The sequence below is a fragment of the Pleurodeles waltl genome, chromosome 3_1, assembly GCF_031143425.1.
Source record: "Pleurodeles waltl isolate 20211129_DDA chromosome 3_1, aPleWal1.hap1.20221129, whole genome shotgun sequence".
Lineage (NCBI taxonomy): Eukaryota > Metazoa > Chordata > Amphibia > Caudata > Salamandridae > Pleurodeles > Pleurodeles waltl.
In genome coordinates this window covers 1,774,312,118-1,774,732,431 of record NC_090440.1, presented here as the reverse complement: position 1 = coordinate 1,774,732,431, position 420,314 = coordinate 1,774,312,118, and the positions used below count along the sequence as shown (strand labels likewise).

General features: G+C 45.7%; 1 protein-coding gene and 2 long non-coding RNA genes across 3 annotated transcripts; 1 reads left to right on the top strand and 2 right to left on the bottom strand.

The window, feature by feature from the left end:
• Nucleotides 1-141,018: 141,018 nt before the first annotated feature.
• DUSP19 (dual specificity phosphatase 19) lies at nt 141,019-231,729 on the bottom strand. Its single transcript, XM_069225778.1, has 4 exons — nt 231,504-231,729; nt 189,838-189,884; nt 175,204-175,356; nt 141,019-141,822 (listed from the first exon to the last, which is right to left on the bottom strand). Exons 1-4 carry the CDS (start codon nt 231,727-231,729, stop codon nt 141,616-141,618), a joined length of 633 nt encoding a protein of 210 aa, XP_069081879.1. The 3' UTR covers nt 141,019-141,615.
• LOC138285611 (uncharacterized) lies at nt 231,675-262,954 on the top strand. Its single transcript, XR_011201620.1, has 3 exons — nt 231,675-231,805; nt 235,677-235,952; nt 260,691-262,954. It is a non-coding gene; the product is annotated as an uncharacterized lncRNA (long non-coding RNA).
• Nucleotides 260,980-420,084, bottom strand: LOC138285612 (uncharacterized). Its single transcript, XR_011201621.1, has 3 exons — nt 419,761-420,084; nt 329,405-329,543; nt 260,980-261,043 (listed from the first exon to the last, which is right to left on the bottom strand). It is a non-coding gene; the product is annotated as an uncharacterized lncRNA (long non-coding RNA).
• Between the last annotated feature and the right edge of the window lie 230 nt (nt 420,085-420,314).

Genomic DNA, 420,314 nt, shown 5'->3' with positions numbered 1-420,314 from the left:
CCTCTAGGTGTTGCTTTATGCCAAATAGAGAATAGCCACCTTTTTGTCCTACTCGACCCTCCGTGTATATCCATTCTCATGGTGAGACATTTCACTGGCTGTGGGTGTTCTGATGGTCCTGGCAGCACACTTGACTGTCAGGACCTGCCCCAATCCCTGAGCGTTCACATTGAGTTTATTGTAATTGACATGCAGCATATCCTATGCATGGCAATGTTATGATGTGATATGGATGTTGACATTGTTAATGTGTCCTGCTGATGTTGGGTAATGTGTGTTACATTGGATTGCCCTGATAGTCGTATCAGTGTCCTATTTCCCCCTCTGACTGTGCAGGTGTATTTCAGTGACCAGTTGCATGTATCCCCTCCTCAATGCTGTTGTCTGAGCAGTATGACATTTGTGATGTTGCCTTGTTTGCCAGGTACGGGAAGGACCCTGACATATGCAGCATGGGTGTGTCCTTAGTGCTGTGTCACTCCTATTGTTGTTTACATTGGCTGATGTTTGTGACACCTATGGGCATTGACATTTGTGTGTACTGGGGCCTTTGTCTTGTTTCAGGAGATTGTTGCAGATGTCATCCTCACCCCCAAATTTAGGTATGCATGTTCCATGGGGAGGTCACTGCCATTGGCTACTATAGCTGCACACAGATCAGAGGTGGTAGTGGCAACTGTTGTCGCAGTTACATTGCAGTTGTCGTTTTGGCTAGAGGATTGCTAATAGGGCCCTAGTTACTGTAGGAGATATGTTGGCTGACGAGTGCCAGGATGTAAGTTTGACGTAGTGGCCTTCCCTCCTTTCGAGGCTTTCCCTTTGCTCCATTGTTGGCATGACAGCATGCCCCCATGGGACTGTTGTTGGTGTAGTGTGATGTTGTGCCCCAGCTTATGTTTGTGCAGGCCATGCCCCCCTGCAGTACCCCTTTACCCATGCCACTCCATGTATATGATGACTTACATGCAATGTGTAGTAGGTATTTCCCCCCCCCCTGGTTGCAGTTGACATTAGTGCATTATAATTCCTCATGCGACTTACCCTGCATGTGCGTTGTCTCGTGGTAGTCTGCGCTGTCCTGTCCTTGAAACCCTGTGACGATCTCCTCCGGGATGACGGCTGCGACCATCTCCTCCATGTGGTCCAGGGCCTCCTGGTGTGCTGGACTCCCCCCTCCAGTCTGCAGTGCTGCCTTCCTGTTCCTGGCCATCTTTTCCTTGGTCCGGCGTTTGCAGTCATGCCAGCGTTTCTTACACTCGGTGACTGTCCTGCGTACTTCAGCCACACTGTTGATCTTGTCAACAATTTGTTGCCATATGGCCTCTCTCCTACTGATTGGCAACTTTGAGGTGATAAACAGTTGGTGCTGGTGTTCTGTCACCTCTTTAACCAGGATTTCCTGCTCCCCTGCACTGAAGCAACACTTTCTTTTCTTTCTATAAATGTCCTGGTTCTTGTATGGATCGTCCTGGCTGGTTCCTGGTCTGCTGTCATCTTCCTGGGGTCTGTAGTGGCATCTGGGATCCATTTTGGCTCTCCTCTGGTGCACTTGCAGTGTTCGCGGGTATTTTTGACGCTATTGCATCAAAAAACGGCGCATATCCGGGTTGCGGTGTCGTAAATCGACCCACAGTCATTTCCGCCGCGTTAACGTCGTTTTCCTTTACGACTTGACGCCGCGGTGTGCGTCAAAAATATTGACTCCCACCTGTTGATTGCGCCGCCGTGCGTCAAAGTATAAATTTGACGCCCGCACGGCGCTACGAAATGGCGTTAGCCGTCGGTAAGTTTTTTGACGCAAAACTGTGGCGGCGCAGTTTTGCGTTAAAAAGTATAAATATGGCCCTTAGTTTTTTAGTTTGTTTATAGCACAAACCTGGCGCAAAGATGTTTGAGCCTTTTATGACAGAACCAGACTATGGGGGTCATTTTGACCCTGGCGGTCCGAGACCGCCAGGGCTAAAAGGACGGAAGCACCGCCAACAGGCTGGTGGTGCTTCCAGCCCTATTACGACCGCGGCGGAAGCGCCGCGGTTGCACCGCCGGGGCCGGCGGTTTCCCGCCGTTTTAGCCCCGGCGGTGATAATCCGCCAGGGCAGCGCTGCAAGCAGCGCTGCCCTGGGGATTATGACACCCCTACCGCCAGCCTGTTTCTGGCGGTTTGCACCGCCAGGAAGAGGCTGGCGGTAAGGGGTGTCCTGGTGCCCCTGGGGGCCCCTGCACTGCCCATGCCACTGGCATGGGCAGTGCAGGGGCCCCCTAACAGGGCCCGGCAAGCTTTTCAGAAAAGCACGACGGGTGCAACTGCACCCGTCGCACGGCCGCAACACCGCCGGCTCCATTAGGAGCCGGCTCCTATGTTGCGGCCTCATCCCCGCTGGGCCGGCGGGCGCAAACTTGGTTTGCGCCCGCCGGCCCAGCGGGAATGTCATAATGGGGGACGCATGAGTGCGGCCGCATTGGCGGCCGCACAGCGGTTACTGCCTGGCGGGCGGCAGTAGCCGCCCGCCAAGGTCGTAATGACCCCCTATGTTTGTTACACATGATTTTCACTCCTTCCAGTTGAGGTGGGCGAGCCACTAAAGGTTCGATCCTGAGACCTGGGTCTGGTTCAGCTCTTGGTCCTGTTGGAACCTCGAGCCCATAACTAGCCAAGCTTTCATGTTTTCCTGCTCTCTACCAAGGATGTGGCCCTACAGCCAGAACTGTTGACTTTAAAACTGGAGAACCAGGTTCAAGTCTCAGCATAGGCTCAACATTCTGTCATTCCAGGCAAAGCACTCAATCTCCCCAGGCCTATAAACAAAGAATGTGTCCTAATGTAAGTGTTGCTGATGTAAACCTCTCCAAGTTTGCGCTAAATAAAAGCTGCAGAAAAATCCACAGAGGTAAGAACTAAGCCTCAACATAAGTAAAGAGAAATAGGTAACTATTTAGAGGCTGATTTGTACAAAGTGAAACCAGAAAACCTGGATAAATTGCTGCTTCCCCACTTAAAATGTGTCATCTTAGCCATATAATTTATTTCATCAAAACACTTTTTTCTTCATGATCCCAACGGAAAGTCCTTCCAGTATGTGTGTTCAGAATACCAGCTGTGCAAAAACCTATTGTGTTTTATTTAACTATCATGTTGCTCTAGAAAAGCTGGTCAGGGTACAGGGTTTACATGATAATTATCTTTTTTTTGTTGTTAATTACTGGTTCATGTTTAAATTCTATCACTTTTAATAATAGACTTCTCAGTGAATGTGGTGTATTAATGGTAAAGCTTCCACGTGATAAAGAAATACACGTGTTTTAAACATGAAGAGACTTTATCCTATTTTACGTGATGATTGTTGTATGATTTACAAAGCAAACATTTTCAAGGGTCGACTCCTGCACAGGTTTAAAGATCCCAGCCAGACCCTTGGCTCGGCTCTCCCTGTTAGTTGGCTCGCCCATCTCTACATGTTGTTCCCTTTTTCTTGTAGTAAATAGGAGGCTGCTGATAAATTAACGGCGGAATAACTGGCTAAGGCTCTGATGTCATCCGGGATCAAAGGGAGCATGACTGCCCTCTGCTACCAGCCGTTTTGGCGAATGGACGACCAGGAGTAGATCTGCAGTGTTTGCAGCAGCAGCGGTTGCCTAGGGCGCTCTTTGTATAACGAAGCTCAAAGTCCGTTGAGCTCTGAGAAACAGGACGACGGTATTTTATTTCGTGGCCACACCACGGGCTTCCGGTGACTCACTGTCTCCGACTCCGCTCCCCCGTGCCGCCATCTTCCTGCCTGTCTCATTTACTATGTTTTTTCGGAGGGTCATCGTCAGTTTGTAAACTTTGACCTGCACATTTCTCGTGTGGTTTGCTTTTCTCTCAAAAAGACATTCAGTCTAATATATTTTAAATGAAAGTCTAAGTTACTTTACCATCAAAGACCTCTGTATTTATTGTTTTGTCTATCGATGAGAACGTAATTGTGCAGTTTAATCGATGGAAATCTAATGTAGTCGTTGAGTTTTCAAGATAAAGTTAGTGACATTGAACATAAGAGGAGTAAATGACTGCGGAAAAGCTGGAGTCCTGTTGTCATATCTCTCTAGACACGGTGCCAACATTGCATTAATTCAAGAACCTCATATCACACTCCAAAGCACTGGTAGGGTGGAGCTCATGTCGCTATTTTTTCATTTGCTTCCTATTCCTGGGTATTGCAATCCTTGTTTATTCGGCGTGTTCAGTTTAGACCCAATAAGTATGTCTCAGATGATTAAGGGCACATCCTATTGATTCTAGGTATGCTGGACACTGAGCATATCACCTTATAAAAGTATGTGGTCCAATTATAGATGACCCCGAATTTTTACGGCACAAGGAAGACAAATAGCAAACGTGTACCAGCACACTATATAATGGGGTGACAATTTTAATACCATTCTCCAAATGGAACTAGCCAGTGCAGGCCTCAGAACTAATAGACACAATAAAGCCCGAGCTGCAGTACACAAAGTAATTGATCGCTTTAGGTTAGTTGACTTATACAGCACCGCATCCCCAAATGCTACTGACCACTCATTTCACTCTGCAGTACACAATGTGGTGGCCGTGCTGGGGTACTGGTGCTCGCTTAGGCTGCATGCTCTTAGCTGGTAATAAAGCACACATGCACACAACATATGGATATCGCTGAGAGACCATGAGTGATCTACAGCCCTTTATTTATACCTGGCCCTCTGACTGCATGCTGGTTACATTGTATTGAGGAGGCCAGGTGGCACTCTACACCTGAGTCCCAATCCTGCATAGACCACTGGCTGGGAGCAACAGACGTATTGGTATAGACTGAATCTATATCCTGTTTACCCAGGCCCTTCTCAAACCTTGCACCAGTTGCGCTAGTGCTGACCATCCCCACAGATGCTTGTGCCTGTAGACTGAGGCGATTGCAACCAACTGAATTACTTGAGATGCAAGGCTGAAATTAGGCAGCCATTAACTCTTATTTTGAATTGAACAAAAACTCTGTGGCCTCTGTTGCCACTCTATGGTAGACATTCAGACAGTGATTCGTGGGAAATGTATACCAGGAAGTGAAGGTATTCCTTAGTCATTGCAGGGCCGGTTTGCAGCATTTAAGGTTTAAATTGGTACCTTGGAACAAAAGCTAAAAAAGGGAGCAAAGTCAGACATACTGACTAATCCAAATCTAAAACAGATTTTCTTGCAAATATATAGCTGCTCGAAGATCCGGTTAGGGGAATCATCCTGGCCATACGCTTGTGTGGCTAATCAGACCACTGTGGGTAGCTGAGGATAATGTCTAGGTAGCGGACTGAAAAGACACTTCTCACTATGCTCAATCCAACTCAACCCAAGAATTCACTCTTTTCTGTAAAGATTTATAGTATGCGAGCTCTGACACTGCATCACCATCTGAAACTAGTGGCTATATAGATAGCATAACCTTAGCTTGGCTGGAGAAGCACCAGCAGGAACTCATCAGCGCGCATATTACTGTACTTAAAATAAAAGAATAATTAGATCTAGTAATAATGGTAAAGCCCCCAGAGAATAAGGCTTCTCAGTAGAATTCTATAAAGAGTATGCGAAGAATTGGCTCAGTTCTTGCTTATATATAAGTTCAAGGCTTATAATGAGATGTTTGAGGTGAGGCAAACGCCCACCTACTTAAAGAGAAGCAGTCATAATTACTCTATTAAGACCTTTAATCAAAATGTGTTTGAGTCATACAGCTCTTTATCATTGACAAAGCAAGACAATAAAGCCCCAATTAAAATTAAAGCAAACACACAGCTACCTCTGCTTCCGATCTTGAGCCTGCTGGATCAATCTGGCTTTATACCAGCCTGCACCACAGCAGACAGCCCCGCACACTGTTCACACTCACAAATCAAATAGATCCGACACACGAAGTGGCGGCTGCATTTCGGATGCTGCCAAATAATTTAACTCAATAGACTGGCACTTCCTGTTTTTTGATTACAAAAGATTTTCTCAAAGATTGTAATACAAAACAAGTGGTTGGCATACACACGTGAGCTAAGTTCAGTCTAAACAATGTGGATGTATAGTATTTGACAAACGGTTTGTACGTTGTTGGGAGACGTGAGTCAGAAAGCTCAGTGGGGTAACAATATCAACATATCACAACTATATGGTGGGAAAGTAAAATAGAGGATCGAAAAGAGGGAGCGGCAGACAGAAGGCAAAAGAAAAGGAAGACAGAAGGAATTGCTCAGAGTGAACATGTGGGTGATGTAGATGGTCTGTCAAATCTATGTCGGTTGTGTAGGAGGCTGGCCCAGTTTACGGTGTACACCTATGGCGTGGCACCCTATGCTGCGTCCAGGCAACCCTTAGTGATATGAATAGGTGTTCACATAGCAAACGCTCTCTGGGGGTAGCTGAGGTGAGCAGCTGAAGCTTATCCAGAAGGAATGTAAAGCACCACGGTAGTCAGACAGTAACCTACAAGGAAGAACCACAAAAGTGTTGCAAAATAAATTATACTTTATTACAGCACTACTACTAGACCAGCATTTGTATATTTCCCTTTGGTGATATCTATACACATTATGTACACAGAATAACCATTAGAAATAGCATTAAAATACACAGGTCCATATTGGAGGGCCAAACCATATACTAAAAAAGTGGAATGTGAAATAGTGACCTCAACCATGGAAAGTGTGGTAGTTAGCTAGGGGCTAGGGCAGTTAAAAACAGCAGCGCTAAGTACAGTAAGTGTCTTCAGCATCCAGGTGCAAGGCAGTTACCCACCCAGTTGTCCCATAGGCTAAGACAGAGAGTAGTGCTTGGAGTTTGTGGAATTCAGGGTCCTTCCCAGTAGACTTTGAGGAAACCAGCAGACAAGAGGACAGGTGGAGAGTGCCCCTACCCTAGGGTACCCAGTAGACAGCCTACACCCGGGACCCGGATGCAGAGGGGGGAAGGGGCTCTCTCTGAAGTCAGGGGATGCCTCGGATTGTACATCTGCTGTCACAACCCATGGACCATGCAGGTGGAACCCAGGGATGGATTCTGGACATGGAGGACCTGCAAAGGAAGGGGACAGAGTCCAGCACCCTTGGAGGTGCCAAGGTGGTGCAGGTGGCAATGCCCACCCTCCTGAAGGTGAGGTTTCTGCAAGTCAGTGGAAGAAGTCCAGCTGCAGGGTCCAGGAGCTGCAGAAGATCCTAGGGGTTGCCTATGAGCTGTCCCTCAATGGTCGCACTATTGCAGAAGGGTAAGTGACAAGCCAGGTCACCAACAAGCACTGGCAAATGCAAACAGGATTTGCAGAAGAGTTTGCAAAGTCTTGGTGATCAGCAAGGTCCTGGAGAGTCTACCCAGGAAAGGGAGTCAGGGCTGGCCCTCAGCACACAGGAAGGCCAGGAGAAGTCGATGGAGCCCCCACGAGCGACCTACAGGTGATGGACACTAGGAGTCACAAGGAGGCCTCACCAGCACAACAAAACAGAAGCTGCACGTGTCGCAGGATTTGCAGGACAGGGGCTGATCGTCGCATTGCAGAGTACTGATGACAGGGGCATCTTGGTGCCTGAAGGTCTCCTGGAGGAAGAGCCAACAAGTCTTGGCAAGTGCAAGAGACATGGTGCACATGGGTTCCAGTCCAGTGGCAGTAGCAGGGGCCCACGCCCAGATTTGGTTAGAAGACAAGCAGGACCCAGAGGAGGCCACAGGCACACCACCTGTGAAGCAGGATTTTCAGATGTCCGTGGACAGCAGACCCCACCAGCCGGTCGACATTGTCTTGAGGTGCCTGCAGATGAAGGGGAGTGACCCCTTCACTCCAAGGGAGATTCCTTCATGCTTCCAGGTGCAAAGAGAGTCCTTGTGACCCTGGAGGATGTACAGCCTTGGATGTTGCAGAATTCTTGCAGGATCCAGAGAAACAGTGTTGCAATGGGAGCCTTCCTACTAGAAGCACACTTGTTCCGTTCCAAAGCAGACCAGCAGTGGTTCCAGAGGCCGGGAGCAGAAGATGTCTTGCAGAGAGTTCCTTAGAGAGTCTTGCTTGATGAATCTGAGGACCCACCCGCAAGGGAGCTGTTAATTAACCCTAAAAGGGTGTTGGTCACTCCTTGAAGTGACTAACCTATCAGAGGGGGTCAGGGATGTCATCTACCTGAACTAATCAGTAAGATGCTCCTAGAGGCCTCTGCACATCTTATTTCCAGCGGCCACCTGGCAGAGCTCCCTGCACCTCCCTAGGAGAGGCGCTGGACCGAGGGGGTGGTCACTCCCCTGTCCTTTGTGCAGTTTGGTGGCAGAGTGGGAACAGATCATGCAAGGAGTGCACCTAATGTGCCCTTCAAAGCAGTCTGGTGGTGCTCAGAGGCCACCCCACTCCAACCCTCAGACACCTAATACACAGGGGGAGGTGGTCACACCTCTCCCTTGCAAGAAAACCTTTGTTCTGCTTCTCCAGCCTGAGCTAGGCTCACCAGCAGGAGGGCAGAACAGTGTCCAGGGTCAGCAGCAGCATGGGCTGGTGGCTAGACCTCCTAAGGCTGCACAGGCAGAACTGGGAGCTCTGCTAAGAAACCCCCAGAGTACATGGTATCATGCAACTAACACTGGACTAAGCAAAGTTGCAAGATTCCAACAAGTTTGATACCAAACATGCCTAGGTTTCAGAGAAGCCATTTTGTAGTTGGACTGCTTTTGTTGACTAGTGACTACTACATACTTTAAGATAGCTTCCCTGCACAGAGTCCAGGAAATGGCCTGGGTCTGTAGGGACATCCTACCCATGTAGGGATACCCTCACACTTATGGACATGCATCCTGCCTTTGGGCTGAAGGGCCTACTAGAGGGATGACTTATAGTGTCTAAGTGCAGTGACCAGAGTTGGTGGTCAAAGGATGCATGCACCATTTCACGCAGTCTGCAATTTCAGGCCTGCAGACACAGGTTACATGGGCTCCCATGAGTGGTGCAATGCATGCTGCAGCCCATGGGGAATCCCTGGTGTACCAATGCCCTGAGTACCTAAGTACCATATACTAGGGACTTACATTGGTGCACCAGTATGCCAATTGTGGAGGTAAAAAGGTTACCAGCAACCAAATTTAGGGGGAAGAGCATTGGCAACTGGGTCCTGGTTAGCAGGATCCCAGTGAACTGCAGTCCAAAACATGCTTACACCAGGAAAAAAAAGTGTAGGGGATACTACAACCAAAACCCAGCTTACTACATAGGCCCTCAAAGCCAACAGGCCAGGAGGCTAAGCCACATCTGAGGTAGTCTTCCTGGTCTGTCAGGCAAGGACAAATAGGGAAGGGCGAACTGTGCCTTACATCCTACTGTCCAGGTCACTTCCTTTGGAGCGGTGACCCCCCTGCAACAGTTCCAGGATGCCAGTCAGTAGTCTCTATTCTAGTTTTCTCTCCTTCCTGAGGATGAGAGGTGTTCATCTTTGCTACTCCTATTTTAGCTAGGTTCACCCCCAGCTTACCCCAAGAAGTTATCCACAAGTGAAGTAACACCACCATGACCAATAGGGTCAGGGGGCCTATTTTGCTATTTGGCATGGGGCTGGACCACCATGCCAAGGGCAGTGCAGCCATAAAGGCTAAAGTCCAGCAGAGGCCACTGACAGCTGCCAGTGTCCAGAACCATACTTTTATCTCTTCACTGACAAGTGAAGGGGCTAAGTGATAAGTTTCCTTGGAATCAAGATGCCTGTCTGCTGTTTTAGATTGGGGGATCACTACATCTTGTAGCAAACACCCTTCTTCCACTCTCTACTCTGGCAGCTGAGAAGCCACCAACTTTGACCAGTTGCCTGATTAGTCAGAACGTCTTGTGGGTCAGGTTGGGCTGCAGTAGGGCCAGACGTGGAGTCCCTCCCTACTGGAGTAGAATCTCCTTGGCCCACTGTAACTTTGGCTAAAAGTTGCCCTGCCTTTCTACACTTTTTCCTTCTCCCTCTCTTCTGAGGCCTACCTACATTTACTGCAGGAGCAGCACCTCCAGAGCCCTTGGAAGACGGGTGGCACAGGGTCAGCACCCCTTTTGAGCTCTGACCAACCTCTGAGTTGCCATTTCCAAGGAGACAAGGGGGGTGTTCAGTACTGACCACCACCACCTTTCTCCAGCTTAGGGACCCAGCTATTTTTAGGGACACTAAAGCCACAGGACTAACAGTGACCTCCCCTGGTATGGCCCTTACCTTGGCAGTCTCTCCTGGAATATACTGGTCTGAGAATACCAGCCTATCATGCACAACAGTGTGACTGGCACAGGTGTCTCTCAGGGCAGTGGCTTCAGGGCAGTGGCTGGGATTCCATTCACCAGTAAGTGGTGGAAGTGATTACTTCCCTCTGGAATCTCTAACTCATCTTTAGACCCTACCTCCCAGGTGAAGGTTAAGCGGACCTCCTCATCTGAGGAAGCATCCTCTATGGTTACACTGGTAACCCCTCAGGGTTGGCATGGGCCGTGTAGGGGCCCCTGTGCAGTGCCCCATCGCGCAGGTCACTGCCTGCGACGGGTGCAGCTGCACCCGCCGCACAGAGGCATTGGCAGCGGCTCCATGTGGAGCTGCGGTCAATGTCCCAGCCAGGCATTCCTCTAGTCTGGTGGGCGGAAACAGAATGTTCCTAATACAGCCGGCGGGGATCCGGGGGCGCTGGCGGTGAGTAGTTTGACCGCCAGCATGAACATGGCGGTTTCGTCCACCGTGTTCATAATGAGGGACTAAGGGGGTCATTGCAACCCTGGCGGAAGGCGGAGAACCGGCGGTAAGACTGCCAACAGGCTGGCGGTCTTACTTGGTGGAATTATGACCATGGCGGTTACCGCCATGGTCATCCGCCGGTTCTCCGTTCCGCCCGCCAGGGCGGAGACGACCGCTGGGCTGGAGGCCTGGGTCTCCAGCCCGGCGGCCGTCACTATACCGCCGGCGGTATTTTGACCCGGCTTACTGCCGTGGATTTCCAGCGGTTTGAACCGCCATGAAATCCATGGCGGTAAGTACTATCAGTGCCAGGGAATTCCTTCTCCCGCACCCCCCAACCCCACCCTGAATCCCTCCCCTACCCCCCCACCACCTCTGCCACCCCCCAAAGGTGGCAGGGCCCCCCTCCCCACCCTGACCCCCAACAGCACATCACCCATACCCACACGACACGCACGCAGGCACCACCTACACACTTACACTTACACGCACACATGCCGACATACATGCCTACATCCACACACACCCACATTTAAACATACACGCACACATCCATACAGACATACCCACAGACATACATGCACTCATTCCCATACACACAACACCCCCGCAAGCATACACGCACTCACACACCCCCTCTACATACACACACGCACACCCCCATACACAACACACAACACCCCCCCACCCCCTCCCCTCACGGACAATCGACTTACCTGGTCTGACGATCCTCCGGGAGGGGACAGGAGCCATGGGGGCAGCTCCGCCGACACCACACCGCCAACAGAACACCGCCACGGCGACTCACATGGCGTGATTCGCTGGGCGGTGTTCTGTTGGCGTGGAGGTGGAGCAACTTCCACTTCCCCGCCTCCCGCCAGTATTGTTGTTGGCGGCTCTCCGTCCGTAAAAGGACGGTGAGCTGCCAACGATCATAATAGGCCGAGCGGCAAACCGCCAACACTGGCGGTCTTCCGCACGGCGGTCCCTAGGCGGTCTTTAAAAAAGACCGCCGAGGTCAAAATGACCCCCTAAGTGTCTGGATTGTCTAGCTGCGATGCACAATCGCTTTGTTGTGTAGGGATGCGGTGTGCTCTCTCAAGTTCAAACCGATTATCAAAGGAGATGTTCGTATTGAAAGAGATTAAGGGGTCATTATGACCCCAGCGGACGGTGTTAATGTGGAGAAAAGTACTGCCAACAGGCTGGCGGTACTTTTCTCCTTATTAAGACATTGGTGGTTTGGCTAAAGCCAAACCACCAATGTACCACACCGACTGCCACGGCGATAACTACCGCCGGGCTGGAGACTTCACTCTCCAGCCCGGCGGCCATCACTTGCCCGCCTGCGGGATTATGACCCCGCCTACCGCAATGGTTTTCGTGGCAACCATACGGCCACGAAAACCATGGTGGTAGGCACTATCAGTGACAGGGAATCCCTTCTCTGTCACTCATAGGGCTCTTCCCCGCCCCCTCCCCTTCCACAGATTCCCCCCACCCAACCCCTTTCTCTCCACACCCCCTTCATACACGCATCTTCATTCACACACACACACACTCATTCCCACATTCATCCACGCATGCATACATCCATTCACACACAGATCCACACACTTATATACACACAAGCACACACGCATAAACACAACACAACATACACGCACTCACACATCCATACATGCACACACACAACACGCAACACACACCCGCATACATGCACGCACAGACATACACACACACAACACCCCCCACTCCTGTCGGAGCACACGACTTACCTGTTGTCAGGGGGTCCTCCAGCAGGAGACAGGACGGGGCGCTGCTGCCAGCAGCAGTGTCCGCCAGCAGAACACCGCCAGGCCGTATCATGACACGAGGCGGTCTACTGGCGTGGTGCTGCTGCTGGCAGCAGCGCCACATTACCAGCATCCGCCAGCATGGCCACGGCCGGATTTCTGCCATCCTTCTGGCAGAAATCCGGCTGTGGTCATAATCCGTCAAGGCAACAAAGAGTGGGGAGGGACCGGGAGGTTAGTGGTCCAGTGTACAGTCTCCCAAATAATTACAGTCAAGGCAAGGGTACACTGTTCCAAATTGAAAAAAGATCCAGGGGACCTAGTGCTACAGGAGCAGGAGCCCTCACGCATCACAATGGATGACTGGCATCATCATCGGGAAATGCTCCTCGCCAGGCCGGTGCTCCAACGCCTGACGGGCTCCCTGAAAATCTTGCACACTGATTAAATTTATGATGTTATTTGGAGATGAATAATCAATTTTATGTTGTCTTTTTGCTCTCCTAGTGCCTAGTACTAGTACTAGTGCCTGGATTTAGGTATTTTTCCTTTTATAGTTCGAACCCACCAGTCACTATAAAAGTAGTATGGCTTAGAGCCCCCATTCGGGGAGCCCGTCAGGCATTGCAGCGCCGGCCTGGTGAGGAGCATTTCCCGATGATGATGCCAGTCATCCATTGTGAGGCGTGAGGGCTCCTGCTCCAGTAGCACTAGGTCCCCTGGATCTTTTTTCAATTTGGAACAGTGTACTCTTGCCTTGACTGTCATAATCCGGCAGACAGCTGGTAGCCACGGCGACGGTCTTTTGGCGGCCGTCGCCACGGCATTTTGCGGTTTTTACCGCCAGGGTTAAAATGACACCCTACATCTTCCAGAAAGGCAATACACAAGCCATACTGTTTTTCACTATTTTCAGGAAAAACAAAAGGTCTTATGTTGCCTCTCATATTTCTTTCTTTAAGTTTGGCGATAGCTTGTTGCATTGATATTGAGGTTTTATGTAGTGAGTTTATCTTTGCTTCGCTAATGCATTGTTGAGCTGCAGACAACTGGTCAGTTATTTGCTTGATATCAGATCTCATATTGGCTGCATCCTGTTGCATACTGTCCATCCTGACTTTTGTTGTTTGGGCAAGTTGTAAGATGTCTGGGAGTTTTTTGAGGAAGGTGTCCATTGTGTCTTTCAGCTCAGTTTTATTTTTGATGGGAGATTTAGGTGTAGGTGGCTCTGACTTTGTCACTTTCATAGCAGTTTTAGAATTGTTCTCAACCATCTTAATGTTTTTAATCAATTTGGTCATTTTAGTTGCTATGGAGCAAGATTGGGGGTGTCCTTATTCTGCTCGGGTAGGTATGATCAATCCTTCGTTATAGGTCTGGCAGTTTGCATGTGTCCTCGGTATTCAGCTGAGGACAAGGCTGGTGGATGTAGTGCTGTTTCTGTGTATGGGACTGCAGCTTTCAGGGTGGTACAGAGGAAATGCGGGTTCCTGGGTTTATGTTGTGGTCCTGCCTATAATATTGTTAGAGTGAGGAGGTGTGGAGGGGAAGGGGCCTTGATGTAAAATGCAAATCTTTGTGATAAACTGGTATTAAGCAGATATTGAGCAGTCTCTCAATAAATAGGCTCCCTACTGGTTGTATGGCGTTTGGTGAAGGCAGTAGACTCTGGGTGATAGAGAGCGATTCAAAGTCTACCTAAATGCCGTATACCAGTTGAGGCCGAGGCTCAGCAGCGGGAGCCTAATTTGCCTAATCCAACACAGAGGGTTTATGGAATATGATTAGCACTGTAAATAATGCTCTCCGAATTGTTAAAAAGACAAAATGACACTACATTTCCCTAGAGGGGGTAGGTGGGCGCAGGCTCCAGGTGTTTGGAGCAATGAGGTCGGATCCTTAGTATCGGCCGCACCATGTTACGGAAGCATGAGCGGTCATGTTGTAAATTGGCGGCAGCTTGATCCTAGTCGAGTTGTTCCATCGGGATAAAGGTGTTCAGGAACGTTTCGGAGCTTAACTTATTGCCGTATCGCGTTCTAGGGCCCTTTCCCTGTGCTTTAGAGCGTGATTGGTGAGGTCAGCTCATTTTATAGGTGATCAGGTAGCACCAAGGTAACGGAGTTCGAGCCCAGGCGGCCATCTTCCTCCAGTTCAGTCCACGCCCCCCTAGACTGTCACTTCTTACTGGCATATATTGAATGACTGGGAGTGGGTAAAACATTATTACATTGGATCACCCAGTAATATGTCAAACCCATGGCTAAAATCAAAGTGATCAATACGTTCTCCACTCATACCCATAAATAGAGGTACTGGTCAGGCTACCTCCTTTCACCTACTATATTCGCATTGGCAGTGCAGCCACTGGCTAACATCCTGCTGGAATTTCATAAACTTTGGCTCTTGCAGAGTAATTCTATGTGTAGAGATGACAAGCTCCTCCTCATAGTCAAAAACCTATCATGTAGTTTAAGTCCACTGCTCCTCAAAATCACAGAGTTCTGCACATACTCTGGGCTAAGGTTTAACTGACTATAATGGATAATTATGCCACTGACCACAGATACTCGCTTGCCCGCGTTACATTATCCTTTGCAGTGGTAGTTTGATCCAGTTTGCTATTTGCATATATGCTACCATTGGGAAATCGAGGTAGTAAGGAGAAAAAACTATGACAAACATATGGATGAAATTGAGAAACAAGCACAGGGTTGGATCAGCTTCCCCTATCAATGACAGATAGGAAACCCATCATGAAAATGGTGGTATTGCCCAAGTTACCATACCTATTTCAAAATATTCCCATCCCACTGACTAAACTTTCTTTTGACAGCTAAAATTGCTAATGATTAAACTGGTCTGGGCCTGTAGGCAGTCCAGAATCATGTGGCCAAAATTCCAATTTTCATACGATTTGGGCGGTATTGCAGTGACTAATTTTGAGTTGTATTATCTTGCGTATAAGGCCCAAAATGCACATTATTGGATACACTCTACTAGACAAGTGCCACGTCATGACTTGGAAGCTGGGCTGGCTGTCCTGTTCCACTTCGTACAGTTATCCTCCTTTAACCATGTCATTACGGAACATATGAAAGACATATGTGAGAACCTAACACATACACTCGTTAACCAGCGACTCTGTAGCCCCCTGAATGCACTATACCCGTCTTTCTCAAATGAACCACCAGACTGGGAGCTACTATCTATATTACACTCCAACCCCAGCCTTCATAACCTATCACATGCATTTATATTTCTGTTCTAGGACAGCACACAATGTGACACTAACTGTGAAAGTGAAGTGGGAGCCGGGATTAGAACCCGACATTAATGAGACCCGTGGCTGTACTGCTGTTGACAAATTAGAGAGGTCTTTACCAATGGCAGATTTCATCTAGTTCAAATGAAGTTCATTCACTGTTCCTAATATACGTCTGTCCTTATGATGCACTACAGACTGGCTGAGGACATGAACTGTTGGAGGTGCACAGCTGCATATGCTGACTTCCTCCGAATGTCCAGATCCTGTCCCCGGATATACACTTATTGACAACAGCTCATAGGACAATTACAGCAATCATTGGCATAGAGCTAGAAACAAAATCCCCCCAGTAGCCATATTGGGCTATGTAAAGACAAATCCTAAATCCTGTGGAACACCCACTGTTATTGCCCCATCATTTGAACATATTGAAGGGGGTCATACTACACAGAGATGTGACTGCTGGTTGCCGGACCTCACAACTTATTCTATACATTCTACCACGTACAAATCACTATTACTGGCTAGATCTCAGCCTAGGGACATTTGGTCCCCTATACGCACGTATCTTGAGGGGAAGGATGAGCACCACGGCTGTTCTATTGTGACTACTGTATATGATCCACCCTACCTCTCTCACATGCTGTCCTTGAAATATACTGATGTACTATGTACACTTTCTATTATGTTGTGAGTCATCTCTTTATACATATAAACAACTGTATGCTGCCCAGCTGTAACCATTTATTAATATAGCTCGATAAGTGATCCTATACTGTTGGCATTGTCTGTACATGTTACAAAATTAAAATATTAAGTTAAGAAAGTTAATTATGGCAAAGGGCAAACCAGTGGTAGCAAGTGTTCTTTCTGATTGGTGTCCTCGGTACCATTGGGTAAAGAAATACTGGTGAAGTTAGTGCGATAGATATTCTCTGGAACACACCTATGTGCAGAGTTTTAGTAAATCTGTGGTAATTAAAAATGGAAGCCCCACACTCAAATGCAAGTAGATAGTTGTGGTGTAATAAAAGCCTCTCAATCGTTTTTTTAGGTTGTATTAAGATTTGTTGTATCCAAAATCAAAGCCACCGACAACACATGTTTTGGTCAGGCTCATAATATACACAGGAACTTTTTTAAAGGCAACCAAAATAATGGCTGCATGTAAGATCCAAAAGTCATTGATTCACAAATTTCCGAACGCCTCGTGTTAGTCCCTGCCGTGGAAGGTCCACCTGTAGCCATGTGATGTGAGTCTCCATTGTCCATGACCTTACCTGCAATGTGACAGATGTTAGCACAAGTGACAAATGGTGTCACAAATGGCATGACTTATGATGCTACCATTACTGTCAGCAATTTAGCAATTACACCACAACTATGGACGCAGTATAATTTCCCTGAGTATGTGTTATTTAATAGAATAGTGATGTGCTGTCAGGTGTTCTTACTTATATATATATATATATATATATATATATATATAAAACCTAGTGGCGGTCACCAGTAGGTAGTTATAGTTAGGACCTAGTTTCTACAGAAAAGGTGTTTTTTACGTGCCTGTATCTTTGGTGCCGCTTGACAAATCATCATGAAGTGTTCCAAAAAATTGACAGTCACGTCAGCTGCTCTCTGCAAAGTTTTGTGATGATCCATCAAGTGGGGGCCGAAATAAAGGGGGGATGAAAAAAGGAGCATTTCCAATGTTGATTCCCATAGGAAATTTTGAACAGTGATAGCACTTGAACCACTGGATGGAATTACACCAAATTTGGCAGAAAGGTAGTTCTTGGTCCAGAAAGTGCCCCTATTGCTGTTTGGTGCAAATTTGTTTAGTAGTTTTTGAGAAAGTAATGGAAATCCAAATTTGTATACTTAGGGACTCAAATGATTCCCAATCCCTACGCGAATCCTGCCACCAAGAGGAATACTGTAATTGAGTGGCCGCAAATTGTTCTGAAGTTGCGGCCATCATTTTATGAATCGGGTCACAATCCCAGGAGATGTAAATAAAATCTGAGAATAATAGAAGGGGTCAGAGTAGAGGTATTCTGACCTCATTAGGGCTATTAAAGGGTGTGTGAGGCCACAGTTGTTAGGTTTCAAAAGATTAAGACAATTTTTTGGCCATGATCACAAAGTGGCAAATCCATTGCAGCCTTCAGCGCTGCCCCTGTGTAAAGCCGCAACAGAGTTGCGACTCTGGCTGAGAGAGGAAAAAAATATACATTTACACACACTGCCTCTTCACTAATGCACACTACTTAGACACATTGAGACTGTGACTTACTCTCTCACAGATCTGTAAGTACACTCATACAGACACTGACACACCCACTCATAGACTCACTCAGACACTCACACACCCACTCAGGCACTCATGCACTCATTCATAGACCCACACAGACACTGGCACAACACCTTACAGACCCACTGATACACTTATGCACCCACTCACAGACCCATACAGACAGCAAGAAACGGGCCGAGAGGCACAAACAAAGGGCAAGAAACTAGCAGAAAATGGGCAGAGAGGCGCAAACAGAGGGCAATAAACAGGCAGAGAGGCAGAAACAGACGGCGAGAAACTATCAGAAAATGCGAAGAGAGGCAGAAACAGAGGGCAAGAAAAGAGTGGAAAGGCAGAAACAGAGGGCAAGAAAGGGGCAGAGAATCATAAACAGAAGGCAAGAAATGGGCAGAGAGCCACAAACACACGGCAAGAAACGAGTAGAAAGGAAGAAACAGGGGGTAACAAACAACACAGTGTCAGATGAGCATTGGGGTTGAGACCAGGGCCGCCAACCCCTGTTGTGCGCAGCACAGAGTTAAGTGGTTATAGGGGGTTGGGAGCAGGGCCTGGCCAAAGCTCAGGCCCTGTGGTCAACCACCACCGCACATGGCCAAAGGCCTTGCACGGCAGTGCTTGCATTAGCGTTTAGTGATTACAAAAACTTTATGTTAAAAAAAGTGTAGAAAGTTACTGAAAAAACAAAGGTTACAGGGACGTTGTAGTTAGAAAATGGAATTTTAAAAACCATAGAAATTCACAGAAAAAGCCAAAGATTACAGGGACGTTATAGTTAGGCTCACATTTTAATTATAGTTTAAGTACTTTATAAAAAAACAGTAAGGCTCGGATTATGCCATCTCTTTTCTTACTGTTCATTTATAAAGTACTTAAACTATAATTCCCATAACCCTGTTTGCCAAGACAGTAACGGTAAACACAAAAGAAATAGAACATCACACAATAAATAGGGTGGTCCCGCAAGTCCCTTTCTCCTTTCTTGCTGCAGAGATGTTTTTTTCTGAGTGGATTGCTCTGTTATATGTGTTAAACCTTACTGTTTGAAGAGAGCATGTTGTTTTGAGAGTGCTACTTTGTAGCTGTTTGTCTGTTGATGGTTGTAGACTTGGAACCGTGTATTTATTCTGAGACCAGACCTGGTTATTATTGCTGTTCTACTCAGCTTTCAGAACATTATTAGTTCCAGGTTGACTTTAGGCCATTGTCAGTCTCAGTTCGACTTGGAGAAGTGTTACTTGATATCAGAAGGAGACCTGCTTCAAGGGCATCGTACGTTTCAGTCTGACTTGGGAGAGTGTTACTTTGTATCAGCGCCTGTTTGCAGAGGCCCATCACCTACGGTTTGTGTCAGTTACTTTTGTATTTCTGTTGCAATAGCCTCTCTTCTTTAGACAGGCTAGACCTGGGGAGAGGTTCTGGGTTAGCACTCGCACTTTAAGGGTTTGAGCATGGTTGTAAGATTTCAGTGAAATTAGAGTTTCATTTTCTTTGTTCCATTTTAGTTTTTCAATTTATTAGTGCATTTAATGTAAAAGAAAGTTGTGGCTAAAATTGTATTGGTTTAAAAGGGTTCTTATTGCTTACCATATGGTTGTTATAGACCGATAACTTTATCAGATTTGCATCTTACCCTTTGTGGAGTTTCAGTTCCCTAACATGAGTGAAAAGCAGTATCTTCCTCTTTTAAAACTGTAGCAAGGGTACAGGAAACTCAGCTGCTACAACAATAACAAGGCCTTTGGCACTTTTATGGGGTAAAACATTAATGCAAAATAAGCATGTCGTTGTGTAGAATGATGGCCGGGAACATGATAAACTTAGTGGTATTTCAATTCCGCATACTGGTATGGTTTTCAATACTGCTTGGAGTGATTGTGATTTGAATATGAATTGTGGTCATAGGAGACTATTTGGTGGCATTTCTGATATATATTTGAATACATTCCTGATGGTATGATCAGGATGATAATCCTAATACAGTGCAAAGGTTGAAAGAGAAACTGCAAATTATTAATTTCAATGCCGAGGGTAGTCCTATGCTCCACTCGGCTTGCTGCAGCACCCCAATTCAGCGAAGTGGTTTCTGCCTTCATTCCTGTATGTCTATGTTAAAACAAGGATTAGGACTCCCATGGAAAGTGCAATTGGGGCAAGGATAAAGGATGAGTGCCCTAGATCCTCTAGTTTAGATATGGCAGCTGTTACTCCTTCTATTGACCCTAAAATTGGAACCTTTTAGGCCAGGGGAGGCAAAGATTCCCGGGGAGATTTGACAATGCCTGGACATCCTGTCAGGACATGCTTTTGAACACTTTAGGTCCTTTGACTGAAATATTATGATTGGTTGAACAGGCTAAGATTTATGGTGACCCTTGGGATCTGGGGTCTCATTTGCAAACCAAAGTTCTGTAAAATGCCTGGCAATGTGTGCAGCACTCCTTAGAATCAACAACGTAACCACTGTTAAATACATAAATCAGTTGGGAGGAACCAGGTCAAAATATTAACATAGTTGGCCAAAGCCTTGTAGGAGTTTTGGTATCACAGTATCTCTCCGGTTCAGACAACAGGGTGGTGAACTGGTGCTCAAGAAACCTTAACAACAGCAGTGAGTGGAGCTTTGATGGACCAGTGTTCAAGGTTCTGAGCGAGATATGGAGGCCATTATATATAGATTTTTTTGCTTCCAGACTACACACTCAGTTAGTCAGGTATTTTAGCTGGAAAGCTCAGCCCGATACATTGGAAGCAGATTCCTTTCCTCAGGATTGGTCTGGGGGAATCATTGTGCTTTTCCTCCATTTGCTATGATTTCCACTTGTTTGGCCTTGAGCCACATGCAGTTGGCATCAATAGTGGCAGTAACTCCTTTGTAGGAGAGTCAGCCTTTGTACTCGAGTTTGTTGGAACTGTCCAAAGACTGTACAATTTGGCTTCCAGTATTATCTTGCTTGTTGAGAAGCCCTTTTAGTCTGAGTCACAGCTTTCTAGCTCTGAGTAAATTGGTGTTGGTGGCATGGCATCTTTTAGTGTGTACACAGACATGCAAGGAGTTTCAGAATCCCCTTCTGTGTATATTCTAGCTCCCTGGGCTATGAGCATGGTCAAAGCTTATAAATCAGCCTGGGCGGTGTTGAATAGCTGGTGTGGGGTTTGGATCCCATTTTGGCAAGAATTGTAGAGGCTACGTAGGGAATTGTGGACCACTCACATTTGGAGACTGGAACTACAGGAAGGGAGGAAGACATACAACCACCATGACACAAGCACAGGCATGGATGCTGTTAATTGAAACGTTAATGCTCTATTAAACAAAGTAAAAAGGAGTCTGGTCACTAAGGCCCTCAATAGGCACAAAACAGACATAGTGCTCCTAAAGGAAACACACCTCACTGGAGGCCAACACAGTAGCATGGGGAAGGGTAAATACAAATTGGCCTGCTATGACAGTACACTTCAGGATCAACTGGAGTGATGAGCCTTTTTAAGAGGACCTGACCACTCTATGTGTCCTGCACATAGGCAGATACCAGTGGGTGTTGCATGACATTATTGGGGGAACACAAAGGCAAGACTATTCTGTTGAACAATGTATATGCTCCACCCGGCATTCAATCTGAAACTCTCCATAAGGTAGGCAGTGTTTTAATGGAGGACCCTGGCACTTACAATTATTGGAAGGGACTTTAATTTCACACTAGATGCTCAGCTAGATAGAATGAGTAAGAGGTCAGAGGGATAGGTGACTCGAGGGAAACTGGAGGAATTTACCCAAGCAATGGAGGTGTGTGATGTTTGGAGAGCACTTCACAGACACAAGAGGGTTATTCCTATTATTTGAATGCCAACAATATGTACTCTAGACTCGATTATTTTCTCACCCCTGGTTGCTCCCTGAATAGGTTCATGGAGGCAGAATATCTGGCCATGGGGATAACCGATCACTTGCCTTTGGAAGTGACTCTGACCACTGGAGGGATAAAGGAAAGAGGGGCCTGGAAGATGGAGATCTGGCGTCTCTTGAACAGACAAGAAGTCCAACAACTAGACAAGGCCACTTTGGAAAACAAGAGAACGGTACAGAGCCCAGACACATTGTGGGACGCGTATAAAGCTATTATATGGGGAGTGATTATTACAGGACAGACAAGCGACAGAAGGGAAAGACTTAGCAGGATGACCACCTTGGAAAGGGAACTGACATAGTTAGAGAGCGAACTACGCAACTTCTCCCATGCCCCTCTTGAATACTGACATGGACTTGAAGAGGACTGAGTATATGATGGTGGCTAGACGTGAGGTACAACTTAACTAGCAAAACATAAATGTATTTATGAAGCTGGAAATGGAGCAGGCAAACTAATGTCATTGATGGGCAGCAAGGAAAGGAAAGGAATGTTTGCATCATGAACCTCTGGCCAAGTCTGGGGAATGGTGCAAGATAGCCAGTGCAGACTTTTGTGGGCTATGTGGAATCGTTCTACAGCACACAGCTGCAGGTCACTGAGGAGGACATCTCAGTAGAGGAGGTGTCAATGGCCATGGGACTGATGCAGAAGGGAAAGGCTCCCAGCCAGAATGGATTACCGGTCGAACTGTTCCATAAGCTGACCAGGAGGACAGCAGAGCCTCTTCATGCCCCGTACATGGCAGTATTCAAGGCGGCGGAACTGCCAGAGGCTATGCAGATAACGACAGTCGTTCTGATTCTGAAGGCAAGGAATCCCCCTGATTGGTGCGAGTCTGAACAGCCAATTTCTTTGTTTAATGCTGATATCAAAATCCTGGCAAAGGTCCTGGCAATGTGGCTACTGGTGGTGGTAACTGATTTAGTAAACCCAGACCAAGCTGGGTTTGTGCCGAGTCATTTGACAAGACTGAACCTACGAAGGCTGCATAACAATTTGGCTGTGGCGAAAGCTTCAAATGAGGGTCAAATTATTGCCTCGCTAAATGCTAAGAAGGCCTTTGATTATGGGGAGTGGCCATAACTTTGTGAGGTTTTGGCCAAGATGGGTTTCTGTCCGAAATACTAAGCCAGAGTGAAGGTAAAAGGATACACCTCCTGGGATTCTCGGGAACAGAGAAACATGAGACAGGGCTGCCTACTCTTGCTGATGCTGTTCACACAGGCGATTGAGGTACTGGCGACATGGATGTATATGGATGCATAGATTTGGAGTTGGCCAGAAGACATGGGATGGGAAGAGCGTATATCACTATACACAGATTATATTCTGCTCTATTTAACAAAACCAGAACAGATACTGTCCTGACTGTGGGGTATCTTTCGCATATTTGGTAAATACACAATACATTTGCCAGAAATTGGGAGACATCCCTGCTGTTCCTGACAGGTGACTGGAAAGCAGAAGGAAAGCTACCCCTGTTGCTCAGAGTAGAAACGAAGAGGTTTAAATACCTTTGGATTTGGATAACTCAGTATCCTGATTCCCATTATGCTATGCTACAGGGGCTAGAATGGAACGTCAAACACTGGTATATGTTCCCCTCTCGTTCCTGGGGAAAGGCAGCAATGTTCAAGATGGTGACACTTCCTGGACTGTTGTATATGCTCCAGAACAGTCCATATCAGGTCCCGGAGGCACTGTTCAACAAGGTAAACACACTACTGAGAACAGTCCTCCAGGCAGGGGGACAAAATCGCATAGCTTTGAAGGTTCTCCAAATATATAAATATGTGGGCTGTACTGCCCTACCATGCATCTGTAAATACTATGCTGCAGCACAGGTAGGCTTGGTTAATGACTGGGCCTATGTGGACAGGGAGGGTCCGGCCTTCTGTCAGGACACGCTAGGCATTGGCGAGCAGAGATATCTGCAAGCATTATATGGGGAAAGACTGGCTCCTGGGGTGGGCCCTGCCAATAGGACAGTAGTGGCCATCTGGAAAAGCCTGACAAGGGAGATGGCTGGAGCACTAGATTAACCCCAAAAACATCACTGTGGAAGGGATCTAGATTGAGACCAGTAGTGACAATGATGGGCTTATGTGGCTGGGATAACATTGGCCTCTCCACATTGGTGGATGTTTGGGAAGCAAATGGGTTAGTACCATTCGATTTCCTGAGGAGGGAGTACCAGATGCCAGAGTCTCAATGGCTAAGATAAGAGGCCAGTTGTATCATATCCTTAGGGAATGTGTGTCACTGGAGGAGGAGTCCCAGGAAGACTCCCCACTGGAAGGGAGACTGTTGGATGGACGAGTGTACTGTAAACTTATTTAATTGACTTATGGCACTATAATGTGAAATACACAAGCCCCCCTACTAAAACTGCAGGGTATATGGGAACAGGAGTTGGTGGAGATAGTTGATGAAGACTGGAAGATGGCACTGGGATTCCCTGCAGAGGTGGCAATAAAGGTAAGTTACCAAATGATCCACCACCGAACATATTACACAAGATCCTTACTGCACAGATTTGGCTGGGCGAAGAGTGTGGATGGTCTCAGGGCATGTGGGTTGGAAGGCACACTGTTTCATACATTATGGAGCTGTCCCTGTCTGCGGTGCTTTCGTAAGGAGGTGCAGTGCCTTCGCTACAGGAAGCCACTGGGGTTTCCCTGGAACTACACCCCAGATCGGCAATACTGGGAGTATGGGGCTGATAGATGTGTCACGGTACCAGAAGCTCCTAGTGAATCTGGGCTGAAGGATGGCAAAAAAGGGATATTACTCAGGAGCGGGGAAGTGGGACTCCCCCTGGACTGCAATTGGGAAACAGGCATGGACACTGTAAAGTTGTGGAAAGGGAGGTGTACATGGGGCGGGGCTGCCAGCAGAAATTTGAAAAGATCTGAGATAGTGGGGGCCGGGGCATACATGAGTGCTACAATAGAGTCACCTGGTTGGGTTGAACTTGTTTAGAGACTGTTAATTGTGGTGTTAGCAAATAACACTAATAGGGGCATGAGTACGTTTCTGTAGTGCAAGTGCTTTGGCAATAGCAAAAAAGTCACACAGGACAATAAATGGATATAGAACAGGGGTATCGCTAGTTATGAAAATACTTACGGGAAGCCAGTGGGAGAACACCCACTGGCTTGCAGATTATTAAAGACTATGAGGTGCATGGCACTTCCTAAAACTAAGTATTCCACATTGTGGGTTGTTAATGTAGTTTTGCACTTTTGCAATACTTTTAGTCAAAGGATGATAATGCCAGGTTGTCTTTGAAATTATTGTCAGTCAAATTGGTAACTCTATTACATCTAGTTCCCCTTAAAAGGGTTTCAGATGTTAATGCAATGTGTTCTTCCCTCAGTGGGGGAGGGAGTCAGTTTGATATCACATGACACATTAAGAACACTTCAAATGTAATTGGGTTTCCTGCTTTCCCTGCAAACTCTGGGCTGTGTGCAGTTTTAGGTCTTAAACAACATGCAGCGGTAACTAACTGTTGATGACCCACAGTTATTAATAGCCTTGCTGAAACCATTCATTATAGTATCTTAAACGACTTTGAGTAGGTGGTTTAAGGGTGTGATGGCTTTGACAGGAGTGGATACAGTTCACTTTGGGACACACTCAGGTAGGGGTGGTATGAGATATAAATCATTTTGGGCTGATGCTAGTTTGGAGAACATTTTAAAAGCAGCAGACTGGTCAAAGGTTTCAATGTTTAAAACGTTTTACTGCAAATCAGTTTCAGGGAGAGTTGGGAATATGCTTTAAACAAGCATAATATGAGCCTCCCATCTTGTAATACAATTACTGCAGATTCTCCTAGCCAGTTGTGAAGGAGATTCCTGACTTTATTAAAGACATGAGAGGAGAGTATTATCCCACCACTGATATTTACTTGCCCATGGGAATGTTGGTAATGAGTGTTTTCATTGATTTTATTTTAAGCCACAACCAACCAAATGACAAGGCGAGATGGCATGATCTCTTTGGGAAAAAGATTATTCTTTCTTGATGGGAAAGACTGAAGTAAATTTGGAGAAAACCTGGAAGCAAGAGGAACTAAAGGGGCTGCTTCTGGGCTTTTTGATGTTACTTGTATTATTGAGGTTTGCACACGGACTATAAAAAACCTTTGTGGGGCATCAAGAAAAGAGGAAGTGACTTGTGGGACTATCCTATTTTTAGTGTGATGCTATATTTTCTTTTTGTTTACACCACCTCTCTTGGTGAACAGGGTTATGGGAATTGTAGTTGCATTTAAGGACTGTGTGAATTGTGAGAATACATTAAGAAAAGAAACTGCATAATAGTTGCCTCCCTTGTCTTTACTAATATCAGGACTCTCCTTCACAACTGAGTAGGATAATCTGCAATTGTGCAATATATGGTTTACATGGATGTTGTGCACATTATTGATTGTTAAGCTAACTATGGGGGTCATTACGACCCCGGCAGTCGGCGATAATGTGGCGGTAGGCACCGCCAACAGGCTGGTGGTACTTATCGCCACATTCCTCCACGGCGGTAACAGCCACCGGGCTGGAGATATCCATCTCCAGCCCAGAGGCCACCATTGTGCCACCTGCGGGATTATGACCCTGCCTACCGCCATGATTTTCATGGTGTTCGTAACACCACGAAAACCATGGTGGTAGGCCATATCAGTGACAGGGGATTCCTTCCCTGTCACTGATAGGGGTCTCCCCCCACCTCTCCAGTTACCCCCACCCCTCTCCATACCCCCCAACATCCATGCCCCCCTTCACACACACACACACATTCACAGATACATACACACATGCATACATCCAATCACAGACACATCTGCATACACCTCCAAACATACATTCACATTTCACAACATACACGCACTCACACGTCTGTACATGCACACACTCATTCAACATCAACACACACCCACATTCACACACACACATACATTCACAAACCCCAACACACACACACAACACCCCCCACCCACCTCCCCTATCGGAGACCTGACTTACCTGGATCCAGGGGGTCCTCTGGCAGGAGACGGGACAGGGCGCTGCTACCGCCAGCAGCGCCTGCCAGAAGAACACCGCCAGGCCGTACAGCTGGCGGCGGTCTACTGGCGTGGCGCTGCTGGTGGTAGCAGCGCCACCTCACCGCCATCCGCCGGTATGGCCACAGCTGGATTTCTGCCATTCTTGTGACCGAAATCTGGCTGTGGTCATAATATGGTGGACAGCTGGTAGATGCGGCCACGATCTTTTGGTGGCTGCCACCGCGGCAATAGTTTTTTTTTACCACCAATGTGGGAATGAGGGCCTATAACTTGGGAAATTCAGGGAGGTTCAGTTTTAATTAGTAACAATAGTTGTAACCAAAAGGTGGTTTATAAGTGCATTTGAAAGTTCTATAAACAAACTTAAATATTTTAACAGTAATAGTCACTTAAACTGTATTGCTTCCTTTTAGTGATGTTGTAGTCTTTTGATGATATATTGCAAACCTCTTTTTTGTGTTCAACCTTTGGCCACACCCTACAGCCAACCCCTTATTATGCTTCACAACCTTTGTGCCTTCAGCCATGTGTAGTGCAGGTTGGCCGAAAGGCCTGCTCCCAGTACTGCTCCCAGTACCAAGCAGAACCAACCACAGCACATGCCCAACCCATTCCCAGCACTTCACCCAGGCCCTGCACCAAACTCCTGTACATGCCCAAATGTCACACACACCCAACTTTTTCTGCACCTGCCTAATGACATGAAGAGCAAGGGTTGGCCTCTGGGCTTTACCTCTGGCTAGGGTCCATACCCTCAGCACATATAAACCCTTGCACACCCAGCCCCCATTGCACATGGCCACTGATCTTGCACTGCTAGGGTACACATATTGATTGTTTTGCATTTTTTTGAGGATTTACATATCCCAGGATGATCTGTGAGGTTCAGTATGTGTCCAGGATCAATGAATCTAGTGCATGATTGACAAATATGTGATGAAATCCACATATTAAAAATTAATTTGAATATCTGCAAAGGACAATGGGAACAAAAACATAGACCTGAGTTCTTCAGAGCTAGACAATGGCTAAACTTATGTTGGAAGATGGGAATGTCTCCTTCATGGTATACAGGTGTGTCCCCCTACCAAAGTGACCCAACTGCACTCAGTATCGGTATCCAGACTTTTTGATGGCCAACTACCAAGCTAGTTTATTGTGTGTGCTGAGGCTTATCCATGGCATAGGGAATGACCAGAAGTGTTTTTTGACCTAAGCATGCTCTCTTTTATGACGTGGGGCTACCATCCATATCAAGGGTTACTGAAAAGAAGTCATGGTTGCAGCACAGTTTGTAGATTAGTGGACCTGAGCAGGCCCTTTTTCTGCTCCAGGAGGGATTGCGGCTATTGTCCCACCGAGACCCGTAGAATTGGCCTTCTGATTGCTAGTTGAGTACATGTATGCATTATGGATGTGTGACACATACATGGTAGCAAGACAGCGTGTGGTGAGAGACTGAATGCGTGGACCACTGAAATATGTTTTGCATTGCCTCTGGTTTAGCAACAGACTGTTGGGACAGGATTGTCCACTGAATGATATAAGGGTGTATGGATATGTTTCAACCACCTTGAGTGGCTGACTTCATGCATCTGATACTGAGTTTGATTTATGGCTCTGGCATCACACTAGAGTGTGGGTAGAAGCCTAGGCCTGACCTTGACAGTGCAAGATCCAGGACCTTTCCTGTGACCTGGAGGGATGCACCAAGTGTGCCCCAGATATGGACAGAGGGCTACTGCCCGTCCTGGTTGTAGCACATAAAGCAGTGATGGCAGCATACTGTGTTTTGTGATTTATAGTGTTATCAGACCCCTGTGGCCTATTAGCCCAATCACATGTATCAATCAATCAATCAATCAATCAATCAACAGACTTGTAGAGCGCAACTAGTCACCTGCTAGGGTATCAAGGCACAGGGGGTAGCAAGTGAACAGTTGTCGATGATCAGTGGGGATCATTCAAGGAGCCAGGTTTTGGGGTCTTTTCTGAATTGCGATAGAGTGGGAGATCTTCTGAGGTGGATGGGAAGGGAGTTCCGGCGTGGTGTGAGAAGGATCTTCCTCCGGCTCCGAACATGTAAAGTTCCGCTGTTCTGTAAATGACCAGAACCTTGCACTAACATCCTGTGTATATTTTGAATGTGTGTGTGTGTGTGTGTAGTACATGTGTAGTAGTAGTAGGGATCTATGTGTGTATGACTCCGAAACCAGTGGGATCCATTTAGCAAGGCACAAGATGGAGGGAGAGGACAGCTTTCCCAGACAGTGAAACTGCACTGCCTGAATTACTGTGCCTGGAGGGTGGCGAGCTAGACAGTGAAGAGAAAAGGATGGAGACATGGCTACCGTTAAACATTCAATTAAGACTTAAGGCCTGATTTAGAGTTTGGCGGATCAGGCTACTCTGTCACAAACGTAACAAATATCCTGTGCACCATATTACGATTTCATTCTATTCTATGGAAATCGAAATATGGACAACGGGCTAGCCGTCACATTGGTGACGGAGTAACCCATCTCCCAAACTCTAAATCAGGCCCTCTGCTAGCAATGGGCTGCTTATTGGTTCTTCTTAAGCACTGCCATTTGACATAAGGCAGGAGTAAAGGGTGGGATTGCAGTTTCTGTTGTTCAAGGTGGGGGTGTTTCTAGGTCTGGTGGATCCTTTGCCTATCCTGGATTATTGCTTCACAAAGGCTGATCACAGGCAGGTGCTCATGCTGTGGGTGCTCCAGTTTTAAGACAGACCTTGCATATCTGCTTTGAGAACAATAACTTTACACAAAGACTACATCTGGAGAGCAGCCTGAGAAGGACACTTGAAAGAGATCTACCCCAAACCAGTTCTGAAGTTTGAGACAGTGGCTCCACATCCCTTGTAGAGAAAGTGTAGCACTGGGATAGCCATTGAAGTTATTGTAACTGATGTTTGTTGAGTTCTGTGCTTGGCCCTCTCTGCATTACCTCCTTGAGAAGCCTGTGACTGCCCGCCCTCACTACAGTCAAGTGAGGAAAGTGTTGCATAGTAGGGCAGACCCCAGGATACTAGTAATAAACAGCCTCCCTCATCATGGTCGGCATCCACAGCCACTGTCAGCATGGTGGCAACCTGAATGGGGTGTGATATAGTGGAAGAGAATTGCCAGCATATCTGAAGCTCGAGGGTGCAGACCCAGACATTGAATTTAGGGTAGGATGGCAACAGTGCTACCCTTAGACATTCTATGAGGTCCTTTTAGCAACAGCTTGCTGATCACCCTTCACTGAGCACTGACATTTGGTGGATGGAAGGGGAGAGAGAGTCTGCTATTAAAGATGAGGATGTTTCTAGGGGGGGTCCACCCTTTTGACTTTCTCTGATTGCTACTTCATGAATGCTGATGACAACCAGATGCAGATAATTACACTTCATTGTGACTATGATTTGGATACTTCTGCTTGGAGGCACCATAATCACTACCTGCTGTGAGAGATATCACCTTGAACATAGGCAGTGTCTGCACTTCAGCAAGAAAATGCTATTTGAAAGCGAACCACGCCAACTGGTTCTATGGCCTTACAAAGTGGATTTATTTCCCCTGTCTGGAAAATTAGTTTTAAGGTGGGACCCAAACCATCCCATGTGGTTCCAGTTCCAAGCTGCTTCATTGACGAAGGAAGTGAGTTTTCTGTTCAGTACTCGAAGAGCTGGTATGAGACCAGTGCTGGAGTCTGCAAGACAGACAGTTTCCTAAAGGTGAAGGAACATCAGCTGCAATCTCCACACATTGTTGAAGAAGCTGTGGGCCTGCCTAGCACTTAGAGGCCTGCTTGGTTGTTCAGAAAGCAACTGTACAGGAGAAGAATCCTAGTCATGATTCTGGTCTGTGGAGCACCTAGAAGAGGTCAACTGACATTGGGAGTGCATTCCTTGCCAATCTAGATGTGAGCGGTCACCTGAACTCTCTGCATGATTCATCCGGGTGAAAACATTCACAAACCAAAACAGCAGCATGCTGTTTGGCATCATTGCAGTGGATCCAGAGAGACTTGTGCTCCTGCTGCTCGAGTGCAGCATATCTTGTGAAGGTTATTGTTGCCACCGTAGCGGAGACCCTGGCCCCATGTCCCAGAGACCATAACTGCTGAAGACAAGCACCCACTACCTGACTTGCTGCACTGACATCCAAGTAGCCTGAGTGAGAAGTGAGGCTGGACTTTATGAAGAGTACCGATGTCTTGTAGATAATGCTGCCACAGTATGGTTTATTAACTTTTAAAGGCGACTGTATGAAACCAGGAACAAGAATGGTAAATTGCTGGGAAAGTTTGTTTTGTGGGAACTTAAAAAAAGATGAATAAATGAAGTATTTTTTATGGAAGGAGGATGCGGATAGGGAGAGGACAGATTAGCACAGGTCTTTGCAGATTAGTGTATGGCATTTTATGATTCACAAGAGTGAGAAAGCGAGACAAGGATGTAATGTTATGGGGGGTCTTCCACCTCAATGACTTGATAGGTAAAGGGGAGAGGTTACAGGGGAACATACCTGAGGATGTGTTAAAGAAAGAGCTCTCTTTGCTCTAGTGTGAAATATCCGAGACCCAATGATCTACCGGCTGAATTGTTTAAAAGGCTTTAGAGGGGTACTGTCCCTCACATGTTGAACATGTATCATAGAGATTATAGCCCTCATATGTAAAGATAAGAAATCCAAAGATAGCTTCAAATCATACCTTCCACTTGATAGAGCGTAAACAATGTCACTGCTCACCATTAGGACAGAATGCAGATGTGGACAAGGATCTTGTTTATTTAGCTGTAGCGCTGCAGAGAGCCTGGTACACCTCCGACAAGCAACTCTGTGAATGAAACATGCATACGATGTATATATGTTCAAGACACTTCTGGTTATAATTGAAAAAGATGAGTCAGGAAAACACAAAAATATCACAGTGGGTGCTCACATCCTTGAAAGGCTGTGGCTATACATATTCCTGACAGATATATATAACTTTTGGACTTCTTAATTATAGACTTCTTAATTTTAGACTTCTGGTCTTTCCCTCATTAGTTTCAAAAATAAATTAGAAAAGACCTAGTCAGGGACTTTCCAGGGTAAAAACACATAACTGAGCAGAAGTCCCTGCAGACTTCAGCTAACATCAGCTGTTCCCTCCTATAATGGAAACAAGCCCTGAGCTATTACAAGACAGAAGAACTAATACATCTCAGCAGTTCCAGAGTGGCAAGAGCAGTTGGTGGTTAGTTGTATACAAACAGATAAGCATTTCTCAGAAACAGAACAACACGCGGATAGGTCAACAGGAATAAATTACACTTGACTGGCACAGAGTAAATGCAAACTGCATGAAACATAGAAATTAAACTTTCTCAATCCTTCCTTTTTAACTAATATCATAAAAGTGCAGAATTCAGGTACCCACAATCTTGTAGACACTGCCCTATTTTGCTAACATAATATCTAAAACCATCATGTTTTGTAAAGTTACTAAACGTACTGCAGCTACTTCTACTGTTAGATTAGGGCCCCAGCCTTCCAGGAGGCCACCTGATAGATGAGCTCTGTCCTCCACACAGTCCGGCCCTGATGTCCTTGAATGATTCTTAAACATAAATTGTTTAAAATACCATTTTCCTTTAATTGAATTTTAATATGAGTGATGTGTGGAAGTCTATTACAGACATTTTGCAGACAAAGGTTGTTTGTTTTTCAACACCATGCAACATCAATAAAAAAGTTCCTTTTAGATCTAAACAGAACCTGACATATGAGAAATGGCAGTCAGTCACAGAGGTTATTTGCAATAATAGTAGCAAGCTGCTGCTGTGTTACAATATTGAAATAAAACATATCACTACTTCCTGAATATTAGATAGAAACACATTTAGAATTTGGACGAGTGTATCTATGTAGTGTCAGTGACCTAGTCAAAGAGGGCATGAAAAAGCTGAAAGTGGATTACACATTCAAAACTTTTCCGGAGAGAGGCCTCTAAAATAGGTTTGGCCCAGGGCCCCCAACATCCTTAAGATGTCCCTGGGTAAAAGAGACCCTTTGCACGGTCAGAAACTCTTTCTCCCACTGAATCTTCTTGTTTTTCCCTGTTTCCTCTTACTTATTTAAAAGCCTCCATCCAATACCTCATACTGTCTCTACTGTGGTGTCTGACATGGGGAAATACAATTCCAAGGTAGCAAGTAATTGCCCAATTTAAAGGTAGCCAGGGATAGGCTTTCACTCCACATATCCAATAGATCCACCCCTGCATATAAAGGTACTCTAGGCCATGAACTATTGCTAAATGAACATGCAGTATTACATACACTGTCCCCCACTGTGATGGGCTTTGTAATGTTTGTGACCTGTTGGCATGTGTACACATTTTTCCTGGAGTGAGCAGATAACTTGAGATATGGAATATTATGTGGTCATTATGAACATGGTGGGAAACACCGTACCGACAGCGGTGGCGGTAACTACCAGACCGCCAAATAATGAAGCACATGAGAACAGCCAGCGTGAAAACCGCTCACTGCCAGCATAGGAGTGCCAACATCGACGGAAGAGGCCGCCCACAGGCCAACGGAAAGGCCTCACCCACCCAACAAATAATGAAGCACAAGACCGCCGTCAGTTCGGCGGCGGGAACAAACCAAATAAAAGGAAACACTCACCGTAGGCACACATAACACGCCAAAGCAGACGTGGAGAGAGAATTGGAAATAATGCAAGTGCTGCTCCTTGCCATATACCTCTACGACCGTGACCGCCGAAGAAGACGACAACGGTAAGTATCGCAACCTACTAAACAAGGGAAGAAAGGGCACAGTTACACACCCCACCCACCCTGCAACGCAGCCCAACCCCTCACACCATCACAAGCTATATACCCCAGAACAAGAGGTACTTACCCGACACAAGGCCAATACAACCTGTCCAAAGCACACACATGTGCACACCACACCCCCATAATGAAACGATGGACCACGTCTCCAGAGTGTGCCACTCACACTCGACACACAAACTTTAATGACGAAAAGAAAAATGCAATGTCCAAATAAGGCCATTGGCCAGTCTAACTGTAACAGGCTGAAGGGCCCAAATGGCCCAAACTTGACTCCTGCATGTGCACATGGTACTCCACCATAAAGGGACATCAAGGGGCAGCCAGGCACCTCAGGGAACAGGGGAAGTAGGTGGGGTGACGGGGTGGACTTACGTCTGGGAGGGGGGGGTTTAGGCTTACGTTTGGGAGGTGGAGTGGGCTTGGGTTTGCTCTTGGAAGGTGGGGGAGCGGGCTTGGACCGGGGGGGGGGTGGCAGATGGACCTGGGCCAGCAGGGGGCTTCTTGCTCACTGGGGAAGGGGCACGGGAATGGGAAAGGCAGACTGGGGCAGACGTTGACGTGGAAGGAGTGGACGGGGCAAGGAGGTGGGCATGTTTAGGGACGATATGGGGTGAGCCAGTGGATTCAAAAAGGTCAACACGGGAAAGGGAATGTTTTTTAGGGGCAGTTGGGATGGACATGGAGGAAGGTGTGGGAGTGGAGGTAGAGGGAGTGCTAGTAACTGGTGTAGGTGTGCTGGACGTGGATGCAGGTGCCTGTGCAGTATGCTGAGGTGTGGTGGATGTGTATTGGGTGGGTGTCTGGGAATGTTTGAGTGTTTTGGGAGGAGGGGGTGGACACAGTGGGAGAAGACAGGCTGCCAGTGTAAATTGATGTTTTCTGGGTATCTGCAGGTCTGGTGAGTGTGCTGCATGTGTCAGTCAATGTCATTGTGGTGAGTGCAGGTACCACACCTGCACTCACCACAATGACATTGACATCCAGTCATCCATCCCAGACACCACGTCTGGGATGGATGACTGGATGTCTGATGTTGTGGTGACTGCAAGAATGGGGCCAGCAACAGTGACTGAGGGTGCAGTGCTTGTGGGTGTGCATGTTGAGGTGACAGACAGGGAGGCGGGAGAGGTGGACACACTGGGGGAAGTGGATGTTGTTGTGTGTGCTTTTATATGCTGGCTGTGTGTATGCCTGTGGTGGGAAGTGTGGTGCGTGTGTTTCTGTGTGTGCTTCTTGTGTGTTGAGGTGTGTGCCTGGTTGTCTGAACGTGTGCTTGGGATGGGTGAAGGGAGTGGCGTGCTGGAAGGGGCAGAGGGAGTTGGAGGGGGGACAGAAAGACCAGGGACTCTGGTTGCCGTCAAAGTGGAGGCCAGAGCCTGAAAAGATCAGACATGGCACTGTGAATGCCTTCCAGGTATGCATTGCATTGCTGCATCTGGGATGCTAGCCCCTGGATGGCATTCACAATGGTTGTCTGCCCTACAGAGATGGCCCTCAGGAGGTCATAGCCTCCTCTGTGAAGGCAGCAGGGCTGACTGTGGCAGAGGATGAGGTGCCTGGGGCAAAGAAGATACCCACCCTACTGGGTGAGCGGGCATGGGCAATTGGGTGGGGAGCAACTGGGAGGGCGGTAAAAGTATGGGGTGTGGCGGAAGATGACACAGAATGGGTGGGCCCACAAGAGTCCGCCACCACCAGGGAGCTCCCATCGGAGGAGGTATCAGAGTCACTACCTCCAGTGGTAGTAGCCTCTCCCATGGTACTCCCCTCGCCCTCCAACCCACTGGTCCCCTTGGAGTCGGTAGACTCTGCCTCCCTGGAACCGCGGGCCGCTGTATCCCTACTTGCCGGTGCCACTGCTCCCTCGCCAGATGATGCTGATGTACACAGACAACACAAGAGTACAGGGGTGGGTAGACAAAACATGAGAGATATCTGTAAATACCTGAATGGATGTACAAACTTGGTGCACACACACTCCCACCCAGCTTACACATTTACACGCAGCACCTACAACTATAGTCATGCTATGCCCCTGACTAGTGGCCACAACCCTAGCATACAACTCTTCTCCCACATGACACAAGGACCTGATGAACTGCAGACCTGCCCCTAATCTTCTCAGTGTCCATGGGGGCAGGACTGCTGGTAGATACCTGTCAGAGTTCCTGGTACTAGACAGCATACATACTACAGCACCTTCAGACATCCATCAAAGAGGCATGAAATGGTGTTGGTGCTCACCCCCTTGTGACTGCTGTGCAGCCTTCAAGCCCCCATCCAATTCTGGATATGCCACCGCCAGAATGCGGCACATTAGGGGGGTCAGGGCCCTACGGGCACCCCTTCCTCGTTGGGAGGACTTCCCTAGCTAGGCCTCGCAGGTCTTCCTGGCCCAGCGCCGCAGGTCCTCCCAATACTTCCTGCAGTGGGTCCTCCGCCGTTTGTAGACCCCCAGGATCCACACCTCCCTGGCGATGGCCTGACAGAGTGCCCTCTTCTGATGGGCGCTGACCTGTATCGGACACACAGAAAAGAAAAACAGAGTTCAGGATATGGCCATGTGATACCGCTGACTATAAGTCCCCTATGGGACGGACACTTCACAAGATCATTTCACCACCTCACTCATGATACTTGCCACACAATCTACGCCTGTGCAGGTACATACCGACCACACATGCATACAGTCATCTGCCATCATCACACACATCAATGCACGTCATCCGCCTACTCACCTGCACCTCTGGTCGCCCATATAACTTGGCATACAGGGGTAGGACCACGTCCACCAGCTTCTCCAGCTTCTCCGTGGTGAAGGCCGGGGCCCTTTCCCCTGTGATTCGTGCCATTTGAGTAACCAGAGTCAGGATACAGCAGCACAGTCAGTGGAGTACTTCCATGCATGGGATCCAGGAGTCAAGTGAACTTGGGGTGACGACATGGCGTATGCTCCGCGGTGGTGTGCACCGTCACCGCCGGCAGCGATCATGATAGGCCCAGGTTCCCCATTGACAACCATGTTAACCAATGAATGGGTAAACGACGGTGGACACCGTCTTACGCCATAACAACAACTGCCAGCGGAATGAGGTCAGTTCCACTCCTACATATCTGGATGGCAGGAGGCTGCCATTTTGCTAGCCCAACGCAGATATTTCCTGGTCATGGGCCCCATTCAGGCCCTATGGACCCCAGCCCTTAGTCGCATGCCCACATGAGTGTTTCCCACAACAGTCCAGACGTATCACTTCATACATGTCCCTACAGTTGTACATCATACATCGCTTGTGTATGTAACCTACATATTGTACAGCAGTTATTCATACACAACATGTTTTGCATTTGTGTGTGTGTCCCTCACATGTGTTCTCTCCTCCCCCTAGGTTCAGACCCACGTGGCAAGGGAGGGCCACATCTGTGTACAGACCTCTTGTTGATTTGGATACCATGGTGAAACTTCACATCATTGTCACCTACAGACTCAATCATACAACAATCCATGAGCTATGTGCATTACTGGATCCTATACTGAGACCGGCTAATCGTAATCAGCATGCCATCCCTACTGAAGTGCAAGTGCTCTCTCTTCTGCATTTCTTGGCCACGGGCTCATTTCAGGTGACAGTGGGCATGGGTGCAGGGTTCTCACAGCCAATGTTTAGCCTCATCCTGTCCAAATTCCTGGATGCATTTGTAGTACACCTGCAGACATATGTAAAGATTCCCCAAAGGGCTGAACTCCCTGCCATCAAGTCTGACTTTTATGCCTTTGCTAACATTCCCCATATGTTAGGTGCCATCTATGGCACCCACATAGCTCTCATCCCCCTAAGAATAAATGAACACGTGTACAAAAACAGGAAGAACTTCCACTCAATGAACATACAATTGGTGTGTACTGCAGACCGGAACATATCACATGTGAATGCCATGTTTCCAGGATCAGTCCATGATTAATTTCTCCTGAGAAACAGCAGTGTTCCACACATGATGGATCAACTACAAGGAGACAGATGATGGCTCATAGGTGAATGTGTATGACACTGGATCAGTACATAGCTGACAGCCAGACTGTCTGCAAGTAATGGCAGGTTGTTACAGTCCTGCTCCAAACACTTTTGCAAATGATTCTGGCTACCCCAACATGCAATGGCTCCTGACACCTGTGAGAAATCCCAGGACGGATGGAGAGAGGAATTACAATGAAGTCCATGGACACACTAGGAGGGTGATAGAGTGCAATATAGGTCTCCTGAATGCTAGATTCCATTGCCTCCATCACTCTGGGGGTTCCTTGTGCTATGGCCCTGAGAAGGTGTGTGGAATAGTGGTGGCCTGCTGCATGCTGTGCAACGTGGCTGTGAGGAAAGCTATCCCCCTACTAGGGGAGGAGGGTGCTGTATATCCAGACCTGCTTCCTCTGAGAGGGGATGAAAGTGATGGTGAGGATGATGAGGGTGAAGATGTCCACTCCAGGAACCAGCTGATCCAACTATACTTCCAGTGACTATGAGGTACTGTTCATTGATGATGTTGTCTGCACTGCATAATGTCTGTCTGACTTATTCACGATGAGGATGTGGGGTCAGTAGTCATTGACACTGTTACCTCAAGAATAAGGTGGCATGTGCCATGGAAACAAACATGGTGTACATTTATGTTTACTCCACACAATGTTGTGCGTGGGGTGCCATTCCTGCATAAAGGTCTGATTATGGAATTGACTGGCAAATGCATTCACATCTACAATTGATTCATCATTATGACAGGGGACATACGAATTGGTGTACATGTGTTTTACTTGGTGTCATATATGCATTGGTGCGCTTTACAGAGAAAGGGAGTAGGCTAATGGTGGATGTCCATTCTAGGTACATGGGCTCAACGATTGGTGTCAGTGGGTATAGGTCCATCTGTCCCTTGCAAGTTGGTATGTTGCTATTGGCAGGTGAGGATGGTGGCACAGTGGCACACTTGGGAGACAGGACATGTCAAAGTCACTTAGTGGGGGGCCTTGGTCTTGGCAAGTGTTCCTGTGCCATATCTGGGTCTGAGGGACCATTTGAGTGTTTGGTGCTGGGCTGCATGGGTAGGGGTGCTAGTCTCCTGTGTGTCCTTTGCCAGTGCAACCAGTCCAGTTGCTGCTGCTGATGTTGATAGCAGGTCGGTGTCCTGGGCAGTGGTCGGGGCTTCAAGGTTTGTGGGGGTCTCAGGCTGGGTTAGGTAGTGGTGAAAACTAGTAATGGGAAAGTCCCTCAAAAAAGCCTTTACCAAGGACTCCAAATACTTGAAAATTAGATGAAAGTAAGACGAACTAAGATGAACATCAAGAATTGATCCATTGGTTGCTTATTTATTATTTTATTAATTTTTTGTAGGTAGAACAAGGTTATTTCCAAAGTAAATAGCATCAGTTATGAGTCCAGAGCAACGGCACAAAAAAGGATCAGCCAACACGTGTTTCGTCCCAAGTGGCGCGTAAGCCGGGGCTTTCTCAAGGCATTTAAATAGAACACGTCAATGCAAAAGCAAACCAATTTGTTGTATAAAATAGTCTGATAAGTTCTTAGTCTGAACAAAACAATCCAATAGCGAACCCAGTAACGCGTCCGTTTTCATTTGAGAAAGCCGGGTCCAGCACCCCTGCAATAGTGGCTATGGCGGCATTCAGTTATTTCCACTGCTCCATGGTCTCTTGATGTTGGGCTATCTACAGCCTTTGACTCTGTCGCAGGCTGGGCAGGATTTGGCCCATCCTGCCTTGTGTATGGTGGTATGCTCCCAGGACCTCAGAGATCACCTCATGGGTTAGAGAATCCATCCTTTGGCCTCCCCCCCCCTGGGCCCCTGATACCCTCCCACTGGGCCTAGCCCCCTGTGCCTGTGTCCCCTGCACAGGTCTGACAGTACCACTTGTACTGGGGCCATCGTCATCCTGCCTGTTACTAGGTGGAGACTCTGACCTTTCTACTCTTCACCAGTCTGTGGCCTGGAGACACTGGTGTGGGGTTGTTTGGCCAGAGCTGCTGTTGGTGGCTAAGTGGTAGGGGTGTCAGTGGTGTCCTGTGTGGGGCTGCTGGAGGGTGACAGTCCAGGACTGTGTAACGGGCCAGGGTAGTCCTCACTCTCCACACTTCCCTTTCCAGTGTCCTGAGTGGGGCCTCTGTCTCCATGTGGGACGTGGCACTCCTTGGCCTTTCCGTCAGGGTGGCACAGTGGTGGTGCCTGTGGGAGGGAATGGACATGTATGTTACATGTACTGATTCGAATAAGGATGCACAGCTCTGCCCTATTTTGTGCTGTTTATTCCCCTGTTGGGCCATGCAGGGACCTATTGTGGGGTTGCAATTGCATTTTGCATGGGATGTGGAGGTGCACTGTGGGTGGTGTAGTGCCATTGTTATTCCTTGCAGGGGTAGAGGGCTGTGCACAGGGGGAGATATGTGGGCCTGTTGGTGGGTTTGTGGGCATGCAGGATGACTGGATGTAGTGATTGTTGCCTGGGTGGGGTAGTGGTCCTGGTGGTAGTTGGAGGGGTGGGGTTGTGCATGCATTGCAGGTGTGGTGGATATGGGGTGATTGTAGATGACTTACCTGAGTCTATTCCTCCAGTGAGTCCAGTTAGGCCCTGAGGATGCAGGATGGCCAGCACCTTTTCCTCCCAATCAGTGTATTCGAGGGGGTATGTGGGGGTCCTCCCCCAGTCTTCTGGACTGCAATGTTGTGCCAGGATGCCATCGACTTCACCTTCCCCCGCAGGTCATCCCATCTCTTGCAGATGTCGTCCCTCGTGCGTAGATGGTTTCCCACTGGGTTGACAATCGTCTGCCATAACGCCATCTTCCTGGCGATGGGTGTGTGCTGGACCTGTGCCCTGAAGATTTGTGGCTCGACCATGAGTATTTCGTCCACCATTGTTCTTAGCTCCCTATCTGTGAAGCGTGGGTGCTAAGGGGGTGCCATGGTGTGTGTTGTTGGTGGTGCATTGTGTGTATTTTGGTGAGGGTGCTGTTGTGTGGTTGTGTGTGTGACTTGTGTGATGTTGCGTTCTCTGTATGCGTGTTGTGTTGTCAGTCTCAGTTGTCCTATTGGCGATGAAAAGGATTGTGGGGTGTGTATGTGAATGTTTTATAGTGTTGTGGATGTGTGTCAGGTGTGTGGGTTTAAAACGTGCCAATGTGTGCATTTCTTGCTGTTGGGTCCACTTGCTGGCCGTGGCGGTCCGTACCACCAATGGTCGTTCGACATCCACAATCCGCCGCAGTGATTTGTGCATCATTATTTGGAGGGCGGGGGATTTGTCTGCTCGGCGGTGACAGGGTGGGGTTTGCAGCCTTTCTGCCATCAAGGGCCCTGGCAGTAGCAGAATTTTTTGAGGTTTCTGTTTTTGGCATCATTATATGAAGGGTTTCTGTTCACTGCCAATGGCGGTCTTCTGTTCACCGTTGCCACGGCGGGTGACGGTGTTTACCGCCATGTTCATAATGAGGGCCTTAGTGTTTTAAATTACTGAATTTTTCAGCCACATAAGGAAATCCCTAGATCTCCTAGGCATGGTAGCAAACTTTAGCAAACCTCTGTATGCCAAATCCTCCACTATATTAGCAACTGGCCTCTGTAAATAATTACTACAACCAGGTGTAATTACAGTTTCTCAATATAGGTTAAGTGAGTTTGTTTGCTTCTCGGAACCCAGGTGATAACCAATTTATATATAATAAAACATGAATCACTGTATAACAAAGTAAGATGTAGAAAAGATATTCCTTTTTTTCACTGTTGCTGGGAATGTGAAACACATCCTACAGTCGGAATCATTCATTTCCTTTTGATAAGCGTTCATAGTCTGTATAGCAACATTGTCTTTATATTCCTCATAGTGATAATCATGGACATGGACATCTTCTAATACAGAAGATGATGTAGGCAATATAACGGGCATTAATAGCTCATAGATGAATATGGCCCGAACTATTAACCAACACATCAAAATTGCTAATATCATAATACAAGCAGGTTTAGTAGAAATGTTTATTTTTAGTTCTTTTAACTTCTCTATTCTTTCTCCTTCCATTATTTCCCCAAAATGTGTAGGTATAAGGGTCACTGAGGTTTCTAGAACTTATGAGTTCTTTATCAATTATTTTCTTTAACTCTTTGTAGTTCCTTTACACTTTTGGTCGCAAATTATATTGAGTTTGACAGTATTCACTGCTTGTGGTAAATCTTGTCCACATTCAGTGTGTTCTTAAAACTTCGATATAGGTGCTCTCGTCACATGAAAAGCATGTATCCAGTTGTTTAAATTAGTACATTTTACTCCACTATTGGTGTTAGACCTGACATCCTTAGGGTGGTATATCCCCAGACTTTGTGCCTTTACCTTACCTACAAATGGCATATTTAATTTATCTGTAAGTCCCTTGTAGAGTGGTATACCCTATATACAGGGCCTGTAAATTAAATGCTACTGACAGATACACCACTTTGGGCCTGCAGCACTAAGTGTGCCACCCACTTAAGAAGCTCTGTAAACATGTCTCAGGCCTGCCACCATAAAGCCTGTGTGCATAATCTAACTGCCGCCCTGATGTGTCATTTAAAACCTCTGCCAGGCCTTATTTTCCTCTTTTCTCACATTTAAGTCACCCCTATTGTAGGCCCTGGGTAGTCCATAGGGCATTTAAGCAAAAGGCAGGACATATGCTTGTGAGTTCTCATTTCCTGGTAATGAAAAACTACCCAAGTAAGTTTTCATTACAGGGAGGCTTGCTCCTCTCAGAGGCCAGCACTGGGAATTCCTTATATTGCCTTTAAGTTGTAATTCCTGATCTAGGAGAAGTGGCTGCATCATGTTTACTGCCATCGGAATGGTAATAATAAATCCTCTCTCCTGGTAAGGTCGGATTTATTATTACTATTTTAGAAATGACACTTTTAGCAGGAAGGCATTTGTCTGCACTCACTGCCCTGTGTGCCTCACAGCCTATCTCCAATACACGTTTGGCTTGGGTTAGGTGAAAGCTACACTTGTGCATTCCCTTCAGATGCCCATAAACAGGATACTCTTTTGCATCTGCATGCATCTGCATATTGATGGGTCTTCCTGAGGAGGAGGTTGGGAAGAGCTCACACTTACACTTCATAGGGGTTGTGTACGGACTTCACACAAAGGGGTTAATTACCTCCCACTAAAAATCTGGAGCCATGGCTGACCTGAAAGGGGGTCTGTGCACTTCACAAGAAAATCAAGGGCACTTTTTGATACGAATATTGGCCCCATGACCAATGTTCCCTCTAATTTTTTTCCACTGTGTGCGGCAGTGTAAGGTCTCTGTGCGCTGCAGCCAAGGATACGTGCGCCATGAAATTGACCATTCACGCGAGCGCAGCGCATAACTACCAAGATCTTTGGCATTTGCCTCTCAATAACTTTGTTTTACCACTAAAGAAAAAAAGGGATATTTGTATAAACATTGCTCCATGTAATAGGGCATTAAGGCAATTTTGTGACCTGGTGGCACACCCCAAGGGCATGGCCTGTTGAGTGCCACCCACACCCCCCAAACAGAAATCAGGTGGTTGAACCATTATGAAACTTTAATGAATACTCTCAGTGTGCTACAGAGGGCCATGCACATCAAACCGAGGACGTTGTAAATTAGTTAACATTTACAATTTGATGAACACACTACTGAAACAAAGCCTGTCCTGGGTGGAGGTGCTTCACCCCCCACCGCAGGAAGAGTAACACCTAGCGGTGAGCCTGAAAGGCTCTGGCCTCGAGTTACACTGCCCACACTACCACAAATAGAGCATTACTATTATCTATTATTGCCTCTGTCAAGCCTCTGGGGAACCCCTAGACTCTGTGCACACTATATCTCACTTTGATATAGTATATAGAGCCAGCTTCCTACAGCAACCAAAGCAATGAAAAGCCCATCTTTTTTAACCTGTTATTTAATAAAACAGAATTTTCAAGGTGATTCTGTAATTCTCAGCGTTAGTAGTTTGATGCTATAATTGAACACCCTGTTTCCACCTACAGCAAAGAATGTTATCTAGCTTCCCACTCTGGACTCATCCCAAAAACAGTGTCATTAAACCCAGCATTTATAGACATATGGCGCAAAATTGTGATCTTTAAGGTGCAGCTCATTTGTGCCTGCATTAGCGTGAAAGACAATAGTTATTAAAGGCTAGATTTTAAAACACTAAGCGCTCTTGGCATGGGAAATCTAATCTTATTTTGCATGTATATGTAAATAAATCGTTTGATGATGTTGCATATAATGTCAGTCCCTGTTTTCAGACCGTTACACTGTGCTTCATTTACATTTTTGTCTGAAATAATAATCCAGAGACATTTCTCTGAGTGGCAAATAGCTGTTCTCTTTCCCTGTTGGATTCTTTTTTATTTTTCCCTCCCCACAGAGCTTAATTTGTGCTTGTTGTCCCTGTCCCTCCTCCTTCCCTCCCCACATCGCTTAATTTGTGTTGGTTGTTTCTGGTGCTGAGTACGTCACTTATTTTTTTAGGGCACTGAAGTGGTGGGGGCAATGCCGAAGAGCCTGCCCAACAAACTCACGTACACTGTGTAAGCCCTGATCTGAGCACCTCGTGCACCCAACCACAGTGACTTTCACGGGCATGATTGCGTGATTGTGACCCGTTTGAAATATGTAGAAGCAAAGCTGCTGCTCTGAGCCCCATATGGAGAAAGCCACTGAAACGTCACCTACCGAGGGACTGCAGGCAGAGGCCACCACTGATCACTGACTCCCTGTGAAGAAGGAGTGCACAGCAGACCACCAGAACTTGAGAGTCACTCTGCGCCTTGGGAAAACCGCCCTGTATATCGACTAACCACTGCTGCATTCAGTTTGGATGCCTTGATGCTGAGTGCCATAGTTTTAACAAAAACTGCTGGGAGGCCAATAGCGGTGATGCGCATTGTCACTGGCACCCTGAGAGTGAAGAAGGAGCATCAGCACAGACTACTGCCTGACCCCTGTGGGTCAAAGGCTGATGACCAGACTGCTGCCCAATACTTAATTTGTGCTTGTTGCACCAGCACTTACTTTTGAGGGCCGGTGCTTATTCTTATGCCTCAAGCATTTGCTGTGAGCAAAAGACACACATGGAAAAGATGGAAGAAGGAAAAACGAAAACGCGTCATAAAGGGTGAAAGTAGAAAGCTGCAGAGTGAGCTGAAGGGGCAGAGGTGGCCGTACACGGATTGAAGAGGCCCGAGATGGCTTCAGGTTTATGCTGCCTCGATGTTCACTTCTGGAAGATTTAATTACAGCAGCCTCGTATTTAAGAGGAGGTCTTTGAGCACCAGCACGTTTTTATTTACTTAGGTGCGTATGTGGAAGAGACATGGGGACTTCTGACAAGAGACCGACTGCTTTTACCAATCGGCTCAGCGCGCCTAAAAAGACAATTGCAGCAGCCGCATGTTTAAGTGGAGGGCTTTGGGCACCAGCACCTTTTACTTTTAAAGGTTGACAAGTGCAGACAACACAGTCACTGCAGAGGAGATGCCTGCACTGCCACCGTGGCCCGTACCTGATTTCTTTTGGGACTCTCGTTGTGCAGTGATTTCTCCTACTAATTGTTTATAATACAGTAATAGGTAGAAATGTATTCTTGGATCTTGTGTCCTAATAATCGTTTGCTCATTCAAAGTTAGATTTTTTATTTTGAGCCATGGAGGAGTTAATTATTTTTTTAAAGCTCCAGCCATGAAGATGGAATTCTTCAAGTGTTAAAGCGGGATATTCTGTTATAGGGACAGCTTCCAATCTGGATGAGATCTGATGTGGCATTGCGTGTTTCCTTAGGCTGAATCTGTATCTCACAGTACACCTAATGTTTCAGTTGCCTATTGATTATTTCATTACTCTGAGTCTTTTCTTCCCCGTTTCAGTCATCACATTTGAAGACATTGTTTCGTCCCAAAAACCCCAGCACTGTTTTTATTTTTATTAAAAGAATGCTGCTGGAGTCCCTCCAATAAAGACTCCACAAGGCATCATCACCTCCCGGAGTTACCAAGCCAAACAATTAATGGCCCTCAAGTTACTCTGCAACTCACCTCTCCCCCAAGAAAGAATTGCAGAATATAATAATGGAATTAGCAGTGAGTACCTGAGACATTACCTCCTCATCTACTTCCCCGTCCAAGTCATCCCTCTAGAGGAAAACAAAAGTTTAAGGCAATTCGGGCAACTTGAATAAAAGAAATGACATACATTGAGTGGTGCTCACAAATAGTACATTTAATCGGAAAGCCACAACATAAATTATCTAGCAACAGACAGGACTTCTGTTCCAAAATCCAAGTAGCTTAGGTGATAACACTGAAGACGATAGTGCTTCACATATATTGAAGGAGAAGCACAAGTGGCTTCCCTGCAAATTGCCCTTAATACGTATGTCAGCGCTGCATTTAAAAAAAAGAAACAGCACGAAAACACGGTGAAATGATGAAGGGTGACACCATTTATAATGAAATCTGTAGCCATTTATTCCAGTTAAGGATCAAATAAAACACCCCATCCAACACAAGCCTTCTCTCTCTCTGCTTCCTCACCAACTGCCAGATCCCTTGGTTACCATCACTAGGGTCTCCTAGTGACAGTTGCCAGGTTCCGTAAGCAAGTTCTATACACAGAATGCCACACACGGTCACTCTGTTCGCGGCAGAGCAGGACAACGAACGGAGGTGCAGGAGAAATCACTGCACAACGAGAGTGAAACCCACTCTCTCGCTTGATGCAAGCAGTGACGTGTGCGCTTCGCAAAGAGGCCTGCGCGGTGGGGGAAGGGATGGTGCGCGCGCACTCGCGTGCGCACCTTACAGGGAACATTGCCCATGACCCACTCAAGACAGTACACTTCTGGACTCAAGACACGCTGCTAAGGTAAAGACTGCTGTGTGTCAGGATTGCCACTCTGCCAGGACTGATTGCTCTCATGAACTGCTGCCCTGGTTGGTGGTGCCACCCTACTGCCTGCTGATCTCTGCCCGGTAACCCAAGACTCGACCTCCGAGCCCAGAGTGACTAAGCGCAGTCCTGCTTTCCCCCTTACCACTCGCCTCGTAACTCTTTGACTTCACCCAAACGCCTTCTGGGCTGCTTTGCCACTTGCATCGCAACAACTTCAGCCGAGTGGCTTCTGCCTGCTTTGCTGTTTGCATTGCTTTAACCTCACCCAAGTGGTTCCTGCATTGCTTTGCTGCTCCCATTGCATCATCTTTCACCCTAGCAGCTTCCGCCCTGCTTTGCGCTCTCATTGCATCAAACTCACCAGAGTGGCTCCTGTCCTACTGTGCTGCTCTCATCAAATCGACTGTTCACCCGAGCAGCTCATGCCCTGTTTTGCCACTCTCACCGCATTAACTTCACCCAAGCGGCTTCTGTCTAGCTTCGCCATTCTCATCGCAGCCACCTCACCTGAGTGGCTTCTGCTCTGCTTAGCTGCTCTTGTCTTTTCAGCTTCACCCGAGCGGCCTCTTCTCCGTGCTTGCCACTCCACCTTGTTCAACTTCACTTGAGAGGCCCCTGCACAGCTCTGCCGCTTACACCTTGTCAACTTTAACCCGAGTGGCTCTGGTCCTGTATGGCCACATTCCGCTCCTGGTAGGAGCATGACGATGGACATTGGACACTCCTGCATCATCGCTTTGATCTATTACGCTTTTCTTGCACATTGAGCTTACTACCCTCAGCCTTCGAAGCCAAATATTTCTGTATCGTACTGAAATTAAAAGTGTCTAGATAAACAAGCTTTATTTTTCTTTGTACCTGTGTGAAGTATTTTTCTGTGGTGCACTTTGTTTGATTATTGTGTGTTTGCAGCACAAGTACTTTTCACATTGCCTCCTAAGTTAGGTCTGCCTGTTCTCCACCAAGCTACCAGAGGATGAGCACAAGCTGATTTATGATGTGTCACCTATCTATCCCCGACTAGAGCTGTTCACCAGCAGAATTTGTACCTGACCTTTCCATCTCAGCTGAAGCCAGTTTGTTTTATAATTTTTTTTTACGAGGACCCACTCTCCAGCCTTGAGATCATGTCCCGGAGTCTGCAGAGGCTCTGGCAATGCTTCCTTCACCTGCTGCTGCAAAAGTTGTACTTGCTTAGTCAGAGCAATACAATAGTCTCTTAGCAATTCATTAGACAAATGCAATGTTTCAGCATGTTAGGGGGCCCACCAGGCAGACATCAGGTGCCCTGTGATAATTTCAAGGGGACTTAGTTTGTTTGTTGTACCAGGTGTACTGCACATACTCATAAGTGCCAACGGCAGAGCCTCCACCCATGTCAGGGTTGTTTCAGCACATATTTTCACAATGTTGTCTTTCAGTATGCCATTTTGTTTCTTCACTGCCCCCGCTTCTTGTGGATGATATACACACTTAAACTTCTGCTTGATGACTAAGGCTTTGGTCACCCAGTTCATTATTTTGTTAAAAAAATGTGGGCCATTGTCAGGCGATAATATTTTTGGCAGCCCTAACCTTGCAAATAGTTCCTTCAACACGGTTTGTGCAACACTCACACTCATGGCATCATTCGACTTAGTGGGGTAGGCTTCTATCCACCCTGAAAACATGCAGACTACCACCAGTACATACCAATATTTGTTGGAGGCATTTCAATATAGTCAATTTGCAAATGTTCAAAAGGGGCCTTAGATGGTTTAAAGTGTCCTCTTTCTTTCGATGTTCTTTTTCCAGCATCATGTAGTCCGCATATCATGCATTTTTGACATATAGTTTCAGCATGTTTGCAAACATTCTTGTTGTACCAAAATTGTGAGAAATGCATGCACAGTGCATCCCACCCTAAATGGGCAGGTCCATGTTTAGTTAGTGCCATATTTCGAACAACTGCATCAGGCAATCTTATTCTTCCCCCAGGTCCCATCCAAATATCATTTAATAATGTTCTTTCCCTTTACCATTCCTGTATCTCTTTGGGGTTTGCTAAATTCTGCAATTCTTGCGGGTTAGTGTACATGGTCAATAATCTACGCATTAACACAATGAGATATATACATTAAGGCATTCTCAGTTTGAGCAATATGTTTTGCCGTGTAGTCTGCAAAAACATTACCTTTACCAACATCAGTGATTTTCTTATGAGCACTATACTTTATAATGGACAATTTTCTTGGTAGGGATAAAGCATTCAACAGTTTTACAATGAGCGAGCAATGTTTTATTCTCTCTTCTGTGAACATGAGAAACCCTCTTTCTTGCCACAGCTTTCCAAAGCTATGGGCTACTCCAAATGCATACTGACTATCCGTATGCACATTTACTATCACACCTTTGCTTAGTTCACATGCTCTAGTCAATGTAATGATCTCTGCTGCTTTTGCAGATAATTGTGTAATTTTACAAGTTTCACTAACAGTGTTTACTGTGGTAACAGCATATGGCGGCAGTAGTACCCCCATCTTTTTCCTGAAAGGAAACGTCTGCTACATCAATTCGGCCTTTCGTCTGCTCCTCCGTTATGAGGACACAATCATGTGGTATTGCTTCGGTCTCCTCAGGCAGGGACTGGGTAGCTCGGTTCAAGGTAATGCATCAATGCAGAATAACAGTGGGGGCATACAACTGTAACTCATAATGTGACAATCGAACATTAATTAAATGCTGTGTCTTTGTTATGTTTAGAATCATATCAAAAGCATGTGAAACATATACATATGGCATGCATGTCCTAATATGAAAGTTTCAGCTTGTTGTAATGATACTGCAGCTGTTGTATCCCTCAAACAATTTGGAAGGCCTCTAGCTACAGGGTCTAATATCACTGAAAAATATGCACGTTGTCTTTTGTGATACCCATGTTACTGAGTAAGAACAGCAAGGGCACATCCTTCTCGCTCACGTACATACAAATGGAATTCTTAGTCATATTCGGGAATGCCCAAGGCCGGTGCATCACATAATGCTTTTCTAATCCGATCAAATGCAACCTGATGTTCTTGTGACTATGGTGCAGGATCAATAACATCTTTCCGTGTCAACTCTTGAAGGGATTTAGAAATGAGAGAAAAATTTGGAATCCATTGTCTGCAATAACCAGCCATGCCCAAGAAGGAGCTGACCTGCTATTGTGTGTTTGGAATTTGGTGTTCTAATATAGCCTGAATTCTATCTTGTTCTATCTTCCTCTCCCCTCTCGACAAGAGGTGACCCAAATAGGAATCCTCTTTTCGAGCAAATTGTAATTTGGTAGGAGACACTTTGGCCCTCATTACAACCCTGACGGTCGGTGTTAAAGCGGCAGTAACACCACCATAGGCCAGCAGTAAAAAAAATTGAATCACGACCACGGTGGAAACCGCCAACACATACAGCTACTTTAACACTCCAACCGCCATGGCGATAGCAACAAACACGTGGCGGTAAACGCCAACAGCCAGGCGGAAGACAATGTACCACCCACAGCATTACAACCCGCCCATCCGCCAACTTTGCCGGGGCGGTACCAACGCCATCAAAAGCACGGCGGAAACAGGACTCTGAAGGGAAACAACTCATTTCTCAACACTCAAGGAAGAACCAGGATGCCATGGAGCCCAAGCTGCAGGTTTTCCCCATGCTGGTGTATCTTCTCATACACCAGGAGCATGAACGCCGGCAACGATGACCACGGTGAGTACTGCACCTAGCACACATGGGAGGAGGGGAGGAAAAAGAGAGTGACACACACGCGCAATACGCAACACCCCAACCCCCACCCTCACTCACAACACCATACACACAAACACATACAACAACATTACATATACTCCCAGTAACGCTCAGGAATAACGCAAGGACAAAAGGAATGGAGTCAAATGAGTGTAATATTAGTAATACTTAGAAATATGTTCAGAAAGCGAAAACAGTATGTACAATATATACAATATATACAAAAGGTGGGACAATGCCCACTCAAAAATTGTCCGTGGCCCACTGGGCCAACCCCACACTTGACTCCAGCCTCAATACGGAGAGAACGCTGCAGGGGCATCAGGTCGAAAACACACAGGCACCTCAGAGGGACGGGGAATGGGTGGCACCTCAGCCGGAAGATGGTACAACGCCACTGCTGCTGGAGGGGGCTCCATGCCCATTGCTTGGTCCTGGGAGTACAAGGCCACAGTCTCTCAAGTGGGTGGTTTGCCCACTGCATAGTCCTGGAGAGTGCAAGGCAACAGTCTCTCTAGTGGGTAGTTTGCCCACTGCTTGGTCCTGGGCAGTGCAAAGCCACAGTCTCTCAAGTGGGTGGTTTGCCCACTGCTTGGTCCTGGGGAGTGCAAGGCCACAGTCTCTCAAGTGGATGGCTTCTTCTACTGGTTCTGGAGGGGGCTTTGTGCTCAGTGTGCTTCATCCTGGCAAGGAGGGGCTGAGTGGATGGCTTCTTCCACTGGTTCTGGAGGGGGCTTTGTGCCCAGTCTGCTTCATCCTGGCAAGGAGGGGCTGAGTGGATGCCTTCTTCCACTGGTTCTGGAGGGGGCTATGTGCCCAGTGTGCTTCATCCTGGCAAGGAGGGGCTGAGTGGATGCCTTCTTCTACTCGTTCTGGGGGTGGGAGGGTTTGTTCCCAGTGTGCTTCATCCTGCCAAGGAGGGGCTGAGTGGATGCCTTCTTCCACTGGTCCTGGAGGAGGCTTTGTGCCCAGTGTGCTTCATCCTGGCCAGGATGGGGCTGAGTGGATGCCTTCTTCCACTGGTTCTGGAGGGGGCCTTGTGCCCAGTGTGCTTCATCCTAGCAAGGATGGGGTGAGTGGATGGCTTCTTCCACTGGTTCTGAACGGGGGCTTGTGCCCTGTGATGCAGCACTTGGGGAGTGCAAGGTCACAGTTTCTCACCTGGGTGTCAGACCTACAGGATTTGCAGGGTCCAGGACGCACTACAGCCCATGGAGGCAGGACTACACACTGCCCGCGGGCAGTGACAGTGGCTCAGTGGTGGCAGTGGCGGGGCTGGTGTCGGGGTTGGCAGTGGTGGGGGGAGACTCCAGCCCATCCCCTGCAGCCTCGGCCATCTGCCCACTGGGGCTGCTGCTGCCAGTGGCATATTGCGGCGGTGAAGGTGGCGGAGCTGGCCGTGGTGCAGGTGGTGGTGCTGGCAGCGGTGCAGGTGGCGGTGCAGGCAGTGGTGGTGGTAGCCTCCAGGCCTTCACCTGCAGCCTCGGACGGCTGCCCACTGGGGCTGCTGCTGCCAGTGGTGCTGCTCATGGCGGTGAAGGTAGCGGTGCTGGCCGTGGTGCAGGTGGCAGTGCTGGCCGCGGTGCAGGCAGTGGTAGCCTCCAGGCCTTCACCTGCAGCCTCGGATGGCTTAACTGCCATGGCTGGTGTTCTGTGCCCCTTCCTGCCCTTGGTAGATGGTGGTGCCTCCTTGCTTCTGACAGCTGGCGTCTTCCCCTTGCTGGATGCTGTCCCCTTCTTGCCCTTGCCAGGTGGCGGAACCTTCTTGGCCTTGGCAGGTGTTGGTGGCACACTGGCTGGGCTGATGGGTGCCTCCTTGGAGCCTCTCACAGCTGCAGAAGCCACAGCGGACGTGGACTGGGTGGCTGAGGTGCTGGGCTGGGTTCTGGCCACCCTGGCCCAAGTCGAAGGACGGGGGGATTGGGTAGGGAAGAGGTCAATGTTGGCGAGGAAAAGCTTCTTAGGGACACTGGGGTGGGAGGAGGGTGAAGGTTTGGGAGTGGAGGAAGAGGGAGTAGTTGTAGGAGGTGTCAGTCTGCTGTGTTTGGGTGCATGAGCTGGATGCTGTTGTGAGGCGGATGGTTGTTGGATGGGTGTGTGCTTGCGTTTGTGTACTTTGGGAGGAGGGGTCACAGACACAGTGGGAGAGGACACAGAGGACGTGTGCATGGATGTGGGGTGGAGACTGCAAGTGAGGGGCATGTAGTGATAGGTGTGCTGGTGATGGAGGTAGTGGATGAGGATGTAGAGAATGCAGGTGTGAGTGGAGACACTAGTGGGAGGGAGGTGGACGAGGAGGAGGAGGGGGACACACTGGAGACAGTGGATGTTGGTGTGTCTGCATGTGGATGGTGCTTGTGTGAGTGCCTGTGAGATGAAGTGTGGTGCTTGTGTTTGCCTGAGCCACTTCTGTGTGTTGATTTGGGTGATTGCTGGCCTGAAGGTGTGCTTGGGATAGGTTGGAGTTGAGGGGATTGGGACTGGGTAGAGGAATTTGGAGGGGGGAGGCTGGAGACAGGGACAATGGCTGCCATCAGTGCGCAGGCCAGAGCCTGGAATGCTCTCTGTTTGGCCGCCACGCCAGAGTGAATGCCCTCCAGGTATGCATTCGTTTTTTGCAAATGCCTTTCGACACCCTGGATGGCATTCAGTATGGTTGACTGCCCAACAGTGAGGGATCTCAGGAGGTCAATAGCCTCCTCACTGAGGGCAGCAGGGCTGACTGGGGCAGGGCCTGAGGTGCTGGGGCGAAGGAGATGCCCACCCTTCTGAGTGAGTGGGCACGGGAAACACGCTGAGGGGCTGCTGGGGGGGCGGTGCTGGTATGGGGGTTGTGGGTGTACCTGTTGTTGGGGTGGGCACAGAGGTGTCCGCCACCGTCAGGGAGCTTCCATCGGAGGAGGAGTCGCTGTCGGCAGTGTCCCCTCCTGTCTCCGTCGTGATGCTCCTCTCGCCCTCCATCCCACTGGTGCCCTCACCGTCGGTGGATTCGGCCTCCAGGCCCATGTGGGATGCAGCTCCCTCGCCGGTGCCTCTGCTCCTCCGCCAGATGATGCTAATGCACACATGGACAGGGTGACAAAACAAAAAGGGGGGAAGAGACAGAGAATACACTTGGTCAATGCCGACAACAACACTACCGTTGGCGTACACAACATACAGGGAACAGCCCTATGCACTAGGCCATGCACTACCAGTTACAATACTAGTCACCAGCCCATGGAGTACAATGCCAAACGCCATTAGCTGCACACCTGAAACCAACAGGACCCTGCCCAGTAGTAGATGCCCACTAACACTTTTGGGGCTGGAGTGCTTCAGGGCCTGCCCCACAAGGGACCTACCCTGCCAGTTCGCCCTGGCCTAGGGGCACCTACATCCCACATCCCCCACCCAGGTAAAACCGTAACATGCACAAATTCATGATTCTGAATCTGTACTCACCCCTATGTGGCTGCTGTGATTCCTTCAAGCGCCCATCCAACTCCGGATAGGCCACCGCCAGGATGCGGAACATCAGGGGGGTCAGGGTACGACGGGCACCCCTTCCTCGTTGGGAGGCCAGCCCCATCTGGGCCTCCGCCATCTTCCTTGCCCAGTGGCGCAGTTCCTCCCACCGTTTGCGGCAGTGGGTGCTCCGCCTGTCAAAGACCCCCAGGGTCCGCACCTCCTTGGCGATGGCACGCCAAATACCCTTTTTATGATGGGTGCTGACCTGCAGAAAAATATGCATAGAAAAAGGGATTAGTCATACCGTCCAGACTGTTACACTCATGGCCCACCATCTCCCTCCCATGCCCTTACGCAGAGACATTGACCACTAAAAATGCAGCACCTGCCCAGGACCCTTCAGCCCCCGCTACACGAGGCTTAGACACACAGCACTCCATACATTCATGCCCCACGCATCGTGCTCACAGTAAACTCACCTGTTTGTCTGGAGGACCATAGAGTAAAGTGTACTGGGATAGGACCCCAACCACCAGTCTCTCCAACTCCTCCGAAGTGAAGGCGGGTGCCCTTTCCCCAGACACTCTAACCATTGTCGGTTCCAGACACAGGTCACAGCAGCACTTGCAGTGTAGGTCCTCTCCTGTTGAAGGTCAGGTAGCAAGTGAGTGAACAGATAGAAAATGGTGGTCACGTCCGCGGCGGTGCGTACCGTCACCGCCGACGTACATCGCCATTGGCTTGTGGAACCCATAGGGCCCAATGATAACCAATGCAATGTTGCGCGGCGGTCATCGACCGCCAACCGCAACGGCACACAACGCCAGCGGAATTACCTCATTTCCACTTGTCTCTCCTCACAGGTCAGGCAGCTGCAATTTCAGGGTGACACAGGCCATGGCACCTAACTGCATCACAGCAGACATGGGCACATCAACTGACTCTCGAATTCACATACTGTTTGTGTAAAGGAAGAAATGCATTTTGATTTTCACCTGTGTGTGATTATGACCCTCTGCTCACCCTTTTCCACCCTAGAGTTCAACCGCTGAGGATGATTAGGAGATGGAGACATCCCCATGTACAGCCCTCCGGTGGACCTGGCGACAATGAAGGACTGGCACGTTATCCTGAACTACAGACTTGATAGGGCCACAATCCATGAACTGTGTGCCCAATTGGAGCCAGACCTGATTTCAGCTATCCGCCGCCCCACAGGTATCCCCCCTCTAGTGCAAGTCCTGTCAGTGCTCCATTTCCTGGCAAGTGGTTCCTTCCAAGCTACAGTGGCCATGGCATCAGGGATGTCTCAGCCAATGTTCTCCAACGTGCTGACCAGAGTGTTGTCTGCCCTGATGAAACACATGTGCAGCTACATCGTATTCCCCCAGGTGGAGGATTTGGCCACAGTGAAGGCTGACTTTTATGCCCTGAGACATATCCCCAACATCATTGGTGCCATTGATGGTACACATATAGCATTTGTCCCCCCCCCCGGAGAAATGAACAAGTGTTCAGGAATAGAAAAAGCTATCACTCTCTGAATGTGCAGATGGTGTGTTTGCGGACCAGTACATCTCCCATGTGAATGCCAAGTATCCTGGCTCTGTGCATGATGCTTTTATCTTGAGGAATAGCAGCATTCCATATCTGATGGCTCAACTCCAGAGGCACCGGGTGTGGCTAATAGGTGAGCCCATGGTCCCCACCCAGTTGATGTAGGCATATGGGTGTGGGTTTGGCCCTAAGGGTGAGTGTGTGGCTAACAAGTATCCCTCGATATTTACAAGTGACTTTGGTTACCCCAACCTCTCATGGCTACTGACCCCAGTGCGGAATGCCAGGCAAGGGAAGAGGAACGTTACAATGAGGCACATCGGCAAACAAGGAGGATAATTGAGAGAACCTTTGGCCTCCTGAAGGCCTGATTCTGGTGCCTCCATCTGACAGGTAGATCCCTGTACTACTCACCCAAGAAGGTGTGCCAGATCCTCGTTGCATGTTGCACCACCTGGCCTTGAGACGCCAGGTGCCTTTTCTGCAGGAGGATGAGCCTGGAGATGGTCTTGTGGCAGCGGTGGAGCCTGTGGACAGTGACGAAGAGGAGGCAGAGGAAGAATATGTGGACAACAGAAGTACACTCATTCAACAGTACTTCCAGTGACACACAGGTAAGACACTGTAACTTCACCTTCCATTGCAGTTTTGTGTTTGACATTGAACATGGCAGCCTGATTTCTGTACCCTTTGGCATCTCTATTTTCAGATCTCTGTGCCCCACTCTGGCTCCTGGTGTGTTTACTGCTGCCCACTACAGGTCATACCTATGTAAATATTACAGTACATTTCAACTGCAATGTTTACAATTTGTTAAACTAATACATATGTCAAACAATTGACAGACTCCATGCTTGAATTTGTTCCAAGGGTGTTTATTTATGTGCTAATAAGTGGAGGGGGTATTGCAATGGGCTGGGTTGCTGATGGAGGAAAGCCCAGTTTAGAGTCCAGTCTATTTGTATCACAGGTGCAATGTCCAAGGGAGCATAGGAAGGGGAGCAATGGCAGTTCAAGGTGGACAGAGTGACAGAGTGGGACAGAAGGGTGACAATCAGGAGAGTCTTATTCCCTGGTGGGGGTCTTGGCAATGTTCTCTGGCTTCTACCTGGATCGCAGAGACCTTTTGTGGGGTGGTTCTCCTTCTGCAGGGGGTAGGGTGCTAGTGGCCTGTTGGTCCTGTGGCTGGGCCTCCTGTCCACTAGCGCTGGCGGCAGTGGAGGGCTGTTCTTCGGTGTGGCTAGTGTCAGGGGCCCGTTGGTGTGCCACTGCCTCCCTCATGGTGTTGCCCATGTCTGCCAGCACCCCTGCAATGGTGACCAGGGTGGTGTGGATGTCTTTGAGGTCCTCCCTGATCCCCAGATATCTCAGGAAGTTATGTGACTGTCTTTGTTGCCATTCCAGCTTTATTTAGGCAAAAAGCAAGAAACGGTAGTACTGTTCAGGAATATGATCAACCGTTTTGTCATTGCAAATAATGTGCCCTGTCCCTCCTTCAGCCGCTGGGTCTCCTGCAACTTGTACAGTATCTGGCCCATGGTCTCCTGGGAATGGTGGTATGCTCCCACGATCCCTGCAAGTGCCTCGTGGAGAGTGGGTTCCCTGGGCCTGTCCTCTCCCTGTCGCACAGCAGTCCTCCCAGCTTCCCTGTTGTCCTGCTCCTCTGTCCCCTGAACCGTGTGCCCACTGCCACTGACCCCAGGTCTCTGATTGTCTTGGGTTTGTGGGGTTGCCTGGGGTCCCTGTAGTGGTGGACACACTGCTGATTGACGTGTCCTGGGAACAGAGGTATGTGCCCCCTGGGTGGGTGCTGTGCTGGTGTTTCCTGAGAGGGGAGGCTCTGTGGTGGGCTGGGACTGTGGCAGGGTAACCGACTGTCCAGAGGTCCCTGATGGGCCAGTTTGGTCATCATGATCCAAGCGTGCAGAGCTGCTGTCATCACTGTGGGCCTCTTCTGTGGGGGGACTGGATGTGTCTGGCACCTCCTCTCCAGTGACATTGAGTGGGGTACCTGTGGGGATGTAACTGCAGTGTTATTGTATCTGCGTGTTCCATCTTGTGCATGGATATGTTTCCCTCTATGGTTGTTATTAGCAAGGCAGCTTTGGCTTGTGTGAGTTGTGCTTGGTTTGGCTAAGTGATTGTCACTAGTGTGCATGCTGTGGTGATGGGTGTCCATGCAGGTCTGTGATTGGGGTCCATGCAATGGTGTTGCATGCAGGGCTTGGTATTGGGATGGGTGGGTTGTGATGGTGGGGTATATGTGAGGTGGTGGAGTTATGGGGTGAGGGGAAGGGTAGGAGATTGTGATGGCATGCAGGTAGGGTGGGGGATATAGTAGTAAAGATTTGACTTACCAGAGTCCAGTCCTCCTGCTACACCTGCGAGGCCTTCAGGATGCATGATCGCCAAGACTTGCTCCTCCCATGTTGTTAGTTGTGAGGGAGGAGGTGGGGGTCCACCGCCAGTCCTCTGTACATCTACCTGGTGTCTTGCAACCACAGAACGCACCTTCCCCCGTAGGTCGTTCCACCTCTTCCTGATGTCATCCCTGGTTCTTGGGTGCTGTCCCACGGCATTGACCCTGTCCACTACTCTCTGCCATAGCTCCATTTTCCTTGCAATAGATGTCTGCTGCACCTGTGATCCGAATAGCTGTGGCTCTACCTGGATGATTTCCTCCACCATGACCCTTAGCTTCTCCTCTGAGAACCTGGGGTGTCTTTGTGGTGCCATGGGTGTGGTTTGAGTGGTATGTGTGAGGGTGTATGGGGTGTTGTGTTGGGGTGTGTGCTGTGAGGTGCGTGGATGGTGTATGGGTGGTGGTGTTATGTGGCTCAGATTCAGTGGGTGTTCCTGGCTTGTCTCTCTCTCAGTTGGCAATATTTGTTTTCGTTTTAAGGAGTTGTGGGTATTGTGGGAGTGTGTTTTATATTAGATTGAGTGTGTGGGTGTGGTGTGTGTATGTGTGTCAGGTGTGTTTTGTGTTTTGTTAGTGTGTGTGTATTTTGAGCGTGGCGGTGTGTACCGCCAATGGTTTACTGCAGTTGAATATCCGCTGCAGTGATTCGTGGGTCATGATGCTGTGGGCGTATTTTTGTTGGCGTAACAGTGTGGGTTTTGGTACCGCCAGTTTATCAATGACCTTTGGGCTGGCGGACTTGTGTGGGTGTCTGTACAGTGGCGTATTTCTCTGTGTGGGTCATAATACCCATAGAGGTATACCGCCGCGGTCACGGTATGTTGGTGACCGTCAGCACAGCGGTAGGCGGTATTTACCGCCAATGTTGTAATGAGGGCCTTTATGTCTATTGGCATGTAAAAACTGCAATAATTCAATAGTACCCTCAATACAATCATTTTCAGTGTTGCAGCATAGTAAAATATCATCATGTATTTTATTCAAACAATTGTGGTCGTAATTCCTTAAGTGCTTGAGAATAAATTGAGGGAGATTCTGTAAATCCTTGCAGGATACGTACCCAAGAGTATGAGCGACCTTGACAACTGAACGAAAATAAGTATTGCGAATCAGGATGTAAAGCAATAGAAGAGAAAGCATTATTTAATTCAATAACAGAAAAAATGTCACAGTGGGAGGTATAGTGGCAAGAATTGTTGTTGGATTTGGTACCACCGGGAATCTGGGTTGTACTATCCTATGAATTTCTTGCAGGTCAACCACTAGACGCCATTCATCACATTTAGTTGGATCATCATTTTTTTTACGATGGGTAAAATGGGGCTGTTGCAAGGACTTCATCATCCAATAAATCAGAAATAACTTTTTGTAATCCCAGTTCACCTTGTGATATTTTGTATTGTGGTACTTTGAGTAGTCGGACATTAGATTGTAGTACAATGTGAACTGTGTCAATAAATATAGTACCTTGTTCATATTGCCCATACTCCAGTTTGAGCCCTTTCCAGCAACATTTTAGGTATTCTTTTAAATACCTCCTCTGGTACTGTATGTGACACATATACAATTGAGGACACATGAGGGTATTCTTCATGACATTCAAAATATACCCCTTAAGGTGTACTTCTTATTACAGTATTTAATCTCTTCAGAAGATCCATTCCCAACAAATTCAATGCACATTTATCAGTAATTACAAACCAATGCTTATCTGTGACTGGCCCAATAGTACATGACAAATATGCACTAATAGGATTAGAAATCTCAGAATTAGAATAACCCTCAGATGTATTCATGTGACCTGAGAGGGATATAGGCAGGAAGGTCTGTTTTGAAATGGAGCTAGTAGCCCTGGAATCTAAAAAAAAATTGGCATCCTTCCCTCGTACTTTGGCATCTATAAAAGGACTTCACTGATCTACAGGAAGCAAGATCAGCTTACCTCTATACGCCCTAGGGCCCCCTATTGTCCATGTGAAAAATCATAATATTAATCTTCAGAAAAGGACACCTTCTGATACTGGAGTGCCCTGATATCAAAATAATTATTTATTTGAATGGGGTTTAGTATGATTGTTTGGAGGTGAAGAGGTGGCTTGTGGGGGTACATATGCACCTCACTCCAACCCCTGAAAGTGGACATCCATCCTCTTTGGTTCTTGGGGCGCTCTCTTACCCAGTGGTAGGCTGCCCCACAGTTGTGACATACCCCAGCACTGGGCTGTATTTGTGGTGGTGCGGAGTACCTTCATCCTCTGTCATGTCATTCCTTTTATCCTACTCATTGCATTCCTCACCCCTATTTTTACTCTGAGGCAATTGTTGCAATAAAACTCTTCTCTTCAAATCCTTCCTCGATTTGTCCTCATAAATTTAATCATTATCATGCTTGACAAAGTGATACTGTGCTGTGGCCAGCATTTCATTCAATGATTTTGCAGTCCAACAAGGTTTTGAAACTTTAATAGATTTCCTTTTATGATCTTGTAAACCTTAAACAAAACAACTAACCAATGCACTTGCTGCTCTTTTGTCCTCGGGATCCATGGCACTATGGCCAGCCGCCAATGCAGCAGCACTTCCGCGGCGGCCATTTCAACATCCCCGCTGGGCCAGCGGATGGAGTTTCCACCGCCGGCCCAGCGGGGATGTCGGCCGCAACACGGGAGCCGGCTCCAAATGGAGCCGGCGGTGTTGCAGCGGTGCGACGGGTGCAGTTGCACCCGTCACGCTTTTCACTGTCTGCTATGCAGACACTGAAAAGCTCCATGGGGCCGTGGCAGGGGGCCCCAGGGGCCCAGCGACTCCCCTTTCCCGCCAGCCTTTTCATGGCGGTTCCTACCGCCATGAAAAGGCTGACGGGAGGGGGGCTCGTAATCCCCTGGGCAGCGCTGCCCTGGCGGATTACAACCACTGGGACCAAAGTGGCGGTAAACCGCCGGTCCCGGCAGTGTGACCGTCCTGTTTGCGGTGCATCTGTCGAAACAGCGCTGGCGGTCTTTGACCGCCAGGGTTGTAATGAGGGCCTATGTGCCGAAAACAACTTATGTACTCAGATATAATAGGCATGAACTGTTTCATACTTAATCTGCTTAGTTTGTGTTAATTTATTCCAGTCTACTTTCTTTCTTGGCATAATTATCTGTAAAAATGTTAAAATTAACATTTGTAGTTCTTGTATTTCATCATGTATGGTCCCGTCATCCTCTCTCTCTTTTTTAACGTTGCATTATGCCACTTTACTACCTGTTGTTCCTCTTTACACTTTGTCCATATCTGCATTGGCAAGAGAATGGAAAACATCTGATCTAAGTCTCTTATTGTCAAATGTCCTTTCTTTAGCACCTGTAGGAGGCTGGCCTGGTGTGTGATGGTTACTCAATATACTTACACCTTATACCAGGTCCAGGTATCCCCTATTAGTGAAGTGTAGGCAGTGTCTAGAAGCCAGGCTCTCTAGAGGTAGCTGTGGATGAGCAGCCAAGGCTTGTCTAGGAGACATGCAAAGCTCATGCAATACCACCGAAGTCACACAGCAATTACACACATGAAAGAAAACACTCAGTTGTACAAAATAAAGGTTCTTTATTTTTGGAGCACAATACCACAAAATACTAGAAGGGCAGCCATTCAATAGGAGTAATACACTAAATATATACACTAGTAATCAGAAATAGGCATATAAAAGTTTAACAAACAGTGCAAATAGCAATAACCAATAGTGACCCTAGGGGAAGCACAAACCATATACTAAAAAAATGGAATGCGAACACAGGACCCACACCTACGTAAGTGGAATGTGTAGAGTGGAGCTGGGAGTACTACAGAACCACAGAAGTAAGTAATGCAGTACACCCCAGCGACCAGGAAAGCAGGAATAAATCACTGGATTTTTCCCAAACCACCCAAAAGGAGGAAAAGAAGAAATAGAAGACACCCAGAGAAGACTGCAAGAAACCAGCGGTGGATTCCTGAAGACAGAAGACCTGTGGAGAGAGGGGACCAAGTCCAAGAGTCACAGTGGAGTCCAGGAGGAGTAGGAGCTACTACCCACCTAGCTGTACTTGCAGGAGTTGGTCAGAAGTGAAGAATAACAGGTCAGCACTGCAGCCCTGGAGCCGGAGAAGAGTTCCTGATGGATGCAGAAGATGTCCCACGCTAGAGTGAAGATTGCAGATGGGTGTCAGTGCAGGAATACCACCAACAAGCCTTGGGAAAGGCAAACTCACAGGTAGTGGAAAAGTGGTGCTGCCGGGGACCAGCAAGGCCCAGGAGGACTCAACTCAGGAGGAGGAGTCACAGGGAACCCTCAGCATCGCAGAGAGCCCACAGGATCAGAGGCAGCACCCACAGGAGTCTCACAGGACGAGGACACAGGAGACGCAGAAGGAGTCCACACAGCACTACAAAAGAGGATCCCACGCCGCCGGCAAAACATGCAGGAGGCTGTGCTTTGCAGGAAGGAGTGCTGGGGGCTGGAGCTGCTTGTCTTCTGAAGATCCCTTGGGGGAGAAGCCAACAATCCTTGGCAGCTGCAAAAGATGCAGTGTACCAGGGTACTGTCCTGCGTGGGAAGGCAAAGGCTTACCTCCACCAAAGTTGGACAGCTGGCAGAGAGGGCCAAGAGGACTACTGCAGACCACCACCCATGATGCAGGATCCATGCAGCTCAAGAGGAGGGGAGATCTACGCAGCCAGTCGTTGCTTGTTGTAGGTGACTGTGGTTGCAGGGGAGTGACTCCTTCACTCCAAGGGAGATTCCTTCTTCTTCTTGCGCAGGCTGAAGAGTTGCTGTCCTCTGAGGAAGCACAGCTGGGGAAATGTTCCAAAGCTGGCAGGAGTCATGGAAACAAAGTTGCAGAAGAATCTTCTTCATTGATTGCAGCGTTGTCGGTTCCTGGAGGGTCCAGTTGCAATTCTAGTGTTCTAGAATCTAGAAGTTGAAGTGGAGGTTGCAGAGCAATCCTGCTGGAGTGTTGCACGCTGAATCTGAGGACCGACCCAAGAGAGAGACCCTAAATAGCCCTAAAAGGGGGATTGGTCACCTAATGAGGTAAGCACCTTTCAGGAGGGGGTCTGACATCACCTGCCTGGCCTGGCCACTCAGATGCTCCCAGAGTTCCCTGCCAACCTTGGAAACAAGAAGGCAGAACCCAGGGACTCTCTGGAGGAGCTCTGAGCACCACCCCTGGGGTGGTGATGGACAGGGGAGTGATAACTCCCCTATCCGTTGTCTGTTTCTGTGCCAGAGCAGGGACTGGGGGTCCCTGAACTGGTGTGGACTGGTTTATGCATGGAGGGCACCAAATGTACCCTTCAAAGCATACCAGTAGCATGGGAGGCTACCGCTCCCAAACCAGTCACACCTATTTCCAAAGGGAGAGGGTGTTACTTCCCTCTCCCAAGTGAAATCCTTAGTTTTGCCTTCCTGTGCTTGATCAGATCAAGCAGCAGGAGGGCAGAATCCTTTCTGAGGGGTGGCAGCAGCTGGGCTGCCCGAAAAACCCTGTAAGACTGGCAGTAGCAAAGCTGGGGTTCCTCTAAAGAGCCCCCAGAGTGCATGAAATCATACTTCCAATACTTGCATCAGTATTGGGGTATAATTCCAACATGTTTGATACCAAACATGCCCAGGTTCGGAGTTACCATTCTGTAGCTGGACATATGTAGTGACCTATGTCCAGTACACACGTAAAATGGCGTCCCGCACTCACAAAGTCCAGGAAAATGGATCTGGCATTTGTGGGGGCACCTCTGCTAGTGCAGCGGTGCCCTCACACACAAATACCTGCATCCTGCCATCTGGGCTGAGAGGGCCTACCATAGGGGTGACTTACAGTAACCTGGTGCAGTGACCTGTACCCGTTTCACGCAGTCTACAATGGCAGGCCTGAAAAACCTTTTGTATGGCCTTCCTATGGATGGCAGAATAACTGCTACAGCCTATAGGAATCTCCTGGAACTCCAATGCCCTGGGTATCTAGGGATTAGGGACTCAATGGGGGGAACAGTATGCCAATTGTGGGAAGAAAAAGGTACATTTTACAGGAGAGAGCAAAACTACTGGGGTCCTGGTTAGCAGTATCTCAGTAGACACAGTCAAACACACTGAAAACAGGCAGAAAATGGGGGTAACCATGCCACTTTCCTACAGTACCCTTTCTGTGTGGGTATACCACTCATCTGCATTTTCCCTAATGTTTGGATAATCTTTAGCGAGAGCTAATGGCTCTGCCTGAATCCAAGGTGCATGTACATAAAACACAGGCTGTGTAACAGTAAACCCAGGAACTTCTCACATTGGAAACTGCCCATCAATGAGTAATTATTTATCTTCTCAATTGCGGATACTAAGTGCCTCTTCTTCCCTAACTTGAAGGTTGCGATACCCGTGATCAATATTCTTCAGCTCTGTATCCCATTCACATTTTAATTCCACTTTCTTATCCTGTCTGGTCCCATGTTTTTTCAAATCTTTAAATATACGTTTGCACATGTGTTCTAAAACATGAGTATTCATGATAAAGGTAAATTCTCCAGGGAATTCTACTTTTTCACCCCCACAATCATCAATGCCAATGTGTATCACATTGTCCATGAAAGCAACAGCGGTGGACAATGCAATACTACTAATTGTTTAGACCTCTCAGGTTATTAAGAGATGTAACTGGTATAAATAATGTTGACGTTTTAGACTTTACAGGTGAATCCTTGAAAGGATGTTGCTATACATGTTCCTGACAGATATATCACTTTTGGACTTCTTAATTTTAGACTTCTGGTCTTTCCCTCATTATTTTCAAACATAAATTAGAAAAGGCCTAGTCAGAGAGCAAAAACACATAACTCATCAGAACCTCCTGCAGACTTCTGCTAACATCAGCTGTACCCTCCTATAAAGGAAACAAGCATACAAGACAAAATAAATAATACATCTCAGCTGTTCCAGAGTGGTAGGAGCAGTTGGTGGTTAGTGAGATGTGAACATATAAGCATTTATTAGAAATAGAACAACATGTGGACAGGTCAACAGGAATAAATGAAGCCTGGCTGGCACAGAGTAAATGTGAACTGCATGAAACATAGAAATTAAACTTTCTTATACTACCTTAAATACATGTTGAAATAAAGTTTTGAATATTGCTAATCATATTTTGGGAGAGATAACGGCACTAAGATATCTAGATCGGTCAGGCTTTAGTGCAAATCAGGGCTACTCAGATGAATCTAAGGAGACTTTTTTAGCTGCCTTAATGTAGCATGATGGGCAGTCAAGCCTACAGAAAATTTAACTTTAGTTGCTGGAAAGGTGTTTGACTTGGTGGAGTGGTGATTCATGTTTGGCTTGGAATAAATTATTGTATGCCTCACCATGGGTAAGAGTTAAGGTTAATGGGGGTGATGTTCTACCCCTTAGTTGAAGAGGGTACCAGAGGCTACTAGACAAATGTGTTGGTTATCCTCTTTGTTGTTTGCTGGAGGCTATGGCCTGAAGAATTTGGTGGGATGCATTAGTGGGACATTTGTTGAAGGTGTATTTGGGAGACTTAAATCTCCCTGTATGCTGATAACATTCTGTTATTTGTATCACAGCTAGATGACTCAATTCAAAGCCTCCTAGTTACATTTCAAACCCATGATAGTTTTTCTGGCTCAACTGGAAAAAATCAGTTAGTTACCTGATCCCATTATTGTTGGAGGCCAGAACCACACCTTAGCTCCCTGTGTTGGAGGTAACAGTGGCGTTTAAATACTTAGGTACCTAAATTACTGTAGAAGTTATAACTCTGAGTGTCTGTTGATTTGCATTCACACAGAGACATAGGGACAGCAACTGACCTCACAGCAGGACTGTTCTATACCATTTAAAATGATTGAACTCCCTAAACGTTTGAACATGTAGAATGAGGTGTTATGGGTCCCGGAAGGCTTTTTTCACTCAGTGGTTAAGATTTAATGATCCATCCTTTGGGAAAGTGGTGCCCAATGGATCTCACTAGTCAGATTGTGCAGAGGAGTGTATAAAACAGGGAGAGACATTCAGAATATATGGAAATATTATTTAACCTCACAGCTAGTGGGAGTCAATGAATGAATCATCCTGTCCCATGATGAATCATTGTTAAGGATGACAGGCCGACAAAAGAGTATAAAGTGTTCCTCGATTTTAAGGGTGGTACTTGAATAACCTCTTCTCCCTGGTATGGGTGACTGTACAAGCCTGAAGGGCTGCTGGTAATGAAATGGGGTACAGGGGCAGGATGATGAGAGACTCTGCTTTATGGGAAGGTGGAGGTATAAAAGAGGTGAGTGAACTCAAGTGTGTTAAGGAGTGCAACCTAATAGGTATTTCACAGGTGTGAGATGTATGGAAATCTGATGTAAGGCTGCCATTTGCAAAAATATGCTTAGAATATGAGAGGCCCAGATGCCAGGTGAGACACGTTAGGATGATATGTTTAGCAAGGTAAGACGCAGCTTGATTGCCTCTTGATCAAGAGAATGGAATATTACACAGTTACAATCACATGTAAGACTTTGATAAACAATGCATACAAATAATTAATTAAACTAAAGAACAAAAGCAAGCATGATCTAAGAGAATTCATGGAAGATAAATGGTTGTAAGCATTTGTGCACCAAGGGAAAAGGCTGTTATGGCTGTGTTTCTTTTTGCCCAATTTGAAATACTGCATGGAGTGCGTTACTCTAGAACCAAATTGTGGACATTTGCACACTCTTTCATGACCACATCTGAGGAGGTGCAGTCAGGAGGGAACATTTAACATGTTATTGCTGTGGATGAAGATGCAGTTATTTCGGAAGGTTGTTATGAACAGATTACATGATGTCATGTGTACATCTAAACTGCCCTCCCCAAAGATGGACCCTCCTGTGAATATGGGGAAATCTGAACATTTTGAGAGATCAGAAAATATTTGCAGTTCTTTTTCTGGTAGTGGCACACAGAGAATCTGGGCAACAATATGGCTCATTGGCAGCACCTTTAGTGGCTTCATGGTTCCATAATTTTAAAGAGTTACATTTTTATGTCTTTCAGAAGGAGAACTCCAAACCGTAAACCTTGGATGGCAGGAGGATCTTGGAGTCAAGTTCTTGATGGTCTTGGTCTGCCAAAGACAGGGACGACCCCTTCCAGTAGCCATAGTGCAGCTGACACTTAAGAGCACCTAATCAGATAGTGCCTCCGAGAAGGAAACCCAAAGGGAAAAAAGCCAGGAGGCAAAACCCTCCAAAATTGTAGTGTGGCTCCACAATAACTAGGCAGGAAGAAAAAAATAAAAAAAACAGGAGGAAGTGCTTGTGGAAGACTGCAAGGATGCAACTGGAACCACAGGACAAGCAGATAGAATCTTGGAGAAAGTTGGAGCAAGGAAAATCCCAACAGGAACCAGGCAGCACACTAACAGGATCGAAGAAGAGTTGCAATGAAGGAAGGACAAGGAATTAGCTCCTTTAATACCTCAAAACAGGAAATTATCTCACAAAAATGGTGCAGTGATGATGGTTTGAGAATTCCATCTTGGATTGGGCTACCTTAAATCCTAGAATCCTCCCAGGAGGATACTGGGAGTGTTAAGAAAAAAAAACAGAAGACTCCAATGGTGTTCTCCAGTCAGACCTCGGGGAGAGGATTGCAGGTGATTACATCGGAGGGCCGGTAGCCTAAAGGTAAGGTTCTTAATAAGGTGTGGCAGCACACCAGTGCCCCTGCAGCCCTGCTGACTGCTATGTTATGTGCCCTGCTCTCCCAAGCGGTACACAGAAGAGACTGTCGGGAGGGGCCTTAATGCGGCACACAGTACAACATAAATAAATTGAATGCTATTTCGTTTTCTTCCAATTTTGCAATTCAACTTCTATATATTAATCTTCCATAACCCATAATAAAGCCTGTTTTTTTCTATATTGTATGGCTCCAAAGTATTTTGCAATAAACTTGAGGAGTGGTTAGATAAGGCTTGACAAATCCTAATTGGATTAGAAAAAATATCTTCAATTTCTGGCATAGCCTTTTTTTGGGTCCGGTGTGAGCCAACGCCTTTTGATTTTACTAAAATTATGTATATGACATACTTATTTATAGTGGCTTTCAGACAGTCATTTTCATCAACTGGTCTATTTTGTGCCATTCACATGTTTTATCTGCCCACTCTAGCCATTCGCTAAATTCAACGTGAGTCATGCATTCGATTTTTTTTACAAGTAGCACATCTACACAAGTCAGAGAATACTATGGTTGAGCCTTTTAAGAGCAAAACACATTTAGCTGTTGGCTAATGCCTTCTTCCCTAGCAAGTCCTTGAACACTGCTACCATTCTCTCACTTGCATGAGCCACCATCATGAACGACACAAGGTTAACACTATTTTACAATAAAGATTGGCTTGGATTGTGTACAGCGGGCTCCTGTGTTTGCATCCCATGTGTTTTTTAAAGGTTTGTTAGTAGTTTTGTAAAATTCACATTTGTGCAAAATATAGAATAATACAAAACAATATACAATATCGAACTTCTTTAGTTGTGCAAGACTTATCAACACAATCAATTGAATCAAATGCAGCCCCTTCAGCCCTCGGACTCCTCACCTCAGCACTTCAGCTTCCAGCAGCAATACACATAACATTACAGACCGGTTTTCCAAGTCATCATGCAATTTATCATCTGTTCGGACCAACTTCATTCTTATTTCCTCAGCAACTGCCCCTGAAAAAGATCCTTTTTCCAACAAGCCATCGTTGGAGTACAAGGCTTAAGCCAGTGTATGGTGATACAGAGTTTTGCTAACACCAATCCCAGTAGTGCGGAATTATGTACAATTTGTGACCCCCTAGGTTTAGGTATAACATTAAGGAGGCAGTGTTGGATCGACAACTCAAGAGACTTTAAGAATGTCTTGCATTCTTCCAAATACATCTTACCAGTACCCCTGCAATTGGCCATAAATCCATGTCATATGCAGAAAATCTGCCCATCCCTCTCCACATCTGGGATTCTCAGACCATCTACCTGGATAAATGTTAGAGAACTTCAGATTAGTCAAATAAATATGGTGCAGAAAATTAAAATGGGCCAGCTTAAACTGAGCATTATTAGAAATTGACTTTACATGACTGGAGTCAATACTCTGACTGTCAATAGTATCTCCAGCTCCTTATCCCATATTTGCTGATCCGGTTAAACTTTTTTTTTTATCACTCTTCAGTACCTTATAAAGCTGGGACAACGCATGGGCAGATTGACCAACCTCACAAAGCTCAATCAGCACTACTGATGTGGTAGGAGCCTCCAGAAAACCCAACTAGTGTCTCTCTTGCATCCTAGATATCCTTGCACATAGAAGGAACTGTCCTGGTTCCACCCCAAAATGGTGTATTGTCTCATCAAATGTCAGAAACGTATCCCCAAGTTAAAGGTCACCAATGTGGTGCACCCACCCTCCCACCATGTATCACAGACCTAGCTCGAGCAAATTTTCTTAAACGACTGCAGCCACCAAATCTCCAGTGTGTGAGAGAATGCAGAATGCCTGATCACCCTACACGCTGCAACATCCCATACAGCGGTATTCTGAACCAAATAAGGGAAATTACTAGGCACTTCCTTCCCCTGCATTATCAACACCGGGAGCAACACTCCCTCACAACATCCATGCGATGGCCTCTTCTCCCAGTTGTCTTCCTCTTTACATCACCACACTGCATATTGGAGTTCTGCTGCCATATGATATAGCTCCAAATAGGGGAGCCCCAAATCCCCTTCTTCCCGAGGGGAAGGCTACATTCTTTGTCCAGTTGACAATAGAACCAAAGACAGCTGCAAACTTATTCAGTTCGGTCAACGGAATAGGTAGCAATCTGTGTAGGTCTTTTAGATAGACTAACAGGTCATACTCATACATTGAAACAACATGTGTTACCTTTTCTGTCTTTATCACCCACTCATGTATCACCTCTTGCAGCCTACTTGCCAGTGGCTCCAACGCAAGCACAAACAGCAAAGGCCAAAAGGGTAATGCACTCCTAAGTGTCCCATTTCAACACAACAACATTACACTAACACACCTGAGTTTTGGACTACGTTCTGACCCATTTTTGAAAGACAGGAGCCAAGCTCATCCTCAGCAATACTGTAAACATATAGGCGGTCATTACAACATTGGCGGTAAAAGCTGCATACCGCCGTGCAGAAGACCGCCAACACACCGCGGCGGCCGCGGAAAACCGCCACAGCTATTATGACCCACAGCACGGAATCCGCCAATATTCAGACACCCACACAAGTCCGCCACACCAAAGGTCAGTGATAAACTGGCGAAAACAAATCCTCCACCGTCACGCCAACAGAAATACGCCCACGCTATCACGACACACGAATCCACGTGGCGGTCTTACAACCGCGGTATTCCATTGGCGGTACACACCGCTGCGCTCAAAATACACACACATCTCCAAAACACCACCACATTGGACAATTCGAAATACACACATCTGATACACATACACACACCACTCCCGCACACACAATACAATATAAAACACCCACCCACATCACCCACAAACCCCTACGACCAAAAATCACGAACGAAGGCCAGAGAGAGACACCACCATCAACAATACTAGCATCCACAGGCACACAACACCATCACCCACATAACTTCCACGCACCTCAAACTACACACCACTACATATCAGCACACTTATCACCCCACACACCACCCCACACATCACCTACACCACCCCATGGCACGGCAAAGACACCCCAGGTTCTCGGAGGAGGAGCTCAGGGTCATGGTGGAGGAAATCGTCCGGGTAGGGCCACAGCTATTCGGATCACAGGTGCAGCACAACTCCATTGCAAGGAAGATGGAGCTATGGCGAAGAATAGTGGACAGGGTCAACGCAGTGGGACAGCACCCAAGAAATCGGGAGGACATCAGGAAGAGGTGGAACGACCTACCGGGGAAGGTGCGTTCCGTGGTCTCAAGACACCACCAGGCGGTTCAGCTGACTAGCGGTGGACCCCCACCTCTTCCCCCACAACTAACAACATGGGAGGAGCAGGTCTTGGCGATTCTGCATCCTGAGGGACTCGCAGGAGTAGGTGGAGGAATGGATTCTGGTGAGTCAAATCTTAACTATTACATCCCCCACGCTACCTGTATGCCAGCACATACCCCCACCCTCACCCCCATCACTAACTCCTCACAAATGTCCCAACATCACAAACCACACATCCTAACCCCAAGCCCTGCATGCAACAACAAAGCATGGCCACCCATAACTAAAGCATGGCCACTGCACATACCAATACACCCCCCTAAACCATCATCACACAAGGTCCCACACAGGAATGCAAGCACTGGTGTACACGGTCACCCACCCATTGCACACCATGGCACACACAGATGTAATAAACATCCGTTTATACCCCTGCAGGACCCCTACCCAACGTCACCGGACAGAAGGGTCCACACATGTCCACACCACCAACAGAAGAGGCCCACAGTGATGACAGCACCTCTGTCCAACTGGATCTAGATGACCAGCCTGGCCCATCGGGGACCTCGGGACAGTTGGTTCCCCTCACCCAGTCACAGGCCACCACAGAGCTTCCCCCCTCTGGAAACACCAGCACAGCACCCACCCAGCGGGCCCATACCTCCGTCCCCAGGACACGTCAATCAGCAGTGTGTCCACCCACTACAGGGAACCCAGGCTAACCCACCACCCCAACAACAACAGGGACCTGGGGGCAGTGGTAGTGGGCACACGGTCCAGGGGACGGAGGCCTAGGAACACAGGGGAACTGGGAGGGCTGCTGTGCGACAGGGGGCGGGCAGGGCCAGGGAACCCACTCTCCACGAGGCCCTCTCCAACATCATGGAAGCATACCACCACTCCCAGGAGACGATGGCAATGGTACTGGCCAAGTTTCAGGAGACCCAGCGGCTGCGGGAGGAACAGTATTTGGGCTTCAGGGAGGAACTCAGAACCATCAATTCCACCCTGGACACCATCGTAGGGGTGCTGAAGGAAGTACTCAACACCAGGAGGGACACTGTGGCACTACAAGGGGCCAAAGACACTAGCCTGGACGATGAACTGCCCACCACCTCCGCTGGCGCTAGTGGCCAGGAGGCACCGCCACAGGACCACCACACCAGCACCCCACCCCCTGCAGAGGGAGAACCACCTAGCAAACGGTCCCTGAGATCCAGGACAAAGACAGAGAGCGATGCCAAGACCCCCGCCAAGAAATGAGACCACCCTGATTGTCATCCTACTGTCCCACTTTGTCACCCTGTCCATCTTTAAACTGCCCCAGCTCCACTTCCTATGCCCATTTGGGCAATGCACCTGTGAGACTAATAGGCTGGACATTCCTCCGCCATCACCCCTCACCATTTTGCTACCCCCTCCAATTTTGAGCACTAAAATAAACACCCTTAAAATACAAAACAATCTGGAGTCAGTCTGTGATTTCGGAATACTGTATTAGCAATTACTGTGGCAAAAAGCTCATTCATTTGTAATGTCAACATACCTATGTCACACAGCTGTAGTCCATGAGGAATCAAAGCAGATGTCACACTGTGGAACCCACATCTGTGAAATCGTAAGGGAAAGTGACAACTCAGTGACCATACACTGGGTGAAAACGACAGACAGTAGAGAGGTAGTAGTGTTTAAGTACATGTAGTAGGCCGGTTAGTATTCTTACCTGTGTTTCACTGGAAATATTGCTGGATCACTGAGTCCCTGTTGTCCATGTCTTCTTCTTCTGCTTCCTCGTCTTCATTGTCCACAGGCTCCACAGCTGCAACAACATCGCCATCTGGACCATCCTCCTGCAGAAAAGGCACCTGTCATCGCAAAGCCAAGTTGTGAAGCATACAGCAGGCCACAATGATCTGGCACACCTTCTTTGGTGAGTAGAATAGGGATCCACCTGTCATATGGAGGCACCTGAACCTGGCCTTCAGGAGGCCGAAGGTCCGCTCGATCACCCTCCTAGTTCGCCCATGGGCCTCATTGTAGTGTTCCTCTCCCCTTGTCCTGGGATTCTTCACTGGGGTCAGTAGCCATGACAGGTTGGGGTAACCAGAGTCACCTGCAAATGGCGAGGGACAACTGTTAGACACACACTAACCTGTAGGGCTATCCCCAGACCCAGACAACCATTCCCACTGACTAGCTTCAAGGGGCTCACCTAATAGCCACACACGCTGCCTCTGGAGTTGACCCATCACATAAGGGATGCTGCTATTCCGCAGGATGTAGGCGTCATGCACTGAGCCAGGGAACTTGGCATTCACATGGGAGATGTACTGGTAGGCCAAACATACCATCTCTACACTCATCGAATGATAACTCTTCCGGTTTCCGTACACCTGTTCACTCCTGTGGGGGGGTACCAAAGCCACATGTGTCTCATCAATGGCACCTATGATGTTGGGGATATGTCCCAGGGCATAGAAATCACCTTTCACTGTAGGCAAATCCTCCACCTGAGGGAAAATGATGTAGCTCCGCATGTGTTTCAGCAGGGCAGACAACACTCTGGACAACACGTTAGAAAACATAGGCTGGGACATCCCTGATGCTATGGCCACTGTTGTTTGAAATGACCCCCTTGCAAGGAAATGGGTCCTTGCACCTGCACTTGAGGGGGGAATTCCTGTGGGATGGCGGATAGCTCCAACTGGGTACACAGTTCCTGGATTGTGGCACGGTCAAGCCTGTATGTGATGATCACATGTCTTTCCTCCATTGTCGACAGGTCCACCAACGGTCGGTACACCGGAGGATGCCGCCATCTCCTCACATGTCCCAGCGGACGGTGCCTATGAAGGACAACAGCGAGCACAGATTCAAACAACTCAGAGGTACGTACCCCCAGCTTACACATAACACCAATCATAATCTAAAAAGTGGCCAGTATGTGTGTTGAGTCTAGGCCTAGGTATGTGTGATGCAGTTAAAAATGAAGCCATGTGGGCCCCTGAAATGGCGGCTGCCTGACCTGTAAAGTGGGACAATGGGATGTGAGGTAACTGCGCTGGCGTTGTACACCGTTGCGGTAGGCGGTCGAAGACCGCGGCGCAATGCTGCATTGGTTAACACTGGACCCTATGGGTCCCAGGAGCCAATGACGATGTACGCCGGCGGTGACAGTACGCACCGCCGCGGACGTGACCGCCATTTTCTATCTGTTCAATCACTCGATACCTGATCTTCGACAGGAGAGGACCTACACTGCAAGTGCTGCTGTGACCTTGGTCTGGAAGAGACAATGGCTCGAGTGTCTGGGGAAAGGGCCCCTGCCTTCACATCGGAGGAGTTGGAGAAACTCGTGGATGGGGTCCTCCCCCAGTACACGCTACTCTACGGTCCTCCAGACAAACAGGTAAGTACACTGGGAGCATGCTGTATGGGCTATGCCTGTGTGGAGAGGGGTGGATGTAAGAAGGAAGGGGGGAGAGTGCGGCGTGCATGAAACGACGGTGAGTGCATGTGCCACATGCCAAGGTTAGGGATGGGGGCCAATGACTGTGACGGTGCAGTTGGTAATAAGTTTCTCTTCCCCCTGTACAAATCATGTAGGTCAGCGCCCACCAGAAAAAATATATTTGGCGTGCCATCGCCAAGGATGTCCGGACCCTGGGGGTCTACCACAGACGGAGCACCTACTGCCAGAAAAGATGGGAGGACATTCGCCGCTGGAGCAAGAAGACGGCGGAGGCTCAGCTGGGGATGGCCTCCCAACGTGGGAGGGGTGTCCGTCGCACCATGACCACCCTAATGTTCAGGATCCTGGCGGTGGCTTACCTGGAGTTGGATGTGTGCTTGAGGGCATCACATAAGCCACAAGGGGGTGAGTACACTCTCATTCTGCAGATTCTGCGCGCAGTGGAGGGGTCTGGGTCGGGGAGGTGGGCTGTGGGTTTCCCTAGGCCAGGGCGACTTTTGTAGGCAAGGTCCCTCCGTAAGACAGGCCATGTGGCACCCCACTGCACCTCTGCAGAGTGCCAAGTACACCTAGTCATGCCCCTGTGTCATCCATGTGTGCAGATGTCATCCATAGCCTAGTAGGCAATTTCCCAGGGATTGAACAGTGGAGCCCAAGAGCGCGCGTAGTGCAGGGGGCTTCTGTGTCTGTCGTGTCTGCCAACGGTAGCGGTAATGCATGCACTCAACATGTCTTTCTTCTGTCGTCCCCCCCCTTTTTATGGTCTGCCTGTTCTTGTGTGCATTAGCATCATCAGGCGGAGGAGCAGTGGCACCGGAGCACAAGGGGGCTGCATCCCACATGGCCATGGAGGGCCACACTACGGAATCGGACTTCACCAGTGGGACAGAGGGCGAGGGGAGCTCCACAGCAGGGACAGGAGCTGAGAGCAGTGACACGGACTCGTCCTCTGATGGGAACTCCCTTGTGGTGGCGGCAACATCTGTGCCCCCCCATCTACAGGTACAGCCGCCACCCCCCCTTCCAGCACCGCCCTCCCAGCACCCCCTCAGCCTTTGCCCTGTGCCCGCTTACCCAGGAGGGTGGGCATCACCTTCGCTCCAGGCACCTCAGGCCCTGCCCCAGTCACCCCTGCTGCCCTCAGTGAGGAGGCCATTGACCTCCTCAGGTCCCTCACTGCTGGACAGTCTACCATTTTAAATGCCATCTAGGGTGTAGAAAGGCAGTTGCAACAAACCAATGCATTCCTGGAGGGCATTCATTCTGGTCAGGCGGCCCTTCAGCGAGCTTTTCAGACTCTGGCCTCAGCACTGATGGCAGCCATTGTCCCTGTCTCTAGCCTCCCCCCTCCAACTTCCTCCACCCAGATCCAATCCCCTGTACCCCAGCCTATCCCAAGCACACCTCTAGACCAGCATGCACACAGGTCAACACACAAGGGAAGCTCAGGCAAACATAAGCACCACACATCCCACAGGCACTCACGCAAGCAACCCACACATGCAGACACACCAACATCCACTGCCTCCACTGTGTCCCCCTCCTCCTCATCTCCCTCCTCCCTCCCAGTCTCGTCTACACTCACACCTGCATGCACTACCTCTACAGCCACTACTACCATCACCAGCACACCCACCACCACACCCCGCTCACGTGCAGTCACCACCCCCACTACCATTCACACGTCCCCTGTGTCCTCTCCCAGTGTGTCTGTGACGCCCGCTCCCAAGATACACAAACGCAGGCACACACCCACCCAACAGCCATCCACCTCACGACAGCCTCCAGCGCATGCACCTCCACCCAAAGTCAGCAAACGAACACCTCCTACAACCACAACCTCTTCCTCCACTCCCAAACCCCCTCCAGCTACCCGTCCCAGTGTCTCCAAGAAACTCTTCCTGTCCAACCTTGTCCTCTTTCCCACACCTCCCCCACCCCGTCCATCTCCTAGGTCCCGAACTAGCACCTCAGCCACAACATCTCCGGGACCAGTGGTGCCTGTAGTCACCGGAATCTGGAGTGCACCGGCCACCAGGGCAGCCAGTGTGGCACGTAGCCACAGCACAGACAGTCCCCCACCTGTCAAGCATCAGAAGTTGGCCAGTGCCCAGCGGGAGAGGGGGAAAACTCCAGCCACCAAAGCTGCTCCCAGGGGTCCCGGTGGGAGTGTGGAGTCAGCTGCGACACCTTCCAAGGTGGGGAAGGGGCACAAGAAACTCAGCAAGTCTGGGAAGAGCAGCATGGCGGAGAAGACCGCCATCATCCCCGCTGCCCAGGAGGCCAGCACCAGCCCTGCTGCCCAGGAGGCCCCCACCACCAGCCGTGCTGCCCAGGAGGCCACCACCAGCACCGGCCTTGCTGCCCAGGAGGCCACCGCCAGCACCGGCCCTGCTGTCCAGGAGGGCACCGCCACCAGCCCTGCTGTCCAGGAGGCCACCGCCTGCACCAGCCCAGCTGCCCAGGAATCGACCGCCATCATCCCTGCTGCCCAGGAGGCCCCCGCCACCAGCCCTGCTGCCCAGGAGGCCACCGCCAGCACCGTCCCTGCTGCCCAGGAGGCCACCAGCCCTGCTGCCCAGGAGGCGACCGCCAGCACAAGCCCAGCTGCCCAGGAGGTGACCGCCATCATCCCCGCTGCCCAGGAGGCCACAGCCGTCATCCCCGCTGCCCAGGAGGTCACAGCCGTCAGCCCCGCTGCCCAGGAGGCCACAGCCGTCAGCCCCGCTGGGACAGAGAGGACCGCCAGCACAAGCCCTGCTGGGCTACAGAGGACCGCCAGCACAAGCCCCGCTGGGACGGAGAGGACCGCCAGCGCAAGCCCCGCTGGGCTTCAGAGGACCACCAGCACAAGCCCCGCTGGGACAGAGAGGACCACCAGCACAAGCCCCGCTGGGCCAGAGAGGACAGCCAGCACAAGCCCCGCTGGGACAGAGAGGACCGCCATCATAAGCCCCGCTGGGCTAGAGAGGACCGCCAGCACAAGCCCCGCTGGGCTACAGAGGACTGCCAGCACAAGCCCCGCTGGAACAGAGAGGACCGCCAGCACAAGCCCCGCTGGGACAGAGAGGACTGCCAGCACAAGCCCCGCTGGGCTAGAGAGGACCGCCAGCACAAGCCCCGCTGGGCTAGAGAGGACCGCCAGCACAAGCCCCGCTGGGACAGAGATGACCGCCAGCACAAGCCCCGCTGGGCCATGAAGGACCGCCAGCAACTGAGTCACTGCAAAGGAGCCTGCCGCTCCAGGCACCACTGAACAGGGCACCGCCGTCTCAAGCACCGCTGAACAGGGCACCGCCGTCTCAAGTACCGCTGAGCTGGTGGGCACCGCCGTCTCAAGCACCGCTGAACAGGGCACTGCCGTCTCAAGCACCGCTGTACAGGGCACCGCCATCTCAAGCAACGCTGGCCCATAAGTGCCAAGGGCACTGACGCTACTGAGTCCGTCACGGGTAGAATGAAGCACTCTGGGCACAAAGCCCCCTCCAGAACCAGTGGAGAGATACATCCACTACCTCTTTCCTTAGCAGGATGAAGCACTCTGGGCACAATGCCCCCTCCAGAACCAGTGGAGAGATACATCCACTACCTCTGTCCTTAGAAGGATGAAGCACTCTGGGCACAATGCCCCCTCCAGAACCAGTGGAGACTGTTATCCACTTGAGAGACTGTGGCTTTGCACTCCCCAGGATTGAACAGTGGCCAACCCACCCACTGTATAGACTTGAGAGACTGTGGCTTTGCACTCCCCAGGATTGAACAGTGGGCAACCCACCCACTGTAGAGACTTGAGAGACTGTGGCTTTGCACTCCCCAGGATTGAACAGTGGGCAGCCCACCCACTGTATAGACTTGAGAGACTGTGGCTTTGCACTCCCCAGGATGGAACAGTGGGCAAACCACCCACTGTATAGACTTGAGAGACTGTGGCTTTGCACTCCCCAGGACGGAACAGTGGGCAACCCACCCACTGCATAGACTTGAGAGACTGTGGCTTTGCACTCCCCAGGATTGAACAGTGGGCATGTGGCCCCCTCGTGGATTTGGCGTCGTGCACTCAACCGGCTGAGGTGCCCCCCCTGTCCCTCCCCCTGAGGTGCCTGTTTTATTGCTATCTGATGCCCCTGCAGTGTTCTCTCCGTCATGGTTGGGGATCTTGTGTGGGCCTCGCCCATACCGTGTGGGCCCAGTGTTCCACGGATTTAATTGGAGCACTACCTGGACTACTATGCTTGGTGTATATTTTGTTAATGGTGTATATATATTGTTTTTTTGCCTACTTGCTTTTAATATATTACAATGGTTACACTCAATTTCTTTTGCCTTTGCATTCTTCCGGAGGGGTTAGGGGGTGTAACTGTGATGTATCAATATGAATTAGTGTGTGTGTTGTGGTGGGTGAGGGTGGGGGTGTTGCGTGTGTGTGTCCCTGTTTTTTGCCTCCCCTGTGTCGTAGGTGCAGTACTCACCGTGGTCTTCGCAGCTGGAATTCGTGCTCCTGGTAGAGGAGCAGGAAGAATATTGCAGGGAGAATTTGGAGTTCCGGCTCCATGGTGTCCTAGTTCCTCGTGGGGTGTGTAGAGGTGAGTGTTTTCCCTCCGGAATCCTGTTGCCGCTGTGTTTTTATCCGCGGTGAATCCGCCCCGGAAAAGGTGGCGGATTGGTAGGTTGTGATACTGTGGGCGGTACTTTGTCCTCCGCCTGTCTGTTGGCGGTGACCACCGCGCTGTTTGTTTGTACCGCCGTGGCGGTCGGAGTGTTAAAGTGGCTGTCTTTGTTGGCAGTTTCCGCCACGGTCGTAATTGGAAAAATTTTACCGCCGGCCTGTTGGCGGTCTTACCACCGCTTTAACACCGACCGCCAGGGTTGTAATGACCACCATAATCTTACCCAATCATATTCATTGTGTCAAACTCTTTTTCAATATCCAGCATCACCAGGGCATCGTTCATGTCCATATGTCCATATATTGGATAAAGTGAAGCACATGGGTAAACCTTTGGATATTATGTAAAGTGCTTTGCCCCAGTATAAAGTAACACTGGTCTTTATGCATCAATGTTCACATCACCTAGCAGAGCCTATTCGGTAGAATCTTAGCTAGGTGCTTAACATCAGTTTTAATCATGGAAAGGGACACATAGGACCCCATATTTGTGGGATCCCTGTCTGGCTTGGTCACCATTACAATTATTGCTTTCCAGATTGTATCAGGGAGCAATCCCAAAGTTATAGCTTCTGCATACAATTCTATTAGTGTATCAGGTAGCAAATGTACAAATCAGTGATAAAACTTCAGCAGTAGAACATCTAACCCCAGCGTTTTGTTATGAGGCATATCTTTTATTGGTGTTAGCTGCAATTCTTTTGTGATGTCCTCCTCCACGTCCTCCGATAATGTGTTTGTGAATTTCATGACTGAGATCAAAGCCAGATAATTTGCTGGAATAGGGTCATGTAGCCTCAGAGGACTTTTGTATACCTGCTTGAGGTAATGTTGCAAAGCAGCATTGATGCTCTTCTGTGAGGACAGTCTCATGCCGTCTGGCTTTGTAAGAGATAAGGGACCTCATTATGACTTTGGCGGTCAAAATAGTTGACCGCCGAAGTCACTAGCCAGGAGACCACCAGTGATGGCTGTCTTGAGACCGCCATATTATGACTCCTGGCAGCTCACCGCCATAAATTGGGCAGAGAGCCACCAGCAGCCATACTGGCGGTCGGCGGTCCAGTGGAGGTTACTCCGCTGGCACCGCCACATCATCACAACACTGCCCACCGTATTGCAACTTTGTAATCACCGTGGCATTGTTGTGGTGATGGGGCGGTGCTGGTGGAGCAGGCCCCATGGACCCCGTTCCCTCCCGGACGACCACCGCGAGAAGTTACGTCGATTGTCCGACAGGGCTGGGGGGGAGGAGTTGGTGTTGAGTGTTATGTGCATGAATGGGGGTGTGAGTGTGTGTGAATGGGGGGAGGGTGTTTGTGTGCATGTATGTGCATGTATCTGTGTGAATGTGTGAATGCGTGTCAGCGGGGTGGGGTGTCGTAGACGCGTGTATGTGTGTGCATGGATGTGTGAGTGTGTGTGGTGTGTGCATGTGTGGATGGGGTCAGGTGTATGTACGGGGGCAGAAGAGGGTGGTGTCTATGGGGTTTAGGGATGGGAGGGGGGGTTGTGGCTGTTTCAGAGGGGGTGTGGGAGTCGCCAGTATCCTTTCCGCCAGGGATTTCCGGGTGGAGTTGCCGCCAGGAAATACCTTGCAGAAAGGAGACTCATAATACCTTTGACGGTATAAGGTGAACCACTGATTGTGCCACCCTGTGTGTGACAAAGTCAAAACATGACTTTCGGCTCGCCACTGCAGACTGGAAAGGCAGTGTCCCACTGCCAGTTTGACTTTGCCATTGCCATTGACCATGTCCCCAGGTCCCTTAATAATATGTTCAAGTCACCTCTAAGGCTGGCCTATAAAGTCCAATGGTGTCAACACCAGGACAGTGCGCGCTCTACGGGCATCTAGAATGCAAAAAAACAACACTCGCAAGATAATGTAATTTATGCATTGTGATGATATGTTATTGTTTAACCTTTTGGATTGCAGAATTCCATCCAAAAGATTCATTTTTAAGGTGCTTATAAATACTGTGCATTTGCAATGTATTGCTGCAGACATTCAGAGTGTGTTAGGGTGTGGTCCCTTTCCAGGGCCTTATAGAGACTTTCCCTGCAACATGCCTGAGCGTGGTTCTAGGCTGGGCCAAGACTCTATAAAAGAGAGTCAGCCCAACTTCCAGTGCTCACTATTCAGAGGTCCCGGTGCAGAGCAGCAGCTTCTTCCTGAGCTCCTGTCCCGGCGGCCTATTTGGATTTTCCAGTCTTCTGCACTCATCTCTCATTGGTGATCACTGTTTCCAGGTGGTAAGATGGTGTTTGGACATTTTCCAACACCGTAATTGAGAATTTTCATATTCTTGATTTTAATTCTTAAATGAATAACAGATTACTTGTGCGCTGCCATTTTTTGACATTTGTATGGTGGTTTGCAAATAGGGAGGACGCGCAATTTATTCCATAAAGATTTGACTTTGTTATTACATTGTTGTTCATTGCGCGCTGATATTTCTTGGCATTTACATGATGTTTTACGAATTGGCAAGACGTGCAACTCGTTTCATGAGCATTTAATTTTGTTGTTCATTGCGCGCTACCTTTTCTTGACATTTACATGGTGGCTCACTTCTCGTGTGTAATTCATGCTGTTCATTGTGTGCTACCATTTTCTGGCATTTACATGGTGGCATTCGAATCGTCAACATGCGCGATTCTTTCCTTGAGTGTTTTTTCATGTTATTCATTCTGCGCTACCATTTCTTGGCATTTGCATGGTGGCATTTGAATCGACAAGACGCGCAATTTTTTTCCTGAGTGCTTTTCATGTTGTTCATTGTGCGCTACCATTTCTTGGCATTTGTATGGTGGCATTTGAATCGGCAAGACACGCAATTCTTTCCTCGTGTATAAATAATGTAAATTACTGTGCGCTACCATTCTAAGACATTTTCTTGGTAGCATTTCAAGTTGACACGTCGCATGATTTATTCCTTGAATCTACGTTGTGTGATTTCATGGTGCACAATCCTTTACGGTGTTTAATACTCATATAAAAATCTGCAATGTGCGCAATTCACTTTCCAATGTTTTTTCTGAGATGAACACAACAATACCTGAGTTCTAGATGTAATGCTGTGTGTTCCTGATATGTATTCTTAAAAGGAGATTCATATGGTTGTTTAGAAATTGCTCAGAGTGTTTCCTGATTCTCATGCTAAAGAAAGTACTTGAATCTGAAAGACCTATTTAACTTTTCCTGTTTCCTCCTCAGGTATTCGGTCATCTAAAGCCTAGTCAGTTTTAGGACTATTCTAGGGTTGTTCATGTTTTTTTCGGAAAAGACGAAGCTTAGAGTTGTAGCATGGTACTGATTTCATGAGATGTAATTTTGATGTTGTGTTTTAACCTTTTGCTTCCTACAGGTCTCCTTCCCAGCTGTTTCCGTCCTAATCCCCTTTTCCCCACTTGGACTCTCTTAGACTCTGTGATAAATCTAATCAGAGTATTGGAGCTGTCTTGTGGTGGAAGTGTTGGGAACGTGCACAGACCCCGAGGATCTGGTGACTCTGACAGAATAGTGAGCCCACAAATTATTATCCTCCTGCTTTGTGTATGTTCTCAGCATGGCCACACTGGACGAGCTAGTCAAGGCTATCACCCAGCTCCAGTCAGAAGTGGTATCATCAAAGGATTTGACAAATAGTCTAGCTGAGAGGGTGAGTCAGTTACAGAATAAGGTTGAGAAGAAAGAACAAAGTCCCACAGGTGTGTCTTGGCCAGGTACTTCAGACTTCTGGAGGTAATCCGACTAACATTTCCCTCAATGTTCCTTCAGCCATTCCTTTAGCTCCCCCAGAACGCTTCCCAGGTGATCCCTTGAAAGCGCAATCTTTTCTGGTTCAAGTGGAACTTCACTTCACTTGCAGACCACATACTTTCCCCGATGCCCAGTCTAAAGTAGCTTTCTTGTTGTCATATCTGTCTGGAGATGCAGCTACATGGGCTATTCCTCTTGTGCGTAAAAATAGTCCCCTGTTGTACAACTGGAAAAATGTTGTTCGTGAATTTGAGAGAGTTTTTGATCGTAGAACTGTAACACAGTCAGTAGATCATGAATTATTAGACTTACGCCAAGGGAATCAGGACTTAGTGTCATATTTAGCCAATTTTAATCGGCTGGTCGCTGAGACATCCTGGCCTGAAGAAAAACAAGCGGCCTTGTTTTACAGGGGACTCAAAGAGGAGCTAAAAGACATCTTAGCGCAAATCGACCCACAACTTGCAAACTGTCAAGATTTAATAAACCTTGTCTTGAGGCTTGATCATCGTTTAAATGAACGAAAAGGAACGCGTAAAAAGACTGAAAAACATTCTTGGCATGCTCATGATAACAAAGACTCAAGAACTCCGAGAGAAAGAACGCCGGAACTGATGGAAATTGGAACCATCAGGAGACCTTTGACCAAAGATGAAAAGGACCTACGCAGAAAAAATGGGCAATGTCTCTATTGTGGGCGGAAAGGTCATTTCGCCAAAGATTGTCCAATCAAAACAAAGAGCAAGAGAGGCCCAGTTCAGAAAGTTGCAACCAATGCATCAGTCGAGTCGGAAAATCTAAAGCACCCAAGTTGCAGAGAAGGGTTGCTCTTGGGTGTCCCAGTGGATCCTTCACAATCCAAACATTTAAAATTGGGAATAAGAGTTCAGGTCAAGAAAAAGACCTATTTCAAGAAGGCTCTAGTCGACTCTGGGGCTACCGGGAACTTTGTTGACGCCCAATTGGTTCGTGCATGGGGGATCCCATGTATTAAAAAGAAGACCCCAGAAACCATCCAGGCAGTTGATGGAAAACTCTTGACTGGAGGTCCGATAACTCTTCAGACTGCCCCCTCGACAATAATTTGTGAAGGTAAAAATCAAAGAAAGAAACATAAAGAGGAACTCATCCTTGACGTGATCCATGCTCCCCAGTATGGGATCATCTTTGGCTTGCCATGGTTAACTCATCACAATCCAGAGATTAATTGGGCAGAACGAAAGATCGTGTTCTCATCAGTGCTATGTAAAGAACATTGTCTCCAAAGGACTCAAGAATCGGAAGTTCGCCATTCTTACATAGCTACCGCAGCAGAGAAAGAAGTTCAGTTGCCCAAACAGTATTCGTCTTATGAAGATGTATTTGATGAGAAGGAAGCAGAGAACTTACCTCCTCATAGATCTTATGACTGTCAAATTGATCTAGTCCCAGGGGGGATACTTCCCAACTGTCGTGTGAATGCCCTGTCAGAACATGAAAATCAACATTTACGAAAATACTTGGATCAATTCTTAGAGAATGGTTTCATCCGCCCCTCTAAGTCTCCCACAGCTTCTCCTTTGTTTTTTGTTCCAAAAGCGAACGGAGAGCTTCGAACTTGTATCGACTATAGGGGCTTGAATAAAATCACCATCAAGAACAAATATCCTTTGCCTCTAATTCCGGTCTTACTGGAACAAGTAAAGAAAGCAAAAATCTACACGAAGCTTGATCTTCGAGATGCTTACCATTTGGTCAGAATGAGAGAGGGTGACGAATGGAAAACGGCATTCAAAACAAGATATGGCCTTTTTGAATACACCGTCATGCCTTTTGGTCTATGCAATGCTCCAGCAGCATTTCAGTTTTTCTTAAATGACGTTCTTAGAGAGTACCTCGATATTTTTGCCATAATTTACATTGATGACATTTTGATCTACTCAGACAATGAGAATGAACATGTTAAACATGTCAAGAAAATTTTGGCAGCCCTTCGTAAACACCATTTATATTGCAAGCTAACCAAGTGTGAGTTTCATGTTACCACAGTTGAGTTTTTAGGGGTTATCCTTACCCCTCAAGGTATGGTGATGGCAGAAAGGAAAGTAAAAGCCGTATCTGAATGGCCCATCCCAAAGACTGTTCGTGATGTACAATGTTTCCTGGGCTTTGCAAATTTTTATCGGAGGTTCATCGATCATTTCTCCCAGACAGTGGCTCCACTTACTAAGTTATTAAGAAAGAAAGAAAAATTTGTATGGTCCCCAGAAGCAGACCAAGCCTTTTCAACTTTGAAAGAAGCTTTTTCCACTGCCCCAGTCTTGACTCATCCAGATGCGGATCGACCTTTCATAGTGGAAGCTGATGCTTCAGATGTGGCGATAGGAGCAGTCTTGTCACAACGAAACAAAGACACTGGTCAGCTTCATCCTGTAGCTTACATGTCTCGGAAGTTGAATGAAGCCGAACAGAACTATGTCATTGCTGAAAAAGAGCTTCTGGCGATTCGTGACGCCTTTAAAGAATGGAGACATCATTTGTTGGGAGCTAAATATACTGTCACAGTATATACTGATCATCGCAATCTTCAATTCATGAGTTCTGCCAGACTTTTGACTCCTCGGCAATTACGCTGGATGCTGTTTTTTGCCGAGTTTGATTTTGTGGTAACCTTCCGGCCTGGTAAAGATAATTGCAAAGCTGACGCCTTGTCCCGCCAAGAGTCTACCACATTGCCTGCAGTTCAAACCTCCAGAGCTATCATTGCTCCTGACAAGGTCCTATGTATCATAAAAACAGAAGATTTCTTTGAAGACATCCGCAATTCATTCACTGTTGAAAAATGGCAGGCGTGGGCCCAAGCAGATCCGAAAAGACCAATCAAGCAAGGATTACCCTTTTACGATGCTCGTTTGTTCATGCCCACTACCAAACTTCGCAAGATAGTGTTTCATTGGTTGCATGTTATACCTACAGCAGGTCACCCTGGTACTCCTAAAACTCTTGAATTAATCCAACGCTATTTTTGGTGGCCTACCTTAACAAAGGATGTAAAAACAATGGTAAACAACTGCGAAGTCTGTGCTCGCACTAAAACAAGTCATTCAAAACCGAAAGGGTTGTTACACCCACTCCCAACCCCAAGTCGTCCGTGGGAACACATCTCTTTAGACTTTATTACAGGTCTGCCAGTGGTTCAACAGCATTCAGTAATTCTGGTGGTAGTAGATAGTCTCACGAAATATGGACATTTCATTGCCTGTAAGAAATTACCCACCTCTAGTGAACTGGCAACTATCTTACTGAATAGAGTGGTTCGTTATCATGGACTGCCAAAAGTGATCCTGTCCGATCGGGGATCGCAATTTGCCTCCAACTTCTGGAAGACGTGGTGTAAAACACTCCAAGTGACATCTACCCTATCTACTAGCCACCATCCTCAAACAGATGGTCAAACGGAGAGACTAAATCAGACTTTGAAGCAATACCTACGTGCTTACGCTGAAAAAGCACTTAATTCATGGACATCAATGCTCTGGTTAGCTGAATTAGCCTACAACAACTCCTTCCACACTTCTACTGGCGTTACACCCTTCTTTGGTTTGTTTGGCTATCATCCTGACAACTTGCCCATCACAATTCCTCAAGAAAGTTCTCTCACTCCAGCTGTGTCAGAAATCATTCAACATTTGCATCAAACTCAGAAATCGATTCAACAACATTTAGAAAAAGCCAAACAAAAATACTAAAAGCATTATGACAAGAAACATTGTGAGGGACCGCAGTATCAACCTGGTGACAAAGTGTGGCTTTCCACAAAACATATAGACTTTAAGAAGAAGCACATGTTCAACCCCAAATTTATAGGTCCTTACACTGTTCTTCAGCAAATCAATCCTGTGACCTATAAACTACAATTGCCAAAATCATTACGGATTCATCCAGTGTTCCATGGAAGTAATCTGTTATTCATTTAAGAATTAAAATCAGGAATATGAAAATTCTCAATTACGGTGTTGGAAAATGTCCAAACACCGTCTTACCGCCTGGAAAGAGTGATCACCAATGAGAGATGAGTGCAGAAGACTGGAAAATCCAAATAGGCCGCCGGGACAGGAGCTCAGGAAGAAGCTGCTGCTCTGCACCGGGACCTCTGAATAGTGAGCACTGGAAGTTGGGCTGACTCTCTTTTATAGAGTCTTGGCCCAGCCTAGAACCACGCCCAGGCATGTTGCAGGGAAAGTCTCTAGAAGGCCCTGGAAAGGGACCATACCCTAACACACTCTGAATGTCTGCAGCAATACATTGCAAATGTACAGTATTTATAAGCACCTTAAAAATGAATCTTTTGGATGGAATTCTGCAATGCAAAAGGTTAAACAATAACATATCATCACAATGCATAAATTACATTATCTTGCGAGTGTTGGTTTTTTGCATTCTAGATGCCCGTAGAGCGCGCACTGTCCTGGTGTTGACAGTACTCCCCTCTCCCAGGCGCGCTCTAGGGCCTGGTTTATCTGGATTCAGACGATGAAAGCGTCTCACAAGTACTGGCGCATGAACATCAGATGCGGAAACCCATGAATTACTTTCAGTAAACTTTTTTAGCGCCGAATTTGCGCCGCTTTTTGACGCAAAGGTGGCGCAAACTTGCAAAATACAATTGTATTTTGTAAGTTTGCGCCGTTTTTGCGTCAAAAAGCGTGCAAATGCAGCGCTAAAAAAGTATGAATATGGGCCATAGTTTCATATATATCTTGGCAGCAAAACCTAAAAGTTGTGGTTTTTCTGAGGAAAGTTAGTAGTTCAATTGGCTAACATAGAGTTACTGGCTGGCATTCCAGCCTGGCTAACTTCCAATTGGGACTACCTAACTGGATAATGTAAGGTATCAAATTAATCATGTCTTTAAATGCGAGTTGATGGTCAAGTCGACATTTAAGTCACTTTTAAAGTTAAGTAACTTTTAGAAAGGGTCCACTCTGTGCCCCAGCAAGGGCAATGGCCTCACAAAGACCTAGCCTGGCAGTTCGGGCTGGACTGTTCCCATGGGGAACAGGGTCAAGACTGATCTGCATATGGCTGGGTCCAAACTGGAATGGCATGGCAAGCAAAAAAACTGACGGATTAAACCCATATCTGTGACTGGGGGTGAATGTTTGATTTGCTCTGCATTCCATCCATCATCTGTTGTTTTTGCATTTGTCGCCCCAAGTGGGAAGGGTATGCCCAGACATGGGTCCCGTGCTTGATATGCCACCAGATTCAAGCTAGCCTGGCTGATGAAGGGTGATACCCTGAAACCGGTCCCAGGATGCTTGTTTCTGGTCCAGGGAAGACCTGGCCTGGCAGTTTGGGCTGGACTGTTCCCATGGGGAACAGGGTCAAGACTGATTTGCATATGGCTGGGTCCAAACTGGAAGGGCATGGCAAGCAAAAAAACTGATGGATTAAACCCAGATCTGTGACTGCGGGTGAATGTTTGATTTGCTCTGCATTCCGTCCATCATCTGTTGTTTTTGCATTTCTCACAAAGGCCCTGGCACAAAGACAGCTTTCTGACCACCTGTGGAAACGTGTGGACGGCTCCGAGGCTCAGGATCAAAGGCAGGTGCCGTAGAGTGAGGTGTGATCTCCTCCCCTAGGATGGCTACTTGGGGTGATAACACTCCCAAGCAGGCTGCCTTTTGTTCCTGTAGACAAGTTGGAGACAGGGACAGAGAGCGAAAACTAGTGCCAGAGCCAGTTCCCATGGGCATTTGGCCCTTATGTATCAACACATTTGGGGTGGGCTACTATGCTCCTGATGACCAAGTAATGGCCATGCCATCTTGGAAGGGTCAAGAACGTTGCACTCTAGGCTAGCCAGATGCCATACCAGACAGGAACTTTGTCACCCAAGAGGAGGGGGCCCAATAGCCCGTTGGCTAGTGATCACGTTGTCCTTTTGGGGCAGTTTTCTGGGCTAAATATGGCACCCCTGGCACCCTAGACTTCAGTACATCATGGATCTGGCAAGAGGACGGCAGGAATACTATATTACAACAGCACACAAAGAGAGGCTGCAACATCAGCATGACTGCTCCTACTGAACTTTGGGCTAGTGGAGGTTGGACCCTGCCTGGAGTTCCTGGCTCAGGGAAAGGTTGATTCCTAGCCCCAGATCGAAGCAGTGACTCCGAGGGCCAGTTGGCTGGCCTCCTAGAACAGCACCAGGGACATTAAGGCTGGAAGAGCCCAAATCGCCAAGTTGGTAGCCACTGCAAATGTTTGGATGCTACTCGATGCCGGGCACTTCAAAATACTTATTTGAGTTTGCCAAATGTTGCACACATGTCTGTTGGGCCCATGGGTGATGTCTGTTCTCCTATTCATCGCCTAAGATGGCCAGCATCCCCCACCAAAGGTCTGCAGCCTGACTACTGTGTCGCAAGAACCAAAGGCCTGTCACAGCAGTCCTTCTACCATTGTAAAGGGGACTTTGTGGGACCCCAGGACCCATGGCCACAGTCACCTTAGCTCACCTGTAGACCGAGGACCTACCCCGAACTTAACCCCGTTGACCGCACAGCGTCAGGAACATCCTTGAGCATCTTTTGCCTGCATCCATTCAGCATCATGACCACTCCATTATCATCCATAGTGATTGTCCTATAATGTTTGGATTTCGCTTCAATGACACTCCAGTGACCAAGAAACTGACAAAGTATTCTTTCTGGCCTCCTAGACACCTGCCCTGTGAGAAATAGTCACCCAACTTGGGTCGAAGTTGCCAAACTAACTCTTTTAAACTTTTCAAGAGTTTACAAACTTTTTGCTGGTCAATGCTTGTTCGGGCTGATACAAAAGTTATTTAATGCTTTAAAAATTCATAACTCTGGAACCCTCCAGAGAATTGTGATGATTGAATGAAAAATATGCTTATAAATTGGTGTTGTGTTTCTTTCCTGCTATGTGACTTTCTTTTTCCGTTGTTTGGTGCTGTTACACGCTTTACACATGGGGCCACATGTACAAAGCATTTTTCTAGTCGCAAACGGGCCGATTCACCGAATCGGCCCGTTTGTGACTAGAAAAATGCTTTTTGGGATGTACAAAGCCCAAACTGCAATTCTGTAACTTGTTCCCGAAACGTAATATGGGTTTTCCGATTCGGTATTAGGAAGGGGCGTGTCCAGGGCGTCCCTTCCTAATGCTGAATCTAAATGGTATGTATGATTGTTTTGTGACCATAAATGTGGTGGCAAAACAATCGCAGTTAGCACCAATTTCAAATTGGTGCTAACCCATTCGCAAAGGAACTATGGGCAAAGGAACTATTGTGAATGCATGCAAAAACATTTTTTAAGAGCAGGCAGTGGTCCCACGGACCACTTCCTACTCTTAAAAAATGGAACTGAAATATTACATTTTCGTCTTTTTAAACGCAGCCTGTTTTCCTTTAAGGAAAACGGGCTGTGTTTAAAACAAAAGATTGCTTTATTTAAAAGTAATCACAGACATGGTGGTCTGTTGACACCAGCAGGCCACCATCCCTGTGATTTTTGCAATTCCCGGTGGGTCGCAAATTGCGACCTACCTCATTAATATGAATGAGGTAGGTCTATTTGCAACCCAACCGGAATCGAAAAAGAAACTCAATGGAGTTTCTTACATTTGGAATTGTGATTTGCATGGAATTGCAATTAGGGAATCGCAATTTCAAATATTCGTACATGTGGCCCATTGTTCCTTTGCTAAGGCTTACTGGTCGCTGCCACAGCTACCCAAGGTTAAGCTTGAGGTTAAGTAAACAAGCCTGACTGGACCCAAGAAAGCATTTGAGAATGAACTGCATGACAAGACCCACAGCTGTATCTTATAGTACACTCAAATCCTCACACAGCTATGTTTTGCAGTTAATAACTCAGTCAGCACTGGTTGCAGTATGCAGTATGCAGATACTCTCTACTCTGCAATTGGGAAACAGTTTCATTTTAAATTGTTGCTGTATTCAGACCACTTTGCTGGTGCATCAACCCATCACAGCTATTTTGAATTCCTCCCAGTTATTAGCTGGAGCGGGTTTCAATACCTAATTTGTCTCAAGTTATCCACCCATCACTTCCCCTATCTCTTCTTGGAACACCACGTTCTGTAAGACCTCTTTTAACCTCCACAGCAACAACAGAGGTCTAGCTGGTGCACTGCAATAATCTAATATCAATGGGAAGTGGCCCAATAGAAATTTATATTGTTATTTTCCCACATCTATTCTCACTGCTATATCTTAAATTAATAGGAAACGGTGTAATCTTCTATAAGTACTGAGTGAAGGAATGGCAAGATTACTCTCACATAGTAGGGTGTTCTTCACATCATAGGTCCACGAACTCAGCCTTCATCACCTTCTTTAGGCACTTTGTCATACAGCTAGAGTACAGTGAAAATCCTCAGCCCATATTATTGGAACAGTAACATAAGGCTTAACCGCATCTATAACTTCCTAGAAAAAAGTATGATCATACATATTTGTGGCATATACATTGATAGAGCAGAGCTCAATCACACCTAAAAAGCTGTGTATCGGTATAAATCTGCCTAGTACATCTGCTGTAGTGTAAGGAGGAATATGACATCTGGCGTCAGCCATACTGAGACCCCTCTGGCATAGGAGGAATAGGTTGAAGAATACAAACTTCCTCTCCACTTCTTGCAAACCCTGTTTTTGATTGCATTTGATCAGGAATAATGTGGATCATATGATAATCGAATTCTGGATCTCCCTGTTTGCACACATGGTACAGAACAATGGCTGTGTCCTTGTAATTTAAAATCTGTGCAATGGTACCAAAAGATGGGCACCCGAGGGAGGCATTGGCACTGAAGGTCAGTGAGCACAATCTATTACAAAGAAACCCAACAACCTTTAAGGAAGCAGAGTTAATTTTTGGTCTACCACTCAATAAAGCATTCCAGGGCACTGGCCACCACCCTCTCTGTGAATTCAATACATCGAAGACTATTTGTAAGAGATCTCCCCTCCTCGGCATCCTCCAGTTGATTATCCAGTTGCAGTCAGTGCTGACACCTAGCATACCATCGTCTTCAGTTCAGCCATCTGCCTGAAAGACAGTCACAGATTTTTCAGTAGCCAAAAATCTATCACTGACCTTGTGTAAATCGACACAATGTAGATTAACTTCAACAGGTACTGTATTTATTTTGATCTCAAGCATAAGTCTGGACTTTTCAAAGGCTGAGAGAATCTGTGCACCTGTGGTTTCAGAAATCATCGGGAGGCATTCCTTTTTTATGATCCTCTGAACAGTGCTTCATTTGGGAAAGAAATAGTGCTGGAAGCTCTGTTCAGAATCTGGTGGCCAGTGCAATTAAATGGCAGTGCCCCAAACAGCATGACTGGTAGACTATAATCCTCTAACAGACACTATCTGTCCCTTTTTCTTGCAGGTTCCTGCTTTGTGCCTTGTGATGGTTTTACTGTCTTTCCCTTCCTTCACCTTTCCGATCTGTATTTTTTCTACTCTCTTGCACTTATAAAAATTCTGAAGAGTGAAATAGGTGGCGGCCCAGAAAAATAAGTCCTGGTCGCCTCCTCTGGCAACCACCAACTCACATTAAGCACTGCCTCCGAGGCATGTTTGTTTCAGGTACCACCAGCATACTGGTCCATCCTGGTCTGCAAAGAGGGCCTCACAGCTCTCTCCATTCCAACCCTCAACCTAGATCAAACAGAGTCCCTGTCTCTTGGTGTCACTCAACAGGGGAGATCACAACATTTATGTACAGTACTGGGCGCTGGCTTGCCCAGCAACCAGCAGATTCTGTTCCAGTTGTAGTTCCCTATGTTCAGGTAGGTCAAGGTCCCCCTCTCAGAAGTTGTGGAGATGGGCAGACAGGGAAAAGCACACTGCAATCCTTCTGCAGTACAGAGAGCATGGGGATGGAAAAACAGAAGTACGGAAAGTCTAGGATACAAGTCAGCAAAGTTTTTGCACCACAGCTGAAGTACCGTACACAGGCAGTACCATGACTTCTCCAAGCTGATCACCACCAGCACTCAAAGAGTACAAGTAGACAGGGTCCGACCATCACTACTCCTAAAACCGCCCTCCAGAGAAATGTCTACTTCCTAAAAATGGCATTTCTAAAAGAGTAATGTTAAATCCAACTTCACCAGTAGGCAGGTTTTCTCACTACCATTCCAACCACACCAAACATGACAATGGTACTCCTTTCAGATCAGAAATGAGCACTTAAAAGTATATAACGGCATTTCCAATGCTGGCCTGTGGGCGGAGCAGGCTTCACAGTAGTGAAAAACGACTTTTAGAGTTTTCCACTACCAGGACATGTAAAACTTACAAGTACATGCCCTGCCTTGTACTTACATAGCACCCTGGCCTATAGTCTACCTGGGGCCTACCTTAGGGTGACCTAAATATAATAAAAGGGGAGGTTAAGGCTTGACAAGTAGTTTTAAATGCCAAGTCGAAGTGGCAGTGAAACTGCACACACATGCCATGCAATGGCAAGCCTGGGATATAGTTAAAGGGCTACTTATGCGGGTGACACAGTCAGTGCTGCAGGCTCACTAGTAGCATTTAATTTACAGCCCCTGGGCACATATACTGCACTTTACTAGGGACTTAAAGGTAAATTAAATATGCCAATTGGGTATGAGCCAATGTTGCCATGTTTTAGGGAGAGAGCACATGCACTTTAGCACTGGTTAGCAGTGGTAAAGTGCCCAGAGTCCTAAAGCCAACAAAAATGAGGTCAGAAAAAGAGGTGGAGGTAGGCAAAAAGTTTGGGGGGACCCTTCAGAGAGGGCCATTTTCCAACAGCCTGCATTTTTGTAAACTGCTTTCATCTGTTGGTTTTACTCATCAGGTGTGAGACCCTGCTCTGTAATGCTGCACAGGGACATTGTTTCTGCAGGGTAGAAATACAGGTGGTACATTGACTCAGCCCTGACAATCACTTCTGAACATCCTAGTTCATAGACCAAGAAGAGCAACATTAGCAAAACATTGTTGCAACATAATCTGCAAGGAGCTATGTGCTGCAGAAAGTAAAGAGGTCTCGATAATTCCAAAAAAGGAAGGCTGTTATTTAACATGACCAGTTAATACATTTTAGAAATTTTAATAAATGTTAGGATTTACCTCATCTTTTATGAATGTGAGAATGCTGTCCATGTACTAGAATTTTCTACTGGGTTTCTGAGGTGGCAGAAATCCGCTCATGAGGGCTGAACCTTCCTGTACAGGGCCAGGCTGTGCTCCCTTACACAAAACAATCTTTAGAGTACTTAATACTCTTTCATCTGCCAGCTAAAGAGATTTCTGCCATGGCAGGCCTGAGAGACGCACTATGGCTGTCATGGATACAAGCACATGTATAACCATGCGTATTTAGTTGCCAGTGTTATCTCCAATTGTGCAAATGTTTGAAAACATAAAGCTAAACATATAAAATATTTATAAAGAGCAATTAAAAAAAGAGAGAATTTTGTCATGCCACAAGGCTTTACCTTGCTAACATGGATACAAGCACATGTAAAACCATGGTTATTTAGTTGCCTTTGCCAATAGAGCAAATGTTCGAAAACATAAATGTTAACTATAAAATATTAATAAAGAGCAATTACAAAAAAGAAAGATTTCTGCCATGCTACAACGCTTTAGAAGATTGCATGGCTGCTTTTTTCAGGTATTTTCCTAGCCCAGTTGCCAGAAAATGGCATCCCCAAGAGGCACAGGCAGTCAGAGCCCCATATTATTTTCATCGTACCTTTTTTTTTTAATTACCTTTTGGTTTCTTAGCACTCCACTTAACCGTGCACATTAGATGACCTCCTAGGTCATATATGTGGACAGCGGCCTCTGCCTATTCTCAGATGGATTACTGGAACCAGTGTGGTTCTTCTCTCCTACAGTTGAGGATGGTGGAGTGTTCTAGTGTGTGAAGCTAACAGCTAAGAAGTCCAGAGTAGCTGTGGTTGGCAGATGCAATGTCCTAGTTCCACTCTTCATAAGGGAAAGACTTACATTCCGAGCCTGGAAAGGATGGCAATGAGAACTGTCCCCAAGAAGCCCCTGCGTTATTGCCTCTAGGTAAAGAGTCAAGTCGGCACAAGTAGATTTAGCATTGGGATAAATACATAGTAGGGCTTTGTCATTTGACCGGAGGGGGCAATGAAAAAACAGGTCTCAAATGGATAATTAAAGATTGTTGGTTGTAGTGTCTTCCCCAGCCTCTTAACCGCTGAATAACTAGGCTACACACCGCGCTATAAATCACACATCTATATTCCTCTGCGTGTACCTACAACATTCTAAACCAAAAGTTAATAGATTCTATTTTAACAATTACGTCAGGAGTCCTCGGGGAGTCAGAAAGGTTGTGTTCTAAATCATACAAGACACTACATCTCCCCCATGTTAAATGAAAAATAGCAAATTTCTAAAAATCATGAGACAGACACAAATACCTACATATGTAGAGAAGCATGTACAGGTATATCTCTTCAATTACCCTTCTTGGCACTTTGATTTGTCGACCCGATCTGGTTAATGGAAGCTGTAAGCGATCATCTTCAATGTCGGAGACTGCAAATGATAGCAACAAATCAGGAACAGCCATTGAGTTTTCAGAATCAGTCTCAATCAATTCAAGCTTTATTTTGGCAAAAAATACCATAAAAGCACATCATACACAGAATCTTCAATTAAGAAAAAGACAATTTAAGAGAAAAGGGCAATAACAAAATCCTCAAAGTTGTAAAAAGCACCTCATCTAAATTCATGTTATACAGCATTAACAAAATCTAAAATAAGTTAAAAGTTTAAATATGTGCAAAACAAAGTGATTTGATTTAAAAAACTTATACCAAATACAGACCCTCACAAGGAAAGCAACAAGAGCCTTGCCATCAATGTTATAGCTCACTTTTTCAAAATCGATGTGCAATAAAACATTGGGGGCCCAGATGTAGCAAATTCCGATTTTGCGAATCGGAAATTGCGAGTCGCTGCGACTAGCAATTTCCGTATCACAAAATCGGATGCAGAACGGTGTCTCAGACACCGTCTGCGAATCTCAATGGGGTCGCAAAGACCCACCTCATTAATATTAATGAGGTGGGTCGCATTTTGCGACCCCATTGAGATTCCCTGCACTCAGAGGAAAACGAGTTGCAATACAAAAAAATAACGAAACCATTTCCATTGGACCACTGCCTGCTCTGAAAAAACATTAATGGCAACATTCACAAAGGGGAAGGGATCCCATCGCGAACCCTTCCCTTTTGCGAATGGGTTACCACCAGTGTGACACTGGTGGTAACTGCAAATTGCTTTGCGACCGCATTCGCGGGCACAAAGCAATTCTGCATCGCGGTGCGAGTCGCAAATAGGAAGGGAACACCTCTTCCTATTTGCGAGTCGCATTCCCATTTTGCGAGTCGGTACCGACTCGCAAAATGGGAATGTGCATCGTGATGCGTGTTTTGCATGGCACAAACTGCGATTTTCACAGTTTGCGCCATGCAAAATGCTTACTACATCTGGCCCTGGGTTCTTTTCGCAGGGAATGAAGTTTTCAACATTATCACCTCACTTCAAAACACAAGGCATAGTAATAAATTTAAAACAGGAATACCCAAAATCTAATGGCATACATTGTCCCACTCTATACAGTAATTTCAAACTTAGTAAAATATATTCATATATATACACGCATAGAGAGAATGTTAATGAAAACACAGTTATAGACTTATAATAGAGATTATACATTAATTCCCAAGGATTTATCTCTGATGTGCCAAATTGCCTCTAAGAGCTTTGCCACCGCACATACCACAGTCCAGTGCGGGCTAGTTCTGTAAATCCTCAGGGCCGAGTGCCGATCTCTAATACCCAGGGTTTTGCAAAGTGGTCTAATCCAACAATCCCTCTGCTTTTTATACGCAGGACAATGGAATGAAACGTGGAAAATATTCTACTTGGTCTTACATCCCATCGGGCAGGCGTCTGTTTGGCTTTCATTTTGCTTCCATCTGGAAGTAAGATGACATAGCTGTAAGGATCCAAATCTAAATCTGATATAAAGTGCATGTGCTGAGGGTAATATAATCATGTCCAAATAATGCTCACATTCATAATGACACTTAAATGATAAAATGCTATCCGTCATGCTACCGGACAGGGCTGATGCTAAATCTGCTACTTGCAAACTCGACCAATATGCATCCTTCAAAATCTGCATAACGTTCTTTGGAAGGTGCAAAGGGTCTAGCCAATACGAACCCAGCCCGTTTAAAAAGTGTTTTTTTCATAGCTACACTCCGCAATTTCTTCAACTTGTGGGGCACCTTCCAACGCACTTAACCATGTGCTGTATGGGTTTAAAATATCTATAGACCAGATCCTAATCCAATACTGTAATGGCCTCCTGGCAGCTATATCTGCAATAGAGTGCAAATTTAAGTCCATTCGAATAGGCAACGTAGATGAGCTCCAGGGAATTTTTAACAAGGCCTTTAAGAAAAAATTCTCCACTCTTTCTAAATCTTGCAATTTACCATGGCCCCATAGCTCTGCATCATACAGAACTCCCCCTCTAGCTTGATGTTTATTTATTTCCATCGCTGGTGTGATAGGAAAGCTGGGGAATCTGCCGTAAAATTTCAAAATACCCCCTGCCTTTTGTTTCAAAGACATAGTACACCTTAGCAATTGGGCTGGCCATTTATGGGAATCCTCTCTAGTCTGACTCCCAAATAATCAAAATCAGAGACTCTTTCTAGAGTTTCACCATCTAGCAATATCATTTTCTTCACTTTGTTTTGTATCACCAAAAACCATGTATTTGGTTTTGGTGCCATTTATTTGTAAACCATACTCCCTGCAAGACCCCAAAAATGTCTCAGGAGCCTAACTAGTCCAGAGGCAGTTTGCGATAACAATAAAGTGTCATCATCACACAATGTGCACGGAGTCCTTACGCCCAATTTAGGGGCATCGTTTTTGCAATCATATAAATAGGGGATGCAAGCATTTCTAAAGAGTAAAAGAGTGTGGGGGCCAACACACAGCACTGTCTCACCCTTTTCTGTATTGGAAGTTCTCCCGTTAGTTCACTGTTTGTTCCCCACCTTATTCTGGCATAGCTATCGGAGTACAATTCCTGAATCAACCTTAACATAGGGCCCAGAACTCCAGCTTTACCCAAAGTCTCCTATAATTTATAACGTGGGACCAAGTCGAAGGCGGACTTAAGGTCTACAAAGGCAACAAAAAGTCTCCTGGTGTCCAGGTTCACCGTTTTCCACTTAATTGTGTGAAAATGAAATACCTGATCCACTGTACGTGTCCTGCAAATGGCTTAGGGCATCATTTTCCTCTATCCAGTCCCTGAGCCTGCCCAAGACTTGGTAAGAAAATATTTTCTGCAAATTGTCTAGCAGACTTATTGGTCTATAATTGCCTGGAACCGACCAAACACCTTTTTTTATAAATTGGAACAATTATTGCACCTTTCCAGGAACGGGGGGGGGGGATTGCTGCCCACCAAGACATCGTTTGACACGCTGTTTATGTAAGGACCTGAAAATGTCAGGTCAGATTTAAACAGGTCAACGGTATTCCATCTAGCCCAGGCGCCTTTCCCGATTTTTGGACCCTACTAGCTATCCCTTAAGTTAAACAGTGTAATCCTACCCGCACAAGCAGTACCAATCACATTTACACTCTCTATGCCAATTGGAGAGGCGGGCTCCTGTCTATAGAGTTCAGTGAAATAGAGTCCAGGTGTCAGCTGAGATGTGACAATCAGGTCTAGGATTCTCATTTCGCCCATTCTGAGCAACCAAAGACCAAAACAGCTTTACGTTAATTTCTTTCACTGCTAATAACAGTTCCTGCCAAGTTGCCTCCTCTCACTGAGTCTTACTGGTCTTTATTACAGCGGCATACTCACACCTCACCAAGGTTATCGGTAATCTGTCTTTTTGGTCTTATTGCTTCCGAGAGTCTGCACATGGCCTTTTTACATGTATTATTTAACCATCTATTGTATTTGCCTACTTTCCCCTTGGTAACTCTAAAAAAGAACTCTTTCAAGGAAGAAAAGAGTTCTACATGAGTGTCCATAATCTGATTTGGTGTGTGTGTGTGCTAAATGTGGCGGCTGATAGTTGAGTAGAGACTAAGGGGGTCATTCCTACCCTGGCGGTCCGAGACCGCCAGGGTAGGGGACGGAGGAAGCACCGCCAACAGGCTGGCGGTGCTTCTGGGGCTATTCTGACCGCGGCGGTAAAGCCGCGGTCAGAAAAGGGAAGCCAGCGGTTTCCCGCCGGCTTCCCGCTGCCCCTGTGAATCCTCCACGGCGGCGCTGCAAGCAGCACCGCCATGGGGATTCCGACCCCCTTCCCGCCAGCCTGGTTCTGGCGGTTTTCACTACCAGAACCAGGCTGGCGGGAACAGGTGTCGTGGGGCCCCTGGGGGCCCCTGCAGTGCCCATGCCACTGGCATGGGCACTGCAGGGGCCCCCTAACAGGGCCCCACATTGATTTTCAGTGTCTGCTTGGCAGACACTGAAAATCGCGACGGGTGCAACTGCATCCGTCGCACACCAGCAACTCCGCCAGCTCCATTAGGAGCCGGCTTCCTCGTTGCTGGTGCTTTCCCGCTGGGTGGGCGGGCGGCCTTTTGGCGGTCGCCCGCCAGCCCAGCGGGAAAGTCAGAATGACCGCCGCGGTCTTTTGACCGCGGTACGGTCTTCTGGCGGTTCCCGCCAAAGTAGGAATGACCGCCTAAGTCATGCATTTTAGCCACTAAATCGCTTGAACTTGTTAAAATATCCCATTTTATGGCACGCTTATAATTTGTCACCACTAAACGGAGTGTACTCTCATTGAATGTCTCCTTTGTCAGAAAACCACCTCTCACAGGCTACCAAAATAGGGGAATGGACAGTTATGTTGCTCTGCCACCCTAAGGTCTTTGATTTCCTGCCAGATCCTTATGTCAATAAGCACATAATCAATAAAGCTACTATAAGACCCTCTAAAAAATGTTGGATTTTCTGTAGTATCTGAGGGTAATCACCCATTTCCTGGCCGTAGACCATGTGTTATCATAAAGTCAGTGACCTGCAGGGCCCTAGTGCTGAATTTAGACTGTTTTCTCAACATTGGAGCTGGAATTCCCCATAGAGTCCTCTACCTGCGTTAACTCAGAGAAAAGGGAGTTAGACTGGTTAAAATCTCCGGCTACAGTGACAAAGTTTGAGGGAAGACATTCTGTCACAAGAGCACTCAACAGACTAATAGTGTTAGTAGTTTGACTAGGAGACCTGGTCTGTTAAAGATGTTAACAGACAGAAGCAAGGGTCCCTGGTTTAACTTAATTGAAACTGCCAATATATCAACTGAATGAACAGAAATTTATTTCGTTTCACCAACCTGGGAGATATTTATCCACATAATAGGGGCTCCACCTGCTCTCCCAGCTGCCTTCGTGCAAAATGAGATATACCCCTACCTATGAACATTTGAGATGGCCACGTTTCCTGAAATAGACAGATGTTAAAACTATCAATAAACAACCCTCACTCAACATCGTTGATCTTGTTTCATATACCAGCTACATTCCATGTAATTAGTGCAGAATCAGTCTCTCTTTCACCATCTTGGGTTGCAGGTCGATTAAACCTAGGCCTGAAGTGAGAAGAGAATAGACTCTAGTAAGGAACTTCTCGGGTCATTGGGCAGCTACCATGTGTCCTTTAGTAGACACTACTTGAAAAGGTTCAGCATCATAAGGAACATCAGATTTTCTTTTCCCTAACTGACAAGCTATTACCAAATCTCCTTTCTGGAATGATTTTTTTTTCCCATGTCACCTCTTGCCTGTATACATCTTCATTTTCCGATTATGAACCAGGTCCCTTGTACGAATCAGGTTATCATTTCCATTTCTTTATTTGGTCCATTGGGGTATCTTGGTTGCCATTGTTCTCCTGTACATCAAAGTCACAGGACATCCACCTGTGGTCGCGTAGAGTGTTGAATGAAAAGATTGTAAAGGTGAGTTCATTACTGTTTTCAGTCTGAGCTTTTAAAGAATTGGCAGCTGCACTGCTTTCTTTAGCGTATGCACAAACTGCACAAACAAGTCCATTGGCCTGTGGCCACAAGCATGTGATCTTTTGATGCTTTATGTTTAGATGCTCCAGAAATTTGTTAAATTCTTTGCTATTAAAGGGTGGACCATTGTCAGACTTCACAATGGCTGGCAAACCCCAGGCTGAAAACATTGCATCAAGTTTTTCAATTCCTCACTCATGTGTCATGGATGAGAGAACTACAAACCAAAGGAATATGTGAATATTAATCTACAATCACCATTAAATGATGTCCATTGCCAAGGTGACCAAAGAAATTAAATGCAATTCTCTCCCATGCATGCTTAGAGAGTCTGACATGTTTAGAGTATTATGAGTAACTTTGCTTGACAGGCAGCTGCATATGTTACAGGCTTTGAGTTCCTTTTCAACTCTTTCATCTAGGTATGGTATCTAAACTCGGTCTCTGAGAGCTCTCTTTGTAGCAACAATGCCATTATGTCCTTTGTGAGCTACTTCTATCACATCCTGCCATAGACTTTCAGGAATTTGTATCCTTGATCTTCGTAGTACAGCTCCTTCCTGAGTTATGGACAATTTGTGTTTGATATTGTTGTACGTTTTATATTCATCATCATTAATGAGAGGTCGAACATGTTTGATTCACAACTGATGTGTGATTATGTCTTTTAACTTTAGCAGGTCACTATCATACTCATAGCAGCGATAATCTGGGCTAATGAAATACTAGCAGGTGTACTTGACTTGACAATAAAATTGATGCAGGCTTCAGACATTTTGGATGGAGTACTATGACCTTAAGTAGGCACTCTCAAAAAGTAGTCAGCTGGATTTTGATCCTTTACAGGTTGATGGACAATTGTATAATTGTATTCTTGCAATCTTAGTCCCCATCGTTCAATTCAAGGAGACATCTTGGCTTTTGAAATGCTGAAGATGGTCAGCAAAGCTTGATGATCAGTCACCAGCATAAAAAGCTTTCCGTACAGGAATACATGGAAATGTTCACAAGCCCATGCCAGAGTTAAACTTTCCTTTTCAGGCTGTGAGTAGGCACATTCTGTTTGAGAGAATGTTCTGTTTGCATGGGCCACAATATGTTGTTGTGCATTTGGGTGTCCACTATGCTGTGCAAGTATAGCGCCTAACTCAACCGGGCTAGCATCAACCACAACGCAGTTTGTAGCTTTGGACTGAAGAACGCCATTTCCGTAGCATTTTCTATTGCATTTTTGATACTCAAAATCTTTTCACATTCTCTTGACCATTTAATAGAAACACTTTTCTTTGTTAATTCTCGTAATGGAGCACTGGCAGTGGTAAAGTCCTTTGTGTATCATGAGCAGTAGCTGGCTATGCCAAGAAAAGAACGTACCATTGAAACATTTGTGGGGGTTTAGCATTAGTCAAGGTTTGGACTTTTGCAGGATCAAACATCATGATCTCATCAGAAAAGATATGGCAGGAGAATTTAAGTTTAATCTTATTGAACTCACGATTGTCTGTGATTAAAGTCAAACTTGCATCACTGAGAAAGTGGCACACTTGTGTCAGGGCTCTATCGTTCTCCTGTGTAGGGTCAAAGACTAGTATGCCATTGCTATAGTTAAATGCAGGATGTATGATGAGTCATTTGATGTCTTGGAAAATTTTGGCGGCTCAAGACACACCAAAACTCAGTCTCTTGTATCTAAACAAACCAACATGTGTAGCAAAGGTTGTAATATATCTGCAGCTCTCTTCTAGTTCTAAATGATGATAACCTTTATTCAAATCAAACTGAGAAAAGACAGCACCATTCAATTACTTGATCATCTCAGCAATGTGCTGCCCTGGATGTTGCTCTTGTTCAATCTCTTTGTTCACCTGGCGCATGTCAACGCATATGCGCAAGCTCCTTCTTAATCCTTTTTAGGCACTACAACTGTGGAAGAAGCCCATGGCATTGGACATTGAAACATTCAGTAATGTCCCGCTTGAGCAATGATTAGAGTTCTTTTTCAACAGATTCTTGTAAATGTAAAGCAACTTGTCTATGTCTTTGAGCAACAGGACAGACATCCTCACTGATAGGAGGCTTTACTTTCATAGTCTTTAACTTTCCTAAACCGTGAAACAATGAAGGAAATTGATTTGCTATCTCATGATAAGCATTCATGTTGTAATTTACTGAAATCAGTCCCTTGTCAGAAGCCGGGTTGAAACTGAGCAAGCAGGCACTTGTCGATGTACCTTGAAGCACATGGATCGGTGCTTGTACCTTTGTTCTCTTGTTTCGCTGTCGCCATAAACGAACCTTTACTTTTCATGGGTGTTGATGCAGCCCAAGTGTGCACTTTGGTTTTTGATGGCATAAGTGGCAGTAACAGAGACAGTTCATTGTACTTTTCTATAGACCTTATATTTATCGGAGCACCACTGTCAATAATAAAAGGTATTGAACATCCATTTATTTTCAATGTAGACAGTGTTTGTATCATTTTGTTGTTTTGGCATGTTGGCTATTCTTTGAATTAACTTTTCTCCTCACAAGCAACCAGTCTAAAACTTGCACATTTGTCTGAAGTAAGTATTGACATGGCACAATCACTTTCTTCACTTTCACTTATATTTGAGGCAGAACTACTGTTTGACAATGTTTTAGATGACAATCAACTTAATTTATTTGCCTCAACTGATGTCGTTGCTTATCCTTGTGGGTATGCATTGAATGCTGCTTCTGGAACATTCAGGCGGCCATTTTGTCTTCACACCATGACACACTTACCTTTTCCTTCGCTCTACATATCATCACAAAATGGTTCTTTTTACCACAGCCTTTGCATATCTGACCAGTGGCAGTACACTTTCCTTCATGCAGAAATGTAAAACCACATCTGAAGCACACCTTTTTTTACATGTAGACTTCACTTTGTGCCCTTTAGTCTTTTGTATTACATTGCTTTTCACACTCATGACTGACTTGCTCTGGGCAACACCGGCCTCCATGTCAGCAGCTTCTCTCTCAGCACTCTCCTCAGCTTGGCAGCCATTAACACTCGCTCCAAACTAAGAGTTTCTCTCAACCTTCGTAGTCTAAATGAATCGGACAAACATCCATGGTTCACTATGTGACTCATGGCTTCTTCCTCATTAAATTCATTAAACTTAAGGTGTTTGACGAGTGTGTAGAGCTTTTCCACAAATTCATCAATTGTTTCACCACCTCTTTAACGTTCTTGACTGAAAACATATCACTCATAATCGGCGCTTGGTACTGGATTAAACTTGAGATTCAACACATTCTTAATCTGACGGTATGGGACTTCTCCCCCAGTTCTTTGCATTTTCTTTATGACTTCTTTCACACCATCACCAGCAAGATGTTTGAGATATTTATCAGTTTCTTCAAGTGCATCAATTAAATCTTCAAATGTTTATCCATGCAATCCATGTATAACCAATATTTTGCTTTTTTGGCAGTGTCGAATGGTAGTGGGGGTTTGAAGAAAGTGGCATCATTGTAACTGTTCATGGAAGTAGCTGACATCAAGGGTGGAGCTCTATCAATCGCTGTTGACTGTCCCTGGGAATCTGCATCATCACTGAAGCCAGACGATGTATCAGCCTCTGGGTCATCCAGTGCAGTCTTTGAAGTTTTTACCATCTTCTTGCCTCTATCAGAGCCCTGCCACTCATGGAGACCTTTGGAGTTGTTCTGAGCTGCGACCCGGCAGCTTTGATGGTATGCATCTTCAGGTATGGGATAGCTCAATAAGCACAACCCCAGTGCTTCTTCTTGGGTCTCCCCGCCCGGTGCTGAGGTGGTAATGCTCCACTTATCAAAACCCAGGTAACAGTAATAACAGTAATAACTTCTTTTTTTACATGTTCTATCAGCCAGCACTGTTTATTATCTAATCATTCTCTTTAACTGCACTTAGTAAACTTGGTTGAATCTGCCCTAAGCCTTAATACTCTGTATTTTGTATAACTTTATTTGACGCGGCAGCATGGTACCTTTTTTTTTATCTTGGTCGTAATTTCTTGACCAACAATGCATAGACTTCTCCATGCAGCCCTCTTTCTGTTAACACGCTTCAAACCAGGTGAAGTTGCTTGTTGACTCCACATATGCCCACCGTCGATGCAGCACTTCAACGAAGGCACATGTGGCATGCATGAGCAGTTTACTTAGGCTAAGGCAAACTCTCCAGGAGAACACTATCTTCTTTGGGTTACTTATCCCCTATCTCGTTGCCAGTTGTAGCACCTTCTCCAGCCTGGTACCCGGTGAATAACTAAGACACACAGAGCTGTAAATCACACTTCTTTACTCCTCTGCGTGTACTTCTGGATTCCAACATTCTAAACCAAATACTCATAAATCAATTCTAACGATTATATCACACAGTGATACAGAGTCCTTGGGAGTAAGAAAGGTTCTGTTCTAAATCATGCAAAACACTATATTGTTGACAGAAATTTGTTGAGCTCAGGCAATGAAAACTGTCTGCACTTGTCAACCTCAAAGACTCTAGGCACCCACAAAATAACTGACCTCATGACAACGCTTTACGAACCTGCCAACTTCACATCTCAGTGCAGCATCTACCAGCACTTGATCATGTTCAGTGCACTTCCTTTATGCCCACAGTGCTTCTCCTTGTGTACCTAATGAGCCAGTCAAAGGTTAATATCTTAAAAAGAGATGCAACATTTTTGGTATTCTTCTAAAGTTTCTGTCAGTGTTGTAAAAATGAATTTGTGTTAATAATGAAACAAAAAAATATGACTATGAAGTAATCATTCTATCTATCCTGTTGAAATTACATCTAAATTCTTACAGCCCTCCCCCTGCCTAGTACACACTGTGTACCAGTCATCTTTTTAAACGATTAATTACAGCAATCAATGGCTATGTCCAGTTAGCCTTCATAAAAGCATGTCCTTGCCTGTGCAAAGCATTTAATAACTTAGGATTCACATGAACTAGAATTCTTTTTGGGTAAAATCTGCAACTTAAGCAGCAGGTGGGGTCTTATGTAGTGAGGGCTGCAAAATTCTATTTTCACTAAAAATGCAGCAGCCAAGCAATCAGGTTTTTCTAGGGGCCCTCGGTATGCACCAGGAATCGATTCATGAGAAAATTGACCCCTCACTCTTTCAACTGCGACAACCTTGTCACTTGTTCAATAGAGGGATATTCTGTCAGTGTCTTTGGTGGTAGCCCAGGAGTGGTGGAAGTCATTGGGCTTGGGTGGAGTAGTGATCCCAATCAGTTATAAATAGACCACACAGTTCTGCAAAGTGGTTGCGACACAACAAGCTACCACAATACAAAACAACTTAAAAACATGGCTCTCAGTCAGGAGTCGCCAGGTGTCGCAACTGGAACCCCTGGATTATCCCTTGCCACCACTGGCACTGTCTTTGTAACCCTTGGAGGTGGCAAAATCAGTAACAAGAACACTTATGGGTGTTGGGGCTTCACTATCCTTGTTTCCTACCCAGTTTTTTATTAAACCAACAGTCAATAGTAATTCATAATTCACTATTGAAGTACAACAAAACAACAGAGTACCAGGAACTGGAACAGGACAGTTATTAGCAGCTATGTAAAATGAAATGCTTTTAAATCTGGGTTGTATGTGTGCATGCAGGACAGAGTGTGTTTGAGAGGAAGTGTGGGCATGTTTAAGATGGTTTCTGTGTCATGAGTGAGTGAACGAGAGTGAGTGACAGGTAGTGAGTAAGAATTAGGTAGGAGGAGTGTCAGTGAGTATGCATGTGTAAGAGTAAGTGAGATTGAGTGGGTGAAAGAGTGAATGCAAGTGAGTGAGAATGAATAAGTAAGAATAAATGAGGGAGTGTTGAGTCTGATGGACTGTGAGTGAGAATGTGGGATAGTGACTGTGTGTGAGCATGAGTGAGTGAGAACAGCAAGTACAAGTAAGTATAAGTAAGTGGGAGTGAATGTGTGAATTAGTACAAATGAGTGAGAATGAATAAGCCAGAGTTAGGGCCATATTTATACTTTTTGACGCAGTTTTGAGTCAAAAACTTTAACGCCGGCTAATGCAATTTTTTGCACCACCCGGGTGTCAAATTTATACTTTGACGCACTGTGGCGCAAAGCATGGGTTAGAGTAATTTTTTTACTCTAACTATTGCACCACATCATAAAGCAAAACAACGTTAACGTGGAGAAAATTACTCTAATCCGGTTTACGACGTCGAAAACCGGATACGTGCCATTTTTCCCCGCAATAGCGTCAAAGAGCAGCGCAAATGCAGCAAACAATGCTGAGTAGCCCCAAAATGGATCCTAGAATGCAGGAGAGACCCCAGGGAGACCCCAATCGACCAGGAACCAGTCAGTAGGACACAGACAAGACCCAGGAGAGGGAGAAGAAGAAAAGGAAGTGTTGTTTCAGTGCAGAGGAAATACTGGTCAGAGAGGTGACGGAACACCAGAATCAACTTTTTGTCACCTCAAAATTACCAATTGGGAGGAGAGAGGCAATTTGACAAAAAATTGTCGACAAGATCAACAGTGTGGCAGAGGTCCACAGAACAGTCACAGAGTGCAAGAAACGCTGGCATGATTGCAAGCGCAGGACCAAGGAAAAAATGGCAAGGAACAGGAAGGCAGCACTGCAGACTGGAGGTGGGAGTCCAGCACTGCAGGAGGCCCTGGACCAGATGGAGGAGATGGTGGATCATCACAGGAATTCAAGGACAGGACAGAGCAGACTACCAGGAAACAACACAGATGCAGGGTAAGTTGCATGGGGGTCAAAAATGCCTAAATGGTAACTGCAAGCAGGGGGAGGTACATACCTACTACACAATGCATGTCAGCCATGGATATCAGGCAGTGGAATGGTCAAAGGGGCACAGGACGTTTGCATGGGCTGTGCAGTGGAAACCAGGAGCACAGCACAACACTACACCAACAACATTCGCATGGGGGTACTCTGCCATGCCAAGGCTGTTGGAAAGGCAAAGCCAGTCCAGGAGGGAAGGGTAGAACGTAAAACTGGGCTGCTGTCACAGGACAGCTGGTATTGCCACAACATGAACTAGGGCTCAATTTCCAGTCTCAGGCCATATCCGCAAGTGGCATTTACCATTGACAACAGTTGCCACTACCACCTGTGCTGTGTGTGCTGGTCAAGTAGCAAATGGTAGTTAGGTGCCCATGGATCAAACACACCCAAAATAGAGGGTTCAGGATGACGATGTTATCAATCCCCTGTAATTCCTAACAAAGTGTAAATCCTGTCAAATGCTCATGTCTATAGGCGCAATAAAACGTCATGTATTGTTACTTACATTATGAAGTACACAGCAGTAATGTCATTCCCATACTGCCCATTCCAGGGTCCACCCCGTGCCTGTGTTACAATAGCTGCAATGCCACCTTGCAACATCGCAACTGTCATACAACAGCATTGATGGGTAGGACATATGTGTCTAGCTAGTGAAACACACCTGCACAGTCATAAGAGGAAATGGAACACTGCCAGGCCCATCAGTGCAATGCAATGTAGCACACATTGGCAAACATCAACATGCCACACTACCAATGCTGACACCTGTATCGTGCCATGCCAATGCTATACATAGTGTGTGCTTGGTCTCAGCAACGTATAGGTGTATGTGAAATATCAGAGACTGGGTCAGTCCCATATTGTTAAGTGTGGTGCAAGTGGCATCAGAACACCCACAGCCCATGCTAGTGGAAGTAGAGGGAGGGTTGAGTAGGACAAGAAGGTGGCAACACACAATTTGGACAGAACCTACACCTAGAGGATGTGACGCAGACAATTCCCCATACTGCCCACACTACATGTGACATGCAGGTGGGGCATAAGCCTGTGAGAATACTAATATTAATGACATGAACAATGAACAGGAACCAAGATTACAATGTCCCACTAATAGGAAGTCACTGACATTACATTACAACTGCCACAACACAGACACACTAATTGTACAATATCTCATTGCAGAGGAGGATGGCTCTCCTGTGGATATGCCTGTCCTTGACTTCCCTGATGACATGGATGACGAGCTGACAACCATTAGCCAAGATGTCCTTGGAACCCTCGAAACCCCTCCTTCAGTCGCAAGGAGGCGCACAGATGTAGCAGCCATCACAGAGGAGCCACCCACCACCCCAGTAGTACGACCTGCCAGCTCCAACCCAGCTGAGGACTCTGATGACACTGATACCACCTTTGAGAGGACAGTAGTGGGAGTACAGCGGGAGCTGGACAAGGAGGTGCAGATGGGGATGCAAAATATGGCAGCCAGCCTTGAGGGGATGCGCCTGTGCATGATGTCATCTACGGAACAGTCAGCAGCCATGCAAGTGCAACAATCCCTACTGCAAGGACTACAAGTGTGTGAGGGATTTCACCACAGCAGTTAGGGAGTTGCCACAACACCTGGCATCCCAAACATTTCACTGCATGCACAACTGCAATCATGATCCCCTCAGGACTGACCTGGCTGCCTACCACAGCGATGTAGCTGCTATACTCAAGAACCAGCTGCTCCTCCTTGTGCAGTAATGCCCTTAATAGCCCCACAGTTGGCAGCTACCGGGAATTCTGAGTCCACTTCTTCAAACACTGAAGTGTGTGTTGCCCCTTCAAACCCACCACCACCAAGGGCAGAGGAGATGATACACACATCAGAAGATGAAGACGTGGAACAGATCACCTTCACCTGTAGGAGTACTTGGTAACACCAGTCCATGCCACATGGGCACTGATTTCCTATGTCTTGTGCTTGTTAACATGCCAGTCTTGCTACAGTTGGTAACATGCACTGTTCTCCTGCACACTGTTTACCTTACCACTATGCACTGCAATTGTCTGTCACTACCTCATTGGCAATTCATGTTCCTCTGCACTGAATGACACTTCACCACAGCATGTCCAATGACATGTCCCTCATAATTGCACTTGTATTGCGTCACAATAGAAGGTGTCACACTAATGGACTTACAATCCTGGACTATGTAAATATTGCACTACAGCACTTTAAAATAAATAGCACTTACACAACCACTTTGTCTCTGTGTAATGTGACACATCAACTGTGTAGGAGATTTGTGATACATGTAACATGTCAGTGGCCACAGAATGTCAATACAACAGTGTAGAAAGAATGTGGTCTGATAACTACGCAAAAGGATCTGGATTTCTATCATCATCTGTGCTTCCTTAGGCTTATTTCTGAAGTTAAAAGATCACAAACAGTATAATGCTGTGTAGAACTGAATATGTCAGGTCCAAAGTATGTACAAGATGAAACTCAATGTGGCCCACATTCCCTTCAAGACAATCATTATATATGTGACATCTGACTCTAAACTTTATTCACACACACACCATACAGCAGGAATGGATGTGGACGAGTATATGGACAATTGCATAACGTGGGAGTACAACGTAAGAAATCATAGGTGTGGATTATGTATACTGAACTTCATAAGATTATGACATCACTCAGCTTATCAAGGTTCACATGAACATCAGGCTGCAGGCAGACGTCCCACAGTGCCCAAGATTCCAACACAGGACTCAAACGATGACAGATTTATAATCACACCAACCTTTACAACACAGTAGGAACCATAGTTACCTTGAGTGGTGGGTGCAAAGGATGGCAGATACATAGAGAAGTAGCTTTGTTATAGCTGCCAATGTGACAGCTCATTTGGAAGTGGGAGTAACCATGTCAAGAATGGGATTTCGATGCAGGATGGAACACAAATGCAAATACAAAATTGACATTGTACACTCATGCAAAGGCCCTGATCCCCAAGCATATGACACATACTATAAAGGAGTACATAAAACATTATTATATCAGTATGAGAGGAAACTTAAACTATGGGAAACACCTAAACTAACCTAACCTAACCTATCCTAACTATACATTAACCACAACTGGCCCTAACAACCGTAAGCTAAACTTACTTACCACATGTAACTAAATACTCTAAACATCAACCCTCCACCCTCCTTATATGACGGGACACGTGTAGGACAACATATACTAACCTAAACACATACTGACTTTTCCTAAACAAATATATATATATAAAATAAAAAAATACCAAAAAATATCTATTTTTCTGTACACATAAACCCCAACATCATCCCCCACCCACCACAAACAAACATGTAATAATATTACACCCCCAACCCACTTATCCTAACTAAACTAACAGCCTACTCTAACCTAACACTAAGCCCCCTAAACCCACTAAAGAAAAGAATGATAAAAGAGGAGGGATGGGACGGAATTATGGGTGAGGATCAAAAGGTCACAAATTGACCCTCCTCAGGATACTCTTAATCTCCTGCAGTCTCCTGCTATTGCGGGCCACCTCCTGCTGCAGCCTGTCCATCCGGTGCAACATATGTTGCATGTCACGTTGTAGTGCCCTGAATTCGGTCATGTCCGATACTGCAGCCGGGGCGTCTGGGTAGCACTTGTTGAAGCTGGTGCTGGCGCTGGTGCCGTGGTTGGAGGAGGTGCAGAGGGTGCTGCTTGTGGGCCTTGGGCTGACGAGGTTCAGGGACCTGCTGGAGTGGCTATCATCCCTAGGGCCACTGTGGTGGTGGCAATTGTGGGCAATGCTGGCAACCCTTGGCTAAATGCCCTCCATACCCCTGTGGCTCTCTCATGACGATATCTCCTTGCCATATTACGGAACCCAGCCTCCACATTGAGTATGTGGCGGTACCGCACTGCCCGCCTCTGAAATTCCCGTATCTCCTGGGCATTCAAGTTGGCAGCTGTAAAAATAGAGACAGGCAAACATTAGTGACATCATTGAGTGATACATGTACAGATGATATTCTAACACTTCATCAAAAATAGCACATGCAGTCCAAATCACAGTACAGATGATAGAATGTCCCTGAGGAATGACATGCCACCACAGCCTACCCATCAACTATCTAACAGCACAGCAATGCACAACAAGGTGTGTACTTAATTAAATGATCTGTGCATATTTGTACTGCTATTAGTCAAATAACAAATGCTGCAAGTACTCAACATGTGACAGGTCGACTAATCAGTATCTTCTGGATTAAATTCAAGGCACACAAGACCTGTGATTTGTATATGGAACTGCCAGGACTGTATGCAGTTAGTAATCATGAGGGGGCATTGTAGTTTGGAACACATGAATGCTTGAATTACATGTCTCTCATCTGTACTGTGACCATCACACCTAGCTACACATATTTTCTACCCCTAACCCTGTGCCGCAGGAGGGGATGGACATGCAACACATACTTTGAAAACATCAAGGACAACCACAAAGCTTTGGACAGCTGTACATGGGTTTAGTCAGTCCATCATAGGTAAGGAGGCCTGCCAACTAGGATTGAGTCAACCATTGGACAATCACATCTACATTCATTTTTCTATTTGCGGACAATTGTCAACATCATTAGATGTCACTGACACATTTCCAAAATCAAGCACATTGATGCAAGCACCAATCTGGTCTTGACCTGCATGCTCACCTATGACATTTCACTCAAGTGCTACGTAAATGGAGTACAACATGTGGAGCTAGATGCTGCGAGACAGTCACCCATACAGTCCTACATGTTCATTAATTAACAGGGATGCGCAAGTCTGTGTGTAAAACTGATGCATCACTGTTCTGTGTGAATTAGGGTATGACTTGCAGACTAAATTATGACACTGACCACCTCCAAATCAATTTTTGGCATACATGAAGCAACAAATCACCTTGTTCACCTACCCATGCCTATTGCACAGCACTCGACTCCCAATATATGACTCTCCGCTGCTGAATGTCTAACTCTTCCATGGAATAATATGTCAACCTCCAGTCAAGTCACATATCAGATCACGTGCCAGCACATCATATCTTGCAATGAGTCCAACACACAGGAGTCAATCACACAACAGCTGCAAACACAACACAGGACAAACATATTAACACTTACTGGATACGTCTGGGTCCGCAAATCGAGCCACTTCACCTATTGTGTAGGGGGCTGGTCCACCTGTAAATCATGGAAGGGTGAGATGTTCTCAATGTCTGCTCACTGTACAAAAGTTGGAACAACAAATCACTGTGTGTGACATTTTATATGATAGAGCTGCACATCAGGCATGTAAACACCCCAACAGACATACCACTGCAAACACGCATTGACACTGTCACTCTAGTGAGTGATAGACACACATATGCACACATTCACTGGCTCTAACAATCATGTGGTGCCAAACATGAATACTCAATTTTGTGCTTAATTCATTCCAGAACGTACTCCATTTTATCGTTTGTAATTGGGAGACACATGCAATGCCACATTCCTGGTGCGCTGCAATACCAGTGACTCAGGTATTGTGGCTTGTGCATCAAGGGACAATGAGTAACAGTGTGATGCTCATGTGGGTTGATTTGCTTTCATGAATTATTGTGCTTTCAGTGGTCCATAATAGGTGTGCCAGTGGTGTATGTAGGTTACATATGCCACATTGGCTGTGTACCCTGAGCCGTATATGCAACCTATGACAACATGATGTCAGGGATCCTGTGTGCTATTTGATGACAATATTAAGCTAAACATGGATTGGCCAGTTCTGATTCAAAACAACAAAAAGATGTATGCTGACAGTGCCTTAGTTGATCATTCTTGACAGAATGCATGGGCACAGGTGTAGTCATTGCACCTGAAATGTGTAACTCTGGGCCTTGTGTACCTATATCAGGTATTGTAAATCACACATTGGTAGAATCAGCCAAGTTGGGTGATCAGTGGTAGTACAACCGAACTGACACTGTCCGCTAATAAAAACATGGGTTAGCAAATGTCCTACTTCTGCAATCATGATGAGGTAGGTCTCTATTTGAAAGCACCTTGGGAATGGCGGCACTCACAGGAATGCTGGCCTGCTGATCTTAGCATACCACCATGTCTGTGACAGCCTTCATACTGAGAAGTTAACATTTGTACAAATGCTGCACTATATCAGCAGGGGTGTAACAAAAGTAAAATAACAACCTATTTCATCACTAAAATAGTATAATGGAAGCACTCAGTGGTCCCTTGCACAACATCATGCTCAAAAATAGTTTGTGACCATTCATTCACAAAGAGCTGGGATCGCATGATGACACATTCACTTTACAAAATAGTTTGGCACTAAAGAGACACAGATGGTAACTGAACTAGCTCAGTACCAGCAATTGCGCCCAAGCCAAAGATGTTGTTGGGCCCTGCTACTCAATGATAGGATTTAAACGCCTACTCCGAAAAGCCACGAGATGAACCTGTTTTGTGCTACTGCAATCTGGTAGCATCCTGGCCCATTTGGGTTTGGCCATGTGAAAGATTATCTGTCCAGATGTAAACACACAGAAACAGTGAACTTAGGGCCAGATGTGTCATTCTTTTTGTGTTGCATTTGCTTCATTTGTTTACTCTACAGCTATGGAAATTAGCAAAATAAATTTGATTGTAGCAAGTGTGCTATACTTTTGCGTCCAGAAATAACACAAATGCAGCACAAACAAAGTAGAAATATGGGCCTAAGATAATAGCGGAGGTTATGAAGAGCTTGGTACGTATGGCCATGAATACTGTTCGGACATGGTTAAAAAAAACTGGGGACTACATTGGTTCCTTGTATTACCATGTGAAATACATCCCATTCCTGGTACACTCACAGGCCCTGATTCATAATTTTCTTTGTGCCGCATTACCATCATCTATTGATCTAAAACCGGCACTAAATTACAAAATAAATTTGTCTTTTGTAAGTTTGTGCAGCTTTTGCGTCAACAAATGATGGTAATGCGTTGCAAATGTTTTATAAATCAGGGCCACAGTTTGTTCAGCTTGCATTCCACATGTCCACAAACATTGCATGCAGCATGTCACAAAATCTGCTACTGTCACTCCAGAGCATTGTACTGTACACATAAGTCAATTTTGTACTCACTAACAGGGCCACCAATCACCACACCCAGGTGGTCCAGCAGGTCCTGCTCTTGGGCCACCAGGTCAGCCAAGCGATGCTTCAGCTGTTGGTCGTTGCGCTGGCTGTTGAATATGCGCCGCAGGTGGAACAGCACGTTTGCCCACCTGAGCCTTCTTGCCTCCGTGTGATACCTCTGTATCACCCGGCCCCCAGCCTCCAACATCGCAGGAGGAAGTATCACATCAGCCACACAAACGCCCCTTGCTCCTCCTCACCCATTCGCCCCAGACCCGGCCTTCCCACCATCTCAACAAAATTAGTAAAGAAAAGGGTAAAGAGGGAAAAACAGGGAAAGGGGGTAGGAAAAGGAAACTTAACTAACCCACAGACAGCCCAACAATACCACAACTAACAATACCCACAAACAGACTCCCAACAGTACAAAGACAAATCTAATTACAATAAATGACAAACAAACACTTACACAGGATACCACAGACACTTACAAAACACCAAAATACAATATCAATAGCACACAGGAGAAAAATTCACAATATTCACAGAGACAGGTTAAGACTCAGCCACACAGTCTAGAATAATCACAGACTGCAAAGTGAAAGTGAAAGTACACCCACTGTACCATTTCTGTAAATAGGATATCCTATTACATCACTTCCTGTCTCAATTGCGGGCCGTTTTTTTGTATTGCGTTAATTTTATGACACTTACGGGGTTTGAGTCAATATTTGTTTACGCATATGCTTGAAAATCCCCCTGCATTCAAGGATCAATACATTTTAAATGGATAACCGCATTCCTGGGGTGCGTTGGTGGAATTAACGCTAGGGACCAATTGATGTATAATGTGTGTGAGTGTCATTTTTTAATGCATATGTGTAATATTTTGACGCGTATGCGTCTTTTTTGACACGTTTGCGTCAAAAAAATCTGTCTTAAACTGTGTTTGTGTGATTTTTCAATTTTTAACATGCATGCAGCCTTAACTATACAAAGATAGGATGGTATGACCTGCAGTGTGTGTTCTAGCGTTTGGGCACATGTGGCAGACTATACTACTGTGGCCCATAATACTCATGTTGTTGTGCAGGATTAGTTCTCTTAACTGACACAACAGCAACACAAACTTTGGAAATAAAATAGGAATTTTCTAGTTTGAGCAGGTGTTGCATCAATAGAGGACAGCAAGGCTACGCTACTAAACAAATAGACTCATGGCCAGTGTGTTTGTGTGTGTGAATTGTCTGTTCAAATTATTGTTGTGCCTCTGTGGGAATGGCATGCAAGCAATTTGGCGTAATGTGCATGTATGAATGTGTTATAAATGGGTATAACCATCAGATGCCATTCATTGAGGTACATCAGTCATGATATGTGTTTGTAATATCTGTTGCGTCTTATGCTGTGTGTACTTCTTTGACATTGGGGACAAAACATTTCCCATGACAAACTATACACAGGAAAGATCAAGGACGGTTGATAATGGCTATGTCACATATGTTACCCCTCACACGTAATGAAATGTTGGATACCGCTTCATGGTCACTTGTGTGTATACTACCCATGAGTCAGGCATTTGAACATGCTAGGTAGGTACCGTGTTTGTGACACAGAGTCTCAAATCCAATCCTAGAATTGTTATGTACACCACAGTTTGACTCATGTACATGACCTATGTTTCTCTTGTGGCTGTGGAGGACCAGCAGACCATGCTACATGTGTTCACATATTTTCCAGTGGTTCATTGCACAAAGGTGTCCAGTTCAGGTGTGTGGCCACGTGTACCCGGTGTCAGTATTTGCATCCATGTTGCCACAGTTACTTGCAGGTCTAGTCATGAGTCTGTGGAGCCAACCCTTGAATTAACAGAATATCCTTCAAAGTAGATTTGACCAAAAGCCAAAGATCAACTAATGGCACACATGGGGATAGTGAAGCTATGGCACAGCAGAACTTTTAGAAGGCTGACGACAGAGCAACCTTGGTGTGTTCAAATACATTATGGATCAGTAATAGGAAAAAGGCAGGTTTCATCACAACATTTGTACACAGGGTGGGCTTTAAAATTCCCACTGCAACAGGGAACATCAGTGCCTCTGTGCTGATTAATCCTACAGCTAGTCACCACGCAACACCCATCAAAAGGTGGCAGCAGAAGTGAATCTGTGTCTGGACCGTCAGGGCACAAACATGTTTTGTCCTTACATACACATTAGCAGCCCTTGTTTGTTGTGCTGGAGGCACAGTACCAAATCCATGCATACAGCCATAGCACACTGTCACTGTTCGTCACTAATGAAAACATGCAAAACCAGACAAGGGACTGGGGCTGGATTAGGCCATTTGAATACATGTCCCAGAACAAAATACGATAAGTAAACTGATTAAAATATACTATACATTTGAGGATTCATCGTAGATCTACCAGACACAATACCCCAGGAGGAAACAGAGGGCATGGAAAGAAACTATGAGACAAATGTAGCAACAGGGAACCTCTATGGTTGACGCAAAGACTGGAACCAGTCTGGCTAACAGGATGCGGGCTCTGTCAGGAACAAACATGAACAAGGCAAATACACAGTGAGCAGACTCTGACTGGGACAAGCAGGAACAACACTGTGGGAACAAAGAACAGTTTTTGCTGTGCTCTGCACTGTTACACAATCCCCCAAGGGCTCTGGTAGACAAGTGATTTGTACGCCAGTGCACAAGGAGATTGAGAAAATGGCAGCTTCAAAGCAGTTCCAGGCAGCAGCAAGGGCAGGGCAGGTTCAAATGGCTGGTCTGCATGGAAGTGCTCACAGGTGTGTGCAGCTTCAGTCTCTCACAAGTCCTGGATTTGAGAATCAAGTTTAAAGGGCCAACTGGACCTTTGAAATGGGAAACAATGGACAGCTGATTACAGGTCTTACCGACTACCAGGCAGTGCATTATCGGACCTGAAGTACATGCAGAATGATGAACTATGACAATGGCATGCCATACTGAAGAGGGAAGCACGCAGGAGTCAGAATGGGAGTCTGGGTGAGTGTAGATGAAGATTCACAGGGCACAAATAGTACATTTACAGCACCCCCTAGAGAAGGGTGGGGAGAGACTTAAAATATGGCAGTGGCAGGACTTATTACCTGGGATGGACTGCGGAGGGTATGTCTTGTGAGCAATGTTTGTCATACCTGGGGCCCTTGTGCTATCCATTTTCAGGTTTGATGCACTTCTTGTCACACATGCTCCTTGCAGAGATAGCTGATGTCACACTTACTGCTGTCAAGGGTCTGGTCATACATTCCTATGACCAATGCAATTGCACATCCACTGCTCATGTATGATGCATGTTTTTACCTTATGATTGATGGTGTCTTAGTTGGGTGTCATCTGCTGCAATGGACCATGTTGGCAACATGGATGTGTCTCATAGCTGTGGTCCTTTGATATTGCCCTTCAAATGTGAAATAGACAGGATATATGTCATTAACACTGTGTGTGATGTTTGCTGTACATTCATACCCATCAAATGTGATGTGGCTTTTGCAGTTTGTATTTCTGCAATGCTCCATTAGGCAAAACTCTGATTATGATTCCTAGAGATCATGTGATGCTTAAATAATTACCCAGAGCATGATTGAGTGATGAAGTGAGGTGTTTAATTACATATGATAACAAAGTGGTGATGGTGACTTTAGTTAGAAGAAGTTTTGTATGATCTGTCGTCTGCAATGCAATCCTGCAGCTGTGTTTGGATGTTCCCCCACATTTTCCCCGACAGCATCCTCCTCCTCCTCCTCCTCCTCTTCAGGCATTTGTTGATCCGGTTCATAGAGGGGAATGTTCCTCTTCACACAAATGTTGTGCAGGATGACACAGGTCAAAATGATCTTGCAGACCATTTCATGGGAATATAGGAGGCTGCCTCCGGTGATGTCCAGGCACCTGAATCAGGACTTCAGGTTGTCAAAAGTCCGCTCAACTATGGTGCGTGTCCTATGATGTGCCTCATTATAGGCATGCTCTGCTGCTGTGCTTGGGTTGGCAATTTGGGTCTTGATCCATGGCTGGATCCCATAACCCATATCAGCTGAAAGAGAAAATGAGGGTAAGTATTTTGTTGTTGGTTGCACCGTGATTGTCACTTTGCATGGCAGTTGTTATCTTGGGTCGTCTGTGACTCATCTGTGCTTGTGGTATTGTGTGGTATCCTGGGCTTCTGTGATGTTCTTTCTGCATTGGGTTCTTTGACTAGCAAAACTGGTGTTTGGCTGATTGACATGATATCTGTGGTATATTTAGAAACTTGCTGTTCAGTGTGTATCTCCCATGCGTTATGTAATGAGAAAGAAGTGTCTGTGTGCCTTCACTGGAGGTGACATGATACTTCCACACACACAATAGATTCCACTGTGGTGGTAACATGGTTGCACTATATGGCCTGAACATCCCATCGAATTCGACATATGTAATTGCAGGTGAAATGCAACAGTGAGGCCCTTTGATTTGGCTAGGTGACAACGCACAACACATCTCTATAATTTGGCTACGCTGAAGTCTTCACAATTGACAATGCACAATCATCCCATGTGTGACAAGTTCTATGCAAACCTATTTTTGTTCCCTCACCGAGTTGGCTCATGGGCAAACGTGCACCTACACTACGGAACTTGCTCCAGGTAAGCTGGCTAACTTGGTTGTAGGGGGGAAGGTTTTACTGTAGGAAGGTCCATCTCCGTGTACATCTGTTATGTATATGGGGAATTGTCTCAATCCGTATGTGTAGCAGTGCGCACTTTGCATTAGTGTCACAGCCACATGTTTTCATAGCACAGTCCACTTCCTTATTGCTAGCTGGCAATGTCACCACAGGAGTGATGTGAGATGTTGCTACTGCCTCAATAATTCCATGTCACCTTCATTAGAGTCAGCGTCATTATGCTATGTGTCTCATGGTGTTTGACCTGCAGCAACACACATTACACACCCCTTACACCGGACGTATTGCTTGGAAGGGTGTGGGATTGACTGTAGCTTTATGTGATATTGAAAGGTTCATCTTCGAAGTTGTACTGCCAGTTAAGGCCATGTCATTGTCACTGTGTGGTTTTAAATTGGTCCAGTGTGGCTCTAGAGTGGCATCTATTGTTATTTGCATCTGTCATTTGTCCATAGGTGTGTATCCCATTGGTTAAGGATATCAAACATGACTACCAGTGTCACACCTCAGTGTCTTCCTTGCCACGTGTCAATGTAGTGGTGTATGTGCTGGGTGTAAATTACTAGGTTTCTGTACTTACCAACAAGTAGGCCATTGCCATATCGTCCATCCTGGAAGTGCGGATTGATGGTACTGTGGCGGAAGATGAATGAATCATGTACACTCCCAGGATACTTTGCCATGATGTTGGTGAACAATCCACGGTGATCCACAATGGCCTGCACATTGATGGTGTGTGTGCTTCCTGTTGCGGTTTAGGTGCTCGGTTGCAGCAGGTGGCACAACCCGGACATGTGTGCAGTCAACGGCACCAATCAGTGCAGGAAGCCATTAATTTGATAAAACCCCTGTTTTGGTCTCCCGCTGCTTCTGCTGTGTGTTGGGGAAGCTGAGGTGGTGGGGTGTGAGGGAGATGATGGCATCAAGTACCTTGGGAAGGAAGGCAGAGAATGAGGGCTGTGAGATCCCAGCAACCAGGGCACCAGTGGTTTGAAAAGAGCCAATTGCCAACATGTGCAGGACAGCTAGCAGCTTGGTCTCCGGTGGGATGATGTGGGGTGACTGCAAGCTGGCTGCCAACTGTGGCTCAATGTGGCGCAGCCGCTTCTGTATGGCTTGCCAGTTTAGTCTGTACCTCTGGACGATGTCATGTTCCCTCAGGCCCTGGAGGGTTGTCCTGGTCCTGAATATCCTCTCCTGCCTTCTGCGTTGCCTTTGGAGTCCATGTTGGTGTGGTGGTAGCTGCTGCTGTTGGTCCTGTGCTCTGCGTCTTCGAGCATGCAGCATGACTATCACCTCCATGTCTTCCTTTTTGAGCAATGATGTTGATTCTGTGAGTTTTCCTTAAGTAGTGGTGTGTTTGCCCCATTTTAACGCCTGCCCTGAACCAGGCGTTAAAATTTGGCGCCTATCAGACGTGCCATTTTTGCACGGTTGGATAAATATGGCGCACGGGTGTTTAAGTCATTTTTTGGATGGGAACGCCTACCTTGCATCTCATTGACGCAAGGCGGTTTCAGGCATCCAGAAAATAGCGCACACTAGGATTTTTTGCCGTTAGACGTGTCTAGCGTCAAAGTATAAATATGGTGTTAAATTTGCGCCGGATTAGTGTCCAAAACAATTACGCTAATCTGGCACAAAGGGAGTATAAATATGGGCCTTAGTGAGAATCAGTGATCAAGAATAAGAATATGTTGTTATGCTTGCAAGTCTACCACTGGCCCAACATTCTCAAGGTAATTCTTGGGTTATAGTGGCACTGTTTTGATGGCTATGGCATAATGGAGGAAAGTATTAGCATTACAAACACCTGTGATTAAAATACTGTCATACAAGAAGTAATATTTGGTATATGGGACACCCATGGCAAAATGATGGTGCTGGTATCCTGGAGGTAAATGTTGGCATGGAACACCCGTAGAGATATGCTGGCATACTTGAAGTATTTCTCTGCATGGGACACCCATGACAAAAACACTGTCACAGGCACATTGGAGGTAATTCTTGGCATAAGGTACGACATCTGTAGCATGTGGGACAGGGAAACCATGACAAAATGCCACATTTAAGAGACAATTTTTTATACCTGGGTCACTCATGGTATATGAACGGCACTAATGTCGAAATGCTATCACTGGTGTATTTTATGTCATTTTTAGCTTCTAAGAGCACCCACGGAATACTGTATGGTGAGCACTGATGACAAAATGGTAGCACTGGTAAAATGGAGGCACATATGCACCCAAAGCACATTTTGAACTGTCACGCTATGAAAGGACTTGAATATTTAATGAGTGCCCTTTCAGAGCCCGTGACTTTTTAGAACATGTATGTGAAAATTGTGATTTAAAACAGATTATATGTCACTATTTTTTCAACAATGTTTTGAGGAAGAGAAATCCTTGCCATCCCAATCTCTCCCTAGAAGAGATGGGGATACGTTGATGTGCTTGCTACAATTTAGATGAAGTATTATACCCACCCACTTCCCAAGATCACAGGCTGGCACTTTAAGAATAAAAGGTATGCAGTGTCTTGATGATCACTGTCTACGTCCTGTAGCTTCCACTGGGACCAGGACATTATGCTATAGGTTTTAAGAACATTAAGCAGTGCAATGAGTGCTCTTCTGACTAAATAATAACAATTAACTAAGTATACACATTTGTTAAAAAGCTCTTGCCATATTTTATTTTGAATACATGAAAAATGAGTGTTTGAATAAAATCAGCATCTCTGTGCTTTCACAAGTGACAATGCCTAGCAAATGACTGTAAATCTAAATGTATGGACAAAAAGGATAATTAAAACCAAACATATAGTTAACATTCAATATATAGGGCCTCATTACGACCCTGGCATTCCTATGACCGCCAGGGTTGTGGTGGCAGTCCGACTGCAACCAATGCAGAACTTCGACCGCCATATTACGACCGCAGTGGTAGCGCCACGGTCAGACCGTTTGCGGCTCCACAACGGTCTGGCTGTGCTGGCGGTCCTAATCCGCCAGGGCAGCAATGAAAGCAGCACCGCCCTGGGCATTACGACCCCCTTCTCCGCCAGTGGTTTCATGGTGGTAAACCCAGCCATGTAAAAAGGCTGGTGGAGACGGGGTGCAGGGTGCCCTAGGGGGGCCCTTGAACTGCCCATGCACGTGGCATGGGCAGTGCATGGGCCCATTTGTCCAGCCCCGTCGCAATGTTCACTGCTTAGCAGACAGTGAACATTGCAACGGTTGCTGGTGCACCCTACGCACTCCAGCATTCTCGCCGGCTCTATTAGGAGCTGGAGACAATGCAGTAGGCTGTTTCCCGCTGGGCTAGCAGGCGGAAACTGAGTTTCTGCCCGCTGACCCAGCGGGAAACTTGTAATGGCCCCGGCAGAGAGGCAGCCATATTGGTGGCAACCTCCCCTTCGGAACTTTGGTGGAAGGACTTTTCCGTCCACCAAAGTCATAATGACGGCCATAGTCTATTTTAGCAAATATACATGGCCATTTATATAAATCTCTTTTTTTTCTCTCCCTATGATGTATCCATACATTTCTTACTACAGTGTACATAGGTGAAACCATTCAATTCTGGCAGTTTGTGGTCTAAATAATTTAGATTGCAAGTGCTGTTCTGTGTTATGTGGTACTATAGCCTCTTCAGATAAACATAACATTTTTCATGTAACACAACGAGAAATGATTAATGCGCTCCTGGCATATTATGTTAGCACCATGATATAGGAGGTATCTAAAATAGACATTTGTCGCTGATGTGTTATAAGATTAATCTTGCACTTATTATTGAACTTCAGTGATGACAATTACTTACTATGAAGATTTAGGGTCAAAGGCCATATGATGTCCCTTACTGTAATGTAATTAAGATCAAAAGGTATGTGTTGTCATTTCTGCAACCCCTGGTATTTTGGTGAATCAAAGCTTAAAAATAAAGTTTTGGTATGTCATGGGACTACCTGAAACGATCATGAAATATCATGAAAACATTCAAATGCATACTACTATGTTCTATGACCTATGCTTAATCCACCCATACAACAAAAAGGCACATTCAACATGCTCAAGTTGAGAGCAGGACCTAGTTTTAAGTAGGGCTCTATTGCACAAAGAATTTAACTAAGCAGGTAGTAGTTTTTAACTGGTGTTCCATGGCACAAAGAATTTAACAGGCCTCTCACCACACTCCCAGTGCTATGTTTCGGGAATATAATGACTGTGAATGCCTATAAATAAGAACTTTGGGGCTGACTTAGGGTTTGCAGAGAGGGGAACGCCATTGCAACAGTAATGGAGTGCCCTCTCTGCCAGATTATTGGTTCATCAGTCTAATTTAGGGGTGGGAGGACTGCCAGGTTTAGACAGACGGAGTAAAATGTACTTTGTAGGGGTAAACCTTCCTCCGATGGACTGACGTAATAGAGTTAAGCCATCCAGCCATGTGCCCTATTTAGAGTGGGCAGCTGGGTATTTTTTTGTTTTTTTTCTATCACCACCAGCTATAACCTAGACAGTAAAAAACAAAATAAAAATGACCCCCAAACTTTGAAGTTGTTCTTGGCACGTCTTTGCCATGACGAGGTAATATTTCCCAACGTTAGCTGAGACACTGGGCTGTCTGTCAATCATCAATGGGACTCCATTGAGAGAGACAGCTATCTCATGGAGAGTAGATTCCACTGCATGAATATTCGCCTGCAAATTGGACTGTTGGAAAAAATGATCTTCCCAGGGAGCGGTAATAGGCTATCTAACAGGCATGCAGGTGGTCCAGCACCGACATGGTTGTCATCTGGGTGGTAGTGAGGGACGGGAATGATGAGCAGACACCTGTTCCTTACCAGAGTGTCCTCTCCCTCAGATGAATGAAAGACCAGAAACCCACCTTTATGGGAAGTGTATGCAGGAGACTGTGCAACGGCACCTGTGAGTTGAGGGCTCTGTGGGGGTTAATATTGCTTACAGAGTGTGATTCCTGAGACTGATAAGATCTATTTTTCAAAGAAGACTGCACATGAAGGTGTTTCTTTTTCAACTTCTTTAGGGAGGTCTTGTAGTTTTGTAATTTTTCTTACCAGAACACTGACTTTCTTAATGAGCTGGCACAATTGGTTATATAGTGTAACTTTATTATAGCCTTCTATTATAGATTCTACTTCAACATTTCTTGTTGTTAGGTTCTTTCTGTAGGCCCTACATTTTAACCTGCAGTAGATTGCAGTATGGCATCCATATTTGTAGTTAGGTCTGTTGGACTGGAGACTCTGACATCAGTATTTCTAATTTGGTGATTTTTTTGCCCATCTTGATTTCTTTAGGTCCTTTAAGCTCATTATTTCTAGAGCCTGCCATATTGGGCTTGTTCAATCTAGCACAATAAGAGAAGTCACAAAAGGAACTCAGAAAAAGATTCTGAATTGAGAAACAGAACTCAGGCTGTTAGATCACCAAGGTGCTTAGCTAATGGCTGCTGGCTGGCAATCCTTAGAAGTGATTTTGGAGGAACACTGCTGCCCAGCTATGTGGGGGCAACAATGTCCTCCTCCTTTTCCAGTTCCTACTCTTCCTCGACCAGCTGCTGCTCCTCCTCTTCTTCTGAAGCAGTGCTGGCTGCTGAGATTGTAGCCTGGAGAAGGATTGGATTATTTCCTCAGATTGCCTACCATCCTCTGCTTGTAGATGGTCTGGCATCATTGTTCACAGAAGTAGCCCCAGTAACAGACAGAGGACGATACAAACAGCGTAAGTACATCAAACATAGTTTTGTGTCTAAACAGTGCTTTAAATGGCATGGTTCTGCCTAAAAAATATAAAGTATCTATTAGTACCATGTCCACATAACGAAAAGTGAAATTACGGGTTAATCTAGGCTCTATGCTTGGAACTATAATATCTCAACAATGGCAACTCAAGCCACTGATTTATTTGCATTATAGGTAACCTCAGTGAGGTCAGCCTGTGTCGTTGTAGTTGGTGTTGCCAATGAATTACCTGATCCCACAGTTATAGAGATAAGAATTATGTTCAATGTATATTGTCAATCTGCAAAGAAAGTCAGCTGACACATCAAAGATACATAAAAGAAAAGAAAACAATAATCACAAATAAAGATACTTTTGACATTTTATTTATTATTATAAATAGATAAATGAGTTGTTGAAAGGACTAATGATGCCATATAAAGAAAACAACTGCTGTCAGGATGTCCCCTGATGCCATCTGTGTTGATGTTCGCATGGGCGAACGCCAGGGGTCGTCCTATGACAGAAGCTGACAGGAGAGAGAGGAACATACACAGGGAGTAAGCCATCCTGAATCATACAACATGATCTTTAGATTGTTTGAATACTTATTTGGAGAATCACAAAGATTCCTCTCCTGCAAATTATGACAAGGTATAACAGATACTTTATAATGCTTCCTTTACATTGCCAATTCTAGAGGAAATTTTATATAATTTTTTCAACAGTTGCATTACATACTGGTCGGGTGCACATAGGGATGTGTGACAAAAACATACGGCTACCCTTTCAGTAACAAATAAAAAGGTTAGACCAAAGCCAAAAGAGTAGACATTTCACTTACTAGTCTCTACCATCGGTGTGCTGTGTGGTGCTAGTCCAGGTTTGATGCAGTGCTAGGAGCAGAGATGGATGTTGTGCTAGGTGATAGATTGGACAACAACACAGGGCCTTAAAAGGAAAAAGACAACGTAGGTGCCTATAATGGTACAACAATATAAATGTTAAGGTCAGATTTGACTACATTTATAAGCCATTACGAAACACGTTTTGAAAAATAATGTAAGAGTTTAACAACCAAGTCATAGAAATCCCATATAGCGTGCTAGTGGCATTGAGGCTATTACAAAACACACTGTAAAGAATAATGTTAGAGTTTAACAAACCAAATCATACAACATGATCTTTAAATTGTTTTAATACTCATTTTGAGACTCATAAAGATTCCTCTCCTGCAATTTAGGACAAGGTCTAACAGATACTTTATAATGTTTCCTTTACATTGCCTGGTCCAGAGGCAATTTTATATAATTTAGTCAAGAGTTGCAGTACTTACTGATCATGTGCAAATAGGTATGTGTGACAAAAACATACAGCTACCCTTTTAGTAACAAATAAAAAAGTTAGATCCAAAGCCGAAACAGTAGACGTTAGACTTACTAGTCACTACCATCTGTGTGCTGTGTGGTGCTAGTCCAGGTTTGTTTGGTGCAGTGCTAGAAGCAGAGATGGATGTTGTGACAGGTGATAGATAGGACAACAACATAGGTCCTTAAAAAGAAAAAGACAATGTAAGAGTCGATAATGGTATAACAATATAAAAGCTGAGGTCGGATTTGACTACAATTGTAAGCCATTACAAAACACACTGTAAAAAAGTAAAAAAATTTAAACAAGCCAAGTGATAAATATCCCACAAAGTTTCTAGTGGAATTGAAGCTATTACAAAATACATTGTAAAGAATAATGTTAGAGTTTAACAAACCAAGTCATAGAAATCTCATACAGTGTGCTAGTGACATTGTTAGTATAGGAACATAACTGTATGTATAGATGGGTTGCATTGAAAGACCTGGTGTGTGTGTTGTCATGCTGCACTTGCAGTGATCTTGTCCCAGCCCAAAAAACGAATTAATCTCAAAAGAGTGGCTGTATGAAAAAGGTAGGAATGAAAGCAATATAATTGAAACATTTAAGTGTGCCTAACAATGTAGGCACTGATGAAGGACAGATATGGGTGATTAATTATAGGTTTGCCTTTAGTGAGAGAAAGCTGGCACCACAGGAGTGTTGTGGGAAAGAGGCAGCCCATATAGCAAGTGGGGGTACACTGCGGAGAGGACAACCTCCTCGAGGGGATTAGATGGAGACAGGATCCAGGTGCCCCAACAGAAAGAGCTTATGAGAGCTGAATCCTGGAGAACTTCTCCTTCACCCACTTCCTCTCATCTGGCCAGTTTTTCTATATCCCCCCCCCCCAAACTGGGTGCCTCTTACCCAATGCACTGACAGAATCTGGTTACCTCCTGCCATAAGGCTGCCTTTTATGTACCACTGAGGGTGAATAGAGGCAGCACAAATAGTTTTTGTAATGTTTTACCAAAGGGTTGTCTCCTCCTCAGTAAGATTTATTTTCCTATTGAGAAGTGGGGTCTGCATCTTTCAGGCAAAATGTGAGGGATGCAAGAGTTGAAAGAACACAGCAGACTAGCTAGAAGAAGACAGCTATATTTATTATTGAATCCTATAACAAAGCATGAACATCTGAGGAAGGCACTGATGCTTGCAGAACTAACTATGGCGTTGGCTCACAGCTACTTTATCACTATTAGCAACACAAGTACAATTAAAGGAACACCACATATTTTTGTACTCCTTACCTGAGGATGATGTATTGAAGTAAAAAAAACTGTAGGTTTTCTTTGTCATGTTGAGTTTGCAATCCTTTGTAGTTGTCTCACTTGCATGACAAGGGGATGCTTGTTACTAAGGCAGGCCTCAGCGATAGCTGAAAAGGACTTCATTATAATATCTGTAAGGCTGCATTAACCAGGACTTTCCAAGACGGGACATCAATCTGAGCACTAAAAAAATGTTTGGGGGGGTGGCCATGTAGGCCAACATGGCAGACGTGTTTTAGAGAGGCTCCTCATCCCGCCTGCATCCTGCAGCCATTCTGCCTGACAGCATGGTCCCTGGGGACACTGAGACAATTGCAGTGGTCGATGGGGAGACGGGAGCAGAATATTTCGGGCTAGGGGGACGCCAAACCGGTGCAATGTGCCTGCGGAGCCCGTCTGACTTTAAGATGGTGGGCGCTGCGTGAAACGAGCCAGAGGCGATCCTTGCAGTTGGGGGCTCTGTTGTGTGTGTGTGGCAGCCGGCCCATCCCTTAGTGCCCCAGACCTAGTGATCCTGGAACTTGCTCCTGTGTCCTTTGGAGCCCAGGTGGCAGAAGTGAGGACAGACTTGTTGGAGGGGGGGCATCCTGACGGGGCCTGCTGCTCGGCAGGGCTTTGCCCGTGTGGGCGGTGTCTACATCAGAGCACTCCCCCCTGCGTGGGTCATTGCAGGCCCCCTCCTCCTGGGCTACCTGGTGACCAGTGGGGCTCTGTGGTCTCTGGAACCAACGAGGAGGACTGCCTGAGGCGCACGCAGATGTGCAGCCCCCCGATGGAGAGGCTGTGTAGAGGAGCACATCTTGAGAAGGGGAACAGGGCCCACCTGGCTGGGGAAAGTGATGTGTGATCTGGCCTGAACTGCATGCAGGAGGCCTTTGGCATCGGCCTGGGCTTTTGATGCAGATCTGTGGGAGGAGATTGGGGCATGAGTGGACGGGACCCCCAGGGGTTGTGTCTCCCCCTACTGCATGCCTGGATTATCTGTGACCGGACTTTGATCTGCTGATCTCCCACCTCCCAGGAGCTGTTCTCAGGATGGGGCCTTGTGTTTGGCTTCGGGGGAATGGCGTGTGCTGGAGGCCCGGGCCTGGGGGGAATTGAGTTACGTCCCCATGGCCGACCCCCTAGAGTGTTGGGGTGGGCTGCCAGGCCTGCACCTGATTCAGGTGACAGACGGCGGGCGGTGATCCCCTGGGCTGGCCCTGGACTGGTACTGCCTCCTACTGGAATCTAACTGTTGTCGGTTGGGCTTGCTGGTGTCCGCCCTGTGGCCTTTGGAGGGCAGAGTCACCTTGACATAGGCTGCCCAGGCCGACGCCTCCCACGCCGGCCCAGAGGAAGATGGACCAATATAGGATCCCCGCTCCCACTACAGATGACACCGCAGGAGTGGCTGGTTCTCCCCCAGGGCCCTCCTCGCAGCAGCCACACCTCACCACCATCCTTAAGGCAATCCAGGACCCCAGGGATGCTGCGGAACAAAAAGTTGACTATCCCTGAATAGACTTCTCACTGATCCGTCAGGACTTGTGGAGGGTGACGGGAAAGGACAGCGAGGCAGGGATGCGCATTTCTACAATGGAAGACGACCTGACCACCCTCAAAAGTCAGGTCTAAAAAAAAATGTCCGCAGTGGCTGTATTGCACAAGCGAGCAGAGGATGGGGAGAACTGGGTGCAACGCAACAACCTGCGCCTGGTCGGCCTGTCAAAAAAATTTGGAGGACCCTGATCTAGCCACAGTCCTTGAGACATGGTTTTGCCTCTGGGTGCCCTCCCCCAAATTTATTATAGAATGGGCACGTCGCTCCCTGGCATTCCTGGCGCCTGTGGGCGCTCCACCTCGCCCGGTGATCCTGAAGATCCTACATTTTAGAGATCGTGATGCAATCCTACACGAGGCCAGGGACCAACCTGATCTCCGCCACCAGAACTCTAGAATTATGATATTTCTGGACTACTATAGGGCGGTGCAGCAAAAACGCAGGTCCTTTGAGCCCATTAAGCAGAAACTTAAGTCGCTGAATCTTCAATAGATGCTTCTCATCCCAGCCCACCTTACGGTAATTTTTCAATCTCCCTCATACTTTTTTGAGACTTCGGCCAGGGGTGGGAGTGGGCAGCAGAAAAGTGCACCTTGCGGACCCTGAAGCGGAAAGATGGACTAGGGGGGGTCTTGGAGATCCTGGGAGGACCTCCCTGCCGGCCCGCTCATGGCAGAAGCACTCCTGCTCATGGAAATCAGGACCTGTTCGTAGGGAGGAGAGGGGATGCCCTGAGGCCTCGCCGTGGCCACCCTGCCCTCTTTGTCTCAACAGAGGAGATGCCGACTCCCTCAGACTGACCACAGACATTGAGTGCTGGGCCGACAGGGAGCGGTCCGCTTGCTGGGACCTGGGCTGGTCTGCGCAGCAGCTACTAGCGACCGCTGGACCTGGAGCGGCACTCATGGGCTGGGTGCCCTGAACTGCTTTTGCTTAACAATCAGCTGCTGTCAGGTGACATATCCGTATCTAAGGCATGACTTGGCTGTGAGGTCCCCCAACTGAGTTGTTTTAGCTTGCTGGTTATTGCACGATGTATTGGGTAGGGACAAAAGATGCTTCAAGGGTAGAAGTATGGGGTGAGAGGTGTTGGGGGGGGGTTCATGAAGAGTTGCTTTATGTTGGTATGTTTGCTTTAACTTTTTGTTTTCCTAGTGAGCTGCGTCCACAGTGAGTGCCTTATCTGACAAATGAACAATCCTGTTTTCCCAGGGTGGCCTACACCCACAGAGGCCCGGTCATCTGAAGGGGCTCGGCTGAGCCCACCACTCATTTGCAACCTAACACCATGCTTAAAATACTCTCTTGGTTAGACCCCATAAAGAGATCAGTCATCCAGAGATATATTAAAAAGTATCACCCCAATGTTGTTCTCCTGCAGGAGACCCCTCTGGCAGGTACCCAGTGTGCTTTTCTGGGCCGTTTTGGCTATGATCGGTTTACCATGCTGTTTTTTCCAGAGGCTTGAGGGGGGTATCCCTCATGCTCCATAAATCCTTTCCCATGTCGGTAGCCAAGATCCATGCCAACCCTCAGGGGAGGTATATTGCCACAGAAGGCCGAATGGCTGGTAAGAAATTCAACCTGGTCTCTTGTTATGTTCCTCCACAGATGCTATGTACCACACTGGCGAGGTTGCAGATCCTGCTGTTGACCCTTCCGCAGGGTACTACAGTAAGAGGGTGCAACTTCAATGCGGTCCATGACTCTATCTGAGACACCTCCACTGACCCTCGCCCTCGCCAGTGTTCCAGATCGACATGCTTGTCAGCAGGCGTGGACTCCGTGGGCCTCTTTGACGCGAGGCATTCATGGCACCCACAGTTGGAAGCGTTCACCCACCAATCTGTGGCTCATCACACAGAAGCTCCGATAGACTTGCCTGAGCTCCCAGCGGTGGACCTCCTGGCCTTGACCTCGGTCCAGATTCTCACCCGCAGTATCTCTGAGCACGCCCCCAACCTTATGACATGGGGCACCACCTCACAAACTCTGCACCCAATGTGGCGTTTTAGCGCATGGTCCTTAGAAGATCCAGATTGTGTGGAATTCATAGACCAAGAACTATAGAATTATTTCTGGGAGAATTCTGGGTCAGTGCTGTTGGCAATGGCCCTATGAGCGGCCGGTAAACCTCCCCTGAAGGGAATCATTAAAGGATTTGTCAGACGGCGAGAAGCTCTGCAATCTCAACATATAACTGGGCTGGAGGACAGAATAGCGGACCTGGAGCGCCTGGTTTGAAGGTCGGACGGGGGCAGCTGGGGAAACAATTGACGCTCTTGCGCATGGAACTTTGACAGGTGTTCCTTGCAGAAGCTAGACAATGCTGGCATGCCTAGACGCAGAAAGTGTATGAGCTAGGTGAAAAGATCGGGAAGCTGCTGTACTGGTTGACGACTCACAATGTGTCAGCCTGGGTGATACCGCTTATCAGGGATCAGGCGGGTTCTGTGCAGGAGGAGTTGCCTGTGATCGCCCACACTTTTGCCTCCTGCTACAGGGATCTTTACGCACAGGTCCTGTAGCCACCGGATGAAGAAGAGAACCCCATTCTTGGGGATATTCCACTGCCCTCTATTCCATCCTCTTCGGCTAAAGAGCTGGACCCTTCCTTAACAGAGGAGAAGGTGGATGATGCCATCCCAGATCTTCAATTGGGGAAAACCTCTAGCCCCGATGGGTATCCCATTGAATATTATGAGAAGTTCCACTCACACCTGGTGCCCCATATGCTGAATGCTTATAAGGAGGCCTTACACTGCGGTTCCTTCACCGCGGGCCTTTATTGTGCCACAATCATGGTCATACACAAGGGTGACCTGGCCGGGGACCAATGTTCATCTTACCGCCCCATTTCATTGATCAACGCAGAATAAAAAATATATAAGATTCTGGTGACCCGACTGGCCTGCTCCTGCTCTATCTAATCCACCCTGATCAATGTGGGTTAATGCCGGGCAGGAGCATGCGTCACTGCATCAAACGGTTTGGCACTCCTGCTGGTGGACTTCCACAAGGCTTTTGCCACTCTTGTCTGGAACTTCCTAGAGGATGTCCTGATGCAAATGGGCTTTGGCTTGACATTTCAGAAAATGGTCCATCTTCTTTGCTATAACCTGACAGCTCTGGTGCGGGTCAATGGCATCATGTAAGACCCCTTTTCAATCCAACAAGGGACGCGTCAGGTGTGCCCCTTTTGCTGTTTGCTCTAGACATCGAACAGCCGGCCTGCCTTCTACGCTGTGACATGCTGACCAATGGCTTGAGATGGGGGATCGGCCAGGAGGATCGTGTGTCCTTATATGCTGATGACATCCTGTTTTTCCTAGGAGGGCCCCAGAGCTCCTGACCCTCAAGAGTGAGGCCTCGGGTCTGCAGCTTAATCCCAAGAAGTTGCTACTAATGGAAGTGTGGGGAGATGCAGAGGCAGTATCTGGTGCCCAGACATCCCAGTGAGACAAAATGTGTTTATATATTTGGGAATATACCTTTTCCCACTTCTAAATCTGGTTTGGCAGCTTAACTTTCAGCCCCTCTCTCAGACCTCTGTTCTGGATCTGGCCTGCTGACGTGGCCTGTTGCTTAATCCTTTGGGTCGAAATGCCCTCTTTGAAATTATCTGTCTTCCTCACTATCTTTATGTGCTGGCAGACTTCCCACATGCGGTACCTGATTCTTGGTTCCAGACCTTTACTTCCAATCTCACCTCCTTTACGTGGGCGAGAGGGCACCACAGAGTGGCTTTCTGCCCCAAAAGGAAATCTCCCTACGAAGGTGGATTGGGTGTATCAGACATCTACATATACTACCTAGCCTCCCAATTAGTACCGGTCAATGAATGGTTCACTAGTGGGTAGGGTGACCCAGCTTATCGACTAGAAGTTACTATCTGGCATTCAATGGCCTATTAGGTCTATTGTACAGCGGTCCACTTCCGCCGGCCACCCTTGACTGTACGCGGGCGGCAGTGCGGTGCTGGAGGGCGGCCCTACGTCTGACAGGTTGGGATCGGCGGCTTACCAAACTGATGCCTTTATGGAAGGACAAGTGGCTGCGACAGGTGTCTCGGTTGGAAGGCTTCAGGCAGTGGGACTATATTGGGATTACCTACCTGGGGGACATGTATGATAGTGACTATCTAATGCAGTGACTCCCAAACTGTGGTCCGGGGACACCTGGGGGTCCGCGAAGCCTCCTCAGGGGGTCCGCAACTTCTTAGAAAATAAAATAATATTAACAGATTAGGTCCCCAGCTTTTAATAATGACTCAGTGGGGGGTCCCCGGAATCCAATAAAAATTCAGTGGGGGTCCCCAGGCTCCACGACTGATAAAGTGGGGGTCCACAGAAGTCAAAGGGTTGGGAACTACTGATCTAATGTCTTTCCAGCAGCTGAAGGACCAATACGCCCTGGCCAACACCCAGTTCTCCTGCTTTCTCCAGGTGCGCCACGCCCTCCGGACCCACCTGCCGCCCGATTTATCCCTTCCGGATCATAGCCCACTTGAAGCTAAACTGCTTATGGGCCTCCTGGGGAAGGGAGCCATTACCCAGATTTACCACTCATTGCTTACTAATGCCCCTGACAGCCTTGCCACAGAGCAAGACAAATGGACAGCCTGGGCAGGAGAACTGGATGAGGACAACTGGAGGGAAGCATACCTTGCACCTAGGGAACTGGCCATATCCGCGTGCTTACGGATGGCACAAATTACTTCTACATGACGTACCTATTCCCATGGTGCCTGCAGGTTGTCCGAGATGTGGTCACTTGGAGGCACACCTTCTGCAAATAGCCTGGGAATGCCCGGGGATGCACCTCTTCTGGGAGGCGGTGGGGTGGGAGATCTCTGGGGTCCTGACGTGTCTGATTGAGCTGATTGTTAAGGTGGTGCTGCTGTGGCTTCTAGAGGAGTTGGGTGGGCCGAGGGCAGACCAAACCTTTGAGGGGGTTGCATGCCTAGTAGCTAAAAGAGATATTCCTCAACTGTGGAGAAACCCTGTGGCACCATCGATGTCTAAATGGCGAGCTGGGGTTGACTGGTGCTCCCAACTAGAAAAGCTGATACATGAATCAAGGGGATGCCCTCGGAAATATGAGAAAATCTGGGGGAAATTGGCAGGCTTCTCATGGTTTTCCCTAATGAGTGGAATAACTTTGTTACTGTGGAGAAAATGGTAATTTTCCTCAGGTGTATTTACATGCTTTTACTGACTGGACAGATATGTGCTCACTGCCTTTGTTCTACTATTAAAAGAAATAAAGTTGGCTATAAAAAAATGTTTAGGTGGCCCACAGAAAAATGCCAATTAAAGAATTAGTTTTACTAGAGATAGAAATTAGACTTTTGCCCATTTCTGCTTAGAATAACTACACAAGAAACAGCTGAAATGCCATTATGAGACACAAAGGATTCGGAATAATAAACTACTACATAGATCTGTTTTGTGGGTAGAATGTTTGATTCAGAAATCACCACTTCATGGGCGGCCTGATTCACAAAGGAAAAAGTACACTTTTGTGTTAAGTTTACTACTTTTCTCTATCCACAAACTACGTGAAGAGTTTTACGACGTCGCACTCCCTATACTTGGTCCCTATGGTTAGTTAGTTACACAAAGTTCTCCATACATGAAGACGTCACACCAGGAATTCAGAACTCTGCACACTTAAGTATAGGGAGGGCACAGGCGTAGAACTCTATGTGCAGTTTGTGAATACAGAAAAGTAAACGAACAAAAAAGTGTACGTTTACCTTTGTCAATGAGGCCCTATGTCCACAGGCAGAAAACAAGAGCTTTAGTAAAATTCCAACTTACAAAATCACAAGGAGCTACTGTTGTCATTCCAACAGAAAATTTATGACAGAAATAGCAGACAGAGTTTAGAACAAAATAGAGAAAAATAGAGGAGAATTTCAATGAAATAGCCAGTATGAAAACTAGGGATCTTGGGATCGTCTGAAAATAAACCGAGTTTAAGGGAATTGTGCTGTTTCTTTGAGGTGTACATAACAGTGTTGTCCCTCACTATGATGGCAGAGGAAATATCGTTTCTAGCATCCAATGTGAGTTTTCAGCCAATTAAATTTAAACTTGAAAGGTAATTCCCAGTTGAAATCACAAAAAATGTGTGTTTTCTATGGTTTAAAGTAAAATCTTGTGGGTGGCCTCTTACTTTTTGCCTGGTAGAGACATTAGTTTTGATCTCTGTATGGATACAAATTGGCACAATTACATTTGACAAAATGGGCTATTTGTTGTGATTTGATACCATGTCGAAACTCTAACCCACACATGGGAAAAGAGAAATTAACTTAAAAGCATTTTCCCACTGCAATATCAGTTCTAAATAGCAGCATTGCTATAGTCGGGATAAAACAAACACAAGAGGTGCTTGATAATTCAAACACAAAAGGTGCTTGGCAGGTGGACGTACTATCACATTAACAGCTGAACATTATGCAAGCTCTAAGCTACAAGCTATAAAAAAAAAGAAAGAAAAAAGCAGTTTTCGCAGGTTACTGACGTTGAAATAGGTTTCTTGTAAGGTCCTATGTCCCTTCACCTCCCATCTGCAAGAAATCTTGACCTAGGATGCAATACTGCTTTCTGGGTGACCTTCAGTTCCTATTTAGCCATAGGAAGTGCACAAGCTGTGGCTGTTTTCACTTCATTGTCAGCAGAATATGAATGGAAGAATTGGGTACCAATACCTGCTTCAGACTGCACCCATCGAAGAATTCATGACAGCATTTGAAAGAAACAATAGAGCGCAGATCAGGCACTCTGGGAAATTACTGATCTACATACAGTTCCCAGAATGCTTAGTACAGATGCTGCCACTAGGACTCACTCATGGACTTACCACAGTGGTGTGAAGATGAGAAACTGGTGCCATGCATGGCAAAAAGCTAAGCTGTGTTGCTAACATACAAAGACCCACGTCTGAAGGGATTTTTTACTGAAGATTCCAGTCAGGCAAGTAAAAGGTGTGGTTTTATTTCAAACAGGAAGTGCTGGCATTAGAATCAAAGGAAATGAGCATCTTTGAATTGTAGTTCCCTAGCTTTGGAGTGGGAGTGGAGATGCTACTGCTTATCTTATGCGAGTTCTGGTCACTTTAATGCACATGCCTATCTGGGTTCTGCATGAAATTGTCCTGGGCTGACAGCTGCCGCTCAGTGGAATACAATTTTACCTGGGCATTTAAATGGAATATTTGTCTGACTTTACAGTGCCCTTGTCGATTCTGCACTGTGAAACAACAGGTAAGTTGGGCGACCAAACTGGCTTTAGCAGTGCCATGAACATGTTTAATCACAAGGTTCATGTCATCATCTTCTCAAAGGTCTCTCACCCCTTTCTCCACAAGTCAAAGCACAGACTAAACAGTGTTTCTAAATCTATGTCCTGCTCCACAACCGAGCTGGATAGGAGAATGTGCGGCTTCCAGGAGGTCTTACTCTGATTAAGTATATATCCTCACTTATACAAGTGCATATATGCTCATAGATGCCATTGGCCACACGTCATAAAGACTTGGATTTTATGCCTGGATTTTTAAGGGATCTTAGATGGTTAGTAACGTACTGTAACCCTGCAATTAAGAGATACGTATAGCTGAACAAAGCACCCATCCATGTTGTATCTACTAGGCAATATATTTCTATATATTTAACTTGCAAAATCATCTTATCCCCAAATGCTTAGCCAGCAATGATTTATTATTCTTTCAAATGGAAAACAAAATCACGTATAATAAAAAAATATTCTGGTTTGTTTCCATTAAAAATCACAGCAAAGGATATACAAACTTGTTTTTGAAATTTAATAAATGAAATAGTCTTGTCTTCTTACATCTGACTTATTAGCCAGATATGGTTTATCAAGGGCAAGACACAACCACTGAAATGCATTTATATGAAGAAATGCCATACCAACCTAATTGAAGAGAATTAACATGCATTAATCATGAAGTCCCTAAAGAATAGTTGGACAATTGCCCCCTAGGTCTTTGTCAGTTTATGAAGTAAATTAACAACTTTTAAGGAATTCTCAGAGAATTTCAGGAGTTGTATTGGGATTCTGAAATTGTCCCAGACTTCTATGCCACACAAAAGTGCATTTGCAACCACTGTTTACACTAAAACATTTTTCCTACAGAAAGAAAACTCTTGACTATAAAACTTGGGGCTGTTCATTTCCTAAACCTACCCCGAAAATGCATTTATTACAGCTCTTCACGTAAGAGCATATTCAGGATAGGGGACTACCTGCAACTGGCTGCAAACGGTTGGTGAACACACACAAACATCCAGTTACGAGTTCACCGATATTAGCTGTTGAACCTACCCAGGAACGAGAAACATCCCGAACCACGACTCCAGAAGAACAAAGTTGTGAACAACGAAAGCGGAACAACGCGTTCGTTAACCACGACTTCGTTCTTCTGTGCCTTAACCACGCATGTGCTCAACAACGCACATGCGTGGTTAAGGCACAGAAGAAGGGAGTCGGTTTCAGAGGAGGACGCGGTCAGGAAAGTGGGGCTGGGGCTGTTTTAGGGGTGGGATGGGGGTCGGAGTTTTTTTTTGTTTTTAGGGGCAGAGGTGGGGGGGTCGGGTAGCTTAGGTTTTAGAAGGGGATCGCAGTAGTTTTAGGGGCTGGGGGCGGGGTATTTTTAGTTTTTAGGGGTGGGGTGGGGTGGGGGTCGGACAGTTTAAGTTTTAGAGGAGGGTGGGGGTAGGGGTAGTCAGGTAAGTGGGGCTGGAGCAGGGCTGGGGGTAGTTTTAGGGGCGGGGGTACTTTTATTTTTTTAGGGGTGGGGGTTAGGGTAGTTTTAGGGGTGGGCGTAAGGGGTCAGGGTAGTTTAGGTTTTAGGGGGGTCGCAGTAGTTTTAGGGGTGGGGTGTCAGGGTATTTTTAGGTTTTGGGGGTGTGGGGTCGGGGTAGTTTTAGTGGGGTGGGGTTGAGGTATTTTTAGTTTTTAGGGGCAGAGGTCGGGGTAGTTTAGGTTTTAAGGTGGGTTGCGGTAGTAGTAGGGGAGGGTTGGGGGTCGGGGTATTTTTAGTTTTTAGGGGTAGTTTTAGGGGCAGGGTCGCTGAAGTTTTAGGATGGTGTTGTCAGGGTATTTTTAGTTTTTAGGGGTGGGTGGGGTTAGTTTAGGTTTTATGGGGTGGGGGTTGGGTATTTTTAGTTTTTAGGGGGGTGGAGGGTCGCAGTAGTTTTAGGGGCGGGGTAGCTTAAGTTTTAGGGGTGGGAATCGGAGTAAGGGGGTAGGGGTAGAATTGTTTTTAGGGTCAGGGGTGGGGTACAATTGTTTTAGGGATTGGGGATCAGGGTGGGGGGGTCGCATCCTGGAACCACGCATGCCGTTCCACGCACGCCTTTACCAGGAATGCCTTTACAATGAAAAATCATTTTCAAGGCATTCTTGGTAACAATGCAGTCGTTGTTTCGACCGCGTTGTTTAAGAATGCGTGGTTCCAGCATTCATTGTTCTGACTTATTTTCCCCAGGAACACCCACAAACCTGCTCCTAGTCGTAGGTATGTTCTACAAGTAATGTACTAAATTGGTATAATTCCAATGAGAGCAGAGATTTTTTATGGTAAAATCAAATATCCCTGATATGATGAATGAGGAATGAGACTGCACCCCATTAGTACAATAACTTCAATAATTGTAAAGAATAAGATATTGTGTTCTGTAATTAGGTACATACATGCAAAGAGTGTTCTCAAAATGCATTTTGACCCCAAAGACTGTTCACACAGCAAATAAACCAGTAAAAATAACGATACACAGTTTGATTTTTTTTAAATGTTTCAAAGTCCTTCTAAATCAGGTTTTGGTGTGTACATTGTTAGTCAGAGGGCCTGGCTCAAACCCAAGTGGGTTATCTCTTTAATTTCCTCTAGTTACTAAAGTCTACGTGCCTAGTTCAGCAGCATTGCTTAAGTGCAGATGGAGACATTCCAGGAGATTAACCTTGCCTTCTTGTTTCTTACTTTGATTTAATAGATAAATGTAATAAAATGTGTTCCAATGGTTGTTCTTGGGATAGGAATGCCACGTTCTTATCGACAGAGGGATGGGGATACACATCTGTTTGAGTGCCGAATTGTAAGACACGGTTTCTCATGTAATGGCTTGCTCAAACTTGTTAAAGATCAGATGTACAAAGGTTCAGCTCACAATGTTAATGATTGGAGTAATGATGGTAAGACTTTTTCCAGTCTGAATCTATTTTTTGTGAGTTCTCAAAAAATTGGTCATCCATAGGCTTCTGACTGGCTAGTAGTTGTGGGGCAGCCTGTTTAGGTATCATTCGACTTTGCCTCAATTTGCTTTGTGCGCAATTCAGGCCCCGTTAATTGATGCCTTCATTAGAAGAGATGTAGTGTCTTTTGAGGAGATTTTAGCCTACTCTTCAAATTCATGAGTCGGTCAACCTCTGCGCTGTAACTGCTGTTTGGGGAATGGTCCATTCAAAAGGCACAGTCACAGCATCATCAGTACTGGCATCACTACCCTTTTTTTGGAACTAGCAACACAAAGGTGGTTGTCCATCTTACAGAAACACATATAGGTGGTCATTCCAACCCTGGCGGTCCATGACCGCCGGGTTGGAGGACCGCGGGAGCACCGCCGACAGGCCGGCGGTGCTCCAATAGGCATTCCGACCGCGGCGGTAAAGCCGCGGTCGGACCGGCAACACTGGCGGTTTCCCGCCAGTGTACCGCCGCCCTTTGGAATCCTCCAAGGCGGCGCAGCTAGCTGCGCCGCCGAAGGTATTCCGACCCCCCCTTCCGCCATCCAGTTCCCGGCGGTCCGCCCGCCGGGAACCGGATGGCGGTAGGGGGGGTCGCGGGGCCCCTGCAGTGCCCATGCCACTGGCATGGGCACTGCAGGGGCCCCCGTAAGAGGGCCCCTAAATGTATTTCACTGTCTGCTGCGCAGACAGTGAAATACGCGACGGGTGCAACTGCACCCGTCGCACAGCTTCCACTCCGCCGGCTCGATTCCGAGCCGGCTTCATCGTGGAAGCCTCTTTCCCGCTGGGCTGGCGGGCGGCCTGAAGGCGGCCGCCCGCCAGCCCAGCGGGAATGTCAGAATTACCGCCGCGGTCTTTCGACCGCGGAACGGTAACCTGACGGCGGGACTTTGGCGGGCGGCGGGCCATAGTCTAAACAGATCTTGATGTTAGTCAATCTCCCTTGATTGCCTTCCAGTGAAAGATGGATCTGGCCGTCATCAGTGAGCATTCGCTGCTGCAAATGCAGCTTTTTCATTACCTTTGCCCGAGGACGCATATTGATAATAAATAATAAGGTCAGAGTGACAAGCACTGTGGTATTCAATGTGCAACCTTGAGCATGGGGGGTTTAACTGGCCAATTTCTTCTTCGTTGCTGGGGTTTTGAAGAAATGACGGGATCCAATCAAATCTTTTGAGCAGATTGTAACATGTAACCGGCTGCAGAGAGAGCAAGAAAAATTAATTGTGTGTGCTTGTCCTCGCCTAAGATGATGAGGTTTGAGATTTGCCAGTATGGTCTTTCTTTTGCCACACTAAAATCTGAACATTGGTCACATGGTAACGTGTTCCAAGTACTCCTTTAGTTGCCTGGTAAGTGGTAATGTCTCTTTCTAGAATTTTGCCTGGCGACAGCAGGTTTTGCAGCTACTTTTTTTTATCATCACCTGCACATTTTCAAATGAAATGGGATAGAAAAACGTAAACTGAATGATGCATATTGTCAGTCCGTGTGGGAGGTATTTCATTTATTCTGTCTGTCTGACTTTTTTTGTAACTTTGTATTTGTGAAGCTGCTCCATGAAGCCTGGATTCGGGCAGATCGCAGGTCTTGCATTTTTCACAGTGGAAAATGCTCTTGCAAAATTAAGTCCTTCTGCATGCATCAGGAAACCGATGACAATTGCTGCTGACCGAGAGACTCCTGCGTTGCAATGAACAAGGACCACACCATCCTTCAAAGAAAAAAAACAATGTGTAACAAATGGCATGACAATTGTGCCACATATTTACTGAAATTATTCTAGTAACTTTCTGACACTACAATTTAGTGCATGCAAACATGTTAGCTACAGAATGGAGAGGACGGTTCAAAGCAGTTTCAGATGCCATCAAGAAAGTTGACCAACTAGCGTCCTATGGATCTTAAATGTAGACTGTCTAAGTAACAGGGCTTCCTTCAAAAAAGCATAACGTCTTTAAAAATACTAGAGGACACCACCTAGATCAGGCTCAGGATAGCTAAAACCACTAAGAACTATCAATACAATACACAGATAATGCACATTATTTTAAATATAACTGAACTCTCAACAACTGGAGAAAGTGAGTGCCTCTTAATTGATCCACTCCGCCTCGCTTTAGGCAGCTGCCCACAAGGGGCCCTTCAAGGCCCATCAGCACATGCCTCAGTACCAATCACTGCAGTGTCCTGAGTATCCTTGTGCCCTTACGACACCTGACATCACACATAAACATGTATATATTTTTATGCTCTGATGCAGTTACTGCAGAAAGGGGGGTTAATTTCAAAACGCATGCTTTACACAGATTATGCCAAACATTATCTTTCATAATTTGGAGAGCTGACTGCATTATGGAGAATTCTAGATTTTATCCAATGAGAGCCCTATTTTCATTCGGATTCACTTCTTTAAATAGTGATAAACACATGCCACACTTCTGTGATGTGACCGTGTCTGAAACTTTCAATGCATCGTTGAGTTTTTTGGAGTCTAGTTGGAATTTTACTACCTTTTACTCTTTGTACATGGAGAAGTGGTATGAAGAGGTGCAGCCGCTTCATCGCCCACTCACTTTCCCTCCGCCCTCAGAGTGCACATTCACACCCTTCTCTGAGGCACTCATCTGACATGCGAATGACCTTACCACAAATGCTTGTGCCAAGACAGACACTGATATGGCATCTTTCAAGCTCATTAACCTTCATTGACCAAAAAAGCAAGACAAATGACTGACTATGCTTAGCTCTGCTGACCTCTTTAAGTCATGGAAGTGTCCAAAGGCACAGATGGAGATCGCACCAGCAAGTTGGTATCCCAATGCCACCAAAGGAGATAAGATTCACCCTCCTGTGAGACAAGGACCTTAACTGATGTAGTATTTCCTGGCACTGCAGGGAACTCTTTCTGTGTGGATGTGCCCTTGTGAAAGAGCAGAATGTTGTTACTCATAGTGTAATTAATCAGTGGCTGTAGTGGGCTGACCAATTGCCCCATGCACTAAGCTGTAATAGGCTGAAGTAAAAGTTAAATGATACAACAGACTGAGGTATGAGGAGGACTGAGTGAAAGCCCCTATAAGTAAATATAACATACATAGAATTTAAGTAAAATCAAAATGTTTTGAATAGTGCCAGATCTTCAAAGTCCTCTGTCCCAAAGACATTTATTTATTCGGGTTGTAAAGAAAGGGTTTCAGAAACGTTTAATGAAAGAAGCCTTACTTGTCCAGATCGGTGGATTCAGGGGAAAAAGAAGAATAACAATATCCTGGGATAAGGAACGAAGTTTCAGTAAGACACCCCTGAAGATTCAGAGAGCCATCCTACATGGAAAGAAATGTAATATCGTGTCTGGGAATGCAGTGACCCTCCCCACTTCTCCATCCCAAGCTGATAGCCACCAAAAACAATTGTTTTGATAAAGAAACCACTAGTGGAGGTTGACAGGGGGATGCTTGCGGGGTGCGGAGAACCAACAGACAATACAGGTGAAGCATCTAGTATCTGTGGCGAAAGCTGCAAAGGGGTTGAGATCCAAACGGGTACAGCTAGAATCCCTTGCTCTGCGCTTCTCTGAATGGCCACTGACAGTGTAGAGAAGAGGAAAAACAACAGAAAACCTCCCCGAAGGAAGATCAGAATTCTGAAGAATGATGGAAGAGAGTGTTATCTCTAAGATTCGCATCAAGATGAGATGTTGATCTAACGATGAGTGGTGCACCAAGGAGAGTGGGGATCCAAGATTTCAGCATATGGCTACCAATTTCTCAGGAATACAAGTGGAGAGAGAGGAAGGGGTTCTTGCAAGGGAGAGGGCAATGCTGGGACAAAAAAAAAGTAAGATTTGATGATCATATTAAAAAACAATGTTCACAATGTCAAAATAGGCTGGATGCAAGCATGCCTTTCACAGGGTGATCTCTTAACTCAGCTAGATAAGGACTGTGACGAGGAAGATGTACAGGCCAATTGTGAGCTTTTCTGTTTTAATCCAAAGCTAATATGCTACCCTACACCCATTTTCTGAACACAAAATAGTGAAAAACATCAGTTATCTGACTGTTACATTTACTGAAACGCACAAGATAAAACATGGAATATATGAGTCTGTTACAACATAGTGAACACGTCCAAGGGCAATAACGTGCAATGAGAGGGTGAATTTGGTATAATTAATGAATCTAGTGAGAGTTAATTTAGTTAAACAAACATTACGAAGTTTCTCTGTTAGTTTTAGTATTTGCAAAGACTGTGCTTAGAGGACCATGGGTGGAGAAGAACAGAGAGGGATGCCATAAAGGAGCGTAGGGACACCCCTTTCCAACAGGTGAAGATAGAGCAGGCAGATCCTGGGCCAGAGAAAGGCAGAAGACCGGACAATGAAAACCAATATGAATCAAGCAAAGGGAAAAAGAGGGAGGGTCTGTGGAAGAGTCTCTGCATTTGTGGCAGAATCTCCACACTGCAGTTCTCATTATGGAGATTCCGCAACGAGTGCAGAGGCTCCACCACGACTGCGGAGGCTTTTTGTGAATCAGGCCCAGAGTGTGGAGGCAAAGAAGAGTGGGGGAGCGAAACAAAAGGGAAGGTGTTCCTAAATGCATTCTCTTTTTCCAATAGAACCCAACATAAGAACCAAAGGAATCTGGGCTGGTGTACTGGAACTGCTAGGTCTATAGAGATCAGGTCAGTTTAGCTGCTCTGTGCCTCAAAGATATAGAGGGGTTGAGAACACTGGGCCTGATTACGACCTTGGCAGGTGGGATGTTCCGTCACAAACATGACTGATATCCCACCCGCTGTTTTACAAGTTCGATAGGATATAATGGAACTTTTAATACGGCGGGGGATATCCGTCACATTTGTGACAGAGTATCCCACCTGCCAAGTTCATAATCAGGCCCATTGGGTGCAAAGTAAGAAATCTGCACAACAACCTGGATACAGAGGAAACAGTGAAGGACATGGATAGAGTAATCATATTTCAAAGGACATTGAACTGGGTACTAAGGGGCCTAGTCACAATTTTGCATTTATACATGTAAATGTAATCACATATAAAATTACTGCTGCATCTAGAAGTAAAGCTGCACTTTTTTGGCATTCACCACTTCCTGGTGTAAATGTAACCTAAGTGTAGGCTTATATGTCACCACCCTTGGTGGAGCCTCCTACAGCACAATTTATGAGTTTAAAGCTACTACTAGTAACTTTTCCCATGTAGACAGAGATCCCTACCGCCATGGCGGTTATCTCCGGTTTGGAACATTATTTACTTTTATTCTTCTTTAAAAAATATCAAAAAAATATTTTAACATAAAATAGAAATATGAAATAACTTGAAATATTTATTATAAACCTATAGCTATTAAAAAAATGTTACAGCACATTATTCATTAAGTTAAATGTGTTGTAAATAATTTAAATATATTTATTTAATTTACAAAAAAAATTAAAAAATCACACCGTTACATTTTTGTTTAACATATATTCCATTTTGCTTAAAGTCCTCCCTGAGCCACAACTCAACATGCTCTTGATGGTATAATAAACTATTTGTAGAAACTTAAAATGAATAATGCAGTGTCTACTACTCGGAGAAAACATGTAAATCTGATCACAACAGCACATCCAGACTAGTTCTGTGATTACTTTACTAAGAAATTATTTTTATTTTTCTAACAAAAGTTTAAAAGATTAATTTGCATTTATTTTAAATTACGTTTATTATTGATTTTTAAAATTGTAAAATTGTCAAATTTTGTTGACGTTTAATTTGACAATACAGCCTCCATGTTGCGGGCTACAAAGCCTTGTTCTCAATGTATTATTTGGTTTGGGATATCAAATGAAGAAAACCTACCTATAAGATAATACTATAATTATGTAGTACTTTTATATAAGCATTTGCAAAAGGAGTACCTGAACTATGCACACCGACTGAAGCAAAGCTTCTTTCTCAGCATACTTATGTTTCATTCTTTCTCACCTAGCACCATATGACAATCATTCCCTTCAAAATAAGTTTCACAAAATATTGTATATGGTTTGCAATTACGAAACATCACAAAGTGGAGACCAAGGGGCATATTTACAAGCCCATAGCACCACCGGAGCTTTACTTTTTGTGATACTCCTGTGGCGCTGTGCACTGACCCATATTTACAAGGCAGCACTAAGCTACTTTTTGTGGCTTAATGCCACTTTTCAAATATGGACCCCTCCAACGCAGTTTTCTGTGGCAGAGGGGAGTGCTGTGAGTGTTGCTGTGGGTGTTCCACTGCAACACCCATTGCTTTTGACGCTGCCCCAGATTTACAAGGAATCATAAATCTGAGGCAACACCAAAAACTAACATCACCCCAGGGGTGGCGTTAGCATGGCCAAACGATGAGAAATACTTTTATTTCTCCTTGTTTTTTCTTTGTGTGCTGCATTCTGCAGCACACACAGAAAAGAGCAAAACGCCATGAATGACTGTATATGTGAAGGAAGGTATCCCTTTCTGCACATAAACAATCATTAAATAATGACTATTTGCTACTACTATGTGTGCTGCATTGTGCAGCACATAGAGAACTGCAAAATCACCACTGTAGATTGTTTATGTGCAGGAAGGGACCCCTTCCTGCACATAAACAATGAATCCCTTCAGCGCAGACACCCTTGCACTTTGGTGCAAGTATGCATTCGTTGGCAGCTGAATTTAGCGCCAGCTCTAGGGGAAACATAGGTGTGCGCCATATTTTTGTAAATATGGTGCATCCCTGTGTGTTAGAACTGGCACAGCGCTGCAAATTTTGGCTCAGCTCTTTGTAAATCTAGCCCCCAAATGTCTTCCCATGAAAGCAATGGAGATGTCTACTTTTCAAATGATGCAGAGGCAGACAACCAGTCATCTATTCGCTCAGTAAAAATGTATGCCATTCACACATATACCATCGCTTATCTTAAAAGGAGACACATTCAACAAACCCTGAACCCCACTATCCGCCACCTGGCCAGTCCACAGACACTAATGTTGATGATTACTTATATAAATGTAATTCACTATGGTTGCTTTGCATACGTTTTCACTAGTACATTCCCTAATGTGCATTATTAGATTCTACAATATACTTCAATATTCAATATACCAGAGATCAATGTCTCAGTCATCCTTAAGTATCAATTTATTGAAAGGACAAAACTTGCTATGATTGTATTCCCCTTTAATTGTTAATGAATACAATTAATTTTAATTATAATGCACTTGAGTTGTTCAGAATTTATTCAGCTGTTTGCTAATTCTCAGCAAAAGTGTTCCCGGCAATGCAGCTGGTTAAAACAAAGCAATGGGGCTGCTTAGCCCAAGAAAACCACAAGGCGTTTATCTTTATTATTTCTTGTGTATACACTGCTGACCTTTGTTTGTCTTGGACAAAATCTTAATCAAAACTGTGGGCCTTATTTAATATTTCGCGGACAGGGAGCTCTGTCAAAACAGTGGCGGATGGCCGAATAGCTTCTCTAAAAATGAATTTTAGGGGGGGTGGGAGCAGACTGGGCCACAGATAAAACATGGCTATTTTATCAGATAACCAATTAAATAGTTATTTTGGGCTATTGGGAACATTTCAGACTTCTCCCTAAAAAGTTTAGTACCGGAGACAAAACTACAAGTGGCCACAGGTATTCTCAGTATCTAAGATTCAAAAAAATATATCATCAGCATATAAAAAAAACTCCTTTAACATCTTGGGTCTTTTATAACTCAGACACTGCCAAATGAATGCTGAAAGTTGCAATGGGAACTCTTGTCCCTGACCATTTTCTAAAGGATAAGGCCTAAAAACCCTCAAGAGAAATAATATGAAACTATGCCTGGGAACAAGCAAAGCCATTTTTCCAAACTAATCCTCAAAACAAAACTTACTCCAAGTGAAGTGGAAGTCCTCGCTGCCCACCCACCTCAATGTAGAGTGCTGCACTAGATATACTACCATCGATGTAATGATTACGTCAATCGATATCTTGATCTTATTACACCTAGCTTTTTTGAATCCAGTTCGAGAGAGGAGAATTAAAACATCACTCAACCATCCTAACCTAAAGGCTATTATCTTTGCAAAAGGACAGTGGACTATAATTTCTACACAATGACGAATCCTTATACGGTTTTGTGATTAGAGCAGGCAGTGCCTCTTTCATTCAACTGGTTACATAAAACATGTATATAGTTTACCAAGGTAGTACTGAGAAAATGAAAATACCCCTGACCCCCACTTTGAACCAAAGCTCTTATGGCACCAAGCAAATAAAGCAAGTCATCACAACTTTCCCAGAAGAGCTCGCTTGTGTTGTTCATCCAAGCATTCATCTATCCAACCCTTCATCCTTCCGTCCACCTGCTGATACTACCATTTCACCTTAACATTCTGTCATCCATTCATTCTTTCATCCATCATTCAGACTTTCATCTTCATATCCGTCCACCCATCCATATCCAAACCTATCCATCTATCTCCAAACTTATCAATTAAACCTATCCAGCTATCCATGCACACTTTCACTTATCCATCTCTCCATCCAACTTTTCACTCATCCCACCTCAGTCATTCATCCATTCTTTCGCTCATCCATCCATCTTTTCACTTAATCAATCCTCCCTTTCAGTCATCATTCCAACCACCCTTTGCCTTAGCCATCCATTTTTTACTAAACCATCCACCCTTTCACTCTTCTATCGATCCATTTACCCATTCACTCAAGCAACCATCTATCCCTTTCTCTCACTCATCCATCTACACTTTCACGCATCTGTCCACCAGTTCACCCTTCCTTTCACTCATCTTACCCATTTCTTTCACTCAGCCCTCCATCCTCCTTTCATAAATCCACCCTCTCTTTCACTCATCCATCCATGCATCCTTTTATCCATCTTTCCATCCAGCCATTTTCACTCATCTATCATTCTTTCATTTATCCATCCATTCTTCACTCATCCATCTTCTCATTCATCCACCATTTCACTCTATCCATCCCTACATCCTGTTTCATTCATCCTATCCATTCATCCGTTTACTCACTTCTCCATCCATCATTCCTTTCTGTTAGTCATTCTTTTCTCTCATCATCCATCCATCCACCATTTCACTCATCCATCCACCCTTTCTTCCTTCCATCCATCCATCCTTTCACTCATCCATCCAATCTTTCTCCCATTGATCCATCCACCCTCTGACTCATCCATCCGTTCTTTTACTCATTCATCCTTAGATTCATCCTTCCACTCACCCATCCACCCTATCACTCACTCACATTTGTCTTCTAAGTTGAAGACAGAAAAATCCCATCAAGAACTTCACATCCGCTGTGGCTGCTAAAGTGAGGGGTTCATGATGCCCCAGCATCCATGCTTTTACTCATCCATCCACCCTTTAACTTAGTCCATCCATCCACCATGTTACTCCATTCACTCATCCATCCACCTTTCACTCAGTCATCCATACTTTCACCCATTCACGCATCCATACTTTCTCTTATCATCCATTCACCCTTTCATGCATCCATCTATCCACTTTTTCAGCCATCCATACTTTCATTCATCCATCCAGGCTTTCACTTATCCATCCATCCTCTCTTTCACTAATCCATTCATTCTTTCACTCGTCCATCCTTACATCCATCGTTACACTCATTCATCCATTAATCTACACATCCACTCTTTTACTCACCTATCCATCTTTTCACTCACATACCCATCCATACTTTCACTCACTCACTCACCAACCCTTTCACATATTATTTATGAGTCTTTGTATGTCGAGCTGCAGACAGAAGAGTCCCATCAAGCTCCACCCGCTGTAGCTGCTGTAATTTACACTACTACTAATGCAAAGTGATTTATTATCTTTTCATAAAAACAGAATATGAAACTAGCTTAATGGAGAGCTTCACCACTTTACAGCTAGCAGCTAGTTAATTACTGCTGCTGGATGGCATATATCCTGCCCTGAGAGTCTGGCTGCATGTGAAGCTGGTATCCTGGCTATCACTTTGGTCATAGCATAACGCTAATCTACACGTCTGCAAAAGCCCAGGCCTGTCCCTGGTAATGTGAGGTCCAGAACGTATTCTGCTACCCAGAGAGGCACACCAGGCATGCCGTCATAGTGGGTATTGGACTACTGACTATGCATTGTGTAAGCCTTACAAAGAAGTTGTGGCAGTGTACTGGACCTTTTCCTCGGTGTGAAAGAGAATGGCGTCTATTGGCTCATCACGAGTTAACTTAAAGTTACTCTTTTATGTGAGCACTAGACCACTGCACTGACATGTGTGTGTGTGTTGAGTTTGTGTGTGAACCCAGTATGTGGTACGTGTACAGTAGTAGGATGAAACTCTGGAGGACCAGCAGAATTCAATCTGGATGGCCCCTGGGTTTGCATCGCACAAGATGATGGGTGGCTACAGCTTCCCAGACGGTGGAAGTTTACTGACTGCATTCCTGTAGCTGGAGGGTGAGCACTGATACACTGAAGTGAAGGAAAATGGAGACAAGGCTATCCTTACAAGCTGAATCAGGTGCTTGTTAGCAAAAGGCTGCTCATTAGTTCTTTCTCAGCACTGCCACTAGGTCACGTCTGCAGTTTCTGTTGTTCAAGGCGAGGAACTTTCTACATAGGGCCTTTTTGCTGCGCCTGATTACTGCTTCAGGAAGGCTAATGGCAGCCAGGTACAGACAGCTAACATCATTGAGCTCCTATTTTGTAAAAAAGCAGCCAAAACAGGACATCTGAAGTAGAGGTGGGTGGGGCACTGAAGGCTCGAGCCTGGCTAGAGCATGATGCCTGGCTCTGGTTCAGCTTGAGAACCTCAAGCACAAAACCAGCTGACTCTTTATGAAGCCTCATTGCCCAAGGTTCTCCTCACCCATCACCTGCAGCAGACGTGCTGCACTGTGACCTTATTCCACACGGGAAGATGGTGAAAGCCAGTGGAGTCCTATTAAAAGAGCTTTTTATACTAATAGGTAATACTGCTGATGGAGTGTGATTAAAATCTAATAATTAACATGAGAAACTTGCAATATAATACTTAGTGAAATTGCATAGAAAATGTAAACGTTAACGCATGTGTATGAAATGTGCCCACGGGGAGTGGCCACCATTGTATTAGATGATTAGTGAAATTGACTAATCATGAAATATTAATGTACTAATGTATGATTTTGTATTAGTATTAAGAGTTATATGTTAAGGTTTTGCTAATTAATCATTAGGCCTTAGTTAGCATGAGTCGGGGCCTAGCTGTCCGGTTTCATATTAAATGCGTTTTTCTAATGAGCAATGTGCTGACTTGCTGAAGGACATGAAGCTGTACTTTTCCAGGAGTTAGAGATGTATGTGTAACCATAGTAAATCTTCTCATGAGAACCCGACTTTCTCAAGGAGACATTCTTGTGGAGCGCAACAGGTACCAGGTCATTTAGACTAGGGAACACAATGGGACTACTGACTTGAGTAACAAATGTCACTTATTCCTCACCTGACATTCTACCCGTTGGAGGCGTCAAACCCAGGAACCAATAAACTACGTGAGAACTGTTATGGGGTGACAATCGTAATGAGGTGACCGATGGACTATTGGATGGAGATAATGATGCACCAAAACTTGACCAATTGGAAATTAGACTTGTTCGACAATTTTAATATAACTGCATCACCCGAGGAGAAATCAGCCATTACATGCAATTCCGAGCTATTATATGCCATTCCTATGCCTTAGCCATTACGTGCCTTTGCTATTGCCTAGACACTTTGTTACTCTGCTTAAAGATTTTGCTGTTTGATTCTTCAAACCATCCTTACTTTGCCTTGCCCGATGCTTACTTGTCCTCCTTATGAGGGAAGTGTCCCTTATTACCTGTCTTGCTGAACTTTGTGGTGTTTCCTGGCTGATGGCGAATCAACTGATGTCCTGAGGACGAAGACTGACTCTGTATGCTGACTCATTACGGAGGGTAACTATATGATTATGAAATTGTAATTGTCTGTTTGCCTTTTCTTTCTAGGTACCATCTGCTTCTTTTGCTAATTGGAGGTTAGTTAAGGAGTTCACTAAACGGGCGCAAATAGACAAATGACTAATCTATGCTTTGTTGAATAATGCGCTAATGATATGCTGCTGAAATTAATCCATGTCAACGTCGTGCTATGTTCTAATGTTCATGATCTTTGCTTTGATGAAATCTTATTCGAGTTGCCCTATTATGACATTGTTGATGTGTTTTCTGGTTTTGAGACTAATAAACTTGCTAGTAGAGTGTAATCAATAGGAAATAAATATCATAAATCTTACTAAATCCTGGTGTGGTTATTCACGACTGAAAGGTCATGGTGTGTTTCAAGTTTATTGATGTTATTGATTCATTCGAATGATTTGCTATTGTGAATATTGATGAGGTTATTGATTTATTGATTGACATGTTGATTAGTTATCTCGTCTTAAGGAGACTTCAATCAGGGTCAAAAGATTCATCAGCCTAAAACGAGTCCCAGAGTGAATAAATTGTCTAGATTGAGACGCGTTAACAGTTCTGGTAGCAGAGGACGGTTGCGACCCTTTTGGGCCCTAGGACGAGGGACCATTGTTTTGGAATTGTTTTTGAAATAATGCAAATTGGAGGTATGATGTGCCCCTAAGTCCTAAATAACTTTCCCGGAATCTCGGAGCTTGCCGAAGTGAGTTGGGTATGTTCTCAGTGTTCTAGTGATGGTGTGAGTGAAGTAGAATTTGTGCTTACTCAGCTTATGCATATCGCAGGTGAATTGTGAGGTCTGCGAGAATTTAGGCCAGGTAATGTTTTAGTAGGAGTGGGCATACTCCCTGGTATGAGAGTAGGGAAGTCAGCGAAATTCATGTGAGTGTGGCGCTTTGTGCGCAAAAACAAACAAAATGTAAACAAAATAAAAGACGCAAAAATTAAGTTTTTCAAGGCTTTAAAAAGTGCTTTGAGGGGAGTTACGTACATTACAGCAAGTGTGGAGGAGCCTACACCGCCAGAGGATACTCCGGCTTATGCCGTAATGGAGAAAAAGGGAGACGCGCCATGTCTTTGGCTAAAGCATTGGTGCAGATTAACAGAGAAAGATGGGTGTTTGGCGTTTCCAGAGAATGGAACCTTTAATATAGGAGTCCTAGAAAATTTGCAGAAAGCACTAAATGAGCAGAAGCCGCCTCCGAGACCAGCTCAGTTTGAGGCATTACCGATTTGGAATTTAATGGGCATACGACAGAGGCAACAGAAATTCGAACGGAGAATGAGGGGAGCAGCAAAGACCTTTGCAGAAGCTAGATGGGATAGTGAGACTCGGATGTGGAGGAGGGAAATAATGGACGCAAGAAGCCAAAACACAGGGAAGAAAGGCCACTTGTAAAACAGACAAAGGCTCTAGCAAGCAGAAGGAGATTCAGAAGTCTTGGGTAGATGCAGACGATTCTGATGATGATGAATTTCTAAATCAGTTGTTACATGATCGACTGCCACCATATGCCATAAATGACAATAGACAGGAAATTCCCAAGGGACGACACCGAGAGGACAGTCGAGGGATCGAGATATTTGTTGGACTTCAGTTCGATTGGGGTTCCTTTGGAGACCATGAGACAAGCAGGTTTGGGTCTATTGACTCCACAGGTATTGAGTGCAAAGATGTCACAGACACCGATGGTGCAGGCTGGAAATATCTTGTTGCAGGGCTTGACAGCGCAACAACTGAATGAGTGGTTAGACAAGCTTAACACTCCGCAGACTACTCCTGCGATAGCAGAGAGGTCAAAGAGAAAAGAATACCTGAATTTTGTGAGGTTGGGTGTGAAAGCAGCGGAGCTAGTTGACGGAACTATGGGAGTGAACAGGTTGGAATCATTCACTGAGGCAGAACTGAGGTACCTGTGCCCGAAAATAACCAAAGAAGTGAGTAAGGTGCATCAGAGGTTAGCGAATGCAGCAGACAAATATGATATAGATTTAGACAATACTAAGCACTTGAAGAGGAGTTACAGGTTAGACTTCGAACCTAAAGATTTTGATCACATGAGATCCACTGGAATGAAGGCACACCTCAAAGAGATACTGCAGAGTGCTCAAGTTTGGGGAGCATTAGAGAAGTGGGAAGGCAGATGGGCAAAGAAGAGAGATAAGAGTAAAGGTGATTGCCTGGAACCGCAGCAGGCGAAAGCTGCACCAGACACGGGAACAATAAAGATGTTGCCAATGAGAGAGACAGCTGGAGGGGTTCTAGTTCATGTACCATGGTCTAGAGGTGACATTTTGTCATTTACTAACGATTATCCCAGGTTGAGGGAAAGCCGATAGAGTGGTACCAGCAGACGGACAAGTTTGTGAAGCTCGCGAAGGGCCTTTGGGAAGAATTGAATACCCTGTTTGAGATTATAGTTCCCGCTGATTTGTGGCTTGAATGCAAGAGGGGTGTGGATTGGCCGACAGAGGAACCGCCAAGGGACAAGATTACTGGAGCACTGTCTCCTGACGTGATGAGGTATTACCATAAGGTGATTGAGTTTTTAAAACAAAAGGTGTCGCCGAAAGTCACTGATTGGCAGAAAATTGATCGAAAGGCACAAGAAGGCAAAGAGTCGATACATGCTTACTATGAGAGGTTGTTAAAAGCATCTAAACATTACAGTGGCACAGAGGTCATAGAACCGAAAGACATGAATCATCTTGTGTTCAGGTTCGTTGAGGGATTGAGACCAGAGATTAGCCAGATGATTAAGAATCATTTGATCTGTTCGCAAGCGAAACCGATTGATGAGGTGTTGCAGTATGCGAAATACTGTAGCGATGAGATTGAATTGAAACAGAAAAAGCTGAAGAAGGTGATGGTGATGCAAATTAAGTCAGCTCAGGCAGGGATGCAGGGAAATGGAGTACAGCAGATGGTACAGCAACAGCCTCAAGGGAACGGAATGTTCCAGCCGCAAACAAGAGGCAGAGGTCGGGGAGGTTTTGTGAACCGTGGTCCAGATTTGAATACTGTTGTGGTTCAAAAAGACATGCAAGGGAGGAAAAAGATGTTGCCATGCCATGCGTGCGGGGAGCGTGGGACATTGGAAGCGGGAGTGCCCAATGATGGTGCAGGATGGTGTAATTCAACAAAGCAATGATGTCGGTACATTTCAAAATGTGACGGGTCCAAGAATGAGGGGTCAAAATCCAAACTTCCAGAATAATATGGTTCAGATGCAGGGTCTCCAGCCTATGCAACAAATACAAATGCCACGCATTCAACAAGCACAGCTGCAGCAGATACAACAGCAGGTTCCCATGGTACTTAGACAGCAAATGCAGTTGCCCTTAGCTCGGATGGGACAGCAACAGGTGATGCTTCCTCAACAGGTCACAGGCCAAACAATGAGTCAAAATAATACAGTACAACAGTTCCCATTGCGTGGTGAGAATAGAATAAACAATGAATGGTCGGATGATTGTTCAGATAGTGAGGAGTGCAGGCTTGCAGCGTCCCTAGAAGTAGACCAGAGGGGACCTTATGTGCAGGGGAAGGTGATGGGTCACAAGGTTTCGTTCCTGGTTGACACCAGAGCTACACACTCTACAGTCAGAAGTTCAGAGGTTCAAAAATTGCCGCTTTCGGGGCATACTATAAAGGTGGTAGGAGTAGCAAATCAGCTCTTGACAAATCCAATTACAGAGCCGGTCGAAGTTGAGATTGGTACCTTCCAGGAATTACACAGGTTTGTAGTCTGTGATTCAAGTCCCGTATCCCTACTGGGAAGAGACTTACTGTGTAAGACGAGGTGTTCGATCACCTGTTCCAATGAAGGGATTGAGGTGCAGACAAACAGTAATGATGAAGGGGACGATGGTCAGATCTCAGAGCCAGAGACTGAGACAACAGATGAGGAATACCCTTTGATAAGCTTCTTCCTGATGTTCACAGTGATCGATTTGCCAACAGAATTACAGGGAACAGTGACAGAGAAGGTATGGGATTTGACAGGAAAGGAAGTGGGACTGATCAAAGGCGTAGAACCAGTCAAAGTAGAGGTGAAGCCAAATGCTGTGTTTCCCCAGGTACCGCAGTACCACATGGCACAAGATGTTCTCATTCAAGTGACGCAGAGAATTGCAGACTTTGTGAAGCAAGGGCTCTTAAAAGAAGTGATGAGCAGCCCATGTAATTTGCCAATAATGGGACTGAGAAAGCCTTGTCGGAAAGTTCGAATTGTTCAAGATCTGAGAAAAATTAACGAGATAGTGGTAAAATGTTGCCCCGTAGTGCCAAATCCAGCCGTGATCATGTTTCAGGTTCCATGTGATGCAGAGTGGTTCACGTTGTGGACTTGTCTCAAGCGTTCTTTTCGGTGCCTCTTCAGTTTCAAATTCTTGGACAAGGTTTTCAGTTGGTGTCGAATTCCTCAAGGGTTTTCAGAATCACCTTCCATCTTCAATTAGAATACTGAAGAAGGATTTGGAATCATTGGAACTGCCTTTTAATTCGACTCTAGTACAGTACATTGATGACTTGTTGATTGCGCCCAAAACGAAAGATGACTTCAGGTATGATACTATTGCCTTACTGAATCATTTGGGAAAGAACGGACATAAAGTGTCCCCAAAGAAGCTACAGTACTGTCAGAAAGAGGTTAAGTACTTAGGCCACCTGATTGAGAGGGGTCAAGGAGAATATCCAAAGAAAGAGTGACAGCCATATTACAGATGAGTCCCCCAACATCTAAGAGAGATGTGAGGATGTTTTTGGGAATGGTGGGCTTCTGTCGCCAGTGGATTCTCAACTTCTCGATTATCTCTAAACCTTTGGTGAGCTTGACTGTCAAGGAGATTAAGGATGGCCCGGGTGCCCTAACTATGTCCGAGCAAGAAATGAAGGCATTCATTGAACTGAGAGAGTGCATGTGCAGGGCTCCAGCTTTAGGTATGCCTGACTACACAAAGCCTTTTGTCTTGTTTTGTCATGAACGTGATACTTGTTCTTTGTCTGTCCTGACGCAGGTCCATGGAGGTGCAAACCGCCCAGTAGAATATTTTTCAGCTACTTTGGACCCAGTTGCAGCAGCCTTACCAGGTTGTTTGCGAGCAGTTGCAGCAGTTGGTCAAAGCCTTACTCAGTGTGAAGGTATAGGGATGGGACATCCCTTAACAGTAATGGTCCCACACTTAGTTGAAATACTACTCACCCGAACTAAGACGCAGCATATGACAAATGCAAGACTCACCAAATATGAAACGGTTATATTGGGGTCACCTAATGTATCACTGAAAAGATGTACTGTGTTAAACCCGGCAACTTTGCTTCCCAATGAGAATACAGATATTGATGATGCTGAGGAGGTGGAACATGATTGTCTTGAGGTAACCGAACTGTGCCCCAAACCGAGACCTGATATTAAAGATACCCAATTGGAGGAAAATTATTAAATTATCTTTGTTGATGGTTCATGCCTGTGAGACTCAGTGGGAGTACTAAGAGCCGGATATGCTGTGTGTACAATCACCGGTATCCTGGAAGCATCTTGGCTCGAGAGGGTGAACTCTGCTCAAGTGGCTGAATTGGTTGCTCTTACTAGGGCATGCCATGCCGCTGACAAACTAAAAGTGACTATCTATACTGACAGCAGATACGGATTTGGAATTGTCCATGATTTTGGCCAATTATGGTCCCAGGGGGGTTTCCTGACTTCTTCTGGTTCTCCAGTGAAAAATGGGGAGAAAATTAAGGAGTTGTTGAACGCGATTCAGTTACCTCTTGAAATTGCTGTGGTGAAATGCAATGCTCATGTTAAATCGCAAGACTTTGTGTCAATGGGAAAGGGATATGCAGATCAAGTCGCAAGGTTTTGTGCATTAAACTGTATATCGTTCAAAGATTAGTGGGAATTGTTATCGGAAACTGAAAATGAAACATGCACAGGTTATGCATTGAGGGTGGATGACGCAATGGAAGAGTTAAAACTGTTGCAGGGACGTGCCAGCAAAGATGAGAAACGCGCTTGGTTTAAAATGCAATGTGTACAAAGACCAGATGATTTGTGGGTTTCAGATGAGGGGAAAATGGTTTTGCCAAACAGTCTTTTGTCACAGTTTGCAAGGTTTTACCATGGACAAGCACATATTGGGAGAGATGCCAAGATTAGGTTGTTCAAAATCGATTGGTTTAACCCGAAGTTCAGACAAGCCGCAGAAGTAAACTGTGGTGAATTTGAGCCACATTGGGAGAGCAGGAGGTCCATTTAGCAGGATGCAGATGGATTTTATTGAGATGCCTGTGTGTGGAGAACTGAGGTATGTGTTGGTGATTGTGTGTATCTTTAGTCACTGGATTGAAGCTTACCCTACACGTAGGAATGACAGTCTCACAGTAGCGAAGTTGCTGCTTAGGGAGTTGATACCACGTTTCGGGTTTCCGATCTCTTTAGAATCAGATAGGGGAAGCCACTTCAACAAAGAGGTGGTTAAGCTCTTGTGTGCTGCACTGAACATTGAACAGAAGTTGCATTGTAGCTACCGTCCCGAAGCCTCAGGATTAGTGGAACAGATGAATGGTACCTTGAATCAAGAATGGCAAAGATGTGTGCAGCTACAAACTTGAAATGGCCTGATGCATTGCCCTTAGTGCTGATGTCAATGAGAAATACATCTAACAAGAAAACAGGACTGTCTCTGCATGAAATTCTCATGGGCCGAGCTATGAAATTGCCCGCAGTGCCTGCAAATGCTCTTGTGAATATCACGGATGATATGGTGTTGGACTACTGCAAGGGTCTGGCTGACGTGGTCCGCTCTTTCTCTCACCAGCTGGAAGCCACCATACTGCCACCGATAAATGATCCAGGTCACAATCTGAAAGCCGGTGACTGGGTTGTTGTCAAGAAACACGTGAGGAAGTCGTGTTTGGAGTCAAGGTGGAAAGGGCTGTATCAAGTGATACTGACAACTACAACTGCTGTGAAATGTGCGGGAATTCCAAACTGGATCCATGCCAGTCACACAAAGAAGGTAACGTGTCCAACTGATGAGGAACTTGAGTTGTTGAAAATAACAACTACAGAAAAGGAAGTCTCAGGCCCGGAGAGTAATCAAAGGGGAACTGAGACAGAAGGAGAGCCCGTTGAGGACGGCTTGGTCACTCCAGAAAAAGAGCTGAGACCCGGAGGGGTGACAGTGAGCCTATCTCAACTGAGGCACCAGGGGAACCGACGCAAAGAGAGGTTCTCCCAGAAGCAGACAGATACAAGATTGAAGTAGAGCCCGTGACAGACCCAGAAGGCGAAGGGGAAGAGTCAGGAGAGAAGCAAAGCAGCCAGACTCCTCCTGAGCAAGTCCATCAAGAGAAGACACCACAGCATCAGAGGAGGGCGGAGAACAGCCACAAGATAGACGAAAAGTCGGAAAGGTACTGAAAGGAGATAAGTGGCCAGAACCACAAAATGGAAAAGAGAAAGTAGTCGTCAGCAAAACAATAGAGGAGGAGCTAGATACCACAAGGAAGGAAGATTTGAGTGAACAAGAAGTGCAGGGTGACCGCAAATTGAAAAGAAAGAGAATAGCAAACAGAAAGTACGCAGGTCCTGAGTGGGCTTATGCAACCTCATCTGAGTGGCAACAAGAATTCTTGGCATTCTGTTTTGATTGAGTGATTCCAGGTCAATACTACGGCACCTGAACTTGACCACTGAAAAGAGAGATTGTGCTAAATTTGAGGTAAAACTGAAAAAGCTGAGAGAAAAAGAGACTGATAAATTACCGGATGTGACACTGTTAACCTGAATTGACTTGAGAAACCGGTTCTGACAAGCTGCTAACCTGATTTGACAAGGGTCCTGGGAGTGAGTGAAACACTGTAAATACTTGCTAAAGAGAGACTTTGCTTAAGAAAAAAAAAAGAGAGCTTTAGACCTTCCTCAGTTGATTGTTTGCCTTCATATTGTTCTGCTTTCTGATTCTTTACAGATCATGATTAACACTAGAGATAATAGTAAGGGGAGTAGGATTTGTAGATGGTTGAGTATTATTTTGGGTGTTGTGAGTACGATAGTAATCATAGCTGTGATTGTGGGAGTGCTGTTGGTGAATAAGAGCGAGACTAACAATGCCTTAATTTCTGAGACTGCTACACTAACACCCTGGGAGAGATTTGAGCAGGATACGAAATATTTGCATGAGGGAACTAACACGAAAGGGGAACTATCTAGTAATGTTTTCTATCGCTTGTTGAATGAGTATGTTGAAACAATGGATGCAAAGAATCGTTATGTGTGTACGAAAGTTCCTTCGTCAGTACAAGAAGGGGTTACCTATCATAGTTTGCCATTAACCTACGGGATAAGTTGTAGTTTGTTACTAACAAGGCTTTATGGTCAAGAATATATTCAGTACTTCTATTCTAATCTAGATGTAGTGTTTGTGCCCATAAACGAATATTTGAGTAAGATAGCTAAAGATCATAGTATAAAAATAGTTAGGGGTTTCTTTGAGCCTACACTGACATTTGGTAGAGCTTATGCGCATCGCAATAATCTAGCCCGCTTACTAACGCCGGTAGAAAAGAGCTTTTTAGATCACACTGATGATAGAAGGAAAGCGTTAAAAGAAAAGCTAGAAAAGGGATTAGAGAAACTAACGTTTGCAAATGATTATGCTTATAGTGCAATAAAGACACAAGGCAAATTAGCTGTAGATGCATTACACGTAGGAAAGCTTTGTGTATATATAGGCCAAAATCTGACCATGACACTTTATTTGTGAGAACGAGTGAGTGCAGACATGTGTTTTTGTTTCAGAGTAAGTGGACGTTCATGTTAAATGGACAGGATCCAGCAATCCCGGGGATCTATTACATATGTGGACTTAATGCTTATTACCGTCTTCCAAAGGGATGGTATGGGACACGTTATTTAGGAATAGTTTTTCCAAAGATTTACCAATTTGATGACTTAAGGAAGTTTCCTAAAATGTCTGAATTACATCATACTAGACAGAAAAGAAAGACAGTGGCTGCTGTCATGGGTGATATATTTGGAGCAATAATTCCTTCAGTGGGAGTTATTTTAAACTCCATAAAGATTCGAAAGTTGTCTACTATTGTGGATAACATGCTGACAAATTTCACAGGAGCTATACTCTTGGTGGATACTGAACTTGCTGCGGAGAGGGCTATGACTCTTCAAAATAGGCTTGCTTTAGACATTCTTTTAGCGAAAAGTGGCGGAGTCTGTAGGATGCTTAATGAGAGGCATTGTTGTGCCTATATACCCAATAATAGTGATAATATTAGAAGTATGCTTACTAACCTAACAAGAGATAGTACAGATTTGAAGGAGCTGAAAGAACCTGGAGTTTGGGAAAAGGTTGGAAAGGGACTATGGTTATCATGTAAAATTAGTAAAAGAATTAGAGAAAAATTAGCAAAACGCAATATGAGGAGGGAAGAAAAGAAAAGGGAGAAAATATTCAAAGCAAAATACGAGAAGTCAAAAATGGGGAAGGAAATTGAAATAAAGGAACTAAGAAACTGAAATGTTGTGAAGGGAAAAGGATTTGTGTGATGACAAGAGTCATCAGAGGAGGGATTGATGGAGTGTGATCAAAATCTAATAATTAACATGAGAAGCTTGCACTATAATACTAAGTGAAATTGCACAGAAAATGTAAACGTTAACGCATGTGTATGAAAGTGCCCACGGGGAGTGGCCACCATTGTATTCGATGACTAGTGAAATTGACTAATAATGAAATATTAATGTACTAATGTATGATTTTGTATTAGTATTAAGAGTTATATGTTAAGGTTTTCTAATTAATCATTAGGCCTTAGTTAGCATGAGTCGGGGCCTAGCTGCCCGGTTTCATATTAAATGCGTTTTTCTAATGTGCAATGTGCTGTCTTGCTGAAGGACATGAAACTGTACTTTTCCAGGAGTTAGAGATGTATGTTTAACCATAGTAAATTTTCTCATGAGAACCCGACTTGCTCAAGGAGACATTCTTGTGGAAACCAACAGGGTAATTCGCAACAGGTACAAGGTCATTTAGACTAGGGAAGACAATGGGACTACTGACTTGAGTAACAAATGTCACTTATTCCTCACCTGACATTCTACCCGTTGGAGGCGCCAAACCCAGGAACCAATAAACTACGTGAGAACTGTTATGGGGTGACAATCGTAATGAGGTGACCGATGGAGTATTGGATGGAGATAATGATGCACCAAAACTCGACCAATTGGAAATTAGAAACGTGTTCGACAATTTTAATATAACCTCATCACTCGAGGAGAAATCAGCCATTATATGCCATTAGGGAGCCATTTTCTGCCATTCCGAGCTATTATATGCCATTCCTATGCCTTAGCCATTACGTGCCTTTGCTATTGCCTAGACACTTTGTTACTCTGCTTAAAGACTTTGCTGTTTGATTCTTCAAACCATCCTTGCTTTGCCCTGCCCGATGCTTACTTGTCCTCCTTATGAGGGAAGTGTCCCTTATTACCTGTCTTGCTGAACTTTGTGGTGTTTCCTGGCTGATGGCGAATCAACTGATGTCCTGAGGACGAAGACTGACTCTGTATGCTGACTCATTACGGAGGCTAACTGTATGATGATGAAATTGTAATTGTCAGTTTGCCTTTTCTTTCTAGGTACCAACTGCTTTTTTTGATAGTGACCATAGATGTTTTCTAAATTTGTGTTGCTAAAATTATTTTGCATGAAGCCCAAAATGCTAATGCTAATTCGAGGTTAGTTAAGGAGTTCACTAAACGGACGCAAATAGACAAAATTACTGAATCTATGCTTTGTTGAATAATGCGCTAATGATACGCTGCTGAAATTAATCCATGTCGACGTTGTGCTATGTTCTAATGTTCATGATCTTTGCTTTGATTAAATCTTATTCGAATTGCCCTATTATGACATTGTTGATGTGTTTTCTGGTTTTGAGACTAATAAACTTGCTAGTAGAGTGTAATCAATAGGGAATAAATATCATAAATCTTAAATCCTGGTGTGGTTATTCATGACTGAAAGGTCATGGTGTGTTTCAAGTTTATTGATGTTATTGATTAATACGATTGATTTGCTATTGTGAATATTGATGAGGTTATTGATTTATTGATTGACAGGAGACTTCAATCAGGGTCAAAAGATTAATTGGCCTAAAACGAGCCCCAGGGTGAATAAATGATCTAGATTGGGACGCGTTAACACTGCTTTCACTGAGGTTCGCAGGTGCTCAGCTTGTGTAGTTAGGGAAAGCCAGTAAATTCAACTTAAAAATAGAATATCCATAGTTCCCTTAACTTTGTATTTGTGTTATTTTTTAGCAAGGCTTCCAGTGTCATTCTGTGTAACAATTATATTTATTTACCACAATGAGCGGACTTAGCACCTCAACATTTTAACATAAATCACTACACTTTGAAGTAAAAATGAAAGGTATAACCATGTAGTGGCTGAATTGCACAATGTGTAACCAGGAAACCTTGCATCAATCCTAGCTTGTGTTTGACCACAATGAGAAATTCTAGACAATTACTTTTCTCTCATAGTCGCATGAGAGCAAATACATCAGTTCAGGGTGTGAGCAGTACAAACATTTATTTTGCACGTTTTAATAGACTAGAATGTTACTCCATCCATAACAACACCCTACGTTACTTATAGGGGACACAGACAAATGACATGCCTCTTCGTTCACTAATGGAATTTTTATCAGAGCAGTGATGGTGGGAGCAGGAATGTTTCTAAGTTTGACTATCACTACTTATAATTGCCACTTGTTGCAATGATGTAGTCTAAAATACTTAAATGAAATATGTTGCATCATAAACAATACACTATTTCGGTTAGAGCCCTTAACATAGATACATTGGAGATGTGCTGTACCATTTAAATCCAAATATGTTGGTGTCTCAGCTCATGCTCGCACTATCACACTAATCTCAAATGACTTCTGCATGACCAGGGCAGGTATCTGTATGCCTGACTAATGAGAGAAGGAAGGAGCGTGTCTGGCCTTGGAGGAGGAGAGAATCTCCAGGAGAACAAGCCCAGCAAATTCTCAGCACGAGGCACAACCAGAGAAAGCGTGGGACTACAAGGGCGTGAAGGCCAGAGCGGCCCATGTGTAAAGGGGCACCTGGTCTTCCTCAGCCGTTCTTGCCGTTAACTAGGCCAAGACTTTGAAATTGCCAAGTAATGTGTGTGATCAGCATCCTGCTGTGTGCCAGAGAAATTTGTGGTGATGAGCTGATATCAGAATTAAGGATCCCTCGGTGTGGCCTAGCCAGGACCTCTGATTGGCCTGGAGGCCTCAACTGCCAAAGACAGACACCTACTGATCACCGACCCAGAGACCGCACTTACCATCCAAGCGCCCTGCCAATACTCGGCCTAGGGAAACAAAAGATGCAGTGTGAGCCCCATGCTTATCTCACCCAGCCACTAAGTTCCAAGTGAGGACGTAGCCATAGTCACTGCAGCCAAGGAGCCGCTGCTGCAGGAGAGGGACCGCCACACAACCTGTCTCACACTGCTACATCTGCACCTACAGAAGGGGGTACTGGGAGTAGGACGAGAGGCTGAGGAAACAGAAACAAGTCTGCAATATGAAGTTATGACGTTTACTGAGTGAACCTGAACTAGTGCATTTAAAACTATCATGTGTGCGCAATTCTGCTTTGGTGTGTGTTGAGTGCGCTGCACCTGTGCCTAATCAGTGCTTTTCCTCAATGCTACACACCAGGAAGACTGTAGACACTAGCGAGTGGTGGTAACGGGGCCTGAAAGAGTGTACTCATGCACTACAGAGAAAGAGGATGATTTAGAAGTTTTAATACTTGAACTGGAGTAAAGGTGTGTTCCCCTAGGTACTCTTGTCCTACTCCGGCATCTTGAGATGGATAACGAAACCCGAAATAATGTGTGTTCCAGTGATGAATATAGCACACCTAAGACAAAATGGGCGTTTCGCTATATTGGCAGGCTAGTGAACGCCATAAAACAAGAGCTTCGGGTCCAGTCTGTGAAGCAGATATTTGGTACCTCAGATATTGCCACTGCATTTGTAGTATACTACCCGACCCTACACAAAGCCCACCTCTTGCTGGATAGGGAAAACACAACACGTCTGGTAGGCGAACTGATTTGACTAAGAAAGGCCGTGAGGTACTGGAGCCCTCCTGATGATTGATGAACATAAGGAGGCCTTAAAAGGAATGCAGTCAGGAAAACGCCGCAGGCTAAACGAATTGTAAGTCTTTGTGTGATGTGCCTCGTTATTAACACTCCATTTCAGAAATATATTTCATTAGGCAAACCAGTCAGTCGCTCTATCAGAGGACAAATGGGCACAATATCGGTCACTTGAAGTCCTGATGGCCACATGTGCACCATACCACCCCAACACTCTCATTAATATGGTGACCAAGATTCTCACCCAGCGCTGGTAACAAGGCAAGCTAAAGCATAACATCCTTGGTTCATCCAGACCAAAATAATTTCGTAACACAGTGGAGTACAAGCACTTGCACGTGTGCACAAATTCCCAGGATCTATAGAGCTGATACTGGTAAATTCTGAAAACGCCTTTGATTTGCTTAATTAGACATTTCTCTACCTCGTACTACATAAAATGAATATTGATCTGCATTTCTGGTCATACATCAACATACTATATAACTGTACCCAAGCCTGGGCAGGACTTAACGGGGTCATTTCCAGTTCTTTTCCCATAGCAATCAGAACCAAAGAGCAATACCTCCTCCCTCCGATGCTGTAAGTGCTACCTATAGATCCACTAGCAAACTGGTTTTGGTGTGATGTGTTGCCACTTGGTTTACATTAGATGGAGGACTGCATTTCACTGTGTGCATACAACATACTTTGGATACTTGTAATGGACAGGCCAGAGGTTAATGGAAATCATTGGAATCTATGGAGAGGCTTCCAGACTGGAATTAAACTAGGGAAAATCATTAATATTTCTGCCATACAGGAGACCTACGGAAACTAAGCGGGAAAAATAAGTTTGCACATTGTAGGAAAGTGCACTTGTTGGCATGGTTAGCCCCCACTTTTTGCCTGATATTGATGCCAACTTTGACTGAGAGTGTGCTGGGATCCTGCTAACCAGGCCCCAGCACCAGTGTTCTTTCCCAAAATCTGTACCTTTTTTTACACAATTGGCACAACTCTGGCACCCATATAAGTGCCTTGTAAAAGGTACCCATGGTACCAAGGGCCCTGTGGCCAGGGAAGGTCCCCAAGGCCTGCAGCATGTATTATCCCACCCTGTGGGACCCCTCACCAAGCACATGCACACTGCCTTTGCAGCTTGTGTGTGCTGATGGGGAGAAAAAGGCAAAGTCGACATGGCATCCCTCTCAGGGTGCCATGACCAATAACCACTGCCTGTGGCATACGTACGTCTCCCTTCTAACAGGCCTTACAGCCCTTTGGCAGCCCTAAGGCAGGAGGCACTATACCACAGATGAGAGCATAGCTGCATGAGCAATATGTCTCTACAGCATCTAAATCCATTCCAGTACATGGTCTGGCAGTTTGTCATTAACAACACCAGAGCTCCATAATGGCTTCACAGCACAATAAAACCACACTGATGCCAGTGTTGGATTTATTGAACAATGCACCCAGAGCGTATCTTAGAGATGCCCCCTGTATATTACCCAATCCTTCAGTGCAGGACTGACTAATCTGTGCCAGCCTACCACTAAGAGACAAGTTTCTGACCACATGGGGTGAGAGCCTTTGTGCTCTTGGTGGCCACAAACAAAACCTGCACTGGATGGAGGTGCTTCACACCTCCCCCCTGCAGGAACTGTAACACCAGGCGGTGAGCCTCAAAGGCTCAAGCCTCTTGTTAAAGTGCCACAGGGCACTCCAGCTAGTGGTGATGCTCGCCCCCCAGACAAAGCCCCACTTTTGGTGGCAAGTCCGGCGGGAAAATTAGGGAAAGCAATGAGGAGTGACCACATCAGCTGGGACCACCCCTAAGGTGTCCACAGCTGAGGTGATCCGTCCTTGCAAAATCCTCCATCTTAGTTTGGAGGACAGGGACCAATAGGGTTAGGTATGTGTCCCCCTCCCCAAAGGGAGTGGACACAGGAAGGGTGTAGCCACCTTCAGGGACAGTAGCCATTGGTTACTGCCCTCTGACCCTTGTAACACCCCTAAATCTAGGATTTAAGGGCTCCCCTGAACCCAAGTCGTCAGATTACTGGTGACCACACAAGAAAAAAAAGGACTGCTAAGCTGAAACCCCAGCAGAGAAGAAGGAAGGTGAAAACTGGCTTGGCCCCAGCCTTACCGTCCTGTCTCCTGCTTCAAATAGCCCTGCAAAAGAAATTGATGCATCCTGTGGGTCCAGTGACCTCTGCCAAGCCTCCAGAGGTCTGCCTGCATCACAGAAGACCAATAACTCTGGTGAACAGAGGCCCTGTCCAAGAAGAAACTCCATCTAAGGACTCCAGAGCCTCCCAGGATCTGCAATTCCTGACCACTCTGCACCCAACGCCCACAGCACATGTTCAGGTGGCCCAACCCACAAGACAGGATCCTCAGGTGAATCAATGAAAGTGCCCACCCTGGGTTGACCTTTCCTGTCCTCCACAGTGATGCCTGCAGTGTGAATCCGGAGGACCCCCCTGACCGCGACAGCTCTGGACATAGATACCCAACGCAAAAAAGGTACACTGAACCCGCAGCCCCATGGCCTTGGGGAACACGACCTCCAGTGCAGCAACATTCAGAAGGCAGCCCTCCTACTTGTTCAGCCTGTGGTTTTCTGGAACTGACCCCCTGGACCCAACCTGCAGCATCTAAGTGACCCCTGAGGTCCCCTCATAGGAAAGCATTGGGATTCTGACACTGCGTTTGCACCCTGCACCCGGCCGCCGCTGCACCACTGAGGGTCTTTGTTTGGTGCTGACCTGTGCCCCCCCCCCCCCCAGTGCTCCTCTAAACTCACCAGGTCTGCCCTTCGAAGACACGGGCACTTACCTGCAAGCATGCCTGATTCCGAGTGCCGCCAGCCTCCTTAGGAGCCCATGCTAAATTTGCCTCATCTTTGACCTCTGCACCCGGCCAACCCTGTGTTGCTGGTGGTGGCTGTCTGGAGTTAACTTGAACCCCAACCTGTGGACTTCCTAGGCCCCGGAGACTGGAACTGTAAGTTTTGTACTTACCTGTAAAAAGTACTAACTTTTCTTCCGCTCAGGAGCTGTAAAGAGCACTGTCAACTTTTAAAACAGATCTTTGCCATTTATTCAAAAACTGTACAACTTACCAATTCAAATCAAAGTAGTACTGATACATATGTGAAATATTTATTTATGTACTTACCTGCAACTTGAATCTTGTGGTTCTAGAAATAAATTAACAAAATATATATTTGCTATATAAAAACAATTGTTCTGGAGGAGGTCTTTGAGTGTGTGCCTCACTTATTGCCTGTGTGTGTACAACAAATGCTTTGCACTACCCTCTGAAAAGCCTAACTGCTCGACCACACTACCACAAAAGAGAGCATTAGTATTATCTACTTCAGCCTCTGTTAAGCCACTGGGGAACTCCTGGACTCTGTGCACACTATATCTCATTTTGATATAGTATATAGAGTGCCAGCTTCCTACACACATTTGAACACAATCGCTTTAAATACCTCAGTATTTATATTGCTCTGAAGCCAGAGCCAAGGTGGGAGTTCAATATGTCATCCTGCTGGAATCTCTGCATTGAGAGCTTCAGAGCAGCAACAAACTAATATAATGATTGCCATCCTTAGGAGAACTGTTATATAAAATTATCTTGCTCCCCAAAATTATCCTAATGATATAGTCCAACAGTTCTTTGATCGGATAAAGTAGAGCACATGCAGCTACCTGAGGGCACATAAAGGATCACAAATCACTTTTGAATAAAGCACCGAATCCATGTAAAAAGGAGGGCTCAGAATGGCAGACATATGCCTTTGTTATTCAGCATCCCAACTAGTCACCATAAGAAAAGGCTTTCTGGGGGCAGGGAGGAGGCAGGGTTTGACATCTAGCAGGATCTGCTTGAAGGTCTCACTCTCCTGGGACTTCTTTATGGTGCTCTGGTTCCCAAGACTCTTCATGTAATGAGTGAAGTAGTGCTATATCTCTGCCAAAAAGTCCTCAACTTGATCTAGTGGGATAATAAACTCATGCACGAAACAATGCTACGTCATGGGACATGGCTGATCCGTTAAGTCACTTTGGCTGCAGTTGAGGTATTTGATAATGTAGAAATCTCCATGCTTGGAAATGTGTGTGAGGGAGAACACATGCTGTCATTCTTTACATTTCAACAGTAATTTAAACTTCACAACTCCCAAGTTTCAAATATCTGCAACTAAGATATGCTCTCAAGATGCAGTGGCCCTTCCCAAGTTTAATACCTTAGAAGCCAGAATAGTGAGAAGCCAAATGGGTAAAGAAGCAATTTTAAGAGTGCATCAAAATCTTGAGTAAAGCACCCCAGATCTATAAAAGGTGCTGAGATCAACACAGGAAGGAGCCCTGGATCATTAAAGGAGGGCCAGTGGAGGGATTTACCGATGGTCTCCCTGGGACCTGCCCATTTCATTTAGGCTACACCTAATTTAAGCTAATTACTTAAAAAGAATCAATAATTGTTGTGAGCAACTTTGGAAAATGGGCAGGACCCCTTCTGCTGAGTGTATTACGTACCATATGGCAATAGGTGACTCCTTTAGTGTGGTGTGGGAATGCCTTGTGAATCAGGAGTACTAGTGTGAAACCACAAACACACTGATCAAAATACAGAGCCGACTCTTTGATGGCTCGCCTAATCTGATGCTTTTGTGAATACTGGAGGATCTGGAGGACTCATAGAGAAAAGGGCCCCCCGAGGGAGTTGGGCCTAATTGCTACAATGATGATTGAGAAATAATGTTGGTCCGAAGCAGCCCCACAAAAACAGGGATGGTTAACAGAAGTTCTCAAATGGCAGAACCTATTTACAGAGTTTGGTGGTGAACCCACTAACATAAGAAGATCTGTTGGCCATCATGGTTCTAGGTTCATACATCTCTTTCCTAATCTGTGTAGATCCAGGGCATAAAGGACTGGTGACGTCCAGGAGAAATAGCTTGCACTTCGCTGGAATATGGTAATGAAATGAATGTCATCTATATTCTTCCACAAACCAATCAAAGAGTTGTCAAACAAAACTAAAAAGAAGAGTGCCTGAAAATATCCAATGTTCTGCCATCTTCTCTGTATTATTGAAGGTTAGACCAAAACATGCATTTGCATGATCTGAAATCACAATTTCACTACATTTTGACCAAAGATAGCATATATCTTCTAGAGAAAAAATACAACCCAAATGTGTGAAAATAGAAAGCATAAACGTGCCATGAATTGGTAGTTCCTACTGCTAGTATGGCACTTTTTGTACATCTTTAGGAAGGGGCCCCTTTATTAAGTTTGAAAGCTCTTTGCTACAATCATTTGTTGCACTGAAAACATGAATAGCACTCTTTTGAGCCTTCAGCCCCTTGCATTCGTTCTTGGGAAACTACCATGTAATGTAGCTTTACCATTCTGCTAAGATGTAAGGAAGGAGTTTGCTGAGGTAAAGATTTTTTCTGAACTAAAGTAAGCTAAACAGCGTGTGTGAAATATTTTTGCACAAAACGATTAATGGAGTCATTCCCACCGGCAGTGGGATCGACCTCTTTCAGCAGGATTGGATTCAGTGCACAAATTAAGCGCATCAAGAGTCCTTGCGTGCGTCAGTCAACTCCTGCCATCGCGGTGCCCGCTGAAGAAGGCGTATGTCTAAACTCGAGGCATACAACTTGATACCTCCGAGGCACAGATCTTCAGGTCTGCATACGTTAGCACTACACTTAGGACCTAGAGTCACCGACACTGCGGTCGGATATATTTTTTCCTTTTCCTAAGGGTGCTGCACGATGTTTCCTTTTGCTTTTGAGGGCAGGTTTTTACCGGTGCCGGTGATCTCATCTCCCACTAATCAGGGTCCCAGGTAACATTCCTTTCCGCCCACGGCTGATGACGAATCCATTATGGTTTATCAAGAGGATGATGCAAAGTTTTACCTATTCAGAGCGGGGTCATATCTAAGACTGATTCATCGTTTTATGCTTGCCAGTCCACTAGGCGCTGCTTCCCGTTCCATAGTGAGTCAGAAGTATCCCACCAGACGATGCATAATTAAAATGCTTAATGCACTCACCGATGCGCTGAGAATATCTGAATAAAAAAGTATGTATTTTATAACTAATGGAAGATTTGTTGCATATGGGCCTGTCTCATACATAAATCGGCGTGTATCTAGGCACGGTACGGTATGAAATATGTCTCTGCCAGCTGGTGAAGCATCTCTTCTGCGATATTCGCAGAAACCACTGCACAAACTGAAAGGCTGCGGTGACCGCTTTCTTTGCAAGTATATTCACTTGCTGCCTCATACAAAGACATTGGTTCACGCCTCAATGCACTGACACCACTTGTCCTCATTTTCCATTTAGCTTCGTCTGTCTCTACCCCTCCTAGGCTATTCCGGCCCGACTACCCTGCTCTGCCACCTACCCTAATCTCAAATTATAGATTCCTTAAATCTCAGATACCACTCTTCAGAGTTTAGTGGCCTGATTACCCATCGTAGAGCTCGTTGCCCTTCGTATGTCCCACGTCTGTCTACTCCTCGCCCAGGAGTTCGTTTCACTTTGTCCAATGTGGGGCATGTATGTATGTCTGGAAGGAGGCCACCAGACCTCCTACCTGCGGGTAAAAGTCCAGTATAATCCAAGATAGGCACTGTGTAGGTGAATCCGATCTGGTAACAAGCATTACTACTCAACCTTCTATCAATACTGTCAATGTTTTTCAATCATAAGGTCAACACCAGGGAAATGCTATTACAACAACTTCACTTGACACTAGTCCTATATTTAAAGAGGAGCCCAACTCCCATTGTTCGGATCAACCTGCTGCATCCGAGTTGAAGACGATGCCTCATCCGAACGGAAGTTACTGTGTGAGATCTCCTGAGACGCACCCGAGGCCAAAGAGAGAATGTACCAGTAGGACTGTCGCTTGGCGAAACATTTTGACCGATCTGTTCTGTCACCCAGGATTGGTTCTTTCTTATTCAAGCACCCAGTAGCGTTCTAGACCCGATGCAGTAAAATGCACTAAAACACCAGGGCCATGTAGTAAAAGGTGCACGTGGCACCAACGCAGTGCAAGCACCTTTTTGTGGAAACCGGTGCAGGTTGATAGTACAGAGAGGACTTCAAGGTTCATTCCATGACATGGGATGAATTATCTCATCTTCATGTGGCATTCCTCATGCAATGGTATCTCTAGTCCACTGGTTGTCCCATTCCAGAAGATGAAGTGGGGGGAATCATTACTTGCCCAAGAGCAGGAAATACTTTGTATCTCCACCACACTGTAAATGGTAGGGAACAAGGCGGGTCTCACAGGCGTCAGGAGCCTCTCCAAGGTGAGAGGTAGCATCACCTGGAAGGGAGGGCCACAAGCCGAGGCATGCCCTCTGTCTGCTGTATGGGCCAGTGCTGTTGAACTGGATGCTCCTTCTTTAAAGTAGTGCCCAGCAAGTGTATGCTCTTTGTCCAGCAGCACATGGCACCCACATTTTAATTCCTCTTCATGTGCTTCTAAAGGAGACAGTTTATGCTGGAGAACCGGTATTACAGTTTTAATGCAGTATAATTAACTGTTCAGTAAAATTAAGAAAGAAGATCTACAGAGCGTTGAGGCATCCCCCCAATTCCCACCTCTGTTGATAATGTGGTGTGGAACAATCATTTGGAATGGCGTTTCCTGTTTCTATCTCACCTACGAGGACTGATGTAAAAACATAGTCACCTCCCTTGATTGTCACTTAGTAACCCGCACATGAGCGATAATAGGCAACAGCTTCTCTCCACTGCCACTGTGTTCTTCCACAGGTACTCCAGTTTCATCTGAAAACCTACCCTGTCACTTCAGATGAGTACACAGATTGCAATAGAAAGAGTAAAAGATGATCTCCTAGTTGTAGAGATGAGGGGAGTCCAGCATCTTTTATCAACCCAGATCTCTTCTTTTTTTTCGATGCTACAGGCCAAGTTACATTTTCGCTGCTAAAAGTTAAAAGTTGTCTTTTAATGCTTTGAGATGATTCTGGCAATACCCTACTGACTACCACCAATAGGTTTGAATGTGCATTTAGGTCTGCTCTTCCATTCATTGAATTTAACTTGTTCCCCTTAGAAACCTGACTTAATTTTAAATTACATGCACACATATTCTAATGCAGAGGTCTCTTTCATCGCCTGTTGTGGACCAGAGGGCTGGTCTTGGTTTTCAGCTTGCTTTTGGAAAATCATGCATTTCATTCAAGAAAATTATTTTCTTTTCACCCATTTGCTTGTAATTTTGTTTGAAAAAACAAAACTAATGTTTATAGTAAACCTGATCATTTCACAACATTTCTCATGAGAGAATCATTGTCCCTCGCAATATATAACTAAATCTCTGTAAAAATATCCATCATATTAGTCCACCTATATTAATATCCACCAAATTACTACAGTTATCATTTCCCTACCTTGATCACTGCACTGCTTTCAAAACTAGAATTGCAAATAGATTTAAAAGACAAATACAAGTTCCAGACTTTCTCATATGCCTTTGTCTTTAGTCTTAAGGAATGGATCATGGTCCTTTGTCTTCCAATGCAGCAGAGGGTAGATGTTTAGGTCTGATTTGACAGTGCAGCAATCTGCTAGACCTATTGTTATTCGTCCTTTAAAAATATACACAGACTGGGCACTAGCTCCAACAAGAACAGTATTTCTTCCTCTCTCCCAGCTCATACTGGTGGCTTTTTGATGTATCAATCCACCTTCAATTTTGCTTTTATTGCAATGCATGTGGGAATAATTTAGATCTCAAAAGTACATTACATTTTCATACATACATTTTTATCTTGTCAGTGCACTGTATACAGAAAACGACCCGTTTTTGTTTTGTTTTCCAATGCTGTTGTTCTTAAAATGTTTTTGTCATGGCTAAAAACTCAAGTCAGGTCTATTGGCGTATTCAAGGCTTTTCAAACGTTATGTTTGGTCTATTAAATCATGTAATAACCAGTCCTTTGAAACAGAAGCATTGATTGGAAAGTTACACTTGCATGCTCTTCCGCATTTCAATTAAAGACAGTGTGGGTGGGTCAAAGTCATGCAGGCCAAGCCTCGCGCACATTCCTACGGGGGTTCTAAAAAATATCTATGCACCTTTTACAGATTGAAAACAAAAAACCTGTTCACTAACTTTTCCATTACAAACTTTTCCCTTTCATATTTTCGTCCTTTTTAGGGTCGAGCCTGCGTTGCATGCGCTCGCGCATGCGTATCGCAGCGAGACGCTTTAGTATTTAGAAAAGGGCTCGGAGCCCTGTCAACTTCACGTCAGTGATTTTTATTGGTTCATGGGCTTGCCTAATAAAATCTGCTTGCTTTCATTAGTCGAAGGCATGCATACCTCATGCCTTTTCCGGTGGGTGGCTATCCCTCCTCGAGCGCAGCGACCAAGTACAGAAAACATGCGAGGCTCGCTGTTTTCCATCGGGCACGTGGACTTCTTTTTCTGTAATTTACGAGTGCGATTTCGCTTGGCAGAAGTCGAGCGCTTTACATAGTTAATTTCACTTTTTCGGGTTATGTACATAAATGCACTTTTGCCCGATAGGTGAAAAGTCGGGTTAGGAGTTTACAACGCGATCAGCTCTAACATGAGCAAATGCGAGACCCGTTGCATTGTAAATGCTTGTTTCTTTTCTGATCAGAAAATTATGTTGTATGTCTTCCCTTCTGGATCACAAATAGGTGAAGATTTTAAGAGGCAAACAGGATCTTGATAAACATTATAGTACATTAAAAAAATGCTGAAAACATTTTTTCCACTTTAAGGTGGCATACACAATATAAATTACATTTACCTCCTTTTTTACTTGTTCAAGAAAATCAAAGCATTCTAAGAAATACGATGTAATATCGGTCTCTGGAAGATCCAATATTGAAATGCTCTTGCACTTGAAGTCATCTGGAAAAGCATTTGCAACTCCATAAGCCACATTCAGTACATGGGTAACCTTAAAAAAGAAGAAAAAAAAGTTACAATTACAATGTAAATCGCTATGCTATTATAAGATTTATTTGAAGTTAAATAGGTGCATTTCTTTAGTTCACTAGAAAATTCACATCTAATTGCTTGGCATTACATTATTACATAAGTATTGTAAATCAAAAGAGGAGGAAAGAAACGCACTAAAAATGTTAAGGATCATCATTTAACAACTATTAGGTGTAACAACCTTAAGCAGACTGGTACAGGATGTACAAGTCCATTAAAAAAGAATTATCTTTAAGTGGACTTAATTGGCATTCATTCCGCAAGTCAGAGAATGCAATTTCTGACATTAATTGGACTTCCTCTGACATCAAGTGGATTACCGAGAATATGGACACTTTCTCAGAATTTTTCTTCATTTGGATTCCTGGTGGGCTTTCAAAAGAAAATAAATGTACTTTAAATGTGCTTGTGCGAAATAGCATATAGGAAGATCACATAACTTACTATGTAATGCAGGCAATAACACCTGCCAGTTTCTTTCCTCAAACAAGCATTGGGAAAGCCACGTCTCCCCTTAGAAAGTCGTTAGTCGACCTTTACACGCTTTGCCTATTCTTGTTGTGGATGCTCAACAGGATTGACAAAAAAAAAAAAAAAAAAAACAGCCACAGCGTGAATACTTAGATATTTATATGGGTGCATGCATCCAGACATTAAGACACAGCAGCCATTTTGGTTTTTGGTCCCAAGGTGATGACATACGCGCAAGCTGCCTCACCACACATATATGCCAATATGTCATGATGCAGTGGTTTTTATTTACTGTTTATCTTTCTAACGTGGCAGACACTTTTCTTGCAGTGGTAAATAAATAAAAAAATACTGTGTTAAAGTGCATTTAGGGAAAGGATTGGCTCAATAGTAAAATGCAGCCGCTAGGTATTTTTAAAAAGTAGAAAATACATAAATACAAAATAAATGGAACCCCATGGGTTGGGGGCAATAAACAATGGGCAATAAAAAAAAAAGCCGAACAAGACAGGGAGGAAATGAGGGAAGCAACAGACAAGCTATGGACTGGAGACCTAACCCAAGTGCGCGCTGGAGGTGTGTTGGTAAGGGACGTGAACAGAGAAGCAGCATAAAAAGCCGAGGTGGAAGAGACCAACTGATTGGAGATACACCTCATAAAACAGGGCCATGATTAGTGGTGCCTCTCACCATTTGGACACTCAACCAAACCACTGTTTGCAAGAGTGTCATAATTGTAAATCTGTCTGTACAATCTGAATATTATGCCTCATTGTCAGGGAAAAACTCGGAACTGCGGTTATTTATTACATCCGATAGATAACGACCCCTAGGGAATCGTTATTTATCAGGTGTGACCAATAACAATGCAATTATGCAGCACTTGTAATCAAGGCCTATGTAATCAAAACACACAATGAAAAGTTCCTACTTGAGGAGAAAGACCTCACACAATTATGTGATGGTACTTGGTATTTTTATAGTGCTCATCTACCATTCATATGGACTCGTAGCGCTGTAGGCTAGTTGGACTGTCCTTTATCATAAGGCTTAGGATTTTCATGCAAGCCCAAGTCTGATTTGAAGGGTGGTGCTGTCAGAAAATGTTATTCAGTGCGCCTACTTGGCCATATAGTCCAATCTAAATAACTGGGCATTTTTGTTGAGTTTATGCTCCTGGGGTGAAATGGTTGCCTGCTCTCTGTATATCATATATCACATGGGGAGTGCACATTAACTAAGTGACTTTTGCTCTACTGTGGGGTTTTCTGATTTCATATTGGATGTCATTCAAAGTTGTGTTACACCATAAGAGTGGCATTGGTAGAAGCAACTAGTTGTCTTACAGTGTGGTAAAAAGTACAAATAGCTTGTTTAATGCGGTTGGGGAGCAACGTACTGCATCAGTATGGCCGTCCTGCTGCTTTGGATATATGAAAGTATGATGTCAGTGTATCTAATATCTTATTTTGTGTTAGTGACACTGGGTGAAGAAGGACAGATGAAGTGGCACATTTTGTGTGTTCTATTGTGTAGGTATTGACAACCATCGTCCCGTTTCTGTTATCTTCAGTGATGCTGCATAGAGAAACACAACATATGTGTGTACTGTTGTTTGGTGCACATTTAGTGTGTTTTGACTGTATTAAGGAGCTCTTGCATGAGTTCATTTTTGCATGCCATTGGGTTGTTTACTTTGACTCCCTTCTCATTTCTTTCTAAAGTAATGGCATCAGTCCTACTACAGAAACCCAAACGGGTCAGTTACTCTGCTTTTATACAATCATGCTTCCTTAGCTGATAACACAGCCTCATCAGTAGATTGTATCCAATCACAATAGGAGGTCAAAAGGTATGCGCACCAATGGCCTAAAATTGTGACAGGAATAATAGACACAGCACCCCCTGAATAAAATAAACAAAATATAATCTAAAAATGAATATCACCAGTAGGGCATTAGAGAGGACAGTTATCTCAGAGGGGCCGGGGTTTCATTGCTTTCATAATAAAATGCACCCAAAAAATACTTGCAACTTGAAAAAAGCAGATGGATACAGACAGTTTTACTAAGCTATCTTACAATTTTAAAATTTTAAATTAGATGCATGACAATATTTTAAAACGTAATCACGAGGAATCAGTATAAATCGAATGTGAACAACATTTAATAAAATAAATTAGTGACCCCATTCTTAAACAACATTACAAAATTGCACCGTCAGGTCTGTGACTTTGCATGGGCGCGGATGTACGACTTTTGCAAATGTCCGAGTTTCTTTACAGTAACATATTATGAAATTGAGTGAATGCTTCAAAGTTAATTTGACAGCGATGTTCACAAGATGCTTGCTCAGAAGCTAAGGTAAGAAAGACAGCAACGGTACGATTAGAACAATGATGTATCCTGAGCTGTGCTATAAGAACTCAATAAAAAAAATAACACTGAAAGTGCTGACGTACTCCCATCAGAAAAATAGCCGACACAGAGCCTCTGCATACAAAGAGCTTGTGAATATTTAAATATTTTACACGAATAAAGGGCTGGTGTGGTCAGTCTCCATATATAGTCGGAATGATCACATCAGATCTCTGCTAGAATTCAAACCCTGACCTAATTTGAGCCGTGGCATAAGCAGTCTATTAGCAGAGCTCAAATATAATGGGAAATGCCGGTGCCATCATTTTAAAAGCTGTTTTTTTACAACACAGGTACATTTCTGAAGCAGCTCATCCCTTGGACAAGATGATATTTTACAACACTCTACACCCTTTACTCACATCATTCATTAAAAATGATGTTACTTCCCTAAATACATAGTTCACATTTACCTCCAGTAATTCAGTTCCTTAGGAAAATCATCTATTCAGCCTTTCGCAACCAGTTCTGCATGAATGCTCCTCATATCAATGATCCCGTTCATAAAATTTCTAGACTGTCACGACACGGACTATCCACAGTCATTCTTAAAGAGCTTACTTATCTGCATATTTAATATCCTTGACCTTTCATTAGAAGCTGCACTGCCGCATACACTGTTAGGTGGGCACAATGAAGTAAACACGATGCCTACATCCTCGATGCCTACATCCTCCTGACAGAGCTTACTGCTTGGAATTTTAGCTGCTAATTTCTTGTTGGCATTGTACGGTCTGCACCAGACCGTCCTGTTTCTAGTGCCTGCGCCCATTCTTCATTTCCTTCACACTGTAACAGGCTCAGTTCTCACTGGCAACTGGATTCTGACCTATATATCAAGCCCTTTCTTTTTAAAAGTAACATACTCAGATTTCCAAAATGCTCCGATTCATCCATCCCACTCCTGCAATCATAATAGGCACTGGGTGTGAAGAGACTAGCTTCCACGTTGTGACACTGGAAGTACAACTGGCCATCCAGCATGTTCATATTGCACAATCAGAAGGAGGAACCAATTTAAACTGAAGCGCCTATTCAAAAAGGCACATCTCACATGTGGAGTAGACCCTGCCTCTGGGTCCTACTCAGAAGTTAGTTGTAATGAAAAATACACTATAAAAAAGGGCAGAGACAGTAATCCATATGGGAATAACCAGCTATTCAAAGCTGTGCCAAAAAGCCAACCACCGTTTCCACATATATGTGGGAGTGAAACCACTATTAAAAGGAAAATAGGAACCCCTTTACAATGTTCCCACCATAAATCTCTGCTAGAAAGCATAACAGAAACAGATTATCTCTTTCTTCAATTAGGTAAGTCCCTAGAGTAGTCCCAGTGGAATGTGTGTACTAACAGTATGCCTCTTCAAAATTATATCTGCAGCCCCTACACATACTGCCACATATTTTGTGACGACATCCCACATTGGAAGAAATTATCCCAGCAGACCTGCCCATTAGCTATAAATGTGGTAATTAAATACTTGTATCAATATATCAGATTTTTGTATCCACAGATATGACGGGGCGAATTTCAGCAGTAGCAGGAACAGCTTTCCAATACTCACACAATAAAATGAGCCCTCAAGTGAGCCGATTAAGAATTCAAGTCAATGTTCAAATGCTGCAAATGTTTTCCACATTGTCTATTTTTATTAACAGTTTCCAATAGTATGACAAGATAGTTCTCTCTTTTCAAAAAGCCAGACATTTCTGCATCAGGGGTTTCCTTTGCACTGCTGTTTTGCTACTGTGCCTTGTGGGAAAAACGCCTTGGGAGGGGAGAACGATGTCATGCCCTTCATTAGCAGCATTCTCCTTGATGTCAGGTAGGTGTCCATTTCCTGTCGCACTATCAGAACTATCTCCCCTTCACTTAAGGCAGAAACAACTCTTTGGCAGTATCCAATGCTTATGCTTCTTACAGCTCACAAAAGTACATCAGTTCTTCTAAGTGAGCACCAGCATCTGTCACGTCTCTGGCTCAAGTGCCACAACAGTTTACACTTTTGTGCCACATATAAAATTGAGTGACAGGGCCATGTACTGTTCTAATAGAATGTTAGTGCTTAAACCTGTCATTGGTCCTGGAGAGCAGTTGAGATTCCAGGGTGCTGCGAATTTCTGTGGATAAAGGAACATCTTATTCCTTTACCGTTTCCTGTGCAATTACTACAGATTTGGTGACGACCTTCACTGCAACTCCATCCACATGTGCAGAGGAGCCGCATAGTGCCTAAATTGCTGCCTACCGGTCGCTACACTGAAGTCACAAGGGTTTGTGAACTAAAGCTGGGGCCTGGCTTGTTCCTGCTGGTCCTGTTGGGAGTCTCCAGTGCTGCTCTAGTTAATCATAGCCACCCCATTGTCGAAAGCACCCTAAACTGCGCTGCAGAAGGGGGTGACACCATACTTTGAAGGAAGAGCGGTCGTGATGATATTTTCCCTTGGCAACAGGCACTCTACAGATGCCATGTCCTTTTCAGTGGTGCACTGCAACATAGAAACAACTCACCCAGTGACATCTTCAAGTCATCTTCTTCTATCGGCTGATAGTCTTTTGGTGAAGTTTATCCTAGTGCCACTTTGGTTCCATTTATTATTGATCTGCAGCGTAGTTTCTGGCACCATTTTCGATTGGGAACTCAACAAACTACCAGCAGACAGATATATCGGGCGCACTCTGTGATATAGGGATGTATGATGGAATAATGCTTTTTGTTGCAACGCATGCTATTACCACGCATGCATTACCACCATAACCTTTATCACACCCTTTTTGTAATTACAATGAATTTACAATGAAGTTCGCTGTAAAAGCATGAATGTTAAAGGCGTATGCGTGCTAAAGGTTTTCCCTGATCCATGCCCTGAGTCCCAAAAGCGGTCCCTGGCGCAACCCCCCGCACCCTGACCAGCAGCCCTTGTAAAAAAAATACCCACACCCTGCCCTTAGCCCTAAAACATGACCCCTGTACACCCCGCCCTTCTAAAAAATACCTGACTCCTGCCCTGAGCCCTAAACTCAGACCCCAGCGCAACCCCTCACCCCAACCATACAAAAAAATATCCGACCCCTGCCCTGAGCCCTAAAACCTGAGCCCTAAAACCCGACCCCAGCACGACCTCCTCCTCCCCAGCCCTTGTACAAAAAAAAATACCAGTCCCCTGACCTGAGCCTAAAACAGTACTATGCCGCCCTAAAACTGCCCCCCTGCCCACACCCAAGCCTCCCCTTACCTCGCTCACCACAACTAACCAGCTCTTCTGTGGAAATGCGCAGGTCGTAAAGAGGAAACGGAAGGGTGTCTCCATTTCCTCTAACAATGCCAACAGCCTTTGCCACGCCGATGCCTTTACCTTGCATATTCCCTCATCACCACTACCACACATTTGCCCTTACCTTTCATACCTTTACAAGTAAATTTGTTGTAAAGTAATGCGTGGTAAAGGCATATGCGTTGTAAAAAATGTATGGTAAATGCTATGTATAGTAATGGTGCATGTGCTGTAACACATGCGTGGTAAAGGCTACGCGTGGTAACAGCCACATTGTAATGTCTGGTTCCCATGATATAATCATCGCACTGGCATTTATCACAGTTTATGAAGAAGATAAAAGAAGAACAACGTCAGAAGTGCACCGAGGGGATTTATTGTTGAAAATGTTATATGTAACGTGTAACTCTATAAGAAGAGCGGGGCTGTTTCTATAGTTACTGTTTCTCTAGTTAATTTCTGAAATGGGGAAGGATTGCATAGCAATATGTAATTTTACCTATGTTGTGTGTGCAGATACTGTTTATTTTGGGCACAGAGCTTTCACTGAATAATAATATAAAGCAGTATTCGTAATGGACAATATGCAGAGTGTTAATCCACCACCACCATTTTTACAAGTCCAAGGAGATCCACCAGTTGGGTAAAAAACATGGTACAGAGCCTTCACGAAGTATTTAGGTGCTATTGGTGGAAACAGATTCAGTGCTGAACTCAAAAGATTTGTATTGGAACATAATCTGCGCTTTGAGGGGCAAGCAGTAGTTGAACATCTGCCATCTTTAGAACTTGCTGAAGGCAAAGATGCTTCAGATAAATTCAAAAGGTGCTGTAGCTGGGTTAGAAAAACAATTTGACATATAACTTTGTCTTTTGTTGAGACATTTATTTTATCAGAGAACAGCAAACTGATGAAGGTACTGATGTGTAGCTTTGAGCATATTAGCAGCAGGTAATTTCTCGAAAGTTTGTTGATCTAGAGACAAAATTATTAGTGTAAATCTGGAAGAGATGGATATTGAGATTAATGAGGGTGTGGTAAGTGCTATAAATGACTTAGTTCTAGTTATTGAAGTTGAGTCTGACAAGTGTGTGGACCCATATGCAAGCACATATGTAGATGGTAAAGAATTGACTTTGCTTGTGGTTTCAGGTGTGAGAATTACTATGATCACGGAATAACTTTTGGCTGAAAAGTGGGAAAACAAACAACTGGAACCGCCAGTCAGAAATCCTTTTTCCTACAAAGGAAGGAAAATAGAGTTAAAAGTATACTTTGAAACCATTTGAAATTTAAAAATCGCAATAGGCAGGTCAAAGTGTATGTTCCTAAGAATGGACAGAATATCATGGGGTGGTATCACCAATGGCTATTCGGAAGGACATTAAAATCAGGGGCCAGGGAGCAAGTGTCGATTGTGGGTAATATACATCAAGGTGGAGCAAAGATTTGGGTCAAAATGTATAAAAAAACTGTTTGCGGAAAAACTAGGGGTTGACATGCAATCAAAGTCAAGAAAATGCTACTCCTGTGAAACACAGATTGTGTATGGTGCCAATCAGTGTGAGAGATAACTTGTCTGATGAACTGAAGAGACTATGTGAGACAGAGATTACTGAACACATCGAATCATCGATATGGTTGTCTCCGCTGTTAGAGGCACAAAAAAACTGAGCTCTAAGGGTGCATGTGGACCTACATAGTCTCAAAGAAATATGAATAGATTCCCATCCTCAACCACGAATAGCTGACATTATAACAAAATTATCAGGTGTCAAGTTATTTTCAAAAATAGATTTGGATACAGCATATCATCAAGTGGAGTTGGATGTCAATTCTTTGCATTTGACTGCCTTTGTTTCTCCAACAGGCACTTTTCAATTTAAAAGGATGCCATTTGGATTAACTCCAGCAACTGCTGTCTTTCAGCATGTTATGGAGAAGATTATGGAAAGGGAGGGAGGCACTGTAGTTTTTCAGGACGATATTTTAGTATCAGGTAAAACGAAAGAGGAACATGATAAAAATCTTAAGGATGTGTTAACAAAGTTGCAGAATGGAGGCAAACAAAAGTGTATGCTTGAAGCTAGCTCCTTTGAGTATTTGGTAGAGTCACGCACCGGTTTCACTGAATTTATTGTCAAAGCGCCCAGCCCCATTAGCAAAGATCAGGTTTCATCATTTTAAGGTGTATGTAAATTCTGTTAGAAATTTGTACAGAACTTCGTGGTTGAGACCGAACGTTTCAGATTGTTATTAAGAAGGGGGACACCTTTTTTGTGGGATTAAGGATGTCAAAGAGAATTTGAGCAGGTTAAGGAAGAACTAGCTTCCCAGAAGATGTTAACGCCATTGGTTCCTAAAACAGAAAGCACTTTTTCTGTAGATTTGAGTCTGTATGAACTGGGTGGCATGATTACCCAAAGGAGTCATGGCAAAGAATGAACCATAGCTTTTGCTTCTCATTCTTTACGCCCAAGTGAGAAAAATTATTCTGTGATCGAATGAGAACTTCTAGCCTGCTGTTGGGCAGCTGATCAATATTTTACTGTAGGGCAGGTCGTTTAAATTGTTAACAGACCACAAACCCCTTATTTATATTCCTAGTGGTAAAAGATCATACTTCTAGCATTACTAGATTAAGTTCAAAATTAGTTCAGTACAGTATTAAGACTGAATATCAGGGCAGACTTTTGTCAAGGTCACCCTTGCCCGTAGTAAAAGATGAGATGGTCAGATCAGAAGATGGCAAGATTGTTTGATTGTGGCTGTAGATGTATGTTCGGCAGAAGGATTCTCTAAAAAGGAATGGTTTGATGAGCGAAAAAAAAGATAAAGGGGGTCATTCTAACTTCAGCGGGCGGCGGAGGCCGCCCGCCAAAGTTCCCCCGCCAGAACACCACAGCGCGGTCAAATGACCGCCGCGGTGATTCTGACTTTCCCGCTGGGCGGGCGACTGCCAAAAGGCCGCCCGCCCGCCCAGCGGGAAAGCACCAGCAACGAGGAAGCCGGCTCCGAATGGAGCCGGCGGAGTTGCTGGTGTGCGACGGGTGCAGTTGCACCCATCGCGATTTTCAGTGTCTGCCACGCAGACACTGAAAATCAATGTGGGGCCCTGGCATGGGCACAGCAGGGGCCCCCAGGGGCCCCACAACACCCGTTCCCGCCAGCCAGGTTCTGGCGGTGAAAACCGCCAGAACCAGGCTGGCGGGAAGGGGGTCGGAATCCCCATGGCAGCACTGCTTGCAGCGCCGCCATGGAGGATTCCCTGGGGCAGCGGGAAGCCGGTTCTGACCGCGGCTTTACCGCCGCGGTCAGAATGCCCCCAGAAGCACCGCCAGCCTGTTGGCGGTGCTTCCTCCGTCATAGACCGCCAGGGGTAGGAATGACCCCCAAAGTATTGAATACATTGTTTGAATACATAGTGCATTGGTGGCCAAAGGAGAAAAGACTATGGGCCTCATTACAACCTAAGGTTTAACCGCCTTGTGGCCGCCAATGCGGCCACACTCCCGCCGGCCCCATTTTGACATCCCCGCTGGGCCGGCGGCCGGAAACAGAGTTTCCGCCCGCTGGCCCAGCTGGGATGTTGGCCGCAACATGGGAGCCGGCTCCTAATGGAGCCGGCGGTGTTGCGGCCGTGCGATGGGAGCAGCTGCACCCGTGGCCCTTTTCACTGTCTGCAGTGCAGACAGTGATAAGCAGTGTGGGGTTGTGCCTGGGGGGCCCTGCACTTCCCATGCCAAGTGCATGGGCTGTGCAGGGGCCCTCAGGAACCCGCGACTCCCCTTCCTACCAGCATTTCCATGGCGGTCTCTACCACCATGGACAGGCTGGCGGGAAGGGGACTCGTAATCCCCTGGGCAGCGCGGATTAAAACCGCCGGGACAACCATGGCGGTAAACCGCCGGTCCCGGCGGTGCGACCGCGGCGCTTCCGCTGCGGTTGTAATCCGCAAGATTGTACCGCCAGCCTGTTGGCGGTACAATCTCCAAAACAGTGAAATGAACCATATGTTAAGATATCAGATGAATTATCTGTAGAAGAAAGGAACATTATAATGCAGGGTGACAAGTTTGTTCCTCCGGAGAGTTTGAGAACGCGCATAATCGAACTAGATCATGAGGGCCATCTCAATCAAACCAATACTACAAGAAGAATCCATAAGGGTTTTATGGTGGCCATCAATGGATATACAAATATCTGTAGTAGTTAAGAGATGTGTAATTTGTTGCACCAGTGACATTAGTGATCAGAACATATACATCAACCTGTGTAGTTACCCGAGGGACCAAGGATGAAACTAGCAGTCAATTATATTGGGCCATTCTATGGGGGTCATTATGAACACACCGGTTAAAACCTCCGTGTTCATGCTGGTGGTCTTTCTATAGACCGCCAGCCCCCTTGAGACCCCGCTGGCCACATAAAGAACATTCTGCCGGCCCAGCAGAATGCAGGGTCGGGACATTGCCGACGGCTCCACATGGAGCCGTTGGCAATGCCTCAGTGCGGCGGGTGCAGCAGCACTTGTTGCGCAGATCACTGCCTGTAAATCGGGCAATGACTTGCGCAATGGGGCACTGCACAGGGGCCCGTGCACTGCCCATGCCATAGAGGCCCCGGCGCACCCCTTCCGCCGGCCTTATCCAACGGCTGGGGGAAACAGGGTACATTATCCAGAGGGCAGTGCTGCTTGCAGCGCTTCCCTGTCGGATAATGTTATCCGCCATCGTCAGGCTGCCTGTCGGCGGTAGCCTGGCAGTGGCGGAGTTAATGTTTTAATTTTATGTTAATTTTATGGCGGTTCAGACCACCATGCCAGTGGCGGTCTTTTCCACTGCCGCCGGCATGGCGGTCTGAACAGCCGGGTTCGTAATGAGCCCCTATGTCTTGCTTAACAAATACACATTTGCTGTGGAGGTAGCAGCCTATTATAGTAAATGGTGGGAGGTACAGTTTATGACAGATCCAAACACAGAAGGTTTTGTGAAGGTTTTTCAAAAAAAAAATTGTCAGGGAAGGTTTTCAGAGAGAAACAGTGTCAGACAATGGAGTACAATTTGTTTAAAGGAAGATGAGTGAGTTTTTTTTAAGACAATCTAATACAGTTCATCGTAGAGTAGCAGTTTATCATCCTCAAGCTAATGGCTTTGTCGAACAGATGAACCACATGTTGGTGGAGGGTGTACAGTGGGCTGTCAGCAGCAAGGTGGATGTTATGAAGGCGATACAGAGTATGTTGTGGGCACATTGTATGAAGGCAATACAGAGTATGTTGTGGGCACATCGCACTATACCTAACCCTATTTCAGGAAAGAGACAGTTTGAGATGTTGAGAGGGAGAGTATCTGCATTTGAAATGTGTCCCACTTGGATAAAGAAGTGGGATTTACAGATTACTCTTTAAGAAAACAGTGAGTTCAAGGCTAACCCCAAAGAAGTGTTGGACAGAAAGAAAGAGAAGCAAGGAAAGCAGGATTGTACAAATAATGAAGGTACCAAACTGCAAGGACCCAAAGTGAAAGTAGATGATTGGATTGAAATTAAGCACCCATACAAAGTGTTGAAAGGTTTAGCAACATTTGGACCACTTGTGAGGGTCAATGCAACATCTCACACTGCAGTCACAGTCAAAGGGAAAGAGTGATGGAATTTATGAAGAGTAAACAGGTTGCCGAATCAGGTAGCACTCAGGATGGATGGTCAAGAAGGGGTCATGGTTAATAATGGCAGTCAACGGAATGGGTCATGCAGAAGTGGTAGAAGAGTGAATGCTCCACAAATTTCACATCAGATATGTTGTCTGACAGGTAAATGTATTCTTCGTCAACTTTTTAAAAGTGTAAACTATCATACTTTTGTGTTGGGTTTGTTTCTTTTGCTTATTCATTATGTAATTGTGTTTCATGCAATTTATATATTATTTTATTTTTCTTGTATAATTTGTTTCAATTTGTAGAAGTTTTTACAAGTTAAGTTGTTAAATAGGATATTCCTATAGTTATAAATATGGTAGAATATATTAGGTTAGGAAGGAGATGTTGTAGTATGCTGTGCACTGCTTTCAGGGTACTGCATTATGACATCTACTGTTCTAATGGAATGTTAGTGTTCAAACCTGTTGTTGGTCCTGGACAGCAGTCGAGACTCCAGGGAGCTGCGAGTTGCAGTGAATAAAGGAATGTCTTAGCCTCCACTGTTTACCGTGCAATTACTACACTACTCCGTTTATCTAACCATGGGCCAAATCTAAGTGGGCGATGTGCTTGCCCTGATGCCCCAACAAACCACATAGCTGCTGTCCATGTGCAGTATGTAGGCTCTCTGGAGTGGACATTCTCAAGATCGAGGGAATGTTCTGTGTACACCAGAATTTGCATGGTCCCAGGATGTTAGGACACATGAGGAATGCTTCTTAAGCTTCAGATTCTCCTTGGGTTTGGGGTAATGATGTAGGTGATTACTGTATCAGCTATGGAGAAAACAGCCATTTTCCAGGTACCATCATACTTTTTAATCCATAAAATACTTAGGTCCTGATTTAGATTTTGACGGATGGGTTACTCTGTCACAACGGTGACCGATATCCTGTCTGCCGAAATTTAAATCCTATTATTTCCTATGGGATTTATATTTCGGCAGACAAGATATCTGTCATCGTTGTGATGGAGTAACCCATCTGCCGAAATCTAAATCAGGCCCTTAGACATAAATGGAATTCTACAACTGTGCAGCACAATACCCCTGCTATTTGACAGAAAGTGTGTGTTCTGCAGCCCATACCCGTGAAGTGTGCACATTTTGGGGGAATGTTAATTAATGGTTTTGTACCACCACGGTTTGCATTTGGTACAAGGCCAAGAAAATACAGAAACACTCCAGTTACAATATTGCCACACTATAATACCAGTAACTCTTCACTTACCTTCAAGATTGGCACCTTCAAGACCACTGACCAATGTTACCACTATAAACAACAACTTTTAATAGCTCCGACCTTCATACTGGGACCACCAAAATATATGTACAAAAAATAAAAGTAATGGGGGGGGGGACAATGATAAAATGGGCACAGTCAGTGTTATGATAAACATGCATTGCACCTCATAGTAAATGTGCAGCATGGGTGATCTATCAGAGGCCAATAAACCATGTATACAACATTTTACTGTCCCCAAGTAATCGAGTTAAGAGAACATTTTCACACCACGAGTCTCAACGAAAAAGGCAGCTTGTGCGTGCAGTTGAGGCATTCATCAACTAAAGGAACACATTAAACGTATTTATAAATAAATGGGGTTTATGGTTTTGATGATAATCCTCTAGGTGGTGTATCATTCTATTGGAAATGGCAGTCTGGGGTGGATGCCACAGCACCATTTTAGTAATGGAAAAAGATTGGTAGTCAAGAAATATACAAATTGGTGACTTTTGTTGCTTTCCTGTGAGGGCGTACTAATGTAATGTTAGGTTTGGTGGCTTACAGAGCTTATGTCTTGAAAATTCATGTAAAAACTGGGTATGAACACAACAGTCAGAATTACAGAATCTGTTTTGCTTGCATATGCATTTCCCCTTTACTCTTAACAGTTAACTACATTAAGGATAAGTTTAGTGACTGGCTAGTGGTCCTCCGGATCAATTACCACAGGATCACTTCAGAAGGCTGAATGTGTGTCCCCTGAGATCCACAAATGTGCATGCTGCCGTTAACAACTGCCATCTCTGCCTAGTGTGTGCTTACTTACTACAATCATAGAGTATTAGTCAGTCAAACATGCCAGCTTTCAAATATGACCTTAGAGAAACTGTTTGCGCAGTAAGTAACAAAGAAAACAGACTGTGTTTCTTCTATGTATAAACTCATCTATGCAGTTATAAGTTATAAGAAATGGGGAGGTAGATCGTTTTTCCATTGCTGGTCCCAAACTAGCAATGGAACTCTCTACTCGGCTCCCTAAGAGGAGAAGAAAACCTGCCGAGGTTCAAGACGAACCTGAAGACCTGGCTGTTCTCTCAAAACAATCATATCAGTCATCACAAGATGTGTGGGATCTTCCAATGTGCCTGGAAACTTTAGTATACCGTGATGGTGCACATTAGAAATTAAATTAAATAATTACATATTAAATACTTAAGACATACTTAATAATTGCATTACTTCTAAAGAGCTGTGAGTGTTTTCACTTCAGATAATCATGCTTCAGTATCTTACTCGTTTTTTAAGTGGGCCAATGTATTTTTTACTCTTTGTCACATAATTTGTTACCTTGTATTTTCTCAGAGTGTCCAAATCCTGAGCTGCATCTTGAGAACCTGCAATTCATAGAGAAATAATTATGGAATATACCTGGTAGAACTTCACCTCAATATGTTGATTTATTTCTCATAATAATACAAAATGTATAGTAAATGCAGAGGGTATTGCCAGCACCACCAAAGAAAGTTTAGCATCAATATGTACAGACAACACATTTTGTTTATCCTTATAACGACTTGAAATGTAAACAGTGGCATGGAACCACTAATCCATCTGACACTTCACTATTCTAATTCAAGCACAAACAAAAAAATCACCTTAAACATTAAAAAGTTTAATACACCAGCACATTAGGAAATTTGCCAACTCTAATCATCACTTTCTTCACAACCCATCTAAAGACTGCAAGTTTTTATCTCTGCAACAAATAAAATACCATTTCTTCCACTTGCTTTTCTCGCTCATAATTTTTTTAGGTTAAGCATAGCAGCGCACAAGCTCTGCTTATCTGACATGTTGTAATGTGTTTGTGGAGTTTAACCACATCCATCACTTTTCTTCGTTCCTGGGCTTGCCTTGCAAAAATCCCTTGATGTCATTGGTTAATGCTTTACATTTGTCCCGTCTTGATGCTGTTTTGTTACGCCTTGCAGACTGACCCTATTACATAGATAATTGCACAGTTGCTGATATACTTCAGCGTGGGCGAACTCTTTCTTTCTTTTGTCCCTCCCTTCGCGCTCAATGGTGCTTTGAAGTTTCATACATCGCTAACTCGATCAGTGGTATTGAAGCGCTTTGATGGCCCCTCCTCCTGTCTGGTTTCGGTTTTGCTTTTAATCACAGCTGCGATCCTTTCTCCACACAGCTCGTTCTGCTTTGTGTCATGCATGTGCCTGCCTAGGGGCTTGAGATATTACTACAGCTGTCTTTGCTATCTTGCTGGTCCCCAGGCTAGTTATTAACACCCATACGCGGCCCACTCCAATTAGGGCAATTTCCTATATATATATAAATGAACTCACAACAGCCGTTTATTTGCATTTTGCTGTGGTAACACTTGGCCACAGTCATATTACATGCATTGACTCCTGTGATACCTCAGTGACCTCGCAACTCACAATGGTGAGTCATAAATCAAGATGACAAGGCCATAAAAGACTATTACAATGTCATAAATCATTTTGAGTGCCACACATCAATATCGACATAATCATAAATTAGAATTACAAGACAGGTCATAAATCATAGTTGATAGGTCATACATCCTCTCTGCCGTACATAAATTATTTTGCCAGGATCATAACTTTTACATTTGCTTATGATAATTCTGACACCTTTTGTTGTCGAGGCCATCCTCCATGCCGCTTTTTTGGGGTCATCCAGTTTTGTTGGTCTTTTGTTGGTTCTTTCTCGGATTGTGAAGGGGGTAACCTCTTACAGCTGTTAGGTTTAACTCGCTACCTTGTCTGACGATTTTATGCCCTGCCAATTGGCAGGTCTGGGCTGCAAGTGCAGTGTTCTGCTTCCTCCCCTATCGGGCTATGTACCTTGCCGTAAGGCATCCCAAGGTAAGTGGCGTTCCTCAGGGACACTGCTCTCTGGTGTGCCTCCTTTACTAATCAACATGCCCCTTTTACCACTGCTCGCATTCCCTCTCACCCCTGCAGCAATGCTGCTGTTCTGGTGTGGGTGGGTCTTGCGCGCTGCCCCTACCCCACAATGTACCTTCTGCAGGGGCAGCGCAGTCCTTTTAACCTCCTGTTCCCCAGCTGATGGTGCGGTGGTGTCACCTCATCATGGAGTATGAAAAATACTTGTCCCTGCTGGCTCCTCATTGGCCCAATGTCTCTGTGCCAGCCTTGGCGTGTTTCCCTCCCTCTGAGGGCAGGGGGGAGCGGTATGCCCATCGCCTGTTGTTCTGCCGCTGTGGAGGCTTGAACTGGTAATTTCCGGGTCGCCGGTGGCTATTAATGCACTGGCCCTCAATGCCCCCTTCAGGGGCGGCCTCTGCCATAACACCCTTTATGACAAGGTGGACAGTGGCGACAGTGTAGCTTTCTGAAAGTTCATTCTGAGTTTGTGTGCTTCAGCACCTTTTCTCTCCTGAGGGGACAGCAGAGCATCAAGCCTGCAAAAGATAGGGGTGACATCTGTATCTGCATCTGTATCTGCCAGTACTCGCTTTGGTTCACTCTTAAGCATCAGAGCGCAGACTCCTACTCCTCATCAGCTTGTTAGTGAAGTGGCTCTTGCAGGTCATTTTTGCCCCAGGTTTAATACTGCTGCTTTGCTTCTTTCGCCTTTGGGTGAAGCTGTGCGTGGAGCGGCGGGGTCTTTGTGCTCTAACAGTGTCTGTGTGCTCACCCAGACCCCTCTACATGTCCAGCGTGAGGGTGAACTCTGAGTAATTGGGGTTTGGCAGAGCCCGCTGTGTACACAAACACGCAGAGTACGTTTACAAACATCATTTCCCACAGTGGGGTAAATCTGAGTTTTTCTCTGTGAATTTGCTGCACAACATTGAACTTAATTTAATATCTAAAAACAAATTTGATGTAGGAGGTCATGTTGCTTTTTCTCCTCACTAGACTTAAGTAAAGAATATTGGTGACCCATGTTCGGTTTTGTCACTCATAGAGTTGTGGTGACTGCTGTTCCTTGCACCATCAGTGAGGCTGACTGGGTTTTGGAACTGGCATGTTCATGTCCCACTGACGTGGAAGTGTTGCTCGCCATCTGCTCACCTTACAGAGCCTTCTGTTGCCTGCAAAGCCACTGCTCTGATCTGTGCCACAAGCCCACTTATGAGCCTGCCGGCAAGTGAACACAATACTTCTAATGTTGCGGTCCGGGTGCAGAGCATGTACGTTTTGGCACGAGGACCACATTGTGATACTTTCAGGTGGGGGTTGGGGGACCGCGGGGTGTCTTGTTTTACGGTCTACGCTCACCACTGAAAAAAAGTCTACCATGTCAGAGGTGGAAACGCAGAAGTGAATTGAAGTGGGGAAGCCTTGAGTAAAACGCATCAGGGCTCACTCAAGCATTGACCTTCACGAGGCCGATAAAATACATAGCTGTTTGGTACAAACAATAAGAGCTGTGAGGCATTTTTGTGGTAGATGTGCATAAATCGTGAGTTTCAAAATGATTTTTAGAGTGCTAGCAGCGATGCTGTGTTGGGTGACGGTTCTTTGATGTTATTGAATGGGTGGCGCTATAGCCATTTTAAACTATTTGCGCCATAGGCAGTAGTGTTGTTTATGTTCCCAAAAATAAAATGTGCCTAACTGATAAGTCGCCCTCACGCAGCGTAAAGTTTCATGGATGTTTATATGTGGATGGTGTCCTGAGTTGGCGAGTTACACTGAGTGTTGGGAGGGGGTTACTTGCCTCTCACTCCTCCACATTACTGTTGCCATGACGACGGATCTCCGAAGGTAGCAGGTGACCTGCAACCAGAGGAGATGCAGGGGCTGCGCTAGCATTTAATTATTTGGTGTGAAAGCTGCTTTCCAGCTGGTTCTCCTCAACCCTGGGACCGTTGGCATTCCTGTCACCAGACTCTGGCCTTCCCAAGCACAATTAATTTATTTCCTGAACTGGGTCATTTGCCCCAGCAATCTTCAGACTTGGCCCCATCCCAAAAAAACAATGGTACTTATTAGGCAAAAATTGTTTTTGTATGTAGTTAACTTGTGTGCTTTCTTGAGTCCTGTTTGTATTTTGACTGCGGATGAAGTCCAGTCTGCCTTTACTGGTCGTACTTGTAGTTTCTCGGTTGCGCCTCTTATATAGTTCAGGTAATGAGCAAAGGCACCCCGGTTCCGCAGAGAATTACTGCAAAGTCAACCGAAATTTGTCTTTTCCTACGAGGGCAACTATACAATCTTTAGGGAAAACCTAGAAATCTGCAGAAACTATAAAAATGCACGTAACTCTACAAAATACAAGGCACACATTGACTTACTTTCCGCTTTGCTGATTGTGTAGAAAGCAAACAATTAGAAATAATTGGCTCTGTTTGTGTGTTTAGGACCCTCTGCGTAGACAACCATGTCCACTTTCAGACAAATGTTGATGGGCATTAAAGAAAGTCCCCGCTAGTTGTTAATGAGTGATCCCCCTGAACTGGAACACTGCAAGAAAGCTCTTCTTCTGAACCAAGTCTGCAACTCAGTGAGTGGTGCTTCAGAGCAGACCGCGCTGGTAGTTGCCATACTATCCTGCCTACCTCAGACCATCCCTTGCCCCTTTCTTGGCCTTACCAGACTTTTTCTCTCCCTAACGCCACACTGAAACAAGGGGTACGCTCCAACATCCTGTTAAAAAATTGATTTATAATGTGAACTAAATACAACATTTCATCGTTTGTGTATTTGTTTGATGAATGCTTGTTTCTGTATTGTTTTGCAGTTCAAAGCATCAAAAATGCTTAGGCATGGGTTCCCGGCTTCCAGTAATGACTCATTTGGAGGTCCCTCGATTCCAATAATGATTCTGTGGGAATTTCAGTAAAGATTAAGTGGGGTTCTCAGAAGTCAAACGGTCTACACTATCTAATTCAGTCCATCTCTAGCCACTTTTAAGATGTGTTGCACTACAGCTCACATGGCTCTGTGGCTGCCATGTATCTTTTTTTGGGAACTGTGTAAGCCAGCCAGCCAGCCAGCAACTCTGATAGTGGGGTGGTGAAAGTGGAATTCTATTGGAATTAGCATGGCAGAATTAAATTAGGATGCTAAATGGTGATATTTTCTTTTTTTCTACAGATGAAGGAAGTAAGTAAATGGAAGTGCTTTAGTTATGTGTAGGGCCACTGGAATCATGTGGCAGGAAAAGACCAAATTATAAGTCAGGGTTGACCGACTTATGTGGCAAGAAAAGTCCAGTTATCAATTTACAACGTCAATAACTCTAACTCAAGCAAATGGGAGATCTATTGCATTGCAAATTCTTGTTTGTTTTACAATTGCTAGTGCACAACTCAAAAAGGAAATCATCTTTCTACTACTTATGTTTTGTTCCTTTATTTATCATGCTATTTAACACTGAGAACCATTGCATCTTTAGCTTTTCCTCCACTATGCGCCTTGGAGGTCTCAAACCCACAGGAATTCCACATTTCCCTCACTGTTAAAAAAAAAATTCACAAAGGAAGCAAAACACTATATTACTTTTTTTTTACGAATGCCTAACGTATTCACACAGATTCCTACCCTGCGCTGTTATTTGTGTCGATTTTGCTAACCCTATGCATGTGTTTTAAATACATTCAATCCAGTGCACTTCCTAAACTTTCTGGACCATTCAGTGTAAATTAGATAAGGAAAACATTTAATAATAGTCACAGCCAACAGAGCCTCACCAGCTCTGCATTGGAATTCTCAAATCAATCATTTGACAAATACCTGTTAAAGCTGTTAAAGCATATTATTCTGAGGGCTATGCTTTACAATGAGGTCAATGAATCTTTTCACCCAGGATTAACCTATCACGAGTGTAGAAATAGCCTTGGCAATCTCCACCCTTGCCTCTGGAAAGACCCTGGCAAAGACGGCTTCCCAGCCAAATACTATAAGGTGTTTCAGGACGTTCTGGCACCCAGACTCCTTGCCCTGTACAATGTGTAGCCCACCTGGGCTTCTTCCCACACAGACTAGACATGGCCACTATTGTGTTTATCCCGAAGACCCACCCATCAACTCAATCTTGCGCAAACTATCGGCCAATATCGCTTATTAATGGCAACGTCAAAATATATGCCACGATCCTGGTGACTCGCCTTAAAAGAATGCTGCCACTCCTAATCCAGGGCTCGAAAAATCTACTTGACCACTTGCTAAGGCACATTTTATTTTATGAGGCCAAGCTATTTTTAGATTCCACTCTGGACAAAGACAGGTGTTCCGTTCAGTCAGAAACTGAATTAGCAATTAAGATGCTTTTAAATGTTATTCTTGTCACATTTGCTCTGTGTTCAGAGACCAAGGTCAAAAGTCAGTTTGTCTTCTTGCAATGCAAATACTTTTCATTGTGACTACAGAGTTCCAGGATTTTGTAAGGTGAACTGTCTGACCTAAGTCAACTTTACAAACATTTCAAAATATATTTAAGCAGCTGTGAAAGACCATTTTTTGTACTTCTGTGTGATGAAAAAAATATTTTAATACAGTGCAAAAAGTCAGAACATTTTACTTGGAGATGTGCAAATGATAAATGTTTTCTGAAACCCAATTTTCACAGATTATTGGTAATACACTATATAGTTTTATCAATAAAACTGCAAGTTAGTGGGAAGGTTTTTGGACATTTCTTGGAACTTTACTGTCTGTAAATGCGCTACCACATCATGCTTTGGTAATATATTTATTAAAAGTGAGCGTTTCAACAAACTGAGAAACACTCCTGCCCTGATGACAAAGCTATTAGTAAACTAAGAGGCAAGTCATGCATGGATCATATGCACCCTATATGTGGGCTAGATTCATTATACATGAAGCAAACGTTTAGTGTTTTTAATCAAACAAAAGAGGATTTTTTTTACAGCAGAAATGCTGAACTCACATATTTGAAGGTTTGAGAATGAAGAAAATGGCGACTGTAAAATACAATATTTTCCTACGATCACACAATTTGAGACCCATTTCTGGGTCAAGTACATTACACTTAAGTAGAGTAAATTATTGAAGCTATTCAACCTGCAGGTCTTGTACAAGTTTTATGATTTTTTTCAAGGCCTGTACTCCACCCTGACCAATGTGGATTCATGGCAAACCGCGGTACAAGACATTGTATCCGTCACCTTCATGTGTCTTTGGCCCGCCATCACTGTTTGCCATCTGACTCTGCACTACTCTTTGTTTACGTTGAGAAGACGTTCGACAAAGTGGACTGTAGACATCTGCAACTGGTCTTGTGTCGTGCTGGGATGGGACCCCGTTTCCGCAGACTGGTGAAGGCCCTATAAGTAAACCCCACAGCACGTGTCCAGATTAATGGAGTTCTCTCCCACGCCTTCCCCATTTGTCGAGGGACCCATCGGGCTGCCCCTGTCCCCTCTCCTCTTCGTCCTGGCAATTGAGCCATTAGCACAATTGATCAGAGATGATCCTCTCTAATGTAGATGGAATTGGGGCCAAGCTCAAGAGGACTGTATAACATTATGGCCCTCATTACAACCCTGGCGGTCTTGGACCGCCAGGGTTGTTGTGGCGGATTTCACCACCAGCAGGCTGGCCGTGAAATACCTAGTATTACGACCGTGGCAAAAGCGCCGCGGTTGCTCCGCTGGGACCGGCGGTTTACCGCCACTTCAGTCCCGGCGGTTTACCGCTACATCAGTCCCGGTGGTTTTAATCCACCAGGGCAGCACTGCTTGCAGTGCTGCCCAGAGGATTACGAGTCCCCCTACCGCCAGCCTTTTCCTGGCGGTTGGAACTGCCAGGAAAAGGCTGGCGGTACGGGGAGTCGCAGGGCCACTGGCATGGGCAGTGCAGGGGCCCCCTGACACGGCCCGTGCAGCTTTTCACTGTCTGCCATGCAGACAGTGAAAAGCGCGAAGGGTGCAACTGCACCCATCGCACAGCCGCAACACCTGTGTTGTGGCCGTGATCCCCACTGGGCCGGCGGGCGGAAACCAGGTTTCCGCCAGCCGGCCCAGCGGGGATCCCAAAATTACCGCAGCGGGAGTGTGGCTGCATTGGCGGCCGCCCGACAGGCAGATCTTGGCGGGCGGCTTCAGCCGCCCGCCAAGGTCGTAATGAGGACCTATATGCAGATGACATCCTCCTTTATATGGCAGACCCTGTCTCCACTAACCCACATAGTCTCCACATGCTGCGTTGTTTCGAGGAGGCATCCGGGCTCCGCATGAACCCATCTAAGTTGGTGGTGGTACCCCTGACGCCATCCTGCGATTGCTTTGCCTGGCAACAGAAAATACCCAGACGCTGGATGAGCTTTAAATATTTAGGCCTTTGGGTGGCTCTCCTCCTAGAACAGACCTGGTCATTGAATCTCACACTGCTGACGCAGCAAGCCAACACAGATCTGGCAAGATAGCAGTCCCTCCCACTAAATGTCCTAGGCCGCATATCGCTCTACCAAATTATGAACCTCCCACGGTTGCTCTACATCTTTCAAAACTTCCCACTCTCCATCCCGCACTCCTGGTTCTGGGCCTTGGACAGGACTGCAACCTTGTCCCTCTGGCAACTTGCCAGACATCAACTTGCACTACAAAACTGTCAGAGGGGCCCATACAATGGTGGGCTGGGTATGTCCAACCTCTACCTTTACTACTTGGCCAACCAGCTCCTTGTTATCCATGACTGGTTTAACAGAGTATAGGCAGACCCAGTGTAATGACTCGAGCTTACCCTCCTTAGCTTCCCACGAATACTGCATCTGCTTTACGGCTCCCCGATCCCCAACAGTATGGACCCAGTGACCAAAGTAGTTTCCCTGGCATGGCGAGCAGCGCTGTGACACACTAGATGGGCAAATACCCTGACCCAGTAGACACCTCTTTGGCGGGGGACCTGGTTCCGTGAATTGGCAGCGCTGGAGGGGTTCGACAAATGGGATTTGCTATGCATCTCCCAGCTTGGGGACATCTGGGCCGGATTACGTATCACCTTTCCCACACTCAATTTTATAAATACCTCCAACTCCACCATGCCTTCCATACACCTACCTCACACTAACTCTCTCCCAGAGTATAGCCCGCTTGAGGACAAACTTCTTAAGAATGATACAGACATACTCCCTGTACAGGGCATACCTTTCACCAGCTAGATTACAACGGGCAGGGCTCCACCCCAGACCCTACCTGAGCCCCAGCAATACTCAACTGCAATACTAAAAAACTTTTTGACATACTAGGCTGGGGAATTCCGTTAACTCCCTTGGTGGTTCTGCTGGGGATTATGGAGGGGGTGGGAGGTACTAGAGCAGACCGCACCTTTTTAGGAATGGCCTTGATGGTGGCTAAAAGAGATGTTGCAACAGACTGGAATCTAACTACACCACCGACCCTCTTGAGATGGCAGCGAGGAGTTGATTGTTGTGAGCATCAAGGGAGCCTAGTCTACGAGGCTCGAGGCTGCCCCCGCAAGCAGGCTAAGGTGTGAGGATGTGGTTGGGACAGATACCTTGAGTTTCCTCTGGGGTCACGAACCGACTGTTGTGGATGTTTTGTACCTTGATTGTACTTGGTTGATATATACTGAGAAAAGGCTGGTTACATATGATATTATGCTGCCCCCGAAGTTTGGTGTGCCTTTCCTTTCGTTTTTTCCCTTTGAAAACTCAATTAAAGTTGCTTATTAAAATATTTTGACCCAGCATATAGGGGAGGGGAAATAGTTCAATCAAATCTTCACACAACACAATTTAAATGACAGTATGACCCATTTGACCACACAAAGCAAACTCCAGTCTGAAGTAAGGTTAAGGGGTTGTAATACATGTTCAGACTCAAAGTCACGTACACAATTCTCAAAACAAAGTTATAAAGATACAGAATCACCATTGGCTGACCAAGATACAAACAAACTAACATCATTAGGACGAAACATTCAACAAAAGCAATACGAAACATCAGGATTATCTGATAAACAGAAAACAAGCGCTGTTCAGTTCTTTTAATCAAAAGTTAACATGTGCTGGGCTAAAGCCATGTGAACAAAAAGTAAAAAGAAAATGGACAAAAAGAATTTGGAAAAAAGGCATCTGGGGTAAAAGGTGATTAACCAAGTTAGCAAAAAGTACGTAAAAAGCGAAGGTGTCAGCATGTCAGAATCTAGATCAAGAGTCTTCATCTCTGGGTCAAGAGAACGATTCTCAGTCTCAGCAAAGTATTGGAATAAAGATTAAGGGTAGAAAGGTCTGTACCTCCCAGAGTCCAAGGGGCCTAGCATGAACAGTAGACAGCAGAAGGATGAGGAACAGAATGATGCTGATCCAGTTGGGGAACTATAGATTAAACTCCATAGTGCAAGATGATTCCCTCACTCATCACTCCACATGACACAGAAGGTGTAATTAATTGTCCAATCATAGTCAATCATATGTCATGGAACTGCAACATCAGTGAAGATTCCCATTACCAACATGTAGAAGGCATCCATATTAGCTCATCCTTGTGGGTTGAAAAAATTGTATACATAGTCCATTTCCACAGATTGTGAACCTACTGTGCTTAAGGTTACTTTCTCCAGCTCACTATGTGTGATACAGTAGGGCGTCTCTTACCAAGCTAGCATTTCATAGGAACAAAGTCTGAAAGAATGACACCTTAGCAAGAATGTCTAAACATTTTTCTACACAGTCAAGAAACAGGGCCTTGCAGGCCTCACTTAGGCTAAGCAAAGTGAATTAAAATGGCACATTTGTGTATAACGCAAGTATCACAACATTTACAATTATGAATTCATTATTAATTAACTTGTCAGTGTTCAAATTATAGTAAATTTAAAACAAAATAACTGTGTTAATAGATTACAGTGCAGAACTGCAATCTTCAACTTTTACATGTAACATTTAAATGTTACTTTTCTGAAATCTACTGTTGATTAAGTTCAAACGATTAATTAACACCATATAGATTCACATAGAATTTAATCAATTGGTTATACATTAAATTTTAGGGCTATACGCCACACTTTAGTCTAGTAACCTACAGTGAATGCATATTAATACAGTCTTTCAGTGCACCACTTTACAGCAAATCTAATAGTATTTCAATTAACAAAATGCAAAGATTGTCACGTACAGATGATCACTGTGACATAAGGGGTAGCTGTCATGGTCTCGGCTGTCAGCAGGGCTAGTCATTCCTTAGGCATGCCTTATCACCCCCCTTATGAGTGATATGAGAGATGTTGCTATTTTCTCCTCATCACAGTACCAGTTTGAATCATCTTATGCCTTTGAAACCTTGTGTAACTTGGCAACTCAGTTATTGGCATAATTGCAATGTTTAAAACACATCCAGACCAATGCTTGTTGTCAAGATAACTTCTGAACAACTGGACCTCACCCAGGTAATCCAGGAACCACCTGTCAACTGTTGACAACTGCCAGTTCTTTAGTTGATCCTCCTAATGGAAAAAAGACAGTTGAGAAACGTGCAATTACAATAATGACTAACACATTCCTCTGCTTTCCCCATGTGTTTCCTTGCACTGCTTAGCCTCCTTTAACTTGGAAGCAATGCTTATCTGTCTCCAGCCTTCGGCAGCCTTCCCTTGACAGCGGCAGTTCTCTCTTTGCAGTGCCATCCATAACTTCACAGTGACGGGCTTCTGGAGTTCTGACCTAGTATTTACGATCTTCTCCGCAGTTACCTGTAAAAGGCGGGCAGCTTGCAATTCATCTCTTGCATCATGCTTTCTTGCACTGGTGAAAAGATGAGTCATCCCAAATACGGTAACACAAGTTTTTCTGTTAATTTGTGATCTTGATCAGCGCTGATTAATGAAACTTATCTAAGGGCAGCAGTAATATTCAGATCAATCTTGTGGCTGAAAATACATTAGAGAAAAGTCATATTTCTGTAATAGCTGCGCCTGGATCCGGTGCTCATACTTAGTTTTCAATCCATGTTTTCTCGATCAGAATCTGATGCTGGTGTTTTAAAGACTTTTGGGACAAATGAGAGCTATAATCTGAATGCCTGTGCATATTTGCATATGAACCTTGAACTCTTGAACTACTGAAGAATTTGAAATAGTTTTGTTGTGATTAACCCTGTTATTTTCTCTCAGAAAAATCCTTGTACATGATAATTCCAGTCCATGATAATTCTTGAATCACACTGGGGAATGTTTCTAGAGTGAATTATTGGAATGTTGATTAGTCAATGCCAAAGATCTGTTTAGTTTTTCCTGTTTTAAAGTGTGGTTTCATTACAGGGAAATCCAAGTCCAGACCCCTGCATCTGAATAATCCTAATTGCAAGTATCCTGAATCCAGAACCAGAATCCAGATATCCTTGAGCCCAGCAGTGCCCAGAGTAGAGGCATCTGAATACACACAGAGGAGTCCTGGTATTTCTCTCTTTGTCTCTCATCTCAACCTCCTGTCCTCTTGGAAACTCCTAGGGTTGCAGTGTGTACTTCATTGCTGCCCTGTCAGTGCTCAATGGGATTCGGGGATTATCGTCGCCCCATCGGAACCACCTGGGGAGTTCAGGTGAGTGGCTCACAATAGTAGCAATAACATTTCTGCTACATTGACCCCCCTCTGATGGCAAATCAAGCCACTGCATCAAATTCCAATTTCTCATTTTTATTCAGACAGGTCAAAATCTGTAAGGTCATTCCAGTAAAGAGCTTCTGGACTCCTCTAACTGCTTTATGTCACTATAAGAGATACATTTCCTAGTCTCCTTCTCAATCTCTTCCATTTTATTTCCTCTCTTTGCTTTCACTTCTTTCAGCATCTTGTATAACTTGCAAAGACCAACTGCAACTAAGACACACAAAGGTATTATCAATGTAGGTCTCAGGATAGTACCAAGAATTCCTCTCCTTAAACTTCCAAACCACCTTCCAACCGCTGAAAAAACACTATGGGGGTCATTACGACCTTGGCGGGTGGCTACCGCCGCCCTACAAGCAGGAAACCGCCGTGCGGCCGCACTCACGCAGCCCCCATTATGACATTCCCGCTGGGATGCAGACAGTGAAAAGCTGGGCGGGGCCATGTTAGGGGGCCCCTGCACTGCCCATGCCAGTGGCATGGGCAGTGCAGGGGCCCCAGGACACCCCTTACCGCCAGCCTCTTCCTGGCGGTGCAAACCGCCAGAAACAGGCTGGCGGTAGGGAGGGTCATAATCCCCAGGGCAGCGCTGCCCTGGCGGATTATCACCGCCGGGGCTAAAACGGCGGGAAACCGCCGGCCCCGGCGGTGCGACCGCGGCGCTACCGCCGCGGTCGTAATAAGGGCCTCCGTACCGCCAGCCTGTTGGCGGTACGGACGCCACATTACCCCTGGCGGTCTCTGACCGCCAGGGTCGTAATGACCACCTATCTATTGCTTCCCAGGCACCTGTTTTCTAACTCCCTCAAGTCCTTTTTAAGGTTTTTCATATTCGCAATATGCTTTATTTTTTTACTACTGCCAGGAATGTAAGTGCAGAACTGAACTTGCAACAATTTGCAAACTCCACCTTCTTTCAAGAGAAGGATGTCTAATGCAAGTCAATTTTGTAAACCCACTGATCTTACGGCAACCATTTCTGTGCCTACAAACAAGAAGGCCCCTGCTATATCTGTAGATAGCTTGTCTTTCCTTATCTTGTGATCATTCAGGAGCACTCCCACAGATAAAATTATGGCACCGAAAATATCTTCTGCAATCTCTGAAGTACAGGCACCTCTTGACTCTGGTGTTTTCAGTAGCTTATAATATGCGTATTTCCCACAGGTGAAATAAACACCTGGTATGGTGGTTTCTTGATTTAGGTCTATATACACACAGTTTCCCTATCTGTTGCCAATTAAAGGCAAAGGATCCTTGACTCCCTGCTAACGAATGAGTTTCTTCTTCTTTACCCCAAATGTGTAGCACTACTACTTTTTCTACCTTAGCTTTCATTGCTCTTCTTTTGTCTTCAACTTGTCCTTTAAAGGCCTTTACCTGTACCCCTTTTGGGGGGGGAATACAGGTCAGATTGTTTCGACGGGCAGAGATGGGACAACTGAGAAAACAAGGCTATAATTGGAATAATAATACTGGAAATACTCTTGCTAATATAAAAAAGTCAGCAACTAAATGCAGGAGATTCCATATGTCAAGGGGATACAATGATAAGTGATTCCTTCACTAACTCATGAAGGCATCTGGGTGCAAACGTAATCTTAAACTGCCATGGTATTTACATATTCGTATAACAATTTGCAGTATACATTTGTAGAGAGGTCACTTCTGGATCCATCTGCATGTAAATCTTTCTCATTGAATAAGGACATTTTCTTTGCTGTAGGGCTTGTAGAACGTGGGGCACTGGTGGATTTAACCTTCTCTGAATTAGTAGGAGTTGGTAAACTTAATCCAGTGAGCAATAAAGAACGCATTATCACTGTTACAACTAATACTCCTACGTATACAGGGAGTGCAGAATTATTAGGCAAATGAGTATTTTGACCACATCATCCTCTTTATGCGTGTTGTCTTACTCCAAGCTGTATAGGCTCGAAAGCCTACTACCAATTAAGCATATTAGGTGATGTGCATCTCTGTAATGAGAAGGGGTGTGGTCTAATGACATCAACACCCTATATCAGGTGTGCATAATTATTAGGCAACTTCCTTTCCTTTGGCAAAATGGGTCAAAAGAAGGACTTGACAGGCTCAGAAAAGTCAAAAATAGTGAGATATCTTGCAGAGGGATGCAGCACTCTTAAAATTGCAATGCTTCTGAAGCGTGATCATCGAACAATCAAGCGTTTCATTCAAAATAGTCAACAGGGTCGCAAGAAGCGTGTGGAAAAACCAAGGCGCAAAATAACTGCCCATGAACTGAGAAAAGTCAAGCGTGCAGCTGCCACGATGCCACTTGCCACCAGTTTGGCCATATTTCAGAGCTGCAACATCACTGGAGTGCCCAAAAGCACAAGGTGTGCAATACTCAGAGACATGGCCAAGGTAATAAAGGCTGAAAGACGACCACCACTGAACAAGACACACAAGCTGAAACGTCAAGACTGGGCCAAGAAATATCTCAAGACTGATTTTTCTAAGGTTTTATGGACTGATGAAATGAGAGTGAGTCTTGATGGGCCAGATGGATGGGCCCGTGGCTGGATTGGTAAAGGGCAGAGAGCTCCAGTCCGACTCAGACGCCAGCAAGGTGGAGGTGGAGTACTGGTTTGGGCTGGTATCATCAAAGATGAGCTTGTGGGGCCTTTTCGGGTTGAGGATGGAGTCAAGCTCAACTCCCAGTCCTACTGCCAGTTCCTGGAAGACACCTTCTTCAAGCAGTGGTACAGGAAGAAGCCTGCATCCTTCAAGAAAAACATGATTTTCATGCAGGGCAATGCTCCATCACACGCGTCCAAGTACTCCACAGCGTGGCTGGCAAGAAAGGGTATAAAAGAAGGAAATCTAATGACATGGCCTCCTTGTTCACCTGATCTGAACCCCATTGAGAACCTGTGGTCCATCATCAAATGTGAGATTTACAAGGAGGGAAAACAGTACACCTCTCTGAACAGTGTCTGGGAGGCTGTGGTTGCTGCTGCACGCAATGTTGATGGTGAACAGATCAAAACACTGACAGAATCCATGGATGGCAGGCTTTTGAGGGTCCTTGCAAAGAAAGGTGGCTATATTGGTCACTGATTTGTTTTTGTTTTGTTTTTGAATGTCAGAAATGTATATTTGTGAATGTTGAGATGTTATATTGGTTTCACTGGTAATAATAAATAATTGAAATGGGTATATATTTGTTTTTTGTTAAGTTGCCTAATAATTATGCACAGTAATAGTCACCTGCACACACAGATATCCCCCTAACATAGCTAAAACTAAAAACAAACTAAAAACTACTTCCAAAAATATTCAGCTTTGATATTAATGAGTTTTTTGGGTTTATTGAGAACATGGTTGTTGTTCAATAATAAAATTAATCCTCAAAAATACAACTTGCCTAATAATTCTGCACTCCCTGTATGTACTTACACTTACTACTTCTGTTCCAATTCGACTCCATGAGCTCTCTAATTTCAGGCCAAATTTTAAAAATCAAAAAGTAAAAAAGTAAAAACGCTAATTGTGGCAGCAAAATATCAACTGTCTCTTTCAGTCTTTTTTATTTGTGAGCAAAGCAAATAAAAATAAAAATAAAAATAAGACTAAAAAGCATTTTTCCGCAAAGTTCAAACACTAGTTGCAAAACTCTTCTTGATCTTTTAGAAAGTATATCAAGTTTTCTCTAGCAAATGTTTAAAAAGCCCCTAATAAAAGTTCAAAAGTCCCTAATAAATGCGCAGATCAAAATTCACTAATAAACACATCCAGCGTATAATGTTCACAAGTGGCAATGAAATTTCAAAGTTCAGCTCTGCCACAAGAAACAAAAATTCAAGAATGCTCAACTGGATACGTATTGTTAAAACAAAATGTTGTAAATTCTTTCTCCCAGTCATTTGCTGCACAGTATGTCCATTCAGGTGCTGCATACTTTTGATTAGGAACTCTCTTTCTCTGAGCTACTGGCTTATCTGTATCACTGTCGCTCTGACTAGATTCTTTAGTTTATTATGGTATATGGCGGCACCTGACTACTGGCACAGCTTTCTCATTTCACCATTTATCTCCAAGTACAACTCTTTTTTCTACAGCACTAGGTTCTTTGTTCATCTGCATTGGGGGCCAACCGTTTCTGTCTTGATTCGTCTGTACCAACCACTGCTGTTGACTCGCTCAGACCTCAATTTTGCAATATCAGCCACTTGCACATCTCCGACAGCTTGACAAACTTGTTCCCTCAGACTCACTGTAACCAACTCTTCAGGGACAGGTTCTGTATCCTCAAACGGACCTGGAACTTTGTGAGTGTGGCTAGGATGCACTGAATTAGGAAGACCAGTGCACTTCACAGCCGTTGTACTCACTAACAAAACCTGGTGTGGCCCCTTCCAACACCGTTCGAAGCAGAACTTCCTCACATGCTTTTTGCCATTACTCAGTTGCTTGTGCACAGGTCATGGCAGAGCTCCTGCTGCAGCTGGACTATGGCTTCTCCAACCTTAGGCCTGAAGCTGCAATGTAGTCTTTGCTCAACTTGTAATGCCCCACATAATAATTCCAGGACCTCACTGTTGAAATGTGTCCCTTCTTCTGACTGTAGAGAAGTCAGAAAGCCGAATCTTAGAATGAACTTCCTGAGCAACAGCTTTGCTACTGTAAGACGGTTCCTGGTCAGGTAAGCCTCAACCAAATGAGAGAAAACACACACAACGACCAAGACATATCTCAGTCTATTGCACACAGGAAGCTCAATAAAATCAAGCTGCATCCTTTTGAAAGGTCCTCTTGATCTGCCTATGTGACTCAGTGTAACTGGTGTACGTTGACCTACCTTCATCTGCTGACATGTAACAAATGGGTGACATAGGGCCTCTGCCATCAATCTGAATCCGGGGCTGAACCAAGTCTGTCTGAATGTTCTAAACATTGCATCACAAACAACATGAGCCAGACCATAGTAATGCCTAGCCATATGTGGTAACAAAGTATTGTGCATCACAACTCTTCCATCACTTGATACCCAAACATCATCCTCATCTCTCTTAACACAATGTGCTCCAACCCAACCTTGCTGTTCTTCCTCTGACACTTCTTCAGCAGTCTTTTCATTTCCTCTCAGGTAGAAGTTAACAGAAGATTGTGACATGTCTCATTATTTGACTCACATGAGTGCTCTCCATTAAAGGCAGTACAATACAAGGCACAATCTCTAGCCACCTCATCGGCATAACTGTTACAGAGATTAACATAATCAGTGGCTTTGAGTGTGCAGAGCACCTTACAACCTCAATTTGGGCAGGCAACTTTAATGCATTCAAAAGATTGTATACCTTATCTCCATTGTGAATTGGTGAGCCAAAAGAGGTTAGAAAGCCCCTCAGAGACCACAACTGTCCAAAGTCATGAACAACACCAAGCCACGCAGACTATCAGTGAAAATTGTCACCTTCAGCTGTTCAGAAACAAATCATGCTTTTGTAAGAACAACTAATTCAGCTGCTTAGGCAGAAAAAAACTCCTTGAAGCCAAAAGGCTTTGACTACACCTGAGACTATACAGACTGCATAACCAGCCCTCAGTGTACCATCACTTTCTCTTAAACAGCAGCCATCCACAAACATTACATAAACATTTTCAGGTAGTAGAATGTCTTGAATGTTAGATCTTGGTTTGGTGCATAGTTCAGTGCCACCTAGACAATCATGCTCAAATTCATCAGTACAATCATCATTTGCATTTTTAACATTCACAGGTATAGGCATCAAAGTTGCTGGATTCAAAGTGTTGCAACGTTTAAGATTGACATTCTGAGCGGTGAGTATCACTTGCTCATAGTGGGTGAAACGCGCACTTGTAAAATGTTGAGTTTTACTGAGGGTTAACAAAATTCCCACTGAGCGGGATACAAAAACATTTAAAGGACCATCCATAACAAAGCTTTTGAATTGTTCTACGCTGATGCAGGTCACAGCAATGGCTTTAAGGCAACTAGGTAAAGCTGAAGCTACAGGATCAAGAGTGGAAGAAAAATAAGTCACAGGTCTGTTTGCATTTCGATGCATTTGAGTCAAACTGAAAGAGTGAAACCATCCTTGTCACAGCAGTACAAAGTAAAACATTTATTGTAATCAGGCATTCCCAGAGCAGGGGCAAGACAGAGATCTCTCAGCTCTGTGAAGGCACGGTTGCAGTTGTCATCCAATGGCACCAGATCAGACACATCTTTGTGTGTCAGCATCTGCAAAGGCTTGGCCAAAAGGGAAAAGTTTGGAATCCATTGGCGACAGTAGCTAACCATTCCCAAAAACATCCTGACTCAGATCTGTGTCTTTGGAGGATTCATTTCCAGAATTGCTGAGATTCTTTCTTGTGACACCTTCGTAGCACTTTTCTCAATCTGGTGTCCTAAGTACAAGACTTCTTTCTTACAGTACTGCAAGTTAGTTGCAGAAACTTTATGTCCATTCTCAACTAGGGCAAATGTATCTCTTTTACAGGCTTCCTGGGTATTAGATGCCACTAGTAGGTCATCAATGTACTGGGCCACAACTGATTGCTAGGGCATTTTAAGACATTTCAGATTTGTTTTCAAGATCTGGTTAAAAAATGGAATGGCTCTCAGTATACCCTTGTGGGACTCTGCACCATGCCAAGACATGACTGTCAAACCGAAATACGGAGAAATTGGCTCTCCTCATGCAAAGGTATGGAAAAAATGCTTGGCACAAGTCAATTACGTTGAACCACTCTGCTTCACATGGAATTTGGAATAATATCACTGCTGGATTCGGTACCACCAGACAACATGGAACAATAATTTTAGTCACCTTCTGGATGATGCAATATTCTCCACAGTACCATAATGGGAGAGTTACATGGACTTCTCATTATCTCTTTTAGAATTCCCTGTTTTATCATTGAATCTATGACTGGGGTGATTCTTGCCATTGTTTAGGTGTCATGTTTTATGGGGAAGTTCTTGGATACACAGCATTTGGTTTCACTGTAATCTTGATAGGTATAATTCTGTTAATGAGTCCTATCTCTTTTCCTGAAAAGTCCAAACTTCAGGGGATACAGTATCTCTTAAATCCTCGGGTAAGTCATTACATGTCAACATTGGGTACAATGTGACACTCAGGGTTTGATTCACAACCTTAAATGCTGTATCTTCATCATCTGTGTGCATCTCAATACCACATGGGTTACAAATGATGGATCAATTCAACTTGCACAGCAAGTCGTGTCCAAATGACTTAAGGAACTTGAGTCACATACCACGACTTGAGTCAAATACCATGAATTGATGCTCATCTTCAAAGAAACCTATTCTTACAGGGATAGAGTTTGTCACTGGTTTGAACAATAGTTTATTGGCAGCTCCTACAACTTGAATTCTCTTTCCTGAAAGGGAAAAGTTTGCTACTTCTGCTGTTCTGATTAGAAACCATTTATAAGAAAGCACCCTAGCATACATTCCTCTTCTTCATTGAGGCATCTCAACTGAAAAATATCTGAAAAATCATCATCACTTTGATAAATTAAAGGAAACTGTGATGCCAACTGATTCACAACCACATTTGTAACCCGATTTGAATTCTGTTGGGAAACATTTGCATGCTGCTGTAATATCGGTGCTTTGGAACTTGCATCTGCTTTCTCTGGGACACATTGAAATTTTGCATTTGAGGTCTCAGTACTCTCTGAATTTGAATTTGACTATTGCCTTGCACTTGGTACAACTCCATTAATCTGTAACTGATTATTCATACCATTAAGGGGATACACCCTCCAATAGTCCAGCTGGCCACAACCGTGACACAGATTGGTTCTTTTCAAGGCCTGTGCATCAACAATTACTTTCTGATCTGCAGGAACACCACGTCCTCTACTTTGTTGCTGGAAATTATTAACTCCCTGTTGCTGCACTCCTTGCATACCACCAGTGTTCCCTGCAAACTGCTGAGTATGACAAGCTTTCTATGCAGCTTTCAATTGCATTACCATCACCTTTGCCTTCAACTTTTTCTGCTTCAATTCCTATTCATCCTTGCACTATTTTACATACCGCATGTTGTACAGCTCAACAGCAGGCAAGCGTTAAATATTAGCTCCGGAAACCAATCAACAGAGGCAGGAGCTTGTATACCAGACAGGTGGAGTTGCATGGTGTGCACAGGCCTGTTCCAGTATTTGCCAGCAATGCACCATGTTAAATGAGGTAAAGGTACTGACAGTGTGTTTACCTTTGCTTGAGCAGAAAAGCCATTGTTTTTCAGCCTATGCACAATACCAAACCTCATTAGCCACAGCAAACCCATATATATCTCACTTGCCCCCCATTCACAACACATCAGCATAACAGATGTCACATCACATGCTCATCTACACACACCTTGCAGCATGTCAGATTTCACATCCTTACTGATATATGTATTATGCACAGGGATGTGGAATTCCTATTGCTGGGACATATTGTTTGGGGTCAAGGGCAACAAGCTTTCATGTTTAATTTGTGCTTGGGACAAGTAGGCCCAACCCACTGCAGCACAAACCCTTTGGCTGCCAGTTTACAGAGAAGAGAACTGTCTGCAGTTGTGGTAATGTGTATATCCATATGACAATGCTGTTCAAACTCGTATTTATGGTTTAATAATGAAAAGCCGTCATTATTAGAGTGGGCTCTGTAAATAAACGATTTAAGGTCACGCTGCACCACTGACAGTGGTTCCAGTTAAAAAACAAAACAATGTGGACACATGTTTGAAAAGTTTAACAATTGGAGGCTAAGTATAATGCTCCCATAATGCTCTGATTAGATGCAAATGTTTGCAGAAGCTTGTAAGCAAGAGTGGTGATTCTTTGCTTTCAAAATAAGATGTTCAGAAAAAAATGCAAGTAGGAAAAAAAACGTTACTATGAAGTTTTAGGTGCTATTACTTTGAAGCGTCATTTAGTAACATGTGTTGATACACGCTAGTATTTCCAAAACACATTCCTAATGGAAAATCAGTGTAACCATTTTCAACAAGACTATGGGAAGCATGAAAATAAACAAACACTGGCAAAGCCAACAGATCAAAATTTTTTTTTTTTTAGAGTCTTTTGGTGTTTTTTCAATGCGTGTCTTGTTTTGACATGGCTTTGGTAACACTTTATTGTTGTGGGTGCTGCCAGGCCCTCACCATTTTAACAAACGCTGCCAAAAAGACAAAAAAGTTTTTGGTTTCAAAAAGCACATATTGCCACCAGTGGCGTATCAAAGGCCTGCAGCCCCTCTCCAGGGAGCCCCCTCAGCACAGCACCTGCCCAGAGTGAGTCTGCCCTTCTCCAGGTGGCCCCCTCCAGTTTTGTTACGCCACTGATTGCCACAAGAGTTCCTTGCACTGAACAAAACTACCAGGGCAGACGCAACCTCATTCAGAGGGGCATCTTGATAAAAGCTAGAAGGACCAGATGGGATCCAGACAAACTAAAATGCCTTAAGGTAAACCCAGGGTAATACCTTTAACATTTAGAACCTTAGGAACGCCTAAAACCAACAAAGGAAATGGTAAGTAGATGCAGTGACCCACTCATCTGTGTTAAGCCAACATGTTTCTGCCCACATACATGCCAATACTGGTCAGGGGCATTCATCAAGGCAAAAGGGGGATGTCCATTCCTTACACTAATTAAGTAAGTGTGAAGTGCAGAGTTGTTGAAACATGAATCTTACCTTCACAACCCAGGTAATCATGGTTCCCTAACTCTAGGGAACTAGAGCTTCAAGGTCGGGATGGAGGTGGTACCCTCTAGTCATACATTGGTCAAGGGGTATGCCGGCGAAAAACCTAAATTGCCTATGTTACCCAGTCGTTCCTTTGGATACAGGCACTCAAAACTTCAATGGAGCAGTAGAGCAGCTCTCAATGTTGTCACAAAAAGCAAATAGAGTTTGAAGCAGGTAGAACCTTGATGAAAAAACATGACACCAAAATGTCAAAAGAGTGAGAGGATAATAAGAAAGGTACAGGACACTGGGGATGGTTTGTGAGCACAGGCAACCCACAACGTTTTTGTGGACCATGAAGTCTGTATATCAGGTGAAAATAGCTGTCTGACACCCCAAAAATGAAATCTCAATAACCCGCCCAACACGTTTGTGTTAAACGTCAATTTCATGAGGCAATGTGTTCTTGAGATAAGGCACCATACAGCATATTATAAATACAGTTTTTTAAGTAAGGACAGGCTCAATCATTGATTTCTAGGGCAGAAATAGAACATTTAAAAAGGTATATTACGCAAAATGTAAATACAAATGCATAAATTAATTGCCATAAAAGCTCTTGAAAATAGGGCAATACAAAAAAAGAGCACAATCAGAAAATTCTCAAATGAGTAGCAAAATCAATAAGAAATCAGTCAGCATCCTGAGTAGCATCGGAAAAGTTTCAGGAAAGTTCTGGTTCATCCCCGAATTTGGGGGCTTTTATAGGAACTCTTCCCACAGAACACATTGAAAACTGCAGATCCATAATGGTGTGAGCAAAAGAATTACAATTTGGGCAAATCACACCATTATTCTATTAAATGTCATATTGCCTTACCATCTAAACACTATTCTACCCTCACATGAATATTGATCCTGCCCACTCTATGCTAATGTCATCCGGAGATTACAGGAGAAATTAGTTATAAAAACAACAATGGCTTATTGTGAATTAATACAGTACAGGGAGCTAGCAATATCTGTTTTCCTCCATTTCACTCTTGTCCCACTTCCTCTTAGTCAATCCTCTTTCCACTTTACTCCCACAATTTAGAAATATTTCCCCAGAAACTCTTAACAGGAGAAACAAAAAAACTGCACAAATCAACACAACAATTACAGTGATTAGTATAGTCCTAAACAAACCCCCTCTCAATATTTTCAATCGATTCACCAACCTCGTTAAAACTTTTTTCTATCTCATTAATCCAGGAACCTCCTGCTTCCCGCAAGGTAAACTCTTCTAAAGCTTGGACTTCACGAGAAATATTAGTTATATTATAAACATTAATAGTCCTGTTGTATTCTGGGATGAAGACACAGCACTCTGTGCCTTCAAAACCTTTCAAACACTGCCTTGCTTTGGAAGAAAACAAATCTAGCAGTTGGCGATTCAGCATGATCACTGCACGTGTAGCTATTAGTTCCTTATTAACATGTGTTATAGTTACGGCTGTATTAGAAGCGAACCATTCCATAAACGTAAATAGTTTTCTAATTTTCTCATCATTCATAGCCACTCAAATAGAATCATAGCTCCTAATACTATCTGTTCAAAACCATGCTTCACTTTGTGCAATACAACAGCATTATTCATCTCATTCATATGATAGACTCTAGGACACACTAAAGACAAATAGCAAGACCCCACTCAATTACAGGGCAGGTTGAAAGAAGCAGTGTACCCCACATAATAAATTCCTGTAAGATTTGGTTCTTCAGCAAACAAATCACCACTAACATATTACTCCTGCCACACTCCAACAAATTATATTCTTTTTGATTCATAAAACACCACGCACAATTCAACCTTTTTCTCATGCTCCATTCTCAGCCTTGGATGCAAATATTAAAGCCTAAATTCTTCCTCAGTCTTAATTTGCTCTCTGAATTCTCCTTGACAAATTCATGCTCCCCTTTCCTCACACTACTCACATGCTCTCTTTAGGTCTGTTTAGTATCATGGTTAGTTTGTGCAACAGCATTCAAATATTTACTATAGGTTACCCTATTCCCAGCATCTTCGGAAACAGGACGATTCTCCATCAACATGAAATCCAATTGGTATGGCAATGGAAACTTCTGCCTACAAAATATGCTTACACAAACATTACATGAAAGACTATAAGCCACTGTCAGCTGTAAGTATGTGGCTAATTCTCCTGCAGAAGAAGGGAGGAAAGAACATATCAGACAGTTCTTAACTCCCATCATACCAATATACATACTTAACATGTTTGTATAAATATGGTCATTAAATGCATTAACTAATCTCTCCATATAAGTCAGCATATTAACTTCAATCTTATTATGCACTGTTGTTAGATCTACCTTTGTGGGGACATATCCCACCAGAGAATTGAAACACAACAGTAGACCAACTAAGACTATGAATTTCATAATTAATGTAGCCATGCTAACAGTTTTACAGCCCTTGCTGTATGTCATTGCTAATGAGATTAAAAACAAAAATTAAAAGAATGTGGTACTCCAAAAACAGGTCTTCAAGAAATGCTTCTTTTTTAATATTTGTTTTATTAATGCAATAACATAATTTGTTCTCTAAATAATAATCAAAAACCAAAATCCAACTTGAAAGGCAAACTTTTTTTTCCTTTCAGTTCATAAATCTCAAAACGTTATTCCTTCATCTGAAATCTTTGCAAAGTTTAGAGCTATTTAATCTCTTTCAGGTTTTGCAGAAGTTCAAAGTGGCTCCTCTTCTTCTACATCATTTTAAGGGATGAACTGGCAACAGGTTACTGGACTTTAGGTCTCCATGGCTGGCTTTTCTTTTTCAGGCACAGATGCCAGATTTGCCTATTCAGGTGAAACATATTTTCTGTTTGGAATTCTCTTTTTTGCTGGTCTTTTAGCAACAGGCAATTCATCCTCACTATACTCCAAGACGATTTAAACTATATCTGGTTCTTTTATAAATTCTAACATTTCCTTCTCCCATTGTTTTCACTTGCAAGTTGTCCTCATGGCCCTAGGTGATATGATTCTTGAATTTTAACTTGTTACTATTGCTGAGACTTCTTCACTCACTGACAAACTTGATTCAATCAGTATCAGCAAGTTCACTCACTAGGAACTGCTTTCTTTCACTGGAGGTTCTTGAGATTTGGATTTTCAGCTTGAGGTTTAATTAGTTGGATCAGAGACAATTTCTTCCTGCTGGTGCTCATGACTTTGCAATAGTTCTTCACTCTGAACTTCGATTTGAAACTGGTCACTGATACTTTCACCAGGATCTTCAATTTAATCAGCAGAAACCTCAACATTTTCAAATTTTTCTTCACATCCCTCTGGATTCACACTGCAAACTTGAGCTTAACTCTGTGATTTAGTGTTTTTTGTCACTACTCTTTCATCTGCCAACGTCACTCTTCTTGAGTGAGTGGCGTGGATCGACTGTGGGACATCAGCGTTACTTCAAAGCAGTGTTAGTCACAAGCATAACTTAATAGGGTCCTTTCCAACACAACTTCAATCAGCTTTTGCAGACCTGCTTCATTAAAAGGACCCAGTCACCTGGCTGCAGAGGATGGCCCTGAATTTCTTTTGACTGTGCGTTCAACACTTACAATAATCCATTACAATGGCATCAGTTACTGACACAAGTGTTTTTTGAAGGTATATAGGAAAACCTCATAGCTCTGCTCACCAACACTTAATTTGGCAAGTGACTGTTTTTCTCTAGGGTGCTTCTAATGCTTATGGGAACAAGGGGAAGAGCATTGGGCCATTTGAAACTGGTGGATGCACACACTTAAGCCAACTGATTTTCTATAATTCTGTTCATCTTCTCAACAATGCTACATAGTGGAGGACGATGACTGCAATGAAATGTTTGATCAGTCTGGAGAGCTCTACAAAGTAATTTAAGAATTTAATTTTTAAAATGAGTTATACGGTTTGTCTCAATAGAGGTTGGCAGGCCAAACTGAATCAATTTACTCAAAAAACAATTGGCAACTGCCAGATCGCTGGATAGCATAGACCTAGATCCATTTAGGAAACAAGCAATCGCAAGAACATATGTAAGGCCATTGTAAACTGGCATCTCAATGAAGCCTTCTTGAAGCCTTGTAAATAGGTCTTCTAATTTGCCAATATGACTCATAGTCACAATAGTTCTCTGATTAATTCTTTGACAAATAAGAAACCTTTTACACAGATCTTCTGCAACATTGCTGAATCTACTATTAGACTAGTACTTATTAAAAGATCTGGCCACAGCATTCCCTCCTAGGTGGGTTTGACTCTGTAGATAACGCGCCATGGAATAGACAATTAAATCAGGAAGAATGTATTTGTATTCAGGAGTAATCCATATATCACTGTCACTCTTTTTGAAATCCAACATGTTCCACCTTCATCTCTCATCCTCTGGTACCTCTGTGATTTAATGTTTCTCTACTCACATAATGAAGTCAGTATTGGAATTTTAAAAACTGTTTATATTTTATGTACTCAGCAAAACTTTCATTTGGTTCATTTTGTTCTGTCTCTTGCATTACAACCTGCTCATTTAATCTCACAGTTGCATTTTGAAAGTGTGCAATAGCTCGCTACTTGATCAACATATTTATTCCTCAACGTGACCATATAATCAGCAGCCTTATGGGCAGCACACCTGACCTCTGCAATTCCTTTTGGTCGTTGTATTGCTTCCAAAAAAATCAAGAACATGAGATCTATTCCTGATGGGCATACCAAAGGATGTAATAAAACCCTTTTGGGGCCACAACTGCCCAAAATCATGTACCACTTCAAATCCATACTGACTTCTGTATGAACTGACACATTCAAATTATCTGCCTGGCAACAAGCTCTTGTCAGTGCAATCAATGGTTCTGCTGAAGAAATGGAACAAACTATATAAGTTGCTTTCAGTATTCCATGATGGTCTCTCAACCAAGAGACATCTACAAACAAAATCACATCAGTACTTTCAAGAGGAACATCTTTGATGTCTGGTCTTGCTTTGATACATAATTCTATGACATTCACACAGTCATGTTCTGTTTCATCATTATAATCTCTGTCTTCATTGCTGTCTGAAACAGATAGCAGCGCTGCACGATTCAGAGAACTGCACCTTCTGACTGAGATATTTTCAGCTGCCAGTATGATGTGCTCATACCCTGTAAGGTGGTACGAGCAGTGCTTAATTTGTGCTTGTTGTTTCCGGTGTGGAACACCAGCACTTATATTTGAGGGCCGGCACTTATTTTTCTGCCTGAGGCATTTACTGTGAGGAAAAGTCACATATGAGAAAGACGGAGAAAAATAAAAACGAAAAAAGTGCCACAATGGGAGAAAGCAGAAAGCTGCAAGAGTGAGCTGAAGGTGCAGGGAGTGGCTTTAAATGGATTGAAGAGGTCCAAGATGGGTTCAGGATTACGCTGCCTCAGTATTCCGTGCTCGCACATTTAATTGCAGCAGCTGCATGTTTAAGAGGAGGGTGTTGGGCACCAGCACGTTTTTATTTACAAATGAAGCACTGGGTACGAGTAAATAAAAATGTAAACTGAATGATGAACAAACACAATCAGCATATGCCCCATTACAATCACTTTACTTTGTTCAATTGCAATGCAAACAAAAACAACAGCTTTGAGGAAAGCATGAAGAGCTACAGCTCCAGGATCTAGCAGTGAAGTATGTGACAGGTTTCATAAATTCCCCAAGGTTTTGGAAAAGGACTTATAATGAGAACCCACGCTTCTCATGACAGAATGCAAATAATTCCCAATCATAATCAAGCATTCAGAGTGCAGGTGCACAAAACAAATTTTCTCTCAATTCCTGGAAAGCCTTCATACTGCATTATTATCAAATGGTATGAGAGCCTTGATATCACTGACTTTGCCTCATTAAAGACTTCATAGTTTGGAAACGCTTAGAATCCACTAACAAGAGCAGCCAACTATTCCCAGGAACATCCTCACCTCCCTCTCTCTGGGTGGTCGTAGGATTCATCTTCAGAATTGCAGAAACTCATGCTTTTGAGACTTTCATTTCTCCTTTTTCAATGTGTTGACCATGATAGTTCACTTCTTGTTTACATTACTGCATCCTCGTAGGTGTCAGCAAGAGGATTCAGAAGTGCAATTGTATTGAATTTACAAACTTCCTTTGTCTTTAATGCCACAAGCAGGGCATCGATGTGCTGGACCAGAACGGAGTTACAAGGCAACTGCGAATTCTCCAAATCTTTCTTTAAGCTCTGACTAAAAATAAGGGACTTTCAGTATACCCCTGAGGGATTCAACACTAAATGAAAACTTTATTTTGGAACCGAAATGTGAAAAGATGTTAACTATTCTCATCCAGAGGAATGGCAAAGAAAGGCATACCATAATGATTGCACACCATTCGGCATCTGCAGGAATCTGTAACAGTATTATGTTAAACGGTTCCTACAAATTAAGTAAGACAGTGCATCAGGTCAACATAAACTTCAGTTTATAGGGACTCAGTCTGTCTATACGATTAGGAAATGTTGACACAATTCCTACCCAGCTCACCGTGCCTCAGCCGAACCCTTAAACTTAACAGAGTACCAGATGGTATTTGCAACCTCAAACATGACTACTCAGATTCCCAAGTAAATTGTAGAAACAGATCGACCCTTTCATTCTCGTTTTGCATGCCCAAAGTAAGACACAAGAAAGATATGAAAATGTATTTTCAAACATGTATTGGAACAATCATATTCTTGCATAAAAAGCATGGGATGTGATTATTAGGCAGATGAAACAAAACATGGTGACTGGCATTACGAAAATGGTAAAAAAGATAAAACAGTTCAACCATGATAATGTTAAAGGGTTGGTGCACTCCTGTCTGTTGCTAACTACGCTATTGAGTGTAAAGTGAGAGTACCCCCTGCCAGATCATTTGGGATAGCATAACCCTCAATACCAGGGTAAAATGTAACTGGAAGCCAGGAAGCTGGTCGGGTGTAGTGCAGGCTATTGTTCTTTGCAGGATGGAGGTCAGAGTCAGCAGGACTGAATCGGCCACAGTGCACCACATTCCAGGATAATCCCAGCAGAAGTGATCCTCTGCAGAATGTAAGACAGAGGCAGTTTTTTATAATGAAATCACTGCTCATATTGCACTGTGTCAAAGGTTCCGAGCTGATACAATGATATGTCTGCAAGTACAGAGTTGTCTCCAATGGACAACCATGATATAAGGGCATCCCATTCTGTGTGCCTTGTCTTGGATGGAGTGTAGAGACCGCATGGCAGAAACGCTTACAAGAAATAGGTTGCATGTAATATGTTTTCTCAATACATAGTACAGTGAAAGATCATATTTGTCACCATCATAAAGAAAGGTTAAGTTAAAATGTTCAATCCAAAATGGAGGTTCCACACGGGTCCCGTCATGCTTTACCACAATTACAGCAGAATTTGGTACAACCAGACAACATGGGGGAGGGGGAGTCCCAATTTAATTTACTTTTCTCAGGTACTGCACTAATTTCCATTTACCCATCAGTTTTTCAATGTCCATTACCAAAGGCTTGCAAGGACAACCAAGCACCTCTCAAAGAATACCTTGTTCTATTATTTTTGTTTTATGACAGGCTTTATTCCTTCTTCTCCTTCTTTTGAAAGTCTGTATTGCCTAGTTCTAAGAAAAACTGCATTGGGTGTGACCTGAATTCTGACTAGTTTTGCACTTTTTTATTAATCATGTCTCTTTATCTGTAAAATCCAATACCTTTTCGTTAACAGTACATCTTAAATCTAGAGGCAGGTCCTCTTTTGTAAGAACCAGGAACAATTGAACTTTTGAGTCCTGTGACTCTCAGTCCTTGAAAACACAGATACACAAAAGCAGAACCATCACATTGTACTACACCCAAAACCCCACAGACGAAGAGTCATCTGTGAAATGACATAGAAGCCCATCATAAGATGTTTTTATTCCACTAATAATGCTCAGTTCTATGCACTGGAAAGTAAATCGTCACAGTACAACCAAATAAAAAGCCTTCAACAAAAGCAAGACACTCTGCAGAGCTGTCAGAACTGCTTTCAAATCACATATACTCCATTTGACCAGTCACATTATCTTAGACAAGATTGTGGTATACACAAAACCCCACAGACAAAGAGACCTCAGTGAAATGACATAGCAGCCCATCATAAAATGTTTTCACTCAACTGATAATGCTCGGTTCTACCCACTGGAAAGTAATCACCACAGTACAACCATCTAAAAAACCATTAACAAAAGCAAGACACTGCAAAGCTGCTAAGAAATGTTTTAACCCCCTTTCAGATTACATATACTCCATTTAACCATACACTTCATCATATGTAAATCCCACTTGGTACATTGAATTAACTCCCAGATGTTGGTAATAAGCAACTTGCCACTGTAGTCCTGACATTTCTATGGTAGAGGATACATTACGTATCCTTCATTCATTCCCCTCATGAACATCCTTGTGCATACAACGGCTCACATTACTGTATGGTCAGTTTGTTCCACTGAAGTTGAGCATTGTTGTATTTCAACATTGTTAACAGCCTCAAGCCCCCTTACTAGTCTAGTCAGATCAGGATCTCAAAATATATATTTTAGCAAATCTAATTTTGGATTAAGGACAAATTAGACAGTTTAAGTGCAAATAACAAAGCACATTCAAAGAGTTAACACAGTCATCACCCAAAGGAAAGTGACATGACCCCAGGAGTCAAGTTTAATTACGGAATGACAACATTCAAATAGGTGGAGGCATCATTGATTCTTAATATAAGAATCTACTTCAGAGAACATGTCTAACAGTGTTTGAAAAGGCTATAGTCGTCGCAAGAGACATGGTAATTTCTAATAAGTATTACTGTACTTTCCAGGTACCTACAAGACAAACATGGAATAACATGCAGGGATAGTTGTAACTCCTGCTTCCACAATGATGCATAATCCTGAAGACCTGAAAAAGGCATACATACGACCGTTATTAAAGAAAACAAACCTAGACCCACAGGACCCCAACAACTACAGACCAATCACAAATGGACCTTCCTGGGCAAACTGATAGAAAGAGCAGCATTCACCCAGATGTCACAGTTCATTGAAGACAATTCCATACTTTCAGACTACCAAAGTGGATTCCGCCAGGAAGAGGCACTGAATCGGCACTCATAGCAATCTGGGATGATCTTAAAAACACAGTCGACTGCAATGGAGTTGCTGCACTACTTCTCTTGGATCTCTTGGCTGCCTTTGATACAGTTGACCACGACACCCTAATTCAAAGACTCCATAAAGCCAGCATAGAAGGAATTGCTCTCGACTGGATTACATCCTACCTTCAAAACAGAACTAATATTATCTATTCTCCCCCTTCTCATCCAAACCATACCTCACAAAAGCAGGGGTCCCCCAAGGATCAATCATCTCACCTTTGCTTTTCAACATCTACATGATATCATTACCAAAACTGATCAATGATTTCCAACTCACATGCTACAACTATACAGATGACACACAAATACTACTTAAATTGCAAAGCCCCAAAACATTGAAAACTTACAAATCTTCAGTTACCTCAGAGCCGTTGATCAGTGGATGACTTGGAGCCATCCCAAACTAAATGCCTCCAAAACGGAAATACTCATATGTGGTGAATGGAAAAATTATCACCCACAGTGCACCTGGCCAGACTATCTCGGACCACCTCCTCAATTATCCAAGGAAGTTAAAAACCTTAGCATTACGATGGACTCCAAGTTAACAATGAATGTGCAAGTGGTCAAATTAGCATGAACAAGCTTCATCACCTTGAAGACTTTGCAACGCATCTTCTCTTACATTGGATTTCCACACAAGGTGCAGGGTACTATCTCTCTTGTACTATCCAAACTGGATTATGCCAATGGCATCTATCATGGATCATCTCTATCTATTATGAAAAAACTTCAACGTATTCAGAACTCCGCTGCCAGGCTGCTATTACATGTAAAGCCACAAGCCCACATCTCCCCTGCCTTGAGAGCACTACTCTGGTTACCCGTTGCCAGAAGATCCAAATCAAGCTGCTTTGTATTGTCAAATGCACATATTTGCAGATACTTACAAATGCATTTACAAAGGAGTTTTTTGACACGGAGAGCCGGAGTGAAAAATCAATGACCAAAGGTCTGTTTATTTTTTTGCTGCAGCAAAAGAGGACAAGTTTACCACTGGCATCCCAGGCCCGAAGTAAAGTGTGTTGGCATGAAGCGTTTAACAGTGATATTTATACTCATACATCAAAGGATACATAAAGTGTGTAAATAATGATATATGTCATACAGATATTTTAAGGAGTTAATCAGTTTTCCACACACCGGTTCCATTCCCAGCTTTGTCCTTGCCTCCCCTCTGCAGCTGCCTGACTCCCCACATTCTTGAGACCCTTCAAAGGATTGCGTGGTTCAAAGGTATAGATATCAGCCTTTCCCTCCCCAAAATACAACAGCCGAGGTCAGTTAGTTATTTTGAACACATAATTATAATGAGTACCGTGCCCCAGTTAGGGAAAGAAACCAGCTGCAAGCCTATGGTGTGGAACCAGGCTTATTTTACTTAAACAAATATACATAAGATAACATATGTGATAGACAGTGCATTCAGAGAGGAAAAAGCTCAAACTTACACGTGTAAAAGAAACAAATCAATTCAAAATGGATTCTAACAATATCACCCACAAAGCTATACAAACACAGGACCACTTTTTTTCAGAAACAAAATAACCAAATACATTCAACAAAGAAACCTCCACTCAAGATTGGCACCCGCCTTAGAACACCACTAATCAAGAAAAAAACTACAGGTGGTACATCCTTCTCCTTTCAAGCAGCCAAACTATGAAATTCATTACCCCCAAATATAAGATCCGCAGATAACTATCTTGTCTTCAGAAGACTACTCAAGAGTTGGCTCTTTTCTTCATAACCACCATATTCAAACAGCAATGGACTGCATATGCCTGTGTTTTTTTTCTTCGTTTTTTTTTATTTTTTTTATTTTGTCCTCATACACCTCACCAATAAATCGCACCTTATTTCCAGCAAGGTCTACTTGTATTTGAAACCAACGGTGGACATATCGCCCAAGGAGGACCCTGTATGACCTGCTCAGCCCACCTAGGAAGCCCCAGTGGCTGGCCCAGATGTAAGAGAGGGGGAGGATTTAAATCATCAGACAAAGTGTCCCTACAGAAGGGAGGGGGAGGGACCCCTTCCAGAAGCAAAGCCCATAATTTACTTTTTTTCCTCCTCTGCTCAGGACTGTCCACCCTAAGATCTAATTTAGCTGTTTTCACACACATATCTAACCAGCTCCTATATAGTGGTGGGGCTGCCATCATCCATTTTAAACATATCTCTCTTCTAGCTAACAAAATAGCGAAGAACACAAAGTTCCTATTATATCTAGACCACCCTACCAAATCGCCGGTTTTTCCAAACATAATTAGGGGGAGACTTACAGTTAGTTCTTTTCCTACCATCTGTGACAGCGCACCCACCACTTCCATCCAAAAGGAAATCACTCCCGGGCACTCCATAAACATATGAACGTCTGCGGCCTTCGAAGCTCCACATTTGAGACAGTTCACCATTTCGCCTTTCTTTATCTTCGTGAGTTTCGCTGGGGTGATGTAAGCTCTATGTATCACGTATAGATGATTCCTACTCAACGAGGCGGCCTTAACTACCTCAAAACACATTCTCATTGATTCTTGCCATCCCCACTGCGCCATTTCTTTTGTCATGTTGCCTTGCCACAACTGCTATGGCAACTTAAAATCTCCGTCCACCTGCTCCAGAATCTCCCAATACCACCTTGTAATCTTACAGCCATTGGTGGAGCCGTTAAAAAGATCTTTTGATAAAGGGTTCTCCCCCTGACGGCTTCGTCGAGTGGACTGTGCCCAGGAAGCCAGTTGGAAATATTTGAACCTAGACAGAGTGCCACTTGTCATAGTACTCAGTTCTTCCCAGGAAAGTAACGTCGTATCCTGTATAAGATCACCCCAGTATTCTAAACCGGCATCTCTTAACGGTTTGGCCAAAGCGTCTTTCAAACATTCTGGAGTGCCCGGGAAATCCCAAATAGGGGCTAGCTGATTATAATAATCAATCTTCATGGTGGATTTCACCTGATACCAACACATTGCTGCCTCCCTCGGAACTTTTAGTAGTATTTTCTTAAAAACCTTTGGGTCTCAAAACTTAAAAAGAAACTGGTTTTCTGCCCCCTGAATGTTACATGTCATTCCTTTAAACATTACGCCTACAGCTGAATCATCCAAGGAAGTAAATAACGTTCTCGAATTTCTCAGCAGGAAGGCCCAGGCATATACCTGTAGATCCGGCAATGATAAACCTCCCTTCTCTCTCCTCCTCCACAGCTTTTTCCACACAATCCTGGGACCCTTACAAGCCCAAATAAAAGAAGTGATAGCCTGTTGAAGTTTCTTAAGATATCTGCCATCCAGTAATAGCGGAATGGCATTCTGAATAAAATTAATTTTTTGAATAAGAAACATTTTAACCAGGTTTACCCTTCCCAGTATTGTCAGCGGCAGGTAGGCCCAGCCCTTCATTAAATTAATGCACTCTACAACCAATGCTTCTTGGTTTTTCACCACTAACTTCTCAATATCATGTGTAATTAGTAACCCTAAAGAACGTATTTCAGCTTTCCCTTGCCAATCTTGATTCCATACCATAATTTCCGACTTCTCTGAGTTAACCCGATAGCCAGAGACAAAACCAAAATCCTCAGCTAATCTTCGTAATGCTGGGAAGGCAGTTGATAGATCAGCGGTGAATACCATTAAATCATCTGCATAAAGTGCAACTTTCCTCTCCCACTGTTCCCATTCAAAAGCAACTATTTCAGAACACTGTCTTATTTTCCTGGTGAAGGGTTCAATATACAGATCAAACAAGAGTGGAGACAATGGACACCCATACCTAGTCCCCCTCGATATCCTAAAGCAATTTGTTAGTTCCCCATTAATTAAGATTCTAGCAGAGGGGTCAGAAAAAAATCTGTTTAATGGTTTTACAGAAATTATTCCAACATTATTCTGCAAGTCTCTGCCATTAATATGGACCACTCCTCTAACATTTTAGGATGCGGATTTGCATGAGTGAGGGTAATCAGAATTCTCAGGCCTCGTGGCACTCTGCCCACCTCGATGTAGTTATCTAGGGAAATAACTTCCCAGCTCCTGTTGATTTATTTTTTGTACAGTTTCTCCAGTTGCCAAAGTTGTTGTTTCAATGATAACAAACCCTGCCCCCCAACATCACCTCGTGTCTGAGTAGAAAGACCCGAGGATGTGGCATTCTCGTCAAAGAGATTGCGCGCCGCTTCCTTCCTTGCACGGAGTACTTCCTGCATCATTGCTGAATCAGGCAGGCAGTTTTTTAACCGGATAATGATTAAATTACAGACACAGATTTAAAGCTTGTGAATACAGAATACGTGCTGATGTGATGTTGATTTGAGTAAAGTCACTATCTTGCACTTGTTTATAATCTTTCACTCCCGTCACCTCTTCAATTTAACCTCAGATCCGTGACATGTTCACAGCCATTACTCTGTGTCTCAGCTCCTGCAAAGTTATCTGGGGCCCTCCTATTACGTATTTAATTACAGCCTTTAGTTTCGATGCCAGTGTTTCTCAGAAGACAGAAAAGTTAAACAATCCTTCCCACGTTTAGTTGAAATGAATAACAAGTCTTCCACCGATACACTGTGCCATGCCTCTTACTGGATTGTTTTTCACACCGTTGCTTGCAGTATAACTTCCAATTAGGAAGAAAAACACATCAAGGACAAACTGAATCCAGCTGGATACTTGAACTCGCACTCTTGCTCGTAAATATTGAAAATAACAACATCCATCATGTAAGTGAAAGAAAATCCTTTTCACACCGTCTTGTGGCACAAAATTAAACGAAGAGAAACATCCGATAAACAGTGTAAACTCGATTCCGTCGGGAAAGCTCATAGTATTTCTTTTATGTTGATGCACTAGGTTATAAAGGTTGAGGGGATGGGAGATCATTATAATGACTTTGGCTGTTGACAAAGACCGTTATGGTCGAAACGCGTCCAGGCTTGATAAGCCTTGTAGAATGGCTTTGTAAATAAATCTCGTCATTATCCAGCAATTGTTGGGAGTGCCATTTTTCTACAATTCAAATTGAGATATTTAAATATGGGTCCTGCGCCCATAATGGTGCACCAGCGCCGTAAGGCCAGCGTTGGAAGAACAGCAGGAGCAGTTGATATATATATATATATATATATATATATATATACACACACACACATATATGTATGTGTGTGTGTATGCATATATGTGTGTGTGTTTATATATACACATACATATGCGTATGTTATTCTATGCTTAACATGTTCATAGGTCATTGCATAGCTCCTAGATAAGTTGTTATAGTAGATACTTATGAATCCCTGGTCTCATTTTATATCACACTGATCAAATGTTTTATTATCATAAGCATTTCACTATTCAAAAATTGAGGAAAGATAAATTAATGTTAGAAAAGTACACTTATTAATTAACTTCAAATATTACAAATCTTGAGTCCGTGCTTATACAATACTACTTTTCTTCTCATATTATACCCATTATTATATCCCTTGAGCATATATTCCCTTACTATGTATTTGCATATCTATCTATTTATTACTCTAGTCCTACTGTAATAGAGAAAAAATAAATAAAAATAAAAATAAATAAAATAAAATCTATAAATAAAATCCAAATTATAAATAAGTAAATTCAATTGAAAAAATATAATAATGAATACATGTTTATATAAATATATATTTATATTTATATATATATTCCATCAAACTACTCCACACAGAGAGGTGCATTTTACGCCTTAGTTACCAGCAATGTGAGGCACTTTATTTTCAAATCACAAACACAGATGTTCTTTCCTGACGCGTTTCGGCTGTCGATATCAGCCTTAATCATAGGTATATGGTCTTTCTGTTTGAAAATACCCCCGTGATGAAACCGACCACCGATTTATCCTGTGACCTTAAAGTCACAGAGTCACTTTGCTTTTCAAAAACATCTCAAAATTACATTGCTGTATTTCCTTTGCAATGTCATACACATGAATTCAAAGTGTTCTGCAATAAACATCTTCCTGCTTTATTTTTTAGTGTGTCTTTGTATTCCGTATTTAAAATACACTACGGTTGATCCTTATTTTAATGCCTCATGAACGCGTTCATGTTACAGGTGGCCTTGATTAAGGCTAATATCGATAAAATTAAAAAACAACAGGCCTTTTCCATCTACACACCTAAAATCTGTAAAAACATCCCGTTATCCATTAAGGTTGCCCCAGTGCTGCTCCAAATTAGAAAAGAGTTGAAGACTCACCACATTAAAGAACACTATATCACTGTCCTTCAACCATCAGCCCAGCCTCTTCTTCTATTATTTGCCGACATTAAGCTTGCCTTTGACCATATCTAACGCTCCGCTGCTTTATATGTATGATGAACTCACTCTATCTCTTGGGTATCTTCTCAAGGAAGTAATCTTGATTTGGGGATTAAAGCGGGAAGATATAATGATTTTGTTAAGTCTTTGAATAAGTACAATATCATGTGTGGCGTTTCCAGAAAAAAGAACAAGATTTCGATCCTGAAAATGGCAAAAAAGGACTAATGTAGTAGTATGACCATCTTCATCCAGTAAAGCAAGACTTACATGAGCAAGGTTCTTAATGCTATGGGAAGGGAGAAAATACCCTTAATGAGAACTGGCATTTTACTCATAAATGCTGATTACAACTCAAAGACTATACTGTTGCTGAGACAGGCATTTGATATGCTATCTGCCAAATTATCAGTGTAATAGCCTGAACATTACACAGAACTTTACTTCCTGTATGCTATTCTCAAAACATGAATAATGACGAAGTCCAAAACATGTTGATATTTTACTATACTTTACACTTCAGAACATTCGAGTGTGCAACATTTTAACTGCTTCGGTGTGGAGGACGGCTCTGTGCTTTGTGTGCTGAGGACGGTTCCAGGCCATCTTCGCACCAGAGCAACTACCAAGGCTATTTGTTTTTCTCTGAAATGACGATCGGCGCTCATGGCATGCTGATGTAAATTCAGAGAAATTGAAAGTTAAATGAGCGGATCGTCTCATTTCTCCTTCACTGCTTTGGGGCTTGGGGACAGTCTCAGAACCCTGACCACTGAAGCACACGGGAAAGGCATCGTTGAAAAGGGAAATATTCCCTAATGGATCCCCACAAATCATACAAGTGTGTAAGCATTTTATCGGGACAAGTGGGGGTATGTGGGGTTGTAGGAATCTTTCTAGATTCCTGCTGGCTCCAGAAGTTTACGGCACAGAAATGCAAGGTTACATGTACAATTTTAGGCAACATTTGAGGTCTGCATGGCATTGTGTGTAAGAAAACTTTATGGGATCCACAAAGGCATACCACAATGGACTCCCCCGAATGTCCAGTTTTCAGAAATGTCTGGGTTTGGTAGGTTTCACCATGTGGCAGCTGACCCAAGCCCGAAAAGTGGTCCCTGCATATTCCGGAACTTTCCATCACAGAAATGTGAGGAAAATGTGGTTTTAGTCAAAGTTTGCAAAGCATTTTGGGTAAAACAAACAGTTTGGAGCCACGCAAGTAACCCATCAAGGATTTCCCAAGGTGTCTAGTTTCCAAAAATGTATAAGTTTCCAAGGTTTACATAAGTGCTGGCTGATCTAAGACCTGAAATTCACACCTTCCCACTTTGAAAACAATGGGTCAGTTTGAGTGAAAGAAAGTGATGTGTCCATGCTGCATTTTGTGCGGTTTCCTGTCGCGAGCACTAGGCGTACCCACACACACGAGGTATTTTTATCAGTGGACATGTGACAGCATATATTAGTTGAATACTTATTATTGACTTTTGAAAAATACCCTCTAAATCATATGCTCTTACGGGTACCCACAAATTCTGAGATGTACAAAATAACCACTGCTCCTAAACTCCATACCATGTGCCCATTTCAGAAATATGTATGTTACCTTAATACCTATTTTTCACTCGACATATTTCACTGTATGAATTGGTCTGTACTCAGTACACTATAAAAAACCACGGTACGGCGCAGCTCAGTTGTACACTCTGGGTACCTCCGGTTCTTGGAGAACCTACAAATCCCATATATCCCACAATCAAAATGGTCTAAAGAACATAATAGTACACTGCTTTTGTAAATTGGCCATTGTGACAAAAGGTTACAGATGGAAACATAATCACAAATTACATTTTTTCCTACTTGTTTTCAATGTTTCTTTATTTCAACAGTTAGTTTCTTTAGGAAAACCTTGGGGGATCTACGCATGACTCCTTTCTAAACTCATCATTTTGTCTACTTTTCAGAAATGTATAGCTTTCCCTGATCATGCATGAATTTCACCCTGGTTACCACCACAAACTGGAAGTAGGTTAAAAGCACAGAAATAGGAAAAATGGGCTAACTCTTTGAAAAATGCCAAAAACTGTAGTAAACATTTTTTTTTGTATTCAGCTCTGTATGTTGCTGAACGCTAGGAAGATGGCGACTTTAGCACTTCAGACCATTCGTTGGTGTCATTTTTATGAAAAAACCCAGACATTTTTATCCATGGCACTTGTTTCCTATTTTTTCCCAAAAAACTGAAACTTTAGCTATATTTTAGCTATTTTCTCAGTTCCTCCAGGGGAACCACAAATCATGGGTAACTTTAGAATCCGCAGGATGTTAGGAAAAAAGGGTGCAAATTTGGCATGGTTAATTTATGTGGACAAAAAAGTTATGGAGGCCTAAGCGCAAACTACCACAAATAGCAAAAAAAAGGCTTACACTAAGGGGAAAAGGCCTAGCAGTGAAAGGGTTAAATAACCAAAAACTGATAGGACAAACACACATAACCTGTTCAGTTCTGTTCCTGTGTATGTATGGGCAGCCTTCAAACAGGAGGTATACAAACACCTCCTCTTTGACTTGTTTCTGCCAGTTAATACCCCAGCAGTGTTGCTAGTTTTAAGCGGATATTTAAGTGATGTAAGCCTATTTGTTAAATACACAAGCCTTCAGAGAAAGATCTTATCCTCTAACAGAATATGGATCCACAATTTAAAGTGGCACAAGACACCTTGCTAAAATACATTTTAGTATGACAATTTACACTGAAAATGACTGTGGTAAGAATGCAAAATTAAATATCCAATTTTAGGAGTGTTTATTTTGAGATGGCAGAAGGTGGTCATGTCCACTCCACCCCCTTACCTTCTTGGCAACAAAGACTACATTGAATTTAAGCCAGCAGTTCTTATCCTGTAGTCTGTGGACCTTTGGAACTCTGCAATGCTTTCTCAGCGGGTCCGCAACTATTTATACATGTAAATAATATTAGCAGATTAATAAAGTATATTTATAAACAAAAAAACTAAACTGACAATTTTTAAAAGCTATGTAAATGTGAAGGCATTTGAAATTTGTGGCTTAAAGTAACTAGTATCATTATCTTGATTTGTGGGAGCAGCACAAGTACACCAAAAGGAAAGTCGACTAGGGGGCGATTGGTGGTCACAACTAAAGTACAGGTATGCACTGAAAAAAGGGAGCATGTATTAAAAAAAAATTAAAAACACAGTTATTTGCACATCACTTCATCTTTTAGAAATAAGTACATTTTTAAAAGCTTCAACCTTCCCATTAAAGTAAAAATTTCGATTTTTGCACTTTTGTGATCTAAATAAAATAATTAATAATTCGTGTACTGGTTTAACGCATGCTTGTTTCTATATTTTTGTGTGCTGTTCGAGCTTCAAGTCGTAGAAATGAGGATCACCAGAAGTCAATCAGCTAAGGAGCGAATAGTTCTCAATCTTTTGACTTCTGTGGACCCCCATGTTATCATTACTGGAACTCGGGGACCCCCACTGAATTATAATTCTAATCCTGAGCCCTCTGCCCCCTCCCCCAGTGATTACTAAAATATGGAGACCAAATCTGTTAATATTATGTAATTTTCTAAGCAGTCATGGAGGCTTCGCTGACAGGTTGGGAACCACTATGAAGGTAAATTTTTAAAAACGAAGGTGCGCTTTGCAGAGAAATCAGCAGGTGGCGCGCGTTACCTATGCAGTAAATTAAACGTCCATTTTAACATCACCAAAAAGAGGGGTGCCGGTTTAAAAGCTTGAATTGTGCAGTGATATGTTGCATGCGTTTTATGTACACGCAGCATAACGTTACAGAAAATGTGTGTCCGTGCAAGTTTCCAAAATACGTCAGGTTAAAGACAAATCACATTTTTTAAAACATGTGGAATTCCCTCAATTTTTCCCTATTCGTCACAAATGTAAACATATCACCACTGTAATCTGGTAATGGTATGCGGAACAATGAGTATTGTGTATGATCACATAAAACTTTCAACTTAAATTAGACTGGATACTAGTTCAGCCGCTGCACAACACTGTTGGTCAATAATCACTACACGTTATGAAGGAAGTGGGTGGTGCCCTACAAATTAGGTCACATGCAGCAATGACTCACCCAGTAGCAGCCAGGGTTTAATCACTCCTATCTGCAGGTCCAGACTGTGGTCCTCCACATAGCCGCACACGGTCTCGGGATCCTGGTCTGTATCCTCCTCTACTTGCAAGAGGGAATCTCTCCATGTCTCCACCGTCCTCCTGCCGGTTACGGTGGTAACCCTCGTGCGCTGCTTCCGTAGGTTTGTTTTGGAGAAGCCCTCGATTTCTTGAGAGAGGGAATGCATTGCAAGAGTAGGCGTCTTGCACTTACAAGAAATGGATCACCTACGTACCACACACAAACGCCAATTCTGAGCCACGGTAAACTCTCGCTGACAACTGCTATGGTTAATGCATGGGCATGATACGCTGGCATTCAGCCCACTCCGGGGAGGTCTTACATTTAGAATTCCACCTCGTTTGTTAAATCGATTTTCATTGGACCTGCCTGCGAACCCTCCAATTTGATGCGCCTCTAACAGAGCAGTATAGTCTTAAAAGAGTAAATCAGAAAACCATAGTTTGAAAGCACAGGTAAACTTTTATATGCCCAACAAACCTCAGCACTTTGTTTTCCCACTTCTGTGTTCTTGAATTCAGCAATTAGGTACTTCTTGGGCATCATATTCACATTCTCATGAATGAATTTCACCTAATATTTAGCTTTACATTCAAGACCTGAATATGAAACTTTTGCAAGCCTAAGTGCAATACAATGCTACCTTCGATTGAATATAGTGAGATAAAGAGAATACGGGTGAGTGTGTAATATGCTTCTGTATTGAAAAAGAGAGATGGATTCTAGAAACCTTACTACTTCATTGGTCCCGTCCTAGTCTTTTAGGGTGACTTACAATCAATCAATCAATTAGAGTTTATAGAGCGCAGCTACTCACGCGTTAGGGTCTCAAGGTGCTGGGGAGGGGGGATAGCGTGTACCTATGTGTGCCTAGGTGAGAATTTTGAAAGTGATTCTTTTTCCGATACGGAGCCAGTGCAGTGTGCGTAGGTGTTGTGAGATGTGTCAGTGTCGAGGTAGGTCAAGGATCAGTCTGGCGGCGGCAAACTGGATGTTCTGCAATTTACAAGTGAGTTTTTTGTTGATTCCAGCCTGGGGGGTGTTGCCGTAGTCTGCTAGTGATGAGGGTGTGTGTGACTGTCTTTCTATGCTCGAGTGGGATCCATTTGAAGCTCTTGCATAGGAGGCAGAGGGTGCGGAAGCAGGTGGAGGTGACTGCATTGATTGCTGCGGTAAGGGTCCAGGATGATTCCGAAGTTGCGGGCGTGGGTGGGTTTTCGAGGGTGGGTGGCCACCAGAAGTTGCTCCATGCGTTGGGTTGGGGGCCCAGGATGAGTACCTCAGTCTTGTTTGTGTTGAGTTGAAGGCAGCTATCTCTCATCCAGTTGGCGACTGCTTTCAGGCCCTCGTGAAAGTTGTGTCTGGTTTTGTCTGGTTCGTTGGTGAGGGAGAGGATGAGTTGGGTGTCGTCGGTGTAGGAGATGATGTTTATTATGTAGCGTCTGACGATGTTGGCTAGCGGGGCCATGTAGACGTTGAACAACGTGGGGCCGAGAGAGGATTTTTAAGACACTCCGCAGGTGGTGGGTGTGGGTTCTGCGAGGTATGGGGCGAGTCTCACTCATTGTGTTCCGCTGGAGAGGAAGGATTGGATCCAGTCGAGGTCCTTGTCTCTAATGCCGGCTTCGTTGAGTCTTCCTATCAGGGTGTGATGGGATACTGTGTCGAACGCTGCCAAGAGGTCAAGTAGGAGGAGTGCTGCCATCTCTCCCTTGTCCAGTAGGGAGCGGATGTCGTCTGTTGCAGACAGGAGGGCTGTTTCGGTGCTGTGGTTTGACCGGAATCCGGATTGGGAGAGGATGTTGTGGCTTTCTAGAAACGTGGTGAGTTGGCTGTTGACTGCTTTTTTTATGACCTTCGCATGAAATGGAAGTAGGGAGATGGTTCTGAAGTTTTTGAGGTCGGTGGGGTCAGCTGATGGTTTCTTGAGGAGGGGGTTCATCTCTGTGTGTTTCCAGTCGTTGGGGAAGATGGCGGCAGCTAGTGAGCAGTTGATGGCGAGGCAGAGCTTGGGGGTGATGGTGTCTGCAGCTCTGTTGAAGACATGATGGGTGCATGGGTCCGTGGGGACCCTGGAGGGGATGGATTTCATGATTTTCAATGTATCTTCGGTGGAGAGGGGTGTCCAGGTCGAGATAGTGGGTTTGTTGGTGTTGGTTGTTGGACGGGGGTTCGGCGCGTGGGTTGTCCTTGCTGAAACTGTTGTAGATTGTCTTGGTTTTGTGGTGGAAGTAGGTGTTGAGTCTGTCCCATGGGTCTAGTGAGGGTGGGATATCCGTTGTCTTGCTGTTGGGTTGGGTGAACTCCTTGATGATGTTGAAGTGTTACTTGCTATTGTGTGGTTGTGAGGGCATCCTGTCTTGGATGGCCTTCTTTCGGGTGTTTCTGATGAGTTGGTGGTGTGCAGTGGTGGCGGTTTTGAAGTTGCAGTAGGCTTCTGGGGATTTAGTGTTTTTCCAGATTTTCTCAAGGCGGCGACAGGTGCATCTTGATTCCCAGAGTTCGGGGGTGAACCTCAGAGACAAACTCCTGAAAGCCCTAACCTAATAATAATTATCATTTTTAAAAAACTGTCTCTTTGTCCTGGGAGCAATAAGAGTGTCACCCTCCAGAGGAACTTCCAGTTTTGTTCCGGTCACCCAGTACAGCAGGCTTCTGGGTGCTTCCTCACCTGCCTAGGGTTTTTCTTGGCTGCTGCTCAGTCTGGGAGAGGAGGACTACACATCTCAGCCTACCCTATACTTTACCTGTTGCATACATGTCAACATTTTAAAATTAGGTAAAGGGAGATTTCGAAAAACAAACTGGGGGACTGTATTTTCCCCATAGACTTTATTGAATCAGAGGCAATTGCAGGAGAGAGACTGCTAAAATAGAGCAGTTTTTTGCTTATAAAATTATGGAGTCTCCCACCTGAATCGGATCTGTTGACATGTACGTATTGTTGCCTTGGGGAGCAGGAGGAGGCAGAAGATGGGCTATATAGCGCATTTGGTGGCTCTGCAGCACAGGATTCTCTTGACTGCTGCTCTGCCTCGAAGGGAGATGACTATACCTCCTGTACTACTCAGCACCTAACCTTGCTACCAAGAGGAGGAGGAGGTGGAAAAAGCGTTAAATATTATGTTTGGTGGCCTTAGAATGCGAGATGTGCCAGGGCTGTGTCTGGGCAAAGGCCGGGCCAAGAACGGGCCCATCTGCTCCCATCAGAGCCCAGAAGAGACTGTGCTGCAGCTCCCCTCTTGGCCCTTCTATTTCATGGTTGAAATTGCTACAATGGATACGAGAAAAGCCCCCAGTGCAAATAATGATATCACTTGCAATAAGAAACACCCCCACTTCTCAAATGACTCCTTTCTAGTACAGGAAGTTGGAGCACTGGATGTACAAGTTGCCAAAACTGAGAAATGTCTAATTAGCCCTATGTCATGTATCTGCTCTACGGAGCTCTTAAGAAATGAAAATACTTCACCTGGCAAAAGGTCAAATGCATAAGCAGCTCCAACCCAATTGGGGAAAGGGGAATGAGAGTAGAGATACTGCTCCAGTTACCTGCACCGTCTGCGGTTTTGTCTAGTAGCCTGTCTAGGGATTCGCTCTTCCAGTTTCCTGCAGATAGGAGAACACGCTAATTAGTCAAATATAATGATGATGTGTGTGTGTATGTGTAAACCTTCCTACTACCCACTAAAGGTTATTAAATTGCAGTACCTGATCATTCTTTCTTGCCCACCTGCACAACATGGCGTGTCCCACATGAGTTATGGGGGAATAACAAAACTTAGTTAATCATTGGAACTAATACTACCTATGGAATATATATAACAGTGGTTTTGATGAATTGTCTCACCTCTCAAGACGAAAACTTGTGTCATCTTACAGTGATCAAGAAACAATGTACATAACACAATTATACAAGATGTCACTGGTAACCTATAAACAAATGTCTACAATACATGAAACAAAATATCAGCAAATCTACGTTTAACTCAGTATACATGTGCAACTTGAGGGATGAAACAATCATTGAGTCTACATCATACTCAAGGTGACAAAAAATGTAATCATCTTCCTTGATATATAACTCAATTGTCTCTGTCTTTTCTTTTGTAGGTAGTGGGATTTTCAGAAGCAGAGCAAAGTTCAACAAGAGAGAAGTTCTACGCCGGAAGCAGGAAGTGAGGAAAGTGAAATTCAGAGGTATCAGTAAGCCAGTTAGAGGCAACAGCAACAGGCACTCCTCTATGAACTAGGTGTAGCTTAAGAGGCCGGCTACACCCAGCCACACCCAACGTGGTGGTCAAGTTTTGCGAGTCCTCTGTGCTCGCAAAATAGCGGCTCCTGTTTACGAAAGTGCACAAACTACAGAATTGCATTACCTTGATCATGGTAAGTTTTGCTCTGTCAATGCGCTCCGCACTGCGCACAGCATGCGTTGACATTCCATCACTGAAGGCGCTCACAACACACTCAGTGACCAATCCATCAGCAACAGCCAGGCAGGCCCGACAGTAAATCCCTCCTAAGACCCCCCCTCCACTGGCTTTGGTTTGTCAGGATACTTGCAATGAAATAATGCTTGCAAACATGAAGCATTCACATGGCCTGCTGGTTCCCATGTGGGAACCTCGGGTCCATAACTTTTCCAATCTATTAAATAGAATTATTTGTTTTGCACCCTCTTGGAATCCAATATAGACTTGAAATCACATTAAGGTGTGTCACTTACTTGTATTGATTGTAGTTTCACTGGAAGTTTTGTGGCTTGGATGACTGGTTTCGACGGTGATACGTGGAACACTAGGTATATTTGTAGGGTCTTGGGCAGGTCCAACTTCATGGCTGCATCATTTACTTTTTTTATAATCATGTAGGGCCCTATGCACCGAGGTTGAAATTTTCAAGCTTCTTTCAAGCAAATGGTCTTTGTGGATAGCTACACTTCCTGTCTTCTTGGAGAGCTAGACTTAATCGATAAAGTTTATCTGCCTGAGCTTTGTAGTGGGCTTTGGCTAATTTAACTTTTGTCCTTGATGGGCTTGAGATATGGCAGTGGCCTCATTGTTTTTTTGCTCTGTTGCCATCTGAGTAAAAGAAAATCCTCAATAGAAAATACAGCTTTATAAAACCTTCCATTGGAATGATTTATAGAGACTCACCAGCCTGTTCTATGTAATTTCAGCCAACGTGTGAAAGTGCATCTTTTTTCCATGGCGATGTGCAGGATAAAATTGGATCATGAAATCATAATCATTAAAAGATTGTGTCCAGAGTAAATGACGTGCGGATAGAGCTCAAGTGGATTTCGGAAAATTTTGATTTCTATGCCCTGTAAGTATTGTGGTAGTGTGTAAACTTCCTAGCAGATTCCTATACAGAATTGTTAATCTCTTCTGGAATTAGTTTATGTGAGTAATAGGCTACTGGGTGTAACTAACCTGTGGTGTAATCCCTTTGAGAAAGCACCCCACCCACTGCTACTTGTGAGGCATCAGCTTCAGCAATGTAGGGTTGTATGCAGTGCTTAATTTGTACTTGTCGTTTCCGGTGCTGAGCACCAGCACTTATTTTTGAGGGCCGGGACTTATTCTTCTGCCTCAAGCATTTGCTGCGAGCAAATGACACATATGGGAAAGACTGAGGAAGGGAAAAACGAAAAAGCGTCCGCACAGGCCAAAAGGCGTAAGAAAGTACTCATAAAGCCCAGATTTGTTGCAAAAGGCTGGCTTTCACTCTTCCCCCTCTCGGACGTACACTAGATGGTAGGCCCTTCTGAGATTGAGTTACGTAAAAATCTGGGCATTTATAACCTGATCTAAAAAGGTAGATATCAAGTGTAATGCATATCAATTTTTTTTATTGTTATGGCTTTTGGACTCTGTAGCCTATGCAGGGTCTCAACTTTCCCTCCTTCTTTAGGATGAAGAAGAAGGTGGAGGAGCCTGGTGACCAGGATGGTCTAATAAAGCCAGTTTCTGTCTTCTCATCTAGATATGTGCGCAGGTGTAAATTTTCCTTCTCTGTCTGAGCATATATTTGACTGCATGGAATTTGCGCTCCAGGTTGTAGATCAATTCGGCATTCTTACGGACGATGTGGAGGTAGGGTGGTAGCCCTTCTTTTATAGAACACATCTGCAAATTCTCTGTAACAACAACGTATTTCTTTACTCTCCTCCATTACAACAACCACCAGAAAAGCAGACTGTGGGATCCTATTCCTCCAACAGTTACTGTCACAGAAGGGGGAGTGTAAAGTGAGTTCTGCTCAACCCAATCAATTGCAGGATTGTGAGTTTGTAGCCAAGGGATACCCAAAATGGCTAGAAACTGTAGAGCCTTTATCAGATCGAAGTATATTGTTTCCATATGGTTCCCTTGCTTAATTAAGGTTAAGTCTATAGTAGAGTGCACAATGGGTCCTGATGTTAATTTGCATCCATCAATGGTTCTCGCCACTTCAGGATTCTTTTGGGGAATTAATGGAATATCATGTTTAGTAGTGAAATCTAAGTACCAAATGTTGCATGTGGCTCTTGAATCTAACAGGATGCACGTTTGTCATGGATTTAGTTCCACACTCTAATATCACTGGAACATAATGATGTTGAAAATCTTTTTCAGAATTAGTCTGCGCTAAAGCTCTGGAGACTATTTCATTGTTTGAACCCAGGAAACCAGTCTCCGCCTTTCCTGGACATACTAATTTCCTGCCTCTAACTTAGAGACTTATTACTGTTTATCCATTCACTTGGGCTTTTACTAAACAGTCACGTAAGAAGTTACCCTCCTTACTGCAGTACAGGCAGAGATTCATATATGTGCGGGGTTGTCTCTCTTCCTTACTCAAGGAGCATTTGATACCACCAATTTGCATTGGCTCCAGGTCATCTGGAGACTTTCCGGCCTCAAATGTTTTCTCTCTTTGACCGCCACCTTAGTGTCTGATCGATCCCTGTCACTTCATCGATCAAATAAACGGTGGTCCAACTTGACCTCTAGACCAATCAATTAATCACCGGAATCCAAGAGGGTTAACTACTTGAGTCAGTAAGTCCGTCAGTTCATCTTTTTAACCCCTGTTGAACAATGAGCTTCTCTTTCAGGCCATTCGGCATCTGCCACTAACTTATTGAAGGTTGTGGGAAGGTCATTGTTCCCCTGCCTTAAATTTAACAAATCAGTATATACAGACTGTATAGAATCATACCTGTCAAACAGTTTCTTAATTTCTGATTTAAAAGTGGCATACTTGTATAGAAGGGGATCATCACATTTGACCAAAGTAAATGACCGGGAAGCTGCTGTTCCACCAAGATAGGACAACACAAATGCCATCTTTGATTGTTCGTCATGGAAATACGTGGGTTTAAACATAAAGGGTAACTGACACTGAGTAATAAATGTGGCAAACTTTGAAGCTTCACCAGTAAACCTTTTGGCAGGAGCTAAGGATATAACTGGAGGTACAGTGACATGAATCACAGGATTCATGTTACCTAGAGATGTAGTACTGTCAAATGTGGACTGTCACAGGAAGGTAAATGCAGCTTGTCTGATCACTGAACTGGCGCCCTGACCATGCCATCAAGAAATATGCTTGGTTTCGCCTTACTTCTGCAGGGCATCTACCCACTGCGATACCTGTTTTTCCCTTTGAAGATTTCCTATCCTACTAGCAAGATCCACCATTGTAATGTTTTGCGACTCCAACTCACTCGGCAGGAGGGAACACATGGGCTTATCGTTATGTCAATCTCTCACATGAGGCTCCTGCAGGAGTGAGCTGCAGTACGCAATGCTGAGACCCAACTCCACCACTAAGCTCAAGTCGCCTGTCAAAAGGTTAAATGGCAAAGTGGCTCTAACCCAATCGGGGACAGGGGTCCACGGTCTCATCTAATAGCCCGTCTACAGATTAACTCTTTTTGCAGTTTCCTGCATACAGTAGATAACGCTAATGAGTCAAATGTAATAATGAGGTGTTCACACCCAACATGGCCATCAAGTTTTGCAAGTCAACACGCTTCACACTGAGTGCAGCCAGCGTCTAATCCATGTGCAACAGGTAGGCAAGCCCGCCACCTGCTATGCAACTAGTTACATCCACAGCAGTGAACAATATATTGCCTGATAATCTGATACCTTATATATTAGCGGCCCTTGAACTAGCCTTTGATTGCCTCCATCAACACCTTGAAATAATTGAAGCCAAGATTGATAGTCTGAATAGACTTCACTCTGGAATTAGATCCACTGGGGACAGGTCCGAGTCCCCAGAGGGGGTGGCTTAAGCTCCCTTGTTTAAGAAACATGACAACGAAAACCGCATAAACAATGGGAATGTTTCTACTGACCCTACTAGTGACTGCTCTTTATCATCTGTTGCACCCATTGTGCATACACGGCTCAGTGCAATAAACCCCCTATTCCCTCTACGGCCAAAAAGTATAGGAATTGCTTGCTTGCTAGTGTGAATTTACCTACCCCAGCAACCCCTATTGCATTTCATTAGCATTCCTAACTAATGTCCCTTGTCTCGATGCTGAAAAAAAACAGTCCTTTGAAAAACTGAAAAATAAAACATTACATTGCTTACAGAAACAAGAGAGGGTGTTTTATCATTTTGGTAGATTATATCATATTTTTAGAAGGTTTTGTTAGAAGGGTTCGCTGGATAGGTGTCTCATGTTTTGTACGGGTGATTGTGTGATCATTTATTTTTGTAATCCTGCTCTAGTTTATGAGCTTTTTAATACATTAAACAAGGTTGTACAACCCAACAGAGTTATAAAAGCTGTTCCCTTAGCTTTCTTTTATAAACCCATATGCCCTCCAAGGCTGCCAGTTTTTAGGTCACCCCCCTTAATGGCAAACCAATCCTAAGTAACGCTAATTTTAAATCACTTTTCACTTCTGGAAGGCATGGGTTCAACTGACTGACTTGGCTGCATATGCGGGATGAGCCAACAGTTGCCTTTAATTTCTTGTGTCCTAATCATCCACTTTGCACTTATACTGCTTAAGGGAAGGGCGCTTCAACTTTGATCACAACTTATGTTTAGATTAGCAATTGTGTAATCGATTCTGATGTGTCCTGTTTTGTTTTTAATCATTTTAATCTTTTGCATGGAATATGGATGGTTTACATTTGAAACTCACAGATTGTGGTTTTGGATTTTATAAAATTGTTCTAAATCATTTTATCTCAAGGTACCAAGTCCATTACCCCACACTATATAGATAGATATATTACCTGCTTTTCCCCTGTAGTTTCTTCGATATCTGGCAGGGCGAAAGGATGCCTAATTTTCTGATTAGCAACATCATTGACCTGTAAAGTTACCTGTCTGCTAACTAATTCTTGTAATATTTAAGAAGGGGTAAATGTTTTAGAAATACCATTTTAACTTCTATAATTCTAGTTTTACTAAGAGTAATATGGATAATCTGTACTAACCATGAAGTTATCATTAAGAGCACCATCAGATACCAGAGTCTAACAGGGCTCTAGAAATAATTCAGCAAGGAGGGAAAGAATTGGATACCTGACAAAAACTTCTTAGATACAGGCCAATCAGCCGGTGAAGGGCAGGAAAAATAAATATTGGAACTGAAGATGATGAAGGTTCACGGAGTACAGGGAGCAAGCAATAGAGCAGAAGTAATGCCACACAAGTGGATCAATTATGGACATTTCTTTTATAGCAAAGCACAAAGTGACATCAATTAAAAAGGTTCACCCATCTTGGTTTAGGAACCTAAACTAAAAAACAAGATATATATATATACATGATACTGGCGGTCACCAGTAGGTAGTTATAGTTTTTGACTTGCCTACATCTTTGGCATCGTTTGACAAATCTTCATGAAACTTTTCGAAAAAAGTGCTTTTTAGAATTTTGTTGTGTATAAAAAGTTTCGAGTTGATATGTGAAGCAGGGGCAGAAAAAGGGGGGATTAAAAAAGTGCATTTCCCATGTTAATTCCCACAGACTCTTTAGACACTCCAGCAGCCCCAACCACTGCACAGAATTACACCAAATATGTCAGAAATAGCTTTTGGTCCGCAGATGATTCTTTTTTGTTTGGTGGAAATCTGTTCATTAGTTTAGGAGAAATTAAAAGTAATCCAAACTTGTATATCTAGAGTCACAACACATTTGCGAATACTGCTGATCTTGTGCAGAGATTGTTTGGCTGGCAGCACTTCAAAGTGTTGCCAGCTATTTTGAGACTTGGCTTCAGCCGAGTCTCAAAAACAAATGAAAAAAAAAGAAACAAGGGCAGGGTACTGTTCTTCTACTCCCCTAGCCTTCATTCATGGGTCCCCCAGGGACCCCGCAAGGCTAAAAAGTTTTTTTTTTTTTTTTTTTTTTAAATCACAACGAGAATCACAAATATTTGTGATTTTCACCTGATTAAAAAAAAAAAGCAAGCACAGTGTCTCGCTCTTGCAGTTTCCGGGGGCATATTATTTTAAGAAGGGGAGTACACAGGGTCCCCTCCTAGGGCTTACAGAAGCCCCAGGGAACACCATCTCCCTGGGGCAAACTTGTAAATAAATAGAAGGGGGGACCTGTGGAAGCCCTGGGCCCAGGAGACCACCACCTCCCCAGGGCCATAAACATAAAATGTGCAGGGGGTCCGCATGGCCTGCATACCTCGAGGACTACCACTTCCCCAGGGCAAGGAATTTATCATCAATGAGGGGGTCTATGGCACCCACACAGTCCTCAGGGAACACCACCTCTCCGGGGCAACAATTATTTAGAGAGTGAGGGGGTGCACGGACCCACCCCCTTTGGCCCCAGGGACCACCAACTCCCCAGGACCAAATTGAATGAAGGGGGGCATTGCGGCCCCCCTTGTGTAGCCATGCTTGGCCCTGGGGACCATCACTCCCCAGAGCCGGCCCCTACTGCCTCCTGAGGTGCCCACCCACAGGAGGTAGCTGTTTGCTTTTCCTTGGTGAGAGCTGACAGCTCCTACCAAGCAAAAGCAAACATAGCTCCACTTTCAGCAAGCAGGAGCTGTCAATCTGCTCCCACTGCTGAAAACAGGTTTTAATCTCTTTCCCTGCAGGCAAATATGTGTGCACGGAAAGAGATGACAACACTGCAAAAGTGTCCTGTAGGGTCTTGTTGTGCATGTAAAGTTTAGGGCGAACCGTCAAGTGGTGGCTAAGAAAAAGGGGGTCATAAAAGGTGTTTTTCCCATGTTAATTCCCATAGGGTCTTTAGACACAACTACAGCCCGAACCAGTGAACAGAGTTACACAAACTTTGGCAGGAAGCTGGATCTCGGTGTGCAGATTTAGTGTAAATCCATTCAGTAGTTTTTGAGATATTAAAAGTTAAAAATATAGATGTCTGCGGATGCGGCTCCAACAGTCCCTATGCTGATATCTGACACTTCAACCACAAACACTTCAAAAACAAAGGTTACAGGGACGTTATAGTTAGGAAATAGAATTTAAAAAACCTTACAAATTCACTGAAAAAAAAAAGGTTACAGGGACGGTATATTTAGGCTGAGATTTCACACACACAAAACCATGGAAATTCCGCCTTTATAGTTTAAGCAGGAAGTGTTGGTAGCCATTTAGGGACTCGGCTTTAACAGACATGCGGGCCGAGAAAGAGATGAAACTATTGCTCCCGCATGAAAGGAGCTGCATTCACAGCAACTCCCTGTGTGCAGGAGCAATGCCAGCTACCGCAGGATGCAAAGAGCGGGCAGGGACCTCAGAAGCTTTCAGGCTCCCCCTGGGGTCCTAAACAAGGAAGGCAGGCAACAGGCACGCATACAACGGGGGTGGGAGTACACAAAAACAGTGAGAAGTAGGTACTGGCAGTCAGCAGATTTGCACACAATGGGGTTGAGAGCCCTAAGAAGGAGAGACAGGCAGGTACACACATAATGGGCTGAGGGCCCAAGAATATCAGTGAGAAGTTAGTGCAGGCAGGCAGCAGGCACACACATGATGAGAGCCCAGGGAAAGTAGTAAGAAGGAGGGACATGCAGGCATCTGTCATGCACACAATGGGGCTGAGAGTGTGGGGAAAGCAGTGAGAAGGAGAAATAGGCCAGACGCATGCACACACACAACAGGGATGAGAGCCCTGAGAAAGCAGTGAGGAGGAAAAGGCAGGCAGCAGGCATGCACAAAATGGGTCTGAGAGCAAGGAGGATACAGTGAGGAGGGAAAGGCAAGCAGCAAGTACACACAAAACGGGGCTGAGAGAGGGAGAAAACAGTGAGAAGGAGGGAAAAGCAAGTTGCACGGATGCACCAAATGGGGCTGAAAGCAAGGAAAAAGCAGTGAGAAGGAAAGAAAGACATGCAGCAGGCACACACAAAACAGAGCTGAGGTCAAAGAGAAATGAGTGAGAAGGCGGGAAAGGCAAGCAGGAGGTATGCACAAACCGAAGCTGAGAGCAACGAGAAAGCAGTGGGAAAGAGGAAAAGGCAAGCATGAGGCAGCACAAAATGGGACTGAGATTAAGGAGAAAGCAGTGAGAAGGAGGAAAAGTCAAGGAGTAGGCACACAAAAAATGAGGGGGGGAGCAAGGAGAAATCAGTGAGAACAAGAGAAAAGCAAGCAGCAGGAATGCACAAAACGGGGCTGAGAGCAAGAGAAAGCAATGAGAATGAGGGAAAGGCAAGCAGCAGGCACACACAGAATGGGTCTGAGAGCAAGGAGAAAGTAGTGAGAAGGAGGGAAAGGCAAGCAGCAGGCACGCACAAAAGGGACTGAGAGCAAAAACAAAGATTACAGAGATGGGATAGTTAGTTAATTACATTAAAAAATCATAGAAATTCACTGAAAAAACAAAGGTTAGAGGGACGTTATAGTTAGGAAGTAGAATAAAAGATTCTTACAAAGTCACTGAAAAAAACAAAGGTTACAGGGATGTTATATTTAGCTGAGATTTCACACACACAACAATTGAAATTCAGCAGTTATAGCTGAGCTAATTATAACTTAAGCCCCTGCAATGCACTGCTTAGGACCTCATATATCACTCATGATATGGTCAGTGACATCACTGGTGACATCTCAAATGACATCACTGATGATATCCACAGAATCACTCATACATCCACTCACTCACTCACACACCCACTGACACACCCACTGACACACCAACACAATCACTCACACACCCACTCACAGATCCTCACACATCCACTTATAGACCTATATAACCACTCACACACCCACACAACCACTCACACACCCACATAACCACTCATACCCCTACTCACAGACCCATAAACCAGTCTCACACCCGCACAGCCACTCACACAACCACTTACACACCCACATAGCAACTCACACCTCTACTCACAGACACATAAACCACTCTCACACCCGCACAGCCACTCACACACCCACTCATACACCCATAGAACCACTCACACACCACTACAATCACTAAATACCTACTCACACACCCACACAGCTACTCAGACACCTGCTCACACATCCATACAACCTCTCACACACCCATACAGCCACTCACACATCCAGAAAACCACTCACAGACCCATTCACAGACCCATGCAGTGACCCCTTGCCCACTAACAGACCTATACAGCCACTCTCACATCCACTGACAGATACATACAGCCACTCACACACCCATGCAGCCACTCAGAGACCCACTCACACACTGATTATATAGACAGTCACACAGGCACTCAGATGACATATGTTATAAGTAGTATCACTCAGAAGCACACAAAGAAAAGTAATTCAACGTATGCAGTAGCTTAGTATCTATATTTAAGTGTCAGAAATGTTTACAAAATATTTACAAAACACTTAAACTCACTGGGTGAAGAACATGTCTTTTTTGCCTTAACTTTATAAGAAATTGCACATTGATTTTATTTAGTTTTCCATTTTGTCAAGGCTTGGGTTGCGATTTCATTGGGCCACTTGGCAATTAATCCTGGAATTTCTTAGAGGTATGATGCTTAATTTAAATGACATCTTGAATTTATCCCATAAATGCACTCCTATTTGACCTTGAGATTGAAATGTATGTGTGTCAAGGCAACTAGGCCGTTGTATCATTTATATTTGCTTATATAGTGGGAAATAGATTTAGATGCATAATTCAGAGTTTTGAATCTTTTTAAGATTTTGAATTGTTCACTTTGTTCATTGTGATGATGAAAATCATTTTGAAATTTATTTTCCTAAAAAAGTTTGTGCACAACGGATTTCCTTGTTTTGATGCTCACAAGTATTTTTTGTGTGTTTATTGTTTCTCATGTATTTCTTTGGATGATGGTGCATGTAATTGTATTGGGCGTGAAGGAGACCGTTATGTCGAAACGTGTTGCCTGCTTAAATAAACTCTTTGGAGAACAAGCCCTGGAGTGCGAGCGATTTGTGGAGTCTGAGTGATTTCGCTGCTTTGTGGTGATATTGACGGGGCCTTCACCCGCTGCTCACACCGGCTCTGTTTGGTGGATGTAACTGGGCATTGCAGGAGTAAAGTATATAAATATATATATATATATATATATATATGGATGAGAATTCTAAATGGTTTCATCATATCATTTTCTGGACAAGGTATATCGATGATATATTCATGATTTGGAATGGACCTGAACCTTTGTTAAATTATTTTCTGAATTGGTTACCTAAAAACAGTTTGAATCTAAATTTCACACATAAAATACATAAACAGGTTATGGAATTCTTAGATGTGGCGGTCAGGGTTGAAGCAGGTACTTTACATACTAGATTGTTCAGAAAAACCACGGCTGGAAACAGCATTCTACATGCCCAGAGTCACCATCCGCCCAGTGTAAAATGGAGTATTCCCTACGGGGAATTACTTAGAGCGAAGAGAAACTGCTGCACATTGCAGAGTTTTGAAAGGGAACAAGAAACAATGATTCAAAGATTTAGATCCAGGGGATACCCAAATAAAATTATTAATGTTGCTTGCCGTAAGGTAGAGGAAGTTCAGAGAGCCACCTTGCTAGTTCCAAAACACAAGGGGACTGACATAAATACTTTGAGATTTGTGACGACTTTTAATGCGTATTCGTTGGAAGTTAAAAAGATCCTGACCAAATATTGGCATTTGATTAAGACAGATAAGGTGATTGGTCAGCTAGTTAGTCCTCTTCCAATGATAACTTACAAGAAAAGTAGTTCCCTGAGGGATATCCTGGTACACATTTATGCACTTAAAAGGAGGGGAACCTTCTTGGATAAACAACAAGGTTTTTATAAATGTGCCAAGTGCAAAGCATGTAGACATAGTGCAAATCGTAAAGATTATATGCTACCCACTGGGAAAAAAGAGAGTATTAAGAAATTTTTGAGTTGCACCTCAGATTTTGCTATTTACGTTATTGTGTGCCCTTGTGGACTACAATATGTGGGTAGCACAAATTTTACCCTAAAGAAACGGATTCTTGAACATTGGAGAGCAATTATAAACAAGGATGCAATGTACCCGGTAGCTCGCCACTGCAATATGGCAAATGGAGGGATGGTGGAAACATTTCATTTTTGGGAATTGATAGAGTGTTGGGTACCCCGAGGGGGGGCGACAGAGAGAAACAACTAAGAAAGCTGGAATCTGAATACATTATTCAACTTAATAGTCGACATCCTGGGGGATTGAACAAGGATGAGGAACTTTATGTTCATATTGGCTAGTTGTGGCAGCAGGCACATGGGAGTATTTGGATGTTCAGGGCTTATTTTAATTTATTTTATTTTAATTTTAATTTCAATTTGATAGTATTGTCCATGTGGACATCCAATCAGTTAAATTAGTAATAAGGAGAAAGAAAAAAGAAAAGGAGGAAAGGAAAAATGAAGAAGGGGAAAGATAAAAAAACCAAAATCTTCTATGCCCATGACTTGCAAGAGTTGAAATATTGGGAATAGGAGGGGCCACATGGTTTGTGCATTTTTTCCTTTGTGGCCCTATGAAGAAGACCGTGATGGTTGAAACGTGTAGCCCTATTTTGGTTTCGAGAAAATTATGAATATTTTGTTATGATATGGGTTTTTTGGAGCTGAATAAATAATCTCAGTTGCAAGGAGTGCCAACGTTTGAATCATGTGTGGTGGAACATATATACCTACATATGTAGAACATTTTTCAATTTAGTGATATCTTGTAGCACAATACTACAAAAAGTAACAAGGAAGCCCAAAGAATAAACTAGACTGCATATGTGAAGTTTCAGATTGGCTAAATAAACAACTGAAAGACTCATTTATGGTCACCTGATAATGCAAACAAATAAATAAATACATAACAAGTAGAATAAATCTTAATGGGGGAGTGGCTTGAGGCCGATGGAGCAGCACGCGTAACGTGGAGCTCCCGGCGGCCTCCAACCATCAAACAATTATTCTGTCTCCCCGTCCCCTGGTTTTAACCATGCTGGACCGGAGAGAGTGGTGGAACCCCTGGCAGCCATTATGAACCAAGCAGTGGGGATCCTGGGCGGCCCTGGGATGAAGAACGGCCCGACTCACGAGGAGAGGTGAACGGGCAAGATGGCGGCGCCCCGGAGACGCAGTGGCTGAGCCTGAGATACTGCGCCGGGGCCCCGGGAAGCAAGAGATTGATCTGCTAATGAGTGGCGGAAGACCGCTGGCCGAATGGGACAGCCAAGCGGAGCCTGAGCCCGGGCTGGAGAGGCCCGATAGAGAGGACGAGGTCGGTGGCACGAGGGAACATCCAGCGCCGGAGGAATAGGCTGGAAGAAGACACAGAGGTGAGGTGTGCCGCCCGCTGCGTCGCACCTACCCTGCGGCGTGTCCAAGGAGGCTCTGAAGATCCCTCCCTGTAAGGAAATGCCTCCTTGGCATGGTTACCCCGTGACTTTTTGCCTTTGCTGATTCTAAGCTATGACTTGAAAGTGTGTTGGGACTCTGCTAACCAGGCCCCAGCACCAGTGTTTTTTCCCTAAACTGTACCTTTGTCTCCACAATTGGCACAACCCTGGCACTCAGGTAAGTCCCTTGTAACTGGTACCCCTGGTACCAAGGGCCCTGATGCCAGGGAAGGTCTCTAAGGGCTGCAGCATGGTTTATGCCACCCTGGGGACCCCTCACTCAGCACATGCACACTGCTTCACATTTTGTGTGTGCTGGTGCGGAGAAAATGACTACGTCGACATGGCACTCCCCACAGAGTGCCATGCCAACCTCACACTGCCTGTGGCATAGGTAAGTCACCCCTCTAGCAGGCCTTACAGCCCTAAGGCAGGGGGCACTATACCACAGGTGAGGGCATAGGTGCATGAGCACTATGCCCCTACACTGTCTAAGCAAAACCTTAGACATTGTAAGTGCAGGGTAGCCATAAGAGTTTATGGTCTGGGAGTTTGTCAAACACAAACTCCACAGCACATTAATGGCAACACTGAAAACTGGGAAGTTTGGTATCCAACTTCTCAGCACAATAAATGCACACTGATGCCAGTGTGCACTTTATTGTAAAAATACACCCAGAGGGCATCTTAGAGATGCCCCCTGAAAACATACCTGAGTTCCAGTGTGGGCTGACTAGTTTTTGCCAGCCTGCCACACACCAGACACGTTGCTGGCCACATGGGGAGAGTGTCTTTGTTACTCTGTGGCCATGAACAAAGCCTGTACTGGGTGGAGGTGCTTCTCACCTCCCCCTGCAGGAACTGTAATACCTGGCGGCTCACCCCCTTTGTTACAGCGCCACAGGGCATCCCAGCTAGTGGAGATGCCCGCCCCTCCGGCCACTGCCTCCACTTTTGGCGTCAAGGCTGGAGGAGATAATTAGGAAAACAAGGAGGAGTCACCCACCAGTCAGAACCTCCCCTAAGGTGTCCTGAGCTGAGGTGACCCTTACTTTTGGAAATCCTCCATCTTGTGGATGGAGGAGTCCGCCAATAGGATTAGGGATGTGCCCCCCTCCCCACAGGGAGGAGGCACAAAGAGGGTGTAGCCCCCTCAAGGACAGTAGCCATTGGCTACTGCCCTCCCAGACCTAAACACACCCCTAAAGTCAGTATTTAGGGGCCCCCCAGAACCTATGAAACTAGAATCCTGGAACCTTAACAAGAAGAAGGACTGCTAACCTGAAGCCCTGCAGTGAAGACGGAGACGACAACTGCTTTGGCCCCATCTCTACCGGCCTATCTCCCAACTTCGAAGAAAACTGCAACAGCGACGCATCCAACAGTGACCAGCGACCTCTGAAGCCTCAGAGGACGGCCCTGCAACCAAGGACCAAGAAACTCCTGTGAACAGCGGCCCTGTTCAACAATCTGCAACTTTCTTGCCACAAAGAAACAACTTTAAAGACTTCATGCTTCCCGCCACAAGTGTGAGAATTTCCACTCTGCACCCGACGCCCCCGGCTCGACCTGTGGAAAACTAACACTACAGGGAGGAGTCCCCGGTGACTGCGAGCCCATGAGTAGACACAGACGATCCCCTGAGCCCCCACAGCGACACCTGCTGAGGAAATCCAGAGGCTCCCCCTGAACGCGACTGCCTGTAACAAGGGACCCGACGTCTGGAACCAACACTGCACCTGCAGCCCCCAGGAACAGAAGGGACCGAACTTCAGTGCAGGAGCGACCCCCAGACGACCCTCTGCCTAGCCCAGTTGGTGGCTACCCCGAGGAGCCCCCCCTGTGCCTGCCTGCATCGTTGAAGAGACCCCTGTGTCTCCCCATTACTTCCTATCTGAAACCCGACGCCTGTTTGCACTCTGCACCCGGCCGCCCCTGTGCCACTGAGGGTGTACTTTCTGTGCCTGCTTGTGTCCTCCCCGGTGCCCTACAAAACCCCCTTGGTCTGCCCCCGAGGATGCGGGTACTTACCTGCTGGCAGACTGGAACCGGGGCACCCGTGTTCTCCATTGAAGCCTATGTATTTTGGGCACCTCTTTGACCTCTGCACCTGACCAGCCCTTAGCTGCTGGTGTGGTAACTTTGGGGTTGCCTTGAACACCCAACGGTGGGCTACCTTGTACCCAACTTTGAGACTTGTAAGTGTTTTACTTACCTGTGAACCTAACCTTTACTAACCTCCCCCAGGAACTGTTGATTTTTGCACTGTGTCCATTTTTAAAATAGCTTATTGCCATTTTTACAAAGACTGTACATGCTATTGTGATTATTCAAAGTTCCTAGAGTACCTAAGTGAAATACCTTTCATTTAAAGTATTACTTGTAAATCTTGAACCTGTGGTTCTTAAAATGAACTAAGAAAATATATTTTTCAATACAAAAACCTATTGGCCTGGAGTAAGTCTTTGAGTGTGTGTTCCTCATTTATTGCCTGTGTGTGTACAACAAATTCTTAACACTACCCTCTGATAAGCCTACTGCTCGACCACACTACCACAAAATAGAGCATTAGAATTACCTATTTTTTCCACTATCTTACCTCTAAGGGGAACCCTTGGACTCTGTGCACACTATTTCTTACTTTGAAATAGTATATACAGAGCCAACTTCCTACACTCCTTAAGAGCTGCCCTGCAGGTGTTGGCCGGGCCCGGTCCGGTGGACCTGCGGCCGGCGGGGGCCTTGGGGCCTGAGCTGAGGCCTGTGCGCAGCGGCCGGGGGAGGGCTGGAGACCTGAGGCCACCCTGGAGAAATGGAGAAGAGGGGATCCTGAACTGCGGCTGGAAGGAGGGCCGCTTCCGGTCCCCGGAGAGTAATCGTTGATCTCGTGCCCCTGAGGGGACAAGGAAGAAGAGGCTGGGCCCGCGCCCATGTCTCCTGGACCTGGAGGAACAGATGCTGGGCCTCAGTGGAGTGGCTTGCAGCGGGGCACGGTTAAGGAGCCCGTAGCGGAGACCTAACGCAGCGTCCACAGGAATGCTGGAGCTCTGGTGCTCCCCCCGGAGGTAGAGACATGACAGCTCCCACACAACGAGCCGAGCAGAGATGAGCGCCACGGCGGCCACATATTGCGCAAAACAGGATAAAGAAACAGTGCAGAGGAAGCCTTGAACGGAGCAGTAAAGGAGGTGGGCAACCACTGGGATACCTGTGCAGACACAGAGGGGGCCCCAGCCCTGCGAAAGAGTAAAGGCAGCAGCAGGCATGGGTAAACCTAAAAAGCGAGACGGCCCTGGGGACGAAACGACAAGTGGATCACAAAAGGACGTAGGAACCGGCGAACCTGACAAGACCCTGTACCAGGAGACTACGCTTGACACTATTCTACAGGCAATGCAGGCATCTCGTGATGCCCTGGAACTTAAAATAGACACACTATCTGTCGATCTGACACTCCTCAGAGATGATCATCGACGATTAACTGATAGGGTGGTCACCAATGAAAAATCCTTGGAGCAACTTGCCCCGGAATGCCAGAAGATTACCAAAATGATGTCCGAACTGATGTCGCGGATTAAATCACTACAAGCACGAGCGGAAGATGTAGAAAACAGGGTGCGAAGAAGTACCCTACGGCTGGGTGGTTTCCCCGAGAAGGCAGAGCAGGAGGCACCTAGCATGGAAACCTACGTGGAGCAATGGATACGCAAAGAGGTGCCTCCCTAGGGCCTGTTGCAATATTTTGCAATAGAGCGAGCTCACAGGATACCGGCGAGGGCCCCGCCTCCGGGTGCCAGACTGCGCCCAATCATAGCGAAACTGCTCCATTTTAAGGACAGGGATTTTATACTGTCACAGGCAAGAAGGAAAGGGGAAACTACACTTGCCGATCAGCGGATAATGATATTCCTGGACTTCACAAGGAACACCCAGAAGCAAAGAGCCACCTTCATTGAGATTAAACGACTACTTAGAGACCGAGGCATACGATATGCCATGCTGTTCCCGGCTAAATTGAAGATCATTACAAACACGCTCTTCTTCACCTCGCCACAGCAGACGCGGGAGTGGCTGGACACTGCTGGAATGGCGTTCGAAAAAAAGGTGAGGTCCCACTAAGATAATACAGTTTGTTTCTCAAAGTCAATTTGCAATAAGACGTGTAACATTCATCAAGAAGGCAAGAGTAAATGTCAATGTTGCTCCAAATCCAGTTTTTTTATTTAGAAAAACAAACAACTCGTAGTAGAAGTGTAGAAATTCATAGGTCCAGAGGAATAAGTGAAAGTTTGGCCAGCCAACATGTGTTTCGCCCCACAGGCGCGTAGGCCAGGGCTTTCTCAAGGCCGTTTAGTATCGATAACAGAATTCAGTAGTGATTCGACATAATGTCCGTCGCCTGGAATATTTCAAAGAGCAAAGACTTCTGGAATGGCCCCGGAGGAGAACCGGGGGGGCACTGCAAGGGCGCAAACGAAGCCTTGAAGGAAAAAGTGGAAAAGGCTGACGGGCGCAGCCCCACCTCGCATCTAAGCATTGCAGGAAAGGCGAGAAGCGGTGAAGGCTGCGGCATCTTTAGGGGAGGGGGCCCGGATCGCCACACCCCTCTGAGACCCATTCAGACCAGGAATCAATATCCTGCAGTGCCTTCTGTTCGTCCCACAACACCTTTGACAATTCACCAAGAGTTACCCCGGGGACATCTGATGAGATCATCTGAGGGGTGTCAACGGCCACTCTCAGAGGGGACAAACCCTGGAGGGATGATCCGAGAGAGACGATTCGCCAGAGCTTAATGACACTGTTAGCCTGCAGGGAGCACCGGAGCCCAGGAGAAACTTGTACACAGGATCAGCAACCCAGTTGGCCAGATCGTCTCCGCTCTCAGCAACAGCATGGCATCTGAACTTACCACATGGAGGCCGGGAAGGAACACTCAACGTCAGATGACTTAGGGATGGGCGGGGGACCGCGGATGTTACACTCGGTCCTTGCCTCTGCATCCACACACAATGTTTATGAAGTTAGTGAAGGTTTGGACGGGGATAGTTTTAATACCGGTCCTGGGGAGAGGGAGTTTGGATAAAAGGGGAATTGTTATGTTTGATGTTACTGGGTTAATAGTAGGGATATCAACTCCATGCCACACATTCCCCTTTGCTAGGACTACTGTCACTGTCACACACGACATGGCCGCCTGGGGGAGACAGAACAGGCAACTTACATACCCAAACAGATTACGGATAGACCCCTAGATTATAAACTCCTCACTTGGAACGTCAGGGGTTTAAATAGTATGAACAAGCATTATAAAGTTTACAGTCAGCTTAAAAGGCGAGGAGTACATATAGCAATTCTACAAGAAACACACCTCACAGAAAAGGAGGTTAAAGCTATAGCTAAGCGATGGAGAGGGCAGGTATATGCCACAGCATATTCAGCATACGCACGAGGGGTCCTGATATGGACATGGCCGGGGGTACCGTTCCAAAAAACAGAACTAGTAATAGACAAAGAGGGCCGCTCATCACATTGGGCGGTATTTATGCCCCTAATCAAGACCAAGGCACCTTCTTGAACACAATTTCACACAAGATGGGACCACATCTTACCCCGGCAACAATAGTGGGTGGCGATTTTAACTGTACTGAAAACACTGAGCTGGACAGGTCCCGCCCTCCTCTGTGACACTCCCCCGCATTCAAGATAGTCAAGAGTTTCACTGACTGGCAACAGCATTGGGGCCTCAGAGACTCCTGGAGACACCTTCACCCGCAGGAGAGAGATTACTCCTACTCACCCTTACACGACTTACATGTTCGACTGGACGTTTTCCTGACATCCCCCGATGTAAACTGTAGAGTACGTAACGCCGAATATCTCAGCCACACAATGTCTAATCACAATCCTTTACTGCTCACACTGGATTTGTGGGGAACGCCCCCGAATACCAGACTGGTGACTCAGTGTGGAAACGCTGGAAGATAGTGCCTTTTGGCAATCCATTAGAGGTACTATCAGAGAATATTTTACACACAATCAGGGCACAGCCTCCTCCCGGGCTCAGGAATGGGAAGCGTGTGAGGTGACTGTTAGAGGTCAATGCATGGCTGGGATAGTGGGGGTCAGGAGATCCCTGGAGGGGGAGCTAGATAGATATGAGAAAGACCTGAGGAATCTGGAACACAGACGACCAGATGACACAGGACTGGCCCCTAATATTTCTGAAACTAAAAATAAAGTTACGTCGGCACTGGTAAAACTGAGATGCTTTGACTATAAAAAATATATCACCAGACAGCATGCAGAGGGAGATAGAGCAGGAGCATTGCTGGCTTGGCTCTCGGCCCTGCTGAGACAGAACTCCCTAGTGATGGAGATTATAAAGCCGGCTGGGAAGAGACTCTACGGGCAAAGCGACATTAACAATAGCTTCACTGAGTACCACGTGTCGCTTTACGCCCCCCAAACGGAGACCCAGGACCCGATTCAGCTGTGGTGCCTGAGAGATCTCCAGCTTCCTGCCCTGGGAGAGGACGATCGGCAGGAACTGGGGGAGGTAATAACCCCTCAGGATGTGACTGGGGCGGTGGGGGTGATGGCCAGAGGAAAGGTGCCCGGGGCGGACAGGCAGCCCCCAGAATTTTACAGTGCTTACATAGACCTCATGGCGCTGCAGCTAAGTGCACTCTATTCAGTGGCGCTGCAGACTGGAAAGCTTCCTTCATCTACAAATTAAGCCATTGGGATCCCGTTGCCGAAACAAGGTCGCCCGCCTACGGACGTGCACTCATACCGCCCTTCACCCATGCTTAACATGGACTATAAAATACTTAGCCGCATCCTGAAATTGATCCACCCAGACCAGACGGGATTTATCCCACACCGCAGTACCGCCCTCGACATAAGGAGACTGATTAAGATACTACAATCAGTATCTCCGAATCTACGCACTGCTGCAATTATAGCAGTAGACATTGAAAAAGCGTTCAATAGTCTCAGATGGGACTACCTGGAGACAATACTGAAACAGATGGGCCTGGGTCAGGGATTTCTTAAGTGGATGAAGTTGCTATAGTCAACCCCCACGGCCCGTGTTCGTGTGTTCTCCAGACAAACAGGTAAGTACACTGTGAGCATGCTGTATGGGCAATGCCTGTGTGGAGTGGGGTGGATGAAAGATAAGGGGGGTGAGAATGAGGCGTGCATGAAACGACGGTGAGTGCATGTGCGTCATGGCAAGGGTAGGGATGCGGGCCAATGACTGTGACGGTACAGTTGGTAATTACTTCTCTTTTTCCCCTGTACAATTCCTGTAGGTCAGCGCCCACCAGAAGAAGGACCTCTGGCGTGCCATCGCCAAGGAAGTCCGGACCCTGGGGGTCTACCACAGACGGAGCACCCACTGCCAGAAAAGATGGGAGGACATTCGCCGCTGGAGCAAGAAGACGGCGGAGGCCCAGCTGGGGATGGCCTCCCAACGTGGGAGAGGTGCCCGTCGCACCATGACCCCCCTGATGTTCAGGATCCTGGCAGTGGCGTACCCGGAGTTGAATGGGCGCTTGAGGGCATCACAGCAGCAACAAGGGGGTGAGTACACTCTCATTCTGCTGATTCAGCACGCATTGTAGGTGTCTGGGTGGGGGAGGTGGGCTGTGGGTTCCTCTAGGCCAGGGCGAGTTTGCTAGTTAAGTTCCCTTCTTCAGGCAGGCCCTGTGGCACCCCACCTGTGTACAGTGCCAACTACACCTAGTCAGGCTCCTGTGACATCCATGTGTGCAGAAATCGGCCATAGCCTTGTAAGCCATGTCCCAGGGATTGAATAGTGAACCCCAACTGCGCGGCGTAGTGCAGGGGGCTTCTGTGTCTGTCTTGTTGGTAGCGGTATTGCATGCACTGAACATGTCTTTCTTCTGTCTTACCCCCCCTTTTTGTGGTCTCCCTGTTCTTGTGTGCATTAGCATCATCAGGCGGAGGAGCAGTGGCACCGGAGCAGGAGGGAGCTGCATCCCACATGGCCCTGGAGGGCGAGACTACGGACTCTGAATTCACCAGTGGGACAGAGGGCGAGGGGAGCTCCACAGCGGGGACGGGAGCTGACACCAGCGAGACGGACTCCTCCGCTGATGGGAATTCCCTTGCGGTGGCGGCCCCATCTGTGCCCCCGCATCTACAGGTACAGCCACCACCCCCCTACCAGCACTGCCCTCCCAGCAGCCTCTCAGCCTTTGCCCCGTGCCCGCTCACCCAGGAGGGTGGGCATCACCTTCGCCCCAGGCACCTCAGCCCCTGCCCCTGTCACACCTGCTGCCCTCAGTGAGGAGGCCATTGACCTCCTCAGGTCCCTCCCTGTTGGGCAGTCTACCATTTTGAATGCCATCCAGGGTGTAGAGAGGCAGTTGCAACAAACCAATGCATACCTGGAGGGCATTCACTCTGGTCAGGCAGCCCTTCAGCGAGCTTTTCAGACTCTGGCCTCAGCACTGATGGCAGCCTTTGTCCCTGTCTCTAGCCTCCCCCCTCCAACTTCCTCCACCCAGACCCACACCCCTGTACCTCAGCCTATCCCAAGCACACCATCAGACCAGCATGCACACACCTCAACACACAAGGGAAGCTCTGGCAAACATAAGCACCACACATCCCACAGGCACTCACTCAAGCATCACACACATGCAGACACAACAACATCCACTGGCTCCACTGTGTCCCCCTCCTCCTCGTCTCCCTCCTCCTTCCCTGTCTCGTCTCCACTCACACCTGCATGCACTACATCCTCAGCCACTACGTCCATCACCAGCACACACACCACCACAACCCGCTCACGTGCAGTCACCACCCCCACTACCATTCACACATCCCCTGTGTCCTCTCCCAGTGTGTCTGTGAGGCCACCTTCCAAGGTACACAAACGCAGCCACACACCCACCCAACAGCCATCCACCTCACGACAGCCTCCAGCCCATGCACCTTCACCCAAAGTCAGCAAATGTACACCTCCTACAACCACAACCTCTTCCTCCACTCCCAAACCCCCTCCAGCTACCCGTCCCAGTGTTCCTAAGAAACTTTTCCTGGCCAGCCTTGACCTCTTTCCCTCACCTCCCCAACCCCTTCAGTCTCCTAGGGTCCGACTCTCCAGGTCCCAACCTAGCACCTCAGCCACAACATTGGCGGGACCAGTGGTGCCAGTAGTCACCGGATTATGGAGTGCACCAGGCAGCAGGGCAGGCAGTGTGGCAAGGAGCCACAGCACGGACAGTCCCCCACCTGTCAAGCATAAAAAGTTGGCCAGTGCCCAGCGGGAGAGGGGAAAGAAACCAGCCACAAAAGCCGCTCCCAGGGGTACAGTTGGGAGTGTGGAGACAGCTGCAACACCATCTAAGGTGGGGAAGCGGCACAGGAAAACCAGCAAGTCTGGGAAGATCAGCACGGCGGACAAGACCGCCAGCAGCCCCACTGCCCAAGAGAAGACCGCCAGCAGCATCCCACCTGCTCAGGAGAAGACCGCCAGCAGAAGCCCTGCTGCCCAGGAGACGACCGTCAGCAGCCCCGCTGCCAAAGACAGGACCGCCAGCAGCAGCCCCGCTGCCCAGGAGGCGACCGCCAGCAGCCCGCTGCCAAAGACAGGACAGCCAGCAGCAGCCCCGCTGCCCAGGAGGCGGGCACCAGCTGAAATGCTACTCAGGAGATGACCGCCAGCTGAACCGCTGCCCAGGACACAGCAGCACCGCAGGCCAGGACAAGACCAAAAAAGCACTTTTTTCTAATATATATTATGAGGTCCGTTTATCTACCTCTGGCCATTTGGGGTCAAGGAGTTTCACCCAAATTAGCACCAAGATAACATTTTGCCACCCAGAAGTAAGAGATACAATCATTAGTAGTCTTGCCATGAAAGCACCTTGTCTGCACAGCGTCACATTAGACCTACCTAAAGTTAATGTTGATCTCTGAACCCCAATTGTCTCCAGGCTTCATAATGTGGCTAGTGAGTTAGAGATTGTGGGTTCCTGGTCTCAATAAGTCATAATCCATGTGTAAAAAAAAAGGCACTAGAGGGGACCCTCGTTGTTATCATCCCATCTCGTTGATTGTCTGTGTGACTAAGATAGCAGGGAGGGTTATCATGAAGTGGATTTTGAAAAGGGCAGAAGATAAAGAAGATTTTTTTGAAGCTCAATATGGTTTTAGGCCTGGCTTGAGCACCGTACAGCAGTGTCACAATATACAGCTTTTGATCAAGAAATACAGTATTATAAGTAAAGGCACTTTGCATTTGGGTTTTGTGGACCTCAACTCAACCTTTGATCGTGTCAATAGGCCGGCTCTGGTGGTCCATCCTTGCCACTATGGGTGTTGACTGGGGAATTTTGCACAGTGATTTAAATCCCAAGATACACTACAATACCAGCATTACAAAATAATTATCATTTTTTGTCTCAGAACATGTTGTTTCCGGTACTCTGTAATGTATGCTACCCAATATTATCTTGACATGTAACAGGGTGATCAATCTTACTTTTTTGTTTCCTGTGATTCCTGTTGTATACTATGGGTGTCCACATGTTATGTGACAATTTGTGGTCTTTTCTCTGTATAACGTTCTGATACCACTTGGTCATGTTCACCATATATAGGACTTGCAATATAAAACTTGCAAAATAAAATAAAACAAATAAATAAGGGTGATGGTACTGAAGCTTTTAAATTGCCCAGGGGGGACAGACAAGGTTGTGTGTTTGCTCCAATTGTAATTATTTTATATATTAATGATTTAGATGTTTTTTAACTACAGGGTACAAAGACGTTCTGCACACTGGTAATTGTTTAGTCCCATTTTTATTATACATGGATAATGCTTTTTTTACTGGCCAGGACAGCCAATACACTGGAAAAAAATCACTCAATGGTTTTGTTTCTTATACGGACAACACTGATCTTGGTACCAACTAAGAAGTTTGTTATGGTTACTGCCTCAAAATCTGTTAAATACAGAAACTTTACAAAAAAGTGCCATCATTTAGATAACGTTAATGCCTTCTTCTACCTAGGTGTGCTTTTTGATAATTCTTCGACTAGGGCAGAATTGATAAGATGAATGCAACGGATTTTTGCACATTCTTTTTCATGTGTATTTAATTTTGTACATAAATTAAGTAAGAAGCTTAAACAGCATATGTTGATCTTATACAATATAAATGTATTTCTGTTGCCTGTTATGTGGCAGGTGTATGAGGATTTGTTAATCTAGGGCCCCTCCAAATCGAATAGAATACATTTTGTTGACAACTTTTATCTGCCCAGCAAAGGGGCCCACACCACTCCTGTCATGAAGAGCTTGGAGTCCCTTATCTCTCAAAGAGAATCAAACTCTCACCTCTTCTGTTATAGATTTCTGTCTGGTCCAATACTTGTACCTCCTTAAATAGATGGATCATCAAATATTTGTTATCTATGGAGGATTATGGTACATGAAGATGGCATACCTATGTTAAGTCACTTCAGGCTTGATTTCGATCTTGGTGGAGCGGACTACTCCACCACACACATAACGGATATCCCGTCCACCGTATTACAATCCCATGAAATCCTATGGAGATGGTAATAGGGCGGACGGGATATCGGTCACATTTGTGACAGAGTATTCCCTTGACCAAGATCTAAATCAGACCCTTTGTCTCCAGCTAGTCAAACTGGATATATTTGATTTCCCAGAGGCCATCACAAAGAAGGTTAAACTGTGGGCTAGCCCTATTTTTTTAACAACAGAGAGTTCATAAAAGAGAAGCTCTCAAATGATCTACACCATTTGTTAAGTCCTACATTACGGTTAAAATCACATTTAAGCTGGAACCTTATCGCTCCAACATTTATGATTCTTGGGCCCAACAACTGTTAACTTGGTTTAAGATGTGATTTCTGTTGGGTTGCAGGCTATCTCATAGTGTTTGCATCTATTCCTGTGAAAATTTATCCCTACAATGCACCATGCACTTTATGTTTGTTTTGCAAATTGTATGTGTCTCAGCACCACAGGTTTCTTGACTTATTCTTTAAAAAGCTACCTTTGCACAAAGCAGGCCTCCATTTTTTATCTACATATGCTTATCAAATTTAGTATTTTTTTCTGTCCGTCACTATCTGATTGAGAAAAAATAGTTATGTAAGATTGTGATGAAATGTGCATTCTATCTGTTATTTATTTGTCTGCTTTTATGGTATGGGTTAACTGAATAAAGACAAATTGAATTGAAAGTCTCTAATGTTGTTCCTCTCTCTTTCTCTCTGTCAGGAGCCCTACTGTTTGCTGCCTGCGTTGGTCTGTGGTGCTAGTCTCCCCCTGGGATGCGTCTTACTGACGGGGCTTTAGTGCCCTTTGTTATGCAGAAGCATCCTGTCTGTTTGACTTTCCTCCACACTTGATACAAGAGGTTGCGGTCCCTCTCTTGAGAAACAGTCCTTGAAACATCACTAGCTGGATACCATGACTAAAAGTTTTTTCCAGTCCAATAAAAAGCAAAAATACCACAAACGAGATCAAACATCCCCTCTTCATGGGTTATCAGTCCCATTAGCTGCTTACCCTCTCCATCTTGCATCTTTGAGTTCTGCTCCCCGGGCAGGTTTTTGCAGTCCCAGTGACGTCTGTAATTGAAAAGCAATATCACACCTGTGCTTGGAGTGCATTTACTTCCTTTTCACTCAGACAGAGTTTTGAAGTATTATATAGCACAAACTTGGCCCGAGGTCATTAGAACATGTTACCTCATTACAGAATAAATTCATTAGTTAGGTTTGCACATTTTTCAGTCATCTGTAATCCCAATTTGGGACCAACAGTTTACAATAATCACAGTTTTGAGGCTGAGGTTTGCTGAACAGGTGCATCATGATTATGGTAGTTTTTACAATGTCTACAATGTTTTGTGTCAATTGTTAGACTTATAATCTAAATTACTCCCTCTAGCGGACATTCACATAGTAGTCATTCTGAGGCAATACAGAAATAGTACCACAGGGTAAAAATGTATGACATGTAGTAGACTGATTATACTCTCTAGTTGATATTTTCTGAAACAATTGTTGCTAATTGAGTTATTACAAATGGATGAACAGTGTTTCTTCTGTATTAAGACCTCTCAAATGCTTGAAGATTGTTTTTTTCAGCTGGATGGTGATACTGCCCACATATTGGAGTCAACAGGGTCATTCAATGTATATTGTATACATGTTTGCAAGTCAATCTTTTTCAGATTTTACATTCAGGTTTATACATTAGACTAAATGTCAGTGTTTGTCATTAGTGCAGGCCTTACTTCTACTGAATATCTGAATCCTACACTTTCTTTACTGAGCAGTGTCTCTTTGTTTGAAGTGGATGTGTACTACAACACCCTTGAGTGAGTTTGCTTTTCTGACTAGGCTCAATTTTTCTTGTGTGTCTGGATCATCCCTGATGATGCCCTAGTGTCATATTACAATTCTTGTGAACTACTGGATTCTTTTGAATAGTTCATTATCATTCAAACCTTGTCATTATGCTCTTGCTCCTTTCTCTTTTTATTGGTGTAAGGTTTCTGATCTTTGCTCTCTCAAGACTTAAATGTTACCTTATGTCTGTACTATACTTTGAAAATTCTTCATTCGTAGAGTAGTTTTTCTTTAGTCTAATGAATTCCCCATAAGGAATGCTCCAATTCAGTTCATCTGGATGAAAACCACTATCATGTCTAACACTGTTTGCTACATTTTGTCTGTGTGAAATTGTCTCAGGTTAGCCCAGTCCTGCTGATTTCATATATGAAATAGGGAATATAGCAATTATTGTTTAGGGTGTCAAAATCTTTCATTCCATCCCAAACAATGAGGAGATCATCAATATATCACAGCCATAAAATAGTTATTTCCAAAATTGTTTTCACCCAAGGTTATATTCTTTTTCTACCAGCCCATTGTAAGATTTGCATAAAAAATGAGATACCCATAGCAGTTCTGCACATTTGACATTTTATGATTTAATATAAAGATGTTGTTTGACTGATATTTGGAAATCTTGTAAATCATCTCTATATTTTTGTAGGTGTCAAATGGTCTTTTCTCCTATGTTGTGGTGTATTGATGTATAGAGGAAGATCACATTAACAATGATTAACCAATAACTTTCAGATCAAGAAACATCTTGTGGATATTTCATAAGATCTCCAGTGTCCCTAATGTAGGGTATGAACTTAAAAAAGAAATAATTTGAGCCAGATATGTCTCTTTGTAGACCAGGGTGGTTTCAAATGAGGAGGCACATTGTGAGACCATCTGCCTCCTGATAGAATGTTTCACAACTTTGTATTTGCCAGAGAAAACATTTCTTTGGCAAAGTTGGATGTTTACTTGTCAGAAATGATAGCTCCTCATCATCTGATAGATCTTGTTCTTTCCAGTTTTGTAGCCTTCATTGGTATCAATTTTAGTCCAAACATACAGATATTTGTTTAGTAATTCATAAAATAAATTCTGAAAAAATATGTATTTATTTTAACAATAAACTCTAGCATAAACACATATCATTGTACATCTTAATTATTTGTAGTGCATTTCTAGTACACAAAATGATGACTCCTCAATTTGCTACATATTACTGTAATCACGAAATGTCAATTCAAGTATTTCATGTCTGACATCACGCTACACAACAGTTCAGGTGTCTTTGTGTTTTGTCCATGGCAAGGATGATTCATAATACTCAAAGTAAATTCAGCATAAATCTTTGCTTATGCCAAGAGATGCCAAGCAATAAGTAATGCAAGTACCTTTTTTTATTTCTCTAGGAGAGACCCAACCTCCCATCATCACAATCCTTCATCAGTTTCATTGATCACTGGATCTAGCCTTTTCCCTATTGATCCACTGAGCTTCTGGTTATGTGGCATTTTCAAATGACAACGCCACTTCATTCCATGCCTGAGTAAACTCCATCTTAGCTTGACACTTGAAGTTACTTATTCACAGCACTTCACCTTCTATCACACCCCAGAACTGCACAATACAGATTTATTGAACCATTTTCAAGCTTTATTCTTATTTCTGTACAATGCAATTCTTGACAGGAGCAATGCCAGATCTAGGAATCTGTTCCCAACTTTTCTCTTCCTAGGGGCATGAACACAAACTCAGCAAACACCCCTGAGAATGCAACAGACCCTGCCTATCAAGCATCTTTTATGCTATTAATGTCACTTTTCCCAGGTAGCCAGCTATTAGGCAAGCCATATATCATATGATAAGGACCTGCACTTTCCTCGCTGCATCTCATGTACCTGAATATGTATATACCTGAATGCAGGATGTGTGAGATACACCCTATCTAGGTAATTAAACTGCTGCAGTTTAAAACCTGTGTTCCTGGAAACTTCAGATGGATGTTACAGTGCCCAGTCCTAGTCCTGCAACACAAAAGGATGTTGGACGGAGTGCTGAACAATGCACACACTCACTCCAGTCACAGATCTGGGTTTAATCCACCCCAGTTTGGACCCAGCCATATGCAAATCAGTCTTGACCCTGTTCCTCATGGGAACAGTCCAGCCCGAACTGCCAAGCCAGGTCCTCCCTGGACCGGAAACAAGCATCCTGGGACCGGTTTCAGGGTATCACCCTTCATCAGCCAGGCTAGCTTGAATCCAGTGGCACAGTGAGTAAGGGACCCACGTCTAGGCATACCCTTCCCACTTAGGGCAACTTTAAGAATACAAAAGGATGATGGACGGAGTGCTGAACAATGCAAACACTCACCCCCAGTCACGGATTCAAGCTAGCCTGGCTGAAGAGGGGTGATACCCTGAAACTGGTCCCAGGATGCTTGTTTCTGGTCCAGGGAGGACCTGGCCTGGCAGTTCGGGGTGGACTGTTCCCATGGGGAACAGGGTCAAGACTGATTTGCATATGGCTGGGTCCAAACTGGAATGGCATGGTGAGCAAAAAAACTGATGGCTTGATCTGTGACTGGGGGTGAATGTTTGATTTGGTCTATATTCCATCCATCAACTGTTCTTTTAGCAGTCCTAGTCATGGTCTGCTATTTTCTGGCCCAAATCCAAAAAGCATTTCCTCTGGGAGTTGAGAAGAGCCATGTAGATCTGGGTAACTGATTGATTTTGTTTCCTATTGGCTTGTTTAAGTATGTTATGTAATGTTTGGTTCTGTGGCAGTTCACTAGCAACTGTTGGTCCCCATCTGGCACTTAGTGCACCTATTGTTCTGCCTACTTTAGAAACTGCCTTGCCGATTTTTACTTTTCATCAAGTAAGCAAAGAATTTTAGCATACCACCATAATATGTCACTTGCTGCTATTATGCAAATACTGTTCCCACTTCACCCCTTTCTCATACAATTAATTTCCAATTTGGTTATGGAAATACTGGTTGCGCGGGCATTCCCATATGTGGACTTCCACTAAAACCTCACCCACGTTTGCTGAACAGTTAGCACAAGCTTGGGTGGTATGTCTAGGCCCCACTGTCATAGCTGGACTCTCGCTCCCAAGCGAGACTACTGGTTTAGGGAAGACAGCACTTTTGTTTGTAGTCAACTGAGTCACTCCTACAACAAGTCGAAACTGTCAACCCAACCCTCCTGGCTCACAAGCAGTACCTCACCAAAAACCAAAACAGTAACAGGTGACTTCTGGCAGCCTTACGCATGGACTCGAGATAAGACCTCACAGGGAAGTTGTGGTGGAACGGAAGTTACCCTTTTCTCTTGTTAGCAACAAGTCTCAGTCATACAAAGGCAATGAAGGAGATGCAGGAGAGTTTTCAATAGGTTTATTGAAAAGACTGCAATCTACGATAAAATGCATGAGGTGCAATGATTAGGATAATGAACAATAAAAGAAGCATAATTGTAAAGATAAGAGTTGTGAATACAAACCCCCCCATCATCTTACAATAAACATGTGATGTAAAATTCCTAGCAAGGAGAACCTAATCTGTAACCTATAAAGAGCTACGTATGATAAACCTAATCTGCCAGTACCATGTCCATGAGAAGCGCCCCCCAACACTTGTTACCTTGGAATGAGGTCTCTAGGTCAGACTCTTTGGTGACACAGAATGAGTTCTGCGGCAAGGTTACCTGCAGTGTAGATGGCATCTCGAAGAAATCCCTCTAATAACCTTGTCTGTGTGAGATGAAATTCTACAGATCATAGAGGACCCCTGACGCAAGTATGTTCCTAAACAACTGATAAGGAGGCAAACTTGTGGCTGCAACAAGTGTAAATTGTGTTCCTATCACGCATAAGTTAGAAAGGGACAAGATAAAAATACCTACATACATCACTGATCAAGACGCTGATAATGACGCCTACTCAGAGTGCCACTGATAATGCAAACCAAACATCTTTATAAACTATAAACAAAGGCAGCCATCTTAAAATAAATAATAAAATAAATGGAATAAAAAAGAGCAGGCTAAGTAGGTTAAAAGTCACTAGGTGATGGGGGCACAGGCCTGCAAGTCAAAGGCTACGCTAAACTCCTGAGTCCCAACAAGAACTAAAATGTATTCACCACACCCTCCCCATTGCCGGAACAAGGATGCTAAACTTGCTAGCGAGGGTGGATGAGTCCAAACTAAAATGCTCTGAGCTAAAATGTCTAATCCTAATTATAAACTAAGCTAAAAACATACAAAGAGATAAAATCCCAACCATGACAAGCACATCACGCCAAATGTGAGCCAAATTAATAAGACAATTTGGTGTCAAATTTAAAATTGTGAATGAGGGCAATGGTTGATCATTCAACAATAATCATGGTCTTGAAGAATCCCAAGATGCTTGTTTCTGGTTCAGGGAGGACCTGGCCTGGCAGTTCGGGCTGGACTGTTCCCATGGGGAACAGGGTCAAGACTGATTTGCGTATGGCTGGGTCCAAACTGGAATGGCATGGTGGGCAAAAAAACTGATGGCTTAAACCCAGATCTGTGACTGGGGTGAATGTTTGATTTAGTCTACATTCCGTCCATCAACTGTTCTTTTAGCAGTCCTAGTCATGGTCTGCTAATTTCTGGCCCAAATCCAAAAAGCGTTTCCTCTGGGAGTTGAGAAGAGCCATGTAGATCTGGGCAATTGATTGATTTTTTCCTATTGGCTTGTTTAAGGATGTTATGTAATGTTTGGTTCTGTGGCAGTTCACTAGCAACTGTTAGTCCCCATCTGGCATTTAGTGCACCTATTGTTCTGCCTACTTTAGAAACTGCCTTGACGATTTTTACTTTCCATCAAGTAAGCAAAGAATTTTAGCATACCACCATCATATGTCACTTGCTGCTATTATGCCATACTGTTCCCACTTCACCCCTTTCTCATACAATTAATTTCCAATTTGGTTATGGAAATACTGGTTGCGCAGACATTCCCATATTTGGACTTCCACTAAAACCTCATCCATGTTTGCTGAACAGTTAGAACAAGCTTGGGTGGTAGGTCTAGGCCCCACTGTCATAGTTGGACTCTCGCTCCTAAGCGAGACTACTGGTTTAGGGAAGACAGCACTTTTGTTTGGAGGCAACTGAGTCACTGTAGGAAAGTGCCATCTTGCCTGGCATGTTACCCCCATATTTCACTGTATATATGTTGTTTTAGTTGTATGTGTCACTGGGACCCTGCCAGCCAGGGCCCCAGTGCTCATAAGTGTGCCCTGTATGTGTTACCTGTGTTATGACTAACTGTCTCACTGAGGCTCTGCTATCCAGAACCTCAGTGGTTATGCTCTCTCATTTCTTTCCAAATTGTCACTAACAGGCTAGTAACCAATTTCACCAATTTACATTGGCATACTGGAACACCCTTATAATTCCCTAGTATATGGTACTGAGGTACCCAGGGTATTGGGGTTCCAGGAGATCCCTATGGGCTGCAGCATTTCTTGTGCCACCCATAGGGAGCTCTGACAATTCTTACACAGGCTTGCCACTGCAGCCTGAGTGAAATAACGTCCACGTTATTTCACAGCCATTTACCACTGCACTTAAGTAACTTATAAGTCACCTATATGTCTAACCTTTACCTGGTAAAGGTTGGGTGCTAAGTTACTTAGTGTGTGGGCACCCTGCCACTAGCCAAGGTGCCCCCACATTGTCCAGGGCAAATTCCCCAGACTTTGTGAGTGCGGGGACACCATTACACATGTGCACTATACATAGGTCACTACCTATATATAGCTTCACAATGGTAACTCCGAATATGGCCATGTAACATGTCTAAGATCATGGAATTGCCCCCCCAATGCCATCCTGGCATTGATGAGACAATCCCATGATCCCACGGGTCTCTAGCACAGATCTGGGTACTGCTAAACTACCTTTCCCGGGGTTTCACTGCAGCTGCTGCTGCTGCCGCCAACCCCTCAGACAGGTTTCTGCCCTCCTGGGGTCCAGCCAGGCTTGGCCCAGGAAGGCAGAACAAAGGACTTCCTCAGAGAGAGGGTGTTACACCCTCTCCCTTTGGAATAAGGTGTCAGGGCTGGGGAGGAGTAGCCTCCCCCAGCCTCTGGAAATGCTTTGATGGGCACAGCTGATGCCCATCTCTGCATAAGCCAGTCTACACCGGTTCAGGGATCCCTCAGCCCTGCTCTGGCGTGCAACTGGACAAAGGAAAGGGGAGTGACCATTCCCCTGACCTGCACCTCCCCTGGGAGGTGCCCAGAACTCCTCCAGTGTGCTCCAGACCTCTGCCATCTTGGAAACAGAGGTGCTGCTGGCAGACTGGACTGCTCTGAGTGGCCAGGGCCAGCAGGTGACGTCAGAGACTCTTTCTGATAGGCTCCTTCAGGTGTTGCTAGCCTATCCTCTCTCCTAGGTAGCCAAACCTCCTTTTCTGGCTATTTAGGGTCTCTGCTTTGGGGAATTCCTGAGATAACGAATGCAAGAGCTCATCAGAGTTCCTCTGCATCTCTCTCTTCACCTTCTGCCAAGGAATCGACTGCTGACCGCGCTGGAAGCCTGCAAAACTGCAACAAAGTAGCAAAGACGACTACTGCGACCTTGTAACACTGATCCTGCCCCCTTCTCGACTGTTTTCCTGGTGGTGCATGCTGTGGGGGTAGTCTGCCTCCTCACTGCACTAGAAGCTCCGAAGAAATCTCCCGTGGGTCGACGGAATCTTCGCCCTACAACCGCAGGCACCAAAGAACTGCATCACCGGTCCTCTGGGTCTCCTCTCAGCACGACGAGTGAGGTCCCTTGAACTCAGAAACTCTGTCCAAGTGACTCCCACAGTCCAGTGACTCTTCAGTCCAAGTTTGGTGGAGGTAAGTCCTTGCCTCCCCACGCTAGACTGCATTGCTGGGAACCGCGTGTTTTGCAGCTACTCCGGCTCCTGTGCACTCTTCCAGGATTTCCTTTGTGCACAGCCAAGCCTGGGTCCCTGGCACTCTAACCTGCAGTGCACGACCTCCTGAGTTGTCCTCCGGCGTCGTGGGACCCTCTTTCGTGACTTCGGGTGAGCTCCGGTTCACTCCACTTCGTAGTGCCTGTTCCGGCACTTCTGCAGGTGCTGCCTGCTTCTGAGTGGGCTCCTTCTCTTGCTGGGCGCCCCCTCTGTCTCCTCACGCAATTGGCGACATCCTGGTCCCTCCTGGGCCACAGCAGCATCCAAAAACCCTAGCCGTGACCCTTGCAGCTAGCAAGGCTTGTTTGCGGTCTTTCTGCACGGAAACACCTCTGCACGACTCTTCACGATGTGGGACATCCATCCTCCAAAGGGGAAGTTTCTAGCCCTTGTCGTTCTTGCAGAATCCACAGCTTCTACCATCCGGTGGCAGCTTCTTTGCACCCACAGCTGGCATTTCCTGGGCATCTGCCCACTCCCGACTTGCTCGTGACTTTTGGACTTGGTCCCCTTGTTCCACAGGTACTCTCGTCAGGAAATCCATCATTGTTGCATTGCTGGTGTTGGTCTTCCTTACAGAATTCCCCTATCACGACTTCTGTGCTCTCTGGGGAACTTAGGTGCACTTTGCACCCACTTTTCAGGGTCTTGGGGTGGGCTATTTTTCTAACCCTCACTGTTTTCTTACAGTCCCAGCGGCCCTCTACCAGGTCACATAGGTTTGGGGTCCATTCGTGGTTCGCAATCCACTTCTAGAGTATATGGTTTGTGTTGCCCCTATCCCTATGTGCCCCCATTGCATTCTATTGTGACTATACATTGTTTGCACTGTTTTCTATTGCTATTAATGCATATTTTGGTATTGTGTACATATATCTTGTGTATATTTGCTATCCTCATACTGAGGGTACTCACTGAGATACTTTGGCATATTGTCATAAAAATAAAGTACCTTTATTTTTAGTATATCTGTGTATTGTGTTTTCTAATGATATTGTGCATATGACACTAGTGGTTCTGTAGGAGCTTCACTCGTCTCCTAGTTCAGCCTAAGCTGCTCTGCTAAGCTACCTTTTCTATCAGCCTAAGCTGCTAGACACCCCTCTACACTAATAAGGGATACCTGGACCTGGTGCAAGGTGTAAGTACCCCTTGGTACCCACTACAAGCCAGGCCAGCCTCCTACAGTCACTCCTACAACAAGTCGCAACTGTCGACCCAACCCTCCTGGCTCACCAGCAGTACCTCACCAAAACAGTAACAGGTGACTTTTGGCAGCCTTACGCATGGACTCGAGATAAGACCTCACAGGGAAGTTGTGGTGGAACGGAAGTTACCCTTTTCTCTTGTTAGCAACACATCTTATTCATACAAAGGCAATGAAGGAGATGCAGGAGAGTTTTCAATAGGTTTATTGAAAAGACTGCAATCTACGATAAAATGCATGAGGTGCAATGATTAGGATAATGAACAGTAAAAGAAGCATAATTGTAAAGATGAAAGTTGTGAATACAAACACCCCCACCATCTTACAATAAACATGAGATGTAAAATTCCTAGCAAAGAGAACTTAGGTGGTCATTACAACCCTGACGGACGGTGGTAAAGCGGCGGTAAGACCGCCAACAGGCCGGTGGTAAAAAAATTGCAATTACGACCATGGTGGAAACCGCCAACATAGACAGCCACTTTAACACTTCGACCGCCACGGCGGTACAGACAAACAGCTTGGCGGTCACCGCCAACAGACAGGCAGAAGACAAAGTAACGCCCACAGTATCACAATCTACCAATCCGCCACCTTTTCTGGGGCGGATTCACCGCGGATCAAAACACAGCGGAAACAGGATTCCGAAGGGAAAACGCTCACCTCTACACACCCCAAGAGGAACCAGGACACCATGGAGCCGGAACTCCAAATGCTCCCTGCGATAGTCTTCCTGCTCCTCTACCTGGAGCACGAACGCTGGCGGCGAAGACCACGGTGAGTACTGCACCTACGACACAGGGGATGGAGAGGGAAAAAACAGGGACACACACACGCAACACGCAACACTCCCACCCCCACCCTCACCCACTACAACACACACACTAATACATATTTATACATGGCAGTTACACCGCCCCCAACCCCCCCCCGGAAGAATGCACAGAGAAAAGAAAATGAGTGTAACCATTGTAATATATTAAAATCAAGTAGGCAAAAATATATATATACACCATAAACAAAATATACACCAAGCTCATGAGTCCAGGTAGTGCTCCAGTGAAGTCCGTGGAACACTGGGCCCACACGGTATGGGCGAGGCCCACACAAGATCCCCGACCATGACGGAGAGAACACTGCAGGGGCATCAGAGAGCAAGAAAACAGGCACCTCAGGGGGAGGGAAAGGAGGGGCACCTTAGCCGGTTGAGTGCACAATGCCAAATCCACGAGAGGGCCACATGCCCACTGTGACATCCTGGGGAGTGCAAAGCCACAGTCTCACAAGTCTCTATAGTGGGTGGGTTGCCCACTGTTCAATCTTGGGGAGTGCAAAGCCACAGTCTCTCAAGTCTCTACCGTGGATGGGTTGCCCACTGTTCAATCCTGGGAGTGCAAAGCCACAGTTTCTCAAGTCTCTACAGTGGGTGGGTTGCCCACTGTTCAATCCTGGGGAGTGCAAAGCCACAGTCTCTCAAGTGGATGTCAGTCTCCACTGGTTCTGGACGGGGCATGGTGCCCAGTGTGCTTCATCCTGCTAAGGACAGAGGTAGTGGATGACAGTCTCCACTGGTTCTGGAGGGGGCATGGTGCCCAGAGTGCTTCATCCTGCTAAGGACAGAGGTAGTGGATGTATCTCTCCACTGGTTCTGGAGGGGGCATGGTGCCCAGAGTGCTTTATCCTGCTAAGGACAGAGGTAGTGGATGACAGTCTCCACTGGTTCTGGAGGGGTCATGGTGCCCAGAGTGCTTCATCCTGCTAAGGACAGAGGTAGTGGATGTATCTCTCCAGTGGTTCTGGAGGGGGCATGGTGCCCAGATTGCTTCATCCTGCTAAGGACAGAGGTAGTGGATGTATCTCTCCAGTGGTTCTAGAGGGGGCATGGTGCCCAGAGTGCTTCATCCTGCTAAGGACAGAGGTAGTGGATGACAGTCTCCACTGGTTCTGGAGGGGGCATGATGCCCAGAGTGCTTCATCCTGCTAAGGATAGAGGTAGTGGATGTATCTCTCCACTGGTTCTGGAGGGGGCATGGTGCCCAGAGTGCTTCATCCTGCTAAGGACAGAGGTAGTGGATGACAGTCTCCACTGGTTCTGGAGGGGGCATGGTGCCCAGAGTGCTTCATCCTGCTAAGGACAGAGGTAGTGGATGTATCTCTCCACTGGTTCTGGAGGGGGCAGGGTGCCCAGAGTGCTTCATCCTGCTAAGGACAGAGGTAGTGGATGTATCTCTCCACTGGTTCTGGAGGGGGCATGGTGCCCAGAGTGCTTCATCCTGCTCGTGACGGACTCAGTAGCGTCAGTGCCCTTGGCGCTCATGGGCCAGCGGTGCTTGAGGCGGCGGTGCCCTGTTCAGCGGTGCTTGGAGCGGCGGTGCCCTGTTCAGCGGTGCTTGAGGCGGCGGTGCCCTGTTCAGCGGTGCTTGGAGCGGTGGTGCCCTGTTCAGCGGTGCTTGGAGCGGTGGTGCCCTGTTCAGCGGTGCTTGAGGCGGTGGTGCCCTGTTCAGCGGTGCCTGGAACGGCGGTGCCCTGTTCAGTGGTGCTTGAGGCGGTGACACGCCCTGTTCAGCAGTGCTTGGAGTGGCGGTGCCCTGTTCAGCGGTGCTTGAGGCGGCGGGCTCCTTTGCAGTGAGTCAGCTGCTGGCTGTCCTCTCTGTCCCAGCGGGGCTTGTGCTGGCGGTCCTCTCTAGCCCAGCGGGGCTTGTGCTGGTGGTCCTCTCTGTCCCAGCGGGGCTTGTGCTGGCGATCCTCTCTAGCCCAGCGGGGTTTGTGCTGGCGGTCCTCGCTAGCCCAGCGGGGCTTGTGCTGGTGGTCCTCTCTAGCCCAGCGGGGCTTGTGCTGGCGGTCCTCTCTGTCCCAGCGGGGCTTGTGCTGGCGGTCCTCTCTGTCCCAGCGGGGCTTGTGCTGGCGGTCCTCTCTAGCCCAGCAAGGCTTGTGCTAGCGGTCCTCTCTGTCCCAGCGGGGCTTGTGCTGGTGGTCCTCTCTAGCCCAGCGGGGCTTGTGCTGGCGGTCCTCTCTAGCCCAGCGGGGATGTTGGCGGTGGCCTCCTGGCCAGCGGGGATGTTGACGGTGGCCTCCTGGGCAGCGGGGATGATGGCGGTGGCCCCCTAGGCAGCAGGGATGATGGCGGTCTCCTCCTCCGTGCTGCTCTTCCCAGACTTTCCTGGTTTCTTGTGGCCCTTCCCCACCTTGGAAGGTGTCGCAGCTGACTTCACACTCCCACCGGGACCCCTGGAAGCAGCTTTGGTGGCTGGAGTCTTCCCCCTCTCCCGCCGGCACTGGCCAACTTTTGATGCTTCACAGGTGGGGGATTGTCCGTGCTGTGGCTCTGTGCTACACTGGCTGCCCTGGTGGCCGGTGCACTCCAGATTCTGGTGACTACAGGCACTACTGGTCCCGGAGATGTTGTGGCTGAGGTGCTAGATCTGGACCTAGGAGACGGATGGGGTGGGGGAGATGGGGGAAAGAGGTCAAGGTTGGACAGGAAAAGTTTTTGGGAGACACTAGGACGGGTAGCTGGAGGGGGTTTGGGAGTGGAGGAAGAGGTTGTGGTTGTAGGAGATGTTCGTTTGCTGACTTTGGGTGAAGGTGCATGGGCTGGAGGCTGTCGTGAGGTGGATGGCTGTTGGGTGGGTGTGTGCCTGCGTTTGTGTATCTTGGGAGGTGGCGTCACAGACACACTGGGAGAGGACACAGGGGACGTGTGAATGGTAGTGGGGGTTGTGACTGCACGTGAGCGGGGTGTGGTGGCATGTGTGCTGGTGATGGCAGTAGTGGCTGTAGGTGTAGTGCATGCAGGTGTGAGTGTAGACGAGACTGGGAGGGAGGAGGGAGGAGGAAGACGAGGAGGAGGGGGACACAGTGGAGGCAGTGGATGTTGGAGTGTCTGCATGTGTGTGATGTTTGCGTGAGTGCCTGTGGGATGTGTGGTGCTTATGTTTGCCAAAGCTTCCCTTGTGTGTTGACATGTGCGCATGCTGGTCTGTAGGTGTGCTTGTGATAGGCTGGGGTACAGGGGATTGGGTCTGGGTGGAGGTAGATGGAGGGGGGAGGCTAGAGACGGGGACAATGGCTGCCATCAGTGCTGAGGCCAGAGTCTGAAAAGCTCGCTGAAGGGCCGCCTGACCAGAATGAATGCCCTCCAGGAATGCATTTGTTTGTTGCAACTGCCTTTCTACACCCTGGATGGCATTCAAAATGGTAGACTACCCAACAGTGAGGGACCTGGGGCGAAGGTGATGCCCACCCTCCCGGGTGAGCGGGCACGGGGCAAAGGCTGAGGGGCTGCTGGGAGGGCGGTGCTGGTAGGGGGGGTGGTGGCTGTACCTGTAGATGGGAGGGGCACAGATGTTGCCGCCACCACAAGGGAGCTCCCATCAGAGGACGAGTCCGTGTTGCTGGTCTCAGCTCCTCTCCCCGCCGTGGAGCTCCCTTCGCCCTCCGTCCCACTGGTGAAGTCCGAGTCCGTAGTGTGGCCCTCCATTGCCATGGGGATGCAGCCCCCTCGTGCTCTGGTGCCACCGCTCCTCCGCCTGATGATGCTAATGCACACAAGAACAGGGAGACCACAAAAAGGGGGGGACGACAGAAGAAAGACATGTTGAGTGCATGCATTACCGCTGCGGACACGACAGACACAGAAGCCCCCTGCACTACGCCGCACTATTGGGCTCCACTGTTCAATCCCTGGGAAATGGCCTACTAGTCTATGGACGACATCTGCACACATGGATGACACAGGGGCATGACTAGGTGTACTTGGCACTCTACAGAGGTGGGGTGGGGTGCCACATGGCCTGCCTTACGGAGGGACCTTGCCTACGAAACTCACCCTGGCCTAGGGAAACCCACAGCCCACCTTCCCCACCCAGACACCTCCACGGCGCGCTAAATCAGCAGGATGAGAGTGTACTCACCCCCTTGTGGCTGCTGTGATGCCCTCAAGCGCCCATCCAACTCCGGGTACGCCACCGCCAGGATCCTGAACATCAGGGGGGTCATGGTGCGACGGGCACCCCTCCCACATTGGGAGGCCATCCCCAGCTGAGCCTCCGCCGTCTTCTTGCTCCAGTGGCGAATGTCCTCCCATCTTTTCCGGCAGTGGGTGCTCCGTCTGTGGTAGACCCCCAGGGTCCGGACGTCCTTGGCGATGGCACGCAAATATCTTTTTTCTGGTGGGCACTGACCTACATGAATTGTACAGGGGGAAAGGAACAGTTATTACCAACTGCACCTTCACAGACATTGGCCCCCATCCCTACCCTTGCCACGTGGCACATGCACTCACCATCGTTTCATGCACGCCGCAATCTCCCCCCCTTCTTACATCCACCCCACTCCACACAGGCATAGCCCATACAGCATGCTCCCAGTGTACTTACCTGTTTGTCTGGAGGACCGTAGAGTAGCGTGTACTGGGGGAGGACCCCATCCACGTGTTTCTCCAACTCCTCCGATGTGAAGGCAGGGGCCCTTTCCCCAGACACTCGAGCCATTGTCTCTTCCAGACTGAGGTCACAGCAGCACTTGCAGTGTAGGTCCTCTCCTGTCGAAGATCAGGTATCGAGTGATTGAACAGATAGAAAATGGCGGTCAGGTCCCCGGCGGTGCGTACCGTCACCGCCGGCGTACATCGTCATTGGCTCCTGGGACCCATAGGGTCCAATGTTAACCAATGCAGCATTGCGCTGCGGTCTTCGACCGCCTACCGCAACGGTGTGCAACGCCAGCGCAGTTACCTCACATCCCATTGTCCCACTTTAGAGGTCAGGCAGCCGCCATTTCACGGGCCCACATGGCTTCATTTTTAACTGCGTCACACATACCTAGGCCTAGACTCAACACACATACAGGCCACATTTTGGATTATGATTTGTGTTCTGTGTAAGCTGTGAGTACGTACCTCTGAGTTGGTTGACTCTGTGCTCGCTGTTGTCCTTCATAGGCACCGTCCGCTGGGACATGTGAGGAGATGGCGGCATCCTCCGGTGTACTGACCGTTGGTGGACCTGTCAACAATGGAGGAAAGACATGTGATCATCACCTACAGGCTTGACCGTGCCACAATCCAGGAACTGTGTACCCAGCTGGAGCCAGACCTGATGTCGGCTATCCGCCATCCCACAGGAATCCCCCCCTCAAGTGCAGGTGCTGTCAGTGCTCCATTTCCTGGCAAGTGGGTCATTTCAAACAACAGTAGCCATAGCATCAGTGATGACCCAGCCTATGTTTTCCAAAGTGTTGTCCAGAGTGTTGTCTGCCCTGCTGAAACACATGCGGAGCTACATCGTTTTCCCTCAGGTGGAGGATTTGCCTACAGTGAAAGGTGATTTCTATGCCCTGGGACATATCCCGAACATCATAGGTGCCATTGATGGGACACATGTGGCTTTGGTCCCCCCCCCGCAGGAGTGAACAGGTGTACAGAAACCGGAGGAGTTACCATTCCATGAATGTACAGATGGTATGTTTGGCAGACCAGTACATCTCCCATGTGAATGCCAAATTCCCTGGCTCAGTGCATGACGCCTACATCCTGCGGAATAGCAGCATCCCTTATGTGATGGGTCAACTCCAGAGGCACCGTGTGTGAGTATTAGGTGAGCACCTGGAAGCAAGACAGTGGGAAAGGTTGTTTGGGGATATCCCTACAGGTTAGTGTGTGTCTAGCAGTTGTCCCTTGCCATTTGCAGGTGACTCTGGTTACCCCAACCTGTCATGGTTACTGACCCCAGTGAGGAATCCCAGGACAAGGGCAGAGGAACGCTACAATGAGGCCCATGGGCGTACACAGCGGATAATCGAGCGGACCTTCGGCCTCCTGAAGGCGAGGTTCAGGTGCCTCCACATGACAGGTGGATCCCTATTCTACTCACCAAAGAAGGTGTGCCAGATCATTGTGGCCTGCTGTATGCTTCACAACTTAGCTTTGCGACGACAGGTGCATTTTCTGCAGGAGGATGGTCCAGATGGCGGTGTTGTTGCAGCTGTGGAGCCTGTGGACAGTGAAGACGAGGAAGCAGAAGAAGAAGACATGGACAACAGGGACTCAGTGATCGAGCAATATTTCCTTTGAAACACAGGTAACAATACAAACCTGCCTACTGCATGTACTTTAACACTACTACCTCCATACTGTCTGTCGTTTTCACCCAGTGTATGGTCACTGAGTTGTCACTTTCCCTTACGATTTCACAGATGTGGGTCCCACAGTGTGACATCTGCTTTGATTCCTCATGGACTACAGCTGTGTGACATAGGTATGTTGACATTACTAATGAAAGAGCTTTTTGACACTGTAATTGCTAATACACTATTCCGAAATCACAGACTGACTCCAGATTATTTTGTGCTTTAAGGGTGTTTATTTAAGTGCTCAATATTGGAGGGGGTAGCAAAATGGTGAGGGGTGATGGCGGAGGAATGTCCTTGGCAGAGTCCAGTCTATTAGTCTCACAGGTGCATTGCCCAAATGGGCATAGGAAGTGGAGCTGGGGCAGTTTAAGGATGGACAGGGTGACAAAGTGGGACAGAAGGATGACATTCAGGGTGGTCTCATTTCTTGGCGGGGTCTTGGCATCGTTCTCTGTCTTTGTCCTGGATCTCAGGGACCGTTTGCGAGGTGGTTCTCCCTCTGCAGGGGGTGGGGTGCTGGTGTGGTGGTCCTGTGGCGGTGCCTCCTGTCCACTAGCGCCGGCGGAGGTGGTGGGCAGTTCATCGTCCAGGCTAGTGTCAGGTGCCACAGTGTCCCTCCTGGTGTTGAGTACTTCCTTCTGCACCCCTACGATGGTGCCCAGGGTGGAATTGATGGCTCTGAGTTCCTCCCTGAAGCCCAAATACTGTTCCTCCTGCAGGCGCTGGGTCTCCTGAAACTTGGCCAGTACCGTTGCCATCGTCTCCTGGGAGTGGTGGTAGGCTCCCATGATGTTAGAGAGAGCCTCGTGGAGAGTGGGTTCCCTTGGCCTGTCCTCCCCCTGTCGCACAGCAGCACTCCCAGTTCCTCTGTGTTCCTGCCCACTGTGCCCACTGCCACTGCCCCCAGGTCCCTGTTGTTGTTGGGGTGGTGGGTTAGCCTGGGTTCCCTGTAGTGGTGGACACACTGCTGATTGATGTGTCCTGGGGACAGAGGTATGGGCCCGCTGGGTGGGTGCTGTGCTTGTGTTTCCAGAGGGGGGAAGCTCTGCAGTGGCCTGTGACTGTGTGATGGGAACCGACTATCCTGAGGTCCCCGATGGGCCGGGCTGGTCATCTAGATCCAGTTGGACAGAGGTGCTATCATCACTGTGGGCCTCTTCTGTTGGTGGTGTGGACATGTGTGGACCCTCCTGTCTGGTGACGTTGGGTAGGGGTCCTGCAGGGGTATAAAAGGATGTTTATTACATCTGTGTGTGGCATGGTGTGCAATGGGTGGGTGACCCTGTACCCCAGTTCTTGCATTCCTGTGTGGGACCTTGTGTGATGATGGTTTAGGGGGGTGTATGGGTATGTGCAGTGGACATGCTTTAGTGATGGGTGTCCATGCTTTGTTGTTGCATGCAGGGCTAGGTCTCTAGGTCAGACTCCGTGGTGACACAAAGACTGAGTTCTGCAGCAAGGTGACTTGCAGTGTAGATGACATCTGGAAGGAATTCCTTTAGCGACATTGTCCGTGTGAGATGTATTTATATAGATCATGTAGAACCCCTGGCGCAGGTATGTTCCCAACCAACTGATAAGGCGGCAGATTTGTGGCGGAAACAATCCCCAACAAGTGTAAATTGTGTTCCTATCATACGTAAGTGAGAAAGGGACAAGATAACAATACCTACGTTCATCACTGATCATGATGCTGATAATGACGCCTTCTCCGTGTGCCACTGGTAATGCAAATTAAAACATCTTTATACACTATGAATAAAGGCAGCCATCTTAAAAGAAATAATAAAATAAATGGAATAAAACATAGTAGGCTAATTGGTTAAAAGTCACTAGGTGATGGGGCACATGACTAAGCCAAAGGCTAAGCTAAACTTCCGAGTCCCAATAAGAACTAAAATAGATTAATCCACCATTTATTAAAAATGTACATGGAAGCAGAAATGTCGTGGGCTTATCATTCCTGCTATGTCCTTTCAGATTCTGCCAGGGGAGAATCTGCAAACCATCTGGCTGCTCATTGTAATGAGCCATCAGTTGTAGAGCTCTAAATTCTGCACTCCCAAACCCCCCTTCAACCGTGTCCTTATTAATATCCTTTGGTATTTACATTTTGTTTATTGTGACTATTACCACCGTATCAGTCTGTTTCAATAGTTTTGTCATATGCCAGTTAATGTGGTGCTGTTCTTTCCATAAATGTTTAATTTTCCTTCTTCCTAGCTTGATTTGACTGATGCTCTTTATTTTATTTATATGTCTTGTTTCCCCAAGATAAGAGGTTTTTACTGGTTCATTATTCTATCAAGTACTTGGAGCATTCAAGACATACAATGTCAAATTATAATTTCTGTGATGGGAAGGGTGAGTGTAAATTAAACACTGATGGTCCACAGGGGCAAATAGTACTGTGCCTAAGACATTTAGAGTCTGAGCAAAATTAGCACTGGCACCCTATTCAAATGTGTATGTGGAAAACAGATCAGTATGGGAAAGTCATGCAACTGCACTTGCTCGTTATTCCTCTCTCTAACTTGCAAAACTCAGAATGGGAAGGTAAAGCCATATGAGTGAAAACAAGCACAGTAATGATTTCCCCCTGGCAAAAACTACTGGACTCAGAATGCGAGGCTTAGAGTCCTGAAGTGGCAAACGAAGATAATGTAGTTGTGTGTGTACAAAAGAGTTTATAAATACTTCTGTGGCACAAAATGATCAGATACAATTCTTTGTGACTATGTTCTTCATATGTGACATAAAGAAACTTAAAAATGTGTGCTTATCAGTTGTAAAGAAGTCAATGACGTAATGTTTACCCTACAAAGACTGTGCAGAACAATTGAGAGACTGCCTAATTCTACCGACCTGCTTGCATCCACTCTAGAGGCATAATAGAGAGGTAGGCTAATCATGGTTTGTTTCCTAATTAACAAACAAATATTCTTTGTACCAAAGTGAAGATTCAGTAAGGTGTTTCCTATTGTCCATCAAGGGATATGGTCCCCAGGTTTCAGCATGATATCATGTACACAAAATGGTTGCAGTTTGGTCAAGTGCATCAGGTACCACAAATGCACTATGAAAAGGGAAAATACAGCATCATTATTCACATGTAAATTGACTGTTGCATTTAGGTGCAAGTCTTCACTTTTAGGTTATTCCCCATTTCCGAGTGCAGATTTCCATCTAAGTACAGACTTACATGTCTTCACCGACTTAGCTCAGATGATGGCAACATCTAAGACAGAATTTACACGTGAAAGTTACTATTAATTATAATTTCATGTGCAGGAGGTGGTTGGGATGGAGAGGAGGCGGGGGCAGGGAAGCACGGCACAAAACCATGGTGCCTGATAGGGGAACATTGAGACTCAGGGATTACAACGGGGCGGAGGGGGGTTGCACAGGTGGTGTTAGGGTGCAGCGGGTTTTTGGGGGCAGAAGCTTACGAACTGGAAAGTGTTTGCATGATGAGAAAACTAAGGGACCCAGCCCCCTGATATACCTCTATATAAAAAAAAAAAAGTGTCCAGAGATTTTCATTTTTGAATTGTGTTTTTGGATCATTAGAGAAGTCATTTAGCTTGGGTGGAGATTGCTGATCGAGGCCAATATTTTCTGGATGACATTTTTAAAAATGGCGGATGTGTTGCAATGATGATGTAGCATTTGAGGAACCACAAGACCTATATACTTTATTTTGGTGTCAAAACATAGGTGTTGGGGGTCAAGTAGTCTTATAGCGACAGAAAATAACTCCTCAGAGCAACCATTCCGCCATTTTCCAAAATGGTGGCTATAATAGAGGAAGAAGAGACATATTTGGAAATGAAACAAATAATACTGGTTTTTAATCCTTTTATTTATGAACCAAACATGATCTGAATATGAAAAAAATAATGTTCATCTCTCCTGTTTTAGGCACATTTTCAAAGTTCACTTTATTTGTTTCAGCAATCACTTGTGTTACAATTGCAGAATGTGAACATTTGAGAAGAGCATAGAGTTAGGGACATCTTTTTGTAGCACAGGTTTTGCAAGTACATTTTCGTGAAAGTTCTGAGTAGAGGCTTTCGAAATTTCGTAGGTTTTGGCACCCCATCCATATCTTCCCAACCAAATCCACACAGATCTTTCTCTACATATGCATGATCCAAAACATTTACACATCTTCTGATCAAATAGAACGTTCTTTTAATGTGTCCATGCACAGAATATGAAGTCAGTGCAAGGTTAATTAGGGGGACTGATCTCTTGAACTCACTGTACCAAAGATCGTCAAATAAGTGACAGTCAGAATTCGTTTTCCACACATGCACAAGGTATTTTTCTGCATCTTTAAAGTCACATTCTTCTTCTGTCTCAGCAAATCCTTTCAAAAACTTCACAGGTTCAGCAGTTAAGGTTCTAAGGTTTGTTCCAATTTTGCTCATAGTGTCTTCACCCTTAAGAATATGTGCCTTGTTAAGAACACTGGGCATCTCCGGGTCAAGTTTCCTTGACCCGGCTCTCATTACAACCCTGGCGGTCGGTAATAAAGTGGCGGTAATACCGCCAACAGGCTGGCAGTAAAAAAAAATGGAATTATGACCACGGTGGAAACCGCTCAGACAGACACCACTCTAACACTACGACCGCCACCGCGGTAGCAACAAGCACCAAGACAGTAACTGCCAACAGCCAGGCAGAAGACAATGTACCACCCACTGTATTAAGACAGGCCTATCTGCTACCTTTTCTGGGAAGGTACCAATGACATCAAAAGCACGGCGGAAACAGAATACAGAAGTCAAAGGACTCACATCTGGACACTCAGGCAACAACCACGACGCCATGGAGCCCGAGTTGCACATTTTCCCCATGCTCGTCTACCTCTTCCTGCATTACGAGCAGCAACACCGACGAAGACGTCTACGGTGAGTACTGCCGCCTAGCACACAAGGGAGGGGGGAGGAAAAAGAGAGTAACACGCAACACGCAACACCCCCACCCCCAACACCATCCACACAACAAGATGCAGTAACATTACATATTCACCCCCACCCCTCAGGAACAATGCAAGGGCAAAAAGATCGGAAGAAAGTGAGTGTAATACGATAAAATAACATGAATAAGTGCATCAAAATACAAACGTATATACATATTTACAAATGGAGGGATACTGCCCAATCCTCAATGTCTGTGGGCCATAGGACCACAACACATAGGCCAAGGCACCACCTCACTCCTGCAACAACACGGAGAGAACACTGCAGGGGCATCAGGTCGAAAACACACAGGCACCTCAGGGGGACGGGGAATGGAGGGGCACCTCAGCCGGAAGATGGTACACCGCCACTGGTCCTGGAGGGGGATACATGCCCTGTGCAATGTCCTGGGGAGTGCAAGGCCACAGTATCTCAAGTGGGTGGTTTGCACACTGCTTGGTCCTGGGGAGTGCAAAGCCACAGTCTCTCAAGTGGATGGTTTGCCCACTGCTTGGTCCTGGGGAGTGCAAGGCCACAGTCTCACAAGTGGGTGGTTTGCCCATTGCTTGGTGATGGGGAGTGCAAGGCCACATTCTCTCAAGTGGGTAGTTTGCCCACATTCTCTGGAGGGGGCAACATGCCCTGTGCTTGGTTCTGGGGCGTGCAAGACCACAGTCCCACAAGTGGGTGGATTGCCCACTGCTTGGTCCTGGGAGTGCAAAGCCACAGTCTCTCTAGTGGATGGCTTCTCCACTGGTGCTGGAGGGGGCCTTGTGCCCAGTGTGCTTCATCTTGGGAAGGCTGGGGTGAGTGGATGGCTTCTTCCAATGGTTCCGGAGGGGGCATTGTGCCCTGTGATGCAGATCTTGGGGAGTGCAAGGTCACAGTCTTTCACCTGGGTGTCACACCAACAGGATTTGCAGGATCCAGGATGCACTACAGCCTATGGAGGCAGGACTACACACTGCCCGCCAGCAGTGAGGGCTGCTCAATGGTGGCAGTGGCGGGTCTGGTGTCAGGGCTGGCAGTGGTGGGGGGAGGCTCCAGCCCTTCCCCTGCAGCCTGGGACGGCTGCCCACTGGGGCTGCTGCTGCTGGCAGTGGTGCTGGTGCTGGCAGTTTGGGGGGAGGCTCCAGCCCTTCCCCTGCAGCCTCAGACAGCTGTCCACTGGGGCTGCTGCTGCTGGTGGCGGTGCAGGTGTCAGTGCTGGCGGCGGTGCTGGTGGAGGTGCTAGCAGTGGTGGGGGGAGGCTCCTGCCCTTCCCCTGCAGCCCCAGAAGGCCGCCCACTAGGGCTACTGCTGCTGGCATGGGTTCTGGTGGCGGAGCTGGGGCTGCTGCTGCTGGCAGTGGTGCTGGTGGCGGGCTGGCAGTGGGGGGAGGCTCCAGCCCTTCCCCTGCAGCCTGGGATGGCTGAACTGCAATGGTTGGTGGTGGGGGCTCCGAATGAGTCCAAGCACCAGGCCTCCTGTCCTTCCTGCCTGCTGGTGCAAGCCCCTTGCCCTCCACTTTTGCAGCTGGTGGTGCCTCCTTGCCCTTCCCTTTGGCAGCTAGTGGTGCCTCCTTGCCCTTCGCTTTTGCAGCTGGTGGTGCCTTATTGCCCTTCATTGATGCACGTGGTGTATGCACACTTCCAATACTGCTTGCTGGTTCCTGGGATCCTCTCCCAGCTGCAGTAGCTGTCGACACTACTGTGGCTGTGGACTGGGTGGCTGAGGTGCTTGCCTGGGTTCTGACCAGCCTGGCCCGACGTGAAGGACGGGGTGGGGGAGGAGTAGGGAAGAAGTCAACGGTGGAGAGGAAAAGCTTCTTAGGGACATTGGGGTGGGAAGAGGGTGAAGGTTTGGGAGTGGAGGAAGAGGAAGTGGTTGTAGGAGGTGTCTGCTGTGTTTGGGTGCAAGTGCATGGGCTGGATGCTGTTGTGGGTTGGATGGCTGTTCAGTATCTGAGTGCTTGCGTTTGTGTACTTTGGGAGGAAGGGGCACAGACACAGAGGGAGAGGACACAGGGGATGTGTGCATGGATGTGCGGGTGGTGGCTGGCAGTGAGGGGTTGTGTAGTGATAGGCGTGATGGTGATAGAGGTAGTGGATGAGGATGAAGTGCATGCTGGTGTGTGTGTAGACGCTACTGGGAAGGAAGTGGACGACAAGGAGGGGGACACAGTGGAGGCAGTGGATGCTGGTATGTCTGCATCTGGATGGTATTTGTGTGAGTGCCTGTAGTAAGATGTGTTGTGCTTGTGTTTGCCTGAACCACTCATGTGTGGTGCTTGTGTTTGCCTGAACCACTCCTGTGTGTTGTCTTGGGTGCATGCTGGTCTGCCTGTGTGCTTGGGATAGGTTGGGGTTGAGGGGAATGGGACTGGGTAGAGAAAGTTGGAGGGGGAGGCTAGAAACAGGGACAATAGCTGCCATCAGAGAGGAGGGCAGAGCCTGGATTGATCTATGTCGGGCCACCATGCCAGAGTGAATGCCCTCCAGGAATGCATTTGTTTGTTGCAAATGGGCTGCCAGCCCCTGAATGGCATTTACAATGGTTGACTGCCCAACAGAGATGGATCGCAGTAGGTCAATAGCCTCCTCACTCAGGGCAGCAGGGCTAACTGGGGCAGGGCCTGAGGTGACTGGGTGAAGGAGATGCCCACCCTCCTGGGTGAGCGGGCACGGGAAACTCACTGAGGGGCTGCTGGGAGGGAGGTGCTGGTACAGGGGGTGGCGGTTGTACCTGTAGTTGGGGTGGCCACAGAGGTGTCTGCCACCACCAGGGAGCTTCCATCGGAGGAGGTATCACTGTCCGGATTGTCCCCTCCTGTCTCTGCCATGGTGCTAACCTCGCCCGCCGTCCCACTGGTACACTCACTGTCGGCGGATTCGGCCTCCTGGGCCCTGTGGGATGCAGCTCCCTCTGTCACCGGTGCCTCAGCTCCTCCGCCAGATGATGCTAATGCACAGAAGGACAGGGTGACAAAACAAAAATTGGGGGGGAGACAAAGGATACACTGGGTGAATGGCTGCTCCAACACCACCTTTGGCGTACATCACACGCACACACACACACACACACACAGAGGGAACAGCCCTATGCATTAGGCAATGCACTACCAGTCACAATGCCAGTCACCAGCCCATAGACAGTAATACCTAATGCCACTAACAGCATACCAGAGACCCACAGACCCCTGCCCAGTAGTGGATGCCTACTAGCTTGGTTGGAGGTGGTTCACATCATACCCTGCCCAACATGGGACCTATTCTGCAATGTCCGGCCTGGCCTAGGGGCACCCACAGGCCCACATCCCCGACCCGGAGACCACACCACCACGCACAAGTAGTATATTTGGAAACTGTACTCACCCCCTTGTGGCTACTGTGATGTCCTCAAGCACCCATTCAGCTCCAGATAGGCCACCGCCAGCATGCAGGTCATCAGGGAGGTCAGGGTTCTATGGGCACCCCTTCCTTGTTGGGAGGCCATCCCCAGCTGGGCCTCCGCCGTCTTCCTTGCCCAGCGTCTCAGGTCCTCCCACTGTTTCCAACAGTTGGTGCTCCGCCTGCCATAGACCCCCAGGGTCCACATGCCCTGGGCGATGGCATGCCATTTACCCTTTTTCTGATGGGCGCTGACCTTCAGAAAAATACACATAGAAAAAAGGTATCAGTTAGAGTGTCCGGCCTGTTACACTCATGTCCCACCATAGCCCTCCCATCCCCTTATGCACAGACATTGCCCACCATACATGCAGCACGCTGTCCAGGACTCTTCCACCAACCCCACCCCCTTACACAAGGCCCTCACCCACAGCACTCCATGCATTCATGCCCCATGCATTGTGCTCACAGTGTACTCACCTGTTGGTCTGGAAGCCCATACAGCATTCAGTACTGGGGTAGGACCCCATCCACCAGTCTCTCCAACTCCGCAGTGGTGAAGGCAGGGGCCCTTTCCCCAGTCACACAAGCCGTGGTCGGTTCCAGACACAGGTCACAGCAGCGCTTGCAGTGTAGGTCCTCTCCTGTTAAAGGTCAGGTAGCAAGTGGGTGAACAGATAGAAAATGGCGGTCACGCCCACAGCTGTGCGTACCGTCACCGCTGGCGTACATAACCATTACTGGCCACTGTAACCCATAGGGCCCAATGGGATCCAATGAGGAGTTGCACAGCGGTTTTTGACCGCCTCCTGCAACTGCGCACAATGTCAGTGGAATTACCTCATTTCCACATGTCACTCCATACAGGACAGGCGGACTCCATTTCAGTGGGGAGGGCAGGCCATGACACCTAACTGCGTCACAGTACACATATGCACCATTTGGGCCTATACAACAACCTTGTGATACAGTCACAACATGCAATGCAGTGTAGTGTTTTGAAATATGGGATACTGACCAGCTACTCACCGTTTGCCCCCTAAATTGCAACTGCTGCAGATGAATCAGAGATGGAGACATCCCCCATGTACAGGCCCCTGGTGGACTTGGCAACAATGGTGGACAGGCAACTTATTCCTCACCTATAGACTGGACAGGGCCACAATCACAGAGCTGTGTGCTCAATTGGAACCTGACCTGATATCCGCTATCCGTCAGCCCACCAGGATCTCCTCTCTTGTGAAAGTCCTATCTGTGCTCCATTTCCTGGCAAGTGGCTCCTTCCAAGTAACAGTGGGCTTGGCAGCAGGAATGTCTCAGCCAATGTTCTTAATAGTGCTGACCAGAGTGTTGTCGGCCCTGATTAAACACATGTGCAGCTACATTGTTTCTCCCAGGTGGAGGATTTGGCCACAGTCAAAGCTGGCTTCTATGCAATGGGACATATCCCCAACATTATTGGGGCTATTGATGGTACACATATTGCATTTGTCCCCCCCCCCCCACCCCCCGGAGAAATGAACAGGTGTTCAGAAATCGAAAGAGATTTCACTCCATGAATGTGCAGATAGTGTGCCTGGCGGACCAGTACATCTCCCATGTCAATGCAAAGTATCCTGGGTCTGTACATGATGCCTTTATCCTGAGGAATAGCAGCATCCCATATGTGATGGCTCAACTCCAGAGGCACCGGGTGTGGCTAATAGGTGAGCCCTGGTTCCCACCCAGTGGATGTTGGTGTATGGGTATGGTGTGGGTCCTAAGGGTTAGAGTGTGTCTAACAGTTGACCCTCGATATGTGCAGGTGACTGTGGTTACCCCAACCTCTCATGGCTACTGACCCCTGTGAGGAATACCAGGACAAGGACAGAGGAACCTTACAATGAGGCACATGGGCGAACAAGAAGAATAATAGAAAGGGCATTCAGCCTCCTGAAGGCCAGGTTTCATTGCCTCCATCTAACAGGTGGATCCCTGTACTACTCACCCAGGAAGGTGTGCCAGATCATCATGGCATGCTGTATGTTGCACAACCTTGCCTTGTATCGCCGGGTACCTTTTCTGCAGGAGGATGAGGCTGGAGATGGGCGTGTGGCAGCAGTGGACCCTGTGGACAATGAAGATGAGGAGGCAGAGGATGAGGATAACAGAAGTGCTGTTATAAGACAGTACTTCCAATGACACACAGGTAAGACACTGTAATTACACTTTACATTGACAGTTTTGTAGTTGACATTGTCACTGGCAGGCTGTTTTCCAAATTCTATGCCCACTTACTGTACCCTTTGGCATCTCTATTTTCAGATATTTTTGTCCCACTATCGCTCCTGGTGTGTTGACTACAGCTAACTACAGGTCATTCCTATGTATACAATACTGTACAATTATATTGCAGTGTTTAAAGCTTGTTAAACAAATACATGGTTAAATGATTAGACAGACTCCATATATGTAGTTTTTCAAATGGTGTTTATTTAAGTGCTAATGATTAAAGGGGGATGTGCAGTGGGCTGGGTTGAGGATGGAAGAAAGTCCAGGTTGTAGTCCAGTCTATTTGTATCACAGGTGCATTGTCCAAGGGGGCATAGGAAGGGGAGCAATGGCAGTTCAAGGTGGACAGGGTAACAGAGTGGGACACAAGGGGGACATTCAGGAGAGTCTTATTTCCTGGCGGGGTCTTGGCAATGTTCTCTGGCTTCTACCTGGAATGCAGGGACCGTTTGCGGGGTGGTGCTCCTTCTGCGGGGGGGGGTGCTGGTGGCCTGTTGGTCGTGTGGCAGGGCCTCCTGTCCAGTAGCGGCAGCGGATGTGGAAGGCTGTTCATTGGTTTGGCTAATGTCAGGGGCACGGTGGTGTGCCACTGCCTCCCTCGTGGTGTTGCCCATGTCAGCCAGCACCCCTGCAATGGTGACCAGGGTGGTGTTTATGTCCTTCAAGTCCTCCCTAATCCCCAGGTACTGTACCTCCTGCAGCCGCTGGGTCTCCTGCAAATTGTCCAGTATCTGGCCCATCGTCTCCTGGGAATGGTGGTATGCTCCGAGGATGTTGGTAAGTGCCTCCTGGAGAGTTGGTTCCCTGAGCCTGTCCTCCCCCTGTCGCACAGCCGCCCTCCCAGCTTCCCTGTTGTTCTGTGCCTCTGTCCCCTGAATCGTGTGCCCACTGCCACTGACCCCCAGGTCCCTGATTGTCCTGTGTTTGTGGGGTGGCCTGGGGTCCCTGTAGTGGTGGACACACTGCTGATTGACGTGTCCTGGGGAAAGAGGTATGGGCCCACCAGGTGGGTACTATGGTGGTGTTTCCTGAGGGGGGAGCCTCTGTGGTGGTATGGGACTGTGCCTGGTAACCAACTGTCCGGAGATCCCTGATGGGCCAGGTTGGTCATCCAGATCTAGGTGTCCAGAGCTGCTGTCATCACTGTGGGCCTCTTCTGGGGGTAGACTGGAGGTTGCTGGCACCTCCTTTCTGGTGACGTTGGGTGGGGGACCTGTGGAAATGTAGTGTTATTGTTTATGTGTGTGTCATCTTGTGCATGGGTGTGTTGCCATGTATGGTTGTTATTGCCCTGGCAGATTTGCATTTGAGTGAGTAGCTATTTGGTGGGCTAGGTGATTCTCTCCAGTGTGCATGCAGTGGTGATAGGTATCCAAGCAGGTCTGTGAGTGGTGTCCATGCATTGGTGTTACATGTAGGGCTTGGTATTGGGATGAGTGGGTTGTGGTGGTGGGGTATGTGGGAGGTGGTGAAGTGATGGGAGTGAGGGTAGGGGTTTGTGATGGCATGCAGATGGGGCGGTGATAGTAATGGAGATGTGACTTACCAGAGTCCAGGCCTCCTCTCGCTCCTGCCAGGCCCTCAAGATGCATGATCGCCAAGACTTGCTCCTCCCATGTTGTTAGTTGTGTGGGAGTAGGTGGGGGTCCACCGCCAGTCCCCTGTACAGCTATTTGGTGTCTTGCTGCTGTGGAATGTACCTTCCCCCGTAGGTCGTTCCACCTCTTCCTGATGTCATCCCTTGTTCTCCTGTGGTGTCCCACGGCGTTGACCCTGTCCACGATTCTCCGCCATAGCTCCATCTTCCTTGCAATGGACGTCTGCTGCACCTGTGATCCGAATAGCTGTGGCTCTACCCGGATGATTTCCTCAACCATGACCCTTAGCACCTCCTCAGAGAACCTGGGGTGTTGTTGTGGTGCAATGGGTGTATTGTGAGTGGTGTGGGTGAGGGTGTGTGGGGTGCTGTGTTGGGGTATGTGATGTGGGGTGCGTGGATGGTGTATAGGTGATAGTGGTGTGTGTCTGTGGTCTTGTCTGTGGTCTTGCTATCTCTCTTGTGGCACTTGTTTGTAATGGTAAAGGGTTGTGGGTAATGTGGGTGTGTGTTTTATAGTGGTGTGGGTGTTGTGTGTCTATGTGTGTCAGGTGTGTGTTATTCACATTTTCCAATGTGGTGTTGTTTTGTATGTGTCTGTGTATTTGAGCGCGGCGGTATGTACCGCCAGTGGTTTAGCGCCATTGAATGTCCGCCGCAGTGATTCGTGGGTCATAATGCTGCGGGCGTAGTTCTGTTGGCATGACGGTGTGGGTTTTGGTACCTCCAGTTTATCACTGACCTTTGGACTGGCGGACTTGTCTGTGTGGCTGTATAGTGAAGGATTGCTATGTGAGGGTCATAATATGGGTGGCGGTAATTCGGTGTGGCGGTGGTATGTTGGCGGCAGTCAGCATGGCGGCAAGTGGGAAGTGGAAATGCAGTGTTCACTGAAACATCAGCAATGTATTGGCGAGTTAACATCTCTTAATTCATCTTGTTCGATGTTGATGAGCAAAATTGATCAAGTTGCACAAGTATAGGTGTTGATATTTTGATGCAGGGAAGGTCAACTGTTCCACATGTAGACATTCGTCTGATTCTCTCACATTCTTTGACAGGTAATTCAAGATAACTGTCAAAGACAATGTGCAATTCTTGCAGGATGCACACTCACTTTGATATCTGTAGAACAGTCTGAACGACCTCTCTTAAGTTTTGCATGGGTGAAATCTTGAGCATTCGCCCTGGTGACATATATCCCACAACAACAGCAGTTTTCAATTAGGACACCTTTTCAAATTGGAATTATTCAGGTGAAAGTTTTTTTTTTTTTGCATGAGTGTGTGCTTCACAGGTTTGGTTGCAGCATCCCCATCAATTAATGTGTTTGCTGGAAGAAGATCATGCAAAAGAATGTCCTTGATAAATTCACCCCTTTCTTTTGCTATATATTCATCTTTCTGTGTGCTTGGGAAAGTTGTTTTTTGTATCCTGTTTTGTAGTTGCTGGTTGGACAAAACTCTTACTATGACAATTAAAGCGTGGATGTTTAGTTTTAGTCATTATCTCAAACAACTTTTTCTCTTTCTATACAAATCTCTCCTGCTTTAGTTCTGCATAAAGGTTTGATCCATTTTCTAGTAGACGTGACTTTATATCATTATACACATATTGTTTAGTCATCCAGTTGAGTAGTCGCACAGGCTCAGTCATTTCAAAGGGGTTTCCTTGCTGCTGCATCAAATTAAGAAGGCTGTCAACATGTTTATTGAAATGTTCCCTTCTGTTTCCCGAAAGTTCGTAGTGAGAAACAGTTTCACAATGGTCCATTAATTCTGAATTTGTCATCTCTCTGAAAACATTGCAAGTAGAAAGGACTTCATGGTAAACTAGCTGCCATTGAGCAACATATTCACTTTTATGTGTCTGACAGACAATTCCCATGGATCCTTTCTGTCATCTCTTGATTATCTGTTCTAGTTTCATATCTGGAGCCACAGCATTGAACCTTCCCTCTCTGTCTTTCACCACAAAGGGGGTCATTCCAACCCTGGCGGTCGGTGTTAAAGCGGCGGCCAACCCGCCAACAGGCAGGCGGTAAAAAAAATGGAATTCTGACCCTGGCGGGAACCGCCAACACAGCCCGTCACTTTAACACTCCGACCGCCACGGCGGGACAAACAAACAGCGCGGCGGTCACCACCAAAAGGCAGACGGTAGACAATGTAGCGCCCACACTATCACGACCCACCAATCCGCCACCTTTTCCGGTGCGGGAGCCCCGCCGATAAAAACACGGCAGAAACAGACTACGAACGGGAAAACGCTCACCTCTATACACTCCACGAGGAATCTGGACAGCATGGAACCCAAATTAAACATCCTACCAGCTATTGTCTACCTGCTCCTCTACCAGGAGCACGAACGCCGGTGCAGACGACAACGGTGAGTACTGCACCTACGACACAGGGGAGGGGGGAGGAGAAAAGGTTACGGGCACACACATACGCGACCCCCCCCCCCCCCCAATCCCTACACACCAATGCAGAGCAACAAGTCAGAGTGACACCCCCCAAACCCCCCGGAATAATGCAAAGACAAAATAAATTGATCATTAAAATTGAAGTATATTATAGCATATTTGAAGTTAAGTGAAATATGAAATATCTAAATAAAATATATTACAACATGAACAATATATACATAGCCCAAAAGTCCGGCACATATTGGCTACCTTCCATTGTTCGTGGGCCAATGTGCATAAACACATGGGTAAAGCCCACACACGAGACCCGATTCCATTGGAGAGAACACTGCTGGGGCATCAGATAATAAAACTACAGGCACCTCAGGGGGAAGGGAAGGGGGGGCACCTCAGCCACATGAGTCCACGACGCCAGATCCACGAGGGGCCTCCATGCCCACTGTACCATCCTGGGGAATGCAAAGCCACAGTCTCTCAAGTCTCTACAGTGGGTGGATTGCCCACTGTACCATCCTGGGGAGTGCAAAGCCACAGTCTCTCAAGTCTCTACAGTGGGTGGGTTGACCACTGTCACATCCTGGGAAGTGCAAAGCCACAGTCCATCAGGTGGATTACAGACTCCTCTGGTTATGGAGGAGGCATGTTGGCCAGAGTGCTTCGTGAAGCCCTGCCCGACACAGATCCAGCCCTGCCAATGGACCAGCGGTGCTTGACAGGAAGGGCCCAGCGGAGCGGTGCTTGACAGGAAGGGCCCAGCGGAGCGGTGCTTGACAGGAAGGGCCCAGCGGAGCAGTTCAGAGACGGCGGTGCCCAGCGGAGCGGTGCTTGAGATGAAGGGCCCAGCGGAGCGGTGCTTGAGATGAAGGGGCCTGTTCAGCGGTGCTTGTCTTGGCGGGGCCCTGTTCAGCGGTGCTTGTCACGGCGGGGCCCTGTTCAGCGGTGCTTGTCACGGCGGGGCCCTGTTCAGCGGTGCTTGTCTTGGCGGGGGCCTGTTCAGCGGTGCTTGTCTTGGCGGGGCCCTGTTCAGCGGTGCTTGTCACGGCGGGGCCCTGTTCAGCGGTCCTTGTCACGGCGGGGCCCTGTTCAGCGGTGCTTGTCTTGGCGGGGCCCTGTTCAGCGGTGCTTGTCACAGCGGGGCCCTGTTCAGCAGTGCTTGTCTTGTGTTCCTAGGGAACCAGATCTGGCCAATAATTCCCGCTCAGTCGCCATCCGACCTTTCGCTAGCGGGCCCTCCTGTGCTGGAGTCCTGGGCCCGTGGGTGTCCTCCGTCACACCCGAAATGGGGCTGGTTGGGCCCTCCTGGGCAGCTCGCCTGCTGCCGGACTTGGCCGCCCTGCTGCCCTTGCCCTCCTTCGCCGAATCTCTGGGGCCCTTGCCTCCCTTTGTGGATGTGCCAGGTGACGGTGCAAGGGTAGTGTCCTTGGGGGCAGCCGTCTCAGGCCAGTCGTGCCGGCCCTTCCCTTTTTTGGTTCTTTTCCCAGGGGGTGGGCTGGCTGTCTCCTTGCTGCTGACCGATGTTCCGGCCCTAGGAGCTGGTGGACTCCAATAGCCCTGAACTATGGTCCTAGTAGGTGCAGGGCTTGTGGTGGCTGAGGTGCTGTTTGGACTCTTACGAGATGGAGGGGGTGGGTCAGGTGATGCAAAGAGGTTAATTTTGGAGAGGAAAAACTTTTTAGGAGCAATGGGAAGGGTAGGTGCAGTGGGTATGGGAGTGGAGGAAGAGGATGTGGTTGTAGGAGAGTCAAGTGTGCTGTCTTTGGGTGCAGGTGCTTGTGACGGAGGCTGTCGTGAGGTGGATGGCTGTTGGGTGGGTGGCTGCCTGCGTTTGGAAGAGGGGGTGACAGACACACTGGGAGAGTACACAGGGGATGTGTAAATGGCAGTGGGGGTGGTGACTGCACGTGTGCGGAGTGCTCTGGTGGGTGTGCTGGTGATGGACGTACTGGCTGATGGTGGTGTGCATGCAGGTGTGAGTGGAGACGTCACAGGGAGGGAGGAGGGAGACGAGGAGGAGGGGGACACAGAGGAGGCAGTGGCTGTTGGCATGTCTGCATGTGGATGTTGCTTGTGTGAATGCTTGTGTGATCTGTGGTGCTTATGTCTGGATGAGCTGCCCTTGGGTGTTGATGTGTGTGCAGGCTGGTCTGTAGGTGTGTCTGGGATAGGCAGAGGAACAGGGGAGTGGGACTGGGTGGAGGGAGTTGGAGGAGGGAGGCTGGAGACAGGGACAATGGCTGCCGTCAGTGCTGAGGCCAGAGCGTTGAACGATCGCTGATGGGCAGCCTGACCCGAATGAATGCCCTCCAGGTATGCATTGCTCCGATGCACCTCCCTTTCCACCCCCTGGATGGCATTCAAAAGGGTAGACTGCCCAACAATGAGCGTCTGGAGGAGGTCAATGATCTCCGCACTGAGGGCAGCAGGGGTAACTGGGGCAGGGCCTGAGGTGCCTGGGGCGAAGGAGATGCCCGGCTTCCTGGCCGAGCGGGCACGGGGCGAACGCTGAGGGGCTGCTGGGAGGGCGGAGCTGGTGCGCTGGGTGGCGGCTGAACCTGTTGTTGCGGTGGGCACGGATGTTGCCGCCACCACAAGGGAGCTTCCGAGGACGTGTCGGTGTCGCTGACATCTCCACGGGTCCCCGTTGTGGAGCTCCCCTCGCCCTCCGTCTCAGTGGTGAACTCGGAGTCGGTTGCAGGGCCCTCCGGGGCCATGTGAGATGCAGCTCCCTCGTGCGCCGATGCCACTTCTCCTCCGCCTGATGATGCTAATGCACACATGAACAGGAAAACCAAAACAAAGGGGGGGGAGAAGAAAGAAAGACATGTTGAGTGCATGCATTGGCAGCACCGTTGGCGGAGAGGACAGACACAGAAGCCCCCTGCACTACTCCGCACACTCGGGGTACACTACTCAATTATTGTGACTTGGCCTACAAGTCTATGGAGGACAACTGCACACATAGGTGAGCCCGGGCCATGGATAGCTGTACTTAGCACCCTACAGAGGTGGGGGGCGGGGGCACAGGGCCATGCCTAACGGAGGGGCCTAGCCTACAGAAACCGCCCTTGCCTAGAGATAGCCACAGCCCTCCTCCCCCACCCAGACACCTCCACTGTGCGCTAATATAGCAGAATGTGCTGAGACTCACCCCCTTGTGTCTGCTGTGATGTCCTCACGTGCCCATCCAAATCGGGGTAGGCCACCGCCAGGATCCCGGACATCAGGGGGGTCAATTGCCGTGTGGCACCCCTCCTAGGTTGGGAGGCCATCCCCAGCAGAGCCTCGGCAGTCTTTCTGCTCCCGCGGCAGATGTCCTCCCACCTCTTGCGGCAGTGGGTACCCCGTCTGTTGTGGACCCCCAGGGTCCGGACGTCCTTGGCGATGGCACGCCAAATGTCGATCTTCTGATGGGCGCTGACCTATGTGACATGTACAGGGTGGGAAAAGAAATATCATCACTTTTCTGCATGGTCGATGTGAGTGACCCCCCCTCCCCAACCTTGCCATGTGGCACATGCTCTCATCTGTTGTGCGTTGCATTCCTCATTCGCTCCCCTCCCCACCATCTTACATCCACCCCACTCAACACAGGCATAGCCCATACAACCTGCTCCCTGTGTACTTACCTGTTGGTCTGGAGGACCGTAGAGTAGCGCATACTGGGGGAGGACCCCATCAACAAGTTTCTCCAATTCCTCAGATGTGAAGGCAGGGGCCCTTTCCCCAGTCGCAGCAGCCATTGTCTCTTCCAGACCGAGGTCACAGCAGCACTTGCAGTATAGGTCCTCTCCTGTGGATGATCAGGTCTCGAGTGATTAAGCAGATAGAAAATGGCGGTCACGCCCGCGGCGGTGCGTACCGCGGCGGTGCGTACCGCGACCGCCGGCGCACTTCGTCATTGGCTCATGAGACCCATAGGGTTCAATGTTAACCAATGCTGCTTTGCGCCACGGTCTTCAACCGCCTACCGCCACGGTGTGCCACGCCAGCGCATTGTCCTCACATCCCATTGTCACACTTCACAGGTCAGGCAGCCGCCATTTCAAGGGCCCACATGGCTTAATTTCTACAGCGTCACACAGGCCTAGGCCTTGCATTGCCAATCATACAAGCCATTCAATGCATAGCGAATCGTGTACTGTGCAAGCTGTGGTTACGTACCTGTGGGTTGCTTGACTCTGTGCTCCATGTTGTCCTTCCTAGGCACCGTCCGCTGGGACTTGTGAGGAGATGGAGGAATCCTCCCGTGTGCAGACCGCTGGTGGACCTGTCGACAATGGAAGAAAGACATGTCATACTGACATACAGACTTGACCGAGCCACTATGCAGGAACTGTGTGCCCAGCTGGAGCCAGACCTGATGTCCCCCATTCGCCAACCCACAGGGATTCCCCCTCTGGTGCAGGTTCTGTCAGTACTCTATTTTTTGGCAAGTGGATCATTCCAAACAACAGTGGCCATATCATCAGGGATGTCTCAGCCTATGTTTTCTAAGGTTTTGGCCAGAGTGTTGTCTGCCCTGATGAAATAAATGCGGAGCTACATTGTTTTCCCTGAGGTGGGCGATTTGGCTACAGTGAAGGGTGATTTCTATGCCCTTGGACATATCCCCAACATCACTGGTGCCATTGATGGGACTCATGTGGCTTTGGTTCCCCCCAGTGAAAGTGAGCAGGTGTACAGGAACAGAAAAAGTTATCATTCGATGAATGTCCAGGTGGTCTGTTTGGCTGACCAGTACATCTCCCATGTAAATGCCAAGTTCCCTGGGTCAGTGCATGACGCGTACATCATGCGAAATAGCAGCATCCCTTATGTGATGGAACAGCTACAGAGACACCGTGTGTGGCTAATAGGTGACTCTGGTTACCCCAACCTGTCGTGGCTACTTACCCCAGTGAGGAATCCCAGGACAAGGGCAGAGGAACGCTACAATGAGGCCCATGGGCGAACTAGGAGGATTATAGAAAGAACCTTCGGCCTCCTGAAGGCCAGGTTTAGGAGCCTGCATATGACAGGTGGATCCCTAATGTACTGACCAAAGAAGGTGTGCCATATCATCGTGGCCTGCTGTATGCTTCACAACCTGGCTTTGCGACGCCAGGTGCCTTTCCTGCAGGAGGATGGTCCAGATGGTGGTGTTGTAGCAGCTGTGGAGCCTGTGGAGAGTGAAGAGGAGGAAGACGACGGGGACGACACAGACAACAGGGACACAGTGATACAACAGTATTTTCAGTAGCACACAGGTACGAATCAACCACGCCATTTTCCATTTACTTAAAGTCTCCTGCCTCTCTACTGTCTGAGTTTCCCCCCAGTTCCTGTTAACTGAGTTGTGACTTTCCCTTCCGTTTTCAGAGCTGTGGGCCCCACTGCGTGACCTCTGCTTTGTTTGCCCATGGACTACAGCTGTGTGACAGTGGTATGTTGTCATCACAATGTAACTGAACATTTTTGCACCGTTATGTCTAATACATTTGTTCAAAATACAAGCAGACTCCGGATTTTTTAAGTGCAATAAGTGATTTTATTAAAGTGCTACATTTAGGAACATGATTGTAAAACGGTGATGGGTGATGGTGGAGTAATGTCCATGGCAGAGTCCAGTTTTCAGTCTCACAGGTGCATTGTCCATATGCCTGTGGAAGGATGGAGCAGGGGCAGTTCAAGGTTGGACAGGGTGACAATGTGGGACAGTGGGATGACATCAGGGGGTATCGTTTGCTGGCGGGGGTCTTGGCTTCCTACTCTGTCTTCTTGTGAGATCTCAGGGACCGCTTGCGGGGTGGTTCTTCTTCTGCAGGAGGTGGGGTTCTGGTGGCCTGTCGTTGTGTGGGGGCCTCCTGTCCACTAGCGCAGGCGGAGGTGGTAGGCTGTTCCTGGTCCAGGCTAGTGACAGGGGCCCTTTGTGGTGCCACATGGTCCCGCAATGTGGTGACTATCTGCTTAAGGGCCACGACAATGGTCCCCATTGCGGAACTAATGTTCCTCAGTTCCTCTCTGAACCCCATGTACTGTTCCTCCTGCAGTACCTGGATCTCCTGGAACCTGGCCAGTACCGTAGCCATCGTCTCCTGGGAGTGGTGGTATGCTCCCATGATGGAGGAGAGGGCCTCTTGGAGAGTCGGTTCCCTGGGCCTGTCCCCCCCCTGTCGCACAGCAGCCCTCCCAGTTCCCCTGTTTCCCTGGGCCTCTGTCCCCTGGATGGTGTGCCCACTACCACTGCCCCCAGGTCCCTGTTGTTGTTGGGGTGGTGGGTCAACCTGGGTGCCCTGTAGTGGTGGACACACCGCTGATTGACGTGACCTGGAGACAGAGGCATGGGCCCGCTGGGTGGGAGCTGCACTGGTGTTCCCAGAGGGGGTTAGGTCTGGTGTAGCCTGTGGCTGTCTGTGGGGAACCAACTGTCCCGAGGTCCCCGATGGGCCGAGCTGGTCATCTGGGTCCAGGGAGACAGAGCTGCTGTCATCACTGGGGGCCTCTTCTGGGGGTGGGATGGACATCTCTGGACCCTCCGTGGCGGTGTGGTGGCGTTCGGGTCCTGCAGGGGTATAAGAGTATGGTTATTGCTTCTGTGTGTGGCATTTCGTGTAATGGGTGGGTGGCCGTGTACCCCAGTGCTGGCATTCCCTTGTGGGGGCTTTTGTGACAGTGGCTTGTGGGGGTGATGGGTGTGTGCAGTGGGCATGCTTTGTTGATGGGTGTCCATGCTTTGGGGACGCATGCAGGGCTAGGTTTTGGGATGGGTGGGTTGTGATGGTGAGCCATTTACAAGGAGTTGGTGTGATGGGGGTGGGGGTGAGGGTGGGGGTATGATTTGGCATGCAGGTGGGGGGAATGAAGTAGTGGAGATTTGACTTACCAGAGTCCATTCCTCCGCCTACTCCTGCGAGGCCCTCAGGATGCAGGATGTGCAAGACTTCCTCCTCCCATGCTGTGAATTCTGGGGGAGTAGGTGGGGGTCTGCCGCCAGTCCGCTGTACCGCGATGTTGTGCCTTGATACCATGGAACGCACCTTCCCCCGTAGGTCGTTCCACCGCTTCCTGATGTCGTCCCGATTGCGTGGATGCTGTCCCACAGCGTTGACCCTGTCCACTATTCTGCTCCATAGCTCCATCTTCCTGGCAATGGTGGTGTGCTGCACCTGTGCCCCGAAGAGCTGGGGCTCTACACGAACTATTTCCTTCACCTTGACCCTGAGTTCTGCGTCAGAGAACCTGGGGTGTCTTTGGGGTGCCATGGGGTGGTGTGGATGAGGTGAGGAGTGGTGTATGTGTTGTAGAGTGTGGTGAGTGTGGTGGTGTATGGTGTTTTGTGCGTGGAAATTGTGTGGGTGATGTTGTGATTTGCCTCTGTGTGATGGTCTACTCTATGCTGTGCTGTCTCTCTCTGTCCTTCAGTCGCAATTGTGGTCGTAAGGGTTTGTGGGTGATGTGGGTGTGTGTTTTATATTTAATAGGGTGTGTGGGAGTGGTGTGTATGTGTCTCAGGTGTGTGTATTTTGGATTGTCCAATGTGGTAGTGTTTTGTAAAGGTGTGTGGAATACCGTGGTTGAAAGACCGCTGCGGGGATTTGTGGGTCGGAATGGCATGGGCGTATTTCTGTTGGCGTGACGGTGGAGGTTTGGTCATCGCCAGTTTTGCTCTGGCCGTTGATGTGGCGGACTTTTGTTGATGTCGGGTTTTTGGCAGTTTGCCAGTTGCGGGTCAGAATGACCGTGGCGGTTTACCGCGACCGCGGCGGTGTTATGGCGGTCTTCTGACCGGCGGTAAGCGCCTTTTACCGCCGAGGTCAGAATGACCCCCAAAATGTCTTTGGATGATTATTCTGTAGAGGTATTTTTTTTCTACCTCTAGCTTCTTCACTCTTTACAAATACCAAGACCCAAATCTGAGGTAGTTTATGCAACTGAATTTGTGAAACAAGCAATCAGTGACTCCACAATCTTCATTTGCAGCTCCCAATCGCCTTCCCGATCAGCATGTACCAAGTTCTTCACTAGAGTTATCATGTTTAAAACAATTTCCCCGTACTTGCAAAGCTTTGATTTTTCTTCAAATTCTTTGACAAACTCTAGGAACTTGGTTTTCAGGTTTTCTGAACTGTGTATTGAACATTGGCTGGCCTTGCATTATGTCTTTTGAATAAAGTGCATCCTGTGCCTTGGTCAGTTCTCAGATAAGATATGCTAAACCTAGTTTGTCATTCTTGTTTTAGAAAGCATTCCAATGCAATGTTTCTATAGTCTCAGATATAATGACCTTGTAACAAACATAATGAATTCCGCTCAATAATGACTGGACAGTTTTGCTTCCAAAGATTCCAACCTCAATAAGTGCATCTTCTATGCCACATCTACTAAGATAACTTCCTGCACACCTCAATACAACTTTTGTCATGTGTAAAACGCCCACCATTGAATAAAGATCATCAAATTCTACTGGATTGCTCATACAAATGTCAGCTACAATACAGAAAACACCTTCATCACAGAAAATTGGCAGGATAGGCTGGTCTTCAAGCTGAGCACAAACATTTTGGATTTTTTTAGAACTGTGTATACTGTTGATAGTTTAAGACTGGAGATGGTATTACTGATAAACACCCAACCTTCTTCAGTGAGACAGTATTTTGAGAGATTAGAGAATTAACGGCAGCCCATGTATAACTGGCTTTTCTTCATCCTTCAGTCCACCTTGAATAAGCGACCTGATAAATTCAGTTAAATCAGCTGTGCGGACTGCACCGTCGGGTAGAAGAAGATCCATGTCCTCAGACACTTTGAAACTTTCTGGTAGACTGAGACATGTTAATGGCTTGTAGTGATTTCGCACACAATAGCAAGGCAGTTGGGTTATAAGTTTGCAGCTTTGTTTGTTTATGCCCACCGCTGACACAGCTTGTTTTCTAGCAACTACTTCATTGGTACAGTCTTGAAAAAGCACCATGGCAGTATCATGTATGCTGGACGTTCCAGACATAGAAGAGCTGTCTTCAAAATCAAAATGATCAAGAGCAGCAATTGTAAATCCTTTCCTGGTAAACTGAGTTGGAGGTGGTGTGCTATCGGATCCACAAGCTTTTACACCATTTCTATTCACTGAAGTAATTAGCTCTCTACTTTTGCACTGGTCATAGATTGCATGGGCAGTCCTCATGTGTAGCAGAGTTTTGTTTTTGCCGTGATGTAATTCATAAAACATGATTTGGAAAAGACAGTACATATGAATACCATTAGATTGTTGGTTCATGGGATTGTGTTCTATTTCTTCGCTTATATCTTCAAAGCCATCATCGATGTTGTTAGTTTCTGTTCCGAACTCAAGACCTTTAGTTTGTAACAGTTTTGCTTTGCTGATATTAAACAATGACATAAAAAACGTTAAGACAACATCAGGCATTTTTGTTGACTCCCATGATTTGCGGCGCTCTAGGGCATCATAAGACTTGTCATTAGGTCCAAAATCTAAATCTATTAGGATGTTTCTTAAAATGGTTCCTGCTGATTTTACTGCATCCTGTGATCTTATTTTGGCAGCAAGAACTTCAGGCATCAAATCAGCTGAGAACACCATAAGTGGCTCATTGTTTTTGTTGAACTGACAAAAATGAATTCTGTCATTAAACATTCTCACCAGAAAAATCTTAATTTCATTATTATGGATCAATACAGTTTAATCAATGTTGACCATTAGTTCTCTGATTTCATTGAGCGTGAACCTGTAGTCAGCAATCAACAGTGGCTTTAAGACTTAGGTCCTCATTACAACCTTGGCGGTCGGTGTTAAAGCGGCAGTAATACCGCCAACAGGCTGGCGGTAAAAAAAGGGAATCACGACCATGGCAGAAACCGCCAACACAGACAGCCACTTTAACACTCCGACTGCCATGGTGGTAGAAACAAACACCGCGGCGGCAACCGCCAGAAGACAGGTGGAAGACAATATCCCGCCCACTGTATTACAAGGCACCAATCCGCCAGATTTTCCGGGGTGGTACCAATGCCATCAAAAGCACAGCGGAAACAGTACACAGAAGGGAAACCACTCACCTCTAGACACCCAACGGGGAACCAGGACGCCATGGAGCCCGAGTTACAGGTGCGACCAATGTTGGTTTACCTACTCTTCTATCAGGATCATCAAAGACGGCGGCGACGACCACAGTGAGTACTGCACCCAGTACACAGGGGAGGGGGGAGGAAAAAGAGAGTGACACAAACACGCAACATGCAACACGCAACACCCCCACCTTCACCCCCAACCCCATACACACAAATACATGCAGCAACATTACATATACACCCCATAACCCACTGGAAGAAAGCAAGGACAAAATGAACTGAGTTGAACAAGTGTAATAATTGAAAATACAGATACGGAAACAGGTCTGTAACAGATCATTATATACAAATCTGTGCAGCAACTACACAAGTCTGGATAGTGTTCCATTCATTGTCCGTGGACCAGTGGTCCCAAAATGCATGGGCGAAGCCCACATATGATACCTGCCTCAAAACGGAGAAAACACTGCAGGGGCATCAGGTCGAAAAAAACATAGGCACCTCAGGGGGAAGGGGAGGGGGGCACCTCAGCCGGATGATGGGACGATGCCACTGCTCCACAAGGGTCTACATGCCCACTGTTTGCTCCTGGGTAGTGCAAGCCACAGTCTCACAAGTCTCTCAAGTGTGTGGTTTGCCCACTGATTGGCCCTGGGAAGTGCAGAGCCACAGTCTCACAAGTCTCTCAAGTGTGGTTTGCCCACTGATTGGTCCTGGGGAGTGCAAAGCCACAGTCTCACAAGTCTCTCAAGTGGGTGGTTTGCCTACTGCTTGGACCTGGGGAGTGCAAAGCCACAGTCTCACAAGTCTTTCAAGTGGGTTCACTGCCCACTGCTTGGTCCTGGGGAGTGCAAGGCCACAGTCTCTCCAGTGGATGTATATCTCCACTGGTTCTGGAGGGGGCATTGTGCCCAGAGTGCTTCATCCTGCCAAGGACTAGAGTATTGGATGTATCCCTCCACTGGTTCTGAAGGGTGCTTGGTGTCCATAGTGCTTCATCCTGCCAAGTACTGGGGTAGTGGATGCTGTTCTCCACTGGTTCTGGAGGGGGCTTTGTGTCCAGAGTGATTCATCCTGCCAAGGACTGGAGTAGTGGATGTATCTCTCCACTGGTTCTGGAGGGGGCTTGGTGCCCAGAGTGCTTCATCCTGCCAAGGACTGGGGTAGTGGATGCTGTTCTCCACTGGTTCTGGAGGGGGCTTTGTGCCCAGAGTGCTTCATCCTGCCAAGGACTGGGGTAGTGGATGTATCTGTCCACTGGTTCTGGAGGGGGCTTGGTGCCCAGAGTGCTTCATCCTGCCAAGGACTGGGATAGTGGATGTATCTCTCCACTGGTTCTGGAGGGGGCTTGGTGCCCAGAGTGCTTCTTCCTGCCAAGGACTGGGGTAGTGGATGCTGTTCTCCACTGGTTCTGGAAGGGGGCTTGGTGCCCAGAGTGCTGCACATGGTGTGTGGCAGTTCCCATTCCAGCCCCTGGGTGTCAGAGCCACGAGATGTCCTGGGAACTGGTAGCATGATACTCCATGGAGGCAGAGACACACTCCACCCTGCGGCGACATAGCCTGCCAACTGCTGGTACTGCCAGTGCTGGTTGTGGTGCCTCATGTACTCTGTGCAGGGTCCAGGTCGTCTCCTGCAGCCTCGGATGACTGCCCACTGGGGATGATGGTCATGTCGGCTGTGGTGGCACTGTCTGAGCACGTCGCAGGGCAGGTGGCGGTTGTTGCGGCAGTGTCAGCGGCGGAGATGCTGGCGGTGCTGCATGTGTCAGCACCTGTGGAGGGGGACAGCAGGACGTCTCCTGCAGCCTTGGATGGCTGCCCACTGGGGATGAGCTGCAACCCACATGGCCCTGGAGGGTGGATGTACGGAGTCTGAAGGCACCAGTGGGATGGAGGGCGAGGGGAACTCCAGGACGGGGACAGGAGGAGACACCAGCAACAGCGACTCCTCCTCTGACGGGAGCTCCCTTGCGGTGGCGCCCACCGCAACAACAGGTACAGCCGCCACCCCCCCACCAGCACTGCCGTCCCTGCAGCCCCTCATCGAGTTTCCCGTGCCGCTCACCCAGGAGGGTGGGCAGCTCCTTCGTCCCAGGCACCTCAGGCCCTGCCCCAGTCAGCTCTGCTGCCCTCAGTGAGGAGGCTATTGACCTCCTGAGATCCCTCACTGTGGGGCAAGCAACCATTTTGAATGCCATCCAGGGTGTTGGAAGGCATTTGCAGCAAACAAATGAATACCTGGAGGGCATTCATTCTGGCATGGCAGCCCAACAGAGAGCATTTCTGGCTCTGGCCTCAGCACTGATGGCAGCCATTGTCCCTGTGTCCAGCCTCCCCCCTCCAACTTCCACTACAAAGACCCAATCCCCTGTACCTCAGCCTATCCCAAGCTCACCATCAGACCAACATGCACACTCATCAACACACAAGAGTGGACATGGCAAACATAAGCACCTCACATCCCACAGGCACTCACACAAGCACCATCCCCATGCAGACACAACAACATCCACTGCCTCCACTTTGGCACCCTCCTCCACGTCCTCCTCCTTCCTCCCAGTCTTGTCTCCATTCACACCTGCATGCACTACATCCTCAGCCACTACCTCCATCACCAGCACGCCCATCACCACACACCGCTCACGTCCAATCACCACCCCCACTACCATGCATACGTCCCCTATGTCCTCTCCCAGTGTGTCTGTGAGCCCTCCTCCCAAAGTACACAAACGCCAGCACACACCCACTCAATAGCCATCCACCTCACAACAGCCTCCAGCCCATGCACCCTCACCCAAACTCAGCAGACGTACACCTCCTACAACCACTACCTCTTCCTCCACTCCCAAACCCCCTCCATCTTCCCATCCCAGTGTGTCTAAAAAACTTTTCCTGGCTAACATTGACCTCTTCCCTACACCTCCCCCCCCCGTCCTTCCCCTAGGGCCAGGATGTCCAGATCCCAGCACCTCAGCCACAAATTCATCGTCCAGTGTGGTCCCTGCAAGTTCGGGAACATCGAAGGCTGCACACATCAGGGCAGCCAGTGTGCCACCTAGTGAGGCCAAGGATCACCCTATTCCGCCACCTGCCAAGGTGAAGAGGGGGACAACATGCCGTAGGGAAAAGCCGCACCAACCACCCAGTAAGGCCGCCTCAAAGACAAAAGAGGACAGTGCCAAGGTCCCAGCAGCGACTTCCAATGTGGGGAAGGGACACAAGGCTAAAGGGAAGGCAGCTCAGAGCACAGAGCCTCCAGGTGAGGGACTGGTGACACCCCTTCTGCAAGACAGAACAGCAACCTGTACGTTGGTGGCCACCACCGCAACCACCGCCACCGCCACCTGCATGCCCACCTGCACTGCCACCTGCACGCCCACCTGCACATCAGCTGCCTCTGCTACAGTCCCCAGCATCATCCCCAGTGGGCAGCCATCCGAGGCTGCAGGAGACACTCCGGTGCCACTGCTCCTCCGCCAGATGATGCTAATGCACACAAGGACAGGGTGACAAAACAAAAAGGGGGGGAAAGACAGTGGAGACACATGGTCAATGCCTGCAACAACACCACAGTTGGTGGGCACAACACACAGGGAGCAGCCCTATGCACTAGGCCATGCACTGACCGTTCAGGGGAAAATCACATGCCCATGGGGGACTGTGCCTAGACCCATTTGATGCACACCTGGAACCCACAGGAGCCTGACTAGGTGTAGAGGGCCACTACCACTTTTGGGGTTGGACTGGCACTGAGCCTGCCTAACAATGGATCTACCCTGGCATGTTTGCCTTGGCCTAGGGGAACCCACAGCCCACTTCCCCCACCCAGAAACCTCATAAAGTGCGCAGAGTCAGCTGCATGAGACTGTACTCACCCCCATGTGGATGCTGTGATGCCCTCAAGTGCCCAACCAACTCCGGATATGCCACTGCCAGGATCCGGTACATCAGGGGGGTCATGGTATGACGGGCACCCCTTCCACGTTGGGAGGCCATCCCCAGCTGGGCCTCCGCCGTCTTCTTGCTCCATCGGTGCAGGTTCTACCATCTTTTGCGGCAGTGGGTGCTCCGTCTATGGTAGACCTCCTGGGTATGCACATCCTTGGCGATGGCACACCAAATACCCTTCTTCTGGTGGGTGCTGACCTAAAGGAAAGGTGAAGTAAGAATGGATTTAACTCCCCCGTCCGGTTCTTCTTACTCATTGGCCACAACCTCCCACCCTGGCCCACAAACACATACACTGATCATCCTCACATGCTGACCTCTGCCCACCCCCCACCTCTATCTTCCATCGACGCCACTCCATATATTCATGTCCCATCCATCATGCTCACAGCGTATTCACCTGTTTGTCTGGGGGACCGTAGAGTTGCGTGTACTGGGGGAGGACCCCATCCACCAGTTTCTCCAACTCCTCCGCAGTGAAGGCAGGAGCCCTTTCCCCAGACACTGTAGCCATTGTCGGTTCCAGACTCAGGTCACAGCAGCACTTGCAGTGTAGGTCCTCTCCTGTTGAAGGTCAGGTAGTAAGTGAGTGAACAGATAGAAAATGGCGGTCACGTCTGCGGCAGTACGTACCGTCACCGCAGGCGTACATCATCATTGGCTCCTGGGACCCATAGGGCCCAATGATAACCAATGCTGAATTGCGCCGCGGTCTTCGTCCACCTACCGGAACGCTGCACAACGCCAGCGCAGTTACCTCATTTCCCCTTGTCCTTCCTTACAGGTCAGGCAGCTGCCATTTCAGGGGGCCACATGGCAGGGCAACTAACTGCGTCACAGCACTTTTGAGCAGGACTACGGACATACAGCTCAAAACACCGATTACATCACATTTGTTCAAAACACCCTTGTGCAAGCTATGTGGTGTATGACCCTCTGCTCACCCTTCTCCTCCATAGGGCACGTCCGCTGGGGCAGATGATGAGATGGCGTCATCCTCCGGTGTACAGACCCCTGGTGGACCTGTCGACAATGGAAGACAGACACATCAAGTCATTATCACCTACAGACTTGATTGTGCCGCAATCCATGAACTGTGTGCCCAATTGGAGCCAGACCTGATGTCAGCTATCCGCCATCCCACAGGAATCCCCCCTCTAGTGCAGGTCCTGTCAGTACTCCATTTCCTGGTCAGTGGTTCCCTTCAAACAACAGTGGCCATGGCATCAGGGATGTCACAGCCAATGTTCTCTAATGTGTTGTCCAGAGTGTTGTCTGCCCTGCTGAAATGCATGCGCAGCTACATCGTTTTCCCCCAGGTGGAGGATCTGCCCACAGTGAAAGATGACTTCTATGTCCTGGGACATATCCCCAACATCATTGGGGCAATTGATGGTACACATGTGGCATTTGTCCTCTGCCCCCTCCCCCCCGCAGGAAGGAACAGGTGTACAGAAACCGCAAAAGCTACCATTCTATGAATGTGCAGATGGTGTGTTTGGCAGACCAGTACATCTCCCATGTGAATGCCAAGTATCCTGGCTCTGTGCATGACGCTTACATTTTGAGGAATAGTAGCATCCCTTATGTAATGGGGCAACTCCAGAGGCACCGTGTGTGGCTAATAGGTGAGCCAAAGGTCCCAACACAGTTTACATAGGTGTCTGGTTATGGTAGAGCCCCTAAGGGTTGGTGTATGTCTCACAGCTGTCCTTCGATATTTGCAGGTGACTCTGGTTACCCCAACCTGTCATGGCTACTGACCCCAGTGAGGAATCCCAGGACAAGGGCAGAGGAATGCTACAATGAGGCACATGGGTGAACTAAGAGGATAATTGAGTGTACTTTCAGCCAGGTTCCGGTGCCTCCATCTGACAGGTGGCTCCCTCTACTACTCACCTAAGAAGGTGTGCCAGATAATTGTGGCATGCTGTATGTGGCACAACCTGGCTTTGCGACGCCAGGTGCCTTTTCTGCAGGAGGATGGGCCTGATGTTGGTCTTGTGGCAGCTGTGGAGCCTGTGGACAGTGAAGAAGAGGAGGCAGAAGAAGAAGATATAGACAACTGAAACAACATCATCATGCAATACTTTCAGTGAGACACAGGTAAGAGACTGGCACTGCTCCTCTCATATCATACTACTGTAGGACATTGCATGATTCTGGCTTTTTACCTCTGTGTATGGACCCTGACAGTTCAATTTGACTTTCCATTTTACAGATCTGTGTACCACTTTCTGCCTTCTGCTATGTCTACTGCTGTCCAACATCTGTCTAACATTGGTATGTGAAAATGAATATTGACATTGCTATTTTTCAGATAGGTTGCAATTACACATATGTGAAAGTACAGATGACTCCAGCTTGCTTTGTGATTCAAGGGTGTTTATTTCTGTGTTAATAAGTGGAGGGGGCTGTGCAATGGGCTGGGGTGATGGTGGAGGAATGTCCATGGTGGAGTCCAGTCTATTGGTATCACAGGTGCATTGTCCAAGGGGCCATAGGAAGTGGAGTAATGGCAGTTCAAGGTGGACAGGGTAACAGAGTGGGACAGAAGAGTGACAATCAGGAGAGCCTTATTTCCTGGCGGGGTCTTGGCAATGTTCTCTGCCTTGTTCCTGGATCTCAGGGACCGTTTGTGTGGTGGTTCTCTTTCTGCAGGGGGTGGGGTGCTGGTGGCCTGTTGGTCCTGTGGCGGGGCCTCCTATCCATAAGCACTGGCGGAGGTGGAGGGCTGTTCATCGTTCAGGCTAATGTCAGGGGCCCGTTGGTGTTCCACTGGGTCCCTCTTGGTGTTGACCAGGTCTGCCAGCACCCCTGCAATGGTGACCAGGGTGTTGTTAATAGACTTTAAGTCCTCTCTGATCCCCAGGTAGTGTTCCTCCTGCAGCCGCTGTTTCTCCTGAAACTTGGCCAGTACCGTGCCCATAGTCTCATAAGAATGATGGTATGCTCCCATGATGTTGGAGAGTGCCTCGTGGAGAGTGGGTTCCCTGGGCCTGTCCTCCCCCTGTCGCACAGCAGTCCTCCCTGCTTCCCTGTTGTGCCTCTCTCCCCTGAACTGTGTGCCCACTGCCACTGACCCCAGGTCCCCGATTGTCTTGGGTTGGTGAGTTTGCCTGGGGTCCCTGTAGTGGTGGACACACTGCTGATTGACGTGTCCTGGGGACAGAGGGATGGGCTCGCTGGGTGGGTGCTGTGGTGGTGTTTCCTGAGGGGGGAGGTTCAGTGGTTGTTTGTGACAGTGGCAGGGGAACCGACTGTCCTGAGGTCCCTGATGGGCCAGGCTGGTCATCTTGATCCAGGCGTGCAGAGCTGCTGTCATCACTGTGGGCCTCTTCTGTGGGGGGGCTGGATATGTCTGGTACCTCCTGTCCGGTGACGTTGGGTAGGGGTCCTGTGGGGGTGGTAAATGCATAGTTATTGTATCTGTGTGTGCCATCTTGTCCAATGTGTGAGTTACCCTCTACTCCTGTGCTTGGCTTATTGTCTTTGGCCTTGTGTGATTGTTAATTTTGGGGCCTGGGTGAGTATTTGTACTGGACATGCTTTGGTGATGGGGGTCCATGCATTGGTGTAACATGCAGGGCTTGGTATTGGGATGTGTGGATTGTAAGAGTGGGGTATCTGTGAGGTGTTGGGGTGATGGGTGTGAGGGTTGGGCTTGGAGTTTGTGATGGCATGCAGGTAGGGTGGGGGGGTAGAGTAGTAAATATTTGCCTTACCAGAGTCCATTCCTCCTGCTACTCCTGTGAGGCCCTCAGGATGCATGATCGCCAAGATTAATATCTGATCCTCTTCAGTTTCACTCTTTTGTGAACTTCATCTTACCATATTTCTGCAGCATCTCAACCCCTCCTATGTCCAGCCAGCCAAAGTTGATGTTAGCATTTCTTTCAGATTAGTTTGGCATATAACACATTTTTCTTTCTTGAAGAAGTCCTCAGATTTTGTAGTTAGCAACACTTTGTCAGGAGGTGAAGATCCTCTGCTACCACCTGCTTTGCTCAAGTTTATAATTTTGAATCAACTGAAAAACTGAAACAAAAACAATATTAAAATAAATTACCAATGTGATGGCTAAAACACAGTATTAGAGAGCCATCATTTTGGAAAATGGTGGAAGAGTAGCTCTGAGGTGTTATTTTATGTCCCTACAAGGCTACCTGACCCCCAAAACCTATGTTTTTATACCGAAATTAAGTATAAAGGTCTCAGGGTTCCAGAAAAATTACATCATCAATGCAACACATCTGCCATTTTTAAAAATTTCATCCAGAAAACTTTGGCCTGGATTAGCAATGTCTACTCAAGCTAAATGACTTCTCTAATGATACAAAACCACAAATAAAAAATGAAAGTCTCTGGACAACATGTTAAGGGACCAGGACTAGAAAAGTGTGTGTGCACAGCTGTGTGTGCCCAGGAATCATTTGATGGGCCAGTTCTGACAAATGGCCTCTTAAGCACTTCAAACACTTTAGCACTTTGGCGCATTGCACTTTGTTTAATGGTATTTTACCTCCAGTTGAAAGAGGATGTGAATGATCAGACCTCTAACAGATTGAGCAAGAATGGGCATATAAGGCAGCTGGAGAGTTTCTTAGAGAATATGTGTTGTGGTGTATGCCCGATTTCCTTTTGCAGGTTGAGCTTGGATGCATGGGTTTCTAAGCACTTCAAACACTCAAGAACATTTGGATATTGCACTTTATCAAATGGCACTTTATTGTTGAAAGAGCAATTATATAGGCTGTTGAAATTTGTTAAGATGCTATAAAGATGTCGAAATAGCAGTTAGCAGTTTGTGCCTTCCTGAGTGAGGTACATTTCAGGTTTTTCGGGCTCAGCAATGTCATAGCGACACATCTTAGTTGAACCTTTGCACTCTAACACTGACGGAAGTTTACTTAGTTGCAGCTGTGGGAAAGATGGCACACTGGTCTGTAATATATCAATAGTTTATCCTTCTCTGTCCCCAACAATGTGTGGAAGGTAAATACACATTTATGAGGATACAGCACAATGTTTTGAAAATAGTTTCCTACAATGCTAATTACCTAAATTACAAGGGAAAGGGCATGGCAGTTGAGGACTGGATGAAAAGGGTCATTCCCCCAACCCAGTCTTGCTTTAGGAGACCCATTTTAGAGAAGGGGGGGAAGCCATGCTTTGTGATGTTTAGGAATCGAGCCGGATTTGTATGTCTATCAAATGCCACGGCAGCCCACAAAGGGGTAGCTATATATGTTAAGAAATGTATTATATATTTGCATAAGCACTTTACAGGCTGACAAACAGGGGAGGTGGGCAGTGGTGAGTGGAATAATAAACAACAATCGAATCTGTGTCGCCACAATCCATGCTCCTATTGTAGATGACCCAGCCCTGCTGTCATAACTTTTTCAGGTCTTGTAACCTATCCCTGGTAAATTATTCCTGGGAGGGGATTTTAATTTACTTCTAAACCTGATATTAGAGTCATCCACAATTACTCGAAAATAGAACAAACGACAGTCTGCCAAACTTTTACTTGATTATATGAAAGTTCTGAATTTGGTGGACGGTTGGCAAAATATATATATACTTCCAGGCGCAAATTCACTTGTTTCTCAGAACAGTATAAGTCTGCAGCAAGGTTGGATTATTTTTTTACTCTCGGGAAGTGGCATTAATGGGTTTATGCACATGTGCCAGATGGGTTTTCAGACCACCTCTTAGCAGCCATCTCAGTAATGAGGCCGCAGCTTGATAAGTCAGGGCTTTCAGAAGGGTCAAGTTAGAAGATGAGGCTTGCTCTAAAGATATCGAGGTTGAGATTGACCACTGCTTTAACTTTTAGGCTAATCAGCATGCAGCTAGTTTAGGAATTGTATGCAACGTGTTTAAAGCAACCATATGTTCTTGTATTGCCAAAAAAAGCTGTTTTTTAAAATAAATCTTCAAATACATAATTAGACATTCATTTGATGTACTTAAATTAATTGTTTTAATACAATTTAAGGATAATATTGCTACAATTGTATTTGTTGTAGTTTTAAAAATATGCATATATTAATATTGAACATTAACATATTTTTACCAAATAAATTTAAAGTGTGAAAACATTTTTATTTTTCTTTATACTTTACCATATAGAGATCTCCACCTACGTGTGAAAAGTTATTAGGTGTAATTTTACTCTTGTAAATTTGGCTCCATCCCCTGGTTTCAGGTCGTGTAGAAATGTAAGTAAATTTACACCCAGAAATTGTGAATAGCCAAAGTAATAAATTTACTACAAAGTGTAAGAGTAAACATACAAGTGAGTAAATCAACATGTGTAAATTTATCTTTGTGAATTGGGCCCTTAGAGTGGAATAATACTGCTTAATTCAGACTGGAAAAAGGGCAATATTCAGAGTTATCAATCAATCATTGGATTTGTAAAGCGCGGCTTATCACCCCGGGGGGTATACAGGAACCTCGGGATGTTGCTGTGCAGCAGTGGCTACTTCCCAAAAACCCATGTCTTAAGGTTTTTCCTGAAGTCAAGGAGGGTGTGCGAGCTACAAAGGTCATGGGGGAGAGGTTGTTCCAGGTCTTGGTGGGGAGGTAGGAGAAGGAGCGTCTTCCACTACAGCAGATTCTTGGGACATGCACGAGGGCGAGAGTTGTTGAACAAAGCCTTCTGGTTGGCTGGTGGAAGGAGGGTCTGTGGTTGACTAGCTTGGACCCGATGGGTCCGATTATGTGGAGGACTTTGTATGCAATGGGGAGAGCCTTGAATTTGCTCCTATTGTGCACCGGCAACTAGTGTAGACCTCTGAGGTGGGAGTGATGTGGGTCCTTCAGGGGAGGTCTAGGATGCATCTCGCTTCAGTAGAGGAGCTGGGTGGGGAGTCTGACGTAGAGGGCATTTCCGTAGTCTAGTCTGCGTTGATGATGGCTTAGATGACTGTCTTTCTGGTTTCGATGGGGATCCATTCAAAAATCTTCTGTAGCACGCAGAGGTTATAAAAGCTGGATGAGGCCACTACATTTATCTGTTGTTTGAAGGTGAGTTTGAAGTTGATAATGATGCCAAGGTTGTGGGCGTGGTTCGTAGGAGTCAGGAGTTGTCTGAGCTTGGATTCCCATCAGGAGTCATCCCAAAGGAAGGGTTTGCTTCAGAAGTTGATCACCTCCATCTTGTCCATGTTCAGTTTCAAGCAGCTGGATCACACCCATTCTGTGACGTGTGTCATGGTGTTGTTGAAGTTGTCTCTGGGGGTGGCGTGGTCTTCAGAAAGGGAGAGTTATAACTAAGTGTCATTGGCGTAGGAGATGATGTTGAGTCCATAGTAACAAACAATCTCAGCCAGTGGCGTCACTTAGACGTTGAAGAGGGTGGGGCTGACAGAGGATCCCTGAGGGACGCTGCATATGATGGTCTTAGGTTCTGAAGTGAAGGGTGGGAGGCGGAGCCTCTGGGTGCGGCCTGTAATAAATGTATGGATCCATTTGAGGGCACTGCTACAGATCCCGATGTGGTGGAGTCTGGAAGTGAGCGTGAAGTGGGAGATGATGTCAAATGCAGCGGAGAGGTCTAGGAGAATCAGAGCCTCTTTCTCTCCATGGCCGAGGAGGGACCTGATGTCATCTGTTGCGGCAATACAGGTGGTGTTGGTGCTGTGGTTGGAGCAGAAGCCACATTGATTGTATCAGGTGTTTGATTGCAGATTTAGCTAAACTGTGAATATAGGGGGTCATTCTAACCCTGGCGGTCGACGACCGCCAGGGCTAAAATGACGGGAGCACCGCCAACAGGCTGGCGGCGCTCCAATGAGCATTCTGACCGCGGTGGTACAGCCGCGGTCAGAAACGGGAAACCGGCGGTGTTCCGCCGGTTTCCCGCTGCCCTGGGGAATCCTCCATGGCGGCGCTGCAGGCAGCGGCGCCATGGGATTCCGACCCCCTTACCGCCAGCCTGGTTCTGGCGGTTTTGACCGCCAGAACCTGGCTGGCGGTGATGGGTGTCGTGGGGCCCCTGGGGGCCCCACTGAGATTTTCAGTGTCTGCATAGCAGACACTGAAAATCGCGACAGGTGCAACTGCACCCGTCGCACCCTTTCCACTCCACCGGCTCCATTCGGAGCCGGCATCCTCGTGGGAAGGGGTTTCCCGCTGGGTGGGCGGGCGGCCTTCTGGTGGTCGCCCGCCAGCCCAGCGGGAAACTCAGAATGACCGCCGCGGTCTTGTGACCGCGGGACGGTCTTCTGACCGCGGGACGGAAGTTTGGAACCAGGGCCATAGTGTTTTAAATTGAGAGCAAAATTGTACCCATTTTGAGGAGTTGGTTTGTACTCAAAAAAGGTCTAAAACTTATCCAAGGCTGATGGCGCCAACTAAGGCAGTAGTTTGTGAATTCAAAGGCATCTTTGTTGAGATACACATGTGATAGGTGTAATAGGCCAACATATAGCGAAGATTCCCATAAACGCTGACATCAAACCAGTATCTCTCCTACAATATCAACTGTTTCTGGATTATGATGGAGGTGAAGAGTAGGGCCAATCCATGCAACCCTCCTTACAGTGATGATTTCCCTTAACAGGTCCGTCGTCCAGCTTGAGTGCTTCTTCAGCCAGTATGAAACTTTGTTTAATAGGGAAATGTGAGATTCAAAGCGTTGTGTTTCCAGCTTTGGAACATTTTCCTAAATAATTATATACGGTGCACATTCTGAAAGGCAATGTGGATGAGAGACCTAAGATACTCGTCATTCAAAACCGTCCCATTGTTCTATGTCCTTGGCAACTTTCGGCCTTTCCTTACTGTCCCCAGTTCCCCCTTTGTGCATGAGCTTAGTATTGGCATAGTGGAATTTGAGTCAACTAGCAAGTTAACAGGTGGCCCCTTGACCTCTCTATGGTGGCTAATGTAGGGGGGAGGATGACAAGCAGGAGAGACCAGGACTGAGGGCCTCTGCCAGGCTGGGTCTTTACATCAAACAGCTTTCTTGGAGCTAAGACGAAGGTTATCAAGCTTTCTTTCCAGAAGGTCCACTTTTGTTAAGAATGAGGAACAAAGCTGAACCAAATCCTTAAGGTGGCTCTCTATTCTGCCAACTCTCTCTGCAAAAACATCAGTTCCTCCTTTGGACACTCTAGTTCCTATCTTTTTCTTTGCTGGTTTTAGCTGGCGCGACAGTGACCCTGCTCGGTGAGGGACTGAAGCTAGCGGTCTCTGTGCCCCTGGGCATATCCTGCATACTTTTTTTTAAAGGTGGGCTAACCTTAAGTATTAGGGACTCATAACCTCTCAACCTCACAAACTGGATCTCCAACTGCGCTGACAACCTTGCTCCCCTCAAACGCACGCATCGACAGACCAACACCAAAAAACCTCTCTGGTTCTCTGACACCCTCAAAGAATCAAAGAAAACTTGTCGTGCCCTTGAGAAGGCCTGGCGCAAGGACCACACCGCTGACAACATGACCGCCCTCAAGAACGCTACACGCGAACACCACCACCTGATCCGCACTGCCAAAAGGAACTTTTTCACCGACAGACTAGACAAAAACAGCCACAACAGCAGAGAACTCTTCAGCATCGTCAAAGAGTTCTCCAACCCCAGCGCCAGCGCCAACGCCGTCACGCCCTCACAGGATTTGTGCGAATCCCTCGCCACTTTCTTCCATCGCAAGATCAGCGACCTCCACGACAGCTTCGGACACCAGACCCAACCATACACCACTGAACCCGCTTCCCCGGACATCACCCTCAACAACTGGACCCACATCAACACGGAAGAAACCAAATCCATCATGAACTCTATCCACTCCGGCGCCCCTTCGGACCCCTGCCCGCACTTCATCTTTAACAAAGCCGACGACATCATCGCCCCGCACCTCCAGACCGTCATCAACTCTTCTTTTTCTTCTGCTACCTTCCCCGAATGCTGGAAGCACGCTGAAGTCAACGCCCTACTAAAGAAACCTACGGCTGACCCAAGCGACCTGAAAAACTTCCGCCCCATCTCTCTTCTACCTTTCCCAGCCAAGGTAATAGAAAAGACCGTCAACAAACAGCTGACCACCTTCCTGGAAGACAACAACCTGCTCGACCCTTCACAAACCGGATTCCGAACCAACCACAGCACGGAAACCGCCCTCATCTCAGTCACAGACGACATCAGAACCCTGATGGACAACGGTGAAACAGTCGCCCTCATTCTCCTCGACCTCTCGGCTGCCTTTGACACCGTCTGTCACCGCACCCTAATCACCCGCCTACGCTCCACCGGGATCCAAGGCCAGGCCCTGGACTGGATCGCCTCCTTCCTCGCTAACCGCTCCCAAAGAGTTTACCTCCCTCCGTTTCGCTCAGAACCCACCAAGATCATCTGCGGCGTACCTCAAGGCTCATCGCTCAGCCCAACACTCTTCAATGTCTACATGAGCCCCCTCGCCAACATCGTACGCAAGCACGACATCATCATCACCTCCTACGCCGACGACACCCAACTTGTACTCTCCCTCACCAAGGACCCCGCCAGCGCCAAGACCAACCTACAAGAGGGTATGAAGGACGTCGCAGATTGGATGAGGCTCAGCCGCCTAAAGCTGAACTCTGAAAAAACGGAAGTCCTCATCCTCGGCAACACCCCGTCCGCCTGGGACGACTCCTGGTGGCCCACGGCCCTCGGCACCGCACCGACCCCCGCAGACCACGCCCGCAACCTCGGCTTCATCTTGGACCCTCTTCTCACCATGACCAAGCAAGTCAACGCCGTGTCCTCCGCCTGCTTCCTCACTCTCCGCATGCTCCGCAAGATCTTCCGCTGGATCCCCGCCGACACCAGAAAAACCGTGACCCACGCCCTTGTCACGAGTCGCCTGGACTACGGCAATACCCTCTACGCCGGGACCACCGCCAAACTCCAAAACCGCCTGCAACGCATCCAAAACGCCTCGGCCCGCCTCATCCTCGACGTACCCCGCAACAGCCACATCTCCGCACACCTGAGACACCTGCATTGGCTCCCAGTCAGCAAAAGGATCACCTTCCGTCTTCTCACCCACGCACACAAAGCCCTCCACAACAAGGGACCGGAATACCTCAACAGACGCCTCAGCTTCTACGTCCCCACCCGCCCCCTCCGCTCCGCTGGCCTCGCACTTGCTGCCGTCCCTCACACCCGCCGCTCCACGGCGGGTGGGAGATCTTTCTCCTTCCTGGCGGCCAAGACCTGGAACTCCCTCCCCACCAGCCTCAGGACCACCCAGGACCACTCCGCTTTCCGGAGACTCCTAAAGACTTGGCTGTTCGAGCAGCGATAACCCCCCCTTTCCCCCCTAGCGCCTTGAGACCCGCACGGGTGAGTAGCGCGCTTTATAAATGTTGATGATTTGATTTGATTTGATTTGAAGTACAGTTAGTATTTGAGAGTCTTGAGCAACGCAAGGGTTGCTGGGCTTGCGCAGGGAAGGCGTAGCGGGTCTTGTTTTACCGAGGGGTACTATAACTTGTAGGTCTAGGTTGTCTTCAGTGAGCTCCATCATCAGTGCTTCTTGCACAGAAACCGTAGTATCTGTTGTAAGCTCTCGAGCATTACCCTCCATTAGGCCAAACTTCCTCAAAGTAGAGCCCATGCTCGCTTCCACCCGACCTCGCCCTATAGCCCCCATAACAGAGCACAGGTAATTGGTTATCAGTTTGGAGCCAGCAACACCTCTGATTGGGTTTGTAACTAGGTGACTGCCTTTTCACTTACCCATTGATATGACGCTCAATAAACTGTGCAAAATAAAATAAAGCATCAGACCTACTTATTTCAAGCAGAAATCAGGAACTAGGTCCAGGGGAACAAGGGGCAAGAGAAGGGGCCCTGTCCAGTCTCTTTTGGGCTCTGATGGGCACAGACGGGCCTGCTCGGGAGCACCGAAGTTCTTTTAAAGAGCGCCCCCAGATGTGTTACCAGGTGCACAAAATTAGTCCTCGCAGCAGGCGGAGACCTGGAGTACCCTTCTGTCTCTTGTTGCAGTGCGTCACCAACCCGCGATGCGGGAGTGCCGACGTTTTTTTAAAGAGCGCCTTCAGGCGCGTCACCAGGTGCCCAAAATTAGCCCCACAGCAGGCTGTGACCTGTCTCTCGTTGCAGCGCCTCACAAACCCACGATGTGGGAGCACTGACGTTCTTTTAAAGAGCGCTTCCAGGCACGTTACTAGGTGCACAAAATTAGGCCCCAAGCAGGCTGGGAGCTGGAGCCCCCTTTCGGTCTCTTGTTGCAGCCCGTCACCAACCCACGATGCAGGAGCGTTGAGTCCTTTTAAAGAGCGCCTCCAGGTGTTTTACCAGGTGCACAAAATTATCCCCCCACAGTAGGCTGGGACCTGGAGGCCCCTTCTGTTTCTTGTTGCAGCGTGTCACCAACTTCGCAGTAGACAATTAACCAAGGTGTACTATTATTAAATATAATATCATGTGCAAGCTCACTATTACTTTAAATTAATACATTTCAGCTACTATAGAAAGAGGACTGCGTTCCCCTATTTAAGGACATACAAGATTGGGCCCATTTAAAACGCTCATCCTCCGACTCGACCTGTTAGCCTAAAACACTTTAAATACATGCTTCAGGTCCAAGCAATTTTTCTACATATTGCAGCACGAATACTTGCCAAGGCCCATTTCATGTTTAGGCCGCGCCAATCTGTTTGCTTGGTTTTCTCCTTACGAAAATACAAGAGACTCTTATTACCCCATTTAATTTAAAATGTCACATCTAATTAATTATCCCGATGAGTATTCTTATTTTTTTAAATAAAATGTTCTTATAATGTGTTTGATTATTAGAAGTATGTAACTCCACAGTACAACCAACAATAAAGGTGTGTTCATCCATATCATCACATACCCCATAGTCAAAATAATTAGCTTTTGCAAGTGTCTTTTCTCAGCTGGTCAAATCCATTGTTAATGGGAGTATGCTTGATAAGACTAACAACATGAATCAGACGCCTTATACCTTAAATGCTATTCCGAAATTTTATCCAACTCCCACAGACCCTGTTGTGCTTCTGTGGGTATCCCCGACCTTCATAAACCAATTTTTCTAGCACATGTCCATACATGCCCTTCACGTCACCCCCCCTCTGGGCGGTCAGGTTGCCTCCACTAGTAAATAGGAGTTGGATTTCTCCAACAGCTATTTATAAAAATAGATTATATTTTTATGAATGTATAGACACCAAAACGATAAACATCCAAATCAGTACTTTTCACTTAATAGTGAACAAGCATTGGCAAATTGACTGAATTTGACACCAAATCTTTTTCGAGAAAGACTTTGGCAAGTTGGTATGCAGTTACTTAGAATTACTTTGGACAACCAACTCTGACAGGGAGCCAGTCAAGGGAACCAGCAAGGTCCAAAGACATAGTTGCCTCCTCAAGGAAAGCAGTCGTCATTCCAGTTCCAATGTCAGTGGCCACTTGCCACTGACTTCTGTGGAGTGGTCCTGATGCAAGGGATACCTAATGCTGAAGATGCTCAAAGATACTGAAGATGCTGTGCAGTCAACGGAGGTCTTTCTGGGGCTACTTCTTGGTCCAGGGTCCTGGTGAGGTGATTCTGATCACATAGGTCGACCTCGCTTGAAGTCCTCTTAGCGTCAGCAGAAATCCAATCTCCACTAGGCTGCCAGTCGCCCAATAGAGCAAAATCAGCGTTTTCCTTCTTTTGATGATAACTCTTCTTCTGGGCAATAAGACCACTCTCCCGGGTCCAGCAAACTTGGGTGCAATATTTGAACATTAGGTCCTGGTCTCTTCGGCTGCATGGTGGTGAGGAACAGTGATCTCATGATCTGGGCTAACAACTTGGCCCAGCATGCTTCTTCAGGTTTGTGGCCTGTTGCTGCAAACAGGAAGTCAGCCAACTGACTGTTAGAGTCTTTGCTTTTAGCTTCTCCATGAGCAGGACACAGCAGGCATAGTCCTTTTCTTCGGCAGCCCAAGCAGCAGCAGGTCTAGTCCAACTTCGATGCAGCCTCTTCTTTTCCAATTCCAGGGTCAGCAGGGCAGTCCTTTATTACCCTCCTCTCCAATTAAGTGAAATCTAAGTTCTGGGTGCCTCTTCTATGCCCAGAAAGTGCACTCAGGGGAATCCACTGTCACTAGCCAATGGGCCTCAGTGTTTCCTCCCGCCTGATCACAGCTTTTTGTGAAGTGTGGCATCTAGCTATCCCAGAGTACTCTGTTCTACCCTGGTGTGCGGATCTAGATAGCCTGCCCAAGAGGTGATGCTACTTGTGTGCGACACGCCCATGAAGAAAATGGTTTGGTCAGTGTTTTCCCACATCTGTCCCTGATGCCAACTTTTCTACCTGGACAAAAAAGCAGCCCCTCTCAAATGAGTTTACCATTTTCCCTTCAAAGGTGGCTTCCCCTTTGAAGTTTGCCTTGTGGGCCAACACCCACTGTGGCTTCCTGCCAGGAGGAGATAACATCTACATTCACAGGCCTCTATTGTTATGTTTCCCCAGTCAGACAGAAGGCTGTCTAATGGCCAGACCCAGCAAATGGCCCCTGGAAAACTTGGCAACAGAGTGTCAACTTTCTAAAAGTTGCATGTAGTAACAAGCTACATGAATTTCGACTTGGTCATGAGTCTGGCATAATGTAACGTGTTGTTTGATACCTTGCAGTATAAACTTTGGTAGCCCATTCAGTAGTTAGCACAAGTGAGGTGTTCAGCATGTAGCTCGCTAAAGGTGCTACCAGTCTCACTCCCAATAAAAAAAAGTTTTGATGCCAGAACACGTTAAACACATGTTCTACTTTTCTAATATGCTACACCCAGCCTTAAAGCTTGATAGGCCAGCTGTAGTGGTGACATACACACAATAAAAAAGGGAGGTTGGGCTTTGTCATGAATTAAAACGGCAAAATCGATTTAGCAATTTTAAAGTGCCTTTCAAGTCTGCCGTGGCTGACTGGGAGTCACGTTTTACCTTGTCCCACTCAGGGTGGCAAAATAAATGCTGCAGTTCCTGAGGGAACACTCTAACTTACAGGCCCTGAATCCTCCTGGTACCATATACTACAGACTCAGATGTAAGTTAGCTTGTGCCAATTGGGATTCAGCCAATCAAACATACACATTTAAGGGCCAGGGCACTGGCAGTAATGTCTAGTTAGCAGGCCTCAGTGCACGCTTGGAGGCAACAAACAGCAGAATCTGTCCAAAACTTTGGGTGGCCATACAAAAATAGGCAAATTAGAAAGTTTGATGTCTCTGTTTTTTCAAATTTTGGGTTTTTCACATTAAACTTTTAATTTAGATTAATGTTTTTCTCATATGACATTCTTGATACTTGTAAACAAAGTGGAATATTCCACAAACCTCTCAACCTCTAAACAATCCAGCTTGTTAAATAGCCTCAGAGCTTGATTAGTATTTGTTCTATCACCTTATCCTCAATATCCTCATTACACATGAATGGTTTGTTGATCAACCCAAAAAGAAATAATCTAAAAGGCGTCATCATATTAATATATGTTACTCTTAATGATAGCATAAAACAGAGTATCATCTATCTGTAATCATCAAATTCCAGTCAGTCATTTACCTGTGGTAAAATTACAATTAGTTGACTCCAGGCACACAACTGGCTGAAATTAATTCACAGTCATATTTATACTGGTATACGCAAAATATATTTATTGTAGCAATATTCAATCCTCACTGATATTTCTTCTAAGCAAAGTATAAGCCATAAAGGGAAATTTTCGTGTTTTAATTGGTTTTTTAAGCTTCTCCAAATCAACACATAAGCTTCAATGGCATCCACATCGAATCCTAACGTTTGCCAGAGTCCAAACAGACTATTGCAGCATCCATACCAAGCCAGAGTCCCATATAAGCCTTTAAGACATCCACACTGAGCCAACACGTATTTCATCAGGGATATGTCCCACCCGACTTCCTCAGGGCTGTAATAATATATGACATAACACAGCTCAATAACTCATGTCCATACAATTGCTAATCATCAACCACCCAGTGATATTCAATGAAGAACAAGATGTCTCTTATATCACTAGACTGTAGATGGTGTGACTAGTAGCTGTTAAACACTTGGTCCACGTGAAATCTGTAGTGTTTAAAGTGAAATGTATAATATATTATAAGTAAGTATATTAAGTCTTGATTTTATATAGATATGATATTATCTCTCATTGTATTAATTGCCTCATCCCAATTTATACATCACCCTGTTCTTGCACACACGTGAATATTTCCATGTTTATTATGTAAGCTGAACTGCGCGTATTGACACAACACTCGTTTCTAATCTGCTGTGGTTATTTCATTGATGAAATTCCTTCAAATTATGGTTGCCACCTTGCCTTATCTTTAATAATTTAATTTGGTGATTATATCGTATCTGAAATATAAATATGCAGTAAAACTATTGTTGTAGTTTACTATTCTGTATTGATGAAAGAAATCTTCAAAAATGTTGCTGTTATTTTAATCCATAAGAAAAGTTTTTTGCTGACTCAGTTCAAGATGTTACGTAACTACGAACATCTGAATCACACCCATTGGCTACATTCTCCCAATATTGCTTACCTGTAAGTATAATTTACAATTGTGCAGCCGCTTCACTGGATGTGAGTACGCTCATCTAAACCATCCTAGTGAGCGCTCGACTCTTAAATGGCAGTCAATACGTGCCGTGCGTGGAGGCCGGCGTCTTCGCTCCAATAAGTCCTACTTAACTCTCAATTGTATTTATTAGTTTGCAGTGCATAGAGATAGAAAGCAAACTGGATCAGTCCCCTTTAAACGTCCTACTGGTTAATTTGAATGATCTTCGTAAAGCCTAAGGTCTGTTTATGCTAAAAAAATATAACTATCAAATATCAATTGGCTCCATCAACTGAACTGAAAAAAAAAAACTTCATAACTGAAAAACATATATATTAATTAGATGTAATCCTATTTCCCCCTCATTCTCATACAAGAGGTATATTCATACTAGTTAACCTAATACTCCAAACCGGGTTATCAATCCTAATAAATTCTCACAAACTATTAACTGCATAAGTCTAAAACAATAAGTTATATAAAAATTGCTATTCTTGTTTACTTCTCCTTATCTGTAATTGTGATGGTACCTATTAAAGAGAGTACACTCCTATAAATATTATATGTTGCTATATAAGTCTATTTCATGAACAACCTTAACTATTCAGGTTGTAGTACCCCTATGTATACTTATAATCGCTCAATGAAGCTATTGCAACTAAATATCTATTTGTTAATGATAAATAAAGGCATGATTATACTTGAGTATGTGTGTGCATGTGCCAACTGGGTAGTTCTTTTCTCCAATTAGGTTACTTGATATGCTCAGTAAAATTAACTTCATTTGTTTAAAATTGTTAAACTTGTTATGTCTTCATCATTAAACTCCCAAGAAATATTCTAATTCATGGTCTGTGTTTAGACCTTCCTCTACCACTTGTAGTCTCATAATCCATAATGATTCCCTATGTCTCAGATATAGTTCCCTGTTACCTCCCCTGGGGTCAGCAGGTATGTATTCTAAGCCAAAAAAAGTTATATTTGAATGTGTATTTTGCTTAGTACATTTAACAGTGGGTCTAAGTAATTCATCAATAGAGGCATACATCAGTGAGTTCAGCACTGGATCCCATGTGTCGGGCTCATGCCCCTCACCTAAAATTTGTCTCCGATTGGAGTAAGTTTTCACATTTGATGTTTGCAGGGTCAATGTAGGGCATTTTTGTGTAGCTTCAAACACATAATTTTATGACAAGACCGGAGGCTCTATTATGCGTTCTTTTCTTACTTTAATTCAAACAGCAGCAGTCAAGAAACTACAACTCCCAGAAGGGTTAGCTAATGTCTAACCAATGGGAGCAAAACAATAACCAGAACTGGACCAATAGGAAGGGGCCATAAACCATAGAGAGCACCCTTGACTGCAAGCAGCCCTCTTTTCTTGCTGCTCGCAGTCAAGATAAGTACTCTCCTTTTCGTCTCCTAAGTATTTATTGATTTTTTCAGGTGTTATATTTCATGCATTTAGAGTCTTACTGTATTTTACTGTTCCTACATTCGGGGTATAATTTCCCTATTGCTTTTACCGCTTCGCAGCGATTTTTTATCCCGTTTCTTCCCCTCGCTTCCCCCCCCTTCCAGCCATCGGTCCTACATGCGCGCACTCCGCTGAGCGTTCGATTGCGCAGTTCGTTTTCCTCTGTCAGCGCGCGTCTCATTTTAACGAGCGTCTGACAAGGAATCCCTTACCGGTCCGGCGTGGCTTTGCCTCCCGGCTTCTCTTCCTCTTGTCTGCCGCAGCCTTTCTCCTAAAAGCGGCTCCACGTGTTGTCGGCTCCAGAGGACAGCGTTCATATCGCTGCGCTCCTTGGTGCCGCTTCACGTTTCAATTGAATTTTTTCCCCTTCAGGTCTCCGCCTTGGGGAGGAGTCAAATTTCAGTTCTCTGAGCGTGTTGCTCCTATTAACCCTTCCTCAACCTTGCTTTGGTGTTTTTTCCTACAATACATTTCTGGGACCAGTTTTTTCTGGTATTGCTGCCCACAATAATTTTATTTTACCATGGAATCGGGGAGTTCTCCCTCAAGGTCTGCCTCTGAGGAGGATGAGGAATCCTTTAAACAGGATCTGAATAAATGTATCCAGTCCTCTGTAAAACACGCTATGAAAGCGTCTATGGACAAAATGTCAAAAAATATCGAAAATTCTGTCATGTCCATGGTGTCCAAATCTATGGCCCATTCTGCGGGGAAAAGCAGAAAACGAAAATTATCCTCTTCCAAATCACGTAAAGGCGCACAGACAGGAAGTGAGCTTGCCTCACACCAGACTGAGGACTTGATTCCTCCCAGGCCTCCTTCAAAGGAGGGGATTTCCGCCAAAAATACGGCATCTCAATCAAAATGTAAATCTAAACTAAAACATATTACTGCGCCTAAAAAGATTGTGATTTCAAAAATTTTGGACACGGACGATGAGGACATGGATGAGTTATCTCAGTCCGACAATCCGGATGATACGTTTTCCCCATCCTCTCCTTCCCCCAAACGTATCAAAATCACGACAGGTGGTCCCTCTACCAGAGTAGTCGACTCAGAGGGTGTTCCCATGTTTGACCCGTCCCTCATACACCATCCTAATTCAACAGAATGGTTTCCGTTAGACCATGTAGGTGATTACATCACTTCCCGCTTACGCCTTCCTTTAGATAAGCAAACCAGATCCAAATTAAAATCAGAATGCCTCAGACCATCATTGGTCTCCAATATTACAGCAACCCCAACTATTGATGACTCTCTCATCACTTTCTTTACCAAATTCGGTAAGGATCCCCGTAAGGGAGTGGACAAGGCCTGGACCACTTGTCAGGACAAGCTCCTGGACGTGGTAGGCCCTCTGGCAAGGATCTTTGACATAGCTGAATCAGCCAGGTTAGAGGAATCGTCTATTGATCCCTTAGATCTTTCCCTTTGAACTCAGCGAGCTTTTTGTCTTTTGGGCAATGCGAACTCGGCTATTATTCACGAAAGGCGTAAGGGCCTTCTACTCAAAATGGACCCCAAGTTAGCCAACTTGGCCACTCGAGACCCCGGCATTCAGGCCGACGGGAAACTCTTTGGTGATAACTTCATAAAAGACGTTAGCCGTTTTGTTTCGACTTTTTCATCCTTGCACAAAGCCCAACAAAATCTCAAAAAAGTTTTTAACCAACATGTTTTTTCCCGGGCCGGTAGAGGTAGGTGCCACTTTACCGGCCGAACATACAGGAATCAAGGCTCAAGAGGATATGCCAATTCCTTCAACTCCTACTCTCACAAGTTCAAACCCCACTTTTACCCACAAAGAGCTAGGGGTTTCCGCAACCGTGGCCAGCGCTTCTCCAGACCGCCCATTAATCAAGGTAAGCCAACGTTCTGGCCCTCCCGTAGGAGGTCGCCTACGCATCTTCCTTCAAAAGTGGAAGTAAATCTCTGCAGATCCTTGGGTACTCTTGACTGTTCAGGGATATCAGATCGAACTCCTTTCTCCCCCTCTCCAATTCTGTCTTCCTCCTCTACCAAAGTTTTCTCTGGAAATGTCCTCTCTAATCTCTTTAGAGATACAATCTCTCTTAAAAAAAGACGTCATCCATCCTTGCACGCCAGACCCATCCGGTTTCACCAGTTCTATATTCCTCGTCCACAAAAAGAACAAAAAGCTAAGACCGGTAATCAACCTGAAATCTTTCAATCACTTTGTCATCTATCGACACTTCAAGATGGAAACCATTATCCATCTCAGGGATATCTTGCTCCAGTTCGATTGGCTAGTCAGACTACACTTACAGGACGCATACCTGACTGTTCCTATTCATCCTTCTCACAGAAAGTTCTTGCAATTTCTTTTGAATTCAAAAACTTAGCATTTTTCCTCTCTTCCTTTCGGCCTATCTTCCGCACCCTGGTGCTTCACAAAACTATTGAGACCGGTTGTAACCTTCCTCCGCTCCCTAGGTATCAGACTGATTATCTATCTCGACGACATTTTGGTCATGCACCAGAGCAAATCATCCTTACTATCTCACCTGCAGATAACATCCACTGTCCTCTCAGATCTCGGTTTCATGATAAACCACGAAAAGTCAGTTCTTCTACCCTGTCAACAAATAGGGTTTCTAGGCTTCCAAATAGATTCCGTTTAGGCCGCTCTGTTCCTTCCCCGTTCCAATGTTTCTGCAATAAAAAAAGAACTAATCTTAACTCTTCAAAAAGATTCTATTTCTCTCAGGGCCCTCGCAAGGGTCGTCGGCCTTCTCTCGTCCTCTATCCAGGCCATCTTTCCAGGACCCCTTCACTACCGCGCCCTCCAGCGCCTCAAAATCCTTCATCTTTGGCGAGGGCTGGCTTATTCCGACCTCGTCTCCTTGGATCAAGAATCCCAGATGGAAATCCAATGCTGGATATCCCATTTAGAGGCTTGGAACGGCAGATCCATCTTCCCCTCTGTGCCCGATCTTGTGTTAGAATCAGATGCAAGTCTCACGGGTTGGGGCGCCCGCTGTGGTTCGATATCGACTGGCGGTATATGGTCCACAGAGGAGTCCAGATTGCACATAAACTGTTTAGAGCTTCTTGCAGGCTCCTTTGCAATCAAAAGTTTCACAAAAAACAGAGCACGATGCTCCATTCTGCTCCGTATGGACAATATATCAGCGGTGCATTACATCAACCGTTTAGGGGGCACCAGGTCCAGACCGCTGGCTCTTCTAGCCAAGAGTCTCTGGGCTTTTGCCTGGCCCACAAAATTTTCCTCTTAGCAGAATTTCTACCGGGATCATTGAACTCCAATGCAGATTGGCATTCTCGCCACCTCACAGACTCCAGCGACTGGAAATTACACCAGTCTGTCTTTCATCAGATAGAAAGGAAATGGGGTCCTTTCCAAATAGACCTCTTTGCGTCCAGACTCAACACTCAGCTTCCCCAATTTTTCAGCTGGCGCCCGGATCCACTGGCTTTGGCTACAGACGCTTTCCTTCAAGATTGGTCCGGTTCACTCAACTATGCCTTCCCTCCTTTTATCCTGATCAACAGGGTTCTGATCCAGGTCAGACGCCAGAAGGCATCCCTCGTCCTGCTAACCCCCTTTTGGCAATCTCAGGTTTGGTTCCCTCCCCTGCTCGAGCTGACAGTGGATTTTCCTATTCTACTCCCGACATTTCCATCCCTCATTCTAGATCCTTTCGATCGCCCTCACAATCTGATTCTCGACAAATCTTTAACACTCTCAGCCTGGCTCATTTCCGGTCTACCCAACAGACCCATACTATTTCGGCAGAAGCTTCAGAGTTCATCAATAACGCATGAGCACCTGGCACGAGACGAGCCTATAAATCAGCTTGGGCTCTTTGGTCAAGCTGGTGTCTGGGAAAGTGTTCCAATCCCTTTTCAGCGGATCTAAGTCTTAATATTAATTTCCTAGCCGCCCAGGCGGGCTTAGGTAAGTCATACCGCACAATAAATCTTTACAGATCGGCTATGTCCATGAACCACTCAAATATTGACGGCAACCCTATTGGGTCGCACCCTTTAATCTGTCGTCTCCTGAAAGGAGTCAAGCTCTCCAAACCCCCTTCTGCGAAGTATTCATATATCGGGGACGTCTCCCTAGTTTTAAATCTTTTCCTCTCCTTGCCAGATAACCCAAGCCTTTCTCTTAAAATGCTCTCTGCTAAGCTTACCATGTTGCTATGCTTAATTTCTATAAAAAGGACTTCGGACGTTAGGTACCTAGATGTCTCTGCCCGGCAATTCTTACCTTCAGGGGTCCTATTTCACATTTCCAAACGCACCAAAACTAACTTACATTCCGTTTTCTATCCTTTCTTTCCGGACAAGCCAAAGTTATGTGTAGGTCTTTGTTTAAAAGAATATGAAAAAAGAACTGTTAACTTGAGAACGTCCTCTTCCAATCAATTATTGATCTCCTTTCGAAAACCCCACAATCCAGTGACTTCGGCAACTTTGGCCCGCTGGATTAAATTGATTATGTCCCTAGCGGGAATAGATATTTCCGTTTTTGGAGCACATTCCTCCAGGGGAGCTATGGCCTCAAAAGCTTTCGCCATTGGGTCCACTTTAGAGGACATTCTCAGGTCGGCAGACTGGTCAAATGATAATGTTTTCAAAACCTTCTATTGTAAACCTGTTAGAACTGCTTCTTCCTTAGTTATTGACCAGCTTTAAGAGCCTCCGGTCTTGTCATAAAATGTAGATTTTCCTAGTAATTTATGACGGAAAGTCTTAATTTTATTAAAGACACGGAGGCGAATATTATCCCACCACAGTACTTCTATTAATATGTACTTTTTCTTTCCCTCCCAGCGACTCCAGCACTGCCTCCAGCTTCCGGGTAACGCCGCTAGCTCAATTGGTTCCATCCTCAAGAAGAGACTTCTGGAGGCGTCATCGCAACCTGTCCAGGATCAGCTTCCTCAACCATCGCCCTCTCGGCTCATCGCTGTGGTTCAAGACTTGTGTTCCATTTCTTTATCTCTGGCAATTGTTGGACTTATTTATCCTTTGTTCCATGCCTCTATTTGACTTGCTCGTTCAAGAAAAGAGGGCTGCTTGCAGTCAAGGGGGCTCTCTATGGTTTATGGCCCCTTCCTATTGGTCCAGTTCTGGTTATTGTTTTGCTCCCATTGGTTAGACATTAGCTAACCCTTCTGGGAGTTGTAGTTTCTTGACTGCTGCTGTTTGAATTAAAGTAAGAAAAGAACGCATAATATTCGCCTCCGTGTCTTTAATAAAATTAAGACTTTCCGTCATAAATTACTAGGAAAATCTACATTGTTCACCTCTTGGCCAATGACTGCACAATAAATGTGGTTTTAGGGGATTCCTTCCAGCAAACACATATGTATTGGAGGAGTCAGGATCCAATCCATCAATTCTTTCATTTTTACCCTAACATCTCCACAAAATTTCTGAATCCAGTCACAACCCCGCCACATACGTTTATATGTTCCTAAACAAATTACACATTTATTGAAATTTGTGCTATTACCAGAAATTTTTTTATGGAAAGACTCACCTAGTTCACCTAGATGTGTTTCCCATTTCTCTTGAAGATGTGCCAAAAGCCTTGTTGCAGTTGGTGATATAAATGAGAGTGTAGTATTGGATCGACGATTTATGGATCTCAGGTCCCTTAGTGAAACCCAGGTTTCAAGCTGGTTTAGGTAAAAAAAACAGTATTATGGAGACAAAAAGATCATAGAATCAAAAATACTCTGTGCCATTGAAGACAATGCTTTATTCTATAATAATGTCACATCAAGATTAAAGCAACAACAGTGTGGTCCATTTATAATTACTTTACAGGATGCAATACTTAGTTATCATTGCAGAATATTTTGAATGTATTGCTTTTAATTATAGTTTAGGAGGCCGTTGTCTTTTCCAGCTGGACTTGCAGTGACACTATGTTTAGCAGAATCCTTGCGGTGCTTTTTTATGGGATTGGTATCAAAGCCATATGACTTCCATATAGCAGCATTTGATCCCCATGTCCTGCAGCTGTAGCCTTGAGAGCAGGGGGCGCTCAATCTGGATTTGATACATGAATTATATGTGAGCATGTAACAGTTAAACCCGGTTTTAAGGAACATATACACATGTTGCTGATCTGCACACATCCTAACACTTTATTCTTGTACCTAACACAAATATGAAACTTTCAGCTATTGACAGCCAATAAAATTAATGAACACAGATCACTTCACACGTCTACTGAAATCTTGAGAACTAAACGTCTCCCAATGCTTTGGCCTAACACATTATGTGGTAATAATTTAAACAGTGCTTGTGATGTAAATTCGGCCTCTTAATACTTCTGACTGTGGACCAAAAGACTCACACATTTGGCACCTCCTGAATATTGCCTTCCCAGACTGTTGGAGTTTTCCACATTCGGTAAGCAACATCTCTCTCACCTTTCAGGGTAATTTATTTCAGCACTGCGGCTTCCCTTTCTTCGTGGGAATGAATCTGCCTATAAAATATTTAATTTCTGACATGAAACTCTAGTGTGTTTCGTTAAATTTTCATGTTTGTGGACAATATCTAGGCTATAAATACCAAATACTAGAATTACGAGGCATGACAGACATAATGCCATAAAACAGAAACTTTGAAATGGTGCCAGAAAAGACCATGAAAAAATCGATTTGTACCATTTTGCTGGTTGTTTAATATGCATTGGAGCAAGATGTATAACAAAAGGGGCAAACTATGCATCAAAATGATTTACCACTGTTTTGCTAATGATTTAATAAGATGCAGATAAAACACATTTCTTCCACTTTTCAAATGTGAAATTTGAGTTTTTGTTTGAAGCAAAACCGGTGTACCCCGATTTATGAAACGGAACAGTGAATTATATGATAGCTTTTTGTTTTTAATAGAAGCAAAGTATTCATGAATTGTGGTTTCTTTGCTAAAACCAGCATAGTTCTCTTAACATTATGTATTAGTAGTTTGGGCCGTTTCCCCCCTTGTAACCATGGTGCAAAAATCTTCCTGTGATAGGACTGGAGCGAAATGTAGCTTCTCCGTTTCTTTTAAAAAAAAGGATAAATAGTGGGCATTTATTTGCCATGCGTTTGTACCAAGGGCAAATGTTCTGTGATTTGGCATCCATTGGGTAATAAATAGTATCTGTACAGCAACCTAATCAATGACATACAGGGAGGGCTTTTTTCTTGGGAAGTTTCATTATCGCAGTGTAAATCCTCACGATTCCTCTATACCCAGACAAGGTGTAATATACTGAAGTCCGCCTTACCCTGTTTGTCTAATAAAACGCGTCAACTGCTAGGCCGCAGTTAATGTATTGAGATTATTGGGGTGCCATGCAACTAAAACCTATAAATCCAGACTGTATTATACTGCCACTGGTGTAGAAAGACTTGCAAGGGCACTAACGCAGAGGAGGAAAAGTCCCTCTCCACCTAGAGTATGATAGAAACAGATACACATATTTGGGCTCCAGTGCTGCTGCACCGGGTGCACCATCGATAGCCGGTATGCTGCAAATAAAAACAATGAGTAGACCAAATTATTGCCCTCTTCTGTTGTGCTGCGTAGTCTTACATTAATTTTCTTACATTAATTGCGTAGTCAAATGCCATCAACTTGTTCTACAAATTCCATCATGGAGTATTTTGTAACATAGCATTAACCCTCATCGGAGGGATACCAGTTTAACCGAATATCAGATTTTGGTTTATATATGTAAGATTATCAGCATCGCCAAAGCCAAAATGGCAAGCATTGGCCTTATTTGTAAAATGCCTGGAAAAGTAACCCATGCGTAGACAATATTACATAAATCAGTTTTTTATATGTGAATGCAGTAATTGATTAAATATTGCATTTTGGCTGTCATATTACCAGTATTATAGATGAGCCAAACTATGTATTGAATATCAGAGTGTAATCTAGAGAATCCACACCCTCACTCTGGGGACCGACTGAGAATATGAGACCACCGCCAGACAGTCAGAGTTAACTTTCCACAGGAATATGCAGGGAAGCATCAGATAAATGCATGCATTTTAATGTTACAAATGGTTTACAAGTCTAATTCTGCATAAATGCTGGTATGCATTTATAACTGCGAGCATGAGGTCGATGGAACATTTCTTGTAGTTGGATCACAGTTGTGTATCAACCTGGCTAAAAACTGCATATCGATTAATATTTTTTTTATGATTTATCTGAGATGCAGTTTTAAATCATAACAATATGTGTATAAAATATTTGGGCCTTTTAATATTTACTGGTAAAAGCCATCCCTCTTCTCTTCTTTTATCTCTTATCTTGACTTAAACCTTATCTTTCTACTTCAAGCTTCAAGTTACACGCAGCATCACCTCTAGTAACTAATATTATGCTTATATAGATGTATATCTTCACAGGTGAAACTAATTTCTAGCACATCAAAAAACTAAGAAGATAATTTACTGAATTAAAATGAAGCACTTGTGGAATTAAGGTGAGTCTGATGTGAGACAAATTTCACAATTACAAAAACATCCTTGAAACCCTGCTTATCCTTTGCCTGGGCAGTCAATTTCATCTACCTCTTCCTTTTGTTCTAATGCGACACTATATTTACATAGCACTATATTTTAAATAAAAAAACAGTAACATGTAATCTAGCTTCCCCACTTGACCTACTCTTGACCCTATACCTTCTGAAATGGAAGAGCCCCATCCAACATGTAGGAAAGTACCATCTTGCCTGGCATGTTACCCCCATATTTCACTGTATATATGTTGTTTTAGTTGTATGTGTCACTGGGACCCTGCCAGCCAGGGCCCCAGTGCTCATAAGTGTGCCCTGTATGTGTTACCTGTGTTATGACTAACTGTCTCACTGAGGCTCTGCTAATCAGAACCTCAGTGGTTATGCTCTCTCATTTCTTTCCAAATTGTCACTAACAGGCTAGTGACCAATTTTACCAATTTACATTGGCATACTGGGACACCCTTATAATTCCCTAGTATATGGTACTGAGGTACCCAGGGTATTGGGGTTCCAGGAGATGCCTATGGGCTGCAGCATTTCTTTTGCCACCCATAGGGAGCTCTGACAATTCTTACACAGGCCTGCCACTGCCGCCTGAGTGAAATAACGTCCATGTTATTTCACAGCCATTTTACACTGCACTTAAGTAACTTATAAGTCACCTATATGTCTAACCTTTACCTGGTAAAGGTTGGGTGCTAAGTTACTTAGTGTGTGGGCACTCTGGCACTAGCCAAGGTGCCCCCTCATTGTTCAGGGCCAATTCCCCGGACTTTGTGAGTGCGGGGAGACCATTACACGCGTGCACTACATATAGGTCACTACCTATGTGTAGCTTCACAATGGTAACTCCGAATATGGCCATGTAACATGTCTAAGATCATGGAATTGCCCCACCAATGCCATCCTGGTATTGGGGAGACAACCCAATGATTCCCCGGGTCTCTAGCACAGACCCAGGTACTGCCAAACTGCCTTTCCCGGGGTTTCACTGCAGCTGCTGCTGCTGCCAACCCCTCAGACAGGTTTCTGCCCTCCTGGGGTCCAGCCAGGCTTGGCCCAGGAAGACAGAACAAAGGACTTCCTCAGAGAGAGGGTGTTACACCCTCTCCCTTTGGAATAAGGTGTCAGGGCTGGGGAGGAGTAGCCTCCCCCAGCCTCTGGAAATGCTTTGATGGGCACAGATGGTGCCCATCTCTGCATAAGCCAGTCTACACCAGTTCAGGGATCCCCCAGCCCTGCTCTGGCGCGAAACTGGACAAAGGAAAGGGGAGTGACCACTCCCCTGACCTGCACCTCCCCTGGGAGGTGTCCAGAGCTCCTCCAGTGTGCTCCAGACCTCTGCCATTTTGGAAACAGAGGTGCTGCTGGCACACTGGACTGCTCTGAGTGGCCAGGGCCAGCAGGTGACGTCAGAGACTCCTTCTGATAGGCTCCTTCAGGTGTTGCTAGCCTATCCTCTCTCCTAAGTAGCCAAACCTCCTTTTCTGGCTATTTAGGGTCTCTACTTTGGGGAATTCTTCAGATAACGAATGCAAGAGCTCATCAGAGTTCCTCTGCATCTCTCTCTTCACCTTCTGCCAAGGAATCGACTGCTGACCGCGCTGGAAGCCTGCAAAACTGCAACAAAGTAGCAAAGACGACTACTGCGACATTGTACCGCTGATCCTGCCGCCTTCTCGACTGTTTTCCTGGTGGTGCATGCTGTGGGGGTAGTCTGCCTCCTCTCTGCATTAGAAGCTCCGAAGAAATCTCCCGTGGGTCGACTGAATCTTCCCCCTGCAACCGCAGGCACCAAAGAACTGCATCACCGGTCCTCTGGGTCTCCTCTCAGCACGACGAGCGAGGTCCCTTGAACTCAGCAACTCTGTCCAAGTGACTCCCACAGTCCAGTGACTCTTCAGTCCAAGTTTGGTGGAGGTAAGTCCTTGCCTCCCCACGCCAGACTGCATTGCTGGGAACCGCGTGTTTTGCAGCTACTCCGGCTCCTGTGCACTCACCAAGGATTTCCTTTGTGCACAGCCAAGCCTGGGTCCCCGGCACTCTAACCTGCATTGCACGACCTCCTGAGTTGTCCTCCGGCGGCATGGGACTCTCTTGTGCAACTTCGGGTGAGCACCGATTCGCTCCACTTCGTAGTGCCTGTTCCGGCACTTCTGCGGGTGCTGCTTGCTTCTGAGTGGGCTCCTTGTCTTGCAGGACGCCCCCTCTGTCCCCTCACGCAATTGGTGATATCCTGGTCCCTCCTGGGCCACAGCAGCATCCAAAAACCCTAACCGCGACCCTTGCAGCTAGCAAGGCTTGTTTGCAGTCTTTCTGCAGGAAAACACTTCTGCACAACTCTTCACGACGTGGGACATCCATCCTCCAAAGGGGGAAGTTTCTAGCCCTTGTTGTTCATGCAGAATCCTCATCTTCAACCATCCGGTGGCAGCTTCTTTGCATCCACAGCTGGCATTTCCTGGGCATCTGCCCACTCCCGACTTGATCGTGACTTTTGGACTTGGTCCCCTTGTTCCACAGGTACTCTCGTCTGGAAATCCATCGTTGTTGCATTGCTGGTGTTGGACTTTCCTGCAGAATTCCCCTACGACTGAATACAACTTCTGTGCTCTTTGGGGAACTTAGGTGCACTTTGCACCCACTTTTTAGGGTCTTGGGATGGGCTATTTTTCTAACCCTCACTGTTTTCTTACAGTCCCAGCAACCCTCTACAAGGTCACATAGGTTTGGGGTCCATTTGTGGTTCGCATTCCACTTCTAGAGTATATGGTTTGTGTTGCCCCTATCCCTATGTGCCCCCATTGCATTCTATTGTGACTATACATTGTTTGCACTGTTTTCTATTGCTATTACTGCATATTTTGGTAGTGTGTACATATATCTTGTGTATATTTGCTATCCTCATACTGAGGGTACTCACTGAGATACTTTTGGCATATTGTCATAAAAATAAAGTACCTTTATTTTTAGTATATCTGTGTATTGTGTTTTCTTATGATATTGTGCATATGACACTAGTGGTACTGTAGGAGCTTCACTCGTCTCCTAGTTCAGCCTAAGCTGCTCTGCTAAGCTACCTTTTCTATCAGCCTAAGCTGCTAGACACCCCTATACACTAATAAGGGATACCTGGGCCTGGTGCAAGGTGTAAGTACCCCTTGGTACTCACTACAAGCCAGTCCAGCCTCCTACACAACATCAATTGCTCCCCTAGTTTCGTTTGAACCTATGATGACAGACGCTGTGAAGGAACCAATGTATAAGGTTAGATCAGGTTCCCCTGAAAACCCTTGCCTTCGCTATATCTTTTCTGCCAATGCTACTTTACTTAGCTCATTTTTAACATGTCTTCTGAACAGATCCATTTTGTTTGGTTGAAAATCTAAATGACTGGAAGAGTACACAGGTCCTGCCCTTGCTGAAGAAACCTGGGGCAGATCCCTTAAACGTGGCAAACTATTGCCTAATTCCTAAATATTTTGAGACTGATCAACACTCAGCTATCACGCCATTTGGGGGAGAACAACCTGCTGGATGTCTCTTAATAGGAATCAGAGCAACCCATAGCACCAAAACTAAATTGATGGCTGTGATGATAACATCCGGCTAATTTACTATCAGGGCAAATCTTCCATCATTATTCTCTTTGACCTCACAGCAGCCTTTGACTCTGTATCACATGCCATCCTGATAAAATGGCTACACAAGATTATCCTATACTCTAAGGCCCTCATGTGGTTTCTGTCCATCCTGTCAGGCAGAAACAAATATATTCCCTTATCCCTGTCCAAGTCTGATCCTGACATCTCTTACTGCTGGTGTCTATGTCCCCCAAGGATTGTCTTTCAGCCCTATGCTCTTTAACATCCACATGGCCCGATGATAGCTATTGTAAGAACCAAAGACTTTAATATTGTACCCTATGCAGACAATACACAATTAATTGTATTAACCCCTTAAATTAGGCCATCAGCCAATGGCATATGGCCACACTCCCTCCCAAGTGTGTCTGTCGGCCATTGGCCAACACAAAGAAGGGTTAGAAAGGCCCCTCTTGGACTTTCTGTTTTTTTTAGGACACTTGGGCTGCTTGTAATGACCTTCCAGAGAAACCTGAGTGTTTTTTCAAAAAATGTGTTACGACGATCAGTGCACAGGGGTTGCTGATGGCCTTACTCTTGAATGTGAAATTAAAAAGAGTCAATGTGTTTGTTTTACTTTGCTGAATCAGTGCTTGGGGACATATCTCAGCCACCCCCACCCACCAGCAATGATTCTCTCAGGAGAGGCATTGTTGGAAAGGGGAATATTTGCCAGATGGACAAAGCCATTTTGCATTTCTTAACAGCCCAAATCGCTTTTACCGGCCGTTAGGAAATCCAAAATGGGCTTTTCTGATATACAAAGCCCTTTAATAAATCACAATTAGGGATTACCTATTTGTGAATCCTATTCAGATGGTCAAAGCATTTCCTAAATGTGAATTGGGTAATTAGGAAATGCAATTACCATCAACTTTAAGTCGATGGCAACCATGTGCACTTTAAACAAGTATTTGCAATGCAATAGGTCTCACATTTGTAAGAGTTAGAGCTATTGGCGTTGTAAATGACAATGTTTTTTACCTATGTGTTTTGGTTTGGAGTATAGTGGATGTATACCAGGTGCCACAGCAACCCTCCCAGACCTGTTGCTGCAGGAGAGAGGGCACTAAAGGCCACCATCTTGGAAATGTTCTTGCCTCATTCCCACAGACTATCTGTGATACCCTACAGATTAAACCCTTTTTTAGTATGTTTAACTAAACCTTTATATCACCAAACAAGCTACAACAGGGCACCTCAGTGGCATTTAATCCAGAGAATGAGGGGATCAAAAGAGTTAGGAGCAAAGAAAAGGGAACAGTCATATATTTCTGTTAAACTTTTAAAGGAATTATTCCTCTACATTGGCAATACCAGCCTAACTTTTAAGAACATTGACTGTATACAAAGAAAATAAGAGAAGAGTCAGCTTAACTGAACAGGAGGCTTCAGATGTGTGCAGATTGGTGAAACAGAGCTTCAGTGGTAGTTCGGCCGACAGGATAGTTTCCAGAGGTGCAACATTTGTGATTTAAATGGAATACAGAAGGGCTGGTACTCTGCATTTACTTAAAGCACTGCAATGGGATAACAGTCTCATGACAGCCCTCGGCTTAGGACTGGACTCTGTAGCACAGATACGTGTACCTGAATCTCCTGGGCCTTGACGGTGCCTTTTCAGTGCATACATTTGTGCACTGGTTGATGCTTTTGAAGTGAGAATAATCTCTTTTGGGGTGGCTACTCAAAATTTGAAGTCTTGGCCTTGCCATCTGGACCACTCTTAGTAGAGCGGGAAGCCTGGGTTTAAAGGTGTTTTTTCACCTAGACCAGTGGTGCCCAGTGAGGCTCCTACAGGACTGTCTCATTGGCATTTTTCCAGGCCATGAAAATGATTCAAATGTACGTTTTTCTTGGGAATCCAAGTTAGATCCAGAACCATGTCAGAGTTTCTTGATATCCACATAAGATACATTTGATAAAAATAATTTATATGGAACTTATTTATACAGTGCTTACCCTGGCATTGATCCCGCCTTCCCAGTCCTTCAATGGACATACATGTTCTATAATAATGTGCAATAAAGTGTTCTAATAACCTCAACGCATACCTACAATATGTATATAGCACGTAAGAACTGCAACATAAAAATGAAATAAAAAAGCTGCTGTGCAGTGCACTGCTTCCTGTGTCACCTCATGTTCTTTAGATAGGCCACACTCTATCAGCTCGTGAGGTCACCGACGTCTCTCCTCTCTGAGCGAGGAGAATGATGACAGAGGCCCATAGCAAGCATTTCCAGCAATCCAGTGTTCAAACTATTTGAAAAGAAACTACTTTAGGCCCATACAAATTAAGTTACCCAGCTCGAAGCTGCCATGAAGCTGCCATGGCTTTGCAGCCCGAGCCGCAGATGACTGTTTCAGAATGCAAAGGCATGCAACTAGCAAATTAGGCCAAACTTCTGTGTACAGAAGCAAACAAAGACTGTCTGACCACAAATCACCAGCTTCATTTTAAATGGCAAGTTAGAATTACAGAAGCGAAACAGTAACATAAATATTCACAGGGAGGAGGGGGGCATTGGAATGCCACTATGCCTGAGTCATGGCTCCTCCAGTTATGTTCTACGCTTGTGTGTGTGTTTTTTTCAAACACAAGGGGCCACATTCACTAAGAAAACCTACAGTCTTAAGTTTACTCCTACATTAAGGGGGAGGCTTTCCATTCTGATTTTGGAATTCTTAAAGAATTCCAGAAGTATTTCTGGGAGCCTGCAATAGTCACAACCTTTCGGAAGTACTCATCATTGTAAGCAGCTATGCATACATAACTGTTTCTGGAAAACAATTACATACGAGAAAAAAATGATTACCAAGACATTTACCTTTTCAAACTTTATCCCCCATTTTCCAATAGGAAAATGTTTTTCTCAGTGGAGAAGCCACATCTCCAATTCCACAAATTCTAAGGTTTTCCCCTCATTCTGTTACTCAGAAATGATTTACTCCTATCTGAAACAACAGTAAGTCTCTAAACTTTTCCAGCCTGAGAATGTTTGTGAGTAGTTTCCAGCCTGAGAATGTTTGTGAGTAGTTTGTCAGTGTGCACGAACTCTCTATGGCATCCTTACTGTAAAATGCACTATCCACCCAATAAGAGCAGATTTACTCCAACCTAATGTTACAAAATAGAGGTGTTATGTGGGTAAATTGAGTTATAAGCTCAAATTTATATTCCACTCTTGTAGATCAAGCCATTTACACAAGTAAGTTGAAACTATACATGCAAATGACTGTGAATCGGACAATGAGGGCTATGAGGGCCAACTTCCTGCTTCCCGGTAAATCATTTGACAAGTAAATCTTATGGTGCCCAAAAAGGGTCTGGGAAAAGGTTTACATTCAAACAAAATATACCTGCAGACAAGGATGTGGACATTGATCGGGCCAAGGGTGGTCACTATCTACATCACTGTCATGGCACTGGATACCGCAGTGGTCGTGCCTTGTGTTATATCACGCTGATTCTTGGTCCCCTTTCCAGTTTTGACACAGTTCAGTTGTGTGGCAGGGTTATAAATGAGAAATTGCACAGACATTTTCCAGCTGGCAAGCAGTTCTGTGTGAATTGTAATATCGAAATCAATATTCTGAGACATGTGCTCCATCGTTTATAGCTTGTCTGTGCCATTAGAAGCTGGGACTAACCATGTGAGAATTAATTTGTCCCAGCCATTCAATTGATGTTCTGTTGGAACAGCTGGACCAGGGAGCGGCAATTGTCAGCTCCTCAGGCAAAATAGAACTGTGCCAATGGTGCAGTCCCTATATAGGATTTTAGGTAAATTGACAATAATTTCACCTAACCACTAGGTGACTCCATAAGGCACCTTCCTTACACAACAGGGCTTGGTTAGACCATATACCCTCTGAAGGGGAACTTGTACATCCCCAAATGCAACAAATATAAAGCAACCAGCATGACTGTATGTCTGGTGTGTAGTTGTAGAACACACACTGAGAATAAGCTAAGACAGTCATGACCCCCCCAGACAGTGACTCAGCTCTGACCTCTCTTAAATTCAAAGAAGATGTCCAAAAATAGTCTGGTCATGTGACAATAATATTTGTATGTATTGAAAATGCAGTGAACCGCTGCTCTGAAACTTATCATTGTCATGTTGATGCTGAGAGTGGATGTTTCCAAGACTGTGAAGCATAACTAGATATTGCGCCAACCACAAATTCTCAGTACCTCACAAGTCATAAATAGCAATAATGTATTACGTTCCAGAAAATATTAACTCCTATGTTGGAAACATAGACTGCATCATGTATACGTACTGTAGTCATAAAGATGCGTTCCTCTTCATAACCCCATCACACAACTAATGCAATAACAATATCAATAAAGTTATAACAATAATTTATGTAGCCCACATTAAGCTTGTAGTGTCTCCTCATGGTGCATGTTAGTAAGAGGAAGGGCCACTGGAATGATACAGTTCTGTGACTCTGGCATATTCTGCAGAGAGGCAGATCCTTTGCAGAGGTCATCTGGTCACGTTTTACTTGCTAACTCTTGTTGTCATGTGTTAAACTTTTACATAAGAAATCTTTGCTCAGACCATATTAATGTATGTTAAATGACAAAACAGCCAAATAATATTGCCACTGAATTAAGCAGCATAATTTGTACTTTCTAGCTACATAATGCAGGCATCTCGCCCACATACTTTTGCCCACCATTTGCTACATAATTTGAGTGCCCCGGATAATAGGTGATCTGAAGAGAAGACACAGATGCACAACATATGAAGCAGGCAAATACACATGTTGAAGCATTTATTACCATGTAAATCAGTACAGAAGGTAGGTAATCAGTAATGTATGTGGCACTGTCCCACCAGCAGCGTGATTTTACCACCTCACTCCCTGGCTAGCTTCCCCTGTTTCCAGCTTAGATACAAAATCATGAGGAATCACATGCATCAACACAAAACCATGACAAAACATCACTCCAGTACAAGGAAAAGACCAGGAGGCAGACACAAGATAAAATATATATATTATCTTTCTAACATTTGTTTTGCACACTTTTGTATGGCGTCATCTGAAGTTGTGGCACCCCTTCTGCTGTGTTGTGAAAGTTCTCACTAACTGGGATAATGGTGGTCTGTGCTCAGTGTGTTAGTGCACTGACAGCTTGTCTCTTCCATGCAGTGATAGTGTGATACAACATTCAAAGGCTCAGATGGTATCACCCTGGATGATGAAAGGCCAAGCTAGTCCCTCTGAGAATCAAACATTTAATCCTTCCTGGCATCCAGATCTTTGCTGAGGATACATTAGGCCTGTGGGCTACCTTAGCCCATATTCAGGCTACCTTCACTTAAGTGCTGGGACCTCAAATTTCAAATATTTGTAATGTGAACAAAATGTGTGATGTAATTATGTAAAAAAACAACTTGATGTACACTATTTCAATTGTCTAGGGTCTTTCCACCGTGGCCTTGTATGAGCCATATTATAATAACCTATCAACTTTGTGCCAATGACAAATCTGGACTTGTCATAGCATCTCTTTATAGTCTTGTTTTGTTGTCTTATACAAAAAGGACTTAAGTCACAACAACACATTTGGGTTACATAAGTACAAGCAGTGGCTGGTCCTAGTGGCCACAGTTTGTGAAACAGTTCTCCTGTTTAAAACATCTCCTGCCCATGGAGTCTTTACTGTAACTGTCCAGGATTGGCTTTGAGATGTAGTCCTTGGGGTGTGTACCCATACAAACAAACACATGTATATTCCTATAGACACGGGGCGGGCATGGTGAAGCACTGAGAGGAACACCAGTAGATGCAGGAGTGAGAGAAGGACCACTTGATAAGGTCAGAAAGATATTTTCTTGACATTGATTTTCCATGTACTCGGTAACCATGGCGATCAGAAATAATACATAGAGTTTACATCAAATGATGCATGGGAGCTTAGTTGAGCAGGTTAAACATTACTGGACTGTCACAGACGTTGCATGGATTATTATACACAGGATCACAGAGGGTGAAGGGGAAGCGCTCTGCACCTGTAACAACTGCAGTGGGTTTTCAAGGTGGGGCCTCTTTAAACAAGAAGGAGTGCTATTTGAGCGCTGCTTTAGACAGAGTTTCCGGAGTGGCATCTGCAAGGTCGCAGTAGCTGTGAGGGGACTGACACAGCAATGACACCAGTGAATTCTGGGAGGAGGAAGTGTTGGAGTTTGCTCTACTCTTGTGCCCTATGATATGCTGCTCCTATCACTGTGGCATCCTTGTGTTAGCTTCTTTGCACTACAGGGTTAGGAAAATGGCTGCCTCCACTAACTGAACTCTATTTGAAGAGACCCAATTTACATCCAAAGGCTAGATGGTTTTTGCTATCTAGCTTTAGGCCGTGAAGTGCTTGGGTCTGTAGTCACAACTTCTTTTCCTCCATTTCGGAGACAACAACACCTTTCTCCACCTTCTTGCCTAGAACTAACCTATGTGCTAGGTTGGTGACCCTCCGGAGGTTATCAAGAGCACGTGCTACCACCTAGTGTTAAGCTCTACTCAAGTCATTTGATTAATGCACCCACTGCAGATGTCTTGACAGAACGAGAATGTCACAGATTATAATCCTGACATAGCTTTTTTCGCCTCTTCATCCCTGCAAGGTCGATGCAAATGAATTATAGCAATTTTGTTAAGAACAGCACCTGCATTGCAGCGCTACGAAATGGCAGAACTTGTATCACCAAGTGCTCTATAAAAAAAAACAAGTTGTACACAGACTGCCCCAACACCCACCAGACAAAGAACCCTAGGGGAGATGATGTGGCGTAAGGGCCAGAGCTGCTGACTTTGGAGCTGGGGAACATGCTATAAGTCTCTGCCCTGGCTCAACAGCCTGTGATTTTGGGCAAATCACTTAATCTCCCCTTGCTACCAAAAATAAATGTGTTCTTGTATTACGTAACCAGTGCTCATGTAAAGCGGTGTAATACCTCTGTATCGAGTTTGCGCTATCTAAAACTGCAAAAAAATAAATAAAGCACTACAATACCATCCTGTCAAGTTCACACTACATAAAACTGCAAAAAAAAAAAAAAAAAAAAAAAAAGACATTGTAAAGGTACAGTAAGATGCCCAAAAATGAGGAAGAAACAACATACTGCCATGAGCGAACCTGCGAGGCAAACGAAAAAATAGTGTGTCACGCTTAGGTACATACCCGATTGTGCAATAATCCATGTAACAGGGTCAGTCTCCAAGGTGGCAACAAAACAGCCTCAAGGCAGGACAAACCACTGAACAACATCAAGGGATTTTTTGAAAGGCAGGCCCAAGAACAAAAGAAAGTGAAGCGCTTGAGATGGGTGTGGTTAAAGCCCACTGAGTAGATTACAACATGTTGTGAAGAGCAGTGCTTGCTCCACTAAAAAAGCACCCCAGAATGATTTTCTTAAAGTGCAAAAGAGCACACACATGCCACTTACCCATAGCATTTTGCATTTCCTAAATAGCAATTTATATGAAGTCCCTATTTAGGAAATGCAAAATTGCATTTTAGTACATCTGGCCCTCTGTCCCCTTTCCTATGGCATCTCTGCTGAGTGGATCCTTGCTTGGGGATCTCACACAGGAGAAAGTTCTCCAAGCAGGTATCCACCCAGTAGTCACCAGGGGTAAGGGGCACAGCCTCTCAGGCAAGGACTTGTGCTCCTCCAAAATCCCTGCAAAATTGTCAGTCTTTGCATCCCTCCTGGGGGACAGGTGGAGGTAATTATCCCCGATGTGGTGCATCCCAGGGGGCAGAAAGCCCACTAGAGACCAGGGACTTATCTTTTCACAAAATATAGCGGTGGGGGCTACCCACAAGGGCACTGCCATGCTCCCACCACTAATGCATATGACAGCAGTCTTTCTGGCCCCAAGAGTGGTGCAGAAAGACCACCTGACACCAGGGATTTTATCTTTTTTATATAAATATGGTGGCTGGCCACCAGGGCATGGCCATGCCCCTACCCCAAATGTATAAGGTAACAATCTTTATGCACCCCCAGAGGCAGATGAGGGTAATTACTCCTGATCTGCCCCCATGGGGGCAGAAAGCCTACTAGACACTAGGGATTTATTTTTTTATTAAAATAAAGTGGTGAGGGCAGCTTAGCATGGGCATGGCCATGCCCCCATCCTATCTAAATGGGCAACAATGTTTCTGCACCCCCGAGCAGATGGGGGTAATTACCCCGATCACCCCCCAGGGGAGGCAAAAAGCCCACTAGATGCCAGAGAATGCTTTTATTTTTATAAATCTAAGGGTAGGAGCTGCCCAGTGTGGTCATGATCATGCCCCCACTCTAGGTAAATGGGGCAACAGTCCTTCTGCCTCCCTGGGGGACACATAGGGGTATTTCCCCAGGTCTGCCTCTTGAGGGAGGGGGAAAAACCCCACTAGAGGCCAGGGAAAGATTACAAAAAATATATAGGGGTTTAGTGGTGAGTGCTGCTCACCATGGATATGACTGGTCCATGCTCCCCCACCCCAGAGCCAAATATACTTTCTATCCCTCCTGGGGGTGGATGGGTTATTCAGCCCCAATCAGGGATTTTGCCTTTGTGGCATAAAAAAGTGGTGTGGGTGTTGCACTCTTGCAACTCCCCAGCTCAAATGGGACAAACTGGTCTTTTCCCCAAATAAGTTACAAAATAGGTTTGCAACACAATTAATGATGACTATTGATGACAGTATCACCTTCTAGAGATAATACAACAACATTAAGCTCTTATATAATCTTTCAAGTATGGAAGTGGTTTTCTTTCTCTCTTTTCTCTATCCTTGCGTTCTTCATGCACATACTTATTCACAGTCTGTAATGTCACATCAACACATCCACTTCTCGTCACCCAAGGTCAGAATTGGCCTCCACACCTCTATCGGCTGGTGCTACAGAATTGGTCTCTAAACTCCTGTTTGCTGATGTATTCTTGTCTACAGACCCACACTTAATTTAATCACCAAGCATAAATCCATTATAACCTTCATCCTCCTTCATACTCGAATTAACTTCCTGATAATTGCCTCCTCTCTGATATAATGCTACTCTACGTGTGTTCCGTTTGATACCATCCGTTAACACCATACACTATTCACTTACTTGTTTTACTTTAAATGGCCCTCAAAATTGAAACCATCCACAGCCCGCTCTCTCATCTTTAACTTTCACCTAATCTCCAACACAAATGCCAGGATTTTTACACCTTTGTGAAGCTTTGTTAATACCATCCCAATCAGTCAACAAAGTAGGTACTAGTTTCGTTCTAGCTTTGCACCCCCTCATTAATTCAAAGGTTACTTCTCCACTACTCTAAGGATTGTAGTGCAGTGGGCCCAAACAACCTCTTGGACTGCTTCCTTCATGGTAATTCCACTGTTAATCTCTGATGGAATGGTCCCTTTAACCATGTAGTTCATTTTTTCAACAAGACCATTACCTTGAGGATTTTATAATTTGTGTGATGATGCTTAAGTCCATGTTGAAACAGGAAAACTATTATCTCAAAGGAAATCAACTGTGTACCATTGTCGATAATTATAGTGTGTGGAAAGCCTTCCCTCCTAAAAAACTCCTTCAAAACCGTTATAGTACTTCTTGTAGATTCCTCTTTCATAAATTGAACCTCAACCCATTTGAAATAGACATCTACCAATACCATGGGAAACCTACAATCCAAAGGTACACCGCCAGACAAAGGCCCAATGAAGTCTAGACAAATGGTGTGCCACACCTCTTCTGTATTTTCTATATTTCCTATCTCTGAGCTTGGTCCTACTTTTAACCTTTTCTCACTCTCTTTACATTCCATACATCTCTCCACCCATTGAGCTATTTGCATATCTAAACCAGCCAACCAAACTTTTTCTTTTACTCTCCTCTGATTTAATGTTTGCCCTTCATGTGATAATTGTATAATCTTCCTCCTCAAATTCTCTGGGGGTATAAACCTACTACTTCTCATCAATATGCATCCATCAATGATCGACAACTCCTCCAACACCTTAATGTATGTCCTTACCAAAAAGGCAACAGCACTCTCTCTCTTTCCATCGTCAACTATCATTTTTCTCATACTTGGCAAACTGTATCTTCAGCCATCTCTTTCACCCACTCATCTTTTGTAAAAATGCCTGTGCCATGATGTAATACATCATCCAACCATGCTACAGACCCCATTTTTTCATTACTGATAACTGCCTCCTTAAAAATCATCTCTCAGTCTAGAGGAAGAAGAGATAGAGCATCTACTTGAATATTCTGCCAGCCAGGAATATGTTCTACGTGATACACAACATCTTGCAAACGAGCCACCAGCCTTGCTAATCTCGCAGATCCCTTTCCAGCACCTCCCAGAGACAAAACCTTTATCAATGGTTTGTGATCTGTCCTCAATTTAAAATGTATTCCCAGTAAAATGTTTTAGAATACTCTGAGGACCAAGCAGCTGCCAATGCCTCATGCTTGATGACGGAATTCCTCTCAGACCCTGTCAGGAAGCGTGAAGCGAAGGCCACAGTCTTCTCAATACCATCGTGCAGCTGAGAGAAAATTGCTCCTAAGCCAGAGGCACTAGCATTCACAGTGAGAAAAGTTGGCAATTTGTTATCAAATGGGATTGGAAGACCTAGGGGCATGGCCTGGCCGTCCCCCAAGATGGCCACCACACTGTGAGGCTCTGCCGGGCAGGGGACTTAATCTGCGTTTTTATCCTCGCAAACCGGCCGCCCGCTTCATAATCCTTCCCGAGAGCTGCAAGGGGAGTCTCGGGAAGCCTGCGGCCTGCGGTGGAGTGCCGGATCGGCGGCGGGGGCCACGCTGGCCCATTCAGCCCTGCCAGGCAGGTCGTGGCTTGGTGCACAGTGCGCGCGGGCCTCGGCGGCTGAGGTCGGAGCTGGTGAATGGCGTGGGGGGTGGCCCCTTTCTTCCTTTCTTCTTTCGCCCCCGCAATTGGGGGCCGGGGACCCAAAAGCTGCTCCCCCAGCTTCCTCTACCAATGCTCTGATGTTTTGCTCCTGTGGGGCCTAGTCAGGTCAGGTCGCGCCTTCTGCGGAAGCGATAGCCTGTGGCTGGGCCTGGGGGCTGGTGCCTCATGCCACCCCTGCTTTTTGGAGGTCTTGAGTGAGCTGCTGGTGCCCTGTTGCAGTGGGGGGTGCCCTTGGAGAAGCCTGGGGAGTGGTGATACCCCACCCCTTCTCCTTGGGGGGCTGGCCAATGGTCCTGGGCCTGGTCTCTTGGGCTATGTTGGGGCCCTGCTGCTGGTGACCTGCGGGAACTGATCGGCGGCAGGGGTTGAGCCGTGTGACCCCATGGGTGGGAGTGCTGTCGCTGCGTGCTGTTGTGCCGGACTTCTGTGGCTGCGGTCTGCTGTACGGTGGCGGAGGTGGGCCAATTCCCGGTGCCTGGTGCCCCCCCTACTTCTTCGCTGTGGTGAGAGCTACGGGCGGGAGTGAGTGCCCACGAGGAGCTTCTGTCCATTGGTGGCCCTGCCTATCTGGTGATTGCTGCAGGTGCGGAGTGGTGGGCGCCTCTTTGGCTGTCTGCCTGGGTCAGCTGGCGGAGAAGATGGGGAAGGCGGATCAGAAGCAGCCTAAGCTCACTTTTGATGGTGCGAAAATGAAGGCCGGCCAAGCCGGCCGGTCGGCGGATGACCTGCCTCGAGGAAGAGGCCTCCGCGTCCTCCATGAAGGCTATGTTCTTGGACCTATAGCATAGCCTGGCCAGCATTGACGCCAAGCTGGACAATTTAACTGAGCAAATGGATCGTTTAAAGGAATGGGTAGATGGCTATGATGCCCGCTTTGAGCAGCTAGAATCACACACCTCGGATCTGGAGGACAATCGCCCTGGAGACGGGAAAACGTTGCTGTGCATGGAGCGCGTGCTGTAGGTGATACAAAATAAAAATTAGGACCTTGAGGCCCACTCCCGTCATAATAACATCCGCATTTTGGGCCTTCCGGAGTCGACGGCCATGGGGCGCATGGAGGACTATGTCGAGACCATGCTTTCTGCACTGTTCCCCAGCGAGGTCTCCTGGGTGTTGGTGGTGAAGAGAGCCCACAGATCTCTGGGGCCACAGCCTCCCTAGGGGGCTCCGGCTCGCCCTATCATAGTAGGCTTACTGAACTACAGAGATAGGGGCACCATACTCAGATTAGCCAGAGAGCGTTGACCTGTGATCTACAATAATACTGAACTGACTATCTTCCCAGACTACACTCCTGGGGTGCAGGCCAGCCAAACGCACTTTGAGCCAGACCAATGCCAAATACTCCCTCATTTATCCTGATAAACTATGCATGCAGCACAAGGGCAAGCTGCACTTTTTCACTGACCCGAAACTGGCTGTTAAGTATGCAAAATCTGTCCCCAAAAAGGCGACGCTGGAGTGCTTGCGAGCTGCTGACGGAGAGGGTGATGCTCTCAGTGATAATGACTGAATTCATTCTGTAGTGTGAGGTCCCCATGGCCCCTTCTGGTGTCTTGAGGCTTGCAAATTTGTTGGTAATTTAAATGCTGGTGCGGCCTCATCTGCTATACACTTTACATTGTGAGTTACCCTGCCCACCCATCCCAGTCGGGATGGTTCTTGGATGGCCTTGTTGACGCCCCATTAGATGAGTCCACTCAAGCTGTTTATTATCATGTTGGGAGATATGTATTGGGGTTTGGGTGGGATTGTAGTACTGACTCAATTCGGGGGTCAGCGTGGGTAGGGGTCTGTAATATTTGTACTCGGTTTACTCTTCTTGCTTTTTCCTTCCTTTCCTGTTCCTTCCCCTCCATGCAGCTGATGCCTCAATTGTGATGGTATGGGGAGTTGTGTGTTTTGGTAGAATGCTGGGATGGTGCAAAAAAGCGTGACGCCTGTTTGCTGCCTCACTTGGAATGTTCGTGGGCGTCAGATGAGGATACTCTCTGCCTATATGCAGCGCCATGCAATAGACATCTCTATGCTGCAGGAGACTCACCTGGTGGAAGCCACGAAACACTGGGTGAAAGCTGGCTGGATTGGTGAGTGTCATGCTGCGATGTATTCGAGGTATGCACAGGTGTGCCGAGTTTGATCCGGAAGGGGCTGCAATGGCGTACTGAAAAGGCAACTGTGGATCCGAATGGTCGTTATGTCATGTTGCGAGGAACACTGCTAGATAGACCATGCAGATTGGTGTCGATCTATGGCACAAATACTGATGACCCCGAGTTTTTTGGGGAAGTGTGGAGGCTGATTGGCTCACTGGGTTCCGGGTTCCTGCTGTGGTGGGAGGTGGACTTCAATGTAGTAATGGATTTTGTGGTAGACCGTGAAAGTCAGGTCAGTCCACAGCATATGGCAGCTGCTAAGACCCTGTCTCTTGTGATGGCCGAGGGTGCTTTGGTTGACCTATGACGGACAGGCAGGGTACCTGTGTCAATCATGAGCATGGCAGTTGGTACCGGCACTGAGGAGATCAGGCGAGTCCTCACTGACTTCTATTCTGACCTGTATGCGGAGAGCTCAGGGCTGAGATCTGCACCTGCCACTGACTACCTTGAGGTTATCAGCCTGCTTTGGTTTGAGAATTTGCATAGGCAATATCTGGACGCTCCCTTCTCGGTGGACGATGTGATTCAGGCTTAACGAAGTCTGCTGGGGGATAAGGCCCCGGGCTGGATGGCCTGACGCCGTCCTTCTATAGGGAATATGCAGCTATATTAGCGCCACACCTCCTGGAGGTCCATGCAAAGGCACTTGAGAGCGGTGTTCTCCCGGCCTCATTGTGGGAGGCCCTCATCGTGACTATTTTGAAGCCTGAGAAAGACCTGTGCTGTTGCGATTCATATCAGCCCTTCTCATTAATAAAAATAGATAATAAGATTCTAGTTTCAACAGCATCCAATATTGATCTCTATGTATGCGGATGATGTTGCCCTATATGTACGCGATCCACAGTTGTACCCTTATGCTCTGTTAGATGAGATAGTTTGCTTTCAGCAGATTTCTGGGCTCACCATTAACTGGTCCAAGTCGGTGGTGCTACTCTTGTCCGAAGATGGTGCAGTGCCCCTCTAGATATCCCCTCGGCTGCCTGATGGACTGCTGCGGTATTTGGGAATTTGGCTGAGTAGGGTCACAAGTACGCTTTGGTCAGCAAATTACGGAAAGGCCATTGCGTGGTTGGAAGATAGAGTGGAGGTATGGAGTTCGCTGCCGCTCTCGCTGACCAGCTGCATAGCGATAGCGAAGATGGTCATTTTGCCCAAATTCCTGTATTTATTTATCAATCTACCTCTTGTCCTTATAACGAGCTTTATGAAGAGGCTTAAGTCTGCGCTTGTGTCTCTTGCCTGGGCTGGTTGCCAGCCCACAATTTCATGGGAAAAACTGACACTTCCGTTTGGTTTGCCGGCCCCGGATTTAGAACTCTATTATCACTCTGTGGAGGAACATTTTGCTCATTTTGGGCTGCACCCAATACGATACCTGCCACACTTGGCTCCTGAGTGGGGCGCAGTGTGGCCTGATCGGCTGTCGTGGCTGATTTGTGGCCTGATCAGACTCAGACCACGGGGTTGGAACTGTGGCTTGTACAGCGCGGGCCTGGACTGTGTTGTTGCGGTGCGCTGGAGTGCGAGAGCCCTTTGCACCTTCGATGCTGGTACGAGATGTTGCGGATATGCCACTGTCGGAGGACGTTCAAGCACGTGAGTTTCTCTGAGAACTGAACTTAAATACTCTGGGGTCTTGGTTTTCGGATGGGATGTTTATCTCCTCAGAAGCTGCACTTGGTAATGTGCATGACACCCCACTGCACCGACTATCCTTTCTCAGAGTTCGAGCCATGCTCCACGCGCGCTACCCCTGCTTCCCTGTAATCCCTTTGGTGTGCCGAGTGTTGGAACTTATATATCAAACGCGGACCCCTTGGAGGCTTCTCACAAGTCTATATGTTTGCATGCAGAGCGTGACGCCTGAGGCTGGGCTTAAAGCTAAAACCCACTGGGAGGTGGACATAGGCAAAACCATTTCTGATGACACGTGGCGACGTTGCTGTGCGCAAATGAGAGAGCTATCCCCTAATTACAGACTGCGCCTTATTCACTTCAATTTTCTAGATTCCTTATATTATATGCCCAGTAGGTTGAAGAATATGGGTCTTCGAGCTGAGGCGAAATGCGAGAGGTGCTTTGCTCCTGAGGCGGATTTCCTGCATCTTGCGTGGAGTTGTGCGACACTGCGAGAATATTGGACAGAGGTGTTGTGGGCGACTGGAGCGATAACTTGACTCCTGCTGCCGCACACCCCCAAGTTTGCTCTTTTGGGATATGTTGCAGAAGTCCCCCCTGCGCACGGGAGGCTGTTGGGACTGCTGCTGCTTCTGGCTAAGCGTAGGGTTGTGATGTGCTGGGGGCAACAGAGGGCTCCCCGTTGCTGTGAATGGTTGAAGGACGCTGCATACTGTCAGGAACAACTAATGTTATACTGGGAACCTGAAGGTTCCCGACCAAGAGATATATGGGCCCCCCTGCGATCCTTTTTGGAGTTCCGAGCATCGAACAACATACGGTTGTTCTACACCTCCCACTGATTATGCAGTAGTTACACCCCCTTCTACTGACATTCATTTACTACTTGCACTTATGTAGGTGCTTTGAAGGCTGCATAGTTCCCTTGCCCCCCTTTTTTTCTTCCTCCTCATCTTACTCTTTGTTCTTACTCCTTTCCTCCTCCTCCCCTTTTCCTTCCATTGTTTGCATCAGGATATTCAAATGAGGCTGTTCTATTTGCACAGCACATTTCAGTGACATGCCACCTTCTACTCGACTTATAATTATGATTATGCATGTGACTCTAGTCGAGTCTTATACTTTATGATGACTATAATCTGTGCTTGTTGACCTCAGAACTTTGTTCTGCTTGGGTTCTGTTACCTATAAATGCAAAAAAAAAAAAAAAAAAGGAAAAAAGAAGACCAGCAGCACACACTTCATCTTTTATAACATCAAAACATGTCTGTTGGTCTCTTGACCAATGAAAAGTACACCCTTTCCTCAACAGTTTCTTCATATCTTCACTTTTGCTTGCAAAGTTCTCAACAAATTTTGAATAATATTCAATGAGACCCATAAACGTTCCTAGTTCATCTTTATCCTAAATATTCAATCACAGTGCATAAAAATACACATTTCTCTATACTCAACGTCAAACCAGCATCCAACAATTTACCTAATACCTGCCTCAAAATTGGATTATGTTCTTCCACCGTTGGTGCATACAACAAAATGTCATCTTGAAAGAAAATAACACTGTCCAAACCTTCAAAAAGTTGTGATATCATGCGTTGGAAGACACTAACCGCAGAAGACAGACCTAATGGCACCCTAATAAAATGAAAGGTACCATCCATAATGATGAAAGCAGTTAAATCCCTAGAACTATGATGTAATCTGATCTGGTGGTAAGCAGATCTATCTTTGAGAAGTATTTACCCCCTCTAAACAACAGCAAACATTCATTAATGTTTGGAAGTGGAAAGTTGTCCATTACAATATTCTGATTTACACTACATAGGTCCACACAAAATCTAAGTTGCCCATTAGCTTTCTTAGTAAGGACCACAGGTGAAATCCAATTCGAAGCCTCCACTGGTTCAATCACACCTTTCTTCACCATGTCCTGCAACATGCGAATAACCTCTTTTCTTACAATATTCGGAACCTTTCTGACTTTGTGTTTCACAGGTACAGCACCAGGTTTCATCCTGATCTTGTGTACATACCCTTTAAGTTCACACAACTTTTCACCAAACACATCTTTGACCTCATATAAAACATCCCTCGCTTCCACTATCAAAACTTGTTCAGTACTCCTCGGTCAGATTATAATATTGATATCATATTGGTGTACCCACCGAATAATTGGTGGTCCACAATTAGCCACATAAACCTTACCACATATCTCTCTTGTTTTAAATGTGATAGATGCATCAAAGAAACCAAAAATATCTATGTCCTCTCCCTGAAATCCTCCTGGACAGATATCCTTTTCCTTTAACTCTACACTTGGCCATTCCTGCAAAAACAGATCCTTTGGAATTATGGTATATCTTGACCCAATGTCAATCATCAATTCTACCTTTTTATTCTCAATTACAAACACAAGTCTTGGTCTGGCTTCCTTTTTAATAGTATCTTCCTTATACTGCAAAATCAATATACGATCACCACACAAATCTTCATCAACAGATGTCACGGCTACCTTGGATTCAGACCATTCTTTGCACTCATGTGCAAGGTGAACCTTGCGTCCACACTTACTACAATCTTTACCAGTTGCAAAGCATTCTTTAAATTCACTATTGTGTAAATTGCTGCCACACCCGTTAAACTTTTTGATATTAGGCTTACTATATATGTTTTTCTTCATTTTCTGTGTACTATTGCCTATCACACCCATATTGTTGTGCACACCTTCACCCTTTTCTGTTACTTCAGCTATTTGCTCAATTTCAGCAGGCCTTTCCATCTCGCTCATACAGAATTCGGATTCTTCATCAACTTTAGCCAAGTCAATAGCATCCATTAAACTGGGATTTCTTGCTGCCCACAATCGTTCTTGGATCTTCCTACATTTGCATTGGACCGTCAATTGATCTGTTATCATTTCCTCACACAAAGTGACATTTAACAGACATTTCCCTCAACCTTGCAACAAATTCATCAATAGATTCACCCACACGTTGTGGTTGTGTATAAAACGTGTACCTGGCCATTAATACATTAATTTCTTTAGCAAATCTATTTGACAATCTCACTCTAGGTTCTTAATATACATCTGCTATGAGTGTTCCATTTTCCATGGCTGGAGGCATAAACTTAAACACCCTTTGAGCCTCTGAACCTACACTATTTAATAAAATACCTTTTTTTCTCCCAGGGCTAAATTCTTTGCTATCCAATGCCAATAAATAATTGTCGAAAATATTGATCCAGTCTTCCCACTGAATGGCTGGCACACCCTGTTTTGCTAAAAAAAAGGTGGAGGTGGTGTTACAGCCACCCACCCTTTAACTTAGTCCTCTTAAGGGTGTGCATGTTACCATGCTTCTCACTGTACTTCCCCCAAAGAAATTGAATGCAAAGAATATAATCAGGAATGTGCGCGTCACCGTGCTTCAGAGAAACACTTAATTGTCCAATGCTGAATGGTGTGCACATTACTGCGCTCCCACTGGCTTAGCCCGCATGTAAATACTTGCACTTCTCCCAAAGAAATTGAAAGCAAAGACTGTAATCAGAGGTGTGCGCATCACCGCAATTGAGAGGAATACTTAATTGTCAAATACTAAATGGTGTGCGCATCACCGTGCTCCAATTGGCTTAGCCCGCATGTAATTCCTGTGGTGTGCGCCTCACCGCACTCTGACTGCTTCAGCCAACACACTTCCCCTTTAAGTTGTGAGTGCCTTTAAAGATTTGTCATCACGCTCCAATTGACGTTCCTCTCTAGATCACACGCAAGTCTTGCAGGAACAATAAACTTCCACAAACTTGTTCCTCACACTGCCAAACACGTTTACTTCAGCGCTCATGTACTTGTTCCTCGCGCTGTGAAACGCGTATATTTCAATGCTCAGGTAAGACTGTTTAAAACATAGAGCAAATAAATACATTTTGCCGTTTGACAGGCTGATAATTAGGAGATGCCTCTGATTCTCCTGCTGCCACACACCAGTTTACCGGTTGCGTACGCCAAAAACGAATTTCCAAACAAATGTTACTTGTTCTTGAATTTATTTGTCACAAGTACAACACCGTACACAGTACCTTACAAAGGATCCCTACACAGTAAATTTGAGCTGCAGGGATATTGCGAGGTCAGACCGAAGCACACTGAAAGTAGATTTCCTTAACCTCTGTCTGTCACCTGGCTGGTCGATGATTAGACTGGCCACTCATTGCCCAATAATGTTGTAAATAAACCCATTAAACACCTGGAACTGCTTTGAGGTTGTATCTTTAATCAACCAGCCAGATAGTGACTTTACTTCTTGCCAGTCTATTGCCAACTGGCTAGAGAATTACATACCATAACATTCTACACAGCCTTCAGTAGAACCTCATGACGAAGGTTCTACTTATGATAAAAGCCCACTGTATGGCAGAAATATGGATATTGTAATTAAATAATGAGGTGGGTCTTGCCTATCCTAATATCAGGAGCACGCTCACCTCTAAAACCTCAACAGTCTTTCTACTCCCCTGCGGACAAAAGCATCCCATCCCAATGGCTTTTGGAATCTGCAGCAATCTACAAAGATCCTACAACCCAGCAGTGCTCCACTTGTGCCAATAAAAACACTGAGCCACTTGTGAGGTTAGGCCTACTGTCCGCAACACAAATGGATCAAACCAAGGTCAGTAGGAGTCCCCTTGCAAGGGGGGGGGTAGGAATTTTATGGATTCCTGCAGCTTCTGGAGGTTTCCATCACAGAAATATAACAAAAATGTGTGATTTCAGGCAAAGCTTGAGGTTTGCAGGGCATTTTGGTTAAGAAAACCTCATTGGATCCACGTAAGGTACACAATCCAGGACTCGCCTAGTTGCCTAATTTTCAAAAATGTGCAAGTTGGCTAGGCTTTCCAAGGTTCCACCTGAGCTAGGGGGCCAAAATCCACAGCCACCTACACTGGAAGAAAAGGATCAGTTTTGAGTGGAAAAATGTGATGTATCCATGTTGTGTTTTGAGTCGTTTCCTGTCGTGGGCACTAGACCTACCCACAAAAGCAAGGTAATATCTTTATCCGGAGACTTAGGGGAAAGCGGGGTGGAAGGAAGTTTGTAGCCCCCCATAGATTCCCGAACGTTCCAGCACAGAAATGTGAGGAAAATGTGTTTAGTAGACGTTTGCGCTTGCAGGGGGTTCTGGGTAAACAACCCTGGTGAGAGCCACACAAGCCACCACCTCCTGGATACCCCTATGTGTCTAGTTTTCAAACATGTGCAAGTTTACTAGGTTTTTGTAAGTGCTGGCTGAGCTACGGCCTAACTCCAAAGCTTCCCACTGTGGGAGAAGTGCAAATAAAAAGGAAAAAAAAGGGAAGAGTATCAGAAAAGATCCAAGAGTCTTCAGTGGAAAGGAAAAGACCAATCATGACCATCAGTGACCATCATTTCATGGATTCAGTCACCATGCATCAGTAAAAAGGCCATGTTCTAGCTGCCTAGGATGCAAATCTTTGCAACTGCCAAATCATGGAAAACTGTTGTCTCCGGTGATCTGCTATTATTATGCTACATTTCAGGTAGCATGAGAAGTGAGGTTGAATGATGGAAATGAAAGTCACAGGACGTTTTCATGGATTCCAAATATGGAACCGGTAATCAGAGAGTGTTGGGCAAGATCACAGAATATGTAAATTCTAACAGTCAATTTGTATCTCCAACACAACGCTTCAGGACAAACGTTTGCAAACCTCAGTTTAATTACTGCATTATGAATTCCCCGGATTTAGGTGCAGTAAAGCAACACGGCTAGAACTGGTAATTCACCATCAAAATTACAAATTTTTCCTCTCACAATGGGGAAAAGCAAACGGGCCCAAGCACACCGGGTTCCATCCACTTGCTTTTCCGCTTTCAGAGAACCTAAATCCTCACACATCGGTGACAAGCATATGAAATACAACTGCTCATTAAAGGAAAAGAGTGCGTCATATCTCACTCAAACTATTGAAATACTAGTTCAGATCTGTATGAAGACAGGCATCCTTACACCAGGCCAACATAATAAGGAGGAAATATGAGTACTATACGTGTATCCTAAAAAGATGAGCCACTCTATATGTCACTATAAGTGTTAGCTCGGGCTTGTGCACTTTCTCCAGTCCGGCTGTGTACACGCTGGAGAAACCTAAGTGCGCATGTGTGTTTGGACGGCCATTCAAAAATAGTCAAATATTGTTTTATTTTTCTGCTGCTGGCTCTGCTGGAGGTGCCACCCCATGCCTTTCACTATTGCTTCAGCAGGACTTTTATCACCCAAATCCCTGGACATAGATCAGCGTTGGTTTTACGAATAGGAACAGTTGCCATGCAGTGAGACACAAAACCACGGCCAATGGCAGGCAATGACAGTACCATCAGGAGTGGAATATCAGCATCAGCAGTCAAATGAAATGCACAGCTTGAGGTCAGGAAACATGAAGCAGGCTCAAATGCAATGAGGATTGTATAGCCCCAAAGGTTAGACCAGAATGAAGAAGCAAGATAAGTCTTCATGTCTCCGAAATGGTCTATGGCCATCTGACTGTTCCATTTTATCAGTGAAGCAAAGAAGATGGAAAAGGCAATAACTCTTAGAAGCATTTGAGAAGAAGACATCAACACCACGACTCTTGCATAAAAGCAGTGTATCGACTTTTTAATAACATTTGTCAAAGTAGGCTTTAGTGGCAATAGATATAAGCATGCATTACTTCTTATGGGCCTCACCATTGCCAAACAGGACCAAGCTAAAGACTGGAAAGTCGATGGTGCCCCTCCTTTGCTGCTTGGAAAAGAGTGCTAGATTTCTGCATGGGCATTGAGATAGCTGTATTTCAATTAGAGGTTGTCCCCAAAACCACCCAAAAATATGGCAGAGGTGGAAGGACTATAGAGGTATCATCCTAGCTCCTGTGCAATCACGATGAAATACGTACCTATGTACCTATGGGTTGTCCTCTATCTGAAGCAACATATCACTCCACTGTCATTCTTATATTGCTTCTGCTAATTGCATTGGACAGATGCCTTGGGTGGGTGGGTGTATGGGACCTAATCATGCCAACTTTTAGGTTTTGGTTCTTGCACTGTTTTCAATTGGCTAATAAATTCCTTCTGGCTGTTTTGGGTGTGGTAATTTTAAAATTCCAATAAAATTCTGTTAAAAAAAGACAGCCTACAATCAAACTAAATGGAGAGCAATGGCGAAAGACAATTGCGCTGTCCATAGAAGGGGAAGTTGAGTGGACTCTTGTGAATCTATGATAGAATGCAAAAAAAGAGGAAATTCTGAGTTTCAGATTAAAAAATACATAGCAGTACCTGACGCTAATAGTTTAACTAATATCATTCTGAGAAGGACTATGCTTCACTAACTTCTAAAAAAAATCTACTTTTGTATAAATAACTTTACTGTAAGTGGCACTTCTTTCCATCGTCAAGACACTTCTGTCAACACTTTAAAAATAATTTGTACATCACTGTTCTTAATGTGCTTTTAGCTTAACCAAGGATATGGTAACATAGTGTAAGGCACAGTATTCCCAGACTAACTTTAGAGGTCGTAGCAGCAATTAAATTTAACCCCAACTGTTTTTGATAGCTAACACTCCTCTCTAACTTGTGCATGAGTGATTGTCTTAAACAGACATTAATTTGGTGCTATTAACTTCTCTTGCCAATTTAGACTCACTATTTTTTTCCAGTGAAATGTATTGTTGGTTTATAAGTCTGTATTGAGAAAATGTTCAGCATAACATCAATACAGTTGTACATGTTTTCAGTTAACTCTATAGTAACACATTTTCTAGGGTTTGGATCAAGGAAGTAGCCAGAAAACTAAAATACCCCACTTCACACTTTGAACCAAAGCTCTAATGACACCAAGCAAGCGAAGCAAGTGAGCCAGACCTCCCTAGAAATGTCTTTCTTTCAAGCATCTTTTGGTCCATCATTTCACCCTTCCATTCACCAGCTGATATCACCCATCCTTCTTTCCCTTTTCTATCAACCCTTCTTTCTTTCTTTAGTCCTTCCTTCCTTCCTATTAGTGTGAATTATTAGCCTTTGTGTGCCAAGTTGCAGACAGAAGAGGCCCACACGAAACTTAATTCCAGCTGTGGCTGCTAGTGGAGGATTTATGATGCTCTTGGTTTTGATAACCAAATTCAAATAGGGAGCCACTGTCATTTGTTGGTTCTTTGGCTCACCCTTCCTTGTACCACAGTCTTGTCTTTTTGTTTCTGCTGGTGTGAGGTTCTGGTGTTCAGGAAAATAATGATTCTGGATTCTGATGTTAATCCCAAGCCTCCACCATTGGAGAGATGTGTGGCTGTGAGCAGATTGAAGACTAAGAGCCCTTTCCCTCTATTGGGGGAAACTGGATCAAGAGTTTGAGAGAGAGGGAGAAGCACAATGGGTGGCTTCTAAAGGAAGTAAGATGGCATCTCAGGTATTTAGGTTTCACCATTCACAAACACCAACCATGCACACTTCACAACACATCAGCCTAATAGTATGACATAAGAAATATGTTAGCAATAGAGGCAACTGTACTCTAAAGCCACACACACAGTAGACCAGTCAAGATCCAACCAGGTTCTCAATGAGAGCAGATCATTAATGAGTCAAGGAGTACCAGTAAACCTGCAATTTGGAGAGCTTGGAGCATGATTCATATGGTATGTGGGTGAGTAAATGTGACAGAACCACAAGAATGTGAAGACTGGAGAAACCCAGATGAACATGCTGTGAAATCCGTCCTACAGATGAACATGACTGATGCACTCATAAGCACCAAAATGGAGTTCAGTCATAAGATTAACTCAACTGCAGAGTGGAAGGAAACAAGGAGGCAACAGGGAAAGGGTAAGCATGGAACAGCGGGCAAACTACTAATACAGAGCAAAGCAGGCAACGTGCCACTGCTCCTGCTGGCTCTTAAATTCATCTGGGTGTGGCCATCATTCTTTGTGGCTTCACTCTTATTGGTCCCTTAGCACAGCTGTTCCCAACCTTTTGACTTCTGTGGACCCCTACTTTATCATAACTGGACCCCAGGATCCCCCATTGAATCATTATTGGAATCTGAGTCACCCCTCATCCCCTCCTACTGAGCCATTACTAAAAGCTGGGGACCTAGGGCCAGATGTAGGAAAGGATTTGCAACTCGCAAACGGCAAAAACTGCCGTTTGCGAGTTGCAAATCGCATTTTCCTATGCAGAAATGCATTCTGCGAGTCGGACCGACTCGCAAAATGCCTTTCAGAATCGCAAATAGGAAGGGGTGTTCCCTTCCTATTTGCGATTCCTAGTGGTATGCAATACCATTTGCGACCGCATATGCGGTCGCAAATGGTGTTGCAGTTACCATCCACTTCAAGTGGATGGTAACCCACTCGCAAATTGGAAGGGGTCCCCATGGGACCCCTTCCAGTTTGTGAATGGACCCAAAAACATTTTTTCAGGGCAGGGAGTGGTCCAAGAGACCACTCCCTGCCCTGAAAAAATACTGAAACTAAAGGTTTCTTTTTTTTTTTAAAGTGCAGCTCGTTTTCCTTTAAGGAAAACGGGCTACACTTAAAAAAAAAAACTGCTTTATTTAAAGCAGTCACGAACACGGAGGTCTGCTGACTACAGCAGGCCTCCATGTTTGCGAGTGCCCATAGTCGGTATGGGGCCGCAATTTGCGACCCACCTCATTAATATTAATGAGGTGGGTCATTGCGACCCCATACCGACTCGCAGACGGTGTCTGAGACACCGTTCTGCATGACATTTTGCGAGTTGCAAATAGCGAGTCGCTAAGACTCGCTATTTGCAACTCGCAAAATGCTTCTTTACTACATCTGGCCCCAAATCTGTTAATAATATTTAATTTTCTAAGCAAACACAGACCCCTTGAGGAGGCTTTGTGGACCCCCAGGGGCCTGGGGACCACAGGTTTGGAACCACTGCCTTAGCACATCCGACCTGGAAAATGTGCCTGATAACTGGAAGTCTCATCTGACACCATAATGCCCCAGCCACCACAGACCAGTGCTCCGAACTTCTCATTCAATACAGGTCATGCTTCATTGTTCTTCTAGTAAATCAGCCAAATCATATTACACTGATTTGACTGTATATCCAACTCAATGAAAGTGTACATGTGGTGTTTGAATGTGATCACTGCAGGAATCCTAAGCTTCAGTTTCTCGTTTGGAACAAGAAGAAGCACTGACACCTACTTACTCTGATCAGCATATGAGAGCAAACAGATTATTCAACTGTGTCACATGGACACTCATACTTTGTGTTCCTTGTTTGAATAAACTCCATCTTCTCTGTGCTGTATACCTCTGGGTGAGTGTAATTTAATATCTCTTTTGTACTATTAATATTGAATCAGAAATGGCTTACAAAGTATAGGATGTTTGCGCCAAAACTGAGGCATATTTGCACAATTTACCTATTATGTTTTATAAGTTAACCCTAACCTGGATCAGTGAGAAACAGTTTAGGGTAATGCAGAACAAATGACAGCCATTGAGTATGAAAACAGAGAACATGCCTGGCTTTCTGCAAAAACATTGTCAAAGCAGTTGTATAAAACTAATGCCTATGTTTCTCATTATCTCAAGTGTGAGACAAATGTATACTTTTAATTGGTCTAGACAAAATCGTTTATACTTGAGACTACAGTACATTTCTGTTCTTCAAAATGGATGTACCATCCTCCAATTTAATCTGCTTCAATGTTTAAAACACACACTGCTTTTTCTGTCAGCCTATGTGGAGTCTAAATGAATGATTAATTCATTCACACCTATCCTTGTATGTATTACAATCTCAGGCTTCATCGTGAGATTGTACCCTTTCAAGAGGCACATTATACTCATGCATAACCAAACAGGCCCTTCCACCAGCAAACAAGATTCACTAACAGGTAATGGATCTGGTGTTCTGTTAAAGAATCACTTGGGCCACTTACTGTAAAGATGCTAAGAATACCTAATATATTCCTATATATATACATATACATATACAAATATTTATAGTTTAGGGAGCTTGTGATCTGTCTGACCCTACAATGCTTTCTTTGATGTACATGGAGGTTTAGCCTATCTAAATGGTCCTCCCAAAGGCATATTTCTCTGCCTGGTTTCACCATACATGAGGCACGGCAGACTCGGCAGGGAAAATAAATAATAGTCCCCAAGCACAAGCAAAAGGAATGAAAAATATCTGAGTAGGATGCAAAAATATGGCAAGGATCTGAAGCTGTACCAAGGGCTAAATGAGTCCATACATTCCATATGTCATATCACCTTTAACAGGACCTAGATGGGAAGTATTCCATATGACTAATGCCACTATGTTCCTCATGTGAAGGGAGTTTCCCAATGTTCTGCATACACCCAGTTATGAATGTTAGTCCACTGCAGAGAGTCACTTCAAAGGTAAATACAGACCCCCTCCCCTTAAAGTATACTTTGGGTCCCAGGGGATAGGGTTCCTTGGGCCATAAACGACTTTGAGTTCCCCAAGCCCGTAATTGGCTCAGGAAGGGGTCCCCAGAGCCTCATATGGATCAGTGAGCGGGATCACACAGCCCCCACCCCTTTAAAAAAATGGTCTTGGAGGATGGGGTCCCCAGGCCCTAATGATGCATGGGGAGCTTAGAGAGGGGGACCTGTGCCCCCTCCTCTTTAAAATACATAAGGTCCTGGAGGTTGGGGTGTCCAGGGTCTAATGAGGCACGGGGGCACACGGCCCCCTTCCCTTTTCTATTGGTATAGCCCTGGGGGATGGGATAACTGGCGCCTAACATGGTTCAGGAAGAGGGGGGCAGGCAGCTCCCCTCCCATTTTTTTATTATATTTGGACCTGGGAATGGGGTCCCCAGGGCCCAAAAGCCAACCCTATGCTGTACACAGCAAAGCCTGCTGGGAGTTTAGCCACAGGGCCTGGCAGCAAGCCAAGCTCTATGATCAACCTCCACTGTGTATGGCCAAAGGCAATGTGGGGCTGGCTGCCTGCGTGGAGTTGGAAGCAGGGGGTGGCTGAAGCACAGGCCATGCGGCCAACCCCCATGCCAACCACGATCAAAGGCTGTGTACAGCGTGGGGTTGGCTGCCTCCAGGTGCCTATCTGCATGGAATTAGATGCAGGACCTGGCTGCCAGGCCCTGCAGCCAACCCCACGCTGCACACAACTAAAGGCTGTGTGCAGCCTATGGTTGGCTGCATGCAGGGTGTTTGCGACCTCCTTTTGGGTTGGCCACAGATGGCCAACCCCCAGCTTTGCACAGCTGAAGGCTGCCTGTGGGGGGTTGGCTGCCTGTGAGGGGTTTGTAGCAGAGTGGGGTGCAGGGTATTAGCTTTAAGTATGGTATTAACATATTACTTTATCTTTAAAAAAAATATCAATTACATGAAGAAAACAAAGGTTACAGTAATATAGTTATGTGTGATAACAAATTCTGTTTTTCTTTTAAAAAGAACTCTTAGATATTTACTGCCAAAAACAAAGGTTAAAGTAATGTGATAGGTGAATAATTCAGTGTATTTATTTACTTTATGTATTTATTTATTTAATTCAAATTCGATTAATTAAAATCAGTACATGTAAATTGAAAAGTAGTAGCTGGTTTAGTCAGCACACCTTGATTAAAACAATAGAAGATATTCAGCAATTTAGCAGCTTTTAAAAAAAAATGAATCAGTCTTGAGACTAAAAGACAAAGTCAGCGTCTAAGACTTTAAAATACCAGTTAAAAAGGTACAAAAACAGATGTCAGTTTGCTGGGAAAAGGCGCTGAAGTAGAGTAATGAGATTAAGAATGGGCATTAGCAAATTTGAGGAGTGATTGTCGAATAATATTCATAAATTTCTCTCATCTGGCTAGAGAACAGGGGGACGTTTCCATAAAGCAAAGGTCCCAGGCCTCCCTGCAATGCCTTCCACCTTTGAGTCGAAACAGGGGAACCAAAAGGAGACATCTCAACTCAGCAAAACTGGAACAACTACAGCAGCGCAACAGGTGATACCATGATTCATTATGATAGTTACAGAAACTGTATGCCGAGGACATCCCTCCATGGGCCCAGATTTGGTTAAAATCCGCAACTGGTAAGGTAATTAACCTCAAACAGAAGATTTTGCTGCGGGTCTGTACTGAAAGAGCTTGGCAGAGATAAGGCTGTGCTTTCCCTATGGTATGAGATCCGTCCAGGGCCTTGGTCAGGGTACTGGGTCGAAGACTTTCAATGTCCTGCGCCAAGGAGACAATTTTCACCCACCTGTTCACAATGCGTTTCCAGACCGAGCAGACAATTACTTGGGTGTGGAGCATGTCAAGATTGATCCTCAGACTGCTGCTAACCTTTGCCAATCCAACTTGGCATGGGATGCCTATCTCCTCAAAAATTGCCTTAAGGTGGTGTTTGAGCGAGGACTCTGGGACATGCCGAGTCCTCATACAGAACTTTATAATGACCCCGAACAAGCTAGGTCTGGGCTTCCCAGGCCCACTTCCAATCTCAGCCTGGCTCGCCTGATGTGCCCTGAGACAAGAGAGACTTTATTGTGTGCCTTGCACGGAGCGCCCTTTAGGAGCTTGTCAAGACCCCTGGAAAGGCCAGATGTTCGTAGTTGAGAGCAGGGATCAGTCTTGCTCTTAGCACAGTTAACATGGGCTCCACGTGGGGATGTGTAAGCGGGCACTAAAACACTTCAGTGAGTCAATTATGCTGAATGATTAAAGTGTTTTAGAAGAACAGCAGGTGTGACCCTTTCAGAGAACCAAACTCCAAGATAGTTATAGGCAGGGGCTGTGGATATCTGTAGACCACTGAACTGCCAGCATGATTGTTTTTTGTGGGGGTGCTTGACGAATACGACAAATTTCCTTTTACTCTGATTGACCTGCAGATGGTTCACCTGGTTGTAGCACTGTAAGGCATTCAGGGCTCTTTGCAGCCCAACTTTGGTGTGGTCAAGAATTACAGTGCTGCCTGCGTACTGCAGGATTGGCAGGCGCACATGTCCCAGCTTCAGAGTTACTAAACTGACTCCTTCCAAAGCACTGCCCAAGTCAACAGTGTAAAGGAGTGGAGCCAGTACACAGCCCTGTTTGAGCCCACTGTTGGTTGGTATTCTAGCTGTGACTTTGTTGGAACTTGTTTTTACCCAGACCGCTGGTATAGGGTAAAAACATTATTGCCTTGAGGATCTGGGATGGAATTCCCCACGCGGTTAGCTTCCCCCAAAACCTGCCACGATCCACCCTATCATAGGCTGTGCTGTAGTCCACAAAGCAGCAAAACAGAGGGGGCCCTTCTTCCTGGCCGCCTGGGAGGCTAGGTACGCCAGTGCCATGATTTTGTCGATTGTGGAGCATTCCAGCCTGAAGCCTGATTGATACAGTGGAAGAATATCATTTCCCTTTGCCCATGATTCTAGATCCTTCAGAAGAATACGTGCATTGACCTTGGCTTCATTGTCCAGAAGTGCTATCAATTGCCAGTTAGCTGGGTTTGAGAACCCGCCCTTTTTATACATGGGGAAGAGGATGGAGCCCCTCCAAGAGAATGGAATTGTGGCTGAAGCGTACACACAGTTAAAGAGAGGCGTTAGGGTTGCCGCTCAAAAATCTTGAGCCATTTTGTGCACTGTTAGTGGAATCCCATTGGGACCCGATGTGCCGTCAGACCTCATGGCCTTGAGCACTTCTCTTACAGCATCTTCAGAGATGGAAGCCCTCTCCTGGGGCCGGGGAGCAAAGATCTTGGGGCTTTGGTTTGCGGCTGCTTCCACCTCCTGGTCAGCGGTATATAATTTTTTAACATAGCTAATCCAGGCGGGCACCGCCACACTGTTCTCCTTGGGCTGTCCTGGGTTGCCTAGCTGGTTAAGATGCTGCCACAAGCAAGAGTGTTTTTTCTCCTTCATTAAGGTGAAGCTTCTGAGCCATTCTGCTTCAATATGCTTTATTTTATGCTGCCAGACTTTCAGTTTGTGAGCCGCCCTCAGAGCAGAAATGTCCAGTCCGTCTGCTGCATTACTGCATCTTTTCCTTGTGGCCAGTGCTCTGCGGAGTGCACATTTGCTGTCTACTAGCTCCTTGGGGTGTCTATAAGCATGGTATAACACTATGGGGAATTTGTTCTGTGCATGACTTTGCCCGTTTCCCAACCCCTGGTGCACATCCGCTACAAGTTCCTCCCAGGGCCCAAAAACTGTTGTTGCGCTTGATATTATCTTGGCGGCTTTTCTCCTCTCTATCCAAGATAGTAATTTAACACCGAGGCTGCTAGTCCATTTGATTCTGCGAAGAAGCTTGTGACGCTCTTTACCCATCAGTTCACAAAGAGGAGAAAGAGAATGGTAGTTTGATTAAACCAGTTGCAAGGTAGCCCGCAGGGGCTTTTTGTCACTTTCGGCCCTGTTTTCTACTTCATAAATCTTGGAGTATGGGAGCCAGCCCTGCACTGACAAAAATATAATCAATTGTGGATATGTTCTTGAAAGTAGGGGTTGCACACTTCTTTTAGGGACTGACATGATCTCAACTTACGGTTGTGAAGAAGGAAGTGAAGAGGTCTGGGCCTTCCTTGTGGCCCGAAGAGATTGCACAACTTGTTCAGGTCCCTGGTATTGAAGTCCCCCACTAATAGCACTCGGTGGGTGCAGTATGTGAACAACAGCTCCTTGGCCGTACTGGCCAGCCTAAACGAGGCCTCTTTCTTTTGAAACGGGCTGGATTAAAGTAGCAGTTAATTAACAACAGCTGTGGTGATTGAGAGTCGAATTTTAGGCTACTGATCAGAATAGCTTGGCTAAAGTTTGAATGGCTGTGAAGTCCAAGGGCCACTATCTTTGGGGTGTGTTAAATGGATAATAAGAGGCCTGCTGACGGACGTCTGAAGTTGTTACGTTTGTTGGCCGTGAGATGAAAGCCATACTAGCCAGCTAGTAGCATGGGGTCTGTGGTCCATGCATCCTGGAAGCATAATATGTCCCAGGTAAGTAGGTAATGGGGAACTGCCTCATTTTCCAGGAGATTCTTGGGACCTGCAATGTTCCATGAAACAATTCTGAGTGGTTGACTGCTACCTTTCTCACTGCTTATCCCCCTAGCCGGCTGGTTAAAATCAATATTAGGAGTGAAACCTGTGGGGGCTGTGGCCCACGACGAAAGGTGCAGATGGAGTCCTAATAGGCGTGACCCGTTGATTACAGGTGCCAGTTATCCTTAGCGCTGTTTGACTCACGTAAAGAGGACTGATGCTTTTGTTACCCTGGTCAGTGCTGTGCAGAATTGACACTACCCCTTTCCCACTTAGAGGGTGGCCGAGAACATGCAGATATTTCTCTGGGCGGGAGGGCTTAGCTTCTATCCCCATTCTTCCAGTTGAGGCGATTCCTTAAGCACTGCATTTTGATGGGGGTGGTGATGGAAGCCCACCAGGGTTGATTCACCTTGGGTGTCTTCAGGCAGATTTTGAAATCTAATCCACTCTAAATCCTCCAATTGAATGTGAGCTAGAGTTGATATGTGTTTGAATAAACTTAAGATGTTGCTCCTAATTAAGACGTCGTGTGAGCACTGAATCCAACCTCAAAAATGCTCTGAGCTTTTTTAACAGTTACAGGCAACTCTGCTGTATATGCACAAGCGTTTTGAGATGTCATAATAAGGTTAATTGGGTTAATAGGGCCCTGGCCACGTGAATTAAATGTTGCACTGACTTTATGGCTAGTTACAGACGCCACCATATCAGAGAGTTGCCTGTGGTGCAGAGAAGGCAAAAATTACTGACACAAGGGGTGTCAATTAGAGGCGCAGAAGAGGCAGCGCTTGGTTCCCTTGCAGGGATTGCAGAGTTGTTTTGCAGTTTGTTTGGATTAGATAAGACCTGAGCACCACTGATCTTAAGGGTGATTCTTGCCTCGTGGGGGGATGATTTTGTTTCGGCTGCTAGTTGACCCTGTGTGCAGACTGCCATCTTCGGTTGCATTTTGTTAAACTTTTGTTCATTAATGGCACTTGAAAAGGAACTAGGTGTGCCTAAGTTATAGAGACCCTGATAGTTCCTTCCAGGTAAAAGAGGTTTGGAGGATTGAGATTCGACCACACTTTGTGGGGGATTGTTACCACCAAGTTTGTAAGTAAAAATAGGCAATACCCTTGTGTTGCACAATGTTGATGTAATTGCTGTTGCTCCATGCTTTTTAGTTTTACCTTTTTCAGCTGTTTCCTCTGCTTTTTCTAAGCCTGCCTTGACATTGCTGCATCTTGGGCTATATGGCTAGAAACGTGTCTCTGGTTTCTAGTTCCCCCTGTGCTCAACCTCGATGGTAGGGCCAGTACTTGATTGACCAGCTGTATCGTCGATCCATTCAACAGAAGCCATTAAGACCTGGAGAGGTGAGGAGGAGTACGGCTTATTTGGGCTCGAGCTTGGGGGTTTTCCCTTTCCCCTTCCTGAGCTGGAAGTATGGTGACAATGGGGGCCCAGGCATGTGGCTGCCAGGGAGCAGGCTTTGCCTTTAAATGTGACAACGATCGAGTCAAGCATATCTGGCAGCATCGCCAACTTGTCTGTTATAGCAGCACAGGAGCACAAGCACAGATTATAAACCAGTTTGCTGTGTATTTTCTCTTCAATATAATCAATCTTGGTGTCCAGGTTCACTAGTTGATGTGCTATCGACTACAATAGGTCTACTTGGAGCTCCATTTTTGTAGACTAACAAATCATCGCTTTAGCAATAGTGTTTTGGGCATCTTTGGTAATGGTGGACTGCAAATCTTCCTTACTGAGGGAGTCTTGCGTTCCAAGACAGATGGGTCCTGTCCCCTCTGGTGTTCTAAACTGCTTGAGGCTTAATTCTAAAGTTCTTTAAATTTTGGTCTCCAAGCTTTGTAAAAAGGAGGGAATCAGTTCCCCAGTGTCAGTGAAATTGACAACTCAACTGGCTAGGCCGGTCTCAGACAGGAATGGGCCTGAGGATGTTGGATGCCATCAGGCTTCATCCCTTTAGGCACTGCAGTACACTGGGCATAAATTTGTGCTACGACTGCTAGCTCTCCCCCCGCTTTGATTCAGGGCTCTCCCATGCCAGCGAGGTTTTTGGGCTTCATCATGCTTGTCTCTGTGTACTCACATGCATGGTTATTAAGAGAGGAGTTAATGGTCTGCCGTTGTTCTGTGATGGTATGTTCAGGCATTCCCCTTAACCGAGGACACAACCATGACCTGCACTTTGTGCTGATGGAAAATATGCCCTGTCATGGTGTGGCCAGCCATTGTCCGAAATGTGTCTGTGCCTTCTGGCGGGGCAGAGGTAGGTTCAATTCCTGTGGCCCTGAGAGAGGTCGAAGAAAATGTGTAATGGCTCTCCTGGCCTTGAGTAGCGGATTAGGAGGTGAGCATACCTGGGCTGTGCTTCTTGTGTGCCTAGTGATAGCTGAAGGCCGGGTATCTATTCCTTCAGTAGCAGAGTTGTTGCAAGAGGCTGGTTTTCTCTTGGGTCCCATGAGGGAAAGTATTAAATTTGCGGATTGCGGATAACTCACAGACAACATGAACATTTTGAACAAAAAAAAGCACAGACATTCACCAGTTATAGATAGCAGAGCGAACTATAACTTGCATCCCACAATGCACTGTGTATGACCTCACATATTACATCACTCATGACATGTTCTAAGACATCATTGTTGACATCTCAAATAACAATTGATGACATTACTGAATTTCTATGATGTTTTAAGTTCAAAACATTAATCTTGTCACTGTATGAATATGTATATATTTATATATATGTATATCAGAAATCCTCAGAGGGAATGTGTTGTCTGTTTAAAATCCTCAGAGGGATAACATTAATAAAGTGACTTATGTGCATAATTCTTAGGCCATGAGTAAATGTAGTTGGAATGCCTAAATTCTACTAAAACACGTTTGCACTTTAAACATATCTTTTTTTCATGAAGAAAAGGTTTTCACCTATGTAGAACCCACCTCCTCCACACCGCACCATTTCTGAGGGTGTTCCCTTCTCTTCCTACCCAGGATTTACTCCTGTTTCTGACATGATTAAACCACTGACCATATCCAGAGTAGGAAGGTACTGTGGAAAGGTTTGTGAATATCCATAAAGTGATAAATTTGTTAATCCTTATGTACTTCTTAAGGCAGGCACTATGGATGACCTCTCACTCCTCTTACACAGAGGTTCACTCAAACTTAAAATGAGGCCATACTAGCAAATTTGTCTGCAAGTGTAAATTCATCTTTTGTGACTAAGAAACAAGAATTTACACTAGTTTATCAAAGCTTGTCCATCAAGTCTAAAGGAGGCCCATAACTGGATTTTAGAATTGGGCCATCAATTTATGTACCCACATCCACTATTGGGGCATGTTTACAAGAAAGTAGTGCATCGATCCCAATGTGCCACTTTTCTTGTGTCGCCCCTGCCCCACCTAACAAAATCATGGTTGTGCTGCATTTACAATACAGCGCACCATGACGGTCGTAGGACAATAGCGTCAAAATTGTTGATGCTATTGTGGAGCTTTGCAGCACTAGCATAACATTTTTTTACGCTAGTGCAGCAAAGCATAAGGAAGGCCATTGATTAAGATGGGTGCGACATTTTAACGTGTGCTGTAAGCAGGCATTAAAAATGATGGAAAATTTTTTGCAACGAAACGTTGTAAACTTCATTGCGCCATTTTTTAGAGCCTTCCTTTCTCCGGAATGCCTCCTTGCACACATTGTGCCTGGCACAAGCATATTGTGGTGTAAGGGTTTACAAAGTGGCGCAATGCAAGCATTGCACCACTTTATAAATACAGTGTGGGAGAAAGGCCTCCTTAACACCGCCTTAGCATAAAAAACAAGCATTTGCAATGCAATATGTATTGCATATTTCAAAGATGTTGTCATCTTTTGACAACAATGCCCACAAGCAAAAACAAAAAAACTGAGAAAAGATGACTTAACAAAATAAAATAAAGTTAGCTTTAAAAAATAAAACTTTGCAATTTTTATGTACAGCTGGGCACGGTTTTGCCAGTCACAATCCTTCTGTTTGCGGGGCACTGAAGGTTTGAACAAAATTGTACCTGGATCACGTCGAGAGCAGCGGACGGGCACTAATTAAGTTGAAATCAATTAGTGCTTGATCCCTGCTCCACACAGAGGAACGGAAATTATGCCAGAAGTGCTTTGACGAATTAGGAGGCTGTAAAGAAGAGTGCCAGGCAAGCCAACAAGTAGGGAGCGACAGGCGGACTGCAAGTCCTTTACTGAACACAACAGTGCCTCGCTTGTGAGATGCATGCACAAGGGCATGCACTTGCAGGCTTGGCCCTAACATGATGCTAAGGTAGCGCAAGGTGGTGCTAGGGGCTTGTAAACATGCCTCTTTGTGTGTAGGCTTTAACGGTAAACTCAGAAGTTTGAGTGTTGTCTTTTTTGGCAGTAGTGAGTTGAGGAGAACATCTTAGGGGCATATTTACAAGAAAGTGTTGATGCACCACTTTTCTTGCACCCCCCCTGTACCCTCCTAACATCAACATGGTAGCGCCATATTTACAATATGGTGCACCATGGCACACGTTAGCACAATAGCGTCAACATTTTTTTGATGCTATTGTGGTGCATTGGTTGGCTAGCACCAAAAATTATTGGCATTTAGTCCAGCAAGAGAGGCCTATTGGAAAAAATGGGAGTGTCACTTTAATGCCTGCCTTGGGCAGGTGTTAAAAATGACAGGAAAAATAGTGCAGTGAAATCTCATAAATTTCACTGCACAATTTTTCTGGACCTCCTAACGGGGGAATGCCCTCCTTGCATACCATATGCCTGGCGCAGGCTTAACGTGGCGCAAGGGATTACAATGCAACACAATGCTTGTATTGCGCCACCTTGTAAATCTGCTGCGGGGGAAAAGGCCTCCTTGACCCCTCCTTAGAATAAAAAAAATTATGCTAGGGCGGCGCAAGGAGGCGTTAGGGGCTTATAAACATGCCCCTTAATATTTCCTTTTCACGTACTGTGAGGAAGCCCCAATTCTACCAGAGGAGTGCAGCATTGCAAATTGGCTTATTTTTCTTCATTTCATTTCCCCCCTGCTTCCCTCATTTTATCTACTGAGTCAAATTAATCCTGTGCTCCGTCGTGCTTGTTCGTCGCATTAAATAATGCAATCAAGCTCCACCTCTTTTTGAGAAGAAAAGACCCATGGCTTGTTTTCTGTGTGTTTAGCTGCGAAGAGCAGGATAATGCGGGACTTGCAATCATTAATAGTTAGCAAAACGTAGTGACAAATACACACACCATGGATAGTTAAGGTTTAGTCTTTTTATTTGGTGCGTAGAAACAATACAAAGGAAACGCTGACAAACTTCAAAACGTTGGCAGTCGGCTTACTCCGTGCCCTTATTTCAACTACTTGAAAACACGATGAGAAAAATACAGTTAAAACCTAGGAGAGGGTAGAAAAGGGACAAGTAGGAGTTGGATTTGTGCCCGGAAAGGGCAATACAGTTGAGATAAAGGAAAAAAAGAGGCGTTTGAGGAAGGGGTGGGGCACTCCCCGCAGGCGGTCACATGACATTTCATTACTTCTGTAACTGCTCGCCCGAGTATTCTTTGTCTAAATAATGAGGACAGGAGAGTTTTGGGAGGAATACATTAAACTTCTAGTACAGCCCGAAAATTCTCACTAAAATGCGGAGGTTAACTTCAATCCCTCCCAAAAATATTGTGCCACTTCAATGCCTGAGTGCCTCTAGACTCTGAACCTCTCAGGGGACCATCTTACGCCGATCTCCATCATGTCCATGCATCTTCGGCACGCTCAGCTTGCCAAAGTAAGGGAACAGAAATATATGATTATCTTCTGCTTTAAAGCCTCTGGAAAGAAAGCTCCTCTCAGCAGGATATGGGCTCTAAAGTCAAGTCTGACAGTGATTGCTGCCATCAGTTCTTAAAGGCTGTTTGGTTGTTCTTGATGGGATCCTGCAGGCCCAGGAGCGTAGCTTCAGGGGGACGTTTGGGGTATGACACACCACTAATCAATGTCGTTTCTGTAAAATAGGTCTGTACAGGTGCTTTAAGTGGGGTATGTTGAGGTGTCTGTCGGATTTCACCAGAAATGTGTGCATACACACAGACAAAAACGCACACACACTCTCTCCCGCTCTGTTTTGAAAGCCTTCAAAATGGTTATTATTTTACAAACTATTGTGATTTCTCTCACTTAGTACTCCTACCAATTTGCATTCCTCTCCCTTTCCACTCTGCCCCTCAAGCCCATCTCATGTGCCCTGCTTGGTGTGAAATTTATTTTAATGTTATATGCCAGCATGATTGTTGGAAAATCTGAAGCTCAGACCCCCCCTCCAATCTTGCTGACCAAGCTCCATCCTTTTGCATGCCCTGCAGATTACCACCTTTCCTTTCTCCTCTGGAAGGTCCAAAGATATTTGAAGGTGGCCTGTGCCACTGTCAGCAAGGGTGTTTCATGAGCAATTGATGGAAGGCCCAAAACACAAACACCGCCATCTGTCACTCTCCATTACCTCAATCTTTTTTTAAAACATCTTTTTATTGAAATAAGAAAACAGGTTGGCATATCACATCTCATCACTTTTCAAAATGGACAAACATCTGATAGAGTTTATTTTGCTCTAGACACAGACTCCCCCTTCCCCTGTCTATTCCCAAAGCTAATACTCACCACTGCACCTTTAATGGTATTCTCTATTCTGATTTGTCAACTGAAGAGGGACACACAGTCCTCCTCGATATTCCTTACATTTGCCCTAAAGTTTGCCCCACTTATTAGGACAGCCCCTTTTCTCATAAACCTCTCTTTCCGCCACCATACATACACCAGTCCAAGTCGCCAAGGCCGGCTTTAGCGCTAGTGGCACCCTGTGCGACAGTCTTTTTTGGCACCCCTCCTCCCCATGAGGTAATCACCTCCTCGGCTTCCCTCACTACTACCCAGCAAATATGCCCCTCATCTCTCCATAGCCCTTTCACATACATTCATTTGTTTGAAAGCACTTCTAAAGGTTGGCTTTACTAAACCGCTCAGCTATCCACGTAAAGTATAATTCTCTTCTTTGCAGCAGGCATGTTAACCCTCTCTGCTAATTTATGGCGAGTCAAAGCTGCTGCTGGACAAAACTCCCATCTCTCTTCCTTGCAGGAACAATAGTCACAAGAGGTATCTTGACATTTTAATTGCTTCCTGAAGGCTGAACGCACAAGGAGTTTTTCAGCAGGTGCTTTTAAGTCACAAGCTTCTTAGGTTATTGCTAAACACAGTGCCCCCCTAAGGTCAGCGCCCCCCCAATCTCGGTCAGCACCCGGTGCAGCCGCACTGCTTCACACTGTCCTACAGCCGGCCCTGCATGTCCCTCTTCCAGTCTCCTACACATGGTGCTAACTCCGCCCCCCCAAGAATGAGCAATATTGTGCTTGGCAATTGCACGTCCCAGAGTCATCCAGGTGGGGTCCGGGCAGTTTAAATCAGTGCCTTCCCAGATGTTTAGCAAGCACCACTTAGTAAGAGTCATTGTCCTGCCACATAATGCGTTTATGCAATGTATGACTGACTCCCAGTAATGTTGCACTTCAGGGCAGTCTCATAGGATGTGAAAAATGGTGCCTCTCTGTCCACATTTCCTGCGACCGTTCTCATCAACCATTCTGCCCATTTTTACTAACGTAGTGCAGGCAATATAAGATCTGTGCAATATTTTGAGCTGCACCAAGCGCAACGCAGATTTAATCACTATTTCTCTTGTGGAAGCTAGGGCCTCAGGCCATTCGTCATCTTCCACTCCTCCCAGATCTAGGAACCATTTTTCTCAGAGTTGTATGAGGGTGTCTGATCAATTTGCAATATGTGAGGCATGTCACCTTACGTGTCATATGGTCAATGAGTAGTCTATTCTCCAATAGGGAGGAGTCAGGCAGCTCTGCACCGCCGGGGAAGCGCTGTCTGGAGAGCATGTTGCACCTGAAAGTAACGGTATGTTTCTGTGGGGGATACTTGCTAATCGTGCTGCAAGTCAGTGAAGGAGATAACATCTCCTAACCAGAGACCACCCACCTTGGACAGTCCGATTAGATCTCATTTATCAAACCATGACAATGCCCCTAGAGTATCCAGCACCTCAGAATCCCACAGGGTAATCTACCCTTCCATCCCAACGTTGCTAATGGGTGTTCCAGAGTGTGATGGTGACCGCTGCGGGGCTTTAGAAAGTTAGGCATTGTGAATTTTAGTACAGGGCCTGCAGATAATCTCCTGGTTGCAAGTTCAGCCAATCCATGCGAAGTGCCGGCTCATCCATCAGAAAATGTACCCACTGATTCATAGTCGTGGCTCACCCAATAGTACTTTTGAACGTCAGGGTAAGCTATTCCGCTGTTGTACCATTCCCTTGTGAGTTTATTAAGCGCAATGCATGCTGCACTCTGTCCCAAAGCAGTGTACAGAGTGTGGAGTCTACAGCCTTGAAGTAGGCCACCGGGACAGGGTATGGAGTGTTGTGTACTGTGTAAAGGAAGTGGGTCAGAGCCATCATTTTGAAAAGTGCTGCTGTGCCGAACAATGACAGTGGCAAAGATCTCCAGTTTTGTACATCGTTCTTTAGTCTTTCTGAGGGTGGAAGCAGGTTTTTATCATAAAAGAGATCAGGGTCAGCAGTGACGAATATTTACAGAAGTATTTGAATCCTTCAATGGCTACCCAGACCTCACATCCCCAAGGCAACACAAGTATTGGACCATGCAAATCGTGAATTAGTAATTTCGCCCACTTAATCACGTATAATGGGTAACGGCCAAAGAGAGAGAGGGTATGCATTTTACTATCTAAGGAGGATTTAGGATCAGCCACATATAACAGGATATTGTCTGCATAAAGAAAAATTATATCTTCCCACTGCTCAGTCCAGTGGAGTCCACGAATCAGAGGATCCACCCCGAACCAAGCTGCCAGAGGTTCCAGCTCTAGAGCAAAGAGGAGAGTGACACCCTTTCAAGTACCACATCACAAACCAAAGACCTGGGAGGTCCCCCCATTGACGGCGACCTGGGCAAGACGTTCACTTTATAGGAGTCTTACCCACCCCAAGAACTTGGGGCCAAATTCCGTTTTAGTCAGCACTTCGAATAGGTATGGCCATTCGACTGAGTTAAAGTCCACACGGACATCCAGTGAGAGGACTACAGTGTCTTTCTGGATTCTGCACACCCATCCCAGCACGCTATGTAGTCTCCTAAGACTAAGAGCAGTACTGCAGCATGAAGCCGGATTGATCTGGATGAACCAGCCTTCCAATGACCTGTACTAACTGGGAGGCCAGTAGCTTAGCCGGTATTTTGACCTCAGCATTGTGAAGAGATATCGGTCTGTAGGACGCATAGTCTTCAGATGGCTTGCTCTCCTTAGGTATGACTACTATGGTAGCTACCCGCTGATCTCTTGGGAGTATTCCCTGTTCTCTACACTGTTTGAACATAAGTGTGGAGGAGGCCTTTGAGCCGTAAATTTGTACAGTTCTATGGGCATCTCATTAGGGTCGACAACCTTACCAGAATTTAGCTCGCGAATTGTACAATTAATTTCTTCTTCTGTGAGGTCGCTTTCCATTAGTGTTGTTATCCTCCGTAAGGGAGGGAAGCACTGTGCCTGTGAGTAATGTGCGGGATTCCTCTGCTGTGGAGGACTGAGATGGGAGTAATAGGTGGCAACAGCTTCTGCTATTGCCGATCGTTCAGTCGCCCACTCCCCTTCCCCAGATCTAATTCTCAATACCCAACGACTTGCTCTCTCCCTCCCGTCCAACCATGCGATGAGCTTTCCCCCTTTGTCCCCACCTTGTAAATACGGTGCATAGTCGCCCTGTGACTGGCCCTAGCATCCTCGGTCACCATGTCCCCGTATTCTCGCTGTTTGAGCACTAGTTTATGTTTGTCCCTCTCTCGGCCGTTGAGCATCAGTTGTCATTAACTAAATCTTGTTATGCAGGATGCACGCTGTCCCTGGACCCCCAGCAGTCTTTTACGCGTTCTTCCAAGTTTGCCAGTCCACGTTCCAAAGTCCCAAAGCATGTACTTTGCGTCCAATTTTCATCACATCCTGATCGTTATTGCTTCCAGTTCGGTCTCCAGCACCGCAGTGGACTACTCCACTCTCTCACATTTTTTCAATATAAAATTAAGCTCTCTCTACCTTTTGTTCAATGGGCTAACCGTGGTAGTTTCCTATGCGTCAGAAGCATTCTGGTCTTTATCCTTTAGACTGAAAAAGCCAGCTTTCCCCTTTTTTGTCCCTTTCTTGTAATTTTTGCAGCCCTTCTGTACTTCCCTACTAAGAGGCTCAGCTCCTGTTTGGCTGATTATGGTCACATTTCTCAAGGCCCATAACTCGCAATTCCAGACCAGGCCCCCTAGATCTGGCCTGGATGTCTTGCTTTTTGCGAGTCACAGTTAAATCGGGTAAAACAGCAGAGTCACTTCTCCGCTCACTTAGTGGTGTTGGTCTGGAGTTCACTCCCTCACTTTGGGAAGCTTCCCATGTGCCAAACTTGAGCTCTTGCTCTGCCTGGACTTTCCCTTGTTGCCGGTAGGTGCCACTGTGGGAGCATTTCTGCTGCCCTGAGGCACTTTGCTTGTGCCTCTGGCAGTCTTTGTCCCTCCACTATGCTCCCGCAGCCTTGTTTGCATTACCAGCCGTTGCTGCCGGTCCAGAATTCAGCCTGGCGTGCAGAGCCTCAGAGGCGAACCTCAATCTTGTTCCATCACACACATTTAAACAAAAAAATGCCATAAGATTTGTTTTTAAATCTACTAAAAGCAATATATTGGAACACATATACGTAAAATAAATATGTGGTAAATGCATGGAAAAAGGAAATTGCACATCCAGGAACACGAATGAGAATATCTACGGAGGAATAAATCCCCCTCTATGAGACGTTCTCACAGCAAAGAGATGCAGTACAAGAATTTGTCTGGTCGTTATTACACCACTAGCTAGCTCCATCATAGTTATGCCTGGTCAATCCCCATGTGTTGAAGAGGATGTGCAGCTTTGGATGATGTAGTGCATACTTGGTGGTGGTATCCACAACTATATAATTTTGGAAGGATGTCATCAGTGCCATTTAGGACTTTCTAATTTACACCATCCTAGTCACATCTATGGTTACTCCTTTAGGGTTGAGGCCTCTAGGAATGGTTGAAGGTCGATTGGACATTGATGTGGCACTGCTTTTCGGGGAATAAGTGACTCCTAGCTCTTCAGAGGAAGAAAACTGAGACACAATCTACAGTTGAATGGCAGGTTCATCTCTGGCTTAATTTGGCTATTAAAAGGCTAATTTACCAATAACATGGCTGTTAATAATGACCGTTCTGACATAAACTTGAAGCCTGTTCTGTACTAATACGCCAATGATGAATAGGGAGAAATACAATGTTCTTGTTCGTTCTTCTGTGCTTTATACCTACCGTTCCTTTGATTTCAGAAGATCTCAGGTTTTTGACCTTTAATGAATGCTAAAGGAACTCGGCTCTGGCACCTCTATGCTACGGGTTTATGATGTTCGGAGCAATAGCTAATGGAGAATAGTGTCTGTAAAAAGGTTAAAATGTAGTTCATACCAGATTAGCTGAGATAGCCTTGTTTTGACTAACTGCAACCTATGAATATTTTAGTTTTGCGAGGTGTAAGTGTACCCTTTACATACGCTTTTCAATTGAAACTATTATTGAAATTTAAACTATGTGGAAAAAAAGGAAAGTACAAACACAGAGCCCACTCTACAAACTGATTACGCGCTTTGAACAGATACACATATGTTTAATTTAATCAAAATAACTCTTCATTGCGAGAGAAGGTATTTCTACAGGAGCTACTTGTGGAAAAATGGTGCATCCCAAATAACATACAGTATGCACAATAGATACGAGGTTGCATTTAGCCGGTTGCATTGGGGCTGATGTACCTTTTAGATTTTATCACGTGAACCAATGTTGTGTAGTGGTGGAGCAGGTAGAGATTTGCAGTCAAAACAATTAGATTATACATTTATGGCATAAATCACAAAATTGACGGCGTTGATGAAGCAGCTACATGCAATTCTTTTTTCATAACAGCAGTTTGTCCACCAGCATTGAGACTCTTCATGCACTGGGCGATGTGGTGATTTATAGGTATAAAATACAGCATCATGTTGATACAGTTGCCTCACATTTTTTTATTTCGTCTTACTCTCAGTACGGCATACTATCAGCGCATGAATATGTAGCAGCAGGCTTAATGCCCCTACTGCATGTCATCAGTTTGGGCCAGTCATAAGATGGGGCTCTCTTTCCTTCCTAGTTTGGAGTGGACAACCCCTAAATGGAAGATACATGCTTCTAATATCGCATTACCACATTATTTGTGGTACCCATTCTAACATATCTCTAACAGCTCTCCACAAAGTGCAGACGCCAGGTCACACATTCACCAAGGGCTGAGTCTACATGCTGGGATGAACTGCAGAAAAAGGCCAGATAATGGGACAGTCTGAGTGAGGCAGAAGAACAGCAGTCTGTTACCTTCCTTCAGACACCACTTCACATTTTCTTCTCTTGAGCTACCGTCAGACGTCCCGTACTGTGAGTAACCCAGTATGAGTGCAATACCAATCCATGTAGATGGTACACTAAGGGCCTTACTTAGGGATAGGGGGAGTGGGAGAGGGAAAATCTGAGGTCCTCCTGCCCCACCAACTGGTGGTGTCCATGCTTAATATTGAGACAGGTAAACCTTAAGATCAGCAGAACCTCCACTGGCTGATCAGTGTAGTAGTAGGGAAAGGTGCGGAAGACATTGTAACGCGAAGGGTTAATTAGCTTGAACAGTGTAGATGAGCGTGATGCCTGCCGAAGCCAGAACAATGTGGAAGAAATTCACGATGTTCGCTTTCAAGCTTGTTTTCTTTTGACATTCCGTAGATAAACTTATTCGCAGCTGCATGTGTGAGAAACAGGCTGTAAAGGAGAGTGAGTCTCAACCTTGAGAACGAGACCACAGTAAAAGATAGAAGGAAAACAATGGCCAGGGAATGGCAAGGCAGCCAAGAGACATATACTGATAACATAGCCAGAAAATACTGGAAGGGGGTAGAATCCAAGCTTCAGGTTATTTAAACACTGAAAGGTGGGTGAGGGAATTTTGAAGCTCGCAGATTAAGTTATGAAACTGTCATCTTCAGACCCAGAGCTGCCTCCCTGTTTTGCTGTTCCAAGACCGTGACGCTCGAGGGGGAGAGAGGTCCAAGCGGGCGGTAGAGGGCTTCCCAGCATTCGTGGACTAAGTTAAGTTCCACCCAGGGATGAAAGGCTTTTTGTTTCTCTGCTCTATTATTATGATTGATTATTATACTTGCACTGTGTTTATAATCTGAGAAATTCAGCTCGTTTATACAGTAGTTTTTTCCTGCCTTACTGAACATCGTAGTGTGAGTCTGCCACAGTAATTGAAATATGCATTTTAGTATGCAGTAAATCAAAGCTTATCTGAAGTATTCAACTCGTTAATATTCTGCTCCCTGAACATCGTAGTGTATCACATGTTGGTATACAGTTATTCCAAGTTTATATCTGTAAATGAACTCTTTACTTAGATGTATACATAGATGCTCTTTGTAGTGTACTTATATATATACATATATATAGATTTTCTTTTTTATTTGCTATTCTTACTCTGTCAATGAACTCTTTGCTCATTCGTATACAAAGATACTATCTGTAGTGTACATATATATGAATATATGCTTTTCATTGCTATTCTTATTCTACTATTGTTAATGTGCTAAATGCCTGCATTTACCTGAAATTATAGTAAAGCTAAATTGTATTCATAATTGGCGTGTGGTCCTTCATTGAGCGTCCTTATTGACTTATACCGAACAGGTGTCAACCAGCCACCTGGATAAGATATTTGGTACCAGGAGTGGGGTATAAGTCAATAATGCCTCTTTGGGGACGTAAGAAAAGTAAGGCAGAGAGCGGAAGGCAGCATGGGGCAGAAGCCAGATCCATTCCCGGGTGGTTAGCAACTGACCCGTTCTCTGGTGTGACAGGGCTCCTGAACCGGTGGGCAGCGCCGGTGTTATGGGAGACATTAGATGAGAAAGTGACTCCCCTTTTAGTGGAAGATGCGGCTGAGAGTGTGAAGCGAAAAGGGGCAAAGCTGGAGCTGAAAGCAGCAGGGCAAGTGGGATGGCTTTTCCTGTCTGCGCTCCGTACGGTATACAGGAAAACATTAACACAAGATGCAGAAATAAGAAAACTGCTGGATGAGGTTGCAGCCTTGCAGGAAAGGCAGTTACTTATGAAAGAAACTATAGAAAGTGCAGTGAATAGGGGTGATCAAATGGAGGCAAGGTGCACCGCATTAGCAGTTCGAGTAGCAAAACAGAAGAGTAGGCAGAAGCCTAAAATACCCTCAGCTGTGCAAGTAAGGGCATTGGTACACAAAGAAAACTGGGATCCTTATACTTGGGATGGAACAGTTTCAGATAATGATGATGACTGGAATTGGGAGGATGAGGTGGAAGTACATGTAGCAGAACTAGGTGGAGTTGAAAGTGGAGAAGGACGTGCAGGTGAAATTGAAGGTGAAACGGGGTGTATAATGGAGGTTTGCCCACTCGTGCAGAATAAATCAAAGGGGGTGAATGGTGGGCAAATACAGAATTCACGTTTGGTAAGAGATTATACACAGAGTGAATTGTTAGAAATAACTCGTATGTTTAGGCAGATGCCTACAGAGCCCTTGTTTAAATGGTTGGTGAGATTGTGGGACACTGGAGCAGACGGTACATATTTATCACCAACTGAACTTTTGAAAATGGGATCAGTAACTACACATGCTATGTTAGGGCAACGGTTACGAGGAGCACAGGGGCAACAAGCTTTCTCTCTAATGGGTTGGTTGATGGAAGGAGTGAAGCAATTGTACCCAACTGCTATAGATGTGGAGGAGAGTTGGGGTCCTTGGCATACGATTTCAGAGGCAAATGAACAACTGCGAGAAATGGGGATGCAGAACGCAGTATACTCCCAACAATTTTTAGGACCTGATGTTGAACCCGTGACAGCAGGGATCAGGGCACGGTTAATCAGAAATGCCCCTCTGCATATGAAAGGTGCCTTGTTGGCCCTTCTAGGACCCGCTCAGGGAAGACCAGTGGGGGATGTGGTGTTATTAGTGGCACAATTAGAAGGGCTTCATAGACAAAAATCAGCAAGAGCAGTGGGGCAGGACAATAAGTATAAGGGAAGAGAATCTACAATAAAAGTGACCAGATGACAAATGTGGATAGATTTGTTGAATGCTGGGGTGAAGAAAGAGGAGATAGATGGAAAGCCTACCCCTTATCTGCTTAATAAATGGAAAGCATTGCAGCGTAGACAGAATGAGAAATTGGCAGTTGATGAGAAACAGCCCTCAGCACCACCCATGGAAGAGTCTGAGAAGGAAAAAACAGAATCAGGGAAAAATAGGAAGGTGCCTGTCTCAACTCTAGATCCTGACTTGTCCAGCGATGGCTGGGAAGTACCAGACCCCTTATTATGAAGGTCAGGCCAAACCCCGGGGGTTAGAGCAGTGCAAGAGGTAAGCCCCGGGGACAGGCGGCCATATGTACCTCTCATCATTTATTGGCACAAAGGAACACAACATGTTATTGCACTGCTCGACACAGGTGCGGAAGTAACTTTGATAAATGGAAACCCTAAGAGGCTGCCAGGGAAGGGTGTGATCATTAATGGTTACGGGGGTGCAGAGACAGAGGCCAAACCTGTTAAGCTTAAATTGTCAATCGGTAAAGGACCCCCGTTCACGGCAGAAGTTTTAATAGCTGAAGTACCAGAATACATTATTGGCATGTATTTGCTACTAGGCAAAACTATTGATACGCAATGGGAAACATTTACTTTTGGTGAGAGGAGCGTACACTAAAGAAATCTAGGACAGTTCTGGTTGGGCATGCAAAGTGGAGTCCATTACATGTGCCTCCTCCAAAGGAGCCGGTGTGCATTAAACAGTACCGCATACCCGGAGGTCATAAAATGATTTCAGAAACCATACAGGGGTTGCTAGATGCAGGTGTGTTAAGGCCGGCTGTGAGCCCATTTAACTCTCCTATATGGCCCGTGAAGAAACCAGATGATACATATCGCATGACTGTCGACTATCGACAACTGAATAAAGTGGCTCCACCTTTGGCAGCCACTGTCCCAGACATCATCACACTGGTGGAACAGTTGAGTAAAGATGTGGGGGAATGGCATGCCGTGATTGATCTAGCAAACGCCTTCTTTTCAATTGATATCGATGAGGCCAGTCAAGACCAATTTGCAATAAGCTGGCAGGACAGACAATTCACATTCAGGAAGTTGCCCCAGGGGTACGTGCATAGTCCCACATTGTGTCATGGGCTAATAGCCAGAGATTTAGCCAACTTCTCAGCTGGAGACACCCGACTTGCACATTACATTGATGACATCATGATCACTGGGGACACTAAAGAGCAAGTCACAGACACGTTGGAAAGATTAATTGAATACTTACAGCAGAGGGGATGGGCTATTAACCCAAAAAAGGTCCAAGGCCCGGCACAAGAGGTGAAATTCCTGGGTGCTATTTGGTCAGGACCAGTAAAAAGAATACCACAGAAGGTGATTGATACGGTACAGCAGCTAAAGACTCCTTCAACTAAGGCAGAAGCGCAACGATTTATCGGTTTGATGGGATTCTGGAGACAACATATCCCTCACTTAGGATTAATATTGAGACCACTATATCAAGTTACACGAAAAAAGCACCCTTTCCAATGGGGACCTGAACAGCAAGAGGCCTTTGAGGGAGCAAAAGATGCATTACAGAACTATTTTGCATTAGGTCCCATCACAGAAGGAGACCCATTTGAGCTGGAAATGATAGTACAGGATGATGTAGTGATGTGGAGTTTATGGCAGAGGCAAGGAAAAAAGAGAGTGCCACAGGGATTTTGGTCGAAGATATTAACTCCCTCCATGAGCAATTACACCCCGTTAGAAAAAGAACTAGCAGGAGCATATTGGGCGTTAGTAGAAACAGAGCGCATAACTGGTGACCGGCCGGTTACCCTAAGAACACGGGTCCCCTTACTAGGCTGGATAAGAGAAGGAGGGGTTGGCACTAAAGTAGGCAGGGCGCAGGAGTCTACCCTCGTAAAGTGGAAATGGCATCTGCAGCAGAGGGCAAAACCTGAGCCAGCAGGAGTGTCGAAGTTACAAGAAGATATGCTGGGGACAGTGGACTTACAAGCAATGGTCCCCTCACCAGAGCCATCTGAGATGCAGTCCTCACCATTTAAAACAGCCCCACCTTTTGAACAGCTCACAGAAGAAGAACAGCAAAATGCATGGTTCACAGATGGTACTGCCCTGTACCATCAAGGAAAGAGACAATGGCAAACAGTCGCATTCCAGCCTGCTACAGAAACGCTGTTGCTGCGAGGAGGAAATAATGGATCAAGTCAGCTTGCAGAACTGCAGGGGGTAGTAGCAGTGATCGAGCAGGCCCCCATCGGAGAGAAAACGTTTGTGTACACTGACAGCTGGGCCACCTACCAAGGACTAGTAAGCTGGGCCCCGACTTGGCACAAGGATGGATGGAAAATCAAAGGCACCCCCATTTGGGGAGGTGAGCAGCTATGGGAAGAGATGTGGGAGAAAGGGCACAAATGTCAAATCTATGTGGGACATGTGGACGCCCATTGCCCATCAGACACCTCTCTTGCAGCTCTATTCAACAACACCGCAGATCAGATGGCCAAAACACGAACAGTAATCATCAATGAGGAGGCTGAAGCTGCTCTAGCAAACTGGGCTCATGCAACATCGGGACATCTAGGAGAGAATGGCACTTATGCATGGGCACAGCAACGACAGATTCCAGTCACTAAAGAACAGGTCCGACAAGCAGTAAAAGAGTGCACCACATGCAACCAGATAAAACAAATGCCCCTGCAAAAGAAGCCTAGCGGCCATATCAGAAGAGGAACCGCAGCCGCTACAGTGTGGCAATTGGACTATATTGGGCCGCTACCAAAGGAAGGAGGAAAAAACGACATATTGACCATGGTGGACACCTACTCTGGCCTTATGTTGGGTATGCCCTGTAAGTCTGCAGACCAAAAGTCCACTTTGCGAGGGCTAAACTACCTAATAAAACATTATGGGGTACCTGATGAAATCCAAACAGATAGGGGCACACACTTTTCAGGAAAAACAGTGCAGGATTGGGCGCAGGAACAGGGAATTCGGTGGATTTTACACCTTAGTTATTATCCACAAGCTGCAGGCATGATTGAGAGATATAACGGATTGTTGAAAGAATAGCTAAAACAATTATCAGCACATCAGACTCTAAAAGGATGGAGTAGTAATTTAGACAAAGCCTTGTTTGAATTGAACAATAGACCATTTGGGCAACAGACTCCTTTCATTCGGATGACAGGGCATGATAAAGAAATCACCCACACAATGATTGTCTGGAAAACAGACCCTCGAGCTCGATTCACTTTACAGGCTACTTCTGGCAGTATAGGACTGGACCTGTTGCTCCAGAGGATGGAGAAATACCCGTAGGACAGGTGAAGACTATTCCCCTAGGAATAGGAGTGAGAGTACCATCCGGAACATATGGTAGAATTGCCCCTCGATCCAGTCTAGCCATCAAGGGAGTGTTGGTGCTAGGTAGAGTCATAGACCCAGATTTTAGAGGAGAGGTTAAAGTAGTATTATTGAACCAAGGAGATGCTACTGTATCGTATCAACCACATGACAGACTTGCCCAATTGATTTGTGAACAAGCGTATACCCCCCACATTGAAGAAAGATCTGCCCCCGATAACACTCAGAGAGGTGAAGGAGGATTTGGAAGCACAGGAAGAAGAGTATGGGTGCATCATCCAGGGAAAAAGCCAGAGGCAGGAGAGATATTGAGTCAAGGGGTGGGGAGTACATATGTTGTACTTTTAAAGAATTCTAATGTACCTGTATTTGTACCTGCAGTGAGACTTACCCCACGGTCGTAAATGATGACTTCTGCATCGATGACGTGGTTCCTGTTTGCGGTCATGATTATAACCGGAAAAAGTATATTAGTCCGACCAAATGTGGCAGAGAATGTCATCACGGACCTTCATGTCACTTGTGCACCTCAAGCCGCTAAGGTAACTGATGGCCAGGGAAATGTTTCACTCTGCAACGTGAAGGTACCTGGAGGCAAATGGATGGCTGCCAAAGCTGTAACCTGGAAGGTAACTGGACAGCAAATCCGGCATGCCAATGGACTGAACGAGTTGCAGGGAATGCCCGCAACGTTACAGGCTTTGAATTACACGCTAAACATGATATGTAAATATTGTGATACCAGTGTACCTTTTACACCGGTACAGACATATCTGTGTAGATCTTATGATTCTTTAAACAAACAAGACATTTTACCAGGACATATGGTGGTTGTTACAATGTCTAGTAGAACTACAGGAGTTCGATACTCCAAACCGCCTGCCTTTATGTTTTATGTAGCCGAAAGACGCATGGTCAGCAATTTAGGCAACGTTTCCATAGTTCGATATAGAATAGGATGTTAGCAAGCTTTACATGCAAGCATTATTAACCATATTGTGTTACAGATAACTATTGCCAAGGGGAATGTCTCTACGTACGATCCATTATGCACACCATGGACACTACAGTTATGGCCCTTGCCGAAGTTACGCATCAGAAGAGATCTAGGATCCATGATAGCCGGGGCCACCGGAATTGGGGTAGGGGCCCTGAACGCTTTTGATATTGAAGCCATCAGGAATAAGCTATCTGCAACAGGATATAATACAGGGGAGGCCATAAAAGTAATTTCACAATGGGGGCCCACACACTCACAAGAAGTATGGAAGGTTCTGCGTGGGTTGTGTTGTGATTGGCAATGGCATAATTTCACTTATGAACAATTTGGAAAAAGCTTTCAAAGCACCCAAACAATGTCCAAGGGAATTCAGTGCATACTATGGCAAAGTATTGTTAATCAACAGTATGTAGACTTCAAAGCGGAATGGGGACAGCTTCAAGGTGAATATTGGAGACAGCAATTGCATTTCCCTGAGGAAATATGGGTAAAGCCTATACAATTCCATTGTGAGGGAGAGATGTGTTATGCTCCTTTTGATATAGCTAGAAGTAATCTTTCTCCTGAAATATGGTGCCCCTTTATATTGCTCCCTGTAGTAATAGGTGAAGAATGGTGGATACCTCACACTGACAAAAAATGGATTGATCAAACAAATCACACTGTAGATCCCACTAGATGTGCAGATTGGCCTAAGGGGTGGGTATGTACCCACACTGGACGGGCGCTAGACCCATGCCTTCACCCAATACCAGGAGAATGTGAATGGTTACCTTATCCTATTAATGGCACAGACTTATATCAGATAGGAACAGAGAGTATATGTTACGTTACTAATCACCCCTTACTTATTAACGGATTTGTACAAACCACCGGAGAGCAGGTAATGTGTATGTGCAATATTACCAGCATTACTGACATAAGTACTCACACGCAACCGACCCGAGCGCAGCCGCCATCAACCTCCATCAATGGATCCTCGACTGCGCCAACACCTTAGCCCCACTCAAGAAACCCACCGCCAACCAAGGAAAGAAAAAACCAGCCTGGTTCACAGACGAACTGACCGCCTCCAAAAGCCGCTGCCAGAAGCTCAAAAAGAAATGGATCCTAGAACGCACACCCGACAACCTCGCCTCCCTCAAAGACGCCAACCGTGAACACCACCAATGAATCCGCGTCGCCAAGCGCGCCCACTTCACCGAACGCATCAACAACAACGCCCACGACTGCAAAGAACTTTTCGGCATCGTGAAGGAACTCTCAAATCCAAAAGCCAACTCCAACGACATCCCGCCCTCCCAGAAACTCTGCGACGACCTCTCCACCTTCTTCCACCAGAAAATCACAACCATCCACGACAGCTTCAACACCGTCCCACCGCCAGACCCCAACCCCGACGTCTCCGCCCACGCCTGCCGCCTCACCGCCTGGACCCACGTGGACGACGCCGAAACTATAACAACCATGAACACCATCCACTCAGGCTCCCCAACGGACCCATGCCCACATCATGTATTCAACATAGCCAACGCCACCATCGCCCCCAAACTCCGCAAGATCATCAACCTCTCCTTCAATCCTGCCACCTTCCCGGACAGCTGGAAACACGCAGAAATCCAACCCCTCCTCAAGAAACCCAAGGCCGACCCCAACGATCTCAAAAAATTCCGACCGATCTCTCTCCTCCCTTTTCCAGCAAAAGTGATCGAAAAGATCGTCAACACACAGCTCGCCCACTTCCTCGAAGACAACTCCATCCTAGACCCCTCACAATCCGGATTCAGACGAAACCACAGCACCGAGACTGCTCTCCTCGCCGCCACAGATGACATCAGACGTCAAATGGACAACGGCGAAACCTCGGCCCTCATCCTCCTCGACCTATCGGACGCGTTTGACACAGTCTGCCACCGCACCCTACTGACCCGCCTCCAGGAAGCCGGCATCCAAGATAAAGCCCTCCACTGGATCTCATCCTTCCTCTCCGACAGAACTCAGAGAATCCGACTATCCCCTTTTCGCTCCAAAGCCACCAACCTCATCTGCGGCGTCCCCCAAGGCTCCTCCCTCAGCCCTACGTTGTTCAACGTCTACATGGCCCCCCTCGCTAAACTGGCCCGCCAACATCACCTCAGCATCATCTCCTACGCCGACGACACCCAGCTCGTCCTCTCCCTGACCAAAGACCCACTCACCGCCAAAACCAACCTCCACGATGGACTAAAATCCATCGCCGAGTGGATGAACAACAGCCGCCTGAAACTCAACTCCGACAAGACGGAAGTCCTCATCCTCGGGTGCACTCCCTCGGCCTGGAACGACTCCTGGTGGCCCTCTGACCTCGGACCCCCACCTTCCCCTACCAGCCACGCAAGAAACCTCGGTTTCATCCTGGACTCTGCCCTCACCATGTCCAAACAGGTCAGTGCCGTCTCCTCTTCCTGTTTCAACACCCTTCGAATGCTCCGCAGAATTTTCAAGTGGATCCCAACAGAAACCAGAAAGACGGTGACCCAAGCCCTCGTCAGTAGCAGACTTGACTACGGCAACGCACTCTACACAGGCATCCCAACCAAAGACATCAAACGACTCCAGCGTATCCAAAATGCATCCGCCCGCCTGATCCTCGACATACCCCGCCGATGTCACATCTCCCCTCACCTGAAGGACCTCCACTGGCTCCCCGTGGACAAGAGGATCACCTTTAAACTCCTCACCCCCGCCCACAAGGCTCTTCACAACACCGGACCTACCTACCTCAACTCCAGACTAAACTTCTACGCTCCCACACGTCAACTCCGCCCTCGCCATCGTCCCCAGAATACAGCGCAAGACCTCCGGCGGCAGATCCTTCTCCTTCCTAGCCGCCAAGACCTGGAACTCTCTCCCCACATCACTACGCCAGACCCAGGACCTCCTCGCCTTCAGGAGACTCCTCAAGACCTGGCTTTTCGACCGCTAACAGCCCTCCCCCCCAGCGCCTCGAAACCCTGACGGGTACATAGTGCGCTTTATAAATATTCTGATTGATTGATTGATTGATCCTATACCAACTGACTAAGTTCACCACAACCACATTACAGACGCAAATGCAAGCACAGTTAGAATGGAACATTCCGCTTGTTGTGAAGCTACCTAGATTAGAGGCAATCAGGTGCTACGCACAAATCACATTTGCTAAATTCGACATGGCAGCTAAATATACCAAGGATGCAGCCATACAGATGACCATAGACGCCAAACAGCTTATGCACACTGCTACACGCATCCAGCAAGAAACTGAGCACCATTGGTATGACATCTTCTTAGGTTGGGCACCAGGAGCTACGAAAACGCTAAATATAGTGTTACATCCGCTAATCTGGTTATTGATTGTCTGTGTCACGCTAATGATTATACTATGTAGACTATATGTACGCACAAACCAGCTTTATACTAAAATGCAGGCGCTTAGAATAATGCTAACAAGTATTCGTAGCAATCTAGCTAGCGAAGTGTTACAATAAATACTTCTGGCTTCGCAAGCATCCCGCTCATCTAAGGGGTGGAGTGATCAGTGTAGTAGTAGGGAAAGGTGCGGAAGACATTGTAACGCGAAGGGTTAATTAGCTTGAACAGTGTAGATGAGCGTGATGCCTGCCGAAGCCAGAACAACGTGGAAGAAATTCACAATGTTCGCTGTCAAGCTTGATTTCTTTTGACATTCCGTAGATAAACTTATTTGCAGCTGCATGTGTGAGAAACAGGCTGTAAAGGAGAGTCAGTCTCAACCTTGAGAACGAGACCACAGTAAAAGATGGAATGAAAACAATGGCCAGGGAATGGCAAGGCAGCCAAGAGACATTTGAGCAAAATGGAAATTCAAACTTCCTGACTGACACTAATTGACTGTCAATGGCAATTTCATTGTAATTATATCTAAACAATGTAACTCAAATATTATTTAGACAGTTTGCAGATAATCAATTAAGACTGCAACCCCCAGAATGTTAAAAGATAGCAATTACCAGCTGCTAACGAATCAACCCCAATTATACATATGCAGCACGTACTGCACCATATGCAGTGGGAGAGTTGTCTGCTAACTAGGGCCCTGATTTAGAATTTGCTGGAGGGGAATACTCCGTCACAAACGTGATGGATATCCCGTCCGACGTATTATGATCCCATTTTATCCTATCAGTATTGTAATACGGCAGACAGGATATCTGTCACGTTTGCGACGGAGTATTCCCTCTGCCGATATCTAAATCAGGCCCTTGGTCTGTAGGAATTATAGGGCCCCAACTCATAAAGGTAATCATAAATCTGCACTCATAAAGGTAATGTGTCTCAGGGGTCTAGATTACCAATTTTACCAAAATCAGAAAATTGAGCAGTAGTAGTAAACCTGGAAAGCTAAGCCATTCACAGCAGTGCAGGCATGCTAATGAGTGAGTGATGATTTCTGTAATGGCCGTTATTTCCCATATGTTTAATTGCACATTGTGAAGAAGGCTCCCAGTGTTCAGTTTTTACTGATTTTTGCAGATAAATACAGACAGAAAATAATGTGTTTCCTTTCTGTATTTATTTTTTAAAAGCAGAAAAATACAGAAAATTGGACATCTTTTGAGTGACTCTCCATGCTGTTATTCACGACTTCCATGTCTCCAGCTGAGCAGATTCACAACATGGGAAGTTAAACAAGCATTGGCATAGCCAATAGGTCTCGCCTTAGGGACCTTATAAGTGTTTAACCATGCAGCACATGGGCACATGGTTAAACACTTGTAAAGTCTCAAAGGCAAAACCTATTGGCTATGCCAATGCTTGTTTTTTCTTCTTAGGGGTCAGCAGCTTGTTTGATTTGTGCAGTCAGATTTATTGTCCCTCCCCTGAACGGCAAGGAAGTGTCACGGAGTTCCCATACTTTGTCCCTGCAGCAGAGACAGGGGGAGGGGAGGCATTAAAACCAGGGGTGGTATCATTGGGACTGCGCTAGCCCCCACCTTGGTGCCCTACACGTGCAGCATCATATCAACTGTAACTTATGCTAATTCACAGTGAGAGGTGAAAATACACAGATTTCTTCAAATCGTGTTTTCCTTGAATTTACGTGGCTGGAAGACCGATGGCTACACATTTACCTTGTGGCCGCGGTGGCACAAATATACAACACACACCCTTCCTCTATGAAGTGGAGTGCACACACTGGTCACCCCCAACTCCCCACAGATTGTGCACAGAAAAGAAATACGTCCTAAAACATCATAGTTCTTGCTGAGACTGCTGTTGCATTTTCAGCCATCCACGTGTCTCTTAAATATAGTAGCTATTTTAAAAACTACAAGTCATCAGGTAAATGCAGTTTTCAGCATGCATTTCTAGTTCCCATGCAGACCTAGATGAAGCTCTTTGCCTCGCCTGCTGATGCCAGAGACATGCTGCCTCGAGCTCTATTCATCATTGTCTTGGAAAAGGGAGTGTTTTTCTCATTCTTCTAGCCGTGTAACACGAGCCTGATCATGAACAACTTTCACAGGAGCAAGCATGACATAGTGTGATGGCCACCAATTTGAGCCCTGTGACACGAGTCCGAGCATGAACGTCTTTTAAAGGAGGAAGTATGACGTAGAGTGATGGGCAACAAAAATGTTCTCTTAGTGAAAGTGTCCTGGGCGGAAACTTAGCACGCTAGGAGGGACGTTTAGCACAATGCACCAATAAAAGTGAAGTATTTAAGACAAGCACAACAAAGAACGAATAGCAAGAGTGGGCATGGTTAAAGTCCATATACTGAACACAGCATGTCTCGCAGAGACAGCGCGTGCGCTGCCTAGGCTTGACCTAAAAACTGGATACGTTTTCCTTAACCCCTCCGAAGCCCCAGGCAAGCTGGTCTCATCCAGGCACACGGTTGCCGTGTGCCTGGGACGAGACTAGCTCGTCCTGCACCCGGCACACGGGGGGGAGTGCTAGCGCTCCCGCCGTGGGCCTTCCACCCACCCCCCCAGTCAGAGACGGAAGGAGAATCGCTTCCCCTTCCACCCCTGACCCCCCAGCAATCTGATGACATCAGCGCGCTCACAGCGTGCCAATGTCTTCAAATGATGCAGAGGATGCGCTGGAAGCCATTTGCTTTCAGCGCGTCGAGAGAAAGGACGTGCACAAGGTGAGTTCTTCTCTTTTGGGGGTTTTGGGGGGGAAAACAGACACAGGGGAAAGGAAAGCGTTTTTTCTTTCCCCCTGTGCCTGTTTTCAATGGATTCCTGCTCCACGATTGCACTGGGCACCAGGGATTTTAGTTTAGTTTTTTGGGGGGACCGACCCCTTGGGCAAGGGTCGCTCTCCTGGGGGCAATATACCATCTGTGTTTCGCCCCGCCACCCCCGGGGGCAGATCGGCCGTTTTGTCGGCTGATCTGCCCCAAGGAGGGGTCGAAACCCACTAGAGACCAGGGATTATATTGTTTGTAATAATTTAGGGCAGCGACCCCTTAGGTAAGGATTACTGCCCTGGGGGCAATACTTTTTTTTATATTTTGGCCCCCCCGGGGCTAGATCGGCCGTGTTTTTGGCCGATCTCGCCCCGGTGGGTTGAAACCCACTAGGCCCCAGGGATTGTGTGTTGTATGTGGGTGTTTTGGGTTTTGGGCAAGGGTCGCCCCTATTTTATGTAGGCCAGAAGCCACCAGTACACCAGGGAGTTGGTTTTTTTTGTTTCCCTTTGTTGTTTTGTGCTGGGGGTGCCCCCTTCGGCAATGGTCACCCCCCCAAAGGGGGCACAGAGCTGTTTGCCATTTCTGCCCCACTTGGGGGCAGATCAGCCTATTTTGTTAGGCCCATCTGCCCCAAGGGGGGAAGAATCCACTTAGGCACCAAGGATCTTTTGTGTTTGTGTTTTGTGGGGGGAGTGGCCCCCCAAAGGGGGCACATTACTGTTGCCCATCTCTGCCCCCCTTGGGAGCAATTCAGCCTATTTTTTTAGGTCCATCTGCCCCCAAGGAGGGCAGAAGCCACCAAGACATCAGGGATTTTTTTGTTTGTTCCCCTTTGTTTTGTTTGTGCTGGGGGTGCCCCCTTTGACAAGGGTCCCCCCCAAAGGGAGCACAGAGCTGTTGGCCATTTCTGCCCCTCTTGGGGGCAGATCGGCCTATTTCTTTTAGGTCCATCTGCCCCAAAGGGAATCCACTTAGGCACCAGGGATCTTATGTGTGTATGTTTTGCGGTGGTGGATGGCCCCTTTGGCAAGGGTCACCCACCCCCAAAGGAGGGCACATTACTGATGCCCATTTCTGCTCCCCTTGGGGGCAGATTTGTCTATTTTTTTAGGCACCTATGTCCCCAAGTGGGGCAGAAGCCACCAAGACGTCAGGGAATTTTTGTTTTTTGTTCCCCTTAGTTTTTTTGTGCTGGGGCCACCACCTTTTGCCCCCAAAAGGAGGCCCAGAGCTGTTGGCTATTTCTGCCCCCCTTGGGGGCAGATCGGCCTATGTTTTTTAGGCAGAATCCACTTAGGCACCAGGGATCTTGTGTGTGTGTTATGTGTGGGGGTGGCCCCTATGGCAAGGGTCGCCCCCCAAAGGGGGGCACATTACTGATGGCCATTTCTGCCCCCCTTGGGGGCAGATCGGCCTATTTTTTTTAGGACTATCTGCCTGCCACTTAGGCACCAGGGAACATTTCTAAGTTCTTGGTGGCGGGGTGTTTGTCAACTGGCGAAGTATTTGTATTTGTGATTATAACAGTTTATTTCTTCTTTTTGTCCAGTTCAAAGTTTTACTTCCTTTGCTGTGGATTCATGCGGTTTTGGCAGTAGTTGTCCTGCAGTTTGCATAGTTGCATGTTTAGGTAAGTAAAAGCAGTTTACTCCAAAGGAGTATTGTTGACATGCATGAAGGACATGTTTGTAGGGGATGTGCTTAATGCAGGATTGTGTGTGAAATTGTCCTTAGATTTGTGCACAGTTATATTTGTGCTGTCTTATGTCTAATTTGCTTTCTTCTTTTTTCTTTTTAGTGGGGTATCATTGGTGATTGCTGTGTCTGTGCAGAGTAGTTGCTGGTGAGTCAGGCAAGTGAGTGGTATAGTTTTTAGTACATAACTCTTTGTGATAAAGCTACACTTTGTTTATTACTTATTTTAGACAGTGCTGGTTGTTGTTGCCAATCCATTTGTTGTTAGAAAGGATCATGGCTAGCCGCAGAGTGACCACTCAGCAGGTTGTCGGCATGCTTTTTGAGTAGTCTTCTGACCATCATTATGAGACTGACTCTGCATCTGAGGCAGAGGAGGAAGTGAGAGATTCTGGCAGTGAGTTTTCTGTCCGAGAGGATCCTTCTGATGAGAAAGCCACTCTCAGTGCAGATGAAGGGCCTGTTTTAGAGGAGGACATTGATGTGCAGCAGCCTGAGGCTGAAGGATTTCCCATTAGAAGACCAAACATGGAGCAGGCACAGTTACCTGCATTTACTGGTCTCCAGGGTGTAGAGTCAATACGGAAAATATTTTGCCTGTCAATTTCTTTCACTTGTTTATGGACAATGTATTTTTGGGAGAGATTGCTGAGCAGACTAATTTGTATGCGGAGCAATATTTGAGGGACAACACTGCCAGACTTAGGCCTCAGTCTAGAGCTACTGAGTGGGTTCCCACAAATCTAGAAGAGATTATAAAGTTTTTAGGTTTGACTTTTTTGATGGGGTTGATAAGGAAGCTGTCACTGGCTTCTTATTGGTCTACTAGTCCCTCGATGGCAACAGCTATATTTCCTGCAACTATGACTCGTAATCGCTGTTTGCTTCTTAGGATGCTGCATTTTGTTGACAATGCTTTAGCCTTGCCACGAGATCACCCTGATTGTGACCGTCTTTTTAAGATTAGGCCTGTCCTAAGTCTTACATGTGGTATAAAAAGTTGGCCGTACATTTATTTCATTTGACAACTTTTAATGCTTTTATTATGTTCAAGGATTGTTCACCTGATTCAAGGATGAAATTTGTTAAATTTCAGGAGTCAGTGATAGAGAGCATTATTGTGGTGGAACAGGCAAGGGTTCCTAGAGTAGCAGTGGTGGAGGATGTGGCTAGATTGAAAGATCGCCACTTTCCAGATCACATTCCGCCCACTCCCAAAAAAGACTTTCCCACTAAGAAATGTAGAGGATGTGCCCGAAGAGGTATCCAGAGGGAGAGCCGGATGTACTGCCCCTTCAAAGCCTGGGCTGTGTGTGGCCGGCTGTTACCACACCCCAAAAAAACCTTGGGAAAAAACTGAGCGTAAACTGCCTGTTTTTATATTTTTAGATGTTCAGTTTCACATTTCAGGACCTGTTTTCAGTTAGAGCTTTTGTGTTTGTAGTTTTGTACTTATTTTATAATTAGTTAGTGGTTTCTTTGTTAAGAAAAACAAAGAAAAGTGACGGCGGTGTGCGTGGCTGGTGGTGTGTGTGGGGTGGCACTTTGCTGGTGGTGTGCGTGGAGTGGCGCTTGGCTGGTGGTGCCAGCTAAACATCAGTCCACACACTTCCATCAGCTAGTGTGATTGCTGTATCAGGCATGTGGGTGTATGTAAGTGATGGGCCCTTGAGTAGCGCTGCCTGTCGATGCAAGTGTTGTAATGTGCTGGGCCCGTGGCTGGCGGCGTGAATGGTCTTGTGCATGTCATGTATGAAAGGTGTGTGAATGGACTGTAAAGCGGTTGTTGCCTTGACGCAGGTTTACAGCTCACGAGCTGTGAGTCATTGGTTCAGTTTTTGGCCTTTCAGTTATTAACAGTGCATTTCATTTTTGTGAAATGTCTTGTTAATAAAATTTTATCTACTGAACCATCACTCACCCTTGTGCCAAATCCAACCAGTATGTGTGGTAAAAGTGACAAAACCTGCTCCGCTGTAATCAGGCGTCACAGCACACCTTTGACACGCTAGGTGTCTCAGGTGGGACCCCGATGATGAAGCATGCCACCAACTTGGTTGGTGGGTGAGTGGTCTTTTTAACATAACCTAAGTGCATTTCTTTTCACAATTGTAGTGTTTGGAACATCACAGAAGTACGTGGACACATCAAAATGATATTACAAAACTGTGTTTGGGGGGGCACCTATGTAAACTAGACACCTCAAGGAGTCCAGGGAGGTGTGGCTTGCGTAGATCCCCCAACATTTTCTTACCCAGACTCCTCTGCAAACCTCAAAATTTGCTTACAAAAAGCATATTTTCCTGACTTTTCTTTGTAGGATCACCGCTCCGGCACAAAATTCCTACTCCCCAGCATTCCCCTCAGTCTCCCAAGTACAATGATACCTCACTTGTGTGGGTCCCCAAAGCAGAGTCAGCCTAAAGATGTATAAAAGAAAAATACGTGCTTATCAACTCGCTGTGCTACCCCCTCAATCTCTAAAGGTTTTTGGCTTTTTTCTGTTGCAGGCATCTGGGCCCCCACACAAGTGAAGTATCATTTTTATCAGGAGACTTGGGGGAGTGCTCGATGGAAGGAAATTTGAGGCTCCTCTCAGGTTCCAGAACTTTCTGCCACCAAAATGTGAAGAAAAAGTGTTTTTTTAGTCAACTTTGGAGGTTTTCAGTGGGTTCTGAGTAAAAAAACACTGGGGGATCAACGCAAGTCACACCTCCCTGGACTCCCTTGGGTGTCTAGTTTTCCGAAATGCTTGGGTTTGGTAGGTTTCCCTATATGGGTACTGAGCCCAGGACCAAAAACGCAGGTGCCCCCCCCAAAAAAACAGTTAGTTTTGTATTTGATAATTTTGATGTGTCCACATAAGGTTTTCGGCAGTTCCTTCGCAGGTACTAGGCCTACCCACAGAAGTGAGCTACCATTTTTATCGGGAGACTTGGGGGAACGCTGGGTGGAAGGAAATTTGTGGCTCCTCTCAGATTCCAGAACTTTCTGTCACCGAAATGTGAGGAAACAATTGTTTTTTTGGCCAAATTTTGAGGTTTGCAAAGGATTCCTGGTAACAAAACCTGGTGAAAGCCCCTCATGTCACCCCATCTTGGATTCCCCTAGGTGTCTAGTTTTAAAAAATGCACAGGTTTGGTAGGTTTCCACAGGTAGGCCCTGTTGTGTAGCCATTTTAGTTAAAGCTCCATGCACGTTATTTGAACTCACTAGGCCGCTGTGCACTTTAACCTAGATATATTTTATTCAGCTTCGCATTATTATCATTACAATAACCATTTTTACGGTCTTGTTTTATTTTCATCTATCTAACTGTTTTTGCCTAGGCCAGCACTCTGTTCTCAAACAAGACATTCTTGATCACTCTGTGCTTCATTCAAACCTGCAGTTCGGTACATTGCCGGTGAACGTGGTAGAAGTTCAGTCTCCAACATTCGTAGAAAATACACACCCTTACATAGGGACATTTTCTCAGAACATCAGCTGTGTTATAATATAAACACTTCCTTGTCCCTTACACGTTAGAGGGAGATTCCAGCCAGGGAACCACGACTGTATGCTGATTGCTGAATGCTTCGCTACAGATGCTAACGCAGACCACAGGCCTGTGCTCAGGTATGGGGGTTGATGTCTTCCCAGGGGAACCTGAAAGGCAGAACTAGAGCTTAACATGCTGTGCTCAAATTATAACTTAGATAGGAAATAGTCCATTGATCATAGAGACAATATGATAGCATTGTTTTTATGCTTCAGTCTTCTCGCCACAATTTTAATACTGTCATGTTGTGTTGTCCTGGTTATTGCAGCTCACGCTTTGCTATCTAAGATGCAGTCGTTTTATTAAACTCATTATTGAAACATATACTGCCTCTGTTTGTCATTTATATATGAGACTGAATTATAAATGAGAGAACCAGATGCGACCTGAGTGACCACGGCTTCCTTGAGAAGCCTAGTATGTCATGCGCTCAGCTGCCCGATCATCACTATCCTTTGGTAGAGATGAGGCACTGCTAGCTAGCCGGAGCAAAACCCGGATTATAGCGGCAGGTGACACCCACAGTGGGTTAGACTCAGTCTCCCACACCGCTGACGATTCTGCTGCTCAAAATCCAGTAGTCTCATTAGAATAATGAGAGCCTACCGACAGCACTTTGCAAAAACAGCTCTGCTTTCTTTGGGAAAATGTGATGTGTCCATGTTGTGTTTTGGGGCATTTCCTGTCGTGGGCACTAGGCCTACCCACACAAGTGAGGTATCATTCTTATTGGGAGACGTGGGGGAGTGCTGGGTGGAAGGAAATTTGTGGCTCCTCTCAGATTCCAGAACTTTCTGTCACCTAAATGAGAGGAAAAAGTGTTTTTTAGCCACATTTTGAGGTTTGCAAAGGATTCTGGGTAACAGAACCTGGTGAGAGCCCCACAAGTCACCCCATCTTAGATTCCCCTAGGTGTCTAGTTTTAAAAAATGCACAGGTTTTGGTAGGTTTCCCTAGGTGTCGACTGAGCTAGAGGCCAAACTCCACAGGTAGGCACTTTGCAAAAAACAGCTCTGTTTTCTTTGGGAAAATGTGATGTGTCCACGTTGTGTTTTGGGGCATTTCCTGTCACAGGCACTAGGCCTACCCACACAAGTGAGGTATCATTTTTAGCGAGAGGCTTGGGGAAACGCTGGGTGAAAGGAAATTTGTGCCTCCTCTCAGATTCCAGAACTTTCTGTCACCGAAATGTGAGGAAAAAGTGTTTTTTGGCCAAATGTTGAGGTTTGCAAAGGATTCTTGGTGAGAGCCCCAAAAGTCACTCCATCTTGGATTCCCCTAGGTGTCTAGTTTTAAAAAATGCACAGGTTTTGTATGTTTCTCTAAGTGCCGGCTGAGCTAGAGGCCAAAATCTACAGCTAGGCACTTTGCAAAAAACACATCAGATTTTAATGTAAAAATGTGATGTGTCCATGTTGTGTTTTCTCTCGCGAGCATTAGGCCTACCCACGTAAGTGAGGTACCATTTTTATCGGGAGACTGGGGGAAACACAGAATAGCAAAACAAGTGTTATTGCCCCTTGTCTTTCTCTACATTTTTGCATTCCAAATGTAAGACAGTGTGTAAAAAAGACGTCTATTTGAGAAATGCCGTGTAATTCACATGCTAGTATGGGTACCCCGGAATTCAGAGATGTGCAAATAACCACTGCTTCTCAACACATTATCTTGTGCCCATTTTGGAAATACAAAGGTTTTCTTGATACCTATTTTTCACTCTTTATATTTCAGCAAATGAATTGCTGTATACCCGGTATAGAATGAAAACCCATTGCAAGGTGCAGCTCATTTATTGGCTCTGGGTACCTAGGGTTCTTGATGAACCTACAAGCCCTATATATCCCAGCAACCAGAAGAGTCCAACAGTATATTGCTTTAAAAAATTCTGACATCGTAGGAAAAAGTAAAACGTGGAGAAAAATTGCTGTTTTTTTCACCTCAATTTCAATATTTTTTCATTTCAGCTGTTATTTTCTGTAAGAAACCCTTGTAGGATCTACACAAATTACCCCTTTCTGAATTCAGGATTTTGTCTACTTTTCAGAAATGTTTAGCTTTCCGGGATCCAGCATTGGTTCACACCCATTTCTTTCACTAACTGGAAGGAGGCTGAAAGCACAAAAAAATCGTAAAAATGGGATATATCCCAGTAAAATGCCAAAATTGTGTTGAAAAATTGGATTTTCTGATTCAAGTCGGCCTGTTCCTGAAAGCAGGGAAGATAATGATTTTAGCACTGCAAATCCTTTGTTGATGCCATTTTCAGAGAAAAAAACACAAGCCTTCTTCTGCAGCCCTTTTTCCCCTTTTGAAAAAAAAATAATGACATTTTCACTGTATTTTGGCTAATTTCTTGGTCTCCTTCAGGGGAACCCACAAACTCTGGGTACCTCCAGAATCCCTAGGATGTTGGAAAAAAAGGACCCAAATTTGGCATGGGTAGCTTATGTGGACAAAACGTTATAAGGGCCTAAGCGCAAACTGCCCCAAATAGCCAAAAAAAGGCCTGCCACCTAAGGGGGAAAAGGCCTAGCAGCGAAGGGGTTAAATCAACACATACCTTATTGTATATTTGTTGTGTAATGCTAAACTGTAGGTGTATTGTTTTATTTTATTTGGCTATTTACTGTGTTTAAGCACAAAAGGCAAAGTAGGATTGCATCTTTATCGGTTAAATAAATGTGCAAATATAAACGTTTTGACTTAATTTATTTACAAAACACAAAGTAAGTATAGATAAATACCATTAAGATGGCCAAAAAGGGGGGGGCGTGGCCTGGATGCCGAACATGGCGACCGCAACTTAGTTTGGCTCCCCGCTGTAACCCACCATCCTTAACACTCCCAAAACACATGGGTGAGGATTTGTCTCACACAGAGGACTGTGGGCTGGCAGAGCCCCCGCGACACCATTCGGACAAAATGCAATGTTTTCAGTCCAAGCAGAGCTGTTGCTGGCAAGGTGGGGCCTGTCGCTCCCGGGGGGTGGGGCTCAGAGTGGGCGGGTCCTACATGAGTGCTGCGAGTGTGCATCTGAGGTTATAAAGGAGTGTGGACTGAACAATCCAAGTTTGTTGGGATCTGTGGACCAGGAGGCATCAGTTCAGGACCATCCTCTGTTACCCTAAAGGGTGCATCGGCATGGCTGGTGAGGATGCTGGGGGTGCACGGGCCATGGCCGCATGTCTACTGTGGGTCTGCTGCCGTCCGGGGAAGCTAACAGATACTGAAGACCTGCACTGAGGAATCAGCTGGGTAGACTGGCACTGGCAATCACCGTATCATTAGGGCAAGGTTCACTGGACTTTTGGACTGCGGAGCTAGAAAAAACAGCATGATGGGATGGGCTCGAGACACTTAGGGGGCTGGGAGGAGCGACATTGCTCACAGCAAAGGATCGCTGGGCACGTAATAGACTCTTACAACCTGATTTATGTGTGCTCTCCCGGATGGCTAGAACAAGCAGACCGGAGGAATAAGGGCTCCCCACCACTATACAATCCACGGTCCAGCTTGCCCAATGCCCTGACCTCGCAGAGAGGCAGGGATGGGAGAAACCAGGGGACGAGCTCTGGCCCTAGGGGCCACAGTTGCCACAGGGATAGTTAGCCACCAGAGAGTAAACATAGTCAACGTGGAAGTTTGAAGGGGTGTCCGTCCCAGCCTTGGAGCGAGCACACACATTGACTCTTCAATCCCATTAGGGGGTAGCAAAGAGGGCAGACACATCAGTTGCAGAGATGGCTGGACTAGGCTTCAGTGTATTTTGTGACGTGGTGTGTCCCCATCATTAACGGTAGGCTTTAGCATCGCCAAGTGACAGTCTTCTGATATAGCGCACACGTGGGCCAGTGGACTCGGATGAATGCAGATCTGACTGCTTGTGCCACCCCGGAGAGTTGCAGTGGAGGTCATGCAGCTCAGATGTAGATCAGACTTGCTGGGAGCCAGAGCCTGTGCTCAAGATCGCTTGTGCAACATGAGGAAAGTCAAGAAAACACCAGCAGCTAAACAAGATACCCTAGATAAATACACTCAGATGGCACCAGATGGCCAGGACATGGCAGTCCCAGGCAATGAAGCCATATTAGCCTCCATCACCCAATCACGTGATGTCCTAGACAACAAGATAGGTGCAGTGGGGAGGTGGGGTGTAGCCAACCAGGCAAGATGTCGGATAGACTTTAGGATCACTCCGTCCCAAAGCCCACGATCCTGCTTAGCTTGCTGCCATCCCCTCTTTAGAGGCCCTGTATCGGAACACATCAAAAGGGGGATCCTGTGAGGAGGCATCAGAACCTGGATTGAGGCCTTCTGTGGCGGAGTGGCACCGTTCGGGACTTCGTCGGCTTTCTGTGGCCTAGCATCTGGGAACTGCATGGAGGTGATAGCGTGGGCTGCTGGAGGTGGCCGTCCCCGCACGCGGCACGGACCGGATGGGGAACAAGCATTCCTCTGCTGGCCATTGACGGCATGCCGGCCACTTGGCGGGCTAAACTGCCGCTCTTCTCTTGCCGTATATGGAACTACCTTGGACTGTGTGGAGGTCTGGAGGCAAGGAACACAGCCATGGTGAATGTCAGAAACCGCACATGAGTACTGCAACACTGGGGGAAAACTGGGGCCTGTAGATGGCTGGCTAACTGTGGGCCTTTGCTGTACACTACGAGCCTGGAGCCTGCCCATCATATAGTCCTGGCACACTGGCGCTTTATGAGACTGGTTGCGGAGTGAACACAGGGGTGGTGTAGTGGACGCCCTCGCCCACCTGGTGCGAGCTCAAGGTGATAGAGGAGAACCTGGGACTACCCCGGCCCCCCTGCCGTGCTGTGGTAGGGATGAGGAGGGTCTCACATCAAAGCCGCACCGGACAGTGCTCCAATGCAGAAGAGGATTGCATTGCAAGCCGCTGGGCGGAATTTCAGGCATCATAAAGACAGCATGCACTATTACCTGGACGAACACAAGTGACCTTGCAAATGTATGCCTATTCTAATCAGCTTCTCTAAGCCATAAACGTTGACCCCTGCGGGGACTGCTTGTGCCGCCTTTACTCACAGTGGAGTTGTGGGCCTGGTGGGTCCCGTGAATCAGGAAGCCATCTTTCTACCTGTGGGAGACAAAACAAAACAGGCAACACACATCTGGTGGCTGGCACATAGTGCATACCTAGTAAGGATGGGCCACAGGGGTGGCAGGCAAGCGACTCCCACTTTTCTGCTATGGTGGCAAAGTCCACCACTGACCTTAAATTGGACCAAATACTTAAGGCTATAGCAGCCACCAAACAAGACCTCAGCACTAAGGTGGATGCAGTGGCAATTGAGCTGGGGCTATTGCGTGTTGACCAGCAGAAGTTGGCAGGTAGAGTCACCCAAGTGGAAAGCGAGGTCACAGAAATCTGTCTGACTGTCCATGATTTGGAGGGACAGGTTGAGTTCCCTTACATAAAAAGTCCACAAACTGAAAGCCAGAGCAGAAGACGCTGAGGAGTGGTCATGTTGTAATAACCTTTGCAAAGTGGGCTTTCCGGAGGGCGCAGAAGGCACTGACTCCACACTATTGTTTGAAAGATGGTTATCGCAGAAGTTGGAACTGGTTCAACTGTCTTGACAATGGCAGGGTGTTTATATTCCCGGATTACACCATTTTGATGCAGCACTGTGGGCCTCTTTCCTCTGAGTAAAACGCAAGTTAAAGCAAGCGGGCCTACAGTACTCACTTCTCTCTCCAGCGAAACTCAAAGTTATGGCAGGTAACAAGAGCTTGTTTTTGGAACCAACAGATGCCTGGGACTGGGTGGAACAGCGTTGCTATGAGGCCTCAATAGCCTCTTCCCCAGATCGTCAGCACCACAGTGCCACAAATGTGAGCGGAAAGAAGCAAGAGACACACCATTCCCATAATACCTCAGTACAAGGAGCACCCATGGCGGCGCAGGTAAAAGACGAACAAGCCCAAGCCCTGACTGCAGCGGTCTCACTGTGGGTGGATAGACCCTCCTTGCCAGAATCCTTCCCGGAGAACAATATGTTTGAAGTCAACTCCACTCACTCTGTGGACAGTGCAACTTTACTACTTTTACCCATTGTGACGCCGCAAATGGCGGATGAGCTCATGTGATGACTTCCTTAAAGAGTTTGAGGTGGTTTGTAAACGGGAATACCCCCTGAGAATTTGGGTGGGGTGAATGAGATAGGAGGGTCCTTTAATTGTTGCTATCCAGAAAACACAGGGTCTACGGATCGTTGCTTTACCAGCTGCCACCACAACATGCTTCATTTCAGTGACATACGTTTTTGACAGGGCTGGTCACCCCTCTCTCGTTCAGCTCCTAGGTACAGCTAGTGCACATGGAGGCATGCACAGGAGAATCCCATCTATGGGAAATTTTTTCAATAGTTTGGGTGACTTCAAGTTTCTGGGTAGTTCTGGGTTGGGAGTACAGGTTTTCCAGACAGTTGAATCTTGTGATATAATAACGTATTCCTTTCCAGGTCAAGCGAGGTCATTGCTAACTACAATTTTTCTACTATGGAGGGATGTGGGCTTCAGTGACTGGAATTAAAAAGTTTTACGTGGAATGTTTGGAGTATGGGCACCTCGAGGAAGAGACACACAGTTCAGCAATTTTTAAGAAGGAGGGGTGTGCAAATTGCACTACTGCAGGAGACTAATAGTATGGGAAGGGAGGAAGTTAATTCGCAGAAGTAGTGGAGGGGGTCAATGTTTCAGTACCACGTATTCAGGTGTTGCCTGTGGAACCTAAATCTGGACATGGCCAGGGATCCCCTTTCACCTCTTAAGAGCAGAAATTGATCTAGAGAGCAGATCAGTATCAGCAGAAGGACTCCTGGATGGTAAGGCAGTTCTACTAGTTAGCATTTACACCCCCAATACACCACAAACAGCCTTCTTCTCCCATCTCTCTACAATACTAAGAAAACGGGGCCATATCCTTTTTGATACTTGATGGTGATTTTAACTGTGTGATTGATCCCTATTTAGATTGTTTGTATCCGCCACTCCCTGGTTCCCAAGTAATATCGGCTGCAGCACTTTTCTCCCAGTGGTTCTAGCATTGGCCTATCCTAGATTGCTGGAGATCCTGGTACCCCAATGCAGCAAACTTTTCGTATTACTCCCCCGTAAATGATCTGTATATCTGCCTGGATAGAATTCTCTGTGACCCAAAAATGTGCTTACTGCCGACAGGGACAGAATATCTAGGAAAAACCTTTTCCGACCACAACCCGATGCAGTTACAGTTAGAATGGGGTGCCTCACAGCCACTGGTCCCCATCTGGAGATTGCAACTGGCCCTTTTAGAGGACCAGGCATTTCAGGAAGCGACTGATGATGACACTATCCCACTGCTTTGTCGAAAACTGGGGCACATCCACTTCTAAACCTACTGATTGGGAGGCAATGTGCCTCATGGGCAATGCATTCATATGGTTGTGGGAGTGAGGGTCAGCTTACATAAGGACTTGACTCAGGCTCAAGTATCCTTAAAGGATTTAAGGCCAGATGTAGCAAAGGGTTTTTCCCATTCTGTGTCAATGGGAAAATGTGTTCGTACATATGGCCCTTAGAAACCACAGCTCAGGATGACCACACAGCGCAGGCTGCACTGACTGCAACATTAGCAAAACATGCCCAAATGGTAGAGCAACTACGCTGTATTGTCTTCAAGGATAAGGAAGGTCATCTGCTAGCTTGGTTATTGTGCGGTGCAGAACCCCTCCTTACCCATCACAAGGATCCGAATATCCCTGACAGTGATAGGTCTGCATCAGGTGCATATTCATGCATAATTTACAGATCACTATTACATACTCTATGACCCCCTATGGTGAATCTACGGGACAATATACATTGCTTCCTTGGGGAGGTGGAACTCCCCACACTAACCCCATTAGAAAAAGAGGACCTCAATGCTCCTCTCACACTACAAGAAATTCAGGGATCAATACGGAGCTCCGTATCAAATTTTATAAGGCATACGAACACCATCTAGCCCCAAACTTATTCAAGTTGTATCAAGCAGCAGAAGCGGAAGGTCACCTCCCGCCGTCCCTATGGGAGTCCCTCCTAGTCTCCCTACCTGACCCAGGGAAGGAACCAATGGAGCTTGCTTCCTACCCGCTGTCCGCTGTGTGAGCAGATGCCATGATTGGTGCACTCGGAGGTCCACTACTTTGAATATACGCAGACTATATAGAGTAATGGAAGTAGCCCCATCCCATTGGCTGTTTGCTGCATGCCTGGTGTTAGACCTGGAAAAAGCATTTGATACGGTGGAATGGGAAGACCTTTTCTCTATGCTGACTTCATTTGTTATAGCGGACAGGCTGCAGGAACTGAGAGGGCTGTTGTATGTGGAGCCAATGGCAAGAGTTAAAATAGGGCAATGTATCTCTCAACCATTTTGGGTGAAACAAGGAACACAGCAAGGATGCCTGTTGTCCCCCTTAGTCTTCACACTAGCTTTTGAACTGCTGGGTTAAAAATTATATCAGATGGGGAGGGAAGGGGCATCCCAATATCTAGAGAAACACATGTAGTCTCCTTATATGCAGATTATGTCCTGGTTTATATTTGTGACACCTGGAGTGTATCACAACAATTCACACTGTTCTACAAGAGCTCCAGGCTGCATCTGGCCTGTGTGTGAAATGGGCAAAGTCATGTTTATTTCCCATAAAGCCACATTGCCCTCAACAGGACATTCATATAGACATTTACCAATTGAAGTGGGAGCCCCAAATGCTCTGGTACCTGAGCATCAATATCTACCATGAGTCAGGAGATCTAATTGATGGCAACCTAACAAAGGCCATAGCATTGTTCAGGCCCCAGATGGCCTTTTGGAACATGCTGCCACTCACAGTGCAAGGCAGGGTGTGTAGGACGCTGGCTCTGTATGTACTACACTAAAATGAGGTATAGTGTACACAGAGTCCAAGGGTTTCCCAGAGGCTTAACAGAGGCTACAGTAGATAATACTAATGTTTTCTTTTGTGGTAGTGTGGTTGAGTAGTTAGGTTTCTCAGAGGGTAGTGCAAAGCATTTGTTATACACACACAGTCAAGAAATGAGGTACACACTCAATGACTAACTCCAGGCCAATTGTTTAATTGTTTTTATGTAGCAAAAATGTATTGTGTTACTTTATTAGTAGAACCAGATCTTTGTTGGAGGTAAGTACAGTTGTAAATAGATATCTAGCATATGTATCAAATGTACTTTGTATTTTGCAGATGAAGCAGTTTACAAGTAAGTAACACTTTTTCAAAAGTTGGCACAGTGCAATTTTTCATAGGAGTCAATTGAGTCCTGGGGGGAAGTGTAAGCACAGTTAACAGGTAAGTACACGACTTACAATTCCAGTCTTCAGAGTTAGGATGTCCACAGGCCAAAGTTTAGGCTAACTCCAAAAGTGCACCCCCAGCAACACAGGGCCGGCTGGGTGCAGAAGTCAAAGTTGGTGTCTGGTTTGTAATGGAATCCTATGAGGACTGGGGGTGCTTGGTAGAAAGCAGATTGCAGGTAAGTACCTGCAGTTCCAGGACACAGGCCTGGGGGGTTTGGGTCAGCACCGGGGGGAGGCCACAGGTTCACACTAAACACACACCCTCAGCGACACAGGGGCGGCCGGGTGCAGGGTGGAAACCCTGAGCTGGGCACCTAGTGCTTTTCAATGGGGGGACCCCAGGTGACACAAAAGATGCTGCAGGCTGGGTCTAGGGGATCGGTTCCAGGAAACCAAAGGCCGGACAGGCAGGAGAGGCGCCCGCTGGACCATCGGCCAGATTCTCCTAGGCCAGGGGGCTGCGGGTGCAGGGGTCTCCTTGGGTGCCAGGAATCATTTGTTGGATCTGCTCGCGGTCTGGGGGTGTCCTCTGGATTCAGGCTGCAGGCATCGTTGTGTTGGCCAGGAGGGTCAACCCAGGGTGGAATAGAGGTCGGAATCGCCTGGGGACCTTCTCTGGACCAGTGGGCCACCTGGGCTCGGGCCATGGGCTTCAGGTGCAGAGTGGGCAGGGCTCGCAGATTCAGGGGTGTTCTGGAGTCCTTTTGGAGGGTTTCTTCTGGACAGGGCCACAGTCTTCTGGAATTCTTGTTTCTCTGCTGGGCAGGTAGTCTTCTGGGGGTTTGTAGAGGTTACTGGTCCTGCAGGATGTGTTGCCTTTTGGGAGCAGGAGTCTTGAAGCTGCAGACAGACCGGTAGGGCTGGGGCCAAGTCAGTTGTCGTCTGGAGTCTTCACTGTTTTTGCAGTCCTTCTTCTTTCTTCTTCCTTCTTGAGGTTACCAGGAATCTGGTGAGTAAGGTTCAGGGGTGCCCCTAAAAACTAGATTTAGGGGTGTTATTGGGGTCAGAGGGCAGTAGCCAATGGCTACTGTCCCTGAGGGTGGCTACACCCTTTCTGTGCCCACTCCCTTTGGGCGGGGTGCCATATTGACTTTACCTTTTGCTCTCCACCAACACACACGCAATAGCAGTGTGCATGTGTTTGGTGGGAGTCCTTTAGGGTGGCAATACATGCTGCAGCCCTTAGGGACCCTCCCTGGTCACAGAGCACTTGGTACCACTGGTGCCTTTCACCAGGGACTTAGCTGTGTGCCAAGTGTGTGCCAATTGTGGAAACAATGGTACAGTTTAGGGAAAGAACACTGATGCTGGGACCTGGTTAGGAGAATCCCAGCACACACTCAGTCAAGTTAGCATCAAATATGAGGCAAAAAGTAGGGGGCTACTGCAAACACGGGGCAGTTTCCTACAGTGTGTCCTTATCCAAAATGGTGATACTCCCCTGTATGCTATATTATTTCCAAAACCTTCCATGCCCTGGGGTACTTCATCTGGAATTAAGGTTTTCACTGAATTGCCCCAGAAAACATCACAGCTGCCCATTATGAAGGGCAGACTAGGTTCCCCAAATTTTGAACACCATTATTTAGCAGCGCAACTGCAGTGGCCTGCCGTTTGGTTGGCCTGGCGTAACACTGAGGAACTGGGATTTCCCACACCTGCCCATGTGCATGTAGAGATACAACATGCTTTCCTACCACATCCATGACTTCCACATAGGGCGAATGGATTGCTGTGGATAGCATTCATGCCTCATTACTCACCCAAAATCCAGCTGCAGTCGTATCCACCTTCCATGGTATGATGGGCGAAGTGGGGATGAACGCTTGGTCGGAGGCATGAGTAAGCACATTAGGTGCATTTTTCAGAGAGGGCACGCTTCAGACCTACGGGTTGCTGCAGCAGGAATATGGGCTCCCAGCAGGGCATGCTTTGGCTTCTGGAGCATCACAGACACAAAGCTGGATCAGTATCCTCTGATACACACACTACACACAACGGGAGGGGGAGAACAGACTTACTACTTGGTTCACTCGAGTGCTTGCACATGCTGTGCGGGATCCATTAACAGCAACCTGTAGAGAATCTGAGAGATCTGAGTAGAGAACTCACTAGCAAAGAATGGGAGAAAGTAACAGAGTATCTTACGCATGTTCAGTTCCATGTCAGCATGCCCACGATGCCAGCAAATAGGGGGCTAACATGATACATATGTTTTGGGCCTGCCCGGAAGCAACAGAATTGTGGAACTCAATCTCTAGGGAAATAGAGCAGGTAACTGGCCGTACAGATTTACACACAATGGAGGGGTCATTGCTTGGGATTTTTAAACAGTCGGCGGTAGCCAAGGCTGAGAAAAGTTTAATTGACCTGGTGTTATTACTCACCCACAGACTCATTGCTATGTATTGGAAGGCCCCATTGCTGCCAGATGCAGCACACTGACGAGCGGTAACCCTGAAGTGAGGATGTGCAGATGTACTGAGACAAGAGGAAGTTCAGAGCCTGCTGAAGTACCCCATAGCAGTGGAATAGGAGGCGCTACTGCTAGACTTACATACGTATTAGGACGTAGCCGAAGCCCCCGAGAGTGGCTCCTGATGGCTTGTTTATGGTTGCTCTCCCCCCCTACCATCCTCCTCCGAGCTTCCCCACTTCTCTCTAAAAGCTGCAATAGAGATCTTTATACACATCACATGGTTGGTTATTTGTTGCGTTAAAGAATGGTTTATGAGATTTGAACCGCTTGCTCATGTACTTTATGCTACTGATGCGTCCCTTTCTAGTTATTTTACTCACTCTGGGACTCATTTTAGGCCAATGAATCTTTTGACCCTGATTGAAGACACCTTAGGACAAGATAGCTGATCAACATGTCAATCAATATGTCAATAACATCATCAATAAGTCTCAGAAACCATCATGACCTTTCAGTCATAAATAACCACACCAGTTTACTATGATTTTGTGATATTTATTCCCTATTGATTACAATTCTACTAGCCAGTTTATTAGTCTCATAACCATGAAACACATCAGCATTGTCATAATATGGCAACTCGAGTAAGATTTCATCAAAGCCAAAATCACAAATATTCGAAAATAGCACGACGCCAACATAGGTTAACCTCAGCAGTGTATCATTAGCACATTATTCAACAAAGCATTGGATCAGTCATTTGTCTGATTTCGTCCGTTTTAGTGAACCCCTCAACTATCCTCGAATTAGCATTGGCATGTTGGGCTTCATGCAAAATAATTTGGTAACACCAATTTAGAAAACATTCTAACTATGGTCTCTGTCAAAAGTAGCAGTTGGTACCTAGAAAGGAAAAGCAAACAGACAATTACAATTTCATTGTAATATAGTTACCCTCCATATTGGGTCAGCATACAGGACATCAGATGATTCGCCATCAGACAGGGAATTCAGCAAAACGGGTAAGAAGGGACACTTCCCTCATAAGGAGGAAAAGTATATAACAGGTAAAATAAGGACAAGGATGGTTTGAAGAACCAAACAGCAAAGTCTCTATTCAGAGTGACAAAGTGTCTGGGTCATAGCAAAAGTTCGCAACAGCATCTCCTAATGGCTCCTTGTGTCATAGGTTTTTATCCCTTTTCTGTTGTACAGTCCCCTAATTCTTGATTGGTTGGGGTTGGTACCCCACTATCTCCATCCAATGGGTTTGCAATGAGTTCATCAAAATTTGTCACCCCATAACAGTTCTCACGTAGTTTTTTGGTTCTTATGATTGACGTCTCCAGCGGGCAGAATGTCCGGTATGATTTCATACTCTTGTGGTCCTTTTCGCATCTTTAGTCAGTAGGTCCATTGTCTGTACCGGTTCAGGCGACCTTGTATCTGCTATCAGTCTACAGTGTTGCATTCAGCCAAAATGTTTCTTCTAACAAGTCAAATTTCATGAGAACGGATCTACTACGGTTACACTTCATCCTTTATCTTTGGAAAAGTACGAGTATATGTCATTCAGCAAGTTAGCACAATGCACATTAGAAAAACACATTTAATATGAAAAACAGGCAGCTAGGCCTCGACTCATGCTAACTAAAGTCTAATGATATATTAGCAAAAACCTTAACATGTAATTCTTAATATTAGTGTAAAACTTATATTTTCAACATATCATCTTCCATTATTAGTCAGTTTCATTAGTCATTGTATATATTGGCGGCCATTCCCCGTGGGCACATTTCAAGCGCACGTTTAGCAAAAACACATTAATACATTTTCTATGCAGCATTATTACGCGTTAGTTCATAAACATTTCATGTTAATTTTGATTATGAGTGCTACGCTCTCTCACTACTTTATGCTGTTATACTGTAAAGAACATGATGGGATCACCAACTATGTATGTGACGACATTGATCCACTAACTGTAATTTTATATACCATATAAATTAATGCAGCAGCATCAATCCTTTCAAGCTGCAAAATAACATCTCTGTGAATTAAATATCAGATACACGCTTCAGTGCGCTGCAAAACTAAAAGTGCTGTATAAATCTCAGATGCACTTTTTCGACTTCCCAGAGGAGGTAGTCCAGTGGACAGATTAACAGATCCAGGTTAAACCTCATACACCTCCACGCTTGGAGTCTGACTCTTCGCAGGGTGACAAACAGAAAAACAACAAAAAAGCACCAGCTGCCATAGATCCAGTTCAACATGACAGCACTCCAGAAAGATAAGTGATGCTCCAGCACATACAGGTGGGCTCCCTGTCCTCTGAGGCATCTGGCCCAGGATCTCCAAAGTGACGAGGGGGGTACCTCTATTAGACAATAATACCCTTGACCCTAACAGCGTATGATTCAATTGATGGCAACCCAATATAGTAACCAGGACCTTACACCCTCCTACAAATATGTTCATGTTTGGAACAGGGATCCACTGGGGTGGGTTGGGACAGACCCCCAGTTGGGGTCTGCTGATGTCACATTCTGTGATAGATACTTCAGGGTTTAGGAGTATGGGGTCAGTTGTTCCTGTAGCAAATATTACACTAGAATAATATTTTGCAGTTCGGTATTGTTGCAACTATTGTTACGTTTCAATGTTTCCCTTTTTCTTTATCATTGGTGCCTGACAGATGCCCACTCCCTCACATACCCAACAAGCAGACATAGTAACAAGATTCAATCATGTATTTCTAGCCGCAGACATGCTCCTCGGATTAAATCTGATTAGTGTTGTGGAATGTAAATGGCCTTCTAGATAGGGTGAAGAAGGGGGCAGTTCTGAAGCAGGCCAAGAGGATGGGAGCAGATGCCCTTCTTGTGCAGGAGACTAACCTCATAGGTAACAAGGTCCCATGCCTGGGCAGAGGAGGATACACACAAGTTTATCATGCAGGGTTCCAGGGGCGCCGGGATCCTGATTAAACAGACAGTCTGCTTTCAGCACCACAGGACATGGGCAGATAAATATGGGAGATATACAGCAGTTTCAGTTGCTCAATGGAGAAACAATCACATTGCTGAGTGTATATGCCCCACCCCCCAGGACACTCCTTTATCGAATAATTGACGAGGCTGTGGGGTTGGCTACCAGATGGACTTGTGGTGATGGGGGAGAGCGGTATGGAGCCATCACCCCAGCTGTAGATGGATGGGGCCCACAGGGGCTGCCTCCGATGTCAAGCCAGGCGCCCCTGTCCTCCTTTGTCTCAGCGATGGGCCTCTTAGATGTATGGCCGGCTCATTACCCCTCCACCGGTGGCTATACCTTCTAATCAGTGGCACATGGCTCTTCTAGATCATTCTAGATTCTCGTCTAGATTATTTTTTGGTCCATGGCAATCACCTACATCAGGTAAAGGATATCACAGTGCTCCTCAGGAGCCTATCGGATCATTCTCCGGTAGCGCTGGGGCTTCAGATGGGACACCTGCGCCTGGCATTCCTTTGGAGCCTGTCACCATGGCACCTTCAGAGCCCAGAGTACCACAAACATATGTAAGAGTTGTATAGATGGATGTATAGATGGATACTTTGCAAATAATATGGGCACACTGCAGTCCCTTTGGGCTCTATTGAAGGCGCTGAAGCCCACATTTCGGGGGGCAGATGTCAACTACTGTAGCAGGTAGTGCAGGCACAGATTACGGGACATAAATGCTCAAGAGACAGAAATCATGGAGATGGACTAGTGCGGCCGTAAACCGGATAGTCAGGAAGCACGTAGACAACTTAGACTGATGCAGTAGCAAAACTACTAGGCCATGATGGGTGAAGCACGGTTGGCCTGGCATGCTTCTCAGCATCGTCTTTATCAGAGGGGGGATAACTCAAGTCAACTACTCCATAGACTATGCCAGGGTACACCCTGAGTGCCCACTTTTCTTCTAATTAAGAGTGAGGCAGGTTCCCCACTCACAGATCAAAGAGATATAGCAAATATATGTGCGACCTATCTCAAAGGGGTTTATGCCAGGAAGAAGTAATCTCAGAGACACACATAGAAGAGTTTTTTGGGCATTGCCACCTTGGTCCCTGTTCCCAGTGACCTGCGAAGTCTGTCTTTAGACACTAAGCTCACAGGGGAAGAACTCCTCACTGCCATAGCCAATATAAACTAGGGCAAGGATCCCGGTGAATTTTTCAAAGTATATATGCCAAAGCTTAAAACACACCTCTTAGAAGTGATATTGTCCACAGCGGCCAAAGGGGTCATGCCACTGCGTTGCCCAAATGCGGAAATCAGCATCTCAACTTCAGTCCACAGTTCCTCTCTTACCTTCGATTGTTATATACAGACCTGATAGCAGTGGTATGGGTGGCACGGGCTAGGTCACATCTTCCCTATACAGCGGGGAACAAGGCAGGGCTGCCCCCGTCCCCCCTATTGTTCGCTGTAGCCATGGAGCCCCTTGCAGTTTGGGTGTGGATGGATGCGCAGGTGCAGGACTTCGAGTGGGGTAATGGGCAGTCATATAGGATTGCATTATATGCCGATTATGTTTTGTTCTTCATTATAGCCCATGACACAATGGGACCCCAGCTGTTGCAAATATTTGTGAAAACTGTGTGCCTCTGCCAAATCCACGGTACATGCTGTGGATCAAAGCCCACATAGACTTGACTGGGCAGCTGGTATACGAGTGGCCACCAAAGGGTTCAAATACTTAGGTGTTTATATATCCCCAGAGGCGACTCTTTCATGGAACGCCAATATAGAACCTTTGTTCGCTCGTCTGAACCATAAAGATATGGTCTGGGCCCCAGCTATCCTTGACAGGACAATCAGTGATCTTTAACAAGGTCTCACTGTCCAGATTCCTCTACCAAAATTTCCCATTTGATATTCTGCGTTTTGTAAACCGAATTCTGTTCTAAATGCCTTTTTATGGGACAGGGGTACTCCTCGCATGGCACTCGGTAAATGCTTTCAGTCAACATGATGTGGGGGCATTGCAGTGGCAGATATGGAGTCATATTACCTTGCGGCCCACCTCCAGATTATAAATGATTGGTGGTATGATACACAGGGGGACACAACATACGCACTTAATAAAATGGTGATGGGTGCAACTCCACTGCAAGCCTAACTGTATGGGTGGGAAGAATGCTACACTCCCCATGGCGACAAAGGTGGTCCTGAAATTGTGGCGGTGGACCCCTAGACAGATGAAATTGTGGGGCAGACTGACGGAACAGACACCATTATGGTGCGGAGCTATGCTCCCACAGGTGGTCACATTGGAGGGATTCCGGAAATTGGATCTTATCAGGATCTCCGTGTTGGGGGATGTTATGCAAGGCACGATCCTGAAGTCATATCAGACACTCCAGGCTGAGTTCCAGCTACATCGTAGCCAGTTCCACAAGTTCCTGCAGATCCACCAAGCACTGACCTCACACATAAGGCCATTGCCGGACCTTCCAGAATTTAACCATTTGGAGAGTATATTTCCATGGGAGACTTGGATGAACATAAAATTGCCAAGATTTACTAGACGCTTATATCTAACCAGCCAAATACATTGGGCTGTGTAGAAGGCCGATGTAGGTGAATTAGGAAATGAAGACTGGACAGATTCTGGGTTTGCCCAGGGGAGCGGCACGGCTCAGTTGATTCAATTTAAGGACCTCCACTGAGTGTATTTAATGTGTTACAGGCACTGGCCCCCACTGTCTCAGATGTGGCGCTGAGGAAGGCACCTTCATCCAAAAAGTGTGAAGCTGCCAAGAGTTAGAGAGGTTTTGGCTGGGAGTGTTTACATGGCTAGGAGAGGTCCTGTTGTGGAAGATTCTGCGTAGTTCGCAGTTGACCCTCCTTCACCTTATGGAGGATCTGGGTGGTAATAAATATAAATTATCCCTGCTTAATCTGGGACTGATGCTCGCTAAATGCGACATAGCCAAGGAGTGGAAGGCGACAGCCCCTCCATCATTGTTGGTGTGGAAAAAGGGACTGGACCTCTGGTAATAGGAGATTGTGGTGTATAAAGCTAGGGGCTGCTCCCAAAAACAACTGAAAATATGGATGCGTTGGGCAGAATATGGAGGAATTATCTTGGCACCAGTCCACAAGATCACCAACTCATAGATTACGAAATTACGACATTTCACAGTCAAAAAGAGACTGTCGTGCACTGATCTGATGAACGTCATGGGCCGAGAGAGGTTATTGTTCTGATTTATTTTCTCTCTTAATGTACTAATAGATGGAGGGTGGGGTTGGGGTGAGGGGAGAACGGCAGGACAGTTGTTTTTACGTATATGATATATTGGGTGTACTTGATTATTCCTACAATTGGCCACTTTGGCCGTGTGGTAACCTTTACATATATATCAATAAAATATGTTTAAAAATGTCCAAAAAATAAATATGACTATATACAGACAGAAATGTTAAAAAAATAAATACCATAAAACCGGAAGCCCGAATTGTGAACACTTATGGATTCTGGGAAGGAGGCCTTATGTGCAAATTCACATTTGTTGTCTTTTCTACAATCTTGTTCCAGTGGGAAAACAATTTACCTGCAGGGAAAAACGTTTCTCTATGCCTCCATCAAGTTTATGGGTGATCATTTCCCCCCGCCAGCCTGAAAGGTGATTTACAAAGTAAAATTCCAACCATGTCCATGGTGCAAAAAGGGTCAAAAAGAAGTTTGTGAATAGCCACAAACTTAAATGTGTGTGTTCACAAAATTACATGGCAAACCACACTTTAGCTTACTAATTCCGAAACCCTTATATGGGGTTCACAACTGCTTAATTATATACACTACTGGCTGAATTTTACACAGTAGTAAGCCTTTTTATACCTGCCAGGTTTCCTTTATGTGGGTGGCTATCAAATGTAAATGGTGCCATTTACATCTGTAAATGCCTTAGTGAATCAGGCCTGATCTTTAAATAGAGTATTTTCTTATAGTTTTTACTGAGGTGTTGAGTAACATGTTAAACATAAACATACTAATATACATGAATATAAACAGATGGATATAGCATACATTCACCATTGTATTCTCTGATAATAAAATTCAAGTAATTTCTCTCATCTGTTTTTAATTTCCTGTTTGAACTCTCTATTCATGACCTTTGGTGGTTCTTATTCATGAAAAATAAAAATTCCAACCATATATAATATATTCATGTTGGCTACTTTTTTATAGTATAACAGAAATATTGTTGGTCCCTCCAGGGGAAGAAGATGAATTAACTTCCATGACAGTACCGATGAAATTCGTAAATAATATATATCATTTATTGGAAACTTTAATTCCACAATTTAAAGTAAAGCAATCAAGGTGCTCCTGTATAACGGTGCAGTGTAAGTGAATTATGTGTTAGTATAAGTGCTACAGTGCTATTTACATGAAAACTAAAACGGTGGTTAAAAGCTTGAGATGTCTGATAAACACCTCTAACAATGGGTGCTGTGAACCTACTGAATTTTTTCAAAAGTCAATCCACATTTTCAAATTCAATGTTGACGTTTCGACACCAAAACAACAAAATTAATTCAGGCGGCTCATCACCAGGACAGAATATTGAAATAGGAAGCACACCTCCTTGATATAAATCAGACACATCCTAGTCATGTTAACAGTAAAACTTTGCCAATTGGCCATCCATTTCATGTAGCCCTGGTGTGCTATCAATAGTACCACTCTTTAGCATCACCACGTAATGGCTTGTGGAAGGTCATGAAAATTAGCCAACTGTTAAAGGTCCTTTTTATAACATGTCGGCAGGGTTCTATATTAGAGTTAAGGATCCGTTGTTCTGATTTAATCACGAGAAATGCTCTTGTTTTGGCTGGTATTGAAGCAGCACAATGCATCCATATTATTTTCTAGGTGTTTACATAGCTGTCTCCATTCTATTCATATAAGATTTATTTATTTGCAAAGGTGAGAGCTTATTGAACCTACACTTTGACTGGGGAATACAGAGTTGATAAATTATATATTTAAGTGGGAACACACTTTCTGTCATTCAAGGCCACTGTCACGTAGCAATATTGCATAGTTCATAGCTACTGTATGAGCTTGGGTGGGACTCTGCTAGGTATTGGGCCAGGGCAAAGAGTTGGCTGACTCAATCAATCAGCAATAGGTTATCACAGATGATATAACATAACTTCCGGGAAGCATGCTCATCCAGCATATTCTAGCAAATGCTAGCCATCACCCCAAAACCACAAGATACATGCCAGCTCTAAGTCTGCACAAACAGAAGGCAAAATTGCTCCAAATATAAAGTAAGGCAGAGGCGGCCACGAGAATTCAGCTGGAGATGTTCATACAGTAGCAGCTGCTTACTGGTCCCCTAGAATGGCATTCTGAGCATCTGTGATAGTTGATTATATTAACCTCCATGATGGCACTTGGGTACCATCTACTAGTTGTAGCATGCTATAAATACCTTGAAGTTGAACAAATAAACCCTGCACCGAGATACTTTTAATATCCCTATAAGTCGAACAAGAGGGAGGGCTTTAGATCTCGTGCAGTTGTCTTTTTTAAAATGAGATGTCTTTATTGCCATTCTGCCTCTCCACCTTCAGATGACAGCATTGACTCACCACACTGTGCAGAAATTAGCAGTGATAAAAAAGAGCATTCAATATGGCCTCTAATTCTGAAATGGAACAGATAAAATACCACATTGTCCCTAGAATGGTGCCCTCTGCAATTGCCCCATGTTTCATGATCCTCCTTCCAACCTCAGTTTCTGAGTTCTCTTTGTAGTGGTACCATGTTGCACACTCCTCCATATGTCCCCACCTGGTATAGGGTCACCCTTGCTGCAATGTTCTCCAAAGCTGGCTCATGCTGTATGTTCCTCTGTTAATTGTGTGAAGAACTAACCAGGAGGTGGCAAACCTTAAGTCCCTTCCACTGAGTGGGGTGCATTTGCAGTAACTTATACACATACAGGGGTATCCATTTACGTTACGTGGGTCATTTTTGTTTTTTAAATGGTTACATTTGTAAAACATTTTAAGTAGCATCACTGCCCATCCATCATACATCAAAGTATTTTGACTGGGTCTAAAATACATTTGGCACACAGGCAAGCACATTGGTAGTTTAACACAGCTACGTTTGATTTTTTTTTCATTGAGTCTTAATCTGTAACAAATTGCTGGGCCTGTGCTTAACAATCTCACATGTGAGGCAGTGCTTGGAATATATCCTGGTTTGTGATGTGTCAATGGGAAGCCAGGCTATAGGCAGAATTAGTATGAGCTCTTCTTTGTGGCAAGTCCGGTTGGCTCATCGATAAACTGATGGAAGACACTGCTAAGTGTGTCACAAGCCACTGACTCTTTGTACACTAAGGGATGCTGTCAGGGTTGGGGTTATTCGAAATGATAGAACACAACTCATATAAGATGTTCTCGGGTTTATTGCAGGATTTGCTATGGATGCTTCTGACATAAAGTCAGAGGATTTTATTGGTCCTCCTCTTTTATCTTTCAGGTACCAACTCCGGGCAAAAGGACACCACGCAGAGAATCTCTGGAAAAGAACAACAGTAAGGCAGATAAGTGTCTTTGTTTGCTCATTGCCAATAAACTCGTCACCATTCACCCAGTGAGCACGTGAATGGGGTTGAGGGAAAACACTCTAGGAATATTAACAAAAGATCTGCGCCCCCTTCTTTGATACTAATAACCTTTTCTCTTCAAGGTTATGGTAGTCGCATGCGACTCCGTCATTAAGAAGCCCAAACGTAGCAAAAGCCGGTGGTGAAAGCAAAAACAAATCAAAAGAGGAAAAAGACAACACTGGCCTGTTCCCAATCACCCCTTGAATGGTTTGTGAGTGGAGACCCTCAATGCACACCCCAGGCTTGTAACTTCGCACGTACCTGCCTAAGCCACGTTCCTCCTGGGACGTGACTAGGACCTCTGCAGTATCAGCAGGTCATTCTGCGATCCGCCGCAGTGCTGGCGTTACTCAGCGCGCCTTCCGCTGGACTGGCTCCTGAGGTGCAGCGGCGTGCTCTGTCAGCTGTTTCTTGACAGCACCTTCTGATGGTCTTCCTGTGGGTCTGTGCTCCTACAACGATGTCTCTCACCACCCTCCTGGTGCGTGTGCCACTTAGGCCCACATGTAGGGATTATGTTCTCAGAGGTCCGTGTGGAACGCCACCCCTTCCTCCTTCAGGTCCCCCGGATTAAAGGGCCTCTACTGTCAGTTGTCCGGGGAGAGAATACGGGAGTCCCATAGGTTAGTGAGAGGCGGAGGGGAAGGCGTAGCCCAGCCTGATGGACTGTCCGCCTCCTCACAGACGCACATCATACTGCATACTATACTCTAGGTGACAGGAGGTCACCGTATCCTGTGCACTTAAAAGTATGTGCTTGTACTCTGCCTATGCCAACCTCTTTAAACTTTTAATGATAGTGAAACAATATTAAA

Excerpts from the sequence above, each read along its gene's own strand:
- DUSP19 (XM_069225778.1), bottom strand. The coding sequence starts at position 231,729 with ATGCATTCCCTCTCTCAAGAAATCGAGGGCTTCTCCAAAACAAACCTA. Across the intron at positions 189,885-231,503 it reads TAAACCCTGGCTGCTACTGG|GTTCTCAAGATGCAGCTCAG; the intron begins GTGAGTCATTGC and ends TATGAATTGCAG. Across the intron at positions 175,357-189,837 it reads ACACTCTGAGAAAATACAAG|GTTACCCATGTACTGAATGT; the intron begins GTAACAAATTAT and ends TTCTTTTTTAAG.